This window comes from Paroedura picta, chromosome 2, assembly GCF_049243985.1.
Source record: "Paroedura picta isolate Pp20150507F chromosome 2, Ppicta_v3.0, whole genome shotgun sequence".
Taxonomy (NCBI): domain Eukaryota; kingdom Metazoa; phylum Chordata; class Lepidosauria; order Squamata; family Gekkonidae; genus Paroedura; species Paroedura picta.
In genome coordinates, this window is record NC_135370.1 from 165018085 (window position 1) to 165544812 (window position 526728).

Sequence of the window (526728 nt, forward strand, 5' to 3'; positions counted from 1 at the left end):
TAGTTTCCAAGAAACTACAAGATCGGGCTAGCTTGAGCCATTCCTGGTCAGAAAAACGTGCTGTTTTACTTAGCATTTATTGTCTTTTTACTGACAGTGTTTTTATTTCATTTGACTGAGTTTGCTTGGGTTTTTAGAGCATTGTCTAAATGGTTTTGTGAGTCAGTTGTTTGGGGTTTTCTGGGCTGTGTGGCTGTGGTCCGGTGTTTTGTGAGTTACTTCAAATAGATATAAAAGTAGAATGAAAACATCCAAATAAACGTGTGATGATAACTTGGGTATTACCAGACACAATCAGAGACACCTCTGTGCTTAATGTGGAAGCAGCTATTTGTAAAAAATATCTGCGAGACAGGGAGTGCTATTAACAATGCCGTACTTATTTTTAAAGAGCCTCTTGTGGCACACGGTGGTAAGGTAGCAGACATGCAGTCTTAAGCTCTGCCCATGAGGCTTGCTGCTGGGGGGTAAACGGTAATGATTGAGAAAGGGAATGGCAAACCACCCTGTATTGATTCTGCCAAGAAAACACTTCCTATTCCTATCCCGGCCAATTCTAACACTCTGGCTCTCACATTTCACTTTTTACAGGATAGAAACGTCTGTATGAAGACTCTATTCCAGCCTTTTTCAACTTTTTGACCATGGAGGATACCCTGAAATAATTTTTTCAGGCTTTCAGGAGCCCTGGAAGTGATGTCGGCTGCCCACCTGGAAGTGACATGTCACCAGAAGTGATGTCACCATTCAAATCACAGGCAGGATGTGGGAGGGAGAGGCTCCACCTTCTCCCAGGCACAGAAACTGTGAGGCCACTTACTCACGTTCAGGAGGAAGGGGGAGCGATGGAAGCAGCCAGTTACCCAGCACGTGGCTGAGTCCATCAAGGATCAAGGGGAAAGACGCGGACCCCCTCCAGAGTTCCCGCAGGCCCCCAGCTCTCTGGTTGGGAATCCCTGCTCTATCCTGTACCATCCCAAGGCTTTGAGACAGGCAGCAGCCCTAAACCCATGAACGCAAACAGTGCTTCCAAAGACTGTGAATATAAAACGTTTTAAAACAGTGCCTCCTACTTGAATTCTAGCTGCTGAATTCTAGCAGCCTGAATAAAAATGTCTTTTAACACTTTTGACAGAGGGGTGATTTCAGTGAGGGCTGATTCACTTGCTTGCATGGCACTTCAGGTCTCATCAGCTTAATTACTTAATACTTTATGACTCACAGCTGAATGTGTGAACAGACTCTTTTCCAAAGGTATTGCACTTGAGGTGATGTGCATGTAAACCATCTGCCTGGCTGGACTTTGATGACTTCTGGTGGCCGCAAAAGCACTTTCCTACACAATCACAAGCCCGGACTGATGCTTCAAAAGAGGATATTAGCTTGGAGTTTTGACAGATTTATATCAGGGAGAAAACCAAACAACAAGATGCAAGTGCTAGCACAATGTTCGAGAACATTTCTCAAAATCAAGATACAAGGGAGAAACATGTTCCTTTGGTTCTCTCACAGGAACATAAGGAGATTCATGGGATTCATAGGGCCATTCCGCACGACTTCAATGTTGCAAAAGGCTTCCAAATTGTAAACGCAAATTGTAAATTTGCAGTTATGCACGACGTTGCACACAATCTGCCACACTACTGAAATCGATCCGCAAAAAGCGATTCGTTGTAGCGCTTAAAGGGGAATCCAGAAAAGTGGATTCACCCTCTGAAAGGCGCTACACTCTTGCAAACAATCTGCAACAGTAGCGAAAAAGACCAGTGCGTTCCCATTGTTGCAGTTCCAGCCAAGTCCCTCCCCCTGGCTCTCTCCTCCGAACTTCCAGTGAAGCGATTGCCATTTTTTTTTCTCGGAGCGAGCAGAAAGCAACGAACCGGTGAGCCTTCATTCACCCAGCGAGGCTTCTCTGGCTATAGTCCCTCCACAGAGCTGCTTTAAAGTTCCCCTCAAGTCACCAAGCACAACACAGCCCCGTTTGCAAGTTCCCTTTATTTTTGGCCGGGGGGGGGATTTTTTTTTCACTCGGGGGAGCGTGGTAACGATGAATTGGCAGCACACACCAGCTGCCAGCTAGATGGGTCTCTACATTAGGAGGAATCAAGGAATCAAGGCATATTTGTTGCAACGTTTGTTTTTCTTTTTTTTAAAAAAAACCTGTGCTTAAAGGGAAAGGGGCTTTTCGGGAGTATGGTAACGGCTGCCCATTGGCTGTTCGTTTGATTGAAGGCCAGGGGCGGGACAAAGCACGGAAAAAATAACTTCCTTTCTAGCGATTTTTGGCGAAACGGGAAACCTGTGGGAAACGATTGAAATGCTACTGGATTCCACTACAAAGGCAGGTATGCATAATACAGAATTGCACTTTTAAAAATAGTGTTTCCGCTTTCAGGAACCAATTGGCAACATTGGTCCTTGTGCGGAATGGGCCATAGTTCATGGTCCTTGGTCCAGCACTGGCTAACTAGATGCCCCAGTGACCCACAGCCAGGGCACTGAGGCCTTCCCCTCCTGTCGTTAGTGTCCCCCCCCCCAGCAATTGGCATCCAGAGGAATAAAAACCTTTGCCTGACCTTCCCTCTATGAATTTGTCTAATTCCTTTTTAAAGTCATCTAAGAGAGTTATTGCTCCACCCTCCAGTGCAGTGGTTCTTAACCTTCCTAATGCTGCGACCCTTTAATACAGTTCCTCACGTTATGGTGACCCCCAACCATAAAATTATGCAAGGGTTCTGTTGCAGAAATTAAACCTAAACTGACCAATGGCGTGAAGATCCATTGCTCAGGATTGTATATAAATTGGTTTTTTTCCCGAGGTTTCTCAGTTCAGTTCTGCCTCTTGTCCCGCCACACCGATCTTGCTCTTTTCTGCTGCTCCAGACAAACGCTCTGTCTCAATCTACCCCGCAAGGCTGTTGTGTGGATGGTTCCCCCCCCCTGGCCAAGCTGCTTGCCCTGCCGTGACCCCTGTGAAAGGGTCATTTGACCCCCAAAGGGGCCCCGACCCCCAGGTTGAGAACCACTGCTCTAGTGGCAAGGTCCACAAGGTACTTTATTTTGGCTTCATCTTGCATGGCTCTCTTTGCACCACAATGTCTCCATGCTGTCCTTCTGGAGCCATTCCTTCCATAGTATGTTTCTGCAGCACATCTAGTGTGTCATCTTTCTCAGGGACTCTATAAACCAACCATGCTTCCCGGCAGTAGTGGCTTCGGGGAGAAAGCTGCTAGCATTTCATGTAATCTCAGCAGTTTAGGCCGGGTGGTGGCTTCCCATAACAACTCAGGTAGAAAAGCAGCTCGGCAGCTCTCTGAGGAGTATATCACCTTAGCTTGCAGCTGACTTCACCAGCCATCTCAGATTTCATTCTCCTCAGCAGACAAAGCAACAGAGACTGTAGCTCTGCCAAGGACCAAGCTTGAAGTCCGAGACAGGATCTCAATCAGCCAATCAGCCAATGCATGGCTAGATCCTGACTGCTGGATCCAGTCAGTTTACAGTGAAACTGACCAATACCGTGCACCGAAGGGAATATCTATTGTGCTGTATTGTATATAAATGGGGGTTTTCGTGGGGTTTCCCTAGTTCAGTTTTGGTTCAATTTTCGTTCTTTTTCCTATCATGCTGGGGCCAAAATAAAGAGTTGAAATGCTCCCAGTGTCCTGGATGTAGTCTGCACGGGGCTTTTTACCACTTTGATTTTCACTTCGATTTTGGGCGCTTTAAATTTTCCCTCTGCAACATGCATGATTGATCTGGAGTGACCTTGCCTTTCCCCCACGATATCCAGAAGTGGATATAACCCTTGATATTTCCAAAATTGGCATCAGTAACTGTGCAGATCTCCATCCATGGAAACCTTTAAAAGCCACAGAAAAACAGTTTTAATAAAGCGTACTTTTAATGTTGCAAGGATTTTAATGAGACTGAGACAGGGAACTGGGGTTTTAATTTTCTTTTGTATGTGGATTGTAAGCTGCTTTGAGCCACAGGGAAAAGTAGAATATAAATGTTTTGATAAATACTTATCAATATCATTATCATTATTCTGTTTTATTTGGAATCTTTATTATTAGATTCAGATTTTTTAAAATCATACTTTGTAATTTGCTTGAAGATTGCCTGAACAGTCCTTATTGTATTTGCAAACTTCCTTAAATATCACTGAGCAGGCAGGACTATAAGTGAAGATAACAACACCACCTCCCCACCCCCCACCCCCCAGGTGGTAGCATTCTTGGGCCTGTCATTTCCTGAAAGCTAAAATAAGACAGTGTGAAATGTCTATATGTGGGTATTACAACAGCAAGTTCACACCTGCATGTCAGCACTGCAGAGAATGCAGACATCAAGTTTTATGATTTAGGGTTTCCAACCTCCAGGTGGTGACTGGAGATCCCCCAGAATGACTACTAGTATTCAGATGGCAGAGATCAGTTCACCTACAGAAAATGGCTGCCCTTGTAGGTAGGATCAATGGCACTGTACCTGTTTAAGGCCCCTCCACCTCCCATATTTCATCCTCTCTAAGCTCCATCCTCCGATTATCTCCAGGAATCTCCCAACCCAGAGTTGGCAACCGTAAGATCATGCACGTGTGAACCGGACCTGAGTCCCACAGGTATCTTTCGTCCCTTTTCAGACTTCTCACTCCCCCTAACAAACATGTGGCTCTTTCTCCACTTAGGCTACAGTGATGCGGTTAGGACCTTCTGTAATAGATGTCGCCCCGCCCACCATCCACGCATGGGCCTCAGCCATCTCAGAGCAAATGCAGCCATTGCACGAAAAGAAATCCATTTTTTTCCCCTCTCAGAGATGGGACAGCTTTTTCCAGGTGTCGCAACTAATTGCCTGCAGTAATGAGATGCTGTCTGGGAAAGCAGACTGACTCCAATTAACTGATAAGGACCAAGGTCGTGGTAACAAAGGGGAAATGAGTTCCAGAAACTTCCCAGTTGGAAAACTATTTCCCTCCCCAAAGGTAGAAAGGTGGTGGAACCTTCCCCACCCACCCCCAAATATAATTGATTGGTTGCAGTTATTGGGGAGGAGAAGCCGTCTGAGGAAGTGGAATCCCTACTCAGTGACGGTGTAAGTACAAAGTGTTAGCAAAGCTATTTATGCAACATACTTGATAACATGAGAGTCGTGAATTTATTTGGTGAAGGGGACAGGCTACATTGGCTGGAATATTTGTAGACTTCCTTAATATACATCACTAGTCTAAGAGTGCACAATCTGTTTATATAGGCGAATTGCTGATTCTTTACTTGGCCATGTTCATGGACTACAATTCCGATTTTGGAATTGTACATTCCCATCCCATGCGTTTGCTGGCAGGGGCTCATGGGAATTGTAGTCCTTGGACATCTGGAGGACCACAGGTTGACTACCCCTGGTTTAAAGGAGAACCCAATTTGGTCGCAGAGCTTGATTTTACATCAAGTAAAAAGAGATCATTTACCTCAGATCAGTGTATGACCTCATGCATATAACTCTGGGTCAGCAGTTTATCCTTTCAGACCAACAATGCTGAAGAAGGAAACTTTTGTAGATTGTTCGTGAAAGAGCCCGTAGAGCTTAGCAGAAGAATACCAACCCTTTTTCTGCATCTTGAAGGGAAGGGGAGGGGGAGGTGAAAATATTTAGAAAGCATAATTATTGTTGAGTCCACCTGTACAAATTGTGGTTTTGTGCACACACGCTCCGTCAGCCTACCTTCCTGTCTAGGCCTGTGTAACCCCGCGCTGCAGGTGAAGGAGGGAAGATGACAAGCTAAAATTTATGCAGGAGGCGAATTGATTCGGGGAGGGGGGGAGAGTAAAGCATAAGGCAAATGAGCCTGCGACTGGAAGATGCGCTTGCTACTGACAGCCATTTATCATGGAAAAAATGAGACCAGAAAGCATCGCAGGAATGTTAGAAGTCCCATGATTTACTTTCCAGACAACGAAAGCCAAGAAAGGTCAGGCCAGACGTACCTTGCTTTTGTGTCGAGCTGGATCCCTTTGCAATTATTTCCATAATATATGTCTGTGTTACAGAGAGCATCAAAATCTGGTGAACTGTTGACATTCATGTGCAAATGTTGACAATCCCATGTTTTTTTTTAACGGATGCGTATGGGTGTCTGTTTCCTCGTTCAGTATGCATTAGTAGTCAATGCTGACCACCGCATTTCGGGAGCAGGTGGAACTTTGCTAACGTGAGTCTGAGTTTCAAGACCCACCCCCAAATTAGCAGGAGACCGTCAGAATGCATCAAATTCACATGTTAGGCTAATAAAATGTCCAAAAGATTGTAAGAAATATAGCCATAAAGGTGCGCTGTAGCTGACTGAGTTGGAGAAAGACAGCCACAAGCTTGTTCGGCAGCTGGCCTGTGCTTCTTTTGTTTGACTCACTTCCCCCTCCTTTCTATCTCTTTGGATCATCATTGCCATGTTCTTAGGGATGCCAGCCTCCTGGTGGGACCTGGGGATGCCCTGGTTTTACAGCTCATCTCCAGGTGATAGAGAACAGCTCCCCTGGAGAAAATGGCTGCTTTAGAGGGTGGACTCCATAGAATTATACAGAGCTGGCAGTCGTCTCAGCAAGTTATAACCACTCCTGGATATCATGGAGAAAAGTTAGTATCACCACAGACTTGATCATGGATGTTGCAGAGGGAAAATTTAAAGTGCCCAATGAAGTGCAGAGCGGGGGTTATTTGGCCTGGGAGAGGATAAAAAGCAAAGTGCAGACTCGACCCAGGGCTACAATGGCAATGGCAAAATACCCCCTTTCTTTCTCTTGCCTTGAAAACCCCACAGGGTCCCCATAAGTCAGTTGTGATTTGATGACACTTTGATGACACTTTGCACCACCACCACTACCTTGAACTGCAAGGAAATCTAATAAATAAATTGAGGGGGGTTACTGTTTTTGTTGATTGCTTGAAAGTTTTAAACTGTATGTTGATGTTATTCATGTTATCCACCCTAAGAATTCGGAAGGGCAGGCTACCAATAAAAATGTATTGTTGTTAATATTGTTGTTGTCATTACTACTACTGCTGCTGCTGCTGCTGCTGCTGCTACTACTACTACTACTACTAGTAGTAGCAGTAGTAGTAGTAGTAGTAATATTGCTAGACCTCTGTCTGGCCTGGCTGAGACATATTGGCAACAGCAATAACCCCGGACTGAAACAGGGCAAGGAATGCTTCCTTGCCTATTTTCTTGGAGATTCTTCTGACCTCATAAAACTCTAACCTAGAATCATAGAATCATATACAGTTTGTCCCCAAAATAACAAAACAAATAGTCATATTTCCAAGTCATGTTAGTGTGTCTGCGGCAGTAGAAAAATCAACAGGCTAGATCAGGCTTTCTCAACCAGGGTTTTGTGAAATCCTGGAGGTTCTTGATGGCTCTGGAAGGGTTCCCCAAATAGGTGGGAGTTAATTAATTTTATTTTTTAAATGTGTTAAACATTTATCAGGTGATATGACCATATATGGTCATGCTGACCTGCCTCACACCTCCTTCCCAAAATAGCCAATGCTGGGCCTTGGTGGGGCCCCAGATGAGTTTGTACACCGCTCTGCTTCCCAACCATATCCTGCACAATTGCGCCACTTCTGGGGTTTCTCAAAGTCTGAAGAATGTTTCAGCGGTTGCTCAATGGTTAAAAAGTTTAGAAAGGCTGGGCCAGTAGCACCTTAAAAATTAACAGAATTTGTGGCAGCGTATAAGCTTTCATGAGTCACTGCTCTCTTCTTCATGTTTTTGTTGTTAGGTGCGAAGTCATGTCCGACCCATCGCGACCCCATGGACAATGATCCTCCAGGCCTTCCTGTTCTCTACCATTCCCCAGAGTCCATTTAAGTTTGCACCAACTGCTTCAGTGACTCCATCCAGCCACCTCATTCTCTGTCGTCCCCTTCTTCTTTTGCCCTCGATCGCTCCCCGCATTAGGCTCTTCTCCAGGGAGTCCTTCCTTCTCAGGAGGCCAAAGTATTTGTCTTCTTCATACCCTTGTCACAAATTTTGTTAGTCTTAAGGTGCCATCAAACTCTTCTTCCTTTCTCTCACTTATAGTGTGTGTGTGTGTAGATTCAAATGGGCAGCCGTGTTGGTCTGAAGTAGCACAATAAAATCAGAGTCCAGTATCACCTTGAAGACCAACAAAGATTTATTCAAGGCGTGAACTTTCGAGTGCAAGCACTCTTCCTCAGTGTGTGTGTGCATAGAATCATAGAATCATAGAATCATAGAGCTGGAAGGGGCCATACAGGCCATCTAGTCCAACCCCCTGCTCAACGCAGGATTAGCCCTAAGCATCCTAAAGCATCCAAGAAAAGTGTGTATCCAACCTTTGCTTGAAGACTGCCAGCGAGGGGGAGCTCACCACCTCCTTAGGCAGCCTATTCCACTGCTGAACTACTCTGACTGTGAAAAACTTTTTCCTGATATCTAGCCTATATCGTTGTACTTGTAGTTTAAACCCAGGGGCTTTTTGCACGGCTTCAAAATCGCACAATGGTTGCCAATTGGAAACGCTATTGATTTGCCATAACGCACGACGTCGTAGACAATCTGCAACACTCCTGAAACCGATCAGCAAAAAGCGCTTCGTTGTAGCGCTTTCAGGGGAATCCCAAAAAGTGGATTCACCCTCCGGAAAGCGCTACACTCTTGCAAACAATCTGCAACACTAGCGATAAAGACCTGTGCGTTAACATTGTTGCGGTTTCTTCAAAGTCCCTCCTCCTGAGCCTGTCCTCCAAACTTCCGGTGAAGCGATCGCCATTTTTTTTTCTCCGAGCGAGCAGGGATAAACGCACCAGCGAGCCTCTTTCTGTTTAGAGGCTTCCCTGGCTTCAGTCCTTCACCTTTAGTCACTAAGCACAAACCACATAAAAGCCCGTTTGCTGAAATAAAGTCCCTTTATTTTTTACACATTAATTCAGCCGAAAATCGGGCCCGTGAGAGGGGGGGGGATTTTTTTTTTATCACTCGAGGCAGCGTGGCAACGATCATACGATCAAACGACAGCTCACAGCTGGATGGGTCTCTCCGTTGCAACGAATCTACACAGATTCGTTACAATGGGTCTGTTTTTTTTTAAAAAAACCTTTCTTAAAGGGAAAGGGGCTGTTTGGGAGCATGCTAACGGCTGCCCATTGGCTGCTTGACGGCCAGGGGCGGGACGAGCTTGGAAATAGCGCTTCCTTTTCTGCCGAGACCGGAAGCTGCGGGAAACGCTACAAAACGCAACTGGATTCCACTACAAAGGCAGGTATGCATAACGACGAATTCCACTATTTTAAATGGCGATTTTTCGTTCAGTGACCAATTTGCAACAAAGATCCCGGTGCGAAAAGCCCCCCATTACTGCACGTCCTTTCCTCTGCAACCAATGGGAACAGCATCCTGCCCTCCTCCAAATGACAACCCTTCAAATACTTAAAGAGGGCTATCATGTCCCCTCTCAACCTCCTTTTCTCCAGGCTGAACATTCCCAAGTCCCTCAACCTATCTTCATAGGGCTTGGTCCCTTGGCCCCAGATCATCTTCGTCGCTCTCCTCTGTACCCTTTCAATTTTATCGACGTCCTTCTTGAAGTGAGGCCTCCAGAACTGCACACAGTACTCCAGGTGTGGTCTGACCAGTGCCGTATACAATGGGACTGTGACATCTTGTGATTTTGATGTGATCCCCCTGTTGATACAGCCCAAAATGGCATTTGCCTTTTTTACCGCTGCATCACACTGCCTGCTCATGTTTAGTTTACAATCCACAAGTACCCCAAGTTCTCGTTCACACACAGTGTTGCCTAGAAGCTTATCCCCCATCCTGTAGGTATGAAAGTATTGAAAGTGGATTGATAGTGCATTAAAGTGTGTGTGAAAGCACTGCAGGTCAGGGTCACTAATGTTACACGATATAAATTTTTGAATCAATTCAGTTTCATTGCCAACTCCATTGACAGGCGTGGCCTTTTTTGAGGATTTGATTCATGAACACAGGTCTGAGTGCCACAAGGCAACCTACCTGCCATTGCAGCTTCCTGCAAGATATCCCATAGGTACATTTCTCCCAGCTGCGTTCATTTCCAGTACTGAAGCTCAGCAATAAGGAGTGACGTTGAGGGATGGGCTACAGGAAGGAAAACGGTTGCTTCTCAGATCAGATCTTCTCTCACCTGACACTCCAGGTGGCACACCTGGTCTCCCTCCAGCATTGCCTAAGAGAATAAGTTTGCTCCTCTCCTGTGCCCTTCCTTTGGAGAAGGGCTATTTGAAGATCTCTCATTTTGTGGTTAAAATCTGCAGGTTTCCCAAAGGCAGTGCAACTATCTCTGTCGCCGTTTTCAGATAACATCACTCCAGCTTGTGCTAACAAAGCGGTTTGTGCAAGGAAGGCAGACAGACAGACTGGCAGAGGTGTGGGAAGTTGTTATATAAGATCTGCAACATCCGTCACTGACAGCTGGGCATGGTGGCTCATGCCTGTAATCTCGACTCCTGGCAAGGCTAGAGGCTCACCTGAGCCCTGGAGTTTGTCGGCTGGGCTGAGCAAACATCTGTTGTGCAGTTGAATTTCCTTCCTTTAGCTGATATCAGGGGGTTCCTTCTCTGTGGATTCTGTAATGTGTTTATCCAAAGAGAGTCATGGCTAAACCTCCCAAAGAGGCAATCCCAAGACCTAAGGGCTCATGTAGATGAGGTGGCTGTGACAGAGATGAACATTTTGTCCTTTTCCTCATTGTCAGTTCTGTGGGAAGCTTCGCAGTAGCCGATGCGTCACTCAAGCCCTTTGAAACTTGTCCACTAAATCCAAGGGTTCCCAATCTCTCCGGTATGGTGACCCACAAGTCCAAATTTGCTTGGTACGGTGACCCATTGAGGAACGCCCCAAGGTTCTTTGGGTGTTTGTTGAACGCCCTTGGCGGCCGTCAAGTTCAGCATTCCATTGGCCAACAGTTGGCCAAATATTTTTGAGAAACCAACAAATCCCATGCAAGTGGCGTTTGAACATGCACAGCCTTTGTTTATGGAAGTTTCATTCCAGCCTTCGACCACTCTCTCCTTCTCCCTCTACTCCCCTCTAGGATTCTAAGAAACTCACTCAAAGAACCGTCAGGACATGTTTTACTTGATCAACATGAACATGCCATGAAGAAAAAATACCAATTAATGTACAACATGGACCCTACGTGAGTGAGCTGGAGGTGGCCAAGAAGAACCTGAGTGAAGTGCTGGGCGAGAACGTGAAGCAGTGCTACTGGACTTTGACTTAGGGTTAGTCACACTCTCTGCCTCACAGGGCTACAGGAAAGATAACTAGGGAGTTGCCATAAGGTCTTTGGAGGAAGGCTGGGATAAAAATCTACTGGATGGATGGATGGATGGATGGGGCAGAGGATTAAGGCAACTTTCCAGGTTGGGAAGCTAACTGGGGTGAGTGGCTGAGTGGTAGGGCATCTGCTTGGCATGAAGAAGGCTGCAGGTTGAATTCCTGTATCTCCAGTTTAAAAAGACCAGGTTGCGGGTAAGATAGAAGACCTCTGTCTGAGACCCTGGAGAGCTATTGCCAGTCTATATGGCCAATATTGCCCTTGGTGGACCAATGGTCTGATTCAGAATAAAGCATTTTCATGTCACCCCCACAACCTAGCTGTGGGTTCAAGTCCAGACGTCAGTGAATTGAGAAGAAAAGTACAGAAATTGCGGAGAGGATGTACTGAGGCTGAAAATGGGACAAGGAGGGGCTGGAAAGGCACAGTCTGAAGACATCCAAGGAGGAACTGGGAATAGCAGGGCATAGACAGCAACATGTTTATACTTGTGGATCCATGTACTTTATAAAATAACACAAACAACACTTGGGTCCTTGTGATGAGGAGGGTAATAAATCAGACTGGAATTCCAAATCTCGGATTTCAGGAAGCTGAATTTTAATGAAAGGAAATTTAGACTCAGCAGTATTCAGGCAGCTTGAGTACTTTCCTTCCTGTTGCTATTCAAATCAGTTATGCAATTACCTTAATTATTATTAATTGTGCGTACACATTTTACCTGGTCAGAGAAATTTGTAACACAGAGAAAAAATAACTTTCCGGAGAGCTTGGGGAATCTTTGCCCATCATCTTCCGGACCTCTTGGATTAGTATGTGTGAAAAGAATCTGGGGGTCTTAGTAGACCATACACTGAACATGAGTCAGCAGTTTGGTAGCTTAAAAGGCAAATGGGGTTTTAGGCTGTATTAAAAGAACTATAGTATCCAGATCACATGAGGTGATGTTATCGCTTTACTCTTTTCTGGGAAGACTTCACTTGGACTACAGTGTTCAGAAAGATGTAGAGAAACTGGATCATGTCCAGAGGAGGGCTATGAAGATGGTGAGGAATTGCAGACTAAATCATATGAGGAAAGGTTGAAAGAGCTTGGTCTGTTCAGCCTGGGGAAAAGATGGCTAAGAGGTGATATGATAACCATCTTCAAATACTTGAAGGGTTGTCCTATAGAAGATGGAGGAGAGTTGTTTTCTGTTGCCCCAGAGGGTCAGACCAGAACCAATGGGTTGAAATTAATTCAAAAGAATTTTTGGCTAAACATCCAGAAGAAGTTCCTGATAGTTAGAGTGGTTCCTCAGTGGAACAGGATTCCTCAGGAGGTGGTGAGTTCTTCTTCTTTGGAAGTTGTTAAGCAAAGGCTAGATAGTCATCTGACAGAAATGCTGGAACCCTAATCTAGAAGAAGGGTTTATAGTTTTATCTCTATCTTCTTCATACCAGATTTCCAACATAGACATGACCCAATGATGTTCATCCAGCAATCCATCCTCACATTATAGATAAATGTCCTCCAAGTTTTGTGATTCCTTATTTGAACTGGGATGATCTTTGCCTTCCATGGATGGCTCCTCAGCTGGAAGAAGAACGCTCAGGGGCATTGATGGAGGAAAGGGCCATCAAGTTGCAGTCAATTTGTGGCCACCCCATGGAGTTTCTGAGGTACAAGACATTCAGAGATGGTTTGCCATTGCCTGCCTCAGTGTAGCTACCCTGGATGTCTTTGGTGGTCTCCCATCCAAGTCCTGACCAGGGTTGATCCTGCTTAGCTTCCAAGAACTGATGAGATCAGCCTAGCCTGGGCCATCTGGGTAAGAGAGTCATTACTGGCTGTGATTTGATAGTTCTGCTATTGGGTTAGGCAAATAAAAATAAACAGCCTCTTTGCAAGGGTATGGTGTTAATCTGATGAGTTTTGGAAAGGCTGAAGATATTTCCCTTAAAAAAAAATGACAACACTTGGGCAAGTCTGATGAAACTTAAGCGGCGAGGAGAGATCTTTGTTCCACAAGTCACGGCTGCCATCCCAACATAGAGGTATGAGCAAAGCACAACTAGGTGCACGCTTCCTGCCCTTGCCCAGATGTGGGTGATCCTTTTTTTTTACAACATTGACAAAGTCGTTAAAGCTCCCATTGAATATTTCATGGAGCCAAGTTGCAAAAGCTCTTTTTTTTCCCCAAAGCCCCTCTAGGAATGAAAAGACTGTATATTTCCATCAGCCAGCCATCTATTAGTCATGCTTGACCATCTGGTATTTAAAGAGAATATGACAGGATGATTGTTATTTTTTTAACATGGCAAATTGAAAAATGTGACTTTTTGATCTGTATTTTAATTACAGCCCCCTTCCGCCTAAAGCTCTCTTGCACTTTCTTTGGAGTGAAGATTGGGCTACGCAAATAAAGCTGTGACTTTCTCCGTTGCCCCTCGAGGATACTGCGGGTATTCTCAAAGCTCCTTTCCCCATTCCATCTGCCCACCCGACGCAGCAAAGAGGTTTTGAGTCCAACTTTGTTTCTTAGAGTTGCAAAGCGATGGAAGGTCAACTGTCTTCGAGAAATCCAGCTTTTTGGAGCTTATTCTCCATCAAAAAGTACCAGAGCAAAAGTTATGGGATGAAAAGTGTTTCCAAGTCCGCTTCTTCGATGAAAGTACTGGAAGACATAAGAAGAGGCCTCATGGATCGTGATGGCCATACTGTGGCTCTCTAGATGTCCCTGAACTACAGTTCCCATGAGTCCCTGCCAACATGTGCTGGCAGGGGCTCATGGGAATTGTAGTCCAGAGATACCTGGAGAGACACAGCTTGGCCACTCCTGGACTAGACGATGGTGCCCACCAACACCTTTCCTGGTGCCTTCCAAATGCTTTTAGAAAGTGGGCAAGGCCATGTGTGGGGCTTTTCACAGCAGGGCCTCTGCCTGAGCTATGGAGATTTCATTGGCTGTGCAGATATTTAAAATGTTGCCTTACAGCAGTTGCCACCACAGTGCAAAGATCTTCACTGCATGGCTAAATTAAGCTGTGGCAGCCATTTTGTGTCTGGCTCCATCTCCTGCAGCAGCTGTTTGAGGCAGCCATTTTGTGGTTTTGCCCCTCCTGCTGTCACAGAAGTTCAGAGGTGTGCACAGATTTTAAAGGATTAGGGACTGCAAGACTAGACAACAGGTACATCTATCCCAACATCCTGTTTCCAACCATCTCATGGACGTTGTGAGGATAAGGGGAGTAGTAGAGAATCATGTATAGCACCTTAAGGTTTTTGCAAGAATTCAGGCAACCTTTAGGATGCTTCAGGCTGATCCTGCGTAGAGCAGGGGGTTGGACTAGATGGCCTGTATGATCCCTTCCAACTCTATGATTCTATGATTCTAACCTTTTCAATACTGAACATACAAAGGTGGTTTACACTGAATCAGACTCTCTGGTCTACCAAGGTCAGCAGTGTTTTACTTTGACGAGCAGTGGCTCTTGAGGGTCTCAGGTGAACGTCTTTCACATTACTGATTACCTGACCCTCTATAAACACTGGAATGCAGAGTCGACATTAGGGCAGCAGTTGTCCTGTGGTTTCTTTAGTGTATTATCAGACAGAAAGAAGAGCAGAATTAACTAGATTGGATTTGTCCTGGGGAGTGCCAATAGGATCGGTTCTGTCACCCATGTTCTTCAACGCTTATGTGGATGACATCATATGGAGCTTCAGGGTTGGGGACCGCCAATGTGCAGATTGCTTTGGGAAGGTAGCCATGTTGGTCTGCAGCAGGACAGATAGATTTGAGTCCAGGACCACCTTGGAGACCGAGATCTTAAGGTTATAAGCCAGGGGTCACCAAACTGTGGATCTCCACATGTCCATGGGCTACAGTTCCCATTAGCCTCTGCCAGCATGGCCATAAGCTTTCAAGAGCAGAGTTTCCTTTGCCGGTGTCAAAACCTTATATCCCCAAAATCTTATTGGTCTCTATGGTGCCACTGGACTCTAATCTAGCTATTTAATAGGCAGGTAACACCCATCTCTATATTTCATTATCCAAGTCTCCAGATGCATCCGTCTTGGATCTGAAAGAGAAGAAGAGCTGGCTTTTGTACCCTGCTTTTCACTACCCAAAGGAGTCTCAAAGCGGGTTACAATTGCCTACCCTTCCTCCTCCCACAACAGACACCCTGTGAGACAGGTGAGGCTGAAAGAGCTCTGAGAGAACTGTAAACCCAGCTGGCTGCACAAAACTTGAGTTTTGTGCCTGTAATCAGGGCTAAAATCAGCTCCATTACTGCTTCTGAGTTACGGCCCTTAAAGTACTTCCTGACCAAAGACTCACACATCTGTTAAGTGAAGCATTTTCCTGGACAACAGAAAATCAGGGGTGTTGGGAGGACATGTAGCATAGCCCGCACTCAGATTTTGGGACTGGATTACAGGTTCAAACTAAAGATAGAAAACATTTTCTATATCCTCCAAGAAACCAGAGGGGGTAGTGGCAAGGAGCCAGGGTTACAGAGGGGGAATGTTTTGGATTCCAGAGATATCGATCCCCCCTCCCCAGTCCACGGCAGGTCACTTCCTCTCTCCAAGAAGCCAGTTATAGCCGACTGCATCTGACAGGCTGGCTCCAAAGTAGCCGAACACAGTCACGTGACGCGTCTTGGTCCAAGTTGCGCTGTCATGTGACAGCCCACAGTAGATTGATGAAATTAAGGACAGATGGCGACTGTGTTGTTGTGCTTTGAACTGACAGCTGCTTGTGTAAAAATAAATTAAATTCAATTTCATGCAAGTTGGACTTTTATGTTAAATTTGTTAAGTAAGCTTTAAGGCTCTGTTTTGAAAAACGAAAAACCCAAGGAATAAAATAGGCACACATGTGTGTGCATGTATGTATACACACACACACACACACACATATATATACAGAGAGAGAGGGGGGGAGGGGGTTCTGCCGTTTGCATACCCACAAATCCAAATTATCCTAATGAAATCTTTTTCTAGGCTGCCCTGGCAGTGACTTCCACTATGACACAGAAGCACTGCTCTTCTCCGGTGTAATGCAAACTCCAGGCATCTTGGGAGCTGCCTCCTCCGTGCCATGTGAATGCTAAGGGTACCCATCTATGGGGTGGGCTACAACTGGACTGACCCCCAAACCCTTTCTCCCAGAGAAGAAGAAGAAGAGTTGGTTCTTATATGCCGCTTTTCCCTACCCGAAGGAGGCTCAAAGCGGCTTACAGTCGCCTTCCCATTCCTCCTCCCACAACAGACACCCTGTGGGGTGGGTGAGGCTGAGAGAGCCCTGATATCACTGCTCGGTCAGAACAGTTTTATCAGTGCTGTGGCGAGCCCAAGGTCACCCAGCTGACTGCATGTGGGGGAGTGCAGAATCGAACCTGGCATGCCAGATTAGAAGTCCGCACTCCTAACCACTACACCAAACTGGCTGAGAACACTGGGGCTGAGTGGCCATCTTGGGGAGGGGGGGCGGAGCTGAAGCACATTTAACCCGGCCTGCATTCCAGGGAGGCTGGGTAGACTTAATTCCTTTGGAACAACAATGACAACAAATGCCCAGTCGACAGCATGGGTCAGAATCCTTTAAAACAATATTCTGCGCAGGAAATGAGTTAATCGTGACGCATCAGGCAGCAAGATGGTGCCAGACTGGGTTGTGCGTTTTTTAAAGAGAGAGAGGGATCAAGCCCCTTCCCATAAGAAAACAATGGGTGTGTGCACAGGCATATGAGCTTGTGTGTTTTGAAAAAGAATTCGCCAACGGGCTCTCTTTTTATTTGCGATTCTCGACGGAGCACTTTAAAGTCTTCTGTGTTTGTATCGCTTAAAGTGCAGCTATTTTAGGTCAGCGTAAATAAGTCATGTATGCCGTCAGCCTTGTACAAGTGCTTTCAGCTGCTTAATAATACATGCGCTCGTCCATTATAGGGGCTACATGGCTGTGCGTTGGGACGGGGAGGCAGTCATGCAAAGACCAGGGCTTTGGGATAGCTGCCTAATGCTTCTGGGGACAGAGTGGGGCAGGCTAGACTTCGGATGACCTCCGGCGGGGGGAGAGGCTCACCCTACCTCGGATCACGGAATGCGCTCAATAATTCATCACAAATTACAAGATATGAAGACAGGCCCGGTGCTGGCTCTTTCCCAGCATGCAGCCACGCCTGACAGCTAAGGACATTCACCATGGATATTCCACCCCCACCCCCATCTATTTAGGACCAGTTCGTCCAGTGGGTTGTATGTCTGATGAGCTCACAAGCAGAAGAAAGACAATTGAATCAGTGCCCAAAATGCAGGGGAATGGTAGGTTGTCCAAATTGTTTTACCAAGAACACTTTTTCGCCTGCTATTGTACAAGGAAGAATACCCCCCCACACACAAACACACACACCCCAAAAAAGTATAAAGCAACACTAGGCGTATTTTGATCAAGATTGCCTTTGAATCCGCAGTTCCAGCAAGAGAAGTAGAAAAAGAACTGGGTGTTTGCGCCCTGCTTTTTTACAATCCGAAGGCATGTCAAAGTGGCTCACAATGACCTTCCCCTTCTCTCTCCACAACCGACACCCTGTGAAGTAGGTGAGACGGAGAGAGCTCTGAGAGAACTGTGACTGGCCCAAGGTCACCCAGGTGGCTGCATGAGAAGGAATGAAGGATCAAACCCCGTTCTCCAGATTAGAGGCCTCTGCTCTTCACCTCTACACCAGGCTGGCTTTTTAAAATGGCTTTAAGAGGGAGGATTCCTGCCTAAAAATGGCTATTAGCCTTGATGAGTAAACTGAACCTTCATCTTCTGAGATAACGTATCTGGGAGTAATGTCTGGGGAGGAACAGCAGGGGGCAGTAGCTGCCAGTTCTCCTTTCAGGGGCATCTGATTGGCCATTGTGGGGAGCACCAAATAGATCCTTATTTTGACCTGACAGGGCTTCTGTCCAGAAAAACTGGGGGACTTACAAAATGACACCATTTCAGCTTGAATCCACAGAGGTCATATTCCTAGAAGAAGGATTTCATTGCTTTCCAGGACTATAGTAATGGACAGGGTGCATTCATGCAGCATCCTGGTTCTTACAACGTTCAACTCGCTCCCATACTACCATCGCTGACCCCTAGAAATCTCCCCAAACCCCAGTTGATTGGTAAACACATCTTTAACACCGTGGAACACACAATAAAGGGAAATGTGCATTCACAAAGCTGAAGTTAGTTTATTTATTTTACTGAAAAACATCCATACTTTTCTCATGGTTCAAGGCAGCTTACAATAATTAAAAAATAATTACAATTAAAACCAAAATAAAATAACAGATCCCAAATTTCACCCCCTTCCCCCTTATAAGATGGTCGCCATCTGCAGCTCCTCAAACACCCTGGCAAACAGTCAATATCATGTATGCAATTCAAGTTGGTCTCCCACAGGCTGCAATGCAAATGAAGGATTGCAAAGCAATCCTTTGTAGAGCAACTGGGCTTTCTCAACCAGGATTTCATGAAACCCTGGGGTTCCTTGACGGCCCTGAAGAGTTTCCCAAATGGGTGGAAGTTAATTAATTTTAAATATTTTTTTAAATTTCTTAAACATTTATTGGGTGATATAACCACATATATGAGCTTCTTGTGGCGCAGAGTGGTAAGGCAGCAGACATGCAGTCTGAAAGCTCTGCCCATGAGTCTGGGAGTTCAATCTCAGCAGCCGGCTCAAGGTTGACTCAGCCTTCCATCCTTCCGAGGTCGGTAAAATGAGTACCCAGCTTGCTGGGGGGTAAACGGTAATGACTGGGGAAGGCACTGGCAAACCACCCCGTATTGAGTCTGCCATGAAAACATTGGTGTCACCCCAAGGGTCAGACACGACTTGGTGCTTGGACAGGGGATGCCTTTACCTTTACCTTTACCTTTAACTTATAACCACATATGGTTGACCCACCCCTCCTCCCAAAATGGCCAATGATGGGCCTGGAGGGGGTGGGAAGGGGAGAGGCCCTGGGTGGACATGTACACAGCTAGACTTCCCAAATCTGTTATGCACCTTCAGGCTACTTCTGTTTCAGGGGTTTCTTATTGGTAAGAATGTTGAGAATGGCTAGTATGGACTCATGGACCAATGAACTGTGCCCTTTAAGGACCAGTCAGGTTCTCTGGCAGGCTTGCCAAACTGTATATAAATTCATGTTGTTTGTGTGTACCCTGTTCAGTGTTTGGTTGGTGTTTGGATTCAATAATAGAGCTGTGTTTCCGAAGAACTTGTAGCCTGTGTCTACCGAACCTACTTACTTAATAGACAAGCTTTGTAACACCTCCTGAAGATCTCCAATGAAGGAGCCTCTCTCACCTCTCCGGAAGTCACAGTGGAAACGACCCAGGATTAGGCCAATGCCAGAAGAACAATCCAAAATGCTTGGGATAGCCAAGAGATAGCAGCCTGGAGATCATAGTTGTACACAGGGGCATATGGAAGAGTACTGCAACATTAATATGGGAGAAATACACATACATAAGCACATCTGCTCATTTACATGAAACAAGCATGGATAATCATAAAGAAATGGCAGCACAAACAGAACCTGATAGAAGTCAGACAGGTAGCTTGTTCGTGGAAATCTGAATCCTAGGGTGAGGAAAATGGATTTGAAACTTCCATTTTTCTTGTGGGAGGTGCCCTTGAAAGTAACTGGGACACATAACAATATGGTCCTCGGTGTGTTTTTTCATCTCTATTTTTGTTCTCCCTCCTAAAACCAAAGCTTTATAAATCTGTAAGTAGCCCTGAAACCAATTGTCTATCGTTCAGAATGATCAGATAGTTTGCCAACAATCTTGGTTGTTGTATTTGATGGAAATAGTCAAATAAATAATAAATAAAATGGAAATTAGAGTTGCATTTTGATTGATTGCTTCCCTCCTGCCCCCCATTCTGTCAACTTGGTGAACTAAGTGAAGTAACATCTGAAGCAGGGGTAGTCAACCTGTGGTTCTCCAGATGTTCATGGACTACAATTCCCATGAGCCCCTGCCAGAAAACGCTGGCAGGAGCTCGTGGGAATTGCAGTCCATGAATATCTGGAGGACCACAGGTTGACTACCCCTGATCTGAAGGACAGCTTAATACACAGTATACCCTTCCAAGATCATACCCAAATGTTTGTGCGTTCTTCACCATCAAACATCCCTTTTTGGTTCATAGGGGGAAAAATAACAGTAAAATGATGGGTAAGAGTTCTGATTATACATGCCCCAAAAATAAGAGTTTTTTTGGGGAAATGACAATTTCCCCAGTAAGCAAGCATTAGTATGTGCTTGAGGCATCTAAGATTCTTATGTTTTCTTGTGGCTCTGTGGGAGTGGAAAAGATTTAAGAACAAGCAGTGGCTGGATGCCAAGGTTTATCAAAGCCCACTGGGGCAGAATCACCTCTTTGTCTTCACTGCGATCGGAGTCATCAATCCCTCCTGTTCCCTTCAGAGCTGCGAAAATGTCAAGGCAGAAACTTCCCCTCCTAAAACAGACATTAGGGCTCATGATCCAAGCAAAACACCCTGGTTTCTCCTGGTAACATTCTTGCAGGGTCCTAAGTGTCAAGCTAACAAATGGCTCGTCTAACATGGGGAAGGGAGGTTTTCGTAACACTGGGGGGAGGGAGAGATTTTTGTAACTGGGTAGGACTCAGACAGCTCGTTGTGTGGTCAACTTTGCTGTTTTGCTTGCTTGGTCTAGGACAAGGGGGCTGTCGCTCAGCAGAAGAACACCTGCTTGGTGATCCCAGGCTCAGTCCCCAGAAAGTTCGCTTAAAAGTATCTTAGGCTGACATGTTAAAAAAGCCCTTAGCTTGAGTCCACTGCTAGGCACAGGAGACAATACCAAGCAAGACGAGACAATGCTATGACTTAGTGTAAGGCAGGTCCATTGTCCATATCTATGGGTCCTGGAAGCAGCTGCCCCTCCCTCTATAAAACTTGCTCAGGGGTCCCGCTCACATCACACCTTGGTCTGTTTAGACTGGAGAGAAGATGACGAAGAGGTGAGATGATAGCCATCTTCACGTACTTGAAGGGATGTCACACAGAGGATGGAGTAGAATTGTTTTCTGTTGCCCCAGAGGCATGGACCAGAACCAATGGGGTGAAATTAATTCAAAAGAATTATGCGGCTAAACACCCGGAAGAAGTTCCTGACAGTTAGAGTGGTTCCTCAGTGGAACAGGCTTCCTCAGGAGATGGTGGGTTCATAGAATCATAGAACCATAGAGTTGGAAGGGGCCATACAGGCCATCTAGTCCAACCCCCTGCTCAACACAGGATCAGCCCAAAGCATCCTAAAGCATCCAAGAAAAGTGTGTATCCAACCTTTGCTTGAAGACTGCCAGTGTGGGGGAGCTCACCACCTCCTTAGGCAGCCTATTCCACTGCTGAACTACTCTGACTGTGAAAAACTTTTTCCTGATATCTAGCTATATCGTTGTACTTGTAGTTTAAACCCATTACTGCGTGTCCTTTCCTCTGCAGCCAATGGGAACAGCATCCTACCCTCCTCCAAATGACAACCTTTCAAATACTTAAAGTGGGCTATCATGTCCCCTCTCAACCTCCTTTTCTCCAGGCTGAACATTCCCAAGTCCCTCAACCTATCTTCATAGGGCTTGGTCCCTTGGCCTCAAGGTCCCTTGGGTTCTCCTTCCATGGAAGCTTTTAAGCAGAGGCTAGATAGTCCTCTGGCAGAAATGCTGATTTTATGAACAGACAGATTGTGAGTGGGTGGGCAGGAAGGGATTGCATAGGTGCTTGGCTCCTGTGGCCATTTCCTACATTCTGCAGGGGTTTGGACTAGATGACCCTGGAGGTCCCTTCCAACTCTGATTCTATAGCAGTAGCAGAGGAGCAGCCAAAAAGGGAGATACAACTCCTCTTCAAATCAGCATCTCACCTACAAAAACTTTCACAAGTGACATTATTTAATTTATTTATTTGGAATGTTCCCATGCCTCCTCTTCTGAATCCTGCTCAAGGAAGCTTACACTGAAAAATGCAATCAAGGACACATCCAAAAGCCAGGGCTGCACTGCCAAGCTCCATCAGCAGGCCCAGGTCACAAGAGTAGCCTGCACGGCGTTTAACCACCTTCGTCGCACGACACTACGAGCACCCTATCTTCCTCCGGACTGTCTAGCCACAGTGATCCATGCAACGGTCACCTCTAGGCTGGATTTTTGTAACTCACTCTACGTGAGCATACTCTTGTCCCTGATCCAAAAACTCCTGATGGTGCAGAATGCAGCTGCTAGGGTCCTCACTGGTACATCTTGGAGGGCTCATGCCCAGCCTGTGCTGAGACAAATGCATTGGCTGCCAGTCCTGGCCCACATCAGGATCAAGGTTCTGGTGTTGACCTTTAAAGCCATCCACAGCTTGAGCCCTGCCTATCCGAGGGACCACTTGTCTCCTTATGCCCCCCCACAGGGCTCTCCGCTCTGCAGGTATTAATCTACTGCAGATCCAAGGTCCCTAAAGAAGCATACCTGGCCTTGACCCGGGAGCTTTTTGGTCCTGACCCCAACTGGTGGAATGAACCCAAGGGAGAGCTGAGGGGCCTGGTGGAGCTATTAGAGTTCCTCAGGGCCTGCAAGATGGAGTTCTTGGAATCATAGAGTTGGACGCGAGCACCAGGATTATCTAGTCCAACCCCTTGCACAATGCAGGAAACTCACAAATACCTGCCAAGCCGCTCATAATCTGCCTAAATTAATAAAATCAGAATTTCTGTCAGATGACTATCTAGCCTCTGCTTAAAAACTTCCAAAGAAGGAGAACCCACCACCTCCCAAGGAAGCCTGTTCCACTGAAGAACCCCTCTAACTGTCAAGAACTTCTTCTGGATGTGTAGCTGAAGATTCTTTTGAATTAATTTCAGCCCACTGGTTCTGGTTCAACCCCCTGGGGCAACAGAAAACAACTCTGCTCCATCTTCTATATGACAGCCCTTCAGGTATCTGGTTATAATATCACCTCTTAGTTATCTTCTCTCCAGGCTAAACACACCAGGCTCCCTAAACCTTTCCTCATACAACTTGGTCTCCAAACCCCTCACCATCTTCATAGCCCTCCTCTGGACAAGCTCCAGTTTCTCTATGTCTTTCTTCAGTTGTTTAGCCAAAGATTCTTTTGAATTAATTTCAACCCACTGGTTCTGGTCCAACCCTCTGGGCAACAGAAAACAAATCTGTTCCATCTTCTATATGACAGTCCTTCAAGTATTTGAAGATGGTTATCATATCACCTCTTGGTGATCTTCTCTCCAGGCTAAACAAACCAAGCTCTCTCAACATTTCCTCATAAGACTTGCTCTCCAAACCCCTCACCATCTTTGTAGCCCTCCTCTGCACACACTGCAGTTTGTTTACATCTTACTTCAGTTGCGGTGCCCAAAACTGAACACAGTACTCCAAGTGAGGTCTAACCAGAACAAAGTGGTAACATCATCTTGCATGATCTGGACACTATACTTCTTTTAATACAGCCCAAAATCCCATTTGCTTTTTTAGCTACCAAGTCACACTGCTGACTCATGTTCACTATATGGTCTACTAAGACCCCCAGATCCCTTCCACACATACTACTGTCAAGACAAGTCTCACCCATCCTATAGTGATACATTTGATTTTTCCTACCTAAATGCAAAAGTTTCCATTTTTCACCATTAAAATTCATTTTATTCCTTTTATCCAAATTTTCCAGCGTGTCAAGGTCATCCTGTATCCTCATTCTGTCTTCTGGTGGGTTTGCTACCCTTACCTTTTAGTATCATCTGCAAATTTAATAAGCACCCCCTCTATTCCTTATTGAGCAATTCAGCCCTCTCTTCATCACCTGTTGCAATGTACCTTTCTGGTCCCCGCAACGGTCCTACCATGTCCCTATTTTTTTTCTTTGAATATAACTAAAGAACCCTTTCTTTTTGTTTTTAGGATTTCTTGCTAGCCTAAGCTCATACTGATGTTTAGCTTTTCTAACTCTCTCCTTATAAGCATTGGTTATTTGTTTATAAGAGCCTCTTGTGGTGCAGAGTGGTAAGGCAGCCGTCTGAAAGCTTTGCCCATGAGGCTGGGAGTTCAATCCCAGCAGCCGGCTCAAGGTTGACTCAGCCTTCCATCCTTCCGAGGTCGATAAAATGAGTACCCAGCTGGCTGCTGGGGGGTAAACAGTAATGATTGGGGAAGGCACTGGCAAACCACCCCGTATTGAGTCTGCCATGAAAACGCTGGAGGGCGTCACCCCAAGGGTCAGACATGACTCGGTGCTTGCCCAGGGGATACCTTTACCTTTACCTTTTATTTGTTTATATTCCTCCTTTTGTTTTATTTGTTTTGTATTCCTCCTTTTATTCGTTTATATTCCTCCTTGGTTATAAGGTCCTCCTTCCATTTCCTAAATTAGTATTTTTTATTATTCAATGCTTTTGAAAGCTGTTTGTGGAGCCATCCTGGTTTCTTTAGGTTCTTCCCAGTTTTCCTTCTCAAGGGAATTGTCTGGAATTGTGCCTTCAGTATTTCACTTTTGAGAAACTCCCAGCCTTCTTGGACTTCCATCTCCTTAAGTTTTCCTGACCTCCAGATTCTACCCAACATTAAGTTTGTTAAAATTTGCTTTCCTGAAGACCAGCCTGCATGTGTGACTATGTACAGATTTTCTCTTCCCCAAGATCATAATGTCCAAAATGACATGGTCACTACTACCAAATGCACCAAAATGCACGTTTACCTTGTCAACCAGTTCTTCCCTTTTCTGGTAAGAATCATGTCTGAAATAGCAGACTCCCTGATTGCCCCTTCCACTTTCTGGGAAATGTAGTTGTCAGCAAGACTTTATTGGACTTTTCATTTTTAGCAGAGCTGGTCTTCCAACAGACATCTGGGTAATTAAAATCTAGCACGACTGTCTCTCTGAGAACTTTGTAATCTGGTCTAGGAGCATCTCATCCAAGTCCTCTGCCTGGCCTGGCAGTCTATAGCAGACCCCCACCATAATTTCCCTCTTATTTCCTACTCTTTTTATTTTTACCCAAAGACTCTCAGCTGGACTCTCATGCTCAGACACATATATTTCCTCACAAGTAGTGCTACTCCTCCCCCCTTCTTTATTTGTCTGCCCCTTAAGTTGTACCCCTCATTCCTATTGTTCCAATTGTGAAAGATATCCCACCCGGTTTCTGTAATGCCTATTAGATTAGCGATCCCCAACCTGTGGGCTGTGGACCACATGTGGTCCTTCAACTAATTGGAGATGGGCCCCCAAGGATGCCTTCTCCCCCCCCCCGGCCCTTTACTTCATCCCCCCCGGCCCTTTACAACACACTTTGGGTGTCATTGTCTCCCATCACTCCCAGATGGGACTATCTCGTTGCAGAGAAACAAGCTCAGGGTTCCCATTGATTTGTAATTGTCATGAGTTAAAGTTTCCATGAAAATAAAATGTTCCTTATGTTCATTGTTGTGGCGTGTCTGTATCTTATTTTGAAGGGATGTTTAAAGCGTTAGGGCAGTGGTTGAGAGTAGAGGAGTAATCTACCCCCCCCCCACTGGGCCTCAGTAAAAGGCGGTAAGTGGTCCCCGGTGAGTGGTCCCCGGCGTTGAGTGGTCCCAGGTGATAAAAAGGTTGGGGACCACTGTATTAGATCATAGTCCCCTCCCTTTGTTAGGACTTCTACTTCTTCCTGCTTGTTTCCCATACTCTGTGCATTAGTGTAGAGACATCGTGATCCTTTATACGAGTACCCCAGGCTTTTAGTTTTTGAACTGTCCTGTAAGTTAATAGTTCCCTGAAATATGCACCATCTGCAGGGTACCCATTTACTGTTATCTTCATCAAACTAGGCTTTGAATGTACATCTCACTCCCCCATTGGACTTAGTTTATAGTCCTGCTCACCAGGGCTGCAAGACTTTTTGCAAAGACATCCTTCATGAGGTGCAAACCGTCTTCCTGAAAAATCCCAAATACTATTCAATTTATCTGAAAAGTACCAGTAAAATATTTTGGGGGTATATATTAGGACCAGACCTGTGTAAGCACATATCTCTGCTTCACAACTCAAGACATTTTATTTCCAGAACTTAGGCCAAATAGCCATTCACCTCCTCTCGCCTCTGCCTTGAAGGACTTGAAGTTTTGTTGATTTTTGGAGATAGCAACTGGGGCATTTTGCATGCATTGTGGATATGAGCCCCCCTTTCTTCCCTCCATTCCCAGAAGGCTGGACTACAAGGCCCTGTAGGAAATTATTTGGGGATGGAGTTATGGTTGCCAGATCCAGGATGGGAAACATGTGGAGATTTGAGAATTGAGCTTGGGGAAGGGAGGGATCAGAGCCCACCCTCCAAAATATCCCTTTTCCCTAGGGGAGCTGAGGAGTAATTCCAGGACATCCCCAGCTCCCAGCTGGAAGCTGGCATCCCTAGGCAGAGTCTTACCTGTTTCCACCAAAAATAGTCTCTTTGGTGCCTTTTAATGGCATCATATTGCAAAGAAATTGCAAAAAAAAGTACTTGTTTAATCATAATTTCACTGCAGTGGCGTATAAGGGGTTTTCTCCCCCCTCCCCCCCCCCTGACTGTCTTGATGTTCTCATTAAGTGAAGTTTCTTGGTGACTTGGGAGCAAAAGATGTAAAAATGTCCTGATGACACAATTATGTAAGCTAGTCAAGGCAGTGGGGACTGGCAAAGCACTTCGGGAAGGATCTGCCCCAGCTGTAGCTGGGCAACAGGACAGCCGATGAAATCCAGCACAGATAAGTGCCAGCTAATGCACATTACAAGGAATAATTTAAAATCTTCCTCCATACCAAGGGGCTGGGAATTAGCAGTGCAAGGCATCACCACGGACAGCTTGATGAAGATGTCTCTTCAATGTGCAGCGCAGGTCACAGAAGGAAGGGACGGGCAGAAAGCCAACGCGGCTGGAGGCAAATCCAGGTCGATTTCGGACCGGAGTGAAATGCGACACGAGAAACGGAGTGCTATTAAGAGCCATATTTAAATCTTTCCTGCCTGGAGCGGAGGTGCCTTTTGCACTAAGAGATTACGAAAACACACCCCGAAAATTCATTGCACCATCATAACCCATATTCGGCTTCACCAACAGCTGGCTTTAGTGGCTGATATCCATTATGTAAACCCACCGACATATTTTGGCAGCCTTCCCTCCATCGTGAATCTCAAGGCAGCGTAAGCATAAGCTCCTGAGTCTCCCATCCAGACGATGTCCAACTTGGACTTGACAAGGCTGCGATGTCATGTGCCTTTGGACCATACCAGGGGAGTCAGATTGTGTGTCCTTCCTTCCCCTGGCTGTTAACAAGTTCCAGAGGAAAGATTTATACCAGGTTCCAGTTTTTGATTTCAGAAAGAATGGGTCCAGCTGAGGTCCCGGGATGTAGAACTTGGACGGGAGCGTACATACGTAGTCACAACCAACTTACGGTGACCCCAGGAAGGGGCTTGCAAAACAAGTGAGAAGCAGAGGTGGTTTGCCATTGCCTTCCTCTGCAGATTCTTCCTGGATGGACCCCCTTCTGGGTACCAAATCTACTTAGCTTCTGAGATCTGAAGAGACCAGGCTGTACCATCCCACTCCACATCTCAGACTGGGGGCATTGGAAGAGCTAATGCAGAAGCGACTGTGCATGGGCGGCCAGAGAGAAGCATGAGCCACAAGCCCTGACTCCACCCCAGCCCGCTTTCTCTGTTGCTGCCTCATTCCAGAATCTTCCAATCCAAGCACCAGTAGGCCAGAACAGTGGGCTTTATCCATGGAGGATGGCCAAACACACCAGGTTTGCCAGCTTTTCAGGCCCAAAGCACAGGTCCAAATTATTGCTAATATGCACTTATTTTCTCAGAACCAGAAGATAATTGCATGATTTCCCCACCCGCTAGAGCAGTGGTTCTCAACCTGAGGGTCAGGACCCATTTGGAGGTCGAATGACCCTTTCACAGGGGTCGCGACAGGGTGAGCAGCTTGGCCAGGGGGGGGGGCTCCATTCACACAACAGCCTCACGGGGTAGATCAAGATAAAGTATTTGTTTGTCTGGAGCAGCGGAAAAGAGCGAGATTGGCATGGTGGGACAAGAGGCAGAGCTGAACTGAGAAACCCCAGGGGAAAACCAATTTATATACAATCATGAACCATGGATCTTCATGTCATTGGTCAGTTTCAGTTTATTTTCTGTGAAAGAACACTTGCATAATTGTATGGTTGGGGGGCACCACAACAAGAGGAACTGTATTAAAGGGTCGCAGCATTAGGAAGGTTGAGATCCACTGGGCTAGAGGTAGGGAGAGTTGCCAGGCAAAGTCAGGCAAAGTTCTCCAAAGGCCACGATGGACTCTGATTCTCCCCCAGTTCTAAGGCTGCCAACCTCCAGGTGACACCGGGATATCTCCCACTATTACAATTGCTCTCCAGATAATCAGGATCAGTTCCCTTGGAGGACTGTATGGCATGGCACCTTGGCTCAGGTCTGTCTCCTCGCCCTCCCCAGGCTCCACTCCCAATATCTCTAGGTATTTACCAACCCAGAGCTGGCAGCCCTACCCAGTCCACAGCTGTTTCTCACAAAGAAGTCCACCAGGCACATTTCAAATTGTTTCTTTTGGTCTCAACTCTAGCAGGTAGGTTCTGGGTCAGCCTATGCACCCAGGCCATTTCTACTAGAAGGGACTGCAAGATACAGCCAGATCCCTAACCTGCCTAAAGGACTTCTCTCCCCCCTCCCTGGCCTGCCCCCAAGTGACAGCTAAACTGACCACTCCTAGGGGTTCCAGCCTCCCCCCCCCAGCAACTGGCAGGGGATGTAGGGTATAGTTGCCAGATCCAGGGCTGATTCTGCACTTACAGTATTTGCTGGCGTATAAGACTACTTTCCCCCCCTGAAAAACATGCCTCCAAGTGGGGGGGGGTCGTCCTATACGCCGGGTGCACTTCAGTTGGGATAGACATAGCTGCCCATAGTGGCCCATAGTACTGTAATGTAATGTAACAAACTCTATATTTTGAGTGGAAATGTTGGGGGGTCATCTTATACGCCCAGTCGTCTTATACGCTGGCAAATACGGTACTTTGTTTTTTCCTTAGTGGATCCTGCTGAATTCAGATTGATTTGAATTCGGGTCTTAATCTATCCCCCCTCCCCATTGAAACAGAATGTGTTCTGCACTTGATTAGTGAAGCTCAGAAGGGGGGGGCAAGCGCAGCAGGAGCCTCTTTCTTTCATTTCTTGTATGGTGGTTGGGGGGAGAGGGTTGGAGACAGCAGAGGAGGGGGGGGAAACCCAAGAGGCAAATCTCTGCCGATAGAAGTTAGGGCTTCTGGAGCTTCTGGAGCTGAGAGAAATTTGGGATTCCCATTTAAGGGAAGCCTTGCAACCTGGGAACGAGGAAGCCTTTGAACTGATGCCTTGGCCAATCAGGGCTTTTTTACAGCGTTGGAGGCTCTAGGCAGCAAGTTAGTTCGGGAAAAGCAGAGAGCTGCACATTTACTCATACTGAGTTTTCAAATCTTGGGGGTTATATCCAGGATATCGCAGGGGAAAGATAGGGTCACTCCGAATCAATCATGCTTGTTGCAGATAGAAAATTTAAATCGCCCCAAATCAAAATGGAAATTGCATTCAGTGTAGATGGCCAGGGACTGAATTGACCTGGGATTGGAATAAAAGCTCAGTGCAGATTCAGCCCAGGCTGGGAAACTCCTGGAAATCTGGGGTTGGAGCCTGTGGCGGGCAGGAATCTTAGTGGAGTACTATGCCATACAGTCCACCCTCCAAAATGTCCATTTTCTCTAGGGCAGCTTTCCTCTACCTTTTTACCATTGACAAATCCCCGCAAACGTTCAAGCTTTGACAACCCCTGGAAGTGATGTCAGCAGCCCGCACCTGGAGTGTTGGGGTGGCATGGGTATTTTAAATAAGGAGCATAGGAATGTAAATTAATTTGTATTGTCTCACCATGGAAGCCATGTACATAATTTATTTGAAACTTTGCATGAATGGGACTCAGATCTGTTCCAGCCATTTTTTTCTGCCTGACGTATATAACGCTAACATTCTGAGGCAGGGCGTAGAAAGCAGTGACACAAATACACCAATACCATGCATTATAATAATAAATGCAGGAATCAGAAGGTTCTGCCTCTATGTAAATAAATTATGCATGCACCATTTTAAATTAACTAAATTAAATGATTAAAGACACACTATTCCTACACGAACTTGTATCAGTGTAGTGGAAATCACAAAGCAGAAAAAACAGGAAGCCAGAGTTCCTGTGAGCCACAGTGTCACGTGTGGAGCCAACTGTAATCAGACTGAATTATGGCTGCTCTTTTCCTGGGTTTTGTGAGATATGGATCTTGCAATTTGAAACCCAGAGCCACTGTGACCTGCAGGATGATCTTCATATGCTGTCGAATTAGGCACACTACAGATCTTGAGCTTTCTAACATCAGCCACTTTCATGGGCTCCCAGGGTGACCAGGTTCTGGACTTTTATCCTTCTAGTCTACCCCCTCTTGGTGGATCCATCTAGTCCAACCCTGCACCAAAAAGCAAATTTTGGATCACATCAGAACTCGCCACAATGCAAATTCTTCTCTTGGACTGCTTACACACTGGAGGTTTCATGCCGGGCTGCAGGCTGCAAGTTTTAGTTGTGGCAGGTTGCCCCACCTCTTCCTGCACCCACACGGGGGAGCATTTGGCCCGGTGCACCTCATCCGCCCCCAAATTGTGCTCCTGCAGTGGAGCTGGGGCAGTGAAGTTCCCAGTGCGTAAATGGTCCCTGTGTGGAAAATTCACAGTCCTGCATATCTGAGAGACTGCCTCTCTATCTATACCCCCCTGAAGAGCGCTCCATTCTTGGAATACCAACAACCAATTGGTGGTCCCTCTGGCCTCAACCAGAGCCAGGGCATTTCACATCCTGGGCTCTACCTGGTGGAATGAGATCCTGGAACATATCAGGGCCCTGCTGGAGTTAGCACAGTTCTGCAAGGCCTGTAAGATGGAGCTCTTCCACCAGATAAGTTAACACCTACCTACCTATTTATGGTCTCATAAGATATTCACTCCCAGACAAGCCTGAATTTGGGGAGAAGTCCAACAGTTATAATAGACACCCTGTGATTGTATTACTGCTGTTGTAACCTGCTATTATTTAAATGAATTTTAAAAATTAAAATTAACTGGAATGTAGTCTTGTCTGATCCATTTTCTTTCCTTGGGTTGTGATTGTGTATGCCAATAAAGGTTTTCTGAGTCGCCTGAGTCTGTTTTAATTTTGTATTTTATATAATTTTTTACACCATCCTGAGCCCAGCTGCCCGCAGGGCAGTCTAAAAAATAGACAGATAGATAGATAGATAGATAGATAGATAGATAGATAGATAGATAGATAGATAGATAGATAGATAGATAGATAGATAGATAGATAGATAGATAGATAGATAGATAGATAGATAGATAGATAGATAGATAGATAGATAGATAGATAGATAGATGGCATTTGAGAGGTGCACATAGAATACTTGCAAAAGCTTAAAAAAATGTATTCTGCCACTTTCCCTGTCTTCCAACCATACCGTCTTAGATTGCAAACAGTACCCAAAAAAAAAGTGGACTCGGACCCCTGCATCTGCATTGTGAATACGAATCCCCCAAAGCAAAGTCCCATCCACAATGCCATGTGTAGTTGTAGACAGGTGTTTTCATCTGCCTGGCAACATGCCTGCAGTTGTGCACCTGCCATCTCTGCGTTTCTAGCCAGGTGCAACCCCTTTTGATTTAGCCTGAATATTCGAGTGACCAGCCTAGAATTACAGTTGTTCTCCAGACTATGGAGAACACTTCCCCTAGAGCAGGGGTAGTCAACCAGTAGTCCTCCAGATGTCCATGGACTACAATTCCCATGAGCCCCTGCCAGCATTTGCTGGCAGGGGCTCATGGGAATTATAGTCCATGAACATCTGGAGGACCACAGGTTGACTACCCCTGCCCTAGAGGCTAAGGCAACCGTGCCAGGAGGACTCTGTGGCCTCAGATCCCTGCTGAGTTCCCTCAGCTCTCCAAATTCTGCCATCCTAATCTGCAGGAATCCCCCCGTGCCAGAGTTGACAGCTCTAGCTTGCATTACCTCTATGAGCTTTCTGTGATCAGCTCTGCATTGCAGCAGGCAGGTTGGCGGTTGACCCCCGAGAAGCAGGCTCTCCCTTCCCCTAGGCCCGTCACCGATTAGGAGACAATTTCGTCTGAGCATCAGTATCTTTTAGGATTCACAAAAAAGAGCAACACTTTCTGCCCCCCCCTTTTCCTGCCCCCCCTCCCCGACCGCCATCTATCTTCCCTCTTGAAACTGAAATGCCTTTGAGTAGCCTGAGATAACTTTATTTGCTGGGGAGCTCAAAGCCTTCAGAAGATGGTCCTTAAACCCGTTTCTAAATGCCCTGTGACCACACCGGTTTATGGATGCTGCGTATTTAGAAGCCTGAGAATGTCCAGACAATATATCTTTCAGGGGAATTTTACACCTCCCCAGCCGGGAAAGCTCATCACTTTCTGCAAGAAGAACATGATTATTTTAGCTGCAACTTTTCTCTGCATAAATCAGTTCCGAGGCCCGGATGATTTAAGCTGCGTGGAAGCTGAACTAACAGTGGCTCTAATTGAAGGCTTTGCAGATATGTCACAGTTCAAAGAGCTTGCTAGTATTTCTTCTTTAATTGCACCTTTAGCCACGATGCACGGAAGCCCGCTTTCATGCATGGCCTTTGGGCCAGATATCTAGCAGCCTCTAGAAGAGATAGATCCAATTGGGGGGGGGGGGCAGTGAAATATTTCCGCGGGCTTGTCAAAATCAGGGGCACAATATAAATTGGCGGGCAGATGTTTGCAATTAATCTTTTTTCTTAAATGAAACAAAAAGAGCCAATTTTCGACAAAAATAAATGTTTAAACTGTTCTACTCCCAGAGGCTAAGGGCAGGTAACAAATAGGGATGCCAAATCCCCACTGGGCCCGGGGGAACCCCCATTCTGGCATGTCCCCCCACTTTAGGGGTTTAATAAAGCAGGGGAATTCCCCTCAATCCCCTCCACTCGAAACTTGTGGAGCATCATCTGTGGCTTTGTTGTGGATGCACATGTCCACCTTCCCTGAAGTTCATGGATCCAGCATGGACTAGAATCATAGAATCATAGAATCATAGAGTTGGAAGGGGCCATACAGGCCATCTAGTCCAACCCCCTGCTCAACGCAGGATCAGCCCTAAGCATCCTAAATCATCCAAGAAAAGTACTTCTGATACATGCCTGTTCCCAGCCCCCAACTCGCAGAGCTAGCATTTGCCAATTCAGTTTGTATCCACTCCCTGACACCTGAAATTGGCAGAGCTGCCACTCAACAAGTCACCAGCTCCTCACCCCACCCCAAACTTTCTGGCGTGGGAGAGTGGACACATGTGGTGGGGGCAGTGGGTGGTGTATGGGGCAGAGCCACAAGTACTGGCTCAGCAAGTTTCAGGGGGGAGTGTGCCCGAGGTGCAGCACCTGCTCTCGTTTTGCCCTAAAGCTGGAACATAACCTCTGACGTGTTGACATTTCTGTGTGACATCAGAATGTTGAGAAGCTCCTGACCACACCTGAAAATCTCCCCGTTGCCAGCTCACCTCCACCTGGCAACCCAGTAACAAAGCTGAAATCTGTGTCTAAAATATATTTTGCATATCTGTCAAGAGACTTCTACAGGCAAAAGCAGCTTTCTGTGCAATGCCAGGGTGGCTATAGATCCAGATGTATTTCCTTAGCAAGTTATTCATCTGATCAATACTGACGGCTAGTTGTATGTTTGAAGATAAATGGGGATAGTTCCCTGTTTCCAGGGTGACTACTGTCATTTCTGTCCTAAGCAAATACAAATTTTGCTACCCTGCCCTTGAGCTGAATCCAGATAGCTTTTCCACTAGTATAAAAAGATCTCCCCATTTGTCCACCCAAAAAAGGCTATGCAGGAGACAGGGTTGCTAGACCCTCTTGTGGAAGTGGTGGTCCCCTGCTACCAGGCCCCATGGCCCCACCCCCAATCAGCTGGCCGGAGGGGGAAGAAAGAGCAAGGTCCAGTTAATGTTGCAGTGATGCATCTACATCACTTCCGATGTGACCTGGACGACATCCTCATGTCAGTAACAATGAGGTGATGCTCTGATATTTGAGCAAAATCCCTACAGTAGAAGCCAAATTTGCCCAAATACCAGAGAATTGCCTCGATGTCGCTGACTGATGATGTCACTTCCAGTTCATGTCAGAAGTGACATAGACATATCACAGCAACTTTGGCTGGGCCTCTCTTCCTCTTCCAGTAAGCCCCCCCATTCCCTGTCAGTTGCCTGGAGGGACTTGGTCATTCTAGCAGGGGATCCTGGGAATTCCTTATGATGTCTAGGGTGTTATGGTCCAAGTGTTTACCTGTCTATAACTGGACGTCCCAAAAAATCTTTGTGTCAGCCATGATCTTGTCTGGTTTGTATCCCATGAATTTATGACTGGTGGTAAGCCATATTTCTTGCAAAGATTCCAGTGCAACATAGCGGCAATTCCATCATGACATTCTTTATCGTCAGTCTGAGCAATTTTACTCCAAGCATTGACTATGGGGTCGATGGTCTTGCAAAGTCAACTTTTGTTGTCGTCACTGGTCTTTTGAATCTTGGTTTTCAAACTATTTGAGATTTGTTTTGAGTGCCTGCCCTTATGCTGCTAGAATGAATCTTTCCAATTCTTTCTTTCTTCATGTGCCCATTTTGGAGCCACATCCGGGTATATTCAATATGAGATCCCCCAGTGGTGCCAGAACTTCAAAAGCCCTCCCAGTGTGGCCCCCAAGCACGAAGAATTCAGAGCATCACTGCCCCCAGACACAACATGCCATCTATATCTTGTGGCTAATAGCCCCTGCAGACCTCTGCTCTGTACGTTTATCCCATCTCCTCTTGAAGCTGTCTATGCTTTGAACCACCACCACTTCCTGTGACAGGGAATTCCACATGTTAATTACTCTTTGGGTAAAGAACTACTTTCTTTTATCTGTTTTAAGCATACTACTAATTAATTCCATTGAGTGCCCATGAGTTTTTGTATTGGGGGAAAAGGAAGAAAAGTACTTCTTGCTCTACCTTCTTTGTCCCGTGCATAATTTTCCAAACCTCTATCATGTCAGTTGTTGCTTCTCCAAGCTAAAAAACCTTAACCTCTTTAACCTTTCTTCACAGGAAAGCTGTTCCATTCCCTTGATCATTTTAGCTGCCCTTTTCTGCACCTTTTCCATAGCTATAATATCTTCTCGAGGTATGGTGACCAGAATTGTACACGGTATTCCAAAGGAGGCTGTTTACACAGGGGTATTATGATACGGATTGATCTGACTTTAATCCCCTTCCTGATAATAATAATTCCTAATAATAATAATCCCCTTCCTAATAATCCCCAGCATGGCATTTGCCTTTTTTATTGCAATCGTGCACTGAGTCAACATCTTCAGTGAGGTATCTACCATAACTCCAAGATTTCTCGCCTGGTCAGTTACCATCAGTTTGGACTCTATCAACAAACATTTATAGTAAGGATTTTTGGCTCCAGTGGAAATTATAGAATCATAGAATCATAGAATCATAGAGTTGGAAGGGGCCATACAGGCCATCTAGTCCAACCCCCTGCTCAACGCAGGATCAGCCCAAAGCATCCTAAATTACTTTGCAGTTGTCCACATTGGACCTCATTTTACAAGTTCACCCCTCAACAGATCCCTCTGGATAGCTTCACAATCCTCCCTGATTTTAATCACCCTGAACAACAGGCGTTTGGTTGAGGCTGGGGAAAGGGTGCCCGGAGTTTCAATCCAGGGTCTTGCCCCATGGTTGGTTGCTATGGGAGATCTCACCACATGAGAACTGTGGTAGGCAACTGTGGCTGGTGCGGCGGAGCTAATTCTGCCATCTTGTTTTAATATTAGGTTGTTTTAACTGGGGCTGGGGATGTTTTATTCTTGATATTGATTCTTGTTTCTATTGTTTTATCGTGAGCCGCTTCGGGCTGGCAGTTGCCGGGAGAGGCAGGGTATAAATATAAAAATAAATAAATAAACTTACTGTCTTCCACAAACTTAGCCATTTCACTGCTTTACTCCCATGCACAGAAAAAATGCATAGAACTGAATAATTTATAGATTTTTCAATTATTTTTAGAGCTCATATTTCATCTAGGAAATTTATGAGAAGCAAATAAATCAGAAGGATTCACTGTCCTTCCAGTTCTGCAACATTCAGAAATGTGCTTGGTTGGAGGCCCAAGTGATTATTTGAAACAGATTTCACTTACGAAGAAATGCTGTCCACGGCTTCAGTTTGCAGCTAAGTACAGAACTATTTGTTGCATATAGACGAATTTTCAGCTCTATCAATACAGCGGGATTGTCGTTTTTTTAGAACAGCAGTTTAAAGCCTCAAAGCCTGCAAATGATAAATTAGTTATAATGAGTATCCTCATCCTGAGTCTACAGTCCCCAGGTTAACTCCCAAATAACTCTAGCTCACTTCAAGAGAACTACAAGAGAGAAATAAAGGCAAAAGCGGAGAATCTCAGCTCCCCAAGGTCAGTGCCTGGTAACTCCAGTTCAGAGATCACAACTAGCAGGGGTCAGAACAGGCCTGTCTGGGCTTGAGACCTGCAGCCCATCAGAAGTGACAATCTTAAGCTAAGTGACCGAAGGTCTGATTCGCTCATGCAGCTTTATAGACTGTAAGCATACAAACATGTCCACACAATACACAACAAGCAACAGGAAGTATTTGCAGCGAGTTCCTGCTTTACAGCTTTGCTAATTCCCCCTCCCCCCTCCAAAACCCTTATTGTCTTGAAGCCAAAGCTCACATAGATGGTCTTAAAGATGCCCCTGGACTCAAACTTTGTTCTATTGGTTCAGACCAGCGCATCTAATCCCCTACGAATCTAAATAGTGGGAGGACTGCTATTGAACAGCAGCGTCATGGTCAGAGTTTGGGGCTGAACCAGGGGAGATCAGTCTTCTGATCCCTGCTCACGATGGGTGATTGTGCGATTTAGGGCCAGCCCTTCCCCTTCAGCTTCGTGTACGTTACAACAGGTGGTCCTCCAGATGTGCATGGACTACAATTCCCATGAGCCCCTGCCAGCAAACGAGAGCCAGTTTGGTGTAGTGGTTAGGAGTGCGGACTTCTAATCTGGCATGCCAGGTTCGATTCTGCGCTCCCCCACATGCAGCCAGCTGGGTGACCTTGGGCTCTCCATGGCACTGATAAAACTGTTCTGACCGGGCAGTGATATCAGGGCTCTCTCAGCCTCACCCACCCCACAGGGTGTCTGCTGTGGGGAGAGGAATGGGAAGACTGTAAGCCGCTTTGAGCCTCCTTCGGGTAGAGAAAAGCGGCATATAAGAACCAACTCTTCTTCTTCTATGCATTACAAGGTTGTTGTGAGGATAAATCTATGGAATCTGAGATCAACGGAAGATCCTTGAGGTCAGACCGATGGTCTATTTAGGTCTGCATCCTGTTTCACACAATGGCCAAGCAGTTGTGCTGGAGAGCTAACAAATAATAACAAGAAGAGTTGGTTCTTATATGTCGCTTTTCCCTACCCAAAGGAGGTTCAAAGTGGCTTACAGTCGCCTTCCCTTTCCTCTTCCCATAAGGCACAGAGGCTGAGGTCTTGCCTGATGCTGCCTCTTAGTACTGGTATGCAGAGTTTTCCTCCCTCTGGATGTGGGGGCTGCTTTTAGTCACCTGTCTTTGATAGACAGCTCCACCAAACATCAGTCCAATTGAATGCAATGTCCATTTGTGGTGATTTTGCACCATTAAATTACTCACTGAGTGTAGAACTTCCTTTTCTACATCATGAATGCATTGCTGATTACTGTCCTTGGATGTATTAGGAGAGAAGGAGAAAAGGGTAGGACAAAGGAGGAAGAGGAAGAAGAAGAGTTGGTTCTTATATGCCGCTTTTCTCTACCCGAAGGAGGCTCAAAGCAGCTTACAGTCACCTTCCCATTCCTCTCCCCACAACAGACACCCTGTGACGTGGGTGAGGCTGAGAGAGCCCTGATATCACTGCTCGGTCAGAACAGCTTTATCAGTGCTGTGGCAAGCCCAAGGTCACCGAGCTGGCTACATGTGGAGGAGGAGTGGGGAATCAAACCCGGCTCACCAGATTAGAAGTCCATGCTTCTCCTAACCACTACACCAAGCTGGCTCTTTGTTTCATATTTACAGGAGTGCTGTACTTAGCTAAGCAATCCAGCAGTAGTTTGTCTTGAGCCCTGAGACATGAAATCTTAACACGGTGCAGTGGTAAATGTGCATCTCTGTTTGTTTTGTCCTAACTGAGAAAAAAATGACATTGACATGGGAAGCAGGGAGGAAAAATGGGAGCAGCAAAGTGACATGCAGGCCCTGAAACTCTCTGAATCTTATTACATATTTATTCCACGGTTTCTTCAATGCACTCAGTTAACCTACATGGGTCTGCTATGGAGATAGATGCAGGTGGGTAGCCGGGTTGGTCTGAAGTAGCAGAACAAAGTTTTAGTCCAGTGGCACCTTAAAGTAAAAGTTAACAGTGGCAGAGACAAATCTGTAGAACCAGGATCGATTCCCCCCTGTTCCCCAGCCTACTTTATGACCTTGGGCCAGTCACAGTTCTCAAAGCTCACTCAGCGTCGCCTACCTCGCAGGGTGTCTATTGTGGGGAGAGAAAGGGAAGGTAATTGTTTGCTGCTGGTGCTGCTGATATCCGTTCATTTTTGCCCTTGGCGATTCTATAGGAAAGTCTTCGCCATGCGCCCCTGTCTCTGACTGCCTCTTTTAGTCGGTTCATGGTCATCCCTGTTTCGGCTTTGATCGTGTCGAGCCAGCGGATCCTTTGGCGACCACGTTTCCTTTTGCTGCTGACCATGCCGAGCATTAGTGATTTTTCTAACGAGTTTGATCGCATGATGTGCCCAAAGTAGGTGAGCTTTAGCTGTAATATCTTCCCTTCTATTGACATCCTCTCTAAAACTATCTTGTTGGTAACTTTGGCTGTCCATGGGATTCCCAGCATTCGTCTCCAACACCATCATTCGAAAGCATCTGTTCTCCTCCTGTCTTCCTTCTCCAGGGTCCAGCTTTCGCATCCATAGGTTGTTATGGGGGAGACAACGGCGTTGACTAACCGGCACATTGCATTAAGGCTGATATCCTTACTCTTCCATTTTCAGTTCATAGATAATTGTTTATTTATTTAAATTTTTTAAAATTTCTATACCTCCCCCTCTCGAGCATGTCATCTCGGGGCGATTGTACGTCACTTTAAGACTTCTTCAGGTAGTAAAAAGAATCTCTTCTTCTTTACCTTCAAGACCAACAAAGTTTTATTCAAGGTATAAGCTTTTCCTGGGAGCGATCGAGGGCCAAAGAAGAAGGGGACGACAGAGAATGAGGTGGCTGGATGGAGTCACTGAAGCAGTCGGTGTGAACTTAAATGGACTCCGGGGAATGGTAGAGGACAGGAAGGCCTGGAGGATCATTGTCCAGGGGGTCGGAATGGGTCGGACACGACTTCGCACCTAACAACAACATAAGCTTTTGGGTGCTTATGCCTTGAATAAGCCTTTGTTGGTCTTAAAGGGGTTACTGGACTTTGTCCTGATGGGTCTCCTATGTTAACCCTACAGCCATCCTGTGGGATGAAAATGTTTGAATGGCCCACAGGTCATCCGGCGAGCTTCATGGGAGAACAGGGGGTTGAATCCAGGTGGCAAAAGGCCTCAACGCAACGCTAACTGCTACGCTACACCCACAATCAATATCCCACACTCTGAAGGGGTACAATCGATTCTAGCACCTCCACGTTCTACTGGCCTTGTTACATGTCATTCTACACCCACAGTTACTTTTCTCAATTTTAAAAAAGGAACCACCCTGGTGGGGCTGTGATTTTAAGCGGGAAAGCGACACTGTAGGGAGAGAAGCTTTTCCAATTTCCCCTCAGTGCTGTTTTCCCACTGAAAATCGCTCCCCTCCCCAAAGCTGCAGTGGCTCCCACTGGGGGGAATTTTACAAGTAAAATCCTCTTTTTTCTTCCCCGACAGGAAACTTCTTGGGCTTGGAGGGCTGCTCTGAATCTGCTGATTGCGGCAGCCTCATTTGAGATTCAGAGGCCTCCTGCCGCAGTTCCACAGGTGTGCTGCAGCAATTTGGATCTTGCTAATGAACACCTCTATTACAGCGCTAGCAAAATATGATTTACATTTTTTCAATAAAAATGTCACTGGAAGTCCAGTTTCCCAGTGCTACAGTATTTGAAGCTACTGCCATCAGCCTCTACTTTGGAGATTAATTAAAGTGAAAGATGACAGCACTTGGGAAAGGAAACAGTTGTCTCCGCTCTGCTAAAATGACCTTTAACAAGCGCTTGTTCTTTCGTTAGAGTGGGTCATTACTAGAGATTACGAAGCGGTTTTCCTACTGAAGCTGAAAGCATCGAAGCAGTTTGTAGACTTAATCTTAGCTTGAATAACTACATTTTCAGGACAGATTTCTTCTTCTTCTTTTTTTTTTTTTTTGAGGTGGGTTCCTCTCTTCAAACACCATGATTTTAGTGAAGGGGCAGTCAAACCCTCTCCCCCTCAGTTTTTAAATATTCTTAGAACCATCACCATAGAGAGAACTTTCCCTCTGGCAAAAATAAAGCTGGATGATGTCAAAGGGCTGGCCTGAGGGGTGGATTTTTATAGGGATTTTATTATTGTTATAAAGGGATTTAAATGTATATTTGTGATTGTAACCTTGTATGGGAGTGGTGAGATTCCTTGTTCCATGAATTTTCAGAAAATGGCAAAAGCTTTGTTTATGAATCTTATCCATTTTGCTCTGTAAGCAACCTGCTCTCATTTTGTTTTTATTGTATATATGTAGAATTGCCAACCTCCATGTAGCACCAGGAATCATAGAATCATAGAGTTGGAAGGGATCTCCTGGGTCACGTAGTCCAACCCCCTGCACTATGCAGGACACTCATATCCCAATCACTCATCTACTGTAACCTGCCACCTCCTTGAACCTTCACAGAATCAGCTTCTTCGTCAGACAGCTATCCAGCTTCGGTTTAAAAATTTCTAAAGATGGAGACCCACCACCTCCCGAGGAAGCCTGTTCCACTGAGAAACCGCTCTAACTGTCAAGAATTTCATCCGGAGGTTTACACGGAATTTCTTTTGAATTAATTTCATCCCATTTGTTCTGGTCCGTCCCTCTGGGGCAAGAGAGAATAACTCTGCTCCATCCTCTATATGACACCCTTTTAAATACTTGATGGTTATCAGATCCCCCTCTCAGTCGACTCCTATCCAGGCTAAACAGACCAAGCTCCCCCAACCTTTCCTCATACGCCTTGGTCTCCAAACCCCTCACCATCTTTGTTGCCCTCCTCTGGACACACGCCAGTTTATTTACTCTCTCTTTATCTGTGGTGTCTAAAACTGAACACAGTACTCTCATTATTAGAGGAGGAGGAGGAGGAGGAGGAGGAGGAGGAGAAGGAGGAGGAGAAGGAGAAGGAGAAGGAGAAGGAGAAGGAGAAGGAGAAGAAGAAGAAGAAGAAGAAGAAGAAGAAGAAGAAGAAGAAGAAGAAGAAGAAGAGCTGGTTCTCTACCCAAAGGAGTCTCAAAGCGGCTAACAATTTCCTCTCCCCACAATAGACACCCTGTGAGGGAGGTGAGCCTGAGAGAGCCCTGATATTACTGCTTGGTCAGAACAGCTTTATCAGTGCTGGGGCGAGCTCAAGGTCACCTAGCTGGTTGCATGTGGAGGAAGACGGAATCAAAACCAGCTCGCCAAATTAGTAATCTGCACTCCTAACCACTACACCAAACTGGCACTCACATACTACTGCCAAGACAAGTCTCTCCCATCCTATATTGATGTATTTGGTTTTTCCTACCTAAATGCAGAACTTCACATTTGTCCCTATTGAATTTTATTGTATTCAGTTTAGACCTGTTCTCGAGCATATCAAGATCATCCTGTATTCTGATTAAGTCTTCGGTTGTGTTTGCTACCCCTCCCAGTTTAGTATTGTCTGCAAATTTAATAATTACCCTCTCTAATCCCTCATCCAAATCATTTATAAATATGTTGAACAATCCCTGGGGAACTCCACTTGTCACTCTTCTCCAACCTTTGGGTACGATCTGTGAACCAGTTACGGATCCACCTGATAGACGTAGAATCCATACCACATTTTACCAACTTGTCAACAAGAATATCATGTGGAACCTTATCAAAAGCTTTACTGAAATCCAGAGAAACTATGTCCACCGCATTCCCCCTGATCAAGCAAGGTAGTCACTTCCTTGAAAAAAGAGATAAGGTTGGTCTGACATTACTTGTTCTTCTGAAACCCATGCTGGGTCTTAGAAATCACAGTTCTCTGTTCCAGCTACTCAAGGACCAACTGTTTCATTTGTTGCAAAATTTTGCCGGCTGCAGATGTCAAGATGATGGGCCGGTAGTTACCCAGATCCTCCTTTTTCCCTTTCTTGAAGATGGGGACAACATTCGCCCACCTCCAGTCATCCGGCACCTCACCTGTTCTCCAAAAAGTTTCAAAAATAATGGACAGAGGTTCAGAGATGACATCTGCAAGTTATTTTAGTACCTTTGGAGAGCTCCTGCTGTTTACAACTGTTCTCCAGACAGACGGCAGTTCTCCTGGAGGGCAGACTCTATGGCATCCTTTCTCAACTTGTTTACCACTGAACCCCCCCCCCCCTGAAACATTCTATAGGCTTTGAGAAACCTCAGAAGTGGCTTGATCATGCAGAATATGGTTGGGATGCATAGCTGTGTACACACCCACCTGGAGCACCTCCCCTTCCCACCCCCTTCCAGGCCCATCATTGGCCATTTTGGGAAGGGTGGGTGGGTCGACATGTCCATATATATCATGTTGTTGTTGTTAGGTGTGAAGTCATGTCCGACCGATCGTGACCCCATGGACAACGATCCTCCAGGCCCTCCTGTCCTCTATCATTCCCCAGAGCCCATTTAAGTTTGCACCGATTCCTTCAGTGACTCCATCCAGCCACCTCATTCTCTGTCATCCCCTTCTTCTTTTGCCCTCAATCGCTCCCAGCATTAGGCTCTTCTCCAGGGAGTCCTTCCTTCTCACGAGGTGGCCAAAGTATTTGAGTTTCATCTTCAGGATCTGGTCTTCTAAAGAGCAGTCAGGGCTGATCTCCTCTAGGACTGACCGGTTTGTTCGCCTTGCAGTCCAAGGGATGATATATGATTTAACAAATTAAAAAAAAAAACATATTAACATTAATTAACTCCTACCCATTTGGGAAACCCTTCTATGGCCATCAAGAAACCCCAGGGTTTCATGAAACCCTAGTACAACCATAGTGCTGTACTCTGCTGAGTTAGGCCATAAATGCAAACAGAAAGGAAAAGGTATTCAATAACTAGTTCCCAAGTTGTATTTATTCTGTCAGGTGGTTAAGGCTCTGAGAAGTACCAGCACGTGACGTGCTTTAAGAAAGGTTTGAATGCTGATCTAGTCGGCAGGCAGAGCAATTTGAAACCGAGAGCAGGTTGTAGCAGGACAGAAAGAGACCTTCAAATCATTTCTGACTAGATTGCTTATTTTTAAAAGCATCCGTGGCTGGAGTTTTTCAAATGGCTCTCTTTCTCAGGAACTACCTACGGGCTCTCCATCCAAAAGCTACCATTAAATAACAGTTCAGAACATAATGAACTGAAAGATTTCACACTCATGAAGTGAGATAAGCATAAAGCAAGGACAGTGAGAGAATTGAGAAGAGACATGAGAAATGGGACCAGCTGCTGGCTAGTGAGATTTTGGCCAGCTTTCGACAGAAACGAAAACTAGGGAGAGAGGCCATCGAAAGGAATACACTCTGTGTAGCAGTAAGAGGTTTGGGACACCTTGAGGACTAACAGGTTTATTGCCATAGGGACTTTTGTAGACAACGCCCTACTTCAGGGATGAGCCATTTGCTTGAGCTGCTTTGTCCCTAACAGTCTGTTAAAAAAAATAATCACAGTTTCATTTGTTAGGCGAGGAGAATGTCTTCAAGTTATTAGTGCCAAAAACAGCCCACACCCTGGACTCTTTTTAAAAGAGCAAGGGAAATATTAAATCTGCTAGCGGTAGCTTTTTTAAAATCCAAAAATGTATACCCACCTTTCTGTGAAAAGAGCACGCCTTACCAAGATCACGAAATAGCAAACTAAAAAGAGAGGGCTGAAGCGCATTGCCACTGAGGAAAACGAGGGGTCAACATGGCAGTAAAAGCTAAAACCAAAAAGGGAAAGGCCCAGAAAGAGAAACGCATTGGATGGGATGAAGGGAAGCATAACGCCAAGGCTGCCAGATGAGCCTTGTTGGAGAGGCTGTGTAGAATCATAGAATCATAGAATAGAGTTGGAAGGGGCCATACAGGCCATCTAGTTCAACCCCCTGCTCAACGCAGGATTAGCCCTAAGCATCCTAAAGAAAGGAATTGTAGGAATTATGGTCCTACCACAGAACATTTAAGACCACCTTGAAGACCAACTGAGTTTTATTCAAGGCCTATGAACTTTTCTGTGCATGCAGGTGTCTTCAGATCTGTGTCCTACAGCCCAATATAACTCCCCCCCCCTGAATTATTATTCATTCTCTATATAGAATCTATTTTATTCCCAAATTCAAAGCTGAATGGAGACGTTTCTCCTGTGGCCATAGAGCAGTGGGTAGAGAAGGACTGAGGAGACCTAGGTTGGGATCCCAGTGTACCATGTGACCCGCTTGTGTGGCCTTGGCCAGACACAACTGCTTAACAGAGAAAGCCAGGAAGGTAAAATGGGGGGGGGGGGGATTTAGGAATGCCTGCTTGGGAAATACCTGGAAATGTGAGGGCTGGAACCCAGGGAAGGTGTTGCTTGGGAAGGCGAGGGGACCTCAGCATGGTACAATGCCATGGAGTTCAGCTTCCAAAGCAGCCATTTTCTCTAAAGGAACTGATCTTGGTCATCTGGAGGTCAGCGGCAGTAGCAAAGATCTCCAGGTACCACGTGGAGGTCAACAGTCCCAGGAAAACTGGTACCCTGCACATACTTGACAGAGTGCAGAGTGACAAGTTGTCTTCGGTCCACTTCTTGTGGTAATGTATGAAACAAAGTTCTTCAGATGTTACTTTACGTGAGAAATCGGCTTATCCTCTATGTTAGCGATCCCCAGCCTGTGGGCCGCGGAGCACATGTGGTCCGTCGACCAATTGGAGGTGGGCGCCTTCTCCCCCCCAGACGCCTTCTCCCCCCCCCTGGCCCTTTACTTCATCCCCCCCCCCCGGCCCTTTACAACACACTTCGGGTGTCATTGTCTCCCATCACTCCCAGATGGGACTATCTCGTTGCAGAGAAACAAGCTCAGGGTTCCCATTGATTTGTCATTGTCATGAGTTAAAATTTCCATGAAAATAAAATGTTCCTTATGTTCATTGTTGTGGCGTGTCTGTATCATATTTTGAAGGGATGTTTAAACATCACCATAGCGATCAGAGAGCGTTAGGGCAGTGGTTGAGAGTAGAAAACTACCCCCCACACCGGGCCTCAGTAAAATTGTCAAGCGTTGAGTGGTCCCTGGTGATAAAAAGGTTGGGGACCACTGCTCTACGTATCACGCCAGAAATACAAGTTCCTCTGCCCCTCCCCCAACAATATTCAGCCTGGCTTCCAGAGCTTAAACAAGTTATCTTAGTAATGCTGCAGACAATGTCCATGTGGCAAACCATCCCTGTCCCAGTCATAGCATTACACCCCTACTCTTGGCCTGTAAATAATTATATTGCATGTCCCCCACACCCTTCCCAGTTGCTACTGGGTATACAGAGATGATAATATGATGGCAAGTACTCCTGCAGTCTACACTGTGGAAGGATTTACCACCAAATTCCAGCGTGCCATACATGAGTTATTAAAACTGTCTTTTAGAGTCAAAACACTGGTCCATTTTGCCCAGTTTCTCTACTTGACTTTGCAGTGTTTCCCCAAGTTCTCACCTATCAAAATTCTCAAGGCATTGCTTTATTATTGTAAGCCACCTTGAACCAAGAGGAAAAGCAGGGCATAAATGTTTTACCTTTTCAAAACTGGAATCTATTGAACTTCAAGCTCATGATATCAAAGTCATATGACAGGAAACAAAATAATATCGAGCTGCAACCTTCCTGACACCGAGGTCAGGACAGTAGGTCAAGAGATCTGGGGACAGCAAAACGAGATGAATGCTACACTAAAAGGGTGCCATATTGCAGAATGAGCCAATGGTCCGAACTGTGGAGAAGTTCCCTCTGCCACAATGAAACACCTTTACGCCGACATTTTCCTACCCCAGCTTGGCACACTTGCAAAGAAAAGCTGGAGGGGAGATACCCTTGCAGAGTATATAGGTGTTCTGTTGCAAAAGGAATTGCTGCATAGGCAGGAGTGGTTTAAGAATTCATGGGGCCCTTAGCAGCAGAGCCAGTTTAAGGATTTGAGGGCCCTAGCAGAATAAAATTGCAGTGAGGGTAGCCAGGCTGGAGGTAGAACCGCCTCCCACAATAGAAAGGGGTGTCACTACAAGTGTCCTTGAAGAGGGACAAGGGGGAGGAGGAAAAAGGCTATAGCTCTGTTCCAATGGGGGGGGCAGAGTGCGGGGCCCTTGAAAGCACAGGGCCCTTAGCATGTGCTGCATGGATCAACTGGCCCTTTGCACTGGGGTTCCCAGTCTCGTTGGTGGGGCACTGCCTCCCATCCAAGGATACCATCCTAGGGGGTTGAAAATCACTACTTCAGAGGTGTAAGGTTTCTGGTAATTATAAATCCAAGACCCCAAGGAAATGAGTAAACTACTTCTGGGTAATCTCTCTCTCTCTCTCACCCTGTAGGTATCTTGGTTTTCTGGGCATGTCAAGCGCAGACATTTAGTGAATTGGTTATCTGAAACCACCCTTAAGCCGTATCTGAAAATGAGGCCTGGTTATCTTTGCATTAATTACATTGTGCCTCTGCTAAGGAGAGGACGACAGGGTGAAGGGCCCGCATTCTCCCTTTTCTCTGGCTCCGTATTATTCAGTCACCTCCTGTTTCTTTCACTGCCAAGCGTTCAGCAGTTATCCTGACAGCCGAGCCGCATCCCTGTACTCATTTAATAGCTATTTATCATTCCGTAATCTGCCCATTTTCAAGAAGGAATAAAGTTAAGTGTTCCAGAAATTGGAAAAAATTGAAACTTGACCTTTATTAAGTGGGTTAATTGTCACCATCGCAGCGTGTATGAAATTAATGACCAAAAAGCAGGATTTCTGAGTTTCAGAAGGCTAGGTTAATGTCCAAAAAAAGAGAGTATAAACTCTGACCTTTCTGACATATGCCAAAAGTAACAGGCACCTTAATAAATTACTACCTGTGTGCAATTATACTAAACCATCCCTGGCATCCAATCACTTAAATTAATTGCTGTTAGATACCCTGGCTCTGTTTTAGATATTACAGTGATTCTCCAGATGCCAAGAAACCGCTCAGAGTTTTGGAAGGTAGATTCATTTTTCAAGTGAATGGCCTGGTACAGAAATCTATGGAACACTGATTACGGATGAGACCAAATCTTCCTATTTAAGGGTCTGAGGTTCAAAAGCCATGCCACTTGAACAATAAAAGGGACTGATGTTTTTAAGCAAAACCGGAACCATTGTATTACGATAGAATTTAGGTTGGTCAGTCTAACTCTGGATACTGGGCTGGATCCAAGCAGCTCTTTCAGTCAAGCTCTCCCAACCCCGCTCTTTGCCTCAGGCCCGCATGGTCTTTGTTCGTGTAGGTCCATGAAGAACAACCTGTTTTGGGTAGGCAATGCCCCTCTCCTCTTTTTTTTTTCATCACCAGAAAAGCTGGTTGGATCCAACCCCGTGAGGGTTATATCTTACAAAAACTGAGAGGGTAATTCATCCGTGGTCCAGCAGCGACTTAAGGTCACTTTAAGAATTATTAGTTTGCAAAACCTGGATTTAGGTTGCAGATCACCACTCCCATCCTCATTTGTCTTGACATGCCCTGGTTTCGTCAGCTTCCCTCTATAGCTGGCAGTGCAAGGAACAAGCCTGAATTAGGCCAGAATGTTTGTGCTGATCCAGAACCCAAACTGTGGTTAACAAACCATCTTCAGAATGTGGTTCCGGATTCTAGCTTGATGGAGGTGAACTAAGCCTCGCTAGTGGAGTTGCTTATGTTAAGTAAGTCGACATGGTTTCACATAATACTTGAACGGAACATGAAGAAAGTTTACAGATGTATACTCCGCTTTCCACTACCTGAAAGAGTCTCAAAGCAGCTTACAATCACCTTCCCTTCTTCTCCCTACAATAACCTGTGAGATGGGGGGGGTGGGGGGCTGAGAGAATTCTGAGAGAAATGCTCTATGAGAATAGTTCTAACAAGACTGTGACCAGCCCAAGGTTGCCCAGCTGGCTGCATGTGGAGGAGGAGAACTGGGGAATGAAACCTCTTAAGCATGACACCAAGCACAAATACTTATAAAAGGTCATATACGCATTGGGATGGATCCCATCGGTGCTCACTTAAATTCAGAGGTTTTTCCTCCAGAAGAAAGTTCTACACCTTGTTGAACAAAGTGGTAGAATCCATCCCAATGTATGTGCTGCATCCAACCAACTTTTCAACTGGTGAAAAAGGGGTGGAGAGTCCCTGTTGATCACCCAAAAAGACCACACTGGAGGTCAATGGCCAAAACCAATAAGGGATGAAGGACTTGGTGAGACTGGGGGCATCCAATCCTGGATAATCTTCATTTGCACCCTCTCTCCTCTACAGATCCTGCATAGAAAATATATATTTGGAGGGGCTCTTCAAGAGCAACATATCTCAGAACAAAAACGTAATAGCTGTATAACCCTCATTAAGTATCCGGTGGGGTCAGGAATGTCAGCAAGGGTCCACGTGCAAAGCCTTAAGTGACATTTTAATTTTTTCCCCAAATCTCCCCTACCTCCCCAACCATAACTCAACTCTGCTGGAAAACCACTTCCCGTCATGCTTACACCTCTTCACTTCTGCAAGAGGGAGAGAAATTAGTCTGTGGTCCATCCCTCGTGCTGCAGAGGTAGTTTTGCACAGGCCCGGACGCACGACTCCATGCAATAAGGGGCTTTCTGCATTCTTCTTGTAAACAAGAGAAAGGCAGATATGACCACTGCGATGCATTTGCAAGGCACTTTGCGAGGGAGTTTGCACCTCAGGTTCCTGCTTGCCTGGGAGCCTCCACCAGGACCCGCCATTAAACCAGAATTAGCTGTTACAGAACAAACACGGCACTTCATAAAAATTGTCCGTCTGCTCCTCTCTGCTGAGTAGCATCTAGCAGTAACCCAAAATACCAGAGGGCATCCAATGAAGCAGATGGGCGGTAGGTCCAGAATGGACAAAAGGAAATACTTATTTAACAGTGAGCGATTAAAATGTACAATTTGTCAACGGAAGGTGTATGCCACAGGCATAGTCGGCTCTAAAAAGGGATTCAGTAGATTCACGGAGGAGAGGTCTGTTACAGGCTACTGCTAGCCATGGTGACTAAGGGGAATCTCCACGTTCAGAGGCAGTAAATCCTGAATTCCCAGTGCCAGGAGGCAACGTCAGGAGAAGGCCTCATCCTCTATTCCCTGTTGTTGGCTCTCCAGAGAAACTGGTTGGCCATTGTGTGAGACAGGATGCAGGACTAAATGGACCACTGTTCTGATCCAGCAAGGCTCTTCTTTAGTTCTTATGTTTCTTTCAGCTGAGCTCTTCAAGATAGATATGCGTCTTATTTTTTCTCCACTGTGGTCCAAATGAATGGACTTAAAGCATTAAGACAGGCCAAAATACTAGGGCCCCCCACTCCACTCCACTCCACTGAAACGTTTGTCCCAAGGTGACATTTTAAAATCAGGTTGTGGCGTTAACGTTGTGCGCTTACAGCTATGGGGGGAAAATAATGAAACAATAACAGACACGAATTAAATCAAGATTTACTTTTAATATTTTTTCTTAGTCAAAAGTGTAGCTTTGAAAATCTCTAGCTATTTGTGAAAATCTGAAAGAAAGCTGAGGAGCAACCTCGCTTCGAATAACGTGGTTTAAAGCTGTGGGCGGGCCGATCCGTATCCGACCTCTACGTCGCCATCTCAAGTGTCAGAAATAAAACAGTGCCGTTAAAAAAAAAAAATCAGAGTTTTAAAAATTAAGTGGACAGTGTACCGTGGTTATGCACTTTGATTCAGGAGGAGAAAATAAAACACCGAAAAGCTCTTGTACAGTAAACAAAAACCGTAAAATAAACCAAAATTCTTAGAAACCACTGTAATTAGAATTCTTACCAACATGAAAATAAGGTTGCCACATTACCTTTCTAAGGAATAGCATTCCGGGTTCAATACAGACTAAGAATCTCCCCTGTGCAAATCCTTTTTTCTCCACTCTTTGTGGTGTTCTGTTCTCTGCTTACATAAAACCATCACTATTGGCCTCTTGCCCTTTCCTTTTGCGAGATTCACATTGCAGAAGTCAAGAGTACAGAATGGAAAGACAGCTAACTGATCTGACCTCTTCCCCGAGCATGAAGAATGCTCTTCCCTAAATAAAGGGCCACAAAACCTCCCAAAGGTCTCTCCCCCCCCCCTTTCACCATCCCCCAAAGCAAGATGGCAATCTTAATAGGAAAGGGATGCTAAATCTTTTAAATAACTTAAAAATCTTTGTTTATTACAAAGCAGCAAAAACAAACAACCCCCTCCCCTGTTTTCTTCTGCAGAAAGAAATGTTAGGAAACACACCAATGTAAATCACTGTTTGAAAGGGGGGGGGGGAAGAAACACTTGCTAGTTTTCAATTTCACAATGAAGGCAAAACTATTTCAGGGACTATTCTTTAACCTCATCAGTGCTGTCTGAAGAAGATTCTTTGGCATCTTCAGTCTCTCTGCTGCCTTCCTCTCGATTGAGGTTTTCACTCTCCAATTTGGTCCCATTAAGCAAAGCGCTGTCGCCGTTCACAAAACCGTTCTCTGCTACCTCCGTGGCAATGGTTTCGTCGATCTTTAAGTCCTCTTGCTCTTCTGCTTCTTCCTCCAAGTTTCTCAAGACGATTGGGAGCCTGGAGTCCGCTACAGTGTTCTCTAGCAAGGCGATGTTACTTTCCTCGTACTTGGGAAGGAGAGCTCCTTCTGACATCTGCTTGCCGTAGTACTCGCGGTTGGCAGCGGCACTCTTGATTGCCTTCTCCAAAATTTCTTTCTCGCCTAAACGCAATTTAATAGCCATCGTGGCATGACAGGTAAGGTCATGTGTTTCCAAAAAGGCTTTATCTTCCTAAAGGGCAGAGGAGGGGGGAGAGAGGAAAGGGGGGTAGAAATCAAGATTTACTAAAATCTAAACTCTAAAAACATGGCTTTGGTTTAAAGTTGTAAACAGCATCGATGCTGCCAGGTTTATTCGTGGCTGACATCCATTTACATGGCACTTAACGGGCTACTACCCCAAGACCTTACGGTTTAAAGTGACAGATGGGAGAAAACAGGAAGGTCAAAACAGGGAATGCAAAGGGAGCAAAGGGATGAATGTGAGCAAATCCAGTAAGGTTATATTCTTAGGACTTCTTGTAGTCAGGAGTGAAAACTGAAGCACTGAGTTAAAGGGAGTTACTCTACTGAGTAGAGCAGGTTTTGAAGGAGGATGGCACCACCTGTTTTCTGGAAGGAATATCCAGGCACAAGGGAAAGTGGGCAATTTCGTTACAATGAGCAAGCTTTCATTAGTATATTTGTTTATATAGAATCATAGAATCATAGAGTTGGAAGGGGCCATACAGGCCATCTAGTCCAACCCCCTGCTCAACGCAGGATCAGCCCAAAGCATCCTGAAGCATCCAAGAAAAGTGTGTATCCAACCTTTGCTTTAAGACTGCCAGTGAGGGGGAGCTCACCACCTCCTTAGGCAGCCTATTCCACTGCTGAACTACTCTCACTGTGAAATTTTTTTCCTGATATCTAGCCTATATCGTTGTACTTGTAGTTTAAACCCATTACTGTGTGTCCTTTCCTCTGCAGCCAACGGGAACAGCATCCTGCCCTCCTCCAAATGACAACCTTTCAAATACTTAAAGAGGGCTATCATGTCCCCTCTCAATCTCCTTTTCTCCAGGCTGAACATTCCCAAGTCCCTCAACCTATCTTCATAGGGCTTGGTCCCTTGGCCCCAGATCATCCTCGTTGCTCTCCTCTGTATCCCGACTCTCTCTCTCCAATGGGAATTCAGTGACATAGATCATTCTCTATTTTCACAGCCACTCTGGGAGTAAGGTTAGGCTGTGTGACAGCAGAGTAAGGTCTGTGGGTCAAGCCCCATTTCTTACACAGAATCATAGAGTTGGAAAGGACCTCCAGGGTCATCTAGTCTAACACCTGCACAATGCAGAAACTCACAACTGCCTGCCTATTCACAGGGACCCCAATTTCATGCCCGTGATCCCCCCACCAAAAATCTCCAGAATCCAGCCTCGCCTGAAGGGAATTCACTTAGCATCTCACAGTGGCCATCAGCAATTCCCCGGTTATGCAAGGAAGGGCCACGGAGACAAACACTGGCACATCCAGATCCATTTCCAGAATCAAAAGTTTAAAAGGGGGTGGGGGGGGACAATAGTACAACAGCAAAGCAGAATCCTTAACCTCAAAAATTATTCCTTAGGAAAAACTTTTAATGGGCAGCATTTACTACAGCTAGTTGGGGCATTGGAGCGAGTTGATTGTGAAGACAGGTGAAAGAGCATGCTCATAGAAGCCTTACTGTCACAGTGGTCTTGTAGGTTTTCAGCAGAAGAGATGCCCGGGCTTCAAGGAATGTCCAAAGTTTCACCTCATTGTCCCAGCTCACAGGAAATTCAGAATTTCCAAGGGTGAAGATTCTGTCAATCGCATGTTCCCCTATCAAATGTTCTTTCAGTTCATCTGCAAGAAAGAAACGACCTTCGGTAATTTTCCTAAATACTCCAGACCAAAGCTAAGAAAATTTCACCGTGAATAAAGGGATTCTGCAGAGCTACTGCTTTCCAAACTTTCTCTGTATCGGTGCCAAAGTTCTTAATCATAATCACAGGGCCAGCAGTTGCTCTACTAATCTTGGCTACCAACAAGGCAAGCACAGGGCCTGATGTTGGATTAATGAGAAGCAAAGCCACCCACAAGGACAAAGCAACATAAACCAAAACTACATATTGAGCCATCACAAGGAGTTGCAGCAGGACAGCAGCTAGAAGCTCCCCATAGGGACTTCACCCCCCCCCCCACCACCACACGCACACTTTTCCTGAAGTACAACACTCCCTGATGGGGACAATCATGTCCCTTTGGGCTCCTCATGCTGGGAAACTCATCCTTCCCAACAACATTGTTTGAATCCTAATCAGGTCCCTGAAGCACTTCAGAATTGAGACACCACGGGGAACTCACAGCTGCTGTATGATTTCAAGTCCTGGGAATGATCCTATGTTATATGAAAACATGTAGTTTGGGTGCCTTTTCTAGGTAATCATAGAATCATAGAGTTAGAAGGGACTTCCTGGGTCATCTAGTCCAACCTCCTGCACTATGCAGGACACTCACATCCCTATCACTCCTCCACTGTAACCTGCCACCCCCGCCTTCACAGAATCAGCCTCTCCGTCAGATGGCTCTCCAGCCTCTGTTAAAAAATTTCCAAAGATGGAGAACTCACCACCTCCTGAGGAAGCCTGTTCCATTGAGAAACTGCTCTGTCAGGAACTTCCGGATGTTTAGATGGAAAGGACTACAGCAAAGGATGTAATCATGCAAAGAATGTAATCGTGCAAAGGACTACAGCAAAGGATGAGCGATGGGGTTGTGAGTCTCCTGCACAGTGCATGGGGGTTGGGCTAGATGACTCAGGAGGTCCCGTCCAACTCTATTATTCTATGATTCTATGTCTAAGGCAGCTTAACCCTTCAATGTAAATACCTTTAAACATAGCTTGGTCACTTTTTTTTTTTTACACCCAGTCACCTTCCGCAATGTGCCGCCTCCAGGTCTTTGGGAGACGAGGAAGAGAGGCAAATAAGCTATATCTTGTGGCGCAGTGTGGCAAGGCAGTATATAAGCAGTCTGAAGCTCTGCTCATGAGGCTGGGAGTTCAATCCCAGCAGCCGGCTCAAGGTTGACTCAGCCTTCCATCCTTCCGAGGTCGGTAAAATGAGTACCCAGATTGCTGCTGGGGGGTAAACGGTAATGACCAGGGAAGGCACTGGCAAACCACCCCGAATTGAGTCTGCCATGAAAATGCTGGAGGGCATCACCCCAAGGGTCAGACATGACCCGGGGCTTGCACAGGGGACACCTTTACCTTTAGTTTTTCAAACTGTAAAGCATTTGCTAATAGCCTCCTGTCAACCAGAAAGATAAACCTTTGTAAACTGGGAGGCAGGTTTTGATCTTTGACCATAAAGGACTGGCAAAGCTATGTGCAGTTTGACGACCTTAAAAAAAATTGTGGACCAGCAACTCACTTCACCTATTTGCAAGGCTAAGGTTTCTCCCTCCCTTTTATTTCATTTCTCAATTTTGACATTCACACAAGAAAACAGATACAAAGCTTCGTAAAATTTTGGTTTGATTTTTACCTTCCGTCATACAAAACACTCGAAGGAAAGCCAGAAGCTGGGCAGAGATTGGAGGCTCAGTTGAATGCAAGGCAAACACACTAGAACTAACAAGAAACAGTGAATGAGATAGTCAGTCTATGGTATCTTGAAAATCATTCCAGCATGAAATCCCTTAAACTAAAGTAAATGTGATTGTTAAGCATTCTCCTGAAGATACTCCTCAGCCTCTTCGATACAAATCAGAACCATTTATCTTGCTCATAAGCTATTTAAAACCTGCAGTTATTTTATATATATGTGCAAAATTATTCTCAAGTCTCAATTCCAAAACTTCAGAATGTGAACAATGGCACATTCATTACTAGTAATAGTTGAAAAAAAATCATTAATAATTTTATTTTAACCATGTTTTATCTTGCTCTGGCAAGCCAATGCAGACTTACAAAACACAGTATTTATTTATTTGTTTGTTTGTTTATTATTTTAATTTATATACCGCCCTCCCCGGAGGCTCTTGTTATTCTGCCCTTGTAAAGGGGGTCAAAATTTTGTAAAATAAATAATAAACTAATAAAAAGAAGATACTCAAAATTACACCAGTAAATAAGTACTGACCTGATGCCAAAAGCCTACAAAGATCAGGGCCTGGCAAACAGATGACAGAGGTACATTCTATAACTGGGGGGGGGGGGGGCAGAACCAGAAAAGACTCTCGCTTGCTGTTGTCCTTCCCTTCTCCGTTAACGGAACAGGGCCTCAGAGTAAGATCTCAACTGATGTGCCAGCATGCATGAGAGTTAGGGGGCCTCTTAGGATACCCTGGTTCCATGCTATTTAAGGCTTTTAAAAGGGATTAAAACAGCGCCCTGGTGAGGGGCCGTGGCTCAGGGGTAAAGTGTTTGCACTGCATGCAGAAGGTCCCAGGTTCAAGCCATAGCCTCTCCAGTTTAAAGGATCAAGTAGTAAGTGATGTGGGAGACCTCTGTTTGAGACGCTGGACAGCTGCTGCCAGAGTAGATGATACTGACCTTGATAGAGCAAGGATCTGATTCACTATAAGGCAGCTTCGTGTGTATGAATTGGGCTCAGAAGTGACTATGCAGCCAGGGTAGTTGTCCTAGACAGACATAATATAATCTTTGTCATTAGTGCCAATCAGCAACAGGGCTGCTGCATTTTGCACTAATTGAAGCTACAGGGCTGTTTCAAAGGCATTTCCCCCTGCCTCCCCCCCCCTCCATGCAGAGCATGTTGCAGTAAATCTAACCGAGATGTGATCACAACACAGGTGACAATGGGCAAATCTGGCTTTTCACCAGAACAGCTCATATTTTAAGCTAATAAAATGACGAGCGACCAATAAAATGGCTATTGTATTATAGCCCTTTAAAAAGAAAGAGTTAAAAACTGTTGACAAAGAATTTGAATATACAGTTTTAAAATGAAGGATGCTAGTCAGTATAGGTCACAAAAAATTTCAAAAGCAGTTTTATGGTAAGCAGGCAAGTAAAAATAGCCAAACGGCTCTTCTAGCCCCAAGAGATATAGAATTCTGAAGTTGCTGGTAAACGCATTTGGTCGTAATTGTTTACTCTAAATCTATGAGAGAGAAATATTAACTCTACCTATGTTACTCAAGAACAGTTATGCTACCATGTTCTGCCGGACCTCAAGAGCTTGAAATATATTTTAAGATAAAAGCCATTTCTTTCCGTTTGACTTACGTTGGGATGCCAGCGCGAGCTAAGACCTCTGCCTTCATAGCATACAGCCTGTCACTTTTACTCACTCCAAGCTTTATTTTCACTCTGTCATGCGAATTATTATCAAAGAAAAATCCACTGTGGATCACAAATTCAGCATTTGACCGAGTGCCATAAAAAATGTAAATCTAGGAGGATGAAAAGAGAAGTGAAGGGACAGAAAAATAGCTTAAGATGAACTCTCAAGAATGACACAAATTGCATGTCAGACAACCCCCCCCCCCCAACCCAACACTACAGTCCTACAGAACACAATGTCTGTGAGAGTACCATCTTTAAATTATGCACAATGCAAACTACGGAAGTGCTCTTACTCAAAAGTCCCGGCCAAAGTTCTGGTCTGTAATTAATGAACCTCTATAGCAGGGGTAGTCAAACTGCGGCCCTCCAGATGTCCATGGACTACAATTCCCAGGAGCCCCTGCCAGCGTTCGCATCCTCTATTCATGGATGCTTGGAATTCCTCTCCTGGCTGCATATTAGAAAGCACCAATCAGGGGCAGCATAATTCATGAATGTCTGCAGCCTTTCCCCAAATCCAAGTACCATGAGGAAAGCTGGAACTTTCTTACAAGTGGCGTGGCCTCACGGATCTTTGCTATCCACAGCAGAAACTAGAACCCTGCTGTACAGTTTGATGGTCCAAACCTCCCAGTTACAAGCTGAATTTTATAGAATCATAAAATCATAGAGTTTGAAGAGGCCACACAGGCTATCTAATCCAACCCCCTGATCAGCCTAAAGCAGTGGGCCTCAGTAAAATAGTCAAGCATTGACCGGTCTCGGGTGATAAAAAGGTTGGGGACGACTGGCCTAAAGCATCCAGGGTAAGGATCTGTCCAGTTGCTGCTTTAAGACCGCCAGTGAGGGGGAAGCTCACCAGCACTTTAGGCAGCCAATTCCACTGCTGAACTGATTGTGAAAAATCATTCTGTGGGGGTTAAGAAGGGAAACAGCATACAGAATACATAGCAACTATTGGGGGGGGGGGGAAACAGGAACTAAAGTGTTTCCTTAATATTTTGACCACAACAAAGGGACTGCTCTGATTAATTCTGAACAAAAAGAACATTTTTATCCCATGTGAATAGCTGGCATATTTGCATATGCACGACCTCAAGAAGTTGCTGCAATCATACGACCATGCCTCAATCTAAAACCGATACGGAAGTAACTATATTGAGCGCAAGTTTCCCTCAGATGAGCTCTCTTTGCTTTTTAAAAAGCCACCCACAGTGCCGGCATTAAGCTCCTTTTTCTGTCCTCTGCTCTCTCTGAAATACAACAGAGAGAACAGCAGAGATCCTACGATCCCAGGTATACAGAAAGAGAACAATAATCTGCATTACAAGCTCTCCGGTGGATTCAAATGGGTAGCCGTGTTGGTCTGAAGTAACACAAGAAAATCAGAGTCCAGGAGCACCTTTAAGACCAAGTGGACGAAGAGTCTGACGAAGAGTGCTTGCACTTGAAAGTTCATGCCCTGAATAAATCTTTGTCGGTCTTAAAGGTTCTACTGGACTCTGATTTTATTAAGCTCTCTGGTGGTATCCCATGATTAATTCTGGATAAGGGGCATTGCATAAACTCCCCTCCTCCTGAGGGTATGCAAAAGAATGCTAAGGGGTGTGTGTATGTGAGTATGTGTGTGTGTATCAGGGTGGGGAGATAAGCAAACACAGGCATGTTCTGGCCCGTCGAGGGAAAGATGAAACGGAAGCCCTGACCAGGCCCTTGCTACAAGCTAATCGCTACCTCCTCTTGAGAGAGCATGGAGAGTTATGGAGAACAAGCTCTACTACAGAGCTATAGTCTGAAGGAACAAAATCAGGATGAATAAGCAGGAAGATGTTCTGTGAAGAGCAGAATACACAGGAGGAGGAGGCTCACTGGAATTTACACTGTAAAGAAGTAGTAAATAGGGAGTGAAAGAACTCTGCCCTCAACCTTTTGCATGTGGGTGGCAAAGGCAGCATTTGAGTTAAGGTAGTTCTGTTTCTGGTCACTCCCTACCAAGCCAGGTGGATCCACAGAGCCAGCTCCCACTTAGTGAAGGCTCATGATCTGCAGCCCTAGTGGAATCTGGGTGCCTGCATCTGAGGATGGGAAAGAACTCCCCCTCCTCAATTTTGGTACCAAAGTAAATAGGGAACAAGTGCCTATTTCTTTTCTGTTATCAACACACAGAACTGGACAACACAAGTCTTGGATAGGGGAGCTGAATGCTTGAGGCAGACGACATTGATGCATGTGGAGAGAAACTACGCATCCCTTTGAGAATGTGGCCTGCAAGCTGAATTAGTTGGTGACGGCCTTTTTTTATTTTCTGGACAGGTAAGTGGTAAGCAGTCAGGTAGCAGATGAATGAGAACCAAGTCATGTCAAACTGCAAGATGCTGAACAAATAATGATGCTCAGGTCAGATCTTTTAAGCCATCTCACCTAAGATACATATACCTCCCCTACCACTCCCATGGTCATTCACAGAATAAATTGCTCAGTGACTCATGGCAAAAGTATAAGGCATGCTATAGATGGAAGCAGACCATTCTTCTTCCTTTGCACTGACAAATGCAGTTTATGTTCGCACTCAGAGACTGTGCTCCCCACCTCCCCATGTTTACAGCCCTGATCGACATGTTTTAAGAAGAAATTAAAAAAAATATCCTTGTAAGGAAAGTCTCACAGGAACATTTCTAGTACAAGCTAGCAGGACTCATTAAGCTAAATTAAAACTGTTTGCATTTTTGTGTTTACACGTAGCTAAACAGCTCCACGAAACCTCTTTTCTTCAGGGCAGTGAAACGCATAATCCATTTTACATATAGAAAATCATCTCCCCCCAAAAAAGCTACTGAGGATTACCTGTTCTCCAGGCTTAAAATCTTGGAGTGCTACACATTCACAGCGATCGTCCTCTAAGTTGTAACCGGTAGTGATCTAGCCAAGGGATAGAAAAAGGGATAAGATTAAAAGTTCACCTTGTTTTTATGAAACTGCCCTATGGAAGGAGGTGAATGTTAACTCAAGGCATTGTAGAAGGTATCTTCTTCTTTAAAGGTTGCAGAAATGACCTGAAATCAGAAACTTGAAAGGCCACCTCACTCTAGCTTCTCCATGAAGAAACAGGTGTCAACAAGACACCTTTCTTAAGCCTTGTGACCAAACCAGGCAGCAGTTGATGGGAGATGGCTTTCCACTCTTGCTTGCTCACCCTCCATGGCTATGCCATCCCGGGCAAGGAGAAGGGATAGTCCTTCCCTCTACATCCCCAACCCCCACTCAACATCTTCTTATCTCCCAACTATTTACTCAGGAAAGTCAGCCCCTTATGCAAGGGGGCAAGCATCAGTGGGCGCAATCCTGGAAGTCTCCATGCTCAGAGTTACTGGGTAAAGCAAGAATTACCCAAGGTTACTGGGTAAAGCATGCCACAAAGTGTTTCCCAGTCGCTGTCTGTCTGACATCCAGGTAGAGGGGAAGTTGGATCATACGTATTCCCTCATTAAAAGGGTACCATGGGAATTGGCCCTAATTTATTAACACTAAATTTCTGCATTATGGAATTGGAAAGAAAAAAACCCTACTTGCTTGAGATAAGCGGAAAGTTCTGAAATATACCCTCTCAGACAACTACTGCTGGTCCTCAGCTAAACCTGTTGAGTTCCCAGTCGCTCCCATGAGGCATTCCACAGCACTGCACCGTAAGAACTAGATTCTGTGTCGTGTACTTCAATTCTTGGTGCATTTCTCATCTCTTCAAATCAAAAGGAGGAGTGGATAACTGTGACTCTTTGGGGGATACTCTCTTCCGAGGGCTCCAATTTACTTGCAAATAATCCCTTTATATGAAACTTGGGTAATTATTCTTAGATGTACAGGGATTCTTCTATGGAAGCCGTCACAAGAGGAAGGACTCCCCCCCCCCCACACATACACACAGATTTCTTTTAAAAATCACCAGTGCTAAAGAGGCTCATGTTAACACGGAAGCAGCCCTCACAGCATGATTTTCTTAAAGTTGGAAGGTTCTGCATTCACAGGCAACATACCATTACTGACAACATGGGAAAGGACAATTTTTCAGACATAGCTTCTGCCTAAATATGGAAGCTCAAAGCCATATTAATGCAATCCTGGGAGCATTTCAAGCATTTCCAGAAGAAAGGTTGGTTTTCCTTTCTCTACCCTAGGGAGTCTCAAAGTGGCTTACAACTGCCTTCCCTTCCCAAAGACACCTTGTGAGACTGAGAGCTCTGAGAGAACTGAGACTGGCCAAAGGTCACCCACTAGGTTTCATACAGAGGATGGGGGAATCAGACCTGGTCCTCCTGATTTCAGTGTACCACACTTAACCATTACACCACCATGACTTTCAAGAGCATTCAAATATGGAATCTTGGGGGGGGGGGCTGGCTTTGTGTATGGGGCTGGCTTTTGGCTGTATGGTACGTATTTTGAAAAAGTGCATTTAATTCCTCTGTTTCTAATACCAGCATTTAGAGGCATTTGGTGAGGTTCAGGTTTTCTACAGAAAGCTTGATGCATGGAGTCGCTGTGTGGCTGTTTCACATGTACTGTAGGATCTTTTAAAAAATGTGCTGTTGCTGGGTTGCTGTCTTTGCCAGCAGCAGGGATAGGTATTCCATGGTGCCCTGTGAAGCTGATATCTCACTGCTGTTGCCTGGGAGACAATGTTGGATTTTAAAAGTTCAATTAACCTGTTCTCTCCCCCCTCCTGCCGGTGCCCACATGGACTGTTTTCCTCCATTTCTGAGTACCGGGGAGATCAAGCCAGCTAGCACGGGAGACCCTAAGCACCTCAGTAGAAGTGCCAAGAGCTAAATGGCCAGATCTAGTCCAGCTGATGGGGGTGTGTGGAAGAGAAGACCTACAGTCAAGGTGGGAGAACTTCACAGCACGCTGCTCTGAGAAATACGTGGATCCAAAGAACTAATGGACAGTAAACAGGGATCTCCCATTTCCTCAAATTCATAACTACATTCCTCGATGTTCATTAAACTCCAGAGAAACATTCCCATCTACCTGACGGTAAAGTTACAAATAACTCATAACCCAGTTAGAACAGACTAATGTATTAGGGTAGGATAAAACAAATTCAGGGAGTGGCTTTTTAGTTATCCTGAAACAGCTTAATGCTAAAATATGAGTTCCATGTTATAATATAATACTGGTCTGGATTACAGGTACTGCCTCTTTCCACAATTAAATGGTCTAAGGATAAGATTATAAGAATGAGCTAGATTTTTTGTTTTGTTTTGTTATTTCAAGCCAGCAAGAAAGTGTCAGGATGTTCTTTGTGAGCCCAATGGTTCTGATGGTGCCTGGGGCAAACAGGCCGTAGGGGGAAGAATGGCCATTGCTCCTTCATGCAATCTGTGATCTTTGCACGCGGCAAGGATGACACTAGTCTGCAAAGAGCTTCCTGAACACAACGATCCATTCTGGACGAACATCATGCCCTGTGCCAGCAATTCCTCTCTTCAACCCTGCCCATCAACTGGGCAGACTGAGATCTGTGCTGGTCTGGCAGCCATGTCTAGAGTCTCTCTCAAGAACCAAGAAGGCAACATTTTTTCTTCCTCACTGTGTTTCATTACAGAATTGTTTTCGCTGGCTCTATTGTTTGACAGATCGCACTTTGTAAATGTTCAAATTCTATTACAAATGAGATTTCATTGAAGTCTTGGAGGAAATGGACTGATATATATTTATGACACCACCACTACCACTAAAACCTGATTGACAAACTTGAGGGGGGGTGGGGCGGAACTTATATTAAACCCAGTAGAAAAAAACCCACAATAAAATACCTGCTGCACAAGAACCCACCGCATGCAGGCAATATTAATTATTACAACAGAGGGATACTATGAGGAGTTAAATTGCAGCTTTCAAAGCAGTGTATTTTATTGCAATTTAACATTTTACTACAAGCTCCTGCACTTCGGCCTACCTCCAATTTGAAGAGATTATCGGACTAAAGAAATGTTTGTCATTTTCTAATGCCTGAAAGGACAAACTTCAGGAAATTTACAAACTTCTACACATGGACAACCCCCCTCCCCTTGCTCTTATACTAACTTGGAAGCAAGACTCTTGAGTGAGAATATTTCAGAATTTACACCACATCACAGAACTCCACAGTAACAGAGAGACCCTCTCCTCGTATCACTAGAGGTGCTTATCTTGTGTCTGTTTCACAGAACTCCGCCACAGTGGGAAAGGCCAGAGATATAAGTCAGGACCCTGCCATTTCAGAACAAACAATGGTGGTCAAGTTTGTGGAATCCAGTGATCCCCCAAGCGGAGGGAGGGCAAGAAAGCCCCAATTCCCCATAAAACAAAAAGCACTTTGCTTCCTTGCTATACCCTTTAACAACAGCAGCTGATAAAGATGGTGTGCGTGTTCTAAAAATCTAACCCTTAAGGCTCTCAAACTCTTAATGTTGTTTTACTGGGGGAGTCTTTTATTTGGCCTGAGCTGGATGATGCCCCCTGCCCAGTCGGCCTCTGTACCTGCAACAGCACCAGTATCCAATCTGACTGTCAAGTCACAAGGCAGCGAAGGAGGAACAGTGAGAAATGCACAAAGACAGGATTCCTGACAGAGTTCTTAGAGCCAGGATGATCTAATTAGTACTGTCAGAAGCAAGAAAAAGCAGGATGGACAGAGCTCCAACTAAAACCAAAAGAGCCTTTTTATTATTTAGCTTGTGGGAGGTGGAAAAAAAAAAAGGCCCGTGGGGTAGAGCAAGAATAGAGATGCATTATAGCTGACTGACTGGAGAAACATCTCAGCACCATCTCAGCAGACTTCAAAGCAGACAACGCCTCCTGCCTTCCAGTTTTCAGCGGCAAGTCAGGATTTCTCTGGGTCATCAACGGGGAAAAAAGTCAGGCTGAAATGGGGGTTTCTACAACTGCTTATTGATCAATTGAAAGATTTACATCCCGCCTTCCCTTGTGGCTCAAGGTAGATCACATATTAATTAAAACATTGCTATTTATAGCCAGTATAAGATAGAACCACGGATACCCCTCTACCTCAATTGTTTGTATTCTATGCCCCATCGAAAGCCCCGGTGAATAAAATGGCCTCACGGCCATTGATAATATGCTTTCATGAGATTAATGGGGGCTACTTAAGAGCTGAAGCGGTACAGTGACCTGCTGAGAGAGCCAGTTCAAACAAGCACACCATCAGCCATAAGTCACTAGACCAGGAGTAGTCAAACTGCGGCCCTCCAGATGTCCACGGACTACAATTTGCTGGCAGGGGCTCGTGGGAATTGTAGTCCATGGACATCTGGAGGGCTGCAGTTTGACTACCCCTGCACTAGACAGTCTGAGGTATGCTCCTATCTCTCAACCTCCTTCAGTCCCCCCTGCGTGCCATAGAGGGACAATTCCAGATGACTGTCCAGCTTTGCCCAAATTCATTGGAGCTTGGAAGCTAAGCTGGGTAAGCCATGGTCAGGACTTGGAGAGGGTTGCTATGCAGAGGAAAGCTTCTCTCATGCCTTGAAAGCCCCACGGACAGGGTCACCATGAGCTGGTTGCAAGTTCTCACGGAACGAGTGCGCTGGGCAACGTACACCGAAGGCTTCACGCTTGAAAGTGCTACATGCAAGCTGCTACTAACTTCTCAAGTAAGCAATAAGGATTGAGAGGAAACAACACAGAAATCATCATTTCTGTAAATATTGTTCTCACCTCTACAGAAGCATATCTATTTAAAGATTGGTGGAAAGAAACACAAGCTTTGGCAGCCCAGACTGGTAATATTTATACTTTTTGTTTGGTTTAGTTTGTTTTAAGGTACAGAAACAAAAACCTGACTGAGGTGAGGAGGAATTTAGACATGAAGGTGTTACAACCAGGCATGCTTTTAATGATCACTCTAAGCCTGCTTCAGGGTTAAACAGGGGGCTAATGGACTCAAATTGAACATGCAGGGAACATTAAGAACCTCAGAAGAATACTCCTGCATTAGACGAGTGGTCCAGTAACACAGAGGCTAACCAGTTCCACTGGGGAGGGGGCAAACAACAGGACTTAGAGGCCAAGACCTTCCCCTGTTAGGAGCTCTACCATGCGGGATGACCACCATTGTGAGGAGATATACGGATAGCAGCTTACAGTTCCAGTGGAGATCCATTTTATGATTTCAGAGCAGCATCCCTTTGTTTGGTAAACTTCCACTGTCATTGTGTTAATTGACTGAGTCTTAGATGATGGTGGCAAGATAATTTAGTTACTTTTAAGTCTGCAGCGAACAATATTTTGAATCGTTTGCACATTCCTTCCTAAAGACTCCAGGCAACGGCTTAATCCTGATTTGCACGGAGAGTGCCGAGTACAATTTTTCTGGCTTGAGCCATAAGAAACTAATGTGCTATGCACAATACGAGGGAGCGAGAAGCAGGGCCCAGACCAATCGAGATTTTCGCTTCCTTCAAGGCTTGTTCACACAGCAGAAACCCACGGTTTGGCTATTACGGCTGAGCTAGGACTTTGGATACGACAAATAGGGACTTGTGACACCTGTGCGAGGGAGGGGTAATCCTTCTCCCAATGGGATGAAATTAATTCAAAATCTATGGGATGAAATTAATTCAAAAGAAATTCCGTCTAAACATCCGGAAGAAGTTCCTGACAGTGAGAACGGTTTATCAGTGGAACAGGCTTCCTCGGGAGGTGGTGGGTTCTCCATCTTTGGAGATTTTTAAACAGAGGCTAGAGAGCCATCTAACAGAGAGGCTGATTCTGTGAAGGCTGAAGGGGGTGGCAGGTTACAGTGGACAAGCGATTGGGATGTGAGTGTCCTGCATAGTACAGGGGGGTTGGACTAGATGACCCATGAGATCCCTTCCAATAATATTCTATGATTCTAATCTTTATGGTCTCCCCATTGCTGCTTCAATCCTTCAGGCCACCATGGCCCTCCCACCATCAACAGCAGCAAACCCTGTGTGGCCCTGAATTGCTGAACCCGGCAATGCTTCTCCCCAGCAACCACAATGGTGGCAATGAACCCTGTGTGGCTCTCAGCTGGGCCCACCAAGGCTTCTCCCGCCCCCTCAACAGTGGCAGTGAGCCCCGTCTGGCTCAGCTGCAGCTCCCAATAGTAAATGTGCATGAGCAGAGAATACTCTTTTATATGGGGGGGGGGAGGGAGATGTAAACCTCTTCCATATAGTTTTTAAAATATTTTTTTCTGAAATCTTCGTGAATACCCTCATTTTGCTGAAAAATCTCGTTCACGTGCCCACAATTTGCACATAGGGGCCACATGTGGGAAACAATAGGTATAAAAGTAATATTTCATAACATTTTCCCAATCTTTTAATGATGAGGGAAGTTAAGACTTACAGTGGGTTGGATCCCAGAACCTTTCTACTAGAAGTAGTGGTTCCAGTGATACAAGATGCATGAGGGGAAATTTTGACCACTTCCTTCACCTGACAGTACCTGTCTGTTCTCTATGACATTCAGCTCATGTAGGACATTCAAAGCCCCTGCTACAGCCTTCAACATTTACAGGCAGCTGCTGGGAAAAAGGCAAAGTGGGAAAGAAGCACCTCTAGCAGCGTCTTCAAACTGGCACTGCATGGGATCTAACTCAATCTGTATTTCAGAGTCCACTGGGACACAACTGGTTCCAGAGAATATCGAGAGAGACGTACCATTTTATTCTTCCTGCCCTTGTTTATGTCCTATATATTTGTTTATTAGTCCTATATGTTAAAAAAAATCCTAATGAAAAAGGCCTACAGTGATTTAGGTAGTTAGATGAGTAACTTGATGACTTGAGGTGAAAATACTTTGAATTCTTATCATTGGTCTAAGGACAACAAAATAGTTATGTATCATATTTTAATGTAATATAAACCACATTATGTCATTTTTCATACACTGCTTCCCTGTTATGTGGGTTTCCAGAAACCATTCTATTCTCATACCTGTCAGGCTTTTAAAAAAGTATTTGAAAACTTCACAGCTAGACACCGCATATGCTTAAGCATCAGCTGATCAAACGAAGCTGAAGAATTCCAATGGAAGGAAGCAACGGAGAAAGCGTGAGTCTGGGAATGGAAGACTCAGTTGGGTTTACAGAAGACACGGGTAAAAGCAGAACAATAATTGCAAGAAGGACACAGACACAGACAATGGTCAGCAGATAAATTAGACCAAGAAGATGAAAATATTTTCAAAAAGGTAAACAGAATGTCACACTTTCTTTGGGTTGGGACCCTTCCCCTGATATTCAAAGGATTCACCTGCAAATACTAGTTTCTCCAGAGCATATCAACAAAACAACATATTCACCAACCAGGTCTATACCCAAGTCCATAATTAAAAGCATGGCAGAGAAACAATACAGTTTAACAAGTTTAATGTATTAAAACATTTTAGTCCTTATTTCAGATGGTCCAGTCTCAGTCAGCAATAGAAGTATCACCATCAGCCCCAATTGAAAGTAAGACACTTCCCCAGCAAAAGACTCCCAAAATACAGACAGCTGAATTATTGGTTCGTTGGAACAAATACATGACACAGCACTCAGATCTACTGAGGCAAATGAAACAAAGTTTAATCACAGTGGAAAGAAGTCAATGAAAAACAAGGTTCTTACCAGCCCATTGGTGTGATTACACATATCCCATAAAGGAATCAGAGCCAAAGTAACCCGGGAACCATCCTCAGCAGGAATCTGGTTTTGTCGTGTAATGACAGATGATACTGCCCATCTACAAGCAGCAAATATACAGTTCAATGAACAGAAAAAGTCATCAATTAGCTTATAGCAATCCTTCCCAGCTTTCTATGGATGCAGAAAATACTTTTATTAATTGTGCAACATGGGCAACCAAAGTTATACATTATTCTTAAAAAAAACCTGCAGCATCCTAATGTTTGAAAATTACTTTGACAAGCTGAATATAAATGGGACAGTATCTTTTCCCAAATGTACAGTATTCACATGACAACTTTATGATATTGCTAGAGAAGCTTGAAAATAGACCAGCGTCAATGAAGAACAAATTCAGACATGCGGGAACATGCATTAATGTTGTTGTCCTTCTGTTATAACTATGCCCCTAGCAACTTGCAAAAAGAAATATACTTACATTCATTTTTACAATGTTCTAATCTATCAGATTAACTACTGGACAGAGACAATATAACAAGAACATTGAGAAGGACTATATTATGACCACACAATTTAGAAACAACCATAAAACTAATAGCTAGCTAGTGGCTAGCTGCGGAATTTTGACGTTTAAGTCTAGATGGCTCAAGCAGTTATATTCTACGGCTTAAATAACTGTATTCCACAATCTTTTAATTTTACCGTGGTGAGTGGACAAGAGATTCATGATTAATAACCTGATGGTTTTCTTGGGAAGCATTTGAAATCTTAATAACCTACTTTCTATTTTTAAAAAAGGGTAACCAACCTGTAATCATCGTAAGTGAAAGAATCCTTTAATGGCAGTTTGCTGGCATTAGGATGGGTCTGAGAAAGAGGGGGAGGAGAGGGGGAAAGGGGGAAAAAACACACACAACAAAACAGAAATCAGTCAGCGGAATTTCATTATTTAGCTGCCTAACAGATCCTAACAAGAGCCAAATGAAGCAGGAGACGTCCAGCCGCGCTACAGAGGGATCATCATGCTATTATGCTCTCATACATCACTGTCAACTTAATTTGTTGTGCCCAGCAGCCGCCATAAATCTGTTTCTTCATATTTCAAAGACTGGAACCCACAGACAACACACATTCACTCCTCTCTTTCTTTCACTCAAATTAAAAAGGAAAAGAAAGAATGTAAAACTGGACTTCCATCTCCATGCCAGACATGAAAACTTGACTGGGAAGAGAGATTGCCTCTGTTTCACCTCCTGCCCCAGGATTTTAATTCTCTCCTATCTGTACTTTTATAGTCGTATTCTAAACCTCATTTTCCATGCACCCTAAAGAAGGGTGTGTGTTTTGTTTGTTTGTTTGTTTGTCTCACAGGTTGCATAACAGATTAAACTCTTGAAGCAGTTAAAGTAACAGGCACAGGCAGTTCCATGGGCCGTGCCACCCCGTTATAATCGAATAAAACTAATGAGGCAATTGGATTCTTTTCCTTGAAACGCTATTCAGACTACATGTCTGAAGAGGGGTCAAGGAAAGTGACCTTAATTATGAGGAAATAAGAATGATTTAAAAGAAGGTATAATTATGGAGGATTCACTCCTCGGGTCCCCCATTAAATGATTTAGAGCAGCTTCAAGTTCGTTTCGTTTCATATACTCTTAAATGCTATGACAGCTACGCATAACTTTAAAATAATCTTAAAAAAAAAAGAGCCTTCCTAAAAATGCAGCCCGTCTTTACTACTGAGAGCCATTAACAGTATCATTTCAATTATATTTGAATAGGCAGGTTTCAGTAAGTGATCAAACAAATGGTTGTTTCTACTGACACAAATGAGTTGTGCTTGGGTGTATCTTTGCAACGCTGTTAATGCAAGGAGCTCTCTGCAGTGTGTCTTTTTTGTTGGCTTTTTTTTTTTTTTTACTCTTGATGCATTAGCATCACAAGTGCATGGTAATTTATCATCTCTCACAGTAATGTACTTGCTGGCACCGTGTGCAGGGCAGTAGGGGATGAGGTAAAAGTGGCTCAAACCGTAAATCAATTAGAAAACAAAAGCTCGTGCTCAGTGCACAATTTTAGGCAAATTATATATTACAAAAGGTTGCCAATTGGGTGTTACGTCCCAGGTGTCTGCTGTCTCCGGCCCCTCAAACTCTGCGGACTGGGCTAGTGCTGGAAAGGCTTGTCATCAGGAGGCTGTTTGGTTTACGTGCAAAATCTCACTTCGGATTACTTTGCTTTGGTTGTTCTTTTGTAACAAGCAAATCACGTGTATATGCCAAGTAAAATTGCATTCACTAGTTCGGCTCGTATCATTAATATCATCTCTATAACGCAGTGCATCCAAAGTCCCAATTCAGATGAAATGTTTATCACGAGACATACAGCAAAGGACCAAACCTTTCAAGCAAAACCAGGATCACAGGAATCCCAGCTAATTTCCTTACAGCTGCAAGAGGGGAAATATTTTAGGGATGGAAGGTAACAGCAGGATGGAAGGCTAATCTTTGGGGCAGGGTTAGCTCTTTGCATTGGCATCCTTCAATGAAAAAGTCACTATCCGACAAACACTTTTCCATTCTGTTTAATCTGAATGCTTGGGTATTTTGTGCACAGACAATTCTTAGAAAACAAGACATTCCTCCAGGCAAAAAGACCTACACGTATCATAAGACAAACCTACACAACAACAAACTCTATTATTATATTAATTTCTATGTAACAATTCAATCCCAGTAAAAATAACTCTTTCTACTAAAAGACATACTGGGAAGATAAAGCTTTCTCTGAAGCGACACCAGCTTGCAGGGTTCTGATGCCACCTACTGGCCCTGGAGTGAAATGCATTTAAAACCAAGAAAATTAAAAGTCTTGTCTTAAGGACATGTACTGTTTCCTTCAAGGTGGAGCTTGGAGTCGCTCAGACTCCTTTGCCAGACTGAATACTGTGAATTTGTTTTTTAAAGACATGATAGTACACGACTCCGTCAACGACAGTGTTTATGAACCACTTTTCTGCTAACTGGCCCAGATACTTTAATAAAAACGTATGGATTTAAAATGTGTTAAAATCATAATACAAGCGAAAACGGCAGCCTTTAAAGGTTTACCTAGCCTGCCTCAAATCAACCTAGCATAAACTTTAGTTCCTAGGCAAGTTTTAACACGGCAGACATTTTTAAAACAACAACTTCTGAAGACTATTCTATAGGTCCCATTCGGCACCCTGGACATTGCCCTTGAAGAATAGACACAACATGAAAGAGCCTCATCATAAAAATCTAAGGCAGGGGTAGTCAAACTGCGGCCCTCCAGATGTCCGTGGACTACAATTCCCATGAGCCCCTGCCAGGGGCTCATGGGAACTGTAGACCACAGACATCTGGAGGGCCGCAGTTTGACTACCCCTAATCTAAGGAAACGGGAAGGTTTCCGACTTCTTTCAAAAGTGTTATGCCCCATGCTATTCTGGGTCCAGACCACTGCCTTCATGAATAGCAAGACAAGCATCTCCGTTGCCACTACAGGCTTCCTGTACGATGGCAGCATCTCACTCACTTTTCGAAGCCGGACATACAAGCACTGGAAACCATCGATGTCCATCACTCACATCTAAAAGACTCATAATACCCGTCACATTGCTTATTTCTAGTCAAGCAGATTTCTTGCTAAATTAAAGGGTTATTGTACTGACAAAACTGAAACAGAGGATGTCTCAAGAAAAGCTGACATGGAGCCGTCCAAGGCTTCCGGATCACCAGCCCGATACCGATATGATGTACAGGGACTTCAAAGCCACGGTCCGCAGGGCCTAGAAGCCTCTTGCGAAGGCCAGGGGGCTCCTGCTGCCAAGCTGGAGAAGATCCGAGCAGGAAGCAGCAGCGGTTTCCAGGCGTCCTCCCAACTAGCGCATTTTAAACTGTACTTGAATTCACATCTGACTTTTTAAAACTGCTTGGGGGGCCATTTCCCTTTGTTCATTTGCTGTTAACTCTAAAATTGTATTGGAGGGGGATGGAAGAAGAGACCGCCGTACACGTTCAGCACCCTACACCATGGGCGCTTTGTCAAACGTATTAATAGTGCATCTTAAAAAAAAAAGCAATGGGGGAAAACAACTTTACTGTTGAATACGATATTTTTCAAACCCACCGCACCCTCCCAATCTCAGCCACCTGCCTACTGCCACAGCTTTTGTACAGAACTAGGCATCGAGCCTTAACAGAGCACAGGAATTGCTACTGAATCACCACGCAGAAAAAGGCACACATTAGAGAACAGTATTGTGAAGAAATTAATTACTGCATTTCTGAAAATGCTATCCAAAGTGTTTCAGCATGCTAGAATCTCTCGGGTGGAATGACCAAGAGAAGAATGCTCTGATTAAAAAATTGATTTAGCATGCGGCTTCTCTTTACAGTCCCGAAGTAAAAATGAAATCTCCCTAACAAACACTTAATAAAACCTGTCAATATATCTAGAAAGAAAAATGACACAAATGCATTAAGTATTAAATACCCTTGGAAAAAGTCACATATTCCATGAATTTTTGATGCACTATCTTGACATTAATGTAAAACCTTGATATTTATAATTGACAGATATTTAATAAAGTATAGGATATGGCTGCTGCACAGCATGCAAATTTTGCAGATTGATCAAAAAGAGATAGACACGTATTCAAACGAAGCGCCCCACTGATAAATGGCAAAAAATCCAGTCTAAGTCCGCACGCCTATAACCCCTGAGATTCAGAAACAGAATTACTTCACAAGCCCCTATATACCTAGTCTTTTAGTACCTTTTTTCACACTGAAAAAGCCCTCCTCGGCTTATATGTGGGTATATGCGGTAATTGAAATAGAATCCTGCTCCGGCCAGCCAATCGTTACTCTGGCAGTTTGTAGGACATTTGATTGAGGGACCCTGATCTTTTTTTCCCTTTTGCCTCCCTTTTTCCTCTTCTTAATCACTTCTTCCAAACTATTATTTTGGTTTCTGTGGGTGAAAAGCAGGGTACAAAAACCAGCAGCTATTCATCCTCTTGACTTTTCTGTATTTGTTGGGGGGCGGCTGGATGGGAGATCCTGTGATGGAGCATTTCCCACCCTCGGCTTATATGCGGGTCGGCTTATGTGCAAGCATATATGGTATTCAGCTTTGCAAACTGAAACTGTACAACTTTGCAAACGGAAATAATAAAACCAAAGGGTAGTTGCCAGTGCCCCCACACTAAGCTAAACAAAGAGATCCGAAAAGGGGTTTATCCAAGCCAAAGCACCTTATCTAACCGGCAAAATCCATCAGTCCGGTTTGGGAGCAGAGGATATTACACTTGCATCACTATTTCTAACTTCCTAGACGAGAGAAATCGCAGACAGTGTTAGCTGCAACTTCAAAGTTTACTGATGAGTTATTCTATTGAAACTTTTCGCTTCACTGGGATCAGCTGTGAAGAGTGCTGAGATCAGGGAGTAGTCAGGGAGAACTGCAAGCAGTTATTTATTGCATAACAGAAAACATGTAGCCAGTATTCTGTCCTTTTTCTCTGCCCTAGTCCTGCAGCGTTCCAGCTAGTTAGTGCAAAAGCACAAGGAGTCAGCAGCTATTTATTACAATGAGGCTTAAGATGCAGAACTTATTTCAAATCAGAGAATACACAGACGACAATTCAAAGTTTTGTTAATTCACAGCCACCCTGTGTAAAATGTGACCCAGACAACTTTTCACTATTACCAGCACGCCCTTTGCTTGCCAGCAACTCAGTGACTCTTGTGTACTTGGGGAGGAGGGGGGGGCAGTTTTTCCCATCTAACCACAATTCTTGTCAACTTGCATTATGAAGAAATGCACACTTGGAAGCTGTGCCCTTAGGTAACAAGCGCTACATTCTGGGCAAAGCAAGATTAATCACACAGAAAAAGACCAAATATCCACAAGGCTAGCAGTGAGGGGGTGGGGGCCCTTAAAGACACACATTCCAGCGCCTCACATTTATTTCCTGTGCCCAGTGTCATTCTCCATCTTGGACGTGATCCAGCTGAAGTTGAGCGCTTTCAAGCCCCACTAATTTCAATGGGAGAATTAAGCACGGGTTTAGCTCTCTCTCCCCCCCCCACTGAAATTAATGGAGCTTGAAAGTGCTTAAGCTGAATAGCCCCCAGAAGGTAGAAAACTGAAATAATAATGGCATAATTTTAATAAGTTAATAGGAGCTGGAGAAGCTCTAGGGATTGCCATGTCCTTTCTCATTTTACCCCGGACACTCATCCTAGGGATATTAAGCTTAGGATGAAAACTGTCCAGCTGTTATAGCCCTGAAAATTCACTGCCCCCGCTTTCCCTTTCAGAATAACGCTGTACATGCTCTACTACAGTCCTGAATTATCAAATGAATTTTGCTAACACATAGGCATTTCGGCAAAGATGCTACAATACACAGCTCTGGCACCTCGTGGAGTTAGTCCATACCAGGTGAAAAATTCACAGAAGGGGAGAGAGAAGACTATAGAAATATATTTATATCCAGCAATCTGCATAATTAAAGCTTTTGTCTGACATGATCTGGGAGCTTAACAACTGATTTATATATATATATATATTATTTTACCTTTTTTGTGGCAAAAGCTGTTCGACAAGTCGCCAATGGATAGATTCACAAAAATATTCTGATTTTCATCATGTAAGTGCATAAAAAGACAGTTGCAATAGCCCCATATTAAACATCCCCATCTTCAAGAAAGGGGAAAAGGAGGATCCAGGTAACTACCGACCTGTCAGCTTTACATCTGTAGCAAGCAAAATTTTAGAACAAATAATCAAACAGTCAGCTCTTGAGCAGCTAGAGTGGATGGCTGTAATTACCAAGAGTCAGCATGGCTTTCTCAAGAACAAGTCATGTCAGACTAACATCTCTCTTTTTGAGAAAGTTACTACCTTGCTAGTTCAGGGAAATGCTGTGGACATAATTTTCCTTGATTTCAACTTCTGATACAGTTCCACATGGAATTCTTATTGACAAATCGGCAAAATGCGGTATGGATCCTAATACTGTTAGGTGGATCGAGAACTGGTTGACAGAACGCCCCCAAAGGATGTTTATAAATGGTGACAAGTGGAGTTCCTTAGGGATCTGCCCTGGGCCCTATGTTGCTCGACATATTTATAAATGAAGGAATAGAGGGGGTGCTTATTAAATGTGCAGATGACGCTAAAGTGGAAGGGTTGGCAAACACACCAAAAGACAGAATCAGAATACAGGATGATCTTGACAAGCTAGAAAACTGGAGTAAAATTAATTTCAATAGTGATATAAATTTCTTCATTTAGGTAAGAAAAATCAAATACATCACTATAGGATGGGGGAAACTTGTCTTGGCAGTAGTACGTGTGAAAAGGATCCGGGGGTCTTAGTAGATCATACACTGAACATGAGTCAGCAGTGTGACTTGGTAGCTAAAAAAGCAAATGGGATTTTGGGCTGTATTAAAAGAAGTATAGTGTCCAGATCATGCAAGGTGATGTTACCACTTTACTCCGCTCTGGTTAGACGGAGTACTGTGTTCAGTTTTCAGTACCACAACTGAAGAAAGATGTAGAGAAAAGGGTTGTGCAAGGGGTTGGAGTAGATGACCCTGAAGGTCCATTCCAACTCTATGATTCTATTATTATTGTTCAACTCTATGATTCTATTATTGTTCCGCATAATACAGAAAGCTACTCTGAAGGTGTCAGAGGGACGGAAGGCTGTGAAATGCTTTGAAGAGAGAAAAAAGATGGTCAAATGAAGAAACTCAAAACCTAGTGAATTTATCACAACTTTTTACCTACCTTGTAATGATTATCAAACTACAGAGAATTTTTGAAGGGTATAGGCTCACATTTAATGCAGCATCAACATAACCAATAGCTATAGCAAGCTTTCTAAGTGCACATTTTAATTTAGTTGCTAATTTGTTCAGCACTTTTTAGGACAACTCTATGCTACTACGATTATTATGGTATACAAGATTATTATATTTAGTGGCTTTTACACTTGCACTATAGTATGTTTCCTAACAGAAGTGGATTTGGCAGGAAAATGCTGCTAAACAATATGACATTAATGTTTATTTTTGATTTATGCTTCTTCGCACAGCAACCATAGCACAACGGGTTTAGGCCTTTCAAATAACTTTAAAACACTTTGGCAAGTTTGGACAGCACTCCTGCACAGATACAGAAATCAGAGAGAAGCAGTCATACTTAAGTTTTATTACACTGAACACAGGAAGAGCCATTTTAGAAGTTCTTCTTGCTGAATAACAATCTAGCCTTCCATACTGCGATGCATCACACAGACAAAGTATAGAGATAATCCATTTTCTAATTTAGTTAAATTACTAATTTCCACAAAGATAAGTCCCTCAAATAGCTTTAACTGTGCTTAGAATATATATCTCCACTGAGTATTCCACTCTAGACGCATCAGCCTTCTACTGTGCTTTGATTTTATTGAACATTCATAACCGCAGTTACATCAAGAAAAAATTAAATCCAAACAATAAGGACTATGTATCTGTGAAAAAGTATGATTAACCATCGAGGCATGGCGTCCCAGAGCACAGATAACCCCCTGTGGGTGGAAGCGGTTGCTCTCTGGAAGTATAAGTCGATCAGAGGAAAATAAGCAGAAGCACTGCACTATCTGTAGAAACAACTGCTCATCTGAATTTGTGGCCAGGAGAGGGGTTAGAAACCTCATCTTCTAACAGAAGTGTCTCCACAGATTTCTGCATTTTCCAGCCCACATAATATTCCTCCCAAGTGTGGCTTAAAAATGTGCAAAAACAATTTCGTCTAATATTGGCATATATGGTTTTGAGGCATAGTGTTTTCAGACAGGGCGTTTGGGGAGAGTATTTTAATGGGATCGTAAGCCACTGAGAAGAGCAGAAATAAATTAAAAGTAGTTACGCTGGCAAGCAGGGTCCAAAATACAAAAGATAACTGCTTCCCCAATGAGGAGTTTTATGATGTTTCAAAATGGAAAGTTCGCAGGCTCCCAATATCCCGACTGTTCCAGAAAAGGGACTTGGAGAAATAGAAAGAGATTATCATTTGGATACTAATATTTTCAATATGGTAAAAGGGGCACACTCAGCTCCATTCCTCGGGCTGCCACGCAGGGAATTTCACCACTACAGCAAGTACTCACTGGTCCAAAGGGGCAGGAGAGCTCATCAGGTTCAGACCAACAGGGAATCACCTGATCTGGATTCTCTGTTAGGCACAGGGGCAGAATGAGCAAAGCCACCTGTGACTCCCATGCCAGTTTTGGCAAAGAGATGAGAGGGAAGACAGAATGATCTGAACAAACCCACTTTGTTTGGTACTCATTCCAAGGCTGCTTTTGATCAAGACAGGAGATGGACTACTGTCCGCACGAACTGAGATCAGCAATAAAAACACAAACTATGTACGTCTGGCACAGTTGTTCAGTGCTTCCCCAGTCATACCAACCTCTGCCTCAGTCGGCATCACAAACAGCCTTCTGCCCTCCCCCCAACCTGTTCTCTGCCCCCTGCTGCTCAGCTGGTGGACCGAGCAGCCCTTCCTTATTTGCTCTTTCCACCTGTGTGTACTCTGACCATCCTCTCCTCCTGCCGCGGTAGCTCACTTTTCTTCCTTTGTGTTCCCTTCAATCTGCACTTGGAAGGCTGACTGGATGTGGCACCAGAGTTGCTCCTCTTCCGGTCTGAGTCAGTTTCAGTTTATCTCTTTTGCTGCTACTAAGCAGCCTCATTTTCCCTCAGTGGGCTATTTGTGGATCTCTTTCACCCTTTATCTTTTCCCTTTCTCAAAACTTTGTATCAGTTGTATATTTAAAAAATGGATGTTCTTTTCTTCAACATTTTCCTTTCCCCATTCCTACTTCCATTTCATAGGGGGGTGTGCTATTATTATTTTTACCAGTTTTTTTTTTCAGTTTAGTATTTGGTTTTGCTCTATTGGACCCTGAATAACAAACATATCCAGAATTTTCTTGGGATTCCCCACACACACCTGAGCAAACCTGGATTTATTTGGGAAGCCAAAATATGCCTGAAAAATAGGAATTTGGGGGTCTATTTTTTACTCAGATAGATCTGAATGCACACCCCTAATTTCAACCCATCCAGCACTTTCTCTTAACTCTCTTATTCTGACTCTTCTACTGCTCTCTGTTTCCTGGATCCTACATCTTTCCTGGATCCTCCTCTGTTTCCTGGACCCTCCTTCTGGTCCTTCCATGATTTGTATTTGCTTTACATACATTCACATACATTCACATAAACCCCTTTGCATTCTCCCCACCATATTTATGACTTCTCCTCTACTTCAAAAGCTATCTTTTAATTATATTGGATTGGATCCAGCCATCTCATAGTGGAGATTAAGAGTACTGGAGGCCACAGATCCTTTTCTGTATTTTCCTTCTACCCTGCGGTCTTTTTTTGACTCCTCTGCTGGTAGAAGGGAGTGGACAGAGTAATTCTCCTCTCCCTACTGAAGCCTCCTTGCCGGCATGGCTATTACTCCTTACCAGTCACACAACAGCTCTGGGAAAGTTTCTGAAAATCAATGGTGGCAGGAACAGATTATGGGAAAGTTAGGTGATCCTTGCACCTATTAGGATCCAAGCCATAGTTTCTTCATAATTCCTGCACTACACTCGCCTAATTCTCAGGCCTCATCTGTCTTTTGAATTCATTTTACTGCCAAACCAGATCCATTCAAAAGGTCTCCCTGTTGCTAGAGGTAAAACCTTCATTTGGGTCTCGAGCATCTTCCTTCTTCCTCAGCTTTTGATACTGCGCATTACTCTATGGGCTTGTGTTATTTTGCTTTTCCCCCTTCATATCTAACCATTCTTTCAAAAGTTTCTTTTTTATGGTTGTCTTCAGTTTTATACCTTTCGGATGGTGCTTTCCAGGGGCTTATGCTCTCCTTCCTATGCTTCCTTCAATTCCCTTGCATGCTCTTTCCTACCACTTCTATGTCTGTGAGTTAAAACTATTTTCCCTCTTCATTTATAACATTTAAAAAACCTTCACTGTCTCCCTATTGCATCTTATATGACTCTGTAAGAACTTAATTGCATCAAAACAAAATACTTAGGCTTACCTCCATCTCTCCCCACCCCCTTTCTGTTAACCTTGATGGTTTTCCTATTCACTCCTCTTCTCAAATTCATATGCTAGGTGTTGCTTTTTATGATTCTGCTTTATTTCTCTCTACCCACATTTAGGCTTTGGCCGTTTGCATCCTCTACAGATGAAGATTTGTTCCTTTCTGCTGATACAATTGAAGTTCTTGTTCCTTCACTTATTGCACATCTTGATTATTGCAATGATTGTCTCAATTGCCTTCTTTTATCTCTGTCCCATTTTTCTGGAATGAATGGCGTTTTTATTGTATGTACCGTGTCAATTTTATTTTGAAAACATCACTGGCTTCCACTTAATTTTGTACTCAAATTTAGAATGCTATGTTTTCATCATTTATCTCTACACTTGAACAATCTTAGGTCTCCTTCAGCAGTGAGCTCCTACTTGTTCTCTTGGTACAAGTCTCTAAATCACACATTCAGTCCCTAGCACTTTCTGTTACTGGTACTCTGAAATGCTCTTCCTGTTGGTATTCAATTCCGCTTCTTAAAATTAGTCTTTTTTTCATATGCTAACTCATTTCCTCTTTGGCGGTTGCCAACCTCTTTCTTAACATTTTATCCCCTACTCTCTCTGCCATTAAGTCCATAAGAGGAACCCTGCTGGATCAAGCCAGTGGTCCATCTAGTCCGGTCCAGCATCCTGTCTCACACAGTGGCAGACCATTTCTTTGGAAGACCCAACAATATTCCTGTTCTCTATCCAAGTCTTGTATTAGATTGTGAATCTTTGAGCAGGGGAGCCTCTCCAGCTATTGAGCAACTAGCTATAGGCTCTGTGTTAGTAGCACCAACTCAACTGTGCAGGTTATGCCCCAAACCGCACCATCTTCCCCAAGTCACTTGTTTTTAAACACAGAAAGACTATATGCATCATCATACTCCGGAAAGCAAAAGGGACACGGAAACCTAGTGGTGCTTTGCATCGCATCAAATTAAATTCTTGTTCTTATTCGGCATTTTAGTTGCCTATGTCATTTTTTTATTGTGGCCATCTTAAAACTGAATATTAACAAGACATCCCAGTTGCCCACAGATTAAAGATGAAATTTCACTCTTAACAGATTCAGAACTGAAGCCAAGGAGTATCTTTAGAATCATAGAATCATAGAGTTGGAAGGGGCCATCCAGGCCATCTAGTCCAACCCCCTGCTCAACGCAGGATCAGCCCTAAGCATCCTAAAGCATCCAAGAAAAGTGTGTATCCAACCTTTGCTTGAAGACCATCTCTTTGAAAGACCCTTTGCCTCTCATCTTCATGTCATTATGAGCCCTCTAGCAAAATGCATCCTCACTATGTTAAAAAGTAAACAGGCATCAGAGCTGTAACCAAAGCCTCCATAAACATTACTCCAAGATGTATATACAGACTACCTTTTAAAAGCACCTTTGGAATCTATGGCAACAAATTTTGCTAGCTTTACAACCTCCAGTCAGAAAAAAAACACAATTCTCTTACAATGACATTTGTTGCACAAGCCTGAGAAGCAAGGGTTTTTTTTTAAATCATAAGTGTTAAATAGTCTAATAAAGCAATGTTGTATTCAAACAGTTCCTGAACGAACAACCAGGCACAGCAACCTCACACCAGAACCCACAAGTCAGGAAAAACAACTAATCTTCTATTTGTGGACGGATAGCCGCTGTGACTCTGTCACTGTTGTAGAGGCAAAGGAGGACAGTGTAATGCCCAAGCACACAGAGAAGTGATACTAAATATTCTCCAGACTGCTGAATAAGAGGAATAGCAAGTTTGACTAGCTTTTGCGCAACCGTCTAACAACTGTCAACAGAGACTGCTCCAAAATGGAAGACATTTCTACACGGCATTGTTATTTGGGGAAAAGGGGAGGGGTTAATAGCAGAGGTAGGAAAAATCACTCTCCTCAAGTAGCTATTAAACTACTAAGTTTCTGCTACTGAAAACAGTTAACGTCCCAACTGGATATAAATAAGATATTAAGTCACTGCAGGGTTTTTGGGAGGGAGGGGGTCTTCAGGTCCCAGCTGTCTTATGGCAACCTGTATGGGCATTTTCCAGCAAGAGATATCCACAGGTAGTTTGCCATTGTCTGCCTTTGGGCAGCAAGCCTAGGTTAGACGATCAGCCTAACCTAAACTGAGACTGTTTCCGCACTGGGAAATTCACTGTCCCGGCTCCCATGCAGGAGTACAAATCGGGGGGTGGATGAGGCACACCGGGCCAAATGCTCCCCCGTGTGGGTGCAGGAAGAGGTGGGGAAACCTGCCACGACTAAAACTCCAGCCGGCAGTCCGGCATGAAACTTCCAGTGCATAAATGGTCTAAGAGGGCCTACCTACCCACGGGCACCATTTCTTGCATGCAGTATGCCGGGCTAACACATAAAAAGAAGCAATTACACACATGTACTTTTATGTCACACTCTGATGTGAAATAAGTAAGCTTTCTATTACTATGGAGGATCACCAAAAGACCCCATAACAAAATCATGAAAATACTAGGCTCCCCAATGGAGCTTCTAGGAATGTGGCAACCTGAGATTTGTCCTGCAGTGGCGAGGCACTTATTTGGTACACCTTGTTGCTCATTGTTCATTAACAACAGCAGGCGTCTCCCCTTTAGCCAGCAGAAGGGAGGAAACAACGGCTTGCCACTGAAGCATTTCCACTGAAGGCGACTACATAAAGATAGAAATGAGTGGAGATTAAGTTCAAGGGCCGTAAATGCTGGTTTGCCGTGACCGCTTCATCTATAAAATAAACCGGCTTCTGGCAGATTTGCATGCGTGTAATGGTCACTCCTTAAATCATCCTACGAAACACGGAAAGCTCATGATAAAGTGAAGAGTTGGGACACCCCGTGATAAATGCTCTCGCCCTTTGCTTGCTCTTTGTACCCATGGAGTCACTCAAACTCTAAAATAATTCTAAGTTAGTAAGGAAGGTTCGCTTCCTAAGGCTGCGTTGTTGTTTTTTTCCTGATAAGTACAGACTGGAAAGAATTTGGAAACACTTAGGCTGAAATTCATTGTTTCTACCACGGCGACTAGAATGGCCATCACTCACTTCTTCCCAGTATCTCCTCAATCTGACAAGAAGAGGTACAGCTGCAAAGAGTATATCATTGTGTGTGTTTTTAGGATAAAAGCACCTCTCTGCAGTAATCCATGTAGCAACTCTTCATTGCTGAAAGCCAGAAACATGCCCATGTGCAGCTGGGGCCGAAAGTTAAAATGGGATACACATTTTACAAAGGCAAACTGAAATATATCTCTTCAAAGGGCAAGAGAATTCACTCTGAATACTTGTAAACTATGTGGCTCCCTCTTGTGCTTAATAGGCCACATTTCAGCACACCAAAAATCCCGCATTATGCTATACACATCTAGGATATGTTCACCCTACAGCAGGGGTAGGTAGTCAACCTGTGGTCCTCCAGATGTCCATGGACTACAATTCCCATGAGACCCTGCCAGCTAACGCTGGCAGGGGCTCAAGGGAATTGTAGTCCATGGACATCTGGAGGACCACAGGTTGACTACCCCTGCCCGACAGTGTGCCGTCCGTGCTCATAAAATGGTAATGCAGATGTCCAAGAGATGTACAGAGGCTTGTGCTGGAAGAAAATTAAACTCTTCAAAAGTAACTAACAGCAAGCTTAGTAACCATTTCCCTGCTATTATGCAAGTGGCGCCTCAAGAGATCCAGCCAGCCTCTTTACCTACATTTCAGGTATCAAATTATTTAAACTGACTCAGTGCGGGCCTTTGCTTGGCTGAAGAAGTTATTTTTGTCAGCTCAGCCTCACACCTGCTGTTAGCTGTCCAGCCAGACTAACGTTTATCTGGCAACTGGAGTGAAAGCGAAGGAGTCTCGCTGCTGCCATCTGCATTTCGACTCCTCATAGCAAGAAGAAAAAATTATAAATGCATTCCCCCCCTCCCCCTCCCCCTCCCCCTCCCCCTAGGTAGTCCACTGCCTTCATTGCTCTTCCCCGAAAAAAAAAATTAATGAAACCAGCTAGCCGAACATCTGAACCTGCTGTAAATCATCTCACTGGTTAATACAATTAACCAGAGGGGAGAGCCCAACTCCTCGCTCAGTCACAAAACTCACTGCATGACCTTGGACTACTCAGAACTCAACCTCACAGGATTCTTTCAAGGAAAAAAAAAAGGTGATCTTTAAACAAGTTGCCCGGTACTTATTGGAGGAACATGGGATACAAAAGAGAATAATAAGCATTGTTGTCTTTTGCAGCCCTAACTTCGAGTGTTAAGATTGCTTTATATTTTCGATTGCAATATATCTGTTCTGCCTAGGGATGCCGGCCTCCAGGTAGGAACGGAACATTCCCCAGAATCCCAGCTTATCTCCAGATTACAGAGATCAGCTCCCTTGGAGATAATGACAAGCAAGGTGGATTCCATGGCATTGTACACCGCTGAGGTCCTGTCCTCCGTGGGCTACATCCCTAATTTCCAAGACTTTCCAAGACATGGAGCTGGTAACCCCCCCCCCCCCCCACACACACACACGCGCACTGCCGGCAGTCAGGGGGACAGGGCAACACTAGCTCTGCATCAGTCTTTCTCAACTTAACATGTTTGAAGGCCTGATCAAGGCGTTTTATGTTTGATGATGATGACTTGGATCCAGAGCAAAGTTTCCACATGTGCTAGAGTTTGCGCATAAAGAGAAACACACACACAAGGCCACACACAGTAGCTGCTTGTGCAAGCTTACTGTATCCCCACAACATAGTGTGCCACCAATTTCTGAGCACCATGACACTTAGACTGTTTATGCACTGGGAACGTCACTGCCTCAGCTTCCATGCAAAAACACAAATCTGGGGTGGATGAGGTGCCCCAGGCCAAGTGCTCCCCCGCGTGGGTACAGGAAGAGGTGGGGCAACCTGCCGTGACTAAAACTCCAGCCTACAGCCCAGCACGAAACCTCCAGTGCATAAACGGTCATCGGGAGGAAAGTGCTAGATGCTGTAAGAGATCTTGTGTGAACAGAACTGCCCTTAAGTGCATTTATCTTTCTGCTTGTGCACTTCTGGATTCAAAGCAGTATGTGGGGAATGCCATTTCAAATATTTCTTCAAATATTTCAGCTACATTTGGTACAGAAACATATCCAAGCTTTCATAGCGGCTACCTGCTATTCCCTTTCCTGAACTCATGGGACTTTTGTTTGTTTCCAACAAATTCTTCTTAACTTCCATGTCTGAAGCTTAGTGAAGCCAACTTTATGGAGCTCTATACAGGTTAGTTATTTAAAATATTTATACACTCACCTTTCTCCAAGGACCTAAGGAGGTTATAATTGAAAAGCTTGTGATCCTTCCAAAGGCTCATTTTATTCATTATAACCTGGGCTGTGTCCAGACTTCTTTGGATGCTGCACTATGGCAGTCATTTGCAACAGTACTGTCGATGCATTAACACTCGGCTGTGAATGATTCTGACAGTGCAAAGACAACATAATTTCCCTGGATACTTTAAACCGCAGTCATCCTACCCTAAATATGAGTTCAACCACTACTTATTGCATATGGCCAAAGGCTGTTACAACTGAGCACGAAGGACAGAAAGCATGAATCAAAAATAACATTGCTAAAACTTATTCCTTAGATTTCTATACCATCCTCCCATAAGGCTCGGGGCAGTTTACCTAAAACAGAGGAGTATACATTGTAACCGTAACAATAATCATAATGTAACAATAACAATAACAGTAAGAACCAGTGTTGAACAATAATATGACAATTAACAATACAATAGACTTTTTAAACAGAGCCTGTAGGACAGGGGTAGTCAAACTGCGGCCCTCCAGATGTCCATAGACTACAATTCCCTGGAGCCCCTGCCAGCGAACATCTGGAGGGCCGCAGTTTGACTACCCCTGCTGTAGGAGGTCAGTTGGGTTCAGGATGTGGATGTCTGTGATGTCTGCGGGGCTAGCTGAACGGTGTTGTGTCTGTCAGCCTCAGCCAAATGCCTGGTGGAGGAGCTCCCTTTTGCAGGCCCTGCATAATTGTGAGAGTTCAGGAAGGGCCCTGATCTGTTCAGAGAGCTCATTCCACCAGGTGGGGGCCAGGACAGAGAAGGCTCTGGCCTTGATTGAGGCCTGACTTCTTCTTTGAGGCCAGGGATCTTCAGCCAGTTGGTGTTGGCAGAGCATAATGCTTTTTTTTTTGGGGGGGGGGGTACAGGCAGAGCGGCAGTCTCTCAAATGCACTGGGCCCCGATCACGTATGGTCTTGAAGGTGATTTCCAGAACCTTAAGCCTGATCTAGAATTCAACTGGGAGTCAGTGAAGTTGTTGAAGGGCAAGCCAGGTGTGGGATCGCCATGGTGTGTTTGTGAAGATCCTGTATCTGAGAGAACAAAAATCAGCTTCACTGCTGCTTAGAAAAAACCTTCAAGAGGACTGTGAGAAATTTTGTTCTACAATCCATATAGATGAGGCACGACAAATATGAGGTGAATTGTCCAGAACCGGAACACCACAGTTCTTTAATATGAAGTAAAATTGGTTCTGGGAGTATTAACAAGTAAGCAAAGCTGTTGGCATGATCTGGAATCAAACAGACATAAAAGCAATTCTGATATTGTAATGCTAGACAGATAGGAGGCCCTGCTGTATTCCCTTTTAGTCAATTTAAACTTGGGGAAAATTTGGAGCTAGAGACTGACTATGTATCTGTAGCAGCATCATACTTAAACATACATTAACACATGAAGTTTCCTTGTACTGGAACTTATCCTTGGTCTATCAAGGTCAGTACTGTCTACTCAGGCTGGCATGACTTTCCAGGGTATCAGGGAGAGGTCTTTCACATCATCTGACTCTTAACTGGAGATGTCAGGGATTGAACTTTGAACCTTCTGCATGCCAAGGAGATGCCCTACCATTGAGCCATGGTCCCTCCCAGTCCTGAATATTGGTACTGGCCATGGAGGTACCATGAGTATTGTCAAATATGGTACAGCAATGAAGGATTTTGTAGTAGCAAGCCTCTAAGGGAAGAAAAATTGAGACTAGCAGAACAATGTTGCTGGACACCAAAGTCTCACCTGCATGTACCAGGAAAGTTAACTCAGTTTAATGCATGAGGCTGCAAACACACACAAGACACAATTGATACTATGGGGGAATTAACTTTAATTCACTCTGAGACCTCTATGCCTTTTGCATACACTTCATAAGGGAGGAATTTGTAAAATAACACTGATCAGAGTATGATATTTCACAGATTCCCCTGATGAAGCAAATAAAAATATGCTTAGGGGGTCTCAAGAATGTACTGGGCTAGATGGGGCCAGTGCACTAATTGTCTCTTGTTCTTTGCTCCAATCTTTGTGCAGCCCATTCACCCTTTCTCACTCCTTGAGCTGAATCAAAACTCGACCCATCTAGTCCAGTACATCTGTTCTGAGTAGTAGCAGTTCACCAAGGCCTGTTTAAGTTACCCAAGATTCTTTAACTTGAATTGCCAAGGCAGAAAAGCTTGACAAAGTTAGCTAATTTCTTTCTATAGGCTGGCAGTGAATAGCTCTGGTATGATTCGGAGATGGACAAACATCTTCTCCGGAATTACTTGCAAAGCTGTGTTGCCTACAGAACCTGGCAGCAGTCCAAGACCCGTACTTTAAGAACGAGCCTTCTAGAAAGCTTTCAGAGGCTTATTTGGCAGCTAGTAACTGTATGGATGTATGCAAATTGAAAATATTGACGATACAAACAAATATGACATTTTGCAGTGGCTTAGTGCACAAATCGGGATGTACTCTGAATCAAATTTTATCTCAACCAAAAGCCAACAACTTTTCTCTCAGTCTCTCTCTCCCCTCTCCTTTCTGGAAAGCAGGGATATCAGAGTTATTTTACAGGTTAGCTTTAAGAACTACTGCCAATGCCTGTGAACTGCTTTAAACTCCTAAACGTTCTAAATATAGAATTAGTGAATAGCCATACAAGACAAGCCTAAACTTTCCCTACCAGGTAAAATGACTAAAATGAGATTATCGTACCTTGGTCACATTATGAGAAGACAACAGTCACTGGAAAAGACCATAATGCTAGGAAAAGATGAAAGGCATCAGGAAGAGGAAGAGCCACCATGAGATGGATTGAAGCAAACAAGCCAGCCATGACCCTCCATTTGCAAGTCAGAAGTGATTCAACAGCCCTGGTTCTGACATGGAGGCAAGCAATTGCAAACAAGCTCTGAATGTCTCTTGCCTTAAAACCCCACAGGGTCACCATAAGTCAGCTGTGACTTGGTGGCATTTTTCTTCCAACACACACAGCAGGCTGTTTCACCTTGGTGCTTTTCCACACAAGCTTTACGAGGCTAAAGGTGATTTTGGACTATTCAATGAAGTACCAAGTTCTTACCTAGATATTTCTAAGGTTGAATATGCTCCCATGTCTCATGTCTTTAACTTACAAGATGTAGGATAGCCAAAGGGAATATCACAAACTGAAACAGTCACATTTACACCCAAGACCGAGAGTCTGAATGCCATCTTCAGCACTCTACTCCCACCAAATGTCACCAAGCACAACCATCCAGATTCATCCCTTAGGCCGCCCCTGAAATACCCAAGGCATAGGTGCAATGGTATTACTTGCACTCACATCCAGCCCCCATTACAGATTGCTTCCTCCATCCCTTTGGAGGGTCTGGCAATCACAACAGACATTACATCATTCACAAAGCATGGAAGGACCTGAACCGGCACAAAATGGTAGGTGCATCAGGGCTTTCTTAATGCTCCAATGTCTGCCGAGCCATATCGTACAAAACGCTGGAACAGTTGACTACAAGCCAAACCTCACAATCTGTGATCACTGTGCCTGCCTCAAGTCAAGCAAGGACAACACCGCACCTACTGTCTCCATGGCTTTAATGCAATATGCATTTTAAGAGGCCCCCGTCGAAGAATATACCCAAGATGCCCTATTGTTCCTCAAAAGTACACATTTCACTTGGGAATGGTGACAACATGATGATCACACTTGTCTGCTTTCAAACATCAGTAATAGACATCATCTAGATATCATTCAATGGTACATGTCACTAGCTGTGAACTAGGATGACATATGGCAGTGATGAAGACTAGTTGACCCATCAGCTAGAACAAAGCTAGGTGCCTAGTATTGCCAGTTTTTCTTTAAAAAGCCAGAACTTATCTGTGACATTGGCATCACATTAATATAACACCTTCTGTTCCATTGGGGGGTGGGGGGGGGAGGAGAATATGAATATTCCAAGTTCTATTGGAACTTGGTTCTATTACGATATCCTAGATCTGCCCAGACTACTGGCAGACTATCAAAGTCAGTACTGTCTACTCAGGCTGGTATCGCTTTTCAGGCAGAGGTCTTTCACATCATCTGACTCTTAACTGGAGATGTCAGGGATTGAACCGTGAACCTTCTGCATACCAAGCAGATGCCCTGCCACTGAGCCATCAGTTACGTGTCCCAACTAATATGTGTCCCAAGCAGTACTAGAGCAACAGAGCAGTCTGGAGGAAAGAACTGATAGTCTTGGCAAACAGAGAGGATGAAATAAAAAGGGAATATGCTCAGGAGATCGACGCGAACACTATGGAAACCCAGTAGTGACATTTTTCATATCCTCTGTTAAAAAAAAAATCTCATGCAGCTTTAAAGGCAAACAGGGACTCTTTTGTCTAGCCTGCTTTACAAAGTGTTTTTATGATGACATTTGGTACAGAACTTTCATTTCAAAATATTAAAAAATTGGAAATAATTGCAAAATAGACATTAAAATTCAATAAAGATAGGAAGGAAGTAGATTATGTTTCAACTGAGATTTTGTCCCATTAAGCGTTGTGTGTTGCTGCAGGGCGCACCCATTTGTACACTGAAGGCATTCTTTGCAGTCAAGTACTGAAGAAGGCCGAAGAGTTACCCAAGAAGTGCAGCTTGTGTGGTGCACTGGTTGCAGTGTCAAATTAGGATCTGGGAGTCCCAGTTTCAAGCCTCCACTTTGCCACAGAAGCTTGTTTTGTGACCTTGGGCCACAGTCAACGCACACAGCCTAACCTACTTCACAGGATTGTTGTGAGGATTAAATGGACAAGAGAAAATGCATTTTAATACACACAAAAATGACGTCTGACAGAATGTTCTCTCAACGCGCTTTGACTGAATGGCCAAATGTGAATAGTTTTCCTAGGTTAGAAGAAAAGACTGCATTACTCATAGGTAGCCCACGTTACGTTACGTGAGTGGAAAATAACTAGACGGCAAGTAGCTGGATGTGTGCAGCCAACAAAAAGTGAAAAACGTATGGCGTACTGATTTCACTGGGCTTGTAATCTTTTACTACAGTCATACTTATGGTTTCAAATGGAAGTAAAGGACTTTATTTCTGTGCTAACGCAATTTACTCCCCAGCCCGGCAGTGTGGACAGCACAGAAAGAGAATATTTTACTGCTACAGCAAAGTATTTCTCCCCCTTAAATGGTTCGTTCTCTAGCAACAAGAATTAAGATATACACCTAATTTATCTAAAGCAGGGGCTGGCATATTGTATATGGGAGGAAATGATGGGGTGAAGCCAAGATCTGCCATCCACCCACTGTCCTTACCTGACTGAGACCCCTGCATGGGAACACAGCGGGCATAGCTTCATCGCAACGAAAATATTAAACAATGAACATATTAAGATTCCATAATGAAATAACCATTTCAGCACTGCTTTAACAAGACAGTGGGAATCTCTCTGCAGCCCCTGGGACTAGCCTTTGCTGCATCATGGTTTTACCCAAGCCACAAATATTACGGCTTCAGTTTCACACGCTTACCTGAATAACTTTGTAGAAATAGGCATACTGTCGAGCGGTATTTTTATATTGGCTGAAAACATCGTGAATGGCCTGAGTTAACTGAAGATACTGAACCTCATCTTCTTCAAAGTAAAGTGGGGTGTTGTATTCACTTGGGAGAGTCTGGATGTAAGGCAGCCAGAAAGAATTAGGGTTGCATCGCTCACAAAGAAGGTGGAATGCTAAGGTGATGTTGCCCATGGCTTGGAGAATTCGGTCTTGGGAATACAAGGACCCTTGGGAAGAAATGAACCCACAAAGAAATTTAGTCTCTTTTGAAACATAAATTCCTAATTCATTTCATGACAAAACTGTGGTCAGGCTGTCAATTTTTAATCTTATGACATAGATCGTTATATTACTGTAAAATATTTAAACCAAATCTAGAAAACACTGGCCAACTGACCAAAGGTTTTTAAAGCACTGTAGCACTGGCTGACTATATGCTAGCATCCTGACACATAAACTTCTCTAAGACCTTATGGGAACTTACACATGGAATACTGTATTGGAGGTGCTTGATACAAGGTAAATGCATCACTGCAGTGTTCGCGTGGCCATCAGGAAACAGTTCCTTCTGATTTGTGAGCTTCTTTAAGCAGTTAGAAGCTCAGTAGCCATTTCTATTTGCCAATCCACAGTGTTGTTAATTAATAACTTCCACATAAATGTGCTGCAAGAGTATCAGTAAATATACCCAGAAGCTCTTCTTACCTAAGACTGAATTTTTAGCTGACTCCACAGTCATCAGCAATTTTCTAGGAACCCAGAGAAAAAGTTCTTCAGCCTAGAAAAGCAACAAAAACATTTAGTCACATACATCTGGCATATGTTAACGTGGAGCATTAGGAATTCTTCTCTCCTTCTCACAAATACCATATGCCGGGTTTTTTAAAAGCCTTGCCTACAGAGACTAGCAATTGCTCTCCAGCAAGGACCAGGTGAACAAATACCTGAGCTAAAGGAAAAGCTGGCCAAGTGCTGTCATTGGCCCATATGCTGCTCAAGAGATCAGGCATTGCCACTTTATGCTGAGTGTGTATACCACTGGCTCTCATTTGACCTAAGGGCAGTTAGCAACCTTAAGGATGAAATAAAGATAAGACAACTACCCAGAATATTGTCCATTCCTGGCTAATGAGCACTCACTGAGTATGTGCCCAATTTCCTTACAAGAGAAAAAGCATAGCCTTTTCCCCACTGACAAAAAAGAACGGGAGACAGAAGCAAGCAGAAGGAGACAACACAAGGCCATCCAGCAGCAATATTTTTAACATTTATTTTATTAATTAAAGCATTTATATGCCTACCTTTCCTCACAGTTCAAAGTGGCTTACAAATGCACAATTAAAAACAGCAATAAAACACTAATTCTTCTATACCTCAATTTTCTTCTCCTTCCTCTTAGCAGAGATACAAGGAAGGAAATACAGCCCCAGTCCCCAGGCTACAAAGAGATCCAAGGGAAAAAGCTGATTGCACAAACAAATAAGCAAGTATAAGGGAGGACAGGGAGGCAGTCCCTGAATCAATCCACTGCTGTACAACAACAGGATTGGATTACCGTATTTGCCAGCGTATAAGACGACTGGGCGTATAAGACGACCCCCCAGCATTTCCACTCAAAATATAGTTTGTTACATTACATTACAGTACTATGGGCCACTATGGGCAGCTATGTCTATCCCAACTGAAGTGCACCCGGCGTATAGGACGACCCCCCCCCACTTGGAGGCATGTTTTTCAGGGGGGGAAAGTAGTCTTATACGCCAACAAATACTGTAAATGAAGTACTGTTTAAGAGTGCACTGTTACCTCCATCGGATCCCAAGTCATTTATCCCAGTGGTTCTCAACCTGGGAGTCAGGACTCCTTTGGGGGTCAAATGACCCTTTCACAGGGGTCACAGCAGGGTGAGCAGCTTAAGCAGCGGCCACTGCTGTTGCCACTCTTCCTGAAGGAGCCCACCAATTTATATACAACCATGACCAATGGATCTTCACCCCATTGGTCAGTTTTGGTTTAATTTCTGTGAAAGAACACTTGCATAATGGTATGGTTGGGGGTCACCACAACATGAGGAACTGTATTAAAGAGTCACGGCATTAGGAAGGTTGAGAACCACTGATGTATCCAAACAAAACATTTATTTATGTATTTATTTATAATTGGACTTTTAGACCCCCACTCTCGGATCACTCCTGGCAGCTTTCATTAAAAACCTAAAATGGTAAAATAGAATTGTGTTCGTTTAATAGAATTTAGCAAACAAATAAAGGTAGAAATGCATTTCCTCCCCTTCATTGCTTTTCCAGATCTGGAGCTGTGATTGTGACAAGGTAGACTGATCATACCTGACCCGGATGGCCCAGGCTGGCTCAAACTTGTCAGCTCTCAGAAGCTAAGCAGGATTGGATCTGGCTAGTACTTGGATGAGAGAGTGCCAAGAATCAGGCAATAGCAAGCCACCTCTGGACATCTCTTTGCCTTGAAAACACTCTGTGGTCACCACAAGTCAGCTGTGATTTGATAGCCCTTTTAACTGTCACACTGAGCAAACCTCTAACAAGTGCTTCTATACATCAGCAAATAGGCCAAAAATAAACTGGGGGGGAAGCACCTGAGAACTTTCTGTATATTGTTCTATAATATAAATGAATCATAAATGGAATAAACAAAATTGAAACTCTGCATCTGAAAGCACAGGTCACCTGTTGGAATGTGAAGAGCACCTTTTTTGTCAAAAAGCTGATTAACTCCTTTTGAGGGAGCGGTAGTGGTGGGAACAAAGGGAAAAGAGAATATCTAGAGATCTCTGGGTCTGACCAATGGCTCAGACAGAATCAACAGCTAATGATTCATAACTAGGCAGTAACAAGTGTCCCAAATTCGATCTGCTGCTGATTCAGTCTTCTAATCTGCAAAACAAGCACTTCATTGAGGGATCTTTTCCCACGCCGAGTATCTTTACCAGTTACCTTCTACTCACCTTTATCTCTCGTGTAGCTTTCAAACCAAAGCCCTCTTCACCAAAATTGGCCACTTCAAAACCTTCTGTGGATGCACCGTTCTCTCCAGCCCACTTTATTAGCTCAGCAAAATAATCTTCTCTTTTCCCATCAAAGGTGACAGACAAACCTATGTGTATATTTGATGTCAAAGAGAAACAAATGGTGAGCCTTCAGGAGAATATTTACCAGTTTCCCAATGCAGTTCTGCTGAGAGATTACCAAAATTCATATGTTCATAGTAGCTTGATACTGCACAACAGATATCTGATTTTCATCTACTGAGAGGCAGCTCTCAAGAATACTAGAGAGACTTGGTAAAAAAAAAGTGTCAGGGAAGCAAAGCCCTTTGGTAGTTTGTACTAACTAGGCTGGATTTACAATGCCAATCATTCCCTGCCAATAAAGGTCACATGGTCTCAGAGTGGCGTGAAGCATTACTGGATGCAGTTTGGTAAAATAATGAATTTATTTCATGTTAGACTGAAGGGAACTTTAAAAAGTTGTTCTCAATGGCACAATTTAAAAACCTATAGGCTTGGTCCCTAAGCGCATCTATATATGATTGTCTCACCTTGATTCCCAAGGGATACACAAGTACCTGATAATTAGTCCTGGAATTATATTCCATCATTGGAATATAAAACATATATGTTTGTATTATGTTGTTGTTGTAATGTGCATTTTAGCATTTGCTATATAGCTATTATACAGTTCAGCTTCATGGCCAACCAAAAAGGATTAGCTACTTATGGCAACATAAAAACATGAACATATAAAATCAAATAAAGATACAACTGAAAGCATCAACTTGCTGGCTGATCACATGGATTCTCCATGAATCCCTTTTTTAAGTCTCTCAACCTCGGCAGCCCATCTGACAACAAATTTACTAAATGCGAGAGTAAAAGCTTACTCTTATCCATTTCATCAGCTCCCCATGTTCACAAATAAAGGCATGACCACCCTTTAATAAGTAGTGACAAATATTTTCAGTTTTGGACACACTAGCCCTGGCAGGTCATTCTTAATGCTTCTGTTTTAAAAACTGGGTAGGCACTGCTTGAAATGCCTTTAATGATTCAAAAAATGCAAACTAAATTATTAATGATTGTATGATTTGATCATTGCGTTGATTTTGCAAACTAAATCAGGTTTTTGTAAACTAGATCAGGTTTTTGTAAACTAGATCAGGTTTAAGGTGCTGGTTTTAACCTTTGAGGCCTTACGTGGTCTGAGACCTGTCTAACTACAGGACCGCTTCGCTATGCATCCTCGGCATTTTGCTCAGCACATTTCTACTTGCTGGTGGTCCCTGGGCCCAGGTAAGTGCTCCTCGCCTCAATCAGAGTCAGGGCCTTTTTGGTATAGAGCCGGTTTGGTGTAGTGGTTAGGAGTGCGGATTTCTAATCTGGTGAGCCAGGTTTGATTCTGCACTCCCCCACATGCAGCCAGCTGGGCGACCTTGGGCTCGCCATGGCACTGATAAAACTGTTCTAACCGAGCAGTGATATCAGGGCTCTCTCAGCCTCACCCACCTCACAGGGGGTCTGTTGTGGGGAGAGGAAAAGGAAGGCGACTGTAAGCCACTTTGAGCCTCCTTTGGGTAGAGAAACCAACTCTTCTTCTTCTTCCTTCTTCTTCTGGCCCTGGCTCCAACCTGTTGGAATGAGCTGCCAGTGGAGTCCCAGCCCTTATAGGCCTGGAAAACAGTGCATTCCACCAGGTATTTGGATGAGACCAGGGGCTGCACTCTTACTATCTAATGCCCCCTCAAACCGCTGGTTTCCCCGGACTGTACCCCCCATCCGAGCTGGCCTGGAACCGGGTACTTCTACTCTTGTGATCCCAAAGCTCCTGGGGATAAGTTTGATGGAGCCAGTAAGCGACTGTTGTTTAATTTTAAATATATTAACGTTTAGGTTTTTAATAATTTTATTGTATTGGGTTTTATCTAGGCCTGTTGTAAGCCATGCCAAGACCATTATGGAGAGGGACAGCCCAGGAACTCAACAAATAAATAAATAATTCTTTATCTCTCACAAGATGCCCCCCACAAATCTTATTTATGTATCTGTACAAAAAGAAACACACAACAAATAAAGGAAGTCTTCATAGCAGTCGTTCTAAGGAGTCGAAATAGTTTGTGACATGCACACACACAAAAAGCTGAACACAAGGATTGTCTCCCAAGAAAATTCTGGTTCCCACCCAAATTATTCAGTAGCTAACATTGTAAAATGAAATTGCCTAGGCTCTATACCTCAACCACATTCTAACAATACACATCCTCTGCAAATATTGTCATTTGGCTTTAGATGCTACCCTCCTTTATCCTCTGGAATTAAATGCCAAATAATTATACATGCTGCAGTCTTACTTACAAACGCTGAACAATTAGTTAGCATTAGCTAAATATGGAACAGTTCAACAGCTGCAGACTCACAGTAGCTTTTGCTCAAGACCAACAGTGGTATGTTTTAAGAGACGGGACTAACAAATATTATAAACATAAATAAAAATAATCCCATATTTAATAATTGAGTACTTAACAATACTTGAAAGTGGGTCTGTAAATTGTGGACCATCATCGCTACCCCAAAGCTCTACAATATCAGCTGATCCTTTTCAAATACTTGAGTATAATAGGCATCACCTTTCTGAGAAAAACTAAACACTGTGACATTTTGAAGTTTAGAATGCATATTAACTTCAGCTGCTGATTTAAAAAAAAATAACACTTCTGATCATGAACAACTAAAAGGCTCTATTCTCATTTACCTTTCTGTTTTTTACGGATTCTCTCAACAAGAGCTCGTATCTGCTGATATTCTTCCCATTCCTTTCCTGGACCTGCAGTCGGACTGCTGCATTCTGGAAGCATAAATACAGAATGAATGCTGTATTCAATTATATTTAGCCTTTCACCTTTTCTCAACATCAAGAGAATTATATACGGATGGGTAACTTTAATTTCATAACCTTCGGTTAGGCAATCACACCAGAACTTTTAAGTTTGTAGAGGACAAATGTCTGAAAATTCAGGGCTCCAGGGTAGAACCTGGACAGATTAATCTGAAGTTTTCATTTTCAAGTTAAACTACTCAACTGAAATTAATTCAGCATTGGCCCTTTTCCACATTTATTCACATTTCCACCTGCCTCAGAAGGTAAGGATATTAAATTAAACTTACTCTGTAATAATTCGCTAATTAGATTTAGCATTTCTTTTGGCGAAACCACTGCAGTAGCTCCAGTACCCGACTTCTGAGTTTTCACTCTGCTTTTCTTCCCCATCTTCCAACTTGAAGAAAACAGGAGTTAAATAAGTATAGGTTTTCTACTACCACGCAAGTTTTTTAAATATAATTATTTTGCATCGCAGATTCCATAATATTAAATACTTTGGAAAGAAAAAGGGAGGATAAAGTAGTTAGAGCCCAGAAAATACTTTTAAAACTTCAAAGATTTATTTCTTCAAAACTTTTTTAAAAACTGGCACTTATCTCCTATAACTTAATCATACATTAAAGTCCCCTGGTGTATCTGGATCACCTTTTAGTAGGCCAACAAACCCATTAGTTAATCACACCAATGTCTGCATCAGTAACATCTATATGCTATTAACCAATCATGGTCCCTGTCTGTGGATAGCTAAATCTGCTGATGGGGGCCACACACTGGGGGAGCTTCCTATGTGTCCTAAAACAGGGGTAGTCAACCTGTGGTCCTCCAGATGTCCATGGACTACAATTCCCATGAACCCCTGCCAGCGTTTGCTGGCAGGGGCTCATGGGAATTGTAGTCCATGAACATCTGGAGGACCACAGGTTGACTACCCCTGTCCTAAAATACATGTTGGAAGAGGCCAGGACCTAGATCCAGCAGCAATGGCACAGCCTGAGAACACTGCTGGGCTCAGAGATAGCTGGAGTCACATGGGACATGATGCCAGCAGTGTCACAACCTGTGCTGCCACTGGCCCTGTGTGGCTCTCAGGCTTCACTGCTGCTGGGCCCAGCAGTAGTAGTAGCAGTAGCTGTGCTGTGGAATCACACTGGGTCCAGCGGTGGCAGTTGAAGCTGAGATGCTGGCAGAGTATGCTACTGGCTACAGCAAAGCCACTGGTAGCTTGAAAATGACAAGGGGAAAGCCTCTGCTGGCTCACTTGGAAAAGCTCCAGATGAGCCAGCAAGGACTCTCCTTCCACCCTGCTCTCTGAGGTTCATCCAGAGCAGCTCCAGGGTAGTAAGGACACTATCTCCTCATCAGCAATCCAATGTGCTGCACAGAGCTGGTTGGGAGGGGGGCGAGTGGGGAGAGAGACTCTGCTGGCCTACCTGGAGCTGCTCTGGGTAAGCCACAGTAAGCTGTCAGGCAGTCCGGAGCTCCACAGGGGGGTTGGAGGGGAGGAGATAGTTTTACCCCATGCGAGTCTTGCTAGTTCCCACTGTACATATTATATCTTAAACAACAAGATAAATAGGGGTTTGATTCCCCCCCCAAAGCAGACGTTCACTAGCAAAACAAGAATAAGGCCTATGAAAATAAGCTGCAGCAACAAAACATTTGATGACTTATACCCTTATCAGACTTACTCCTGAACTGTAAACTTAGAAATTAAGACCCATTGATTTCAACAGAATTTGGGTAGCTGTGTTGGTCTGAAACAGCAGAACAAATTTAGAGTCCAGTGGCACCTTTTTATTACAAAAGAACTTCAGGAACATAATGGAAAGGGAAACTGCTGAATTGCAAGTTGTTACAACATTTAGAACAATAGAATCCCCAGGACTCAACAAGGACATTGATTTCTTAACTCAATATATACGCTAATGCATTCTTAATAAGCCCTTAGAAAGACCTAATGTCCTCTGTATTTTAATTTATCTCTTATTTTGAATAACTGATTTGAACAAATAGATTGTACTGTAACTTAAGAAAGGTATTGGTTTCTTAACCTCCCTACATATGCTAACCTACATTCTCAACAATCCATCAGAAAGGCCAAATGTTCTCTGTATTTTAATTTATCTCTTAACTGGAATAAATGATTTGAGCAATTAGATTGTATGTAATTATGACTAATATAATGCAATGTAGTTTACAATACTACATATAGGTTTTTTCTGGTCTGTGAAATAGCCAAATGTTCTACTTCAAAGAAGTTGATGCCCTAGGATCAGGACAAGCAGGGGGCAAAAGGGCAAGATCTCTGCTGACTACTGTCAGCTACTGATTATCTATTTGCCCATTATGTCTTAATAATGTAGCATATTTATTATATGCCAAATGTTACTTCAGACCACCACGGCTACTCATTTGGAAATCCAAATTGCTGTTTTTCCCCCTATTTATCTCTGGAATCCATTAACCATTTTCATTATGCTGTATGTTAATCTATCCTCACACTCTACCTATAAGTTTGAACTGCTGACTTCCGTTCCATATTCTATCTGAAGAAGTGTGTGTACACGAAAGCTTATACACTGAACAAACCCTTGTCGGTCCTAAAGGTGCCATTAGATTCTAAATTTGTTCAACAGAATTTATACTTATATATTTAATTAATAATAGTAGGATAACCGCAGCAAAATATCTAGGGCTTAAAAGGTTTTATTTTGCTAATTGTCTCAATGTTACCTTGAACATAAATCTGTGGAAAACTACAAATATCTATTCTAAGCAAACTAAATAACTGTCAGTGATGATAGATATGCTTGGTTACATGCAGCAAAGTTGCACAACCAAATACAGAGGATCAAACTAACTTGGCACCAAGCAACATGTAAAAATGGTGACAGCGAGGGCTGAATCAATCTCCCACTCTAAATCTTGCTGGCAAAGATGTTCTGTTGTGTTCAGCTTTGATCTTCTGTTCCACCAAAAATCTCTCCTTGATGAGATGCAAACATATTCTCTTTCTACCCACATATCAGTTTTAGGAAACAAAAAATTTCCCTCAAAAGACACTCACTTTGTAGTAACTTCTCTTAGGAAAAAATAACTGTCTGAAGACAGATTTCTTAACTATATCTGCAAGCTCATTAGTATATGGTTTTGCAATCCTTTTTATTACCCATGCACTTTTAAAATGTGATAGCAGGATTAGATAGAGAAATGTGCTTAGTGCACAATACACTAACCAGGAGAAACAAATATCCCAAAATCCTTATCAGAAAAACCAAAGAGAAACATTATTTATAACACAGACAAGTCTGAAAAGAATTCTCAGATTATTTTAATCAGACTTCACGTTAAGGCGTGTGCATTAAAATAAAGATTCTAATTCAAGACATTATGGGGCACATATTACACCCAAAGTGTGAGAACCAAACTATTCAAATATACTGCTATGATTTGATCTGATTTAAAAAAATGAATGAATGTTAACATTTAAAAAACTGCTAAAGGAGTAGCTGTAAATCTCAATCCAGGTATATAAAGGCAGGATGCTGTTTCTGCTGGCTGCAGAGGAGAGAACACACAGTAATGGGTTTAAACTTCAAGTACAACGATATAGGCTAGATATCAGGAAAAAGTTTTTCACAGTCAGAGTAGTTCAGCAGTGGAATAGGCTGCCTAAGGAGGTGGTGAGCTCCCCCTCACTGGAAGTCTTCAAGCAAAGGTTGGATACACACTTTTCTTGGATGCTTTAGGATGCTTAGGGCTAGTCCTGCGTTGAGCAGGGGGTTGGACTAGATGGCCTGTATGGCCCCTTCCAACTCTATGATTCTATGATTCTATGGTAAACAAGTTCTGCCGGCATCCAAACTATTAGAAATTACAAACATTGGTTGGTTCAAGTGGGTGGCCGTGTTGGTCTGAAGTAGCAAATCAAAAATAGCACCTTTAAGACCAACAAAGATTTATTCAAGGTGTGAGTTTTCAGGTGCATATACTCTTCCTTAGACTAAATCGAACAAGAAGAAGAAGAAGAAGAAGAGTTGGTTCTTATATGCCGCTTTTCCCTACCCGAAGGAGGCTCAAAGCGGCTTACAGTCGCCTTCCCATTTCTCCCCCCACAACAGACACCCTGTGGGGTGGGTGAGGCTGAGAGAGCCCTGATACCACTGCCCGGTCAGAACAGTTTTATCAGTGCCGTGGCGAGCCCAAGGTCACCCAGCCGGTTGCATGTGGGGGAGCGCAGAATCGAACCTGGCATGCCAGATTACAAGTCCGCACTCCTAACCACTACACCAAACTGGCTCAAGGGTCATAAGAGTACAGATATAAGGCAAAAGTAATTTGTTTATTGTTTGGTTCAATGGGGTTTCTATTCTTCTCTCCAGTAAGAGAAAGGAGAGCCTGTACAGTGCAAAATTTATACCGTTCTTTTAAAGCATTATACCCGAGTAACTAAAGGAGGCTATTTCCAAATAAGAAACATAAAAAATTCATCAGTTGCAAAGCAATCTGTATTAAGCACGTGGTACCACTTTGAATTCACCTAGTAACATTCAATGCTTCAGTGAAGAGCACACACTAAACATGCATTCCTCACTGTCAAATGTACAAAGAATAGGAAATCAGGGGCTTTGGTTCAATAGCAGCTATACCATACAGAGAAGTACAGGTTACTTGCTAAACCAGAGCAAGATTCTAACTGCAAGTCATGGAGTTCTTCATCAGTGACTTGGGTCTGGACTAGCCAAAGGGCACTTGTTGATGGCTTTCATGGACCTGCCTCAGCAACTCCTTTGATAAAGCTTCAGACAAAGGAAAATAAATGGCAGGAGCTCAATTCTGATTTAATCCATGGAGTAAAAGGTAAAGGTATCCCCTGTGCAAGCACCGAGTCATGGCTGACCCTTGGGGTGACGCCCTCCAGGGTTTTCATGGCAGACTCAATACGGGGTGGCCTTGCCAGTGCCTTCCCCAGTCGTTACCATTTTACCCCCCAGCAAGCTGGGTACTCATTTTACCAACCTCAGAAGGATGGAAGGCTGAGTCAACCTTGCTGGGATCGAACTCCCAACCTCATGGACATTGCTTCAGACAGCATTTCTGCTGTCTTACCACTCTGCGCCACAAGAGGCTCTTTTAATCCATGGAGACAACCTAAATAAAACAAGGTGCTGAAGGTGTCTGCAGAGAGCAGACTTACTCATATCGCCACAGGTTTCCTAATGGGTCTGCTGCCATTTTTAATACGGTATAGCCACATACCCGCATACAGTACAAGAAGACACAAGTATATCCGCAGGCATATGACACTCTTATCATTAGGAAGACTGGTTAGAGATGTAATCCCTTTGGGAGCAGTCAGAGATCCAAACATTTTGTAACTGTTCTGACTTAGAGTCTTCAGCTAAATCCCCGACACTTTAACACCATATTTCTAACTCCTTTCAAAGTCCAGACTAGGATAAAGTTAATCATTTATGGAGTACAATATCCAAAGAAGATTATTATTTGGGGGGGGGGGGAAGAGTAGCTTTAACACTCCAAACTCATTTATGAAAACTAAGCAGGTTTCATGGCATAAAAGGTTATCCAGATGTAATCTAAAAGGATTATGCACATGTTCAACTAGTATACTATTCCTCTGCAGACAGCAAGACTGTATTATATTTTGTGTATGCTGCCAAGAGTTGAAAGCAATACCCAAGTCAGAGGCTATGTTTGGGAATTCTGAGATTCTCATAGCTAGAGAAGAGTTTGAATGCATATAGAAGACTCCTTTAGATGCCCAGAAACCAATCAGAGGACATAGTAAGAAAGAATCAGAATCATAGAGTTGGAAGGGATCTCCAGTCCAACCCCTTGCACAATGCAGGAACTCACAGTGACCCCAATTTCATGCCCAAATGATCCCCCCCATCAAAAATCTCTGAATCCAGCCTGGCCTGGAGGAAATTAAACTACCCTCCCACAATGGCGGTCAGCAATTCCCTGGTTATGCAAGGAAGGGCCACAAGAGACAAACACTGGCACATCCGTTTCTGTCCACCCACTCACAATCTGCCCAAGTTCATAAAATCAGCATTTATATCAGATGACTATCTACCCTCTGCTTTAAAAAGTTCCAAAGAAGAACCTTCCACCTCCTGAGGAAGCCTGTTCCACTGAGGAACCGCTCTGTCAGGAATTTCTTCTGGATGTTTAGCCAAAAATTCTTTTGAATTAATTTCAACCCATTGGTTCTGGTCCGACCCTCTAGAGCTCCATCTTCTATATGACAGCCCTTCAAGTATTTGATGGGGAGGGATGGGATTTTTCGCCGTCATGTTAGTAGAGGGATGTTTTAATGGGAATTTTAATGGGGTTAGTTGTTGTGACCCGCCTCGAGCCTGTTGGGAGAGGCGGGAAATAATAATAATAATAATAATAATAATAACAACAACAACAACAACAACAACAATAACAATAACAATATCATCATCCCTTAATTGTCTTCTCTCCAGGCTACACAGACCTTGGTCTCCAAACCCTTCAACATCTTCATAGCCCTCCTCTGGACATGCTCCAGTTTCTCTACACCTTTCTTCAGTTGTGGTGTCCAAAACTGAACACAGTACTCCAAGTGAGGTCTAACCAGAGTGGAGTAAAGCAGTAACATCACTTCACGTGATCTGGGCACTATACTTCTTTTAATACAGCCCAAAATCCCATTTGCCTTTCTAGCTACCGAGCTACCGAGTCACGCTGCTGACTCATATTCTGTATATATGGTTTACTAAGACCCCTAGATCCTTTTTGCATGCACTACTGCCAAGACAAGTCTTACAACATTCTATAGTGATGCATTTGATTTTTCCTACCTAAATGAAGAACTTTACATTTATCGCTATTGAAATTCATTTTATTCATTTTAGCCCAGTTTTCTAGCCTGTCAAGATAATCATGTGTTCTAATACAGTTTATTAAAAGAAGACATGGTCTCCAAAATGCCCCCATATCTTAGGAACATAATTGTGCCACTTAATTGAACCATAAAGCCATCCAGACCAGTCTTCTGTCTCAGTGGGGACTAGTTAGATGCCTCTGAAGAGCAGAACATAAGTCATTTCTAGCTTGTGTTCAGCATCTGACAGAGATATGCTGCCGCTGAGCATAGAAGTTCCTTTTTTCCTGTGGCCAACTGCCAGTAATCTATGAATCTGTGTTGTATTTTTATCATTTCTGCATGTATGCTGCTGCAGGTGCTGTGCTGTTGCAAAGTATGCAATAATTTAGGCCACCAGCAACAGCCAATATGTGTTGAAATCTCCCTAAATAAGTACTGGAGTACTGATGTAACAGAGTCATGAAACAGTTCCTTCATCTTCCTTTCACAAAGCTACTAGATGTTCACAACAGACTCGTCTGATTCAGAAGTTTTATCTTACAAAAATTCTACTGGTGTTAGCTATCACAGCGGTTTTCCCTGCAATTCAAACTAGCTCTTCACAAAACAACTTAAACCGACCTGTAAAACTGAGCTTGGATAACAAGGCCTTCTTCATACCTCAAGCATTAGATATTTGTACTGTCTTGGTACATACAACATGTGGAGGACATGTCACTGTCGCTAGTTTACCTTTTGCATGTTAACGTTTTGAAATATTATATGGTACTCAGAGCACTCAGTAAAAGGATAGGATGGAAACTGATAAACCAACTCATGCTTAAAAACATGCAATCTACAGCTGACAACAATGAATGGGAAATTCAAGGATTAATCCCAAACAGGTCTCTAGGGAAACAGCATGTACATTTGCAAACCTATGGATACTCTAATGAAAAAACAAACACCTAAAATTCATCATATTCCTTAGTAATAACTAATCCAAATCAATAAAATTTGAGTCAAACAGCACCCTTTAGGATCAACGGACCCATACAATGCAGTGATCACTAGGATTTGGGAGACCAAAGGAAATCTTCAGAAATAGTCCAACTGAAAAGCCTTCACAAAAATCAGAAACCTAACATATTAGCATGCTAGAACTTGTGAGCAATACATTGAACATGGTCAAGAGCAGATGGTTTAAGCACATCAGGTATTCCACATGCTTAAAAGTCCAAAAGGATCAGCATTTTTAATAGTGTGTTGTCCCACCTTACACTTGTTTGGTGCTATGTGTACACTTCAAGTTGGGTTGAAATATGCCAAATGAGCAAAGATTTAGCCAAGTGTGAAAAAGCATCTTTGTCAAAAACTGAAAACTGGGAACCTCCAGCTAAGACACAATTGGTACCAAAACACTAAGCAGACAGCAGATATACTGACCTCCTATCTCCAGAGAAACACAGCAGTTAAGAACAGGAAAACATGAGAAAGGGGATCTTGGTACATCACAGTTATCCATGTAACATTCAGCAGCACTGTACACAGATGATAATATATACATAATGGAAAAGTGTAGCAAAGCGTCATAAAAGCCAGTGCAAAGAAAAATATACATTTCTCAAAAGCAGCAGTGATAAACTACTGAATCAGAATTAAATGTTTAAAGAGATAAACAAACGCAGCGCCTCCATAGAAATATGGTTGTTGCTAGTTAAAGCTAGAAATAGGATGAGAACTTCAAGCTGATTGGACGATCAAGGAATAGCTTCTAATATATAGACTGGGCAAGTAACCATCCAATACAGGAACAACTTATGCTCAATCAGGATTCAATAATGAAAAGATTTGTCTTTATCCCTAATAATAATATAATAATAATACTGTATTTTTATAGCCCACCCTTCCCAGTTGGCTCAAGGCAGGTAACAACAAAATGAAACTTACAAATCACATATTTTACATAATTAAATTTCAATTAAAATTATGTCATTAAAAGCTACCTCCTTAAAACCTTACTGAGGGAATAGACTGGTTTATACTGGTGAGTGGAGACCAAGATTTCCTCAGTGTTTGTTTCCTGGCCTCAACCATAGGCCTTGCTGAGCAGCTCTGCATTACAGGCCCTCTGGAACTGTTGAAGGTCCACGAGGGCCCTGATCTCACCAGGGAGAATGTTCCATCAGGCCGGGCCGAGTTTTGCTTCCTTCAGGCTGGGGACCCTAAGCAACTTCTGATCACTTGATCTCTTTTTGGGGGGAAGGGGGGTAGAGCGGAAGACGCAATCCAACAGATATAGGGTTCCCAGAGCATTTAGTATTTTACCAGGAAAAAACAAAGAAATGGAAGCACCATGTACACAAACATCACACATAAGGTCAAGAGTACAAACTTCACTTAAAATAATAGGTTCTTAAGAAAAAAAAGCCAGGCAGAATTGGACAATATGAAGTTTGGCAAAGAAATGAAACAGATTCCAGCAGCAATATGATTTTTAAAAAAGACACCCAGCCCCACACCCATGAGGCCCATGGAGAGAAGCAGCAAAGCTCACAAATTATTATAAAAGAAGACTGAACTTGGTGTCAGTAATAACCAAGAAAATCACAGGCTAAATCAGGGAACAATGCAGAATTAGAAGGCAGAAATGAAATAAATATTAAGACTAGTATGGGAGCAAAATTTAACTAATAAGCAATTAAGAGAACTGCACTGAACAGCAAGGGATTATGGGAACTGGGTAACACCATAGGAGAAAATTTCAGAAGAAAATATGCAACAGATTTAAAAGGCAGAATGGGAGATTTTATGGCACAGCAGTATCTTGTGTAACATTATCTGGACACATTATAAGGAGATGAAAGACAGTGACACCATGAGGAACATTTACTTGGACAGGAAAGCTAGACTGTTGTGATAAAAGTTCTTACTTAATAACCACAAGAAAGGGCCATAACACTGAACAGAAACGAGGGACAGCAAAGAGGCAGAATCATGTTGAACACAAATGGCAGAAAGCAACTCCAAAGGCAGCCCTTAAAATGAAAGTTTTGGATGTGAAAATAACATTATGCATTTTTATTTAAAAGATTTCTACAAATCCTTCAAAATGGCTAAGTATAACACACACTTGATTCTTTATAAGAAGGGCTGAAAGCAAAGTACATACATAATAAAAGAGAACCACAGAGGTAGGGAGAGGGCAGGAAAATAACAGTACTGCAATCAGAGCTTAAATGCAATGCCTTCTTGCTTGGCAGCAAGTTCTACCAACACGAAAGTAAACACAAATACGGCTAAGATTTAACTTCGTGCCATCCCAAATGATTTGCATTGTTAGTTAGGGAGTCAACCCACTCTGGCCATTTAACTTTGTGGTGATTACTTCCAAAGCAGTAGCTTAGAAACCATCAGAACGAAAACGAATTAGCTCATACATTATTTTATTTTATATATATATATATATATATATATATAATTCTAACACCTAGATAGAAGCTGCATGAGTAGGAAAGATCTAGAACAGGAGAGGCCAAACTGTGGCTCTCCAGAGGTCCATGGACAACAACAACCATGATCCCCTACCGACAGTAGCTCTCCAGAGATCCATGGACTACAGTGACCATGATCCCCTGCTGACGGTAGGTCCATGGACTACAATGACCATGATCCCCTACCGACAGTACCTCTCCAGGGTCCCATGGACTACAATGACCCTGAGCCCGTCAGCATCGGCAGGGCCTCGTGGTCATTGTAGTCCATGGACCTCCTGAGACCCACGGTGTAGCCACCTCTCCCCAGATCACCTTCATACTGTTAAACCCGATGGCGGCTGAAGCCCCAGCCCCAGCGAGGGCGTGATCAGGGCGAACAACCGCGGTTGTTATGATCTTGTGAACAGGGAGGGAAGAGGGCGGGGGGGGGGGGAAGGCGAGAGAGAGAGAGATCGGAAAGAGAGACGTCAGGCAGTTACTCGACACCGAGCAGGGCCCCTCGAGGGCGCGTGTCTCGCGCTCTCCTCCACCCGAGGGGCCCGCAGGAATAGGACACAGGCCAGGCCCGGACCAGCCCCCCCCCCATCTGAGAGGAGGCATGAGCGTGAGGGAAACGGAAGGGGCCCCGTCTCCTCCTCCGCGTTTACCTTTCAACGGCGGCAAGGCCTCCCCCTACCCCCCAAAAAAACACCCAAATTTCCTCTCACCGGACGGCTGTGCCCGGGACGGGGGGAGGGGATCAGGGGGGAAAGGCGCTGGCGGCAGCGAAGCCAACCCCAGCCCCGCCGCGCACACTCACTCCTCAGCGGCCCGCGCCTTGGCCCCGCCCACCCGTCCCGTCAGTCCGCGCTTCTGACGCCGCCATTGGATCCAACCCCCGCTCGCGCACTCCGGCGGCCGACCAATCCCGTTCGCCGATGCCGCCTCCTCAGGGTTCCTCGCCTATGGCCGGGCAGGAAAGAGGAAAACACAACGACGCGCACACCCCATCAACTGTTTACCGCGAGAGCAAGGGGGTGTGGAACAACATTCTGATTGGTCAGAGGAGTAACTCTATTCGGCCCACCCCCATCCCCCCCTCGGCTTCAATTCCTTTTACCGATTGGCTGGCATGAGCCACCCAGCGGACGGTTTGTTCCTTTCTGGGGCACCCTCTGAAGCCGCAGGGGCGGTGGCCGACGAAGACCCACCCTCCCCCTTTCCGTCCCGCCTCTCGAAGGGGGCAGGCCGAGGGGCGGGGCTTAAACATGCCAAGCGAAGCTTACGATTCGTCTAGTAACCCGCGCGTGCCTCTTAGAGACGCTCGCTTTCCTTTCGCCCCCCCCCGCTCGCGGCGGTCCTCAGTGCGCCGGCGCGATGACGTTGGCAGCGGTTTCGCAGCCTTGGCTCTCCCAAGATGGCGCCGCGCAGGAGGCGTCGCTGAGGGGCTCTCGGGCGTTCCGCCGCTTGGGTCGCTTTCGTGAGTGACGGAGGGGGGAGAGGGTCGAGGGGACGGACAGGCGGGCGGGCGGCCTTTCGGAGCCCGGGGGGCTTTGACGGGGGAGAGCGGGCGGGAAGGCGGGAAGGCTGGCAGCTCCTCTATGGGGAGGCGCTTTGTGTGTGTCTGGGCTGAGGGCGCCCGAGGCGCTCTGCAAGGGCCGCGCGGCCTGAGCCGGGGAATCCGCCCCGGGGGACATCAACTGGCGGCCCGGCTGTGTCCACCCTGCCGCCGCCCGCCCCGGGCTGTCCGGGAAGGGCGGGGTACAAAAATAGAGTTGTCTATCATTGTTAGTCCCGGACGTGCCGCTAGACTGGCGCAGCCGCAGAATAAAAGGGGCTAAGTCAGACAGTCTGCTATAATAAAATAACGCGAAATAATTAAGAAAATAAACGAAACGAAGGCAGAATGAAAGGGTTGAGAGGGAGCTCTCAGTGGGGAGCCGTGTGGGCTGGCTGGAGTGGGGCCTTTGAGAGGACCAGCCGGTTGGGAGCTCTGGGGGCCTCGGGGGATGCTGAGGGCATAATGGGGCTTCGGCCGCATCGAATGGTTCGGCTCCGCTTACGTTGGCCGGTTGGGAATGGTTTGACTTGGCCTGGCTCCTGCAGCCTGTTCAGCCCGCAGTGAAGTGCCGTTTTTTTGTTTTTGCGGAGATCTCTTTTGACTTCTTGATTTGCAGGCTGCGTTCTTGTCTATCTGGGTAACTTTCCAGCACGTAGAAGTTGAGTCCTTGTCTGCGGGAGGCCTGTTTTTTGTTGCTGTTGTTTATTGTCAGAAATCAGGATGGAGAAAGTTTGGGAGCTGTAAGCCCAGGAGCTCAAGCAGTCAACTTTCCCAAGTTGTCCCGTCCCCCCTTTAAACTAACTTTCAGCTGCTTTTAACAGTCCTAGAGTAATTTTTATATGAGCCTCTAGTGGTGCAGAGTGGTAAGGCAGCGACATGCTGTCTGAAGCAGTCTGCCCATGAGGTTGGGAGTTCGATCCCAGCAGCCGGCTCAAGGTTGACTCAGCCTTCCATCCTTCGAAGCATACCCAGCTTGCTGGGGGGTAAAATGAGTACCCAGCTTGCTGGGGGGTAAACGGTAATGACTGGGGAAGGCACTGGCAAACCACCCCGTATTGAGTCTGCCATGAAAATGCTAGAGGGTGTCACCCCAAGGGTCAGACATGACCCGGTGCTTGCCCAGGGGATACCTTTACGTTTAGAGTAATCTTTCTAAATTTATCAAATGTTTTAAAAATTGCGAATGTTCATGAGAAGCCCCACCATTTGGAAATGTCTTGTCTGCAGGTGGGCCTGTTTCTTTGCATTTGTTAAGTTTGCCATGGAAGAGAATGGAAATACATTTTTAACCAAGAGAAAGAAGAGCAAGATATGTTTGTGTAAAGAAAATTAATTCCACTGTCCATAGTTCTTATGTATGTTGTACGTCAAGCTGTAAAAATAAGAAAAGACAGGTTTCTGCCCTGTAGAGTCTTCAAACTTAAATTCTCATTGTGGGGGAGGAGGAGAAGAAGGATAGGTAATGGAAAGGAAGGTAAATAGGAGTGGAATACGTATTTGTTATATCAATCCAGACTTTTAAATTGAATGACAGGGTATAATTTTTTATCGTAAAAGGTGAGTCCAGCCACCTTTTAGGAGGAAAGGATCGTGCCAAAGGATTCATGGAAGAAATTGTTTTTATATTTTGATCAATGGCCTGAAAAGGCATGTACAACTATACTTTGATGATGAGATTTGTTTCATAGCGGTATTGGTGGCAATGTATAAGCTTCTAACAGATCACCACATATGCAGGAACTACAGAGCCCAGTTGTGAGTGCTCTCTGTGCCAATTTGTTTGGCAACAAGTATTTTGCGAATTATTTATCTCCTAGAGGAATAGAGATAAAGCTGGAATATCCAAGGTATTTGGCTTTTTAAATATCATTAAAAATAATAAAGTACTAATGCTTAGAAATGCTAAGGGATGTACTTTAGTTTCCTCTTTGCTTTCCAAGTTGACTTTATAAAGAATAAAGTTAATAAAATAACTTGTCATGAAGCATTCATAGGAAGAAATCTTGTAAGGTCAATAATGTTATACTCAATTTTTCCCTCCTTCTAAGGCTGTAAGCTCACCGTATGAAAAGCAACTTTTGGAACATTGATCAAGGAACATTATTCTACATCACAAAATGAAAGAAAATAAAGAAAACTCCAGTCCTTCTGTAACTTTGGCAAACTTGGACCATACAAAGCCATGCTGGTACTGGGATAAGAAAGACTTGGCTCACACCCCATCACAGCTAGAAGGACTGGATCCAGCTACCGAGGCAAGATATCGAAGAGAAGGTGCCCGGTTTATATTTGACGTAGGAACCCGCTTGGGACTGTATCCTTTGGTTTGTACATTGCACATTTTTATTGGCTTTTTTCCACATGTGAGTTCTTGTATAGTGCCTGAATTCTAGCAGAATCCTTTAATTGAGCTTACACGTAGTAAACAAAAATTGTACATTTGTTTGTTTGTTTGTTTGACTTGTATACTCCTGTTCCCAGACTAGTAGGCCAATACAACCATAAAACCAGCAAACATTTTAAAAAACCCAACTGCCCTTCCATTGGAGGAGGGCCAGATCTTCTATGTCTTGGCCTCAATTAAATCATTTCTTAACAAAACTGCATGACATTTTGTGTTGGGTTTTATTAGTGATCCTCTCCGTTATATTTTCAACCAGTGAATGACATATTCTTAGTTTACATTGTAACTCCCAGCAAAGGAAAATATTTCCCAAGAATTCTTAAGTGGATTATGTGTGCAATTGTGGTGTCTTGTGGGTTTCTGCAATCGGGTAATTGCTTACCTGGGAGTAAATCCTATTGAACATTTATTCAGAAGTATACTTATTTGGGATAAGTATCTATCTGTGGGACCACTTATCTGCTTATGCCCCCCACAGAGCCTTATGCTCTGTGGGTATGAATCTGCTGGTTGTCCCGGGCCCCTGGGACGTTCACCTGACCTCGACCCAGGCCAGGGCTTTTTTGGTCCTGGCCCCAACTTGGTGGAATGAGCTCCCTGAAAAGCTAAGGGCCCTGTCAGAGTTGTCATTTTTCCACAGGGCCTGCAAGACGGAGCTCTTCCAACAGGCATATGTATGGTTGAGGCCAGGGCCGGCATCCCTGGTGGTACCGTCTGAGATCTCCATCTGAGACCAACGAAGATCAGCTTGGATCCTTGCTCCAAGTTTTTTAACATACATGCTGAACGGAGGGGGAAAGGCTGATGTTTTATGGTTTGCCATCTTGTTTCATGTGATTTTATATTGTTATATTTTAAGGGTATTGTTGGGGATTTTATTGGGTTTGATTTATTCTTGTAAACCGCCGTAAGACACTTCTGAGTGGTGATTATATAAATATATAATAAATCAATATAAATAAAAATACATAAATAAATTGTTTCCTCAGTTTAATAAGTGTTCTCAATCTGTTGCATAGATTAAACCATCAAATTGTGGGTATCTACAAAGAGCTGTTAACTAAAACATAGACTTGCATTAACTTGCAGAGACTTTTCATACATAATTCCGTTCTGTGTGAGCGTTTGTGGTTTAGTTTTGGTAATAATCTGTAGAAATCCTTATTGACTGATCCAGACATTATGATACGCTTGCAACGGGAATAATTTATTTTCATCGATTTTACATGTTTCACTCCTTCAAACAGTTTCCGAGATACGTAAGTACCATTTTTTTTTTGCTATTGTGTGAAAAGTATTTAGCATTGCGACATTCGGTTCTGAATATTGAATTTGAGGGACTTGTTTCCATTGCAGTAACTACAGTTAAATTGTCTTTGGGTGGAACTTCTGCCACACAATGAACTTCTTGCCTTGGTGATTTTACTTATGGCACTTATGCTCAGATGTGGGATTTTAGTTTTCAGCAAGAGGAGATTTCAGTAGGCCTGAGAAATGAGATTTTCATGAAGATTTGTTAATTGGAAAAAAAATGTTGGTCCAGATGGACTAAAATATAAATAGCTGCTTGTTTCATATATTAATATTGCAAAAGGTAGTGGGATGGATGCAGTAGAGTTGTCAGCTGGACAAGTGTTACTGTTCGCTGTGTTCCCCTCCTGCCAGCAGCCTCTTTCTGCCCTGGGGATTCATTTTCCCCCAACCCTGGGCATCAGCAGCCCTAATGAGAGGGGCAAAAGAGCATTCCTCCTTCACAAGCACATGAGAGAGAAGGGACAATTCCACATGGACCATAAAACCCAGGAGCCAGCTTTTCCATGGTTTTGAAGGGGATTGCTAGCTTAAGGGGAGCAAGAAAACGTGTCTGCTAGTGCCATCCACTGCGAAATCACTGGACCTGTCCTAGTGTGCATTATAGAAGCTTTAGTTAGTCCTTCATAACTGTGGGAGTCTTATTAATGGTGTTGTATAATTTTAGATAAGAATCTCAAGCCTTTGGCATGCGTAGGTTGTTGTGCAGCCAATATTAATTATAGGTGTGAAAACATTGTTCAGAGGAATGGCTTCAAACAGTCAGGAAGGCGGCCTCTGCATTGCACCTTGCAAAAAGCGTGTACATGCTACCTAGAAAACTCATTATTTTTCAATTGTGTTATATGAATCAGGATATAGTGTGGGTTATGCTTCAAAATGATTGTTTCTTGACCCAATCAGTCCTGGAGTCAGTGCCTCAAGCAAAGATTTTGTCACTTGAACCAGTTTTTTACGATTGAGTTGCATTGACCTGGAGAGGAACTGTTTTGTGGAGGGTAGCAATAAAATGGTATTTGACTTCATACAGTTACAGTGCAATCCTAAAAGCATTTTCTTGGGAGCAAGCCTTACTGAATATAGCACAATAGGATTCTGAGTAGACCTTCTTAGGATTGCTTTCTTAGTATGCAAAAGGGCCTGATAAATATAAGTGTAAAAATTGTCTTACAAATGCAATGTGTTTTTCCCCCTTTTTGAAATTGTAGAAAAACAAATTTCTGAAGGAATCTTTTTTTAATAGGTGACTGGAGCTTGCTGTCTTTTCCTAGCAGGGAAAGTTGAAGAAACGCCCAAAAAATGTAAAGATATCATCAAAACGGCTCGTAGTTTACTAAACGATGTACAGTTTGGACAATTTGGAGATGACCCAAAGGTAAATGAACATGTTCTGAAAATTATTTTGGTTAAATAGTAACCCAATTGTTGTTGACTGGGTATTGATTGGCACATGGCTTTGGTGGTGCTCTTCAAATTAAATAGATTAAATTAATGTGAAGCCCGAGACAGAACAAAATTTTGAATTATTTCGTATGCAGTTTCCACAAGTCAGTATTTAACAACAGATATTTCAGGGCTTGTTTTTCCCCCCCCTAGATAGCGTATCCATCACATGTTGTTTTCCAAGGCAATATGTATTTCAGTGCTTGTCTTGTTCTCCTGTTGCATTTGCCTGTCTTTTCAGCAAAGAAATAACCCACTGCACAGGGGAAGCAGTGAAACTGGCCACACAGAGTGCAGCCATATGCATACAGTAAGCAAACTGGAAAAAAAAATAAACTTTTTTTGTCACTTATTTCTTTGTTGTAGTAATTATAGACATTTGTTAGTCACAAAGTCTTCAGACAACTGAGTCACAAAAGGTAATTTTTATAGAATTAACGCATGAGCCTCGCAGTTTACCGTAAATATATTGTTTCCTTGGCTTATTTCTGCATAAGTTAAACAAGATAATGTGTTGCCGGATTGCTCCTAGTGTGAGCACCTTCAGATATTCAGAAGCTTCTGGATATTCCCATGGGCAGCCAAAATGGAGTGTGTTCTGGGTTTCTATTGTACCAAACACTGTTGATTCAAAGTTTTGCCCAGCTCAGGTCACCCACATTTCCAATATAAGGTATTAACACGATTTCCTCTGTTGTCTTTGTGGGATGTGTTTTACCTCAAAGCATTGGCATTTGTTTCAGGCTAAGAAGCTCTTGCCACTCTTTGGCTGAATCAGTGAAATTTTTTACACTTATATCAGTCTTAACTCATGCCCCTGCCAGTCTTTCATAGCTATTAATGGTTCTCATACTCTGTAACAAATTACATAATGGGAAAAGTGAAAGAAGCCATTTAGACTTGTAGAAGTATTAGCCTTAAATGAGTTCTGCAGCTCCCAGGGTATGCCTTCATGCTTCAGGCTTGACTTTGGCTGTTAAGTCATTCCAGAAACAATTGAAGGCAAGATGATCTGTTTATTTCCTCTGTTAACATTTGACTGCAAACGTGTGCAGTTTCACTCTTTCCCCAGAACTGTGCAGCAGTGTTATATTTGGTATCCCCCCCCCTCCAATATGTGGTTGTACAGCATGGCTCAGCAACTGAATTTGCTGATGGGTCACCTTGTACTTAATGAAGGGGGCTTTGGCTCATGAAAGCTTACATCAAACATTTTTTTTTTACAGTAAGGTGCCTCAAGGCTTTGTCATTATCAAGGTAGTAGAACCTATTGCCCCAAAGGTGTTCCTTCTGTGGTACCCACACACCATTTCTTTCCTGTTGTCTTCCTCCCTTTGTCCCTTGTTGACACTTCCCCAGCGGAAGAGTCCCGTGTCTCTCCCCCCCCCCCCGAGACTTTGACACCGTCAGGTCCACCCCAACAATGGTTTCCTGCTTCTTAGCATGCAGTCTAGTGCAGAGTTGAATCCTCCTGGGCCAACTAACTTCTGTGAACTTAGAAGGGCTTAAGTCTTACTGCTGGTCTCATAACCTTTGAGGCCACTGTGACACCCAGTACATGATTTCTAGGTGAAGGGGGTTCTGATCATCAGTTGGTAGATTACAACCGAATCCTATTGCTGTACATTCTTGTGTAACTTAACAAAAATGTGCTTACGCTAAGAAAAATATTAATTTTTGAAAACAGCATTTGCTGCAGACAAGAACTCTAGAACTAGGCAAATTTTGCTATAGCTGCTATGGCATTACTGTGTAATGCCATCTGAAATTAATGAAAAAGTAGAAATTCAAGGAGTTGGCCTTTCAGCCTAATATAATCTTTACCCCTCCCCTCTATGACCATTAGGAAGAAGTGATGGTTTTGGAGAGGATCTTACTTCAGACGATAAAATTCGACTTGCAAGTGGAACATCCCTACCAGTTCCTCCTCAAATACGCCAAGCAGCTGAAAGGTAAGGAAATATCGCTGCTTGGGCACCTATGTAGATGATTCCATATTAACTTCCCTTTTCTGCCCAGACAGAAATAATGATCAAAGAAGTAAATGTCAGATAAGACAGGAAAAACAGCTTGTCTTGGAAGGTTATCTGAATGCGGGAATGAGGCTGACAGAAGTGTTATGTTCTTTATATCACTCTGGTGGTGCAACTTCTCCTTTGCAAACCCATCAATCTCAGAGCTAAATTTGTACTGACAGGGACCAGCCGTGCTTTAGGCATCCTGCTTTCTTTGCATGGAAACTGCACCTGGGTAGAAGAAAGTCACAAACTGTGTTGAGTACAGGGGTGTGTATGGTATGTAGCCCCACAGAATCCCACTGAGCAGCCTACTGCAGAGTTCCCCCCCCCCCAAGAGTTTGTAGGAAGTTTCCTGTGGAGAAGGGATCGGAATAGCTGGGAACTGATGCTCTGGCTCCTGTCCCCCAACCTATCCCCTATAGAGCAGTTCGTGCAGAGCTCTTCCTTAGAGGTTAAAATCCTCTAAATCAGCAGCCCCCAACCTTTATAAGGCTGGGGCCCGTCTGCGGGAGTGGGGGTGAGACAGCGGCCCGGGCGCTGCACATGCGCAGCAGTTCCGTGCATGTGCATTTGCGCGTGCCGGCGGCCGCTTCTCCCTCTTCCCCCATCCCCCACAGCAAGAAACTCGCCGATTCGCTTAAGGCCCGGCGAGCTTCTCACTGCGGGAGGAGAAGGGTGGTGCGGCCGGCCGAGGCTTTCGTGGCCTGGGGGTTGACAACCCCCGCTCTAAATCAATTGCTTGCCCAGTCTCAGTACCAGCCTGTCTGTGTGGTTGCCTATTTAGCTGTGAGTACCTGCGTCATTCTCCCACGTGTAGTTGCTGATGCCCGAGTGTGGACAGTTGTTTCTTCTGTTGAGTATATGAGCCAACCCTCGTCCTTGGAGTTAGGAAATACCTGTGCATGTTAGTGAATGAGTTCTGAGTAAACATGCACAGAAATGGCTTGCACATCTACTAGTCACTATGTTTATTGTCGTAATGTATTAATTTGTTTTTAAAAATTTGCACACAGGCGATAAGAACAAAATCCAAAAGCTGGTACAAATGGCATGGACGTTTGTAAATGACAGGTAAACATTCACTCCCTTCTCCATTCTGTGCTGGTTTTTGCTGGAAAATAATGCAGTTTAGTGACTGCCTCACTGATTTCAACCTGTAGTTACCCTCCTGTACTGATTTAGAAGATCTTTCTTGGCATTTTTGTTCTTCAGATTCTTAGAATAACTTGTTTTACATAGTTACATATTTATTTTAGTGATGTGCATGCTCCTTCTCTCCCCCCTTCATCAGGACCTAAAAGGGCTTATCCCACCCTTCTCCCCTCCCCCATTTCCCCCCTCACAACCTTGTCAGGTAAGGTTAAGCTGAAGGTTTATGATGGGCCCTGGAGTCACCCATCAGGCTTCCATGGCATAGCAGGGATTCAGAGCGATTGTCTCAGGGCCTCATCCAGCCCTCTAAACTTTGTCCCGCTGCCTGTTGTTGGCCACAAACAGCACTGAAACACGGTTGTGTTACATAGCAAGCTGTGCAACAGGTGAAGCAGCATGCTGAGGGGTTAGTCGGGTGTCAGTTCTGAAAATGCACTTGGTCCCTGCTCTGCACTATAAGTAGATCACTCTTATGCTGCTGATTATTATTTTGTAGCCCTAGTAAATAGAAAGTGGGCCAAAGTTCTTGAGTTTGGATCTTTCTGAGAATCACTGAAGTTCATAGTGACCAGACTGAAAGTCAATTACTGCTATTGCCAAATGAAGCCACATTTGTATGGCTTCGTTCCATGCTGACACCTCTCTCTTTTTCTGCTCCACCCTCCCCTACTTCTTGTGGTTGTTGTTGTTGTGTGTCTGTTATATTGCAATGTGTCCCAGTAGACCTAAGTGTGGCTGGAAGTTCTTCTAGATTGCGTCAAGACAATGCTTATGTAGCCACAATGGAGCCTTTTGAGTTTTTTATAATTATTACTGTCCCCCCAGTTGTCAATTGAAGGAAGCCAGATAGATACTCCTCCCTCCCCCCCAAAAAAACCTACTTGGGTCCTGAGGAAATATACATCTCATAATTCTCGTCTGTGTTTCTCTAGCTTGTGCACTACATTGTCCCTGCAGTGGGAACCAGAAATCATAGCAGTTGCTGTGATGTACCTGGCAGGCCGCTTGTGCAAGTTTGAGATTCAGGAGTGGACCTCAAAGCCGATGTACCGAAGGTGGTGGGAGCAGTTTGTGCAAGACGTTCCTGTTGATGTCCTAGAAGGTACTCAAAGCATTTGCTACCCAAATACTTTTTTCTGAATTGTTTCTTTGCAGGTGTAACTTATTATATGAAAACAGCTCAGTAGTACAGCATCTGTTTTGCACACAGAAGGCCGCAGGTTCATTCCTTGACATCTCTGGCTTATAGAATCCAGTAGTAGGTAATATGAAAGATCTCTGCCTAAGACCCTGGAGGGCTGCTGCCAGTTGGAGTCGACCAGACTGATCTTCGAAAGACTAATGGGACCGATTCATGATAAGGCAGCTTCATATTGTGGGGTGGGGTCATTGCACAGTGGTAGAACATCTACTTGCAAATGGTCCCAAGTTCAATCTCCAGTTAAAAGGATCAGGAAGATGCGAAAGAGCTTTGCCTGAGTCCCTTGATAGCCGCTGCCAATCTGAGCAGATGGCACCGAGCTTGAGAGACTGATGCTCAAACCATACAAGGTAGCATCACGTGACCATAAAACCACTGGCTCAAGTGAGTTCTATTGTAGGCAGAGTTTTCAAAGGCCCTTCACTTGTTTACTAGAATGCTTAACCTTTGATCTTTGTTTTTTCTCCCTCCTGAAGACATCTGCCACCAGATCCTGGATCTGTATTCGCAGGGGAAGCAGCAAATGCCTCACCCTAGCCCCCATCAGCTACAGCAGCCGCCTGCCCTTCAGGCGATGTCCCAGGTGACTCCACCCCAGCAGACCCAGCCGTCTCAGAGCTCTGAGCCGTCACAACCGCCAGCCCAGAAAGAGGCTCAGCAGGCAGGGCAGCAGCAGCAGCAGCAGCCGCCACCCCCACCCCAGACTCCACAGGCCAAAAAACCGTCTCCACAGTCGAGTCCTCCCAGGCAAGCGAAACGGCCAGCGGTAAGTGGCATCGTTACCTGGACTTTGCAGTCATCGCAGTGGGGGCCAGAGCTTATCATTTAGGCTTGGCTTCTATGACCGAAATCTACATCCCTGAGTAGTCTCCGTTGCGGACTGTGCACACTGTCTTCTGCAGAAAAAGTCTCAAGGGCCCACTGAAAGCCACTGACCTTGTGCACAGAGACAATTGAGCCAAAGGGAAAACACACTTGTGAGGCAGAGGCTACCTAGGGAGTGTGGAATTTGTTCATAGGACGCAAGCTTTGGCTTTGCAGCAAGTGGCTTACTCTTCATGAGTAAAACGTAGCAGATCCATTTCTTCTAAACGCACAGAACTCAATGGAGGCATATATTTGTGAAGCGTAGAGCCCTGGAGCATGTCGAGCTACCAGTCTGGTGTCTGAGGCAAGTGGTGGAAGTTGGTGCAGCCAAAAACCACAGTCAGGATGTCACCAGCTTGGAAGACTGCAGCATTTCCCCAGTCACAGCTCGTTCAGAGCTCTTAGCTTCACTTACATCACAGAGTATCTGTTGTTGGGAGAAGGAGGGTAGTCAACTGTAAGGTGCTTTGCAACTCCTTCGAGTAGTAAAAATTGGCGTACAAAAAAGCCTCGCTCTTTTCCTACTTTTACACTTTTCCTACCTTTCTCACAGAAGACCGAAGTGGGATGACACAGTACCAGTCATGAGACATTTAATCAGGACTACAATAGGACTTGGATTACAGAAATTAGAAACAATGTTAAGAAGGTGATGTGTCAAAGAACAGAAATAATGCATTGTGTACCATATATAATGACATGGACAACAGTCCTATTCCCTTTATAAGAGCACCTTCCAGAAATATACTATACTATAGTTCTTGTTATCTGCATTAAAATGCTCTTCAGAACTCTTAGGTTTTACAAAGTTACGCAGACAATGTAGTCCCATAACTCTGAGCATTTCAGTTGAAGTCCTTTTGCTTTTTGATATTTTTGTACGATTTGATTTTTTGATTGTGCGTATTGTTTTCTTATAACAGGCTGTATCTCCAAAGGAAGAAACCAAAACTGCAGGTAAATAGGTTTGTTCTTGTTTTTATGTTAAATTTAGTTTGTAAGTATTTAGCTAATACAATTTCTGAAATTGTTTTATTAGGTACTGAACTTGGAAGAAAACCTTAATTGTTTGCTACTTAAGGGTGGCTCTATTGCTGTGATCTAAGCCCTAAATCTTGCTCTGTTTCAGAAGTACCACCTCCTAAGATTGCCAAAATGGAGGCTTCCCATCCACCGGCACCTCCCACACATCCTCCACCTGGTAAGTTTTCACTTCCCTCACTCTTTGTAAACGGAGATCATTGGAGAATTTGGATGAGGTTTGGTTTGCGGTTGGTTTTTTTTTTACGGCGTCTACTTTTTCTACACCTACCGCTTCCACAAAATAATTTATTTGAGGCCATAACCCCCCCCCACACACACACACACACACACACTAAAGTTCATTGTATATCACTGGTCCCCAACCCGCGGGCCGCGGCCCAGTGCCGGGCTGCGAAGGCCATGGCGCCGGGCTGCGGCTCCCTCTCCCCACTCCCACCCCGCAGTAAAAAACTTCCCAGGCTGCAAGCTTACGGCCCGGGAAGCTTCTTACTGTGGGAGGGGGGGAGAGGGAATCAGGGCCGCGTATGCGCACATGCATGGTCGAAATCGCGCGTGCACGGCATGCGCAGGCGGGCAGTTGCCCTGCCGGTCCCCAGCCTCAAAAAGGTTGGGGACCACTGCTGTATATGTATCCAAAGCAGGTAGCTGTTACTTGGTGTTAGGAAATCTGAAGGCCGTGGAGAAAAGATTGGGGAAAACTAGCTGCTTTGTGGCTTGAGTCAGCTGCCTTCCATATATAGGGTCATCCCCATCGATCAACTAATGCAAATGACCTGTGGGGGGGAGCAGGAATGCCTCCCCCCCCTTGTAAAGGCCACAACTATTGCTATGCATAAAAAATTGTGGTAGAAAAAAATGTCGCCATATGGACATCCCAGTAGCTGCATGGTAAGAAAAATCTAGCTTGTTGCCAGCATTGGGTCAGAGGTGATCCTACCGCATTTAAAACCTCATCTAAATCCTCTTGCCTCTAAAACTGCAGGCTATATTGTAGTCCTTGCATGGGGACAGCACCTCTTAATAGCTTTCTGGCTCTTTTTCGGTGTTGTGATCAGCACTCTGTCTCATCCTTAGATCTTGTATTAGCTTTCCCTTATCTTGTCCAGGGCCTCAGGAGTTTGTGGAAATGAAATGAGGAAATAGAAGTACCTTGTGTCTTCCATGCCTTTGTTTCCAGCAGCTTTGTTTAGTTCCTTGTTTCTATATTCTCATAGTTTATCCTGTGATACTTGTTTGCAGACAAATGCCCACTTGTGAGCAGGAATCGGAAACAAAGCAACTTCATTTTTATCATACCCTGTTTGGCAGGTGCAGCTGACTAAAGTCTTTTGGGTGTCCTTTGTTCTTTTTTTTCATTTACAGAACTTAAGCCTCCGTTGACCACTGCTGTTTCCATGGGAGGTGATCAGGCGACGACGGTTGATTCTGTCGACCTGGCCAAAGTCCAGATTGCCCCTCCGTCTCATCCGGCTCCTGTGCATCAGCCGCCACCTCTGCCTCATCGGCCACCGCCACCACCGCCACCATCCAGTTACATAACCGGCATGTCCACAACCAATTCATACATGTCAGGGGAGGGATACCAGAGTCTTCAGTCAATGATGAAGACAGAAGCACCCACCTATGGAGCTATGCCACCAAACTACGGACCTCCGACTCACTTACCGTATCACCCTCATGTGTACCCTCCCAACCCGCCTCCGCCTGTTCCTCCTCCTCCTCCCACCGCATTCCCTCCACCGACTATTCCTCCTCCCACCCCAGGCTACCCCCCACCGCCTACCTACAACCCTAACTTCCCACCCCCTCGGTTGCCTCCCTCCCATGCCGTCCCCCCTCATCCTCCTCCAGGGCTGGGGATGCCACCAGCGAGTTATCCCCCTCCCACAGTGCCCCCTGGTGGACAGCCTCCAGTACCACCTCCAATCCCTCCCCCTGGCATGCCCCCTGTTGCTGGACTTGGGCGGGCTACTTGGATGAGATAGCAGATGTAAATCCTGGTCGATACGGTGAAGCAGCCACCAGCAGCAATAGAGACTGATATAACAATAAAAATCTAGAAGGCAGCGGCATAGAACCTTTACTGGTCTGCTTACAGTTTAGTCACTAGAGAACAATAAAGGCATTTTGTTTCAATATTGCAGACTTAATTAAAACCCAAGTAGTGTTCCGAGTTTAATTCTAGCACTGGATTACTTTGCACTAGTACAAATGTTTTAAAGGCCATATTGGCTCAGTTTTATATTGGTAAGAAGAAAAATTCCTTCTAGAAAACAGTGCCTACTTTTTGGAATATCAACATTTAGGGTGTATCATTCCATCCGAGAAAGTGAGGCCGTTCTGGTTCTCCTTCCTTAATGTTCCGGGAACGCTTCATTGTAAGTATATCGGAGCTACTTATATTTAATACATGAACTTTGTCAGCCCGTCGCTTCCGAACAACCCTTGCTGTTTGCCTTTGGCCATTTTTGTTTTGGGATGTTTTGTTTTACTGGGCTCTTGACCTGTAATGTATGTTTAAACCTCTGAGCAAATTTCTGTACATAAATAACTATATTTTCTAAGTGTAGAAGTCTGAATGTAACGGCATCCCTGTAGTTTACATCTTAGTTAAAAAAAAAAGCTGAATTTCTTGATATGCACCCAAATAATAAAGCTGGTTCTGTAATCAGCAGTAGTGTGGAAGAAGTAATAATTTTAAATTGTCTTTGTCTGGGCTGGCACAGTAATTGCTGCAGGATCATGCAGAAACATCGAGTTGCTTGAGAACGAACTCCTAAACATATCTAATCTGGACCACAGGAAACCAAAGAAGCATTAGCAGTTTTTCAAACTTTACTGGGGGGGCTGTGTATCAGAAAACACTCAAGGGAATTAGTAATCTCTTGGCTAAAATATTTAGAGCAGGGGTAGTCAAACTGCGGCCCTCCAGATGTCCATGGACTACAATTCCCAGGAATTGTAGTCCATGGACATCTGGAGGGCCGCAGTTTGACTACCCCTGATTTAGAGTATCTTAAAGTCAGCCTTCTCGTTGGAGAACTGGTAAGTTAGCAATACGACACCAATATTTTGTACATCTGCCTGTGTAATGGCCCCAGGATATCGCATTACCGTCCACTCACTTTGTCTGGCTAAAATAATGGAAAGCATTGTTAACATTAAAAGTGGCCCCCAGGGTGAAAAACCCATAATGTTTTGTTTCTACTTTTAATTCTCCGTGAACTTAGGTTATTGACCTTGGGTTGAAAGATGTGTCAAAAAATGTCCTATTTTTCCAGATATTATTTGGGCTTTACATGCCCCCAGCTACAATATTTTAGCCTGGAGGTTTACAAGCAGCTTGGTTAATAAAGCCAATTCTAAAAAGGCTATTTGAAGCTAGCCGGCAGTAGCTTTCAACCTCAAGGTCCAGAGGAGCAGCAGAGTACTGAAATACTCCATTGATCAGACCAGTAGCCTTGACAATCGCGCCATAAACATTAAAAATGCTTTCTGAAATGGCTTATCCAGATGTTGGAATGGACTAAATGAACATCCGGTGGGAGGCCCTCTACAATCTGGAGGCACATTTACTCTGCAAGCCTGTTTCATGGGCCCATTTGTAAAGGAACACAGAGCAAAAGGCCCCAGTGGAAGACTTCAGGCCCTAATTGGACATGTCCTTCGGGATTCTGGTTATAACTTTTAAAGGTCATCAGTGTTTTTCAGTTCTTGGCAACAAGTAGGCAGCTAATGGTACTGGGTATGCAGGTTGTGTGTATGGATCCCACTATAGGGCACTGTTAGGAATCTTACTGCTGTGCAGTTACAGTTCTTGCACAACATTCAGAGGTCATCCCACCCTAGAGATTACAGTCATCCAATCTGAGGTCAATAAGATGTGTAGCAATGGCCAGATTTGATTCCTCCAGAGGTAGCCTGATTCAGCAGCAGCAGGAGCTAACTTGACAAATCTTTTCTGGTCACCTCTGCAGCATGTTCAGAAGCAGAGCTCAATTCAGTAGTATTTTAGAGCTGCAACCCTGATTGTTCAGGGAGGACCATCAACACGTTGACCAGCAGAGCTTCCCTCTTGCTAAGGTGGTGTGTCTACACCCAGCCCTATACTCACTGACTCCAGAATCCCGCTCATGCGTAAATGTAGTAAACCATTCTATTTACAAAGTGTTTAGAAAACAGATCCCAGCAAGAACTAGATTAATCTCATGGAGGACGTTTTTATGCTCTAGGTATCTTACTATGGGATTTGAAGAGTTGTTGGGTGGCACAGCATGGACGCTGTGACGGTAGGAAAGTAAAAATGGCTGTTACTGGTGCCACATGGGCTGAATAATGGTCTTCAGCCTGTGTTTGAGAACGTTCAGCATGAGCAGTTCTCCATTACGGGTGCCCCCTCCTCTTTGCTTATTCACGGCATCCAGTTCTCTAGGAAGCAGAAGAAGTTTCATTTGGAGAAGGGTCCTTAGGAGGAGTCCTATCGATGGTGGGAAGGCATCTCATTCCAGAAGTCAGCCAGGGGTGGGACAGGTTCACCAGTCAAGCCAGTGGGACCTCAACCGCACACACCTAGAGCTTAGATCGGTTTCCACTAATGGACCATGCTAATCTGTTCTCTAACTGCTGAGTTGTGAGATTCAAGTGGTTAGCCGTGTTGGTCTGAGCAGCAGCTTTGAGTCCAGGGGCAGCTTTTAAGACCGACCAAGTTTTATTCAAGGTATGAGCTTTCGTGTGCATGTACCCTTCCTCAGACAAAATTTGTCATTGTATTTTTACACCGCCACTCCCAGAGAACTGGCTTGCGGCAGTTCACAAAAACAAGAAAAAAACAGTATCAATTAAAAATAACCTGATAAAACAATTTGAGCACATACAAATACAAAATGGCGGTATACTAAAATATCTTAAGAGATCTATTCCCCCTACTCCAGGCTTCGATCTTAAAATAGATGGGATATATATAACCAGCTGGAAAGATGGAATCAGGCTCCTAACACAATCTAGCACTCTAGTAGGAGCTGGAGGGGGGGGGAGGGAGGACCAAATCGAATGCCCCAGGGCTCCCACCTGGCCTCAACCTACGCCTGGCGGAAGAGCTCCGCTTTGCAGGCCCTGCGGAATTCAAGAGAGTCCGCATGGAATGAAGTAGTCAGTTACTTACAGGCAAAGTGTGAGGGTAAATTAACATTCAGCATTAAAAAAATGCTTAACAGATTCCAGAGATAGAGGGAAAAAGCAATCTGGATTTGTTTGTATTCACTTGAGATTGAATTTTCACACAGACCAGCAAAGTAACTCAAAACTTGTCCAACACCCCATTGTCCAGCCATGTTGTGGTATTGCACTGTTCCATCGTTATATTATTTTATTATACTGTTACATTCTGTTATATGGTTACAACTACTGTTATTAATTACTGTATGTTTTAACGAAGACTGTTTCATGAATCGTTGACTAGTTTTAATGTAAACCGCCCTGAGCCTTCAGGGAGGGCGGTATATAAATCTAAATAAATAAATAAAGAGAGTCAAATCCGGCATATCATCTGCTGTAGTTAGTGGGGCTGTAAACTGAAAGAGTGCTACGGTAGTCACCAAGAAACCCTGAGCTGCCAAGACTTCTGTGCACATGAGGATACAGAACTACTAGGCCGGGGGATTCCAACCTCAAAACTAATGCTGTCAGGAAGGAAGATCATTGGACGGGGGCAGCCCATGAACAGAATCTTTAACCTGCCCCATGAAGTTCACAATTAGAAGGCTGGCTGGATGAATGAGCACTTTGTAAGACGAGAACAGCCATAAGCCATGGCAACCATCCTGTCCTTTGCCACCAGGTATGGCTTCATGCTCTAGTGAGGAACCCAGAGGCCATAGGTGATGAAGATAGTCCCTTAGCCACATCCATCCGCATTCCTTCAATGGCATACGCCAAGTTGGCTTGCTTCTCCAGGATCCAGCCTTAAATAACTATTGGCCTTCCATTCACAGACTGTGTATTAAGAGCAGTACCTGAAGGCCCACTGGTTTCGCGCATGGCAGCCAGGTCACTAGGGGGTAGGGAAAGGAAAAAAAGGGGGGAACCTTTCCCCCACCCCGAAATAGCGGCCTAATCTGATTCTCTGGTGAATCCAGTGCCCACCGCCATCCCCCATGACCCACAACTGTTGGAATAATGAGACACGGACTTTTCCCCATCCCAGAATCTGTCAGTCTGTGAGTCCCTAAACGTAGTTCAACAGTACCATACCCCCAAACACTTAACTAGCGATATAAGCATTCCCTCGTTCCCAGCCACTGGGATACAAATCCTTTCCACACATTTTTTCCTCTTCCCCTAACTGCTTAATGTGTATTCATCAAACCTTGTGCATCCAGGCTGCCATCAGATTGTTAGGAATAGTGTCAATAGTCAATAGTTACAACCCATGATTAATAGTCAAGAGCCTGAGGCAAGGAACTGGATTCAGTCCTCCCTGCAGACGGAGATTGGCACAGTTGCCTGCAAACTGCCTGGGGCAACCTGTCCTTAGAACCAAACTACATGGCAGGTTTAGCAAGTTGGGGCTGAGTTGGGGTTGAGTTTTCTGGGCCCCACTTGCTTTCGCTACAGCAGCTGCTTATTGAAGGGCTATTGGGAACACGGACTCTGGCTTGACGAGAAGGGAGGGTAAAGGAATAACTAGACAATTTATTTATCGCCTGCTGCCTTTGTTACTATAAGGGAGGATTCTACGGGGTTTTATTGTATTTTATTTTTATTCTTGTAAACCGCTGCGAGCCCACTGGGAGAGCAGCGGTATATAAATTTAAATATAAATAAAATAAATAAAATGGGCTGTTTCAGGTTGGAAGGCTGGTCCTGGAGAAAGACAGGAGCCCCTCACTCATGTCACGGTCCTAGAATAATAGATTTGGAAGGGACCTCATGGATCTTCTAGTCCAACCTCCTGCACTATGCAGGATACTCATATCCCAGTCACTCATCTACTGCAACCTGCCACCCCTAAGCCAAATCAGATTCTTTCAAAAGCAGTTCCCTACATCTGTTCTGGGGGAAATGAGTGGCATCCAGGAAGTGCAGGCCCAGTTCATTAGCACCTCCAGAACTGGAATTTAAATCCAGAGAAATACGTGCTCATCACACATCTGTAGGCATGTTTCCTTATGCAACCAAGTCACCTTCCACGAGTATAAGCCCAACTGAACTGAATTGGGGCAACAGAAGGACAAGCTTTGGTGAGGAACCAGCAGCATGGCTTCTTCAAAGAACAGTATAGCTTTACTGACCTCTTAGCATTTTTTCCCCAGGGTATCTTAAACAGCACTCATTGGGGGGAATCTGGTAGACATTGTAAACTTTTATTTTCAAAAAAGCATTTTCCAACATGTTACAAAGCTTAATGGTATAGAATGTATCTTGAAAAAAAAATAGGCCTGGAAATTTGCTTTTAGTTTTCAAGTCTGCAAATATCTACATACAACTCTCTCGGCAGAGTGCTTACTCTCCCATCCCTGAACGTGAATACGAAGCTTCATGTCTGGAATACTCCAAGAACAAGCTGAGCACAGTTTGAAACAAGCATTCTTTAGGAAGCTGTCACTCTATGCTCAGAGGTATCTTACTCGTACGTTCAGAGGAAACGCACAAAGTGGTTTTATGCAGTCATGTAAGATCACCATAAATGGGCATATATAAAATAACCACACCTTACAACCCATGATTATTTCAGAACTGGGTTGTGGTGATATTATTTCATCATTTTCTGAAAACACTTGGATGAGAATCTGAGTTGTATTTTATCGTTTAAATTTTAGATAACATAAGAGATGACATGTTTTTTTTAAAATTCTAATTTCATTGGCATCTGCTAGTGTTTTTTTTGTATCATTGTGAATGTGGTTCTTTTTTATTTAGTCTCAAGAGTAATTAAACTGCTTTTAAATTAAAAGAAAACTTGGCTGGGATACAAGGTTTTCGCCTGACACCTGGAATAAATAAATGTCTGACCTCGCTTTAGTCAGAGGGCTGATTACCTGCTAAGAGGCTATTAGAGGGGATAATAATCTCAATACAGATTTGTGGTTTAGTGGTTAAAGTGTTGCTTTAGAACAGTCCAAAGAATTCTTCGTTTCTATGTGCCTGTTCAAGGTTAAATGGGGTAAGAACTCCCTCACTGAAGACTCACAAGGAAATTTTAATAGTCGTGACATTCATTTAATCTCTCCTGACCCATGGAAGTTCAAAAGTTGTTTATAAGTTTACTGAAACCTCTTTCACAAAGAGGCACAGTTACTGGCACACACAGAAATATCCAAAGAGCGATTTATATTTGTAAATAAGCTGCAGAAAGTCCAAGCTAGTAGCAGATGAAACGTTTGGAATCAACGCTAACGCCTGATGTTTAAAACTTTGCATTTCTGCTTAAATCTCTGAAATCGCTGTTATATTTAAGACAGCTGCAAATGCATTGCCTGGAAATAAGACCAGCTCATTTATAGACAGAAAGTAAAGTGTGCTATAAACAGAAAACTTTGGTTAATTTTATGATTGTAGCTGCCAGAATGGTTATTGCTAACAATTGGAAAAATGCTGAAAATTTGGTAATAGATTAATGGTGGAACAAACTAAAGTAACTTATGATTCTAGAAAAAATAACTTATAAGAGTAATTCAAGGAGCTTATCGAGGTAATGAATTTTATTCAGACTGGAATAATGTAGTAAAATACGAAAATAATTCTTCAGATAGCAATGTATGAGAGTTAATCATGTAATTATGTTAATCTGTGTATTTAGATGATAATTGTGTGTGTGTGCGCGTGTGTGTGGTTACAAAGTATTTGTGTTGGAATTGTCATATTTTTTCTTTCTTTTTTTGTCTAATAAAAAAGGCTGACAGAAAAAAAAAAGTTCATTTATAGGCAGAAAGCTGGTATAAAAGACAGGAGTCAGGCCTCAATAACCCAGGGGTAGTCAAACTGCGGCCCTCCAGGTGTCCATGGACTACAATTCCCAGGAGCCCCTGCCAGCATTCGCTGGCAGGGGCTCCTGGGAATTGTAGTCCATGGACATCTGGAGGGCCGCAGTTTGACTACCCCTGCAATAGCCGATGGTTAAATATGGAGGTGAGCGGAAGTGACATAAAAGAACAGTGGCAGGAGAAATTGTGTCAGAGGCTACTTTTCTTTGTATTTCTGAATTACTTCATATATTTTAATGCTGTATCAAAAATCCACAAGTATCACAGCTCACTTACAAAGAATGTACTTTATTTTCTTCAACTGAATGTATACACTATCACAATCTCTTACTTAATTTTTACTAAAATATCTCAAAATGAAGGTTTTACACACTTATCAAAAAATCTGCTGACATTTTTTTCCTCCCCCCTCCTCCTACCCCCAAAGCAAAAAATGATTCAATAAGAGGTATAAACATGTGCTAAGCTCTAAAGACATGGCTTATTTACATGAGCACAGGTGCTAATTTATTCCAGTTCTATTTGTCAGTCATATACAGAAAATATAGTGGGGGGTGGGTGGGGGGTTTGTAAAATCACAGGTTTGACAGAAATCATAATTTCATACTGATTTCCAAAAGCAGCACAAATAGACTCTTCCCCCACTTTATGAAAAATATACAATTTTTTTATCACTTTACAGTCATGCACTATGTTTGAAAAAGTTCAGTAGTACTCCCCCCCCTCCACCGCCCTCCCATTTCTAAAAAGATAAAAGGTCACTTTAAAACACTGATTTATAGCTATTATATTTGGCTAAAAATGTGCCATTCTAAAACAAGGTTGTGCTCTTTCTTACCAAGGTGCAGAGAGCCCACCTGAGGTTTTGATACACCACCATTTTCATTTTTAAAATGTGAAAGGAAGGGGGAAAGAAAAACACAGCCATAGCTCTATCCTGTAGTTTTGGAGCAGATACAAGTCCAGTGAAACAATTACAGGAACACAGAGCTAGTAGGGAACCCAAGAGTCATCTAGTCCAACCCTCTGCACAATGTAGGAAATTCACAACTACCCCCCCCCTCTGCTCCTCCAGTGACCCTTGCCCTCTGTCCAGAGGAAGACAACAATCCTCCAATCTGGCTTGGTGTACTTTAGGGGTTAACACTTTTGAAATTCAATTGGAGACTTCCACAAATGGATCAGGGCTGCAGAAGGCCCTTTCCCCCACCCAGAAGGGCTGCTGTCAGGGGAGCCTACAGAATAACATACAATGCATTTCAGGAAGCTGCAGCAGGAAGAAGAGAATCAACAGAAATCCTCACCATCCCCAGGAACTTTCGCAGTGATAACGGAGCTCCCATCACAGGTGAAAGAGGCTGAGAGAGCTGTTGATCACTGCAGACCCCGGTGGTAGATGGGTCTGGAATATTCTGCAACTCCCCCCAGCAGCTTTTGGGGAGGGCGCAAGAAACTATAAGGGAATTGAGGCGGGTCTAAAAAAAAAACCTCTTTTGGGAATATGCTCCATTTGCAGAAGTTTGGATTCAACCCTTGGTCTTCAAGATCTCAAGTGGGCTTGTCTGTGTTTTCATTTGGGTCATTGGGGGGGGGGGGGTTCCCACCTGTGGCTTTTCTCCCTCTAGTGGTCAATTTGATATTACATTGCTGCATACCCAGTATTCAAACCTGCAGTGCAAATCTATGAAGAGATATGGCAGACCTACAGCAGTGTAATATCGAATCCACCACTAGAGGGAACGGAACACGGAGCACCCCTTCCCCAAGCAATCGGGACATTCAAGCAACAAAAGTAAGAGAGCAGAACGGCCTTCCATCTTTGCACTGCCGTTTTTTTTTTTTTTAATGACTCTTATTTTTAAGGGGACGGGGTTCTCTTGGCAGTCTTTCAGGTGGGTTTTTGTTTTATTTCAGAGCACAGTTAACAGTAGCTTTCAATGTGCATAAAACTTTTCCTTTAGACTTCTGAAGTTTCAGCACCCAAGTCATACTGTTAAGTCATTGAGTGTCATTGTTTTGCTTTTAAAATGAGGAAGACACTGGCTTTAGCTCAGCTTGAGCTAAATCTAAGGAAGCAATTAAAAAAAATACATACAGCACTACATCAGTAAACTCTACAATGCGTATTTTGCATTTGGGTGTACCTTATGTTTTCACATATGAAAACAGGGACTTAACTTCGATTTGGAGACCCAGTCATGGAATTGCATTTTGGAGCATTTTGCTGTGTAGTTGAAGGGGGTAGTTTCTGTGAACACAGTTTGGGCATTTCTGCTTTTGTGGTGTTATTAAAGTCTCTCTCTCCCCCTCTCTCTCTATGTATTTTAGGATAGGGTTTTTTTTTCACACCACAGCTTAGCTTTCTGTTCCCATCAGATTACAAACCTTTACCCAAAACCAAAATGCAGTTGAGGTTTTCTCCTGTTGAATCCCTCGTTGTCAACTGACATCTCGGGTCCACCAAACCCCTTAGGGTGGGGACTTTGCTTGTATGCACATGCTCTTTCCTATGTACCTCAAAGCTCTACCAAAGCTAGAAAGATCATTAATGCTCGGCACGGTCAGCGGCAAAAGGAAATGTGGTCGCCAAAGTATCAGCTGGCTCGACACCAAAGCCGATGCAGGGATGACCATGAACAAACTAAGACCATTTATGCACTGGAAGTTTCATGCCAGGCTGCAAGCTGGAGTTTTAGTTGTGGCAGGTTGCCCCACCTCCTCCTACACCTACACGGGGGAGCATTTGGCCCAGTGCACCTCATCCACCCCCAATTTGTGCTCCTGAATGGGAGCTGGGGCAGTGAAGTTCCCAGTGTGTAAACGGCCTAAAAGAAGCAGTCAGAGATGGGCACATGGCAAAGACTTTCCTATAGAATCGCCGAGGGTCGGACACGACTGAACGGATAACATCATCATCATCATCTCCCAGTTTCCCCTTTTTCCTGCAGTTGCTGCATTGAAGGTTGTTATGGAGGGACCCTTGACTGTCCAGCACAGCTTTTCAGAGGGGACATGGAAGGTCAGTGGGAGGGGAGGGTCTGAGATTGTATATCACAGGCTCTGCTGTAGATCTTTGGATCCCAATCCCCATAATTGTTTTATAGCTCTTAAGCCTGTTTGAAGTAGTGGAGGGATCTATGTTCCACGGGGAGCAATTACGAAACGTTTTCTGGTTAATTTCACGTTTCCCTCTAGGTGGCTACGCTTCCATCTATACAATAGTTGTACATTTATCTACAACCGGGTCCTGTGGTGGAATAAATACTGCCATCTCTGCTCCTTATCCCTTGAAATAAATGGTTAGCAGTTCTCCAAGAGGGCTGCTCACAGCCCTCGTTAAAAACAAGCTTCAGCAAATAGGCGGATCAAAGCAAGTCTATCTACATCTTAGAACTTCAGAAGGAGAGTTAAGCCTTTCTTAGTGCCTTGAGGAGCTAGTCGTGCCCCTCTGCGAACTCTGCATCTGAATACAGAAGAGAAAAGGATGCGGGCGGGAAAAGAATGCAGGCTGATTAGCATCAGGCCAGTGGAAAGAACCATACTGTGTGGAGAAGGAATCTGGAATACTGAGGTTGTGATTTCAAAGAGCCAGAAGAGGTATGAAAGCAGCATTACTGCCCATGATTTCTGCACACATGTCATTATTGCCTCTGGGAAACGGACTATGCATCTTTAAAACAAAGTAACACACCTGCAAATCTTCTTTGACAAGGTGGTACCAATCTTAGTTCCGCAGTTCAAATCTGCCATATCCCCAGATACGCTTGTTAATCTGGGTGTGGTAAACACAGCTGGCTTCTCTCTTGCAAACTGGCCCCAACATACATCCCTGAGGCCTATCTGCTTCATTCCCCAGGAGGGAGAATGATTTGCTCAAACACAATGACTTGCTTATTCAGGTTCTTCTAATGCTATAACCCAGGGGCGGCCACAGGACTACAATTACCATGAGCCGTAATTGTAGTGGACATCTGGAGAGCCACAGTTTGCCCAGCAGGGGCTCATGGTAATTGTAGTCCATGGACATCTGGAGAGCCGCAGTTTGGCCACCCCTGATACAACCCTTATCTGAAAGAGTTACCTCCCTGCTTCCTTGCTTTGTGTTTATTGATCACTGACAAGGTCATCATATTATTGTATGGGTCATCCAGTTGCAAGGGACTTCTGGCAGAGGTGGGGATGCCTCTGCACTCTTCCCTGGTGGTCTCCCACTGAATTTCTGACCCTGCTTAGATCTGACGAGATGAGGTTCCATCATGCCGCCTTCCCTCCTGATATAACATTCTTGCTCTCAGGTCAATTCGGTACTTATGGCTATTGTTTCGTTTGATGGGTTGAACTTCTGTCTTGGGCTTTTTAAGAATCGGGTGCTTGAGAAAAACGACAAATAAATAGCATGTTGGGGGGGAATGATGGACTGCCCTTATGGGAAAAGGGGGGGGGAGGTGCCCAGAGCCACGGTATTGCAGCCTGAATTGTGCCAGCTAAGAGCCTCTTGGAAAGAGTGGTGTGGAAAAGGCCTTGGATTTCCACCACACCAGCAGGAATAAAGCAGAATGGGCAATTCCTATTTCACAGGGAAAAAGCAGAATGGGCAATTCCTGTGCACTGCTCCTCATAGGGAGGGGACCCGAGGGAGGAGGGATAGGATAGGGGACCAGACAGAGAAGGGAAACCTCTTGAGATCTGAACCAATTTCTCCCTGGGGACAATCCCAGGATGTAATTTATACTATCCAGTATCTGTGTACCTGATTACCCTGTAAAGCCAAAAAAGAAAGGAGACCGAATAATAGAAGAGTAGTTTTTATAAAAGAGGGAGCTACACTGCTTTTGAGAGAATATCTCTAATTATTTACCCATGAGCTGGAGTTCTACATGTTTCACTTTACGTGCCAGACAAGAGCAACCACCTAGTTCTGCAGGCCCAACCAACGGCACCACCTGGAAATAGCCATCATGTACCAGTTGAGGCTTAGAACTAATTACAAACAAAAGAACACACATTTCCAAAGAGGGAACATGAAGCCTACAGGCTCCTCTTGTAAGGAATTATTATTTTACAGAAATGGGATTGAGGATACCGTTCTGCCTTACCACTGAGCCAGCTTGCTGGGAGGGCGGTCTAAAAATCCAATAAACTAAACTAAATCCAAGGGAAGCATATGAATATTTGTTGATTAGGCAGGATGTTACAAAAGAACTGCTCCACATAACAAAATGTCAGCCTGCCGATATTAGATTGGGCTGAATGGCAGCAGCATTTCTGGCTCTGGCTGGCCTCGCTGGGCCCTCCTGCTTGCATTCTCTGAATTTCGTGTATTGCTTCAGGAAAAACATGATTCATTGGGATTCCGGTTGGGTCTACTACTCTTCATGTCAAGGCTGATACCTAAAGGACTGAAGATTACAAGAGCAGATCATAAAAGACCAATACACACATCCTGGTGGTCCCCCCCCCGCCCCGCCCCCGGGATTTAACTTCTGCATTCAAAACAAGAAAACAAAACATCCACGTAAGTTGTAAAGTGATTTAAAGGAAGTCGAGCTTCCAGCAGCCTAAGCAGTAACGTCACAGAAGCATCGGAAAGATAATTTTGACCATAGGGGTGGGTGGGGAGACCCACAACCATCCATACCTGGAAAGGCTTCCTTTTACTTCACCCCTTTTAGAGGCATAGGAGCTCTTTACACCAGTTCCACTTGTCCAGTTGTGATTGAAAGTTGCATAAAGGAGTATTTTTCTAACATCATACATACCTTGACAGCTTCAGCGGCTGAACTGCATGAAAACAGCCTAGCCCTGGGGCTCCCTTCACGCAAGCTCCTCACCGTAATGTGGGAAAGTGCCACAAATTTGCATCCGAAACAGCTGCCATTCAGACCTTTTTAACTTGCTAAAACATCTAGCTGAAGACAGCTCACCAGCCACACACTGAGGCCAGCCAGAGATGTGACCATCTCCTTGCTTTCTGGTTTGTTTTGGGTTTTTTTTTTGTTTTGTTTGGCTGTCCAGGAGAAGAAGTAAAAACAGGACCTCCATCAAGCCCCGGAGAGGCCACAATTTGAAGCGACAGGGCTAACATTCGGCTTGATGGATCAAAAATTTCAGCCTCAATTTCAGCCTCAAAAATTTCAAAGAACTCAGGGCAGATTCTATACAGAGAACCGGCCGTTAACAAAAAGGCCTAATTCCCATGTTTCCATTAGTTGTTCCCCAAACCAGACTTCGAGAGAGTGGCCGGGCTGCGACACGGCTGAACCGGCCAAAGCAAGAGAATGTACGTCTGTCACAGGTTCCTTGTTTCTCCCTCCTAGGAATTCACTTGGGTTTAGGTGTTATCTACGTACGACTGCACAACAAAAGCAGGTTTTTCACTACAATACAACTGACACGAGTTGGCCATTCGAGGATAGTTATTTACCCATTTAAACATGTTTCAGGATCAGCACAGCCTTTGGGCTAGGCCTTTAGCTGCCTTATTTACATTATAAACAGTTACGGAACAGAAAATACATATATATATAACCCTGGCAGCTAGAAGAAGAGCAGTCTCTGTTCCTCCTGTTCTTTTCCGTTCCCAGCCGTGCAGAGGAAAAGTTCTTATAAAGGACCCTTGAACTGGTTTCCCGAAAGGTGTTGCCTGATGGACGGCTTGGAACTAGCCGCGTCACCCAGTTTTCGCCAGACGACCTGCAAACAAAGGGGAAGACAGACAGCAGCTCAATAAACAGGCCTTGCGGGAACTAAACCGTGCAGTTCCACTTGGTTCCACTAGAGAGCACCCGGTCCCCAAGATAAGGTCGCTAAAGTTTTCTCGGGAATGCTGATCTCATTAAAGTCTTCTGAAACTGGAGCACGAGACACATGCCTTAGGTAACGGCATCAAACCAGTCGATGGGGCTTAGAAGTTGAGTTCAGCGCTCGGTCAGCTGCTGGCAAGCTTGCAAAAGTTGTATTCCGTTCCCTCTAGAGTCGGTACCGAGGCAGGGCGGTGGGTAGGGGGGAATCATGAGTGGTTTTGATAGAGGGTCCCTGCCGGGACAACTCGTAAACGCTGAAAGCAGAACAGAAATGCAGCCAAGGCCCAGGCTCGGTTCTTATATCTGTGACTGTTTCTGTTCTGTTTCATGTGAACCTCCATGAGCCTTCGGGGTGGGCGGTATACAAATATAATACATATATATGCCGCTTTTCTCTACCAGATGAAGTCTCAAAGCAGCTTACAATCCCCTTCCCTCTCCGCTCCCCACAACAGGCTGACACCAGGTTTCCATGGACCATGCAGCACCCCCCCCCCCAGCAGGAACATACCTCTGCCCCAGCCATAAGGACATAAGACCACTTCCGGATCAGGCCAGAAGTCTACCTTAGGCAGTTTCCTGTCCCACCCGGTACCCGATCGCTCCAGAGGGCCCACAACAGACCCTAAAGTCCAAGGCCTTCCCTTGGTGGCTCCTCTTGGCACTGGCATACAAAGAAGAAGAAGAAGAAGAGTTGGTTCTTATATGCCGCTTTTCCCTACCCGAAGGAGGCTCAAAGTGGCTTACAGTCGCCTTCCCTTTCCTCTCCCCACAACAGACACCCTGTGGGGTGGGTGAGGCTGAGAGAGCCCTGATATCACTGCTCGGTCAGAACAGTTTTATCAGTGCCATGGTGAGCCCAAGGTCACCCAGCTGGCTGCATGTGGGGGAGCGCAGAGTCGAACCCTGCATGCCAGATTAGAAGTCCGCACTCCTAACCACTACACCAAACTGGCTCTCAAGGTCTTCTGCCTCTAAATGCGGAGGCTCCCTTGAGTCACCAAGGCTAATTAGGGTTGCCAGGTCCCCCTTGGCCACTGGCAGGGGAGGGGGGCGGTAGGGGTGCCAGATTGGGAAACTCCTGGAGATTTGGGGGATGGGACCTGGGGAAGACAGGGACCTCAGTGGCATAGCCTCCATATTCTCCAGGGGAATGCCTCTCTGCAGCCTGGAGATGAGCTGTAATTCCAGGGAAGACTGGCATCCCCAAGCCACAGTTAGCCCTTTCCTCCATAAATCTGCCTGATGCCCTTTTAATGCTGTCTAGGCTTGTGAGAATCACTCCATTCTTAGGTAGTGAATTCCACCTTTAATCATTCATTGTGCAAAGACAAGCCCAAGCACAATCTGGGCTTCTCTGTGTTGATCCCCACTCTGTGCCACTGCTTCACACGGAGGCAGCAGTCGGTATAGCTGAAAAGAACTCAACAGTGGCCTCTAATTTGAAGAACCATGTGAAGTCTGCTGGGTGACCTTGGGCTAGTCCCAGTTCTCTTAGAGCTCTCTCAGGGGTCTCTCAGCCCCTACCTCACAGGGTGTCTGCTGTGGGGAGAGGAAGGGAAAGGTGTTTGTAAGCTGCTTTGGGACATCTTTGGGTAGTGGAAAGCAGGGGTATAAAAAGCCAGCTTTTCTCTTCTTCTTCTTCTTGATGGGTGCTTTGAACAGCCCGGAGCTCCTGAAAGTTGCCCAACCTTTCCCGGGTGTTTGCATAGAGCGAAGTGAGCTTTGCTCTGCCTGTCTCGTTTCCAAGGCCATAAACAAGGAAGTATCCATGATGTTCTTGAGAAAATTATTTCACTATAAAACATGAGCGCCTTCCAGGCTGTGCAAACAACGTTTTTGTTTTGTTTTCAAGACATTGGGCAATGAGGGCCTTTCAAGGTGTGGTCTTCGATTTCTACCTACACTGTTTTGAAAGAGAGCAAGATTTGGTTGTTGCATGAAATGGAGGGGCCCCTCTCCCCATCCAGCAGGGGACGGGGGGTTAAATATATCAGCCGCTACACAAGATGTACGACTGGGCTCATGCGAAACCACCCAGGTTTGGTAGACTCAGGTGGCTTGCTGTGTTGGTCATGGAATCACAGAATCATAGAGTTCGAAGGGACCTCCAGGGTCATCTAGTCCAACCCCCTGCTCAATGCAGGACACTCACAACTGACGCACCAAAACAAAGCTTAAAGCTGCCTTTAAGATCAACGGAAGTGGATTCAAAAGCTTATACCCAGAATAAAATGTTATTGCCTAAGGAGTAGGCTGCCTAAGGAGGTGGTGAGCTCCCCCTCACTGGCAGTCTTCAAGCAAAGGTTGGATACACACGTTTCTTGGATGCTTTAGGATGCTTAGGGCTGATCCTGCATTGAGCAGGGGGTTGGACTAGATGGCCTGCATGGCCCCTTCCAACTCTAGGCTCTTAAAGGTGCTGCTGGATTCAAACTTCATCCAGGTTGGAGGGGAACATTGGATTGTGGCTTCCTAAAGTAAGCTTTTAAATTTTTTTGGTCTCTGAGATGAAAACCACGATGCCTCTCCTGCCTCATTAGAGTGGGCTCTTTGTTTATGACTAACTTCCCTACGGCATCCCACAAACCCACAAGGTTCCCATATTGCAGGGATCAGTGGTGGCTGGCTTGCCTGCTTTAATTGGACAGGCCGGGGGGCTTTGAACTGTAAATTCTACTAGGGTGACCGCAACTGCTAGGTGGTGAATGATGTTGGACCTCCCTGAAGGCAGCTGGGATAATTCCTGCTGCAACTGTGCATAGCCAGTTCTGACTTTCTTAAAGAAATAACTAGCCACGGTGCCAAAGAGAAAGCCAGCAGTCAGCTTCCAAAGAAATGGGTTGTGCATGAGTCACCCATAGGCCTAGCACACATAAAACAGGCTTGCGCTGATCCATTCTGGGTATGGGAACTCCTAGCTTCTCCCAGTAGCCTGGGGAGTGTATCAAAATGCACATTCCTTTGCAGGATGTAGCCCGTTTCCTTCACAGAAATGGCAAGGGGACAAACATATGCATACCGCAACAGGAGTGGTTTAAGGATTAGCAGAGCCCAGAGCATGAGACCCATTTTATGGATTTGCAGGGCCCATAGCATCAGACCCATTTTAAGGATTTGCAGGGCCCATAGCATCAGACCCATTTTAAGGATTAGCACGGTCATAGCAGTGTACAAATGCAGTAGGACCAGTCAGACTGGAGGTGAAGGGGTCCCTACAGTGAAAAGGGGTGTCACTCTGAGTGTCCTTAAAGAGATAAAAGGAGAGATGAGAGAGGATCTGGCCTTGATCCTTGGTGGGGAAGGCACTGCAAGGGGCCCCTGGAAGTGTGGGGCCTGTGGCATGTGCTATATAGATAAACCAGCCCTGCACCTCATGGGGAACTCACAGGAAACCCCCCTATATTGAATAAGACCCTTCTTCCACCGGAGTCAGTACTGTCTATTTAGACAGGCTGCACCTCTCCAGGGTCTCAGATGAAGGTCTTTCACCTCATCTACTGCCCTGGTACTTTCAAACAGAAAGGTGGTGGGGGGTTGAACCTGGGACCTCTGCACTCAATATTGTCTTAGAAATTCCATGGGATATAGTATACTAGGTGCCCTCACTGTCCACTGTACGCTGGGCACCCTCACTGCCCGTGAGGCAAAGTTCTGAGGTGGCAAAAAAGCATAGAGTGAAGGGACGTCTCATAACACACTGACAGGGATCCTGCAGCCACATGGACTTTCTCGTCTTGAAATGCTGCTCGCGGGGAACCCTAACATAGTTGATTCAAGCCAGAGTGTAAAACTTGGGCATTACCTGGAAGCAAAGGGAAGAGCCAAGGAGAGGAAGGGCTCCAGGGATCTGTAGCCTAGTTAGGAATTTTGGATCAGGGAGATGGCTGGCATAACATCTTGGTGCTGTTATTAGTTTGTTAGTTAAAAGCCCAGCAACCTGTGACACATGGTGGCGAGGGGGGTACCACCCACCCCCCGCTGACATCTCCACCCTCATTGTTTCAGGAAAAGGAAGGATCAGACCAGCTTTTCTAAATCTGCCCCTTGCCCCTTTTCCTCAAAAACAAAATGGCTTCCCAGCCCTGAGGAGAAAGAGCTCACTGGCCAATCAACGGCCTTCTTTCTTTCTCATTCTATACATGTCTCTCTCTCTTAAAAAAAAAAGTGAGGATATGCACTATCATTTTAAGGATACTATGGGCAGGACTAACCAGTTGAGACCGAATAAGAAAGCCGAGAGAGGCAGAGGGCTAACTGCGTGGGAAAGTTGGGGAGCAACTGGGTTCCTTTCCTACTGAGGGACCAGCATTGAAGCTATTTCTTCTCTATGATGGCCTGGAGTATGTGGCCGGTCCCTATTAGGCCGTGTATGGCTGACTGTAGTCTCAGCTGCTAACCAAACTACAATTCCCAGGATTCTTTGAGTGAAGCCATGACAGTCAGACCTAGATAAAACCGATTTAAGCTTCTCAGATCAAAACTTGTGATTTCATCGATGCACTGGCATTCTGGGAGTGTTAAAATTAAGTTCTCCATTACTTACACACACTCCACAGTTGCCTGTCCTGATAGTTATTCAGTTGTCTTACCAACCAATTTTGTTCCAGCTCTTAAAGAGAACAAGCAAATAACGCTGCATGTATAGAAAAAAAAAAGGACTCTACGAGATTGGAACATCACAAGAAAAGCCAGCAACTGAAATGAGAGAAGCAGAAAATGGGTTCATTACATTGCACATTTCACGAACAATTGCTTTCTCCTTTTCACTCAGGTCTTCTTCATAGTTTTCTTGCATCTGCCTGTCCAAATTCTCATGCACTTCGAGGACCTACAGACAAACACATTGGACATGGAATTATAAAAAGACGTTGCGCACAGTGAGGCCAAAAAAGGCCTCCAGCAACCTGTCCCTTCTGCCTCTGAGGAGTCGGGTACAGGTGTGGAGCAAAGACAGTAAAATCTCAGAACCAACACACAAACACACACACACATTGGCAGAAGTGGGCCAGAGTGGAACACACAGTGAAGCGGGGGGGGGGGGGAGGGATCCCCTATAAAAAGCCCTTCAAATGTTTCATCCACATACATCAATTCACTTGAACTCACAGTTAACAATAAAGCAGAACAAATGCAATTCACTTGTTGCACTATACACTCATAGAACCACCAAGCACATTGTCACAGGATCTTCTTGTGTGGACATCTGTGAACTCGTCCAGTTTTGGACACAGAAGAGTAATGCATCTTCGACTCTCTTCCCTCCCGCAAATGAGAGCCGGGGTAGACTAGAGGCTATGAAAGAGAAAATCCTTGGTCCAAAGCTTGCCTCTGACAGGGACTCATGAAGGCGGCTTCATTCCATCTAGCCCTTGTTCACTCACTATTGACCTACCAGCCTTACAAGATTGTTGTGAAGAGCCAGATTGGTGCGGCAGTTAAGAGCGTGGTGGCTTCAGATCTGGAGTTTGATTCCCCAGATGGGTAAAGCAGCCAGCTGGGTGACCATGGGCTAGACACAGTCCTGTTAGAGCTTTCTCAACCCTACCTACCTCACATGGTGCCTGTTTTGGAGAGAGGAAGGGAAGGTGATTTGTAAGCCACTTTGGGACTCCTTCAGGTGTGAAAAGCGGGGTATTAAAATCAACTCCTCTAAATCAAAGAGTTGGAAGGGCTTGGATACAACCAGATAAGGGCTTGGATCCAGCAACGCAAGTGCAATGACTGAGCAAGCAAATGCAATTGTTCCGATTCTCTGCAGAAGTTCAGTCATGTTTAGTCATCCAACAGTGTCTGCACACTGGGTGCTTTCTTAAGTGGTATTCCAATATGCTTCTATTTAGACCGAAGCTTTTAAGGAACATTGTATCTAACCATCGGCCTGTTTGACCTGTTCCAGTCCTGCTATTGCTTCCAATTTCCAGAGGGTGGGGACAAACAACAATGAATTGTAAAATCAGAGTCCAGTAGCGCCTTTAAGACCAACAAAGATTTATTCAAGGCTCACACCTTGAATACATCTTTGTTGGTCTTAAAGGTGCTACTGGACTCCGATTTTATTGTGCTACTTCGGACCAACACGGCTGCCCATTTGAATCTAACAGTAAATTGTTTGTCATCAGGCCCCGCGTGTGTGTTTGGCAAGGACATCTGACCAGACACTGCTGGAAAGAGAATGCTGTTCTACATGTCTTTTGGGTCTCATCGTCACACCTAAATAATGAAGGGGCCAGTCCTCTGGGCCAGTTGCACAAAGAAACAAAACCTGGCCACATACAGAAGAAGCAAGACGTGTCTACACACTTAAGGTTCTTCAACTCTTAGTAATGTAACCACAAGGAAAAAAAAGGAAATGCCTCAATAGGGATGGGATATGTTTCTGGAAGCAGAAAGTTATTAATTAATTAATTAATTATCATTATTTGGATTTGTATGACTGCCGCTCTCAGCAAACTGGCTTACAGCGGTTTACAAGCACGTAAAATACAGAAACCAGTCCGCAACAATAAAACAACATTTAGCAATAGCATAAAACAATCTCCCCATAAAATATCTCTAAAACTGTACAATATTACAATGATGGAATTATTTGCAACTGACCTCATTTCCCACATAGGGAACCACTGGGTTACAGAGAAAGAGGGTGATTTTTAAGAGGGTTGCCAACCACCAGGTGGAAGCTGGAGATCTCCCAGGATTACAGCTGATCTTTAGACCAGGGGTAGTCAACCTGTGGTCCTCCAGATGTCCATGGACTACAATTCCCATGAGCCCCTGCCAGCAAACACTGGCAGGGGCTCATGGGAAATGCAGTCCATGGACATCTGGAGGACCACAGGTTGACTACCCCTGCTTTAGACTACAGAGACCAGTACTCCTGGGGGAAATGGCTGTTTTGGAGGGTTGGCCCTAAGGCATTATATAGCACTGACATCCCTCCCCTTTCCAAACTGTACCCCCCTCAGGTTCTACCTCCACAAAACTCCAAGAATTTCCCAACTGGCAGTTGGTAACCATGGGGTATGTATCATAGGGCTCTTGCTTTAGTGTTGCTCTTATGTATGCGGACAGGATAGTGCTAATGGAAACCACTATGCAAATCCGGGCTTGAGAAGTTAACCAATCAGTAGACTAGAACTTCTGAGACTCTATGGACCAATCAAAGGGCTTTGTTAAGGGCCAATCAGGGCTCTTGGGGGGCCAACTAAAGTGTATATAAGTTTGTGGGTTTTCCATTGTTTGGTGTTGCTGGTGTAGTTTGGTGTTTACTTCAATAAAATAGATGTGTTTTCGAAGAACTTTGGGTTGCATTTTCAAAGAACTTTGGAGTCTGTGTCTATCGAACCCACAGGCTTAATAGCTGCTATGGATTAATATAGGGTTGCCAGCCTCCAGGTGGGGCCTGGAGATCTCCTGGAATTTCAACTGATATCTAGATCAGTGGTCCCCAAGCTTTTTATCACCAGGGACTGGTCAAAGCTTGACAATTTTACTGAGGCTCGGGGGTGGTACTCTTTTGCCGAGGGACATCGCCGCAGCCTGAGCCCCTGCTCCACTTGCTTTCCCGCCTTAGCCCCTGACTTCCCGCAGCTCGCTGGGGGGTGCTGCCAGCAGCAGCTGTGCATTGCCACGCCGAGGGGAAGCCCCAGCTATGGCGGCCGCTGGAGAGCATCAAAGGTGAGCCGGCGGCAGAGTGGCAGGGCAGCCCCCAAGGCAGCAGCGGGGGAGGAGGACGAGGAGCCGCGGACTGGTACCGATACCGGTCTCCGGCCGGGAGTTGGGGATCACTGATATAGAAGACAGAGAACACTCCCCCGTAGAGAAAATGGCTGCTTTAGATGATGAGCTCTATGGTATTACAACCTGCTAAGGTCCCTCCCCTCAGGTCTTTCCCAACCCAGAGCTGGCAATCGTAGAATGACACAGCGCCCCATCTGAAATCATGAATTAGCCGCTGAGAGCTGTTCTGTCTCCTTTCAAGTCACCAGAGGAAACATGACACAGGACCATTCACTTTATTATGACTATATAATGGTGGTGGTTGAAAGCATGTTTCTAGCCCTGAAGACGTCCTTGATAATCCTGGGAATGCAAAGAGTGTCAAGTCTGGCAAAACCTCAGAAGCTGAGTGTGACCAGAGCAATATATTAAGGGGCAATGGCTGTCCGTGCCCATTGCTAGGAAAAAACACAGTAAATTATAGCTCAGATTACAGAGCCTGGGTTCTCTGGGTGCAATTTTGGGTTAATTATGCAATGAATTTTGATTCTTTTGGGGCAGGCACACACTGTCCTCCATGGTCCCAGATACTTTACAGGGTCCCGTTTCACCTTTCACTGAAGTATTGCCGATGGACCGCTTAAGAAACAGGACACCGAATGGGACTGACGTCTCTCCTTCCTGCTTCGTGCTAAACATCTCGGTTACACAAAATAGGTCATTCTCTTTGGGCCTTTTAACCTACTTTGGAGGCGGCCCTCCACTGATATTCTTGGGACCCCTCTGCATGAAGGTTGCGTGGCATTGCTCAACGTAACTAATTCCATTTGCTTCCCCTTTGATATAAGGAGGGGGACGCATTGAAGTTGATATGAAAGACGTTCACTACCGACGCAAACTAGACCTCTGATGAAAGGAAAGAATTAATTATTGATCCAGCTGGGCTCAGAATGTGGAACTAACTCACCTGGCCTCAGGATGCCTGCGGTGCTGAGCAGCCTGGACAATCAAGTCCCAGAGCAAGGCCCCAAAACCGTCATGATGGGAGCTAAACACTGGCTGTGTCCACAGGATAAACCCACAAACTGGGGTAGCTTAATTAACAGTCACATAAGGATAGATTCAAATGAGTAGCCGAGTTGGTCTGAAGCAGCACAATCAAATCAGAGCCCATTAGCACCTTTAAGACCAACAAAGATTTATTCAGGGCGTGAGCTTTCGAGTGCAAGCACCCTTCAATACTATGACGTACCCAGGACTCAATAGAGACAAAGGCTTTTTTATTCATGCTAACCTTGTTCAACTTGTGTATCCATATTCCTCGCTATGTATTTTATTTGTGATAATATGACTGTAAGATATGGCATTGTAGTGAAATTTTGAGTTTGACTCCCTGTCCTTGGGAAGTGACCAGCAGTTCCCTGGGAGGAATGTCTCACAGTTGTATGGAGCAAGCAACATATGGAGAGGTGATAGACTTTGATCTCTCTACCGGCAACACTTTGGTTTCTCTTTGTAAAGTACACTGAATTCTAGGGGATTGATTGGCTGTTTTGACAAAGGATTATCATTGGCTGTATCTGGTTGTGACACAGATATAACAGAACTGATTTTTGCTATATATTCCCTGTCATGTAAGAAGATCATAGTCTGATGAAGGGTGCTTGCACTCAAAAGCTCACGCCTTGAATAAATCTTTGTTGGCCTTAAAGGTGCTAATGGACTCTGATTTTAACAGTCACATGTAATCCCTCCCCATCACCGGCATGGAACGTTCCAGTAAACTAGCTAAGCGTCTCTGCACTTAATGTAAAAATGTAAATGTGATCCAGAGATTTAATGGTCTTTTAGCAAACAAGGCATGGGGAAGGGGAGCTGTTTTTAATGCAAAATCTACTAGCAGTTTATCACATCAGGCTACACTGATGCAGAAGCCACATCTGTTGAATATCTGTCTGCCACGCGGCAGGATCCCTATCAGGGTTAAAGCAGGCTTACCCACCTAGCTGGGTGGGTGTCACTGACCAACCCTAGATGTCAAAGGAAGTACCCATGTTACAGTTATTGCTACTCATTATTGATTATGATGTTGCTATCCGTTCAGTCGTGTCTGACCCTCAGCGATTCTATGGGAAAGTTTTCTCCATTTGTCTCTGTCTCTTTCTTTCAGTTGGTTCATGGTCATCCCTGTATCAGCTTTGATCGTGTTGAGCCAGTGGATCCTTTGGCGACCACGTTTCCTTTTGCTGCTGACTATGTCGAGCATTAATGATTTTTCTAATGAGTTTGATTGCATGATGTGTCCAAAGTAAGTGAGCTTTAGCCGTAATATCTTCCCTTCTCATGACATAGTTGCTTTGCTCCTCTCTAAAACAACCTTGTTGGTAATTTTGGCTGTCCATGGGATTCACAGCATTTGTCTCCAGCTCATTATTTAAAAGCAAAACAAACAAACAAACAAAAACAGGACTTTCTGTTGTATCTTTAAGTCGGTGTCCAAACATCGAGATGGTAAACTTTTCCAGGCAAGCAGATAAAACAGATAGCCCTCTGCTTAAATTCCTGCAGGTCATGCTGCTACTAAAGACAGAGGAGCAGGGCCAGAAACAACGGGGCAACCCTGGGAGAGACGGAGAGATCCAACGAAGGTCGCCAACTTTCTTCCTGGCATGTGCTCCCTGCACAATCAGCAAGGACCCCTTTCTTCGTCAGAGCATTTTAATGACTCACAGTGTTTGCATTCTTCCTCTTAAAAAACAGAACCCTGCGCCCAAAACTCAAAGTGATTGGGCAAGCAACAGAAGATAGTAAGCTTTCTCCCTCTTTTGAGATCTACGCATGGCCTGGAATTCAAGGGCGTTAGACTTTGGTGCATGAAGGAGAGTTTTCACAGCACTGAGATTTTGGGTAATGAAAGCTGTGGCCCTAGAGGACTACTATAAATACGTCACTATGACACTGGGACTGTGCAAAGGCAGAAAGGACATGGAGCCGGAATTAGCTTTCTTTTCTATTACATTCTTAAGAAGGGCACGAGGGAAGAGATCCCCCCCTCCAGCTCTCTTACCCAGAATTTCTGGCACTAGTGTTTCCAGCAACAACCACATAAAATGCGGTTGGCTTATTTACAAATGTACGTGACACCTGGATTGCTCAGTTTCCCAGCCTGTGCATGTGGCTTTTTAAATGAGGCATGTACATGCATGAAATATATCCACGCTTCACATGTTTGCTGTCCTTTTTAGTCCCTCCGTCAAAAACAGGGGCTTATGCTTGCTGGGAAGGAAAGGTTTGTTACTTGTGAGGCTGCCCTTAGCCTGCAATAACTCCTAGCAGTAAAGCTGATCAGTTCATAGTGCGGGCTGATTCTTCTGCCTTAATAGTATTGTCCCTGTCATTTATTGTCATAGGATTCGTTATGGTTTAGAGCTAGAAAAACCAAGTTTACTAATTCATCAATAGGATAGGCATATGTCTGTTCTCAGACGCCCACCTCAAGGTACCTAGAAGAAGAAGATTTGGTTCTTATATGCCACTTTTTCTACCCGAAGGAGTCTCAAAGTGGCTTACATTCACCTTCCCTTTCCTCTCCCCACAACAGACACCCTGTGAGGTAGGTGAGGCTGAGAGAGTCCTGATATTACTGAAGAAGAAGAGTTGGTTCTTATACGCCTCTTTTCTCTACCCGAAGGAGTCTCAAAGTGGCTTACAATCGCCTTCCCTTTCCTCTCCCCACAACAGACACCCTGTGAAGGAGGTGAGGCTGAGTAAGCCCTGATATTACTGCTCGGTCAGAACGGCTTTCTCAGTGCTGTTGCAGGTCACTTGTATCAATAGGAGCGCATCACTTGTTTTCCCATTCATTTCTTGGTGGGCGTCACCGACCAGCCCTGGATTTCAAAGGAAGTACCTGCGTTATAATTATATGAAGGGAGCTTTGCCTCTTGAAAACTCATACTCCCCAAACCTTGTTTGTCTCTGAGGTGCTCCTGGCTACAGATCTAATTGTTCTACAGTGGACCAAGACGGGTATCCTCTGGCGCTAAATTATATTTCTGCCATGAAACAGGGGTGGTGAATCTCACTGAGAACAGGGGAAAGAGTTAAATAGCCCCTTCTTGTTGGTTTCTTCCATTAAAATCTCAGCAATGTGTTCATTAAAAAAAAAAAAAAACAGTGGGCAGAGTCATGGAATTGCATCCCAGCTAGGCAGCAGCTGATCCAAACAGTTTTGTTATATTTCTTCCATCCAAGGCTGCAACTTCATGAGTGAGAAAGCAAAAAGACATTAAGTTGCTTTCTATTGAATAAGCAAGGTCAGTATTGTCTACTCAAGACTGGCAACAACTCTTCAGAGAATCAGGAAAAAGGTTTTTCTCTTCTTATAATCCTGGGTCTTTTTAACTGAAATGCGGGGGATTCAACTTGGGATTTTCTGTAGGCCAAGCAGATGTTCTATCACTGAGCCATAAGAACTTGTGGGGCTGGAGCTGGTCATAAATGGAACACTTCCTGAACATGTTTCAGACCTTCTGTGACCCTCAACACGACCTTCCTACTCTTGGGCCAGAACATAAACTACAGTTGGCTACCTACCTTCATGGCATGAACCACGGCTTCAGGTTTCTGACTTAGGGGAACGTATCCCACTGCAGGAGAAGATGCAAGATCTGGAGTCATGCGAGATGGGCCCTGGGAAACAACAACAGAAAAAGCAAACCATGATGATGCTAGATGGGACTACCCGTATTTTGACACGTTCATTGTTTTGCCCTTTGAAGAGACATTCGGGCTGCTTGTTAGCATACAAACTTAAATGGTCTTCAGATTTTAGTACCCTGTTCCACAAATCCCTAGAACCCCAGAAGGAAGGGGTGGGTATATCTCAACACTAGAGCACACTTGGACAGAAGAAGAGTTGGCTTTTAAACCTCACTTTTCTCTACCTCTAAGGAGTTTCAAAGAAGCTTACAAATGCCTTCCCTTCCTCTCTCCATAAATTCTTCAGATGAGAGTCCACCATTTCATTCCCTCCTCCTCCTCTACATGAAGCCTGCTGGGTGACCTTGGGCCAGTCACTGTTCTCTTAGAACTCTCTCAGCCCCGCTGGCCTCTCAAGGTGCCTGCTGAGGGGAGAGGAGGGGAAGGCAATTGTAAGCCAATTTGAGACTTCTTAAGGTAGTCTGAAGCAACCATTTCTGAATCCCTGCAGGGAAAAACCATGCAGGTCAGTGGGACAGAGGAACAAGAGGAAGAAAATTACACTGGAGCAAACAGTGCAGAAAGGAAATAGGAATTATTTCACCTCTCTTTCTCTTCCCCACTCCAGTACCTCAAACTACATAATCCTTCTGCAGGAATTATCTTTCTAGGTCCCATAAGGGGCTACAGCAGCAGGCAGGACTGCTGGAAAACACCATATTGTGCATATCATTGACTCATATAATGGCCGATACCTATCCAGACATTAAACGTTCCTAACGGAGTGGCTGCAGCTATTCTATAAAGAGTACGGCCAGCCAGGACGACTGTGTGGATAAATGTTCTATTAAATATTTTTAATCTGAAAGGAAATCAATAAAATAATGGGCAGTTAGGTACCATCTGCTAATATACCCCACTTCACATTGAGTTGTAGGGCAGGCTATTACAGAGGAAATGAATATACCACCCAGCAGATAGCAACGAGCTCTTCTTCTTCTTCTTCTTCTTCTTCTTCTTCTTCTTCTTCTTCTTCTTCTTCTTCTTCTTCTTCCTCTTCCTCTTCCTCTTCCTCTTCCTCTTCCTCTTCCTCCTCCTCCTCCTCCATGATAAACAACTACTTTCTGCTGAGTGCAATTTGTGGTTTGGTGATCAGTGGAATGCATCATTTGTTTAGAAACACTAAAAAGAATTTTCAACCCTGGAAACCACTTTAAGCTTGGAAATAGTTCCCAGAGCTGTTCACTTGAGTCAGAAGGTATATACTCTCTGCCATAAGGGGGTGGGGAGGGAGGAGAACAACTGCCAACCACTTCATTGGCGCCATAGCAACTTTCTTCAAAAAGCATCAAACACCCTCCAGGGGAAGTTGTGAAGGTAACTACAAAGGTAAGCACATACACAAAACTGCAGCCAAGGGAAGGCTTGCTTCCAAAATGTGTTATCTGATTTTCCTACATTTGGCATTCTATGGTGTGTGTGGGGGGGGGGGGGGGGACTCAGTGCTTTCACAGCAAGAAACTTGAGTATCTAAAGAGTCCGATTTGTACCTTTGATACGGACAATCCTTCTTAAGGTCTTTCTGAAACAAGATGAGGCACAATGTCCCTATTCAAAGAGATGTTCTTCCTCTCTTTATAATTTCTACTGGGGGGGGAAACCCCACAATGGATCCATTGAAAAATTGCAATATTTTGCCTCCGTATTCTTGAGGGGAAACAAAGGAGGATTATCTTTCTGAGCTGTAAAGGTACACTGGGGGTGATGACAGAATGGTATGTAACATCCTTGCAGGGAATGTTTTGGACGTACAGTGCATGGGGGTACTCATTATAAGCTTTTTCTTCCTAGTACAAAGAAACTTCCTTGTTGTAGAATCTCTGAATTGAGTCAAGGATGGAAGAAGCTGAGAGCCAGCTTGGTGTAGTGGTTAGGAGTGCGGACTTCTAATCTGGCAAGCCGGGTTTGAATCTGCGCTCCCCCACATGCAGCCAGCTAGGTGACCTTGGGCTCGCCATGGCACTGATAAAACTGCTCTGACCGAGCAGGATTATCAGGGCTCTCTCAGCCTCACCCATCTCACAGGGTGGCTGTTGTGGGGAGAGGAAAGGGAAGAAGATTGTAAGCTGCCTTGAGCCTCCTTGGGGTAGAGAAAAGCGGCATAATGTATGCACAATGTGAAAGGAATAGCAGTCTTGACAGACAAGAAGGAGGAGGAGGAGGAGTTGGTTTTTATATGCTGCTTTTCTCTACCTAAAGGAGTCTCAAAGCGGAAATCAGTCGCCTTCCCTTTCCTCTCCCCATCACAGACACCCTATGAGGGAGGGGAGGCTGAGAGAGCCCTGATATTACTGCTCGGTCAGAACAGCTTTATCAGTGCTGTGGTGAGCCCAAGGTCACCCAGCTGGTTGCATGTGGAGGAGCAGGGAAACAAACCCAGCTCGCCGGATTAGAAGGCTGCGCTCCTAACCACTACACCAAGCCGGCTCAAAATGTAGCAGGACTTATCTTTTCCATTGTGCACACACGCAAATTAAAACTGCCTGGTGAGATGATGGCTCTGGAAAGGTTTCCTGAATGGGTAGGAGTTTTTATATATTTTAAAAATTTGTTCATGAACCTACATGGTCATCTTGATCCACCCCCTCCCAAATGGCCAATCGTAGGCCTGGAGAGGGTGGGAAGGGGAGGGGCCCTGTGTGGGCGTGTCCACAGCTCTGCTTCCCAACTATATTCTGCATGATCGCACCACTTCTGGGGTTTCTCGGGGCCTGAAGAATGTTTCAGGGGGTTCTCAGTGGTCAAAAAATTGAGAAAGGCTTAGCTAAGTGTTAATCTGACACACACAATTATGCAAGATTGAGTTTACAGCAAACTATACCCATAGTCCCTAATAATTTGTTCAAGTAAATTTGTAGAACTGTTTGTTGCCTGCATATAAAGCCCACAAACGAAAGCCCTGCCCTAAGGTCTAATCAGCCCTGGGGAGAAGATAAATAAGTCACAGGTGCATTTTTGTATGAAGGCTTGCCAAACTCCACTGTGATGGCTAGGGATCTCCTGGGATTACCACTGACCTCCAGGTGACAGGGATTGGTTCACCTGAAGAAAATGGCTGCTTGGGAAGGTGGACTCTATGGCCTTGTACCCTACTGAGGGCCCTCCGTTCCCCAAACCCTGCTCTCCTCTTCTTCCACCCACGTTTCCAGGTAGTTCCCAATCCGGAGCTGGCAACCCTATTTGTTCCTGACACACCAACCATCCCTCACAATTTATTTTATTTGGGACAATGTGGAATGTAAGGTGATGGTAGTGATATGTAATGGGATTTTGAGTTTAACTCCCTGGTCTTGGGATGAGAAAGTTGCCAGCTTAGCAATTCACTTTCAGGAATGTTTCACACTTGGATGGAGACAGATGGGGCCAGCAGCAAATGGTGTGGTGGGAGCCATTATTCACTGACATAGTTTTATTTCTTCTATGTTTTTGTGAACTACAACTGAATTTGAGGGGACTGATTGGCTGTTTTGGCAAAGAATTATCATATGGCTGTATTTGGATGTGTGACACAATTTACTAATTCAACAGAATTAACTTTTGCTTTATATTCCCACTGTCATGATGGTTGTTCATAGTCTGAGGAAGAGTGCTTGCACTCAAAAGCTCACACCTTGAATAAATCTTTGTTGGTCTTAAAGGTGCTACTGGATGCTGATTTTATCATGGTGACTACTCTTCAGGTGCCTTCTAGCATCACATCTGCACGGAATCAGATTTTTGGAATGCGCACAAGTATCCCACTCAGAGTTGCTCAGTCATGGTCCTGCCCCCATTGCAACCACATGTCAATATTTTTTTCCAAAAGCTACACAATTATTCATCAGATTAAGATGAATCACAGAAACTGAACTCTTCTGTTATGGTTTATACTGCTGTATACGAAGAGCAAAACTCTGGCCAGCAATATTTTCGTAATCTCTCAAGGGATTTGGAGAACAACAGCCTTTGGTCCCCCAAATGCAATTCTCAGTTCCCCCCCCCCCCCCTCAGTTCATTACCCCCAAGATTTGTTTCCCTTCCGGCTTCAGACTTGCTGACTATTTGAAAAACAATCATCGGTCCTATTAATACTGCTCTAAATATATTAATTTGTTTTCCGCCAAGAACAAAAGCCTCTCGTATTCATTTTGCTGGAGACGATGTGATCATTTTGCCAAGAGATGCCAGGAGCCAATAAGCATAAACCATTAAGAGCAGTTCTGCAACATCCCTTCATCCCTTCCATGGACTTTACATGGATCACTCTAATGTGTGTGTGTGTTAATGTATATAAAAAAAGCAAGCACAGTCGAGGTTAATTTGCGGAAACCACAATGCTGAAATAATTGTGATATCTTCAAAGGCATGATCACGCTGGGATTGCAGTGTTGTGAGTGTTGCGTCTGGAAGGTTAATGATATTTGTGTGACAGGAGTAGCGGTAGTATGCACAAATGGATTTCTACTGGAAACAGCTAGCAAGCTTCATAGGATGTGGTTAGGGAGATTAACCTTTTTGACTCACAGCAAAGCACTCTGGGATGCATTCTAATGCACACGCTCAATTTGTGCAGGCAGCTGCTTTGGCCTGTAGGCCTAACTGGTGTTTCACGCACAGGGAAATGTCCCCTACATATCCAGCCTCTGCACATAGCATTAAAAAGGTCATAACAATGAATAAGGCTGTCTTGCACTATTAACGGTTTTCTCAGTGAAGAAACACCGATTCGGTCCAAAGGAAGAGTTTTTAGGAATGCTATTTCGAAACGACTGTTCGAGGAAGATAGCCTAGTTTGACACTTTATTAATTTTATTTTATTTATAGTTAAGAGTTGTATACCGCCCCTCTCAGACTGGGCGTCTCAATAAAATGCATAAAATCAATTCATCGATAATTTTTAAAAGTTAAAAACATTATGCCTGTTGCTGGTCTATTAGGTCTTGGTTAAGTCCCTTAAATCAGGGGTAGTCGACCTGTGGTCCTCCAGATGTTCATGGACTACAATTCCCATGAGCCCCTGCCAGCGTTTGCTGGCAGGGGCTCATGGGAATTGTAGTCCATGAACATCTGGAGGACCACAGGTTGAGGATCCTTGCCTTAAATTACAGGGTGATGAACCTGGAGGTGTCAGGAGGGTGGGGAGGACAGGACAAGAGGAGGGAGATTCTGCAGATGTGGTTCTGGCTGGCCTCAACAAGAGGTGGCTCTCCAGATGTCCGTGGACTACAATTACCATGAGCCCTTGGGGTTACTGTTATGCAGTTGTGTATCTGGGCGGGGGACATGCAATCCCCCATCAAACCATTCCTGGAATCAAACAAGAAACCTGACCACAACCTACCACCTTTAGACTTGACCTCTGTCTAGAAATATAAATAAACAGAAAGTTTTCCGTGTCTTCAGAGCTGCTTCTCCAAGTTTTGAAAGCAATCAGTAAAGAAGGGTTTCTTTTTCTACTGTGTATTGAGGAGTCGTAAAGTCAACCGCACGATCTCAGGAAGCAAGACAAGATGAATCACAATCGTCAGAAAGTATCCAAGTTATTCATCCCCACACTCCATGACACTTTGTTTTGAGCTCTTTCCCTCGTACTTCCTTTCTACGCTTCCCTCTTTCCTGAAGTGCATTAGTTGCTATGGAAACAAACATTAGTATAGGCCCCGTTTTGCTGCATTCACCATTGCCGTTTAAACCAGGGGTAGTCAAACTGCGGCCCTCCAGATGTCCATGGACTACAATTCCCAGAAGCCCCCTTGCCAGCGAATGCTGGCAGGGGGCTCCTGGGAATTGTAGTCCATGGATATCTGGAGGGCCGCAGTTTGACTACCCCTGGTTTAAACAGCCGGCCTAATGGCACCGGAAATAGGAGCGTGTGAGACCTGACCAGCTGAGTGCCACAATAATATTTTTTTAAAAAACTGAGGACAACGCTTCACTCACCTGTTACTCTACCTCACGCAGCCATTTATGGATTTGAGTGGATAGCCGTGTTGGTCTGCACTAGCACAACAAAATGTGAGTCCAACGGCACCTTTAAGACCAACAAAGATTTATTCAAGATGTGAGCTTTCGTGTACATGTCTGAGGAAGTGTGCCTGCACACAAAAGCTCACGTCTTGAATAAAGCTTGGTTGGTCTTAAAGGTGCTCCTGGAGTCATATTTTGCTGTACCCATTTCATTCATTCATTCATTCATTCATTCATTCATTCATTCATTCATTCATTCATTCATTCATTCATTCATTCATTCATTCATTCATTCATTCAATTTATATTGAATCCTCCCCGGAGGCTCAGGATGGTTAAGGGCTCTCAAAGCATCCGGTGCCTCAGAACTTTTTATATCTACCCTTGTCACAGCATCCCATCTACAGAAATTATAAATTTAGGGTTACGTCAATGAGTCTGAGGAGCTAAGGCAGAATAAAAATGTGTTAAACCAATCAATCAATCAATCAAATTGATGACAGGATGCTCACAGGGAAATTCCAAACTCCTTTCATGAACTTCAAGTTTTGATTTATTATTATTTTTTAAGTCTCCAGTCCCTTACATTTACGGAGATTTAAGGAGGGGAGGTAAAGCTCACTTACTTTGGACACATCATGCGATTAGACTCACTTTTGTTGTATGGTGCGAAGTCGTGTCTGACCCATCGCCCTCTGAATGTGGCTAACTAATCAGTAATAAATTTTGCCATGGCTATATGGAACTTTAATGGACTTAAATGGACTCCGGGGAATGGTAGAGGACAGGAAGGCCTGGAGGGTCATTGCCCATGGGGTTGCGATGGGTCAGACACGACTTCGCACCTAACAACAACAATATGGAACTTTTAAATCTGTTTTTATGCTATTGTTCTCCGGCTTTGATCAGAACTGTATTAATACCATTTGTAGTGGAAACAAATTTCTGTGAGCAGTTCTGAGGTTCTCTTTGAAGACAGACAAGTAAATAAAATGCCCTAGGCCCTCAAAGACTAATATATCATGAAAACTGCCAGGGACAAGAAGAAAAGCAGCATTTATACTGATTACTTCGACCTTTCACATTCGTGCCTGACTCACACATCACATCCGTGGAGAAAGGATGGAAAAACAAAACAACCCCCCCCCCCTTGAAACGTCTCCTTGGCTTAAATTGCAGGATGATTCATTCAGAAATGTAAGTCGAAATCACACCATTGAGTTTTAACACGCTGTCATCACCACTCCGCGAGAAATATTTTGGTGAGAACACGCTAAAAAATACACTTCCCTCTCTCAGATCAGGATGTGCGGGAGATTCTCTGGCTTTTGGGAGGAAAATGTTCCCCAGCTGGGGAAGGCAGTGAGCTGTGAGTGACACTAGATGCACAAAAGCCACAACACCAAGCAAAAAAATCCTTCTTCAGAAGGACGCAAGAGATGAAAATGAAGTTGGAGAAGTTTGGCATAATGATTTCACTTCTGCTCAATTATAGCTATTTTGACTGAAGCACTCTCTCCATATTTGGGGAAGGATTAAAAGAAAGCCTGGCAAACAAGGTCTTGCTTCACATAAGACTGCTCCAAATCCACAGAAAATGCAATATCAGTTTTCCATCTTGCACCTCTTCTTTTAGTTGTGTAATGTTCTGGCCAGCATCTATTTTGATTGTGTCTAACCATGGCGTTCTTTGTTGGCTTAGTTTCTTTTTCAACTGACCAATCCTAGGATAATTGCTTTCTCCACTGAGTTGGATCACATGATATGGCCAAAGTGAGTGAGCCAGAGTTTTGTGATTTTGCCTATTAGTGATAGATTAGATTTTATGCGCTGCCTTTGTCTATCCATGGAGCCAGCAGAAGCCTTCTCCAATACCAGAGTTCAAACAAATTGATTTTCCTCTTTTTTTTTTCATTGTCTAACTTTCACAGCCATAAGGGTCAGCTTAAAGCATCCAGGATAAGGATCTGTCCAGCTGCTGCTTGAAGACCGCCAGAGAGGGAGAGCTCACAACCTCCTTAGGCAGTCAAGTCCACTGCTGAACTATTCTGACTGTGAAATTCCCCACCCCGATACCTAGTGGATTCTACACTAGACCATTCTACACATCGTTTACACACTTTTCTTGGATGCTTTTGGGCTGATCCTGTGTTGAGCAGGGGGTTGGACTAGATGGCCTGTATGGCCCCTTCCAACTCTATGATTCTATGATTAATACCAATACTGTGAGTCCTCTCCTCTGCTGCCAACAGGAACCGCTCCCTACCCTCCTCTAGGTGAAAACCTTTAAGATGCTTAAAGAGAGCATTCATGTCCCTTCTCAAACTCTTCTTCTCCAGGACTTTTTTGATTGTCTTCCAAAACAGGGCCCCTAAATCAGGTAGAAAGGCATTCCAAAAATGATATAAATAAAATAATTCTAGAGGGGTAGCTGTGTTCATCTTAAGTAAAGTGTAACATGCTGTCCAGTCACAGCTGACTTAGGGTAAGCCCATAGGGTTTTTAAGGCAAGAGACATCCAGAAGTAGCTTGCCACTGCCTTCCCCTGCACAGTGATCTAGGAGAGCCATCTTGGTGTAGTGGTTAAGAGCAGCAGCCTCTAGTCTGGACAGCCAGATTTGATTCCCTGTTCCTCCCCATGCAGCTAGTTGGGTGATCTTAGAGAGCCAGTTTGGTGTAGTGGTTAGGAGTGTGGACTTCTAATCTGGCATGCCAGGTTCGATTCTGCGCTCCCCCACATGCAGCCAGCTGGACGACCTTGGGCTCGCCACGGCACTGATAAAACTGTTCTGACCGAGCAGTGATATCAGAGCTCTCTCAGCCTCACCCACCCCACAGGGTGTCTGTTGTGGGGAGAGGAAAGGGAAGGCAAATGTAAGCCACTTTGAGCCTCCTTCGGGTAGGGAAAAGCGGCATATAAGAACCAACTCTTCTTCTTCTTCTTGGGCTAATCACATTTCTATTAGGGCTGTTCTCTTCACAGAGAAGTCCAATTAGAGCTCTCTCAGCCCCACCTACCCCTCAAGGTGTGTGTTGTGGAGAGCGGAAGGGAAGGCAATTGTAAGCCACTTTTGAGACTCCTTCGGATAGTGAAAAGCGGGGTATAAAAACCAACTCTTCTTCTTCTTCATTAGTGGCCTTGCATCCGAATATTAACCCCGGTTTAACTTCCAAGATCTTAGAAGACCAGGCTAGCCTGCATCATCCAGAGCAGGGGTGTGTGTTTGTCTACTTAAGGAGAATGAAGCACCGGTCTTGTAGCACCTCAAAGCCTAACCCAATTCCATTTCAGCATAAACTAGAATTCATACATACATTCATAGAACATTTTAGGTTTACGTGGAGAAAGCATGCTTTTGTGCTGCCGGGCAAATAGGTCGCTAATTGCACCACACTATTTTCCTCTCAGTTTAAACAGAAGATATCATCATTATAACATCCATTCACTGGGTCTTTCTAACCAGTCTTTAATCTGGCTTTATAATCCCAAAAGTACGCGAGAACGTGCCAAATTATCCATTTGCCAATGCCCCACTCCGTCTGCCCATTGACCAGCAGAGCAGTTGATGCAAAGAGATTGTGACATTTCATTGCTGGGCACCCACTATTCCGATGGGCTGAGGGCATCCAATTTAAAACAAACAACACACACAGAAAAACCCCTTCCCAGTCTCTCTCTCTCTCTCTCTCTCTCTTCGTCTCTCCGTCCTCTCATATTTAAATTGCTGTGGTGTCCTAGATCACGCTGGAATTAATTTACAACTGTGAGGGCCGAATGCCCAGCCACAGGGCACATACTGGGGAACACAAATTCTTGTGGCGAGAAGGAGAAGGTCAAAGGAGGAGTAATAAGGATTCTGTCTCAGTCACCAAATCATTTCCTCTGTTACGCTGAATTTCTCTGAAATGCTACAGGCTGCAATTCCTGATATTAGAAAGGAATTTTTTTTAAAAAAATCCCCCTCTTTCAGTTGAGGAGTTCTTTTCTCCAGCCAGGAGTAGTCAAACTGCAGCCCTCCAGATGTCCATGGACTACAATTCCCATGAGCCCCTGCCGGCAAATGCCCAGTCACAGCAAATGCTGGCAAGGGGTCATGGGAATTGTAGTCCATGGACATCTGGAGGGCCGCAGTTTGACTACCCCTGTGCTAGACTCATTCACTGGTTATTTAATTTGCATGCATGAAATTGCTGCGCATGCGCGTTTGCGGCCGCACATGGTGCGCATGCGCAGCCGCCGGATCGCCCTCCCCCCCAATGGTCCGCAGCCTAAAAAAGGTTGCGGACCACTGTTCTATATGAGAGCCCTTCAAGTATTCTCCTGTAGATTCTTTATAATCCAGCCACTGATAATCAAATAAAAAGCAGAGGCAAGCTTTAAAATAAAGATTGGTAGCATGTATGCTATGTGCTCCCTAAAGCAGGGGTAGTCAAACTGCGGCTCTCCAGATGTCAGTGGACTACAATTCCCATGAGCCCCTGCCAGCGGATGCAAATGCTGGCAGGGGCTCATGGAAATTGTAGTCCATGGACATCTGGAGGGCCGCAGTTTGACTACTCCTGCCCTAAAGGTCTCTTATTAGTAAACCTGCTCTTCTATATGAAGTAAACAGAGACCCCTGATTTTTAGATTTTTGACTTGACAGACAAGACAGGTTGCCTCAGCAGGATCACCTTACCTCACCTACTAGTTAGGAATTATGGGCCCTGAACAAGTGGGTAATTCCCACTGAAGGAGGAGGAGGAGGAGGAGTTGGTTCTTATATGCCGCTTTTCTCTACCCGAAGGAGTCTCAAAGTGGCTTCCAGTCACCTTCCCTTTCCTCTCCCCACAACAGACACCCTGTGAGGCAGGTAAGGCTCAGAGACCCCTGATATTACTGAAGGAGAAAGTTGGTTCTTATATGCTGCTTTTCTCTACCCGAAGGAGTCTCAAAGCGGCTTACAGTTGCCTTCTCTTTCCTCTCCCCACAACAGACACCCTGTGAGGGAGGTGAGGCTGAGAGAGCCCTGATATCACTGCTCGGTCAGAACAGCTTTATCAGTGCTGTGGCCAACCCAAGGTCACCCAGCTGGAGCGGAATCAAACCCAGATCGCCAGATTAGAAGTCTGCACTCCTAACCACTACACCAATAAGAAAAAGAACCTGTCTTTTTATACCCTGCTTTTGACTCCCCATACGGGAGCTCTTCCATCAGGAATTCAGCTGAGGTCAACAGAAGCAATAACATCCACTGGGCCCTCAGACCCGCCCCCCACACGGATGTGCTCTTGGAGCCAACAAAAGGGCAACCCTAGGCTGACCAGCCTATAGGATTCAGTTAACAATGTTGCTGTCAATATTTAATTAAGAAAAAGTCATTATCACCAAATGTTACTGTTATTACTATTGTTATCCTACTGCTATTACTGCACCATGTTTTCACCTGTATTATGATTTCCAAGTTTTCTGTAAACCGCCCTGATCCTGAACTGAAGGAGAAGGAACTTTCTTCAAAGATGTGCGATGCTTGTCCTCAGCACTGTCTACCCACTCAAATATTTAGCAGTAGAATTTCCCCAATCACAAACTCGGTCTCTGTCTCTAAGCCCTGTTTCCCTTTCTTCCTCCTCCTCTATTGTCACTGCATTAAAAGACTTGCTCAAGATTTCATTCTTTGTTCAGTAACCTCACAGTGTGACAAATCTCTAAGAAACACTTGAACTTCCTTCTGCTGTCCTCCTTCCCTCCACTGTTCCCTCTCTTCTGCAAATGATTGCTGTGATTCATCCGTCAATGGCTGCCACAGGGCACTGCAGATCTCCATGGCCGGCCAGCTAAATAATCAGCTTTCAAAGGTCCTTTAAAAGCCAGCTAAAAACCGAATGCCAGTACACAAAAATACAGTTTGTTCCATCAGGCTGTGCACACAAGTACAAAAGCACGCCACATTTTGTACAAGGCTGAACGAAGATGCTTTACGACACCAGGAAAGAAACAAAACTGGTGCCGTTTGTCTCCCAACTCTGAGAATAAAATAACAATTGAGAACATGGAACCCCTTAGCGGTATCTAAAACTGGCTACTTTGCCCTGTAAGCAGGGTCGCATGGAGACAGGAGATGTGGAAAACCAGCAATAAAGCTGTCTATTCAATTTCCCTCAGCTGCATATACCTCCTATATTCCCCAACCTTAATGAGATCGATTGAGAGGAGAGAAGAGCTGTTTTTTGTATCCCACTTTTTACTACCTGAAAGAATCTACCCTTCCTCTCCCCTGCGAGGTAGATGGGGTTGTGAGAGTTCTCAGAGAACTGCATTTTTTGCTTAGTAAATGCAACACATACTGTAATAATGCTAGAGAGAGAAAATACTGCATTGTCTTAGTTTTTTCAAGCTTCCTCCTCAATTTTTTCCTGCTCCTCTATCCTCACACTGTCAAATGGCTATCTATCTATCTATCTATCTATCTATCTATCTATCTATCTATCTATCTATCTATCTATCTATCTATCTATCTATCTATCTATCTATCTATCTATCTATCTATCTATCTATCTATCTATCTATCTATCTATCTATCTATCTATCTATCATCTACCTACCTACCTACCTACCTACCTACCTACCTACCTACACAGATACATATATACATGTATTCTAAATACCACACCGACTCTCCAAAGTGAATACATAGGAATGGGAGATGGTGAATCCTTGGAATTCTAAACACTCCTCCTTTCTTTCAAAAATAAGGAGGCCCCTTCCTATTTCCTGTTCCTTAGCAGCTGCTCGCGTGTTTCGCCAGGGGTAACTGTTTCTGCTCAGCCGGGTATTCCATGCTCTTCTTCTAGTACTCAAGATTCCACTTGGGTGCATAAACAGAAACTTTGCAAGAAGCCACTTGGCATATTTCAAAATCTCCATGGCATTCATCGTTCGCTTTGGAACGAACAACTGATTCAGATGAATGAGTAACAAGGCTTTGTTTGCATTGTATGATGAACTGCCAAAAATACCATCTCCAGCATGAGATGTGCAGCATGCCAAGGACGAAGAATGGGTTAGAGTTGCCAACTCGGGTTGAAGAAGCTCCTGGAGATATGGGGATAGTGCTTGAGGAGCAAGGGAGCACAATGGGGATGTTCTGCCATATAATTCACCTTTCTGAGCTGCCATTTCCTCTGGGGCAGCAGGGCTGGTTTCACAGCTCATGGGGAGCCACATTTGCAGTTCATAGAATCACAAGTTGATGTTTCACATTTAACCTGTACGCATAGCATCTCTGACTACAGACTCCCTGATTTCTTGGCTTACGCAATGTAACTGATAACTTTTTAATTAAGCTTTGAAACACTCCATCAGCAGTAGATGAAGTTACTTTTGCATTTGCTTTTCAATGCTTCTTGAAACATGTGGGGAAACTCCCGTGATAGTAAGACCTTGGCAAGATTTACGGTTAGTGTTTGAGACATAATAATTTACCAACAACTCAGCACTTGGGCTTGGATCCTACAAATGACTTCTGTGCACACTAGTAGTTTCTGCCACGGAGCACTCTTCCTGTTCTCGTAAAACTTCCATGTGCACAAGATCAATGCTTTTCAAAGGGCTCTTGGGCAAATAAAATTTTTAAAGGGAGTGCTCCGTGTCAGACATAATCTAGCGAGCGTGGCACTTGTTCATAGGATCTAAGCCTTGGAGTTAGAAATTCTAAAAGTTGTAAACAATTGTTAGGGAAACTTTTGAGGAGCTTTTAGGTCATCACAAATCACACTAACTACAGGGTCTCGTGGGAATCAAATCTAGGCATCTAGCTTACAATGACAAAATTATTTACTTCATTTAAGATTATAGGGAGATAGTGAAGCAAATCTTGATTTATATGGACTTACTGTCAAGACCAAAACAATTAACAACACGGCTCAACGTAAACGCAAAGTACTCTGGACATAAGCATTAATGATGGGAACGATGCCAAAAGATCACTTTCTGAAACAAAATAACTGTCTTGCAGACTATAAGCAGAGAGCTGGTTGTGCATGGTTCTGATTGGCTAACCTCAGTGATGCTACCGATAACTTCACCCTCATTCTCCAGAGTAGTTATACACTTCTTTGAGTTTCCTGGTAACAACTAAGAAGCAACATTTGAAGGCATTTTGAGATTTCCCCCCACAACTGGTGGGCATCCACCCAGACTACAGAGGTAAAGGTAAAGGTATCCCCTGTGCAAGCACCGGGTCATGTCTGACCCTTGGGGTGACGCCCTCTAGCGTTTTCATGGCAGACTCAATACAGGGTGGTTTGCCAGTGCCTTCCCCAGTCATTACCGTTTACCCCCCAGCAAGCTGGGTACTCATTTTACCGACCTCGGAAGGATGGAAGGCTGAGTCAACCTTGAGCCGGCTGCTGGGATTGAACTCCCAGCCTCATGGGCAAAGCTTTCAGATGGCTGCCTTACCACTCTGCGCCACAAGAGGCTCCTTAGACTACAGAAGAGAGGTCCAAATATTGACCCATGTTTATTTTTTCCAACTAGTAAAGCTGGAAGGAAGTTGAGTTCATATTGCAGCTAATTCTGCGAGAGCCAACTTGGTGTGTGAGAGCCAGCTTGGTGTAAGGGTTAAGAGTGCAGACTTCTAATCTGGTGAGCTGGGTTTGATTCCCCGCTTCTCCCCCACATGCATCCAGCTGGGTGACCTCAGACTCTCTACAGCACTCAGAAAGCTGTTCTGACTGAGCAGTAATATCAGGGCTCTCTCAGTCTCACCTCCCTCACAGGGGGTCTGTTGTGGGGAGAGGAAAGGGAAGGTGCCTGTAAGCCAATTTGAGACTCCTTCGAGTAGAGAAAAGTGGCATAAAGAACCAACTCTTCTTCTTCTTCAGGAATATCAGTGCTCTCTCAGCCTCACAGGGAGTCTGTTGTGGGTAGAGGAAAGGGAAGGTGCCTGTAAGCCAATTTGAGACTCTTTTGAGTAGAGAAAAGCGGCATACAAGAACCAACTCTTCTTCTTCTTCTTTAGGAATATCAGTGCTCTCTCAGCCTCACAGGAGGTCTGTTGTAGGGAGAGGAGGAAAGGGAAGGCGATTGTAATCCGCTTTGAGACTCCTGGCAGAGAAAAGCGGCATATAAGAAACAACTGTTCTTCTTAAACGTGTGCAGTTCTTCCCAAGTTGCATACAGGAGGCTGGAAGAACAGGATTTTTCACAGACAACCTTGTAAGTTCAAAGAGATTCCAAACAAGGACTTCCTGATTCTCAGCAGTAAACAAAAACTCTCTAGTAATTGAATCGATTGCCAAGTTTCTACAGCTGGCTATGGGGTCTCATAACTGTAGAACAATCAGCGCTTTGTGATGTATTTTTTTCTGTGTTCTTTTTTCTATGCCAATAAAAAGACTTCTGAAACTGATTTCCTGATTCACACTATTGTCCCCGGCCCACAATACTGTGCCAGCTTTCTTAGATCAGCAACAATTACAGTATACCAACTAATCACCACAAGGTTATTGCCTCCAATGGGTCCCAGTTCAGTGTGGTATCAAATTGCAATGAAAGAACCAAAGAGTCCTGCAGAATGTTGGGAGCTTAAAGAAGAAATAGAAGAGTTGGTTCTTATATGCTGCTTTTCTCTGCCACAAAACTCCAAGTGGCTTACATTCACCTTCCCTTTCCTCTCCCCACAACAGACACCCTGTGAGGTGGGTGAGGCTGAGAGAGTCCTGATATCACTGCTCGGTCAGAACGGCCTTATCAGTGCTGTGTTGAGCCCAAGGTCACCCAGATGGCTGCATGTGAAGGAGGAGCGGGGAATCAAACCCAGCTCACCAGATTAGACGTCCCGCACTCCTAACCACTGCACCAAGAGCAGTTTTTTAATACCCTGGTTTCCCTTACGTGAAATGGTCCCAGCGTAGCTTATAAACACCTTTCACTTCCTGTGTCCACAACAGACTCCTTGTGAGGTAAGTGGGACTGAGAGAGCTCTAGAAGGGCTGTTTTCACAGAGAACTGTGACTGGCCCAAGGTCACCCAGCTGGCTGCAAGTGGAGGAGCAGGGAAACAAATCCAGTTCTCCAGACTAGAGATCGCCGCTCTTAACCATTGCCTCTCAAGTAGCTTAAGTGGTCAATGATAGTTAGCAAGTCTGCCAAAGATTCTGCATTCTTCAGCTGAACTCTGGATCTCCAGCTTGGGTCCTATGCACAAATTCAGGGAGCTCTAGATCAGGGGTAGTCAACCTGTGGTCCTCCAGATGTTCATGGACTACAATTCCCATGAGCCCCTGCCAGCATTCGCTGGCAGGGGCTCATGGGAATTGTAGTCCATGAACATCTGGAGGACCACAGGTTGACTACCCCTGCTCTAGATGGTCTCTGACTATGAGGTCCTCATCCTCTTCTGCTAATTCTCTTTGGATAAAATGAATGCTTTTCAAAGGGCCCTGTGATAATGGGAATTCCAGAGGAAGAAGTAGCATGCTTGGTAGAATGTGCGGAACGTGATCATAGGATCTGAACCAGTATCTGCACACCCGTAACCTTTCTACCAGCACAGTTATACCGGGCTACTGTGCGCATCTTACATTTTGCATGGCGTCTTGATACTGAGGCAGCGACGATAGCTGTGATTCAGAGTGGTATGGGGACAACCCTTTCCTCAGGGTCCTCAGATCTCCAGTGCTTGATTGCTGCAAGGAGAGAGAGAAGAAAAAAAGGAAAAATAACCGTTTCAGGTGGGTAGTCAACATAAGTCTGCAGTAGAAAAGCTTGATTCAAGTCCAGTAGTACTTTGAAGACCGACAAGATTCCCAGGTAGAAGTTTCCAAGAGTTAAAGCTCCCTTGGTCAGACACAGAAAGAAAACAAGAGGGCAAAGAAATTGCAATTTAAATTCCTTATTTTTATCCCACCCGATTCAGATCCATCTGTTATTAAAGAGTTAAAGATATATATTTGCATGCATCATTCAGATTCCAGGTTGTGAGTTTTAAACTATGAGGATGAAATGGTGTATCTTGAGGAATTTCTCTCATCATTTGTCAAAATTAAAATCGAAGGATTGCGGAAAGCCTGTATGGGTTTTGTCTGTTCCTCTTACCAGCAGTCAACAGAGGGTAAGTGCTTTGAAAAATATTGATTGATCATTGACTAAATTCCATGCTGTTTCTCTAGCAACACGGAATCTTGCTTGGTTAAGGCAGGGGTAGTCAAACTGGGGCTCTTCAGATGTCCATGGACTACAATTCCCATGAACCCCTGCCAGCGAATGCATTTGCTGGCAGGGGCTCATGGGAATTGTAGTCCATGGACATCTGGAGGGCCCCAGTTTGACTACCCCTGGGTTGAGGACATCACATATGTGCCCTAACCAGAGATTCTACTTTTCGGAGAAGAGACCCAATGTAATCCTGGTTTTGAACGCAGCCCTACAAAACATCCAGAACATGAAACATAGAAACTAAGATGTAAGCAATATCACTTTAATGAGCAATAAAGATGTCCATTGGCTTTTTTTTTGAAGCAGCACTGTTCTGAACCGACAGAAGCTGAACTTTTTAGCTTTTTACACTCCATTTTGGCTTTTGAGTTGCACCTGCTGTTGAAATGAAATTTTCTACTTGAAAATAAATGGAGGGCAGAAAAAGGCATGGCTGCCAGAACATCTCTTTCCAATGGGGACCCAAAGAGACTTAATATTGCTCTGCTTTTCATTAGTTTAATCCTTGCAACACCTTTGCGAGGTTAGGCTGAAGGTATGAGACTTAGCCCAAGGATGGCCAACAGGATGCCACTGATTCAAACTTGGTTTGCCCAGACCTGAGAACAACATGCTAATGCTAGCCACTACATCACTCTGTTCTACTGGAAGATCACAAATCAATGCAGTTGTGTGTGTGTGTGTACATACTGCCAATAAAAATGCTTTAGGATGCTTTGGGCTGATCCTGCGTTGAGCAGGGGGTTGGACTAGATGGCCTGTATGGCCCCTTCCAACTCTATGATTCTATACACACACACATATATACACACACATATCATCACATCAGTATCACATAAAATTGGGAAAACACAGCAACTTCACTACACTCCTATGCCACTAAGTCCACTGTTAAAACAACATCCATTTACTCCTGGGGAACTGTTCTCTGTCCTTATCAGAGGAAATCCTACTACAGGCAATCCCCAAGTCCTGTATGGACACTGGCGTTGGTATCCACCAGCCAGCAATGAAAGACAAACTCACAATGGCCCACATAACATCACACACATAACAGTGCAGTCATATAACAACACCTACAAAGACAATGCTCAAATTCAATCACACACACCACATGATAGAGAATGCAATAGCCACTGAACAACCTAATGCAGCCAACATCACTTACTCTGAGTAATCACAACATTCATTGTGACACCCTCTCCGCTCTTCTGCTTCTCCCAGCCAACCTTATGCATGCAGTCACAAAACACAATTCACAAATGTTGACCTCAAACTACTTTTCCTTTCAGGTAACACAATACACCGACCAGACCAAGCAAATTCCAGCCCATTACTATGATATACAGAGCATCACTTACTAAACAGCCTTACTAAGCAGCCTTCCAAGATGAGGCAAATTCTAAACAATGGAACACAGGAAAAACACAACCACAGCGTACACAACCCACAGGTACACACAGACACTTCCACTCATGTCTGCATTTCTGTTTTCAAAAGTAACAATGATGTATCCAAAGGTTCACATGATGTAGATATGAGAGTGTTTTAATTTTAAAGGGGGGGGCTTTAGATGTTACATGTTGGTAACTCTACTTAAGGGGTTGACTTCAACACACATCCTTAATGTTGTGGCTTAACTTCCACTGATGAATGAAGTTTATAGAGCAAGGAATACAAGTTTTATCATTAATATATGACTAGTTATTGAGGTCTTGTGTGTGTGTGTGTGTGTGTGTGTGTGTGTGTGTGTGAGTGCGTGTGTGTGTGCATGAGAGAGAGAGAGAGAGAGAGAGACCGCACTAGCGTGTGTGTATGTACTGTCAGACATAGGAATAACAAAGCTAAATAGAACAGCAGGGAGCTTAAAATTGTTTGCTATTTTCTGGAGTGATCACAAAAGATCAATGTCATATCTCGCTCCAACTGTTACGCTGCACACAGGGGTGGGGGGCCATGAACGCCACTGCCTTTTGCAGCTTTAGGAATCACGCTCAAATTTGACTCCAGTCTCTTTGAAATATCAAACACCTCATCATGCTACAGTGATGCGTGAATGCAAGGAAGGCGAACTTCTGACAAGGGAGATGAACTTCTCACATCCCAGAGGATCATTACTCTCCCCTTCACTGTACAAAAGGTTGGATGTGCCTTACCCAGAATCCTGTTCTCTTGACAGAGCTTATCAGTGGTGCTCCCTGACGGCTCATCGTCCTCTAGCTAGGAATGATTTTCTTTTGTGGCCCAGTTTTCAGTGCAATTACAGATTGGCATCCATCTTTTGGCTGGTTTTAATGACAATACTAGAGCCTCTTGTGGCGCAGAGTGGTAAGGCAGCAGACATGCAGTCTGAAAGTTCTGCCCATGAGGCTGGGAGTTCAATCCCAGCAGCCGGCTCAAGGTTGACTCAGCCTTCCATCCTTCCGAGGTCGGTAAAATGAGTACCCAGCTTGCTGGGGGGTAAACGGTAATGACTGGGGAAGGCACTGGCAAACCACCCCGTATTGAGTCTGCCATGAAAACACTAGAGGGCGTCACCCCAAGGGTCAGAATGACTCGGTGCTTGCACAGGGGATACCTTTACCTTTACCTTTACCTTTTAATGACAATACTATATCTACTATCATACTTTGTTTTTAATTTATTTATATGGTCTTATATACCACCCCTCACTGCAGGCAGGCGCAAGGCGGTTCACAACATGCATTGCATGTACATCGTTATAAAATAAGTAAAAACACTATTTAAACCCTATGGTGCTGTGCCAGTGGTGTAGTCAAAACTGACTATGAATTTATTTATCATAAAATCAAATCCTGATTGCACATGCTTTGTGTTGGATGACATTGTTTTTGCCTTGAACTCAATTTAGTTGGCTCCCTGATGTTCTCTACTTGCTTGCATGTGATAACGTATGGCCCGGACACTAAATCCGAAATGATGGTGATGAATAGGGCCTCGTGTTTGCTCGACAAAGCATTGCTCATCCCTCTGAATGCTTAACCCATATGCGTTATTAACAGAAATGTGGAATTCACTGAGGGAGAATGTAATGATGGCCATAGGCATTGGTGGCTTTATAATGGGATTAGAAGAAGAAAGAGAAGGAAAGTTGCTTTTCTCTACCCAAAGGAGTTTCAAGTCGCCTTCCCTTTCCTCTCCCCACAACAGACACCCTGTGAGGGAGGTGAGGCTGAGAGAGCCCTGATATTCCTGCTCGGTCAGAACAGTTTTATCAGTGCCGTGGCGAGCCCAAGGTCATCCAGCTGGCTGCTTGGGGGGGAGTGCAGAAACGAACCCGGCATGCCAGATTAGAAGTCCGCACTCCTAACCACTACACCAAACTAGTCACTACACCAAACTGTAGTTTAGTGTAGTGACATTTGTGGAAGATAGATCTATTATTAGTGACTATTAGCCAAGGTGACCAACAGGATATTCCATATTCAGAAGCAGCAAGAGGGGGACATCAGGAGAAGGCAGCTGCCTCATTGACCCAATGACCTTCCAAGGTAACTTAGTCACTGCATGAGACAGGATGCTGGGCTTAGGGTTGCTAGGAATGGCATAGCAGCAGGTGAGGGGGGGCATGGGGGGCACCATCAGTCCTGGCAGGGCATCACTTCTGGGGAAAACTGTGGAACCTAGGGAGATCAGACGTCACATCTGGGTTTCCTTCAGAAGTGACATCGCACCATTAACCCAATGGCAATTTTTTAATGTTCCTTGTGCTTCAAGTGGTAGCAAACAGAGCACCCTGCCGGTGAGAGCAGCCCAAACTGGACTTATGGTGCATCACTGGATATATTCTTCTCTAAAGATTGGATTGCCAGCAATTCTAGATTCATTCCATGGAAATGGAAGTACAGAGGCTTGACTCCGAAACATTCGTTATCTGTTGTACTGTTATGATCCTGGTTCCAGTGCTACCTTTGTGTACATGCAGATCCACAGTCATATTGCCAAGTCAATATGCTCATGTACAAGGATCAGTTCTTTGCTCAGACACAATGGTCATTTGATGGTTTGAGGCAAGGATCTTTCCATATCTGAAGCTACCTTGCTGGGATGCGGGGAAGATACAATTGGAAGATTTCTGTGAGCAGGATTTGGGGCGCTTTGTAGGAAGGATGGGTTAGAAAATGTGGAAGATAACTACCACACAGAGCCAAAATTAGGCAAGAGTGAACCTTCTCCACTTGAGTTAGCTAAGTTTGTATACTGTAAAGGTTGATATTACCATGCAGTGGGAGCATTTGCAAAGTTGAACGTATAACAAAGCAGTCACTTTCCACAGGGTCTGTCAAAGGGAGCTCTCCTACCAGGCCTTTGGTCAAGGCAAGTGAAGAAGCCACCAACCACTAACCAAAGCCCATAGGCCCCTCCTACCATCCAATGCACAAATAGAAGAAAAAGCAGAATCATGGTGCAGAAAAAAACTGAGCTGATGATTGTTGAATGTTGGCTGGTTTTAATGACAATACTATATCTACTATCATACTGGCCTTTGTTTTTAATTTATTTATATGGTCTTATATACCACCCCTCCCTGCAGGCAGGCACAAATTATAAATTATAAATGTTAAATTATAAACTGCTTTATTCAATACAAGTTCTTGCAGTTAAAGCTGTTATACATTTAAGTCAATATGTTTATTGTATTGCGTTGTCTTGTTTTCTGAAAGCGTCCAATGTAAATTGCCTTGAGCCAAAAGGGACAGTGGTATACAAATATAATAAATAAAATAAATAATAAAACCTATAGCAATCCTGGGCTGTGACTTGAATGGCCCAGGGTAGCCTGATCTTGTCAGATCTTGGAAGCTAAGTAGAGTTGGCCTTGGTAAGATATTGGATGGGATTCCACCAGGGAGGGTCAGGGGTTATAGGCAGATGAATACCATCTAATTCAGGGGTAGTCAAACTGCGGCCCTCCAGATGTCCATGCAGCAAATGCTGGCAGGGGCTTCTGGGAATTGTAGTCCATGGACATCTGGAGGGCCGCAGTTTGACTACCCGTGATCTAATTAAATCTGTTCCCTTGAAAACCTTATGGAGTCCCCATAACTTTGCTGTGACTTGACAGCCCATTCTGCCCTGAGAATCTATCACATTAACCTTTAGTGAGGAAATATGAATGGAATGTCAGCCAATTGACATTTTTTTAAAATAGGGACTCACCCATTCATCTTGTCAAGATTTTAAAAAGAGTAAAATTCTCGGAGAAAGTTAATTAAATTCTCACATATTAATCTAAGAACAGAGAGTTGAAAAGTACCTTGGGTGTTTAATGCATTAAAAGGCTGAAAAGTCCAGTCATTGGCTAGCGGGGAACTGCTGGTTACCTGAACTCTGTTCCGCTTGCCAGGAAATCGTCCCCCGCCTGCCTAGAGAGGGCATTCCCTGAGCTGAAATGGCTCATTGGATGCCATCCAATTGGAGCAGACTCTGGAATGCACAGATATGTCCTAGGCTGGGAGGGAGGGAGCAACCCCCACCGTAAGAACGTGTGAGGTGATGGGAGTTGTCCACCTGCATGCAGCCATGAAGACTCACTGCAGATCTCCAAAAACCTTGTCTCCTTTTGTCACAACGCAGCCTTATCAAGCACCATTTTAAACAGCTCGGTCCATTTCAGCAAATGCCGTCAGGAGACCTGCTCAATCGCTCCTTTGCAGCCCAGATGCCTCAGACAAACAATATGTTCCCGGTTCCAGTCAAATCTAATAAGATGTTACAACAGCTATAAGAGGGATAAAGTATTTTAATTACCCTTCTAAAACCTTCCTTGCGTGCTCTTTGGTGCTTACAAACATTTATGCACCAGGGCAGGCTTTGTTTCCAAGTTTCTAAAGAGAGTGCCAAGAAAAAGAAAGCCCCGATTGCTCATTAGCGGACTGCGGCTAACAATGCATAAAGAGAAGACATCGTTCCGCTTAAACTTGTATTCTGTGTTTTTGTATTACCGGCTTACTGAAAGAGAAGGGATATTGTTGTTTTATTTTCTGCTTGGGGTGGACTAAAGATAAGGAAATCCCCAGGGACAGGAGAGGAGCCCATCACAAACTGGGATCACCAGTTGATGTGCTGTCTCCCCCAGGTCAAGGTTCTATACCAGTTTGGTATTGTGGTTAAGAGCGATGGACTCTTAATCTGGAGAACTGGGTTTGATTCCCCACTCCTCTACATGCAGCCAGCTGGGTGACCTTGAGCCAGTCACAGTTCTCTTGAAGAGGGCTGTTCTTGAATAACAGTTCTGTTAGAGTTCTCTAAGCCTCACCTACCTCACAGAGTGTCTGTTGTGGGGACAGGAAGGGAAAGGTGTTTGCAAGCCACTTTAGGGATTTCTTTGAGTAATGAAAAGTGGGGTATTAAAAAAGAGCTAAGCTACTGAGCCTGGCATCACAGCTGATGAAAAAAGCAGGACTCAGGACTGCTATGTGAGGTACCCATCCATTCTACTTTCTTGGTTCCTCATCACACTCAGAAGAATAAGAGTTGGTTTAAGAGGACTGCTCAGTCAGAACAGCTGTAACAGGTCACCCAGGTGGCCCAAGGTCACCCAGGTGACTGTATGTGTGTGTGTGGGAATGAGAGAGCCACTTTGGTGTAGTGCTTAGGAGTATGGACTTCTAATCTGGTGAGCTGGGTTCAAATCTGCGCTCCCCCACATGCAGCCAGCTGGGAGGCCTTGGGCTCGCTATGGCACTGATAAAGCTGTTCTGACAGAGCAGTGATATCAGGGCTCTCTCAGCCTCACCCACCTCACAGGGTGTCTGTTGTGGGGAGAGGAATGGGAAGGCAACTGTAAGCCGCTCTGAGACTCCTTCAGGTAGAGAAAAGTGGCATATAGGAACCAACTCTTCTTCTTCAGTAATATCAAGACTCTCTCAGCGTCACCCACCTCACCTCTTTGAAAAATGCCAAGGCCAAAGCTCACAAGGCATGAGTCAGTTCAGGCATGACATAAAACTATTTTAACAAGGGTGAATTTGTTACATCAGAATATGGCTCACCCAGGGTTGATGGGCATATCAATTCTGTGGGTTTTTTTTTTTTTTTTGCTATTTCTCCTACCTCTCTGCAGGCCATAAGTGGGGAGGCAGGGGGGGTGCCCGTCATGCCCTCCCAACTGGGTAACAGTGCCCTGGAAGCAAGTGAGGGGCTGCAGCGGATGCTTCTGAGATGTGCCCACTCCTCGGTGTACCAACTCTGCGCGCTGAGGGCCAACAGGTGACGGCCAGAGGAAGGTGCAAAGGCAAAGGTGGGGCTGGTGAGGGGGCACCTGAGAGGTGACGATGGAGGCCAAGCCAAGAGTAGAATCCAGCAGCCAGCTGGGTGACCTTGGGCTCGCCACAGCACTGAGAAAGCTGTTCTGACTGAACAGTAACATCAGGGTTTCTCTGCCTGACCTCCCTCACAGGGTGTCTGTTGTGAGGAGAGGAAAGGGAAGGCGAATGTAAGCCGCTTTGAGACTCTTTTGGGTAGAGAAAAGTGGCATATAAGAACCAACTCTTCTTCTTCTACTACTACTTCATCTTCCCATGGGTGGTGTTGGCTGGTGGGCACATGGCAGAAGACAAGGCTGAGGCAAAGTTTACCATGCCATGCTGGAGGAGGAGCCTCCGGCACCCAGGGGCCTAGCTTCTCTGGCTGCGTGCCCGGATACGAACAGAGGTCTCCAGCCCTCACCTGGAATTTCAAACTGACAGATAGACCAGACGGCGTTTCAAATAATAAATTATCAGTTTTCTTGCATATTTTTCTTTTTATTGAAAAGTATGACTATATAGGGGTCAAGCCAAAATGGAATCTAGATAGCTTTTACTGTTTTCAAGGATCAAGCCTTTCTTCAGTGGCTTTCCCTAAAAAACTCTTATCCTGCTATTCTTTCACAAAATGTGAAAGAAAAAAAACTCCACATGCCAGTCTGAGGCCATGCCTCCAGGACTCAAGCCTGGACTCTTCAGGTGAGGCCACTGCAAGCCTACAGGGGCTGTTAACCACTGACAATAGGGCTCTAAGGTGTTGCTATTTAAGCCACACACCAGAACCTCTTCGTGTGTGTTTCTTTGGACATCCTGCATATCCCAGCTGTTTGTGTGTAGGCTACTTCACCTTTTTTTCAGAGACACTGGTCGTTTCTCCCATGGACTTCTTCACATCAACATGGTAGCTATGCTTTCTGCTTTGTATTCCCCTATTGCACTCTCTCAGCTCTGCTTTTCCAGTCTTCTATGTGTGACATTCTGATTTTATATGCAAGTTTGTGAGTTACCTTTAAATTGTTCTCTTAATAAAAACTACTTTCATTCAATCCAGTCTAGTTCATTTGAGAGTTTCTAAGGGAATAACGTTGGCATACACTGGTGGAGATCCTATTGTTACCCCTTTTGTTAGCCAAATTCCCCAACTCAATCTAATTTGGGTAACAATCCAGACACTCAAGTGGCCATTTCCCCCCTAATATGATCTGGGCAGACATTGGCAGTATTTCTTAAAAAGCAAAAAAAACCCCAAAGCCCAAGATATTAAGCCTTATGGCAGGGACTCATGATAACTGAAGACCAGAAACATCTGGAGAGCCATGGTTTCACCACCCCTGCTATAGATTTTCAAGGCAAGGGACACTAGGAGTTGGTTTGCCATTGCCTGCCCCTGCATGACGGCCCTGCTATTCCTTGATAGGAGGTTGAGAGGGGACATGATAGCCCTCTTTAAGTATTTGAAACGTTGTCACTTGGAGGAGGGCAGGATGCTGTTCCCATTGGCTGCAGAGGAAAGGACACACAGTAATGGGTTTAAACTACAAGTACAGCGATATAGGCTAGATATCAGGGGAAACATTTTTACAGTCAGAGTAGTTTAGCAGTGGAATAGGCTGCCTAAGGAGGTGGTAAACTCCTCCTCACTGGCAGTCTTCAAGCAAAGGTTGGATGCACACTTTTCTTGGATGCTTTAGAATAATAGAATCATAGAGTTGGAAGGGTCATATAGGCCATCTAGTCCAACCCCCTGCTCAACGCAGGATCAGCCCTAAGCATCCTAAAGCATCCAAGAAAAGTGTGCATCCAACCTTTGCTTGAAGACTGCCAGTGAGGGGGAGCTCACCATCTCCTTAGGCAGCCTATTCCACTGCTGAACTACTCTGACTGTGAACATTTTTTTGGATGCTTAGGGCTGATCCTGCATTGAGCAGGGGGTTGGACTCGATGGCCTGTATGGCCCCTTCCAACTCTATGATTCTATGGTTCTGTGATTCCCATACAAATGTTAACCAGCGCCCACCTGACTTAGATTCGGAGATCTGACAAGATCAGGCTTGCCCAGGCCCTCCAGGTCCGGATGAATGTAATATAGGAGCAAGCATTTTATCAAGAGATGACAACTTATTTGCAGAAGGGAACATGCAAAAGTGCTCATTGAAAAAAAGCTGCTGCAGCAATTTCTCCTGTGTGTATGTGGCAATGTGGTTTTGCTGCCCCGTAGCACAGACCCGGTTGTTTGTTTAAAAATTGAGTGAGCTCTGATTGTGCAAATGGCAGGCTGGGACTATATGGCTCATGCATGCATTTCTCCATGCTATTCTGATACCGGGAAGAAGGGCTAATTTGGAGAGTGAAAGTAAGCTGGCGCACATTGGTACTGAGAACCAGGAAGGAAATGATGGAAGTCATGACGCCATCTTTAATTTCAAGCCTGCCCCCCCAAAAAGAAACAGTAATAAAGTAAAAACAGCTGAGAGTCCCTCAGGCAGCGCTGAATAAATTTTCCTCACTGCTACAAGGCCTGTAGCTATAATGAAGGCCTGTTTCAGATCAGAAAATTGGGTTTGAGCCCTAATACCTTGGGCTCTTGGGGCTTTGGGGTTTTAAAAAAAGAAATAAAGAACTGGCAATGTCTGTCCAGATCATATTAGGGAGGGAAATAGTCATCTGAGTGTCTGGATTTTTACTCAAATTAGATTGAGTTGGGGAATTTAGCTAGCAAGAGGGGTAGCAGTGGGAACTCCACTCTTAAGCACTGTACCACGCTGCCTTTCATGTGGTTTGTTTGAAAATTAATGGCCAAAAGAACTGCATTAACAGTCGCACGATCCCTTCCACCAACGTGCAAGGCTAAAAAAAAGGGAGACATGACAAAAAAAAGAAAGAGAGAACACCTACGATGCTCACAGCACTCCGAACCTGCCCTTCAAATCCAAACAGTGAGATGTGGAAACAAAAAAAGGGAGAACCCGTCTCAGGCTATCAAATCAGTTAACAATATCTTTTATACAATCTCTATTTTAATGATCAATGAAGCAACCAGAATGGACTCTAGATTTTGTTCCGTTTTCAAAGTATAGTGGCATCTGGACAAAGCTCTCCCATACCTGCGAGCTGAAGGCCGGCATTATATGCAGAGAATTTTGATTAAAATTTTGAGTTGGTTGAAATATTGAAAACTTCTAGGATAGGTTTGAAAATCATAGGAGGAAACAACCGCCGATGAAAGGTCTACTTTGAAAACAGAACAAAATCTAGAGTCCGTTCAGGTTGTTTCATTTATCATTACAATAGAGATTGTATAATATTGTTAACTGATTTGATAGCCTGGGACAGGTTCTCCCTTTTTCTGTTAGGATATTTATTCAGAACCGCCTGTTTTTTCGTGTTGTAGATGTGGAAACAAATCAAACGGCGGTTAAAGCCCTTCAAACACAGGCCTCCCCCGGCCTTTCGTGGCCTCCTATGAGTCCCGCTGAGAAAAGGTCAGCCTTTTGGCTGACAAGTACTTCATTAGCTTTTCCAGGTAGAAGGGTAGGTGGCAGTGCCCACTGCAAAGAACACAACCCTCGGGAATGGAAGTCACTGAAAGGCTTCTAGCAGCTGGCACATCCAATGATCTGGCAGGCACAGAGAACGTCTGAAAGACATACTCCCAGCCAGGGCTGGCGTCAACAAACCCTGAGTGGGGCAGTTGCCAGTGCTTGGGACTCCTGCTAAAGCTTGCTGCCCTTGACCCTCTGCTTACCGATTTGCTAGCAATTTACTGTGGTCTCAGCTACACGCATTGCCCAGGGCCTCTGGGCAGTGGGAGAGCTCACAGGGAGCAGGGGGAAGTGCAGGAACTCACAACAACCTGCCCACCCACAGTGACCCCAATGTCATGCCCCGGTGATCCCCCCACCAAAAATCTCCAGAATCCAGCCTGGCCTGGAGGAAATTCACCTACCATCCCACAGTGGCGATCAGCAATTCCCTGGGTACGCAAGGAAAGCCACAGGAGACAAACACTGGCACATCTCTTCCTACCCACCTACTCACAATCTGCCTAAACTCTTTTTGGTAACTATGTTTAGTGAGATAATTGTAGCATCTTTCATTTTAATAGACATTAATTTTTATTTGTAGTTTTACTATTTAATATATCAAATATTTATGTATGGATTTTCTATGCATTGTCAGCCACCCCACGACTTGTGGTAGGAGAGGGGTGGCCTACAAATCCTATGAATGAATGAATGAATGAATGAATGAATGAATGAATGAAAGAAAGAAAGAAAGAAAGAAAGAAAGAAAGAAAGAAAGAAAGAAAGAAAGAAAGAAAGAAAGAAAGAAAGAATATAATAACAACAACTTTATTTTTATAGCTTGCCCTTCCTGGTTGGCTCAGAGTGAGCCACAACAAAATAAAACAATGCAATCAATTGTCCAGTTTCTCCAGGGAAACTAATCTCTGTAGTCTGGAGATGAGCTGCCATTCCTGGGGATCCTCAGTCCCCACCTGGAGTCTAGCACCTCTAGGAAAGTTCAACAGGCAGGTGGGAGGCATATGGGGAGGGGGAGCTGGCATGCATGGATTCCTAGAGGTGGGTAGAAAAAGGGATGGGGGTCCTGGGAACTCTCTGCCTGGGGCTTCCCAAAACCTGGAACCTGCCCTGCTCACAGCAATCTTTTCACCTTTCCTTCAGCCGAAATCTAAAAGTTATAATCATATCACAGATTAACTTACACCACCATCTCTATCCCTGGAGCTTTTATCCAGGTTTAGATGAGAAAGTTTTTATACCCCACTTTTGTCTACCTTAAAGTCTCAAAGCGGCTTACCATCGCCTTTACCTTCCTCTCCCCGCAGCAGGCACCCTGTGAGGCAGGTGGGGCTGAGAGAGTTCTGAGAGAACTGTGACTGGCCCAAGGTCACCCAGCAGCCTTCATGGGGAGGAGGAAGGGGGAATCAAACCTAGTTCTCCAGATCTGAGTCCCCTGCTCTTAACCACTATACCACTGCTGGCTTTTAAAAACACAATGTACTTTTGTTAAGCTGGGGTGGAACAAGGTTACAGCAACATGGCAGGACTGGGCTGACAGCTCAGAATCCTTCCTTCCAAAAACATTACCCACTTGTGGTTTCGGCTCTCAGCCCAACAGAGACCAGGGCTTTCGTTTCAGTGCTTAAGAACCAGTGCATTAGAGGCTTCACAGAAAAGCAATGGCCAACTGTTCTCAGCAAGATTATTTTGTCACTTTGATTCTGTCGACTTCCTCCTGGGTAAGGCCTTTTTTTAAAAAAACAAAGACAACCTCCCCCCAGTTTGGTCTGTCAAAGCTGCCACTTGCTAGTCAGGCTTGCAAAGGAAAACAGAAAGAGCATCAATCTTGTCAAGCGCCATGCCGTTCGAAAGCATCCCTCTAATGATAACATGTGCGTCTGGGGCTTTCCGTTCCTGTCAGTCAAAGCTCCGCGCTGGGGAAGGAGCAGCAGGGAACACGTTCGGCTGCAGAATGGGGCCTGCCCCAGACATCGCCACAGATTGTCGGCTTCCCGGTGCCGGTCATCGTTTCCAGATGCCAAGCCAAGCCAAGTCCGATGCTTTGTCTGCTTTTAAGTCACTGATTCTGACCAAAAGAGACAGCAGATTGTATCTTACGCCCACACCATCTAGGTAAAAGGCACAGGACCAGACGTTGCTTGTGTCCAGGTGCCAGAGATCAGCCACGGGGTGCGTGCTTTGCATGCAGAAGATCCAAGATTCAATCCCCAGAGTCCCCAAGTACGAGATCTCAGTCTGCAGAATTGGTGATTCTCAGTGAGAACGTAGGCAATACTGGACTAGAAGAGTCAAGGAGAGCAAAGAGTTTAAGACAGGGGTAGTCAAACTGCGGCCCTCCAGATGTCCATGGACTACAATTCCAAGAAGCCCCTGCCAGCATTTGCTGGCAGGGGCTTCTGGGAATTGTAGTCCATGGACATCTGGAGGGCCGCAGTTTGACTACCCCTGGTTTAAGAGCAGGTAAAGCTTACCCAAGATGCACCCGGCCAATGGGTAAGACAGACAGCTGCCTGTACCCATGCCTTTGTGGTTGCGTTTCCAACCTCATGGAATGGCCTACCTGAGGAAGGCCCCCGCGTGTTTATAATTTCTTAAAATGCATAAAACAAAAACGTTCAGGAGAGCATCCTTAATCCAGGAAGACTGCTGTAGTAAAATGGAATGGTTTGGAACAGGGGTGGCTTAACTGTTAAGGCCCCTGGAGAAAGAACATGCTGGCTTCCCTGCCTGAAATCCACCCATTCAATCAAATCCTCCAAGAAATTATTATATAGCACACAAACACCCCATTCAGCTCTTAAGTTTTGTGAGAGGAGGCAGCGTTATGTGATTTCAAAACCTTAATTTTAGATTTTAAAATGTTTAATTTACGTGGGACGTGTCATTTATTGGTAAGTTAATATTGTATTTTTAAACTCGATGTGATCTGCCCTGAGCCACCAGGGGAGGACAGAATACAAATGCAAATATAAATGAATGAGTAGAATTAAAAGTCCCAGTGAGCCATTTTAAAAAATGTGGCATATAATTCTCACCCCAGGTTCTATTTACAACGGCCTTGAAACCCCTATATGGTCACCACATGCCGGCTGCAACTTGACAACAAGAACAAAAGGAAAACAGAGAACAGAAAACTCCATGGTATTTCAAGGCGAATACAACGCCAACCACTTCTCCCTAAGGGGGTCTACCTACATACTGCATGATAAAAACACCACCTCCCAACAACTCTGCAATCCATTGTCCATAAAAAAAACCAGACAAGTGAAGGATGGTATCTGAGAGGAAAGACATGAGTAATTGCACTGTCTTCAAGCCAATAAATATCACTGCAATAAACAACTTAAGCCGCTCTTATTAAGAGGAGGCCCATAAATTGTTCTGCTCATAGCTGAATTTGCTGAAGCTTTTGAGATTCAACACAATCACTTATTTGCATCAAGGTTAATTAAATGGTAGAGCCGTTCCTTTCAGAGATGTCCACGCTGGTTCGCATTAAACGAATTGGCTTTGAAAAGTTCGTTCCAATAGTAAGCTTTCACTATCCACAGATCCAGCTGCGGTATGGAATGGGAGAAATAATTCCGCATGCATTTTTAAAAATCCTGGGCGTATCCAAAATGGAAGCCACCTGCAAGCTAGACCCACAAAAGCAGCAAAGGACCCATCACCAATACCACAGGCCAAAGCTTCCCCACACCCAGAATGCTAAAAGTGGCAGAAGACATCTCTACCTTAATGAACTTTCTTGGTGAACTGTTGGGACCAGCGAGCTAGGAAGAAATAAGAGAACGTTATGCATCTCCAGTTCTGACAGGAACAAAACAATGTTAATTTCTTCTTCAAAATGACATCCTAAAATTTACAAGGAACATTTCTCAGTGCTGCCTTGTCAAAGCCAGTGCAGTGATTCACGCAGAATGCTGGGCTTGGGTTCCAATCCCGCTCAGCCATTAATCCCACTCGGGTTAGTCACTTAGTTTTATTGTGACCAGCAATATTATTTAGTGGTTCGTGCCAGCCGAGTCTCTGGTAAAAGAAGATGGTGATGAAGAAGAAAAAAAAGAGCTGCTTTTCACTACACAAAGGAAGACGAGTTGGTTCTTATTCCCCACTTTTCACTACCCTAAGGAGTCTCAAAGTGGCTTACAATCGCCTTCCCTTCCTCTCCCCACAACAGACCCCCTGTGAGGTGGGTGAGGCTGAGAGAGCCCTGATATCACTGCTCGGTCAGAACAGTTTATCAGGGCTGTAACTAGCTCAGGGTCACCCAGCTGGCTGCACGTGGAGGTGCGGGGCATCAGACCCAACTCACCAGATTAGAAGCCGCTGCTCTTAATCAAAAGTGGCTTACAAACACCTTTCGCTTCCTCTTCCCACAACAGACACCCTGTGAAGTAAATGGGGCTGAGAGAGTTCGCAGAGGAACTGTGACTGGCCCAAGGTCACCCAGCTGGTTGCATGTGGAAGAGTGGAGAATCAAATCCACCTTTCTTAACCACTGGCTCTTAAGCTCAAATCTCCACTCAGTCGTGAAAGTTTGCTGAGTGACCTTGGGCCCGTCACTCTTTCAGCCTCATCTCCCTCACAGAGTCGCTGCTGTAAGACTAAAAGGGAGGAAGGGGCAACACTGTTTGGCTTTGGATCTCCATTGTGTAAGAAAGGAAGGTATATATATCAAGGGACCAAGCCCTATGAAGATAGGTTGAGGGACTTGGGAATGTTCAGCCTGGAGAAAAGGAGGTTGAGAGGGGACATGATAGCCCTCTTTAAGTATTTGAAAGGTTGTCACTTGGAGGAGGGCAGGATGCTGTTTCTGCTGGCTGCAGAGGAAAGGACACGCAGTAATGGGTTTAAACTTCAAGTACAACGATATAGGCTAGATATCAGGAAAAGGTTTTTCTCAGTCAGAGTAGTTCAGCAGTGGAATAGGCTGCCTAAGGAGGTGGTGAGCTCCCCCTCACTGGCAGTCTTCAAGCAAAGGTTGGATACACACTTTTCTTGGATGCTTTAGGATGCTTAGGGCTAATCCTGCGTTGAGCAGGGGGTTGGACTAGATGGCCTGTATGGCCCCTTCCAACTCTATGATTCTATGATTCTATGATTCTATGAGTTGTATAAATTAAAGTGGACAGCAGGAGAACCACGTACGATGTCCTGCCTCTTGGAGGGGCAAGAACAATATATAAATTACCTTTTGTTCATCAAGACAATTTGTGACTCAGGGGGAGATATACTGCAGGAAAGCAAACCACTCAAGGAAACAGGTAAAATGGAGGATCTTGAAATTACTTAAGGAAGGACTTTGCCAACAAGAGTGGGAAAACAACTGAAAAGGCCCTTTTCGTTTCATAAGGGTAACGTCAGGGGGAATTCACCCAGACATCAATGATAATTTTTTATGTATTTTTATGTATTTTATTCTTTACATTTCTCTCCCGCCCTGCCTCCGCTTTTAACTATCTGAAGATTGTGCGAGTCCAGACTGAAAGAAACACAATGACAGACACTGTTTGGATGATGGGGGTGCAAATTAGAACTCATAACTGACAGCAGAGAGATAATGCTGGGGGGGGGGAGTTTGACGCATAGCGGGGGGTCATTAATGAGGGGCATTTTTTTTTTTGCTTGAAGATTTCCGTGGTAAAATGAACAGTTGTAAAAATATTTATCGCAGCAGCTCCGTGGGGTGTCGGCAGCAAATGCTATGTGGCAATGTGTGACACCGTGTGTGTTGTGTTCAGCAGATGTCAGGAAATGGAGCAATGTTATTAATATTCCAAAATGGCTTCTCTCTCTGCCATTCCAGAGAAAGGAGAAAGGAATGAAACTCTGTCTTCGAGGCAGGAGAGAGAAGGAAAACGTCGAGAATCATAGTTGGAAGGGGCCATTCAGGCCATCTAGTCCAATCCCCTGCTCAATTTGTTTATTTAGTTATTTGTCTACTAGCTTCAAAGCCCGTTCCTAAGAACGGGCCTTGAAAGGGTCCCCTCCCCTGGCCCCTGGCCAGGTAGCTTAAGGTGGCTTTGGGCCGCAGCTTGCAGCCAGATCAAGTGGGGTGGGTGGGGGCTGGGCAGCTCGTTAGCAGGGCCGGGACAGAGCTCCTTAGCAGGCAGTCAGCAAGCCGGGAGGCCCTCGTCAGCAGGCCCAACCTAGCAGTCCAAGGGGCCCTCGTTAGCAAGCCCTCCACCACGACTCTTTGCCTAGAGCCTCTGCCCTTACCTGCTGCTGGCTCCAGGCACTGAGGCATCTGAGAGCAAAGAGGCTAGAGTCCAGAGACGGAGGGCAGGAGCTGCAGGGGCACAGCCAATCAGGGCAAAGCTGGCTGCACCCTGATTGGCCCCATTCTAACTTGGACAGCCGGACACGTCCCACTCCCTAGGCTGTTTCAACAATGGATATTAGATTTGTTATCCACTTCACGGCTCCTGATTGGGCTCCTGATTGGGCCCTTTCTCCCCCCCCCCCTTAGGGCTTACTCTTTTATTTAGACTGCTCCACAGGAGCGGTTTAAAGATATTATATATTAATTTGTTCCATGTATCCCCCATGTTGTATGTAAACTGCCCTGAGCCATATGGAAGGGCGGTATAGAAATACAATACAATACAATACAATACAATACAATACAATACAATACAATACAATACAATACAATACAATACAATACAATACAATACAGGGGAAGCGGATTGATTCCAAACATATAATTCGAAGTATATAATGCATGTAGGATTGAGCAATTTGGATCAAAGCAGAATTTTGCATTTTCCTTACAATAAACACAGAGACCCCAATAGAACATAGCAGAGTTCTTCCAGCTGAAAGGCGACCGCATGTTCTTACCTTTATTGGATTCTGAGCAGAGACTGAATGTAGGAAACGTTTTTCATGCTATGAGTCACTCTGCTGCTCAAATTGGCCTTCCGATATCGTATGTTAAAATAATAACAATCTCCACCCCCACAATCGGGAGAAGACGTGGGGGAAATAAAGGCAGATTTGCAACTTTGTGTTACTTGTGGGAGATATATACAGTACTCCCCTAGGAAATAATTGCCACATTACACAGCCGATAAGTACAGATTGCAACAGGGTTCTGGGAGGAGGATGGGAGGGGGCCCTTTAATGTTTCTCACTTAATGAGAGCTCTGGGCTGAAGGCACAAGCATTTCAATGTAAACCACAAGCGGGGAACCAATACAATAATAGGAGAAATTATCCAGTTATTCCTGGAAGGGGGAAGATGGATCAAAAAGATAACACTCTCCCTAATCATGCTAAGTGTGACCTCAGGTAATATTTGTTTATTTGTTTGTGTTTGTATCTGTATCCTGCCACTCCCAAGCAAGCCTTTTGGTGGGTTACAACAGTTGGCCCACCATTAAAAGCCCCTAAAACAATATAAAATCCCTATATAAAACCTGCCCTTAGCACTCAGCCTTTCTGCCCTGTGCATAATCGTTCTCTGTTAAGAATATGCAACAAATATCTGTAATGTGCATGATTCAAAAGCATATAAAGAATGTCCAACAGAGGGCATTGGAAAAGATGTGTATTTATCATAATTAGAACTTCCTGGTATATTTCAAATACTCTTCTCCAGTGTCCTGATTGGCTCTTTAATGACTTCCTCCCTGCTTGCCTCCAGAACAGACTGAATACCGTTAGACAAGGCTATCTCCTCTCTTACTCACCAAGCTGTTTCTCTTCTAAATAAAACTCTTGTATTCTTTTACATCGCTTGCTGCCTCGCCCCTCTTTGCATATTTAAACTCTGACAACACGCTCAATCCACTATGCCAAAGGCGGAAGTCTCAGAAACCCGAACCTTCCAGTTCTAAACTTCAGCCCTAGCATTAATCCACCGATCTGCTAAAAAGCACCAAGAAGCCTCTTGCTAGGCAACTTGAAGCTTTTGTTAGAAATCGTATCCTGATCTCCGGGGCAAATATCCTCCCATTTTGCCATCTTGCTGCTCCGCGACTGAAATGAGTGCTCAGTTCGGAGCTGGGATGCTTTCTGGGTCAATGGTCTCCAATAAATTTAAAGCCACTCTCTGACCAGGAAAATTCTCTGGGCATGCTGGCTCTGAATAGAGCAGGGGTAGTCAAACTGCGGCCCTCCAGATGTCCATGGACTACAATTCCCAGAAGCCCCTGCCAGCAAATGCTGGCAGGGGCTTCTGGGAATTGTAGTTCATGGACATCTGGAGGGCCGCAGTTTGACTACCCCTGGAATAGAGGCTACAGGCCTGCTGATATTTTGACAGCTGATCCCAGGCAAGTGTGGGAGCAGAGCCAAGCTCTCGGCAGCTGAATGGGAAATGTGTACTTGCTTCAAAAGAAACAAACCGACAAAAAGGCGACCCCTCCCCTTAAAGCTCCCTTGCCGAATTTGGAAGCTTTAAATTTTCAGAGCAAATTACTGGACATTGTCTCTAGTATCTTTGCCACATAAAGGTTGTTACTATTGACTGCAAAATTGACCGATTACTTATTCACATGGCTATCTGGAGATACAGAAACTATGTGTAAAGTCAGCACATGAAAGCTGGCTGCATGAAGCCAATAACTTCATGCTTTTTAAAATAAGATTTTTTTTTTCTCCCCACGCATTCTCTCTTAAGGTCAGGAAAGCGCCCATACTTTTTTCTTTCTGCAGAAGGTGCAGAATTAAATTGCTTGGAAAGTCGTCCAGGGAATGCGGTTTTAGAGAGGACGTTTTGGAGAATGTTAATTCATAGGGCGGCCATAATTCGGAAGCACATTGACAGCGCTTAACACACACCTACACACAATATCGGAGAAACATTAAGCAGTTTTCATTGCCCTGTTCCTTCTATAGATCGCCATTTTATGGTGCACTGTTCTGCAGTTCTGAAATTAACTCTGTTGAGGTGTATTGTGTTCATTATACCGTCACGCTGCATGTATTATGCTGTTTTTTTCGTGCATGGTTCTCTCTGTTTTGCAGCCCAGTTTTATTCACCGTTGGCTGTATGACTTTTTAAAATAATGATCTATGTTGCCTTGTTTTTAATTTGCCTTGAGTCACAGTGAGAAAGGTGGGCTATAATTGAAGTAAACAAAGCAAAACAAATATGTGCATGGAAAGCCCATGGGTCAGCTAATCACCCTAATTGAGAAAAGGTTCTTAAGAACCCTTCTGATGGCTCATGTGCCACAATACAGACTGTAAGCACTGCTGAAGAGAGAAGAAGAGAAGAGCTGGGTTTTTGTACCCTGCTTTTCTCTACCTGAAGGAGTCTTAAAGCAGCTTACAAGTGCCTGTTCTTCTCTTCCCATAACAGACACCCTGGGAGACCGAGGGAGCCCTGAGAATTGTGAATGGCCTAATGTCACCCAGCTGGTTGCATATGGAGGAGTGGGGAATCAAACCTGGTTCTCCAGGCTAGAGGCCACCGCAATGAGAACTGTGCCTGGCCCAAGGTTACCCAACTGGCTTCAGCTCTGCTCATCCTACACATGTTACATCAATAGACCCAACGCATTTCGACTCTAGTGGCCTTATTCAGGGGTCACAATAATATTAGGTAAAGGTAAAGGTATCCCCTGTGCAAGCACCGAGTCATGTCTGACCCGTGGGGTGACGCCCTCTAGCGTTTTCTTGGCAGACTCAATATAGGGTGGTTTGCCAGTGCCTTCCCCACTCATTACCGTTTACCCCCCAGCAAGCTGGGTACTCATTTTACCGACCTCAGAAGGATGGAAGGCTGAGTCAACCTTGAGCCGGCTGCTGGGATCGAACTCCAAGCCTCATGGGCAAAGCTTTCAGACGGCTGCCTTACCACTCTGCGCCACAAGAGGCTCTACAATAATATTACACATACATAAAAACTAAGACCAGGCTAATAGTGTATGAGACCTTGATCTGAGACCCTGGAAAGCCACTGCAATTCAGAGTAGACTGGCGAGAGATTCTGGTTTGGGGAGGGGCATCATCTTCACATGGCCCTATGGTTGAGCAGGAAGTTGGGAATTTCCTGCATCCTGCGGGCATTTGGACCCTTCCAACTCTATGATTATATGGCCTGACCTTGAAAGAACAGTGGTCTGATGCAACATAAAGCAGCTTCAAGTGTCTTAGATTTCTCCCAAAACCATAACCCACCACATCAGCATGATCTCAGTTTCAGACTTCTAATTTTTATTAGTTTAGCCTGGAAACTGGGCTAAGAATTTGGAGGGAGGGAGAAGAACACAGCCACGGTTATTAGGCGCTCTGCTCTGATTAAGCCGTATTTGGAGTTTAATGTAATATATGGTTTGATTAACGGCAGCTAATTAGTCTCCACCTGAGTCCTGCCTGTTAAAACCCTCTTTGTGATGAGTTTTACTGTTGCTAGGACAGAACCCAGTAGAAAGGAGAACACCAAACTCTATTAGCTGGTCTGCTTTCAAATGCTGACAACTGTTCCCTGGAGCAGCTGGGATGCTAACAAGACCACCAGCTGAACTGGGGTTCGAGTCCCAGTGTGTGTTTTTTTTTTATCCTACTTGCATACTGACAGTCAATGATTTGTGGAAAGCTGCTAGCTTACTGGTAGTAAGTTGTGTTGACAAGGCCCTGGAGTGCTGAAATCTGACATCCTAAGTATCCGACAATGCCTGTGCATTAAAGAGATTAGCAAATCACTAGCGATTATGGAAGTCTACCTGGCGTCTTTCCAAGAGCTAAACATGGAAGCAAAATAGCGCTGCATCGACGGTAATTCGATCTTCTGGCTGAAAACCCTACTGCAAGCTTTGTTTTTTTTTAAATGTCCCCTGCTACAAAGAAGTCTGAAACACAGAGACCCTTTGCTGGTAAGTGCCTCTCCCAGGAAACAAATTTCCTTTTGTGTCTCCATCTCCCTCTCCATCTCCCACCCCTCCCAATTAAGTTAGCGTAAGACTTTTAATTACACCTCATCATTCCACACTCTCTGTAGTCTTTCAACACAAGAGAAGTCAGAAGGCCAGTCTCATGCAAGCAGAAGAATAGATTCCAGATCCTCCTTTCAACCTGCCGTTCATGTTATTAGACAGGCCGCTGATGTAGGCTTGTTGGCTTTTCGCTTTAGAGTTGGATTATTCCCCCCACCATTTTTTAAAAATGACATTAAAATTCAAAGCCTTTTCCTTTGGAGAATGAACAAAGGTATATTGCCATACACTGAAGCTCAAATGACCAAATATGAGCCCATTTAGACCAATCGTTTGTTGGTTTCGTTTCCTTGCTTAAATACAGGTAGCTTCAGAGTTGAAAACTGCACAGAATCCAAACTTGGGTTGATGCTGCAAGGGAACTCTTCCCCATGTGGGTGGTGGGTTGCCTCTGCTGTTTTATGGAGCATTCACACAATGTCCTGCACAATCTAGCATAGTTCTGCAGGGCCAGTAAGACGGAGCACTTCCACCGGGGCTTTGGTTGAGGCCAGTGAAACATCAACATCTACTAGCCCCCGCTATCAAAGATGCCCCCTGACTAGTCTCGGGTGATCTGATGTTGATTCAGTACTGGTTCTGCTGACATCTGATCTGATTTGCTTATATGCCAACTAGCTTTAGATTTTAGATTTTACATGCTGACTGATTGTTAGGCTGACTGGCTTTAATATTTCATTTTAAGTTTTGTTTTAACTGCAATGGCCTGTATTGTTATATGTCCTAGATCAGTGGTCCCCAACCCGGGACCGGTCCGTGGATCATCCAGTACCGGGCCACGGCTCCTCTTTGTCCTCCTCCTTGGCTGCTGCCTCGGGGGCTGCCCTGCCACTCTGCCACCAGCTCATCTTTGATGCTCTCCAGCGGCCACCATGGCTGGGGCTCCCCCTTGGTGTGGCACTGCACAGCTGCTGCTGGCAGCGCCCCCAGTGGGCGGCGGGAAGTCAGGGGCACCGGTGGGAAAGCAAGCGGAGCAGGGGCTCAGGCAGTAGCGGCATCCCTCGGCAAAAGACTACCCCCCCCGGGCCTCAGTAAAATCCTCAAGCGCTGACCAGTCCCCGGTGATAAAAAGATTAGGGACCACTGTCCTAGATGATGAAAACCGCCCTTAGCTGGCCCTGCTGAGCGGGCGGTAAATTAAATAAGAATAGATATATAATAACCTGAACTCAACTTAAGGCTTCCCGAGTCAGATTGAAGGAGAGCATAGGTATGCTTGCTACTCCTACATACCTGAGGAGGTAAGAAGAGACACTGAAATTCTCATCAGAGGCGATAAGGATAAAAGCTTTGCTGAGAAAAAGACGACTTCCTTCCGAACGAGGGTGGTGTGCTTTGGCCACCGAAGCACCCAACCCCATTCCAAACTCCTTGACTTGAGTGAATATAGGAGGGTAAAACTGCATTGGAGCAGGGCACAATACCATAGAGTCCCACCACCAAAGCAGGCATTCTCTCCAGGGGAACCGATCTCTGTGGCCTGGAGATTAGTTACAATTCTAGGAGGTCTCCAGGTCCCCTCTGGAGGTTGGCAACCTTAATTGGCAGAATTTCCAGCCGTGACAGGCAGCAAAGCCACTTACCTGAGAAAGAAGTTTATTATCGTCCTCCAGGAGTTTGACTTTCGTTTCCAGCTGTCTGATGTAGTTGGAAGATGAATCTTAAAGGAGAAAAAAAAAAAAAAGATACAGAGAGATTAACCTTCCCGAGAGACAGCGCTTTGGAGATGAGCAAAGATAGCTTCACAACTGCACCAGTGTTCCCTCTCAGTGGAAGGGAAAGGTCAAGAGAGGAGTTCAAGAACAAGCCCTGCGGCAGCTAAGGAGGCATCTCACAGCTTGAATCCATTAAAACAACAAAGGCCCTCAAAAGAGAACATCCAGAACCTCAAGAAAGTGTGTCACACCCCTTAAGGGTTCCTTCTCCAGTGATCTTGGCCTTTCAAGGCACTGGGCTGAAATAATGAGGTCCAGCCTCAATTGAAAACAGCAGCTGAGGAGCCATTTTAGCATTCCACAAGAAGAGCAAGAGGGGGACATGGGAAGGCTTTGTGCAGCTGTTTCCTTCAAGAGAGGTGAGTGAGGTGAGGGATGACTGCAGGACAAAAGCACCTGGTTGTTTTTCTTTTGGAAGGGAGTGGGGTCTGAATTTCACCCAAAGACTATGAATGAGCCAAGATCGTTACAGTAATCAGCAGTATTTATATAATACATTAGAGTGGGGCTCCTTGGATGTTGTGTCACCTGCAGGCGCTTCCCAGGTGGCTACCCTGTGTTTCAAGGCAGAACCAGCTGTCTTTGTACAAATAAAGAGCTTCTTCATTTAGATCTATAATTTTGTAAACAGAACCCACAGATCAACTGTGAGGAAGAGCTTCAGAGCAGAATAGCTGTTCTTCCTCATGGTCTTGTCTTCATTTGTGCGTTTCTCCTCCCTTTCCCCATTGGTACTCCTATGAGTGTATTCCCCCTTGGGTTTCTGTGTATGTTTGTTTATATTCTCCCAGCCCCATTCCTCTAGTGTGAGAATTTATGTTTGGCTCCGCCTCCTATGGCAGCCATTTTGTACTAGTGCCAGTTACCCAGACTCAAAATTCCACATATTGTCCCAGTTTTTACCCAGATGTGACGCCAATGAATTGAATCACGTCCACTCCTTGTCCTGCCCCATAAAGCCCCCAGTGACAGAAGGCAACAGTCTTGCACCCCTAGTTGATAACCCTCAAAACTGTAAAATATTAATTTAAAAATGTAAACTGTAGTCTTGTCGTGACTTGAAGAATAATAGGTTTTTATTCTAGCTTGTTATGTATTAAACTCCACTTCATCAGATTAACATAATGGGTCCTCATTAGGCAGATTTTAGGCAGACAGAAACAGCAGGGTCAAAGATCCTGGCTCCTAGAACATGGAGCTGTTCTAGACATGAGTCCCTTTCCTAGTTCCCTTTTTGACAGATTTAGCCACACTGCACTTTTCCAACATACCAGTCCCACTTCTGCCACCACGTTTCTTACACAGTCCCAAGCCATACTATGCATCCAATTTTGTAAAATCACTTGCTGCTGAATTTGGATTCCATTGTAAGTTAGTATATCTGAGATATGGTTCCCAACACTGTCCTGGAAAATGCTGAGAGATCCAGGGAGTGGTGCCTGGGGAGGGGTGGAGTCTGGAAAGGATGTGACACCAATACCAGGTGATGTTCTCGGTTGCCGCACCTAATCTATATGGTGTTGATCACAAAATACAGGGGAAATTCCTAGAGTGCTCCTATGTGGAGGCCATTTTTTCTTTGTATTTGTAATGCCTTGTGGGTGGGAAACAGAGGCTGGGGGCTGGCAATTCTTTGTCCCAGCATGAAAATGGGAAGCCTAGAAGGACAGGATATTTCTCAGATTTGGTGTTCAGTCTAGGAATACTCATCCATACAGAAAACTCACTGGGATGAACATATTGTTAGACTGTTTTAATTTTGGATGGGGATGTTTAATTGCTGATATACTTGGATTGTCGTTTTACTGTTTTTATTATGAGCCCCCTAGAGTCAGCAGTTGCCAAAAGAGGTGGGGTATAAATTTATAAATCAATCAATCTTCAGACGATGTGTGCATGAATGTGTGAACCAGCCTTTGTATCATTCCAGTCACAATATCACATGAATTGTTATTCTCCATATATGGCTAGTGAGATATTATCTTCGCACTGGAATCCAGGTGCAACCTTTACCTCAATGGTTCTCAACCTTCCTAAGAGCCAGTTTGGTGTAGTGGTTAGGAGTGCGGACTTCTAATCTGCAAGCCAGGTTCGATTCTGCACTCCCCCACATGCAGCCAGCTGGGTGACCTTGGGCTCGCCACGGCACTGATAAAACTGTTCTGACCGAGCAGTGATATCAGGGCTCTCTCAGCCTCACCCACCCCACAGGGTGTGGGGAGAGGAATGGGAAGGCGACTGTAAGCCGCTTTGAGCCTCCTTCGGGTAGGGAAAAGCAGCATATAAGAACCAACTCAGCTGGACTTTTTCTGGGTCGAGGCTGTCTCGGGGAGGGAAGCAGGGCAAGTATGGATGTCGATAAAGGTAGGTTTGTCAGCGGCATATAAGAAACAATTCTTCTTCTTCTTCTTCTTCTTCTTCTTCTTCTTCTTCTTCTTCTTCTTCTTCTTCTTCTTCTTCTTCTTCTTCTTCTTCTTCTTCTTCTTCTTCTTCTTCTTCTTCTTATGTCGTGACCCTTTAATACAGTTCCTCATGTTGTGGTGACCCCCAACCATACAATTAGGCAAGTGTTCTTTCACAGAAATTAAACCCAAACTGACCAATGGCTTGAAAATCCATTGTTCATGATAAATTGTTTTCTTTCTGGGCTTTCTCAATTCAGTCCTGCTTCTTGTCCCACCATGCCCATCTTGCTCTTTTCCACTGCTCCAGAAAGACGAACGCTCTATTTCGATCTAACCCACAAGGCTGTTGTGTGGATGGCGCCTCCCTGACCAAGCTACTTGCCCTGCTGCAACCCCCGTGAAAGGGTCATTCGACCCCTTAAGGGGTCCCGAACTCCAGGCTGAGAACACTGCTCTAGAGTCCCTGCCATGCAGGTATTGGGGGGGGGGAGGGATTGGACATTATTCTGCAATAGCAGCATGTAAAACAATTCAGAATATAATTTGAGAGTCTCCTTGTGTCATTGAGCAGTTTTGCCACCCGGCTGGCACGTTGCGACTAATCTCTTAAAGCACTTTGACTACTGATGGGAAAAATTGGAAAATACTTGGGAACTGTGGCATTGTATATAGCCTGGCAGGCAGCACACAGAGAAAAACATAACAGCGGCTCTAAGACGAGTGATTTTATGGAAGTACATATAATACAAATATCTCCCCATGACAAATGAACATTTCCTTTTGAAAAAGAGCTTTGCATGAGATGAATAAAACTCCATCTCCTCCTTATGGATGGGGGAAGGGGGGGGGGGGAGAGAAGAAACAGTAGCCTGAATTCTGAAAAACATCTGAAAAACAATCTGTATCACAGCAGGTCAGGCTTGCTCAGCTAGTAACCCAACACAATAAAGACAGTTTATCAGCTAATTCGCCTGGACTGTCAAGGGCTTGCAAATGCCCTGTTTTGTTTTGTTGCTCGAGACAGGCAGCAAAACTAGATTTATTGAGCCCCTGGTAAGCCAACTTGTCTACCTGATGGGCTGGCTGAATTTATCTTGGCAGCCTGCAGCACGGAGGTCTGAGGTACGGGAGTTCCAAAATTTGGTGCATAAATACATAAGCCACTGAATAAATAATGCCACATACATTTCTTATGATTGTGTGTATTATTATGTCAATTAGTAAAAGAAAGCTGACAGGAAGAGGAAAGTTAACTCTAAAGTTTTCCTTTCTGCAGAAACCAGCTGTTTGAAGCCTGTGGTCTGCAGCAATGGTGGGAAACAAGTCTCAGGTGTTCGTTCTATGCAGGACTGCCAACCCCCAGTTGAGGTGAGGGGATTCCTTCCCTGAGGCCCCGCTGCCTGACGCCACTTGGAGTAAAACTCACTGGAGTAGCGCGCCTAATGATGTCACTTCCAGGAACAATCCAAAAGTCATGGTAGTAGCTCTAGGAATTGCCAGAAACTCTATGGTAAAACCATCCTGTGATTCCCAGAACAATCTACTGTCACTTCCTGGATGTGCCATCATCAGACTTGCAATAACACCCTCCCCCATCTTCCCGCAATTTAGTTCTATGGAAACTTGAAACCATGTGTTTCCTGCCCAAAGCTTTTATTTTTATTTTAATTGCTGTCCCAATTGTTATTTACAGACATATGGATCTCCAGAGTTGTTCCCAGAAGTTACATCATCATGTCACTGTCAGCTGGATTCTTGTGTCATTGGTCTGCTTGCCTGTTCTCAGTGGGACCAAATGACAGGACCTGGTTCTGATGGTTGGTGCTTAATTCCCTCATGTTGGTTCATTCCTGCATTGGTACAAGCTGGCTCCCTTATCCTGTTGGCATGCATGAAACTTCTCTTAGGGTTTCTGCTGCTCTCTCATCTAACCAACTGTCTACCAACCTTGCCCAAACAGCATGCATGTTTCCCCTGCAACACGGCATTCAACACTTTGCAAGTGAAGAGCATCTTTAAAACAATCCCCACCCCATATCCAGCACCAAAGTTGCTGTTCACCCCTGACTGTAGGGTACTATGCACATTCAACCTGCAGTAACCTCCCCTCCACTGATTCAAAAACTATGAGGGTTCTGACAAGATATACTAAGGCCAGTCGTCCTACCGACATGCTGTCAAGAAAATGTCCTTCAGAAGCTACAAGGGACAAAATAGCATGCTGTGCAATTCATGGAGTCTTAGACTCTGCGTTCATGCACATGCATATAAATGCATCTTGAACTAAGATACATCCAGTCGCTCATCAGGAGATTTACTGTCAGAAACATACAATTCTAGCAAGGGACAGCTAACAACATTCTAATAAGGCTTCAAAAGCAAAAGTGGAGGCAAATCAGGGGAAGATGGAAAACAGACTATAGGGTAAAACAGTTGGACAATATGTCCCTGACAAGGATTTATAAGAAGAGCCCCTCTGGATCAGAGCTATGCATCCATTCATGCACAATGGCCAGCCAGTTGTTCTTGGAGAACCAACAACAGGGCACGGAGCCCAAGACCTTCCCCTGATGTTGCCTCCTGCCACTAATATTCAGAGGTCCACTACCTCTGGATGCAGAGGTTCCCTATGGTTACCATGGCTAGTAGCCACTGATAGCCCTGTCGAAGAAGAAGAAGAAGAAGAAGAAGAAGAAGAAGAAGAAGAAGAAGAAGAAGAAGAAGAAGAAGAAGAAGAAGAAGAAGAAGAAGAAGAAGAAGAAGAAGAAGAAGAAGTTGTGCTGGTTTTTATATGCCGCTTTTCTCTACTAGGAATCTCAAAGCTTCTTACAATTGCCTTCCCTTTCCTCTCTCCACAACAGACACCCTGTGAGGTAGGTGAGGCTGGGAGTACTCTGATACTTGTTATATAAACAACAATGAATTCTGCAAGCCACCTCTGGCAAGCCACAAGGCATGAGCAACTGTACTGCTTTGATTGACTAGATCAACCTTTCTCAACTTTTTTATCCTTGAGAAACCCCTGGAACATCGAGAAACTTCAGAAGTGGCGTGATCTAGCAGAATCTGGTTGGGAAGCAGAGCTGTGCATGCACCCACCTGGGCCCCTCCTCTTCCCACCACCTCTAGACCCATCATTGTCCATTTGGGGAACATGGATTGACATGACCATATGGTCATATCACCTGATAATTTTTTAACAAATTGAAAGAATATGTTAAAAATTAACTATCCATTTGGGAAACCCTTCTAGGGCCATCAAGAAATCCCTTCTAGGGCCATCAAAAAATTCATGAAACCCTGGTTGAGAAAGGCTGGGCTAGACCATTTCTGTCACACTGATGTGGCACCAGCAATCACTCTTCCAATCTGCAAAATATCTTCTGCATCCAATTCTAATCATTATTTGCTTTGGCACTACAAATGAAGAGATTGGCCCACCGATTGCTTACAAGGAAGGGATAAGAGGTACATGCCAGACAATGGATCTAGAGTTAGGGCAGAGAGGCCCTAGGACAAGAAGGATGAAGCTGAGTTCTACATTCCTTTCAATACATGTACATTTATTCTAATTATCATCAGGTTATTTAGCTGAAAGTACATCAGCACAGAGTTTCATAGGGGAGCAAAGAGAGCTGTGATATATTAAAATAAAGTAGCTTATTGTGCTAATGCAGAAGATTATAATTTCTCTTATCCCGAACTCTAGGCTATCCAGATCTCTTTTATGTAGCTTCAGGCATGAAGTCCCAAATCAGTGTAATCCGATTTTAACAGGACTTTAGATATGTTCAGCATATTTGAAACCACGCAGACTAATCAACACTATAGCTTATATGGTTTTGAAAAGATACGCAGAGTTGATTTAAGGACCAAACCAGCAAAAGCCAACCAACTAGGGAAGTAGCCCTCCCCACAAGCATACACACTTAGGTCACAAGCTACTAAACCAGCATGGTATAGTGGTTAAGAGTGGTGGCTTCTAATCTGGTGAGCCGGGTTTGATTCCTCGCTCCTCCCCATGCAGCCCATTGGGTGACCTTGAGCCTGTCACAGTTTCTTTCAGAGCTGTCTGTTGTGGGAAGGATGTCTGTTGTGGGAAGAGGTAGGGAAGGCGATTGTCAGCCGCTTTGGGACTCCTCTAGGTAGTGAAAAGCGGGGCATATAAACCAACTCTTCTTCTCTAATAAATGTGAGCAGGCAAGCTGTTGTGCAAGCTGTTCATGGTTCCTCAGTTCAGAAGCCATGGGCACCTAGTACTTCTCCTGGTGTCTGCTGAGCTTTCCCAAAAATGGGTGGGGCTGGAGTTGCCAAATTCCAAGTGCGGTCTGGAGTCCTCACAAAATTAGAAGAAAAGCTATTTTGGGGGACCCCACTTTTTACTACCCCAAAGAGTCTCAAAAGTGGCTTACAATCATCTTCTCTTCCTCTCCCCACAACAGGCACTCTGTGAGGTGAGTGGGACTGAGAGAGCTCTGAGAGGATTGTGACTGGCCAAGATCATCCAGCGGGCTGCATGTGGGAAAGGAGTGGGGATTCAAACCCAGGTCTCCAGATTGAAGGCCTCTGCTCTATAACCATGATACCAAGCTGGCTCCCAATTACAACTCATCTCCAGATCAAAGGACCTCTGGAGGAAATGGGTAAACTCAATGGGACTCGCTCCCTGCCCCAGGCCTTCAGCTAACTGCCAATCTAGAGTTGGCAAATCCAAGGTAGGTCCAATCCAAGGCAAGGGTTGTTACTGGCAACCATCATTCAAATGAAAGGGTTTTCTAGGACTGTAGTAGGACCTGCATTCACTGAAGGATCTGGAGGACTTCTTCTTTGCTAGAATGTGGCCTATTTCCTTTTTTAGGTACAACCACATATTAACTGGAGCTTCTCAAGCAAAGAAGAAAGGGAGCATCATTCTAGTCTGAGAGCCCAGGAAGCTGTGATCTACCATGAGGGGAGATTAGTGTTCAGCCCACCCACTCTTTTCCAGGCTTCCTATTTTCCTGATGGTTGGACCCAGCTTCCACCCAAATACTAACCTTGACAGGCCAATGACCTGAATAAGGCAGCTACATATGTTCAGTGTGTTTGCAATGCAAACCAAGTCAGCTCCGCCTCCTGCAGCGGCCATTTGGAGTTGGGTTCTGCCACCTGTGGTGGCCATTTTGACCACTCCCCCTCAAAATCCCAAACGTGCCTTCAGTTGAAGCCCCCATAGTACATAGTTTTGGCTGGTTAGTACTACAGTTTGGTGTAGTGGTTAGAGAGCCAGTTTGGTGTAGTGGTTAGGAATGCAGACTTCTAATCTGGCATGCCGGGTTCGATTCCGCACTCCCCCACATGCAGCCAGCTGGGTGACCTTGGGCTAGCCATGGCTGTTCTGACCAAGCAGTGATATCAGGGCTCTCTCAGCCTCACCCACCTCGCAGGGTGTCTGTTGTGGTGAGAGGAAAGGGAAGGTGAATGTAAGCTGCCTTGAGATTCCTTCGGGTATAAGAACCAACTCTTCTTCTTCTACAGCCTGGCATGCAAAGCTCGCTTAAAAGGCCATCAATTTCTCAGATTTCAGCCAACTATGTTTGCGCAGTGCAATCCTAAGAAAAGTGAAAAGAAGACCACTGAAGTCAACTGAAGTCCACAAAAGTGGAACTCTGCAGAGGATTCTACCAGTCCCCCGTTGTTCTGCCTTTTACACAATGCATCTGTGCACAAAAAGAAAGCAGTTTCCCCCACCCAGTTCACCCAGATAAGCTGAGTGATTACTAAAAATATTATTTCCAGCAGTATTTTCAGATATATCCAAACCTTCCTGCTTCCTAGTAAACTGAATCGTTGCTCGATAGCTCCAGTAGCCCCAGTAATGAAAAGTATCAAAGCCGTGTTCTATCAAATGATCACCGTGAGACCTTAATCCCCATTAAAAGGATATAACCATTCGGGTCTTTGCATTCTGGCTTCGGTATGGCGACTCTAAGTAATTGTCATAAAATTCAATTAAATGTGGGGGCGGAGAGGCACAGGAGGGCCACAATGGACTCTGTTGCAATCAGCTCTCAATATTCGGCTGGGGGAGGGGCAAGACCTGCTGCCCTTTCCATTGTTCTCTTCAAGATTAACACCTGATACCCTGTGAATGGTGCAAGCGTGCTCTGAACGGCTGACGCGTTCTCTATTTTAAAACCCAAGAGGTGCAATCTGTATAAAATTATGCATTAAAGTTTGCAATAAGGAAATTGCATTTCTGCTACCAGCATTCTGCTGGTTGGGAACATATCCCTGCTTCAAAAGTGTGTCACATCCATCGAAGCATGACCGGTATTAAATCAACATTTTTTTTTTTTACTATCTCAGCAGGAGCCCTATTCTCTTCACCTCCTTCATCTCACTCCTCATTTCCACTGCCTATAAAAGGTGAGGAAGGTAGCACAGTATAGCCTAGGGCAGCTGTTCTCAACAGGGGTCAAGTGCCCCCCCTTGGGGGGCCTGACACACTTGCAGGGGGCCACAGACTGAAACATGTGAGAAGGGGAGCTCAAGGGATTTTTGGGGGGCTCTGACAACTGAACTAATGAAATACCCTTTTTATCACATAAGATGTCATTCACTGCTATAAATCAAGGTACATGGAGTATAGTTATTTCACGCTTAGCTTAGACCCTTTTTAGACTAGCTCTAGCAAGCGGCCACCTACTGCAGGGGCTCTGGAACCTGAGGAGAGCTCCTAAAAGAGCTGTGGCCAAAGAAAGGTTGTGAATGGCTGGCTTAGGGTTGCCAGGTCCATTGGTCTGGGTGGGATCCCCCATTTTCCAGATGCACCTTACTCACCAACTCCTCCCAAACTTAACCCAACTCAGAAGAACCTCAACTCGCCAGACCCTGCCTATCTCAGCCTCCACCCCCAAAATCTCCAGATATTTACCAATCTAGAATTGGTAGCCTTAACCATATGGTTTCTGGAGATTTCTAGAGAGAACTGATGTAACTTCTGGGTTCCCCTGGAAGTGATTCCTGTTGTTGGCCCAGTGGCCACTGCTTTGAGCGGTGGTGGGAAATGGGAACCAGGAGTGGAGGCGGAGGATCTGCTATTCCCCATCAGGATCCTAGCAAACGGTGATCTTGGTGGGGCCGGGAATTCCAGCTTTACATTAATTACTGAGCCCCAGACACAAATAGGAATTCCCTGAGCAGACCTGGATGGGAGGAGCCAACTGCCTGAAGGAGCACATTCACAGACCTTGTCAAAACCTCCAGAGCATCCCGCTCCCTTGGTCATGAGACAATAACCCAAGTTTGCAGGACAATAACCTAAGTTCTCAGAGTTTCCTTCAGCTTTTGACCATATTTCAATCACAGGTCCATAGAATAGAATCAACAAAGAATCAGTCTTTGTCAAACATGGTTTAATCTACCCAATCTGCTACTCAAGTAATTCACTCATCGTAGCTATCTTGTCCTGACCTCCAAACATTTGGCATGACCCTATTTGGACTTCCATTCCCCGTGGGTACAAATCATCCTGCCTCATGTGGGTACCTTTAGAAGAATTCAAACACACCCCACACTCTTGATCCAATGCCACCAAATTTTGCAAACCCATTGGTGGCTAGTGTTCCAGCAGCTGTACCGAATGAGCTCATCCAAACAAACCTAAGGGGCTGAAACTAATACAAACTGTTGTATTTCCAACAAATTGCACCATAGGTCTGTTTTGCTGCTATTAAACAAGCTTTCAGGACTTTCTGATAGAATATTATTATTTATTACATTTCTATATCGCCCTCCTGAGAACGGCTTAAGGCGGTGAACATCATAATCAGTACAAAATACAGTCAGTTCTAAAAATTATTCTCATTAAAAATGTAAACTTCACTAAAGCCCATTATTATAAACATTTGAAACCATAATTAGCAGCTGTCCAGTCATTAATTCCAGCTCCCCCAGATGTTCTTGGAAAACTCTTTGATAGATGAAAACTCTTCAATTCTGAGATATGTTGCAAAGTTTTGTGCCTCAGTATATAAAGCTCATAACAGTCTAAATATCACATTACAAGGATATTTTAAACTTCTGACTTTAGTTCTGTTTCTACATATCATAATTTTGATTCTGATAATATTTTATCCATAAATATTGATGTTCTACTTCTGTACGCTGACCTTATTAAAATATTTTATCTTTGGTCTGTGACCTTGAATAAATTTGAATTTGAAATCGCTGTATTGCTCCTTTGCTCTTATACACTGTACTTTCTATCTAGCTCCATAACCTGAACAAGGCAATAAAATTTACCTATTAAGTATCTGTCTCTTTTCTAGTTCTTTCCTTTAGAACAAGATGACTTCAGTCTGCGACGTGTGTCTATAACAGATAGGATGCCCCCTAATTATTACCCCTCCTACAAAATGTAGATGATGTTCTACCTGTGGGCCTGACACAAGGACTGCCTTTGGTAACAGTTCCTCCATTTCCCCCTCACAATAACCACCTCTATGAGACAGGTTAAGCTGAGAGTATAACAGGTCTGAGGACACCCAGTAAGAATCCATAGCAGAGTGGATATTTGAACCCGATTCTCCCTAATTCAAGACTGATGTTCTACCAAGTATAGTACATTGGCTTTCTATGGGGTTCACCTCAGATCTCTGCCACCTCATTCAGAATCATAGAATCATTGAGTTGGAAGGGACCACCTGGATCTTCTAGTCGAACTCCCTGCACTATGTAGGTCACTCACAACCCTATTGCTCATCCACTGTAACCTGCCACCCCCTTGAACCTTTGCAGAATTCACCTGCATGTATTTATTTGTTTGTTTGTTTATTTGTTTTTAGATTTATACCCCGCCTCTCTCTCGAAAATTGCCTCGAGTCGGCTTATAAAATAAAACCATAAAACAGCATAACCCCTAAAATCCCATCAAAAATAATACATTCATCATAAAATCAGGACTCATAAAGATGGTGGTGCAAAACAGTTTCTCCCAATCTAACTTAGCTGGTCCCAACTGAGGACCAAGTCAAAATCTTAACAGAATGGTTACTGGTCCTGATCTTACACATTCAATATGAGATACACAGAAAAGGGTGGGACCGCCAGATGATAACTCCGGTCAATCCTCGCCCCAGCATCAGCCAAATGCCTGGTGGAAGAGCTCTATCTTGCAGGCCCTGCAGAACCTAGATAGCTCCATCAGGGCTCTTAGCTCTTCTGGGAGCTCATTCCACCAGGCTGGGGCCAGAGCCGAAAAGGCCCTGTCCGTGGTTCAGGCCAGGTGGATATCCCGGGGTATGAACCAGGCCACAAATTATCAGAGGCTCAGCTAATCAGCTACATGGAATCAGTTGATAGGTCTTATGACTGGACAAGCAGGGCTCATATTGCGACAAACCTATCAAAACAATCAATGTTTAGTGTCTCCCTGATCTCTCGAGTCCTAAGGAAAGCTATTGCTGCTTCAGCTCTGCAATGGTTTATTGCAGTGGTCCCCAACCTTTTTACCAGCAGGGACCGGTCAACATTTGACAATTTAACTGAGGCCTGGGGGAGGGGTAGTCTTTTGCCAAGGGACGTTGCTGCTGCCTGAGCCCCTGCTCCACTTGCTTTCCCACCGGAGCCCCTGACTTCTCACCGCCCGCTGGGGGGCACTGCCAGCAGCAGCTGCGCAGTGCCACGCCAAGGGGGAGCCCCAGCATGGCAGCCGCTGGAGAGGACCAAAGGTGAGCCAGTGGCAAAGTGGCAGGGCAGCCCCAAGGCAGCAGCCAGGGAGGAGGACAAGGAGGAGCCGCGGCCTGGTACCGTCTGATCCATGGACTGGTCCCGGTCCCCGGACCGTGGGTTGGGGACCACTGGTTTATTGGATTCAGGTCTGGCCTAGGTACCAGCTCTGAATTAGGAGGCTCAATTTATGAAGCCATGTGGAGTCCTAAACTCGCTAGAAGTGATACTTACATGCTGAAAAGCATAAAAAGTAAAACTGAACAGCCACTTCAATTCTCAACAGATGGGCTGTAAAATTTGGATTCTTTCTTTCTTGGCCTATCCCATTAAAAAAAAACTAATTGGATAAGTTTGTATCTCTTGTGCTTGTGGGACTGGAATTAAACTCATTAAAGGAGCTGCATTATTACCCTCATAAATATGTGAAGATCTCTCAACGAAAATTATTCCATCTGGTACGACGGGCAATTCAAACTCTTTTTCACCAAGCTGAAAAACCCATTTGTAACTATTATTACAGGTAAACCAAGGAGGCATAAATGGCACTCAATCTGTTTGAGTGCCACAAACGTGGCAACGGAGAAAGATATGTTTAACTTTTCAGGTAATATGGATCTGTTTCTTAAAACTGTCAATAACAAATGAAATCCTCATTTCTTCTCATCTAAAATTTGGGGTGGGGGGAATGTCAAAGGTAGGAGGGGACTGTACATAATCCTTAAGAGAATGGGATCCCTTCCTAAAAATCAAATCAAATAAATAAACAATTAAATAATTCCCCAGTGGAGCCTTCAGCTTCAGTGGAGCCTTCAAAAACTCAACAACTGAACTCGATGTAGTTTTGAGATTTCCCTTTGGGAAATTTGACATGCTATGATATGACTGCAAATAAGCTGAGCTATAAACTGTGGCTCGCAGATAGCTCTGCGTTTCCTTGCTTCCTGCTTCTGCCCAGATTTTTACTCCAGCGGTAACTTGAAATCCCAATCCACACTAACTTCATAAAAAATAATTACAGGAAACACATTCAAGAGCACTGCCGCTTCATCAAATGAATCGATGAATTTCACCAACCTCCATAATTTACATTTTTTACCACCGAGGAGGAGACCGAAGAAGGAGGTAATGAATCTAGGCACATAAAAAGGAGAAGAGATGATGTTTATTTGCTATTTATTTAAACTTGGGTAATGAACTATCCTGTACCCAACCGCAGGATGCATTGTAATATTATGTATGATAAACAGTAACTTGGAAAACATTTATGGGACCCTGAGAACACACCTCAACTCCTAGAAATGTATTTACTGTATTGATTATAGTCTGCCTTTCTCAATGAGACTCACAGCTGTGTAAACCACAAACAGTTCATACTGAGAGACATCTAATAAATACAGTGTAGACTAATACAATCAATATGAGGCGATATGTATAATGAGCATTGTACCAGGACTAGGTTTACTGAAATCTGAATGATCATAGCACACCATGCATGCTCTGCATGTATATATCTATGTCTCCATGCCCCCAGGAAATATGGTGAGAAGCGTTCCTGACATGTTAAAATCAGATACAATCAAGTTTCCATTTGGCAGTCTGCATAAGTTACCCCAACAAGACAAACAACAGCTCCCTGGGGCGCTTTCAGGTCAGTAAAACAGTATGTGGGAGAAGGCATTAACATCCTGTCCCCTTTGAAAAACTGCAGTGAACAATCAGGCACGCCTGGCTCGCTTGAACTTCTGAAGGATGCATCTTTATTACAATCAGAACCCAGGGGTAATCTGTCAGCGGCAAATCTTTCCTCAGAACTGCGCTGCGCAACTGACAGTTCACCCAACCAGAATCTCACTGTTGTGGAGAACTGGAGGTTTCGATCTGGGAAAGAAGGGACCAAGCCCTATGAAGATAGGTTGAGGGACTTGGGAATGTTCAGCCTGGAGAAAAGGAGGTTGAGAGGGGACATGATAGCCCTCTTTAAGTATTTGAAAGGGTGTCACTTGGAGGAGGGCAGGATGCTGTTTCCGTTGGCTGCAGAGGTACAACGGTATAGGCTAGATATCAGGAAAAAATAATTCACAGTCAGAGTAGTTCAGCAGTGGAATAGACTGCCTAAGGAGGTGATGCGCTCCCCCTCACTGGCAGTCTTCAAGCAAAGGTCGGATACACACTTTTCTTGGATGCTTTAGGATGCTTTGGGCTGATCCTGCGTTGAGCAGGGGGTTGGACTAGATGGCCTGGATGGCCCCTTCCAACTCTATGATTCTGTGAAAGAAACCGGAATGAAAACAAAAATGGCAGAAGACAACAGAAGTCCCCTTTGGACAGGTCACAATTTCCTATCAGCCTAGATAGGAAACAGCTTTATCCTCCATCTGTAACCCCCACAGGCCATGAAAATAGATCCATCTCTACTGAACACAAATGATCAGCCACGTCAGCCCAACTTTGCAGCCTGTTCAGAGGTCTGCTGGAATCAGGCAACCGGCAGTCGGGGTATATAATGCACAGAATTTGCTCACAATACTGGCGTTGAGAGCAGAACTCCGCATGGCTTTCGCACTGATGTTCCAGAAGATTTATTGGGCTCTTCAGCATGTATTTTGGCTCCTCATTCAGGGTCGAAACAGACATGATAGGGCCATCAATCTCACTTATGAAAGAGCATGTGTGTGTACGCTTATGTGGCCACTATAGGAGCCAAAGAAGAAACCCTCAGACAAAGAATGTCCAAAACCCGCATTCTTGCCTTTCCTACATTTTCCTTCAACTCACAATAATATGAAAAAGGGGATACATTTTGATTAAAGGGTTGGTAGAATGCAAATTGAGCCTCTTGTGGTGCAGAGTGGTAAGGAAGCAGAAATGTTGTCTGAAAGCTCTGCCCGTGAGGCTGGGAGTTCGATCCCAGCAGCCGGCTCAAGGTTGACTCAGCCTTCCATCCTTCCGAGGTCGGTAAAATGAGTACCCAGCTTGCTGGGGGGTAAACGGTAATGAGTGGGGAAGGCACTGGCAAACCACCCCGTATTGAGTCTGCCATGAAAACGCTAGAGGGCGTCACCCCAGGGGTCAGATATGACTCAGTGCTTGCACAGGGGATACCTTTACCTTTACCTTTAGAATGCAAATTATGTGCTCCCTAACAGTCTCTAATTTGGAAACCTGCTAGACAAATGCTGTAAGATAGCCGTCCCCAATTTTTTTATCACCGGGAACCGGTCAATTTTACTGAGGCCCGGGGGGGGGGTAGTCCTTTGCCGAGGGATGCCGCTGCCTAAGCTGCTGCTCCACTTGCTTTCCTGCTGGTGCCCCTAACTTCCCTCTGCCCACTGGGGGGTGCTGCCAGCAGCAGCTGCGCAGTGCCACACTGAGGGGGAGCCCCAGCCATGGCAGCCGCTGGAGAGCACCAAAGGTGAGCCGGCGGCAGAGTGGCAGGGCAGCCCCTGAGGCAGCAGCCGGGGAGGAGGATGAGAAGGAGCCGTGGCCCAGTACTGACTGATCTACGGACCGGTACCGTTCTGCGAACCGGTACCAGTTTCAGGACCAGGGGTTGGGGACCACTGCTGTAAGACCACTTCATGTCAGTTCATGCCTCTGCAAACTCCATTGAAAGGGACTGCGGCCTGTTTAAATAGAGAAAGCCCCAAAAAACGGCTGAGCGACAGGGAGCAAGCTACTCCCCATCACTCAGCTGTTTCAGGCTGTTTTGTGTAGTCATTTGAGACTGCACTAAACAATCGAAAGCAGCTGAGGGGCTGGGAAAGCAATCTCCACTTATGTCATAAACAATAACAGGTAGAGAAGGGCACAGACTGAACCATGAAACGAAACTCAGCGTGAATTTTGCCCTCTCTGTGGGTTTGGAAACAGAACGTGATGGGTCTTCCACAAACTTTTAAAGCAGTTTTTGTTGATTTATGGATAGAACAGAAAGCAGAGGTCCCTTCAACCCTCAGCTTTCTGTTCCCTGCAAAAGCTACCCCTTGAAAGACCTATGGATACCGCCAGTGACAGTTTCGGGGTTTTCCTTTGTTACTAAGGATTTCTTGCTAAATGATACTGATCCTGGTATTATTTGGGTTGTGGCTAAACTTCTAGCAGCAGTGGCTTCTAAGTGACATTGGAAACAGAGGGTGTTTTTTTGTAAGGCTGGTTCTGGCCAATACTGCTACAACATTAGGATATTAAATAAATAAAATGACTTTGCAGGTTGCTTCCACCACTGTTTATATGAATGAATGAATGAATGAATGAATGAATGAATGAATGAATGAATGAATGAATATAATACCGCATTTAGCTAGAAATTATTTACATATTTAAATTATTATTAAAATAGAAGTAATACAAGAAGCAATACAAATATATTAAGATTCAATTTGGATAATGGAGTCTGTATATTAAACAGTTAAAACAGGTAAACAGGAAGGCGGGTGTGAGGGAACACCAAATGAAATAGATAAATCTTCACTTGCTGGAAGAAGATAATGATCAAGGGGGATAGACAGATTTCCCTGAGGAGATCTTTTCTTGGGTGGCTACCCAACAAGCCTCAGATGGCAAGGGCACCCAAAAAAGAGCTTTGAAGATGGGCACAATGATCGGGTAGTTTCCCCGCACAGCCCTTCGTTCTGCGGGTAGGAATTTACTGGTTGTCCTGGGCCCCCGGGACATTCGCCTGGCCTTGACCAGGGCCAGGGCCTTTTCGGTCCTGGCCCCAGCCTTGTGGAATGAGCTCCCAGAAAAGCTGAGGGCCCTGCCAGAGTTACCAGCTTTCCGCAGGGCCTGCAAGATGGAGCTCTTCCACCAGGCGTACGGTTGAGGCCAGGGCAGAGTCCCAGGATTCCAACTTGGATCCCAGGGCCCATCGTACCAGCTCCGTCTCTCACTGGAGGGATGGTAGGGCCTCAGGCTGAACAAGATGGGATTGAACAGATTATAGAGGATGTCCACTGCTGCCTGTTATATTGTTTTTACTGTTAATTGGGTAAATTATGGGAGTTTTCTTGTATCTTTTTAATATTTTATTATGTAAACCGCCGCGAGACCTGCTGGGGAGCAGCGGCATATAAATTTAAAAATAAATAAATAAATACAAATGTGTTCCCAACTCCAGGACTGAAAGTAAACTGAGAAGGTTAACAAAGAGACTGGAGTTATGGACTGAGTGGAGATAATGCACAGGGGAGAGGGGCTCAGCATTCTGTCACCATATCCACCTTTTGTTCAAAGGAAGTAATTCCCTCTGCTGTACATACGGCTTGCCAGTTTCCTACCTAGGCTTGCCAGTTTCCTACCTCCAATTCTATTTCCCATTGCCACTTCTGCAACCAGCAGGAAAAAATAACTTGAAAAATAAATGTCACATAAACAGTGTGATGTCACTTCCTGGGGCAACTCGGAAGTGATATCAGTCAGCTCTGGGAGTGTCATAAATTCTATGGTTCATAAATTCAACAGAATTTCAGCTAGCCCCTAGAAAGGCATGACATCACCTCCAGGTCTTCCCAGAAGAGACAACATGCTATTAACTAATGGGCACTTCCCAAGTCCTCCCACCAGTTACCAGCCATTGGCAGTTGCCATTTCCTGGCAACCCTAATTTAACCCTTGAAAAGAAACTATAAGCACCACCTAGTTCAGGGGTTATCAAACTGCGGCCTTCCAGATGTCCATGGACTACAATTCCCATGAGCCCCTTCCAGCGAACGCCCCAGTCCCAGCAAACGCTGGCAGGGGCTCATGGGAATTGTAGTCCATGGACATCTGGAGGGTCGCGGTTTGACTACCCCTGATCTACTTTGTTTTTCCGTTTAATAAACTGCAGTTAACTTGAAGATTGTGAATGGGTGGGCAGGAAGGGATGTGCCAGTGTTTGTCTCTTGTGGACCTTCCTTGCATACCCAGGGAATTGCTGATCACCACTTTGAGATGGTAGATGAATTTCCTTCAGGCCAGGCTGGATTCTGGAGATTTTTGGTGCTGGGGTGGGGGGGGCTAACTTGGGCATGAAATAGGGTCACTATGGGTAGGCAGGTAGTTGTGACTTCTTGCATTGCGCAGGGGGTTGGACTAGATGACCTGGAGGTCCTTTCCAACTCTATGATTCTAAGCCCTATTCACATATTAAAGTGAATGCATGTATATTCTGCCTGTACTCTGTACATCTGTTTGTAAGAAAGAGCCAATGTACATTCTGTTTACAAATGAAACTAGAGACTAGTACCTGGATAAACATTCTGTTCCAATCACATGTTCAGTTGTACGTGGGAGGAATGCACCATGAGAATAACTGAACACATCCAAATTAAATCCAAGCATACACTAGAGGCAGATTGTATGTGTGTTCGCTACGTAAATAGGGCTTGATACTCGGCACTTTTCCACTCAGTAGAACCACTAGTAATTCTCAGGTCCTTCCCAAATACTCTTTCCTCCTGTTGAAACCATTCAGCAAGCGGAGCCATCTCTGCTATTTTATGGGCAGCTGGTTGGTACCACAAGTGCAAATAAACTCCTCAACTAAATTCTGCCACAAATTCTACAATAAACGCAGGCTGAAGCCTGTTGACCTATTTCTCCCCATACCAGCCTGTCTGCTGGCCTAGTTTTTTTTTTCTTCTTGCCCTATGAATGACGCTGACACTTTTATTTCCACTGCTTTGTGCGATGGCCTTTCCATCAAACAGTGTGTCAAGAGAGGTCCTCCAGACAGAACTAAGTAAAATATTTTGATCCCAGTGGCTGTCAGTGGGTTTGTTATCTTACCTCTGCTCCCTGGCGCAATATTTCAGATTCGCTGGGCTTGTTCCTTGACAGCCCTCGAGAGAACACTTAAGGGTGAAATACAGGCCCTGCATTGTCTCATAAAATATGCTGATTTATTAGCAAGATCAGCTCTTTCACACCAACACCAAAGAATCGGTGAAACTCTTTATTTTATTAGCGTTTATCTAAAAATGCCACCTTGCAGGGTTCTTTTTAAATGAATGCCACAGGTTTTTATTTTTATTTTTAAAAAGAAAACAGCATTCAAATAGTACTTTATTCATGTGCATTATAATCACTGCCACATTTGGTCATAAGGTAGCAAGGCTGAGCTGATTGATAAAACAAAGCACTTTGAATAAACATGTTGGCTTTTTTAAAAGCTGAATATGTCGGAAGCATCCCTCTTGCATCCTGAACAATGTTTTCATTGTTTTTGTGAACGTTTTGTTAGCCTATCGAGGCAAAATAAATCAGTGAAAGATTTTTTTTTAAACTTGGAAGTTTTGATCTCAGGCATTTTTATAATATTTTTACTTTCGGACACAACAGTAGCTTTTGCTGCCCAGCGGTCAATGCAATCCCTTGCAGAGTTACTCCGAATATAAGCCCATTCCAGATCTAAGCACAGTTTGACAAACTAGTTCTTACAGCTTTCAGCACCCAGTGACAGAAATTATTTTGGCATTTACAATGTAATGGCATTTTATGGAGATCTGTATAAAATTTGAAACTATTGTATCATTACTGATTGATTCCTAATGCATGTTGACGTTTTCATTGTATATTTCTTGTGTTTTGTAAACTGCGCTGGCTGAGAAGTGTAGGGTATTAATTTCTGAACATAAAAGACTGGCAAACTATGTTCAGTCTAGTGGGTTATTATCTGAGCAGGCTGACTTTAAGTAATTCTCTGGCCACAAACTGACCTTGTGACTTCCAAGCCTTTTCTCTTTGCACTATTGTACAAAGTGCTTGAATCGATCAAGCCCAAATCTTTCAACAGTTACCATCATTAACTGTATATGCGTGTTCTGAGAGCACAATCAGGGTTTCTTTGTCTTTTACAAGCTTTATACTGCATCTTCCTGGCCTCATCGTAGCCACTAATGAAGGGAATGGATTAAGAATATATACATAATAAAAACACACCTTAAAAACAATATGAAACAAAAACTGATCATTAAAACTAAGCTAAAATAAACACAGAGAAATATAAAAACTACAATTGAAAAGATAGGGCAGGAACCAACTCTTCTTCTTCTTCTTTTTCTTTTTCTTCTTCTTCTTCTTCGTCTTCTTCTTCAGGTATGCTGGTCCCAAACTATATAGGTCTCAAGTTAAAACATCAGCCCGCTCAAAAACTCATCCCAACAATTATTAGACTGTTAAAAGTATATTGACATCACCCCTCCTACTAGAAAAGAGGCGGAAGTATTGGAATTACCTATTTTTAAACTGCAATGTAATTAACTAATGATGTTTCTGATGATAAATAGTTACATGGCACGATCTTATTGTTTATTATGAATGTTGTTACTTGCCCTGAGCTTTTGGGGAAGGGCAGATTATAAATAAAGTATCATCATCACTTTAAATTGATGGGAGCCAAGATATGCTCCCCAAGACATACTCCAATGGCCCCTATTAACATTTCTGAATACTTGGCATAAGCTGAACACTTTTTGAACATTTCTGAACATACACTGTGCATTACAGCAGTGGTCCCCAACCTTTCCGAGGCTGGGGACCGGCAGGGCATCAGGCCGCGCCCCCGCGGACCACGCCCGCGCGGGCCACGCCCGCGGATCGGGCCGCGCCCACGCCGCGCCCACGCTGCGCCCGCGGATCGGGCCGCGCCCGCTAGCCGCGCCCGGGCCGCGCCCACGGGCCGCGCCCGCGGATCGGGCCTAGCGGGCGTGGCCCGCACGGGCACAGCCCGGCCCTGATTCCCTCTCCCCGCCTCCCGCAGTAAGTAGCTTCCCGGGCCGCAAGCTTGCGGCCTGGGAAGTTTTTTACTGCGGGGGGGGGCGGGGAGAGGGAGCCGCGGCCCGGTGCCATGGCCTTTGAGGCCCGGCACCGGGCCGCGGCCCGCAGGTTGGGGACCACTGCATTACAGTACTCTAAACTAGATGTAACTAGAGCATGCCCCAAGGAGGTCAGATCATTTCTGACCGGTCCCAGATGGGAAGAATGTATTGAAATATCTTTGACCTGTTGAAGAAAGCAGACCATGATTTGCCAAAGTTTGAAACCTGGGGCACAGATCTTACCTTTCCTGGAATAGAGTTAGGCATGCATTTCACGGTTAGGCTTAGAGATGCATATTTGTTTTTCTCCATCAGATTCCAGAAAAAGCAAGTTGGTATTTCCCTTCTGCCCTGACTTGAACAGCCCAGACTAGCCTGATCTTGTCATAGTTCAGAAGATAAGCAGGGTCAGCCCTGGTTAGTATTCGGATGGGGGACTACCAAGAACTCCCAGAAGTCACTGTGCAGGGTAAGGCAATGGCAAACCACCTCAGTTAGCCTCCTGCCTTGAAACCCTATGGGGTTGCCAAAACTCAGTTGCAACTTGATGATACTGGGTGCTGGGGGGGGGGGGGAGTTATGGAGCTATGTTGCTAACAAACAAATAACTTGAAGGTAACTCAATTAATAGAGCCTCTTGTGGTGCAGAGTGGTAAAGCAGCAGAGATGCAGTCTGAAAGCTCTGCCCATGAGGCTGGGAGTTTGATCCCAGCAGCCGGCTCAAGGTTGACTCAGCCTTCCATCCTTCCGAGGTCGGTAAAATGAGTACCCAGCTTGCTGCTGGGGGGGGGGGGGGGTAAACGGTAATGAGTGGGGAAGGCACTGGCAAGGCCACCCCGTATTGAGTCTGCCATGAAAACGCTGGAGGGCCTCACCTCAAGGGTCAGACATGACTCGGTGCTTGCACAGGGGATACCTTTACCTTTACCTTTTATTTGTTTATATTCCTCCTTGGTTATAAGGTCCTCCTTCCATTTCCTAAATTAGGGTTTTTTATTATTCAATTCTTTTGAAAGCTGTTTGTGGAGCCATCCTGGTTTCTTTAGGTTCTTCCCAGTTTTCCTTCCCAAGGGAATTGTCTGGAATTGTCCCTTCAGTATTTCACTTTTGAGAAACTCCCAGCCTTCTTGGACTTCCAATGAGTACCCAGCTTGCTGGGGGGTAAACGGTAATGACTGGGGAAGGCACTGGCAAACCACCCCGTATTGAGTCTGCCATGAAAACGCTAGAGGGCGTCACCCCAAGGGTCAGACATGACTCGGTGCTTGCACAGGGGATACCTTTACCTTTAACTCAATTAATAGGTTTTCCCTTGATCTGGTCGGTCATGCTATATAGAATGCCACAGAACTAGTGTTAGGAGCAATATTGTATAAGAACAGAGCTGCAGGTTCAAGGACAGACATAACGAGGCTATTGGAAATGATGTGCATTAGAACCAAGAATGTGCTTCAGAAATTCATAGAATACTATAGACTTCTTTTGCCCGAGGATGTTGTCTATCACAAGTAACAAAGATCCCCACTGACCTAAAAAATCTCTCTAACTTCACTACTAAGTGCAGTTCAGCAGGCTGCTTTTAAGGGAACATTGGACTGGGCTGGGGAGAAGCACACTCACGACCCAGGTGCTTAATTGAGTATCTCGCTCAGTACTGGTTTCTGAGCTTTTACGAGGCTGAACAGACCCAAGCCCACTTCATCGGATTCACCTGCAAGCTTAGCTTCAAGTTGTTCGGTTTAGTTTCAGAGGGTAACCGTGTCGCTCTGCACAGAATGGCTAGATTCGGGCCTAGTTGTACCTCAGAGACCCACAAGATTTTGGAGGTATATGCTTTTGAGAACCTAGTACAGGGGTAGTCAAACTGCGGCCCTCCAGATGTCCATGGACTACAATTCCCAGGAGCCCCCTGCCAGCAAATGCAGTTTGACTACCCCTGACCTAGTATCTGACAAAGAGAGCTTTGGCTTTCGAAAGCTTATACCCCGAAAATCCTGTGTGCTAAGGTGCGACTGGACTCGAATGAAGTTATTCTGTCTGAAGCTGATAAGGCCTTCTTCATGCCTCCCCTCCTCTTAACTCAGAGCTTTCTGGTAATGAAATCTTTGTAAAGCGAGGCAAACCTATCTCCCCCATTCTGGCTGTCGACAAGCATTCAAGTGCTGAAGATAGGTATCAGGCTTCAATTAGGAAGTGGCAGATGGGGGGAAATACAGATATCGCTGTATATTTTATATATATATCGTGCCTCACACATTCCTCACATCCTTTCTTGGCAGGTTTTCAAAACAAACCCCTCAAAAAGCTCCTTCACCATATCTTCCGCATGAAGGGGTGTTCTGTTTTTTCTGAATTGTGCAAGACAGACAGGGAAATCACATTTCTGAAATCAAAGGACTTGTGTTTCAAGCGTGTGTAAGTGAATTGGGAGATAAAGGTGAAGCGATATAGTGAAGCAAACTGAGAGGATTGTTTTGTTTTTTTTAAGAAAAGGGTAAGGCTCAGTTTATAAAGCACTGAAAGTCATGTTTGAGGCCAGCTATGCAAGCACATTCCTCACAGTTGAAATACCCCACTTTCATACCCCACTCACCTTTCCAACAGGATTCAAAGTAACTTAGATTTACTCATCCATTTTATTCCTACAACAATCCTGTAAGGAAGGTTAAGGTGAGGGCAGGGATGCTAAGGATGGGGAATAGGGTTGTCAGATCCAGGTTCTGAAATATCTGGAGATTTGGAGATGGGGCCTGGGGAGGTCGGGGACCTCACTGGGTAGAATACACCTTCCGAAGCATCTATTTTCTCCAGGGCAACTGTAGTCTGGAGATGAGCTATGGATGCAAAAGGAATATTTACCTACGGTTTAAAACAAAAACGATCACTCTTCAGGATACATCTGGATGCTGCTTACGTTCCTTTAATTGCTTTGGCGTTCCCTCAGTGTTCCCTCCTTCCAGCCCAATGTTTTAATTAGTGCTTTTATGCTTATGTCTGCATTGCGGTTCTTGTTTTAATTGCTTTAATGATGTGGGGGGGGGTTGGTTTTTCGTGGTTTTCAAGGATTGATTTTTATGATGTACGCTCTAATTTGGTGGTCTAATTTTTATTGTGTACATTTTAATCTAATTTGTTAGTTGCTTATGAGGGCAGAGCGACGGGGTACAGGATTTGTACAAGAAATGAACCAACAAATGCCGGGAGGAGACATTGCTGGTCTTCTATTATTCATCAACAGTTGTTATACAGCTGGGACCAAACAGAGATTGAGATATCCACAAGCTGAGAGCAATTTTGGAAAAACAATGTATTGTACCATGAGCAATGGAGTCAACCGTTTGCCGCTGAAAGCTATCCATGCTGCTCAGGGATGCTGAATCGCGAATAAGTGTACCACAGGATGGGTCAACAAAACGATAATGTGGTGGCAGAATGGTGAGCAGGCTGAGTGTGTAGTAACACCTCAGAACAACTAGCACAGTATGTGAATGGCTAAATGATGACTTTCCCCCCTCATATACTGCTACTTCCTTGATTTTAGACATTTATACCCCACTTTTCTCCCCCCTCACGTACTGCTACTTTCTTGATTTTAGATATTTATACCCCACTTTTCTCCCCCTCACATACTGCTACTTTCTTGATTTTAGACATTTATACCCCACTTTTCTCCCCAAAGCAGCTTATAACACTGTTTGCCTTTTCCCTGTTTTACCCTCTCAAAAGCAACCTTGTCAAGTTGTTTGGGCTGAGAGAGGGTGAGTGACTCAAGTTCACCCAGCAAGCTTTCAAAGCTGACTAGAGATCCAAGTCAAGGTCTCCTGGATCCCAATTCGAAACAGACCACTGCACAGCTCTGCCTCTGCTTTAATCTGCAGGACATTTTATATGAAGAAGGAATAAGCTTAATACATGAAACATGTATTATCTTTTTCTTTTCTATGTAATCTTTGTCCTTTTTGAATAAAGGAGAGTCCGGGGGGAGGGGGAGGAGAACCTTCCTCTCCCCACACTGTCTGGTACACCCCACACGTGTAATTTTATCACCTCATTTGGCTGCCTATAACTACAGAGATCCATTCAAGAACATGGCTGCTTTGGAGGGAGAACTGAGGTGATCCCTCACCTCCTCAAACCCCACTCTCCTCATGATCCTCCTACATTAAAACCCCAGAAATTTCCCCACTTGGACCTGACAACCCCAAAATCAGGCCTAAGTCTGGAAGGCATAGCTTGAAACAGTTCCATAAATCATGGCTCCATCTTGCAAAAAAACCCCAGCATATCTTAGTTGTTTATACTGCCCATGAGCTCTCAAGTGAGTCACTGCTCCCTTCATCAGATATCCTGACTCCTGAAATCTTAGATCCGGGGAAATCTGTTAGTCCACTGGACTTGAACCTAGCTGTTCTGCAGTCAAACAAAGCTACCCCCTGAAAATATACCACACACAGCATTTTTAATTGGTTCCATACACAGGAAGCAAGCGTCTGTTCCTTGGATTCTGCTCAAGGAAGGTGGCGATGGGAAGGAGAAAGGACTGGCAGCTACGATGTAAAAATCATCCAGGGGGAAATGACAGAGGGAGCAGCCAGCCTGCGGCTGAAATTGGACAGTGACGGAAAGGCTTTGTGGAGCAGAGGGGCAGATGGTGAAGCTACCCATTCAACACTCAAGGAGAGCCAGCAGGGCTTATGACTGTGGAGGGTTCCATTTGGCAAAGGAAATACACGTGTGTGGGTGTGATACTGATGATTACTTAATTCTTGCTGCAGCCAAAACAACACCCTATGATAGAATAAAATCCTCTGGCAAAAGGACAGAAGCGACAGACCCATTACAGTCCCTCCTATGCTTAATATACACAGTCCTACGATGCATGGCCCTAAGAGGTGAATTAGGGATGGCTTTACTGCCACATTACTCAGGTTTATAGGAAGAGGCAATTATCATCAGCCTAATGCTCCAACAGGGTTTGAAATGGCCAAAGCTGCAGAACACTGCTTGTTGTAGTAGAATCATAGAATCATAGAATCATAGAGTTGGAAGGGGCCATACAGGCCATCTAGTCCAACCCCCTGCTCAACGCAGGATCAGCCCTAAGCATTCTAAAGCATCCAAGAAAAGTGTGTATCCAACCTTTGCTTGTAGTTAAGAGTGGTGGCTTCTAATCTAGCGAGCTGGGACTGATTCCCCACTCCTTCAAAGGCAGCCAGCTGGGTGACCTTGGGCTAGTCATAGCTCTGTTAGAGCTGTTCTCACAGAGCAGTTCTGTCAGAACTCTCTCAGCCCCATCTACCTCACAGGGTACCTGTTGTGGGGAGAGGAAGGGAAAGCGTTTGTAAGCTGCTTTGAGACTCTTGGTAGAGAAAAGCTGCATATAAGAACCAATTCTTCTTCTTCCACATATGATTTATCCACAGTGTGTTCCCAGCGGTTTCTCTGCATCATCAACTTTTTCTCTGCTCTATTTCTCTCTGTTGTCTTTTTTAAGACAAAGTTATCACTGCTAGAAGTAATGTGAGATTCCTGATGACTGGTAAGATGGTTGTGTCCCTCCGAGCTTTCAGGGAAACATGTAAAAACTAGTATTCCTGATCGCTTTTTCTCAAGACTGATTAACGTCTGGATTATGTAATTTTTGGATCTCTGACCTGATCCTGACAACCAATGAAGTTCTGGACTTCTGATATTATCAATTTGTGATTGTAGGCAGATTAATTCTTTTATTTTTATTTTTATTTTTTGCAAGGTAATTTGGTGAACAGTTTTAATGAACCATACACCTTAATTGTGCTATCCCAAGCCTATTAGAAGGGCAGTATATACACAAACAAACAAAACGGGAGACTGGCAGCACCTTAAAGACTAACAAAATGTCAGAGTCCCTTTATTGGCAAAAAACTAATAAAATGTGTTCACAACGACGATGGAGCAGTGTTGTTTTCTGTTGCCCCAGAGGGTAGAACCAGAACCAATGGGTTGAAATTAATTCAAAAGAATTTTCAGCTAAACATCCGGAAGAATTTCCTGACGTTTCCTCAGTGGAACGGGCTTCCTCAGGAGGTGGTGAGTTCTCATTTGGAATGTTTTAAGCTGATGCTAGATAGCCATCTTACAGAAATGCTGATTCTAAGAACTGAGGCAGATCATAAATGGGTGGGCAGAAGGGATTGTGTCCATGCTTGGCTCTTGTGGTCCTTTCTTGCATGTCCAGGGAAATGCTGATCACCACTTTGGGGTTTGGAGGTGAATTTCTTGCAGGCCAGATTAGGCAGGATTCTGGGGGGGGGGGGGGTTGTTTGTTTTTATTTTTTAGGGGGAGCACCACCTGAGCATGAAATTGGGTTTGGGGTGAGTGGGCAAGTAGTTGTGAGTGTCCTGCATTCTGCAGCGGGTTAGACTAAATGACCCTGGGCGTCCCTCCCAGCTGTATGATTCTACTATTTTGTGAGTCAGAGCTCACTCCACCGGATGAATATAACGAAGTGAGCTCTAATGCCCAAAATCTTAAACTGGAAGTGATAAAAGTAAAAGTGGGGGAAATACGTCTTCACAAATGATTTTCTTTCTCACACACACAGATAATAGATAATCATTTTAAAAACACGCATCAGATTAAAGCCCACACTTAAAATTTTAAGACAGCCTGGAAACTAGTCCTTCCCCAAAGCCCAAAGCCCACCTGGAAGAGGAAAATATCAGCTCTCCACCACTTCAAGTGTAATAAGTCTTCTATTTTATTATTGCTGGGACAGACTATTTGAGATCAAGAGCTCACAGCCTTGACTCTCCATGATACAGGAGCATTTGCCTCATTATATTCAAATATTAACAGGGACGGACTCACTGCCACTGACGAAAGCCAGACTGAAAATGGAAAACAAATCTAGAGACCGTTTTGGCAGAGTCAAAGCCTAAATAAATAACATAAGAGACTTTTTATCTTCTTATGCTTTATTAAGCCACTGGATAGATTCTGTCTCTCCTTCGGGACAGACTAACATGGCTGGCTTTCTAGAAGTTTCATCAAAAAAGCCCCATCCATATTATGTGGAAACCTATAATATGTGAAAACGCCCGCACGGATACTTTCAACCCCTCCGTTTGTTTGTTTATTCATGGTTCCAACATAAAAAACAATGGCTACACACTGGGGGGGTCCACCATTTTCATCTGTAGAACTAGATTCTGGTCCACAGAAGCTTAAGCAAGAATAAAATGTTCTTGGTCTCCAAAGGGCCAAAAGATTCTCCTTTATTTTTCCCCCAACTAATATGGCTACCCCCGGGCATCATTATCCACCTGTTCAGGGCTTGTCCTCTGCCTGGCTGACTCGATTAATTTGCAACATGGAGTCCACAAGAACTTACCCGGCTCCACCGTTTAGATCAGGGGTAGTCAAATTACGGCCCTCCAGATGTCCATGGACTACAATTCCCATGAGCCCCTGCCAGCATTCGCTGGCAGGGGCTTATGGGAAATGTAGTCCATGGACATCTGGAGGGCCGCAATTTGACTACCCCTGGTTTAGTTCATAATTCAGGACAAATGTTTCAGCTATTCTCTGCTTTATGTCTTTGTAATATTCTTATTGTTGGAACTGGGGGGGGGGGGGAGGACAAACAGAACAGTTAAAAAAAAATCTACTACCACCATTCCAAGAGAGGCCCTGCAAGTCACTTGCAGACTAATGAGATCCCACAGCTTTAATGATTAGGAAAAAGGTTAAAATGACCTGCTGGCAACCCTTGAGTCACTTAAGCCTCTTTCCTGCCCGCGTGCAATGTTAATCTTCGTAACGCTGGTCACATGACCCAGCAGGGGAAAAAATGAAGCCGATTACCAGCTTTCCTCTACTTATAAAGAAGCCGAAACATTTGCTACGTTACAAACATTTTACGCAGAAGACGGCAATGCCATTCGCCTTGAGCGCTCTTGCCCAGTGAGTGTGGCAGGGCAACAAGCACCTGTTTCAAGAGCTCCCCAAATATTCCCCCAAAAAGAAAGACAACTGAGACTCACTTTCATTTTCAGCTGACTAAATCCTCAGCCAATGCTTTACCAAAGGTGTAGGATCTGTGGGCTCGTGTGGCCCAATCTGGCCTCCAGGGGCTTCCCTTCAGCCCCCCCCCCGGCAGAGCCCCAAATTCTTAGGACCTCCTGTATTAGGTAAAGGTAAAGGTATCCCCTGTGCAGGCACCGGGTCATGTCTGACCCTTGGGGTAACGCCCTCTAGGGTTTTCATGGCAGACTCAATACAGGGTGGTTTGCCAGTGCCTTCCCCAGTCATTACCGTTTACCCCCCAGCAAGCTGGGCACACATTTTACCGACCTCGGAAGGATGGAAGGCTGAGTCAACCTTGAGCCGGCTGTTGGGATCGAACTCCCAGATTCATGGGCAGAGCTTCAGACTGCATGACTGCTGCCTTACCACTCTGCGCCACAAGAAGTATCTTAGCAGTATTTGTCCTGCAAAAGCTAGGAGGTGATGGAGGTGGTAATTTGAAGATAATGTGTTGCACATGTGCACTGTTAATATTGATTCAAAGGTCCATCTAGTCTGGCATTCTGTCTCCAGTCCACCAGAGGATCTTTGGAAGCCTGCAAACAGTTTGTGGTGAGTATCCATCCCCTGTAGCTTGTCCCCAACATCTGACAATTGGAGGTATCCTCTCTGAAAAGGGAGTTTCTGTTTAGCTATCAATACAGGGATGCAAGAAATGGAATTGGTGTGTGTGTGTTTGTGTGTGGGGGGGTGGTTGAGTGGTTCCTTGTGAAAACATCCTATTTTAGAAATTTCAATCGGCCACCTGTTCTGGTTAGCTTTAAATACATTCCGCTGACCCAAACAGGTCTCAGGTAGGAGACTGATGCCAAATGTAAAAATTTGCCAGGCAACGAAAACGAATCCACGACAACAGTCTTTCCCCCTTTCTTTATGAAAGTATTTCCCTCCCAGACAATACTGTCCGAAACTCTGCATGAATAACAGGCAGTCACAATGGAAGCACGTTTAGCTTCAGCTCCGCTTCAACCACTGTGACTCTCTGTTTCTTTGTCATTAAGTCCTCCAATACCTTTTCCCCGACAACTCGAGACGGGGAATTTAGAAAGAAAATGATTTGCATGACTCAAACCACCTCATGATTCCCACGAGCTTCCTATTTAAACACACAAGCCCGCATGCAAATGATGTTCTTTTCACCATGGTCAGGAAGAAGGTAAATCGGTAGCAAGCAAAATTAATTATTAGGTTAGGGGGAAAAAGAGGCTGTAGTGATTCAGGCTACTCAGCGATTCCAGATTAGGGGTAAACAATCCCCCTGCCATCCATTGCCTTGTCTGCTGTGGGACTGTTTCAGGCACGCTACAGGGCCTAAATCACAAACCCATTAAAAGCAAGGCCTTGGTTAGAAGAGTCTGGAGTGACATCAAAGACACTCTGTTGGGAGAGACTTGTGTGCTTGTGAATGACCAGTGCAACCCGCTCCAGTATTCATTGTTCGGTGGGTTTTGTATCCCACGGACTGCCAGCTATATTTACATGATGAAGGCATCGCAGTAGATTTGATTCAGCTGGGAAGAACAGGTGGTCAGAAGAGCTGACGTCGGGAAGGTTATGGATCTCAGGTACGGAGCACTACTAATTTGTTTTCTCTGTTACGTTCAGTCTGGGAATCTTTTGGGGGTTTTACCCCTTTGTCAACAGCCAAGAGACCTGGCCATGCTAATCTATGCTTCAATAATTTCAAGTCTTGACTACTGAACCAAACTCTACATTAAAGGTAAAGGTATCCCCTGTGCAAGCACCGAGTCATGTCTGACCCTTGGGGTGACGCCCTCTAGCGTTTTCATGGCAGACTCAATACAGGGTGGTTTGCCAGTGCCTTCCCCAGTCACTACCGTTTACTCCCCAGCAAGCTGGGTACTCATTTTACCGACCTCGGAAGGATGGAAGGCTGAGTCGACCTTGAGCCGGCTGCTGGGATTGAACTCCCAGCCTCATGGGCAAAGCTTTCAGACGGCTGCCTTACCACTCTGCGCCACAAGAGGCTCTAAACTCTACATTGGAAGCCCCTAAAAATGCAATCTTAGTGTAGGTTGTTACAGGTGTTAGAAAAGCCTTTTCCAGGCTTTTGACTGTGGAGGAACCCCTGAAATATTTTTCAGGTTTCAAGGGATCCCAGAAGTGGTGTCAGAGAAGTGGGTGTGGAAGTAAGATGCAAGAGCCAGGCAATCAATCAATCATTTGCAGGTACCACTGTGGAGAAAGGGACTAGGCCTGTAGGACAACAGGGAATGTGGGACCAAGTGATGTCTAGTGATGTCAGCAGCCATCTGAGCTTCTGGGAAGGGTGTGACCTCAAGAGTTCCTCAGAACCCTGGTTGAGAAACCCGATGATGACCCATATGATACCAACATTAAGACCTTTGCACTGGTGACTCATTTATTTCCAGGTTCCGTTTAATGTCTCGTAAATTGTAAAACCTTCATTTTAACGTTGCCAATCTCCAGCTGAAGCCTGAAACTCGCTCAAAATGATCTCCAGGTGACAGAGACCAGTTCTGGAGAAAATGGCTTCTTTGGAGGGTGGACTTTACTGAGATCCCTCCCCAAAAACCATCTTTCCCCAGGCTCCATCCCCAAATCTCCAGGAATTTTCCAGCTGGCAACCCTACTCCATGGGCTTGGGCCCACTCACTATATGAATCTGTTTGATCATTCTGTTTCTCTGCCCCATTGTGCAGAGGGGCCTGGAGAGCAACACACGGTGCAAACTCCTCCTCCTCTGTGGAAGTCTCCATTCCTGGTAATCTGTGACGTCTTCACTCCTCCTTGTTCTTCTAGAAAAAATGTATATATCTAAGCTTTTTCAAAGCCCTTTGGGAACGGTTTAATTGGGGCACACTGTTCCAGCAGCTTGCAGCGTTCTTCCTTCAAAGCTATTGTTTTGTTGTTACCTGCCTGGAGTCAGCATGTTGGGGGGAAAGGCAAGTTTAGAAATCATTTTGACAAATCGCTAAATAAAGACAAACCCTATAGCCAGCAGAGGAGACTCAACAACGGGAGTTTTCCTCAGCATGGAGGCGTAGTGTCTTTCCTGGTACTTCCGCAAGGGTGTATCGTTGCCGTACTTTGACTATAGCGGCCCAGAAATCACAGCCACAGACTAGTTGCCACCCCTCCCCCCCAAAGGAACAATAGAGTCAGGCAATGGCAAACCACCTCTGAACGTCTCTTGCCTTGAAAATCCCACAGGATCGGCACACATCAAATATTGTATATGAGGAAGTGTGTGCACACGACAGCTCATACCTTAAGTAAATCCGTGTTGGTCTTAAAGGTGCCGCTGGACTCTAAATTTGCTCTGCTGCTTCATCCCAACACGGGGACCCACTTGATTCGCTCACCAAACATCAGCCATGAATGTGTGTATTTATTTATTTTATCCGTGCAATTTATACACCGCCCCTCACTGGATCGGACCCATAAGTAATGACTTTAAACTATGTGTAGAATTATATTGGCTAGATATCAAGAGAGAAAAAATTCACAGTCAGAGTAGTTCAGCAGTGGAATGGGCTGCCTAAGGAGATGGTGAGCTCTCCCTCACTGGCAGTCTTCAAGCAGCAGCTGGACAGCTACTTATCCTGGATGCTTTAGGCCAGGGGTAGTCAGATATCCAGATGTCCATGGTCTTCCAGATGTCCATGGACTACAATTCCCATGAGCCCCTGCCAGAAAACGCTGGACATCTGGAGGACCACAGGTTGACTACCCCTGCTTTAGGCTGATCCTGCATTGAGCAGGGGGCTAGACTAGATGGCCTGTATGGCCCCTTCCAACTCTATGGTTCTACGATTATATCTCTGCAAGGTGGGGCGGGGGGAATAATCTGCAAGGTGAAACCCAGAGTCTATCTACCCATTCTGTAAATCTCCTATAGTTTCCACATGAACGTGGATAAGATCAAACGGCAGGGCTGTGGCCCATACTCACTTGAAAAGCATTAAAGGACCTAAGCGCAGGGAAATCTGGTTAGTGTCAGGGCAATGTAAACCGTGAGCTATGCCGTCACAATGATAATGGACCCATACCACAAAAAAGAAAAGCGAAGCCTAGTTCAAAAGCCCCGGTTACGGACTTGCAACAGAGGAGTTACTGGGGAAAGGGGGGGGGGGGTTGATCCACATGCCTCTGACGGATGGAGAAACATTCCCTTCTGCTGCTGCACACACCCAGCTGTGCAGCTCCGGAGGTTTATTGCAAACATCTGCATGACTTCCCTGTGTTTGATTTTATCCTTGGGGTGTGCAAGGGTAGGGGCAAGAATTCAGAGGCAGAACAGGAACGACAACTGGGCTCCAAGAATCCCCAAAATAATACTCATCACTCTGGATGTTCAAAGTGTTTCAAATGCTTTCCTTAGAACTGAGTGGTTAAGGCTGCACCAACAGCCTTTCTGGTGCTTTCAGCACTTCATGCGCATTAATTTTATTGCAAATTTCACATCGCTGCTGATATGAGTTTATGAACCTGCCTCGCAAAGAGTCGTTCCACTAATCCGTCTGTTCTAATCGCTGGGGACACTCAAGGAGGTCAAAGAAAGAAAGGTCTTTCCAAAGTGCTTGCCTGGCACACTCTTGAGTGGCTATGCCACACTGGGTCTGAGATCATGGTGTGCCAAAGCAAATGTCTACCACTGAGTCTTGGTTCGGACGTACAGGGGGTGAGGCTGACAAAGGAGGAGCTAGATGGTGGTGGAAACTCACTATCAACAGGGGCTGGCAAGGAGCAAGGGTTGGACTGGGGGGGGGGGGGAATCAAACCGCCCTGGAACAAGCCAAGCTCAGAGCAAGCTAGTGCTGAAGGGCAAGTTAGCTCAGTGGTACCACCGATGAACACCAGCTAGGATGGCCGGCTCTGGGTTGGGAAATACCTGGAAACTTTGGTGGTGGAGCTAGGAATGGGTGGGATTTGGGGCAGGGAGGGACCTCAGTGGAGAACAATGCTTGGGAATCCACCCTCCAAAGCTGCCATTTTCTCCAGGGGAACTGACCTCTGTCCCCTGGAGATGATCTCTAAAACCAATCTGGGGACTGGCATCCGTAACACCAGCTCACCTCTCGCCACCTCCTGCAAGCTGAAGGCCAGGTTTTTTGGGAGGAAGGCAGGCAGCCTGTACCCCTCCTCACCCCCAGGCCCTCCTCTATCACTTCCCTTCTTTCCCACCTGTCCACATGCTTCTCACTGGCCTGTGTATCGTTCGGTTGCCTGGCTCCTTGAAAGCCCTCCCACTGTCACTGCTCACAGCTGTCCACACAGCCTGCAGCCCTTTCTTCACTGGCAGCATCTGGTAGCCTGCTGATAGAACATTATGACGGTGTGTGTGTGTGTTTAACAACAGCAGGACCTGCTAGAAACCCCTGGCATCTGCTTAGGGATGCCAGCCTCCAGGTGGTGAATTACAGCTCATCGCTAGACTACAGAGATTAATTCCCCTGGAGAAAATGCCTGCTTTTGTTGGCATATGCAAGATCTGTTGTGTGCCTGATTTAACGGCATATGAAGAACATCCTACAGAGGGCATCGGAGGAGATGTGTGGTTAGCAGCACAGAACCTTCCTGGAATTCTTCAAATAATTTCCTCCAGTATCCTGATTGGGCCCATGGGAGACTTCCTGTCCCTTTAGGTACACTTCCTCCCTGCTTGCCTCCAGAACAAACAGAATGAATGAAGTACAGTCGGGCAGCTGGGCCGCTGTCTCCTCTTGGCATACTACATTTATTTCCTCTTCTTAATTGAACTATTATTCTTTTAAGCAGCTTCGTGCTCTGCCCACTTGCAAATTTAAACTCTGCCAACCACTTTGAAGGTTAGATTCTAGGGCCCTCCTGAAGTCCATGGTCTACAATTGCCATGAGCTCTTGACAGGACAGGTGGATGAGGACAAAGATTAGACTGCCACTGGGTTCATGGGATTTGGAGTCCATGAACATCTGGAGAGCCACATTTTGGCCACCCCTGTTCTATGGCACTGTGTCCCACTGAGGTCCCTGTCCTGACAAGGTTCCAACTCCAAATCTCCAGTTTTCCAACCTGAACCCAGCCCCATAAACCCCACCGGTGGCCAGGAGGGGCCACGCAACCCTCAGTTGCCCCACCTCTGGATAACTAGACACCAGCTCTGAAAATAGCCCCTGAAAACTGGCAGAATTGCTGGAGCTTGGCTCCAGTTGCTCCTGGTCCTTGTTGGCTCTCTAAGGCAGCAGCCCATCAGGAAATTCCCCTATAAGTTAAAAGGTCAGCCCCCACCCCCACCCCATCCCCAGCCTCTGGGAAGTGCCTCTCTGCTTGAGACCTTGGAGAGCCATCACCATGTAGTTTGGGGGGGGAAATGGACTGATTGAAGCAGTGGTCTGACTCAGAACATCAGTACGTAACAACATCACGTATGTTTATGCGCACAGTTCAGAGTGGCAACCCGAAGATGAGTCCATATTTTGCATCCTGCTCCACAGATCGGATTTTATTTTAGGAATCCTAATTGCGCATCTTTCATTTCCTTTTCAGAAGCGTTCCACAGTTCCTTTTCAGAAGCGTTCCCCTTTTCAGTGCTCCCAAGCTGTTTTCACAGCCTTTCACGCAAGTCATTTGTCTAAATGACAAAGGGCTGATCCGTCAGCCTTCCATTCTACAGGAGGATCAGACAGGCCAGTCGAAAAGGGATGTAAAGGGCTACCAGAGGGATTTATGGCTCTATTCTGCAAAGAGGGTTCCCCCCTACTTCTCTGTGCAAGGCCTCAAAGCACCATTTCTGTCCTAACAGTGGAAGACCAAAACAATGCTATTTGTGTTGACCAACAAATCTAATCAACCCACAATAATAAACTGGGTAATACTCAATTGCTCAGATGAAGGGATTTACAACACAGAGATTTAAATTTTAAAGCCCCTGGCAGCTTTCCCACGGTGGCAGGCTGAACTGCAGAACAAGAGGCGGGGAGGGCGGGAGGGCGGGAGGGGGGCTGCCACGGCTTTCTTCCCCCTTTCACAAAATGGGCCCTGCTCCTTTGCCTTTAATGTCAAAACAATAGTCTGACAACTGTAGCAGGTTTAGCAAACCCCCTGGCAGCCAAAGCTTCCTGCCCTTTTGCAATTGTGTTTTTTCCCCTATCGGACTGTGTTTGTATTAACCACATTTTTAGCCCAACCTTCCACCAAGAAAGGCTCAGGGCATCAAAAATGGATCTCTGTGCATGCTTTTTACCTTCACAACAACTCTTTGAGGTGGGTTAGGCTGAGAAAGGGGCCACAGGCTACCCAGCAAAACCCATGGCGGTGAGAATTAGAACCTACAACAGTGTGGTGTATTGGGTAGAGCAGGGAATCCCAACTAGAGCGCCCTGGAGCCCTGGGCCTTTCTCCTATACCCAGTCTTAAAGGACTCAGCCACAACCTAGTCCCAGGAGTGCTGTGAAAGCCAAGAGCTGGCTGCATCCACTGACCTGGGGGATGATGTTACCACACCTGGGAAAGGGGGTGGTAACACCAGGTGCCTGCTCCCACCTCAAACTGCCTCCTTTCCCCCCCTCCATGGCTTCTTCAGGTGTGGCAGAGAGGCGTGGCCAGATGACATCACTTCTGGCCCAGTTCCAGGGCAGAAGCCTGAAAAATATTTCAGGGGCTCCTCCACAGACAAAAGTTTGAAAAAGAGCTGGGTTAGAGTGTCCAATTAAGATGTGGGAGAACCAGGTCCGAATCCCCCAGCTCTGCCGTGGAAACCAACTGGGTGACCTTTGGCCACTGACAGCTTGACCTACTTCACAGGGTGGTTGTTACAAGAAGAAAATAAAAGAAAGGGTTTGGCCATTGGTGAGGTTGCCCTCAGAAAAACTTCCACAGTGTGGGGTTGGTGGCAAAGCCACCGCAGAGGACAACACCACCTTTGCCTTATGCCACATGAACCAGATGCACAGATGGCATCATTAAAGGAGGACGTTCTCAGCGGAGTTCAAAGATCTTAATGGGACGCCAGGGAGGAGGCTGTCTCTTACACATGCAAATGGCAGACAAGGCTTGAAAGCTGCAGTCAGTGCTTCCTGAAGCTCTTTTCGCTTCCCTGATGCCCGGCCAGGAAGGCACAAGGAAGAGTAGATAGCCTCTGTGTTTACTCACTAGAGCAAAACAAAGCTAGGTGACCATGTGCTGAGCTCTCATTTGCAAGTTGGTATGCAGAAGAGGGGGGAGAGAGAGAAATGGCTAAATTATTGTTCAGTGATCCTGAAAGGAGAGTTGGGGAAGAGAGTTGCTCTTTTCTTCAAAGTTTTTTTGGCCTAGGAGACCATCCAGAAGATTTAATTGGCACGAAAAGGCTCACTATACCTCTCCCTTGTCCATTTCACTGGCTGGAGAAAAACGGAATTCTATCAGGGAGGGCTAAACGTAGGTGGAATATGCTGTCTCAGAGGGTGGTGGCATCTGCTTCACTGGAGGTTTTTAGGAGGAGTCTGGGTGAGCACCTCTCAGGAGTGTGTGATTTTTAAGTCCCCAAGAAAATGTGGGGCTGGATAGGATGGCCCTTTCTGTTCTCTTCCAGCTCTGTGTTATTGTTATCCAGGTTCCCACAAAGAGATAAGAGTGAAGAACTGCTTATTTATACCCCACTTTTCACTACCCAAAGGCATCCCAAAGTGGCTTATAAACACTTCTACCTTCCTGAGAGCCAGCTTGGTGTAGTGCTTAGGAGTGCCAACTTCTAATCTGGTGAGCCGGGTTTGATTCTGTGCTCCCCCACATGCAGCCAGCTGGGTGACCTTGGGCTCGGCTACATTCAGCTTTTCTGACTCGGTCTCTTAATTTCTTTCAAAAGAAAATATTTTGGGTGAACAGAGCATAAATTCATTAGTACACTTTTTTTTCCCCTTGTAGGGACTTGTTTGCCTCCCACAGATGTGTGACAGGAAACAGTTCAAGAGGTGAAACATTTGGCCCCCTAAGAATATACCATAGGTGAGGCATGATCTGTTGAATTTCTGCCTCAAAGAATCGTAGAACACTAAGTAAGAGTCCTGTTGGAAAATGGCGGCACTCTGATACCTAAAACAGTACATGCACAAAAGAGTGTGTGTGTGTGTGTGTGTGTGATAAATAGTGTAAATATTAAGAAATTGAAGATCACACATCCAAACAACCCAGGAAGTTCCACTGGTGGTGTTTGACAGGCAATGGCTCATTCACACATACAAGCCTTGGAAACAATGAGAGCCAGCTTGGTGTCGTGGATAGGAGCACCCACTTCTAATCTGACGAGCCAGGTTTTATTCCCCACTCCTCCACATGCAGCCAGCTGGGTGACCTTGGGCTCTCCACAGCACTGATAAGGCTGTTCTGACAGAGCAGTAATATCAGGGCTCTTTCAGCCTCACCCACCTCACAGGGAAGAGGAAAGGGAAGGTGGCTGGAAGCCACTTTGAGATATCTTCTGGTAGAGAAAAGCAGCATAGAAGAAGAAGAAGAAGAAGAAGAAGAAGAAGAAGAAGAAGAAGAAGAAGAAGAAGAAGAAGAAGAAGAAGAAGAAGAAGAAGAAGAAGAAGAAGAAGAAGAAGAAGAAGAAGAAGAAGAAGAAGAAGAAGAAGAAGAAGAATTGCCGCTGGCAAACCTACCTTTATCAACATCCATAGTCGCCCAGCTTCCCTCCCCGAGACAGCCTCGACCCAGAAAAAGTCCAGCTGAGTTCTGCAGTGGCCAGCACTGGGCCAGCACTGGCTTGAGTGACAGCTGTCAATGCCAAGTCAATGCCAGTTCCAGTTTCGCAATGGGCTGGCGTAAAACTGCAGGGACCTTGGAAAGTGGAAGACTGGAGAATGTCGATACTGTGGAAAATACAGCTCCCGGCTGGAATCCAAGGTAGCATGCACACACACACACACTTCACATCCAGAGTAATTCAGAAGTGGAACTGGCTGCCTAAGGAGGTAGCAAGCTCCCCCTCACTGGGGGGTCTTTAAGCAATAGATGGACAGATGCTTCTCATGGATGCTTGAGGCTGATCCTGCATGGAGCAGGAGGTTGGATTAAATATCCTGTATGGCCCCTTCCAAATCTTATTTAAAAATCCTAAATCATGTGGATACAACCAGAGTTTAACAACTGCAGGGGCCAGCAGAACTACCAGGGCCCAGGACTAGGTGAAAGTTCCCAAGCCCTTGGTTATAAAACAGGTGTTGCAACAGAACCCCTGGCACAGAGGTGACTCAGGAGCACTGAAAGCACAACCCAGCGTGCTTTCCACAACCCACATCAATATAACCAGTGATTCAGGCACTGTTAGGTAAGAATTTTTATTACCTCAGGATTAATCAGAACTAACATTGCGGCACAGTATATATATGTGGAATTCATCACCCTTCCCAAGCAGAGTGGCAAAAGTCATAGAAATATACACCAGGGGTAGCCAAACTGGACCTCCAGATGTCCATGGAATACAGCTACCATGGCAATTGTAGGCTATAGATATCTGGAGAGCCATAGTTGGGCCACTCATGCTTATACAGGCTGCTTTCTCTGTCACATAGCAGCTGGACAGCACCCCACACACCCGCACGATCCTTCCACAAACCGGCCGCATTCCTTGGGTGACTTCAAGAAGGACGTAGATAAAATTGAAAGGGTACAGAGGAGAGCGACGAAGATGATCTGGGGCCAAGGGACCAAGCCCTATGAAGATAGGTTGAGGGACTTGGGAAGGTTCAGCCTGGAGAAAAGGAGGTTGAGAGGGGACATGATAGCCCTCTAAGTATTTGAAAGGTTGTCACTTGGAGGAGGGCAGGATGCTGTTTCTGTTGGCTGCAGAGGAGAGGACACGCAGTAATGGGTTTAAACTACAAGTACAACGATATAGGCTAGATATCAGGAAAAAATAATTCACTGTCAGAGTAGTTCAGCAGTGGAATAGGCTGCCTAAGGAGGTGGTGAGCTCCCCCTCACTGGCAGTCTTCAAGCAAAGGTTGGATACACAGTTTTCTTGGATGCTTTAGGATGCTTTGGGCTGATCCTGCGTTGAGCAGGGTGTTGGACTAGATGGCCTGTATGGCCCCTTCCAACTCTATGATTCTATGACAACAGACTGGCTCTCTTACTGAATTTTAAAAGTCATACATAGATAACGAGGCCAACATTCCTTATGGAGGCACCTGCCATGCTCCTTCTCTCTCTCTCTTCCCTTGAGAGACACGGTGGTATGATTCGTGCGGCTTAAATATGGGGTGGGGTGGGGTGTGCCGATGTGCAGACAGTCCTGCGCTGGCACAAAGAGAACAGACAACATGTCATGGTCATTAAACCACAAAGAAGAAGAGTTGGTTGTTATATGCCGCTTTTCTTTACCTGAAGGAGTATTAAAGCGGTTTACAATTGCCTTCCCTTCCTCTCCGCACAACAGACACCCTGTGAGGTGGGTGAGGCTGAGAGAGCCCTGATATTACTGTTCTGTGACAGCAGCATGATCAGGGCTGTGACAAGGCCAAGGCCACCCCGCTGGCTGCATGTGGAGGAGCAGGGTTTCAAACCCAGCTAGCCAAATTAGAAGCCATGGCTCTCAGCCATTACGCCACACAGGCCTTCCAGAATGCACCGGAGGTGCTTCAAACACAACAAGACTGTTTCATGTTGCTGCTGGTCAGAGATGCATTCCTCTGGGGTTGCTAAATTTGGGTTGGGGAACTCCTGGAGATGTGAGAGTGGAGCCTGGGGAGAGGAGGGTTGGGCAGGGGCCTCAGCAGGATACATTGCCATAGACTCCTTCTACTAATGCAGCCATTTTCTCAAGGGGAACTGGTTTCTGTCATCCAAAGATCAGCTGTACTTCTGGGCAATCTCAAGGTTCCACCTGGAGGTTGGCACCTCAACACCAGAACATGAAAATTCCATCTCTAGCACCCCGAAGATGGACCCATCCTTTATCAACGTACCTAATCTTTTCTTTTAAAATAAGCCACTCTGCATTAAAAGACACCTCAAGTTCCCAAAGCAATTAAGACAACAGCCAGTTTAATGTGGTTAATGAGGTTTGACTTTGATTGCCCCCTCTCAAATTCTCATCTCCTCTATGAACTTAAAAGGCAGCCTTCTACACTCTGCTGACACCGATCTCTGAAACAAGGAAGCCCTCGTTCAAACCTCATCTCTACTTGGAATTTACTAGGTGGCCTGGTAAAATCCATCTCTTCCCTTCGTAAGTGTGATTGCACAGCCATACCTGGATAGCCCCAGGCTAGCCCAGTCCTGTCAGAAGCTAAGCAAGGTCGGCCCTGGCTAGCACTTGGAAGGGCAAGCCGCTTCCGTTCCTTGCCTGTAGCTACTCTCATGGAAAAGCTGCCGCAGTGCCAGAGCAGGATGAATACACAAGCAGGTTCGCTCCAACCCATGCGGGGACTGCCAAGCTACTCCAGTGGTTTGCCACAAAAGTTATCCTGTCAAAATGTGCCTTCATGAGGCAGGTGTGAATGGCACGATGCCAAGTCATTTGATTTGGTTTTTGAGGTACCAGCCTTGCCTTGATCTCCAAAGGACTAACAAAGATTTTTACAGAGACAGACCAATTTTACAGATTTTGCCACGATCTTTCCCCCGTGATCAGGCAGGTGCTTTGACCAAAATAACCTGCTGAGACCACAACAATGGAGGGAGAGAATATAGTTTGGAATTACGCAATGCATATTTATAGCATCAGTACTAGACAGCAAATTCAAATGAATATTAATGCTGTCGAGTCCACACAATATACAATATGTCCTTCTCTTGATGGCAGTTCTGTAGAATCCTCAGCAGTCTAGGAGCTTTTTTTCCTGCAATCTCCTATGGCAAGATATATGGTGCTGACAGCATCACATGTGCCCATCCAGAGGAAGTCAGGCACATTCAAAAGCCACAACGCACGTTATGTTGCAGGTCCATGACTGGGTTTCACCATGTGTTCCTGAATAGTAGTTCTGGGGAGAGAACATTCTGCACAGGACTGCTGTGGGAAGGCTTTCCATGTTAATTTTAAGGGCAGAAACTTGAGCTGATGGGAGTCCTGCTGTGTATTTATGGAATAGGCACTTTTACAGTATAAACCTTGCCTGAGAGGAGGATAAAATCATGAGATTTTAAGCTGGCAAGCAGTCTTTTCAAAACTTTTTCCTAACGCAGTTTAGGAGGGGGCATAAAGGTAAAGGTAAAGGTAAAGGTATCCCCTGTGCAAGCACTGGGTCATGTCTTTTCCTTGGGGGGACGCCCTCTAGGGTTTCTTGGCAGACTCAATATGGGGTGGTTTGCCAGTGCCTTCCCCAGTCATTACCGTTTTACCCCCCAACAAGCTGGGTCCTCATTTTACCGACCTCGGAAGGATGGAAGGCTGAGTCAACCTTGAGCCGGCTGCTGGGATTGAACTCCCCGCCCCCATGAGCAGAGCTTTTAGACTGCATGTCCGCTGCCTTACCATAGTGGTACCTAAATCCAAACCCCTGCTCTTCCCAGCCTAAGCTACCTCACAGGGTTGTTGTTGTGAAGATAAAGTGGAGGAGATGAGAACAATATTCTAACGTTGCTTTGGACCTATTAGGGGACCCCAATCCATGAAAGACTTGTTTCAGAGCCTTTTCTTAGCTCTTGTAGCCAAAGGGGGAGGCCAATTTCACCCTCTCCAGAGCTTTTCCTCTCTGAGCTTTCACCCTTTCCCACCCAAAATTCGACCTTCTCTGCTAGAACCTTGGTCAAAGGGCTCCTGATGCCTCCATTTGGAAGAAAGGAGACAATCTGTAGGCATTTACCAGGTTACCAAAGTCAAGTTACACATTCCCAAGCAAATTATTTAGTGGAGTTCTGACCCATTTTTTGTGGGATTCCAAATTAAGCACACTCTTCATCACCGAATCGTCTCTTGGAAGAAACATGCCCAATATCTGATGTACTAGTTAGGGCAAACGTATTTCCCAATGACTTCCTGGCTATCAGCCTCTTCCAATGAGGTTCTGCTCAGAGCTGGCACCAGCAGCGTCTTGTTTAAAGAGAGAGCAACATGCCAGTCATTAACTAAATGCTCGCTGAGTCACAAAGGGCGGTGGTACAAGGCAAACAGGAAGCCTGGAAGGATCAAAAGCCAAACGGGGCGGAGGCCCCAATATACAAGAGAATGAACAGATGCAGATGTTTTCATGTTCTTCTTCCTCACACTTTATTATTAATTATTAATTATTATTAATTTACTAGTATAGAAAGGGGCGACAAGCAGGAGGGCATGAGAGGGTGGCCACAGCTCCCTTGGGCCCATAAAGAGGGCTAAAGGGTCTGGGAAGCTCCCCCCCCACGGAGGCAGCACTGCCTCAGGAGGCTCCATTTGGCCCGGCAAGGGCTCTCACCATGGCAAGAGTGCTTCTCGAGCTAAAGGGATTGAAAAGCCACCCCCCTCCCCGCTGGCAGCAACCGGGCTGTGAGGACCACAGGGAGGCTGCAAACTCCCCCTCCCACACGGCTCGCTCCCTGCAGAAGTATACCTGTGTGCCGCAAAGCCCTGTCGCTGCCTCTCTCCTTGTGGGCGACAATGGAGGCCACAGCCACAAGGCTTCTAGCAGGCATGGAGGGAGGGTGGGAGCTGGAGGGGAAGGGCCAATCAGGGTGGACCTGGACAGCCAGGCCCCCGACAGTCTCCTCCCATGAGGCTGTTTCCCAAATATATAAGGGAGCAAAACAGTGTTAAGGATTAGATTTCTTACCCGATGCTCTCAAAAACTACTCACAGCAGGTTACAATAGAATAAAACCCCAACACATAAAAACATAAAACCCGATAAAAACCAAATAACAACTTGCTCAGGCAATGAGAAAAAATAACCCCCCTCCTTAACCTCCCATGTGCCCCCCCTAAGGGCCCCAGTTCTCAGGGATGCTGATAGTTCTTGGTTGGGGAGGGGGCCCTGCAATCTCCCACACCCTGGCCTCAATCAAAGACCTGGCAGAAGAGCTCTGCTTTACAGGCCCTGCGGAACCATGAAAGCAGGGCTCATAGCTCTTCGAGGAGCTCATTCCAACAAGTTGGGGCCAGGAACGAAAAGGCCTTGGCCTTGGTTGAGGCCAGGCAAACCTCTTGAGCAGGGGTAGTCAACCTGTGGTCCTCCAGATGTTCATGGACTACGATTCCCATGAGCCCCTGCCAGCAATTGGGAATTGTAGTCCATGAACATCTGGAGGACCACAAGTTGACTACCCCTGCTCTTGAGGACCAGGAATCACCAACAGATCAGTACCTGAAGGACGCAAGGCCCTGTGGGGAGCATAAGGCGATAGGTGGTCCCTCAGAATTCCCATTCTGATGGTAAACAGGGGATAGGGGACCAATAGCAACAGACAGTAAATATACTATAACTGACAATAGGAGGTTTATTTCAAGGTTTCAAAAACTAAATTAGTGGGATGATTTCAGGTCAGAACTAAATGCTACATGATTCTTTTCTTGGGTGAAGGAGCCGAGACCAGCAAATGGGGGAAAGAGAGCAGTAGTTCAACTCTTTGTTCTCTCAGATGAAGGGTTCATCATGAAGCATATACAACTGAGAACAAAGCCCTTGGTGTACAGGTCATAGGGTGCAAAAGCATTAAATGCAAAGGACGATGTTAGGCAGATGTGTAGAGAGATCTGTTGGTTGACTGCCAAAATTAATGTAGGTGCAATTTGACGTAATGATGTAACAAACATAAGAAAATTTTGTGGCAGGGGTTGAGCTTTTGTGAATCTCTGCTCTCTTCTTCAGATATCCAGATGTCATTGAAGCTCCTCCCCTGTCACAGAATTTATTAGTCACTGAGTTGCTTCTGGGCTCCTGTTCTTTTCTACTGCTACAGACAAACTTACACACCTACTCATCTTGACATAAGCAAATGACAGAGAGCAAGCAGGAGAATAAATGCAGAATTGTATATGCCTGATCCCCAGATGTGGGTCAATATATGATGTCTCAATAGAGGGCACAGATGTGCAGAATGGTTTTTTGGAGGGGTTCCGGTTAATTAAACATGGAGGATTGGTTCTAGTGGAGCGTACAAGTTAACTACATTTCAGTGAGGGTCTTGGTTCACGACAGGCTTTTAAATACAAAAGAAGCAGAAAATTTGGGGGACCTTGCACTTGGCATAGTTTAGAGATCTGGAATCTGACCCTGAGTCTTCACTGGGGTCCCACCTGTGCAATCCACGGCTTCCCTGCTCACCTAGGGACAGAGTCAGGGCTGAACCAGCGTGGAACCAGGTAAGTTACAGATAGTACCTGCCATAATATTGCAAGTTAAGGGATGAAACTAAGCAGAACACAGGGTTTATTGGCCTTCCATGCCTCAGTCCTGATTTACTTGATAGGAACTGATCTTACTTGTTTGGCAAGGAATAATACAGGTTGACGGGCAATCTTACACCCAGCCCATATTGCTATTTCCTCTGGCAGCCGTGCTTCATTGCAGGACATGTTTTTCTTGCTGTGATATGGCCAAAGCATGGTTGTAGCTGTGAGGCAACTACAAGTCACTCTCCCCAACCACCTGGTCCCTAAATACCAAGTTATATCCCATTCTCCATTTGCCAAGTATATTAGTAAGTGTCTAACAGACCCACTATGGTATAGCGGTTAGGAGTGCAGACTTCTAATCTGGAGAGCCGGGTTTGATTCCCCGCTCCTCCTCCACAAGCAGTCAGGTGGGTGATCTTGGGCTTGCCACAGACCTGATAGAGCTGTTCTGACTGAGCAGTTCTCAGAGCTCTCTCAGCCCCCTCGCCCTCACAGGGTGTCTGTTGTGGGGATAGGAAAGGAAAATAATTGTAAGGCACTTTGACACTACTTTGGGTAGAGATAAGCAGGGTTTAAAAACTGATTCTTCTTCTTCTGCTTAGTGGTTAGAGTGTTGGACTAGGACCTGATAGACCCACATTCAAATCCCTGCTCTTCCAAGGAAGCTTACTGGGTATCTTTGGGCCAGCCCAGCCTACATGAGCTGCTGCGAGGATAATATGGGAGTTGGGAGAATTTAAGCCTTTTTGATAGAGAGAGAGAGAGAGAGAGAAAGGAAGGAAGGAAGGAAGGAAGGAAGGAAGGAAGGAAGGAAGGAAGGAAGGAAGGAAGGAAGGAAGGAAGGAAGGAAGGAAGGAAGGAAGGAAGGACTTGAAGCTTCAGAATGAACAGCATTAGCTTTTAGTACCTGGGGAGGAGTTTAGCCAGAAGGAAGACTAAAGAGTGAAACAAGCTGGTGCTCTGTGAGAGCCAGGCTGGAATGAAGGCCAGATCTGAGCAATACTTGAATTTAATTAGCACATAATTCATCCTCCCTTAATTACAGCTGCATGCATCCTACCAAAGGCTGGACAAACTTTCCCCTCAGCCGAAGGAGCCTTTCTCCAAATGAAGCAGCTCTTCCGCTGGGGAAGAAGTGCTGATGATGGAAGAAGGCTCTGTAGTTTGGAGGAAAAATTTCAAATTTTGCTCTGTGGAGCTGGGACTTGCAGAACCCCCAGAATGAAAGATCCTCTCCAGACTGCAGAGATCCGTTTCCACGGAGGAAAGGGCTGCTTGGGTAGGGAGGTCCCTGTGGCACTGTGCCCGGATGCCATCCTCCAGGTGGGACTTGGGGATCCCCTGGAATGACAGCTCCTCTCCAGACTGCAGAGATCAGTTCCCCTGGAGGAAAGAGCTGCTTGGGATGGGGACAGGGGGCTGTGTAGCACTCCCCTCCACACACACACACACACACACACACACACACACAGAGGGAGAACACAGAAAACAAAAGCATTCCTCCCCTTTCAAATTGCAAACCTTATTAATCACACAATCAACTCTCTAAGTAGGGGATACCAGAGTGTCTCCCTCCACGGATTGCTCTAAGAAGTCATTAGCCAGAAAGTCCAAATTTAAAGGAAAATAATCCCATAACAGTCAATGAGCAAGCCAAAAAAGACTTACACCATCCTCCTGCAACAGCTTCTTTTCCCTGTGCTCTAGCTACATCTCTTTATTTATTTAGATTTAGATTTATTTAGATTCATATACTTTAAAGCAATGGCAATTTGTACAGCTTGACGTAGTGGTTAAGAACAGCGGCTTCTGATGTGGTGGGTTGGATTTGATTCCCTGGGCCAGCTGAGTGACCTTGGGCTAGTCACAGTCCTGTTAGAAACTGTTCTCGCAGACCAGTTTCTCCCAGAGCTCTCTCAGCCTCACCTACCTCACAGTGTATTTGTTGTGGGGAGAGGGAGGGAAAGCTATTATAAGCCACTCTGACGTCTTTGGGCAGTGAAAATCAGGGTATAAAAAGCAACTGTTCTTCTATTGGGAAGGTACTACTGGGAAACGGTGTCTCTGCCCCCCCCCTCCACATTTCTGCCTGTAGGGACAACCCATTCATCACGGAAAGAGAATCTGGTGATTGGATCCAGGGTAGTCATTTGGTGTTCAACCAGGCCCACTCAGTGTTCTCAAAATTCCCCCTAACGCCCATAGCCTCAAAAAAGTTAGGGATCTCTGCCATAAGACAACTATGCTCCTAAAAGATGACCTCCAAACCGCCAAGATTCATCAGAGGCCAAATCAGAGACAGATGCAAGATGTAATTTGGTACTCACTGGGCCAGACTGCAACTCATCTGTAAACTGCTCCCGCAGTAGGAATAAAGCAGTAAGGGATAGGTGGGTGGAGAAAAGGGCGGGGCAGGTCCAGGATAAAAACTCAAAGGGTTTGCACCCTCCGAGTGTCATTCCAGGGTCAAGGGCCAATCGGGAGCCACGCAGCATGCGCCTCCTGATTGGCCCCTTGGTCTGTCCCGGACTCGGAGGTAAGAGGGCTGGGGCGAGAGGCTTCAGCGCTAGGAAAGGAGCAGGGCTGCCACATCAAAGACGCTGTGGCCCTGCTCCTTTCCCCGCACCGAAGCCAGGGCCTCAGGGGGGGGAGGGAGCAGGGGACGGGGAAAGGACGCTGTGGCCCTGCTCCTTTCCCCGCACCGAAGCCAGGGCCTCAGGGGGGGGAGGGAGCAGGGAACGGGGAAAGGAGCAGGGGCCTCGGCGGTGAAGTCGGTGGGGGCAGCAGGGTGGGGGGGCCGCCTGGAGGGCTGCAAGGGGGCCGGGGGCAGCAGCCGGCATGCTAGCACCCATTGTATTACAAAATACAATGGGCTTTATCTCTAGTAGATAATAACACTGCACATATATTCCTTCCAAGAAGTTGTCTTTATAAAGGGAAAAACAATACAAAGCAAAATGAAGCTAATTCTGAGGGAGGGCAAACTGTGCTCCTGCAATACCACCACTTCCATTCCCTTCCCTAAACATTCCCTTTTTAAATAGGTGCTCGCTCGTAGGGTCTTTAAAAAGCCACTAAAAGCATGCACGATATGTATGCATGTCTGTGAGAAAGCATGGGTGACATAAGTGCGTGTCACCCTTCATTTTGGCTCAGCTCTAGGAAATACTGGCTTTGAGCAAGCAAATACTTTCAAACAATTCTGCAACCAGTCTGCTGGAACAGATTCTTTTGAAATCCATTTGCTGTGTTTACCTTTTACTGCTGTTATTTGGAGACCAGCAGGCTAGAGAAGTTCAGACAAGGGCAGGTAGAAAGAGGGGGAGCTTTAAAAAGGAAAGGAAAGGCCAAGTTCCTTAAGTGGCCTCCAGCATTTGCCTCCCTGTTCTGCTTTTACTTAAAAAACGAGGACACACAATCTGAACAGTTCCAGTCCAGTTCCTTTACAAGGCTACCTTTTATATCCGATGCTGCAAGCTTTGGATTTGTGAATGGTTTCAATTTACAGGCTGGGCCGAGAGTGGCATGCTGGGAGAAGCCAGAAGCCATGACAAAAGAGATGGTAATGCTTCTCAGAGACTGCAGATATCACATTAGTCATGACCCTTGTTTGTTGGGAAATGGTTTCGTTCCAGTGCCCATGAGGCTGGAAGCAGGGTTCCCAACACCGCCTGGGCACATGCCGAGAGATTTTTTTGGAGTGGTCCCTGGTGAGGCTGGAGAGGAAGTGACATCATTTCCAGGTGACTCCCTTGTCTCTGTGTAAGCCAAACAGTCCACGCATGCAACTAGTGTAATTAGTATAATTCAAACAATGATTTTTATTGAAGCTCAGAGGCCAAAATGGGTTCTGCGACCACTTCTTTATTTCCAGATTCTTAGGTCAGATGACCTGGATTATTGTTCTTGTTTCGAATTACAGTCTTCTTTGGATTCCAATCACAATATTAATGTACCCAACAATTCTGTTTCCTAAAGGATCTGTGACCACCAACTTGCAGAGCCTCAAACACTAAAAAAAAAAAATTAGTGCCCCAAGCCAAAAAGTAATTTGAAACAGAAAAAAATCATCCGGGTAACTTGGCATTTGACCTAAGAATCAGGAAATAAAGAAGTGGTCACTGAGCCTAATTTTTACCTCTGAACTTCAATCAAAATCACCATTTGGATTATACTAATTACACTATTGGTATATATGGACTATTTGCACTTTGGTTTATATTTTTGCATATCCTCTTGTGATTGTTGTACCTTGTCCCTGTGGCCATTATTATATAGCAGACTTCCTTAACTTTTGATCATTGAGAAACCCCTGAAACATTCCTCAGGCTTTGAGAAACCCCAGAAGGGGCACGATCATGCAGAATATGGTTGGGAAGCAGAGCTGTGTGCCCACCATGGACCCTCCCCTTCCCATCCACTCCAGGTCTAAAATTCATCATTTTGAGGGGGGCGTATCATCTGATAAATGTTAATTCACTCCTACCCATTCAGGAAACCCTTCCAGGGCTGTCAAGATACCCCCATGGTTCCACGAAACCCTGATTGAAAAGGCCTGTGATAGACTAAGCTTTACACAATTATGCGCAGAATAGAAGGCAAGATAAAGAAAGAAGACTTTTCTCCCTTTCTCAGAATGCAAAAACTTGTGGGCACTTGAGTAAATTAATGAACTGTAAGGTCTGAGACGTGCCAAAAAAAATTAGCATTTTTCAGGTCAGGTTCAAATAATCCCAGATCCCAACCCTCTTCTGGCAGCTTGACTTTGTTCCAGCTCTGTTATGCAAGAGTCAATCAGGTTCTCTGATCTGCATTCAGCTTAAATAATATCAGAAGTAAGGTATGGAGTGGGCTATGGCTTGGTTTAGAAGAAGAGCTGGGTCTTTATACCCCGCTTTTTACTACCCAAAAGAGACTCAAAGTGGCCTACCCTTCCCATAAAAGACAACCAGTGAGGCTGGTGAGGCTGAGAGAGCTCTGAGAGAATTGTGACTGGCCCAAGATCACCCAGTTGGCTGCATGTGGAGGTGGAGTGGGCAATCATACGCAGTTCTCCAGATTACAGGCTGCCCCTCTTAACCACTCTCGGCCCAACCTGTAAATTGAAACCATTCACAAATCCAAAGCTTGCCACATCGGTTACAAAAGGTAGCCTTGCACTTCCTTTTGTTTTAGCTTTTTTTATTCAGGATCTGTCCTACTTTACTAATGATTTCTTATCTCTATTATTGTTATTATTTTAATTATTTTTAATTATCAGTTATTATTACTATTATGAGATTTAAGAGCAAGAGTAGCATACAAATGTACTTCACAGGGTGACGTTTGGGAGGGGGGAGAAAGGAAGGCAACTGTAGGTCCTTCCTTTGGGTAGCTAAAAGCAGAATATTAAAAAAAACCAACTCTGGGAAAGTGAATAGGTTTGAGGCAAAAGTACATAATGTTTTAGAGGAGATGTTTAATGTTAAGTATCCTGTGAGAGCCGAATACATGTTGTTGAGCCTCTGCAAGGACTTATTCCCTTCAAATGCCAGAATCCTTTTCTTTTACTTTACAGAGTGGTACTGGCCAAGAACTGGAAATCCACAGAAATACCAACTATTGAGTGCTGGTTGGACAAACTTGCTGATTTTGCGAAGATGGCGAAACTCATGTCTATAGTTAATACAAGGCCAGTAGAAGAATTTCAAGAGCAGTGGAGCTTTTATTTGGACTACCTTGCAAGATGAAGCCACAAATGAGGGATGTGGATTCATTGTTATCTACATTGTAGTCAATAGTATAATCAATACTGTTCTTTTCTGTATACTTTAACATTATTATTTTAAAAAAACCCAGCTCTTCTCTAATTCTTAACAGCCTGGCGCAAGTGTTATACATTAACGGAAAATGCTTGTTTCCTTTGGAATTTGAGCAGGAAAGTGGTGATAGTGTAGATATTTCCCTGAACAATGTTACAGTCATCCACCATTTCTTACACAACACTCCTTCCAGAAGTTTCAAAATCTGGCCTGCAGCCCAGTTGTCTCCATTGAGTCAAGCACAAAAGCTCTGCATCTGGCATTCAATATTGGCCACGGGACCTCCCCTGGCAACAGATGTTGGACTAGAACGTCTCATAATATTACCAGCGACACCACAATGTTGCAATAGCTTTAGGTGCAATCTTTAATAGGTCAGGTTCTCCAGTGTACAAATATTACAGGAACCGTTGCCAGAATTACAAGGACACTGTGGGAGTCAACCAAACACAGAGATTCATGGTTACAGAAGTTCTTTATCCAAAACTGGAATGTCACTAAGGTTGTCCTTGAGTGGTCTCATTATGTATGATGTTAGTTTTTTTTCAGCGTCCTGACACCTTTAACTTTCGGAACTGCCAATCAACATAATCTCTCTTTGAACATTTGTTCACATTGTTGTCAAGTAGTGTATAGAACGAGATCACACATCAGCCACAATGTCCTGTCGTCCGTCACCCCCCCCCACCCCGCAGGAACACAAAATCTGATTGTGGCCGTGGAATGGCAGGGTAATCTTAAAGTCACTCAATTACATTTCCAGATGTACAGTTTGTTTACCTAGTTAGGAGATCTGGATTCAAATCTAATTCAAGACCCAGTCATGAACTTGGCCTTGGCTTCAGGCGTTGTTAAAAGGGAAAAGGTGACGGACTTTATCAACTGTTCTTCTCTAGAAATAGGAAAGCCAGGAAACCGATAAATATAGGGCGGGGGGCAGTGGAAATTAGTTTCCCCTCCCCAGTTAATTATGTTTCTCTAACTGGAAAACTGGAAAGCTCAATAAAACCCCTCAAGAGGAGGCAGTAAATTTTGTCAAAATTCTACATTTAAAAGAAAAGCCTCTTTGACAATGGAGAGCTAAATGCTTCTGAGAGCAGCTTTTGAGGACAACTGCCCTTTACCCATTTATAATGCCCCTCAAAACTAGGTTAGAAAGTATTGAGTGATTACAATCCCAGGAAGGGACAAAGACAGGTTTGGAGTCTTCCTTCCTGCATCAGCAACTCAAAAGACCCAAAGCCCCCTGGAATACTTCACACAGTCAGTTCTTATAATCACCAAGTAATATTTATTTATTTATAAATTTATACACCGCCTCTCAGCAGAACGGGCTGGGGGCAGTTTACAACAATAAAATATAAATACACCATTAAAACAGGTTAAAACACAGTCTAATTTATCTGTTTCTCCCCACAGCCTTCTATGTGGGGAGCCAGTTTGATGCAGTGGTTAGGAGTGCGGACTTCTAATCTGGCATGCTGGGTTCAATTCTGTGCTCCCCCACATGCAGCCAGCTGGGTGACCTTGGGCTCGCCATGGCACTGATAAAACTGTTCTGACCGAGCAGTGATATCAGGGCTCTCTCAGCCTCACCCACCTCACAGGGTGTCTGTTGTGGGGAGAGGAAAGGGAAGGCGACTGTAAGCTGCTTTGAGACTCCTTCGGGTAGGGAAAAGCGGCATATAAGAACCAACTCTTTGTCTTCTTCTTCTTCTACTATGTCATTTCATGAGGGGGGAAGGGGAGAGAAAGAGACAGTGGCTTCCGGTCACCATGACCTCAACTATAGGCTAGTGGAAGAGTACTAAAATCTCTTTTCTATATGCATACCCCTAGCCGTACACACACACATTAAGTGATTCTATTCCTTAGAGATGCCCAATTATCAGTTGCCCAAAGCTCAATACATTTTGTTTTGTGAACCTGATCTAAAGTTTAGGAAGGCAAGACATTTTGTTGGCCCCTTTCCAAGTCATTATGAAATGACTTCTAAGATTTTGCGCAAGCTTTGCTCTCCTTCAGCTGTATAAGATCCTATGAAGAAAGAGGTTTCTTCCCAACGACCATAACACATATTGTATATAATAGAACGATGCATCGTCCAGATGTATTAATGATGAAGACAAGCTTTCTGCAACAGAAAAAATCCACAATTCTGTCAACGACCTGAGAAAAAGTTATGTGGCACCATGAAATGTGAGGAGCATAGCAGCAAAATTTCAGGGTGGTGTGGTTCAGAGTCATAAATGAAGCCAAGTCGGATTCTATCGACTCTATAAATTTTAATCGAGAAACTATTCTGGCCACTTTATGCCAGGTGCAAAACTGTCCTGGTGGATTTATGCTCTTGAGTTTTTATGTTCCTTCAGTTGCCGTAAAGTCCTGTTCACCACCTTCCACTTCCAAGCCCTGAGGCCTCTGCACTCTATCATCCTCTCATTTGCTGGAGCACAGTGATGCGTTGATTCTAGCATTTTATTATGCTGTTTTATTGTTTTATTGCTTTAGCCTAATGTGATCCACCATGAACCCATTTGCAGAGAGAGGCAGTATACAAATGGAATTATATTACTATGACTATCGTTATATTTGATTTCTTAACAGCCAACCAGGCTCCCCTTTATTTATTTTATTTTATTTATGTATTCGACTTATAGCCCGCCACTCCCACAAGGCTCGTGGCGGGACACAATGATAAAACCCCCATAAAATAAAATCTCCTAAGAAGCCCAACAACCCAACCTAACCCTACCAATCCAAACCAAGCTGCGGCAGCATTATACAACACAGGTCATAACCCTTCCTACCCCCTCTGGGTCCATCACTGGCCATTTTGGGAGGGGCAAGGGGGCTGACATGACCATATCTGGTTGTATCAATCCATAAAGGTTTAACAAATTTATCTCTCTCTCTCTCTCTCTCTCTCTCTCTCTCTCTCTCTCTCCCCCCATCCATCCATCCATCCATCCATCCATCCATCCATCTATCTATCTATCTATCTATCACTACCCTACCCATTCAGGAAACCATTCCAGAGTGTCAAGAAAGCACCTGGGGTTTCACGAAAACCTACTTGAGAGAGCCTGCCCTAACCACTGCTCCACACTGAATCTGCTTAGGACTGCACTGTAAGAAACTGAAACATGGAACTCTCTCCTCTGCAATGAACTTGGTGAGCTAAAGCTACGAGACTGGCTTGTTTAGGTTAGCCTAGGAAGCCAGTCTCGTAGCTTTAGCTTCTCATCTCTGCTTATGAGAAAAATATTTCTGACATCCTTACAAGGATTACTGAGAAAAGAACTTTGGACACATTATCATCTTTCCAAAACGAGGTGAGGCACAGTGGGCGGCAACCAGAGACAGGGTTCTTTCCCCAGGTTGCCCTCCTCTGCCTTAATGCTCACGTGGCATCTACCAAGTAACGGCCCAATACTCTCCTTCACACCAAGGCTCTTTGCTGGCCTGAGAACTGCTTTATCAATATAATTTGGGGCTGCCTGATGTCTAGTTTCCAGCATCCAGGATGTCTCCAGGCAACAGGGCTAAGTTCCCCTGAAGAAAATGGCTGCTTTAGAGGGCGGGCTTTATGTCACTATACCCTGTTGAGGCCCCTCCCCAAACTCTACCCTTCCCTGGCTCCACCCACAAATCTCCAGAAATATCCCTACCCACTGCAGATAACCCTATCAATTCGTGTTGTGTGCTGTTTCTGTGCCCTGGCTGGTGTTCAATGGCTTTTTTGTACTGGCTGTGGTGTTTTGCAAACCACCTCAAGCAGGTCTCTTGAGAGACAGCATACAATATTTCCAAATAATTAGATCAACGAATGCTAAATATTGCTACCAGCCCCCAGCGGCCAAATCAGAGACAGAGCCATAGGATCATTTCTGGCCCTACGATTACTAAACATGGAGGAAGCTCTGTTTTTCATAGTGGATTAGGAAACCATTGAAAAGGGGTTCCCCACGAATGACCATCCCTCAAAAAGGAAACTGATCCAACAGCAGAGAAGCCCTCGATGATCCCTCCCCTCACCCCACACATCACTTCATGCGCCACAGTAACATCCAGCATTTTGTGTCTTCCCGTTTACAACAAAATATGTAGAAGGCGGGGGAGAGATGAAGAAAGCACAAGCCTAAAGTAGGTCAGTCATGTCACTTAAATTAAATCAATTTGAGCAACACGATGGATGCATACAAATCAAGATGAGGAATGAAGAAATAGATTCTCCCCCCACCCCAATAACATTTAGCAAAGGCATGTTATAATTGCAATCTCTGAGAGGATTAAAAGTCAATTTAGCAACATCAAGCATGAGCCAGTTGTACTAACAGGCCTCCTAAAGTGTTGATTCAGCACACATCAGCAGGGGAGAGACCGAGCAAGAAGCCTCATTACGGAAACCAGGGGGTAGGGCAGACCCTGCCGGAGAGGGAAACAGGCAAGGGAGGAGCTGATGGCTATTGTTGCAAACTCTGGGACTTGCCATTAGCAACTGGGATCCAGCAATCTGTGAGGGGGATATGCTGGCAGGTACAGATTTTTACTGTGCCCCCCTCCTGCAGCAGCCCCTTGGACCCTCCCCCTGAAACAAGATTCCTGGGGCCACGGGACCCATATCTACAAATAGCCATGGCTGCAATGAGGAAGAAGCCAAGGGAGGACACCAACAGCACTTTCCCATTCCTCAAATGCAGTCCACTGAGGGATGAGGGTGATGTTGCCCCCTTCTCCTCATCACCGCCCCTCCTGCACCACACGTGTCTGGACAGGCCCCAAACCCCAGGAATCACTGCAAGTGAGGACAGAAAGGATTGGTGGGGGCAGGCAGACACCGGGAAGCCAGCACTGCTTCCACTGCCGTATCTCTGGACTCAAACTTCAACAACTAGCCCATGCACTACCTTCGTAATCCAAACAACATCCCTTTAAGGGAGGTTAGAATCAGGCACATGCATTAGGAGAGAGACCAAGTCAGCGAGACAATAGTTTGCTGAGGGACCGTGGTTGCATTTTTGGCGAAGTTGAACTTGCTGCGCAACATGAGTGAGTTTAGAAGGACAGGTACAATTCCCACTCAGTCAGGTAGACCAGGGGTAGTCAACCTGTGGTCCTCCAGATGTCCATGGACTACAATTCCCATGAGCCCCTGCCAGCAAATGCTGGCAGGGGCTCATGGGAATTGTAGTCCATGGGCATCTGGAGGACCACAGGTTGACTACCCCTGAGGTAAATCACAGCTCCCCAATGATGTCAGCACCAAGCTCTGAGCACCGTGATGATGGTGATAAAACTCTAACCAGGGATGTCTCAGCTTTACATGGATGGCTTGTTCCCTTTGCATGTGCTACAACATTCTGGCTTGGGGGTATTTTTGTTTGCTTGCTTGCTTCTCAGCCTTTTGGTTAAGATCAAGAATAGTCCACTAGCATCAGCCAGCTTGGTGTCGTGTTTAGGAGCACGGACTCCTAAGCTGGAGAGTTGGGTTTGATTCCCCGCTCCTCCTCCACATGCAGCCAGCTGGGTGACCTTGGGCTCGCCACAGCCCTAATAAAGCTGTTCTGACCGAGCAGGAATATCAGGGCTCTCTCAGCCTCACCTACTTCACGGGGTGTCTGTTGTGGGGAGAGGAAAGGGAAGGCGACTGAGAGTCCTTTGGGTAGAGAAAAGTGGCATAAAAGAACCAACTCTTTTTTTATCATCATCTGAAGATCTTCTAAAAATAGTCTTGTCCTCCAAGATGAGTCAGACGCCAGCCAGACTCCTAATTGCCTTGAGACAGAAGCAACAAGAATTACCTGACATGGACTCATGGTTGGAGAAACTACCAATCTGATAAACAGAAGACGACCAGAAGAATTTTATGAATGCTAGGAGTTTCTCTTAAAGTATATTAATCTCTGTTGCACTAGATGACGAGATATTTGTTCTCGTTTTCTTCTTTCTATTTTTCTGTGTCTTTTTCTTAATATTAAATTAATTAAATATATATATATATATATATTTTTAAAAAGGAGGCCAGATGGGACCAGAGGTATGGCCTTCTCAGTGGTGGCACTGGGCCTATGCCATTCTTTCCCCGTTGAAACTGGCCTTGCATCTCCTCTGGCTGCCGAAAGCTGGGTTATTTGTAAGACGTCTGACTGCTCTCTTTTTCTTTATTGGCCCAAGTTCACTATTTGTCCTTGCCCAAAAGGATATCCATTTCCCTCAGCCAGGCTTTTAAGATTTGAAATGGCTGCTCCTTTCTAGGGTTATCAGTTTGTCTGGTGCTGGTTTGGCTTTTGCATACTGTGATTTCAAGATGATTTTAGACTCCGTAGTGATTTCAAGAGGACAGCCTTACGCTACACGACAAGCCGCTTTGATCTCCGGGAAAAGTGGGATTAAAAAAATATTGTAACCAAACAAACACATCCGCTCTGTCGAGCCTTGCAAGTTCCTGGGGCTTGGAGTGCGGCTAGAAGAAAGTCCTGGTGCCAGACAATCACGTCTTTCCAGCCCTGCTCTGAGTCTCCATCTCTAAACAGCAACAGATGGCCGCCTCTTTGCTCCTTCTCCAGCCAGGGCCATCCGACAAAGAATTAAATGCCTGCACTCAGCCTTCAGGCTGAAGCAGCTGCATTTTGCAATGCAAGGTAATCAAAGCATCCCAACTGGTTTCCGCCTGAGCAGCCCTGGAACCACACTGAGATGCAGAGAAGAGATGGAATCAGGCCCGTGGCCATGTTGGTCTGAAGTAGCAGAACCAAATCTGAGTCCAATTTCACCTTTAAGGCCAACAAAGTTTTATTCTAGGGGCGAGCTTCTGTGTGCAGGCCCACTTCCTCAGACAATGAAATATGGATCATCAGATATAAGGATAGAGTAAATTAGCGGGAAATGAGTAAACAGCATCATGAAGGTAGCCCACAAATGTGCAAGGTACCAGCAGTTTGATACTAAGCAGAGTTACACCCTTCTAAATCCACTGAAGTCAACCGGCTTAGAAGGGTGTAACTTGGCAGAGGAGTTCTCTGTGGAATGCTTAATGTAATTTTGAAAGCCAAGGTTATTGGCTGATCGGAGCCCAGAACCACCCACCCAGTGTTCTCTGGGCAGCAACTTTAATAGCAGGGAAAGACAACATAGCTTTGAAAAATTAACAACACAAGAACATCAGCCACATTTTCAGCCTCGCTCCCTTCAGAACTACAGCAGAGGTTTTTATTGTTATTAAACTAGCCTGGAAATTGTTCAGCATTTTTTGGAAAGGGGAATCGGGTTCAGCCTTTTATAAATGGCTGTCATTTATTTGCACTGCTCAATGCAAGTATCATCTTGTCTTTGCTGCAGTGCTTCTCAGTTTTTGGTGTGTGTGTGTTTTTTTTTTTTTTGCAATATTTATTGTGTGCCTTACACTGTTTCTGTTGCATGAGTTTGGGGCTGGCGGGTGCATCATGTGAGACACACCAAGTTAACCATGTGGCTGTCCACAATATGATGTTTTCATGGGCTGGATAGTCAACCACCCCTGTAGGGTTTTTATGCCTCATTTTGAGATGTCCTGTCCAACGGCAACACCCAGGGCTCCATGATACACTGCAAACTTGGAGCCTTCTGTTACATGGTCCACTAAATTTTAAGATCTGCCTTGGTGGGTTAAAGCATGCCCATGAGGTTTGTGCCCTGTTGTGACGGCAAAGCACTTCCAAAACCAGATCAGAAACCAAAACAAAATAGATTTAGACCAGGCTTTATCAGGGATTCATGAAAATCTGAGCTTTCTTGGCAGGCTTGGAAGGGTTAAACATTTATTGGGTTATATCAGGGGTAGTCAAACTGCGGCCCTCCAAATGTCCATGGACTACAATTCCCATGCGCCCTTGCCAGTGAATGCTGGCAGGGGCTCATGGGAATTGTAGTCCATGGACATCTGGAGGGCCGCAGTTTGACTACCCCTGGGTTATATGGTCATGTTGACCCCCCCCCAAGTGGCCAAGGATGGGCCTGGAGGGGCTGAAGAGGGGAGGGGCCCCAGGTGGGCGTGTTCACAGCTATACCTCCCAACCATGTTCTGCACCATTGTTCCACTTCTGGGGTTTCTCAAAGTCTGAAGAATGTTTCAGGGGTTTCTCAATGGTAGAAAAGTTGAGAAAGGTCGATCTAGAGTCTAGACAATCAAGTAAGCTTCGGGAGAAAAGTGGACATATCACCTTCTCCCAGTAGCCCTCAGACACAATCAGTTCCCGTTGCTTAGAAAAAGGTATGGGCACCTGCCGAAGAATGATTTCCGATATAATTCAGACAACCAGTGTAGTATAGTGGTTAGAGTGTTGAATAAAGATCTCGAGGACTTGGGTTCAAGCCCAGAAGACTTGGGTTCAAATCCCTACTCTGCCATGGAAGCCAGTCATATGCTCCCAGACTAATCTACCTCACTAATCTAGGGCTGTTGTGAGGATAAAATGGAGGTGAGGTGAATGAGGTCAACCACTCTGGGTCCCCACCGAGGAGGAAAGTGGAGGTATAAATGAATAAATAGTGGATCTAGACCATTTCAGATGCTACAGAGAGCCAGTGTAGTGTGAGACACCTCTGGGTAGAGAAAAGTGAGGAAGGTGTAAGCCACTTAGATACTCTTTTGAGTCATGAAACCCGGTGTATTAAAAACAGCTCTTCTTTCTCTTCTACTCCTTGTCTTAATGTGACCAAAGTATTATAGACTTACAATAGTTTATTCAGATTAACTTCTAGGAAGCGCTTGATTTGATATAGAACCTATTTATTTGGTTTTTGTGTGGTCCACAGTACTTGTAAAACTCTCCTCCAAAACTGCAGTTTAAATGAACCCGCTTTCTTCACCATACAACTTTCACATTGTAGTTCAAGTATGAATTAGCTTGATCTTGGTCACCGGCGACATAACCTAACACTGAAAACTCCTTACGTGAGTCCAAATGCGGTGGCTACCTTCGAAATTAGGCTAAAACACAGATATCAGCTTGGCTTTCCAGAAGGATTTCGTTTTGCTCTGGACACCCCTCAAATGACCACCACCACTTCTGCTAACCTGCATGCTGTGATGGGGCCTACTAAGGAAGGAAGGCACCCACCCCCACAAAGAGATTATCCACAGTAGATTACCCCTTGGGTGAAGGCCCAATTATATTGCCATGGAAGTGCAAAGTGACCTGAGTGACAGCTTTAAACGTGAGGACTGCCTTGTATTCCCACAGGATTTCACAGCACAAGAAATCACGGGCATTCAGCAAAGGAAGGGTGCTTTTCCTTGCCTTGTTATCTGCCACATTATGCATGCCTGTCATTTATCTAGGTACTTCTCACATACATTAAGTCTAATTAAGAATCAATAAGGGCTGTGTGGTTTCCCCGGAAACAGACAATGGAGAGCACAGGAAGTTCCCAAATTATCAACTCCACCTCTCTTCCCCAGCGCTTTGCTATATATGTTTGCGCTATATAGTTTTAACACCGATTTTATTCCGGGGACTCATGCTGGTGCAAGGCTTCTGTCACAAAAGTTCAGTGCCAAAACATCTTCAAACACAGTGCAGGCGAGGCGACGGTCTTTTGTGCGAATCCACTTCTGCGTTACAAAGAGCCTACCTTCAAGCTTGACACAGGATTGGGGGGGGGGGGGGGGAAGCAAGGAACAAAAGAATATCATACAATAATGAGGCTAGCTGCCAAGTAACAAACCTTAAAGCCAACCCGCTCTTTGCCTTTGAGCTAATTCATCAATTAGTTACTTTGCCATAAATTTGCATACAACTAAACCTTTCAAACAATGAGTAACAACAAGAGAAATGACTCATTGTTCGATGAAAGGGCCATGGTGTGAAGGGAAAATGCTGGCTTTTTTTTTTAAGAACATCTTTACTGCAGTGAACATTCTCTCCTCTTTTTTAATCCTTTCCTATACTGTGCGTGTTATAATAAGGCAAACCCAGTTTGGTTCATCTGGATTCAAGTCCAGTTGCATCTTAAAAACCCAAACATTTTACAAGCATTAGAGAGTTAAAGCTCCCTTTGCCAGAGCTTTGATTCTCAAAAGCTTATATAGAGCTCGATCTTTGTTAAGATGCTGCAGGATTCGAAACTAGCTCCTCTAGGGCAGACCAACACGACTACCCAACTGAAACCAGCGTTGTTCTAAATTCCAAATCAGCAGATGTAGGATTACAGTTCTAGTAACCTTCCATATTCCTTTATTCGCTGCATCAAAGTACTGGCTAGACAGCCATGCCTACATTGCAAGCAGGCGAGAGCACAGGATCTAGCGCAGAGGTCCCCAACCTTTTTATCACCGAGGACCACTCAACACCGGAGACCACTCACCGGGGACCACTCAACACCGGGGACCACTCAACGCCTTTTACTGAGGCCCGGTGGGGAGGGGGTAGTTTACTCCTCTACTCTCAACCACTGCCCTAACGCTCTCTGATCGCTATGGTAATGTTTAAACATCCCTTCAAAATAAGATACAGACACGCCACAACAATGAACATAAGGAACATTTTATTTTCATGGAAATTTTAACTCATGACAATGACAAATCAATGGGAACCCTGAGCTTGTTTCTCTGCAACGAGACAATGACACCCGAAATGTGTTGTAAAGGGCTGGGGGGGGGTGAAGTAATGGGCCGGGGGGGGGGAAGAAGGCGTCCTTCGGGGCCCACCTCCAATTAGTCGAAGGATCACATGTGGTCCGCTGCCCACAGGTTGGGGATCGCTAATCTAGCGCACACTGAAATTGCTGCCCCACTCTTCAGTAAAAGAAAAATCACGGGTATTCACTGATTTATTAACGTGATTATTATCTGCCCGCCCCACAGAAAATTGCATTTGGACTCATGGCCCAGGGGTTTTCTACTATCTTCTACTGTTTCTCCTCTGCGTGTTTCCTTTTTCAGTAAGGCTATCAGAAAATGCACCCTGACCTTGGGAGGTCTATATATTGGATGGATGGATGGATGGATGGATGGATGGATGGATGGCTGGCTGGCTGGCTGGCTGGCTGGCTGGCTGGCTGGCTGGCTGGCTGGCTGGCTGGCTGGCCCAGGCTAGCCTGATCTCATCTGATCTTGTAAGCTAAACAGGGTCAGCCCTGCCAAGTATTTTGATGGGAGACCTTCAACGAATACCAGGGGTGCAATGCGAAGGCCGATAATGGCAATGCACCTCTGAACATTGCTTGCCTGGAAAACCCTACGGGGTCACCATAGTCAGCTGTGACTTGCCGGGACCATCCACAACCATCACCACGACCATCAGAAAATGCCCTCGCTCTGCAACCTTCCAAACGCATACCTGAGAAGACAGAACACGGCCTTCTCTGCTGTGACACCCACTGTATGGAAGTTTCTCAAAAGATCAGTCTAGCCCTCTCATCATGCAGCTTTGACTGACGCCTCAAAATATTCACTGTTTGCAAAGGCACCTTACAGATGGCCTGGTTGTCCTGGTTTTTCTTCTCTTGTTGTGCATGCTTTTCTATGACAGCTTTGGTGGGGGGACGTGCCGTTAAGACACAGATGATTTATGGAGACCCCCCTCCCGTAAGGTTTTCAAGGCAAGAGATGTCCAGAGGTGGTTTGCCATTCCCTGTCACCAGGTCATGACCCTGGACTTCCTAGATAGTCTCCCTTCCAAATACCAGCCTGTTCATGTTGGTGAATGAAGCGGTCATTTGGGGACAGTCAGTTAGGCCAGGGGTAGTCAACCTGTGATCATCCAGATGCCCATGGACTACAATTCCCATGAGCCCCTGCCAGCAAATGCTGGCAGGGGCTCATGGGGATTGTAGTCCATGGACATCTGGAGGACCACAGGTTGACTACCCCTGAGTTAGGCAACCCCTCAGATACATCCAGCCCAGACCGTGCATGGCCTTAAAGGTTGATACCAATACCTAGAACCTAATCTGGAATTCAACCAGAACCCAGTGCAGTTGCCTGAGTACAGGCCAAATATGGGCCCTCCAGGGTGTCCTAGTGAAGACCTGCACCGCTGCATTCAGGAAACAAGCCACTGTATGCACCAGAAGTATTATCCTCCTAATGCTTTAGGATGCTTAGGGCTGATCCTGCGTTGAGCAGGGGGTTGGACTAGATGGCCTGTATGGCCCCTTCCAACTCTATGATTCTATGATTCTATGAATATGCACAGTTGCCATTAGGGTTGCCAGCCTCCAGGAGGTATCTGGGGATCTCCTGGGATTACAACTGATCTCCAGGCCATAAGACCAGATCCCTGGAAGAAAGTGCCTGCTGTGGAATGTGGACTCCAAGACACAATATCCCACTGAAGTCCTTCTCCTCCCCACCCAAAACCACATCCTCCTCATGCTCCACCCACAATCTCCAGATATTTAACAACCCAGAACTGGCAACTCTAGTTACCACACAGCACATACATATAGCTTTGGCACACACGAACCAACCACTGGGCTTTCCAAGTTGAAAACTGACAGGTGAAAATAACTTTCAACTGCAAAAAAAGTAACCTTTAGAGGTTTTCTCCCTCCCCCCTAAGCCAGTACTCCTTGTTCCAACATACTCTAGGTGCAATTCCATCTGTTCACTTAATTAGGGCGTGACCAGGGTGTACTTTTATTTCAGTCGCATACAAAGCAACCTGCCTGGGCTTTTCTCTTTTCAGCACATGAATTGCTGCCATCCGTTTACCCAGAGAGTCCTCAGTTACATGCAAATTAAAAGCCAACCAAAGAATGAAGCCATACCTGTGGAGGTGGGTCTCTGTCCCTCCCCCATTCTAACCTTGTACAAATGAGAATCAAAATTTGCAGCCGCGTCCTTAGGGAATGAAAGGCATTGCAAAATTGCTTTCTGAAGAATTACAGAGTGCTACCAATGCATTCCAATGCAGAAACACTTTCCAAAATGTACCATTTCTATTAACCATTTAAGGGCTATTTCAGATTTTTTTTTAAAGTATTAACGTGCCTGTCTTCTACCTGAGAATACTGTACAAAGAAGAAAGCCAGTCCACTGTTAACATAGTACAGTGTGCATCTCTTTCTCAACAGATCTCAAGAAATAACATCAAATTTCTGGCCTCCCTACCTAAAATACGGCTAACACCTACCACCACCAATAATGGATGCAATTTATATGGACCTCTCTCTCTAAAGAGAACGAGGCTGCTTGTCTGAAAGGGTGAGACTTATTTTAATACTAATAGTTGAAAGGTTTATGATGTTACTGATTTTATATGATTTATAACTTGTAGGCTGCCCTGAGCTCCTGAGCATACAAATGAAAAAAATTCGTTCCACATAATATATTTGTGGTAAGGCCTTGGAGGAGGAGCGTGTCTCATGGCTTAAGTGCCACTCAGCACTTAACAACCACTCAGGGCAGCTTTCTCACCCCAGTGCCTCCTCCTCCAACCGGCTTGCCTGTCTGTCCAACAGCCAGCCAATCCGCCTTCTGTCCCCCACCCCTGACTACCCCTTCATCCTTCCCTCTGAGGCTCTGGAGGGAGGGAGAAGCCATCCACAGAGTTCTTCCACCCCACCACACCCCCATTCTAGCACCATTGTATTCCTGAACGCAAAGGGCTTGGCCCCTAGTAAATAAATAAGACACCAGTAATCCAGCTTGTGTCCAAACCGACCCTCGCTAAGAAAACTTAGTTTCCAAACCAGTCCTACTTTGGCCCTTCAAGGGATATCTGCATGGGTTTTTGCAGCAATCTGGAGTATCGATTCAAAGCACCGCATTGACCCCAGAGCAACAGAGAGTCAAGAGAGTTCCAGATTCAGCCGACTCTGAAGCTGACCCATTTCCTGGCATTCTGCACATCTCCTACCTGCATGAACAGACCAGGCAACTATACGGCCACACGTTGCTCCAATCCAGGAGCATTAAAATGATAACTGACCACCCTAGGAACGAGAGGACGGGCTTACGATGATATAGTCATCTGTATGTTCCCATGGTAGAGCCTCATGTGGCGCAGAGTGGTAAGGCAACAGACATGCAGTCTGAAGCTCTGCCCATGAGGCTGGGAGTTCAATCCCAGCAGCCGGCTCAAGGATGACTCAGCCTTCCATCCTTCCGAGGTCGGTAAAATAAGTACCCAGCTTGCTGGAGAGTAAACGGTAATGACTGGGGAAGGCACTGGCAAACCACCCCGTATTGAGTCTGCCATGAAAACGCTAGAGGGCATCACCCCAAGGGTCAGACATGACCCGGTGCTTGCACAGGGGATACCTTTTTTATGTTCCCATGGTAGCAGCCCTAGTAGCCCAGGCCAGCCTGACTCCATCAGAGCTCACAAGCAAGGCAGGATCGGTATTTGGACAGGAGACCCCCACTGTTCCTCTAAGCCAGGGTAGTCAAACTGCGGCCCTCCAGATGTCCATGGACTACAATTCCCATGAGCCCCTGCCAGCATTCGCTGGCAGGGGCTCATGAGAACTGTAGTCCATGGACATCTGGAGGGCCGCAGTCTGACTACCCCAGCTCTAAGCTGTGGGTGTGAGTGGCCGCTTGTTAACTTAGGAAACCCCGCAGGGCCTTGCACTGATCACTATGCATTTTAAGATTATAGCAATTATATTATTTATTTTATTTGTTTAGATTTATTTATATACCGCTCTCCCTTGCAGCTCAGGGAGGCTTACAGAGAACACGAGTTATGTAACAGAGTACGGCATAAATTGTGTCGTCAATAGTACAACATCGTCAGCAATATAATTGCAATAAGACACGGGCAACCATAAACATCTGTTTACAGTACCATTACAACGGCAACCCTGTGGAGTGAGCTTTTCTGAGTGGGAGGGGGTTCTGGGGGCCCAACATTCTGCTCAGGATGTGAACTGCGCCTTTCAATAGGAGGAAAAAGCCAAGGAAGACTCTGCAGAGGAAGGCAATGCTACACCAGCTCTGCTCATCTCTTGTTTCAAAAACCTCATGAGATAGAAGAAGATGAAGAGGAAGAGTTGGTTTTTACACCCCACTTTCCCCTGCCCCAAGGAGTCCCCAAGAGGCTTACGATCGCTTCCTTTCCCCACAACAGACACCTTGAACGGTAGGTGAGGCTGAGAGAGCTTCTGACAGGACTGCTATGTTGAAAACAGCTCTAACAGGACTATGACTAGCCCAGGGTTGCCCAGCTGGCTGCATGAGGAGGAGCGGGGAATCAAACCCAGCTCAACAGATGAGAAGCCGCCACACGTAGCCCCTTCACCAACCACTACCCTCTGGTGCAGCCATTTTCTCTAGGGTAACAACCCTTTTTATTCGGGCTGATCCTGCGTTGAGCAGGGGGTTGGACTAGATGGCCTGTATGGCCCCTCCCAACTCTATGATTCTATGATAAACTGTAATTCCAAGAGTGCCACAGGCCCCATGTGGAGCCTGACATCCCTACTTCCTCTTGAAGATATAGTTATGTTTCCAAGGAGAAGAATCTGTGCTTCTGGCTTCCACAATGCCAGGGATGCAATCTGACTCCAGCACCATTTTAAATCTCCATACCTGCTGAGCATTTAAAAGATCATTACTTGAGAACCAATCTCCTGGCCTCCCACCTCACAGGGTGTCTGTTGTGGGGAGAGGAAAGGGAAGGCGATTGTAAGCCGCTTTGAGCTTCCTTCGGGTAGAGAAAAGCGGCATATAAGAACCAACTCCTCCCCCTCCCCCTCCCCCTCCCCCACCCCTCCCCTCCTCCTCCTCCTCCTCCTCCTCCTCTTCCTCTTCTTCTTCCTCTTCTTCTTCTTCTTCTTCTTCTTCTTCTTCTTGGTAGCCTCCGATCTGGGAATACTGGTCAACTCTAAAGGTTGCATGCTATTTTCTGCCCATGCGCATGTTTCCCTTCATTTCTCTCTGGCAAACCAAACATTAGTAAGCTAAAGTTGCCACTCTTGCTTCATGCAGTATAGATTAAGCTCTCAATGACACGTCCTCAGATGCACAATGTACGGTCTATGCTAAAAATACAGAAATTATGCACCAAGGTAACACAATATGAGGAACTGCTGCAGCACAAAGGAAAAACTGCCCCCCACACCTTTTTGAGGCCAGTCGCACACAGTGGTTACAACTACAATGGCATATACAAAAATAGGTCACCTCCAAGCACTCTGAACAGATAAAGATGTCAAGTACTGCTGGTTTAGGGGTCCTTTTGAGGAAACCACACTGCTGTTCACCAATGGATGAGGCTACACCCCTATTTCCTGTCACAGTTCAAAGTGCTGGTTCTTATCTTTAAGGCCCTACACTACTTGGAGCCTGGGGGACGAAGGACGGCCTCCTATAGAATCATAGAGCTGGAAGGGACCTCATGGGTCATCTAATCCAACCCCCTGCACTATGCAGGACACTCACAACCCTATCGCTCATCCACTGTAACCTGCCACCCCCTTAAGCCTTCACAGAATCAGCCTCTCCGTCAGATGGCTCTCCAGCCTCTGTTTAAAAACTTCCAAAGAGGGAGAACCCACCACCTCCCGAGGAAGCCTGTTCCACTGAGAAACTGCCCTGTCAAGGAACTTCTCCCAGATGTTGAGACAGAATTTCTTTTCTTTCTCCATGCAATCTGCCTCCCAAGCCCTGTTCTCTGTGCCCCATCTTCAGGGGTGAAATGATTGGAGACCGCAGACAAGGCCTTTTCGGCTGAGGTACCTGTGAAGACTGGGGTGAGCACTTCGGTGTGGCTTGGCCATCTCAGCAATCACCGAAGCCCAAAGAGGCCAGCAGCATGGTGTGGAGGTGTGGAGCAAAATTGGTGTTGGTGTGCCAGCTGGCAGCCGCACACAGGCACAGAGCTCTATGCCTGTGTGCGGGTGCCGCCCCTCCTCTCCGTGCTGTGGTGATTGCCACCTTCGGCTTCGGTGATCGCCAAGGCGGCCAAACTGTGCCGAAACGCTCACCCCTAAGTCCTCTCCCAAACCTGGTGCAGATTCTTTAGATCTCAGAATCTTCTTGACAGCCTTTTAATTAAGGGGCTGTTTTATGGTCTACTTCTAGCTGATGGTCTCTTTTAGGGATATTTTTATACAGCTCAATGTGCATTCGATGCCCCTGGCCTCTTTAGAGTTTTGTTTTTATATTGCTAGCTGATAATTTTATGATTCTTTGGTAATGTTTTTACTTGTCAGGTGTGGTTATTTACATCCCTTTTAATGGGAAATGTTTAAAAAGCATTATTGTAAGCCGCCTTGAACCACAAGGAAATATGAGGAGTAAAAATGTTTAAAATAAATAGAAAGGGAATAAGGCTGTAGTATGAGGAAATGGAAGTAGATTCCAGAGAAAAACAGGAAAAACATCAATGGGCTTAAATATCTTTTTATCTCTGGAACCTGTTAACTGAACCACAAGGAAATGTGAGGGGTAAAATGTTTAAAGTAAATAAAAAGGGAATAAGGCTGTAGTATAAGGAAATGGAAGTAGATTCCAGAGAAAAACAGGAAAAACATCAATGGGCTTAAATATCTTTTTATCTCTGGAACCTGTTAACTGTTTTGCAAGTTCAATCTCTCACACTTTGCCTATCAATGTGGACTAATTACTTCCATTCCATGACATTGTATCTGAGGAATTGTGCGTGCACACGAAAGCACATACCTTGAATAAAACTTGGATGGGTTTAAAGGTGCCACTGGCCTCAAAAGCTGTTTTGACATGGAGCAATCATTTACCAATATGTGAAAACGCTCTTACAGCTGTTACATCAAAGATGGAACCTAATCAATCGCAGACCGCACACAGGTTCGGCTTGACCACGCCCTTGGCCTCTATGGAAACCATGTTAACAAACAGAGTTTGGAAGGGCTCCAAGACTGATAAAAGAAGCCGAATGCTTGGCCAGCAGAATGGTTGGAATTCTACCCAAGGAAGACTTGTGAACCAGATTGGTTCAGAAGGGTATGTGGAGAATCTGACCTGAAGAGTCAAAAGCCAAAAGGTCGTGCGTGGTGCTACAAGGGACCTGGCGCTCCTGCATGGCATAGAGATTGTGCTGCAATTGTTTACCCAGTTGTTGCTTAATTAAAAGTGAAGCTGTCCAGGAGTCACTGTTTTTATTATTGTTCAATTAGGTGCATCTTTTCTGGTGGGTAAAGCTCTTGTAAAAGAGGAGGAAGTTGGTTCAGTGCCTGAATAGCAGAGGTCCCCTCCAGGCTACATGAGACCAGAGACCAGAGGTTTTACTGACCACACATTACAAATATGTATTTTGTTACATTTGTGTGAAATGCTCACAGAGACAACATGTGGAGAATACATACTTCCCCTGTCCAGGCAAAAAAGAACTCTAGGGGACAATTTATGATGGGGGAAAGTGGGCCAATCTACTCTTTCCTTGTGCTGCAAACCCAAGCTGAATTGGGGCTCCTCATTGCTGCAATTTAGTAATGAAGCTGCATGGGAGACTCACTCTCCTAATCAGAGATTCAGTCTCTGATCTGCTGTTGTGTCATTTTTGTTCTGTTCTTGGGGGCAGGGAGTGAATTCAAAAATGTCAAGAACATAAGAAGAGCCCTGCTGGATCAGACCAGTGTTCCATCTGGTCCAGCACCTTCTCTCACACAGAGGTTAAACCAGAGGTAGTCAACCTGTGGTCCTCCAGATGTTCACGGGCTACAATTCCCATGAGTCCCTGCCAGCATTTGCTGGAGGACCACAGGTTGGAGGACCACAGGGCCAGTAATAAGGCAAAGATGCTGAGAACTTTCCCTTATGCTTCCTAGCACTGGTATTCGGAGGCAGACTGCCTCTGTAGATGGAGACTTGTTTCAGTCACCATGGCTAGTAACCACTCCTAGAACTATCCTCCAAGAATCTGGCTAATCTCCTTTAAAGTCATCTGTTCCTGTAGCTACCACTTCCTACTCTGGCAGCAAATTCCATATTGTAATCACTTGCTGTGTAAAGATCCAGTTATGTTGCTGTGTTGGTCTGAAGCAGCAAAAGAAAGTCTGAGTCTGGTGACTCCTTCAAGACCAACAAAGTTTTATTCAAGATATAAGCTTGTGTGTGCATGCATAACTTGTCATGAAGTGCATGTGCACGTGAAAGCTTACATACAGTTTGAATAAAATTTTGATCTCCTTTGGTCCAGCTGGAATCTCAGCTTCACAGAATGCCAATGAACATCTTCTCAGTTGGTCTTCGCTCCACAATTAAAATTGGGACTCAGCCTTCAATTTTAATAACTCCTTGTTCTGAGAAAAAGAAACTAGATAAATGACTCTCTTTTTTTAATAGTTAGCTATCTAGTTTCTTTTTCTCAGAACGAGGAGTGATTAAAATTCAGGGCTGAATCCCAATTTTAATTGTGGAGCAGAAGACAAACTCAGAAGATGCCCTGCTTATCTTTTGTCAGTACCAACCACAGCCTAAAACAGCAATGCTGTGGATATGCATTATAGAAAGAATGACTGCTTTGGACATCAATATACTCATCAGCAGTCAAGCAATTCTTTCAAAGCCAGATGTCCCAGTGACTGTGCATTACTGCTCAATTTGCAAATGTTCAGTTGGCTTTCTTAAATGTATTGCGTGCTCATGAACACCAGGGCATCCTTGATTGAGTGCATTATGATGGGTCTTATCCTGCCAGTCTGAACAGCGCTTGGGACCACATTGTTGTTGTTAGGTGCGAAGGCGTGTCCGACCCATTGCGACCCCATGGACAATGATCCTCCAGGCCTTCCTGTCCTCTACCATTCCCCGGAGTCCATTTAAGTTTGCACCGACTGCTTCAGTGACTCCATCCAGCCACCTCATTCTCTGTCGTCCCCTTCTTCTTTTGCCCTCAATCGCTCCCAGCATTAGGCTCTTCTCCAGGGAGGCCTTCCTTCTCATGAGGTGGCCAAAGTATTTGAGTTTCATCTTCAGAATCTGGCCTTCTAAGGAGCAAGCAGGGCTGATCTCCTCTAGGACTGACCGGTTTGTTCGCCTTGCAGTCCAAGGGACTCGTAAGAGTCGTCTCCAGCACCAGAGTTCAAACCACATTGGGTTGACATTATTTATTGGCTGTATTGTCTACTTCATTGCCCACCTTTCTCACCAGGTTCCAAGGTGGATTGAATGGTGTAAGACAATACAGCCTAAATAGCGTGAGATAGCCAAACAAACAATACAATGGGTCTGGGATGGCAAACATTAGAAACAATGCAAAGCACGGTCTTATCGAAATTGAAAACAGTGCGGTGAGAGCAAGGTAATGATACAATAAACAATGAAATACACTCCCTGCAAAAAGCACTCTCCATTGTATTTACATGTGTGGGAAGTCCCCAGCAAGGGGCTTCCAAGACGAGTGATTAAGCAGCAGCAAAAGAAGAGTTGGTTCTTATATGCTGCTTTTCTCTACCCGAAGGAGTCTCAAAGCGGCTTACAATTGCCTTCCTTTTCCTCTCCCCACAACAGACATCCTGTGAGGTAGGTGAGGCTGAGAGAGCCCTGATACTACTGCTCCGTCAGAACAGCTTTATCAGTGCTGTGGCAAGCCCAAGGTCACCCAGCTGGCTGCATGTGGGAGAGTGCAGAAGAAGTCCACACTCCTAACCACTGCACCACTGCACCAAGCAGAGATAATTTGTCATTGTCTTCCTCTGCAGATTCCTCCATGGAGGTCTCCCTTCCAAGCATGGACCCTGCTGAACCTCTGAGATCTGGCAAGAACAGGTTATACCATGCCTCTGTCCCTCTCCCATGCCATGACGTTGTATCTGAGGAAGGGCACGTGCCCATGAAGGCCCATACCTTGAATAAAACTTTGCTGGTCTTAAAGGTGCTGCTAGGCTCAAAATTCGTTCTGCTGCTTCAGATCAACATGGCTACCCACCTGATTCACTCAATATCCAATGAGAATGGGCATGTACCTAAGAGTCAGCCAGTCTTTCAATGACTACCGATCAGACAATGATGTCCCAGGCTATACAGAAGGAACACAGCGGCTTCTAGGGTTCCCAGCTCTGCTTTAGGAAATACCTGGAGGTTTTGTGGTTGGAGCCCGGGGAGAATGTGCGTTGGAAGGGGAAGGAGTTTGGCAGGGTATATTGTCACATAGTCCACCATCCAGAGCAGCCTCTTTTCCCCAGGGGAACTGATCTTGGTTGTCTGCAGATCAACTGTAACAGTAGGAGATATCCAGGTCCCATCTGATTGACAGGAGGTCACCTCCATTGTCAGAGTGAAGGGAGACCTTTTTCTATCAATTTCACTAGCTACTGCAGAACCCACACTTTGCCCCAATGTTGCTCTTCACCATACATATACCCTTCTTGGGGCAACATTTCAGAGAGCTCAGTCACAGCAGGAAAGGGAAGCAGAAAAGCCCCATTTCACGAGCAGAGCTTGTCGGACGCAAGTCAGTGTCTGCCTACGGCGTGGAATTTTAAACCAAAGATCCTTTCCTAGCTGTCATAAATCTCTAGATTATATAAATATATAATTATGCAGTACATAAAAGACTTGTAAATTGCGGGGCTATGACAGGTATTCGCGCCAGACACCATTAATTTGGCCGTGTGTGCCTGCCACACAACGTTCTCGTCAGAAACATTTTTCTGACATTACAGAAGAGGCTACTGCTTTCTGCGTCTTTCAACTATGCGCAGCCAAAATTTATTCTTCTCTTTTCGAGTCTGCAAGTTTTCAGAATATCAAGGCTTTTGTGTGTCCCAGTCCCTGGAGCACTTAGATATGCATTGCCACTGGAATCCAAGTGCGACGGCTTCAGAACTGCTGTAGCGTTCCTAAGAGACCCACTCAAATGTTTTAAGGACAATGAAAACAAAAGATATATGGCATAATTTTCATTTTTATTATTTAGGCCCAGTGTGTAGCTGAAGACCAAATACTGAACATTCATTCTCCGCACGTTTGAGAGAACACGGGGGTCTTTAAAAATCATTGTGACATTTCATTTAAATTCAAAGAGACACTAGAAAAATGTGCTCTGATAAACAGAATTCATTCCATATTGATCAATAAGCACATTTAACTTTAAAAAAAAAAGAAGACTGAAAGCAAAGAGGCGTAATGCCATTTTCAACAATCAAATGTATTTCATCATCTAGCAGGTGTCATCCAAAAAGATATACTGTCTTAATATATGGGCATAAAACTTGATTTTGCATGGTAATTTTTCCATGTATATATATGAATGCACTCACCAGCATAAACCCTGAGTTCATATCCACACATCAGGGCTGATTCCCAAATGTCAGGCTGGTGACAAATGTTATTAAGAGAGAAAATTCAGAAGCATGTCGGCTTAAAAGTCAGAACTTTTTAATACCAGGAACCAACAAAGGATAGCAGCCAAACTGGAAGGTCTGCAGTTCAGATCTCATCTCAAGCATAAATGAACTAACTAGATGGGAAATTTTAAAAGAGAGGCTAGATAGCCATCTGATGGAGAGGCTGATTCTGTGAAGGTTCAAAAGGGGTGGCAAGTTACAGTGGATGAGGGATAGGGTTGTGAGTCTCCTGCATAGTGCAGGGGGTTGGACTAGATGACCCAGGATGTCCCTTCCTACTCTATGATTCTATGATTCTAAGTCCTGTCCCCTTTATATTCATGTCTCATTCCCCCCTTCTACAGTGTGGGTATAAAAATACGGGCTTACTAAATGGTTTTAAGAATCTACTCTGATAGTATTTGTAAAATGCTTTGCATATTGGGAGGTGCTACACATATGCTAAGTACTGTTGCTGATATTAGATGCAATAAGCAAGATATTGGCAAGGACATAGAGCTTTTCTTCAGGTATCTCACTCCTTTATCATTAACGGTCTGTAGAGGTCTGTAGAGGAAGGCAATGGCAAACCGCCTCTGCTTCTCCATGCCTTGAAAACCCCTACTTTGATTCTCCACCATGTGTAGCCAGCTGAGTGACTTTGGCCTAGTCACAGTTCTCTTAGGGCTGTTCCCACAGAGCAGTTCTCTTAGAGCTCTCGCAGTCTCAGCTCTCTCACAGGCTTTCTGTTGTGAAGAGTGGAAAAGAAGGCTGCTTTGGGAGTTTATGGCATGCAGCTGACAGCCACGCCATCTGCTAGGAATTTGATGCTGCCCTATCAATGGAGACACAGGTCACTAAGGTAGTTCAAGTGGCATTTTACCACTTCCACCAGGCAAAGCTACTAGCACCCTACCTGTTCCCAGAACACCTTGGCACAGTGATCCACATGACAGTCACCTCCAGATTGGATTTCTGTAATGTGCTCTCTGCAGGTCTTCCCTTGATGCTGATCCAGAAACTGCAGCTGGTGCAGAATGCAGAGGCACAAGTCCTTACCCAAACACCATGGAGGACACAAATCCAGCTTGCCCTAAGGCACTGCACTGGCTCCCAGTTGAATTCCGGACCCATTTAAAGATATATGCACGGTCAGGGCCCAGGGTATCTGGGGAACCGCTTGACTGTCTATACCCCCCAAAGGACATTAAGATCATCCAGTTCAAACAAACTGATGATACCTAGCCCAAAAGCAGTATGCCTCGCCTCAACCAGGGCCAGGGCCTGTTCAATCCTGGCCCCGGCCTGGAGGAATGAGCTCCTGGAAGAGCTGACGACCTTGATGTCAGTTCTGCAGGGCCTGTAAGATGGAGCTCTTCCACCAGGAATTTGGTTGAAGCCAATGTATGTCACAGTGACACTGGATAAACATCAATTGAAACCTCTACATGGGTAAAAGATAAAGGTATCCCCTGTGCAAGCACCGAGTCATGTCTGAGCCTTTGGGTGTCGCCCTCCTGCGTTTTCATGGCAGACTCAATACGGGGTGGTTTGCCAGTGCCTTCCCCAATCATTACCGTTTACCCCCCAGCAAGCTGGGCACTCATTTTACCAACCTCGGAAGGATGGAAGGCTGAGTCAACCTTGAACCGGCTGCTGGGATCGAACTCCCAGCCTCATGGGCAGAGCTTCAGACAGCATTTCCGCTGCTTACCACTCTGCGCCACAAGAGGCTCTACATGGGTACACCCCTCCAAAACAAAATGCAGCAGTATGAACCAAGTGGAGGGCCCGTATTCAACCTGTATTGAGGCACACTGGCTTCCCATTGAATTTCGGATCAAGTTCAAGGTTCTGGTATTGACCTTTAAGGCCATCCACAGTGTGGGCCCAACCTACCTGAGAGCCTGCCTAACTGACAATATCACCTCGACAACGCTTCATTCTGCCAACACAAACAACTAACAAACAGAGGATACTTCCGGCTTTCCTGGAGACTGAATTGACAGTCTAGATTTATGAGACAGTTAATCCCTTTAATGAACAACTTTATCTCAGATTTGTTGACATATGCTACAGCTGCCACTTCCCATCAGAAAGGTAATGATTGTGAATAAGCTGTTGTCAACCTTGCAGGTACTACAGACCTGGCACCAGAGAACTAGGAATCCAGGAATCTGCCATGCTTCCTCCAGGTCCGAAGTTCACTTGGCCAAAAAAAGTTCATTGGATTCTTGACAGCTAGTCATAAGAATGTTAGAAGGACCCTGCTGGATCAGACCCGTGGTCAATCTAGTTCAGCTTCCTGTCTCACACAGTGCCCAACTAGTTCCTCAGGAGAGCCAACAACAGGACATGGAGGCCTCCTGGCTCTGGGATTCGGACTGCCTCTGAACATGAAGGTATCTTTTCCAAGTCTTCCCTCTGCAGCATGATGACCACAGCTTCCTCAGCAGTCAAAGAACTGGGAATTCCAGTGATTCTGGATGAACCACCACACTTTCCCATCGGGATCATGATCCTCAGCTGCTAAAAGTCGTGAAATAGAATGTACTGACTGGCCTACAGGGAAGCCCTACAGATGGTGAACTTCAAGACGGACAGTAGCCTTTCTAAGAACTCAAGAGCTAAAAAAGGTATAGAGCCATTATTATTTATTGGGGATTTATATTCCAGCCTACTTTTGAGAACTCAGCGTGGATGACATACTAAAGTACCTCTGTAATTAACACATGGAATTCAGTGCCATAAGAAGTGATGGGGGCATAGTCAGCTTTAAGAGGGGATCGGATACACATATGAAGCAGAGGTCCATCAGTGGCTGTTTGGCATAAGGTATAGATGGGATACTATGTCTGGGGCAGTGATGTTATGGATTCTTGGTGCTTGGTGGGCTACAGTGGAAGGGTTTTGGGAGTTCTGGCTGACTAATAGCACCTGATTTTTGACCACTGTGTGATGCAGAGTGTTGGGCTGGATGGGCCATTGGCCTGACCCAACATGGCTTCTCTTATGTTCTTATATGTTTTGAACTGCAAGTACAGGCTTCTATTAGTACAAGATTCCAAGCTTTCAGATCTGCTTGCAACCAGGTTCTACTGCAATCATCTCCTGCTGCCACCAGGATATGTCACCAACTCAACTTCTCTGGCTACCTTCCTCAACTAGATAGCTCGGCTCTACTGCTGTGTTCATAGCTGTTTCATGGCCCCTTGTTTACGGTAGCCATTTTCCGTTTCCCTAATTCCAGGCAGCCCAAATTTGCAGATTAGGCATATTGCTAATTATGTAGATGAAGCACATTATGTGTTGTGTTTTCCACATAACATTTTCTTTTGGGTCATTCCCAGCTTCTGCAACAAACTGAAGAAAAATCAAAATAAACATCCCACCAGTCAGCATGGATTCTCAAAACACCTTGGCATGTGGACAAGCAAAACATGATACTCAGAGATATTTGCAAATCAACCACAACAACAATAGTTGCTCCAACACCATTTATTGTTTTTGACAAACATGAGAACTCTTCCCATCTTCCACCTCCTGGAGAACACCCATGATATCCTAAATTTCCTTCAATTTCACAAAGAACACACAAAGTGTCCCCGGAGGAGATGAAGAGGAGGAGAAAAGATCCAGTTGTAAAACCAGTCTCCGAAAAGGAAGGGGAAGTTAATTACTTTCCCATGGTTTAAGATTGCAGTTTCCCCGTTTTGGAGGAAAGGAGATGGAGAGTGATTTGGCCACCTCTATAATTATGTCTCTCCTTAGGTACACACCAGAGCACCGCATCCACAAGTTCACCTGAGCGTGAGAACATAAATCTTTGCACTAATCCTCATCTTCTAAATTTACTGCTGACCTAAGATCTCAGGCACCTTAATCTTACAGATGGCCCACCTCTTGGACTGAAGAATGCCTGGTATTCTAGGCTTTGCATCGTTTTGCTTAAGAGGATCAATGTCGTTTCTTTTTCCCATAGGAATGCCTTTATTTTTATTTTTTAACAGTCACAAATTTTCAAGGGCATAACATCAGCTCTAGACCAGCAGTGGCCAAACTGTGGCTCTCCAGATGTCCATGGACTACAATTCCCACGAACACATGCTGGCAGGCGCTCATGAAAACTGTAGACCATGGACATCTGGAGAGCCACAGTGGCCAGCCCTGTTCTAGACCTCCTGCACAACTGGAAGCCCCCAAAGCAAACTGAGCCCACCAGCCACACATTATGGGCCACCAAGAGCTTGGTAGCCCCCTCCCCCTAATACTGCTGGTCAGCTTGAGCCAAATTAGCAGACTGACTGAGGCTCTGGTGGGCTGATTTGTCTTGGGGAGTCACAATGTGTACAAGATCATGATCCCACAGGTGTTGGCATTTCAGAGAGCTTTCTACTGATCTGTGCCTCTCAAACACTAAGACAAAACACATGTAATCCCTTGGGAGGAGGCACCAGTTTCAATACCAATGGACTTAGCTATGATCACAGAGAGTCAGACTGGAGGTTCAGGGCAGGGTGCAGAGTGTGGGAACATGACTAGACATAGCAATGCTTGAGTAACACACTCTTCTTTGAGAGCCAGTTTGGTGCTGTAGTTAAGAGCGGTGGCCGCTAATATGGACAATCAGGTTTTCCTCACTTCTCCACATACAGCCAGTGGGGTGACCTTGGGCCAGTCAGTTCTCTCACAGCTCTCTCAGCCTCACCTATCTCACACGGTGTCTGTTCGCGGGAGAGGAAAGGGTAGGCAATTGTAAGTTGCTTTGAAAATCCTTTTGGTATTAAAAAGTGGGGTACTAAAATCAGCTGCTTCTTCTTCTTCTCCCCCCCCCTGTGGTTTCCAGCTTGAGAAATCTGTCAGTCTCTCCCTTACACATTTGCTGGGCAGGCAAAAATCCCAGAAGGGGCACAATGAGGTGAGAACTGGATGTGTTTGGTTATTCAGGCTGAGGGCTTTGCCATGAGCTATTAATGCTGTAAGTACCACAACTGGAATGTTCTGTGGGGTCTGGTGACCAAAAACGTAACATTGACGTTACCCATCACAAAAGCATAGAGTTGGAATGAGCCAATTCCCTAGAATCAGAGTTGGAAGAGACCTCCTGGGTCATCTAGTCCAAGCCCCTGCACTGTGCAGGACACTCACAACTCATCCACTGTAACCTGCCACCCTCTTGAACCTTCACAGAATCAGCCTCTCTGGCAGATGGCTATCAAGCGTCTGTTTACAAATTTCCAAAGATGGAGAACCCACCACCTCCTGAGGAAGCCTGTTCCACTGAGAAACCTCTCTGACTGTCAGAAACGTCTTCCGGAAATTTAGACGTAATTTCTTTTGAAATAATTTCATCCCATTGGTTCTCATCCATCCCTCTGTCCCTCCCTGCTCAGTGCAAGATCAGCCTAAAGCATCTCTAATAATATTCATCGAGCCACGGGGGCAGGGCTGGTTTATCTGTCTAGCACATGTTCCTGGGGGCTTGCGCAATGCCTCCCACCCCATGGATAAACGCAGTAGGCTCTCTCCTCCCCCCCTTTCTCTCTTTAAGAACCGTCAGAGTGACACCTCTTCTCCCCCCAGCCTGGCTGCTCCTACCAAAATTGTACTTTACTAGGGCCCCACAAATCCTTAAATTAGCTCTGGTGCTACGGGCCTCACAAATCCTTAAACTACTCCTGCACTGTTGAAAGAGAGCTCACCGCCTTCCTAGGCAGTCAATTCCATTGCTGACCTACTCATATTATTTAAAAATCTGGCTGCAGAGGAAAGGACACGCAGTAATGGGTTTAAACTTCAAGTACAATGATATAGGCTAGATATCAGGAAAAAGTTTTTCACAGTCAGAGTAGTTCAGCAGTGGTGGTAGTTCAGCAGGAGGTGGTGAGCTCCCCCTCACTGGCAGTCTTCAAGCAAAGGTTGGATACACACTTTTCTTGGATGCTTTAGGATGCTTTGGGCTGATCCTGCGTTGAGCAGGGGGTTTGACTAGATGGCCTGTATGGCCCCTTCCAACTCTGTTTCTATAATTCTATGAAAAAGAAGAGTTGGTTCTTATATGCTGCTTTTCTGTACCCAAAGAGGCTCAAAGCGGCTTACAGCTGCCTTCCCTTTCCTCTCCCCACAACAGACACCCTGTGAGGTGGATGAGACTGAGAGAGTCCTAATATTACTGAAGAAGAAGATGAAGAAGAAGAAGAAGAGTTGGTTCTTATATGCCGCTTTTCTCTACCCGAAGGAGGCTCAAAGTGTCTTACAGTCGCCTTCCCTTTCCTCTCCCCACAACAGCCACCCTGTGAGGTGGGTGAGGCTGAGGGAGCCTTGATATCACTGCTCGGTCAGAACAGTTTTGTCAGAACAGTTTTAACAGTGCCGTGGTGAGCCCAAGGTCACCCAGCTGGCTGCATGTGGGGGAGCGCAGAATCGAACCTGGCATGCCAGATTAGAAGTCCACACTCCTAACCACTACACCAAACTGTTACCAAAAATCCCTCTCACATCCAGCCAGTACCTTTAAACCCATTACTGTGAATCCTATCCTCTGCTGCCCTCCATTAAGTAACAGCATTTCAGATCCTTGAACAGTCGTTGAATTTCCTCCCAAGTCTCTCCATCTTTCCCTCTTCTGCATCCACTCCATTCTGTCCTCACCCTTTTCAAAGTGAGGCCTCCAGAATTGCACACAACTTCCAGTTCTCTCCTCTCTTTCCATATTTGGTCTCTTCCTGGTCTCCTGAAGGTAGGTCTTCCTTGCCTCCCATTCCCCCCCCTCCTTATCTCATGCTACAATCATTCCTCATCCATTTTCCCTTCCTGTTCAAAGCCCCCCCCCCCCCGCCCCGCTCTGGCTTCCAACCCTTCTTTCCTTATCATGATCTCCAGGCCATCAGACTTGAGGTATGTGGGCTGATGGCATCCAGACAGAATTTAGCACTGGGTGATGGAGGCAAATGCTCCACTGAACACCTGGATTATATTTCAGTCATGTTTCAAAAGAGTAGCTTTGTTAGCTGCTGGCAAGAACGGAAAACAGAAAACAGAAATCAAGCAGACCCTTATAAGACAAATCGAGTCTGTTCCAGTTTGACCTTTCATGAATCAGATGCCTCACCTATTCAGATGCAAATAAAATGAAATGTTTAGACAAACATTTGTAACCAAAATCAGAGAGGGCGGGGGAGAGAGAATGACTATAAAGCTACAAAATTGGCATGACTGGTAGAGGTTACATTCAGGGGAGAAAAATTCTGAAAATTGCCCCTCCCCTCAATTTCTAAGGGAAATTTTTAGCACTGTTTGGCATAGTGGTTAAGAGCAGCTTCCTCTAATCTGGAGAGCTGGATTTGATTCCCCACTCCCCCACATGCAGCTAGTTGGGTGACCTTGGGTTAGTTGCAGTCCTGTTAGAGCTGTTCTCACAAAGCACTTCTGTCAGAGCTCGCTCAGCCCCACTTCCCCCATAGGGTGTCTGTTGTAGGGAAAGGCAAGGCAAGCCGCTCTGAGACGCCCTCAAGTAGTGAAAATTAGAGTATAAAAGCAACTTTTTCTATAAATTATTACTCATTTTATGAGTAAAATGCCCTTTAGGAAAAGTTTTTACTCAGTAGGACAATGTGACATTGTCACATAGGACAATAGGCTGCAGCTTTCAGCCATAATTCCTGAATATACTCCAGACATGTTCAAGAAGTTTCTTGTTTAAACATGAATAATTTTTTACTTCAAGAATTACCTTATCATACATATTTGATGTTACTATACTATTAAAGAGTTCAATGGTTTCCATCAAGTTAAACTGTGTAACTTGATATCCAAACAGGCTGGTAGTTCTATTGTGACTCTTTCCAACCAAATAATATGCTTCCTTTTCTTTACTTCACTTTTTTCCTAATTGCATCCCCCCCCCCCCACCTCTCACATGGCAAAAACTAAGATATGTGTGATAGGTATAGTTGTTTATTTACTTTTTTCAGAGAGTGGTAGAGTCTCCTTTTTTTTTTTTGGAAGTTTTTAGGAGGAAACTGAATGAGCACCTGTCACTGGTTCTAATTAGGCAGGGAAATCAGAAGGCCCTGCCTCCATCTTTAAACATGCAGCATCCGTGGAAAAATTCACACACACATTTGTGGTCTCATAGATAATTGCTAATCTTGAAATCCAGTGTGGTTAAAGTGCTGGACGAGGTTGGTTGTTGTAGATTTTGTGGGCTGTGTGGCTGTGTAGTTTTAGTACCTAATTTTTTGCCAGATATTGGGGCTGGAATCTGAAGAGGCCGGAATCTTCAGTTCCTATCTTGCTATGTCCTACTTCTAAGAAGAGTTGGCTTTTATATCCTGTTTTTCACTGCCCAAAGGAGTCTCCAACTGGCTTACAATCGCCTTCCCTTCCTCTCCCCACAACAGACACCCTGTCAGGTGGGTGGAACTGAGAGAGTTCTGACAGGACTGCTCTGTGCGAAGAACACTATCAGGATTGTGATGAGCCGAAGGTCACCCAGCTGGCTGCATGGGGAGGAGCAGGGAATCAAATCCAGCCTGGCAGGTTAGAAGCCACTGCTCTTAACCACTACACCACGCTAAAGATGCCAGCTACCGTTACTGGCAAAATGGCAGGGACTAAAATGACCAGACCGTAGCCACACAGCCTGGAATACCCAGTTGACTCAGACCATGAAATCCTTTGACAATTCATTGTCAGACTAAGATCTGGGAGACCCAGATTCCTGCTCTGCCATTAAAGTTTGCTGTGCGATGGGAGGCCATTGACACATACTCAGTTTAACCTCAACGGGTGAGGATAAAACGGGCAGAGGAAGGCAGAGTGATATATGCCACTTTGAAGGAAATAAAAACACGGTGAGCGATTACATCCTGAGCATAAAGCAAAATCAATTTCCTAACCATCATTGTCCCATTTTCTTTTTAATAGCAATAACAATTGCTTCAGGAGTACAGAAATTATTTCTAGGATGAAACCCTGCAATGAGCTCTTCAACTGGAAGCAGATGAGCCAATGCAGCCTTCTTAAGGAAGGCTACAAGGCCCCTTAAATAGGCAAGAGAAGGGAGGGAAAAGTGGTTTCTACGGCAACATGATTTGCTGGCAGGCCCCTTTAAGAGGTGCAAGGTTGAGGCACTGGCCCATCAACCCTTGCCTGGGTAACCAGCTGCTCAGCAGGGGTTAAGAGTCTCCAATTCAAACAAATGGAAGGACAGAGGATTTCACGGCAAGGAGGAACCACAATCGGCATGTAACCGCTCCCACAGCGGGGAGGCAGCTTTTCAAGGGAACATATTGACAGCTTTAAATAACAGATCTGAGATTCAATGCAGGAACAGTAATCAGAAGGCGACAGCTTCCTCCCTGCTGCAACAAGAAACAGCCCTCAGATAAAGCTTGAAAATTAAGCGGCTGATAGATTTGAGGGGTGGTCAGTTGGGGAACAGATTCTCCAAAGCCACAATTCCCTTTTCCATCATTTCCGTGCAGGAAATTTCAGGGCAGCCGGTATTATTCATTAGCTCATATTCTCAGGGTTGCATTATTTAGTGGCGGAGTGGGTGGGTGTTCAATCCTTTATGCCAGGGGTAGTCAAACTGCGGCCCTCCAGATGTCCATGGACTACAATTCCCAGGACCCCCCTGCCAGCGAATGCTTTATGCTATGTGTTTATGTCTGAGAAAGGAACAAGAGGGCATCGCCAGCATTCAGCTAGGGAAAGCCAAAAGGAAATATGTTGCTGAGAGAGGGCAGGACACCCCGACAGGTTCTGCACGTGGCTTATTCTGGTTCCTCTCTGGACCAACTGGGCCTGAGTAATACTGGCCAGATGCCCGATCTGCAAAGGGGAGATTTAAGCTGTTTTTGCACATGTTAGATGATGCTTTTCCAATGCGCTTTACCAGTTGTTTACAAGAGTATTTTCCTGTGTTCCTGTATGCACTTGCAAATGACCACTAAAGTGGGCAGGAAATGCATTGCCCAATGTATGTGAAAGCAGTGTGAGGTCCTCCTGTATCCTTATTCCACCCACCCCCAACTCCAGTTCTTGACTTCTGGTTAAAGCAAGCCCAAATAAAGCCATTCACTCACAACTGTTTTCCAAAAGATGGGTGATGTGCAAAAATGTCATTGTGGTGCTCTGTTTCAAAGGCCAAACAAAAACAGTGTGAATTATTATCTTTAGTGTTCTATTCTGTAAATTCTGAGCTGCAGCTAGCCCTCTAGCAATGGACTAAAGTCTTGCAAAGGCCTTTGAAGGGAGCTGTCTAGCAGCAGTTCAGGTGTAGCAAATTTCACCGAAAACTTGTAAAAGAACTGAAGTCTGGTGAGGAAGACATAAATTCCATGGCTCAGGCAGCCTCATTGAAGAACGGCTGCCTCCATGATGAACAGCTAATTCACCTTTTCTGCTTGCTTCTTGGGCTGCTTAAACACAGCACACAGCAAAGAGGGATCATCCTGTAGGGCAGGGCTGCCATCAGGGGCTCATGAGAACTGTAGTCCATGGATATCTGGAGAGCCACAGTTTGGTCACTCTTCCTATAGGGCTTCCCAAGTGCTCCTGAAATACGTTCTCAGAAGAATTTTCTCATTCTTTTTGGCCAAATCTCAATGGATACAGGAAGCTCAAGGGAGGTGAAAGTCTGAGCAGCCCTATATGGCAGAAACAGCTTGTGAGGTTGATTTTTAAACAGACCCAGGGAAGAAAAGGTGGGGAAAGAATTAGGTCCCCCAGCTCCTAGGTTGGGGAGGAAACAAAGAAGCAGCAGAAGAAGAGTTGGTTCTTATATGCCGCTTTTCTCTACCCGAAGGAATCTCAAAGTGGCTTACAGCCTCCTTCCCTTTCCTCTCCCCACAACAGACCCCCTGTGAGGGAGGTGAGGCTGAGGGAGCCTTGAAATTGCTGCTTGGTCAGATGGACAAACAGAGATGTAAGGCTAATGTCTCCCTAAAACCAAGTGCCTTAGGCTGCTGCCTCAGTTGGCCTCCTCATCGTGTCAAAACTGAGAATAAAGCAAACCTGAGTATATGCATGTCAAAAACGTGGGAGGCTGATCATCAATAAAACATGGAAGTGATCCCCAAAATGTTTGCCTGCGTGTCTTAATATATTACTGCTATTGAAGAACAGCACTATTAGGACTGTGACAAGCCCAAGGTCACCTAGCTGGCTGCACATGGAGGATCAGGAAATCAAACCCACCTCACCAGATTAGAAGCCACCGTTCTCAACTATGGCATCTGAGACCTTCTGCGTGTGAAACAGATGCTCTACCACCAAACCACGAGGCTTCTTTGAGCCACAGCGCATCTCAAAAAGTATGTCAGCAAGTCAAATGCTTCCACCAACTCGTGATTAATGGAGCATGGAACATCTGCACAAAATCAATTTACTGTCTCTGGGGGAATGTACAAGCAATGACATCATCTCCAAGAAGTCAGGACCATTTGGGATTTCCCAACACATCCTGCTCTACAGTTGACGGGTGAAGGGAAATCCCAGAACCATCCAAATTACTCAATAAGTATAGTCCCATCTCTGGGCCAAAGGGAGAATATGATAGTATTGCCTATCATACAGTTGCAAGTGTTGGAATCTTCAAAGTCTGTAGTGTGCATGACTGAAGAGTGCCCTACAGGGGTATCAAAGCAAATGTGTATTTAGAATAGTTGGATTAAGAACTTCTTGGAGTTCTTAAAATACTCTCCTCCAGTGTCCTGATTGGCTCATTGGAGACTTCCTGCTCCTTTGAGCACACTTCCTTCCTGGTTGCCAACACAACAGACAGAATGAATGGATCATAGAATCCTGGAGTTGGAAGGGTCCTCCAGGGTCATCTAGTCCAACCCCATGAAGAATGCAGGAACTCACACTTACCTGCCCACCCACTCACAATCTGCCTAAGTTCATAAAATCAGCATTTCTGTCAAATGATTATCTAGCCTCTGCTTAAAAACTTCCAAAGAAGGAGGACCCGCCACCTCCCGAGGAAGCCTGTTCCACTGAGGAACTGTTCTAACTTTTAGGAACTTCTTCCAGATGTTAAAACAAAAATTATTTTGAATTAATTTCAACCCATTGTTTCTGGTTCAACCCTCTGGGGCAACAGAAAACAACTCTGCTCCATCTTCTATATGATAGCCCCTCAAGTATTTGAAGATGGTTATTATATCACCTCTTATTTGTCTTCAGGCTAAACAGACCAAGCTCCCTCAACCTTTCCTTATACAATTTCGTCTCCAAACCCCTCACCATCTTTGTAGCCCTCCTCTGGACACGCTGCACTTTCTCTACATCTTTCTTCAGTTGTGGTGCCCAAAACTGAACACAGTACTCCAAGTGAAGTCCTACCAGAACAAAGTAAAGTGAATGAAGAGGAGAGAGAATAGACTACTAAGACTCTTCCTGTGTCTCTCCTCTTTCTCTGCTAAGTTGTTTGCCTTCATAATAAAACTATTCTTTTATACAGTCTGGTGCTTTGTCCTCTTGCATATTTAAACTCTGCCAACAGCAAGGAGGGTGCCTGCTTGTTATTCTGGGAGCTGATCACGAAAATACATTTGATATACATGAACTCTGCACAACTTTTGCTGGATTGCTGAATATAGGTCGCCTCCTGAATGTATTGATGGCCATGAGCACAGATGACTTTAAGAGGGGAATGGATGGGGGAAAGTCCTGAAGGTTCATCAGTGGCTACAAGCTGTGGTGACCCAACAGAAGCTCTACATCGTGGCTACCACTGTCAGTGGCCATGGCTCAGTGGGAGAGCCCCTGCTTTGCATGCAGAAGGCCACAAGTTTGATCCCCAGTATTGCCAGTTAAAAACACCAGAGAGTAGGTGATGTGAAAGATCTGAGGCCCAGGATAGCTGTGCTCCAGGATCCTGTGCTCCAGGTATCAGAAGTCTGGGGGAGAAACAAGTGTGTGTGTGGGTGGGGGGGGTCCCATTTCTTGCTTGCCTTTTTGTGCACTGCTAAGGGCAGATAGAAACTACACCCATGGCAGTGGACACATATAATGGTCAGTCTCTGACAGTAACGTTCAGCTCAGCTAAAGTGAAGCCCTAGTGGAGTCCCCCACGAGAAAAGAAGGGAGTGAGCCGTAAAATGAGAATACTAGAGAACAGAGAATCTGCTCCCCCAGGTTGGTGTAGCATTTAAGACAGGTGGCATCTAATCTGGAAAGCCAGGTTTGATCCCCTACTCTCCAAGTGCAGACAGCTGGATGACCTTGGGCTAGTTACCTTGGGCTGAGAGCCAGTTTGGTGTAGTGGTTAGGAGTGCGGACTTCTAATCTGGCATGCCAGGTTCGATTCTGCGCTCCCCCACATGCAACCATCTGGGTGACCTTGGGCTCGCCACGGCACTGATAAAACTGCACTGATAAAACTGTTCTGACCGAGCAGTGATATCAGGGCTCTCTCAGCCTCACCCACCCCACAGGGTGTCTGTTGTGGGGAAAGGAATGGGAAGGTGACTGTAAGCCGCTTTGAGCCTCCTTCGGGTAGGGAAAAGTGGCATATAAGAATCAACTCTTCTTCTTCTTTTACACTTCTGTTAGAACTATCCTCACAGAGCAGTTCCGGCAGAGCTCTCTCGGCCTCACCTACCTCACAGGGTGTCTGTTGTGGAGAGAGGAAGTGAAGGTGATTGTAAGTCGTTTAGAGCAGGGGTAGTCAACCTGTGGTCCTCCAGAGGTTCATGGACTACAATTCCCATGAGCCCCTGCCAGCAAACGCTGACAGGGGCACATGGGAATTGTAGTCCATGAACCTCTGGAGGACCACAGGTTGACTACCCCTGGTTTAGAGGCTCCATCAGGTGGTCAAAAGCAGGGAATAAAAACCCAGCTCTTCTTCTTCTTCCTCCTCCATGCGTCAAATCAGTAAGTGCGTCAAAGACAGCCTGTATTGTCTAAGGTGGAGATTTTACCATCAATTGTTAATTGGGCCACAGAAGACAGCACTCAAGATTGCACGGATCACGAATAGCTTTGGTTGCCAGCATTGCTGGCAGAGCACAAAGGGAATGAGATGTGATCACTCTGCTAACGCGAGTTTACAGGAAGCCCAAAAAAGAAAAGAAAAATGGGTCAAGCACATCTGGGTGCGGTTAACATCCCTGCGAGCAATTTTGTAGCTGAGGGTCAGGCTCAAGCATCAGATCCAGATAGGAAGATGCTGCACCGTCCTTTCTGCAGATTCAGGCGGGTAGCTTTGTTGGTCTGAAGTAGCAGGACAAAATTTGAGTCCAAAGGCACCTTTAAGACCAACCAAGTCTTAGAAAATCATGCACATCAAAGCTCACACCTTGAATAAAACTTTTTTGGTCTTAAAGGTGCCTTTGGACTCAAATTCCATCCTTTCTGCAGCTCCCTTGCTGGGCCCATACTTGGGAGGGAGGTCGCAGTCTAAGAGGGCAGGCTGACATTGTCCAGAAGGCTGCCGGACAAGATAAGGAAACCTCTGCTCCTATCTCTGGAAAGCCCAGTTTCCAGGTCAGAAGAGAAACATAAATTTGATCTGATTAGAAGGGAGCGGGGAGGCAGCCACAGAACTTCTGGGAAGGATGCTGCAATTTTTATCTTTGGCTGATGGCATCTGTTGGCGAGCCAATGGGGCTTGAGCCAAACCAGAACTCCGCAGCCTGCTGAGAAGAGGGCATGTCAAAGAGGCAATGAAAGGGCAAATCTGGACGCTGACCTGGCTTGAGAAAACAACAGGCAAACTCCCACCCTGCTCTTTTCTCAGGGGAAACTCCAGGATGCAGAAAGAGCACATGGTCTTTCTGTGGCGATGCCACCTGGGATCCTCCAGTTTCACAGCTCAATGTCCGGTGACAGAGCAGAGAAAATGGCTGCTTTGGCAAGTAGACTCCACAGCATTATACTCCCAAATCCCAGATTGGGAAATTCCTAGAGATTTTGTGGAAGAAGCCCAGGGAGGGCAGGGTTGGGAGAGCGGAGGGACCTCAGCAGGGCTGGATCCCACCCTTCAAAGCCTCCAGAGCAGGGGTAGTCAACCTGTGGTCCTCCAGATGTCCATGGACTACAATTCCCATGAGCCCCTGCCAGCAAATGCTGGCAGGGGCTCATGGGAATTGTCGTCCATGGACATCTGGAGGACCACAGGTTGACTACCCCTGCTCCAGAGGACCTGATCTCTGGAGATCAACCGTAATGCCGAGAGGTCTCCAAGCAGCACCTGGAGGTCAGCAATGTTAAACTGGGGCAAAGATGCACTGCCTTCTGGGGCTCCTGAGAACTGGCTCTGAAAGCCAGCAAAGTCTTGTCATCCCCTCTCCCCCCAAAGTCCCAGAGCTCCTTTTGCAAAGTGTTAATAAAGCCGCTGCCTTTCCACTTTATTAGAATCCCGCCCGGCTTTGAATGCGTCGCCCTCAGCAAACGGCCGACGTCCCAAGAGCAGCTTTGTTTATTGCACTTGGCAAGCATCCCTCCGTTCATCTCCCCCCCCCCCCAATCAGGTCAGCTTGCTTCCCCAGCAGCCTGACTGGCTGGACACCATCAGCACAAATCCAATTACTCAGACAATGCGTCCCAGCCTGCAACAGGACGCGCTGGCCTGGCCGACCTCCTGCCTGGGGAGTCTGGGAACAATAACCCCTTTTGTTTCAACCACCCCCATTGTTTGCGATTCTCTCACATCCCTGCACACGGGGATAAAAGGGAGATGTTCAGAAGCTTGTTTATGAATGGGGCTTTGGGTCATGCCGTGGGGATGAGGGGGCCTGACCTTGCAACAAAAGGATTGCCTGCTCATGAAAGCCACAAAGCGATTAAATGATTAGAGATGCAAAGTGCAGCTTGCCCAGGAACGCGAGATTACAGAATCTCTTTCTATGGTGTTTATAGCAACCGATGCACCTTGCCCCCCACCCCACCCCACCCCACTCCTTCCTTCAAGCAGGGATCCCAGGGAGACACAGAATCTGACCACCCAACCAAAACACTGGCCAAATTATGGTAACCCTGAAGGGTTTTCAAAACAAGAGGCATTCAGTAGCGGCTTGTCAGTGCCTGCTCTCTGCAGCCATTCTGGACTTCCTTGCTGGTCCCCCATCTAAGGACTAAATAGGAGTGACCAGGCTTACCTTCTGACATCTGACAAGAAAGGACTAGCTTGGGCCATCTAGTTCAGGGGTGTGTTTTGGAGGAAGGAAGTGTCGTGCTATCAAGCTGCTTCCAATTTACGATGGTTTTATTAATTATGGAGCCAGCTTGGTGTAGTGGTAAGGAGCGCGGACTTTTAATCTGACGAGACGGGTTTCATTCCCTATTACCCCAAATGCAGCCGGCTGGTGATCTTGGGCTCACCACGGCACTGATAAAGCTGTTCTGACTTATTAGTAATACCAAGGCTCTCTCAGCTCCATCTCCCTCACAAGGTGTCTGTTGTGGGGAGAGGACAGGGAAGGCGGATGTAAGCAGCTTTGAGACTCCTTTGGGTAGAGAAGAAAAGCCGTATAAGAACCAACTCTTCTTCTAATCTGGCGAGCCGAGTTTGATTCCCTGCTCCTCCTTCACATGCAACTACCTGAGTGACCTTGGGCTCGCCACGGCACTGATAAAGCTGTTCTGACTGAGCAGTAATCTCAGGGCTCTCTCAGCCTCACCCACCTCACAGGGTGTCTGTTGTGGGGAGAGGAAGGGGAAGGGGATTGTAAGCCACTTTGAGCCTCCTTCGGATAGAGGAAAGCAGCATATAAGAACAAACTCTTCTTCTCTCTGAAGGATATTGTATCTGAGGAAGTGTTCGTGCACACGAAAGGTCATACCTTGAAAGGTGCCACTGGACTCAAACTTTGTTCTGCTGCTTCAGACCACCTGGATGTATATGAATAAATATGCTCCTGTCATTAACAGTCTTGCTCAGGGCTGCAGCTTCCTTTGCAGAGTAAATTTCAACACTACCTTGAAACTATTCCTCACCCCAAGGCAAGGCCACCCATTCACCCGCTCCCCCTCTCCCCCTCCAAAGTCCACCTGTACATTCCAGACTGTACAGGCTGTTAACAGGTAGAGAGCAGCGATGCAGTCACAAGCTGGGAAGGAGCAGCTGCAGACAAAATCGCTGAGTTTTTCACTGTTTCAAAGGATGGACAATAACATCAGAGTCCAGTAGCACCTTTAGAGGGGGGGTGGATTCAGTGGCTCTGCCTTTTCTCCCCTTTGCCTCCTCTGCCCAGCCTTTCTCTTGCTCTGGGGAACATGAATGCCTCTCCCCTTGCCACATCAGGTGAGCGAATGCCAAAGGAACAGCCAAGGAACAGGTGCCCTCGCCTGCCGCCTTGAAGGCATTTCTAAAGACAGATGCAACCATGGGCTTAAAGCTTTGGCAACTTTTCAGATGATTCAGGCAATTAAGCAAATATGCTGCGGGGGAAGTCCCTCCCCAAAACCACTCCCTAGCTAGGAGATACTTTATTTGGATCCAGTTTTGTTGAGGAGTGGAAGTGGAAGCATTCCATCTTTTAAAAAGGTCTTTGGGTTCTCTTCTCCCCCCCCCCCCCCACCGCTTTGGAACATGGAAGAACTAAATGGAATGAAAATTAGGGTAAGAGATTAAAGCGTCAGATTAGGAACTGAGCAAATTTTGCATGCAGTAGCACCTTTAAGACCAACAATTATTTTTCAAGTTTTATTAAGAACCGCTTTAATCAGTGCTGTGGCCAGCCCAAGCTCACCCAGCTGGCTGCATGTGGGGGAGCGGAGAATCAACCTCGGCTTGCCAGATTAGAAGTCCGCGCTCCTAACCACGACACCAAGCTGGCTCTCAAGTCTTTAAGGTGCTCCAGAACTGTGGCTCTTTTCTACTGCTACTGCACGGAGAGGAAGAGAACAAGGTGGACCCCCACTGGTGTGGAAGGCAGAGTATAAAGAAAGTAAATAAACAAATCCAATGGCACCAATAAAACATTATCTACTGAGCTGAGAAGAGAAAGCACAAATTTTATCTCTGGGAGGGGGAGGAAATAGGAGGGAGGGAAGCCCAGACTCTGGTCTGAACTGCATCGATTTTGCAAAACTCATTTACAGTATGAAACCATATTGCAGCCTCTCACATTGCAGGGGGAAGGAAACAGTCAAAGAAAGATGCAGGGGATATTCCCAAACAAGCCCTCTGTTTTGATGTTTCCTGCTGAGCTGACCTTGCTATTCTCCCCGCCCCCCCCCTTACTTTGTGTTCTTTGGCCAGGAAGAATGAACCTTGTACGGGCCTTGAAACTGTTCTTTATGTGGAACATGTGCCCAGAACATGGAAGAAAATCTCCATCGGGGACTGCATGTAAGTTTGGCTTTATCTCCCTCCCACCAGACACCAAACTCCAGCATGATAAGACATGGCAGAAAGGAAACAACTCTTAACCGTCAATCTGATACAAAATATATATATATATCCTACCCTTAAGCAGGATAAATTACACCCAATTCATCCATGATTAATGTTTATCTTGCAACTTTTCTTTAACACGGCTTCTTGCACTCCCATGATTGTTATCTTCTAACTCTTCTTGCGGTTAGAAACATCTTCTTGATATCTAGAAGAACTGGCCATGATCCAGAGCCCTGAACCAGATTCCCTCTGGACCAAGAGCACGTTTGCTTTCCATGAATAGCAAAGCCAAATAAAGTGGCATAGTGCTCTGTTTGGGTTTCCTTCCTTGCTGTGTGTAAGTCTGCTTGTTTGTTTTACTTGCCTTCAGTGTTTTCCTTTCTCACTGAGATTTAAGTAGACTGTCAGTAGCTACTACCCATGGTGACCAAGAAGAACCTCCATACTGAAAGGCACTAAAAAGGCATATGAGAACCAACTCGTCGTCTTCGTCTTCATCGTCTTCTTCTTCGTCTTCTTCTTCGTCATCTTCTTCTTCTAAACCTCTGGATCCCAGAGCCTGGAGGCAACATCAGCCTCCATGCCATGTTGCTTGTTGTCCAAAGGAATTGGTCGGCCACTGTGTGAGTCAGGATGCTGGACTAGATGGACCCCTGGTCTGCTCCAGCAGGGCTCTTATTATATTCTGTACACGAAAAGGCAGTTGCCACTCTTTACAGAATGGCACCTTCAGAAGGTGCTCTGATGACTGAAGCTGTTGCTGTAGAACACAGCAAGAGAGACAGAGCTTCAGGTATGAGTCCAGTGCTATTAAAGGCTTAGCAGGTGACAGTCAGAACCTTGAGTTGAGTCCATTAACCACTGGCATGATTCCATTTAGCAGCCCACTGGAGCTCCTGAGTTGTCTTCAAGGGCATACCCATGTAGAATGCATTGCAGTAATCTATCCTCAACATAACCATTGCATGGATCCATGTGTCAGGAACTAAACCTGTGCACCATCACTGATGCAGCAGGCAGGGTATAGACAAGACGGGTACTGGAAGAAAGCTTGTTTCAAGTCTCTGGCCATATCTGGACACATACTATAAGGGTGATTTAATCATTCAAGCAGAGCTTTTCTTTTCTTCTGCAAACATTGGAGAATCCATCAATTTGTCGTATGCACAGACCTCTGTTCCTCCAAAAAGCTCCGGGCAATGTACATAAGTACATCCCATTTTACCCTTGCAATACAATAAAACAAAACAAAACCCTGCAACATAAACAAATCTGAGGACTAATGGCTTGCCTAAGGCCATTCAGCAAACTCCCAGGCTCAATGGAGATCTAAACACAGGTCTACTTGATTCAAGCGAACAGCCAATGTCGGAGAGTGCCTAAGAGTAGCAGTCTAGTACCTGGAAGACCTGGGTTCAAATCTCCACTTGTGCCATGGCAGCTTGCTGGGTGATCTTGGGCCCACCACACTCTCCCATCCTAAGCTCCTTCATAGGGTTGTTGAGAGGGCATTATGGAGGATAATAATATCTCCAGCGCTGCAGCTTGGATCCTATGAAAGACTTCTGGATGTGGTAAAGAGCCCCTGCCAAGGAGCACCCCTTCTTTCCTGCACAAACCATATGATCAAGGACACACTGAAAACCACGTAAACGGAAGCACTGATGGAAGAAGAAGCACATTCCACATCAGGGACTATCTAGGGCAGTGGTTCTCAACCTTCCTAATGTTCCTCTTCAATACAGTTCCTCATGTTGTGGTGACCCCCCAACCATAAAATTATGCAAGTGTTCTTTCACAGAAATTAAACCAAATGGTGTGAAGATCCATTGCTCACGATTGTACATAAATCGGGTTTTTTTCTGGGGTTTCTCAGTTCAATTCTGCCTCTTGTCCCACCATGCCCATCTCGCTCTTTTCTGCTGCTCCAGGCAAATGAACGCTCTATCTCGATCTACCCCACAAGGCTGTTATGCGGATGATGCCCTCGGTCAAGCTGCTTGCCCTGCTGCGACCCCTGTGAAAAGGTTGTTCAACCCCCAAAAGGGTCCCGACCCCCAGGTTGAGAACCACTGGTCTAGGGTGCATGGAACTCCCTGACTGGCTCCAGGATTCTGTCTTTTACAACCTGGTGACTCTCCAGCATGGGGGCTCCTGACTTGTTTGTCTCTGAATTCCATGTTTTTGCTTTTTCTTCCACACCCTTTCCCAGCAGGTCAGGATGGGAGCGAGACAGCAGGGAGCAGAGGAGGAATACCATTTCTGCAATTGTCCTGCATAGTGCCGGGGGTTGGACTAGATGACCCATGATGTCCCTTTCAACTGTATGATTCTATGATTACTTCCTGAATTCTCTGACTTCATTGTCCCCCCCCCCCTTCTATTTGTACAAAGAATGGTGTTATTACTCAATGGTTAAAAGCAAGCAATCAGAAATGTTCAAGCAGGCAATTTTGGCTGTGCATCAAATGGATTCCCCCCAAAAGGTACAGAAACCTGGCAGGGTGGGCAATAAATGAGGAAACCAATGCACAAGCATGGCAGTTCTAAACAGCATGCTTTGCGATGCTGAATTAAGGAGATGAAGTTGGGTGTTTTGTTTTGTTTTTAATCTAGGCCTTTAAATTAGGTCAAGGCAGTCAGGAAATGTCATTCAATGAGCCATCATGTGATAATATGCAGTGATGGAATAAGCCAAGGATGAGTTTCCCATTCATCAGAGAGCTACATGTGCTGGAACTATATACCCAGGATTACTCTGTACAAGATGCCACTAGAAAAAGCAGAGGAAATGCTTCTTTTGTCTTGCCAGTGAGCAATCACTAAGAAAAGTGATTCAGGTGGGTAGTGATGTGGGTCTGAAGCAACAGAATAAAGTTTGAATCCAGTGGCACCTTTAAGACCAACAGAATTGTATTCAAGGTCCAAGGGCATGCACATGAAAGCTGATACCCGGAATTAAAATTTGGTGCCAATTGCATGAAAGTAAGCTTTTCTTCAACAGAATTGCCCCGGGGGACATGCAAGAAAGCCAGTTGGAAGATGGTAGAAATGACCTTTTGACCTTCTCAGTGTAAGCAGTAAAAACATTTTCTTTTCAGATTGGACCATCTGGCCAATGGGCACTCTGAGAACCCCAGACAGCAGAAAAATCAGAGAGCTCGCTTTCAAAAAACAAAACTGACTTGTTGCTATGCTCTCCAATGCAGCAATAGATCCAGGCATGAACGTGGGTATCTGATTTCCTCCTTGTCATCTCTTAGAAGACCAGGCATTCTCTCTACCCCTTAAGTGAATGGTGTTTGTTAATTCTCATGGTGACACTTTCCACCTGGATCAAGTTTTTTCACTGGTGGAAGACTCTCTTGCAACAGTGGAAGTGTCCTTGTGCCAGAAACAAGGAGTTCTTAGTCTGAGGAAGAGTGCTTGCACTAGAAAGCTCACGCCTTGAATAAATCTTTGTTGGTCTTAAAGGTGCTACATTCTGCTTTTATTCTGCTCGTTCTTAATACAACATAGACCAATAAGAAGGGTTCAAACCCAACCCAAGAGAGGTTCCCATCCCAGTGGTTTTCCATGGACTTAATCTATAACCCACTTAAAGCACCCGCAGAGATTAGAAATTGCTTTGGACTAGACTACAGTTCAGCTGTGCTATCAAGAGGTTGCTATCCTGCCCTACTTTCTGCTTGAAGTAACTGTTTTATGTAGGCTAATCCCAGATAAATAACTGTTTTTCTTGCATTAGCTCAGTCTTTCATTACACATCACAGGCCGCATTTAGAAAAAGAAGCAAGAGCTCTCAGACAGTCTATAACAAGATCAGGACATGCTGGCTTCTGGAACCAAATGAAGAAGCTGAAACAAGGCTAAAAAAAAAAAAAGGAGAGGGTGGAAAAAAAACATTCCATGTTGTTACACGGAATACACTTGCCTCTTCAAATTCATTTTTCATGATTACCAAAAATTTGCAGGCATGAGCAAATAGCATTTGAAAATGTACACACACACACACACAACCCCCTAGAGTTCCAAGCCAATAAACTAATAGTACATGCTGTTCCCCAAACAACGCTGCTGTTGGACATCTATTTTCCTGCTATTTAATTTTCATTCTGCAAATGGAGAAAGAACAAGGATGCTTGCATGTCTTTCAAAATTTCTGCAAAAGAAAGTGAGAAAAAATGTTGTTGTTGTTTTATTGTAAGCTGCCATGAGCCAGCAGGTCCTGGATCAGCGGCCTAGAGATGGAGTGAACGAATGAACCAGTGAATTTTTGCTCATCCCACTGCATATTCCTGCATGGCTTTTCACGGCATGATAAAACCAAGGAAATCTGACCCAGGGACACTCTTTTGTCTCTTCCTTTTAACACCAAAGGGGACACTTGTGATGGATTCTCCCATTTGTTCTGCACAGATCACTTTTCACAGGCATTAACCCTCTCTGACCCTTGGGATTTCCTCCAGTGTCACCCCGGGCTGACCTCTGCATTCTTTACCCACCTGAAGCCCCTGCTTTAAAGATAACTGAGCAGTTCACCAGAGATAAACAAATGACCCGGACAAAGAGCTTAACTGACAAGCATCAAGAAAATGGATTACAGAGAGGGCATCTTGTTAGCCAGCTGCAACCAGAGCCCAGAAACACCTTTAGAAACTAGCAGGGTGGTAGATTTGGTGGGCCTGGGTCTGTTTCACTGTGTGTATATAGCACTGTGAAGTTACAACTAATGGCGACCTCTCGTATGGCTTGCAAGGCAAGAGGTGAACAAAGGTGGCTTGCTATTGCCTGCCTCTACGCAGAGACCCTGGACTTCCTTGGTGGACTCCCACCTAAGACTAAACAGGACCAACCCTGCTAACAAGATACGGCCAAGAGAGGGCTAGCCTGGGCCACCCAGGTCAGGCCTTTCTCAATGGGTGGAGAAAATGTCTGTGGATTCTACTGAATGTTCACAAATGCCTGTGGATTCTTTTACCTAATGAACCACCATGATGGCCACTGTGGCTATGTCTAAATTAGAAGCCAACCACCCTTAGGACTTCTCAGTGTACCACTAATTCATGCTAAAGCTAGGACCAGAGAGGACCCCGACCCATTGGAAAATCTAAGAGAAAGTCAACATTATTATTTCAACCCTGCTACTCAAAGAGCCTTTAGCTAGTCTGTAACTGGCATTTGGTTGTGGCCGGGCTAGGGACTCGGGTAATAAGATCAGGTCCTCCCCCTCTTTCTTGAGTAATCAGTACCCCCCCTGGGCTGACTGTCTGACATCATGACTGTGAACAGAGAGGGGCTGAGTAGGGATTGGCTGAGTGGCTTACAAAAGTCCAAGGCCACCCAGCTGGCTGCATGTGGGGGAGCAGGAAATCAAACCCGCCTTGCCAGATTAGAAGTCAGCTCTCCTAACCACTACACCAAGCTGGCTCTCTATCTGTGGCTATATCTCAAGAAGTAATCACAAAGGTTTGTAAGGGGGGCCCTCTTCCTAACTGGAGGTCTTCAAGTTGAAACCGAACAGCAGTCTACCCACAATGCTCCAGCATTGCCCTCGGCAATGGGATGGGCAAGATGGCCTCACACCTCTTCCGACTCTCTGATTCCTACCACTACAGGAAATACGGTTGTGTTTGAGCAGGTTTCGGCCACAATTTTCATATGGTTCAACGACAACCCCTGTCTGAAAGCACACTCACAATTCAACCCACAACGGATAAACAGTGGTTATCTGAGGGTGGGACAACACAACTCCTATTTTCTTCCAGTTAACTCACCGTGTAATCCCAAACAGGGTTATAGCTTTCTAAGCCATTGATTTCAATTGACTTAGAAAGGCAAAGCTGCTCGGGACAGCAAGGTTAATCATTCACCCACAACTTGACTCTCCCTGGCCTGCTGTTTATTGGAATTCATCCACTTCAGAACTGGCCCTTGGATTTCTCTTTGAGAACAAATATTGTTATCACCGACAGTATGTTTGGACTCCAAGTACACGGCCAAATGTCACCAGCTACGGAGAAAAGAACCTGCCTGAATTCTTTTCCCTCACTAGTTATTTAATTCATTTGTACCCCGCCATTCTCTCCAATGGGGACCCCAAGAGCTTGCATTGTGCGCCCCTCCTCCATGTTTATCCTCCCAACAATGCTATGAGGTAGGTTAGGCCGAGAGAGTACATCCAATCCAAGGTCACAGAGCCTACCTTCATTGAATGACTGGGGATTTGAACTCGGGTCTCCCACGTACCAGTTTGACAGTCTTAACTACTACACCAGAGGTAGTCAACCTGTGGTCCTCCAGATGTCCATGGACTACAATTCCCATGAGCCCCTGCCAGCATTTGCTGGCAGGGGCTCATGGGAATTGTAGTCCATGGACATCTGGAGGACCACAGGTTGACTACCCCTGACCTACATCACACAGGTTCTACATGTGTTTCTGGAGCATGGGGGAGGAGACCCACCAGTCATCTCTTGATCCTGTCCGGATCTGTCATGACAGGAAGCTGCCTCTACAAGGAATGCTTTGGCAAAAGGCTCATTCTAGACACCTTCATCTGTAACTCTGTGCTATACAACTTCATGAACTGTGCTATACAACTTTCTTATACTGTGTCAAGCCACTGGCCTGTATTGCCCAGTCTGGCAACACCAACCACCTGACTGAATGACTCAGTATAACAAATAAGAAAATGCAACTCCTACAGACTGTGCCCTCGGGGAAGGGTGGTATAGAAATTCAATCAATCAATAAATATGTCTCATGCCATTTCTACATATTTATTTCCCAAGCGTGGCTCCCATCTGCGGATGGCTAAACCCACAGATCAGGGCCATCCTTATCCCAAAGAGATTTTTCAGAAAACATGGGGAAACCCTGGATTTGCATAAAAATCTGAGGGCTTTTTTTTTTAATCACTAGGGGTTTAAAACCCCACCCCCATTAAATAAAAGTGTTGCCTACAGAAGTGGGGCCGACGAGCTGCTGGTCAGCCTGGCTGCCAGGGCAGGAGAGCTCAGGAGCCGATCTACAACCAGCCACTGCAGTAGTAGATGCCAGGAGCCCCTTGGAGCAGCTCCCAGACACCACTGCTCCTGTGGCTGGGCTCCAAGGGAGTAGCACCAGATGCCTATGGGGGAGAGATGGGATCCCCTCCATGAGTTTTGCAGGGGCCACACTGGTGAATTACTGTTTTTCAAATCTATGTAGATGCTGTTGTGATTAATAACATACAAATTCATTTGAAACTGTTGCTGTACCCTTTTGCCATTGTGCATTTACTCAGTCAATTGTTACTACTGGTGGAAGATAGTGGTAGAGAGGCCACATCCAGGCTGGGAAAGTCCTGGAGTTTTGGAGATGGAGCTTGGGGACTGCAGGGCAGGGACCGCAGTGATGTACCTTCCAAAACACCATTCTACCTTCCAAAACATCCATCCATTTTCTCCAAAAAAAAGATTTTTAAAACCCACTTTTCACTACCCATCGGAGTCCTAAAGTGGCTTGCAAACAGCTTTCCCTTCCTCTCCCCATAACAGACACCTTGTGAGGTAGGTGGAGCTGAGAGAGCTCTAAGAGAACTGTTCTATGAGAACAGCTCTAAGGGAATTGTAAGTAGTCTAAGTCACCCAGCTGGCTGCATGTGGAGGAGTAGGAAATCAAACACTGTTCTCCAGATTATATATTCAGATTTTTATACCGCCCTTCCCTACGGCTCTGGACGGTTTACATAAAAATTTTTGAATTAGAGTCTACCGCTCTTAACCATGCTCACACTACACCAGGGGAACTGATCTCCATATCCTGGAGAGTAGCTGTAATTCCAGAGGATCTCCAAGTCCCACCTGGGGGCTGGCATTCGTAATGAAGAAGAAGTGTTGGTTCTTATATGCCACTTTTCTCTACCCGAAGGAGGCTCAAAGCTGCTTACAGTCACCTTCCCATTCCTCTCCCCACCCCTGTGGGGTGGGTGAGGCTGAGAGAGCCCTGATATCACTCCCCGGTCAGAACAGTTTTATCAGTGCCGTGGCGAGCCCAAGGTCACCCAGCTGGCTGCATGTGAGGGAGTGCAGAATCGAACCCAGCTCACCAGATTAGAAGTCCGCACTCCTAACCACTACACCAGGGGTAGTCAAACTGCATTCACTGGCAGGGGCTCATGGGAATTGTAGTCCATGGACCTCTGGAGGGACGCAGTTTGACTACCCCTGCACTACACCAAACTGATCAGGTGGAAGGTCCAGGAAATCCTTCTCTCAAAGTTTAGGAACTACTGCCCTCGGTCAAAGCATTATTTCTATTCAAGGATGGTTTATTTGTCACATAAAACCTAAAAGGAGTTAACGTGTGCTGCCTAGGGTTGAGAAATAAAGACACGCAATCCCCTCAGAGTGCTTTGCAGCTTTTAAATGGCTGAAGGAGGGAGAGGTTCTATGTGGATAGTTTTTTGCTTCAAAAAAAAAAAAAGAGTTGAACAAGAAAATATTTCGATTGTTTCCACTCCAGAGATTCTGAATGCTTGAACACAGCAGCTTCTTGTAAAAATATTTTATCAGTACGAAAGAAGCCATCGTGTTCCGTGAATCTTCAATACATCGTTTTGAAACAATACATTTGTCAAGGAAGCTTTGATATGCTGTCCCCGAAATATCAGTCCAACGTGACGGAAATCTGGGCGCAAGGCTGACTAATTCCCAGCCTTTGATACAACAAAGCCAAAGGCTGAAGACAGTGTCCATTAATCGAAACAGATGAATTTCTGTGATCCAGCAAGTCTTTCAGGGACAAATGAGTAAATAACCTGAATTCAATTATGCTACATTAACCTCCCTGTAAGGTTGGCCCATGCAGGCTGAAAAATGAAAAATAAAACCACTCAGTTGGAAAGTCTCCTTTCTGCCAGATACAGGAAATATAAAAGAGCAAATGCAAAAGAACTGAGAGCAGCATAATTAGTCCTTTTTAACACATCTAGCTGAAAAAAGGACAAAGCGGTGTTCAGCGAACGGCCGGTGAAGCACGCACCAATGTCACCTAACAGAGCCTGATAGTCCCCTAATAATTACAAGTTTTAAAAATTAGTGACTCCAATACCTATTTAGAGTCATTTCAATAGGAATGTTCTAGAAAAGTTTCTATTAATAAAATCTCCTCACCACCAGCGCAACTTAAATCCAGGAACTTTAGGAACACAGAAAGTCATTCGGGTTTCTACTCCTAATGAAAATTAAGGCTCTTAAAACATATCAGTTACTTATATTAAGAGCCTTTCCATAATAATTGCAGGGGAAGAGCTACTGAGGCCTTCTCACATCATTACTAACTTACTAGAGGCCTAACAAAATCGACTCTCCCTTTGACACAGCAAACCGGTTTGAAAGAAGCTGTTTTCAAATAGGATGGGAGCTTTGACTTGGATTACATCCAACACAGGAAGAGTTAATAACGCTGTAAATCAGAATTGGTGAAGTAACAATTTAATTAGTAAGAAAAGATCAATGCCTGTAGATTTAGACACACGTTATGCCAGAATCGGAGACAGGCAGTGTGGTGTAGTGGTTACAAACTAGGATCTGGGAGACCCGGGTACGAGGAAGATGAAGAAGAGTTGGTTTTTATACCCTGGTTTTTACTGCTCGAAGGACTCTCAAAGCAGCTTACAATTCTCTTCCCTTCCTCTCCCCACAATAAACACCCAGTGAGGTAGGTGAGGTTGAGAAAGCTCAGACAGGACTGCTCTGTGAAAACAGCACTATCAGAGCTGTGACTAGCCTGAGGTCACCCAGCTGGCTGCATGTGAAGGAGCAGAGAAGGACCAGATTAAAAGCCACCGCTCTTAACCACTACGCCACACGGCTATGGAGTATTAAGGACATAAGAACAGCCCTGCTGGATCAGACCACTGGGCCCTCAAGCCAGTTTGGTGTAGTGGTTAGGAGTGTGGACTTCTAATCTGGCATGCCAGGTTTGATTCTGCGCTCCCCCACATGCAGCCAGCTGGGTGACCTTGGGCTCCCCACGGCACTGATAAAACTGTTCTGACCGGGCAGTGATATCAGGGCTCTCTCAGCCTCACCCACCCCACAGGGTGTCTGTTGTGGGGAGAGGAATGGGAAGGCGACTGTAAGCCAATTTGAGCCTCCTTCGGGTAGAGAAAAGCGGCATATAAGAACCAACTCTTCTTCTTCTTCCTGTCTCACACAGTGGCCTACCAGTTCCTCTGGATAGCCAACAACAGGGCATAGAGGATGAAGCCTTCTCCTGATGTTGTCTCCTGGCTCTGGGATTCTGAGGTTTAAGGCCTCTGAACGTAGAAATTCCCCTCATCTACAAAGGCTAGGAGCTACCAATAGACTTATCCTCCATTAATCTATTTAATCTCCTTTTAAAGGTGTTAAATATTAAATATTTTTGGGTGACGTTGGGCCTTTCACTCTCTCTCAGCCTAGCCTGCCTCAAAAAGTTATTGGAGGAAGAGAGAACCGTGTTGTAAACTCCTTTGGGTTCCCATTAGAGAAAAAAATTGTATAAATATTGGGAGAGCAAATGTGTGGTTGCCAATATGAGCCTGCAACCAGTAGGAAATACATCCAGCTGTTGGAGGGGTACCACGGAGCTCTGGCCAAATGCTAGAGCATCCCTGGCCCTTGATCCATACCAGTCTGGCTTCCGTCCTGGCCATGGGGTGGAGACTGTGCTGGTCGCCCTGACAGATGATCTCCGGCGCCAGCTGGACCGGGGCGGGTCGGCCATTCTCGTGCTATTAGACCTGTCAGCCGCATTTGATGTGGTTGACCACGAGCTCTTGGTTCACCGCCTCGCTGATACTGGGATTGGAAGGGTGGCTCTTAAATGGCTATCCTCCTTTCTAGAGAACAGATCACAGAGGGTCGCTGTGGGGGAGGAGTTATCCGACTCCTTTGCACTCCCATGTGGGGTGCCACAGGGAGCGGTGCTCTCCCCCACGTTATTTAACATCTATATGCGTCCCCTGGCTCAGCTGGTACGGAGTTATGGGCTTGGGTGTCACCAGTACGCTGATGATACCCAGCTCTATCTCTTGATGGATGGCCGGCCAGATCTCCCCCCAGAAAAATTCGCCAGTTGTTTGGAAGCAGTGGCTGGATGGATCAGGAAGAGCCGCCTGAGACTCAACCCCTCTAAGACGGAGGTCCTTTGGCTAGGCCGAAGGGAGCAGGAACAGGAAGCGCGTCTTCCCTGCCTGGACGGGGTACAATTGTCATCTGTGCCCCAAGCCAGGAATTTGGGAGTGATTCTGGATGCCTCACTTTCCATGGAGGCTCAGGTCACTAAGGTAGCCCGGACGGCGTTTCTCCATCTACGCCAAGCTCGGCTACTAGCGCCCTACCTGCCCCTGGAACACCTGGCCACTGTGATCCATGCAACGGTTACTTCTAGATTAGACTTCTGTAACTCGCTCTACGCGGGCCTACCCTTGTCTCTGACCCGGAAGTTACAGCTGGTACAGAATGCAGCTGCACGGGTCCTCACTAAATCATCTTGGAGGTCCCATGTTCAGCCTCTGCTGAAGCAGCTGCACTGGTTGCCAGTTTGTTTCCGGATCAGGTTCAAGGTTTTGGTACTAACCTTTAAGACTATACGCGGCTTGGGTCCTGCATACTTGAGGGACCGCCTATCTCCTTATGCCCCCCGCAGGGCACTTCGCTCTGCGGGTAAGAATCTGCTGATGATCCCAGGACCCCGGGAGGCACGCCTGGCCTCGACAAGGGCCAGGGCCTTTTCGGTCCTGGCCCCTACCTGGTGGAATGAGCTCCCTGAAGAGCTGCGGGCCCTGTCGGAGCTCTCTGAGTTCCGCAGAGCCTGCAAAACGGAGCTCTTCCGCCAGGCGTTTGTCTAAGGCCGGGTGATGGCCTGGGGCTAAGATCGGACCCCTCTCCCCGGAGGGGGGAGGCCAGTACTAAACTGACCTGGTTCCCCAGAGTGTTCCATCCTATGCCCAATTATCCTCCGTTCCCTTCTGCTCATCCAGTGGGCCTGTACGGGAATAGTTTTAATCGCCATCATTGTGACTTAGTTATTGTTTTAATGGGGTTTTAATGGGGAATTTTAATGGTTAATTTATTGTATTTGTATTAAAATGTTGTGAACCGCCGCGAGCCGGTTTCCGAGAGCGGCGGTCATACAAATCAAATAAATAAATAAATAAAATAAATAAACATAATGACGTCACTTCCTGCCAGTGCTGAGGCAACTGCATTGGCTTCCAGTTGCTTCCAAGTTCAGGTTCACCTGTCTTCTTATAACCCCCAAACGGCTCTTCGTTCTGTGAGTGCAAATCTGTTGGAGGCTCCTGGCCTGAAGGAGGTCTGCCTGGCCTCAACCAGGGCCAGGGCCTTTTCAGTCCTGGCTCTGACCTGGTGGAATGAGCTCCCAGGAGAGCTGAGGGCCCTGACGGAACTTGCCCAGTTCCACAGGGCCTGGAAGACAGAGCTTTTCTGCCAGGTCTTTGGTTGAGACCAGTTCAAGTAAGATCTGGGGTAGCCAGGTCATCAGCCACCAAGGGTCAGATGAAAGTCTTGCTGAATCAAGAGGTCTTCCATTCGGCATGGGGTGTGAGGGGGGTACACCTTGAAGGATTTTTGTCCATCCCTCAGAATTGCTCTTGAGGTCTGAACAAGACTATAATGCTTTTTCTCATTGTTAGGCTGGATATTGATGTTCAGTGCTGCTCTTTACCCTGCCCTGCAAGAAGGCCTCGACCAGAATAGGAGAAATTGAGCATTAATGCTCAAACTGCTCATTTGTACAGGTCACAGAATGCTGCGCTCCTCAGCAAAGGATCTGGACTGGGTTTTAACTTTTCAGTGCAGTTTCACAGGTGTTGAATAATGCACTTTCAAGCCACCTTCAACGCACTTTCCGCTTACATGGGCTCGCTAATATGTACTGAAAGAGGATTGAAAGTGCATTGTTCAGTGCTTGTGACAGTACCGTCTTGGCACGTAGAGCACACACCAGCCAGGTTACGTTCTGCTGAAGCAAAACACAATGCAGAGGTAAGGATTACAGTCTCCAGGTCAGTCAAGACCCAGCCCATAGTTAACAGCACTAAACAGATTAATCTATTAATAGATTGCCCCCACCTCTCCTTCAACCCACGCTACGGCTGCCATGCTCCCAGCTGGTTCCACATAGTTGAAACAGAGTCTCCCTCTCCATCTGTTTCCGTCAAATCTGCTTCCATCTAAGTCAGGCTCTCTCATCCAGGGTTCCGTGAAACACTCGGGTTTCCCAAATGGGTGGGAGTTAATTTTAATTTTTTAAAAAATTGTTACATATTTATCGGGTGATGTGACCATAGATGGTCATGCCGACCCTCCCTCCCAAAATGGCCAGTAATGGGCCTCAGGGGGTGGGAAAGGGAGGGACCCTGAGTGGTTGCCAACCATATTCTGCACGACTGCATTACTTCTGGGGTTTCTCAAAGCCTGGGGAATGTTTCAGGGGGTTCTTAAGCATAAAAATGTTGAGAAAGGCTGCTCTAAGTTAGGGGTAGTCAACCTGTGGTCCTCCAGATGTCCATGGACTACAATTCCCATGAGCCCCTGCCAGCAAACGCTGGCAGGGGGTCATGGGAATTGTAGTCCATGAGCATCTGGAGGACCTCAGGTTGACTACCCCTGCTCTAAGTGACTGGTGTCTTCATTATGATTTCTAAGAAAAAGGCTCACCTAATCTTCTTCGTCATGGGCATGTGATTGCACCCATTCCACACAGGCCTTTTCAATCCTGGCCCCTACCTGGTGGAATGAGCTCCCGGGTGAGCTGCGGGCCCTATGGGAGCTTTCGGCATTCTGCAGAGCCTGCAAAATGGAGCTCTTCCACCAGGTCTACGGTTGAGGGTGGGGGACAGCGAGGAAGATCAGCGTGGCTGCCCCTGCAGTGGTCGGTGCCATCTTGACCCTCTTTTCTTCCCCCTTGAGGTAGGGATGGGAGTGGGGGGAGGGTGAGGAGTTGATTTCTCCATGTTGTTGCTGTTTTTGTTGTGTTTTATTGTCCGTTTTAATGGGGTTGTATTGGGGGTTTTATTGGACATACTTGTAACCTGCCATGAACTGATTTCGGGAGTGGCAGCCAATAAATTGAATAATAATAATGATGATGATGATGATGATGATGATGATGATGATGATGTGCACTAGGAATACTGTATTGTGAATATTGTCTTCAAAATATAAATAATAATATTAATAACAAGGCTAATTTTGACTCTTTCATTATCGCTTTAGGTTAGAACAGACTTCCGCGAATGTTTGCCTGCTATAAGGACAGGGATTCCCCACCCCCACCCCAATTCACAGTATTCCTCACCAAACTACCTACACTCTTAAAGTAAAGCAGACAATCTGAAATGCGTCAAAACAACACTATCTTCTTGTTCGTCGAAAACAGTTTCAAAGTTTTGTGCGCAGGGTCTTGTACTGCACAGCAATTAGCATGCTGTTCTCGCTGTATAATTATTAAGGGCTGAAATGTACCAAGGTGGTAGGTTTCCCGCCAGTGGAGTATAACTTTCTCACATCTCCCATATCGCTACAGTCTAAAACTGTCCTTGGAAAGGCTCTTCCTGGAGGACATGGGTGGGAAGGCGCTAAACGACTGTCTCGGGGAGAGAATTGGCAAAAAGCCTTCTTCCCCACCCACTCTATGCATACATCCAGCCCCAAATGCTAATGTTAGGGCCTGAAGCTAGGGAGCAATAATAAGAAGAAAAAACAAGCCCTGAACAAGCATACATACTTGCTATCTGCACAGATCCAGTAATAGATAATCACAGTTTTATTATCAGCAACTGAATTTATTTATATAGCGCAACCCTCATTATTGCATCCAGTTCCATTTTATTTTTGTAACCTGCCCTTCCCTAGACGCCTCAGGGAGGGTAACGAGAAGTTTTAAAAACAGTTGATGAAACAGTCGATTTGCCAGCATTTGTCTCCTGTGGCCCTTCCTTGCATACCCTGGGAATTGCTAATTGCTGCTGCGGGATGGTAGGTGAATTTCCTCCAGGCCAGGGTAGATTCTGGAGATTGGGGGGGGGGGAATCACTTGGACATGAAATTGAGGTCACCGTGGATGAGCAGGAAGTTGTGAGTTCCTGCATTGTGCAGAGGATTGGAGGTCCCTTCCAACTCTATGATTCTACTAGGGGCCAAGCCCATTGCATTCAGGAATACAACAGGTGCTAGATGGGGTGGGTGGGGTGGAAGAACTCTGCAGATGGCCTCTCCCCCCAGGACCTGGAAAGGCTGCAGGCTGGAGCCCCCAGCCCACTGACAGCCACTGAGCTTTGAAGGGAAGTGGAAGGAGGAGGGGGTGGTCGACAGAAGGCAATTGGCTGGCCGCTGGACAGACAGGCAAGCCGGTTGGAGGAGGAGGAGGCACTCAGGGGCGGGACAGCCGCCCTGAGTGGGTGTTAAGCCATGAGACAAGCTCCTCCTCCAGGGCCTTACCAGAAATATGTGGAACAGAAGATGATTCTAAATTTACATAGAAACAGTCATATAACGCATTCATCAAACACAATTTCAAGTTTAGGTTTTCAAAATGTATTAAAACTTGCTTCGATCCAATCGTTTTCTGAGGAGCTAAACACTGTTGGGTGTATCTTTATCTTTTTTCCTCGGGCGGACAGATTTTTAGACAAACAAAGCAAACAGCAAAATACACCTAGACCTATGACACACCGCTTTAAAGAGTTAGAAAAACGAGAGCTAGTTGTCAGAATACCAGACTCTACCCAGATTGAAGTTCCCCCCCAAAACCCAACCTAACTAGACAAGTGAGGACCCCGAAGGTTGAGTTACAAGGATAATTAAATGCAACTATATATTACAATAAAGTGCCCAAGTTAAAAACATCGATAAATCACAACTGGATACCATACATCTTTTCACAACTACTCACTGAACTGAGACCCAACACATTTTGACCCAAAGGTTCTTCCTCAGTGGGCAAGTTATTTTAAAATGCAATAATACAAAAATAGTAGACTTGCTGGGTCGCAAAGAAAGTCCTGGGAAATTGTTTTGCCCAAAAGATTTTTGAATGAGCATTTATTAAAATTGTCTACTATAATATATTTTTTTTAATTCAATAAATAAAAGTAGTGGTGAAGTTACCTCTCTGCTTGCAGATCCTTGGGTGGCTTTGTCACTCTTTTTCAGTGTAACCTGACTCAGAGGGAGAACCACCAATCTGCTGGATTTTAAAAAATGCTAAAGATAACGATGGAAGAAAAACACATTGTTGATGGAGGAAAGTACTGTCAAATTTCAGCAGACTTATGGTGACCTTGTAGGGTTTTCAAGGCAAGTGACTTCAAAGGTGGCTGGCCATTGCCTGCCCCCTCATCAGGACCCGGGGCTCCCTTGGTGGTCTTCTGGTAATGCTAACCTGGGTCTACTCAGCTTAGCTCCCAAGATCTGACTAGAACAGGCTAGCCTAGGGCAAAAAAAAACACACACACCACCATCCTAGCTAGCTAGATTTCTATGCTGCCAGAATCATTGCCATACCGGTTTTCAAGTTACTGCCTATCCACTGTAGCAGCCAATTGCCATTTTGATTGTAAACGTGAGTACACACACACACACACACACACACACACACACAGGTCTCCCTCCAACCTCTTTCTCAGTATTTTGGTACAAACAAGAGCATGTTCTCAAGGAGGCCAGCCTGCCAGCAAATATGTGCTAAATCCTTATAAAAACAGAGCAAGGAGCTTTTACAAAAGACGCTTCCAGGGAAATAGACGGGAGTGGGTACGATGATCCCATTCATATGCAGATACACCAAGACGGCCTGAAGGATGGCAAATTGTGGCATTACGCTGCACAGAGGAATGTTCCTGGATTCCAGAAGGGAACATGCAAGCTAAACAAGGCATGCGTTATCATGTTTCATGACATCAAAGAACACCGAGAGCCTCAGAGTTTTAAAAAGCAAAAGCCTTCTGTTCTGAAAGAGGCGGAATAGGTAGTTAAGGAGAAGATGGCAACAGAAAAACACAGGGAGAACATGACACCGGTTGAAAGAGACACAGGCCAGGGTTACGGGAAACCTGGATTTCTACTTAGAAGACTCTTTCTGCTTTCAGTTTTTCTTCTGCCTGCTCTGATCCTCCCCAGCCTTAAACAGAATTGCGTTAAAGTTGATTGTTCCTTGAGTTTCAGTGAAAAAAAAGGCGTAAAATAAATCAAACAAGTAAAAGAAATAAATGAGATGGTGTTTATCCCCTTATGTGGAACAACAACATGAAAGAAAGAACATCATCAAGGCACGAGACAATGTTGGTTGTAAAGGTGCCACTGGACTCAAAGCTTGCCCTGATGCTTCAGACCAACACGGCGACCCGCTTGAATCTATCCCCTTATGCTATATTTTTGGTCCCAACTGTGAACTTAAGAACTATGAGAACAAATTTTGAGTCCAGTGGCACCTGGACTCAGTGAAGTTTTATTCTGGGCATATGCACACATGCTTTGTTCTGCTGCTTCAGACCAACATGGATTCCCTCCTGAATCTGTCCTAAGAACTATGGTCTTCCTTGGATGCTTATTAGAGATTCTTCCACAATGAAATTACACAATGAAATTAGAGATTCTTCCACAATGAAATTGCACAAACGCCCTGGATAATGCACTGCTAAGAATGTTAGGGTCAGAAATCCGGGAGACTTGACTTCAGATTCTCAGAAAACTGCTGAATCTGCTGGGAAACCCTAAACGAGCTTTTCTCAACTTTTTTTACAGTTGGGAAACCCTGAAACCTTCTTCATGCTTCAAGAAACCCAAAAGTGGTACAATCGTGAAGAATATGGTTGGGAAGCAGAGCTGGTTACATGCCTACCTGGGACCCCTCCCCTTCTCACCACCTCTAGGCCTATCATTGGATATCTTGGAAGGAGAGGTCGACATGACCATATATGGTCATTATGATGATGTCATCCGTTCAGTCATGTCCGACTCTTGGCGATTCTATAGGAAAGTCTTTGCCATGTGCCCCTGTATATGGTCATAAAGGTAAAGGTAAAGGTATCCCCTGTGCAAGCACCAAGTCATGTCTGACCCTTGGGGTGAGGCCCTCCAGCGTTTTCATGGCAGACTCAATACGGGGTGGTTTGCCAGTGCCTTTCCCAGTCATTACCATTTTACCACCCAAAACGCAAGCTGGGTACTCATTTTACCGACCTCGGAAGGATGGAAGGCTGAGTCAACCTTGAGCCGGCTGCTGGGATTGAACTCCCAGCCTCATGGGCAGAGCTTTCAGACGGCTGCCTTACCACTCTGCGCCACAAGAGGCTCTTGTATATGGTCATATCACCTGATAAATGCTTAACAAATTAAAAAAATATCTTAAAAGTTAATTCCCACCCATTCTGGAAACCCTTCCAGGGTCATCAAGAAACCCCAGGGCTTCACAAACCCTGATTGAGAACGCCTGCCTTAGGCCAATGGGTGGGTGGGGAATGAGGCAATAGAAATTTTGAAAAAAAGGAAAGACATGCATTACTGACTTTGTTAATCAAGCTTGGATAAGACTAGTATATGTAAATTCTACTGTTTCAACAACATTATTTCAGAGCTCATTATTTCTACTTTAGGAAGCAAAGACGGTTTTATAATTCGGCCCTCTTATGACATGTCAAGGTGTAAACTTGCAACTATGCAAATACACTGAAAACAAGAGACAGAACTGCAGACAGGTCTATGGCCTGCTGCCAAGGCAAAGGCATCTCCGTTTCTGCCACCTGAGAGGAAGGTCAAAATAAAAATTGAAAACAGAAAACACAATTTTTGCAGAAAGGGAAATGGGTTCCCTGCACAGAAACGGCCTCACACAGTCACAATAGGCCTCCCATACGAGGAAAACGTCTCCCACATGCTGAAGGGCGGGTTGGGTGGTACTGACTTGTGATACACCCCAGAGCCTCCTTGATGTTATGTGTTACTTCATCAAATAATGCCCCTTTTCCACACTCTGTTGCCCACCCTACGCCACTCCACAGACCTCACAGGGTGAAGGAGACTGAGAAAAATGGGCATTATTCAGTGCTTGGGGAGGGGGAAACTGTAGGTAGGCAGCCCTAGCCTTTCACAATACTGGGATATCAAGTTATGCTTGGACATCACAGATTCTACAGGTTTTTATCTTATCAAGTCATAGCTGACTTAGGGCACCCTTGTGGAGTTTTCAAGGCAAGCGATGCTTAAAGGTGGTTTCCCATGGCTTGTCTGTATCCCTTGGTGGTCTTCCTCCCAAATACTGACCAGTGCCAACCCTGCTTAGCTTCATATAAACAGCATATCAATTGCAGGCAAAACCAGTCACATTTAAACTCCAAATATGTGCTTGAAAATATGTTGTATATACACAGGAATTTATGACCTAGTGCTGCAGACTGTTTTATGCAACCATCTCCTTGCCACACATTCTCCCCCTCAAAGTCAAATTTTTACTTTGGAAAAACTGGGGTGGGGACCACAGTCCTGCTCCCATCTTATCATTTTTAAGTGTGCTTCAGAGGAATCATAGAATCATAGAGTTGGAAGGGACCTCCTGGGTCATCTAGTCCAACCCCCTGCCCTATGCAGGACACTCACATCCCAATCGCTCATCTACTGTAACCTGCCACCCCCTTCACCGTCACAGAATCAGCCTCTCTGTCAGATGGCTATCCAGCCTCTGTTTAAAAATCTCCAAAGATGTAGAACCCACCACCTCCTGAGGAAGCCTGTTCCACTGAGAAACCGCTCGAACTGTCAGGAACTTCTTCCGGATGTTCAGACAGAATTTCTTTGGCATTAATTTCATAGGAATATAAAACAATAACCAAATGCTTGTAGGGAGAGTGTTAGAAAAGCAGGTAGTTGTGAGTTCCTGCATCGTGTAGGGGGTTGGACTAGATGACCCTCAAGGTCCCTTCCAACTCTATGATTCTGTTCTATGATTCTATGAGTCTGTGATTCTGTGTCACTCCTATACACTGACTCTGCATGGCGTTAAATCTTTATGGGCTGGGATCTGCACAGAAACAAGTAATCCTTGCATTAATTGTTCATTTATCTCCATTTTCCTGGGTTTTCATCTACCCTTACTTCTGGGTACCATCATAAAGTGGTCTTCCATTTAAGAACAAAAACTACATCTAGAAGGAAGCTGAATGTTCTTACCTTCGTGTGAGTGTGTGTGTGTGTGTGCGTGCGCGCGCGCCAGGATTGTCTTTTAAGAGGGAAAATGGGGTAGGAGAGTGGCTAAGGTCCTGCAGGACCCATAACATGCTACATGGACAAACCAACCCTGGTGTGCGCCCACACACACACACACACACACACACACACACACACAAACACGCACGTGTGCAAAAACATCAAAAGAAGAACATTCCCAAAGGAAATGCAGAGAGACCCTATTTCACACAGAGAGGGGGGGAAAGTAGTACCACAGAACCTAATTCAGTACAGAGTGTAAATCCTTGTTATATAGGTTTGGAAGACACTCAAAAATTCACCCCCACTTCTTTTGACATCATTAGATTTCAAAGTTGCAAAATGGCTTGCCCTCTGTCCATTTATTTTTTTTCACGGCAACCCAGAGAGAGATATCCCAATTAATCTTCAGTTACCTACTCACGGTGCTGAGCTTGACCTATAAAGCTAGAAGCAGCCGGGATTAAGAGTCTGAAGGAATCCCTGCCCCCCACATATACCTGACCATTTGTTGAGCCCTTGCTCTGGGTGCCCACATCGCTGGAGATTAGATGGGAGGCTACTCATACCAGGGCAGGCAGGAGGCTGCCTTATACGGAATCAAACCATCAAGATCAGTATTGTTTACAAAAGCTGGCAGGGTCTCAGACAGAGGTCTTTCACAGCAACTATTGCCTAGTACTTTTAACTGCAGATGCTGAGGACCTTCTGTGTGAACAGGAAAATGCTCTACCATTGAACCACACCCCCTCCAATATGTAGCTGCCTGAGACAGAGTCGGATGACTGGATCATGTAGCCCAGTACTTTGAGTGGCAAGGGATCTGCAAGTTCTCTCATATTTGCACAGTCCTTTAACCCAGGCGTTGTGTAGTAGCTTCGCAGCTGTGGAATACCTCCCACCAGGCTAGGTGTGCCTAGCCCCCTCCCTTTTAGAAGAAGAAGAAGAAGAAGAAGAAGAGTTGGTTCTTATATGCCGCTTTTCCCTACCCGAAGGAGGCTCAAAGCGGCTTACAGTCGCCTTCCCATTCCTCTCCCCACAACAGACACCCTGTGGGGTGGGTGAGGCTGAGAGAGCCCTGATATTACTGCCCGGTCAGAACAATTTTATCAGCGCCGTGGCGAGCCCAAGGTCACCCAGCTGGTTGCATGTGGGGGAGCGCAGAATCGAACCCGGCATGCCAGATTAGAAGTCCGCACTCCTAACCACTACACCAAACTGGCTCTCTTTTAATCTTTAGAGGTAACAGAAGACAGCTTTATTTAAGACACCTTTGATTAATTTACTGGCAGTCCTAAATTATAATTGTAAAATTTCGTTTTTATGTATCCTATGTTATGTATTTTATCTACACCTGGCCTCCTCAACCAGGGTTTCATGAAAGCCTGGAGCTTCTTGGTGGCCCTGGAAGGGTTCCCCAAATGGGTGGAAGTTAATTAATTTTTAATATATTTTTAAAAATGGTTAAACATTTATCGAGTCACACAGATCTTTCAGAGCTCTCTCAGCCCAGCCTACCTCGCAAGGTCTCTGTTGTGGGGAGAGGGAGGGAAAGGCAACTATATGGCACTTTGAGGGTAGAGAAAAGAGGAGAAGAGCTGGTTTTTTACTACCCGAAGGAGTCAAACTCAGTTCCTCAGATTACACACTGCCGCTCTTAACCACTACACCAAGATGGGGTATGGAAACTAACTCTTCTTTTTTTCCTCCAGGTGAAAGAGGTCAGCTCCCCTGCTCTGGAAGGCAGACTTTACGGCTGCTTATTACCTGCAGAGTCCTTTACAGATGAGGGCAAACAGTAATGATTCTGCAGACCTCACACATTGACTCCTTACAGAGGTGCAACGCAAATGACCATCCCCTCCCCAGGCTTTAGGTCTCTTGTAGCTGCTGTATAGGGCTCTATTTCCAGAATGTCCTCGCTCTATTTTAGGAAGCAGGGGATTGGGGGGGGGGGGGGCCCTGACCAGAAACACAGATTCAGGATCCTTCTGATGAATGTTAAATGCTCAATAATAAATTCACAACTGACAAGCCTTGTACATTTGTAACGTCTGATCTCTGCAGAGATGACAACAAACAAGGGAGAAGAAGCCTGCAAACATCTCCAAGCCTAGCTATGACTCTATCAGACAAAAAAAATTACTGACAGCAAATCTTGTGGGGGTTTTTTCCCCTACAATTGGTTTCCATAGAAATACCGAGCTTCGGGCGATTTGAAAATGCCACAAGAATTACCTAGTTTTTAACACAGATGCTTATTTTTAGTGATTTGCAACCTCTGACTTGTTCTTTAATTCTGCTTCTTAAAAAATGCTGTTTCCCAGTTTACAAACAGCCCAAGAAACCTTGAATGGCACTTAGCTTAAATATGTCTGTTGTATTACTGCTCAACAAAACCGTTTTCGGATATATTACAATAAAATGTACCAGAAGCCTACTAACTGCATATAATGGGAAAGTCAGCTACCCATGACCCTTCTGATATGCACAGGTACTATGAACAGAGTCAGCACACATAATTTACCACCTATGTGCAGTTCTGGTGTGCACAAACTGCACACAGGACTTTCCGGGGTTTGTATCCATGCATTTGCTTTAGCATGCTTTAGGATGCTTAGGGCTGATCCTGCGTTGAGCAGGGGGTTGGACTAGATTGGCCTGTATGGCCCCTTCCAACTCTATTTCTATGATTCTATGATTCTATTATTTGGAGTGTGCATGCAAAGAATAGGCATGTATGCTGCCCCAGCTGACATAATACGCCAACCTGTACTCCCAGGATACGCCACTATCATGTCTGAAAAGGACAACTTGGCTGACCCATGTTTGGTAAAGGAAAGAAGAATACAACCTGTGGACACAAATGGAGACTCTGTATTCCTGGTGGGATCCATGAACTAAAAAAGGGGGAAAAGATTTTTAAAAACCCAAAAAACTCAAGGCTGAGAACAAATAAGAATGTGCCAAAAAGGATAAACCAAGTTGAAACCAAGTGAGACGCATTTTATAAATAAGTCTATCAATAGCTGCTAGCCATAGAGGCTGAGGGGAACCTCCACTAGGCCTCTGAACTTCAGAGCCAGAAGGCAACATCAGGGGAAGGCCTCGGCCTCCATGCCCTGTTGTTGGCCCTTCAGAGGAATTGGCTGGCCACTGTGTGAGGCAGGATGCTGGACTAGATGAACAAATGTTCCGATCCAACAGGACTCTACTTATGCTCTTAAAGTTCAGTGTTTGGGAAGAGGGCATGGCTCAGTGGCAGAGCTCACCCTTTGCTTGAAGAAATCCCCAGTTTGAATCCAGTTAAAGACCCTCGGGTGTTAGGAGAGACCCTTCTTTTCCCCCGGAGATCTACTGCCTGTCAGAGAGCCAGAGGGGACCAATGGTATGAGTAGGTGTCAGGACATTCCTCTTCTTCAGTGGGGCAGGTGCCTATCAAGTATTTTCATCGTGTGTAAGACAGAGATAGTCAAACTGCGGCCCTCTAGATGTCCATGGACTACAATTCCCATGAGCCCCTGCTAGCGAACGCTGGCAGGGGCTTATGGGAATTGTAGTCCATGGACATCTGGAGGGCCGCAGTTTGACTACGCATGGTGTAAGAGCCAAATGCCCCTGGCTCCCACCCACCCTAAAGCCCCTACTACTGAAAAGGTGCTGAAAAGCTTTTGCCGAGGAGAATCAAAGGGTTTATTGCTCCATATGAACTGGTTAGCCACCGGGTGAGACAGGATGCTGGACTAGATGGATTTCTGGTCTGATCCGGCAGTGCTCTTCTCACGTTCTTAAATGGTTCTGCTTATCCGCAAATGAAAATCTGAGCAGCCACAGGGCAAGATGGGCTGCAAACCTTTCGGACGCCGCACTGAGATCATCAGCACCTTCCCCATACACGCACGTACACACCCCCTTTTCCAAGGACTTCCTGTCAGTTTAGGCTGAGGAGGCCCCCACGATTTACAGACTAATTTCCACGGAGCCCACTCGTAACAGAACTGACAGACAGAACCACAGAATCATAGAGTCGGAAGGGGCCATACGGGCCATCTAGTCCAACCCCCTGCTCAACGCAGGATCAGCCCAAAGCATCCTAAAGCATCCAAGAAAAGTGTGTATCCAACCTTCTGCGAGACACCATATGTCAGAAACATTCAACACAACAGAGATTCATTCCTTCTCGGTTAAAATACATCCACACCAATGTCTCCCACAGCACTCTGTTGTCCTCCATCCCTGCCATGTCAGCCCGATTGGAGAAAGCAGACGAACAGTTCTTGAGCCTGCAAACATTTAGGAGACCCCCCAATGAAATCATCACTACCCCCCTAACAGCTTTCTGTCAGCTTAAGACAGAGAAGTCTCTGGTGAAGGGAAAGCCCGCACCGCGGTTTAAAGTGATTGCGACACTCCAGCAACAAGATGAGTAACCAGCAGCTAGCATGTAACTGGGGACTTGGCAGATTTAAGCAGGAAGCTGGCATAAGCAGACTGGCCAGAGGAGAAGAGCAGGCACAGTCTGTTTATTCATATTTTCGATTTGATTTCTTGACCATCTTCGTCCCCCATGGACTCGAGGCAGCCCCCAACAGTATTAGCATTTCAAACCAGCACTAAGCACAATACAAAAATACAATAGCATTATTTATAATGTTATCGTTTCTAAAACTGCATCTTGGAGGCTGCCTTCTGGATACAGTGTCATCTCCAAGGTGAGCTGTTCTGGGATATGGCTTCCTTACACCTCAATCCAGGTTGCATATTTTCCCACCCCAAAATCATGGCTTGGCAATTCAGAGAGTGGGTCACAGACCCCCTTATTCCCGTGTCACATTCACATATGGATCCCTCCTCCTTTTCCTATGTTTCATACAATTGCATAGACCTAGAGAAAAGCAGCATATAAGAACCAACTCTTCATCTTCTTCTAATGAAAGCGTGCCCATGCGCACCTGACAAAGTGAACTCCAATACAGAAAACATCAGTGGGGGCAGAAAATGGCATCCAGTTGCAGCTGATTTCTGGTGATCCAGTAGGGCAGGCTTTTGTGAAACCCTGGGGTTTCTGGATGGCCCAGGAAGGGTTTCTTGAATAGGTGGGAGTTAATTTTTTATATATTTTAACTAAACTAGGTAAACATTTATTGGGTGATATGACCATATATGGTCATCTTGACCCACCCACCCGCTTCCAAAATGGCCAATGATGGGCCTGGATGGGGTGGGGAGGGGCCCTGGGAGGGTGTGTACAGATATGCTTCCTAACCATGTTCTGCACAATCGCACCACTTTGGGGGTTTCTTGAAGCCTGAAGAATATTTCAGGCGCTTTTCAATGGGAAAAAGGTAAGAAAGGATGCTGTAAGATTTTCAAGGCCAGACAGGTTCAGAGGTGGCTTGCCACTGCCTGCCTCTGCCTAACAACTCTGGACTTCGTTAGTGATCTCCCATCCAAATATTAACCAGCATCAACCTTGCTTAGCTCCTCAGATTTGACGGGGTTGGGATATAGGCTGGGGTATGTTTTACTGACATTATAAGGTATACTGGACTCCTATTCTAACATGCCTATCCCTGGAAGTATCAGAGTTCACTACATCAAAACCATCCACATGTAGCTGACAGGATCCAAGATAATTTCTTGCATTGTTAATCAACTTTGGTTCAAGGAGATAAGGCGGGATTGCAAAGTTTTCAACCAATAAACCACCACAATACAAATTAAGGAATGCTCTGGAAGAAGCTGACCAAGTACAGACAAGACCACTTCTTAGGGCCTTCTTTCCTGGCCCCACCCACATAGGCTCCATTTTCTCTACCATAGTTCCCATGCAGATGCTTCCCTCTTCCACCACCAGAGGGCTTTTTAAATATGGCTATAGCAGTATGTCAATTATATGTGGGGTTATGGCTGTAGCAGTATGTCAATTACATGTGGGGCTATGGCTGTAGCAGTATGTCAATTACATGTGGGGGCTATGGCTGTAGCAGTATGTCAATTACATGTGGGGGCTATGGCTGTAGAAGTATGTCAATTACATGTGGGGGCTATGGCTGTAGAAGTATGTCAATTACATGTGGGGGCTATGGCTGTAGAAGTATGTCAATTATATGTGGGGTTATGGCTGTAGCAGTATGTCAATTACATGTGGGGCTATGGCTGTAGCAGTATGTCAATTACATGCGGGGTATGGCTATAGAAGTATGTCAATTACATGTGGGTCTATGGCTGTAGCAGTATGTCAATTACATGTGGGAGTATGGCTATAGAAGTATGTCAATTACATGTGGGTCTATGGCTGTAGCAGTATGTCAATTACATGTGGGGGTATGGCTATAGAAGTATGTCAATTACATGCGGGGGTATGGCTATAGAGGTATGTCAATTCCATGTGGGGCTATAGCTGTAGCAGTATGTCAATTACATGTGGGGGTATGGCTATAGAAGTATGTCAATTACATGTGGGGGTATGGCTATAGAAGTATGCCAATTACATGTGGGGCTATGACTGTAGCAGTATGTCAATTACATGTGGGGGTATGGCTATAGAAGTATGTCAATTACATGTGGGGCTATGGCTGTAGCAGTATGTCAATTACATGTGGGGGTATGGCTATAGAAGCATGTAAATTACATGTGGGCTATTTGATAGCAAGGAGAGTGACCACTGGGGGATTGCTGTGAAGGACTCTGCATTCACAGCAATAATGAGGGCTCTTTTGATATATGGAAGGAGCCATTGTGGAATATTTCGAGGATTTATAAGTTTAATTTCCTTCAGTGGATAGATTCAAGTGGGGAGCCATGTTGTTCGGAAGCAGCAAAACAGTGGCCCCTTTAAGACCAACAAAGTCTTATTCATGGTATCAGCTTTCGTGTCCTTCCAATGACATTATCTCTGAGGAAGTGTGCATGCACACGAAGGCTCATACCTTGAATCTGCTAGTCTTAAAGGTGCCACCAGACTCTAGAATCGTTCTTTTCCTTCAGTGGAGCCACTGGACCATGTATTTCAGCATGTAGGGAATGCAAACTACTGCTGCTAAGCCTGCCATCTGTTTTGAACAGGTTACCAGAAAACAATAAATACCACTTCCACAGCTGCTCTCTCAGACATCCCTCTTCATGCGCTATCCAGCGAGTCTGAAATGAACCCTACCGAAGGAGGAGGAGGAGGAGTTGGTTCTTATATGCCGCTTTGAGAAGTCTCAAAGTGGCTTACAATCGCCTTCCCTTTCCTCTCCCCACAACAGACACCCTGTGAGGTGGGTGAGGCTGAGAGAGCACTGATAATTTCTGCTCGGTCAGAACAGCTTTATCAGTGCCGTGGCAAGCCCAAGGTCACCCAGCTGGATGCATGTGGAGGAGTGCAGAATTGAACCCGGCATGCCAGATTAGAAGTCCGCACTCCTAACCACTACACCAAAATTCCTTATCCCACCCCATGGCCATCTCATGCTGGTTCTTCCACTTTGCCTTCTGTCCTTGACTTTTCCTAGCGCTATTTCATTTCCCAGGGACTCTTCTCGTCTTCTCAGAATGTGATCAAAGAAAGATAGGCTCGGTTCAGGCATTTTAGCTTTTAGGGAGAGCTCAGGCTTGACTGAGAGGCCAGGTTTCAAATCCTCTTTCTGCCCTGCCATTACTAGGGGGGTCTCAAGCCAGTCACTGCTTTTCGGCCTAACCTACCTCGTCGCAGGGTTGTTGTGAAGGTCAGGCAGACAGACACTCCGCCATTTTGTTAACTGAACAGTGTGGCAGAGAAACAAACAGCCAATGCCCGGTTACAAGCAAACCTACCTTCTAAGACTACCCTAAACACTCCCCTGATTGATCTCCGTTGCTGCCATAAGCCAAAGAGCTGAAATCTACAAGAACAGCAATGTTAGAAACACTCTTCTGTGCACGCGCCCTATGCTCCCGTTTTGTACATGTGTTGGCATTTGCATTCCTTACCCTTTACCTCACAGGAATCGGAGTTCCTGTTGCGTGTGTCTGGGGAATGGAACGCATCCTGCCCTGTCTCCAAATGTCATCCTTTCCTTGTGGTTAACTCGCTTCAATTCATGAAACACTGGGCTGCCACAAACAGTTATGCAGAAAAGCTCTGCTGCGTGTGTAGCGAGGGGGGGGCGGGATTGCAAGAAGCAAGCGCTCCCAGGCACCGGAGCGCCAACGAGTCCACCCAGAGGAAGCTGACCCACTTCCACAAATAGATATCTGCCGGCAGAAAAAGCTGCATTGTCTCTGAGAATCTGTCTTCGCGCTGCTTACTGAGTTGTGAAGTCGGGGAAGAAGGCTTTTGCTCCATCTCCTGAATTAACCATTCCAACTAACACTTTTCCCTCCGTAGAAATCACTGAAGCATCAATATTCATGGGAGAGAATCTCCGGTCAAAAGGAAGTCTCAGAACAGTAGCAGTTCATAATTCTTCCCTCCCATCAAAAAAGCACTGATTATTTATGAATGGGATGGGAGGCATGACTGTCCTGTACACCAGCACTGGGCTGTTTTGCAGGATTTGATTCTTCTGTCCATCTCATGAGCAACGTTCCAGGTGGGTAGCTGTGTTGGTCTCCAGTCGAGGAACAAGATTCAAGCCCAAAAGCACCCTAAACGCATAGCCTGGAAATCTTGCCAGATTCAAGCCCAAAAGCACCTCATCACCTAGAAATTTTGTCGGAATTTAAGGCGCTGCTCAGATCTTGATGTCGTGACCAAACTAGGCATTACAGGAGCATACATGATGTTGCCTTATACCAAATCAGCTCACTGGGTCCATCAAAGAACTGTCTCCTCAGGTTGGCAGCAGTTCTCCAAGGTTCTAATAGATATATTTCACATCACCTACTACCTGGTTCTTTTAATTGGAGATGCCCGGAACTGAACCGGGAACCTTCCGCATCCAAAACAGTGGCTCTCCCACTGAGCCACAGCCCTCCTCATACTCTTCATTGGAAGTTCCCCTGGTTTCCTTTTCCATCTCAAGATCAAGCCAAGCATTCTGATCAGGGGGGCCAATAGCAAGTCCCAAGTACTGAATTGCATTTGGGACCTGGTATCGTCACCCACAGCATACACTCTCAGTGATTCTGTGGAGGAATTGCAAGGAAAACATATTCTTTCTTTTTTAAAATGAAAAACAGCCAGGGGGTGAGAGGGCAAAAACAGCAGGGTGGAAGGGATGTTTAGCCTCAGGCTACTTTTACAATTACCATTTACCAATTACCAAAGGCACTGGCAAACCACCCTGTATTGAGTCTGCCATGAAAACGCTAGAGGGCGTCACCCCAAGGGTCAGACATGACCCGGTGCTTGCACAGGGGATACCTTTACCTTTTACTTTCACAATAAATGAGCCTCTTGTGGCGCAGAGTGGTAAGGCAGCAGACATGCAGTCTGAAAGCTCTGCCCATGAGGCTGGGAGTTCAATCCCAGCAGCCAGCTCAAGGTTGACTCAGCCTTCCATCCTTCCGAGGTCGGTAAAATGAGTACCCAGCTTGCTGGGGGGTAAACGGTAATGACTGGGGAAGGGAATGGCAAACCACCCCGTATTTAGTCTGCCATGAAAACGCTAGAGGGCGTTACCCCAAGGGTCAGACATGACTCGGTGCTTGCATAGGGCATACCTTTACCTTTAATTCTACTTCTCACCCATTGCAAGGTTGCATTTCCACCTACAAAGATGGAGATACATCTTTTGTCACATGAATGTAAAATCAAATGGGGAGAGAGCAGATTTTGAGAATATTATTACTATTATTACTGGATTTTCATACTACGTTACTCCCGTAATGGGCTTGAGGCAATCAGGCATATGTCCAAAATGGACAATGACAGGCTGGAGTGGGTGGGTAGGGGGGGGGGCAGGTGGACATGTAAGCAGCTATGCTTCCCAACCATTTTCTATATGATTGCCCCACTTCCAGGGTTTCTCAAAGCCTGAAGAATACTTCAGGGGTTTCTCAATGGTTAAAAAGTGAGGAAAGATTGGCATAAGCAAAAGATCTCTCTGCTTACCTGTTGCTGGAGAACCAGTGATTGCTGTGAGATACTCTTGGGCTTGCTGGAGAGCCCAGAAGACAGAATGCTGGATAAGAAAGATGTAAGTATTTTAAGTATTTGAAAGGTTGTCACTTGGAGGAGGGCAGGATGCTGTTTCTGCTGGCTGCAGACGAGAGGACACGCAGTAATGGGTTTAAACTTCAAGTACAACGATATAGGCTAGATATCAGGAAAAAGTTTTTCACAGTCAGAGTAGTTCAGCAGTGGAATAGGCTGCCTAAGGAGGTGGTGAGCTCCCCCTCACTGGAAGTCTTCAAGCAAAGGTTGGATACACACTTTTCTTGGATGCTTTAGGATGCTTAGGGCTAATCCTGCGTTGAGCAGGGGGTTGGACTAGATGGCCTGTATGGCCCCTTCCAATTCTATGATTCTATGATTCTATGATTCTAAATCAGGACACGGCTGTTCACAGAACACTACAGGCAACCCTTGGAATATATTCTCAAGCAGGCATTTTAATACCTGCTACAATTCATCAACTCTATAGGCTACGTGGGTCTTAAGTGATTTATTGTTCTCCCTGCCAAACTCTCCATATGTGTGTGTATAAGTGCGTACACCCACGCTTAAACAAAACTCTATTTCCCTGACTCACAGTGCCACCTCTAGCAATCCTCGGCTTGCTCCAGATGCTTATGCTCCAAACTCTAGACCAAAACACTGTGTTCCAAGTTACCAATGAATTGAATCTTCTGTAATCACTCACGCTTCTGTAAGAGCCCCTGTCTTTGATGTGATTTTTGATTCCATCCTTTTACTTAAATTGCCCTGAACAGATATAGAAGAAGAAGAATTGGTTCTTATATGCCGCTTTTCTCTACCCAACGGCGCCTCAAAGCGGCTTACAATCGCTTTCCCTTTCCTCTCCCCACAACAGACACCCTGTAAGGTAGGTGAGGGTGAGAGAGCCCTTATATTACTGCCCAGTCTGAACAGCTTCATCAGTGCCGTGGCAAGCCCAAGGTCATCCAGCTGCCTGCATGTAGGGGAGGAGTGGGGAATCAAAGCCGGATCGCCAGATTAGAAGTCCACACTCCTAACCACTACACCAAGCTGGCTCTATACAACTATAACAGCATCAAATCCTCACCGGATTTCCTCAACTCCAGAAATCCTCAACTGATGCGAGGCTGGGAGGGGGGGGATATAGAGTCCTTCTCCAAAGTATGAAACGGAGATGCACCAAAATATTTTTACATGATGACAAAATTGGGAATGAGCATTCTGGGGGCAGGGGAGCCAGTAACGGGAAAGGAAATTCAAGTTGCAGGGGGAAACGCTAAGATAACAAAGACAGCCAATAAGGATTGCTAGAAACAGGCTTTTTCATAAATAGCATAGTCATTAAGGTTGCCAGAAACACACAAGATTACCATTGACGAAAATGGAAAGGCAGATTTTTAATTAAGGTTAGGTGCTGGAATATGTGGGTGCATCTGCGTTAGTCACACGTGTGCAAAGAGATGTCTGCACAAGGGCATTCATTTACAGTAAGCACAGAAAACGACAGACTTCCAGGCCGGAATTATCCAGCTTGCACACTGGAACTTTCAAGAAGTCCCTTTACAGTAGCAATACAGAGCGACAAAAGCTTGTGACAAAATCTTAGCACATCAGGGTGTTGCCCCAGGGCTGCAAGCTCTCTACCTCACGCTCTTCAATATTATGTTCAGAATGTGTAGAACATCTGGCACCTACCACCTACCACCTACTTAGAGAGACTTTCTTGGCAGTGACCTGACAATTCTAGAACTTCCTTTCCTGGACTTTTTTTGCATTGCTCATAAGTGCTGCAAGATATGGAGGAAAGATGTCAGTATGCCATTCTACAGATACTGACCAGTATGTGTCTATGTGTACCAGAAGTCATAGAATCATAGATTTGGAAGGGGCCATACAGGCCATCTAGTCCAACCCCCTGCTCAATGCAGGATCAGCCCAAAGCATCCAAGAAAACTGTGTATCCAACCTTTGCTTGAAGACTGCCAGTGAGGGGGAGTTCACCACCTCCTTAGGCAGCCTATTCCACTGCTGAACTACTCTGACTGTGAAAATGTTTTCCTGATATCTAGCCTATATCGTTGTACTTGTAGTTTAAACCCATTACTGCATGTGCTCTCCTCTGCAGCCAACAGGAACAGCATTCTGCCCTCCTCCAAATGACAACCTTTCAAAGAGGGCTATCATGTCCCTTCTCAGCCTCCTTTTCTCCAGGCTGAACATTCCCAAGTCCCTCAACCTATCTTCATAGGGCTTGGTCCCTTGGCCCCAGATCATCTTCATCACTCTCCTCTGTACCCTTTCAATTTTATCTACGTCCTTCTTGAAGTCTTTGGAGTTATGAGACTTGACAAAAGAGAAAGAAACTTATATATAATTTTAATGCTTTTAATTTTCAAAAACCCACATTTTTACCATCGCCCCCACCCCCGGGGAAATATCCACATGATAATTGCTGAGCTAGACCAAAGCCCACATCATGTCCCCTGTTGATCTTTCCAACCTCATTAAATCATCCCATCAAACACACACCATCGATTGCCGATGCCCTAATGAAAACAGAAAGACCTCATCTCGGCCACGTGCAGAATCAGTACAAACCCGGAGGCAACCGATATCTCCCTTTAAATAATGTTTCTATATGTCTGTTTATTGCATGACATTGTGCCCTATAGGTCTAGAAGTAACCATTTGCAAGTGGGAAATCAATAGCACCAGTAACGATCTTCCACCTTCCTAACCATCGAGAGGACGATCCTTCTTCTGCCCAACCAGATAGCCATGACGGGCTATTACAGTAGACATATCCGTCAATAGAGCAATTGCCAAGATACAAATTACAGCAGGTTTCCGCTCCAGTGGCTTACATACAGTCCGGCCCGCCGGAGTTCGTAAGATTACTCACCATGTGGTAAAATGACACAGGTCAGGGCAGAGCCAGGCACAGAGAATGGCTACCATAGACAAGGGTAAGGCCGTTTAGGACTAAAAAATGAGCAGGTACCCAATTAGCAGAATGGCAATAGTGGGAGGCAACAAAGGGAGGCTTTAGTTTCCTGGCGTTGCTCATGAAGAGAGCCCACAGCTCAGTGGAAGAGCATTGCATGCTGAAGGTCCGTTCTCCAGGAAAAAGGGGCAGGTAGCAGGTGATGAAAAAGAATTCTACCAGCGACTGCCAGTCAGAGTGGGTAACCTTGACTTTGAAAGAACCTTGACTCAGTAAAGTGTCCAGTTGAAAGGTAGCAAACCTCTGAATCGAAGGATTCCTTCTGCACAACTATTTTAGAGGTATACCTTTGAGGAGGGTTGAGTGGAAGAGCCTCTTCTTGTCATGCAGAAGGTCTCAGGTTCAATTCCTGGAATCTCCAGTTAATAGTACCAAGGAGTAAATTATGTGAAAGACCTTTACATGAAACCCCGGAGAGCTGCTTTACATGAAACCCTGGAGAGCTGTGAGTATACAATACTAATTTTGATGGACCAATTGTCTGGTCCAGTATAAAGCAGAAGAAGAGGAGGAAGAAGAGTTGGCTTTCACTATGTGAATGAGTCTTAAAGTGGTTTACAATCGCCTTTCCCTTCCTCTCCCCATAACAGACACCCTGTGAGGTAGGTGGGGCTGAGGGAACCCTGACAGAACTGCTCTGTGAGAACAGCTCTAACAGGACAGTGACTAGCCCAAAGTCACCCAAGCTGGCTGCACATGGAGGAGCGAGGAATCAAACCCAGCTCACCAGATTAGGAGGCCGCTGCACTACACCAAATAGCTTCCTATGCGTCCTTGTGAAGCCTCCCTGCCACTCCCCTCCTGCCCTCAATGCAGTGAACAATGCCCTCTGCTCAAGGGTAGCCAAACTGTGGCTCTCCAGAAATCCATGGACTACAATTCCCATGAGCCCCTGCCAGCATGCTGCTGGCAGGAGCTCATGGAAATTGTAGTCCATGGACCTCTGGAGGGCTACAGTTTGGCCACCCCTGAGTAGGTTAAGCTGAAGGAAACACCATCTTTCGAGTCCAGCTCTGCCACCATCACATTGGCTCTCAACCTATTTCCCTACTAATCATAATAGGCAAGCTTCCATTTCTTCTCCGCCTACAGGGTGCACTGTAAGGATCACGGACTGCAATTCTCCTGGAATATATACTAAATGTTTTGGTATTATGGGATTCCCAACCTAATGCTGCTGTTTGGGTCTTCAGTTAGTGCAACCTTCTGACCTACTAGGACAGTGGTTCTTAACGTGGGCGTCTAGGCCCCTTTAGGGGTCGCGTCAGGGCAAGCAACTTGGCTGGGTGGGTCCCATCCTTGCAAGGCCCAACAGCCTTGCAGGGTAGATAGAGACAGAGCATTCATCTGTCTGGAGCAGAGGAAAAGATCAGCATGGTAGGACAAGATGCAGAACTGAACTGAGAAACCCTGGGGGGAAAAACAATTTATGTGGTTTAAAAAATCCTGGAAGAGGACATCTCATCTCAGTCTGGGTCAAGCTAAAATATGTGTAAAGTTAAGCCGATTTGAGTTCCTTCCGTTGGATATTAGTCCCCTCAGTGGAAACCACAGTGGAAACTCCCTGAAAATCCAGCCCTGAGATAAACTGGACAGGATATCCAGAAATGACTGGGAAAGCCATGATTTTGATTATTTTCAGCCTTTCAGATTAGGGGCTGGTTGCTTTTAAGCGTAGTTTGCCCTCAGACTTGACCTGCAAAAGGGTTTCTGGTCAGTCCCCAGAAATTGAAATAAGGGCTCCAAACAAAATACCTTAGAGTCATGGAAACCTATCCTGGGAGCCTGAAGTCACTGAAAGGCCAAGGTAATGTTTAAGCCTCCTTTTGGCTGAATGTTCAGATATGAGAAATGCACATTCCTCTATCACAGCACATTCTCTGTCACCAGCTCTATTATTAAATCTATTAGCTGATAGTCACCGAGGTCTAGGTAAAAAACAGCTTTTTTGTTCATGTTTTATGTTGGCTTAATGCAAGAAATTTAAACTTTAGGGCTGCTTTCTGGACATAACTGCACATGTCCTTCATTTTCATGCGGGAGGTCTCTCAGAAAACACTTTCCATACAACTATCATTATTTAACTGCAAAGTCTCTCACTAAAGATGCCATCTAAGAAGATGGAACTAGCCAGCATGGTGTAGCAGTCAGAAGAACAGCCTTTCTCAACTTTTTCACCATTGAGAAACCCCCGAAACATTCTTCAGGCTTGTTTTATTCTCTAGGATAACTATTCGTCATCTATGTGAAACAGGTTGCTGGACTAAATTAACCATCTTTCCAATCCAAAGAGGCCGTTCTTAAGTTTGGGTAGTATGAGAAACCCCTGAAGCATTATTCAGACTGCAAGAAACCCCAGAAGTGGCACAATCATGTAGAAGATGGTTGGGAAGCAGAGCTGTAAATATGCCCATCTAGGGCCCCTCCCCACCCCCTCCAGTCTCATCACGGACTATGGGGAGGGGGGTCGACATGACCATATATCAGGCTTTAGGGCTGTGCGTGGCGGCATCCAAATCGGCCTGGAACAGCTGATTTGGATGCCGCCGCGCACAACCCTGTTCTCAACCAGGGTTTCTTGATGGCCCTGGGAGAGTATCCCAAAATGGGTGTGAATTCATTTTCAATATATTTTTAAAATCTGTTAAATAAATATTCGAGTGATATGACTGTGTATCGGGTTTTATGACCATTATCGTAGAGAGAAAAACAAATGGCATAGAGGTCAAGGCCTATCCTTGATGTTGCCATTCGAATTTGGGATTCACAGGTTTACTGCTTCTGAATATGGAAGTTGTCATAGACAGATACACCTTCCATGCATTTGGTTAACCCCTTTTCAAAGCCATCTATGTTGGTGGCAATCACGCTAGGAAAAGTTGAAAGTAGAAGGCAAAGGAGAAAGACCCAGCTTGAGAAGTAATGACTCAGTCAAGGATGCCACAGCCCTCAGTTTGCAAGACCTGTTAATAGGATATTTTGAAAGCCATTAATTCGTAGGGCTGTCTAAGTTGGAAACAACTTCACAGCAAGTAGCAAGCACACATAAGTGGGGCTATCCCTGTATCTACTGGCAGTAAAATCCACAATTTAATTGTTTAATTTAATTTAATAATTAATAATAATAAATTGTGGCAGTAAAATTCACAATTTAATTTAATTACTCACCTTTGTTTGGATCCGTCGCCCATTAACTTCATTGGGTGCACCTCAATGCTAGTTATAATGAGAATTAAAAAAAAACTCTCCAAGGTTCTTTATGACAACATAACATAACATACTAATAATAGTATAATATCCTTCATTTTGCAGATGGGTCAAGAAACCAACAAAGAGCTTGCCTGAAATCTATGCTGCTTTTTAACCACAGCGCCCCAAAAATACCTAAAAGCATCAAGGGAAATACTGGATCCATAAATTTCCCATAACCAATATATCTGTCATTCCTTGTATTTATCTGCTTAAAAAAAACCAATTTAATATGTCTTATTGTCGACAGCTGCATTGTAGCAGAATATACATATATTTAATATAAATGTATATAGTTTTTTTAAAAAAACAAATAACCAAACAGGTTTTAGTACTTGTGAAATACAACAATTCCACTCTGAGAGCTCACCATTTAAAAACTGAAATCCACAAAACAGACTCATGAGGAGAACACAAAGAAGGGAGCGAAAAGAAGCAGATAATAAGCTGACAAGACAGAATTTTAAAGCAGTGAACTAAAAGTCAGGGGAGGAAATGAAGGCGAGATGGCGTTCCCACCAGCTTTATCTTCCCACATGCTGTTACACAGGGGAGCTGAGAAGAACAGCAACTGCAAGGCCAAGAGAAGATAGGAAGCGTGACCTTTCCTGTTCTGCTGACACTCTTAGCCCTTCCAGGAAGGGTTAATAACAGCGCTAGGCCTCAAACGCACCAGCACTGGATGCGCACATGATTGGATATTGTGCTACTGAATCACTGGTCGATTTTTATTTTTTGCCTGGATAGGAAAAAAACCCAGGAAGTAAGTGATAACAGGAGCACAATATTCCCTGATGATCTTATCTAGGCATACAAAAAAAGGAGTGCAATCATATTTCTATCATATTTCTCACATCAGAGGAGGAGGAGGAGGGAGAGATCAGCAATTTCTCTGAGCTCTTTGGAGAAAGATATCTCACAGATCTTGACCTTGGGCTGTGCTTACAAAGGCCTCTCTTAAAACACATTTACCATCTAAAAGCCAGCTTGGTGTAGTGGTTAGGAGTGAGGACTTCTAATCTGGCAAGGTGGGTTTGATTCCCTGGTCCCCCGCATGGAGCCAGCTGGGTGACCTTGAGCTCACCAGGGCACTGATAAAGTTCTTCTGACTGAGCAGTAATATCAGGGCTCTCTTAGCCTCATCTCCCTCACAGGGTGTCTGTTGTGGGGAGAGGAAAGGAAGGGGATTGAAAACCACTTTGTGACTACCTCTGGTAGAAAAAAGTGGCATATAAGAACCAACTCTTCTTCTTCTTCAGTAATATCAGGACTCTCTCGGCCTCACCTCCTTCACAGAGTATCTGTTGTGAGGAGAGGAAAGGGAAGGTGAATGTAAGCTGCTTTGAGCCTCCTTTGGGTAGAAAAAAGCGGCATAAAAGAACCAACTCTTCTTCTTCTTCTAAGAGGGTGAGAGCAGGGGTCCTCAAACTACGGCCCGCGGGCCAAATCCGGCCCCCGGACGATTTTTATCTGGCCCGCCGGGTGTTTTTCCCTCTAGCCGCCTGTCAGCAGCCGACTCCCTGCGGTGCGCATGTGTGAAATTTGAGCTGCAATCTCTGAGTCCCGCCTTTTCTCCGTCTCTTCATTCTTCCTCTGTCTCTGGCGTGATTGGAGGGATAACGAGTGTGCCTGTGGAAAGCCAGCGGCTGCCTGATCGAGGTTAAAAACAAGCTAGGATTTTTTTTTTTACGTTAGGAGAGCCTTTTTTCTTAAGTTGGTTAGTTGGCTTGAGCTTAGAGTAGCAACAGGAAAATGAGGTTTACAAAGCAGCGCAGGGTCTGCAGCGCACAGCGGCTGCCTTAGAAAAACTGCTCTTGCAAGGATTTTAATCTTTACCCCCCCCCCACCTTCCCGTCGGATCTCTTTTGCCAAGCTCTTTTTGCTGCCTTCCTCCGAAGAGAGACCCGCCCCCCCACCACGTTAAAACAATTAGGATTTTTTTTTAACATAAGGAGAGCCTTTTTTTGAAGTTGGTTAGTTGGTTGGGGTGGTTTCTAGGTGGGTGGCATAACAATGATAATGCAAATTGTCAGTGCTCAGAGGAAATGCAAATGGTCAGTGCTCAGTGTTATTGCATGGGAACTTAATCCAGCTCTGCAGACAGCGAAGGAGTAGGAAACCCAATTTAATTGACAGTAGAAGAAGAAGAAGAGTTGGCTCTTATATGCCGCTTTTCTTTACCTGAAGGAATCTGAAGCGGCTTACAATCCCCTTCCCTTCCCCACAACAGACACCCTGTGAGGGAGGTGAGGCTGAGAGAGCCCTGAGATTACTGAAGAAGAAGAGTTGGTTCTTCTATGCTGCTTTTCTCTACCCAAAGGAGTCTCAAAGTGGCTTACAGTCACCTTCCCTTTCCTCTCCCCACAACAGACACCCTGTGAGGGAGGGGATGATGAGAGAGCCCTGATATTACTGAAGGAGAAGAAGAGTTGGTTCTTATATGCCGCTTTTCTCTACCCGAAGGAGACTCAAAGTGGCTTACGGCCGCCTTCCCTTTCCTCTCCCCACAACAGACACCCTGTGAGGTGGGTGAGACTGAGAGAGCCCTGAGATTCATGCTCGGTCAGATCAGCCTTTATCAGTGCTGTGGTGAGCCCAAGGTGGCTGGCTGCATGTGGGGAGTGCAGAATTGAACCTGGCATGCCAGATTAGAAGTCCACACTCCTAACCACTACACCAAACTGCAATATTCTGATTGCTATTCAGTTGTGTATGATGTTGTATGCTGTGTGCTGTGTAAGCCCTGGTTCACACTGTTGTGATCTCTGAGCAGTGCGAGTTCAGCCATGTGCTTGTATGGCTGAACTCACATTAAATTTGGAAGAAAAAAGGCATATGTGCCTTCTTTTTTCCTGCAGTGGAATCTGATTGCATGGGTCTTAATCTCACCTATGCAATCAGATTCCTATGCGAGTTCACAAATCGCAGTGCAGTTTGCACAGGGTAGTGTGAACTGGAATGGTGGTGGAGGGACCGACTCTGTAATTGTGCCGGTTCCCACACCACACCAGTTTGAGCCTGAAATAAAAGTGGAGTTCCACCAATATGGGCACTGGTGAGGCTTCTTCATTTTATCTTCAAAATAAGATATGTGCAGTATACATAGGAAATTGTTCAGTTTTTTTTAAAAAAAAACGATAGTCCGGCCCTCCAATGGTCTGAGGGACAGTGAACTGGCCCCCTGTTTTAAAAGTTTGAGGACCCCTGGGTGAGAGCCTGCCACCTGGCAGTTTCAAGCTTGCCAAGGCAAAAATAGACCTGGCACCCAAACACCTGTGGTGCTGAGCTACAAAACCATTCAGATGGAAAGGGCGCACCTCCCAGGACATTCAAAAATACCTTTCTGCACTCCCCACCCTCTTCCAGTGTGCATCTGCACTTTCCTCACTATCTTTCAATCAAAACCATTGAGGTAAAACGCAGAATCTTAAATTCTGCTAAGATTCTGAATGCGTTTATTTAGCTAAATGTCACAAAGACACCCAGACGTGTTGGATTATGCACTTTCAATGTGCTTTTGCAGCTGGATTTTCCTGTGTGAAACACAAGTCACAAACTGAATTGAGAGGGGAAAAGAAAATAAAGCAACTCCTAGCCCCAAACTCAAAGACAGACGGGTCCCCCACCTCCATTTGCAATCCAAAGGAAACACACCAATCTGGCCGCATCAAACTTTCCCACTGTCAGTCAAAAACAGCACTGCGAAGAAGTCCCACTTGTATATGTGCTCAGAGTCTTTCCCAAAAGCACTTAAGACCAACTGCGCCAAATGCCGATGCTTATCCGAAAACAGCTCCCGAAGTCTGTAAAATTAAAAAAGGCCACACAGACATTCTCCACCTACTCGCTCCAGATCGGGTTTTACAGGGAAGCCCTGAGCATAGACATCTCTCCAATCTCTACCAACATGAAATCCATACAGGACTTATCACAGAGCCGTACACTGGTTCCAGCGACCTTAGGGTGCCTGTCGCTAGACGCCCAGAAAGCACAGCAGCCCTCCTGGGGGGGGGGGGAGGGAGGGGACATTTTGGCTAGCGTCCAAGGAGCTCTCTTCCCACACAGACCGCCAAGAAAGGGGAGGACCGCTGGACTTGCACACATGAGCAGATTATTACAAAGCTCAGGGAATCCATTGTTTGCCATGCAAGTTATTCTAATGGTGTTCTCAAGCAGACGCTGAAGGCCGGTTCAGAAAACCCTTTCAGAGGGGCAAAATGGGGAGGGGCGGAACCCATTTGCAGTTCTGTGTGACTGCCTCACTGCATGACCCCCCTACTATATATTTCATAGAGTTGCCAGCTCTGGGTTGGGAGATACTAGAGATTTAAGGAACGGAGCCTGGGAGGGGAGGGGCATCAGTGGAGTCTGGTGCCGTAAAGTCCACCTCCAAAAGTAACCATTTTCTCCCAAGGAACTGATCTCTGCCACCTAGAGAAGAGCTGTAATTGCAGGGTATCTCCAGTCACCCCCTGGAGGCTGGCAACCCTACACTTGACCGTCTACCACTAGATAAAAGAAAGGTGTTTTATTTTCAATCGTTTCAAGGCAGGAGAATCACAGCATCTCAAGCATGCAGGATAGCCAACCTCCAGATGGCATCTGAAGATTTCCCAGTTTGCCTAGGGGGGGAGGGCTGCTTTAGAGTGTGGACTCTATATGTGCTCCCTTTCCCAAACCTCCCCTTCCCCAGGCTCCATCCTAGGGTTGCCAGATTCCCCCCCCCCAATCCCTGGCAGGACACAGGGCACAGATCCACGTTGCAAAACTCCTGAAAATTTGGGAGTGGAGGGCAGAGATCCCAGTGGGGTACACTACCATAGAGCCCACCCCAAAACATCTATTTTCACCAGGGGGACTGATCTCTGTAGTCTGGAGATGGCCTATAATTCCAGGGGCTCCCCCGGTCCCACCTGGAGCCAGGCATTCCTACTCAACACCCAAAACTCCCAGTTTCTGCTATTGGCATTCAGTAACTGGGACGAATATTAAAATCTGGGGTGGGGGAGGAGAGAAGAAGAGAGGCACAGGATTGATTTTTAAAGTTAGCCTGTTTTATTTGCAAACTGCTTCGATCAGCAAATAAAAGGGGTATAGAAACACAGTGATTTTTTTTTTAAGCCTCTTCAGGGCGATAGGTCGGATCAGGTGATACGGACACGTTCTTATAAAACCCTCTGGCTCAGACTTGCTCACAAGCCAGGACTCCGGGCATATTTGCTCTTGCTAGCTGCAGCCAGCTTTGCCCGAACAAGGGTGGTGCCCAACAGGAAGTCAGACGATACGTCCTGAAATCTTTCTCTTCTGCTTACCAGCCCTTGAGAAAGACGATCAGACTCAAAACTTGTATATTCTTTGTCATGCAACCACGTTCCTCAAGGATGTTTTCAGAATCCATTACTTGGAACACATGCCATTAAAGCCCCCAAAATAGTTCCTCATGCGAGATGAGATCCAACACGTCATTGTGGTTAGAGTGCCACACTACAGACCTGGGAGAATCCAGTTCGAATCTATACTCCAATATGGAAGCTTGCTGGGTGGCCTCAGGCCACACACTCTCTCAGCCCGACCCACCTCACAGGGCTATCGCAAGGATAAAAATGGAGACTTTTGTACGCTGCTTCAGGTCCCCACCGGGGAAAAAGATGGGATGTAAATAAAGCAAATACATAAATGGACCAAAGAGCATTAGTAAAAAAGAGACAACTAGAAGATTAAGTTCCGCCATTATGCACACATTCAGGATATCCTTTGCGACCCACTTGGGCACAGAGAGACCACCATAGTAATGACCATGGGCTAGTCACAGTTCTCCTTAAAGTTGTTCTCACAGAGCAGTCCTGTCAGAGCCCCATCTACCTCACAGGGTGTCTGTTGTGGGGAGAGGAAGGGAAGGCAACTGTAAGCCACTTTGAGACTCCTTCAGGCAGCAAAAAGCGGGGTATAAAAACCAGCTCTCCTTCTTCTGTGTAGCATGTGCTATTTTCCCCTGGGCAGAGTAGCACCAGAAACTGAATACAGCCCACATTCTCCGAGTTAAATGGCTGCATGGGCAGACACCAGATTTTACATACAACTTGACCAGAGCTGCAGTACATATTACACATTGACACAGGAATTTCACTCAAATGGCTTCCCCGTGGTACCTCTTCCTGGTTGTAATAGTTAGAATGCTCGATACCTGAATCAGGCCCAACCCACTAAGAGTTTCCCAACCCTGGTCAGAGGTCACCAGGAAGAGTGTGATCACGTGACACCCTTAAGACACATATGTATTACTCTAGAGTACAGGTGATTCAGTTTTGAGACCATGTTGTCATGACATCCCTACAGGAAAGCCATTGAGGAAAGATCCTTGAAAATGAAATAAAATCCAGAGGTTGTTCTGGCTGGACTCCAAGGAATAGAAAAAGTTTTGAGAGTTGATAATTAACTTGAATACTTAATTCACCTCCTTCCCTGTTTTCTCGCTTCATGTAGGGTTGTCAGGTCCCTCGACCACCAGTGGGAGATGAAGGGGTAGGATCACCAGACCAATGTTGGGAGACTCCTGGAGATTTGAGGATGGAGCCTGCAGAGGACAGGGACCTGGAGTACAATGCCATAAAGTCCACCCTCTAAAGCAGCCATTTCTTCTTGGAGAACTTATCTCTGTAGGCCAGAGTTAAACTCTAATTCTGGGGGAATCCCCAGGTGCCACCTGGAGGCTGGCATCCCTACTTCAGTGATGTAGCCTCTCTGTTCCTTCATGAATGTTCCTTCATTCATTCTCTGCTCTCTCATTGCCTCTCAAAATAATAAGAGAACAGAGAAGATCTCAGTTGCCAAATGATGTCATGACCATCCCAACCCTCCACTATAAGACAGGGGAGGTTGGACGGCCCAAGAGGGGAAAGCTTAAGCAAGTTACCACGCAAGCATCCATATCACGTTGGCATTCCCCTAGTAAGGAGCAGCTGGCCTCCCACCACGCAGATCAGAGCGTATTTCAAGGCCTGTAAAGTAGCTTTTAGCAGTCGGCTCATAATGCTGCTGATTACGGTGAAAAATAAGGCTGATATGCAGCCTTATCCATTTAACTGCATTCCTCATCAGTGTTACACTCTTCTAAACCCATTGATTGAGAAGGGTGTAAGGTTGCTACTCCTGAATGTGAAACGAGTCTTCCATAAAGAGCTCTTTTTATTGGGATCAGGGACCAACAACGTTATCTGTCATGCTCTGTATTCAGTTTCGATGAATCCATGCAAAGTTCATCCATGGTGGGGGGGGGGGAATGTTACATAAAACCAGTTTGGTATACTGAGTGTCAAGGCTAGAATCTGGGAGCCCCCAATTCTACCCCTTGCCCAAGGGAATAGCCACCCCTCCTTTTATTGGTACAACTCTGTGAGGTTGGCTAGGCAGAGAAAATGTGAATAGCCCAAGGTACACTCAGTGAGATGTCATTTTCCACTGAATTTTGCCTTCTCAGAATGTGACCAGAAGTACAATGCCAGAGTTTGGTCATTTTAGTTTCTCGGGAGAATTCGGGTTTAATCTGTGAAAATGCGAGGTTAACAAACAATACATTTCATTCTCAGAACATCACAAAATATTTTCTATGGAACCAGGGGGGGGGGGGACTGAATATACAACCTCCACTCTCATACATGGCACAAATATGCACATGGAAGTCAATGGCTGAGTCAGCCAAGAATTCTCAAAAAGCTGATCTTAACCCTGGGAGATTTCCAGAGGTTGCCTGAATTTAGGCAGAACAGGAAATTGCACATTCTACCTTCTGGGGTCCCTGCTACTCCTGCCTCCTATAGAGGACCTTTGGGGGGGCAGCAATAATAAAGTTGATAAGCTCCAACTCCGCTGTGCATTCCCACCAGAAAAGTTTACAAAATGAAGCTGTACAGCAGAGAATAAGAAAAGAAATCTGTGCCATCACACACAGAGAAAACTACTGCAGGATCTAAGACCCCCCCCCCCCAAAAAAAACCACCCTCACAAAACTGGACTTTCTATCACCGCAACCAAAACCCTTTGCATATAATTGCAGGCATGAAGCCCTCTAGGGAGGTTTCTACATAAAGGAAATTGTTTGCAGTGGGTAGAGGTGACAGGATAACACTCAGCCTACCCAGGGCTACAAAGGACAGCTCCAGCACCCAACCTGTCTCTCTCATTTTCTCTGTGAACTGTGCCTCAAGGCTGTATTACGTCACACAGGGGCTGTAGTATAAAACAGGCGCTTTCCCAGCTGGATCCAGAACATCCCATGTTCTAACACCAACATATTTTCATGGGGTTGTTACAAGGAGTACAATGCTGCTTTGGGATCTTCTGGAAAGGAAATCCAGAGACTCTTTGCTTCCCAAATGTCAAAAGGGGACTTTACAATCACCGTCAAAATGAAACAAAGTAAGTAACTGCTTTTCAGCAAAGTCTCTGGATCTTCTACCTTTTCCAGGTTGCCTCACCTGTCTAACCCGAAAGTTGGCCCTGCTCCATGGAGGGGGATGTCCAAGGAACTCTAATGTACACCAGTACAGAAATCACAGTCCTAGCTGGGGTCACTTGGGAATTGTCCCTCTGAAGCTAGTAGAGCTTCCTTCTAAGTACACATGTTCAGGCTGGATGGGACAAAAAAGACCATCTGATATCATATGACGCTAACGACAACATCGAATTTCACTTCCTGGACTTTGCTCACGGTCGTTGGAAGTATCCAGACAATGGCCACCCTCATCTCAACAAGGCTCTCTTTCCATGGATATAGACACCATGAGCAAACAATTCAGGAGGTTTTCCTTGGCCCAGGTTCAGCAGCTTGGGTTGGGGCAAGAAGGAAATCAAGTTCCAGCCGTTTCTTGCATGCGATATCACAGACAGACACACATTCCCTTGACCCCGTTGTCAGACCGCCTAACTAAGCCCTGTCAGACCGCCCAGCCAAGCTTTCAAAACGATACGCACTGGAAAGGTAAACAGATATTCAAAAGCAGATCAAATGCATGATGGGGCTCAATAACTGTGACGTCAACCGCTTGAAATACTTCCATGGATCCATGATTAAGCCACCTAACGAATGGCAGAACTATGAGCCGGCAATGAGACAGAGCAGCAACAAAAAAAGTAAGAATGAATATCCTACTGGTCATAATGCTTTGACAGTGGCTCTGCTCAAAGAGACCGATTCCCGTTCCAGCAAGAACACCATGCAACAAACAGGTATGACTTATCCAGAGGGGGCGAGAGGAAGAATTACAGAGTTGTCCCCAGAACCTCAACCATGATTTTTAGTCAGAGATGAAAAGCGGGGAAAGGCCAAAGAGGAGGAGGTGGCTTTAAATCACACAGGGAACATTTCAACGTACCCTAAGTTCAGTAACAGCAACAAGCGTTAAGTTATCAGCAAAATCAATTCAGTATGATAAAGAAGGCCACTGCCTGGCTGGCCTCCAACAGGTCAACCTTTCATCCCTGTGACCCACACTCACAAAGATCATCTCGAAATCTCCATAGCAGCCCCGGCCCCAAAGCAGTTTCATGAATGTTAATGAACCGAGGCCCCTGCAGACAAGACCCTCCCCCTTCCTTTTTTTAAAACACAGTGAAGCCTCGACAGCATGGAACACTGGGGGTGCAATCTGCCCAAAGCTGCCCAGGAGAACCTGCAGACACCTACTGCTGAAAAGCCCAAGTCCTAGAGCAGCACGGCTGATGTCTACTAGCCAAAAAGGTGCTGTCATTGGGGTGCTGAAGGCATTACTCCAAAGCAGACACGTGTAATGCAAGGGTCACACATGCCCATGTGCTCTGTGTTAACTAAAGCAGAGCTACCAACACCAGCCTGCTTCCATGCTCCCCAGAATTCGTTATGGGCTAGAATCCCATAAATATGCATTGGAAGCATGTGCACATGTGTCATTAATGCAGTAGAGTTGCCCCATAACAACCCTGCCATCCCAGGCAAACCAGCCGAATTATTAGCAAGTCAGGGAATGTTCAAGGGCGTTAACACGACAACGAACCCGAAGGAAGACACAATACATCAAGTAAGCCAGGATGGTCCATCAAGGCTTGGTCTAAACTACAATCCCAGCTGGTTGGACCCCTTATCACAAAGCCTGTACTCTTTTTCCCAGTGAAGAAACAACAGGATGGGTGAATTGGAAACAGAACTTACCATTGAGTCCATTGGGGATGCTCCTGTGGTGAAGGGGTGCGGAGAGATCATCCATAGACCTCCTGATAGCTCCAGCTTTGTTCTCAGCAGGTTTGTGATGGTGAAGGTGGTGGTGGTGATGGTCCGGACTCCCTGCACTGCCAGTGCTGGAGGTACTACTCCCGTCCCCGACATCTCGGGTCCCCGAACCCCCATTCAGGTTGGTGAGACTGGCCTGGCTGTCTATGGAGCTTCGGGATCCGGCCCCATTCCTCTCTTCATCCAACATCAGGACAATCTCTTTCAGCTCCACGTTTTCCCGCATGAGGGACTCCTGCTTAGCCTCCAGCTCCTTTAGCTTCTGCTGGTACATCCCCACCTCCTTCCACATCACGCCTGCGGTGTGCCGGCCAAACCTCTGCCATTCCCTAGAGAGCTTTTTGCCCTTCTGCCTGTCATCGTCCAAGAAGCAGCAGAGCTCCCTCAGTTCATGGTTGTCGTCTTGCAACTTCTGGTTGACCTCCTTCAGGCCCCTGATCTCGTGCAGGTGGAGCTGCAGCCTCCGGTTGACGTCCTTCATCAAGTTGCTGTGCTCCACCATCAGGTTCATCTTCTCGTTCTCCACTTTCTTCAGCCTTTTCACCAGCTCCTCCTTGCTCCACCGCAACATGTCTTCTTCGGTCATTTTGGTCAAGTCCTCCTTCGACCCCTCTACTGAATTCTTTGCCATGTTGACGCAACCACCCTCTTTTTAAAAAAACGACTTCTTTCCCCCCCACAAAAAAAATATATATGTATTTTTCCAATTCAAAGTCTAAAATCTATTGCAACATTGTGGTCTGTCTTTTCCTCCCTCCAAAAAAAAAAAGCTATAATTGTTCGGGAAGGGCAAGATAAAGAAGCCCCGTGGATCCACGCAGATGTCTCAGAGGCGCCTTCCTCTCCGCAACTCCCATGCTTTCCAAAAGACAGCCAGTGAAACAAAAAAAACCCAAATCTTTGGAAGGATCCAGCCTCAGGCTTGGCCGCGAGCCGCGCAGGAGACGCCCGCGAGCAACTGACCCCGTGCGGATCAGCGCGCAGCCGGAATCCCCCCGAGCAACCTGCTCAGAAGATCCCGGGCGATCCAGCACCGGTCCCGCCGACTTCCAAAGAGCCGGGCCACGGAATCCGGAGGGGCCAAAGCCGCGCGGCGACACCGGCCCTTTCTCCTCCTCCTCGCCCACCCGTTCAGCGGCGGGAGCCCCCTTCTGCAAAGCGGCGCGGCAGTGCCAGGCGCTGCGAGGTGAGAAAGCGCGTCCCTTCACGGGAGCGACCCTCCGCAAGCAGCCCGGCGGCTCCGGCGCAGAGAGAGCCTGAACCAGGCGCCGCCTCCTGGGCGGGAGGAGGAGGAGGCGGAGGAGGAGGACGAAGGGCGCTCGGGGTGCCGCGACCGCTGCGCGCAGAAGGAGGACCGACGGCAGGCGCTCCCCGGGCCGAGGACTGACTGACTGACTGACTGACTGACTCCTCCGGCAGCCCCTCCTCCTCCGACTGCCTCGCGCGGGGAAACCGGGGCGGATTCGGGGGCCGGGCCCGTCCCCCCGCCGCCCGCTGATTGGCCTGCGCCGCGCCCCGCCTCTGTGGCAGGTTGCGTGCGCTTCCCGCCTCCCCGGCTCAGGTTACCGGGGAGAAGACGCCGCGCCGGCCGGGCAGCCAATGGGCGGCCGCGGAGGCGCCTTTCGAAAAAGCAGGTACCCGAGCGGGGGGGGGGGGGGGCGGGGAGGTGGAGAGAGGCCGCCCTTAAAGGAGCCGCGCGCCCAGCCTGCCTGCGCCCGCCGGAGACGGAGAGGGGGGCCGGCGCCCCTTTTGCCTGCCTTTGGGGAAAGCCGCCTCTGGACCGCCCCTGTTAACCCAGGATCCATCTAGCCATCCTTCGAGCATCTATCTATCTAACCATCCATCCATCATATTTCGGTCAGTTAGCACAGGGGTAGTCAACCTGTGGTCCTCCAGATGTCCATGGACTACAATTCCCATGAGCCCCTGCCAGCGTTCGCTGGCAGGGGCTCATGAGAACTGTAGTCCATGGACATCTGGAGGACCACAGGTTGACTACCCCTGATTTAGCAATCATCTTCTATCTATCTACCCACCTATTACCTTTCTACCTTTCTACCTTTCTATCATCTAGCAATCAACTCTCTATAATCAATCAATGATCTTTCTCTCTTCTCTTTCGATCATTTCTGTCATCTAACAATCATCTTTCTATAATCTGTCAATCAAACTTCGATCACCTATCAACCCACCTATCAATCATCTTTCATCTCTCTATGATCTCTCTATGATCTTTCTATCATCTAGCAATCAACTCCATGTCATCGCACCGGTGGTCCATCTAGTTCAACATCCTGCCTCACACACCGTGACCCGACCGGCTGCCCTGGATGGCTAAAAAGGAGGGCATAGACACTAAGGCCTTCCCCTCATGTTGCCTCCTAGCACCGGTACTGAGTGATTTCCTGCCTTTGGAAGTGGATGTTTCCTTTAGTCATCACAGCTCAAAGCGATTGATGGATTTTGCCTGTTTTGCTCTAACAAATACACAATGCAGTCCTAGGAAGAGCGGCAGCCTTCTAAGCCCCTTGACCTTCATGGATTTAGAAACATCCAAGCCTTCCGTAAGATTGCACTGTGAATATGGCCCTCCCTCTGGCATTTGACCTTGGACACACTCTGAGCATTTACACACACAGGATCACAAGATTACCTTGTCAGCAGTTCTAGAGGTGGGAGGGGGCCATGCTCTCCAGTAGTCTCCTGTTAAAGATTACCGTGAGTGGATTTGAGGGCCGTAGTATAGCGGAGGAGCTTACAGGATGCTAGCAGAGAGCCAAGAAATCTCTGGTTCTATTCTTGAGCCCTACGGGGACCCTTCAAGGATAAGGCAAGCTGCTCTCATTCAGCTCCAGCCCTTCAAGACAAAGAACAGTAATACTAGTCTACTTCAGAGTGTCCCAAAGATTACAAACCAGAATATTAATCAACGGCTGCAGCAAATTTTGCAGAGTGATTAGTTGTCCAGGCATTTTATATACTAGGGAGAACCTGTGGGAAACTGCAGAAGGAGGAAAGGAATTTTGGAAGTTGTAACACTTCCAAGATCTCCACTTTCAGGATTCTTGATGCTCTCAGAAGTTTGAACAGGTTGATCCCCGCCCCGCCCCGCCCCTCAGTCACCTTCCTCCCCTCTCACAGGTGCTATCTTGTCCTCAACATCTTGCCCTACCCATGGCCACACCTCATCAGGCCTTGTTAATTATCTTATTTCCTTTGTTTATTTGCAGTTGTACTTTTTCTGCATACAAGTAGAGATCTTTGTCTTGTCCATGGGTGACCCTGTTCTGTTCTCCATCTGTTCTTTCCATTCAGTGGAATTTACTTCCCAGTAAACTTGCATAAATTTAGGCTGTTGGTTTCTTCATGCTTTTAGTTTTCCAATCATGTTATCTGACTGCCCTGACCTAGCCTGATCTCGCCAGTTCTGGAAGCTAAGCAAGGTCTGTCCCAGTTAGTACTTGGATGCAAGACCACCAAGGAAGGCTTGGGTTGCTAGGCAGAGACAAGCAATGAAAAAACCATCCACCTCTGAATGTCTTTTGCCTTGAAAATCCCATGAGGTCACTACAAGCCTGTTGCATCCTGAAGGCAGTTTCAACCCCCATGATATCACTGTGGCATGTTTGTAGTATGTCAAATGAAATCTGTATCCTTCCCTCCCCAGGTGGCTCGAAGAAAACTCCCTTACCTGGGGACCGTCCCTGGACTGACCTTGCACCTCTGAACAGAAAAAAAATTCCTTGCTGTACACAGCTCTGCTGGCACAGGCAACTTGATCGAATGAAATCACAATCAGTCTCCACCTTTCAAGCAAAAGTTTGCATTATTGAGAATATTTTACCAGTTCGATTTATAGACTGCCCGTCCTGCCAGCAGAGTGTACCACCAGGTTGGGACCAAACCCTGTACTGCTGGAGCTGCTTGGAAGGGGAACCACTGCCCTGATCTCTGAAATACTATAGCCCCATTCCTGAAGATGGCCAGAGAATTCAAGGAATTTGAACCTAACCTGGAGGGCCCCAGCTAGCCTAGTCTCCTAGATCTCAGAGGCAAAACAGTTAGCCTTAGTCAGTACTTGGATGGAAGTCCATTAAAGAAGTCCAGGGTTGTTACTTAAAAGTAAGCAATGGCAAACTGCCTCTGTTCATCTCTTGCCTTGAAAACCCTTCAGGAGGGGTGGCCAAACTGTGGCTCTCCAGATTTCCATGGACTACAATTCCCATGAGCCCCTGCTAGCATTGTAGGACATCTGGAGAGCCTGCCCTACAAAGTCATCATATGTTAACTCCAGCTTGGTGGCATTTTCTTCCCACAAGGATCAAGGGACACCCAGAGCCAATCAGGTCCCATCTGGCAATTCTCTTAAGTGTTGACTCTATCCTGCCTGACAACCCATCAGAGATGCCCCATCAGCCTTGTTTGCTAGCGTATAAAGGGCTTGGAGGCAGCTCCATTTTGCAGCCTGCAAACTGCCCTGGATGAGACCCAAATCTGACATCAAGGCTGGTTCTCACAGTCAAGGAACGTTCACTAACCATGGATATGTAAACACCTTGTCACGGAGAGGAAGAAATCTTGGCAGTTGTTCTCATACGGACAATAGAGGAACATCCTCCTTGCCCCGCAAAGAGAGACTAGCGAACCTTGAGAATCTGGCAGAAGTCCTGGTTCTTCAAATATTGTATCTTTTGCCATTCTGTCTTCAGGGTCAGTCAACTGCTCATCCCATCCTCTAGCACCTCTCTTAGGCTGAGTAGTATAGGCTGCCTAATAGGCTGCCTAAGGAGGTGGTGAGCTCCCCCTCACTGTCAGTCTTCAAGCAAAGGTTGGATACACACTTTTCTTGGATGCTTTAGGATGCTTTGGGCTGATCCTGCGTTGAGCAGGGGGTTGGACTAGATGGCCTGTGTGGCCCCTTCCAACTCTATGATTCCATGATTCTAGAATCATTTTGGAGATTTGGGGGTGGGGTGGTGCAGGAACCAGTTTCCATCTGGTGCACCATGATCCCCTTTGTCCCACGGCTTTCTCTGGTCAAACAGGTTCTATAGCTTGAACTTGTGCCCAGTGACTTAGAGTCCAGCGTGCAGAACTCTAGACAGCCTGTGCAGCATAATGGTTAGAGCGTTGGACTCAGATCTCATAGCCCCTGGTTCAAATGCCTGTGCTGCCATGGAAGCTTAGTGGGAGACCTTAAACCTCACAGGGTTGTTGTGAGAGCAAAATGGAGGAGAGGAGAGGAAGATATGATGGGGCCCCCAGTGTTAAAGGCGTAAGCACCCGCTATGTGATCTGCTCTCCCTCCTCCCACTCCTGTACTAGATTTCTGGGGGGGGGGGAGGTTTAAGTGGATTGTAGATCACCATGTTTTTAAAGAAGTTTTTAGGATTCTGTTATTGTATATGGATGGATGTCCGGAATTGTTTTAATGGGGCTTTTAACACGGACAATTGTAACCTGCCATGAGCCAGTTATGGGAGTGGTGGGCAATAAGTCTAAACAATAAATAAATTAAATAAATAAATGTAAGCGATGTTGGGTCCCCAGTGGGGAGAAAGGTGGGGGGTATTCACCAAGTAAAATACAGAAGTGCAGACCAGTGTGTGATCTGTTTCCCTTGTTGATGTCATGAAACACATTAAGTCGGGGGGCACATTTCTTAAGGAGAGTCATGTCAAGGAGGCGTTCAGAGTTATGAGAGTGAAGCGTGCTGATGCTACGTCAACGCATCGTGTTTCTACCTTTCTGAATCTGGACTTGTGCATGCAGCAAAGTAACAAAGCAAAGAGCTGACTCAGAGGAAGTTGCTTGGGGGCATGTGCTAAACCGTGACAGCAAAACGAGGGCAGTTGATAACCCATAGACCTGACATTGACACGCCTGGAAGGGAAAGTGCCTTTAGTGGTCAGGCCACACTTAACATTTTATGACCGTGTAATGCAGCATCAAAGACAACTGCATTCGTTGAACTGAAAATTACAACCCTCTCCCACCCCGCCATTAATCAGGGTTGAGTTACTGAGAAAATGCCAAGATTTTCGGAAAGCTCACAGAGCTAGATTTGTTCTGCAATGGGATTATGTTGAATCCAGGTGAGTGAATTCATCAACAAGTAGGGTTGCCAGCTCTGGGTTGGGAGATACCTGGAGATTTTGGGGACGAAGCATGGGAAGGGTGAGGTTAGGTGAAGGGAGGGATCTTATCTTAAAGGTAAAGGTATCCCCTGTGCAAGCACCGAGTCATGTCTGACCCTTGGGGTGACGCCCTGCAGCGTTTTCTTGGCAGACTCAATGCAGGGTGGTTTGCCAGTGCCTTCCCCAGTCATGACCGTTTACCCCCCAGCAAGCTGGGTACTCATTTTACCAACCTCAGAAGGATGGAAGGCTGAGTCAACCTTGAGCCGGCTCGAACTCCCAGCCTCATGGGCAAAGCTTTCAGACGGCTGCCTTACCACTCTGCGCCACAAGAGGCTCTTTTGATCTTATCTTAGTGGGCTATAATTCCATCGGGTCCACCCTTCAGAACTACCACTTTCTCCAGGGAACCTGATCTTGATTGCCTGGAGATTAATTGTAATAGCAGGAGGTCTCCAGATATCACCTGGAGGATGGCAACCCAAGCAACAAGGTGGACCTTTGCAAGCCAATGTTCCAGTTCTTGTCTTTCTATGCAGTTCATTTTGCACCATGTGCACAACTATTGCAAGAAGGAGGAGGAGCAGGAGGTTGCAGTGGTTCGAATGTTAGAACGGGGAGACCCTGGTTCAGATGGTCATTCTTGCTGTAAACCACCATTTAGGCCATCAAAATTTTATTCAAGGTACAAGCTTCCATGTACACACTTGGCACTTTTAATTCTTTCAGGCCAACACAAGGGTGTGGTGAGGGTAAAATGGAAAAGGTGAGGGCCATGGAAGAAGGACACATAAGGCCATCAATGAAGAATGCAGTCAGACAAGGATTACCAAAATAGCAGATCATGCTAACCGCAGTTGATTAGACAAGGTATAGTAGAACTGCCTAGACGGGCGGAAGAGCATGCGGTAAAAGCAAGATGATATCTAGAATAATCATTGCTGTGGACAACAGTCCTGACCTATAGTAATGGTGCCCTCCTGGACTTTTTAAAAAATAGAACGTGTTAAGAAAAATCAGGACCTGGCATTTTCACTTAGAAGGTTCCTGAGTAATAGGATGTGGGGAGATAGGTTTTGTTTTTGCACAATAATTGTTCCTTTGTGGATCCAAATGGCTTAAAATCAAAGAACCCTAGAGTTGGAAGGGGCCATGCAGACCATCTAATCCAGCCCCCTGCTCAATGCAGGATCAGCCTAAAACATCCAGGATAAGGACCCGTCCAGCCACTGCTTGAAGACAGTCAAGTGAAGGGGAGCTCACCACCGCTGAACTACTCTGACTGTGACTATTTTTCCACAGGTGTCCAGCCGGTACCATTCTACATGTAGTTTAAATCTGTTATTGCGGGTCCTGTTCTCTGCTGCCCACAGGAAGTTTAGTGCAAGCATGAAGACAGAAATCGCACTGCAGTGGTGTTTCCTGTTTAATGTATAGTAGAATCATAGTGTTAGAAGGGATCTTCAGGGTCATCCATCCTGTGCAGAATGCAGGAAACTCACAACTACCTGCCCTCCCACAGTGACCCCATTTCCATGCCCAGATGATGCCCCCCTACGCCATCCTCTTATGCATGATACATGGCAGCTAACAATTCCGTCTCTAATACTAGTTTGTTTTCCTTTTAAAGAAAAAAGTATGATCCAAGGAACTGGGAGCTGAACTGAGATCAAGTTTTGTCCCGGACTCAGTTTTGCATCAGAACAAATAGCAGCGACCTACATTGCAGGGTTGTGGTAGCAAACACTAAAGATCAAGCACAGCAAACACAAGTGGAATATGCTGTACCTTTCATCATAAGCTGTTTTTGCAAGAAATCGAAACATGATTAAACTGGTGCAATGAAATAATAATCAGGTTCGAGAATTGCATTGTTTCTTGGCCTTGTGTAAGGCGTTCAGTTCTGTTTGTGCTTTGGTAACCTTATGCATATCTTTCTTGATGACAAAGATTGGGGGAGTTTCCAAAGAATAAATAGTTCATGAAATACATTCAATAGTCTCATCCGAAATATATAATGGTTAAGAGTGTTGGACTAATATTTGCATAAGGTTGCTAGCTCTGAATTGGAAAATACCTGGAGACTTTGGGGGTGGAGCCATGAGTGGGCAGGATTTGGGGTAGGGAGGGACCTTAGTGGGGTATAATGCTATGGAGTCCACCCTCCAAAGCAGCCATTTTCTCTGGGGGAACTGATCTCATTATTCTGGGGATCAGCTGTAATTCTGGGGGATCCCCAGGCCCCACCTGGGGACTGGCACCCCTATATCTGGGAGACCTGGGTTTGAATCCCCACTCGTGCCATGGAAGCTGGCTAGTTGGCCTTGGGCCTGTCACACTCTCTGCCTAACCTACCTCGCAGTGTTGTTGTGTAGATAAAATGGAGGAGAGAAGGATGGAAGCTGCTTTGAGTCCCCCGGGGGGGGGGGGAAGCAGGGTACAAATGAAATTAATAAATTATACCCCACCTTTTTCCTTGATGGGATTTTAAAACTAGTGACGTTGTTTTGTTCCATTTTATCCTCACCACAGCCCTGTGAGGTAGGTTAGGCTAAGGGGGTCTGACAGATGTAAGGGCACCCAGAAACCTCCTATGGTAGAACAGAGCCTCAATCCTGGTAATTCCTAGCTCCTAGCTTGAAACTACTTGTGGTTGCAGCATTGAAATTACTTGCTCACTTCAAGATGGTGCTTTTAAAAATCAGCTATTTCCATTATAGGCTAAAACAAACCTGGTTTGTGTTTTGAGACCTGCCTTCTGGATTCTGTCTATAGCCCAATTTTAAACTCCTTTGGGAGTTTTAAGGCTTCCAGGTAAACCTTGTCACAGTCAATGGGACTTTTCCAAAGAAATATGAGTAGCCAGTCTTGACAGGTCTTGTGGATAAAAGTTGATTTTTAGCTGCTAATCAGTCAAAAAATAAATCCCCAGGCCCTAGTTTAACATTACTTAATTCTTACCAAAATGTTCCCTCTACAGGACAAAATCAGTATTACAACCAAGCACTTTCTCCCAAGCTTTGAGAAATGCAAGGGCATGATCCATCTTGATTAGTCAATATTCTTTTCTTCTTTGCGGAGAGAACTAGACTCCGGTAACAAGCAGACTTAAATCCCATTTTGTTAAACATGATGCAACCTCCTGATCTTTTAAAGGTTTATTTCCTTTTGCATGATGACGACTCTGAAACAATAGAAAGCGTGGCTAAATTTTCGCAAGGAACCATGAAGATAAGTATTAGGGACAACTAGTAGCCTATTTAAGAGTTTCCTTTGAGTTCTCCGTATTCATTCTGTTGTTTTATTCAGCCTTGGGCTTGGCATCTATTCTAACTTTATTGTGTTCGTCGTAAATGCCGATAAAGGATTTCTGATTCGAAAAAAAAAAACCTGGCAGACTGATGTGCGGCTTATGTTTGATGCGTTCAAGAGAGACACGCCCGTTTCCAAACTCCACGCGGACTGCTGCCTCAGCGACGTGTTAAATTTAGTTCAGCAGCAGCTTTTGGGCTGACGAAGCACCATCCTGAGCTTTCAGCCTTGCTCAGCGTTATGCAACCTTGTATTGTTGTGTTGTTCCTCTTATTTGATGGGTTTTATTGGTGCTTTCAATGAAACTGTGTATGCTTCGAGAAAGAAAAGCCTACGCAGAGGAATAAGTCACATAACAAGGTGAAGAATTCAGCCCACGGATGCTGGTGCAGGCTTTTTTCGGCCCGGGCCCCAGCCGGGTGGAAGGAGCTCCCGGAAGAGCTAAGAACCCTGCCGGAGTTATCAGCTTTCCGCAGGGCCTGCAAGATAGAGCTCTTCCGCCAGGTGTATGGTTGAGGCCGGGCTGAGGTTCTGTAGTTACCATCAGGGGATCTCCTAGAACTAGTGAGATAAGGACCCTCCCACCTAAGGAAAGAGCTTCTGACTGCAGCTGGACAGGGGGGAGATGGGGAGTTAACTCTAATGAACAGCCATCTTTCAGTGTGTTGGGGGATTTTAAGGGTGATGCTGTTTTTATTTATTGTAAACCTCCATGAGTCTTTGAGAGCAGTGGTATATAAATTAAAATATAAATAAAATAAGTATAAAGGTAAAGGTATCCCCTGTGCAAGCACCGAGTCATGTCTGACCCTTGGGGTGACGCCCTCCAGCGTTTTCTTGGCAGACTCAATATGGGGTGGTTTGCCATTCCCTTCCCCAGTCATGACCGTTTTATCCCCCAGCAAGCTGGGTACTAATTTTACCGACCTCAGAAGGATGGAAGGCTGAGTCAACCTTGAACCGGCTGCTGGGATGGAACTCCCAGACTCGTGGGCAGAGTTTTCAGACTGCATGTCTGCTGCTTTACCACTCTGCGCCACAAGAGACTCTTAAAAATAAGTATAAATACCTTTAAATACCAGGTATCATGGCCCAGGCTCATCAGAGCACAGAAACTAAGAAGGGTCAGCCCTAGTTAATACCTGGATGGGAGACCACTGAGGAAGACAGAGATTGTTACACAATGGCCAACCACCTTTGTTCACCTCTTGGCTCCTAAACTTTACAGAGTGACTGTTAGTCAGCTACAACTTGATGGCAGTTTACACATGTCCTGCCCCCCTCTGGAAGCACAAGAGACGAATCTCTGTTTTGCAGTCCAAAATCCTGCTGTGCACAAATGCACAGTCGGCCACGTTGCATTCGCAATTGACAGAGGACAGCTTTATCCAGAACATCAGGGCTGACTCAGTAACCATCTGTGCTACGATACCTTTAGTCATATTTCCGCAGCAGTAGGGTGTCGTTTTTTTAGTCTTCCTCCTTTTCTGCTGCATAACCAAGTCCAAAGGTAGATCTTCGGGACACCTTCCCCCAACAGGCCACTTACCTCCACTGCCCTGCAAAGTAAGAAGCCGGAGTATGCAAGATTTGATTGAGGTCAGCTGTCAAAAAATGAGTGACAGATACGCAAAATGGCATCAGTCAGACATCACGGGGAGAAAGTGGATCTGCCTTATACGCAGAATGAAATTGCGCTAGTCCAGAGCGATCATCTTTTTGGTTGAAAGTAACAGATAATTATTATATTTATTATTATTATTATTATTATTATTATTATTATTATTATTATTATTATTATTATTATGTATTAAGCCATTATTTCTGTTTTGACGTTCTCAATGTTGGTCAAGACATTTTGGGGTCTTTATTGTTTTGTTTATTATATAAGATAATAAACATTAATTTAAACAAAAGAAAACATAATATTTTGAAAACCACCATCCACTGACAGCCGCTACCCTCCATGAATCTGTCTAACCCGCTCTTAAAGCCATCCGTGTGGCCATCACCACATCCTCTGCCAGCAGATTCCACATTCAAATCACTTCCTTTTGTGGGTCCTGAATCTCTTGCTCTTCAAGTTCATTGGATGCCCTTGAGGCCTACCTGTCTGGGAGAGGGAGAATAAGTTCCATCTATCCACTTTCTTAACCTTGTGCATCTCCACTATGTCTTGTCATAGTTGGAGTGCTTTGTGTACTGGGAATGCAGCCTTTAGTTGTCTGTTTGTTTTATTTGATTGCTTTGGATGGTTATCTCTTTTTCCTAATTGCCTTCATCTCCTCCAAGAGACCCCAGTACCATTTGGTTCTCTTTTGATCCCACCCACCATCCCCCACCATCTCAGTACGGTTGTTCCAGGGACAGTTTTGTGCCCTTGATTCCATGCCTCTGAAGCCCATGTTTATTTTAGCAGCGAGCTGTTTTACTTTTCAAGTTGCAGGACTCACTTCCCACCAGAATGTAGATCTAAAGGGATTGGGGGTAGGAACATAAGCCTGCTTTAGCTTCTGTACCTCAGCAATGTATTGAACAGGTTTGCTTGCATTACCTATTCAAGGATTCTTTGCACCAAGTCAAGCCTTGTTTTGGTGGCAATCTGCAGAATCCTTACATGTCTGCTCTCCATTGTCTGTTTTCTTAATTGAGAAGTTCCAGCCTCTTTAGCCCTTCTTATACTATACATATTGAGACAATACTTCCAGGCTTGGGACCTGAAAACCATCCACTATGACCCTGTGTTATGCAGAGGCTGCAGATGAGAGATAACCTTGTGCACACATATGGTCAAAACACATAACTCAGCAGACTAAACTCAAGGGTGGGGATTCCCAACCAGGGATGTGTGGACCCCTCAGAATCCATGGGAGCTCCAGAGGGGGTCCGTGGCCTTTCCCCTCTTACCTTAATGGATTTGGCCACCCGGTGGTTAGGTCCTGAGTGTAAAAATCAAAGTGGGGGAGTTAGACAGGTTGGAGTATGGGTGGTCTGGCTGTCCTCAGCTCCTGTTCTTTCAAGCCAACATGAGGTGGAGCTTCTGTACTAGTAGTAAAAGCAGGGGGGGAGACAATAAAAGGAAGACAAAGGGTGCAAGTGGTGATGTCACTTCCGATGACATGGCAATTCTGGGGAGCGTAGCCATCTGACATCATTTCCAGGGGTCCTTAAACCATGAAAATGTATTTCAGGGGCTTCTACACAATCCAAAGGTTGAAAAAAGGGCTGCTCTAGGGCAACACAGGGCTCCTTATCCTTAGTCCTTGAAAACCATTCAACTTTTGCCCTTTATAATGTCTGCTGTTCAAGTATCTAGCTTGAGAGCTATCCGAGGAGGTGCAGCTCGGTGAATGTCAACATATTGTCTAACAGGAAAACCAGAGGGACCCAGGGTGGTAGGCATGCACTCAGACTCAAACAGAGCCAGTGAGCCTACTTTTGTGTGCCCTGCATCAAACATTGCTCTGGACGAGGGGTAGTCAAACTGCGGCCCTTCAGATGTCCATGGACTACAATTCCCAGGAGCCCCCTGCCAGCGAATGCTGGCAGGGGGCTCCTGGGAATTGTAGTCCATGGACATCTGGAGGGCCGCAGTTTGACTACCCCTGCTCTGGACGAACTACACAGAATGATATACGACTCGTATCCATAGCAATCGATTTCTGCTCCCGTTGAATAGTGTTAAATTGGGGAGATGCCTACAGGGAAACAGCACGCAGTAAGACATGGATATTGTTTCAAAGGGAGATTTCGGTTGCATTCCACAGTGAGAAAGGTTTTCTTATTGCTTCAGCAAGGAAAAGCCCCAGGTGCGAATTAGAATATCACGGAGAGTTTTGTTTCTTTGTTTTTTGCAAAGAGGCGGCCGTAGGTTTTTGAATTAATGGGAATTGTTTAATTTTAATTATTAATTTTAGGATTTTAATACCCAAAGGAAAATTGAATTTTATTATGTAATTTAAACCTTTCTGTGAGCTGCCCTGAGCCTCCAGGGAAGGGCAGGGTATATATTGAGAAATAAATAAAGTAAAGTGGGTTTCCTGACCTGGGCCCATTCCGCACACATAAGATAATGCACTTTCAGTGTGTTTTGGCAGCTGGGTTTTCCGGTGCAGAACAGGAAAATCTACTTCTAAAGTGCATTGAAAGTACAGACTAGGCCCTAGATGGCCCAGGCTAGCCTGATCTTGTCTGATCTTGCCAGCTAAGCAGGGTGTACCTTGGTTAGTACTAGGATGGAAGGCCACCAAGGGAGAGTAGGGATGCTACACAGAGCCAGGAAATGGCAAATTGCCTACGTGTATCTGTTGCCTTGAAAACTCTACGGGGTTGCCATAAGTCGGCTGCAACTGGATGGGACCCTCCCCACCATCCCCAAATTGATGATGACTTCAAGGGCACAGCATCTCCTGAGACCCTGGAGAGCTGCTGTCAATCTGAGTAGACAATACGGACCTTGATGGTCTGATTGAGTATAAGGCAGCTTCAGGTGTTCATGTGATAGGGAATGCCCAGGGGCTTTTGTAATGGCACCGCATTTGCTTTGCATGGACATGGCTGTAGCCAAGATACATTGGCTGGTCCATTCAGCAAGGTTGCATAGGAGGCATTGGGTTGGAGGGGTCATGGCTCAGAGGTAAATCATCAGCTGGGCAGACAGAAGGTCCCAGAATCAACCCTGGGGTTCTCCTGTTGAACGGATCAGGTACCAGGTGATGGGGAAAACCTCTGCCTGAAGCCTTGGACACTGGATGCAAGTCTGAGTAGACAGGACTGGCCATGATGGACCATGGAGAGAGCCAGTTTGGTGAAGTGGTTAGGAGTGCGGACTTCTAATCTGGCATGCCGGGTTCGATTCTGCGCTCCCCCACATGCAACCAGCTGGGTGACCTTGGGCTCGCCACAACCCTGATAAAGCTGTTCTGACCGAGCAGTGATATCAGGGCTCTCTCAGCCTCACCCACCTCACAGGGTGTCTGTTGTGGGGAGAGGAAAGGGAAGGTGAATGTAAGCCGCTTTGAGCCTCCTTCGGGTAGAGAAAAGTGGCATATAAGAACCAATTCGTCTTCATCGTCTTCTTCTTGGGTCTGATTCAGTCAAAAGCAGCTTCAAGGCACTTAAAGGTAAAAACATCAATGACCAGTATGAATACAAGCCATCGAAACCAAGCCAGGGAGATAAAAAATAGCATCAAACAGCCATTCAGCATACTGTGACGTAGATTTCCGACCAGAAACAAATCATAAAACAGCTCAAATGATAAAAGCACTGAGTTAAAATCCTAGCAGACACCTTTTGGCTGATTTTAAAGAACCTCTTCTAACCACAAGATCAGAAATTATCTGTGCAATATAAGAACGAATCTATTTAAACCATGTTATGGGCATCTCATGTATTTTTAGAACATGTGCCTGGGATACAAATGCAGCAGACATCTGCTGCCAGGGAGAATTGTGTGATGTCAAGGGATTAGAGTAATGATGATACATGACTCTTTTGTTGGGGAGCTGCTGGTTCAAATCCAGACAAACCTGGCAGTGATTGAATGCTCTTCCCATCTGACGGCCGATAAGTAGACAATATGAAATAAGTTTGCGTTTTCAGGCCTCGGGAGGGACAGATGTTGGCACCAAATTACCTTCCAGCATCATGGGAAATTCAATTATCAATCTCATCCTAAAAGTCAGTCATAACACAGGCCTGGCAAAGGGAGGGGAGGCATACTCCACCCCCCCCCATCTCCCCACTGGAGGGTTGCTGAATACCAGAGGCACCAAAATTTTATGCGGCTAAGGTTCCAGTTCAGACATGCAGGGGCTTATTCCATGTCGAGACATGTCTCTGCGATCAGTGGGTGGCTGCAGGCAAGACCTCTCAGTAATAGACTTGTCTTAGTCGCATTAGGGTGCCTTAAAAAAAAAGAAAAGAAATCTGCCTTGGTGCCAAAAAGACCCAGGCAGTCGCACTGAGGATTTTTTCCCCATAATGACAAAGCATTTGGTCATTTTTTCAGAGGAGCAAGGGTTAGAATCATAGAATCATAGAGTTGGAAGGGGTCTCATGGGTCATCTAGTCCAACCCCCTGCATTATGCAGGACACTCACATCCCAATCGCTCATCTATTCTAACCTGCCACCCCCTTGAGCCTTCACAGAATCAGCCTCTCCGTCAGATGGCTCTCCAGCCTCTGTTTAAAAATTTCCAAAGATGGAGAACCCACCATCTCCCGAGGAAGCCTGTTCCACTGAGGAACTGCTCTAACTATCAGGAACTTCTTCCGGAGGTTTAGACAGAATTTCTTTTGCATTAATTTAATTCCATTGGTTCTGGTCTATCCCTCCGGGGCTGTCCTACAAGAATTTTGTTTGGAAACCCCATCCACCCTACAGTCCTGATCTTGACCCTTCAGTCTTCTTTTTCTCCCCCAGACTCAAAGAACATTTCAAAGGAATATGATCGGAGTTCCTGGAGGATGCCAAAACTGCTGTTTTGACATGGTGTAAATCGAAGCGATTCTTCAGGGGAGGGTTAGAGAGACGGAAACACCATCTTCAGACCTAGATGCCGGAAATGCTGAGAAAGCACAACTTCACAGTTTGTTATTTTTGTTTAATAAAGGTTTTGATTATTTCTAAGCGATCCTTTTTGACTTACCCTTGCAGTGGAGGGAGTAGCCTCCTCCTGTCGTGATGGAACAGTGGTAAAAATTCAATGAGCCGTGTTTTTCTGGTGCTGTAATTAAGCGTTTGAGAAGAGGGGGTTCCGTGGGTTTATTTGATGGCTGTGATTATAAATAATACAAGGGCCGGCTGTTTTGTAGAAACACAAACCCGCATGCAAACTCACCATCAGCGCCCTGTTTGCCATCCCAGAATTTAGTAGGGAAAACAATGTGATTAAGCCCCTCGCTAACCTACTCATTTTGCCCTACTCCAAGTAAGGCTACAAAGCCCGTCATTTGCCGGGATAAAGGGGGGGTAATGAGATCAGAATTGAGGGGGTTAGCAGTGAGGGAGCAGATGTGCTTGGAATGAGCAGAACAGTCCTGTGTTGTGCCTGAGCCGTAGCACTGCCAGTAATCTCCCTAAGGCCAAGTGAGAAAAGAAGTGCCCCCACATGGTTGTCAGGTGTTACTGCAACAGCACCTGTGGCAATCCTGCCGCAACGTTCCATTCTGGAGATTTTGCAAGGCAGGGGCAGCATGATAGACAAGGCACTGGTAATAAAAAAACTGCTCCAGGAACCAATGTTGATCACTGCTGTGCCATTGGGTGAGCACTCTGTGTTCTCTCCACAGCTGTCAAGCGCTCCCTTCCTTCTCTGCTTCAGTGATTCAGGAGAACACAGTAGAAGCTGAGCTCATGGCCTCTACATCCTTTTTGTCCTCTTCTGCTAGAATGAGCAGCCTGCTTGTGGCTGGGATGTGTTCTTGCTTCCTGATGCTTCGCCTGTTGGGTCTGCTACTTGACCCAGCTCCTTGGATGGGCATTCAACTGGTTCAGGGCCCAACTCTTCCCATTCTTCCTCCAAAGAGATGACGACAGCTGGCTGGCCCATAACAGTGTGTCTGGGGGCCTGCTGCTTGCACCTGCAGCTGCCAGGTTATGGAGGGGGAGATGTTGTATCCAGTGCAGGTTGGTTCCACAGTGGTAGGCCCAGGAGAAGGTATGAGACTGAGGGAATCAAAGCCTTGCATACCTGTTCATATGTGGCTGTCCCATGGGATTCTGGTGGAGGGCCTGGTGTACTTAGATCATTGTGAATATACAACTTAGATAGTTGTGAATTTCTTGTATTCTGCAGAGGATTCATAGAATCATAGAATCATAGAGTTGGAAGGAGCCATAAAGGCCATCTAGTCCAACCCCCTGCTCAACGCAGGATCAGCCCAAAGCATCCTAAAGCAGGCTTGGACTAGATGACCATGGAGATCCCTTCTGACTCTGATTCCTCTACGGTTCTACTTCTGAGGGCTAAAATCTGGGAGAGATCAGCCACAAAGGGTGGACTTTGCTGTTCCCATGGGGTGGTCTTCTCAGGTGCTCTTCCAGCAGTGCCCATCACTGACAAGAGTGCCCTCACTCTGCCCACACAACAGGGAGCTGTCAACAGCATTCCATGCCCTGTGCCCTGCATCTGGAATTCTGGGAAGACCTCCTGGAACCATTTGTAGTACTAGTTGGGTGTCATAAGGAGGGGTACGCCCAGTGTGGGGGAGTGTCTGAATGGGTGCACACTTAGTGAGTATCCTGAGCTGCTTGGAATCCCGTGGGTGTGGCCATGGTGGCAAGTGGGGGGGGGAATGTGGGGTTACTTGGAAGACACTGACACCATTCTTAGAATTTCTTACCAGCTCAGCATGATACCTGCTTGGAGGTAGACCATTTCCAAACGGAGAACTCTTTGCAAGCTGTCGCAGTGCCCCCTGGAATGCCCATATCGACACTGGCAGCAGGATCTGTGCCACTGTTCTGCTGTCGTGTGGCTGCAGTGCTCCTGCCCTGTTGGCACTCTGCAGCACTACTTCCCTGCGCCAGCATAAACTGCCCTTTTGCTGGCATGACTCCAAGTTAAGCTAGTGTAGGAGTCATTTAGGGCCCTATTCCACCCACCACCCACCCCCATGAGTTTGGTGTCACTGGCTTGTTCCTGAGCCATTCCATGGACTCCAGTTGCCTTTTCCAGAGAGAGCACTGGGGAGACCTCTTTGGGGGGTCCATAACTGGGAACCTAGAAATGTAATCTGCTCCCAACTAGGAGCATGTACAGGAATGAGTGTCAGGGTGATGTTCCCTGTGCATTTGGTGTGCGTACCTTGCAGGGGGTCCAATCTAAGCACTTTTGAACCTGCACTTGACATTTCCCCGCTTAAGCATTTTCCTGGAGGTATATTCTTTGGAGGACCATAACCCCATAAATTCAATCTGCATATAACTTGGAGGACATTCTGTGAGTTTCGTGTCTCTATCACACTTGTGGGAAGGGGAAAGGCATTCTAGCACATCAAGAATCTCATAAACCAAACCGGTTCATTTGGTGCCTAAAAGTTCATGACGGTTCGTGGTTCAAAAACAAGGCACGCTATGAACCACAAACCGCATTTTCCCAGTTCATGTCCATCCCTACTGCTGACAGGATGAGTAAACAGTACTGACCTTAATAGATACATAGTCTAATTCAGTGCAATTAATTGCTTAATTTAAATCCTTCCTTTTCCCCCAGAGGGAAACCAGAGTGGCTTACCTCATTCTCCTTTGAGTTTTATCCTTACAACAACCCTGTGAGATGTTAGACTAAGAATGGCTGACTGGCCCAAGGACACCCAGTGAGGTTCTCTGGCAGAGTGGGGATTCAAACCTGGGTCTCCAAGAACCAGTACTCTAATCACTACCTCATAATGGATCTTACAGTAAGGCAGCTTTGTGTGTACGTAACAAGAAGAACAGGTGAATTGCTGTATCCCAGTCCTCATATATTGTGAGTTCCTGACTCTGAGTCAAAGGCCCACAACAACATCAAGGGAAGGCTGATGCAGGAATTCTTGCATGCCTGGTAACACCTAGACTAGATTGCTGCAATGCACTGTACATGGGGCTGCCCTTGAAGACTCTCTAGGAGCACCTGTTGGCACAAAATGGTGCAGCCAGAATGTTGAGTCAGATGGATGGTACAGACCATATCACCATGTCTTCTTCTGTCTCTACTGGCTTCCAATGTGCTTCTGGGCTCAATTCAAGGTGCAAGTATTGACCTTTAAAGTTCCATATAGTTTGGGGCAGCATATATTAAAAACTGCCTTCTCCCATATGAACCTACCAGTCATCTTTGGAGGGCCTGCTTTGAGGTTGCATGGGCCTTCTGTTGGAATTCGTGTTTTGCATCCTTGCATGCACACTCTGAGGCTGAAGTGATACATGACGGAAGTGTTCCATTTTGACAGGTAGCTTTTGGCGGTTGTGAGAGAGAGAGAGAGCGTGAGAGATTAATCTGAGAGTCTCTCTGTTCACATTCAGGTATATCTGTCAGAAAATGTAAAGTAATAGCTACTTCTGCATTGTGAATATCACAACAATGAAAACAATGTAACAACCAGACTGTTAACTTTATATAAACGAAAGAAAGTGTATCTCTGAAGACCAGATTTTTTTACTTCAGAGAAAAAAATACTGTTAAAGATTGTGTCTGACTGTTCTCTAGTATGAAAGTAAGCATAGGAGGTATTACTACAGAAGATGATATATCTTACTGTTTAAAATAAGGAGAAAATAACTAAAGAATTGCAGTTGTCACCTGGCAGCTTTAATATACAATTTTTCTCACTCCGCTGAACAATCTCTGGCTGGGAGATTAGTGTCAGTTGACCGGCTTCCTCAAAAGATTTCGTCATTTTTTTTTCTCCAGTTAAGACAGGGGTAGTCAACCTGTGGTCCTCCAGATGTTCATGGACTACAATTCCCATGAGCCCCTGCCAGCAAACGCTGGCAGGGGCTCATGGGAATTGTAGTCCACGAACATCTGGAGGACCACAGGTTGACTACCCCTGAGTTAAGATATTGATAGAAATCAAAATCCCAGCATTACTCTCAATATTTCTTACCATTAAACTCAAGACCTTTATGGTCAGTGTACCTGAATTCTGGAAGTCCCTCCTGAGGGCAATTCCTCTGTCTTGCTCTATCATCTTCCACTAGTGGGTGAAAACATTTCTGTTTGCATATTCCCAGCAGGTATTATTGGCCCTCCTCTGTAGTAGCAGCATTCTTATGTGTGTTTGTAGAGATTTGGTTGGCTGTGCAGATTTATATATATACTAGATTCAAAGCCCGTTCATGAGAATGGGCTTTGAAAGCCCCCCCCACCTCCGCCGTGGCCACCCAGCAGACACATAGGTGGAATTGCCCCCGGGTGCGGTGTTTCTAGGCCCAAGGGGAAGGCCTGCTTCCCCCCCCTCTCCCCCAGCAGTGGTGCAGCCTTCCCCTCGGACCTAGAAATTCTTTTTTTTTTTTGGTTCTGGAATAAGACTGTTCAAAGGGTGGTGATTTTTCCCATTCTCATTCTGGTCTAGAAAGAGACAAAACACTACCACGGCTTAAAGAAAAGAATCACTAGCTAGAGACAAGAAAATCATGTTGTTCTTTTGATATTGCCCCACAACTGCCACAAAAACAAGATTTCTTTGGGTGAAATGTGGCTCAGGATAGAATACTATGGTCAGGGTACAACATAGGCCACAAATACTGAAACGATTTAGATTCAAGTGGGTAGCCGTGTTGGTCTGAAGCAGCACAACAAAACAAAATCAGAGTCCAATGGCACCTTTGAGAGCAACAAAGATTTATTCAAGGCGTGAGCTTTTGAGTGCTTGCACTCAAAAGCTCACACCTTGAATAAATCTTTGTTGGTTTGGACCCTGATTTTATTTTGTTGTGAAACTATTTAGACAGCTAACAATTTCCCGCAGTCTTTATCTCTCTATTTATTAATCCCATTGGCACAGCCAGTTTATTTTTTTCATCAGCAGGTAGCAGCGCCTTGTGCCCCTACCCACCCACCCACCCACTGATAAATAATTGCTGGAAATGGAGTCTTTGAGGGAGAGTACAAACCTTGATGGATGGTATTTAAGAGTTGGCTGCCTGAAGCTTGATGAAAGCAATTCAGGATATAAGAGCTGACATCAGATCCCTCACACACACAGCTGCGGAAGAGGCATCTCCTGTTTGTCATAAGAATAATGTCAGGGAACTCAAAGGCAACCCTTAAATCACCCAACATTAGAAAATAAGGGGAGACAGGCAGGCCTTTCCGCAGAAAGATCAAAGAGCAACCGGGAGACTCCATCAGCCATTTATAGACAGCCGCGTTTCCATAGGGAAGGGAGGGAGGTGTGACTAACATGATAATCTTGGTCCATGAGAAGGAGTTGAAATGTCAAGCATCCTAAACGGGGTGAGTAGATCAAGTCAATGGGTAGCCAAAAGAGAACAGGGCAGGTGAAATATTGAGGAAATGACATCAAGCTGTACCCAATAGCAGAAGATACACGTTGAACTGTATAATAGACAGCAGAATATGGTGGTTTTCTGCCTCACAGGATGCCGGTTAAAGGCTGTGGGAAATATGTTCACCTTTTCCATCACCATGTACAAGAGAACTGGTCCTCCTACCCCCAACCCCATACAACAGTGTCTACATAAGTCACCACTGTCCCCACCTTCCCATCAAGCCCCACATCTTCCAAAGCCCAGGCTTGGCAGGCCATCGAGGGGTGGGCTGCCACCTTCCAGCTCCTCCCCCCCATCTCCCAAAGGCTGGGCCAGGGAGGAAAAGCTGGGGGGGGCTCTCTCTTTCATGCCCCACCCCCACATCTTCTGAAGACCAAGCTGGTTGTGGAAGGCCATGGGGGAGACTGTCTCTTTCCCACTCACCCCATCTCCCAAAGGCCAGGCTGCTCAGGGAAGACCATAGAGGATGGGCTACCTCCTTCTGACCCACCCTATCTCCCAAAGGGCAGGCTGTGTAGGGAAGGCTGTGCACGGGGAGGGGGGTCTGTATCCTTCCCCAACACATGTTCCAAAGGCCAGGCTGCACAGGGAGAGTGATGGGGGATTGCTGGCCGCATCCTGATTGGCCCAATTCCATCTCGGACACCCAGACTTGCTCCACCCTAGGGCCAGTTTCATAAATATAAAGAGGAACCATGGATAAGGATGAGCTAATATTTCCACACTGGGAGCACAAATCAGCAAATTGCCCTCCTGTGCAGGAGCAGGAAAAGGCAGGGCAACCAGCTGGCACATGATGGCAGGGGCTCATGGGAATTGTAGTCCATGGACATCTGGAGAACCACAGTTTGGCCACCCCTAGGGAAATGCCAATATTTCAAAACCTTAGGACAGCCAAACAGTAAACGTGGCCCGTGACTTCATGTAGTAAAAAGCTCCATCTGTTCAGTTTGCAAAACCTGAGGAAGGCTGATAGCAACAGGACATCTGGGAGGTCAGAAGTGACTTGACAGTGCTTAACACAGTCAATGGCTTATTCAATACATCCAAAACACTGCTGCACCAGGTGAGGAGGGAAGTCTGCTCCCCTAATACGCATAAAGTATAAAAGGTAACGGTAAAGGTATCCCCTGTGCAAGTACCGGGTCATGTCTGACCCTTGGAGTGATGCCCTCTAGCGTTTTCATGGCAGATTCAATACGGGGTGGTTTGCCAGTGCCTTCCCCAGTCATTACCGTTTACCCCCCAGCAAGCTGTATACTCATTTTACCAACCTCGGAAGGATGGATGAGTCGACCTTGAGCTGGCTGCTGGGATCGAACTCCCAGCCTCATGGGCAGAGCTTCAGACTGCAAGTCTGCTGCCATTGCAATAAAATCCCCATATTGTGTATGCAAGTGTGTGCATTGTAATAAAATCCTCCTGGTTGTACAATACCCACTGAGAACCACTGTCCTAGAGCATTCCTTAAACTACCCTATCATGGAATAAAGGTTTCAAAGAAGAAGATTTTTTCAAAGTAGAAGTTCTTTTATACCCCACTTTTCATTACCCGAAGGAGTCCCAAAGCAGCTGGCTAGCACCTTTCCCTTCCTCTCCTCACAACCCACACTCTGTAAGGTAGGTGAGGCTGAGAGGCCTGAACAAACTGCTCTGCAAGAACATCCCTAAAAGAACTGTGACTAGCCCAAGGTCACCCAGCTGGCTGCATGTGAAGGCATGGGGAATCAAACCCAGTTCTCCAGTTTAGAGTCTGCCCCTCTTTAACTGCTACATCTTGTTGGCTTGCCAAAGAGATCCAAAGCTAGCAATAGATTCTCAAGACAGTCGTGTGCTTTATTAACTGCCAGGAGATGAATGAAAGCTCAACCCTACAATTCTTGGCCAACATCTTCCTGGACAGCTTCCAGAACCCGAGACATTACTTTCATATGGTTCAGCGATGACACAGCCTCATGGATAAACCTATGTCAGCAGCTTATTTTAGCTGACGGCAGATCTGAAATTTTAAACTGGATCCAAGAACCTCCAGGAAAGCAGGGTTCTTGGCTTCCTGATGTATGCACACACACTGCTTCCCAGTCAGTTCTGAATGTCCAATAAAGGCAGCTTGGTGTATGTGTGTGTGTGTGGGGGGGGGGGGAGTCCTAGTCTGCTTTGATGAATTATTCATAGTAGGAGTCTCTGTAGCAGCTCGGAACAGCTAAGCTACAAGAAAGTGTTCCAAAAAAACCTGCAAAGGACACTGTTTGGCTTTGCGTCAGCCCGTTTGCAGATGTTGTGACAAAGATGCAATCTGCTTAATGTCGAGGCTGATCCAAATGGGGCTCTCTTTGCAGGTCTTGGCCTTCGTCCCGTGTCTGTGTGCGGAGGTGGGGGGGGAGGGGAGAAAATAATTTGTTCTTGCCATTCAGAATCTCTTAAGGAGACTTAGCAGATGGGTTCTGCTCATGCTTAGGATCTGTGGGATTGGTATAAACTGGCACCAGGCAGGAATTTTGCACTGGATCAGTTGTCAAATGAATCTGGGGCATTGGTGTGTGTTTTCTTTTACAAACCTGTGTGCCTTAGGGATCACCTCTCTGAGTGCACCTCCTGAAGTACGTTTCGCTCTCCACCGTTTCCAATCTGTTGGTGATTCCTGGCCCTAGAGAAGTGCACTTAACATCTACCAGAGCCAGGTGGAATGAGTTGCTGGTCGAAATACGGCCCTACTGGAGCTGTCAAAGCTCTGAAGGGCCTGTAAACTGAGGGTCTTCCACCAGGCGTATTGTTGAAGCTAAGATCAGCACTTGTTGACATCTGAATACCCCTCCCCTACTCCTCACCCTCTCCCTCTAAGCCTGGGGTGGTAAACATTTTTGATTTATCTGTTCTCAGGCTTTTGGGGTTATAGCGGAGCATGTTTTTTTTAACTGATGCTGATTTTAAGTGTAAATGGTTTTATAATTTTATATATGGAGCTTTACTTAAAGCACTGAAAAAGCTGCTCTGACCGAGCAGTAATATCAGGGCTCTCTCCGCCTCCCTACCTCGCAGGGTGCCTGTTGTTGGAAGAGGAAAGGGAAGGCGAATGCAAGCCGCTTTGAGACTCCTTCGGGTAGAGAAAAGCAGCATATAAGAACCAACAACAACTCCTCCTCCTTCTGTCTGTATACTGCATGGGCTGTGCTCTGTGGACTAAGAGCCAAGGGACAGAAGCTGTTAAGAGTCCTGTCCTTTGACTCAAACCCTTGGCTGTTCCCCAGCTAAATTCCCACAGCAGGAGAGAAAGCAACATTTAGATGTTTCAAGCTGGAAGCCATCTGGAAAAGTGCTAGAAAAGTGGGCAAATGAGAACAAAAGGCAATTCAATAAGGATAAGTGCAGAGTTCAGATATCTGGGTCACAAAAATTGTAAGGCATCTGCAGAGTTCTACATCTGGATCTTACTGATGGCAGATTGTAAGAGGGTGGGCAGAAAGGAAAGTGTCCAAGCCTGGCTCTTGTGGTCCTTTCTTGTATGTCCAGGGAAATGCGGATCACCACTTTGGTGTCAGAAGGTAAATTTCCTCCAGACCAGACTGGCCAGGGGCTCTGTTTTTTAGGTGGGCATCATCTGAACATGGAATTGGGGTCACTGTGGGTAAGCAGGTAGTTGTGAGTTTCCTGCATTTTGCAGGGGGTAGGACTAGATGACCCTGGATGTATCTTCCAACTGTATGATTCTACGAAAATGAGAAGTATGCATACATTTCTGGGTGGCAGTGTGTGTGAGCAAGATTTTGGGGCACTTGTGGACTGCAAGCTAAATATGAGCAGACAGTGTGATGCAGAGGTAATGAAAGTGAATGTAGTCTAGGGCTGTATCAACAGAGGCGTCACATCGAAATTGCAATATGTCTTAGACCCACTGTATGCCACATTGGTCAGACCGCACCTGGAGTCCTGTGTGCAGTTCTGGAGGCCTCATTTCAAAAAGGATGTAGGCAAAATTGAGAGGGTTCAGAGGAGAGCAATGAGGATCGTCCAGGGCCTGGGGACTAAGAGGAAAGGCTGAAGGACTTTGGAATGTTCAGCCTGGAGAAGAGGAGGTTGAGAGGGGCTTTAAGCAGCAGTTAGACAAATATTTATCATGGATGCTTTAGGCTGATCCTGCATTGAGCAAGGGGTTGGAGTAGGTAGCCTGTATGGCCCCTTCCAACTCTATGGTTCCATGATTGTAACTCTGTAGTCCCTTGGTTTTCCACCCAAGTATGAACTAGAGCCTTCTTTGCATCTGAGATCTGGTCAGGCTAGCCTGAGCAATCCAAGTGAGGACTGTTGCCTGTACTACAATGAAAAGTGCATGGGGAATCCAAGCTCTGCTTCAGCCCCTTGGATTTAATTTGCCCCTAACTACAATTGCAGTAAGATTTTACATCAGTCATTACATGCTTTACAGAACTTGCTTTTAGGAACCCCCCCCCCCTTACTTCATTTACCAGCTACTAGAGAAGTAGCATTCTATGTAAAGCATTTTGTCCTTTAACTAAAAGGCAACAATGAAACCACCTCTTTTGTGACATGCTTCGACCCCCCATGACTGGCTGCAACAACTTCCTCAAACTCAAATAAAGAGCCTCTTGTGGCGCAGAGTGGTAAGGCAGCCGTCTGAAAGCTTTGCCCATGAGGCTGGGAGTTCGATCCCAGCAGCTGGCTCAAGGTTCACTCAGCCTTCCATCCTTCCGAGGTCGGTGAAATGAGTACCCAGCTTGCTGCTGGGGGGTAAACGGTCATGACTGGGGAAGGCACTAGCAAACCACCCCGTATTGAGTCTGCCATGAAAACGCTAGAGGGCGTCACCCCAAGGGTCAGACATGACTCGGTGCTTGCACAGGGGATACCTTTACCCTTAGCAATTATTTTGACTGCTGGCATATCTCATAAAAAGAAATCAAACTCTCTTTGAAGGCTTTGAAAGCTTCCATGGTTGGGCGGACTGCAGAGTTAGAGGGAATACTAGGGATTTTGGCTCCAGAGATTAAAATTTCCAGTGAGGAAAGGGAAGTTTTTAGATTGAGCTTCAGGAAATTGAGGTTAACGTTTTGTCCTGTCAAGGAAGTTCTGAAACAGCTGGATCGAGCTCTGCAAATGTTGCTGGCTATCGTTTCTTATCACGTCACATGTCAATAATGGATTGGGTTGCCACAACCTCTGAAACACTTGATGTGAGACAAAAAGCTGATTATCCCCAATGCAAATTAAAGCCTACTCAGAAATCTGATTAAAAATGAACTTCTAGAAGGTGAAAAAAGTGAGGCATGTTTCGATTCCTTCTTCAAAACTGAATTAAAGTCCCCTGCAACATTATGCAAGAACCCTAATGCAGTGGTCCCCAACCCGCAGGCCGCGGCCCGGTGCCGGGCCGCGAAGGCCTTGGCGCCAGGCCGCGGCTCCCTCTCCCCGCCCCCCCTCGCAGTAAAATACTTCCCAGGCCGCAAGCTTGCGGCCCGGGAAGCTTCTTACTGCGTGGGGGAGGAGAGGGAATCAGGGCCGCACCCGTGCATTGCGCATGCACGGCCCGGCCGCGCATGCGTGGCATGCGCGGGTGGGCAGTTGCCCTGCCGGTCCTCAGCATCAAAAAGGTTGGGGACCACTGCCCTAATGGATGTGTGCATGCTAGGTTCTCTTTAACTAGCTTGCAAGAAAAACAATTGAGCAAGGGAAGCTGCAACAACAGAGGTAACTAAAGAGTCACAAGCTTTTAGTTGTATATGAGGGAGAGTTGAGAAACACCTGGAATTTTGGGGATGGGAAGGCAGGACTCTACCATACAGTCCACTTTCCAAAGCAGCCCTTTTCTGCAGGGTAACTGATCTCTATTATCTGCAGATCAGTTGCAACAGCAGATCTCCACCCCCTCCTTGAAGTGGGGAACATAAGTCAGCTACTGAGAAGATCCAATGGCTTCAAGCAAAGCTCCACCAGAGCTTTCTTGTTATCCCTGTATTCAAATGTAGGGACAAAATGAAATATGCCCAATGGGGGATCCATTATCTGATATTCCCACATAAAGGACTGCAAGGCGAACAAACCGGTCAGTCCTAGATGAGATCAGCCCTGCCTGGTCCTTAGAAGGCCAGATCCTGAAGATGAAACTCAAATACTTTGGCCACCTCATGAGAAGGAAGGACTCCCTGGAGAAGAGCCTAATGCCGGGAGCGATTGAGGGCAAAAGAAGAAGGGGACGACAGAGAATGAGGTGGCTGGATGGAGTCACTGAAGCAGTCGGTGCAAACTTAAATGGACTCCGAGGAATGGTAGAGGACAGGAAGGCCTGGAGGATCATTGTCCATGGGGTCGCCATGGGGTCGGACACAACGTCACACCTAACAACAACAAAGTAAAGCATTTAAATGAAGCTCTCCCCCAACCAAACTAGGACAAGAGAAGCAGAGATCTCTCCAGCATTGTTGCAGACCTAAGCATAATTCTGGGATCATTTCTTTCCATGACCAAAAGGGTGCTATGTAGATTTACCAGCTTGGAAATGCCTGGAGATACGAGGTTAGTTTTCAAATACATTCCTCACAATAAACCTGGCTTTGCATTGTTTTCTCCATTTAAGACACATTGCTCAGAGGCATTTGCAAACCAGCATCATTGTTGCATGCACAAGAGATGCTTACTCCTGTAAGTCAAACACAAGACTCTTTGTTTATAGGACGTTAATTATTTCCTGCCGGTAATAGTAACAGTTTTGTATGCTAGGCAGGCATCTGAGTCTGTCAGCTCCTCATCTATTTGCTTATGGCGATTACTGATAGGTCGCTTTCTCCTAGAGGGGGGCCAACCTCGAGGTGGGTGTCTGGGGCGTGACCCCCTTGTGTGGGTTTTGGCCATGTTTGGGGCCTATGGCCTCTCGCAGGCGCCGACTCCAGCGCCCATTTTGTACTTTTCCTCATCCGTTTCCAGAGCACTTCGCGTCTGGACGTTCCCGTCTGGAAGAGGAAACGCCCCTTGGCCTCCCCCCTTTCCGTCAAGGTCTGGGCCCGACCGGGGCCAGCTAGAGAGCCGCGGCTCCAGCACGTGGCCGTCCTCCTTGGCGCTCCGCCGCCTCCGCTCCAGCCGCTCTTTGCCCGCCCAGTGCGGAGGGCGGCGCCTGGGCTCGCCTTCCCTCGCTGCCTTTGGGGGCTCGGAGGCGCCTCGGGAAGCAAAGGGGCGGGCGGCATGGCCAAGCACTCGCCCCTCGCCTTCCCCGGAGTTGGCCGCGCGCGTGAGGAGGCGGGCAGCCCCGGGGCCGGAGACGCTTGGACCGGAGCGCGCCTGAGGTGCAAAGCGCGGGGGACGACGGAGCAGGAGGGGAGCCATGGGCGGGCGTCGCCGAGACCGCGCGCCTGGTAGCCGTCCCGCCCAGCCGCGCCTTCCCTGAGCGCCGCGGGAGATGGAGAGCCTGCGGCGGGGCGGCGAGCGGGACCCCGGTGGCCGGGCCCGGCCCTACTTCGCCCTGGCGGCTCTGCTGCTGTTGCTGCTGCTGCTGGCGAGGCAGGCGTCGGGCCACCCGCAGTGCCTGGACTTCAAGCCCCCCTTCAAGCCTCCGCGGCCGCTCGCCTTCTGCACGCAGTACTCGGACTTCGGCTGCTGCGAGGCGCAGCGCGACTCCGCCCTCCTGGAGCGCTTCTACCGCGTCACCGAGCACCTCGACCACGCCGCCTACGCCGCCTGCGCCGGCCACCTGCAGGACCTCCTGTGCCAGGTGAGCCGCCCTCGGCGCCGAGGCAGAGCGGGCGCGCGCGCTGGGCGTCGATTGCTATAGCGACGCCTCCAGGTTTCTCTCCCGTTCGCTTTGGACAGGGCTTGCCCTTCCTCTGCTTCAGCCTGGCAACCATGGGAGGTGGGTTAGGCTGAGAGAAAGGGGCCACTCAGCCAGCCAGTTAAGGGCAGCCGTATGCAAGCATGTCGGGGGAGTCGGTTGGCATAGGATTCCAACCCTGCCATGAAGGAGAGTTGTTTTGTAGACCTTGCTTTTCACTACCTGAAGGCATCTCAAAGTGGCTTCCAATCGCCTTCCTTTCTTCTCCCCACAACAGACTCCCTGTGAGGTAGGTGTGCCAAAGAGAGCTCAGATAGAACTGCTCAGGCAGAACAGTCCTAAGAGGGTTGTGGCTAGTCCAAAGGCTGCATGTGGAGGAGAGAAGAATCAGACCTGGCTTGCCAGACTAGAGGCCACCAGTCCACTACACCAAGCTGGCTCCTCAGTGATCTTCCTCTCCTCCTCCTTGTATTCCAAACATAGTTACAGATTCTGTCTCACCCTTCCCATGCACCAGTAATTCTACACATTATTTTGTGTATTAACTTTTGGAGGATGGCAATTTGGTCCTTCCCTTATTTCCCAGGCTTAAATTCGCAACATGCTTTTCACAGTGAGTCCGACGGACACAGCCTCCCATTATGCATTGCTCTCTTCCCCCTCTTCAAAAAAATGTGGGGTTTTTCTTTGAGAAATGCTTGCATCTTTGTTGCATCCCTTAATCCCACCATTCTGCATCATTGATCACCTCTCTCCCGTCCCTGAATGTAATAAAAAAACAAACCTGGGATATAGCATTATAATTCTGCTGGGCAAGATTGCTTTTTTAAAAAGTTAGCAACAGCGTTGTAACGCGATCAACACCCCCCCCCCTTTTTTTAAAGCAGATTTTTTTGGAGTGGAGGGAGGATGATGGGGGATGGTGACAAGGAAAGGGGTGTGCCCGAATGACTCAAAATGGCGGGCACAGTGAAAACCCAAGTGCACACATTTCCACACTAAAAATCCCCAAATCAGACCTCACTTGAACGGTGAAAAACTGTTTTCTGGGGATTCCTTTGCTGTGGGGCAAATGAGGGGGCAATCCGGGTCTGCATCTGAAGAAGTGGATCTCAATGTGGAAACAGACAAAAAAGTCAACCCTTTAAAAATGCAAACCCAAACAATATCTCCAGTGTGGAAACAGTCCCTGTTAGGGCCAAGCCACATGTGCTGGTGGCAGCTTCTAATCTGGAGAGCCGGGTTTGATTCCCCACTCCTCCGCATGCAGCCAGTTGGGTGAACTTGGGCTCTTCACAGCTCTGGTAGTGCTGTTCTCACAGACCAGTAATGTCAGGGCTCTCTCAGCCCCACCTATCTCACAGGGTGCCTCTTGTGGGGAGAGGAAGGGAAGGTGATTGTAAGCCGCTTTGAGACTCCTTCTGGTAGAGAAAACTGTGGTATAAAACAGTCTCTTCTTCTGATGGCATGGTGTGATGGGCCATTGGCCTGATCCAACATGGCCTCCCTTATGTTCTTTGGTTAAGCAGAGAGAGTATGATTGCCCCGAGGTCACCAACAGGCTTCCACAGCAGAATGGGAGTTTGACCTTATACTATACTAGCTATCCAGTCACTCAGTGACTGACCAGGAAAGATTATTTGTAGTACAGCTGGATAGCTCCGTGTTGACTCACTGTGCAGCAGAAGTGAAAAAGACACATTCTGTGGTAGGAATTATTAGGAAAAGAGTCGAAGTACCCACTTTTCTCTACCAGAAGGAGTCTCAATGCCGCTTACAATCTCCTACCCTTCCTCTCCCCACAACAGACACCCTGTGAGGGAGGTGAGGCTGAGACAGCCCTGAGAACTTTGAAAGGTCCAAGGTCACCCAGCTGGCTGCATGTGGAGGAGGAGTGGGGAATCAAAGGAGTGGGGATTCTTCAGATTAGAGGCTGCCACTCTTAATCACTACACCAAACTGGCTCTTAATATCTTTTAGTATTTTGTTTTCTTTTTGCCTTTGCGGGCAGGTTCCTGGAGAGGTAGCATAAAAATGTTCTAAATAAATAAATGTGGAAGAAAAGCACACAGAGAATGCCGTCTTCTTTTCCCAAAGCATATTAGGCTCAGCATCACTCAGTAAAACTGGTTGGCAGCAGATTCAAGTCAAACAACATCATCTCCACGGATTGATGCATAATTAAATTAACTTCCTGATTTCACTGTCACAAGATGTAGCGGTGACCTTCAGTGTAGGGCGCTTTTAAAGGGAAACCAGACAAATGTATGGGGGATGAGCCTGTCAGCAGCTATTAGTCATGGTAACGGAATGAAACCTCCATGTTTAATGGTAGTGGACCTCAGAATTCCAGTTGTGGAGAGAGGAATAAGATGGGGAGGGGGGACCTTTGTTTCCTTAGGAGTGCATTTGGTAGCAAACTTAAGGTTTACTTGAAACTCTCATGTTATTCAACAGGGATTATTCCCAAGTATTAGACCTTAGTTTTGCATCTGTTGATGGGAATAGGGTCTGAGACTTTTTGCATGCATAGATGCTCACATATCCCTCTTCCAGATTAGGGGCATGGGATGGATGCTCTATTATCCCACATGTTCATACCTAGCCATGCATCTACCATAGCGTGTGGTGAGTTCCTGCAGTGTGTTCCTTATGAAAAATGCTCATATCCTTATCACAGTTCACACTTGACCAGTCCTGCAGGTTACTTAGGAATCTGCCCTCCTTAATTATATAGGATGCTGCATCCATTGCTTTGGTTGAAGAAGCTGCATTTTCCAAAGCTATGTGGGAAGAACAGAGGCAACTCCTGTGCCCTCCTCTTTCAACCATTCTCTGTGTTTGCATACCATTTATGTTTTTATGTCACAGCAGATGACATAATTCAAAGGAATCTGCTATATTGATTTAGGACTCACTTGCCAGACTTGCAGATGGCAATTTTCTTCCATTAGTCACACTATTTTGACAAGTTGTCTCTGTGTACGAATGTGAATGCTCCCAAATATCAGATCTTTCTATCTTTAGTTGTGATTTATTGTTGCTTCTTTTCCCTGAATGGAACAAGAAGCTGGTCATATTCCTGTATCACTCTTTCTACCTTGCTTGCAGTTTCCAAGAATTAGCATCCGGATTTAGGCATTTATCCTTGTGACTCTGTCTGGTATTATTTGGGGATATGGCAAACCTTTTATAGGAGCTGTACAATGTAAAACCAGCTTTGGATAGCTGCAAACCATTACTTGCTTACCTAGGAGAAAGCCCCACTGAACAAAATGGGACTTATTTGTGAGAAAACATGATTAGACTTACTCTTATTCTTAGGACCAGTTCTCTAATGTAGCGATCCCCAACCTGTGGGCCGCGGACCACATGTGGTCCTTCGACTAATTGGAGGTGGGCCCCGAAGGACGCCTTCTCTCCCCCCCCCCGGCCCTTTACTTCATCCCCCCAGCCCTTTACAACACACTTCATTGTTGTGGCATGTCTGTATCTTATTTTGAAGGGATGTTTAAACATTACCATAGCGATCAGAGAGTGCTAGGGCAGTGGTTGAGAGTAGAGGAGTAAACTACCCCCCATCGGGCCTCAGTAAAAGGCATTGAGTGGTCCCCGGTGAGTGGTCCCTGGCATTGAGTGATAAAAAGGTTGGGGACCACTGCTCTAATGCATGTTTGGTCACTCACAGACTTCAGCATAAAAATTTGCATCTGTGAGACCTCTTCTGCATAGTGGCAACTGTATCAGGCTTACACTGGTTCCTTGTTACGGGGGCAGTTAGCCCTGCCACTTCCCAGGTCGAGGCGGAGGGAAATTTTCCCTGCCGGACCCAGTTCGTCCCGGATTACTGCCCCAACATGAGTCAGCTGGGGCGGAGAGGTTCTGCCACAGTTCACGGCAGTGAGGGTGGTTTATTTTCACGAAGGCAATCCCACCTTCATGAAAATATTTTAAATGCCCCAGTCAGCTCTGCACCGCAACGAAGTGCTGCGGAATCAACTGGGACATTATTTGTCCCTTCTGGGACACCGTAGGAGGAGGAGGAGCCGGGCCTGGAAGGCCCCTTCCACACAGGCCTGGCCTCCGTAGGGCAATGGAGGGTCTGTTTGGTCCAGGGCGGGGCCAGAGTTGCCAATGTCATGTGGATTAGCCTTGCTGCCAGACGAGCACTGGCCTGGCCGTTCCCCCTCCCATACGGAAAAGGTCTGAATGAGCTTTTGCAGCCTGTTAAAGCACTTTGGATGTCTTCTGTTTCGTGCACAGACAGTCCACACATTCACCTGCAAGTCCCCAAGTGGAGTGAACCCACACGTGTGAGTGAACCCATTCTGACAGCAAGCCTGCTCCTGAAGTAAATGCACTCTGTCCCACAGAGATTGGATCAGTGTAACATTTATTACTACTTAATGATTTAGTTTCCCTGACCCGATTCAAAGTGCTTTGGGCCGGTTGGACAGGCTCTCAAAAGCACACAGATGCTCCCCCACAAACACACACTTCCCTACATTTTTAGTAGATATCTAAAGCCTCCCTCAGAGCAGGGGTAATCGTGGTCCTCCAGATGTCCATGGACTACAGTTCTCATGGGAATTGTAGTCCATGAACATCTGGAGGACCACAGGTTGACTACCCTTGCCTCAGAGGATTAGAGTGAGATTAAACAGAAGGTGGGATAAAAAAATAAAAAAATAAAACAGAAGGTAGAACTTTAAAAAATGTTTTGAGGATTGTTCTAACATGGCCACTAACTTAGATACCAACAATCCTCACAACATTTTAAACTTTTTTTTGTATCAAATTAATCTTGCTTTGGAGGTAGTGACAGATTTTATTTTCCTGGGCTCCAAGATCACTGCAGATGGGGACTGCACCAAAGAAATTAAAAGACGCTTGCTCCTGGGGAGGAAAGCTATGGCAAATTTAGACAGCATCCTAAAAAGCAGAGACATCACCCTGCCAACAAAAGTTCATTTAGTCAAGGCTATGGTATTCCCAGTTGCAATGTATGGCTGTGAAAGTTGGACCATAAGGAAGGCCAAGCGTCAAAGAATTGAGGCTTTTGAACTCTGGTGTTGGAGAAGACTCTTGCGAGTCCCTTGGACTGCAAGGCGAACAAACCGGTCAGTCCTAGAGGAGATCAGCCCTGACTGCTCCTTAGAAGGCCAGATCCTGAAGATGAAACTCAAATACTTTGGCCACCTCATGAGAAGGAAGGACTTCCTGGAGAAGAGCCTAATGCTGGGAGCGATCGAGGGCAAAAGAAGAAGGGAATGAGGTGAGAATGAGGTGGCTGGATGGAGTCACTGAAGCAGTCGGTGCAAACTTAAATGGACTGCGGGGAATGGTAGAGGACAGGAAGGCCTGGAAGATCATTGTCCATGGGGTCGCGATGGGTCGGACACGACTTCGCACCTAACAACAACAAATCTTGCTTTAAAAGTCTTTTGGTTCTATGTCAAGTTTACTTCATACCACACTTGTTAGCCATAGACTCTGGTAGCCATCAAATCCAAAGTAAAATCTTAGAATTTATTTCCAGCTGGGATCCCTGAAACAGCGCAGAAAATAGAACAGTGAAGAAACCTGGTGTGAAATTTTTAAGAGAACTTGCCCCATGAAAATGCCCCACTGTGTAAACTGCTCTATGCTCTCTGGAAGGATGAAAATCAGATAGATAAAGTTCTAAACACCAGATAGGAAGACAGATAAGAGCAAGAGGCCATGTTTGGGGTTCAAATAGAATCTGGCCGGTTGAAAACAGAATGCTGGGGTGGATGGGTTTTGGGTGTTGGATGCAGCACAACATTTCCTCTTGCGCACATGGAAATACAAGAAAACCACAGTAGCCAGTTGTGCTAAATCAAGCTTATTGTACCCCTACTTGTGTTTCCACTTGCGCAAGTTCTTATGCAACTCATCCCAGAGTTTTAGGAAGTGCACATTGCGTTCTTCATTCTCAAAATGGCTCCTCAGGTTACAGTATGGAAAACAGAAGAGATTGTTGCACAAACCTTACGTCTATGAAGTTGTTCAAATGAGCAATCTAGGCCAGGAGCAGATCTTGCGCAATCTCATCGGCAGGCAGAACTACGCCAAGTAGATTACTTTGCTGGTCACTGTGTCCAACCCCTGGTCTGGTTGGGTAAGACAATTCAGACAAACTAACACAGCAGGTTTAAAAAACAGCTTTCCCTGCATCTGGTGATACAGTTAAAATAATAGCAAAAACTATGTACATTATGGGTTGGTGTTAATGCTGTGTAGTCCAGATGAGAACAGATATAACAACAATAAGGGGAAATCACAGCAGTTTTCTATGAAAGCTTAGCAGAGCTGCCAAAATGTTATCATACTTTTTTTTTTTAAAGTCCTGATTCAATGAGAGCAAATCCATCTTGGTTCCAGCTGTGTCTTTCCTGGGGGCGGGGAGTATTTCTGGAACAAAATCACAGCTGCTTAAGTATCTGGATAATTTTTGCCAATCGTCCTAACTTAGAAGCACCCCCCTCCAACTCTTCATCACATTGTGGTCTTGACACAGTGCCCATCCACACAGTGGGCTGCTTTCCACTGACTTAAGAGAATCAAATCCTGTTAAGTGCTTTTTTTAAAGTTTTTTTTTTCTTTGGGGGGGGGGTGGAAGAGAGTTTTAGATCTTCTTGTCCTCAGCTGGCCCAGCTGTATGTTAAATTCAGCCAACAATATGACTAAGTGCATCAAATTACAGTCAGTGAAACAGCTGTGATTTTTCAATGGCTGGGTTATAAGCAAAGATGTTCCAGAGGAAAGCAACACATGTATTTTGTGCCTTGTTAGATAAACTTGTGTTAACTTTTTAGGAGACAGTAATGTGCTGGGATTTTAGAGCAAACCGACCCTGAACTCTCCCTAGAAGCTAAAAGACCAAACTGAGGCTTAGTTGGGTCACATGATGAGAAGACATGAGTCACTGGAAAAGACTAACACCAGGAGAAGTTGAAGTCAGCAGGAAAAGAGGAAGACCCAATGTAAGATGGAAGCTGTGGCCCCCAGTTTGCAAGACCTGAGCAAGGCTGTTAATGATAGGACATTTTGGAGAACATTCATTCATAGGGTCGCCATAAGTTGGATGTGACTTGATAGCACTTCACACACACACACACACACACACACACACACACAAACTATGAGAAGACCAAACCTTTGCCTTGGAAAAACCAGACAGTGTTGTATAGTGCTTAGAGCCCAGGACTAGACTGTCAATGAATCATGGTAGGCTGTTAGAAGAGTTATACAGGCCATCTAGTCCAACCCCCTGCTCAATGCAGAATCAGCCTAAAGCATCCAGGATAAGGATCCATCCAGCCACTGCTTGAAGACTGCCAGTGAGGGGGAGATCACCACCTCCTTAGGCAGCCAATTCCACTGCTGAATGACTCTATGAAAAGGTTTTTCCTTTTATCCAGCCAGTACTGTCATATATGTAATTTAAACCCATTACTACGAGTCATATCTGCTGCCTGCAGAGTTCCAAATATCCCTCTTAGTCAAGATTGCAGAGTAGCTTTGGGCAAGTCACTCTTTGTGAGATCTGTCTCACTAACACTTATGCCACAGACTTATGCTTACCTTGGACCAGTGCTTAATGAATCAAGGCCAAATCATGCCTTCAAAAACAGTAGGTAAGCCAGCTGTCATAATAAGTTGGGTGTTTCACCTCTGCTGGGGCTCCTACTTAAAGCTGAATCTTGGTTTTGTTTGTCACGGTGAACTCCTGATGATTCAGAGGGATATGTTTAATTGTTTTCTTTTCATTCCATGATGGAACCTGTCTGTATCGTATTTATAAAGAACTGATTATTTACATTGTACACATCGTATTCCCTGCTTTTTATTCTGCTCACACACCGTAACAATAAATATCACTACTACTACTATTCCTTGCTTTTTTACAAAACAGTTCCCTCAACTCTCCTGCTTTAGTTGCTAGCTGAATAGAGATGGAATCGGATGAAGTTTGAGTCCAGTGGCACCTCTAAGAGCAACATAATTTAATTCTGGGCATAAATTTCATGTGCAGGGCCATGTTTTCAGCTGTGCTGTGGCATGGAGAGAGCAATATTTTCATAGAATCATAGAATCATAGAGTTAGAAGGGGCCATACAGGCCATCTAGTCCAACCCCCTGCTCAACGCAGGATCAGCCCAAAGCATCCTAAAGCATCCAAGAAAAGTGTGTATCCAACCTTTGCTTGAAGACTTCCAGTGAGGGGGAGCTCACCACCTCCTTAGGCAGCCTATTCCACTGCTGAACTACTCTGACTGTGAAAATTTTTTTCCTGATATCTAGCCTATATCGTTGTACTTGAAGTTTAAACCCATTACTGCGTGTCCTCTCCTCTGCAGCCAACAGAAACAGCATCCTGCCCTCCTCCAAGTAACAACCTTTCAAATACTTAAAGAGGGCTATCATGTCCACTCTCAACCTCCTTTTCTTCAGGCTGAACATTCCCAAGTCCCTCAACCTATCTTCATAGGGCTTGGTCCCTTGGCCCCAGATCATCCTCGTCGCTCTCCTCTGTACCCTTTCAATTTTATCTACGTCCTTCTTGAAGTGAGGCCTCCAGAACTGCACACAGTACTCCAGGTGTGGTCTGACCAGTGCTGTATACAATGGGACTATGACATCTTGTGATTTTGATGTGATGCCCCTGTTGATACAGCCCAAAATGGCATTTTCTGTTCATTTGACAAGCGATTCACCATAGGGACTTTAAAAAATGGCTTTTACCTATCACTTTGAGAAGCTATCTGCAGTGACATAGTGAAGCCCGGCAAGATAGATCCTGTACTCTTGACAAGCACTTTGTCAAGAGACAGTATAATGTTTTGATAGTTTCTTGTGTGATACCTGTAAAGACACTTCTGTGTGGTGTTCTGGGGTGAAGTCCATAAGGCCTGCCTCCTTGCCTTTCTTCGCATTTCCTGCTTATTTTCAAGCGTCACATAGATTAGTGGTCCCCAACCTTTTAATCACCAGGGACCAGTCAACGCTTGACAGTTTTACTGAGGCCCGGGGGGGGGTATTCTTTTGCCAAGGGACGTTGCCGCTGCCACCTGAGCCACTGCTCCACTTGCTTTCCCACCAGCGCCCTGTCCTCCCGCTGAGGGGGGCTCTGCCAGCAGCAGCTGCACAGTGCCATGTTGAGGGGGAGCCCCAGCCATGGCGGCCACCAGAGAACACCAAGGTGAGCCGGCAGCAGAGTGGCAGGGCAGCCCCTGAGGCAGCAGCCGGGGAGGAGGATGAGGAGGAGCCATGGACTGGTACTGACTGATCCACGGACCGGCACCGGTCCCCAGACCGGGGGTTGGGGACCACTGACATAGATGAACCCAAACAACAGGGTGGTTCAGGCATATTTGGCAGAATGGCGGAACAGTCAGCGTGTGGAGGTGGCTCTAAATAAAGCGGCTCTTCTCTCAGACTCCAGAGCCCTCACTCAATTCCTTGCTCCATTCTCTTCTTCCCTCTCACACTAAACAAAACCCGTCAACTCCACTCCGAGGGGTACAGCCATGCAACACACTTCAATTAACCATCCATCTAGCTGTCTACATTTTAGATCATAGTAAAATACACATAAAACCCCTCATTAATACAGAATTAAAAATGCACACAGATTTCATTCGTGCAGTTAAGGGCATTTTATTTTCTCAGGCAGCACTGTTCTTTCAGAGAAAACTTTGTGGTCCCTGTAATGTTAAGTTTTGCAACTTCTGTTGCTGAAAATCAACTTCGTGAAAATGTCGCTCTGACTTATTGCAGACAGTTCTAGTCAGTGGGAATGTGACGAAATAAAAGGACCTACTTTCTTGAGTTTCCCGCCTCCCAGTTATGAGGAATTGACAGTTATGCCAGCATGGTGTAGTGGTTTGATTCCCCGCTCCTCCACATGCAGCCAGCTGGGTAATCATGGGCAAACCATAGTCCTGTTAGAGCTGTTCTCATGGAGCAGTCCTGACAGATCTCTCTCAGCCTCACCTACCTCACAGGGTGTCTGTTGTGGGGAAAGGAAGGGAAGGTGATTGTAAGCTGCTTTGAGATTCCTACAGGCTGTGAAAAGCAGGGTATAAAAACCAACTCTTCTTCTTTTATTGCCCAGCCAAATCAAAGAAAAGCACTGTGTAGTGGGAAAACATTCTTTTGGGAGATTCATGTATGACAAAGCAATTACTGAATGTTTTTCTCCATATGTCTGTTTTTTTTTTAAATATCTTTGTGATTTGTCTAGCAACTCTGCCCTGACCGGGATAGCCCAGGCTAACCTGGTCATGTCAGATCTTGGAAGAATAGCAAGGTCAGCCTTGGTTAGTATATGGGTGGGAGACTAACTAGGAGGTGGAGGGTCTTTGAACAGAGAGTCTTTGAACATCTCTTGCCTTGAAAACCACATTCGGTTGCCATATAGCAGGTATAACCTGATGGCAAAAGAAAAGGAATCTCATTCCGCTGTGTGCTTAACACTAATTTGCAGCTATAGTTATTTTTTAAAGTAGGGAAAATAGAGCAAAATGCAAATAAGAAAGAATTTGATGCACGGTCACCCATTTGGGGCCTGCATTAGCAGCCTTCTAAATGCGTTCTTGTGATAATTCTGACACAGAACCTTTCTGTATTTCCTTCATTATAAAACCAAGTTCCAGCTGCATAGAGCAGAACATTCAAACCAACTGCAAAACTGCAAAATCTTGGACATTTTAACCTTACCCTCTTTTAAATAGCGGGCTTGCTTTATAAATAAACCTGTCTGCAAAGATCGGCATTTTATTGCATGACAATAAAGGAAAATAGATAAAAATGGCATTTCTGCTTTACTTCCTTTCATTCGCCACCTAGGCCCCAGAAAAGTGTGAGAAAGCATTATGGTCCCAAAGGCTTTGATTTTACTCATCACAGACTTGAAATCTGTATTCCTCCTTTGCAGGGGCTCGTGGGAATTGTAGTCCATGGACATCTGGAGAGCCTTGGTTTGGCCACCCCTGCTCCATTGTTTCTGAAAAGCATCATCAAGTCACAGCTGACTTATGGTGACTCTATAGGATTTTCAAGGCAAGAGATAAACAGATGTCCTTTGTCCTTGCATAGTAACTGGAGATTACCTTGGTTGTCTCTCATCTAAATATTAACCAGGCCCAACCCTCCATAGCTTCTGAGATGTGGCAAGATTGGGCTAACATGGACTATTTAGGTCAGGGCATTCCTCCTTTAACTAATTCTATTTTTAAAAAATCTTATTAAATGCTCACCGATGGCTACTTCACAGTTTTTAAAGATATGGACCTTCAAATGAAGATGACACATTAATATTCCTCCAGGCGTTGGGTTGAGGCCAGGCCGAGAAAGATCTATAGCCCCTCCTTCAGTGTTCCTATATAGCAGTGGTCCCCAACCCCCGGTTTGGGGACTGGTACCGGGCCGTGGCTCCTCCTCGTCCTCATCCCCGGCTACTGCCTTGGGGGCTGCCCTGCCACTCTGCTGCCAGCTCACCTTTGGTGCTCTCCAGTGGCCGCCATGGCTGGGGCTCCTCCTCGGCGTGGCACTGCGCAGCTGCTGCTGGCAGCGCCCCCCAGTGGGCAGCGGGAAAGCACGTGGAGCAGGGGCTCAGACATAGTGTGGGCTGGGGAGGAAATGGCATGGGGACTGTTTCTAATTTTATTGTTTATTTATCATTGTGTTTTATTGTTATGATGAAGCGAGCTGCCACAAGTTGGCTGGCCAGGAGCAGCAGCATATAAATTTTACTAATAAATAAATAATGGAAGTATAGATCATACAGGAACTCTTTCCAGGAAGATATAGTAAATTCCTCATTGAGTATTTTGCTGGTGATCAGCCTCGGGGTTGCTACCACAATGAATGAAAGGGTTAACTTGTTGGCTGTTCTGTATTTAAAAGTAGAGGAGTTAATACTGATGAGACCTGCGAAGCCAGTGTTAAAGTATAATAAAATAATTTACAAGATTGCCAGGGTAGGGTAACTGGGATAAAAAAACAAGAAAATGCATATATTCCTATAGCTAATGCAGGAGCTCTTAACTTTAGCTGTTACATGCTGAGACTCTCAAGATTGATCCCTTAAGGCACTGGTCCCTTTTTATCACCGGGGACCGGTCAACGCTTGACAATTTTACTGAGGCCCGGGGGGGGGGGGTAGTCTTTTGCCGAGGGATATTGCCGCCGCCTGAACCCCTTCTCCACTTGCTTTCCTGCCAGTGCCCCTGAATTCCTGCCACCCACTGGGGGAGCCGCCAGCAGCAGCTGCACAGTGCCATGGCAAGGGGGAGCCCCAGCCATGGTGGCTGCTGGAGAGCACCAAAGGTGAGCCAGTGGCAGAGTGGCAGGGCAGCTCCCCGAGGCAGCAGCCGGGGAGGAGGACGAGGAGGGGCCACGGCCCGGTACCAACTGATCTACGGACCGGTCCCGGTCCCCGGACCGAGGGTTGGGGACCACTGCCTTAAGGCCAGTTTAGGAACAAATCACATGATCTGCTCTGCCTGTCCCCACTGTCAATAATGCTTAACTGTTAACTCTTTCCTGACAGTCAGTTGCTGACTCTTGCTATTGACAAAGTCTAATGTAACTTTGGATTCATTCGTGTACATAAACGGATTGGCCAAGGCATGCTTGCCTACTAAGCTTAATGACAAAGTGATGTGAAACAGCTGACACAGCCTCCCTGTTTTCCTGTAGGAGTGCTCCCCTTATGCTGCTCATCTGTATGATGCTGAAGACCCTTCAACCCCTGTGAAAACCGTGCCAGGACTTTGCCCTGACTACTGTGTACAAGTGTGGCAAAACTGCAGGTCCATGTTCAAGTTGCTTTCTGAAGACAGAGAGTTACTGGCCCTGGAAAACAACATGGCGAAGTTCTGTCGTTACCTTGCCTTGGAGGATGCCGACTACTGCTTTCCTCACCTCCTGACCAATAAACGCCTCACTCAAAACCTTGGCCTTGTGACAGCGGACACCGAAGGATGCCTGCAGTTGTGCTTAGTGGAAATTGCAAACGGACTTAGGAATCCAGTTGCCATGGTGCACGCAAATGATGGAACTCACAGATTCTTCATTGCCGAACAAGTTGGTTTGGTTTGGGCCTACCTGCCAGATCGTTCACGGCTCGAAAAGCCATTTCTGAACATCAGTGAAGCTGTGCTTACCTCACCTTGGGAAGGCGATGAGAGGGGTTTTCTAGGTATTGTCTTCCATCCTAAATTCAAATTTAATGGTAAAGTGTTTGTCTACTATTCAGTTGAAGTTGAGTATGAAGAGAGAATCCGAATCAGTGAGTTCAGAATTTCTCCCGATGACATGAATTCTGTGGACCATAGATCTGAAAGGTATTGTATGCACATTTATCTGTCAAATTTATTTAAGATATTGGAGGGCAAAGATTCACTTCTAAGAATCACCAGTGAGGCCTATGCACAAAAATTTGGACACGTTTGAAAAAATGTGGTGTGTGGTTTGCTTAGTAAGTGTGGGTGTGTGCATGTGGAGCCTTAAACTGGGATTTACAAGGTGGCACTTCCAAGAACTTGAAAGTAGGAATAGTTGAGGTTTACCAGTGAAGAACAATCCTAAACAAAGTTACTCTCTTGTACATGTATTGAAGTCAGTGTGGTTAGAATCTTAGACTACCATTCAGGTAAATCCCATTTCTAATTTTTCAAAAGTGTAATGTTCTTTTTTTTAGGAGCCTCTTGTGGCGCAGAGTGGTAAGGCAGCCATCTGAAAGCTTTGCCCATGAGGCTGGGGGTTCAATCCCAGCAGCCGGCTCAAGGTTGACTCAGCCTTCCATCCTTCCGAGGTCGGTAAAATGAGTACCCAGCTTGCTGGGGGGTAAACGGTAATGACTGGGGAAGGCACTGGCAAACCACCCCGTATTGAGTCTGCCATGAAAACGCTGGAGGGCGTCACCCCAAGGGTCAGACATGACTCGGTGCTTGCACAGGGGATACCTTTACCTTTACCTTTACCTAATGTTCTTTTAATGCTGGTTTAATTCTAGCCATGTCTATAGAGACGTTAGTCCCACCACCATTTTGCCATATGTGGTGGACTTACAGGATAGACAACAGACATCTTGGATACAAGTACATACATGCACACATGCAAAAGATTTTAAGGATTGATTTCCCACTGAGGCGAGAAGCATTTCTGTTAGGCTCGAGAGGCAAGAAGCTGGAAAATAGTCACAGGAATTTGTTCTTGGATATGACAGTGACTGCAAGGCTCTTATTTGTCTGGAATTGGAAAACTACAAAATTACCTACAATAGATGCCTGGCTGGTAAAGATGCTAGAATTTGCTGAAATGGCTAAATTTATGGCACTGAACAGAGAGAAAACAACAAATTCCTTTACGGTTGGTTGGAAACCTCTTATTGACTTCTTGGAGGAAAGAGAAAAAAATGAATGGATGACTTGCAGTGCTAGTGATTAAAGAAAGCAAATGTAGAATTAATTTTTAATTTTTAAGAAGTTTGATATCATAGGATAAGCAGGAAGCATAATTTGTGAATTAGTTGGCTGCGTACTTTAAAAAATAATGTAATGAAGCTGACATGTCTGTTCTTTTCTTTCTTTTTTGCACCTTTTTCTCCTGTTTAATTTGCAGAAACTTCTTTAATTAGAAACTTTGTAAAAAAAAGAATTTAGTCCCACTAATGCTATTAGGCATTTCAAGGGTATACGATTAGAATTGCCATCTTAATGGAATAGTCACAGAAGAAAAGCTCTGTATCAGTTTCAAAACCATTTCTTCCCTTTTGGACGAAAAAGGAGATCCACTGAGTTGTTGTTTTTTTTAAGTTTACTGAAGAACCGTAAAATGGAAATTGCGATGGCTAGTGACAGGAATTTGGGATGGATTAAGGTTGGGAGCCAATCAAACTTGCTGGCTTATTAGATTCTACTAATTGAGCTCCATTTTAGATTTTCCAAAGGATTTTCTTCCTTGGATCTCATCCGTTAACAATCCCAGGGATTTTTTCCCCTTCATCCCATTTCCTTCAGCATGTGGTTTGGCTTCCTTGTTTTCAGACATCTGGGTGTGCTTACTGAACTGTTCAGTGCCTGCGGATTCATTTGGCCTGGTGCCTTTTGCTTACTCGGAAGCTCCCTCTGCTTTTGACGCACTATAATCAGAATAAGATGAGCTGATCTATAATATAGCTCATGTGGAAACTCTGTTCAGTTGTCTAAATGCCTCCCCCCCCCCCAATTTTTTCCTACAAGCTCTACCACGGTATGTCTTGAAGGAGATCACACAGTTGCTACTTCCACCATCCAGAAACAGAAAAGTTTTACATGTGTACATGTAAGGGAATCTTCAAAGTTGTCAAATAACCTTGTTATTTGACTATCTGCATATCTCCCCCTGTGTTTTTTAGCTGAGCTTCTCACCATGCGTCTGGGTGGAGCTTTCTATGCTTTTCCTTAAGTTGGTGCACAGTGACATTAAGGTCAGTGTTGTCTAGTTAGACTGGCATTGACTTTCCGGGGACTCAGGCTGAGGTCTTCCACATCACCTACTACCTAATCCTTTTAACTGGAGATGCCAGGGATTGAACCTGGGACCTTCTGCATGCCCGGAATTTGCTGTGCCACTGAGCCACGGCCCACATGGTAGTCTCCTATCTAAAAACTAACCACTACTGATCCTTAGTTTCTAAAGAGATCAGGGTCATCCAGTTCATGTTATCCAAGAAGTAGGGTAATGTTCTACATAAAAAGTCATCACAAGCAAACATGTACCTGTGATCTTGTGGACAAGACTCAATCCTCCATGGGGTCATGCATAGCCATTGAGATCTGGCAAAGGGAAAGAAATTGGGCAGGGGGGTGGGGGTGGGGGGAACTTACACATAAGCTAAATAACCTTCTTTATGGCACAACAAAACAAAATCAGAGTCCAGTGGCACCTTTAAGACCAACAAAGATTTATTCAAGGCGTGAGCTTTTGAGTGCAAGCAGTCTTCCTCAGTCTTCCTCAGACTAAGAACGTGCCTGCACTCGAAAGCTCACGCCTTGAATAAATCTTTGTTGGTCTCTGATTTTGTTTTGATGTGCTACTTCAGACCAACACGGCTACCCACTTGAATCTTTCTTTATGGCAGCTAGCCAGGCAGGGGTTGATTGATATCCTCAGATCTCTGTAAAAACTGTAGGCTTAATGAGTGCTCTGATCAGCTTACACTGTTGTCCTAAGTAGAGTGGTGTGTATGGGTGTTAAGTGCCATCAAGTTTCCAACTTACAGCAACCCTTTGAATTAATGTCCTGTGATTAACAGCCATGCTCAGGTCATGCAAACTGAGGTCTGTGGCTTCCTGAACACAGTTGATTCGTCTTATATTGGATCTTCTTTTCCTGCTGAGTTGCACCCGTCTAACCCTGTTGACTTTAATGAACTTAGAAGAGCATAGCTCTGCTAAGACTTGCATTATAAGGCGGATTCCACATGGCAAGCACAGTCTGTTTTGCTTTGTTGTCCTAGACAACGCTGGGGCCTGTGAGTTGGTAATGGAATTCCCACACGAGAGCCAGCGTGGTGTAGCAGTTTAAGAGCGGTGGCTTCCAATCTGGTGAGCTGGGTTTGATTCCCCGCTCCTCCTCCACATGCAGCCAGCTGGGTGACCTTGGGCTGGCCACAGCACTGATAAAAGTATTCTGACCGAGCAGTGATATCAGGGCTCTCTCAGCCTCCCCTCCCTCACAGGGTGTCGGTTGTGGGGAGAGGTAAGGGAAGGTGAATGTAAGCCATTTTGAGACTCCTTCGGGTAGAGAAAAGCGGCATATAAGAACCAACTCTTCTTCTTCAGTAATATCAGGGCTCTCTCAGCCTCACCTCCCTCACAGGGTGTCTGTTCTGGGGAGAGGAAAGGGAAGGCGACTGTAAGCTGCTGTGAGATTCCTTTGGGCAGTGAAATGTGGGGTATAAAAAACAACTCTTCTTCATGAGGAGTTTTCAATGCACTTAATTGCATCTCCCCCCACTCCTCTTTCCCCCTCTATGTACGGTCTGCAGAGGCTGGTTATTAACATATTAACATAGTATCCGTTTACTTTGTTTTGTTTACTGGTATATGGGAAAATCCCTTGGTTGAGCAGTGCATTTCTACTTGTCATGCAGCTTCCCGTTCTGCATTCCTTTCCAAGCAATCTGGACAAAAACTGCCTGCACCTTTCCTCTTATATATCCACAGTGAAAAGTGGTGGAGACTTCATTTTCTTAAAAAGAAATGAAAACTAGGATTCTAGAAGACCAGAAATTTGATATGGAAACACATAAATTATGAATGATCATGATAGCAGGGTTTTTTTAAAGTTCACAAAAAGTCCTGTGGTAAATGCAGTAGGGAAGAAAATTGTGGGCAAATAACCCATGATGAAGGGATAATAAGGAAGTAGCATGAATGTGGACAGGACCTTTGCAGCTTGGGAAAAGGTGACCCATGTATGTATATATGCATGTAAGCATGCATGCATACATGTAATAATTCAAGTTATACCCTGCCATTCCCATAACTGGCCTGCAGGGGCGCGGTTAGGAGGTTAGCAGGTTAGGAGCGCGGATTCTAATCTGGCATGCCGGGTTCGATTCTGCACTTCCCCACATGCAGCCAGCTGGGTGACCTTGGGCTCTCCACGGCACTGATAAAACTGTTCTGACTGAGCAGCGATATCAGGGCTCTCTCAGCCTCACCCACCTCACAGGGTGTCTGTTGTGGGGAGAGGAAAGGGAAGGCGAACGTAAGCTGCTTTGAGCCTCCTTCGGGTAGAGAAAAGCGGCATATAAGAACCAACTCTTCTTCTTCTTCGATAAAACCCCACAAAAAAACCTTAAAACAACCTCCAAGAATAAACCCGAAAAAAGTAGGCAGCAGACTAAAAACCCAACCCCATCCCTGCTCACAGAGTGTGTGATAACTTGCTTGGACAACATAAGACCACAGTAAACGGTTTCACAAAAGAGTGTATTAGAATAGAGAAAACGTGGAAAGAGAGTAATTAACACATGGCATCATCTGGAAGCTCCCCAAAAAAGTGCTTCGGTTTGGGAGCCAAAGTGGAGGAGAATCTCCGTGTGGATACAGCTTAGGAGATCCGATTTTGCTGGTTTTCTCAGGGGCTAAGTCGAGGAAATGCAATGGCATTTTGTTTTGTATTTTTGTCCTTCTGATATCCTTTTTTCATCCTTTTCTTAATGGTAGTGTGCCAACGGCTGCGCTCCCCCCCCCCCCCCGCAGAAAGAAGCTTGCCGGTCCGCAAGTTAATCAGCTGCTTTGCTAGCGGCCTGGCGAGCTTCTGCGGGGGGTGGGTGGGGAGAGGGAGCCACAGCCCGGTGGTTGGGGACCACTGCTTTGCATGATCCAGTCAGTTTAAACTGAAACTGACCAATAGCACACACTGGTGGGAAGAGCCTTTGTTTGCTATTATATATGTTAGGGGTTTTCAGGGGTTTCTCAGTTTTGCCTCTTGTAACACCATGCTGAGATCACAATAAGGAGCAGATTGGATTACCGTGTGCAGAAGACATTACAAGCTCTGTGAGTGGTTGGGCAGAAAGGATTGTGTCGGTGCTTGGCTCTTGTAGTCCTGTATTGCATGCCCAGAGAAATGCCACTTTGGGATCGGGAGGAAAATTTCTTTGTGTTTGGGGGGTCATCTAGCATGAAATTGGGGTCACTGTTGTGGGCAGGGGGCTGGACTAGATGACCCTGCAGGTCCCTTCTAACCCCGTGATTCTATGATTCTGTGAATTTCCAGTGGTCCTGGCTTCCTTCAAACACATGGATTTAACAGGGATCATTGGGCGGCTGATTACCTACCATTTCCTAGCAACCCTTCTTTGCATGGGTTTTCAGAACACAGGCAGGAAAAAATAGCATCAGCGTAACCTTTATGTTCTTTTTCGCTGAGCTGCCTGTCCTCTTGTCTAGGTTGTGCAGGAAATCTGGCCAGCTTGGTCATCTTTGTTTGGTTGTACTTCGGAAGGACCCAGACATTTGGCTCTGAGCTTGGGCAGAGAATTGCAGCCTTTGGTAAAAGTGAGCCGTGACTTACATCATCATCAGCTTTAATAAAAGCAAATAGCAGCAGACCTTTAATAAGCTGTCATGAGCAAACACTTAAGAAAACTGCATGTCTGCGGAGTAGATGGGGAATGAGTTCATGTGTATCTCCTTAACACACGGAGTTTGCACACTTGTAAAAAAAGAAAGTCCTTTGCAAAAAAAAAATCCATCAGTGGAGAAGAGTAACATCTGGTCTTGCAATTCTAGCAGTGGAAGAATAGTCTGATTGATTGCCTTGTTGGGGTTCCCCCCCCCCCCGGATGGGAATCACAGGGACATTTCTGTATAGTTCATTGTGACTTTTGCATGATCATTAGAAAGGATAGTGTTTTTTTCCTGAAAGCCTCAGATGTTGCTTTCTTCAGATTCTGTACAGAAACTTTTATCTCACTGCCTTGTAAACTCCCTTGGAGATAGGAATATCGCATCCAGCAGCTTGTTCGCTTCCTGCTTAGAAGACATTGCCGTCTCTAATGGGGTGGCGGCTGAGCTGAAATACACAGGGAATGGGTAGAACTTTGGGATGAGTGGGAAAAGAATCCCATTCTGTGTGTTCCCTTTATGACCATTTACGCACTGGGAACTTCACTGCCCCAACTCCCATGCAGGAGCACAAAGGGGTGGATGAGGTGCACCAGGCCAAATGCTCCCTTGTGTGGATGCAGGAAGAGGTGGGGCAACCTGCCACAACTAACATTCCAGCCTGCAGCCCAGCACAAAACCTCCAGTGCATAAACGGTCTACTTGGTCCCCTTAAGTAAGAGGCTTCATATTACTCTTAGGGTTACCCCAGTTGGGTAACTGTCAGTGTGCACTGTAAGTGTGCACTGGCGTAAGAACCCCAAGAGTAATATGAACAGCTGTCAATAGGAAAACGCAAACTCCAAAGAAAGGCTCTCCTTAGGTTCTGACGATTAAACCAGCTGGAGAAGAAATATCTGAACCTCCTTTGCCTTTATTTATTTATTACATTTATACCCCACCCTTCCTCAGAGGCTTTGGGCAGCTTACAAGGGATTATAAAATAAGTAAAATAAAACATTAAATATTAGATTTTAAAATATATTTAAAATAATGATAAAATGTAAAATAACCTAGCCAGTTCCCCACCACCTCCTTCCCCAGGTGACGTTTAGCTGGATGAATTGTAGACAGGGAGGCCAGGAACTAGAAGAGAGACAGTGGTTAAGAGTGGCAGCTTCAAATTTGGCAAGCCAGGTAGGATTCCCTGCTCCACCCCTTGCAGCCAGCTGGGTGACCCTGGGGTCATCCCAGCCTTGATTATGCTGTTTTGACTGAGCAGTCCTGTCAGAAGGTCTCCCAACTCCACCTTCCTCAAATGGTGTCTGTTGTGGGGAGGACAAATTTAGAGTCCAGCGGCACCTTTACAACCAACAACGTTTTATTCAAGGTATGAGCTTTCGTGTGCGTGCACACTTCCTTAGATACGAAATCATGGAATGCAAATAATCAGTTCAGACTTATAGATGGAGTGAGAGGGCAAATTAACACACAGCATAATGAAATTGCCCAAGTTCCAGAGAGACATAGGAAAAGACAGCAATCAGGAAGGGAAGGCAATTGTAAGCTGCTTTGAGACTCCATCAGGCAGTGAAAAGCGGGGTATACAACCTAAGTCTTCTTCTTAGTTGTTTCTAGGTCTCAATCATAGGCCTGGTGGAACAACTCTGTCTTGAACCATCACTGATGTCTCTACTTAATCTGAACCAAGCCAGTATCCTCTGCTGGAGCCAGATGCTCTGTCAACTTATAGACCCTTGGTTTCCTGGTCAAGATGTCCTTTGGCTTACATCTAAAAGTTGTTGCCCTGATTGCTTGGTTTTCTGGACAACAGCAATGCCCACTGAACCATCTGACTGCCAGTATGTTGGGTCTTTCTATCTCAGTTGGCCCAGTGTCTTGACATAACACTTGAACAGCAAAGGGGGCACCCCATGCTCGTCCCTAGTCTTGTCCATATGGCTCTGTTGTCTGCACAGCTGGCCTCCAACTCTGAAGACAGGTATACCCCCAGGAAATGGGCACTTTTTCAGACCACTTCTTGTGGTCAGATGAGGCTCTGCGACCCTGTCATGGAGAGATGGAATGCACTTGAGTCATACCTTGGAATACATAACAGCAGGCGTTCTCATTTCATTGAATATTGGATGGAGGTGTTTTTTTACAAAAAATGAAGTGTCTGCCTTTCCGGTTCTTTGTTATACCCCTTCTTGAACAAAATAAAACTTTCTCTTTTGGGGGAGATAAAACAGAAATCCAGCGGCACCTGAAAAACTTACACTAAGCTTTTTTGAGTCAGGAAGGACCAAGGGACCAAGCTCTATAAAGATAGGCTGAGGGACTTGGGAATGTTCAGCCTGGAGAAAAGGAGGTTGAGAGGGGACATGATAGCCCTCTTTAAGTATTTGAAAGGTTGTCACTTGGAGGAGGGCAGGATGCTGTTTCTATTGGCTGCAGAGGAGAGGACACGTAGTAATGGGTTTAAACTTCAAGTACAACGATATAGGCTAGATATCAGGAAAAAAATTTTCACAGTCAGAGTAGTTCAGCAGTGGAATAGGCTGCCTAAGGAGGTGGTGAGCTCCCCCTCACTGGCAGTCTTCAAGCAAAGGTTGGATACACACTTTTCTTGGATGCTTTAGGATGCTTAGGGCTGATCCTGCGTTGAGCAGGGGGTTGGACTAGATGGCCTGTATGGCCCCTTCCAACTCTATGATTCTGATTCTATGAAAAACATTTTCACAGAGTAGTTCAGCAGTGGAATAGGCTGCCTAAGGAGGTGGTGAGCTCCCCCTCACTGGCAGTCTTCAAGCAAAGGTTGAATACACACTTTTCTTGGATGGTTTAGGATGCTTAGGGCTGATCCTGCGTAGAGCAGGGGGTTGGATTATATGGCCTGAATGGCCCCTTCCAACTCTATGGTTCTATGATTCTATAAGGACTTCAGATACAAGAAGTGTTCATCCACAGTTAAGCTGAAGTATTCACACTTGGTGTTACAGACAATCAAAGGTTGTGGTGCGGATGTTAAGGAGAGGCCATCTTAGAAATCCTTTTTGGAAGGATAGAAAGGAACTGTGGCTTTATTCTCTTAGGCTATGATAGCAACTATAACTTCCTCTGCCCCAGAGTGTAAACAATGTCTGGTATAAAATGGGTGTACATACATTTGATGCAATTTTAATGCAGATTTGTCATTCAAGACTGTGTGTGTTGCAGCCGCTAATATTTAGGTTCTAGAATTCTTTTCCTTTTCCCCCCCAGAATAATTCTGGAGATAGATGAACCAGCTTCCAATCATAACGGAGGAGAACTGCTGTTTGGAGATGACGGCTATCTTTATATCTTCACGGGAGATGGTGGGATGGCTGGTGATCCTTTTGGGACATTTGGAAATGCTCAGAACAAGTAAGAGACCTGGCCTTATTTTTTTGATTTGCTCACTTGGCAGGCAGATTGTATCCTCTGTGCTGCCTACACGTAGGAAAGGCAGAGCAGTCTCAATAGCAGATTTTTTTATTTTTTATTATTGCTTTACTAGGGGCAAAGCCCGTTGCATTCAGGAATACAACAGATGCTAGATTGGGGTGTGTGTGGAAGAAGTCTGCGGACGGCTTCCTCCTCTCCCCAGGACCTGGAAGGGCTGCAGGCAGCTGTTAGGGAATGCTCCGGCAGGGGCAGCTCTCACATGGCAGGGTTCTCCAGCCTCCGAGCCTCAGAGGGAAGTGGAAGGAGGCGGGGGTGGTCAGGAATGGGGGATGGAAGGCGATTGGCTGGCGGTTGGACAGGCAGGCAAGCCATTTAGAGGAGGAGGTACTCAGGGGTGGGACAGCTGTCCTGAGTGGGTGTTAAGCGCTGAGTGGCACTTAAGCCATGAGACCAATTCCTCCAAGCCTTTATCATAAATATTAAATTAAACAGATAAGTTCTCCTGCTTTTATCCAGGGTTAGGCTTTTCCTAGTTTTATGTTGACAGTTTCAATGTGTTTAAACTTATACTGTTTTAATTTATTTACTGCATATATTTTTTTTCTGCTGCTTTTATGTTCTTTTTTGGGGGAGATTGTTTTGTTTTTGTTTTTTTAAGCCAGATATTTTTTTTTAGAGAGGTAGGCTTCAAATTGCTTTGATGCTTTGCCCCTGTCCTCGTACACATAGCCATGCTGCTCTCAAACGCCTCCTTTCCTTTTGGTGGAATGGAAACCACTCATTTGTATGGAAGAAAGTAAAAAAGTGCCTTAACGGGTGCTACTGGTAGGGAAGCAAAGCCTGCCTTTGGCCCCTCTTGGCCCTGCTATTTCAGCAAGAAAGAAGTCATGCTTCACTCCTGACCTCTCTCCCCAATCGCAACCCACTTGCTTTGTCCCACAAAATTCAACAGCTATCTGTGTCATCTCCAGCCCCCAGACTCTCTCTGTAAATGCAACCACTGCCTACCATGAATGTGACAAAGACCAATAAAATTAGAGCTCAGTAGCATCTTGTGGCGCAGAGTGGTAAGGCAGCAGACATGCAGTCTGAAAGCTCTGCCCATGAGGCTGGGAGTTTGATCCCAGCAGCCAGCTCAAGGTTGACTCAGCCTTCCATCCTTCCGAGGTCGATAAAATGAGTACCCAGCTTGCTGGGGGGTAAACGGTAATGACTGGGGAAGGCACTGGCAAACACCCCATATTGAGTCTGACATGAAAACACTAGAGGGTGTCACCTCAAGGGTCAGACATGACCCGTTGCTTGCACAGGGGATACCTTTACCTTTAGCATCTTTAAGACCAACAGAGATTTATTCAAGGCATGAGCTTTCGAGTGCAAGCACTCTTCCTTAGACTTGCACTTGAAAGCTCATGCCTTGAATAAATCTTTGTTGGTCTTAAAAATGCTACCAGACTCTGATTTTATTGTGCTGTTTCAGGCCAATACGGCTACTCATTTGAATCTGTGACAAAGACCATAAGGCTATAAACAACTTTCAAGCTTGGTTCTGAAGATGCTGAAGGCAGAAATTATTATTTTTCTTTTTTGGCACGCTCACTGGTAGCTTCTTGTGCCTCAACTCCACAGAGAGTATTCCAGGATCCCGGTTAGGCTCATGTGCAATTCTAGTTCTTTGCAGAGGAGACGTTACTGATGGGATTGTGCCTGTTTTTTTTTTTTTTAACATTCATGGGCAATTGTTGAACTTGCCAAAACTCTGAGTGGAGTTTACTTTGCTGGTAGCTTGACACCTAGTTGTTAATAACTGGCCCATGAAGCTTTTTAACTCTAAGCCACTGGTTTCACTCCAGCCAGATGGGAGACCACAGAAAAGCATATCATGGGGAAGACTGTTCAATAGCCCCTTTGAAGGAAGATGGTCTTGTTCCAAGTTCTAGAGTATGAATGTCCAGTATAAACAGACCACAGCTTGGTAGTTCTGCTAGAGAGTTCAGTGATGACATGGGCAAGCAGACAGAACAAAATGAATGACTCTTTTTTCCCCCCTTTCATGTGGGATCCAGTTTGTTAGCTCAAACTGATGTGCATCTTTTGGGAAGTGTGCATTTCAGGCTACCTGTTCTTGGGATAAACAGACATGTTCTCCCTGTATCTTATTTTTGCCTGATACTCTCTGCCCTTACTCGAAAGAGTTGCCACAAGGATGAGTTGGAGGAGAGAATCACATGAGGCACCCTGAGCTCCTTGGAGGAGAGATAAAAGTAAAAATGCACTAGGTACTCTCAAGCCTGTCGGGAGAGGCGGGAAATAAATCTAACAACAACAACAACAACAATAACAATAATAATAGAGTAACAATGCTTTCTCTACCTTTTGCACAACCTCCAGGTCAACACTTCTTGGCAAAGTGCTCCGGATCAACGTAGACAACAATGACCACGGCCCCCTCTACCGGATTCCCCCTGACAATCCTTTTGTGCATGAACCAAAAGCTCGGCCCGAAATCTACGCTTACGGAGTGAGGAATATGTGGCGCTGCTCTTTTGACAGGGGCGACCCCTTCACAAAGGAAGGGAAAGGACGGCTGTTCTGTGGCGATGTAGGGCAGAACAAATTTGAGGAGATTGACCTCGTGGAGAAAGGGAAAAATTACGGCTGGAGAGCAAGAGAAGGCTTCAGTTGTTATGACAAAAAGCTCTGCATCAACTCCTCAATAGGTAATTATCTATTCTGACAAAATGTACTCCATAATAGGTTGTTTTCAGTGCCATTATTAGCTTGCAAGTTTGGCGACTGGAATCCTTATTTGTAAACATCTATTTTGGGCTTAGAATAAGGCCCGAACAAATTATGAATTCCCAAGCTGGGCTCAGCCCACCAGCCATATTTGGGGGGGGGGGCATGGGGAGAGGGAAGTCCTGTTTCTCTGCCGGCATGCCTGCAAAAACAGGCCTAGCTTCAACATTCCATTCTTGAGTTTTCAGCGAGGAGGGAGACTGAATTGCAGAATGCATTGAACGCGGATGGCTGTTTCTTGAATTACGTGAAGAGTAAGAAGTGGAAAACGAAGCCCATCTATTGCACTGCTGCTCTTTGCTAAATGTGCTGCTAATCGTGGCTTTTCACAGCGGTTGCTCTATCAGTTGGACACTGAAGGCACAGTGTCAACTTTGCTATGCAGAACTATAATTTAATGCAAACCCACAGAGGCACACAGATTACAGGTTTGCACATTCCCAGGTTTCTTTGCCCCTTAGATATTGGTGGTTTTGGTGTATGTTGTTGTGACATGATTCAAAAAAGAAAGGCAGCAGTGCCCAGTCCACTTGGAAGGCTCCCTGATTTTCCTGGAACTGGCTTCCGAGAGTGCTTATGCTCATAGGCGAAGGGTAATAACATGTAGGTTTCTCTGAGCTGTTAAACCCATACATAGATTAGTCATGCTGTCTGCTTCTTAAGAGCAACTTTGCTTTTTTAGTTCTCAAATATGGATTGCGTTTTGTAATGCTCTAAAAATAAACATTGTCCTCACCTGTCCTCAGTAAAAAAGCCAGGGGGGTTTAGAAGAAGAAGAAGAATTGGTTCTTATATGCCGCTTTTCACTACCCGAAGGAGGCTCGAAGCGGCTTACAGTTGCCTTCCTTTTCCTCTCCCCACAACAAACACCCTGTGAGGTGGGTGAGGCTGAGAGAGCGCTGATATCACTGCCCGGTCAGAACAATTTTATCAGTGCCGTGGCGAGCCCAAGGTCACCCAGCTGGTTGCATGTGGGGAAGCGCAGAATCGAACCTGGCATGCCAGATCAGAAGTCCGCACCACTACACCAAACTGGTTCACATTTTGGACCTGGCCAGATATCAATATATCTTAATAGTGTACTAGATGTAAGGTCAGGATGTCAGTCTAGACTTCAGATTGGATTGTCATCTGCCCTGGGTTGGCATAAACTTATTGGAAGAGGATAAACGTCAGCATACCTCTATCTTTGGGATCAGAATGCAAATTTATTCCAGGCCAGACGGGGTAGGGATTCTGGTTTCGGGAGGGGGGGGGGATCATCTGGGCAGGGAATTGGGGCCACTGTGGGTGGTCAGCTAGTTGTGAATTTCCTGCATTCTGCAGGGGGTTGAACTAGAGGACCCTGGAGGTCCCTTCCAACTCTGATTATATGATCTTCTGAAGTTTATAAAACTACTGCATCAGGTTTCTTTCCCCTTCAACTTATTGTCCAGTTAAAGTGAATTTGCTTCCCTTTCCTACTTATCAGCAAATTAGCTACCTTTAATTTAAATCCTGCCTACACAGAAAACCAATTTAACAAATAAAGCATGGAATAAGAATGCTAGAAGTTCTTTGGGCCTAGTGGATCAGAATTTGTGTTCTCTTGTCACAGGAAAAGGCATGGCTTACCATCCTTCTCTGGGCAGCAAATCTGGTAGTTATACCCTTGATGCTTGGAAGGTCATGCCTTGCTACGAATCATTGCATACTTTTCCTGTTCAGGATACCTTTTCTTAATCTCTGCCTATAGTGGCTTCATGAAAAATATAGAACATTGTGACAAGCAAAAAAATATTCTGTTTTCTGTCATACTCGCATAGAAATATATATTTCTTCTTTCCAAAGATCTGCTTTTCAACAGGCATGGGTGAAATGAGGATGTGTTTGCAACAGGCATTATTAGAAAAGAACAACTGATCCACTGTGAGCTAGAACACTGTGTGTAATAGGTCTAGTTTTCCTATCATGCTAGGCACTAATTCCCAATGGACTTAGGAATTCCACCGTGGAAGAAGGGTTTGGTCTTGTTGGATTAGAACTGAAGAGTAGCCCTATTGAATCATCTAGATCAGGGGTAGTCAAACTGCGGCCCTCCAGATGTCCATGGACTACAATTCCCAGAAGCCCCTGCCAGCATTCGCGAATGCTGGCAGGGGCTTCTGGGAATTGTAGTCCATGGACATCTGGAGGGCCGCAGTTTGACTACCCCTGATCTAGATAGCTCATCTAGTCCCTGCATCCTATTTCACACAGTGGCCCACCAGCTCTCCCAGTTGGACGAATAAGCAGAGCATAGAAGCCCTTCATCTAATGTTGCTTCCCAGTACTGATATTCAGAGGTTTATTTCCTCCAACAATAGAGGTTCCCTTTAATCAGCAAAGCTACTAGCCATGAATGGACCTATCTGTCATGAATCCATCTAGCCCCCTTTTAAAGCCATCTGGGCTGGTGACTATCACCACGTTCTTTGGCAGTGAATCCTACAACTGCATTACTCATTGAATGCAGAATTACTTCTTTGTCCTGAATCTATTGTTCTTCAGTTTTATTGGCTGCCCCTAAAACCTAATATGGAAGACCAACAATAATGTTCTCTCTTTGGGCTTTCTCTACCCCGTGCTTAATTTTCTAAAATTCTGTCTTGCCTCCCTTTAGACCTCCATTCCCTAATTAAAAGCCACAGTGACTTTAGCTTTTCCTCACAGCAAAGGTGCTCCAACTTCTTCATCATTTTGGTCACCTGCAGAAGAAGCGTCCAATGGGGTGATAATTTTCCCTGTGTGGAACTGTCGTGCCTTATTTGTAGAAGCCCAGAGGGCTGGGACAAATTTCGGCTTTTATGTGCATCATTTGCTAATATTCTGTGTCTGTAAGACGGCAGCTGAAATTCAGCCTTCCTCCTGCCACTTTAGCATCTTAATTCAGGACAAATTGTGTGAAAATGTGTCTGTGTTCAAATTTCCACAAATTACTGTCAGCTCTCTATGTGGTATGGCCCTATCTCCCAGATGCTCCCCCCTTATACTCTTTCAACGCCAAACACATCCCCAAGACCCATCCCGATAGGGACCCCACATAACCTTTTTCCCCTTCCACCTCGAGGACCAACTCTGCAGAACAGCCTCTTTCTCTCAGCCTGCGGCGATTAACTTTTTGGAATGATTCATGGGGCTCTAAAAACAGACTCACACATGATGTTCTAGGATCCTTTCCCTGAAGGCTGTTAGCGAATGAAGTCACAACCACAGACGGCTCTAAAGAATAGCAGACCAGCAAGGAGGGAGGGAGGGAGCATTTTAATCCCCTTTTGTTCCCTGCTGTTGGTCTACTGAAAATCACCTTCCACCCCAAGAGGCTTTTCTGTCCAGAGAGATAAAAGATACAGGAGAGCTGAGGCTATTGCCATTTGTGGAGAAGGGGATTTGGCATCCTTCCTTCCCCAGGTCTTGTTCCTTGCAATGCATATAATTCAAACTGGCTTTTTGTTTCTGCTTCCTGAAACCAGAAAAGGATCCGCCTTTAACGACATTATGACATAAAACAGGTAAAACAAGGACTTTGCATCCTTCAGGGATGACGTTAATCTTTTCCCCTTTGCAGATGACGTGCTCCCCATATATGCTTACCCACACAAAATGGGGAAATCAGTTACAGGAGGCTATGTCTATCGGGGTTGTGAGTCTCCAAACTTGAATGGGCTGTACATATTTGGTGATTTTATGAGTGGGTAAGTGACTGCAGACTGGCTGCTGGGTGAGCAGTCAGTAACTCCAGCTGACGTCTTGGTTCTGAGTGTGAGAAGCTAACGCTTATGCAGTCTAACCTCTGCTGCTTGCTGGAATTGCATCCCCTGCCAGATGCAAAGCAAGAATATGAAGAATATCCCGTGTACTCCTTTTCTCTTTTTAGTGGCGAAGCAAGGACATAATATGGTGGGGTGCATGAGCCACCCGCAGGTATGCAAATAGAACAATGGGATAGGTTCATGCAAATAGCCTGGCTGTGCTTTGAAGCTGATTGGATATCTTAGTGAAGGGCGTATGATGTTGTAAATTGTTTAGTGGGAGGAGGTCACCACATGGTAAATTTTCTTAGTTGTTACAAAGCAGGTTTTGCCGTGGCAAATTCCAAGGAACGTTAATAATGTGTTTTATTGTAAGTCATATATAAACTGGATTTCAGTATCAGAGTATTGCTTTGGTATATTTTTGTTATTTCTAAAATATCCAGTGATTGATGGCCTTGATAAGATGGAGTACAATTTAAAGGGACATCTTTCTTCCAAGCACAGATAGCCCTTCCAGCAGTATCTTTCCTTTGCCTTAATTTTAAAGTACTATTAGACTTTGCTTCACAACAGGAGCAAGCAAAGTATAATCCATAGGTCTGTTCAGGGTTCTAAGGCATCATGTAAAATCCCAGGCATTCCAGCTCTAATTTAATTTTTTAAATTACGTCTCTAGTCCTCATGGTTAGGGTGGCGATAGAGCTACAACACTGGAAATATTTTAAAAAGTAGAAATACATTCTATTTTTAATCTTTGTAGGATATGGATTGTAAGATTGCATGAGCTGTTTTGTCATTTATTCTCCTTAGTTGTAAATGAGGATAATTACTCAATGAGGCACAAATTAACTTGGTGCTCTCTTTTATGATATATGATGATAATGCACTGTGGTGGAAAAAGGGTGGAATGCATACTTAATAGTCAAAATTATTCATCCAGTTGCCTGGAGACAGTTAATTGTTTTCTGTTTGTTTTTAATATTGCCTTTCAGGTGTCTAATGTCCTTGAAGGAGAACCGCGTCACTGAGGAATGGGAGTACAATGAAATATGCATGGGAACAGGACAAACTTGCATGTTTCCTGGGCTTATCAATAATTACTATCAGTATATCATCTCTTTTGCTGAAGATGAGGCAGGTAATCATTTCAACTGCTTAATCAGCTATCTGGCTGCAGTTCTCAAAGTTTTGGGCTCGCAGAATGGTATCTGGCTCAGAATTTACATACTTTGCCTTATGGTCCCCATTCCTCAGTGCCCATTGGGCCTTGCAGGTCACATGACCAAACTATCCCCCCCTCCCCCCGTGGTCTTAAATAAAGCCATCTTCTGTTGCCACCTAAAGATTGAAAGTGAGTGAGGCCAACCACACCTCCCTGAGGAAATTGTTCTGTAGTCGTGGGGCTACCACCAAAAAGGCCTTCTCTTGTGGATGCACCAAATGAGCTTCTTTGATTGATGGGACAATCAGGAGGGCCTCTCCCTGTGCTTTTAATTCCCAAACAGAAACATGTGGGAGAAGACAGTCCTTTAGATATGTAGGGATTTCATAGATAGTTCATACTACACACAGTAGTATAGCCCCCAGTCCCTTTCTCTTTATCAAAGCATCTTTCTGAAGCATTCATAGAGTTGGAAGGGGCCAGACTGGCCATCTATTCCAACCCCCTGCTCAGTGCAGGATCAGTCTAAAGGATCTGGGATAAGTATCTGTCCAACCACTGCTTAGACATACCTGTGAGGGGGAGCTCACCACCTCCTTAGGCAGTTGATTCCACTGCTGAACGACTCTGAAATATTTTCCCCCCTGATATCTAGTCTAGCCAATATAATTCTATACGTAGTTCAGACCCATTACTGTGGATCCTATCCTCGGCTGCCAACAGGAACCTTTCCCTGCCCTCCTCCAACTGACAACCTTTCAAATACTTAAAGACAGCAATCATGTCCCCTCTCAACCTCCTCTTCTAATTATAGTATAGCTCTATAGTCAGTGTAAAAATGCTCTCCTGAAGAATTCAGGTTTGTTGTTGCTACTGTAGATAGAAGATTCTATTTGGCTACCATGGTGATATGATAGGCCCTATCCTCTATAACAGGGGTAGTCAAACTGTGGCCCTCCAGATGTCCATGGACTACAATTCCCAGAAGCCCCTGCCAGCATTTGCTGGCAGGGGCTTCTGGGAATTGTAGTCCATGGTCATCTGGAGGGCCGCAGTTTGACTACCCCTGCTCTATAAATTAAATGGGGTCTGAACTGGTGGATAATCTGTGGGAAAGAGATCTTTGTAATTATGGCGGATAACTGAATGAAAATGTTTTGTCCACTGAGTGTGGAAGCTTGGCAGAAAAGGTCAATTCCGTGTTGCGGGTAATTAGAGAAATGAGTATTGTTGATAAGTGTGATGAACTTCAGAGGGCAAAATCACTTCACAATTTGTGGCCTTCGGCATCACCCCCCATGCAGATGTTTAACATTGTTGCTAAGCAAACATTTAGAAATGTTTGTAGCCTGTAGGCTCTTTGCAACCTAAACTTCTTTGGCATCCAAACATGGCAACTGTTTGTCAGAATCCCCGAAGTACATTTAAACAGCATTGTTTCTTGGAGATTCATAAGATGACGCTTTCTGCGAACCCTAACTAAATAGGTGGAGAATATCTGAATGGGCTATTATTTCATTTTATAAAGGAAACATCGTTGGAATAGCAAACACACCTGTTTCTTTGTGGGGGATGAGAGTGAACAAGCATTTGAAGGGGAAAGATACGATTTCGTAAGGCTGTAGTTGGAAGCCAGTGTGGTATAATGAATAGAGGACTGAACTTGAACTAGGAAGAAGTTGACCAAGAAGTTGACAAGTGGCCTTTGTCTGCTTCTCTACCCATTTTCTCCACACCATACGTAGGGTTGGATCCTGCTATCTGCCCATGGGAAACAGTGATTGCCATGGATCTTCTGTATGTTCCTCTCCCCCCAACAGTCTTTTCCAACCCACTGTCAGTGTCAGGATCAGTGCCTGTTCTCTGCCATGAAGAGAGGGCAATTTTATTCCCTCTCCTCTTCAGCTTCCTGACCCATATGGCTGTTAGACCATAGTGGTCCTTCAGCTCGGGGAATAAACTTTCTCGGGATTGGAAAAGACAGCCCAAGAAAGAGCTGAACCTTCACAGATCTATGAGGATATAAGGAGGTAATCTTAGATGTGCCACCCTGAACCTCTTGGAGGATTGGTGGAATATCAGCATAGCCCCTCCAGTAAATAATGCTTTGCGATAATTGAGGCACAATTTAGGCAGTGCCTAGTTTGAGTGAAGATTATGGAGTTTGCTCCACAAAGATCCCCTTGTAAAAAAATAGATGAATGGTTTGATTGTGAACCAGTTCACATGAAGCATTTGTTAAAATGTACACAGTTTAACTAATGCCACAGTCTTAGAGGTGTTTATGGGGAGATGGCCATGGATCACCGTGGAACCTGCTACCAGGTGGGTTTTTTTAGAGTCATGGCAGGAATCTGCATATTATTTTGTTCGGGATGTATTGAAAATCACTTTAAGGTTTGCTTTTTTAAAAGGCAGATATTGTCCGGCAGATATACAGTTCAATCCTAAGCAAGAGTTACATCTTTGAAGTTAAATGGCTTTAAAATAAGGTAAATCTGTTTAAGATTGCATTGTTAATGTGCCAAGTTAGAGAAGAAGAAGAGTGTTCTTTTTTTATATACCCTGCTTTTCACTACCCAAAGGAGGCCCAAAGCGGTTTACAGATGCTTTTGCCTTCCTCTCACAACAGACACCCTGTGAGGTTGGTGAGGCTGCGAGAACTCTAGGAGAACTGCTCTCAGAGAATTGTGACTAGGCAAGGCCACCCAGCTGCCTGCATGTGGAGGAGCGGGGAGTCAAACTCAGCTCTCCAGATTAGAGACTGCTGCTCTTAACCACTACCCCATGCTGGCTCTCAGACCCGTTAGTTCCTTTGCTTACTGGAGTACTTAAGGACGCATGCAAATTATTCATGCTTGTTCTGTTTTGTTTTCCCTTGAAGGAGAGCTGTATTTCATGTCTACTGGAATTCCAAGTGCCGCCTCTCCTAATGGAGTAGTTTACAAAATAGTGGACACCTCCCGGTAAGAAGTAGATAAATAAATAAGAAGTGGGCCTCCTTTGCTTGTGAACATCTGGGGTCTCTGATACGTGTTCAGTGTTTTGGCTTCTGTTACACTTCAGGCTTCCTCTTCACCATTCCCTCTCCCCCCCCCCCATTATATTCTCTCTCATTATACTCTCTTGCTCTGTGTTCTTGGTTATATCAGGAGAGCACCGCCCGGCAAATGTCGTATTGAGCCTCTACCAGTCAAAACAAAAAGCAAACTCGTCAAGTTTGTAGCAAAGGAAAGTAAGTATTATACATATTATATTAAGGAATGCTTAACACTGCAGGGTTGTGGGGGAGGAAAACTGCGATTCGCCCTGGAACTTTCCAAGAGAGGTGGGCTGATGGGGCTGCAAGCTGAGGGGATGGATTGGGAAATCAAGGAATATTTTTGATGTCCAACTTGTGGCTTCATGGAGCAGGCTGGCATGCCTACCTGCAAGGCAATTTACTCATTAATGGCAAGCAGGGGTGACCCTTCTGGCAGACAAGATGGGCTTAAAAGAAAAACTTGCCTTCTGTTTGGAGATATGTGCTACAAATCCAAAATGAGAGGAGAAAAAAATCCAGCAAAAGCATAATTACTCTGCACAACGTTCTCAAATGCTAGACCTAGGACAAACCGTCTTGGCTCTTGCTCTTTGGGAAAGAGGGAGCAAATAATAAAAAGATAAGGGAGGCAAAGGGCTTAAAGTTATTGTATGGCCTGCAGGATCCTAAGCACTTGTGTATGTTTTAGCAATCACAGCATTTTGCAGGGAGTTGGACTAGATGATCCTGGTGGTCCCTTCCAACTCTATGATTCTATGATCAGAGGGTAGATAGAGTGTAAAGACCAAGAAGATTTGGGGAGCATAAGCTTTTGAGAATCAAATCTTCCTTCGTTAGGTATCACCTTGTTTGTCCATAAGGTCCTACTGGCCTCCGATCTAACAATTACAGTGGATGTTTTTCTACTAAAATGTTGCATGAAGTTCAGCATTCATTCATTCATTCATTCATTCATTCATTCATTCATTCATTCATTCATTCATTGACTGCCACTCCCAGCAAGCTGGCTCACGGCAGTTAATAATAAAACATCATAAGAGTTTACCCCATAAAACAATAACAAAATCCCCGAAAATTACAATGATCATTAAGATGGCGAGAATAAGATATAAAACCCTTTATTTACCGGATGCAAGGCAGTGATCAATGAAATATTGTAATAATTATTAATTATGTTTCATGTTTATTCTGCCTTGATTCCAGAGACCTCAGGATGGCTTACATGTTTTTTCTCTCTTTCCCCCTCAATTTTTTTGTGCACAACAATCCCATGAGGTTGGTTATTCAGAGGACAATGAACTGCAAGTGGTATTATTTGAAACCACATGTAGAACAATATTGGCTAGATATCAGGGAGGAAAAATTCAGTCAGCGTACTTCAGCAGTAAGGATGTGATGAGCTCTCCCTCACTGGCAGTCTTCAAGCAATGATCCTGCAGGGTGCAGGGGGTTGGACTAGATGGCCCATATGGTCCCTTCCAACTCTGATTTTAGGCAGCATAGTTGAGTACTCACCTTTGTGAAGATTGCTAAAAATATGCGTACCTTGTGTAGCCTTGCAGAGTGAGATGGAATTACTCAATGAATGTATTTCTGTTGTTAAAAATGTCTTGGCAGTGAATGTTTGCAGTAAGAAACACCTGCTGTCAGGGCTTCTCACAGCCATCTGTTGTTCAGTAAGGAAATTTAAAATGCACCACATCCATTGAGAGATGTCCAGTAATTCTGAACCTCATGCAACTTGGAAAAATGTCCTAAATGTTGGGCGTTAACAAGACAAAATTAGCAGAGAAACAGGAACCCTTTTCTAAGCTCTGTGGTGGTGAGGGGAATATCAGTGCTCTTTCTGTTGGCGCTCTCATTAAAAACCAAAAAGGAAAAGTTCTCTCCCCCCCACACACACACACTCCACAGAATGTTTTGTGTGTTACCTTGACAACTCTGCTCCCTTTTACGCACATCCCAATTACAAGAAAGAATAAAGCTCTGAATGCTTACAGTCCTGCCTACCAATGAATGAAACAGCACAATTCTGGCACAACAGAGAGCTAGAGTTCTCACCAGCTGCTAACAGGCAATGTGTAATAATAATGAAGACCACAGCAGGAAAAAGAATTGCTGGCAGTGTAAGAAATTGTCTCCGGCTTCCTCTTTGAAAGTTCAGTAACCCAGTCACGAAAAGACATGCTTGCAGTTCCGGGCAGTGACGATGTTTTGTCTTTCTGTTTCTCCAACCCAGAGCTTATAATAAAAACAGCAACACCACGGCCTAAACTAAGAGCCACGACTCGGGCCCCAGCGAGGGCCAAAGCGACGGCGGAACCACCTCGGGTCACGACCCCAGACTGGGTGGAACAAATCTTGACTCTTCTCAGAAACCAAAACAGGGTGCTGATGACCACGGTGTCACCAAGAACCAAAGCTCCGAAGCCCAGGAAAGGAGGGAGGACTGGGGGGAGGCGAGGGCAGAGGAGGAAAAACAAGCCCACCAGCGCACCCGCACAGCCACGCAACGGTGCCGTCCGACTAATGAACGGCAACGGGGAAGGGAAGGACCGAGGGAGGGTGGAAATCTTCATCCACGGGAAGTGGGGCACTGTGTGTGACGATTTGTGGACTTCCAAGGCAGCCACGGTCGTTTGCCGCCAGCTGGGTTATGCTTTCGTGATCAGGGCAACCAAGAAAGCCGAGTTTGGGGAGGGACGTTCGCTTCCTATTCTTCTCGATGACGTCCGGTGCTCAGGCCGGGAGAGGACGCTGCTGGAATGTCCACATGCAGAGATTGGGAAGCACAACTGTTCCCACAAAGAGGACGCGGGGGTGATCTGTAGCCACGAAGACGTTACTGAGACTGAACAGTAAATGGGGCGGGAGCCCCAGGCTGTCGTGCTTCGTTCTTTTGGAATGCCATTGTCCGACGTGGACGTGTTTGTCGAATGCATCTTGATTGTGTGCATGGGGTGAGCAGAAGGGGCATGCGGCATATAAAATGGCAGCCATCTTGGTCACTGAACATTTAAAGTTTTGCAACTGGAAGTAAAAATATGATAATAATAAGTGTTGGTTCTTATACGCCGCTTTTCTCTACCAGAGGAGTCTCAAAGCGGCTTACATTCGCCTTGAAGAAGAAGAAGAGTTGGTTCTTATATGCTGCTTTTCTCTGGTTATCTCATGATTATCAAAATAGGTACAATGGATAGAAAACCAGCCTGTATTACACAGGCTTCTTACCCAGAAGCCCCAATTGATGCAAAGAAATGTGCATAGGCGGTGGGGGTCGGCAGCAGAGTTACAGTCTGTGTGGGGCAACAAAAACTGCGTCCAATCGCACCTTGAAGACCAACAAAGATTTATTCAAGGTGTGAGCTTTCGAGTGCTTGCACTTCCTCAGACTAAATGTGGGGGGATGGACATGAATGAGTTACTGGCTCCAGAGCAGGGGTAGTCAAACTTCGGCCCTCCAGATGTCCGTGGACTACAATTCCCATGAGCCCCAGCAAATGCTGTCAGGGGCTCATGGGAACTGGAGTCCATGGACATCTGGAGGGCCGCAGTTTGACTACCCCTGCTCCAGAGCGGCAGAGGGGGAGACCCAGCGGATAGACAACTGGTAAGCAGAGGACAGGAGGAACATGTGGGGAAGTCGCCTGTCCTTGAAGGCAGCGTCAGGTAAACGGAGGGCGTTTGGGCTTGGCTTGCTTCTCTCTAGACATGCTAAAAGCCAAGGGCCAAGTGCCTTTTGCCTCCTTGCAAAAACTCACACTGCTGACCAAGCTTAAGACTGCAGATGCTTAGCAAAGCTCTTTGTCAGCTGGCTTAGATCTCTCTGTTTCCTCCCCAGGGACTCACTTAAGACTTCCAGAAAAAGGGTAGGGGAGTTTCAGAGGGCGGCTGTGTTTGTCTGCAATAGTTAGATTTGAGTCCAATGCACTTTACAGATCAACAAGATTTTATTTTGGGGGGGGGGGTAAGCTTTTGGGAATGTATGCTTCCTGCATTGGATTTGGGATTAGGGTAGGAATTACAACAAGTGAGAGTATTCCTCTTGTGAACCTGAGTCTCTCTTCCCCAGCACAACTCCTGGGCTTCTACATCCTTGTTATGAGTTGCTGAGTTTATAAGCCCCTTCAGATTGCCAGTGCACAGATCAGATTTTCTCAACCAAGGTGTCATGAAACCCTGGGGTTTCTTGACAGCCCTGAAAAGGTTGGGAGTTAATTAATTTTTTATATATTTTTAAAATGTGTTAAATGTTTATTGGGTGATATGTCATGTAAACCAGCGGTCCCCAACCCCAGGGCCGGTGACAGGTACTGGTCTGTGGATCAGTCGGTACGAGGCTGCAGCTCCTCCTCTCCTCCTCCCTGGCTGCTGCCTTGGGGGCTGCCCTGCCACTCCCCCCCCCGGGCCTCAGTAAAATTGTCAAGCGTTGACCGGTCCCCAGTGATAAAAAGGTTGGGAACCACTGATGTAAACCCCCCAAAGGCCAATGATGAGCCTGGAGGGGATGGGAACGGGACGGGCTCTGGATGGGTATGTACATAGCTCTTCTTCCCAACCATATTCTGCACAATTTGCTGTGTCTGTGGTTTCTCCAAGCCTGTTCTAGTGGTTTTTCAGTGGTGAAAACGTTGAGAAAAGCTGGCATAGATGATTGGGCCAGAAGTTGATGTGAAGAGATGTGCATGGGGGGTTGAGAGCAGAGTTACGCTTTATGTGGGGAAAGGACATGAAGGACACAGTGGTGTCAGAGAGGGAGGGCCAGCCAGTAGAGGACAGTGTAAATGGGATTTCAGATGTCTGTCCAGCTATGATCAAATGTTGAGGCACTGCCTTCCTACCCAAAGGTAGACCCATTACCACAATGCTTATTGAAGGACAGCTCTGCATATGTTTAACGTTCCTGTTGCACTGTAGAAATTTAAATTCTGTTAGCAGCACAAGAAGTATGTGAAGAACCTGAAAGGCATGACTCAGTGTGGGGGAGAGGGGGGGGGGGAGGACAGGAAATCCAGAATGAGGACTGTCAAGGCCAATAATGGTTGTGAAGCATCAGACAGAGGAAGGAAGCGAGGAGAAACATCAAAACATGTCAAGGCTGTGTGGGCTTAAAGCTTCCTGTTTCCTTTATTGTCAGGCCCGGAAGGAAAATGTTTGCACTTAATGATGTGTGCGGCACTTTCTGCTCCATTGAATGTTTGGTGAAGCAGAAGCGTTTTATGCAAGGAGGAAAATGTCAATTTTTATTCCAGAGTTGTAAACCCCAGAGAACACATCTCTGTTCTGTTTCTCAGCACCTCCCATGCTATGCAGATAGGAGAGTCCTTGAAAGGCTAACGGCTAGAGAGCATCTCATAGAATCATAGAATCATAGAATCATAGAATCATAGAGTTGGAAGGGGCCATACAGGCCATCTAGTCCAACCCCCTGCTCAACGCAGGATTAGCCCTAAGCATCCTAAAGCATCCAAGAAAAGTGTGTATCCAACCTTTGCTTGAAGACTTCCAGTGAGGGGGAACTCACCACCTCCTTAGGCAGCCTATTCCACTGCTGAACTACTCTGACTGTGAAAAACTTTTTCCTGATATCTAGCCTATATCGTTGTACTTGAAGTTTAAACCCATTACTGCATGTCCTCTCCTCTGCAGCCAGCAGAAACAGCATCCTGCCCTCCTCCAAGTGACAACCTTTCAAATACTTAAAGAGGGCTATCATGTCCCCTCTCAACCTCCTTTTCTCCAGGCTGAACATTCCCAAGTCCCTCAACCTATCTTCATAGGGCTTGGTCCCTTGGCCCCAGATCATCTTCATCGCTCTCCTCTGTACCCTTTCAATTTTTATCAACGTCCTTCTTGAAGTGAGTCCTCCAGAACTGCACACAGTACTCCAGGTGTGGTCTGACCAGTGCCATATACAATGGGACTATGACATCTTGTGATCTCTCCTTCCCTACACATGAAAGACTTGTAGTTCTGCTCTGGAAAGAAGTAACACTCTCTGCATGTGTCAGTCTAAGGATTTGCGGGCCCGTAGCACCAGAGCCAGCCAATAACTAACCTGGGGCCTTCTGCATGCCAAGCAGATGCTTTGCCACTAAGCCACGGTTCCTCAACAGGTAGCAAAGGTTATGCAATACCCCCTACTGGACTGGGCCATCAGCTGCCATGACCAAAGATGCGATGAGGAAAGCAGTGACTTTCTGAAAGCGCCTCCAAGCTGATGAGGGAAATGTATTTCAGAAGTCCCCTCTCCTGTCATGGAAAGAGGCAGGATCATCTTATGAACTGGACACAAGGCTCCTGATCTGTTACATCCTTAGGAAATGTATGTAGTGCCTCTCAAGGCCCCTGTTCAAAGTGGCAGACAAAATATCAAAAACTCAGCATGGAAGAAATTTTGAAGTCAACCATCCTGGCCTTTAAAAGCACAGCAGTTCCTTTCCTATTTCCTCAGAACTTGGTAGCCCTGGATGCTGTGGGACCGTAGGCATGGGTCTCAGTTAGAAAGGCCTGTTTCTGTTGTGGTGATGAATGGGAGGCTGGCTCGGATGACGGAAGAAGGCAACTCCCGGTGAGAGAGTGAATAAGAAATTAAGACTCGCCCCAAACAAAAAAAGCATAAGACGAGCTTTGGTGGACCAGTCCAGTGGCTGGTCTTATTCAATATCCTAACACAGCAGAAATCCAGCTTTTTTGAGGGCTGGCAACAGTTTCCCCCTTATTTCGCTTTCCAGCACTGGTCCTCAGAGGTTTTACTGCTTCTGAATGTAGCCATTTCCTTGAATGCCCAATAGTCCAAGAATTTATCTAATGCCTTAATTTAAAACTTGGTGGGATTCTCTGTTCTTTTATCATTCTTCCTCTACACCAGAGGTGGCCAAACTGTGGCTCTCCAGATGTCCATGGGCTACAATTCCCACAACCACCTCCCAGCACCATGGACTCATGGGAATTGTAGTTCATAGACATCTGGAGAGTCACAGTTTGGCCTCCCCTGCTCTATACAGTCTGTTCTCTGTTTCATGTGCTTTTTAAAAAATACATTTCCTAAGAAACTGTCCTACAGCCACTAGATGGCGAACAAATCCTTCTGTGCTTCATTCCAGAGGGGTAGGAATTCCTCCAGTACTTGACCTCTTCTCCCTGACAAGAGTTTAGACGTGTTTATAAGACTAACATTTATTATGACTGACTGTCTACTTGGCAGGGGCCAATTGAGATGGAATTACATCACCGTAGTCTTCTAGGCAGGGTTTGACCCAGGAGGTCCCTTCCAACTCTATTATTCTGTGATTATATGATTCTAGTCAGGGTTTGGTCACACCAGCCAGCTCTATAGGGTGTCCCAAACAAAGCCATAAATGCTGAACATTAGGATTGGAGAAGGGAACTTTGAACGTCACTTTCCACGTACCTTGGACACTGTGGTGTCCCTGCTCGTTAATGAGAAATGTGGAATGTGGGCGTTAGTTGGAACCTTTAATAGGCAACACGGAAGGGAAGCCAGGAGTCTGGCCCTCTGACACGTAATTCTGAAATCAACCAGACGGCTGCTCCATACCAAAGGGAACATGAGATAAACCCTGCAAGGGCCAGGTAGGCACACAGAGTATGACACCGCTGGGTGGAGACTCAAGATTACTGCTGGTGTCTAGACACCTGCTAAGGTGAAAAAAGACTAAGACAAGTAGGTCAACAGGGCATTTTACCTTTCATTAGAACGTAATTATTTCTAATATTAGCCAGCATAAGAGAATATGCTTGGCTGAGCAGGGTTGGCGTCTGGGACAAGAGTGCCCTCTAGTGTTCTACATGTTATTGGTCCCAAATAAAAGGAGAGTTTTGCCTTCGTCCAGATCCCTCCTCTCTTTCCTCTCTTTCCTGTGGCTTCTTGGCATTAACCTGGCACTTCCATGGGCTTGCCCAGTAAAGGCACCCTGAAGGCAGGCTGACCTCAGGCTCCCCCAGTGCCCTCTCCTCAGGGAATTGGTCCCTGATAAGTGAAGGGAATCTGGGCCAATGGCTTCTCTGGCTGAACCTTCCGTGCCCTCCTCTGAGGTTTAAAAAGGCTGCTCTGCCTACCTCTGCAGGCCCCTCTTGGTCCCAGCTCCTGCTGACTTCCTTCTCTGTGCTGTTCCCAGTCTGTTGTCTAAGACTTCCCAGCTCTGAGGCTGCTGCTGCTGCTGAGGCATTTCTCTGTGTGGCCTCATTCTTGCTCCCTTCCCTACACCCTCTGGTTGGACCACCTGCCCTGGCAATGCCTGGACAAGGCAACCTCCTCCTAGCATCCGTGCTGGAGCAGATGAATGTGGGAGTGGGTCACCACCTGGAGACAATGGTCATACCATCGATTGACTACACCAGACTTTCCCAGCTGAGAAACCCCTGAAACAGTCTTCAGTATTAAGGCTTTCAGAAACCCCAGAAGTGGCACAATCAGACAGGATATGGTTGGGAAGAAGAAGAAGAAGAAGAGTTGGTTCTTATATGCCGCTTTTCCCTACCCGAAGGAGGCTCAAAGCGGCTTATAGTCGCCTTCCTATTCCTCTCCCCACAACAGACACCCTGTGGGGTGGGTGAGGCTGAGAGAGCCCTGATATTACTGCTCGGTCAGAACAGTTTTATCAGAGCCGTGGTGAGCCCAAGGTCACCCAGCTGGTTGCATGTGGGGGAGCGCAGAATCGAACCCGGCATGCCAGATTATAAGTCCGCACTCCTAACCACTACCCCAAACTGGCCCTCTGGAAACATAGTTGTGTGCATACCCACCTGGGGCGTCTCCCCTTCCCACTCCCTCCAGGCCAATCACTGGCCATTTGGGGGGGGGGGGTGGGCAGGTCAACATGACCATGTATGATCATATCACCCAATAAATGTTTAACATATCCTTATCAATGGTTCCTCTATATATTTGTGGAACAGCCTGGGGGGTGGAATGTGTCCAGCTGTCCAAGTTGGAATAGGGCCAATCAGGGTGAGCTGGGAATCTAGAAGGAAGATGGGGAAAGCTGAAGGAGAAAGTGCATCCTTTGTACATCTTGCTTAAAACCTTTTTTGCCATCACCACAATCATCTGCCTGCTGCCTGGCAACAAGAGGCTTTAAACAGGAAGTGGAGGGCATGCCTCAACCTTCCCTCCTCTTCCCCTTCCAGCTGGTTGGGATGGGCAGCTCCAAGTGCTGCCTTCTCCCTTTCCCGAATCTCTGAACCTGCCTCATCTTCCATCCCCCAACCTTCCAGTTGCTGCCATCTTTCTCTTCCTGCTTCTTTTTAACCTCACTGTTTGTTTGTGAACCTCCTTTCTAATACAGACTGTGATCTGGTGAGGGCTCAGTTAGCATTTCTTCATTGCCGTTTGCTGATGGTGTCTCTGTGTTAAAAGTACCTTTTCAGATTTTTCTAAAAATCTGAGTTTGCAGGGAAGTTCCCCCTGTCTGTACATGGCCCAAATGGGCAGATTTTTTGATCCACAGTCTGGGGACATTCTCTAGAATGAGACACACAGACACACACAAACAATGTAGCCACCTAGTGGTTTAGTGGCTGAAAAGGGCTCTGGAGGCAAAGCAGAAAATAGTGCTGTTTAGGTAGCTATTTAATTTGAATGAGTTCAAATTATGTCTGCATAACTGATGCAAATAAAATGTTAGTAATAAAATGTTGTAACACAGCTACTATACTGATGTAGTGGCATGTGATGGCATGGAGTTGGTTTTTATACCCCGCTTTTCATTACTCAAAGGAGTCTCAAAGCAGCTGACAATTGCTTTCCCTTCTTGCCACAGCAGACACCCTGTGAGGCAGGTAGGGCTGGGAGAGCTCTGACAGAACTGCTCTGTGAGAACAGCTTTAACAGGTCTGTGACAAGACCAAAGTCACCCAGCTGGCTGCATGTAGAGGAGCAAGGAATCAAACCTGGCTCACAACTCTTAACCACTGCATGATGCTGGCTCCCCTAACCCCCATAGATAGTGGTCTCTTATTTACCCTCATACCAGGCTGGAAACTGTTTCTGAGAAGAGGTGAAAAGCAGCAATTTATGCTAACCCTTTTCTAAGCGGAATTTGTTCTTACTATTTGCTGACATATCCCAAAAGCTAAATATCGTTTTCCCTGGAGTAAGCCCACCAAGTGGATGTGAGTCGGCTTCTGAGTAGACCTGCTTAGCACTGCCCTCCAAATCACTGTCATTGACTGTGAACATTTCTGAACCAAGAGCATCTTCCGTGGTGTTCAATTACTCGCTTTGGGGAAAACCGATTCTCACAGCAGATTGCAGCAGCTACCTCCTGCCATCCATCCACTAGGAACAATCTCCTGTATTTACTGAAAATTACCCAAAGCACTTTGGGGGACATTCAGTAAATACATAACTCTTTTATGGCATTTTTGGACACTTCCTTTCTGGCATGAGATACAGGACCAGAATTCTCTTTTGCTCCTAGTTGGGGCCATGACCTCGAATTAGGGGAGAGGGGGAATCAGCCCTCAGCTTGGTCTCTTGTGCAGGATGCTTGATCCCTGCTGGTCAGACTATTGGCATAGTTTGAAGCTTGTTTATTCAACCTGAAAGCCTATAAGGTGTCAGATGCCCATGTTAATAAAGGGAAATGCAATAATATATTTGCAGCAGTTTCATACTGTATGATGCTTTTTTACTCGCCTGTTTAGACTTGCAGGTCCTGCATGGAATGCTTTCTTACTTCCATGTTTAGGCTTGCAGTACTACCATAATAATTGTTTTATTTTTATAGCAGTACTGTACTTGGGGAAGGCACTGGCAAACCACCCCGTATTGAGTCTGCCATGAAAACGCTAGAGGGCGTCACCCCAAGGGTCAGACATGACCCGGTGCTTGCACAGGAGATACCTTTACTGCACTGAGCATCACTGAATTCCTGCACCTCTGCTCATGCACCTTGCAATAGGAGGTTGGTTTTTATACCCCGCTTTTCACTACTTGAAGGAGTCTCAAAGCGGCATACAAGTGCCTTTCCTTCCTCTCCCTGCAACAGACACCCTGTGAGGTAGGTGGGGCTGAGAGAGCCCTGATATCACTGCTCAGTCCGAACAGCTTTATCAGTGCTGTGGTGAGCCCAAGGTCACCCAGCTGGCAGCATGTGGGGGAGTGGGGAATCAAATCCCATTCTTCAGGCTAGAAGCCGCTGTTCTTAACCACTATACCAAGGTGGCTCTCTGAATTAGGCAGGCTTAGACAAGCAGGTCTCCCTCTTAGTAACACTGTAAGGAGGATGGCTGTGATTATGTAAAGCTGTTTCTGCATGGAATACATGAATTACATAGCTCCATTTGGATATGCTAATTACTGAGCCTGAAAACTACCATAATAATTGTGTTATTTTTATAGCCCTCCCTTCCCTAATGGCCTCAGGGTTGGGTAACAACAAGATCAAAACAGTCAACATCACACATTCCAAAGAGTTAATTAATATAACTTAGGTTTTTTAATTGATCGATAAGTTAAAAGCCATCTCTCCATATACAACTCTCTACTTTCTAAGGGGAGGGCCTTGGTCAGTGTTTGGACGGATGTCTTACAGGAATTGTTCAAAATTCTGGAGGATCCTGAAGTGGGGGGGGGCAGCCACCCACCCCCCAAAAGCAGGCATTCTCCACCAGCGTTGTGTGCAACCCTAGGGCGGAGGTTGTTCTTCCTCCTCCTCTCTGTCTTGCGGAGATCAGGTGCAGTCCCAGGAGATCTCCGGCCTCCAACTGGAGGATGGCAACCAAAGACGGCGCTGGGAGCCGGCCTGAGCACCTGACACCTTGAGCCTGGTGCAGAAGCGTCAGGGACGCGCGGGTGGGAGCGCCTGGCGTCGCCCTTTGCCAGCTCTGCCCCGTCGGAGGCGCCGTCGGGGAACTGCGGGAGCTGAGCCGCTCCCCGCCCCTCGGCAGGCCCCGCCGCCTCTGTTCTCCTCGGCCCCTTGGCAGCTGCGCCTGGAGGGGGCGGCCGACCTCCGGCTGCGTCCAAGTTTCCACTCCCGATTCTGCCTTCAGCGGCCCGGCCCGCTCCCAGGCCCGCTCCGCCCAGCCTCCCGTCGCCCAACGGACCGAACAGTTGCGTAAGTGCGGCCTCTGGGCAGGAAGGCCCACCGGGGGACTGATGGAGGCGCTGGAGGCGGCGTGGGGCTTGCTGCGGCTCCTGCTCGCCGTGGCCCTGCTGGCCTTCGGCCTCTATTGCGGCTACATCAAGTACACCCACCTGAAATACGACTACATCCCCGGCGCCCCCAGGGCCAGGTAAGAGGGCGGCGGCGCTGCGGGGGCCGAGGTCGCGCTCGTCGCAAGGGCCCCGGCCCGGATCCAGCCCCCGTTGCTGCTCCGTCGCCGCTCGTCTAGCCGTCAATAGGGGCTGCTAGCCTGGACGGGAGAGCCCCACCTGCCGGGGCGGGAAGCGGAGATCCCGAGGCGGCCCTTGCCCAGCGACGGGACTTGTCAGAGTCGACGGCTGCTACAAACTTCCCGTGCGGGGCGCCGCCCTCGCGGGACGCAGTTCTTGAGCGCTGCCGCTCTCACCATTGGGCTCATCCCCAGACCCAAGCGGGTCTTGCAGAGACAATGTTTACAGGTGGACTGCCAGAGCCTGCCTTGTCACACCCCACCTATTCCTTGGTGCCCCCCCACCCCCCCACTTGGAACCAGCTGGGTGACTTTGGGCTCTCCACAGCACTGATAAAGCTATTCTGACCAAGCAGTAATCTCAGGGCTCTCTCAGCCCCTCTACCTCACAGATTGTCTGTTGTGGGTAGAGGAAAGGGAAGATGATTGTAAGCCACTTTGAAACTTCTTTGGGTAGAGAAAAGCGGCATATAAGAACCAGCTCTTCTTCTTCTTCAGTAATATCAGGGCTCTCTCAGCCTCACCTCCCTCACAGGGTGTCTGTTGCAGGGAGAGGAAAGGGAAGGCAAATGTAAGCCGCTTTGAGACTCCTTCAGGCAGAGAAAAGTGGCATATAAGAACCATCTCTTCTTCTTCAGTAATATCAGGGAGCACCTTGCAATAGGAGGTTGGTTTTTATACCCCGCTTTTCACTACCTGAAGGAGTCTCAAAGCGGCATACAAGTGCCTTCCCTTTTTCTCCCTGCAACAGACACCCTGTGAGGTAGGTGGGGCTGAGAAAGCCCTGATATTACCGCTTGGTCAGAACAGCTTTCAGGGCTCTCTCAGCCTTACCCACCTCACAGGGTGTCTGTTGTGGGGAGAGGAAAGGGAAGGCAAATGTAAGTCGCTTTGAGACTCCTTCAGGTAGAGAAAAGAGGCATAGAACAACCAACTCTTCTTTTTCTTCTTCCAAACCTATCCAGGGCTAATTGTGTTTATCTTCTAAAAATCTGGAGAGATCAGGCTAACCCAGTGCTATTTGGTTCAGGGTTAAAAAAAAAAGCCAGTTTGCCAGTAGGCTAGGATTCTAGCTCATGCATACCAAAAGGCAGGCCCCATAACCCTGAAGACAAAGTTGGTCATGGATTAGTGCACAGCACAATGAAGATTTTTACCAGATATACTAGTCTTTACAAGACTAAGTTCATAAGGTCATCTTTCATTGAGATTCAACTCTGAGTGAAATAAACACTGAAATCAAGATTGAAGATTAATGGGCAGATGCCAACAATAGAGGGAATTAGAGATTTGCCAACTCCAGCCCAGAAAATTCCTGGAGGTTGGGGGTAGTGCCTTTGAGGGAGATTTGGAAAGAGCTTTCACCTATAGAAGGATGCAGTGTCATTTAGAATGGGGGACTGGGATTTAATTCTCAACTCTCCATGCTTAGATAGCATTGGATTGAGAATAGTGACAGGTTCTCTTTTAATTATTCCACAACCAAGTTTGAGTCCGATGTCACCTTTAAGACCAACAGGGTTTTTATTTAAGGTGTGAGCTTTTGTGTGCATGCACACTTCTTCACACAAGGGTGCATGCCTACCAAAGCTCACACCTTGAATGGGAATGGGAGGAATGGGAAGGCAACTGTAAGCCGCTTTGAGCCTCCTTCGCGTAGGGAAAAGTGGCATATAAGAACCAACTCTTCTTCTTCTTGAATAAAACTTTGTTGATTTTAAAGGTGCTACTGGACTCCAATTTGTTTCTGCTGCTTTGAACCAACACGGCTACCCACCTGAATCTATCCCAGGCCCCACAATTCAGAAGGCATCTGTCCATTAATCTTCAGTCTTGATTATTTCCTTTACGGTGTTTCTTTCACTCACTTGAACTTCAGTGAAAGATCACCGTATGAACTTAGACTTGTAAAGACCTGTGTATCTGGAAAAAGAATCTTAATTATGCTGTGTACCAACCCATGACTGACTTTCTCCTTATATATAATGATCTGGTGAGGTGATTTCCATTTCATTGTCTGATGATGTGCACACAAAAGGTCACTCAGACTCTGTTTGCTTAAAACCTGTGATACAGAGTCTGCCCTCTGGCACTGCCATTTTCTCCTGGGAAATTGATCTCTGTAGGCTGAGGGTTTGTTCCAAAGTAACATGACTAGTGTGGTGTAAACATGGAATTTCCTGTGATTTGCTGCTTGCCAACTCCTGGGAATGCAGGCACTTTTATTTATTTTATATTAATTGATTTGGAACATTTCTAGGCCGGCTCTGCAGGAAACCTGCTTGAGGGGAGTTACAGGATAAAATAAGTTAACCATTAATACATTTCTGTTCACCAAATATTTAAAAGGCTGGGGGGTGGGGCAGAACACCTTTCCTATGAGGTGGTTTGCCAGGGCCGTTTAGTTTAGAAAATGATGCCTATATCTATCTCTCTATCTCTCTATCTCTCTATCTCTCTATCTCTCTATCTCTCTATCTATCTATCTATCTATCTATCTATCTATCTATCTATCTATCTATCTATCTATCTATCTATATATATATAATGAGCCTTTTGTGGCGCAGTGTGGTAAGGCAGCTGACATGCAGTCTGAAAGCTCTGCCCATGAGGCTGGGAGTTTGATCCCAGCAGCCGGGTCAAGGTTGACTCAGCCTTCCATCCTCCCGAGGTCGGTAAAATGAGTACCCAGCTTGCTGGAGGGTAAACGGCAATGACTGAGGAAGACACTGGCAAAGGCCACCCTGTATTGAGTCTGCCATGAGATTGTAAATCGTGACTTCGGGAGTCTGCCATGAAAACGCTAGAGGGCATCACCCCAAGGGTCAGACATGACTGCTTGCACAGGGGATACCTTTACCTTTACCTTTAATATATAATATATAGGTGGGTAGCAGGAGATTTTTCTTCCTTTCCCCAAAATACTAGAACATGGGGCATAGTCATAAGTGTGTAAAGAAGAGCTGATTTTTTTGCATCCTGCTTTTTGCTACCCAAGAGTCTCAATGTAGCTTATTCTTACTCTCTCCACAACAGACACCCTATGAGGTAGGTGAGACAGAGAGCTCTTAGAGAACTGTGACTGGCCCAAGCCCCAGCTGGTGCATGGGGCAGAGTGGGGAATCAAACCTGGTTCTCCACATTAGAGTTTGCCGCTCTTAGCTGCTATATCAAGCTGGCTCTCACGGAACCAACATTTTCAGAGAAAGTAAACTGGAACCTTGTTCTAAAAGGTAATTAGTGTGGGGAGGATGAGGCAAAGCATCCTGATTCCCCTCAAGTGTTATGGTGAATATTAGCAGGTCTTTTTTGATTCCCTGCTCCTCCCCCACATGCAGCCAGCTGGGTGACCTTGGGCTGGCCACAGCACTGATAAAGCTGTTCTGACCAAGCAGTGATATCAGGGCTCTCTCAGCCTCACCTCCTTCACAGGGTGCCTGTTGTGGGGAGAGGGCCTTGCTACCTACACAATCCTCTATTTCAGGGCAGAATTCAAGAATGTGGTAGCTAGTTGTGGGGAACTGTATTCAGTTCAGTGACTAGATGGGAGAGGGGAATCAGGAGCAGGTGAAGAGGTGACATGGATGTGACCAAACTGTGGCTCTCCAGATATCCATGGACAGCATGGCCAATTGGCAGGGGTTCATGGGAATTGTAGTCCATGGATATCTGGAGAGCCACAGCTTGACCACCTCTCTTCTAGAGGGTTCCATCAAACATATTCCCTGATGCGGTTTAGGAGACCACTTGATGCTGGGTGGCCGAGGGCTATAACTATGGATAAGAGAAAAGCCAGACTAATTTTGTCATTTGACTGGGCTGTGGCTCTGACTATGTTATGCTTAATCTCCATGGATTGCTACGTAGGTTAAGCCTCTAGCTTGGATTTTTACATTCTGACAAGGTAATGTCCTGTACTTAAGTATTAGAAAGTTAGCCTTTGTTATTTTGTTGCTATTAAAGTGCAGAGTTTCTTGCCAGGAGGCTTGACCTCTGAACCATGTCATTGGCCCTCCAGGACAAGTGGTTAGCAATTGTGTGGAACAGGAGACTGGACTAAGATGGATTTCTGATCTGATCTAGCTGAGCTCTTCTTAATAACACAGGATTAACAAATTGGCCTTAAAAGGCTTTTCTGGTATTCTTTCCCTTGCAGAGCTATATGGATACAAACAAGCCCAGTTTTTACTGTTGTGAATAAAGCAAGTTTCATTGAAATTGTTGAGTGGGATCACACAGGAATTCCTCTTTGTTCTGGCCTCCCGACTCCATGTCATTTGATTCCTACTGGGAGTACAACACAGGTTTCATAAAGCCTTGTTTGTTTTTATTTTCAGCTTTTTGTTGGGTCACCTGCCAAGCCTGTGGCGAATGTTTAGCAGTAAAGAGGTGGCTTCTGAGCTCTTTGCACAGTGGTAAGTGAGCGACAACTTGAAACAGTGGATATGAGATGTAATGCTGGTTCATTCCAGTTGTCTGATAAAGCCAAAGAGCCAGCTTGGTGTAGTGGGTGGAAACTTCTAATCTGGGAGCTGGGTTTGATTCCCACTCCTCTACCACACGCAGCCAGCTGGGTGGCCTTGGGCTCGCCACAGCACTGATAAAGCGATTCTGACTGGGCAGTAATATCAGGGCTCTCTCAGCCTCACCCACCCCACAGGGTGTCTGTTGTGGGGAGAGGGATGGGAAGGCGATTGTAACCCACTTTGAGACTCCTTCCGGTAGAGAAAAGTGGCATATAAGAACAATTTTTCTTCGGTTGGGTGTTTCATAGGATTCCAGTACATTTTCTTTTTGGCAGTACATTAATTTGGATGTAAAATCTATTATTCCTCAAATCCTCCCTCTTCTATGGAAGCTTGATAGGTGACTGTCAAGGAATACAAAAGTGGACTCTGTAGGTTCCCAGGACAAGTGTTTTTTTTGGGGGGGGGGAAGTAGACTATTAGAATAAATTTAGAAATATTAGTTTTTCGATCAGCAACAGAGGTCTCTAAAATCAAGCAGCTCAGGAAACAATAAACACTAGCGTAACTGTCTAACACAATGAAGACTGCATTAAACAGCACAATCTTACAGTCATGAAAATCAAGTGTCCACGTTGCTCTTTGTTGTTATCAGCAATTCGCCTTTAGTCCTTCAAAATCCAAACTAGCCTTTGGTTTCTTAGTCCGGAAGCCAGTTATAGAAGAAGAGTTAGTTTTTATACTGTTTTCCACTACTCAGAGGAGTCCCAAAGTGGCTTACCTTCCTCTCCGCACAAGATACCTCGTGAGTTTTGCGGTTTGTTTACGACATCATGTGGAACGTTAAATTAATAGCGTTTACGGAAGGTAAGACTTTGGCTACATTTAAGTCATGTGGAGGATCATTGTCCATGGGGTCGCGATGGGTCGGACACGACTTCGCACAACAACAAAGTCATGTGGAATGGCCCTAAGATTTGCCTGTCAGGATAGGGATGCTATGGATGTGTTTTACTCACAAGCAAATGGCCCATTTGGTGGTGGACTCAGAAATGACCTCAGAAGCTCTTATTTTAGCTCATGATGCCTCAGATTTCTTTTTGGTCATCATTTCCTCCTTGTAGGGCTGAAGAATATGGACCAGTCTTGCGAATGAATATGTTTCACAAAGTCTCACTGATAATATTAAGTCCTGAAGGAGTAAAGGTATTTTTATTTTATAAAGCATATATTTTTGGCTTGGGTGGGGAATGTGTATGTTTTGGCAGATCAGCTCCCATTACAGCCCTTAGTTGTATCATTTTTCCAGCATTGCACATAAAGCCATAAATGCCACATTGGCTCTGTTTGTCCACACCCCCCTTGAAGTGGACAGTCCACCTTTAAAAGCAAAAAATCACTGCAGATATATTGGTGTATCAATTTAGCCATTTGTCCACGAATAGTTGTTTAAAAGGATGTGGGGGGTGTTATCCCAGTGGAGCCAGCCAATCAGCACAAAGCCTAGGAGGTTCTGCTTCAAGCTTTCATAATAATAATAACAACAACAACAACAACAACAACAACAACAACAACAACAACAACAACAGCCAGCAAGGTGTAGTGGTCAGGAGAGCTGGGTTTGATTCCCAACTCTTTCACATGGAGTCCAATATCCACCCTTGTGGTTCAGTTGCCAGACTCTGAAACCAAGTCCAGAATTCTGACATGCAAAGGTTTTCTTACAACCCTTGAAAACGATATCCTCTCCAAATGTGTAACTGTTTCTGGGTAATAATGCTTTGTTCTTCTTCTTCTTGTTGTACGTGAAAGTAAACTGACCTGTGGTTTATCTTTAGGAGTATCTGATGTTGCCAAAATACCCAAAAGACCGAGAGATATATGGCCGTTTTCAGAGTTTGTTTGGTGAAAGGTAGGTTAATTTAAATGTAAGTTATGTACGTTATGTGGGATTTAAAAAAACAAACAAAACAATTGACCAAGATTGTCCATTTCCAGCCCCATCTACCTCACAGGGGAGAGGAAGGGAAATGTGTTTGTTAACAGCTTTGGCGCTCCTTCAGGTAGTGAAAACTGGGGAATAAAGAACCCCAGTTCTTCTTTGCATTTGTGCTGTTTTGTAGTGAATTGAAATTAGCGTAGAGAAGATACAGATCTGCATAGCTCCTTGCTTGTATTTTATTGCAACAGAAAAACAAGGAACCTATCCAAGGCAATATTCTTGTTCTAACTATACACACACACACACACACACACACACACACATATATATATATAATATTTATAAATATATATTAACATTTAAATCCATATTGTTAACAACTGTGAATATTAAAGTCTTACCTTATATTAATGTTTTAATAATATCAATAGGCCATTGGCTCAAAGGTATCAGGGAATGTTAGTCAAAGACCATTCCCAAACCTTAACTTCAGTTAGTACCTGAATATCCTGCCAAACTCCACTTACACACAGAAACATTCTTAAAAGTACACTACTGTTATAAAGAGCTTCTCCAAAGTCAAAACTTACAGAAAGCAAGATTTCTAAAGAGGTATTTAATCCTCTAGGGCTAAGCGTATCTAGTGGGTTGCCTCAGAAACATTCAGGTTGCCTCAGAAGTCTACTCGTGTCCATCGTATGGTGTTCCCTGATGATGCAATTGTTCCAAGTCCAAAAAATTGCAGGCTTTCTGGTGCATGTCCCATTTCTACATGCACCATGAGGCGGTTTCTTAATCTGCTCAGGTGTTCCTGGATTCGAATCCTCAAAGGTCGAGTGCTGATATCAATGTACAATCTCAAGCATGGGCATCTTATAGCATATACCAGTGGTCCCCAACCTGCGGGCCGCGGCCCGGTGCCGGGCCGCAAAGGCCATGGCACCGGGCCGCGGCTCCCTCTCCCCGCCCCGCCCCCGCAGTAAAAAACTTCCCAGGCCGCAAGCTTGCGGCCCGGGAAGCTTCTTACTGCGGGAGGCGGGGAGAGGGAATCGGGGCCGGGCCGCGCCTGTGCGGGCCACGCCCGCTCGGCCCGATCCGCGGGCGCGGCCCGATCCGTGGGCGCGGCCTGGGCGCGGCTCGGGTGCGGCCCGATCCGCGGGCGCGGCGTGGGCGCGGCGGGCGCGGCCCGCGGGCGCGGCCCGATCCGCGGGCGTGGCCCGCACGGGCGCGGTCCGCGGGGGCGCGGCCCGATGCCCTGCCGGTCCCCAGCCTCGGAAAGGTTGGGGACCACTGGCATATACTACATTTTTGCTCAGTTTATATATTGATTGATTTTGATAGAAAACCTGTTTTCTGTTTGTATGAACTCCTTGATTTGTAGTACTTGCAGCTTATACATGAGCCACACCTGTAGTTTCACCTGCCTCCTTGCTTTATTCCCTCTTTCCTGCCAACTCTCCTATGTTATGACTTCTCCATGCTAATCTACAGCCACTGTCACAACCTGTAATGTCACTAATCAAATGCCAATGTTTGTGCAATATTTGGTTAATGTCTGAAACAAAATAAGAAAAATCAAACACACGGATAAGTTTCCTGTTTTCTCCCCATCGGCGATACAGCTGGGTGACCTTGGGCTTGCCACAGCACTGATAAAGCTGTTCTGACTGAACAGTAATCTCAGGGCTCTCTCAGCCTCACCCACCTTGTTGTGGGGAGAGGAAAGGGAAGGCGAATGTAAGCCGCTTTGAGACTCCTTCGGGTAAAGAAAAGCGGCATATAAGAACCAACTTTTCTTCTTCTATTTGGTAATTATAGGATTGAAGTCCCAGTCCCAGGGGCTGACTACAGTGATCCTATTGGTATTGTACTTTTAAAGAAATGAGCTGTTGCGTTCTTTGTATTAATACCATTTCCCCCTTACATTTTCAGGTTTGTAGGGACTGGCTTGGCAGTAGATTATGACCACGAGCACTGGCACAAGCAACGGAGAATTGTGGATCCAGCTTTTAGCCGAACGTGAGGAAATACATTTGGCCTAGGCTGCTTTTCTTAAGAGCCTGGATTAGTACATTTATATCCTTGTTCTGAATGTGTTTACTGACAACTAAGTTGGTAAAATGCGGTAGGGATCCTAATTCTGTCAGGTGGATCGATAACTGCTTGACAGATCGTACCCAGAGGGTACTTGTTAATGGTTCAGCATCCTCTTGGAGAAGAGTGACAAGTACCCAAGGATCTGTCCTGGGGCCTGTGTTGTTCAACATATTTATAAATGATTTGGATGACGGATTAGAGGGGATACTTATTAAATTTGCAGACGATACTAAACTGGGAGGGGTAGCAAACACAACAGAAGACAGAATCAGGATGCAGGATGATCTTGATAGGCTCGAGAAGTGGGCTAAGCTGAATAAAATGAAGTTCAAAAGGGACAGATGTAAAGTTCTGCATTTAGGTAGGAAAAACAATGGAAGTTATTTACATTACATGTAGCTTGGAAATATCCTGGAATTCTGACTGCTTTCTGGACGAGGGAGATCAGTTCTCCTGCTTTTGAGGGTGGAGTTTATGGCATTATATCCTTGTTATTATATCCTTGTTGAGATCCCTCCCCTACCCAGACTCCAACTTCCCATATCTGCGGGTATTTCCAACCCTGAGCTGGCAACCCTAACTATCCAACCCCCCCCCCCCACACACACAAAAGGATCTAAAAGTCCTTGGGCCGCATCTCCCTACTTAAAATTCATCCACTGAGAGATAGCTTGGTGTAGTGGTTAGGAGTGTGGACTTCTAATCTGACAAGCCAGGTCTGATTCCCCGCTTCTCCCCCACATGCAGCCAGCTGGGTGACCTTGGGCTCCCCAGGGCACTGGTAAAGCTGTTCTGTCCGAGCAGTGATATCAGGGCTCTCTCAGCCTCACCTCCCTCACAGGGTGTCTGATGTGGGGAGAGGAAAGGGAAGTCGACTGTAAGCCGCTTTGAGCCTCCTTTGGGTAGAGAAAAGCGGCATATAAGAACCAACTCTTCTTCTTCAGTAATATCAGGGCTCTCTCAGCCTCACCTCCCTCACAGGGTGTCTGCTGTGGGGAGAGGAAAGGGAAGCAGATTGGAAGCTGCTTTGAGACTCCTTCGGGTAGAGAAAAGCAGCATATAAAAACCAACTCTTCTTCTTCAAAATGGTAATCATAGGAGAAGGCATGATTGACTCTATAACCTTTTCCCATGCGGTAACTTCTTGCCTCACTATGAAGTTGCTCACTCAGTGATATTTCGTTATCCAGTTACCTGATGGGCTTGATGGGGATCTTCAATGAAAAAGCCGAAGAGCTGATGAAGGTGTTGGAAGAGAAAGCTGATGGAGAAACAAAAGTGGACGTGATGGACCTCCTGAGACGGGTGACTCTTGACATCATTGCAAAGGTACTCCGTGGATGGATTTTTGCTCGTAACAAGTGAAATTGTTGGCACTATTGAGAAAGATCCATGTTTCTCAAGCATAGCATTTGCTTTGCATGCGAAAGGCCGAGGTTCAATCCCTGGTATTATGATCTCACCCACTTCTCTCCCTCAGAGGCAAGATTTCCCCTCTGCTGCATTGCAGCTTGAAAGACTGCTTTGTTTGGGAAACCAGTGGGAAGGCGAGGGGTGGAGAAAGCATGTCCCTTCCCCAACGAGAGTTGGCAGCTGGCTCCTCAACTTAGTTGCTCTTAATGGTGCCACTGGACTTTTAAAACCTTAGCTGTTATAAGAGGCTTGGCTGGAGAGAAATCTGATAGAGCGGCTGAGATATGGAACACTGAGGAGGGCCTTTTCTGCACTAGAGGATTTGCTCTGGGCTGCAGGATGAAGTTTGAGCCAGAGCAGGTTGCCTTGCCTCTTCCTACTCCCGCACGGGGGAGCATTTGGCCTGGTGCACTGCGTCCACCCCAGATTTGTGCTCCCACACAGGAACCAGGGCAACAAAGTTCCTAGTGTGGAAAGAAAGGATTGAGGGGTCAGGGAGAAAGGATCAGGGAAGGTTGGTGCAGGGAACTCCCTATGACCTTTCCCTGGTACGATCTGGCAGCTGGCCCTTGCAGCATCGGGGAAGGTTGGCCTGGGGAACTCTGTGCCCCCTTTCCCCAGTGCGATCTGACAGTCAGCTCCTGGATCACAAGTAATGCTAGGAAAAGTTGAAGGTAGCAGGAAAGAGGGAAGACCCAGCATGAGATGGGTTGACCCTATCAAGGAAGCCACGGCCCTCAGCTTGCAAGACCTGAGCCAGGCTGTTCATGATAGGATGTTTCTGAGGATGGTAATTCAGAGATGGTGTAAGACAGCAGCTACTTGATGCCACGTAATGCCCACCCACCCCCAATAATGAGGGCTAACTTTTATCTGTCTTCCCATCTGACTCTGACCTGGGCAGGTAACTGTGTGATTTGGTATTCTGCTTAGTGTAAAATTTGCACAGATGCTTAAAGCAAATCCCAGTTGTGGGATATATATTGGAATTCACCCCCAGGAATGCAGATCTTTCAGCAGTCTTCCAACCTCCCTCAAATTTAGGTGGCTTTTGGCTTAGAACTGAACACCTTGTATGACGACCAAACGCCTTTCCCTCGTGCCGTGTCGGTGGTCATGGACGGTGTTGCCAAAGTGCGCATCCCTGCCTTTGAGGTCAGTACAGTCTTTCTTTTTGTGCCTTGTTTTCCCTCTGCAGCTCCTTTCCCCCAGTCTTATAGGCCGTGAAATAAAACAAAGCACACAAAACAAGGAAGAGTCAGTTTGAACTGGTAAAATGTGAAAGGGTTTTGTGGCTCTGGCTCTAAACAAAAGTGCTGTATATAGCTGGCCCTTCTCTTTAAAAATGCTGGGGAGAGCCATTCATGCCTGCTTTGGCTCTCTGTCTAAGGCGCTTGTGGACGGCCCATTTGTGGGTGCTTGCTGATCTCTGAAAATGAAAGCCTGGACAATAAAGCTGGCCAAGAATTCATCACTCTGAACAGGAATGGCAAGACCCTGGGTATGCCCTGGTTTCTGAAGCTGGGTCTTGCAAAGGTCCCATGTTAAAACCAGTGTGGTGTAGTGTTTAAGAGTGGCAGCTGATTCCCCACTCCTCCACATGCAGGCAGCTAGATGACCTTGGGCTCATCACATTCCTGATAGCACTGTTCTCACAGAGAAGCCTTGTCAGGGCTCTCAGCTCCACCTACCTCACAAGGTGTCTGTTGTGGGGAGGGGAAGGGAAGGTGATTATAAGCCAATTTCAGACTCTTTTGGGCACTGAAATGGGGTATAAAAAACAACTCTACTTGGGTGGGAGCAGAGAGATGCGGCTTGCAGGAATCCCTGATAGTAGCGATCCCCAACCTGTGGGCTGTGGACCACATGTGGTCCGACTAATTGGAGGTGGGCCCTGAAGGACGCCTTCTCCCCCCCCAGCCCTTTACGTCATCCCCCCCAGCCCTTTACAACACACTTCATTGTTGTGGCGTGTCTGTATCTTATTTTGAAGGGATGTTTAAACATTACCATAGCGATCAGAGAGCGCTAAGGCAGTGGTTGAGAGTAGAGGAGTAAACTACCCCCCCCCCCACCGGGCCTCAGTATAAGGCGTTGAGTGGTCCCCGGCGTTGAGTGGTCCCCGGTGATAAAAAGGTCAGGGACCACTGCTTTATAGGATGTGAGAGTCTTTCCTGTGGTGGCAGTTTTGTTATGCTAATATCACCATTGATGCTCTAGATTGGCTAGATAGCACAGGATATTTTGCAACCTCTTCAATGCTTACTTTATTAGAATCCACAAGATTTTAGAAAACCTAAGAATGCATACTTCCAGATCTCCTGAAAGCGAAGGTGAAACTAATCTCTATGCAGGGGGTGGCCAAACTGTGACTCTCCAGATGTCCATGGACTACAATTTCCATGTGCTGGCAAGAGTACATGAGAATTGTAGTCCATGGACATCTTGTGACCCACAGTTTGGACACCTCTGCCCATGCAGAATACATGTTTAGGCACTCTTGCTTAAGTAAAGTAGACCAAGTCTTCTTTGCAGAATTCCTAGTAACCAGTGACTGCTGAACTGGTTCACTGAAAACCAACCAGTTGGTCACAATTTAGTTTGTTTATCCCTGCTTTGATGGGAATCATATGGCATATACCATTTTGTTCTGTGTTTCATTTCATGTTACCCTGGTGTGTCCACGATAACACCCCGTCATTTATTTAGTACATGCCATGGAACAGAAAAATAGTGAAGGAGGTACAGGAAAACGTGAGGCTGTTACGTCGCACTGGGCAGGCGTGTATCGAGGAGAGGCGCAAGGCCATGCAGAATGGAGAGGAGACCCCTTCGGATATCCTCACTCAGATCTTGAAGACGGAAGGTAGGGGATCGCCTGTGGAAAGAACATCATTGCTCTTCTGTGCCTTCTCTGAGGATAACATGAGAAGGAGGGGAGGAACCTGGGCCTATCCGTTTCCAGTTTTCAACGCGGTCAGTTCATCAATCCTTTTAAATCGTCCTTTTAAAAAACATTTTTTAAACATTCCCATTTCTGCACAAGCTATGATACTGAATTGGGTTTTTCCCCCAGCGATTATGCACCTCAAAAAGTTCCCGCGGTAACTCTGAGAAGGGGATGAGAGTTTGAGGAGGGAATTCCATTGCTAGGCAACATCATTCACATGTTGTCTATAATTAGCATTTCAGTTGCAGCCAGTATCTTTAAGACAGAGAGCCTTGGTTTGAGGAAATCAAGCTACAAAAGACTGACTTCTGGGGAAAATCGCTCTAAACTTGCTACCAGAGAGTCACCCATAGTTAAGACGAAGTCTCTTCTTTCCTAAGAAAAAGCCACATGGAATGCCCAGACTGTCCTTGGGCTATTAAGGGCAATGAGAGACTGAATCAAATTGCATATTTACCTGATCACTGACACTGAGGAAGCAAAAATCAGCAGCAGGTGCCCTGATCCGCCACCCCCCCCCCCCCCATGGTCGCTGATCAGAAATAGAGCTTTGTAGTTTCAGGAGTGCATGCAGAAGGCTGTGGAGGAAATGCATACCACAGGGTTATTTCTACTTATATAAAGTTAAAGGTATCCCCTATGCAAGCACCAAGTCATGTCTGACCCTTGGGGTGACACCCTCTAGCGTTTTCATGGCAGACTCAGTACGGGGCGGTTTGCCAGTGCCTTCCCCAGTCATTACCGTTTCCCCCCCAGCAAGCAAGCTGGGTACTCATTTTACCCACCTCGGAAGGTTGGGAGGCTGAGTCAACCTTGAGCCAGCTGCTGGGATTGAACTCCCAGCCTCATGGGCAGAGCTTTCAGACTGCATGTCTGCTGCATTACCACTCTGCGCCACAAGAGGCTCATTCTACTAATATACATAGGAATAAAGTTGGCTGGGTTGCAATGGCATGTACATGTGATCACTGACAAAGGCAGAATATCAGCAGGTGCTCGAGTTCCCATTGGTAGATGAGGGACTGCAAGCAGAAAAGGGGAGTAGACAAAACACGCTAACTTTATGCATCAAAAAATGAACATCCTCAATGCTGTTACACAAGAAAAGTCAGTGCAAAGCAAATTTTGGAAGCCTCACTGATAAAACACTATTGGAACGGTGGGCAGGGTTTGGAGTGCAAAACCAAAACAGCGCCATGTTAAGAATTGAGAAATAAGACCTTGTTTTTGGCAGTCTTTTTGCTAGTTTTCTGTGATGCATAAAACCCCCTAGAGAAGTCCTGATAGTTAGCAGCAGCTCAAATTGTTTGAGAGTCAGCTTGGTGTAGTGGTTAAGAGCAGTGGACAATCTAATCAGGAGATCCAGTTTTGATTATTCACTCCTTCTCCACATGCAGCCAGTTAGGTGACCTTGGGCCAGTCACCGTGCCCCACCTGCCTCACAAGGTACTTTGTGAAGGGGAGAGGAAGGGAAGGGGATTGTAAGACTCCTGAGGGTAGTAAAAAGCAGCAAACCAACTCTTCATCTCCTTTCCTCTCTGCACAAATGAGGAGATGGTCGATTGGAAAGCTACTCTTTAGAGTCAAGATTTTCCTAATCAGAGTAAAGGAAGCCATGGACTCCTCTTACTAGGAGACAGAGAATAGAAGTTTGGACAAAGATATCAACTGTTTTAGATGTTTCATCTGAGTCAGTGGTCCACTGACCTTCCTTCCATCCTCCCAAAAAATTAGAGTGAGGAAGATAAATCTGATAGTTTTTTGGCCTGCACTTATTAAAATTCCAGAATCCAAAATGGGTCTGAAGAAGACGGCAATATGGTGCATAGATGGGTAAGATTCACTGTGCCATTAAGGCAGTGTCATGTGATCACCTGAAGCAACAGATTTGGGGGCTTGTTAAAGGCTGTAGGTCAATCCACATTGAAGCCAAGGAAAGGAGTACACGGGATGTGACAAGTAAACAAATGAATCTGTGCAGGCTGAAACGGAATCATTTGTTTACTAGTCCATAAAACCACATTATTATTAAGGTAAAGGTATCCCCTGTGCAAGCACCGAGTCATGTCTGACCCTTGGGGTGACGCCCTCTAGCGTTTTCATGTCAGACTCAATGCGGGGTGGTTTGCCAATGCCTTCCCCAGTCATTACTGTTTACCCCCCAGCAAGCTCGGTACTCATTTTACCGACCTTGGAAGGATGGAAGGCTGAGTCTTGGGCAGAGCTTTCAGACTTCATGGCTGCTGCCTTACCACTCTGTGCCACAAGAGGCTCTATTACTGGTCTATCCACACTTAAATGGGACTAAGTTCCATTAATCTTAATACAACACAATAGGGTTAATTGCATATCGTCATTACAATCAGTTACAAAGAAAATAAAATAGAAATCATAAACAGCATGGGTCAAATGTAAACATGCTTGTCTTGATCTTTATTCAAGAGTTCAGACTAACAAAATGTGTGGCCGGGTATGTGCTTGCATCAGTCACTGCTCACTTCAGGCATCTGAAGAAGTGAGCAGTGACTCATGAAAGCGCATATCTTGCCACAAATTTTGTTAGTCCTTAAAGTGCTCCTGGACTCTTGCTGTCACCTTCTGCTACAGACAGGCTAATGGGGCTGATCTATTGATCTTAATGATTCATCCTTCCATGTAAAGATGCCCAGAAACATATTAAAATCTTAATAAGACTGTGTCTTGTCTTCTTTTAGAATACCTTTCATTCTTCCAATTCTGTAGGCGCTTACTTGTCTAGTGATGTTTTGTCTCCAGAGCTGTACTGTATTTTTGTCCCTGTGTACCTTTCGAGCTGAATGTCAACTTTCCCCCGTTGTTTCCCGCCTCAACAGCACAGGAGGGGGATTGCGATCATGAAAGTATGCTGGACAACTTCGTCACCTTCTTCTTTGCAGGTTTGTAGATCTGTTCTCCTTTTAACACATAAACACGCTGATCTACCAAAGGAGATTTTCACATATTAGAAGCAGGCTCCCGAGGGTCCAGCCAGTAGGAATGCTAGTGTGATCCTCATGGCTGTTCAGACTGTGGTATTTACATTGGCTGGTCTGACATTGACAAACTCCACTGGGTGCTTTGAATTGTTTTGTGCACTTTCGGTTCTTGGAAATGTTTTTCCAGTTAAGAGTCTCAATAATGATTAGCTTCTGAATCCAGAATTTCACTCAGTACAACAACTATTTATTTCAGTCCTGTAAAGTTAAAGAGTTCTACGACAGGCTATGCCTCTCACCTGTCGCAACTCCTCTGCACGGTAATGCTGTACATTGAGCTACGTCCACCGGAGGAGGTTGTCACCACAAATTCCCATGTAAAAGTGTAGTGTGCATATGCAAAACATGTGCATTCACTAGTTACTGAATTATGCAAGTGTTTGTGACAAGTGCAGTGTAACACCCACCCAAACAGGTACCGTTGAGCTCTTAACGGGTACCTTTAGGGTAAAGGAATCTCCCTCCGTGTTCTCAGAGGCCTCGTATTCAGGATGTGAGAGGCAAGGGGCCCCTGGTTGCCTAGGCCAATCCCAGGGGAGTTGTTGCATAACGGGATGAGGCTTTTAGGCCTCCATGGCAGGGTAAACATACCCCACCTTGTGGAAAAATGAGGGAAGTAAGTAAGTCCTCTGGGCCCCTCCTCAGTAATGGAGGCCAGACTTTTATTAGATGAAAGGAGCAGAGAATGAAACTTCCATCCACTCTGAGGCCTCTAGGTCTATGCAAACAGTATTTTTTTGGGGGGGGGGGACCAAATTTCGCAGCTGATTTTTGGTGTTTGCTTCTGTTGCCATCTTAAATTTCTGCCCCTTCAGTGATGATGATGTTAGCCGTTCAGTTAAGTCTGATTCTTGGTGATTCTATGGCTCAACTTCTGCCATGATTTCCAGTCTTTCACGGCTTCTTTTAATTGTGTGGTGTCCTGGCTGGTGTCCATTTTGATCGTACCTAACCACCGCTTTCTTTGTCGGCCTGGTTTCCTTTTACCACTGACCAATCCTAGCATAATTGCTTTCTCCACTGAGTTGGAGCTCATGATATCGCTGAAGTAAGTGAGACGGAGTTTTGTGATTTTGACTGCCAGTGGTAGATCAGGCTTAATGCACTGCAGTATTTCCTTGTTTGTGACTTTTGCTATCCATGGAACCCGCAGAAGTCTTCGGCAACACCAGAGTTTAAACAAATCGATTCTTGTCTGATTTTTTCATCACCCGACTTTCACAGCCATAAGTGGCTATTGGAAATATGATAGATCGAATTAATCTACATTTGATAGTCAGGCTTATGTCCTCGCTTTTCCATGTCTGGATCAAGTTCGTCATTGCTGAGTGACCCAGAGCAATTCGACATTTTATTTCCATACTGCAATCGCCACTCCCATCAATTTGTGATCCAGAATAAATAAATTCTTGAATGCATCCAATCTCCTCACCATCAAGCCTTCTTGCCTTGAAGACTTAGGTGCATCCAGTTCATTGTTTTGTTCCCATCTCTTCCCCCACCTAACTAGACTCTCCATCCTGCAGGCCATGAAACCACTGCTAATCAGCTGTCTTTCACCATCATGGAGCTGGGACGGCAACCTGAAATAGTGGCGAAGTAGGTAACATGGACAGCCTGATGACTCAGTTGTGTTTCCTTCTTTTTCTAACTCCCTCATTATTGTACTCGCCCCCCCCCCAGTTTTTGTAAAATTAAATCAGTCATGACTTGACAGCACATACGTATGTAATGAACTGACCTCCTGTTTCTTCTTAGACTCCAGGCTGAAGTGGATGAAGTCATCGGTTCAAAGAGAGACATTAACTATGAAGACCTTGGCAACTTCCGTTATTTATCACAGGTACACTGCTGACAAAAAAAAATCACAGACGATTCAGATTTGCTCTGAATCCAGTTAACTTAGAACCACTTGAAAGGATAACAAGATGGGTTTCCTAAGGAGAAACGAAACATTATGCTTGTAATTTTTAAACAAAGGCTATCTCAGAGCTCTTTCGTACAGAACAATGAGGGAGATGTTCTAGGACCCCCAAGTTGAGCCTCCTAAGTACTTCTGATATTTGAGTGAATAGTGCAGTGATTATTGTGTTGCTCAAAATGCTGCACTGAAACATTCATGTAGTGTGATATAAGTCTAGTGTTGCTTGTTCTGCCAGTCTATGACCTTAGCGCATCTTGTCTAGTCATAAGAACATAAGTAGAGCCTGCTGGATCAGACCAGTGGCCGTCTAGCCCATGTACAATCAACCTTCCTTATGCTGCGACCCTTTAATACAGTTCCTCGTGTTGTGGTGACCCTCAACCATAAAATTAGGCAAGGGTTCTTTCACAGAAATTAAACTGAAACTGACCAATGGCATGAAGATCCATTATTCATGATTGTATATAAATTGGTTATAAATTGTATATAAATTGGTGGGCGCCTTCAGGAGGAGCAGCAACAGTGATGGTGACCCTCCCCTGCCAAGCTGCTCACCCTGCCACGACCCCTGTGAAAGGGTTGTTCGACCCCCAAAGGAGTCCCGACCCCCAGGTTAAGAACCACTGGCCTAGAGGCTAAGGCCTGCCCCTTGATTTTGACTCCCAACACTGGTATTCAGAGGTTTGCTACCTCTCAATATAGAGGTTCCTTTTGTTGAGTACTAGTCATTGATCAGCCTGTCCTCAAACATGCATAATTTTACAACATTCTGTTTTGCCCCTCCCTTAAGTCACAACCCTGTGAACCTCCTTCTGACTTCCATTTTACAGTTCTGAGAGAGCCACAGCACTTGGCATTCCTTTTGCATTGTTATGTACAGGCCAGCCTGAATCAGAGACATCATGCCAAGTTAAAAATGCAGATAAGGCACAGCTGGCAGCAAATAGACATGACAAGTCACTGCTGGGAAATTAAGGCTTTGGTGTTTTCTAAAAACCGGCCAATAAAACTGGCCTAAAGTTTTTACCAAGGTATTCCTGGATGCAGGTCCACTTCACATGCTAGATATAGAAAAACGTTGCCTCTCTTCTTAAACAGAGTTAAATTGATCTTCACTATCTCAGGTTCTCAAAGAAAGCCTACGATTGTACCCACCGGTTCCATCCACTCTACGCTGGACGAAAACTGAAAACGTCATCGAAGGGATCAAAATTCCAGCAAACACCTCCCTGGTTGTGAGTCTGTTGAATGGACTGCTATTATCCTGTAGGCATACATATTCCAAGTTGTGAATCTACTGTGGATCTGTATGCATTGCTTGTGGCCAGCCATATAAGCTCAGAAAAAAGAGGAGAAAATACTTAACCCAAGAAAGCAAAGTCAAGGAACCAGAAAGGCTAAAGGAATGTAGAAGCAGAGTTGGTTCTTGTCTGATGCTTTTCTTTACCTAAAGGAGTCTCAAAGTGGCTTACAGTCACCTTCCCTTTCCTCTCCCCACAACAGACACCCTGTGGGGTGGGTGAGGCTGAGATAGCCCTGATTTTACTGCTCGGTTAGAACAGTTTTATCAGTGCTATGCTGAGCCCAAGGTCACCCAGCTGGCTGCATGTGGGGGAGGAGCAGGGAATCAAACCCAGCTCGCCAGATTCGAAGTCCACACTCCTAACCTCTACACCAAACTGGTGTAACCACTACACAGACCACTACATCAACATGCAGCTAGATGTTAGAAGTATTTTATTTTGAAAAATATGAATTATTATATGAAAATACATGCATTTTAAAGGAAGTTAAAAACACTAAAAGGCCTCCAAATTAGCCTCACATGTAAAATTCAACACTTAAGGACTCAACCGCCTGGACCAGATACATTTTGCCACAGCAGCCTTCTTTAGTGGTGAAGCTTAAATTGTGAATGCATAAATTGTAAAATACACAGGCTCAAAGCATATGTTACATTCTTTCTACCAAATAATAAATATTGTAGTCATATACACCGGTGGTCCCCAACCACCGGGCTGTGGCCCGGTGTCGGGCCGCGAAGGCCCTGGCACTGGGTCATGGCTCCCTGCTTCTGTAGGGCCGCGCATGGGCGGCCGGGTCACTCATGTGGCATGTGCGGCCGGGCAATCACCCTCCCCGCTGCTGCCGGTCCGCAGCATGAAAAAGGTTGCGGACCACTGATATACACTATGACTCAGGGCTAAGCAGGGCCTGCAAATGGGAGCTCTTCTGCCAGGCATTTGGTTGAGACCAGGCGTAACCAACAGTGAACGAAGGGCCCCCGCTCCCCCCTCCCTGCCAGAACTCCACCAGAGTGGTCTGGACCATTTACTGTATCATTGTTTACACTGTTATTGTTATAATTGCCTGGTATTAATATTATGGTATGGTTATTCATGTGTTATTGATAGTTTTATGTACCGTTCATATGTTCCATGTAAACCGCCCTGAGCCTCCGGGGAGGGCGGTATATTAATTAATTAATTAATTAATTAATTAAATAAACAAACAAACAAACAAATAAATAAATAAATAAATAAAATAAGTCAATATTGCAGAGGCCTCTATATCTCTCACTGTGGGCCTTGGTTGAATGCAATAGTCCTAAGGTGGTATGGGGAGCTGGGGGTGGGTGCCGTCCTCCAGTTTCCAGCCTTCGTTCCTCACACAACCCCCTGTCCTGTGGTTGTTGCCACCAGTCTGTTTGGGATTGCACCGTAAATATCATTTCCCTGTTCCTGTGGATACTTGGTTGTTGCTGTGACTTGGCGCTCACCCATGAATTTAAACTGCTCTCTTCTCTTGGCAGTTCAACATGTACGTCATGGGACGCATGGAAAGGTATTTCAAGGATCCACTGGTCTTCAATCCTGACCGATTTGATAAAGAACAGCCCAAGTGAGTGAGCTCCCTGAAAGGTTAAAACAGCAACAATGCTCTTTTATACTAAATTAGAATTGAAGCCCGCTGCAAACATAAATGCAATGGGCACTAGCATGGCGGCAGGGGGCACAGACCACAGTGGAGCTTTAGGGGTGAGGGGAGGCAGTGGGCAGTCCCCACTTTTTTCCCGCCCCCCTTAGAGTCCCGCTGAGGGCTGCACAGTCCGCTGTGGGGTTTGAGGGAAGATCGTGGCCAGTCCCCTCTCCCTCCCCACCACCCCCAAGAACTCAGGCGATGGCCATGCAAACCACTGCAGGGCTTTATGGGGGCAGGGGAAGAACCCCCAGATGCACTCGCCCCTGGGCCAAAAAGGCCTGCCACAGCCTGGACAGCCCGCAGCAAGCTTGTTCTGCCCAGGAGCAAGTGTGGGCAGGAACTCCGTTCGTCCTGCTCCCTGCATTGGTCCCTGGCAGCAGTCAGGGGTAGACTGGCAGCAATAGCACCAGAGTGCCTCTGGCCATATGGTGGGGGCCTGCAAACTGGAATTGAATTCATGACAGGGCCTGCCTAGGAGGGCTCTGCTTATTTATTTCAACAGCAAAAGTAGTTACAGATGAAACCACTGAAATGAATGTATTTTTCTCATTTTTAAATTTTTTTCTGAATTTTTTTTAAATTTATTTTTCAGGCAGTACTATTCATATTTCCCATTTTCCTTGGGGCCTCGTTCCTGCATTGGGCAGACATTTTCACAGGTAAGCTGGTTGGCATTGCTGGGAGGACTGCCTAAGCAGCTGGGCAAGAGGCCCGGATGCCTCCTGTAAGATGCATTACAGCTCTTAGGAAATTTTGTTTCACCTATTTGACTCTTAACAAACCTCTGGAAATTAACCTGACTACTATAGAGCTTTTTCGTCTGGCATTACACTATAGATAGAGCTCAGGGATGCCATCCCCCAGGTGAGTCTTGGGAATCTCCCCAGTTTTACAGCTCATCTCCAAACTCCAGTTCCCCTTTAATAAAATGCCAAGATACTATTGGCATTGTATCTCGCTCAGGTCCCTATCCTCCCCAGTCTCCATCCCCAAATCTCCAGGAGTTTCCCGCCCTGGAGCTGGAAACTCAGTGGCCGGGGGAGATCTGGCAGCTTGCCATCACAGGACTCTGGTTCATTGTAGAAATCTGGTTCTTTGTATGACTGATGACTCCTGCAGTATTGAAGTAAGTACTGAGAGAAGGCGCGGTAGTGATTTTGGGTTTTTATTTATTTATTCCCAAATTTATATTTATATGCTACCCTTCCCCAATGGCTCAGGGTGATTCACAACAATATATAATTTACAATAGGTTAAGACAGTTCTGGCTTTTAAAACGGATAATTTACATTTTAAAGCATCCAAAGTTCACTGCTGTTTCTCTATCAGAGAGGAAGAAGAAAGTGCTTTCTCAGTACAATCATTGAGTGCACATTCAGTTGTTTCCAGTTGTAGCTATACAGAGAAAAACAGAACCTTTCCAAGGCAAATGGTACAATAAATTTTATATATCAATAATTTTTAAGGACCAACCAAAACGGTTTCTAGATATACTCCATTTTCACAATTTTTCTTCAGTGGTTGTTCCCTTATACTCTTATCAACCAATTTTTATATATAGATAGGCCACCGGCTCTGTAAAGTATTGTGGGGAATGTCAGTCAAAAAACATTTTTTGAAGAAAAATTGTGAAAACGGAGTATATCTAGAAACTGTTTTGGTTGGTCCTTAAAAAATTATTGATATATAAAATTTATTGTACCATTTGCCTTGGAAAGGTTCTGTTTTTCTCTGTATATGTTTTGAACCTTTCTTCCTTTTTCGTATTCCAATTGTATCTAGGCAGCCTTCGTCTGTAGGGAGGCCGGCTTGTCGATGGTATGCATGTCGGCTTCAACCATAGGCCTGGCGGAACAGGCCTGTTTTACAGGCCCTGCGGAACACCTGCAGGGCCCTGGTCTCGCTTGGAAGAATGTTCCATCAGGTTGGCGGCTGGACTGAAAAGGCCCTGGCTTTGGTTGAGGCCAGTTTATTTCTCTGGGGCTGGGGACCCGGAGCAGATTCTGCTGCCTTTGAGAGGTGCAATGGAAAAGACAGTCTCGCAAGTACAAAGGTCCCAGACCTTTCAGGGCTTTAAAGTTTATAACCGTGAGCTCGAATCTGATTTGGTCCTTAATCTGCAGCCAATGGAGGTTTGTTTGTTTTGTTAGCAACTTGACTTTATTGTTAGCAACTTGACTTTATTGTTAGCAACTTACTTTATTGTAGGCGTTTGATGGCTTAATGTAGTTGTGCTGCCCTGCTGGGCCACACCTGGATAACAGGTAATGGCACCCTCGGACAGGAAGCCGAGACCACATAGTAGGGCAAGTTTCAAGTCTAAAGTCCAGTCCAAAAGGTCTAAAGCTGAGGGAGTCAGTGCCCCAAAGAGAGTGGGGTGGGGAGCGGAGCCAAACTTGTGCTGGAGCTATTTGCCAGAGGGAGGGCCAAAGCCGTACTGTGGTTGAGAAGCCAGGACCCCATCCAGAAAGCAGAGCTGATCTCCTGACAGCTGTCAGATCTGCACGATGTCATCCTTGCTGCTGCTTCTGCGAGTCCTCTGGCTAGACGGGCCCTTCCCTCTGGGTCTTGTGGGTGCCGGCTGGTAGGGCTGGGTAGAAGGCTGGCTGAGACCAGGCTCTCATCGTCCGGAGCAGGGGTAGTCAACCTGTGGTCCTCCAGATGTCCATGGACTACAATTCCCATGAGAATTGTAGTCCATGGACATCTGGAGGACCACAGGTTGACTACCCCTGCTCTAGAGGATCAGGCTGGCCCCGATCCTCAATGCAATCCTCCATGGCAGGTTCTACAGGCAGCATGGTGTGTGTGTGTGTCTACTTGGCTAAGGCAAAGCCCCTGGGTCGGCTACAGCCTCTGGCGCACTCTTCAGTGGCTCATTGGAAGGTGCAGCAGAGCATGACAACACTTTATTATAAACCTTTTGTGCACAGCAAAAGTACTTACATAAATAGAGCAAGGAAATGAACTGGAGCTGCATATGCATTAAAAATGTTGACCTATTAAGAGCTGGTCCATCAATCAGGACAGAGTTGAAACTGCTGTCTTTCCTAAGGGCCATGCCTTTTTCCATAGGAGGCAGTATTTCCTCCATTCTGTCCAAAAGACTAAATGGGGTCGCAACCCACTGGTGTAGTGATTAAGAGCAGCAGGTTTGATTCCCCACTCCTCTGCATGCAGCCACCTGGGTGACCTTAGGCTCATCACAGTCCTCACAGAGCAATCTCTCTCAGTCAGCCTCAGTTCTCTTGTTTTGAAAACCTTACAGGATTGTCATCAGTCAGTGCTAACTTGACACCAGTTTCCACCACCGCCTTTAACTAAGTGGGGAAAGGTTCATGGGAGCAACTTGGATGTCATGCTCTTGTCTTGTGCATCATTGCAGAGAGACATTTTGAAAACTGCAGTGGTGAAATATGCGAAAACTAGGCAGATTCATTGGGCTGGTTATCTTCAGCTTGTATCCTATTAAGATCCTTTTGGGAATAGGTCAATATTGTAACGCTAGTATGAAAACTACCTTGGTCAGCTCTCACCATTTAATTATTTTTTTATTGCAGATGGAGGCTAAAGTGGTGATGGCCAAATTTCTGCAGAGGTTTGAATTCCAGCTGGCCCCACCACAGAGCTTTAAGATTTTGGACGCTGGAACCCTGAGGCCATTAGATCCTGTAGTGTGCAGACTGACCCTACGCAACCCTCTGGCTTAGAAGGGCAAGCAACATATTGACGGCGGGCTTCAGTTTGGGAATGTTGTTGTTGTTGTTAGGTGCGAAGTCGTGTCCGACCCATTGCGACCCCATGGACAATGATCCTTCAGGCCTTCCTGTCCTCTATCATTCCCCGGAGTCCATTTAAGTTTGCACCGACTGCTTCAGTGACTCCATCCAGCCACCTCATTCTCTGTCGTCCCCTTCTTCTTTTGCCCTCGATCGCTCCCAGCATTAGGCTCTTCTCCAGGGAGTCCTTCCTTCTCATGAGGTGGCCAAAGTATTTGAGTTTCATCTTCAGGATCTGGCCTTCTAAGGAGCAGTCAGGGCTGATCTCCTCTAGGACTGACCGGTTTGTTTGCCTTGCAGTTCAAGGGACTTGTAAGAGTCTTCTCCAGCACCAGAGTTCAAAAGCCTCAATTCTATAAAAGAGTTTGGGAATGCAGATCACTAAAGTGCATTCCATAGACCGATCAGGATTCAAAGTGGAGTTTGGACCAGATTGTGACACACTGCATATTTACCACAGTTCAGAGTGGAAGGCTGAGCCCATAAAGTTCTCATTCTGGTCATATAAAATATAGATGGAAAAAGGTACTTTGTTGGGACAGAAAACCAGGAAGGGAATCTGTTTTCATGAAAAGGAAGAGCTAAATGGGTTGCTGAATCATTCATCAACATTTTTGTTGCTATCAAATTATTCGCATTTATGCATGAAAAGAAACTATTAAAATAAAGTGTTGACAATTAGGGGGAAGCAGTTTTGCTGCTTTATTTTTCTTGCTCTCAAGTATGCGTCCTCCCATGTGCGTGTTAAATGCCATCCAGTTGTGTCCAACCTATGATAACCCTACAAATGAACATATACCAAAATGGCCTATTAGCCCATTGCCAACGGAGGGTCGTGGCTTCCTTGATAATATATATTTATTTTTAGCCCACCCTTCCAAACGTTCAGGGCAGGGCAGTGTCCCTCCATCTCAGGTTGGGTCTTCCCCTCTTCTCCTAACGTTGACCAAAGCACAAGAGACTCAGTTTAAATCATTTTAGCTCCCAGGGAGAGTTCAGGCTTGGTTTAGTGCAGATCCCATTGACTTGTCCTCCAAGCCCAAAGTGGCCTGAGCGGGCGCTAGGCACAGGGGCGCCCCGGGATGCAATGCAAGACCCCCCTCCCCACACGCCTCGGTGACTCCTGGCCGGGACTTCTGCGCTTGTCGTCTGCTTGTCAGGGGCTGACAGACCAGCAACGCAACTTCCGGGTTAATAGAAAGCTTTATTGCTTAGCAGATCAAACGTTTGTAGTCGAGTCTAATCAATACGCAAAAAGCAGTTACTTTTACTGGTTCATTTCCCGCCCCAAAGTTGTACATTTTCCCAGAGAGCAAAAGCCCCCACCGACAGGTGCCAGCCTGGGCTCATGTCCAAGAGTGATACCTGGGTTCTCTTGGCCTTGGATGTTACACAGCTGCCCCTCCCAGAGATAACACAAACCAGCCTAATTGTTACAAAAAAACCTAAATCACTATGCAGACAGTTCAGGGTTGTTACAGAGTCATGAAAACAGACACACATTGATACAAGATGGAACCACTCGGGTCAAGCATAAATCATGGCAGTGATCATGTGATCCCGACACTGCGGCGCTCAGAGGCCGAAGAGTTAAGTTGCAGGCCGCCGTGGCCCTCCGCTTTCGCCGCGTCTAGAATCATCGAAGCTTAGAATCATAGAGTTGGAAGGGACCTCATGGGTCATCTAGTCCAACCCCCTGCGCTATGCAGGACACTCAGATCCCAATGCAAAGAAATGGGCGGTATAGAAATCTAAATAAATAAATAAATAATCGCTCCTCCCTACTGCCGCTTCAGCCCCGACCCCCCCCCCCCCAGCATCTCTCGTTCCTGACTATTTCCAGAAGGAGACAACGGAGGCTCCATGGGGGGGGGACATCACCCCGCCGGCCGCTGCTCTCGGAGGGCTTCCCGCCCTCTTTCGCGCTCCCACCCCCGCCCCGAGCCTCCTGCAGCCGCTCCGCCTCTGGGCAGGCCGGCTCCGCCCGGCCGAAGGGAGGTCATTTGCGCGCGTCACGCCATCGGGAGCCGCAGAGGGGGAGAGGCGCGATGGAGGCGCTGGAGGCGGCGTGGGGCTTGCTGCGGCTCCTGCTCGCCGTGGCCCTGCTGGCCTTCGGCCTCTATTGCGGCTACATCAAGTACACCCACCTGAAATACGACTACATCCCCGGCCCCCCCAGGGCCAGGTAAGAGGGCGGCCGCCAGGAACGAGCCCCAGCCCCAGATCGGGCGCCCGAGGCCAGAAGCTGGCCGTGCGACCAGGACAAATCGGACGGAGCTGAGCGTGTGTTTCGTGCGCGTCTTGTTCGCCTGCGAACGGCTGTCCTCGAATGGGAGAGAGAGAGAGAGAGAGAGAGAGAGGAAACAGTCCCGGGCACCTTTGTGGCCAGACTTTGGCTCGCCAGATGCTCGTGGACTACAGTGCCAATTACCCCTGGCAATTGGCCAGGCTGGCAGGGACTCCTGGGAATTGTAGTCCGTGTGCCTTTGGAGAGCCACAGTTCAGCCACATCTGGCTCTAGCTGATACTATCCTCCTAACTGCTCTTTTGGAGCTGAAGCAGAATAAGGGAGTTTAGATAAGCACTTCGTGTTGATAGATCGGTTCTATCTGTCTGTCGAACTTTACTTCAGCATAAACTGGACTAAAGAAGGTTGGTTGGTCTTTAAAGTGCCACTGGCACCCTGTTTTATTTAGCTGCCACAGACCAACCCAAATCTGGAGTTAGGTAGGAGCAGTACTTGCTTGATTCTGAGTTGCAGTCGCCCAGGAAAGCTCCCTCTGTGTGCCGTCTCCTGCGATGTGTAGCTGGCAGTGAAATGCCCCTGAATGCAAAGTTTCCTGGAATGACAGTGCAGTCCTAAGTTCCTGGAGGGAAGCTCCACAACGTAGTTGGGTTCTGAGTAAACCTGCTTAGCACAGAACTGCAAAGTTATACAGAAGTGCATAACACAAATCAACTCCAGTTGACTAGCTAAATTAAAGAGGGCAGGCAGTGAAGAATCGCCTGGGCTTGCATGTCCCAGACTAGCCAGATCTGGTCAGAGTTTGGAAGCCAAGTAACGTTGGTTCTGGTCAGTGTTTGGATGAGAGACCATCAAGGAAATTCATGTTACTATGCAGAGGCAGGTATTGCAAAATGACCTCGGAACGTCTCTTGCTTTGAAAACCCCACAGGATCACCTTGACAGCGGGGGTGGGGGGAGTGAACCACTACCAAGAGCTCCATTCCTACTTGCTGGCTATTGAGAGTCTTGTCAAGGATTCTGGTTTAGTTCCAGAGGGGCAGCTGTGCCCATCCATTGTAGCAAAATCAAATGAAAGGCTCATAGTACCTTTAGACTGATACGATTGATTCCTGCGTAAATTCAGGCATATCGTATCCTGCCCCTTATTTTCCCATCAGATCGACTTAAGAGGGATTACATAGGAGCTTCCTGTTTGGCGTTCCCTTTTACAAACACAGAATTGCTCTTGCAGCCATCCATTTTCAATCAGAGGGCATTTTGTCAGGTTGGTAAACGCAGACACCAGTTTCCCAGTGCCTCTGCTTGTGCGGTGCCCTGGAATTGGAAGATCTCCCCGATCTCATCAGATATTGGAAGCTAACCAGGTTGCCCCTGGTTAGCATTCGAATGGGAGACCGCCAAGAAATAGCCTCTCAGAAGGCAAAGAATTCTGTGCTCACATTTGTGGAAAACGAAGACATTTATGCAGTTTTTACATTTTAATTAAATGATTTATGTTGTTAAGTCTGTGAAATAAATTTTGGCTTGATAAGAAGGCGAGAGCATTGTGTGTGTGTGTGTACACATCTATATCTTTCTGTGTATCTACATATAATAAAGGCCTTTTAAAATCTTTTGCAGCTTTTTCTTTGGTCATCTGCCAATAATTTGGAAAGTTCTTAAATCTAAGGAACTAATTCATGATCACTTTCTGCCCTGGTAAGTTTTTAACTGCTTGAAATATAAGCTAGGGACTGCTTTAGGATGCTTTGGGCTGATCCTGCGTTGAGCAGGGGGTTGGACTAGATGGCCTGTATGGCCCCTTCCAACTCTATGATTCTATGATTCTATGACTTCTGCTCTCTGTGGTACATCCTGACTAAACACTGTCTGAGCCCCCCATTATGTATACTTCCCCCTGGAATAGCCATGATGCTCTGATTATTCTAGTCACCCATACAGCTGTACGTTTGACTGTTTTAAAATGTTGTAATAACTTTTACGAGCCTCTTGTGGCGCAGAGTGGTAAGGCAGCAGAAATGCTATCTGAAGCTGTCTGTCCATGAGGCTGGGAGTTCAATCCCAGCAGCCGGCTCAAGGTTGACTCAGCCTTCCATCCTTCCGAGATCGGTAGAATGAGTACCCAGCTTGCTGGGGGGCAAACGGTAATGACTGGGGAAGACACTGGCAAACCACCCCGTATTGAGTCTGCCATGAAAACGCTGGAGGGCGTCACCCCAAGGATCAGACATGACCTGGTGCTTGCACAGGGGATACTTTTATCTTTAATAACTTTTAACAATTGTTTATAATTTATCTGTTGTATTGTTTTATGCTATGTTGGAAGCCACCCCGAGCCAGCAATTGCAGAAGGGGCCAGATGTGAGTGAGTGAGTGAGTGAGTGAGTGAGTGAGTGAGTGAGTGAATAGCTCAAAATCTGCCCTTGGAGTCAGCTGTCCCTTATGCCTCAGACGTTTCTTGCAGGACTTAGAATATTTTGTTATTCTGTCGTTTGTGCTGTGGGGTTGGTTTTCTCCATCTTTGAAAACAATCTTTTAGTCTGTTTTCTTCTTAACGTAGGGCTGAGGAATACGGACCGGTTATTCGTTTAAATGCCTTCCACAGAATCTCAGTATTGGTATTAAGTCCCGAAGGAGTAAAGGTATCTTATGAAATATACATTCGTAATATGTATTTCAGCTGGTATGTGGGTGAAGATTGCTTACAGTGGAGCCCTTATTCCGAGCATATGTCCATCTTTGGAGTTGAAACTACAGATGTGTGTGCCACTAAATTACATGTTGGCCAGTTTTGTTTTTTGGTTCCCACTATACTTCAAGTGGGGTATGATGGATTCCCCAAACCTTTCCTTGCATATAGACTTTTCTCCCCCTGTTTGCAAAAACAAGGTATTTAAAGTTTATCAGGAAAGATGGGCTAAAGACTTCTGTTTAGTAACCACATTCAACTTGACCCTTCCAAGTAAGAGTCAAGACAGAGGGAATGGGATCTTCATCTCACCAGGTGACTGACTAGCCAGACTCTGAAGTCCAGATCTCTCATGGAAAGGTTGTCTCAGATCTCCCTGAATGCCAGATCTTTTCCAAATCCAGGGCAATAATACATGGCATTTATTTTTTATGTGAAAGTAAACTGACCTGTGATTTATCTTTAGGAGTATCTTATGTCACCACAATACCCAAAGGACGAAATTACGTATGGCCATCTTTCTAAAATGTTTGATGTAAGGTAGGTTAATTTAAAGTTATAATTGATGTTTGGGATAAACCAAGTATTAACAATTAACTGTCAGTTGAGGTGGGTTCTGATGTTAAGCAGCTACCTGTCATCATGCAGGTGGTCAGGTAGTTGTGAATTAGCTTCATTCTGCACAGAGAAAAAGACGTCTCCACCTCACCCTATTGTTTGTGCTTATTTCTGTTATGAACCTGGGCCTAAGGCTGAAGAAAGAAACAGCCTGTCAGCCTTAAGGGAGCCTCAATTTCACAAAGGCCTGAGGCCTTGTGTGAATTTTGCAATTGGGCCTTCCAAGCTTCTGGACTGGACTGAGGGGAAATGGAGAGAAAACAGGTCAAGGAGGCAGAGTTCTAACAGCATAGGGAGCTCTGTGTAGTGAGGAAGAGTAGGGTATTGTTCACTCCCTGAATCTGCAAAACCAAAAAGGGAATGGAAACCCGACCTTAACAAAGTTGAGCTATAAATCAATATAAAATTATAACGAATATTTATTAAAGTGCATCAATATAATGTTAAAACCAAAGTAAAAAGAAAGCGAAGAGGAACTAAAGAGCCTGTTGATGCGGGTGAAGGAGGAGAGTGCAAAAGTTGGCTTGAAACTCAACATCAAGAAAACGAAGATCATAGCATCCGGACCTCTCAATCCCTTGCAAATAGGTGGGGAAGAAATTGAGGTAGTGACAGATTTTATTTTCCTGGGCTCTAAAATCACTGCAGATGGGGACTGCAGCAAAGAAATTAAAAGACGCTTGCTCCTAGGGAGGAAAGCTATGGCAAATCTAGACAGCATCCTAAAAAGCAGCGACATCACCCTGCCAACGAACGTGCGTCTAGTCAACGCTATGGTCTTCCCAGCTGTAATGTATGATTGTGAAAGTTGGACCATAAGAAGTTGGACCATAAGGAAGGCCGAGCGTCAAAGAATTGAGGCTTTTGAACTCTGGTGCTGGAGAAGACTCTTGCGAGTCCCTTGGACTGCAAGGCAAACAAACTGGTCAGTCCTAGAGGAGATCAGCCCTGCCTGCTCCTTAGAAGGCCAGATCCTGAAGATGAAACTCAAATACTTTGGCCACCTCATGAGAAGGAAGGATTCCCTGGAGAAGAGCCTAATGCTGGGAGCGATCGAGGGCAAAAGAAGAAGGGGACAACAGAGAATGAGGTGGCTGCCTGGAGTCACTGAAGCAGTCGGTGCAAATTTAAATGGACTCCAGGGAATGGTAGAGGACAGGAAGGCCTGGAGGATCATTGTCCATGGGGTCACGATGGGTCAGACATGACTTCGCAACTAACAACAACAACAAAAAATTATACAGATCTAACTGCACATGAACAGACCAAATGCGTTCTTCCTCAGTGGTCAGTATTATTATACAATGCACCCCTATCTAAAACCAATTATGAAGTTTAGCTGGGTGGTCAAGGGAACTCTGTTTGGTGTAGTCCTAACAAATACTTCCATAGTGTTTCTTTTTGGCACCTACCTTCTAAGATATACCATGTCTAGGACCACCACTCTCAGCTATTGTCTTATTCTGCACAGAGAGTGCATTACATGTGTGTCAGAAAGAAAGCTTTGTTTTTAACATTATATTGGTGCACTTGAATAAATATTCGTCATACTTTTATATTGTTTTATAGCTCAACTTTTGAGTTCTTCACTCCCTAAATCTGAGCAGCAGCAAGGCTGCTTTTGGAGGGAGTCTGTCTCTTGCCCCATAGTAAGGTGAGTGTGGCCTACTGGAATCATGTACCAAAGTAAAAGTAAGAACTAACAAGGCAGCTGCATTAGGGAGCTTTGGTGAGTTCCATCTGGCTTCCTCCTTTGTGTGTTGTATCTTGTGTGATTGTAGCGTCCCTGTGCTAATTCTGCCCCATTGTGTAACTTTTCTCCTATTATTTGCTGTGGTATTTGTTTCTGGTTCACTGTGCCTGGGCTCTTCAGGTCTCAAATTCAGGGCATGAAATGGCATAAAGAGGGAATTGTCTGTGAACAGAGAGTGATTTGCCTGCCCCCCCCAATCTAAATCCCAGAACCAGAGTGATGGCAGCCAGTGAAGGCCTTTGCCTGCTCCAGGCCTGAATGAGGCAGGAGGAAAGGAGAGGTGTGGGGGAGGGAAGGGGAAAGAGCTCTGGAAGGGATGACCCATCTGTGGCAAACTTGCCCTGCCCTGCACCATTCTGTGACAACTGCAAACCAATTTCATTTTTGCAAAAGTGTACAGTGCTGAAAATTTGATACCCTGACCTAAAAAAAAAAAAAAAGGCCCTCAGGCCCCTACATATCCCTGGATATAGTCTATGGGGATCATTGTCTATAATGATTCCCATAGGCTATAATGGAGGTGAAGGCATTTAAAAGTACTGCAGTCCCTTTGAATGCATCCATGAAGTTCCGCACCCAGAATGGCATTTAAATGGTTGTCCCGGGCCCACGGGATGTTCGCCTGGCCTCGACCCGGGCCAGGGCCTTTTCAGTCCTGGCCCCCACCTGGTGGAATGAGCTCCCGGAAGAGCTAAGGGCCCTGCAGGATCTATCAGCTTTCCGCAGGGCCTGTAAGACGGAGCTCTTCCGCCAGGCATATGGTTGAGGCCAGGGCAGCTCTCCCACTAATCCATCAGAGGATCCCCTCCAATATTGAGATCTCTAACATCGAGATCATTGTTAGATCTATTGTATTGGTGCCACCCTCTTCTGAATATTATTCTCTCCACCAGGCTGAACTTGGGGGGAACTCAGGTAACGAAGATCAGAATTGTGACCACCGCCGCTATATGTTATATGTGACTTGTTGTTGATGTTAATTGGGGTTTTTATGGGGATTTTATTGTGTTTTAACTACTTATGTTGTAAACCGCCCTGAGACCTATTTGGAGAAGGGCGGTCTAAAAATTAAATAATAATAATAAAAAATAATAATAAATGGAGTGTAGTCCCTTTAAATGCTCTTTAACTGCAGCTATCCTGTTTCCCTGGATAATTGCAAATTGTGTGTCTGTGTGTGTGTGTGTGTGTGGGGGGGGAATTAACCAGGACTGGTTATGCTCAATAGTCAAAAATATCTCCCCCATCATATCTGGCTGAAAGAATAGCTGATAAATACGAATAAGGTATTTTCTGGCTATTTTTCTGGCTTGGATAGAGATTCCTCCAAAAGTGGGGCATCCACGGCCTCTAATACAATTCTTGGGGCTAAGACTTTTCAAAATGATAATGTTTGTGTCAATAGCTCACTGTTTTTATACTGAGAATTTAATCATTTTAGTTGGGCAGGACTCCGAAGAAGTAAGCATGGAAATCTCATAAAGGAATAAATGAACAAATAAATTTTGCTTCCAATCTGTCGTTTAGAAACTCATTCAAAGGCAGTGTCTTTACTGATACTATTTTTTTCTGTATTTTTTCAGATTTTTAGGGAATGGCTTGATAACAGATCGTGACTATAACCACTGGCACAAGCATAGGAGAATCATGGATCCGGCTTTCAGCCGAAGGTGAGACAGAAGTCCTGCTCAAAATAAGCTGTAATTTTTGTCTTCCCTTTTCTCTATTTCAGTCTGATTTAGTACACTTACATTGCTCTCCTGTTTTCTTAGAATTAATTTCTACTCAGTTCTGTGGGATCTACTGAAAATTCTGTTATCTTGGATCTGACCCTGAGCTGTGACATCAGAGAACTCAGCAGGGGAAATCAGCAGATAGGGATTTTCTCTGGGTGCAGTAGTGACAACAATGTAGATAATCAGGAAGCCAAAGGGCTGCAGGAGTCAGATATCCTGCATTTCTCTTGAGGAGAAGCCCAAAGTGGATTACCAGTGTACTTCTCCTAACCTCTACTTTATCTTCACAACAACCTTGTGAGGTAGGTTAGGCTGAGAGAGTATCACTGGCCTAAAGTCACCTAGCAAGCTTCCATGGCAGTATGAGGGTTCAAAATTGTGGCTTCAGGATCCTAGTCCAATAGTCAAAATCTCAGGGTCTCAAAGAGCAGGTGTTAAGAAGGACCTTTCTCTGCCATAGCAGACAAGAGAAAGAAAAGCCAGTGGTTTAATCAACCAGAAGAAGAAGAGCTGTTTTTTTGAACCCTGCTTTTTGCTACCCAAAGGAGTCTAAAAGCGGTTTACAATTGCCTACCATTCCTCTCCCCACGACAGACACCCTGTGAGGTAGGTGAGGCTCAGAGAGGTTTGAGAGAACCATATCAGGCCCAAGGTCACCCAGCTGGCTGCATGTGGAGGAGGAGTGGGGAATCAAACTTGGTTCTCCAGATTAGAGGCCACTGTTCTTAACCACTATGCCAAGCTGGCATTATCTTTAAACCGCCCGTGGCGCCACGGGCGCCACGGACTAAATAATTCGCTAAGGGGTGTAAAGGTGGGATTAGTCCGTGATGAGGAAGGGTCCGGATAGGACCCTTCCTCACGACAGACAATCGGAGGGACCAATCGGCAGGCGCAAAGCGCCTGCCGATTGGTCCCTCCAATTCCCAGCTCCAGAAACTGTGAGCTGCGCGCAGCGTGGCTCGCAGTTCCTCCCGGCCTGACGCGGCGAGAGGCGCAAAGTGCCTCTCGCCGCGTCAGGCCGCCGACCCAGGGAGCCCCCGGCAGTCGCGCAAAGCGCGGCTGCCGGGGGTTCCCTGCCTGGCGGGCTGACGCGGCGAGAGGCGCTTCACGCCTCTCGCCGCATCAGCCCGCCGCCAACAAAAGAAGATCGCCGCCCCTGACCAGCCCGCCACCGCCGCCACCGACCAGCCCGCCGCCGACCAGCGCGCCGACGACATCGGTAAGGCCCTAGCGCCCGCTGCATTCCCCTGCAGCGGGCTTGATTACTAGTATTCATATATATTCTCCATCTCCAAAATACCTAAGACTTGGGATACTAGCTGGAAGAAGGAACTTTTGTAGAGGGAGAGAAATTAGTGTTCTGTGTGGTGAGTGAAAATGTCTTCCTTGGCAGTAAATTAAAAAAAAAATTGTCCAGTTACCTGATAGGTTTGATGGGAACCTTCAACGACAAAGTAGAAGAGCTGATGAAGGTGTTGGAAGAGAAAGCTGATGGAGAAACAGAAGTGGACGTGATGAACCTGCTGAGACGGGTGACTCTTGACATCATTGCAAAGGTACTAAGTGGATGGATTTCCCTCATGACATGCCCACGCGAGGGAGTTCAGGTTCGTTTTTACCCATTGTGGGGAGAAGTCCAGATAATCCACAATGCCAGAGAACTCTTTCAATGTACCATTTCAATTGCTGCAGCGTTAAAGATGAGTAACACTGTGACTCCTGTCTAAAGTCCAGCATCCACACCAAGCCACAATGAGTACAGATTTTTTATACAATCAGAATAACACTCCCAAGTTAGGTCATAATCTAAATAACCACTCTGCAAAAAGTTTGATAAACACAATCCAATTGGCTTAAGACATATTCCTGCCCCAGTTAGGATTTTTTTCCTGTACCAGGTAAGTTGCCCAGGGGTTTCCCCTGCCCAGCCAAGCTGCCGGGTATCCTGTAGATATCGTAGTCTGTATCAAGGTCACTGTAGCACATCTGTTGTCTGTACGAAGTTCATTCTCCATTTCTCTAATGGCAGGATGCTTTAAAAGGGAAAACCAGAGATGGTCACTCCATCACTCCTAACAAGTGAAATTGTTTGTCCAGAAGCCCCCCTTCAAGAAAACAGTATTTGGTGGCTTTCCATTGGTCTGTGGAATGTTAAATTTGCAGGGAACCATTTGCTTTGCCGTTTTGCCTGATACAGAATTGGCACAGATGATGAAACAGAACAATCCCAGCAATGAGATACCTCTAGATAAACCTCCTCTCCTGCCCTCAAAAGTACTCATATGTTTGATTAATCTTCTCGTTTTTCTCAATGTAATCAGGTGGCTTTTGGCCTAGAGCCAAACACCCTCTACAATGACCAGACACCTTTCCCACATGCAATGTCTCTGATTGGCCGAGGAATGTTTGAAGGGCGGAAGCCTTTATTCAAGGTCAGTGAAGTTTCCTGCTCCGTTAAGAATACTCTCCCTGCATGCACACAGAAACGTTATTACCCCAGAAAAAAAAAAGACAGGCAAAAGGGAGAAAAAGGAAGGCAAAAGGGGAAATGACAGACACAAGGGGAAAAGACAGGCAAAAGTTTTAATCAGTGCCCAGTGAAAGCCCCTCTCCACTTGCACAGTAGCCCTAGACCCACATGAGGTCCTGTATGGCTGGTATTTCTCTTAAAACAAAACAAAACATGAGGGAGAGCCAGTCATTCTAGCATGGCCTTTAGTCTGAGCTGGTTGCACCCACACTAGTATGCCTCTTGGCTTCCAGGACCCAAGCCCATGCCGGCAGAGCTGTTGACACAGCGTTCTCTTACAGCACATTGCTCTTAACTGGCGAGGGGAGCCCCTGGAAACACACATTCTGGATTTCTAAACTGGGTGTTGGACTGGCACTGGTCCTGCAACTGTTTTCATTGCTAAGTGGTGTGCCGTGACAGTTAAAAAAAAAATATCACAAGATTTTGTTAAAATCTCCAGGCTTAGAATCTGAAATCAAATAACAGCAAGCATGAAAATGTGTGGTGCATTTAGAAGGGGGGGAGGGGGAACAACACCCAGAAGCAGAAGACGGGGGGAAAAAGCTGAAGGCAGCCAGCTTGGTGTAGTGGTTAGGAGCGCTGATTTCTACTCTGGTGAGCCGGGTTTGATTCTGTGCTCCCCCACATGCAGCCAGCTGGGTGACCTTGGGCTCACTACAGCACTGATAAAGCTGTTCTGACCGAGCAGTGATATCAGGGCTCTCTCAGCCCCACCTCCCTCATAGGGTGTCTGTTTGGTGTAGTGCAGGGGTAGTCAAACTGCGGCCCTCCAGATGTCCATGGACTACAATTCCCAGAAGCCCCTGCCAGCATTTGCTGGCAGGGGCTTCTGGGAATTGTAGTCCATGGACATCTGGAGGGCCGCAGTTTGACTACCCCTGGTGTAGTGGTTTGGTATAGTGGTTAGGAGCGCTGACTTCTACTCTGGTGAGCCGGGTTTGATTCTGCACTCCCCCACATGCAGCCAGCTGGGTGACCTTGGGCTCCCCACAGCACTGATAAAGCTGTTCTGATCAAGCAGTGATATCAGGGCTCTCTCAGCCTCACCCACCCCACAGGGTGTCTGTTATGGGGAGAGGAATGGGAAGGCAACTGTAAGCCGCTTTGAGCCTCCTTTGCGTAGGGAAAAGCAGCATATAAGAACCAACTCTTCCTCTTCTTCTTCTGTTGCGCGGAAAGGAAAGGAAAGGCAAATGTAAGCTGCTTTGAGACTCCTGGTAAAGAAAAGCGGCATATAAGAACCAAATATTCTTCTTCTGCATTAAAACAAGGGGTCTGTCCATTCTACCTTCTGCGTTTCCTTGCCTTGGTGGGGAAGCATATGGCTTGCGTCATGCCTTCTGCCATGCCATGTTTTGCTGCATGCTTCTGTGCTCATGAGAACATCTGTTATCTGTTTAGTACATGCCAGGGAACCGAAAAATAGTGAAAGAGATTCGAGAACATTTGAAAATGTTACGTCGTACTGGGAAGGAGTGTATCGAGAAGAGGCGCAAGGCCATCGAGAACGGAGAGGAGACCCCTGTGGATATTCTCACTCAGATCTTGAAGAATGCAGGTAGGGGAGCCCCTGTGTCTCCATAGGAGACTGCAGGGAGGAACTAGGGGAAATCCTGCTAGTTGACAGCAACCAAGTAACACCTTGCTGAGTTTGCTTTCTCCTCTGGACGCAAGCCCTTGGGCATGAGCCTAAGGGGGAGACCCAAAGGGCTGTTGTCCTTCAACTCTTAGCCTGAGAGTTGGAGCCTAAAGATAGGCAGAAGATCAGCTGGTAGACAGCAAAGACCCGCCTAGTAATCAGACACTTACTCTCCCTTTCTTGTTTACTGCTGGGTTTTTCCCTGCAACGTTAGCTGGAATCACTGAGTTTGAATCTTGAATTTAAAATTATTTTGTTGGAACCCTGAAAAACGAGAGTGATTCCCCCTTCCACTCACTCCGTTTTGTAGATTTTGTTGTCACTGCTGTTCTTTGGCGTTTATTTGGATCCAGGGCCATGCTGTATTTTTGTGCTCTTGTACCTTTGGAGCAGAATGTCAACCATTGCCCTTTGCTTCCTGTTCCGACAGCCCAGGATGGGGAGTGCGATGAAGAGAGCATGCTGGACAATTTCGTCACCTTCTTCTTTGCAGGTTGGTAGATCTGTTGCCCTTTTTTTAATTGCACAGACACACTGGTCTATGAAGGAAGATTAGAATCAGGCTTCCGAGAGTCCCTCCAAACAGGGATGCAAAAGTATATTCAGGGAATTCGTCTGGGTCAGTGAACTGGCCAAATTGATAATAACAGATTAATGATCAGCCATCTGGGGCCACTGCCTTTTGAACATGATGATTCAATAAACGGCTAATGCTCCTGCCTACTCTCTAGAGCAGGAGTAGTCAAACTGCGGCCCTCCAGATGTCCATGGACTACAATTCCCATGAGTCCCTGCCAGCTGGCAGATGCTCATGGGAATTGTAGTCCATGGACATCTGGAGGGCTGTAGTTTGACTACCCCTGCTCTAGACCAAAGAGCAGTTCAAAATGAGAATTATGTCATGTACCACCTGATACTAGGTTAAGAACATAAGAGCCCTGCTGGCTCATACTAGTGGTCCCTCTAGTCCAGCAGCCTGTCTCTCACAGTGGCCAACCCACTCTTCTGGAGAGCCAACAGTATGGCCTACAGACCTTCCCCAGTTGTTGTCTCCTGGCACTGAGATCCAGAGATTTACTGCCTCTGAATGTGGAGGTTCCGTTTAGTCACCATAGCTAGCAACCACTGAGTGACCTGTCCTCTATGAATCTGTGTATTCCCCCTTTCAAGCTGGGTATTTCTGTGGTTCTGGTCTGACCCTCTGGAGCAACAGAAAACAACTCTGCTCCATCTTCTATATGACAGCCCATCAAGTATCTGAAGAGGGTTATCAGATCACCTCTTAGTTATCTTCTCTCCAGCCTAAACAGACCAAGCTCCCTCAACCTTTCCTCATACGACTTGGTCTCCAAACCCCTCACCATCTTCGTAGCCTTCCTCTGGACACGCTCCAATTTCTCTACATCTTTCTTCAGTTGTGGTGCCCAAAACTGAACACAGTACTTCAAGTGAGGCCAAACCCAGAGCGGTGGCCATTACGTTGGAAGTATTTTAACTTGGAATGTGTGCATTGAAGAAATGAGTATTTCCGGTTTCTTGTTTTGATTCCCTCCACGTTCGCCAGCTCTCTCAACTTTCTGTCACACAGGTCATGACACCACTGCCAGTCAGCTGGCTTTCACAATCATGGAGTTGGGACGGCAGCCAGAAGTAATGGCAAGGTAGGTAAACGGGGCCATTCACGTGCCCCATTCCTTTTTAAGAATGGCTCAGGGAATTGGTGTAGACCAGGGGTTCTCAACCTGGGGGTCAGGACCCCTTTGGGGGTTGAATGACCCTTTCCCAGGGCTCACGGCAGGGCAAGCAGCTTGGCTGGGAGGGGGAGTACCATCCACACAACAGCCTTGCAGGGTAGATCGAGATAGAGCATTTGTCTGCCTAGAGCAGTGGAAAAGAGCGAGATCGGCATGGTGGGACAAGAGGCAGAACTGAACTGAGAAACCCCAGAAAAAACCCAATTTATATACAATCATGAACAATGCATCTTTACGCCATTGGTCAGTTTCGGTTTAATTTCTGTGAAAGAACCCTTGCATAATTTTATGGTTGGGGGTCACCACAACATGAGGAACTGTATTAAAGGGTTGCGGCATTAGGAAGGTTGAGAACCACTAGTGTAGCCTGTGCATTTTTGGTACCCACAAGGAGGTTTTGGGGCACGAGTTGATATTGACAACTGTGATGCTCAGATCTGGCACTAACAGACAGATCATTTTTAATAAATCACTTTTCCCCCTTAGCCTTTCCAGTAAGAGGGTATTAACTACATATTGGATAGCTAACACAATAATTAACCTAATAGAATGCATATCTTGAAAATGGCAAAAGTAATGAAAATGAAGGATAATATTCTGGATAGTTCTATAAATGTTATGTAAGGAACATGAGAAGCCAGGCTCCCTCTGATTCCCCCTCCCCCCTCCCAAAAAAAACCCCATATAGGCGAAGTAGGTAGTTACTTAGCACACCAAGCTGTAAGGGATGCCCGAGATATAGTGGTTAAGAGCAGTGGCCTCTATTCTGGAGAGCCAGGCTTGATTCCCCACTCCTCCTCCATATGCAGCCAGCTGGATGACCTTGGGCTAGTGACAGTCCAGTTAGAGCTGTTTGCACAAAGCAGTTCTCTCAGAGCTCTCTCAGCCCTACCTACCTCACAGGGTGTCTGTTGTGGGGAGAGCACAGGGAGGTGATTGTAAGCCGCTTTGAGACTCCTTTGAGTATAAAAACCAACTCTTCATCTTCTTCTAGACTTGTGGCTGAAGTGGATGAGGTGGTTGGTGTAAAGAGAGACATTAGCTATGAAGATCTGGGGAAACTCCGGTACTTATCACAGGTACTACTTAATACAGGCAAAACTGAAAAATGAGATCCCAGACCATTCAAAGCTGTCCTAGATCCTTTACTGTGCCATAAGACCACAAAGAGCCAGCGTGGTACAGTGGTTAATATGTGGGATAAGGATCGGGGAAACCTGATTCATCCCATCTGCCATAGAAGCTTTGTGGTTGCTTTTGGGCTGATCGCACTCAGTTTAGCCTACCTCACAGGGTTGTTTTGAGGATTAAACAGGAGCAGAGAACTGAGTATGCTGCTTTGGGCCCCATTAAATACATCAAGGGGCAGTCCTGCATTGAACAATATACGGGGTTACATTACAGTCGATATGTTAACGTTTGAGTTATTACTGTTATTATTGTTACTATTGACTGTTACTGCTCCTGTCACCACTATTACTGTCACTGTTACTGAATTTATATTGTACTTGTTCCTGTTTCTCTATAAACCGCCCTGAGCTGCAAGGGGAGGGTGGTATATAAATATAAGAAAACAAATAAATAAAAATAGCAATATTGGCTTTCAAAGGGGGCTTCAAGAATTGTGCTTGCCAGAATTTTAAATAAAGGGTAGCTCAGAGCTCTCTATCTGTAATATAAAATTTACAGATAGGCCTCATTAGACGTTCTGACTATGAAGTGAACAAAGTTTGAGTCCGGTGGTACTTTTAAAGCCAACAAACCCTAATTTTGGGTATAAGTTTTTGTGTGCATGCACACTTCTGCAGTTACAGTGAAACAAGACTTCCTCAACCATTACATATGGGGGGTGGGGTTAGTTGCCAGGATGGAGTAGTTAGAGTCAAGATGCATAAGTAACTGGGCAATAAGTATAGCTGAGATTGAATTAAAGAGAGGCAGCGTGGTGTAGTGGTTAACAGGGGCAGCTTCAAATCCAACAAGCTGGGTTTATTTATTTATTTATTTATTTATTTATTATATTTATATACCGCCCTCCCCGGGGGCTCAGGGCGGTTTACATAAGAACAAACAACAATACATAAAAGAATCTATAAACATGTGAATAACTTTACAATAATAACTAATGGTTGTAACCGTATAACAATTTAACAGTATAAATAATATAGACAATACAACAATGCAACAATGCAACAATACAAACAGGTCCAGAGCATGTTGGTGGAATTCTGAGGGTGGGGGCAGGGGGGGAGCAGGGGCCTTTCAGTCGCTGTTGATTGCGTCTGGTCTCAACCAAATGCCTGGCGGAAGAGTTCCTTTTTGCAGGCCCTGCGGAACCGTTTAAGCTCCGTCAGGGCCCTGATCTCTTCCGGGAGCTCGTTCCACCAGGTGGGGCTAGAACAGAGAATGCTCTGACCCTGGTTGAGACCAGGCGGGCTTCTTTAGGGCCAAGGATCCTTAGCTGGTTGGTGGCAGTGGAGCGCAGAGCTCTTTTGGGGGCATAGGCGGGGAGGCGATCCCTCTCCGTGCTGCCAGCTAGGTGACCTTGGGCTCATCACAGCCTTGATAGAGCTGTTCTGACCGAACAGTAAGATCAGGGCTCTCTCAGCCTCACCTCCCTCACAGGGTGTCTGTTGTGGAGAGAGGAAAAGGAAGGCGATTGTAAGCCACTTTGAAACTCCTTCTGGTAGAGAAAAGTGGCATATAAGGACCAATTCTTCTTCTTCTTCTAAAGCAGTTGGTAAGAGCTCTGAACAACAGCAAATGCTAACATAGTGTAGTAGTATCTTTTGTCATTCAGAATGCTAGCCATGCAGTTTTGAGTGCTATATTACTCTAGTTCTGCCGCTCTGTGACAGTAGACTGTCTCATCCAATCACTGCTAGAGATTTCGACTACCACCATTTCACAAGGTCCGCTATACTGGCATCACACATACACTACTCTCTTTGTCTCACTTATTTTATTTATTGTACATAATTTGAACATTGTTAGTCATTTGTTGGGTATAATTCCTGCAGCTTCTCTTCAAATCTCGTTTTCAAGCAATGGTATTTGGACCAAGAGAAAACATGAAACCCCTTAAAACTAGCATTTAAAAAAAATATTTTGTTTTGTTGCTGTGTGTTGTACATACCAATTAGATACTCTCCCCTCCCTCCCCAAGACTCAACATTTTCTTAGTTTTATAATTATTTATTTTTTTTGCTTTTGAAAGAACAAGTGGGATTTCTTATCTCTTCTACTTCCATTAAGCATGGAAGAAATACTGGGCAAAATCCAAGCATTTGGGGATTGTGCTGCAGATAAGACACATTGTGTTTGTGTTCAGATGTCACATTAAATGGCATTAAGCCAGAATGTGGATAAACCTGGTTGGCTGCGGGGCTTGGGCACGTGCCTTGCTTGTCCTTCCCTCTCCTCTTTTCTTGTGCACAGAATCCCGGTGAGAACCCAGCTCTGGTTGCCCATGACAAACCAATGCGGGTCCTCAGATTAATCCGAGTTACATTTTTTGCTGCACCAACCAAGGTGCTAAACCAAAGTTGACTCCAGACCTCAAGTCCCAGTTTGTGGGAGGAAAACTCAGTCCAGGTCACTGAGGATTCTGCATGAATACATCATGGTAGAGTCCTGGAGGCAAGGTCCATCAATGGCTCCTATCCATGGTGAGAGGAAGAGACCTTTAAATTCAGAGGCAGTAAGCTTCCGAAGGTCAGTGCTAGAAGCCCTCTTGTGGGAAACTGCATTTTTCTGTAGCACCGCTGGTATGAGAAAAGTCACAGCTGTGACACTAAGCTAAAGGTGAAATATTTGCTGAACACTAAATCAACCTAGGGTTTCAAGCAAAGCATTCCAGACGCAGCTCCATCCCTTCTACCTACCTGCCATGCGGTATGTTAAAGGAAGGGATGGCTCCTCTTCTGTGTATCCTGAGATATATCCATGTTCCCTCTCTTAGGTTCTCAAAGAAGTCCTGAGATTGTATCCACCTGCTCCAGGCACCGTACGCTGGACAGGAAAGGAAGGCGTTATTGAAGGGATCAGAATTCCACCAAACACCACATTAGTTGTGAGTCTTTTGGATGGATTGTTTTCTGTGGTTGTCTATAAGAGAGGCTGCTTGAAGGCATAACGTTGCAAGACCACTGTGGGCCTGCAGGCCCAAAGCAAGGACTGTATGTCAGGCAAGTGCCTACCCCCTGCTCTCAAAATTCTAGTTTGGGGAGTCGGAATTTTCCTGAACTGGTAGTTCAGAACCCCCTGTGGCTTTCTGCAGGCAGGAGAAGGGGGGAGTTGCCCTGGAAGGGTTAAATGGCTCACAGACACTTAAACCCAACAGCTGACAGGCAGACCCACCAGGCTGTTAGGTTTAAATGGCTGGCAATCAGCAAAATATATTTTTGTAATGTTCCAGGCTGCCCTGCAGCGTGGCAGAGCCTCCCCGACCCAGAGCAGCATTGTGGGCCGGCTTCTGGCATTTTTGCTTTTTTAAAAAAGCTGTTGTTACATAATAACAACAACTTGATTTTTTTTATTTTAAGTGTATCCCGCCCTGCAGTGTGGTGGAGCAGTATGAGGCATTTTCCCCATTTTCTTTACGAAGCTGGCAGAAGTGACACTGTGTGTGTGTGGGAGGGTGGTTTTGCAAGGGCAGGGAAAGCCCACCAACATGGCCCGAGCTCTCCCTACCAGGCCTGACATGTCCAGGCCCGACATGTGCCCTGTTCTACTCCGCAGCCAAAAAGGGAATGCTGATTATCCCACGTTCCCTTGTTTTGGGACAACCGAGGGACTGAGCACTGTCAGCCCTGGGACGGCCGGAGACTGACACCGACATCATCAGGCAGCAGGAATTAGTCCTGTGACCGGACAAGCACTAAACTGAGTCAAAGACCTCGTGTGGCAATGGTCTTTGTCTGTCTCCAGATTGCTGCTCTTAGGCAATTTCCCCCATCTTCTCAGGAGTGCCACAATTCGTCTATCCTCTCTCAGCTAGTTAGGGACCTAGCACTCCTCGTTCCTATCATCAAGAATGTTAATTCCTAAACAAACCTTTATTTACTCATTAATCAGGTTGCGCACCATTGTTGTGTTAATAACTCTGCCACCTCACTAGAACAACACGACAGAACAAGTATTTACCAGTTGCTGAAGATGACTGTTGTATTTGTATCTTCCTTCACGCCTACACATTTAAATGTTTATCTTGGCAGTTCAACACCTATATCATGGGACGGATGGAAAAGTTTTTCAAGGACCCCCTGACTTTCAATCCTGACCGATTTGGCAAAGATCAACCCAAGTGAGTCCGTGGCCCTGCATGCTGGGAGAATTGTGTTCAAGGTTTTTTGTTCCAACAAAATCCACGTGTTGCAATGCCTGACCTGTTTAGGGGAGAGATAATCTCATCAGTGAAGTACGTGCTTTAGTTACAGCAGGGACTTAGGTGGAAATGCCTTTGGAGATGATAATTTCACTGGGGAATCTGTCAGGATGGATTCAAATGAGTAGCTGTGTTGGTCTGAAGTAGCACAATAAAATCAGAGTCCTGTAGCACCTTAAAGACCCACAAAGATTTATTCAAGGTGTGAGCTTTCGAGTGCAAGCACTCTTTACTTAGTCTGAGGAAGGCCTATTCTGCACACATTGGATAATGCACTTTCAAGGTGCTTTTGCAGCTGGATTTTCCTGTACAGAACAGGATAATCTACTTCTAACGTGCATTGAAAGTGCATTATCCAATGGGGGGAACTCAGGTAACCAAGATCAGAATTGTGACCACCGCCGCTATATGTTATATGTAACTTTTGTTGATGTTAATTGGGGTTTTTATGGGGATTTTATTGTGTTTTAACTATTTATGTTGTAAACCGCCCTGAGACCTATTTGGAGAAGGGCGGTCTAAAAATATAATAATAATAATAATAATAATAATAATAATAATAATAATAATAATAATAATAATAATAATAATAATAATAATAATAATGTGCAGAATGGGCCCAAGAGTGCTTGCACTCAAAAGCTCATGCCTTGGATAAAGCTTTATTGGTCTTAAAGGTGCTACTGGACTCTGATTTTATTGGCGAATCTGTGTTAGTCTTTAGCAGCAAAATTAAACAGGTATCTAGTGGCATCTTAAAAATAAACAACATTGCTTCCAGCATAAGCATTTGTGAGTCAGAGCTCTCTTCATACGTTTGGTAAAATAACTAATGACTCAGGGGATTTCTGAGGAGTAAGCGTATCTGATTAGGACCAAATGGTATCAATGCTTGATGGTCTTTCTTGAATTTATTTTTCAGGCCCTACTATTCATATTTCCCATTTTCCTTGGGGCCTCGTTCCTGCATTGGACAGACATTTTCACAGGTAAGATGATCACCATTGTGGGAAATGGAGGGCCATGCAGTGTTTGCTTGGACAGCGTACGTCTGTGGTTCAGAGGGGCAGTAGAAGATTGATCTGTTCCAGTATTCTTTGCTCTAGTCTGTTCTGCTGCTTATTACCCAGAATGCTACTCTTAGGGATTCCCCGATATTACTGCTGTGTGAGAACAGCTTTATCAGTGCTGTGGGGAGCCCAAGGTCACCCAGCTGGCTGCATGTGGGGGAGGAGCAGGAAATCAAACCCAGCTCGCCAGATTAGAAGTCTACATGCCTAACCACTATACCAAGGTGGCTGGAAGGGAAGGCAATTGTAAGCTGCTTTGAGACTCCTTTGGAGAGTAAAAGGTGGGGTGCAAACCCCCCAGTTTTTCTATCTGTTCTGGGGAGAGGAAGAGAAGGCAATTGTAAGACGCTTTAAGATTCCTTTGGGTAGTGAAAGGTAGTATAAAAGCTCTTCTTTTTTAGGTGGAATGGGCCACTAATGTAGGGCAGTGGTCCCCAACCTGCGGGCCGCGGCCCGGCGCCGGGCCGCGAAGGCCATGGCGCCGGGCCGCAGCTCCCTCTCCCCCCCCCGCAGTAAAAAACTTCCCAGGCCGCAAGCTTGCGGCCCGGGAAGCTACTTACTGCGGGAGGGCGGGAAGAGGGAATCAGGGCTGGGCTGCGCCCGTGCAGGCCTCGCCCGCGCGGCCTGATCCGTGGGCGCGGCCCGATCCGCAGGCGTGGCTCGCGGGCGCGGCCCGATCCGCGGGCGTGGCTTCCGGGCGCGGCCGGGCGCGGCTCGATGCGCGGGCGGGTGCGGCTCGATGCGCGGGCGCGGCCAGAAGCGTGGGCGTGGCTCGCGCGGGCGCAGTCCGATGCCCTGCCGGTCCCCAGCCTAATAAAGGTTGGGGACCACTGATGTAGGGCATTATATACTTTTAAAGTATGTATTTTTTTCAAATAAGGCTACTAAGAACAAATTTGCATTCATTTTTTCCAGTATGATTTCTAAACCTGATGCCTTTTAAAATAAAGAATATAGTTACATAGTATAAAATAATTCCCCATCTAGCGCCATCCGCTTTCTGAAAATACTTGGTGGGTGGCATGGTGCCAAGGCAGTCCTGTACCATGACTCTTAAAAAACAAACATAATTTTGTCCAGTGCAATGGACATAAAGGTCTCAGTGCCGTGTCAAAAACTGCTTTGGTCAGCTCACCGTGCCAGTTTTGTTTATTTGTTCCAGATGGAGGCTAAAGTGGTGATGGCCAAATTTCTGCAGAGGTTTGAATTCCAGCTGGTTCCACCACAGAGCTTTAAAATTTTGGACACGGGGACCACCAAGCCGTTAGATGGCTTAGTCTGCAGACTGACGCCACGCAACCCTCATACTTTTGAAGATTAGGCAGAATGTTGACGGGCTTATCTCCACTTGATTTTGGAATTGCTCCTGGACCATGGTGAAATGCATTTCACAGACCAATCTGGATTGTCTTGTCTTGCGAACTGGATAGGGGTGACATCACTGGAAAGGCTCAACAAGGTGGGTCCTGGTGACTCTGCAAAATTGAGTGTTGCTCAGCTCTAAGTTGTTGTTCAGAGATGCAACTTATCTTTTAGCACTATATTAGAACAATCACGTGGGAATCCACAAGCACTTGGAGGAGGTATCTCATTTCTTCTTTCCTTTTCCTGACCGCCCCTGTAGCCTCCCCTCTTTTCCTGCTTCTTTCTCTCCTTCTACAGTTGCCAGCTTGGAGATCTCTCGGAATCACAATAGGTCTCCAACGACAGAGATCAGTTCCGCACTGCGTTGGCAGCTCCAAATTGGAAAATTCCTGGAGATTTGGGAGTGGAGCTGGGGGAGGGGAAGGGAAGTCACCTTAATAGGGTATAATGTCAGAGAGTCTGCCCTTCAAGAGAGCCATTTTCTCCAGAGGAACAGATTCTTGTCATCTGGAGCACAGTTGTAATTCTAGGTGATCTCAATAATTTGTTGTGGATATTTTTAATGAGAATCATTTTTAGTATAGTTTATATTTTTGTATTGGATATATGATGTTCACCCATATGATGGTATACCACTACTAATAAATAAATAATAAATAAATAAATAAATAAATAAATAAATAATAATGATAATGATGATGATAATACCATAGCCCTGTGGGTGGCACAAGCGGGGTGTCCATGTGCAGAGTGCATGTACAACCCCATCCAGCCAAGCAAGTAATACTCCCTGGGGCCATTTGGGGATGGGGAAAAGTACGGGAAGGAGGGAGAGGGCTGTGGTGCAGTGGAAGACCTCCTGCTTTGCATGCAGAAGGTCCCGGGTCCAATCCCTGGCATCCGCAGTTTGCAAGGACCAGACGTGTGAAGGGACTCTGTCAGAGATGCTAGAGAGCCGCTGCTTGTCTTAAGGGGACAGTACTGACCTTGAAGGTCAACTGATGGTTGGGATTCATTTCATGGCAGCATCGTGTGTGTTCCCCTATGAAGTAGGAAGGCCCTTCCTGCCGCAGCTGCCTTAATGTCTGAGAGTAATGAGAGTGGTTGGGAATTCCCCCACCCGATTTGTTTTAAAAATGTAACCTCTACTTTGACCCCTGTGGAGGGGAGTGAATGGGGCTTTATTGTATTTTGTATGCCTTTGACCTTCAAATTATAAGATGCCTTGAGCCATAAGGGTTAAGTCAATTGTAGATACTTAATAAATACAGAACTATGTTCTGTAATAATGAGCTATAGCTGTGTTCAGTTGCACCCAGTTTGGTTTTTCTTCTTCTGCATCTTGGCCTATAACCCTGCTGTTTCATTGCCTGCAGAGTGCTTGTCTGTCAAGAAAGTTTTAGTCAACAGGTGGTGACACGCGAAAGCAATTGTGTCTCTGGCTTGAAATAACCTAGGGAACTTGCACCTGGGAAATAACTCCCACGTGCAGCCAACGGAGTAACCTTTGCTTAGTCACAGTTCTCTTAGAGCTGTTCTTGCAGATCAGTTCTCTTAGAGCTCTCTCGGCCCCACCTACCTCACAAGGTGTCTGTAGGGAGAGGAAGGGGAAAGTGTAAGCCGTTTGGGGACTCCTTCACATAGTAAAAGTGGGGTATAAATAAAACAGCTCTTCTCAATTGGAAACTCTCCCAAACGCCACCAGGAAGCCATCCGGAGCGCTTAGCTGCCAGGAGTGGAACATTCAAACTGGTCCTCTGCTCTTGCAAAGAGAGACTGGCTGTGGAGTTCCCTGTTGATCTGTATTAGGACCAATTATTCTTAATTTGTTCCTAAATTGTTTGTTCCTAATTTGTTTCTCAGTGGAGCAGGCTTCCTCAGGAGGTGGTGGGTTTTCCATCTTTGGAGATTTTTAAACAGAGGCTGGATAGCCCTCTGACGGAGAGGCTGATTCTGTGAAGGTTCAAGGGGGTGGCAGGTGACAGTGGATGAACGAGAGGGATGTGAGTGTCCTGCATAGTGCAGGGGGTTGGACTAGATGACCCAGGAGGTCCCTTCCAACTCTGATTCTTTGATTCTAAATGATCTGGAATCAGGGTGGGCAGTCAAGAGGCAGATGATGCCAACTTATTCAGGGCGATGAAAACCAAAGCAAATTGTGCCAAGTTCCATGTGGGTCTCTCCAACATGGCAAAGCAGGTTCAGTGTAAGTAAGTGCAAAGTGATGAACATTACATCGAGGCAAAAATCCTAACTTCACATATACACAGATTGGAGTTTAAGGTGGCATTGACTGACCAGGGGAGTAATCTTGGGGCCATGCTGGATATCTCAATGGAAATGCTGATTCAGTGGCTGGCAGCATTGAAATGCGGCTTCTGTGCTCAAGACCTTTAGGCAAGGGATTAAAAGGGCCAGGGTCATAATGTAAAGATCTCATTTTCCTTAAAGAACGTGTGGGATCCCAGTGAAGTTGATGGGGATTAGATTTCAAGATAAAATAACTGGCTTCTCCTGATGCTCTTTTTTTGTCTGCTGGGGAGAGTGGGATGCAAGAATCTTTGTGTTCTTGGATGACTGAATCAAGCGCACGGTTTCAGAAGGCCCTTAGCATTGTTAGAAGAGCTACCTGCATTTGGACAATCACACAAACTACAGTTAATTGAACTGAATCCTGGGTTTCTGTGATTTCTTTATCAAGCCCTGGGAGATATAAAAAAGGTCTGCGAGAGATTGTGCAGATGAAGATAATTTCACCAGGGGGTTCATCCCTAGCTTGATATATATCTACCCTTCTCCCCTATGTTGGGGAAATGTGTCCTTGTTTAGAACAGGCCAACCCAATCCCTTCAGATCTCAGAAGCTAAGCAGGGTCGGTCCCGATTAGTTCTTGGAGGTAAGGCCACAAAGAAAGTCCCAGGTTGCTAGGCAGACAACGGCAAACCACCTCTGAATGTCTCTTACCTTGAAAACCCTACAAGTTGACTGCAATTTGACGATACCACCAGTTTAGAACAGAAGCTGGATTTACACAGCACTGACTGCCTGGTGCTTGTATATCATTTTCACAGAATGCCATGTTCCCCTCTAAGTTATAATTCGATTGGTAGGATATATTTTCTCTGGACGAGCAGATGTCCCATGTACATGCCATTGTTGTTCCAGTAGGTCCTGGAAGCATGACATCTTATTTATTTATTTATTTTTACATTTATATACCACCGCTCTCAAAAAATTTCACGGCGGTTTACAACAATACAATAAAACACAGTAAAAGCCCCTAAAAACACCCCTTAAAACAGTAACCAGATGGTGATCAATAAGAGTTCCAGTTTCCCACCCCACCCCCGTTCAGCACATGGGTCAAAAAGCTCTCTCTGTTGCTGGGAGTGAGGATCCTGATCTTTCTATGATGGCTTTCTTCTCAGTGTCAACACAGCAACTATACCTGTAGGAAAAGTCCCCCCTTTGTTTAACTAGCCCACTATTGTCCAATTTAGTGAACTGTGCCTCTTCCAGGCCAGCCTACCCTGTTATCTGTGGTGTGGAAAGGCAGAGGGAAGATTATTTGAAGGCTACAGGTGTGTGATGCATTGCTTGAAGATCTCCAAGGTGCGTAGACAATCTCAATTGAGCCTTCTGTGACTTCTAGATTTCTTTGAAACCACTGAGAGCCAGCATGGTACAGTGGTTAGAGCAGTGGTTCTCAACCTGGGTGTCAGGACACCTTTGGGGGTCAAATTACCCTTTCACAGGGGTTGCAGCAGGGCAAGCAGCTTGGCCGTAGGGGTGCCATCCACACAACAGCCTTGCGGGGTAGATCGAGATAGAGTGTTCGTCTGTCTGGAGCAGCGGAAAAGAGCGAGATCGGCATGGTGGGACAAGAGGCAGAACTGAACTGAGAAACCCCAGAAAAAAACAATTCATATACAATCATGAACAATGGGTCTTCACATCATTGGTCAGTTTCGGTTTAATTTCTGTGAAAGGACACTTGCATAGTTGTATGGTTGGAGGGTCACCACAGCATGAGGAACTGTATTAAAGGCTTGCGGTAGTAGGAAGGTTGAGAAACAATGGGTTAAGAGTGTGAGGAGACCTGGGTTGCCCAGGTTTGAATCCCCATTCTGCTGTGAGAGCCTGCTGGGATGACCCAGAGAATGAGGAAGTTGTGATGCCAAGGCTTGTTCACCCAACTTTTTCCAGATTACCCATCTCCAGGTGAGCCTGGAGTCTTCCTGGTATTACAGGTGATCTCTAAACTACAGAGATCACTTGCCTCTGCAGGAATGGACAGCTTTGGAGGGGGGACTCCATGGCATCACATCCTTCCTCAGCTTCGGTAACTCCTGAGTGGGCATCCAGATTCCTGCACAACGTTGCCAAACTCTGTGTTGAGAGATACCTGGAGATTCAGGAAGGGTTTTTGGGATGGGAGGAACCTCAGCTGGATATATTGCCATAGAATTCAACGTACAAACAACCGTTTTCTCCAGGGGAATTGAGGTCCCTTGTCTGAAAATTGTCACAATCCTGGGTAATCTCCGACCCCCACTTGTAGGTGGGCAACCCCAGACAGACCCCCATTTCTTTCCTATCCTAGATTGTCAGCTGAATGCTAACTTCACTGCAAAGCACTGCATGTATCAATAAAACCCATCAATACAAGCTCTTTCTCTGTGCAATGCGAGTAATTGTGGTAATGCAGGTCCTGCATATAGGAATCCCCACCAATGACCATGAGTCATCACCAAGTCTGACAGCCAAATTGGGATTGGCAGGGATGCCAACAAATCTGCTGGAGGTCCCTTGAAGCCAGCACCATGCTGCATCCGGCCGAATGTCTTCCCATTTATTTTTATTCCAGTTTTGGCTGCAGCCACTAGAGGGGGCAGGGAAGTAAAAGGCACTCTACTATGGCAAGGATTTCCAGCCAGGGTTCTGGGGAGCCATGGGGTTATGCAAGAGCTCCCCAGGGATTGTGCGACCGCTTCCAGAAGCTCAGATGGCCACTGACATGAGCAGACATTCCTGGAGCCCACTTCCCCAGTTGTTCAACAGGCCTGGTCTCTTTTTCCACAATGGAAATGGTAAATGATCGATTGATTGACTGGCTCCCATCTCCGAAGGGGCACGTCCGCACTTGTGGGGTTCCTCAAAGCCTGAAAAAAATATTTCAGGGGTTTCTCTATGGTCAAAAGGTTGGAAAAGGCTGTACTATTGGCTAGATTTACCTTTCTCCAAGACTGAAGCAAACTTTAGCACATCATGCTAAACTGTGCTGCCCTGCTGGGCTGCACCTGCACGGTTAGGGGGTTGTGCTGGAGCAGAGATCTTGCCAAAGTCCAGAGTCCAGTTTGGGAGGTTGGGGGCCAAGGGAGTCAGAATGCACAGCAAGAGGGGCAGGGAGCAAAGTCAAGGTGGGCTGGAGTCGAAATTCAGGGAGAAAATCAAAACACAGACCGGATTCAGGAGCAGAGTCAGGAGCCAAACCGAAGGTCAAAGAGCCAGTGAGTGGTCAAAAGAGAAGCCAAAGATCAAAGAGCCAGGATATGGTCGGTAGACAAGCTGAGGGTCTGGAACTGGGAGTCACAGGAACAGAGTTTGGCCATAGCAAACCAGGGCAGGAGATATCTGGGGAAACAGGCAGGGTAACTCACACGTAGTCCCCAAGGTGCTTCTGAAGTAGCCAGAGCTCGGTGGAGCAGCCCCCAGGCAAAGGGCCTGCACCTGGAGCTAATCCTGTCAGAGGAAGGAGCTGCGGCTGGACCCCATCTACCTCAACAGCAAGCTGCCAAGTGTGCTGAGTTTTTGACAGCTATCAAAGTAGATCGCCTTTGCAGTTGCTGCTGCTCTGGCGAATGCCCAGGTCTTGCCAAGGGTCTTGGTCGGATACTGTTTCTCTGGTGAGGCGCCAGGACTTGGAGGGGTCTTGTCCTGGGGCTTGATTTAACTGGTACAAAGGCTGCATCCCGGCCAGGCTGAGCTCAGGTTGCTTGTCATCTGGCAAGTCTGAAGTCAAGTCTCCCGGCTGCTCCGGGAGCAGGTCGAGCAGTACTTCCAGGCTGGTGTCCCCTGGCACCAGCTCTGGTGGCACAGCCGGTGTGGCCATGACATAAACCCATCAATAATACCAGCAGTGGAGCAAGACAAGCAACCCTGGCTGATGGCTGCTCCACGAATGGTCAGCCTGCAGCCTGCTAACCAAGGTCATCAATGTATTTGTTTCCCAAGCATTGCCTCCACCTGCAGATACCTAAACCTGCACATCAGGGCCACGCTTACCCCCACCAGATTTTTTTGCACGGTAATGGAACATTAGTGGTTATACATTTTGAACTGAAATTACAATTCCCAGTTCCTGCCCAGTTAATCATTATTGTGCTGGTGGAAGCTATAATAGCCCTGGCTCCAGCCCGGTGGAACGCTCTGCCAAATGAGACCATAGTCCTGTGGGAACAAGAGCAATTCTGCACGGTTTGCAAGGCAGAGCTGTTCCACCAGGCATGGTTGAGGCTTACCAAGAGCTGACACCTGATCTCATGGACCTCGCCACCTGCATTCGCATTTGATAATGGCACTTTTGGGGGGAAATTACATCTTGCCTTCCCCAATGCCTGGATAGAATTTTTATGGGCAATATTAGAGATTAATTTATGTTGACATTGCAATGTAAATCAGTTTTTAGATTATATTTTAATATTTTATGTAATTTTAAGTATGTTGTAATCCACTTTAAATCAGCCAAGATAGGGTGGAATAGAAGTCTAAAGAATTCCCTTTTATCCACACAACAGCCCTGTGAGGTAGGTCTGGCTGAGAGCGTATCACCCAGCAACCTTCCATGGCAAGTTGGGCGGCTGAGTATTAGAGGCACATGGCAGGCTGCTGACAAGGTCTCTTGTGAAGATACCCTGGTCCAGTTCCCTTCATTTTTGGCACTGTAACTTCCCCCAGGGTTGCGTTCCGAATTATGCCTGTCACAGAGACCTTTTCCTTCAATTGCAAGTAGCATAGCATGGTGGTTGTTTGTTTCACCTGGGCTAGAATTTTCCCGTGCCTTTCGGTTTTGGCCATGGAACTCCCATGACCATCCAAAAACCAGTGGCCAATTTTGAGTCTCCTGGCAGTGTGGAGTGGTGGTTGGACTAGGATCTGGGTGACCCAGGTTCAAATTCCCACTCTGCCAGGGAAACTTGCAGGATGACCTTGGGCCAATCACATTGTCTAACCTACCTCACAAGGTTGTTGTGAGGATAAAATGGAGAAGGATGTAAATTACTTTTTATGTGGGGGAGTGAGCGAGATGTCAATAAAAGTAGGCAGAAAGGCCAGTTGTTTCATTACTGTAAAAATACAGAATCAGCAAGCCAAGTTGCTATAGTTTGCTCGTATCGGGGTCGTTTGAGGGGGCAGAAGGACTCTCTCTCCGATGTTTCTCTGCAGCCCTGGGGATGACTGAACAATTCTACGCCTCACATTCTGGCTCTGCTAGCCCAACCTTGGCCAGGGTGGTGTAGTGGTTCAGAGCGGCTGCCTCTAACCTGGAGATCCGGGTTCAATTCCCCCTCCCCCACACATAGCCAGCTACTGACCTCGGGTCGGTCAGTCACCGTTCTGTCAGAGCTCTCTCGGCCTCACCTCCCTCACAGGGTGTCTGCTGTGGGGAGAGGAAGGGAGGGTGACTGTGAGCCGCTGTGAGGCTCCTCGGGGCAGTGAAAAGCGGGGTCTAAGAACCAGCTCCTCTTCTAAACCCCCGTGGCCGCCTATTTGGGGGGAGGGGGCGGCTGGCGTCCCCCAGGCTCAGCGGCGGAGCGGGCAGCGCAGGGAGCCGAGGGCGGGGTCGGCCTGGGTCCCCGCCCGCCCTCCCTCCCTCCCGCCGGGCGTCACCTGGCCTCGCTCTGCCTGCCCAGCGCCGGCGAGGCGCCTCGTGGCAGTCGGGCGTCGGAGTGAGCGGCGCGCTCGGGCTCCCCGCTCGCCATGCCGGGGGCGCTGGCGGTGGCGCTGCCCGCCCTGCTGGCCTTGGCCTGGCTCCGCTCGGGGCCGGGGCGGCTGTGGGGCTCCGAGGCGCCCGCGGGCTTGCAGCGGGAACTGGCGCGGCGGCAGCGGGATCTGGGCCGCCTGGCCGCTGTCATCCAGGCGCGCGCTCCTCGTCCTCGTCCCCGTCCCGCGGGGCGCGCCTGGGGCTGCGCGGACGTGGCGAGGGCGGCGGCGGGCGCGAGCGTGGTGGGCGCCGGCATCACCAAGGTGGTCGTGAGAGCCGCGCTGCCGCCCGCCGGCCGGGAGGTCGCCCTGAAGTCCGTGCACGACGCCGGCCGCGACGTCCGCCGCTGCGTGCAGCAACACGGGCACCCGTCGGGGTGCCGCCGCCTGGCCGCCTACAAGCTGCTCAAGGAGGCGACGCTCCTGCAGGGCCTCGAGCACCCCGGCATCATCCAGGCACGTCGGGCTCCGGGGGCACGGGCTTGGGGCGCGACGGTCACCCGGCGGGGGGGGGGGGGGAGGGACGGTCGTCGGTCGCTTGTCTGCCGCCAGGTCTGGCTCATGGAAAGAAGCCGCTTGGCTGGCATCGAGCGGCATGGGGCGATCGGGGGGGCTCCGAGCCCGCGGAAGCTCGCTGGGTCACCCGCAGCCGCCTCCGCTGGTTTCTGCTGCTCGGGAAGGAGGGTTGGCAGCCCTGTTGCGGCAGTAGCCAGAACGGACCCCAAACATGGCGCGAGCTTTCGAGTCCAACAGGACTCTTCATCGGGCTGGGTTCAGATCTGGGGTGTGTGTGTGTGAATAATTGCCCGGGGAGAGAATGAGGATCAGACTTCATCCCCTGATCTGACATCTTATACTTTCTGCTTATATTTCCTGTAGGATACCCCAGTTTTCCTGTAGGATACCCCACCCCAGTTTTATAGATATGAGGGCACCTTTCCGTCTCAGAGATGAGTTTCCATTGCTTCCCCACCTGGCTGCTGGTCCTCCTCTCTTTCTGTTTACCCCCCCCCCCCCCCATGCACACACAGAGAGAGCTAGTGTGGCATAGTAGTGAAGAGGGTCAGACCACGATCTGGTTGATCCAGATTCAAATCCCCACTCTGCTAGAGAATCTCGGCCAAGCCCTACTCTCCCAGCAGTTTAGAAAAAAAAACCCTTAAAACCTCAAATCTTTGTTTTTGCAAAAGAAGCTAAGCTTGTGAATGGGAAACTTTTTAATCACACGTATCAGACCGATAAGAGAGCCTCTGCAGGGGCATCCAGTAAATCTGAATTCTCCCTCCGGTTAATTATTGCTAATGGCCCGAGAAAGCACATTGGGTGGTGGGTGGGAGAAAGCCCGATCTGCGGTTGCTCTTAACAAGAAAATTGCCCTTGGCTGGGTTAATGGTAAACACTCATCAAGGGGAATGCTGTGTTCTCAGGGCGGTGTAAGCACTCCACTCCAAGAATGCTGGCTAATTAAATTCATGATTTATCCAGCGTCAGCATGCTTGGAAGCAAATGTGTAAGAACACTTAACGATGGGGCAATCTTAGCTGAGCAATTAGCCAGTCCTTCTATGCCATTCTTTCCTCCCCTCTACATACACTTGTATTTACCTTCTAAAAAGGAGGAGATAGGGGTGTTTTCTATCTGCATTAATAAGAAAAACTGTGTTCCCCCCAAATCTTTTTCTAGCTGCATGGTCAATGCTACGACAGTAGTGCCGATCCTGAAATGAAGATCACGTCTATCCTGGAGCTGGGAACGCCCTTAGAGATGATTGAGCTCCTGCAGACCCCCTGGGAAAAGAGGTTTAAAGTAAGCAAACAACGCAAAGGCATGTTTTATCAGTTGCCTTTAGGCCTCCGGCTGAGCGCAGAGATCCCAGGATGGGCCGATGGGATTCTTTGCTGCTAATCTTCTCTGGAAAGCCTTTGGAATAATCTCATTTCTGCCTTTTCAAAACTGCATCCCTTTTCTTTTAACAAGGAAACTCTCCACCCGCGATTAGCCCCCAGTGGATTATAGAATGAAGGAAGGGACAGCCGTCTTCTGGGTGAAGAACCTTCAGTGATTTTAGCTACTAAATAGGCGTTTTGCAGAAAAGGGTAGTCAGAATGATCCAGTGGTTTAGGCACCTTCCCTGCAAGGGAAAGTTAAGCATTTGCAGGGATTTTTTGTTTCAGGAACGGGGAGAGGATGAATAAGCAAGGCTGATTAAAACAGAAGTTATGCTTGGTGTGAAAAAAATGGGAAGCAAACTCCTCTCTTCCCTAGTTGTTTAGTTCATTTATAATCCCTTCTTTTCCCTGAATAGGGACCGAAAGGGTCCTACTTGGTTCTTCTCCATTTCCCCCCTTACAACAGTCCTGTGAGGTAGGCTAGGCTGATTAGTCTGCAAGCTTCCTCGGCAGAGTTGGGTTTCCCACATCCTATTCTGAGACCCTAAACCAGCCTTTCGCAGCTATTTTACCTTTGAGAAATGTCTAAAACAACCTTCAGGCTTCAAGATCCCTCAGAAGTGGTGTGATCATGCACAGTATAGCTAGGAAGCATCGCTGTGTGCATGCCCACCATGGGGGAGAGGAAAGGGAAGGCAATTGTAAGCCACTTTGAGACTCCTTCTGGTAGAGAAAAGTGGCAAATAAGAACCAACTCTAATCTGGGTTTGATTCCCCGCTCCTCCACATGCAGCCAGCTGGGTGATCTTGGGCTCGCCCCAGCCCTGATAAAACTGTTCTGACTGAGCAGTGATATCAGGGCTCTCTTAGCTTCACCTCCCTTACAGGGTGTCTGTTGTGGGGAGAGGAAAGGGAAGGCAATTGTAAGCTGCTTTGAGACTCCTTTGGGTAGAGAAAAGCGGCATATAAGAACCAACTCTTCTTCTTTGCGGATGCTCTGCCACTGGGCCATGGACCCACCCATCCGCTTCCCCATCCCAAGCAACTGGTATTCCTCTTCTGCTTTTCAGATCTGTCTGGATCTGGTGGAATTGCTCCACTACTTGGCAAATTCTCCCCTGGGTTCCATCGCCCTCCTGGATTTCCAGCCGAGGCAGTTTGTGATCGTGGACGGGGCCCTGAAGGTGACAGACCTAGACGATGTCAGCACCGAGGAATTGTCATGCCAAACAGATGAGGACTGCCTGTTGGAATTCCCCACCAGAAATTTCTCTCACAAATGCTCCACGCGTGGGACGTGCGAAGGAATCAACGAGAGAAGGAATCTCTTCAATGCCTACCGGTATGTTGGGCAGCATTAAAACCAATGATGGAGGAATGATTTCTCTTAGGGGCCTGTGTGGTGTTATAGCTAGAAGATCGGACTGGACCTGGGACGTTCAAATCCACATTCATAGCCCTTTCACAGACACAATGAGCTTTCAACTGCAATTGACTGTGTGGAATGGCAAGATCCATTCACAAACTGTAGCTACAATGAATTACAGTGCATATCTGCAGGACCGCCTGTCGCTCTGTGCCCCATAGGGCCTTATGCTCTGCGGGTTCCAACTTACTGGTCATCCCAACAAGGCTCTCTTGGCCTCAACCAGGGCCAGGGCCTTTTCGGTCCTGGGCCCTACCTGGTGGAATGAGCTCCTGGAGGAGCTACAGGCCCTGCGTGAGCTTTCGCCTTTTTTCAGGGCCTGCAAAACGGAGCTCTTCCACCAGGTCTATGGTTGAGGCCAGGGCGAAGAGAAGACCTGTGTGCTCCCCCAAGGGAGGAGTAAGGAGGGATGTTTATCCCACTATATTCTCATAATGGTAGCCAGCTGTTTCCCCCTGGTCCCCAGTGGGAGGAGGTGGGGGTTGGCCTGCCGTCCTATTCTTGCTCGGTTTGTATTTTATTAACTGTTCTGGTTTTTTTTTTTGGGGGGGGGGAGGGTGTTAGGGCATCTGTACTTTACTTATTTTACCTTGTAACCTGCCATGAGCCGGCTTTGCTGAGACTGGCAGACAATAAATTAAAATAATAATTTTCCACCATGTGTTCTGGCCAGTCAACACTATCTCGGCTTGACTTACCTCACAGTCTTATGGTAAAGCTAAGAGAGAGTTGGGGGAACCATACACACTGTCTGGAGCTCCTTGGAGCTAGGTAAAGGTATCCCCTGTGCAAGCACCGGGTCATGTCTGACCCTTGGGGTAACACCCTCTAATGTTTTCTTGGCAGACTCAGTACGGGGTAGTTTGCCAGTGCCTTCCCCAGTCATTACTGTTTACCCCCCAGCAAGCTGGGTACACATTTTACCGACCTCGGAAGGATGGAAGGCTGAGTCAACCTTGAGCTGGTTGCTGGGATTTAACTCCCAGCCTCATGGGCAGAGCTTCAGACTGCATGTTTGCTGCCTTACCACTCTGCGCCATAAGAGGCTCTTTGCTTGGAGCTAGGTTTTGATAAAAACGCAATGTATAGAGCAGGCTTTCTCAACCAGGGTTTCGTGAAACCCTATGGTGTCTTGACAACCCTGGAAGAGGCTAACTCCTGAGTGGGTGGGAGTTAATTAATTTTTATATATATTTTTTAAAAATTGTTTATTTAACAGGTGATATGACCATATATGATCATGTCACCCTGCCCCCCCTCCCAAAATGGCCAATGATTGGATGGGGAGGGGAGGGGAAGGACCCCAGGTGGGCGTGTCTACAGCTATGCTTCCCAACCATATTCTGCATGATCATGCCATTTCTGCGGTTTCTCAAAGCCTGAGGAATGTTTCATTGGTTTCTCAGTGGTCAAAAAGTTGAGAAAGGCTACTATATCTGGTAGAGGCAGGGTGGGGGTGCCTTAGATCAGAGAGACAATGAGCTGACCAAAATCCTTAGCCAGGGGCAAATCAAATCCTAGGTAGTGCCTAGGTCTTCAGGGACATCGCTACAGTTTTTAAAATTGTTCTTAAACTTTTTTATAGGTATTTTTTCACTTATCTCTTACCACACACCGCGCCCTCTGTTTTACAGCCCCTTCTGAAGGATATCCTGAATGCCACAGGTAAATAAGACTTTTTGGAAGCTTCTTTAAACAAGAGCTGCTTTGAGACATTTGTTTCCTGAAAAATCACTTCACTGTTTTCTCCTCATCCTGTCCTGGTCTGTCAATTTAGGTGATTTACGATATGGGACAAATGAAACATTGAGGTCTTTCCAGAAAGTTTTGCATTTGTACAAGTCTGGACTTTACCTGCCGAAGAAGCCATCCCACTTAAAAGGTATGGAGGAAAATAAAAAGCCTTTGTGCAATAGAATTTCAAGACCAAATTTCAGAGCATATGCTAAGGGGACCAGAGATAGTGAGTTGTTTTAAAAGTTGAAATTGGGCAGAAGTTACTCATAGCGTACCATTAATTTGATTGGGAATAAACACCACTAGCTGTATTCTTACACCCTTCTAAACCCATTGACTTCACTGGATTTAGGAGGATGCAGTTCTGTTTAGGATTGCGATGTGATTTTCTCAAGATTGGAGCCGGTGTTGAGTAGGATTTGTTTCAGGTGATTTCCTTGTTTCTCTTTCTCTTACCCCCCCCCCCTTCTGATGTATTTCTTTGGTTTAATGCTGAGGGCGATTCCATATGAACCAGTTCTGTTGTTCTCCTTTCAAGTGGGAACACTGTAACAAGCAGGGATGTTGTAATGTTTAGAAAACCTTTCAGGGGTTTGGACTAGATGACCCATGAGGTCCCTTCCAACTCTATTATTCTATGATTCTAGGGTACCGTGACGTTAAATGGCGAATAGATTCGTGGAGACTTGAACCACCAGCCTATGGTGGTGTCTGGAGGTCTCCTGGGATCTGGAAAAATATGGCCCCTTTGAAGGGTGGACTGAATGGCATTTTACTCCATTGAAGCCCCCCCCCTTACCAAATCCCTCCCTTCTCAAGCTCCACCCTCCAAATATCCAGGTATTTCCCAATCTGGAGCTGGCAACTCTAGGAGGATACTAGCTATAGAGCCACATTACACAATTCTCAGCATTGTGTTTCCAGTGGATCTGTGTAAGGTCAAAGATAGATGAAATGGAGAAAGGCAGGCAAGAGGACACAGAATCTGCCTCGCTTCCTGTTTCTCCTGGCTTTTGTTGTTGTTCTGTTGGACACAGCTCTCGGACGTAAGCCTAATGCATCATTTCTTTTTATTGCCAGAATATGTTGCCTTAAAGGGATTCGGCAGCGGGACTGCAGAGGACTACAAGTGCTGGCCCTCTTACAGCCACTCAGGGTGCGTGCTGTCGGTGCACAATGCAAAAGAAGCTGCAGACATTTGCAGTTCCCATTCTCAGTGTCAGCATTTTATCATCACGCCGCAGAAGACGTGGACAGGTGAGAGTAAGGATTTAGCGATGTTCACAGGCATGAGTTGTTGTTTTCCTCTTAGATCAGCATTTCTCGATTTTTTTTACCGTTGAGAAACCCCTGAAACATTCTTCAGGCTTTGAGAAACCCCAGAAGTGGCGAGATCCTGCAGAATATGAGTCATAGAATCCTAGAGTTGGAAGGGGCCATGGAGGCCATCTAGTCCAACCCCCTGCTCAACGCAGGATCAGCCCAAAGCATCCTAAAGCAATATGGTTGGGAAGCAGAGCTAAGGATACACCTGCCCAGGGCCCCTCCCATTCCCACCTCCTCCAGCTCATCATTGGCCATTTTGGGAGGGGGCAGGTGGGTCAACATGACCATGTATGGTTATATCACCCAATAAAGGTTTAAGTAATTACAAAAATATATTAAAAATTAATTAACTCATACCCCTCTGGGAAACCTTTCCAGGGCCTTCAAGAAACCTCAGGGTTTCACAGAACCTTGATTGAGATATCCTGTCCTAGATACTGAAAGGAGAAAGAATTCTGTTGTGTTTTTTGAAAGGAGACACTAGCTTTTTTGAAGGTGATGTAATCAGAATCATGACTTGCAGCTGGGATACTGCTTTTAGCTGACTCTCACACTGTTGAGATTAATTTATTTATTCCTTAGATTTGTAGCCCACCACTTTCCAGGGACTCGTGGCGGGGTACGATATAACCCTGCATAAAAACATGATAAAACCTCATCCCATAACAGACAACAAAACGTAGATAAAAGAGGATAAAACAAGATGGGCGGTATAATCCACTCCCATCCCTGCAGCTCTCCTCCCCCAGGGTGGGGTATGCTGGATGTTACTACGTAACCTGTTATTAAGCCCTGGTAGTTCCTATGAAGAGGCAACAAGCCGGCACAGTTTGCCCTGCAGAACATCTTTTAATGCTTCAGTCCATTTAGAAGTGTGCTGTTTCCAAGACTGGGTGGAATGACACATTTCAGTAACACAGACTTGAGTCCAGGAACACCTTAAAGACAACCAAGAATCTCAGGATATAAGCATGTGCCGTTTGTCAGCCTAACAAAGGGAGTTTGGACTCTTGAAAACTTATACCCTGAAACTCTTGCTGGTGTCTGAGGTACTGCTGGACTCAAAACGAGATGTCCTTCCACAGACCGACACGGCTGCCTTCTGAAACATTTCAGTAAAAAGTGTGTGTAATGTGCTGTCAAATTGCAGTCGATTTCTGGCGACCGCAGCAATGGACTTCCGAGGCAAATGAAAAACAGAGGGGGTAGCCAATGCCTTCATCTGCAGAGTCTTCCTCCGAGGTCTCCCTCCCTGCTTAGCTTCCAAGACCTGATGAGATTGAGCTGTGCTTTGCCACCTTCCCTCCCTTCAATAAAATACTGGTCCTGTTTCTCCCCCATCCTTCCAATCCATGTTTAGATCTCTTCTTATTTGCTGACATTTTAACCTTTCTTCCCTGCACTACTAAACAGGTTCTGTGTCCCCCAACCCAGAGACAGGTGCAATCTGTACAAATCTGGAGCATATAATTTAGGTCTGAAAAGTCTCAGGAAGTTGTTGGGACAGGGGGAAAACCAGAATAAAAGCGGGATCCGTTCTGATTATATGAAAGTTACTTCTGCTCTCTTTTCTTGGCCTAAATCTTGACACAAGCAAAACCCACACATGGCCTGCAATTAGTCCTGATTATGGCCTTTCATTGAAGGCAGATACTGTGCCCTTCTTTTTCAAAAGCATACCATCAATTATCCAATTTTTTTGGCTGACACCTCTGCAGCTGAGCTATTACCCCTCATGTGAATAACGAGAGATACAGATTAGTTACTGTTAAGGATGATTCATTATATCATTGTCTTACGGAAAATTGATGTGGATGTTTTGTCTTAATAATCCTAATTACCCTTAGTAATCCTTTATATTTATAATAATACTTAATAATGGGTCTATTACTATTATTAGAAGATTATTAATGTACCTTTATAATTATAATCCTTAATGTTCCTTTTCCTTTTTTTTGGAAATTTGTATGAAATTGTTTCCTGAATGGGCAGGAGTTAATTTTTTATATATTTTTTAAAATTGTTAAACATTTATTGGATGATATGAACATATATGGTCATGTTGGCCTGCCCCTCCACATGGCCAATGATAGGCCAGGAGGGGGTTGGAAGGGCTCCAGGTGGGCGTGTACACAGCGAAATATACAACATGTAGAAGAAGAAATGATTCTGCACATACACACACACACACACCCTAGCACACCACTTTTTTACCATTGAGAAACCTCTGAAACACTCTTCGAGAAACCCCAGAAATGGCACAATCATGCAGAATATATGATTGTGCAGCATAGCTGTGTCCATGCCCACCTGGGGCCCCTCTGCTACCCACCCACTCCAAGCCTATCATTGGCCATTTTGGGAGAGGGGGAGGTTGAAATGACAGTATATGGTCATATCACCTGATAAATGTTTAACAATTTTTAAAAAAATATCTACAAAATCAACTAATTCCCACCCATTCATGAAACCCTGGTTGAGAAAGCCTGACAGACCAAGCGTGATCATATGGATATATCCACAGATCAGGCATTTAGCTTCTAAGTACAAGATGTTCTCTGCCAGTTCTGATGAGTCAACAGGGTCTTTTTTTCACAGCTGTCTTGAATAACATGCAGACCCATGTTCTGGGCGTCCTTTGCAGTTCTGTTCCGATGAATTAAAAAGATATCTGCAGGCAACTTTAAGAAAGCATTTTACTAAATGCAATTCCCAGGGGGAATAAATAGGGGGAGAGGATGTTTGCTTCAGTATGTTCCCCAATTTGCCTTTGACCTAATGAAGGTCACAGAGAGAAGGAGCCATAGCTTGTAGGATATAATAACACAACATCAGAAAAAAGGCCATATTTACACCCTGTATTTCTTGGTCTTTGAGACTATCAGCACTTCTGAAGTGCTATCAAAAATGATTTGCTTCGTTCCTGTCTTCTGCCCATTTTTCCCTCTTGCCTTTACATCCAACACCTAAGCATCTCCCCTGTCCCTCTTCCTCCAGAGATACTCTGCCGTATTAAGTAGTTCCAAAACCTGGAGGGGTTCAGCTTCCAACATATGTAAGGTTAAAATGAAATGATCAAAGGTTCCTCTGAGCATATCCAGAGCAGTTTCCCTTCTCCAATTAATAGATTCTGAGGCATGTTTTAGGCATGTAATCTGCTCATGCGGGCCAGTGTCCTGGCTATTGGAATCTCACTGTGAACACATGAAGCTGGTACCAGGTCCTTCTTTTTACCTAGAGATGCTGGGGGTTGAACCTGAGACCTTCCATATGCCAAGCTGATGCTCTGCCTGGGAACTGCTTTAGAACAGGGGTAGTCAACCTGTGGTCCTCCAGGTGTCCATGGTCTACAGTTCCCATGAGCCCCTGCCAGCAAATGCAAACACTGGCAGGGGCTCATGGGGATTGTAATCCGTGGACATCTGGAGGACCACAGGTTGACTATCCCTGCTTTAGAATACTTGCAGCTTTGCATTGTGGGAAATGACAAACTCTCAGTCTGGGAAGCTTGTCTGCCATTCTTGGTCATCCATTGATGAATCCTAGATAAACTCCCTTGGAATCCCCAGGTTCCCTGAAATGTAACTCGGAAACTATTGAACAGCTGCATAAAATGAACAGCATTGCTGTCTTCAGCCCGAGGGAGCTATCTGGGGCTGTTCTCCAAAGGGGTGATGTCTTCAAACAGGAGTTAACAAACAAATTACTCATCATCCTTTCTTTAATGGGAGGGAGAGAGACATTTTTGAAAATTCGCCTACTGAGAAAATGTCTAACTTCACAGTTATTCTTTCAGTGAGGTTTAGTGGTAAGAGTATTGTGGCTGATCTGGGAGACGTAGGGTTGAATGCCATCCCTGCCCTGGAAGCTTGCTGGGTGCCCTTGGGAGCAGAGAATGATATTGTAAAACACTGTGAATCTTACTGGGAAGAAAAGCAGGGTATAAATATCTAACAAGGAGCCCTGGTCATACCTGCTTTCTTTCTCTGTGGGTCCATTGGGTCCACAGAACTTGAGGCACTTCCTTGTGAAACCTGATCCTTCTTTCTGGAATGCTTTTAGCGTCTTAAATGGTCACTTCACTTCAGCCGGTGTTATAAATATTCCCTAAGCTGCTTTTACAGATCTTGTCTCTTCTCTTCTCCTGCAGGGCGTCCGCTCGCTTTGTTTCAAAGCAGCTCAGCCGTCTTAATCCCAGGCAGTGACACGGTGGTTTACATGAAGCGATCTGCAGTCTCCAAGGGAAAGCCTCTCACAAGAAGCCCCAATGAATCCAGAGATGCTGGAGAAAAAACACTCACCGGGGCTAATTCTAGCCCCCCAAGGAGATGACACACTTTACGTCTGCTTAAGAATGCGTTCTCTGCACTAGCTTCACTTGTGTCAAATAGAGTCACTTCCCTGGCCCAAGTAAGCCTTCCCCAGGGGAGGCACAACCCCCTCCACCAAAAACCACGCCCCTCGGATTATTTTTGCCCAGGCTTCCTGGTTCCAGAGAAATGTGCTCAGGAATAGGGCAAGGCAGCCTCCAGGTGAAGCCTGAGGTTCTACTGGGATTACAAATCTCCAGACTGTAGAGATCAGCTCCCCTGGAGAACATGGATGCCTTGGAGGGCTGACTGTGGCCCTGTGCCTTACTGAGGTCCTTGTCCTTCACAAGCTCTACTTCCAAATCTCTAGGAATTCCTAACTGGGATTTGGCAACCGTGCCCTCTTCGCCTTGCACACACACACACACACACACCAGTTGCCTGCAGGATCAGGCAAGCTTAGCTCAGCTTGACCTCAGCCAGGGCTAGAATCTTGCTATGGGCTGTTTTCAGCTCCATCAGGATACCAGAACTGAAAATGTTCCATGGAAACATACTGTGGGTGCTATAATTAGATGCTATGATGGGGGTGGAGCCCTGAGTTCAGACCCTGTCCTCTGCCAGGAAGCTCATTGGGGGATCTTGGGCTACTCCCACACTTTCATCCTAACCTGCCTGTTAAGGCGGTTGTGAGGAAGAGCCACATGTGCCCCTTTGAGCTCTGAGGATAAAGGGTGGGAATAAAAATTTAGTAGGAATCCAGCTAGGTGCAGGCTTCCACTGTTGTTCTCGTAACACTTTGCTCAAATACGGTTCTTCTGCCGTTCAGAGCCAGAACTGCCTTGTTTCTTTCTTGGGCTGATCAGCAGTGGCTGTGATCAGCTCTTTAGGAGCTGGATTTAGTTCCCAAAACAGCTGATCTACACTGCTGCCGACGTGACCCTCTCACCTGTTCCCAGTCTTGGCTGTTGGTCAATGCAGCTAGATCTGGGCTTCCACTGGAGGGTCAAAAAAAGACACATATAGATTGTCTGCACTGCAAAAATCTGCTTGGAGATGATCGCTATAGTCATAAGTGCAATGAAAGCACAATTTCCATGGAAGCTTCCTCTTTGATCCTACTAGATGGGGATTTATGCACAATGGGGAGCAGCTATGTTCAATATCCCAGCCAATGTTCAGCTCATTTTTAATATGGGAACTGGGCATGTATTTAATCTCTGCCACTGAAAATGATGGGGAGTTAAAAGTGCTCAGTTTTGCCTGGATCATGACCTGCTTTGAGTGTGGGCATTTGTATTGCTGTCAGCAAAAATCTTTGCCTACCTGGAAGAAAATTAAGACCTATGAAGGTGGGTGCCATTTTCATGGTCAAAGCTCTGAGAACCAGGAACTCATGAAGATAAAAATATCTAGTTCATTTTTTCTACACACGCCATTTTTAACAATTGTGCCAGCTAATCTCACAAATGCCGCTCTTGAGAAGGTCAAAAATATTATATAACTGTATTTAAATGCATAATGGACTCCAGACCAGCTCTCCTCCAGAATTCTTGTATTAGAGCATTTGAATGGGACTTATGGGTCAAGAGGTTTGTGAGTATTTTGGTCCAAGGGGTTTAGAACTAAAAAGAGAGAGTCAAAGGTTTGTTTGGGGATGCAGATGCCAAGGGTATCTCAACTGATATTTCGGATTTTTCAAGCCTTTTGGGAGTCCATTAACAATCTTAGAGATTTATCAGTGTTACTTTCAATGAAAGGGATTCTGCAAAGTGAAAAGCTCACATATTTATGTGTAAGAATCTTGTGCTATAAAGTGATGTGTTTTATTTTCACTGTGGAGGAATTGTCATTTTTATCTGTTTATTTAACCCCATCAATGTACGTGGTGTTATAGACAGATCCTTGCCTCTGGGAAAATGTAAGAAGCATAAAGAGGGAAGAGACTAAGATGTGTGGAGCAGTGAGTTTTTGAGAGACCAAAAGTTGTTGATCCTCTTGGACTTGAAGGTGATCATTCTACTGTAGACCAACATGGCTACCCTCTAAAACAGGTTCAGATCCAAAAGGTCATGAATCCTGCTAGGTGACCTTGACACCCAGGTGGGGTAGTGGTTGAGAGCAGTGGCCTCTAATCTGGAGAACTGGGTTTGATTCCCCACTCCTCTTCCACAAGAAGCCACCTGGATGAAATGGGGTCAGTCAGCGTTTCTCTCAGAGGTCTGTCAGCCTCACCTCCCTCACAGGGTATCTATTATGAGGAGAGGAAGGGAAGGTGATTGTCAGCCGCTTTGAGACTCCTTCGGGTAGAAAAAAGCGGCATATAAGAACCAACTCCTCTTTTCCTTCTTCCTTTTCTTCCTCTTCCTCCTCTTCCTTCTCTTCTTCCTCTTCTTCAGTAATATCAGGGCTCTCTCAGCCTCCCCTCCCTCACGGGGTGTCTGTTGTGAAGAGATGAATGGAAGGTGATTGTAAGCCGCTTTGAAACTCCTTTGGCTAGTGATAAGCGAGGTACAAAATTCCAGCTCTTCCCTTGAGTCACTCTTTCTCAGCCTAACCACAAGACTGTTGTGAGAATCAGATAACAAAATGAAGGCTTGCTTATATAAATCTGAACTCCTTGGAGGAAGCGTTACACAAACATGAAAGCTGTTGCATAAGTAGCGCTGAAGAGAAGAGACCGCTTCATGCAGGGGTAAAGGAAAGCACATTTTCAGCATCACTACCTTTCTCCGTTCAGTTTGAGGAAGGTGATTTTGGCCCCAAAATGGTTCTTGAGGGAATAACTTAGTGCCCCTTCCTCCTGCTGCTCTTATGGTTGTCAACTGGCTTGGAGAAAATGCCCTGTCCATTTTATGGAGGTTTAATATGTAGAAATGAACAGCTGAAGTTATCCATGGCATGGAGGTATATGACATCACCCGCCAAATAGCATCTCATTCAGTTCTTCCTGTCCTGGATAGCCTAGGCTAACCCAATTGCATTTGATCTCAGAAGCTAAGCAGGGTTGGCCATGGTTGTTATTTGGAAGAGAGACCACCAAGAAAATCCAGAGTAGCTATGCAAAGGGAAAACACCTCTGAAAGTCTTGCCTTGAAACCACCATGGGTGGCCATAAATCAGCTGTGACTTGATGGCAAAAAGTAAGGGGGGGAGCTTCTATTAGGACATTTTCCCCTCCTGATTGGCTGTCAATCTTGGCTATTTTTCTACTCACACTGACAGCCTGCAGGGGTTACTTTTCATTTTAAGCAACCATGTAGAAAACCAACATGATTCGAGTCCATTAGCACTTTTAAGACCCAACAAGATTTTATAGGGTATTGGCTTCCAAGAGTCAAAGTCCCATCATCAGATGAAAATGCGGGCCAGAAGAGACCATTTGTGTCTGCCATTTGACATCTATTTGGATTCTTAAAACCAGCAAATTTAGGGATGAGGTTACGTTTGAACCTAGGAATTCCCGGCTCAGATTTCTCACAGCTTCTATATCGATTCACTGGGGCTAGATTTGGTTGCTAGCACCAGAGAAAAAGAGTCTTGTTTTTGTAAGTAAGGCCTCTCCAGGACCTTGTTGAGACAGAGAATTTACATTCTGGCCCTGGCCTCAAGCTTGCCAGTGCAAATTACTTGTGGGAGATGAGGGATCATCCCTTGCTCTTGTTATGCAACTGACCCTAGTTCAAATGCACAGAAAATGGCTCCTCTTTACAACACAATCCATTAATGGAAAATCCCCTAATTAGCAGAACAAAGCTGCCATAATGACAAGATGGGGGTCATAATGGGGACCATAAGAAAGGGCTTTGTGATGGAAACGGCTTGCTAAATGAAGAAGCCAAGAGTGCTCTTCCAGTGTGGAGGTCCTGGCCTATGGAGTCTATGTCACAAGTCCTCTGTTGTTCCCACTTCAGCCTTCCCAGTGGCTTTGGGCTATCTCCAGATTACTAAGGTAATCCTGGGGTCTCATTTTCCACACCAGATAAAAATTAGAATGCCAAACAAGCAACAAGACAGGAGAGGCCAGTCTTTAATCCTTTCTCAGTCAAATGGAGGTGTAACACTAGGGGCTACATGCATTTATTAGCAATATAAGTTCTGTGAGGAACCCAAGAAAGCGTGCTGTAAGATCTGCAACAGACTTTTAATGAAACCATAGGAGCTTCTATTTTAACAGCATTTCCTACTCCTAGTTTTATGTATTTACCATCTTAAAAAAAAAACTGAACGACCCTACACTTCCCCCAAGGATCTCAGGCAGGCTCTACAGGTTCTCTTCCTGTTGTTTTGTCCTTACAACAGTCCTGTGACCCCCCGCTTGAGCATGAGTGAGTTCTCTCATGGTTTCTGCACTTTGGAGGGACCAGATACTACATGCCTACTCCTCCCTTAAACTGCCTCCTGTCTCTCCCTCCTCAGTCCTCCTCGATGTCACTTCCGGTGACAGGGCACTTCTGGGGGCGTGGCAGGGAGACGTGGCCAGGTGACATCACTTCTGGGACTCCTCAAAGCCTGAAAAATTGTTTCAGGACCTCCTCCATGGTCAAAAGGCTGGGAAAGGCTGTTTGCAGAAATAATAGTCTCTCTGACTCAGTGCCACACAGACCACACCAGACATTCGTGGAAGTCTTTTGATTTGATGGGTCAACATGGTGTCCTTCTAGTAGGTGAACCCAGACATTGGAAGCAACCAGTAGAAAAAAAATATCCTGCCTGCTTTTTGCACACTTCCCGATAGCTGGCTCCTGAAAGGGTGGTATGCAAATCAAATAAATAATAAATAGAAGAAGAAGAAGAGTTGGTTAACAGCCTTGAAAGAGGAAGATGATTCCAGTTAGCAAAAGCATGCAGAAACAGCACAGAAGAATATAAGGAGCACTGCAGGATCCATCTGCCCTCAGACCCCCAGGCATCGGCTGGCTGATGAGAAACTGGCATTGGTTCTACCTTAGAAGCTTCAAGATTCCCCAAAGGGATGATGCAGAAACTGCTCAAAGAGGGAAACAGAAAACCTGATTCCTTTTTTCAAGATCAGAGAGAGAAAGTTTACAAGCAGCCAGGGGAGCTAGATTTATGGAGTTCAAAGTGCCTAGTTATTAAAATGCGATTAAAGTTTCCTACCCCAGCAAATGCATAGATACGCAGCCGAAAGGAGTCACGTGGTTTGGCAGGGAGCCATCCTTGCTACAGACCTCTGGCTTAATTACACATTGCCAGATCGGCTGCTTTGACGGTGGGGAGAGTGATTTAAGAGGTGAGAAGAGCACACCAATGGTCTCTTTCATAGAAGGGATCTCCAAGGCCAGTCTACTCGGCCAGTCTACCCTTACAGTCTGGGGAGGAAAGCTCTTGGCCATGAGTGTCGTGGTTCAGGTTTTGTTTTCTTAGCTATGGGGCTTTTTATCTCTCCCTACACTTTTGCTTGAGAAAAGCCAGTGTGGCATACTGGTTAGAGCAGGAATCCTTCCAATGTGGTGCCGGCCAGGACATTTCCTGACGCCTGCCAAGTATTTTGAGAAAGAAGATGAGACCAGATGGGCCTTTTTCTGGTCAGCCATTCAAGAGAGGATTGGCTGTGCAGATTCTTGAAAACTTTGGTGTGGTGGTTAGAAGTGCGGACTTCTAATCTGGCAAGCCGGGTTTGATTCCTCGCTCCCCCACATGCAGCCAGCTGGGTGACCTTGGGCTTGCCACGGCATTGATAAAACTGTTCTGACCGGCAGTGATATCAGGGCTCACTCAGCCTCACCTCCCTCACAGGGTGTCTGTTGTGGGGAGAGGAAAGGGAAGGCTAATGTAAGCCGCTTCGAAACTCCTTCGGGTAGAGAAAAGCGGCATATAAGAACCAACTCTTCTTCTTCTTCAGTAATCTCAGGGCTCTCTCAGCCTCACCTCCCTCACAGGGTGTCTGTTGTGGGGAGAGGAAAGGGAAGGCGAATGTAAGCCGCTTCGAAACTCCTTCGGGTAGAGAAAAGCGGCATATAAGAAGAAGAAGAAGAAGAAGAGTTGGTTCTTATATGCCGCTTTTCCCTACCCGAGGGAGGCTCAAAGCGGCTTACAGTCGCCTTCCCATTCCTCCCCCCACAACAGACACCCTGTGGGGTGGGTGAGGCTGAGAGAGCCCTGATATCACTGCCCGGTCAGAACAGTTTTATCAGTGCCGTGGCGAGCCCAAGGTCACCCAGCTGGTTGCATGTGGGGGAGCGCAGAATCGAACCCAGCATGCCAGATTAGAAGTCCGCACTCCTAACCACTACACCAAACTGGCTCTCCAAGAACCAACTCTTCTTCTTCTTCAGTAATCTCAGGGCTCTCTCAGCCTCACCTCCCTCACAGGGTGTCTGTTGTGGGGAGAGGAAAGGGAAGGCGAATGTAAGCCACTTCGAAACTCCTTTGGGTAGAGAAAAGCGGCATATAAGAACCAACTCTTCTTCTTCTTCAGTAATCTCAGGGCTCTCTCAGCCTCACCTCCCTCACAGGGTGTCTGTTGTGGGGGGAGGAAAGGGCAGGTGAATGTAAGCCGCTTCGAAACTCCTTCGGGTAGAGAAAAGCGGCATATAAGAACCAACTCTTCTTCTTCTTCAGTAATCTCAGGGCTCTCTCAGCCTCATTTACCTCACAGGATGTCTGTTGTGGGGAGAAGACAGGGAAGGTGAATGTAAGCTGCTTTGAGACTCCTTCGGGTAGAGAAAAGCAGCATATAAGAACCAACTCTTCTTCTTCTTCAGTAATCTCAGGGCTCTCTCAGCCTCATTTACCTCACAGGATGTCTGTTGTGGGGAGAGGAAAGGGAAGGTGAATGTAAGCTGCTTTGAGACTCCTTCGGGTAGAGAAAAGCAGCATATAAGAACCAACTCTTCTTCTTCAGTAATCTCAGGGCTCTCTCAGCCTCATTTACCTCACAGGATGTCTGTTGTGGGGAGAGGAAAGGGAAGGTGAATGTAAGCTGCTTTGAGACTCCTTCGGGTAGAGAAAAGCAGCATATAAGAACCAACTCTTCTTCTTCTTCAGTAATCTCAGGGCTCTCTCAGCCTCATTTACCTCACAGGATGTCTGTTGTGGGGAGAGGAAAGGGAAGGTGAATGTAAGCTGCTTTGAGACTCCTTCGGGTAGAGAAAAGCAGCATATAAGAACCAACTCTTCTTCTTCTTCAGTAATCTCAGGGCTCTCTCAGCCTCATTTACCTCACAGGATGTCTGTTGTGGGGAGAGGAAAGGGAAGGTGAATGTAAGCTGCTTTGAGACTCCTTCGGGTAGAGAAAAGCAGCATATAAGAACCAACTCTTCTTCTTCTTCAGTAATCTCAGGGCTCTCTCAGCCTCATTTACCTCACAGGATGTCTGTTGTGGGGAGAAGACAGGGAAGGTGAATGTAAACTGCTTTGAGACTCCTTCGGGTAGAGAAAAGCAGCGTATAAGAACCAACTCATCTTTGTTAATAGGGCTCTCTCAGCCTCATCTACCTCACAGGCTGTCTGTTGTGGGGAGAGGAAAGGGAAGGCGACTGTAAGCCACTTTGAGACTCCTTCGGGTAGGGAAAAGCGGCATATAAGAACCAACTCTTCTTCAATATCAGCCATTGCTTCACATGATCCTTGCAGCACTTTTGCACCCTGTGACTGAAGGTAAGCTGCAGCAGCCATTTTGTAGCTCTGTCTGCCACACTCTGTCAGAATTCCAAAGGCTACTGTGGGCTCAAAACATTTGGGTTAGAGCACTGGAGTAGAATTTAAAAGATAAATGTTCAAATGAATCCCTACTCTGCCATGGAAGTTTCCCAAGGGGCCTTGGCTAGTCCCTCCTGAACCTCTTCACTGAAAACTCTAGGAATTTCCCAACCCAGAGCTGGAAAACCCATGTTTGATGTTCTCTACATGGCCTGTTTGGAACATTTCCCAGTCTCATATTCATTGTGGTTTATTCCTTCATTTCACTGCCTCTCCCTCCTGGGGACTTGCTGCTTTTTCACCTCTTGCTTTTTCCTTTCAAACTGTGGGCAGAATGAAATCTGTCCTGGATTTGATACTTGTTTGTTTTGTTGTCAAGCTGTAATGCAGTTGTGATTACCCCGTAGGGTTTTCAAGGTAGGAGATGTTCAAAGGTGGTTTCTCCTTGCCTGCTCTAAAGAGCAGCCCTGGGGGTCTCTCTTCCAATACTCCCTGGAGCCAACTGTGCTTAGCCTCCGAGATCTTCTCTTTGGAATTTTTTAAGCAGAGCTTAGATAGTCATCTGACAGAAATGCTGATTTTATGAACTTAAGCAGATTGTGAGTGGGTGGGAAGGAAGGGATGTGCCAGTGTTTGTCTCTTGTGGCCCTTCCTTGCCTACCCAGGGAATTGCTGATCACCACTGTGGGCTGTTAGGTGAATTTCCTCCAGGTCAGGTTGGATTCTGGAGATTTTGGATGGGGGGGGGGGAGGGACCACGAGCATAAAATTGGGGTTACCATGGGTAGGCAGGCAGTTGTGAGTTCCTGCATTGTGTAGGCGGTTGATCCTGGAGGTCCCTTCCAACTCTATGATTCCATGATCTGATGAAATCAGGCTATCCAGGTCAGGTCAAAATAGTTATCGCAGTAGTCATCTTTAAACAGGAGTTCAGAGAGCTGAGTAGAAGCAGGTTTAGAACTCCATTTTTAAAGTGTCTATGGGTAGCTGCCAGACGGGAGCAGACAAAACCCTTTAACCTATTGAATGCTGAAAAGGAGAAGAGGAATTTGAGACAGAAAGGGAGATATTTGCGAGCCCCAGGGGTAGAAGGAAAACATGTGAAGCTGAGGGGCATTCCTGATGGCTGAGAGGTCAGCCTGAATCAGAAATAAGGATTCTAGGCATCAATGGGCCTTAATTATTAGGAAGTTGCTCTGTCCAAGTACTCATTAAAGCGTGGGAGAGAAGACTTCCCCCCAAGCTGAATGTGAGTATGTGAGTGTGTTAATGAAAAGAAAGAAAGAAAAGACGCTTATGGGAGAAAAAGAGAGAGAGGCAGACCACCACTGATGAGTTGGTTGAAACTTTGGAAAGTGAATGTTCGATCTCTCCCGCGGGGATCTGCCACGCTGTACCTTTGTGCCTGTGCAATACTTGTGTGTGTGTGTTTAAATAAAGCAACCCCCCCCCCCACACATACCATGCTAAGAATCTCCAGTCCTCAGAAAGGAATCGACCCAAGGAAAACCACCCTTGAATGTCTTGCCATCCAGGGAGGAGGGAATTATACTGCAGTACAAACTCAAGAGAGAGCCTCTTGTGGCGCAGAGTGGTAAGGCAGCCATCTGAAAGCTTTGCCCATGAGGCTGGGAGTTCAATCCCAGCAGCCGGCTCAAGATTGACTCAGCCTTCCATCCTTCCGAGGTCGGTAAAATGAGTACCCAGCTTGCTGGGGGGTAAACGGTAATGACTGGGGAAGGCACTGGCAAACCACCCCGTATTGAGTCTGCCATGAAAACGCTGGAGGGCGTCACCCCAAGGGTCAGACATGACTCGGTGCTTGCACAGGGGATACCTTTACCTTTACCTTTACAAACTCAAGAGATGACAAAAAGGGGAGTAAAAAAGCTAGGGGATTTAATGTTTATTTATTTAGACAGTTTGTTTATATCCCACCTTTCTCCCGCACGGAACCAAAAATGGCTTATATTCTCCTTTTCTGTTCCATTTTTTATCCTTGTGACAATTCTGCGAGGTAGCTTACACTGCTGGGCCTGGAGGGAATGGGTGGGTGTATGCACAGATATGCTTCCCAAACATATTCTGCACAATCGTGCCATTTCCGGGGTTTCTCAAAGCCTAAAAAATGTTTGAGGGATTTCTCAATGGTAAAAAAGTTCATAAAAACTGCTCTAACCACTACACCACAGTGGTTCTCAACTTAAAATTCAGATTACATGGTTTTGGGTGTGGAGGTGGAGCCTGAAGAGAGTGAGGTTTGGGCAAGAACTTCAGTGGGGTATAATTGCCCAGAGTCCACCTTCAATAGGGGCCATTCTCTCTGATCTTTGTCTCCTGGCGATCAGGTGTAATCCCAGGAAATCTCCAGCCACTCTCTGGAGCTGGGCCACTTTAGGTGCAAGGCTGAAGTGTATCCTTCCCACTGCTTATGCATAGATGCTAATTCCATTGCTTAGTTCCAATCCAAAAATTGCTCCATGAGAAACTGCTGAGTTGGAATTTATGTGCGCATTTGATACTATCAGCCTGGGACTGGAAAGGGACTTGGCACAGCTCACTCATTACTAAAAGAAATTGGTTCTCCTTACAGATTTAGGCACATGATTAAGAGCCATCCTGTTTTGCTCAATTCATTAGAAGCCAAGAATGGTCTACGGCAGGCTTTCTCAATTTTTTTACCATTGAGAACCCCCTGAAACTTTCTTCAAGAAACCCCAGAAGTGGTGTGATCATGCAAAATTTGGTTGGGAAGCAAAGCTTTGTACATGCCTACCTGGGGTCCTTCCCCTTTTCACCCCCATTTTGGGAGGTGGGTTGACATGATTACATATGGTCATATCACCCAATAAATGTTCAACAAATTTAAAAAATATATTAAAATTAATTAACTCCTACCAGTTTGAGAAACCCTTCCAGGGTCATCAAGAAACTCTGGTTGAGAAAGGCCGGTCTACTGTCTCTGAGTAGATTGTCTACTGTCCTTATTGGATTTTGTTGAATGTGCCTAAGAAACTGGGCCTTCTGAACTTCCTTGATGATATCTCCCACCTTGTCTCTGGTCTTGCCCTGAGCTTGCTTACTGTACCATTCACCTGGTAGCCTCCAATCTGAATTTAGAAGGGCAAAATCTTGGAAGTAGGGCAGGTGGTCTTTTTCTTACTTAACTGTGTGTTTCTAAAGCCCTATCAGGTCAACTTATTGCTATCCAAGCAAGCTCTGAAAAACAGAGCTTGCCTTGGTGGTCCCTTACCTAAGACCCAGCTCAGCCCCCATGATCTGATGAGGTTGGGCTATGCTAAGAGCTTCATATTTTTAAATGGAACGATCCAGTTAGCATTTTTTGTTTTGATTTCAGGTGTGTAGCCATGTTGGTCTAAGGCAGCAGATCAAAGTTGGAGTCCACGCGTGCCTTTAAGACCAACAAAGTACAAGCTTTCATGAGCAAGCACACTACTTCATTTAGTTTTGAAGCAGACTTGCAGACAGGCATGGAGAAAAAAATGTCATGTCCCTTTAATAGAGGTTTAATATTTTGGGAAAGGGCTGCTGAAGATTTTTATGGCCTGCAGGTAAATAACACCATTTGGTAAATAGTTATGTTTCTATTAACAGGGCAGGATATATTTTCTTCAGGCTAGCGGGCAACTCTTCGCCAACTCCTTGGGTTCAGTGAGACTTGCCTGCATGTGATCTGGAAAGGAAGTCTTTATAAGCAGCTAGATCACTGCTTCGTTTGTCTTCTTCGAGGCTATGACTGTATTATAAGCTACTAACATTAATACGTATACATGTGCAGATAGGTGAAAAAAGATGCTGAAGTCATTTTTGTAGACACTTTTGCAGCTTGACAGGGCAATTTACTCAGAAGGAAATCCCAGTTACAGCCTTAGTTCAAAGTATTTCACATCCTACAGCCTTTCTCAACTTTTTTACCATTGAGAAACTCCGGAAACATTCCTCAGGCTTTCAGAACCCCCAGAAGTGGTGTGAAGGATAGTTGCGTACACGCCCACTCATGGCTCCTCCTCTTCCCACCCCCTTCAGGCCCATCATTGGCTATTTTAGGAGGTGCAGCAGGTCAACATGGCAATATATGGTCATATCATCCGATAAATGGTTAACAAATTAAAAAAATATATTACAAATTAATTAACCCCCACCCATTCAGGAAACCCTTCCAGGGCTGTCAAGAAACTCCAGGGTTTCACATAACCCTAGTTGAGAAAGTCAGCTCTAGTACTTATTCCACTTGTTAGATTGTTTTAATTTGTATCGTCCATTCTTACACCACCTTTCTAGAAAAAGCACTCAAGGAAACTTACACTCAGACAACTTTTCATCAATAACAAATTCACACACACCCCATACACGCATGGGGTGGGGTGGGGTGGGGTGGGGTGGGGGACGGGACTAAATTCCTGAAGTGAAACTGTGAATTCTAGCTGAATGCACATATCCTAATCTATCACCACAGTCCTTGGAATTACACCACTATTATTAGTGGGCTTGCTGACACTAAGGTTGAGAGTTACAGTTGCCAACAAACCTGGAGAAATGACATCACCTGGTGAACAACATCCCATTACACCTCTGTTAAAGACTTACACAACTTTGAAGGTTAACAGTGAAGGAACTGAAATTGTTTAAGATTTTCTGTTCTTCTCCATCATCAACCAAAAGGGAGACTGTAAACGAGAAATAAGGAGATGGTGTTGATCGAGTTTAAAAACACAAAGAGGGGTAAAGGACCAGCTTGCTTAAAAGAATACAATATTTTTATTAAGAAGAGAATGGTGTATAGAAAGAGGAGAGGAGAGAATCTGCAGTCATTCTGTTTGTTCATGCTGGAGGCAAGCAGGGAGGAGGTATACGCAAAAGAGCAGGAAGTGTAAGGATGTGTCTCTGGAAAACAAGATCAAGATAATTCCTAAAAGGCAAAAAAAAAAAAAAAAGGGGGGGGGTTGTAGATCAGATCAAGCATGAATTCTCCCTAGAATCTAAAATGACTACACTGAGGCTAACCATCTTTGGTGACATTATGATCCTTGGTGACAAGGATCACTGAAAGAAAACAACAATGGAAAGTTGAAGGCAGCAGGGAAAGAGGGAGACCCAGCGTGGGATAGACTGACTCAATCAACACTCTCAGCTTGCAAGCCCTGTGGGATGCTTGGAAGGTCATTAATTTGTAGATCATCATAAGTCAGAAGTGACTTAACACAAAGGGAGAGGTCCTTTTTCCTCTCTCCAGGCTGCAGACAGCCCACTTGGGAGAACTTTGCATAAGACCACAGCCTCTGATCATAAGTGAGCTTTGAAGGAAAATACACCTGAGAAACCCATGATCAGATTGACTGACATTTACATTAATGTTAAACAGGAGCTGCTGTGTGTGTGTGATGGATCTGGGGGATGGTTCTGGTTGTAGAAAGTGCCCTCAAGTCATTGCTGACTTATGGTGACCCCACTGAGTTTTCAAGGGAAGAGAAGTTCAGAGGAAGTTTGATGCCACCTGGCTCTTCATTGCAATCCTGGACTTCCTTGGTGGTCTCCCATCCAAGTAGTAACCTGGGGTGATCTGGCCTAGCTTCCAAGATCTGATGAGATTGGCCTACCTGGGCCATCCAGGTGAGGGCACAATTCCACCAAATTAATGCATATACCTTAATCTTTTCGCTGGTAGTAATTGTCATCTGGGTCTGCTGTTATTTATATTTGTTATTCCATGATTTTCTTCCTAACAGCACCTTGAATACCTCTCTCCTGTCAGCTTGGAAACCAAGCAGAGTTGGCCACCAAGCAACCAAAGAAGTCCATGGTTCAGCGCAGAGGTAGACAATGGCAAGCCACCGTCACCTTGATGTCCCAAACATGATTATGTTACTTCTGGGTCATATCGGCAGTGAGGTGGACTCATTGCTGTACATTGGATGGGCTTCCCTGCTGCTCCTGGTAAATCCCCCCGCCATTCCCCACAAGTTGCCAGGAAGGACCTGGCAACCCTAGCTGGGGGGATTTCCACTGGGGAAACACCTCAGGGGAAGCATCAAATCCTGCCTCCATGCCTCCATGCCTCCATGCCTCAATCCATCCATCCATCCATCCATCCATCCATCCATCCATCCATCCATCCATCTATCACCCACCCCCCACCCCCACCCATCCATCCATCTATCCATCCATCCTCTATAATCTATCATCTATCCACCCTCCCACCCATCCATTGAGAGAACTGACTTTTTGTGTCCTACTTTTCACTGCCCAAGGAGACTCAAAGCGGCTTACAATCACCTACCCTTCCTCTGCCTCTAGGATGCTTAGGGCTAATCCTGCGTTGAGCAGGGGGTTGGACTAGATGGCCTGTATGGCCCCTTCCAACTCTATGATTCTATGCCCACAACAGACACCCACTGAGATAAGTAAGGCTGAGAGCTCTCTGAGAAAACTGTGACTGCCCCAAGGTCACCCAGCTGAGGAGGAGAGAGGAATCAAACCTCTAGATTAGAAGCTGCCACTCTTAACCACTCCACCAAGTAAAAATTAGGAGAGCCGCTTATAGATCTCTTACCTAGTGTCTCATTTGACCCATATTGCTCAGCCATTATGACAGCAGGCTCTCATGTCAACAAACGCGTACGCTTGGTGTTCCTAAATAATCATCTTGGTGTTTCTAAATGTTCTTGAGTTTTAGCTGTGCACCTTCAGGGTGATAATTTATATCAGAAACTTCTGTCCTTGAACATAACCATAGGTTACTGTTCAGAAATTTCTCTTTGATTTCCCACCACCCCACAGCACTGACACTCCTCTCTGTGTAAACCCATTTCATGAGGCTATATTTATTCCCACCCCCAGCAGAACAAAGAGCAGCTTTGGGGAGGGGGCACTGCTCAGACTGGGAAACCAGTGGCTGAGCAGGAGGGTTTAACACTTTCCCTCCTTCCCAGGGCTGCTGCTCTGATCGCCTTTGCAACTGCTAGCGGTGCTTTTAAGATAAATATCAAAAGAGCCGGCTCACCTGCATCTTGTCTGTTGGCAACCCTAGCGATGGTCCATTGTCAGGGCATGCCTTCTGTTTATCCTTCCACATCTATCTTGCCTTCCATCTGGAGAGTTCAAGCCAGAAGTACACAGGATTTCTTATCAGGTTCCCATCAGGGACAGGGCCAATCCCAAACCTGTTCAATTTCAAGAGGGGGATTGCTTTGTTTCAAACGCTGCCATCCTTCCAAAAGTTAACGCATTAGGGCAGCTCCACAGTCTACTTTTCTGATGTATTTGTCTGTGGAATCTGGTATTTAGAAGCAACACTTAAATAGGAAGGGGGTGTACAAGGGAGGCCCTGGCCACCGTTCTGTAGATGAGACTCTTGAACATGAATGAGATCAGGTCAGCTTGGGCCATCCAGGTAAGCAGTAGCAACCCATCCACTTGGTTAAAACAAAGAACCATGAACAAAAGCCTCCCCAAATTGTGTTGGTCTCTTTAGCCCAACCTCATCAGAACTTGGAAGCTAAGCAGGGCCAGCCCTGGTTGGTATGTGGACGGAAGGACACCAAAGATGTCCAGGGCTGCTACACAGAGGCAGGCAACGGCAAACCAACTCTGCTAGTCTCTTGCCAAGAATACTCTGTGGCAGGGGTGGCCAAATTGTAGCTCTCCTCATGTCCATGGACTACGCTTCCTATCTGCACCTGCTGGCAGGGGATCATAGGAACTGTAGTCCATGGACATAGAGCCCTGCTCTATGGGGCTGGCCTATGTCGGCTGAGACTTAATGTATGGGTGCCAGCTCTGGGTTGGGAAATACCTGGAGACTTTGGGGGTGGAGCTGGGATTGGATGGGATTTAGGGCAGGGAACTCCATGGAGTGCCCCCCCCCCCAAAGCAGCCTCCAGGGGATGGATCTCTGTGGCCTGCAGGTGAGCTGTAAAATCAGGTGATCCCTAGACCGGCTGTGACTTGATGGCACTTTCCTTGTCCAGGCATTCATGATCCTAGAGCTAAATGAATATGCAGAGGGATGAAGTTAGAAACAAGCCACCTGGTCGTCCCACTCTACATTTAGTACACCTGATACTGAGAACCCACCTAAGCTACACCAGCGAATATCCAGAGACAGATCCGTCATCTGTCAATGTATCCAACCATCTTTTAAATCCTCCTAAGCCGTTAACCTTCCCACATCCTGAGGTAGTGAGTTCTAGCCCAACCCTTCCCTTATAACCTGCCTTAATGAACTCGGCCTCTTGCCTGGGCCTGGTTCAAGGTCTAAGCCTGAAAAATATTTCAGAGACTCCTCCATGGTCAAAAGATTGAAAAGGGCTTGGTTCAATGGTCCGATAAGGATCCCAAAGAACCAGGCTTGAATCTCTGGTCTGCCAAGGAAGCTCTGTGGCTGACCTTGGGCCACTCTAGGGCTGTCAGCCCCCTGCCGAGGTGGGCCATCCACTGTAGCAGCCCCCTCCCCTCGCTTTTAATCAACTGGTCAGCAGGGGGGACTTGCTGGCGATGGGAGGAAGCCTAGGCCGGCAACACAGAAGCCGAGACCTCCCACTGCCCTCCCCACTGGTTGCTAGGCAACCCTAGGCCAGTGACTCTTTCTCAGCCTGACCTACTCCACAGGGTGGTTGTTGTGAGGATAAGACAGAGGAGAGGAGAAGGACGTTGCAAGCTGCTTTCACTTCCTAATGGGAACAAAGTCTGTTTTGCTTTTAAGTCACGACCGACGTATGGCAATCTCTCATGGGGTCTGGGGGCAAGAGGCGTTTTGAGGTGGTCTGCCAATACCTGCGACCCAGGACTTCCTTGGCGGTCTCCCACCAAAATACTAATCAGGGCCGATTCTGCTCAGCTTCCGAGATTGGACTAACAAAGTCTGGGTTTGAATAAAGAAAACAAGCAAACAGTGGGCAAGCTGTGTTTTCAGGACAGTTCCGTCTTCCATGACCAAGAAACACTGATAAGGTTTTTAAGAAATGCCACAGGCAGTCCTTAGATCCGAATTCGAGAGCCAAGCAAAACAAATGGACTGCATGCTGAGATTATGCCAAAGGGAGGTGGGAGTGGGGTGGGGGTTTCATCAGTCAATTGCTAGATCAGGAAACCCCTAGATAAACTCTCCAGGCTCCATACCCATCGAGACAGAGTCAGCTTCAACCCCACTAGTTGGGATTTGGCAGCCTTTGATTTTTAAAAAGGAGCTAATTAAAGACTTGGTTGGTCCTCTGAAGGAGCCAGTTCGTAGCCTGGAGATTTGGCAGGGGTGGGCTTGCAGACAGAGGCCCTAACTTCCTCAGTGGTATACAATGCTTAACTGACCTTGTTTGGCCTGCTAGCTGTCCAGTTGCCAACTCAGCCAGGAGGAGGAGTTTTTTGCTTTGCTTGGGGGGGGGGGTGGCACGGAGATGGATTGCACAGTCCCTCTGGACACCAACAAAGGGGTAAGGTTGCCAGCTCCAGGTCAGGAAACTCCTGGAGATTTGGGGGCGGTGCTTGAGGAGAACGGGGACCTCAATAGGGTATAATGCCCCACAGTTCACTCTAAAATCCTTATTCTCCAGGGGAAATAATCTCTGTAGCCTGGAGGTGACCTGTAATTCCAAAGGATTCCCCAGGTCCCACGTAGGAGTGGTTCTGCGTATGCCGACTTGGGGATTCTTTTGAACCAAAACATAGGGTAGAAATTAAAGAAGTACAGGGGAAGTCATCATGAAATCTTGTGGATTTGTTCAATGACAGATCTGTCTGAGGATGCTTTTAAATTATTTCACACTTTCAGTTTTTCTGCCTCTATAATAATAATAATGTAAGAGAGCCTCTTGTGGTGCAGAGTGGTAAGGCAGCAGACATGCAGTCTGAAGCTCTGCCTATACGGCTGGGAGTTCGATCCCAGCAGCCAGCTCAAGATTGACTCAGCCTTCCATCCTTCTGAGGTCGGTAAAATGAGTACCCAGCTTGCGTTTTGGGTGGTAAAATGGTAATGACTGGGGAAGGCAATGGCAAAACCGCCCCGTATTGAGTCTGCCATGAAAACGCTAGACATGCTTGCACAGGGGATATCTTTACCTTAATAATAATGTGGTTTTATGGATTTCACTGGTCCTTAATGCAGTGCTGTGTAGTTCCTCCAGGCTGTTGATTCCCTGCCACACCCCCAGAAATGCCATCACCCAGATCCTCCCACAGAATGTGATGTCATTCTCCATCACCCCCTCCCCCCTCCAATGCCTGAAACAGCCCAGCGGCCTACTCTGCTGGTCTGAGAACAGAGCTAGGGCAGGCATCTGCCCCCGTCACCTCCCCAATGCAGTTAAGTCAAAATGAAAATATTCTGGACTCCAGTTGCTACCATGTGCAATAAGCCCCTCCCCTTTCTATCCCCTCCAGGCCCATCATTGGCCATTTTGGGGTGGGAGTGGGTCAAGATAACCATGTATGGCAGGGGTGGCCAAACTGTAACACTCCAGATGTCCATGGACTACAATTACCATGAGCCCCTGCCAGCGTGTTAAGAAAGCCTGAGATAGAAGGATGGATTGGTTTATGCCTGTGAATTATTCACTGCTTTGTGGCACAGAGTGGTAAGGCAGCCATCTGAAAGCTTTGCCCATGAGGCTGGGAGTTCGATCCCAGCAGCCGGCTCAAGGTTGACTCAGCCTTCCATCCTTCCGAGGTCGGTAAAATGAGTACCCAGCTTGCTGGGGGGTAAACGGTAATGACTGGGGAAGGCACTGGCAAATCACCCCGTATTGAGTCTGCCATGAAAACGCTGGAGGGCGTCACCCCAAGGGTCAGACATGACTCAGTGCTTGCACAGGGGATACCTTTACCTTTACCTTTATTGGAAATGCGTTGCCATTTTACACAGGCGTTTTCTTTGGGTGCCAAACATATATATGATATGATAGAAGATGTGTTTAAGTCTAGATTCAAATGAGTAGCCGTGTTGGTCTGAAGTAGCACAATAAAATCTTTGTTGGTCTTAAAGGTGCTACTGGACTTTGATTTTATTGTGTTTAAGTCTGTGAATGGAAATATAGTCCTTTGCCCCTTTTGGGTACATTTTATATGAACGAGTTTCGTCATTGTCGTCCTGTCAAGTAGAATATGATTCACATCTTTATTTTGAAAGGAGTCCTGTGAAGCAGACGAGATAAGGCGTTGTAATGGTGGGGGCTTATCAGTCCGTGGAAAAGTATTCAAGGCAAGCTCCTGCCAAGGGGGAGCTGCAAACTGGGCATTTTCTGAGTGACGGGAAGCTAGACGGATGGCCCTCCTGTTTAGCATCACTATTGACAATTACTCTGCAGGAGCCTGTCAAATACCTGCATTCATTCCTCACCACCCACCACTTATGGAGCTTTCTGCATTCGGAAGGAGCAGCCGATCAATGCCACTTTCAATTACCATAATTGCCCGTTGACTTGCGTCCCTTCCAGCTGAAGTCCTGCCATGCTGTTGGGCCTAAACGTGCCATAGTAAAAATGCAATTTTTGGACCATTCCCAGAAATGAGGAGCATTGTACAAGAGACCAAAATATGCAGTGCAGAGTTTGTAGTTAACAATGCAATGGTTTTGTCTGCATATGAAAAGGGGGTTGTGAGAATTCCCTTCCCTTTGGTTACCAGTAAATGGGCTGGGGGAGGGGAGGCAGCATGATATTGTTCAAACCTGTCAGATTTCAGAAGCCAAGCATGTTCAGTACAACGTTGGGAGACTGCCAAGGAAGACCCTGCAGAGGAATGGCAAACCACTTCTGTTTCTCATTTATCTAGAAAGTCTCTTGCTGGGGTGACTGTAAGTCGGTTGCACCTTGACAGCAGGTAGGTATGCAGCTAGCCTTGATGCAGCCAGCTTCTTCATTCAGTCTTGCCCTCTGCCCACAATTTGCCCTCTGACAGCCTCTGTCCCTTGTGCAGGTTGGAGAAAGCATCCTACTATTTTAATACAGGCCTAATGGGATATTGTTTACTAGGTGATGATATTATTTGCCTGGACTCCATGAATAGCTTTACAAGTCCATTTCCACATCGGAAGCCTCTGTTAATGATACTGTATCTGTTGGCTGCAGAGGAAAGGACACGCAGTAATGGTTTAAACTACAAATACAACGATATAGGCTAGATATCAGGAAAAAAATTTTTCACAGAGTAGTTCAGCAGTGGAATATGCTGCCTAAGGAGGTGGTGAGCTCCCCCTCACTGGCAGTCTTCAAGCAAAGGTTGGATACAGACTTTTCTTGGATGCTTTAGGATGCTTAGGGCTGATCCTGCATTGAGCAGGGGGTTGGACTAGATGGCCTGTATGGCCCCTTCCAACTCTATGATTCTATGATTCTATAATGGGGAGGTGATATGATAAGCATCTTCACATACTTGAAGGGCCGTCACTTAGAGGATGGAGCAGAGTTGTTTTCTGTTGCCGCAGAGGGTTGGACAAGAACCAATGGGTTGAAATTAATTCAAAAGAATTTTCAGCTAAACATCTGGAAGAAGTTCCTGACAGAGCAGTTCCTCAGAGGAACAGGCTTCCTTGGGAGGGGATGGGTTCTCCTTGGCTGCAAGTTTTTAAACAGAGGCTAGATAGTCAACGACAGAAATGCTGATCTTATGAACTTAGGCAGACTGTGAGTGGGTGGGCAGGAAGGGATGTGCCAGTGTTTGTCTCTTGTGGCCTTTCCTTGCATACCCAGGGAATTGCTGACTGCCACCGTGGGATGGTAGGTGAATTTCCTCCAGGCCAGGCTGGATTCTGGGGATTTTTGGTAGTGTTGGTGGGGGGGGGGGATCACTTGGGCATTAAATGGGGGTCCCCATGGGCGGACATGAAGTTGTGAGTCCCTGCATTGTGCAGGGGGTTATACTAGATGAACCTAGAGACCCCTTCCAAACACTATTGGTCTCTTACCTTGACCAATCTATCGGATTACCATAATCAGATGCAATTCAACCACATTCTGTGCCACCATGTGCTGCAATCCTAAAACCTTGACTTCCTGAGCAGCAGTGGGATCCTTGCCTAGCTAGACTCATCGGTGATAGGCTCCATCAGATTCAGAGAATCAGGGTTAATTAGGCACTACAGTTCTTACACAGGAAATACTGCTTGAGCAACTCATCAGGGCACAATCAACACTACTGAAAACTGTTCACAGGCAAGTCCTGCACTCAAGGAGTGTCCCTAATCCATCAGCCTTAATGAAAGATGCCATTTGCAAAAGGAACAGGAGAGGCACCCATGCACAGCCATTTATCTACCTGGCCCAGGTAGCTTCGCAAAATCTATCAATCTTTTTTTCTAATAAGCTTCTCACCTGCTGCTGAATGCTAGCTGGCTGTGAGAGAATGAAATGACTCTGTTATCATTTATGCTTTTCTTATCTCTCTGATATCCACACATAAGGTTGTCAGCAACAAACTGGAGGGAAAAGTCCCCCTTCCTCTTGATTCCACGGTTATTCCAAGGGAGCCAATTCCAAATTGAATTTCATCCTTTCATTTTCTTTGCGGAGAAAAGAAGTTATTTCCTTGACTGCCCCCTGGTGCATGCATGAGGAACGTTTCTGGTAGAAAAGAAATGTTGCTTCTAGAAGGCTACAGCAAGTCCAGGTACATGTAGGAGGGGTGTACCTGAGTACCTGACCTGAGTAGCTCAAGCTAGCCCAGCCTGATCTCATCAGAACCTAAGCCAGCCTGGTGTAGTGGTTAGGTGCGTGGGCTTCTAATCTGGCAAACCGGGTTTGATTCCCACTTCTCCACATGCAGCCAGCTGGGTGACTTTGGGCTCACCACAGCACTGACAAAACTGTTCTAACCAAGCAGTAATATCAGGGCTCTCTCCGTCTCACCCACTGCACAGGGTGTCTGTTGTGGGGAGAGGAAAGGGAAGGCAATTGGAAGCCCCTTTGAGACTCCTTCTGGTAGAGAAAGCAGCATATAAGAACATACTCTTCTTCTAATCTGGTGGGGCAGATTTGATTCCCTGCTCCTCCACGCAGCCTGGGTGAACTTGGGCTCCCCACAGCACTGATAAAGCTGTTCTCACCGAGCAGTAATATCAGGCCTCTCTCAGCCTCACCTCCCTTGGGTCAATCACATACTCTCAGCTTAACCTACCCTTGAGAGCCAGCTTGGAGTATTGGTTAAGAGTGCAGACTTCTAATCTGGAGAGCTGGGTTTGATTCCACGTTCCTCCTCCAGAAGCACCCAGCTGGGTGACCTTGGGCTGGACACATCTTTAAACCCCCCGTGGCGCCGCGGGCGCCACGGACTAAATAAATCGTTAAGGGGCCTTGAGGTGGGCTTTGTCCGTGATGAGGAAGGGTCCGGATTGGACCCTTCCTCACGACAGAAAATCGCCTGCCGATTGGTCCCTCTGATTCCCAGCTCCAGCAACTCCGAGCCGCGCGCAGTGCTGCTCGAAGTTGCTCCCGGCCTGACGCGGCGAGAGAAGCGAAGCGCCTCTCGCCGCGTCAGGCCGCCGCCGCCGAAAACAGCCCGCCGCCGACCAGCCCGCCGACGAGAACTGTACGTTCCTAGCGCCCGCTGCATTTCCCTGCAGCGGGCTTGGTTACTAGTCACTGATAAAGCAGTTATGACTGAGCAGTAATATCAAGGCTCTCTCAGCCTCATCTGCCTCACAGGGTGTCTGTTGTGGGGAGAAGAATGGGAAGGAGATTGTAAGCCACTTTGAGACTCTTCTGATAGAGAAAAACAACATATAAGAACCCAACTCTTCTTCCTCTTCTAAGCAGGTTCAGCCCTGGCCAGTATTTACATCAGAGGCCTCCTAGGCCATTGTGCAAACCACCTCTGTTCGTCCCTTGCCTTGAATATCCTAGCGGGTCTCGATAAGTCATCTGTGACTTGAAGGCACTTTCTCCCACAGGAATGCTGTATGTGATGTTCTGTTCTGTAGGAAATTGTATCTGTGTGTGTGGGATGCAGGGGTATATCAGTGGAATTTGCTTTGTGCCTCATGGAGAGTGACACATCCAATTTCCATCAATCAAAAAAGACATTTACTGCTGTCCGTGGCATGAGGCCTGCATCTCCGGAAGTCTCGCAGTTTACCCATTCCTTTGGCAGTGGCTGTTTCAAGGGAGTGTCACCTTGCCCACAGGTGTTGCATCAGGGATCAGTGCTCAGAAGAGCCACAGGTGGATCCCAAGCCACTGAGTGATTATCACTGATCTTTATATAGGTTTGCCTGTCTCTAGGTGAGACACTCTGAGCCTTGTTAAAGAGCTAAAGTCATTTCCCCCATATTTATTGGATCACCAGCCTCCAGGTGATGGCTGGAGATCTTCTGGGATAATTATTTATATCCAGGCAACAGAGATCAGTCCACCTGGAAAAAATGGCTGCTTTGAAAGGCGGGAATTATGCCACATTGAAGCCCCTCCCCTTCCAAAACACCGCCCTCCTCAGGCTCCACACCCCCAAAAAGTATTTCCCAGCCTGAAGCTGCCAGTCCTATGCCTGATGCTGTCTCCCTTCTCAACCACTGCTTTCCCACCCCTACCTATATTGCTAGCACCTTAAAAATAGAAGTGGAATTGAAATGTTTGCCCTAACTTGTGTATACCCATTCCCTGGTTTCTCGTTACATTTCCTGGTGCTCCAGAGGCAGTTTAAAGCCTTGTGAATTGGCTGGCATTTGTTTTAGTGTCACTTGGGCCCGGCAGTGTGTGGCAAATAAATATTTCATAAGATACTGAAGGAAGGATATTTATGAGTGGCTGTCTGCAAACTGCCCCTCAGTGTGAGGAGAGGACTGCCTGCTAACAACGCAGTTGCTTCTCCTCTTTACACACTGTAGCAGCACAAAGGGAAAGTGTAGGGTTGCTGCCCTGTGTAATTCCCAGGCGCGTGGTGTGAAATTCAGATTGTGACTGTGGCAGACATGGAGAAGAGGCTTCAGCCTTCCATCCTGCCCCATTTTCCCAATCTGAAATGGTCTTGAGGTATTTTTTGGGACCTTTGGGAAACCCACACAGATCCCTAAGAGAGATATAGTTTAAGGTGACCAGATTTTAACATTGGTAAAGCGGGACACCATTGACTGGGGGGGGGGGTCTTGATTAAATATTTGGTCAATGTGGAGCAACAAAAAGTTTCATAGAATGCATAGAATGCAAAAATAGTACTGTAATAGATATTATTTAATTTCAACATAAGAACAATTTGCCAGGTACCCTCAGATGTCCCTCCAAAAGTGGGGCAATCTGGTCACCTTAATATAGTTATACCAACCAATACTAATGTTTTATTAATGGTATGTTTCATTGTTGTTAGTTATTAACTCCTGTTGTTCACTGCTCTGAGCTGCTAGGTAGGATGGTATATAAATTAAATCAATATAATTAATATATTTCTTCAAGCAAAGGTTGGATACACACTTTTCTTGGATGCTTTAGGATGCTTAGGGCTGATCCTGCGTTGAGCAGGGGGTTGGACTAGATGGCCTGTATGGCCCCTTCCAACTCTATGATTCTATGATTGTTATTTTTGTTGTTAGTTGCGAAGTCATGTCCGACCCATCGCGACCCCATGGACTCTTTCTGGTTGTAATGGGCTTTCTTGCTAGTAAATAAATAAAATAATTTTTTTAAATTATCCAGGAAAAGTGGAATGAAGGTTTTGAATAATTCAATGTGTAATTTATGTAGCCTGGAGTTCAGTCGAAGTTCCAGGAGGTCTTCAGCCCCCCCACTTGGAAACTGACAACACTCCATGTATCGATTGCCTCTGGATATCTGACAGGTTTGCATGTTGTTCTCCATTTCTCCTTCTAGGTGTGTTGTTTGTTTCATTCTCCACTCTTCTCCTGTCAAGCATGGTCCCACCTCCGCTTTAAATTTTACCCAAGTTTGCCAGCTCCCAGTTGGAGCCTGGAGGTCCCCCCATTTAGAACCTCCCCCCCCCCTGCTTCAGGACTCTCAAAAACCAGGAAACCTTACCAGGTATGGGGAAGGAAGAAGCAGGAAGTAAATGAAATGTGATAATGTCACCTGAAAGTGAGACATAAATATTGGTGACATGGGGGGGGGGATGTTCTAGTTTTAGGGCAAAACTCTATGGGAAGAAGCTAAATCTACCATAGAGTTTTTGCCCCAAACCCAGAGCTTGGCCCTCCAACATCACTGACAAGCTGATGTCATTTCCAGGTGATGATGAAGAAGAAGAGTTGGTTCTTATACGCCGCTTTTCCCTACCCGAAGGAGGCTCAAAGCGGCTTACAGTCGCCTTCCTTTTCCTCTCCCCACAACAGACACCCTGTGAGGTGGGTGAGGCTGAGAGAGCCCTGATATCACTGCTCGGTCAGAACAATTTTATCAGTGCTGTAGCAAGCTCAAGGTCACCCAGCTGGTTGCATGTGGGGGAGTGCAGAATCGAACCTGGCATGCCAGATTAGAAGTCCGCACTCCTAACCACTACACCAAACTGGCTCTCTGATGCCAGCACATTGCATTAATTTTTGCCTTTCTCCCAGATCACGGAATATGCACCCCCCCTTCCCCACTGGAAGTTATGTTGGACCTGACAACCATAATTTTACCCCCTTCCTTGATTCACCTGCTTTCCTTCCTCCCATTTTAGAAGGACTGTACCATCTTACAGCCATGGGAAGGGGGATCTATGTATTCTACAGTGAATAAAAATGCAAATCGAATTTTTAAAAGAAATTCTTTATACATCTCGGACCATGTTTTGCCATTAAATGTTTGGCTCTAGAGTATCCTTGAGAAGAGACTATAATACAACCAAATATCTAGTGTCAGATATAATCTCAGACATAATTAAAAACAAAACAAAAACAGGCTCAAGTTTGTGGTTTGAACCCTGTCATAATTATATACCTGTGGTATGTGGGGGAACACTTATGTAATTTAAAATATTATATTCCTCTCAGAATGGCAGCTGACAGCCCTGGAAACATAGGCATGAGGGGGGAAAGATGAGGCCTCTCTAGGAATATTTATTTTAGTGTAGGACAAAGTAATTATTCTTGCCATCAAAGAAGGGACAGACTAATACGATGCTGAAGGGTGTTTCATCTCTCCTCCATTCTTTGGCTTCAAAGCAGCTTTTATAAAAAGAAAATTAAGCAGCTTCAGTGAAAAACCTGACTTTGTTTTTTTTTTCCAAACCTACCTAATTTCTTTTAATGGGAAGGCATACAGTGGACAATAATCTCCCAGCAGCCCTACATATTTTCTCTAATTAGAATATAGCTTCGATGACCTCCTGACGTCCTCCCACGTTTTACCTTATGGCAAAGCAGTGATAAAAGCCTTGTGGTTAATATGCTCTCTTTAATTATAAAACTAATACATAGACTGATACTTTGTGACCAAGAAACAAATGCCGCTTGAATTGAGACTTTAGAAAGGCTGTTATAAATAAAAACAGCCTTCCCCCCCCACCCTTCACCCCCAACCAACCACATCTTAACAATAGGAGAATACAAGCAAATGACCACAATCAAGTGAGATTTAAAGCAGTTTCACACTTGGTCCTTGGTTCTAGCTAAATAGTAACATATGAACCGCTAAGACCTTGAAGAACTGCTGCCAGTCTGAGTAAACAAGACTGACTATAGAATCATAGATAGAATCAGAGAATAACAGAGTTGGAAGTGACCTCCTGGGTCATCTAGTCCAACTCCCCGCACAATGCAGGACACTCACAACCCTATTGCTCAGCCACTGCAACCTGCCACTGTAACCTGACTATGATAGACAAGTGGTCTGTAGTGGCGGCCTACTCAGTGGGCAGACCTAGGAAATTGCCTAGTGCACCAGAATACAGAGCTCCAGTTTTCTTTCCTGCAGCCTTCTCCCACTTTTTTACTTGGTTGTTTATCTTCTCTGTCTCTTTCCATGTAGGAGGTTCTGTCACAGCCTCTAATTTGGTTAAAAGGGAGAGTCTTCTAGGTGGTACTCCCTTATGTGCTATAGTTGATCATTTGACCTTAGTTTCTGCATCCCCTTTGCTTCTTGGGGTTCTGCTGGCATTGTCTGTATAAATGGCCAATGGTTTTCTCTGGAGTCTGTTGTTTACCACTGCAACCTATGGTTTGAGCTTCTGCAGTATTTGGCTTTTCTCCTTGACTACAGACCAGTGATTCTGACCTCTGTCACAGGGAAGATAATAGATCAGATATTAAAGTGGGTGAACTGCAGACATCGAAAACGTGGTGATCCAGTGAAGCTGGCATAGATTTGTCTACAACAGGCCCTGCCAGACCAACCTGTTTTCCTTCTTTGACTGAGTGATGGGCTTACTTGATCTTGGAAACTCAGCTGATGTTGTTTACCTGGATTTCAGTAAGGCTTTGACAAAGTTTCAAGGTAATGATGGATAATAGAGGCATCACATCAAAATCATGTCTTTTGTGTTGCCAAAGGTATTTTTTAAATGAAAGTTGAATTCAGCTTGCCAAATTAAGGTGGGGGTATGCATGGATAAATTGTTCTTAGTTGCCAATCTATTTGTTTTCCCCTTTGACCAGCAACTTCTCCTGCCATATCTCAAGCCACTTTTGAAAAATCCCTGGTGATTTCAAATGCAGTTTGCCAGGAGACTGGAATGAGGGGGAAAGTGGGGGCTTGTATTCTTAAAAATAAAATAGTTTGTCCCACAGGGCATTTTTGTGCAGTCTTGTTCACGCAGTTCTCTGAATTGTAGCTTCTGCAAATGTAATAAAGGGAAAGGGAGGTTCAATCAAATGAGTTTCTTTATGATTAAATACACGTCGACTTCCCCTTACACGAGAGACTCGTTATCCCAGTAAGATAGCTTCATTCTGCAGTCAGAACTAGGGCACCATTTTTATTTTAAAAAAATAGCTGTGGTTTTACCTTGCCTTTGGACATAAGAAGCAGAGGAACGCTTTGCAACTCTGGCCTCCCTTGGTGCTCCTTGCTGGAGGGGCTTACCAGCATCCCAGTAATATAAATGAGGTGGCTCAACTTTGACTTCTTCAGAGGCAGAAACTGCAAGACTGCTATGAGCTGGAGCGAAATCTGGACGGATGGACGGCTTGGTTTTTAGATGAGAGAACCGGAGGTTATAAATGAAAAGCTCATGCTGTTATTTCAGGATTCTGTGTCGCCTTTTTGCTTTTTTATTGCAGGATGCCTATTTAGCCGGTGAAATTCACTGCCTATCCAAGACTTTAAAAATCTCACAAAGACTAGAGAGCCAGTTTGGTGTAGTGGTTAGGAGTGCAGACTTCTAATCTGGCATGCCGGGTTCGATTCTGCACTCCCCACATGCAGCCAGCTGGGTGACCTTGGGCTCCCCATAGCACTGATAAAGCTGTTCTGACCGAGCAATAATATCAGGGTTCTCTCAGCCTCACCCACCCCACAGGGTGTCTGTTGTGGGGAAAGGAAAGGGAAGGCGACTGTAAGCTGCTTTGAGCCTCCTTCGGGTAGGGAAAAGCAGTATATAAGAACCAACTCTTCTTCCTCTTCTTCTAGATGAATTAATTGGTCTGGTGCTGCCGGTTGATCAAATGCCCCAGAGAAACAAGAACCACACCTTTGAGTTAGGCGGTCCCACATCTTGCTTGCCCTTCCGGGCAGTACAGAAATGTACTGTAGCTTGTGAACAGGACATTGTTCTGTTCATCAGGAAGAACGGGGAAATCCCTCTGTTTATAGAGTCCAGAATACATGTTGCCCAGAATACACTTTGAAGCTGTATCTGTTCTTTAACTCCCAAGGTTTGCTTCGAGACACAGTATAGATGTACTAAAAGTATACAAAATGAATGGCTCTTCGTTCTTGTATAGTATCCAAACAGCACGGTTTCTAGATGTGTCCTGTTTTAAAATGGAAATTTTCCTCAATGGTTGTCCTTTGAATGTAAATGTAATGAATGTCCAAATTGTGAAATTCAACCTCTATTGAATAATATAGTATATATATTGGCCTTTGGCTCTTCAATATGGGGATGTTAGTAATAACATCGGCTCTCCATTGAGGAAAATTTCCATTTGAAGAGGAAGAGGAAGAGGAGGAGGAGGAGGAGGAGGAGGAAGAGGAGGAGGAAGAGGAACAGGAAGAAGAGGAACAGGAACAGGAAGAAGAGGAAGAGGAAGAATAGGAGGAAGAAGAGGAAGAGGAAGAAGAAGGGGAAGACGAAGAGGAAGAAGAGGAAAAAGAGGAGGAGGAGGAAGAGGAAGTGGAGGAGGAGGAAGAGGAAGAAGAAGAAGAAGAATTGGTTCTTATATGTCGCTTTTCTCTACCCAAAGGAGGCTCAAAGTGGCTTACAGTCACCTTCCCATTCCTCTCCCCACAACAGACACCCTCTGAGGTATTTGAGGCTGAGAGAGCCCTAATATTCCTGCTCGGTCAGAACAGTTTTATCAGTGCCGTGGTGAGCCCAAGGTCACCCAGCTGGCTGCATGTGGGGGAGCGCAGAATTGAACCTGGCGTGCCAGATTAGAAGTCCGCACTCCCTGAAGGACTCTCACAATGGCCTACAATCGCCTTCCTTGCCTCTCTTTTCTGTCCCAGAACCCAAGCAGGATGGCCATGCGGTGGCAACCCAAATGGTCGGAGAGTTACAGCTGGATATGTAGATTCGAAAACACTCTGGTTGGGTGCAGGGTAGGGATGTATCCATGTTTGTGCCGCAGCGTCAGATGAAACTTGTGGTATTGGAGGTCGGTAAATCTCTGTAGTACTTGGTGTGAACTCCTTGGCATTTGAATGGAGCTGGGCTGCTGAGGTTTGCCGTGCCTCGGTTGAAAGTACGGTGACAGGAGTAGTCACCTGAGCCTTGCTGGCTGGGGGTGATGATGTTTTCGCCTCATGGTTGCCCTTAAGGAGGTTCTGAGACTGCACATACATTTGTATATGATCCTCTGACTCTGCTATTTCTGAGGGGTTGAGACTGAGATTCCTTTTTTTGGAGCTCCTTGTTGAGGGCCGTGGCACGAGTAATCTGCTCTGCAGCTTCTTGTTCACATTTTGATGCTTCTAACTCTGCCCGAAGGGCCTCTTTTTCCCATGCCTTTTGGGCTTTCACTGTGGTTATGGTGGCATCAACCCTGGCCAGAGCCACCTTGTCTGCCAAGAATGAGATTCTGGAACTGCGAGACATGCAACTTTTACCACCGGAGCATTTGGATGAGGATGCTCCTGCCAGTGAATGATGCGAGAATGCATGCTTGGTATAATGAGATGATGGTGCTCTCGACGACAGGGATGCAAAAGTGCCTTTGATGCTGGGATGCGAACGCTGGATTTCGAGGGCGATATGCGTTTAGCTCTCTCCTTCACAGGCTCTTTGGCTAAGCTCTGATGTGGAGGAGCTACTTGATCCAAGTCTCCCACCTGCATACGAGCAAAGAGGGTCTCCAAGGCCTTTTCATTTGCATGCATGTGTTCGCGGTTCCTTGCCTGTATGTCTTCTGCATCCATGAGTGCATCCGGGTCGTTCAGTCGCCATAAGATGGAGAGAAATTTCCCTTCCAGCTGCTTCCCCTTCTTGAAATGCTGTTCTAACTCCTCTTTGGCGAGACGCAGGGAGCCAGGGGAGCCAGAAGTGGTTCCTGCAGTGCTGCATAGGCCTTCTAGTGTAAGCCGACTCATGGCGGGTGTCGAGTTTGTACACCTCCTCCAGCAGGTGCCTTTTCCTTGTGGCCTTAAGATGTCTGGTGTCCCTCAAGGAGTAGGGAGCTGTCTTTGGCTTTGTGCCGCCCTCTATTGATGGGACTGATGCACTGCAGGCTTTGGTCTGATGCAGGTGCGTCTGGTGTCCCCTTGATGCGTTAAGTCTAGATTGGGTTGTGCCATCATTGGCCACTGCTGGGTTCTTAACACCTGATATGCAGTGGCAAAGAGACTAGGTAGCCTTTCGTTTGATCTTTCTTATGGCAATGCAGTTGCTGAAATGGCCACTGGATGAAGCTTACAAGCGGCTTACAGCAAATTCCTTCTTTTTAACATATAGGTGCATTCTTACCACCTGCCACTAGAGGGGACTCAGTAGCAGCTTTGCAGTACAGCCTGGGTGTTGGGGGGAGTTGCCTTAACTGTGGCTTTCTGGAAGCAGGAAAAGGGAAGGGGCTATGGGGGTGCCAGGGAAGGGAAAGAAGAAATAGTGGGGGAAGGGATAAATGAGATGAGCCCACAAGTCCTTACAGGTCCCACACTTTTTTCCTGTAATAGTAGCATACCAAAGTCAAGATAGCCTCAAAAGTTTCTTAAAGTGCAGATCTGAAGCTGGCTCTCATGTCCTACTTGGCAGCTTTGATGTATTTTTCAGGGCTTAAAAAACAAACAAACTGTGTTTTACTTAGCATCATTATCACACATGCTTGCTGTATTCTTGCATTATTCTACAGCTGCAAAAGTCGTCATTCTGTCCAATTTACTTACTATATTTATAATCTGCCTTTCTCATTAAGACTCAGCGCAGATTACACAACATAACCCAATACTATGAATATTATGAGATGTCTAATAAGCAATGTACTAGGACTAGGATTAGAGAACATTAGATATGATGTGAAGTGCAGAAACGATGTAGACAAGAATGTTATGTCAATAGAAAGCCATGCAGTGAGAACAGCGTAATGCACATATCCATCAGATAACATATCCTGTATACCAGGGGTAGTCAACCTGTGGTCCTCCAGATGTTCATGGACTACAATTCTCATGAGCCCCTGCCAGTGTTTTCTGGCAGAGGCTCATGGGAATTGTAGTCCATGAACATCTGGAGGACCACAGGTTGACTACCCCTGCTGTATACAATGGTAGAGTCCACAGTGTAGAGATGCCAGTCTGCCCAACCAGCCCAGTGGGGGGGGGGACAATGTTAGGAGAATGACCCTCAAAACAGGACAATAGCATCTCTACTGCAGTCTCTTTCTTTTTATAAAACACATCCTTTGAGCCAGGGGTAGTCAAACTGCGGCCCTCCAGATGTCCATGGACTACAATTCCCAGGAGCCCTTGCCAGCATTCGCTGGCGAATGCTGGCAAGGGCTCCTGGGAATTGTAGTCCATGGACATCTGGAGGGCCGCAGTTTGACTACCCCTGCTTTGAACCATTCTGCTATATTATAGCCCTATCACCTTTCTGGAAAGGCCCTTGTGAACAACTCTGTTTTGTGGAATGAGTTCCTCAGGCTGGCCACAACAGAAAAATTGTGAAATGAAGCCTGAAAAATATTCCAGGGGCTCCTCCACAGTCAAAAGGCTGGTCTCTATACCATGTTAGCACAGCAGGATAACTTTAAAGGGAATTTTGGCTCCAGTTACTTTATATTGTAGAAACGGAACCATAGCAAATACATCATTCTGTTGTTTGGCTCAGCTCTATTGGGGAAAAAAGCAATGGTAGTTCTGGCATATTCCAACAGAGGGCAGTGACATGCACAGATAGCCCCCCCTAGATGTATTTAAAAACATGATGTGTAGAGATTCAAGATCAGGCAAGGTCTCAGCTAATTGCTCTCAGCTGATCTCCTCTAGGACTGACCAGTTTGTTCGCCTTGCAGTCCAAGGGAAACCCAATGGACTGATTACTTCTCCTCTATGACATTTTGTCTGAGGAAAGCTCATATATATTTACTCATTGCTCTCCTATATAGACACTAATAAAGCCAAGATATTTCCCATGCAATTTAGTCTCAAATGAATACAAACAAAGCCAAATAGCTGGCTTTTCCTATTTATCTCGGGAATCTGTTAACTATTTTCATTATGCTGTGTGTTAATTTACTCTCACGCTTTGCCTGTAAGTATGAACTGATATTTGTTGTTAGGTGCGAAGTTGTGTCCGACCCATCGCGACCCCATGGACAATGATCCTCCAGGCCTTCCTGTCTTCTATCATTCCCCGGAGTCCATTTAAGTTTGCACCTACTGCTTCAGTGACTCCATCCAGCCACCTCATTCTCTGTCGTCCCCTTCTTCTTTTGCCCTCGATCGCTCCCAGCATTAGGCTCTTCTCCAGGGAGTCCTTCCTTCTCATGAGGTGGCCAAAGTATTTGAGTTTCATCTTCAGGATCTGGCCTTCTAAGGAGCAGTCAGGGCTGATCTCCTCTAGGACTGACCAGTTTGTTCGCCTTGCAGTCCAAGGGAAACCAATGGACTGATTACTTCTCCTCTATGACATTTTGTCTGAGGAAAGCTCATATATCCTGAATACTTTGTTGACTTAAGAGCACCAGTAGACTCAAACATATGTGTGTGTGCAAAATAACTGGTTAGAACAGGGATGGGGAGAGTACATTTAAATAAACCATAAGAAACTGTAAGAAAACTTTACATGTTTCTTGAGGCTATGGCTTCAGACATAAAATGCTATATTTCAACTGTATTTTGTTAGTGAAACCAAGATTTGGCTTGTAAAAATCCTCCAGATCATGATTTTCCTCAATAAATGGAGGAAACTTTCAGTCCCATCACCCTCTCCCCCTGTCCCCCTGCAGAGACCCAGCTGGTATCCTGGCCTGCATTATGGTCAGGCCAGCACTAGAGCATAAACTCAGATGTCTGCAAATGTATAGTGTGCAAACCACAATTAAGACTACTGGTTTAGAAACTAACTTCAAACCACATTTTCAGATTCTGCCCTGTCGTACTGTATGCTTTTTTCATGGAGAGGTCCACGAAGAAGAAGAAGAAGAAGAAGAAGAAGAAGAAGAAGAAGAAGAAGAAGAAGAAGAAGAAGAAGAAGAAGAAGAAGAAGAAGAAGAAGAAGAAGAAGAAGAAGAAGAAGAAGAAGAAGAAGAAGAAGAAGAAGAAGAAGAAGAAGAAGAAGAAGAAGAAGAAGAAGAAGAAGAAGAAGAAGAAGAAGAAGAAGAAGAAGAAGAAGAAGAAGAAGAAGAAGAAGAAGAAGAAGAAGAAGAAGAAGAAGAAGAAGAAGAAGAAGAAGAAGAAGAAGAAGAAGAAGAAGAAGAAGAAGAAGAAGAAGAAGAAGAAGAAGAAGAAGAAGAAGAAGAAGAAGAAGAAGAAGAAGAAGAAGAAGAAGAAGAAGAAGAAGAAGAAGAAGAAGAAGAAGAAGAAGAAGAAGAAGAAGAAGAAGAAGAAGAAGAAGAAGAAGAAGAAGAAGAAGAAGAAGAAGAAGAAGAAGAAGAAGAAGAAGAAGAGTTGGTTCTTATATGCCGCTTTTCTCTACCCGGAGGAGTCTCAAAGTACCTTGCAGTCACCTTCCCTTTCCTCTCCCCACAACAGACCCCCTGTGAGGTGGGTGAGGCTGAGAGAGCCCTGATATCACTGCTTGGTCAGAGCAGCTTTATCAGTGCCATGGGGAGCTCAAGGTCACCCAGCTGGCTGCATGTGGGGGAGTGTAGAATCAAACCCAGTTTGCCACATTAGAAGTTTGCACTTCTAACCACTACACCAAACTGGCTCTCCAGTTTGGTGGATTGAGACAATCATGCAGGTTAATCGAACCACAGTTTCCCATAGCATCTGAACTGAGCCTACATATTGTCATTAAAAGGATAAATAAATGTCTAGTTTTCGTTTGCAGGAACATATGCTGTAACTATCCCTGTTTGACAGAGATCATCTGTTCTCACTGGCATTTCTTCCTGATAACACACAATCTCTAATTTGGCCCTGTTTTGACTTTAAAAGGAAAATGTTTTAGGATGTCTTTGTAGAAGGTGCTTTGTATGTTGACATAACACCAGAATTCTTCTGTTCCAGCCCCCTTTCTGCCTCCTGTCTCTGGGCATTTCATGCTCAGTGGGGGACAAGAAGTGTCTTGGCTCCATTGCACATACAGGCGAATAAAACCTTCCCTTTCTTCCCCCATCCAGGTAGTAAAATGCCACTCAATACGTTTGAACTATTCCGTAAGTTCAAGGTGTAATGGGAGAGGAGTATGTCATTTAACAACCTTAGAAATCGGGTGGGGGTGGGGTGAGAATTGGTATAAATACCAAATTACCCTGTTTTCATCCAAAACACACTGGAGTGAACAGAGTTATAATGATATTATATTGCTATATTTATAGCCCAACTTTGTCACTGAGCTATGAGGCAGATTATATGGTGTAAAACAATGCCATCGGATATCATGAGAACTTGAGCTAGCCATGCCATAGGACTAGGATTACAAATATGAGAGGTGACAAGTGATTAGCCAAATAAGGAGTGGGAGGTAGAGGGAAAGAGCGAGTGGGCGGGGACAAGAGTTCGTGCCCCTTATGTAGACGTTCCACACAAGGGACGAGAAAAGGTTGGATAAACACTTTTCTTGGATGCTTTAGGATGCTTTGGGCTGATCCTGCGTAGAGCAGGGGGTTGGACTAGATGGCCTGTATGGCCCCTTCCAACTCTATGATTCTAGGATTCTATGACTCTATGACTCTATGATTCTAATCCTTGTCGGTTGATTTTATTTATTTTTTGTAATGGTGAGAGCCAAAACAAGGTTCAAATTGTCAATCATTTTCAGGGTAACCACTTTCCTCAGTAGCTCCCAACTCTTATTTCTAATCAATAAATCTGTACCTTATAAACTGTCTATTCACAATAGTATTGCACGCTTTCACTTGTCAATATGACCGTAGGTTACAATGGTAGGTGGAGGATCCTGCTTAGTAACCATCTGTGCAGTTTATGGGTCCAGTGCTTCTAGTGCAGTGGTTCTCAACTTGGGGGTGGGGACCCCTTTGGGGTCAAACGACCCTTTCACAGGGGTCGTGGCAGTGGGAGCAGGTTGGCCAGGGGGGGCGCCACCACTGTTGCCGCTCCTCCTGATATAACCAATTTATATACAATCATGAACAATGCATCTTTACGCCATTGGTCAGTTTCGGTTTAATTTCTGTGAAAGAACCCTGGCATAATTTTATGGTTGGGGGTCACCACAATGTGAGGAACTGTATTAAAGGGTCGCGGCATTAGGAAGGTTGAGAGCCACTGTTCTAGTGGCTCTTGGATCTTCTGGGTTTGCTTTTGCTTCTTTGACCTTCATAGCAATGAGGGAAAGCCTGATGTTGAAAATGAAAAGACTTTTTGGGGAACTGAAGCCCTGTTTTCTGGATTGCCAAACACCAGGGAATTCTCTGCTGTGTTACCAGCTACTGTGAAGAATGGGAACACAGTCATATGATCTTATAATATGGGGGAATATATTGAATGTGCAAATTGCACAGCATAGAATCACAGAATAAGTTAGACTGACAAATGGCACATGATTATACCCTGAGATTCTTGGTTGTCTTTAAGGTGTTACTGGACGCAATTCTGTGTTACTGAAATGTGTCATTCCACCCAATCTTGGAAACCGCAGGCTTCCAAATGGATTGAAGTACTAAAAGATGTTCTGCAGGGTAAACTGTGCCGGCTTGTTGCCTCTTAGAATAGAATCATAGAATCATAGAATTGGAAGGGACCTCCTGGTCTGTCCCTCTGGGGCAAGAGAGAACAACTCTGCTCCATCCTCCATATGGCACCCTTTTAAATACTTGAAGATGGTTATCAGATCCCCTCTCAGTCGTCTCCTCTCTAGGCTAAACCAACCAAGCTCCCCCAACCTTTCTTCATACGCCTTGGTCTCCAAACCCCTCACCATCTTTGTTGCCCTCCTCTGGACACGCTCCAGTTTGTCTACATCCCTCTTCAATTGGGGTGCCCAAAACTGAACACAGTGCTCCAAGTGAGGCCGAACCAGAGCAGAGTAAAGCAGTAGAACCCACTGATACTGGCATTGCAAGCTGTGATCATTGGTATCGTTTGTATGTGGACGTGCCTGTGTAAACTTGGCTGCAATGCCACCATGCTTTGCCCAGGGCTGTAATTTGTATGGGGAGGGGGAGAGTCTTCTGGCACAATCTCTGGTGAGCTTTTTTAGTCTTGTGCCACAAAACTGGACAATAAATTGAGGTATTTTCTCCGCTGCCCTAGCACAGCTCTATAGTACTGCTAATTTCCTGCCCTTCCTTGCAAATTTGCATGCTTTCCTTGATTCTCTGATTTGATCCTGCATACTGGTCTTGGCAGTCTATCATTGTGGAATGCACTCTATCTTCCAAATGGGTCAAACTCCTGTCCATGTGGCTCAGCCGCCATTTTAATGTTAGGCTTCTCTAGACTGCGAAAAGGGTTCCTTCACTGAAGCATTAAAGGGAAAAATGTTTTCAAAGCTTTAGATTTCCCATTCCAGTGTTCCTTCTCTTTACATCTCATGTGAATTTCATTCTGAGCTGATGACACCTTCCCTTTATTTTGCTGGCATGCAGCACTGAAATCCTTTTTTGCACTGGGGATGCTGCTGCTTGCTTCCTCTCTGATCCCCCTTTCAAGTCAATATGAGCCTGGAACTAAACCTTGCAGAGCTCCTTTTAAACTCTCCTCGTTATTTTATTTTTTTTAACTCTGCGATGCAAGTCTAGTGATATTGAAAGACTCATGCCACTTATCAAAAAAGAAAAAAATTAAAAGTGAAGGGGAATTGGAGCTTGTTCATTGATAAAGGGTGGAATGACCTTGATGTGGGTGGGGGTGTCTTTTGAGGGGAGATTTGAGGGAATCAGTATGGTTTTGAATTACCTTTGGCTTGGAAGCAAAACAAGGGGGAAATCGGAACAAAAGCACTCAGAAAATCCAGGAAAACTGCAACCAGAAAGTTAACTGAGCACTGAAGTGAGGAAAATCACTACAGAATAACACAGAAAACCTGATGGACATGGACAGTGAAAGCGAGGGAAAGCACCTGTGCATAATAGACCAGTGACTGTCCTAAGATTATTCACTGAGCTTCTCAGCAAGAAGGAAATTTGATCCCAGGCCATAGGCCACACAAACAAATTATCTTTTCTAGGTCAAGGAAGTAACTGTTTACTTTTACTGACGTGAACTATCACAGACATATCTGGAAACATGGCATATAAATAGTTTAATAATAATAAGGGAACTCAATGAGGGTGCCTTGCCCAAAGGGCCCTCAGATCTTAAAGTCATGACTCAGCAGCAGAGCATCTGCTTGGCATGCAAAAGGTCTCAGGTTCAATCCCCGATATCTCCAGTTAAAGGCTCTGGCAGTAGGTGATGTGAAAGACCTCTGCTGGAGTGAGACCCTGGAGAGCTGCTACCAGTCTGAGTAGACAATACTGACTTTGATGGACCAGAGGTCTAATTCAGTAAAAGGCAGCTTCATGGGGGTCATACGTTCAATGAGAATGAGGAAGACAGGAAGGCTCAATTTCAGCTGCTAGTCCCTGATTAGCAAACTATGGTTTGCAGGAAAACAGCATTATGTTTGTAGGAGACCACAGTTACTGAACATTAATTTGAGTCCATAGCACATTAAAGACCCAACACAATTCCTGGGGTTCAAGCTTGCAGAAGCCAAAGCTCCCTTTATTAAATATGATGATGATGAAGGGAACTTTGACTCTCAGATGCTTGTACCATGCAGATCTCCTAGTAATTGCTACTTGGCTCTCATCTTGTGCTTCTACTGCAGACCAACATGTCTTCCCACCTGAAACGATGAACGCAAATTTGTTCTGGTTGCAGAGGCACAATCCCCCCCCCCCCGCGCCTTTCCTATCTGCTTCATAGATCCTTGTGGTAAAACGGAAGCAGCAGCTGGGGCAGCCACTGAATTTGCATCACTTAGAATAATTTGAAAAGGTGTTTATGACTCTTTTGTTATGCTAATTGGAGGTGAAAGCGAACACAAATATTAATTGCAGAACCATTTAGCATCCTTGTGTGGAACCCAGCAAGCATCGGGCTTTGCCTTCCACACACACACACACACACACACACACACGACACTCACAAAATTAATTAATGCAACAAGATAGGCCACTTAAATTAAATGTTTTCAATCTTGATTCCCAATGACAATCAGCGCCTCGTTATCGTTAATTACACTGCCATGATTATGTGCCTTCTCCTTTATTGTGGTGAGCTCCCCCTCACTGGCAGTCTTCAAGCAAAGGTTGGATACACACTTTTCTTGGATGCTTTAGGATGCTTAGGGCCGATCTTGCGTTGAGCAGGATTAGACTAGATGGCCTGTATGGCCCCTTCCAACTCTATGATTCTATGATTATTATTTTTCAGGGATACATGCATGATGTGGCGTTTCTAAAGGGGTCAGTTGGCCCACTGTGTGGGCTCAGAAAATGTCACAGTTGCCTCTGTGTGCTGTCATTCCAGAGCCAGGTTGCCAATTTATGGGTGGGAAATTCCTGGATATTTGGTGCTGGCTTTACATGTTGCTATTCCAGGGGAGGGTTGCCAACTCCAGCTTGATCCATTCTTGAAGATTTAGAGGGGGAACCTGGGAAGGGACCTCAGCGGAGTATAATTCCATACAGTCCGCCCTCTAAAACAGCCATTTTCTCCAGGGGAACTGGTCACATTAGTCTGGAGAGCACTTAGAATGCCAGATGTCCAAGACCAGGACGTTGGCAAGCCTGAGAGCCAAACTGGTGTAGTGTCTAAGCAGCGGCAGCTTCTAATCTGCCAGACTGAATTTGATTCCCCTCTCCTCCACATGCAGCCAGCTGGGTGATCTTGGGCTTGTCACAGCCCTGATCTGACCGAGCAGTCCTCTCAGGGCTCTCTCAGTCCCACCTATCTCACAGGGTGTCTGTTGCGGGGAGAGGAAGGGAAGGTGATTGTAAGCTGTTTTTGAGACTCCGAACAGTGAAAGGAGGGGATATAGAAACCAACTCCTCTTCTTCTGTTCCAGGGCTGTCTACAAAGTACACACCACCATAAGTAACAGTGTGCCAATACCTTGTTTTTTATTTTTTAAATAAAAGCAATGCTGCCTTTATAGGGGGGGGGGGACTTTAGAACTCAGAAACAGAAGGGAACACAAGGCCCCCTTAAACCTTTCCATGCCTGGATCTTCTTCTAAGCAACTCCTCATTCTTCCTACCTGTCTATGAAAAGGATCTGCAAAAAAAGGGGATTCCATGGCAGAACAGCAGAATGTCCCATGTTCAGTCACCTGCATCTCCAGTGAAAGGGATCAAGTAGCTGATGACGTGACAGACTTCGACTTCAGACCCTGCCAGTCAGAATAGAAAATACCGAGGCTTGATAGCCATCTGACAGAGAAGCTGATTCTGTGAAGGTCAAGGAGGTGGCAGGTTACAGTGGATGAATGATAGGGTGGTGGGTCTCCTGCATTGTGCAGGGGGTTGGACTAGATGACCCAAGAGGTCCCTTCCAACTCTATTATTCTATGATTCTACTGCCCTTGGTAGGCCAATAATCTGATTCAGTATAAGGCAGCTTCATGTGTTCAGATGCCTTACTGTTTACATCTTTTAATATTTCACAGTACGTATTTACAGATTTAGGGTTGCCCAAGGCTTATGTTGCCCAAGGCTTATGTTTCCTCTAAAATTGTCTGTATTGCAATGCATTGCAGAAGCACAAGGTGCCATATTCCAGTTCAGATGGTGTTCCGCGCCCTCCAGTAAAGTATATTTGACACAGGTGTTGCAGCCCTCGCTGGCTGTCTAATCCAGGTGCTATTTCGTTTGCTCTAGGGCTGGTGATTTCGCACAGCATGGTTCAGATATGGCAACAGAAGTGCCCTGTTCACGCCATGCTGCATCGTCTTCTTTCGTCTCGGAGAAATCACACACTTTAGTTCAGCGGTAGCCAAGCAGAAGATTTGTCGACCGAGGGAGAATTCAAATAAAGCTTCGCATCTGTTCCTCCTCCCCGCAAGGAGCTGGCTGAGGGGCTGAAGGGGGCTTTGCTCGAAGAAGCCGTAATCAAGAGCTTCATGAAGAAGCACAAACTCTGCCTCGGGGACAACGTGTCAAAGGAAACTGTTGCTGTCGTTAATCGCTTTTTCAACAAGGAGAAGATGGAAAACGTCCACAGGGGCTTGCTGCTTCCACTCTTCCCTTGGTTGGTCAGGACTGAGATTTAGTGTGGTAGTGAAGTAGGGATTGCCAGCCTCCAAGTGGGATCTGGGGATCCCTGGAAATTATAGCACATCTCCAGAGAACAGAGATCAGTTCCCCTGGAGAAAATGGCTGCTTTGGAGGGTGGACTCCCTAGCATCCTACTCCACTGAGGTCCCTCCCTGTCGCAAATCCTGCCCACTCCCAGCTCCACCTCCAAAGTCTCCAGGTATTTCCCAACCCAGAGCTGGCAATCCTATACAGAAGAGAAATGACTTGTTTGGGTTTACTTTAAAAAAAAATGGAGTTCTTGTCAACCTTGCAGGATGCTGTTCCCGTTGGCTGCAGAGGAGAGGACGCGCAGTAATGGGTTTAAACTTCAACGATATAGGCTAGATATCAGGAAAAAAATTTTCACAGACAGAGTAGTTCAGCAGTGGAATAGGCTGCCTAAGGAGGAGGTGAGCTCCCCCTCACTGGCAGTCTTCAAGCAAAGGTTGGATACACACTTTTCTTGGATGCTTTAGGACGCTTAGGGCTGATCCTGCGTTGAGCAGGGGGTTGGACTAGATGGCCTGAATGGCCCCTTCCAACTCTATGATTCTATGATTATATAACTGAATTTAACTCACAAGCTGAAACTGTAATGCCAGATGTCATTTAACAAATGAAACATAACTGATTCAGTCTATGTACTCAGGCTGTGTAGTTATTGATGGTATGCTCTGACCATCGCCCAGGCTAGGCCGATCTTGTTTGATAGTGGAAGCTAAGCAGGGTCGGCTCTGGCTAGTATTTGGAAGAAGAAGAGTTGGTTCTTATATGCCGCTTTTCTCTACCCCAAAGAAGTCTCAAAGTGGCTTACAGTCGCCTCCCCATTCCTCTCCCCACAACAGACACCCTGTGAGGTGGGTGAGGCTGAGAGAGCCCTGATATCACTGCCCGGTCAGAACAGCTTTATCAGTGCCGTGGCGAGCCCAAGGTCACCCAGCTGGCTGCATGTGGGGGAGGGTAGAATAGAACCCAGCATGCCAGATTAGAAGTCCGCACTCCTAACCACTACACCAAACTGGAAGGGAGACCTCCAAGGAATACCAGGGTCGTGACCTGGAGGCAGGCAATGGCAAGCCCCCTCTAAATGTTTCTAACCATGAAATCCCTACGAAGTTGCCATAAGTTGGCTGTAACTTGGCAACACTTCCCATCCCTACCCCCAGCACCCCTTATGCCTAAAAATATAAGTACACTTTACTGGATCAAGGCAAGATCTGCATTTTCCAACATTCTTTTCAAGAGTCCCAGCACTCTGCAGACACTAGGGGATCCCTGGGAAATCAGCCTGTGATCTACTATTGGACTGCCATCTATCTTCTGCACTCCTTTCTTTGTTTCCCAGGGCAGAAGAAGAAGAAGAAGAAGAAGAAGAAGAAGAAGAAGAAGAAGAAGAAGAAGAAGAAGAAGAAGAAGAAGAAGAAGAAGAAGAAGAAGAAGAAGAAGAAGAAGAAGAAGAAGAAGAAGAAGAAGAAGAAGAAGAAGAAGAAGAAGAAGAAGAGTTGGTTCTTATATGCCGCTTTTCCCTACCCGAAGGAGGCTCAAAGCGGCTTACAGTCGCCTTCCCATTCCTCTCCCCACAACAGACACCCTGTGGGGTGGGTGAGGCTGAGAGAGCCCTGATATCACTGCTCGGTCAGAACAGTTTTATCAGTGCTGTGGCGAGCCCAAGGTCACCCAGCTGGTTGCATGTGGGGGAGCGCAGAATCGAACCCGGCATGCCAGATTAGAAGTCCGCACTCCTAACCACTACACCATACTGGCAGAAGCTCTCTTCTTTTTAAACCTACCACCCTTCTTGTAAGGAAAGTTCTAACACAACATGGAAATGCAACTGGGCCAGTATTTACTTATTTAGTGACTTTATTTGCGCTCTGCCTTTCTCGTTGAGACTCCAGGCAGATTGCAGAATTTAGCATTGCCACAGACCTTGTGCTGTGAGGAAGAATTAGCAAGTCCGCTCTTCGAACAAGAAATAGATGTGTGATTTCCTGCAGCTTTCCCCATTGTTCTTCTCTGCAGCTGACCAAAAACAGATTGAAAGAAATTACAGTCTCTTATTTGTTTTCTTTCTGGTTTTGATTTAAACCTTTCCGTAACATCTTCCAGCGCTTTCATGCACCTCCCTAGAGATATTACACTGGGGTTGCAACCTGACGTATGTCACTACTTTAGTCTGAATCGGACCATCAATCTTCCGTTTCGGGGCTGCCTTCCCATACAGGTAGCAGCTCTCCAGGGACTCATGCAGACATCTTCACCGGCTATGACTTCTAAGATTCTTTCACTGGATAAAACTACATTTTAAAAAACACAACCCTGTGAAGTCTTGCTTCTGCAGAGGGCCTTGCATTGTGCCATCAAACGTCAAATACGAGCATTCTGATTCAAGAGCTGCCTTTGCTGCTAGCAAATCCATGTGATGTTCACCCATTGAAAGGACAGGTTTGTGATGTTCCTGACCCATATTTTAATTTTGGGCTTGTAATTCATGGATGCTGTTTCACACTTTTATTACCAAATGAAAATCCTTAGTTGGAGTCACTGGCAATTACCCCCTGACTTGCGGGCTGTCACCAAAGGTGTGCCTGAAGACCGCTGAAAAAAATAACATCTTAATTCCTCCAGAGAATCTCCCGTTTTTTCAACCCTTTGCCTGTTAACCTTGCTGATCCAAGCTGTCCAGGGAGGTTATTGATTCTCCTCCCCCCCCTCCCAATCCCTGCCTTTCTGTCCACCCTGGCTGATTTACAGGATTTTTTGGCAAGGGTTCCTGACAAACCTCGCAGAGTTCATTCTGTATCGAATCTGCTGAATTGCAGTAAGCATCTGTCAAATGCAAATCTTAATTTTCCCTCTAGGCTTCCAGTTAAGGTTGCTAACATTTTAGATATGCGCCGGGCCCCTGGTCCTTTGCCTTTATGTATTTGTTTATTTTATTTATGTTTCAATTTATATAGCCGGACCTACTGGCATAGCTGTCTGTGGGGGGGGGGGTGTTACAAAATTTTATATTACATATGATCATTTTAAAACCTTTAAAAACACCATTAAACCATTTAAAAGTTTAAATAGTCATTCTAGTCACAGTACCAATTACCATAGACCTTGTCTTCTGCTTTACGTCTCCCATTTCAGAGGGAAGAGTTCCTGCAGGAGGGGGCCTTTCCCGATGTTGCTATTTATTCATTCATTGGCTCCAACCAAATCCCTGCCAGAACAGCTCTGTTTTGCAGGCCCTTCAGAACTGAGCAAGCTCCTGATGGGCCCGCAGGTCTTCCAGGAGCTCATTCCACTGGGGGGGGGGGGCAGGACCGAGAAGGCCCTGGCCCTGGTTAAGGCCAAACGTATACATCTCAAGGGCCAGGGATCACCAGTTGGTTCATATTGGTGGAGCAAAGTGCTCTTTGGGAGGTACAGTCAGTGTCTATTAAGCGCTGGCAAATCGCTTCCAACTTATAGCGATGCTATGAATTAATGACCTCCCCAAGTCTTAGGGCCATTCCGCACCGGGATCCATGTAGCAAATTGTTTGCTGAACAAAAAACCACCATTTTAAATAGTGGAATTCATCGTTATGCATACCTGCCTTTGTAGTGGAATCCAGTTGCGTTTCTATAGTTTCCCACAGGGTTCCGGTCTCGGCAAAAATCGCTAGCCAGGAAGCGCTATTGCCGAGCTCGTCCCGCCACTGGCCGTCAAGCAGCCAATGGGCGGCCGTTAGCATGCTCCCAAACAGTCCCCTTTCCCTCTAAGGAAGGTTTAAAAAACACACACACACGTTGCAACGAATATGCGTTGATTCGTTGCAACGGAGAGACCCATCCAGCTAGCAGGTGATGTTTGAGCTGCTGTTTTCATCGTTGCCCACGCTCTCCCCCGAGTGAAACTCCCCCCGTCACGGGCGCAATTTTCGGCCGAAAAACAGTGTGAAAAATTCAAAGTGAAAAATAAACCAGCATAACGGGCCTCTATGATGCTTGTGCTTGGTGACTTTAAACAGAGGGACTGCCAGCCGGGAAGCCTCAATGGGTAAACGAAGGCTTGCCGGTGTGTTGATCTCCGCTCAGCTCGGAGAAAAAAAAATGGCGATCGCTTAGCCGGAAGATCAGAGGAGAGAGCCAGGGGGAGGGACTTTGCAGAAACCACAACAATGGTAACGCACAGAACTTTCCCCGCTAGTGTTGCAGATTGGTTGCAGGAGTGTAGCGCTTTCCGGAGGGTGAATCCACTTTTTGGGATTTCCCTGAAAGCGCTACAACAAAGCGCTTTTTGCGGATCGGTTTCAGGAGTGTTGCAGATTGTCAACGACGTTGTGCATAACGGCATAACTGTAGCGATTTCAATTAGTAACCATTGTGCTATTTTGGACGAATGTGGAACGGCCCTTATTGTTAACAGCCTGGCTCAGGTCTTGCTAACTAAGAGCCAGGGCTGCCTTGATCGAGTCAATCCATTTCATGTTGGGTCTTCCCCTTTCCCTTCTACCTTAGACTTTTCCTAGCATTATTGCTTTTCCTAGCATAATTATCTTCTCTTCTCATCATGTGACCAAATTATGATATCCTCAACGTAGTAATTTCAGCTTCAGGCTTGATTTGATCTACTCCCCATTTATTAGACTTTTGGGACATTCCACATTATCTATATTATCTATATTATCTGCTCCAACACCATCTTAGCCTTTAACAACAGCTTAATCTCAGACAAAAAAAAAATTGAGAGAGAGAGGGGCAAGGCAGGCTAGAGACACGCTTATTTATTTATGTGATTTATTTCCTTCATGGCCTGCTTTCCTCCCTGAGACGCAAAGCAAATTCCACAGTGTAAGACAATGCCACTAAATTGCACAAGCCGTCCAACAAACACTGCTGTAAGACTAGAATCCAAAACATTAGAAAGAATGCAAAAAAAAAAAAGCCTATGTAATACAAAAGAGAATGGAACCAATTCCTCCCGCTAGAAACCCAGCCTGGCTTTTGAAATATTGGTCGTTTCAGCATGAAACATGATTCCACTTCAGAGAGAACAATGAGCAGTAAACAGAAAATGTCCCCACATCCCTCTGATGAGCCACTTGTTCCTTTTAAGAGACAAATCTTCTTCCGAGCCTTTGATCTTGTTTGATTTTCTGCACATCAGCCTGCTTAAACGTTTGCATGAAATATTTTGTTTGTGATCCCATCGTGTGACTGGCGAGATAAACTGTTCCTTGAGGTGGGTGGCATTTCACTTCTCTCTCTGTCTCGCTCTCTCTGAATTGACATATTTAAATCCTGTGCTACTGAACTGTTGCCATCTGAAAAAGATAATCTTCCCTTAAGCATGGGGCATCAGAGGAAGGGATGCTTAAAGAGATGCCTGTCTAATTTGGAAGCTACAGCCAGCGGAATAAAATACACATTCAGTGGCACCCTTAAGAACAACAAGGTTTTATTCAAGGCATAAGCTTTCATTTAATCGGTAGCTGTTAGCTTGGTTCTGAAAAGCAAAAGTGATACATGATTTTCCTCCTCTCCCCCTCCCCAGAATATCTAATGTTCTGATTCTTTTTGTCACAAATCTACAGTATTTGTTGTTGTTGTTGTTAGGTGCGAAGTCGTGTCCGACCCATCGTGACCCCATGGACAATGATCCTCCAGGCCTTCCTGTCCTCTACCATTCCCCGGAGTCCATTTAAGTTCACACCCACTGCTTCAGTGACTCCATCCAGCCACCTCATTCTCTGTCGTCTCCTTCTTCTTTTGCTCCCAGCATTAGGCTCTTCTCCAGGGAGTCCTTCCTTCTCATGAGGTGGCCGAAGTATTTGAGTTTCATCTTCAGGATCTGGCCTTCTAAGGAGCAGTCAGGGCTGATCTCCTCTAGGACTGACCGGTTTGTCCGCCTTGCAGTCCAAGGGACTCGCAAGAGTTTTCTCCAGCACCGGAGCTCAAAAGCCTCAATTCAGTATTTGTATGTCAATTCAATTCCTTAACTCCGCCAGAAACCTGGGTGTGATCCTCCTTGCCTCCCTCTCCATGGAGGCCCAGGCCACGAGAGTAGTGCAGCAGGCCTTTTACCACCTACACCAAGCCAAGCTACTAGCACCTTACTTGGCCCCAGAACGCCTAGCCACAGTGATCCATGCTGCGTTCCTGTTAATACGTGGCTGGTGGACTCCCGGGATGTGCATTATTCTAACATCTCAAAAGAATGCATTTGTCTGTGATAAGTAAGAATGAGCAGACTTCTGGTCTTAGGCAAAGCTTTGCATCTACTATGTTGCCTGGGCTTACCTGCTGTCCACGTTTCTTTCACAGCAAGCTAAAGATGGTATTAACTGTATTTTTTTTTCTTATAGCCCCGAGTGCTGCTTATACATTTATACATTTATGTAAACAGAATCCTTTCAAGAATCCGCCAGCTCCTTTCTCCCCTCTCCGCTATTTTTTGATTAACTATCGGCGCTTCATGTCATCCAGCAACAAACATCTTACTCTCCCTTAGCCTCAAGACCAGCAGCGACCCAAAGCAACCGAATTTGCATACATTTCTCCGTTGGCTTAGGACGTTTGGTGTCGGGGAAGGGAAAATGCATTTCAATCAAACTCCACTTAAGCGTGTGGCATTTCCAATTCGGCAAGATGATGATACCACTTGAACTGGAGGGGTGAGTGCTCGCTTCAATCAAAGTGGAAACGGCACACTTAATAATTGGGGCCCGGCTGATTAAAAAAGGCAATCATTTCTGGACGCCCTCTTCTGCAGCAGATAAATGGAGGTGGAATGAGAACAATTCCCCCTGTACCATTAGGTCGGCGACGGCTGGATTCTAGAACGAATCTCCGCTCGCATTCTCATTAGAGCCAAGAAAACGGCAGGTCCCGGCAGCCGAAATCCTGGGTCAATCTTGTGTTAGGATAATGAGTTTGTGCAACTCTGTTGCCGTAGGCAGTGGGGCTGGGGAGGGCTGGACAAACTGTGGCCTCCCTCAATGATATTTCTGCTTAGACCCCTGGTGCGTTTAATTATTTTCATGAAGTCTTACCTGACCCATTGCAACAGCAGTAACAGTCTGCAGTTATACAGACGACCGAGGCGGATGCGGCATCTGTGTTTATATTGCTAAAGCAGCGCTATGTAAAATAATCAGTCAGTAAAAGGAATTATAGATAAGACAGAAAGAGTCAGGGAGAGGGGGCAAACAGAAAAACCCGAGGGACCAAATATTTTGCAATGTTTTAAAGAATGATTGTACATAATGTAACTTCTGGAGGTTCTTCTGAAGGGGGAGGAGCAAGATGCTTGCCCTGAGAGCTAGAGGTGGAGTAGGAGGAGGAAAAGAAGAACTGGTTTTTATCCCACTTTTCACTACCTGAAGGAAACTCAAAGCGGATTACAATAGCCTTCCCTTCCTCTCCCTGCAACAGACACCCGGTAGGGTGGGTGGGGATGAGAGAAATCTGAGAGAACTGGGACCGGCCCAAGGTCACCCAGCAGGCTCCATGACAAGTGGGAAATGAAATCCAGTTCTCCAGTTTAGAGGTCACCACTCTTAACCACGACACAAAGCTGGCTCTTAAAGGAGCACTCATACCAGCCCTGTTACCACCTCTCCAGTTTGATGTAGTGATTAGGAGTGCAGACTTCTAATCTGGCATGCCGGGTTCAATTCTGCACTCCCCCACATGCAGCCAGCTGGGTGACCTTGGGCTCTTCTCGGCCCTGATAAAGCTGTTCTGACCGAGCAGTGATATCAGGGCTCTCTCAGCCTCACCTCCCTCACAGGGTGTCTGTTGTGGGGAAAGGGAAGGGAAGGTGACTGTAAGCCGCTTTGAGCCTCTTTCGGGTAGAGAAAAGTGGCATATAAGAACCACCTCTTCTTTAACCCCAGGTGGCACCCTGGCACCGATAGGGGGACCATAGCAAGCCTGATCTTTCCCTTCCTCCTTTTACTGGGGAAAAAGGGCCCATTCCTCCTTCCATCAGAGGGGAGGCATCAGGAAGTGTGAATTTCCCGCAATACAGCCTCCCAGCCCCAACTCCTGTGATGGATGTTTGAATCAGGCTGGTGTGATTGTGGCGTGGTCAGCAGTGGAGGGGGGAGAGCAGCAGCTACTCCACAGCATGAGAGGGCTGTGAAGATGCCAGAAAATCCTTGAGCCAGCCCTGGGAAAAGCCAAATAGGAGCTGGTTAGGCAGAAGTAGAAAGTGCTTTTGATGAGGGGGAAAACATGAGGATTAGGATCTCATCAAAGAGACTGCAGAAAAAGGAATGTAGCAGTGGTCCTTCTCATAGAATCATAGAACCTTTGAGTTGGAAGGGGCCATGGAGGCCATCTAGTCCAACCCCCTGCTCATTGCAGTATCAGCCTAAAGCATCCAGGATAGGTATTTGTTCAGCTGTTGCTTGAAGACTGCCAGTAAGGGTGAGCTCACCACCCCCTTAGGCTGTCAATATCACCAATATTTTCACTATCATCTGTTCAGACTGGCTGTAGCTCTCCAAGGTCCCTCCAGAGTAAAGTCTTTCCTGATGACTCTTACATCTCAGCTGAACATCCCAGGGTTTGCACCAGGGGGCTTCTGCACATATTTATGCACATTTTTATCACATCACATTTTCAGGGCATCACACATAGTTTGACTTTTACAATCAGTAGATAGTAATGATATTAAGTACATACAGGTTGGGGAAGGCACTGGCAAACCACCCCATATTGCAGGGGTAGTCAAACTGCGGCCCTCCAGATGTCCATGGACTACAATTCCCAAGAGCCCCTGCCAGCATTCTCTGGCAGGGGCTCCTGGGAATTGTAGTCCATGGACATCTGGAGGGCCGCAGTTTGACTACCCCTGCCATATTGAGTCTGCCATGAAAACGCTAGAGGGCGTCACCCCAAGGGTCAGGCATGACTCAGTGCTTGCACAGGGGATACCTTTACCTTTACATACAGGTTATCAAGTTGCAAATGACTTCTGGAAACCCCAGCAAGGGACTTCTAAGGTGTGAGCACAGGTGGTTTGCCATTGCCTTCCTCTGCAAAAAGCTTCCTTGGTGGTCTGCCTTTCACGTAACATCCCTGCTTAGTTTCTGAGATCTGATGAGATCAGGCTATATCATGCTGCCTTCTAACCAAGAAAGCTATCGTTGCTACAACAATAAAAATATTTATCGTGTTTTTTTCCTGTCTGCTGGCAGAAGGAGGAGGGGAAGCTCATTTTGCCTCCTCCCCACTGCAGCCTCCCATCTGTCGGGGACCCGCTTGCTAACTGAAAAAACAGGGTGCCCCTTTGAAGAAAACGTCACGCCAGGCCTGGTGAACGATACAACAGGAACAAGCTTTATTTCAGCAACGTGGAGTCCGCTGGTATGGAGTAAGAGCTTCCACCGAACTCCAGGTGGAAGCTCCCTTTTATACAAAACCCACCTCCTTAGGCTGTATTGCCCCACCCAGTACTTGCGGAGGGAACATGCTGATACAATCATGACTCATGCACATATGCGAGGTTTTCCGGGGTTCCTGATGGCCCATTTTCCTGGAACAAAGGGCCATCTCCGGGCCCTTGTCAAAAGGTGGAGGGGGACATTGAGGTTCTTTAGCGGCCATTGCCACCTCAACGATCGGGTGGGGCGCCCAGCTGCCGGCTTGCCTATGATCACCATGCCCTACCTCCGTGATCGCGGGCGCCTCTGATGGCGGGGTTCGGTCCGGTTCCCAAGCCACCAAGGACCGAACCACGACATTCTGCCCCCCCAAAGGTCCATTCTCCAACCCCCCGGGACGGCCAGGATACCGCTTGTGGAAACGTTCAGTGAGTCGGGGCGCAAGGACGTCCGCTGCCCAGACCCATTCCCGGTCCCCCAAAGCGAAGTCTTTCCATTCCACGAGGTACTGCAACTTCCCCCTGTGGAGTCTAGAGTCCAGGATATCCGCCACCTCGTGGTGCTCCCCCCCCGGCAGGACCTCGGGCGCTGGCGGGGAAAACACGGGGTGCCAAACGTCACCGTCCGGAGTTTTTTTTAGAAGGCTCACGTGAAAGACGGGATGGATGTGCCGGAGGTTCTTGGGGAGCTTGAGCTTGACCGAAACTTCGTTGATCGGGGCCAAGACCTCGAAAGGCCCCAAAAACCGAGGGCCTAGCTTCTTGCTGGGCAAATTCAACCGTAGGTTCCGGGTGGAAAGGTAAACTCGATCCCCCGGTCGGATCTCTTCAGCTGGTCGTCTCTTCCGGTCGGCGTCCTCTTTCTGCGCTGCCTTGACTTTGTGGAGCTGCTCCTGCAGCGACTTCCAGCAGCTCCCGGCACGCTTCCCCCACTCGCGAAGGTCGGCCGATTCCCGGGCGGGGACCTCTCCAAGCTCCGGGAAGTGTCTCAGGTCTGTCCCGTAGACGACGGCAAAAGGCGACATCTCCGTGCTGCTGTGGTCTGCGTTGTTGTACGCGAACTCGGCCAGGGGGAGCAGGGGCACCCAGGTGTCTTGATGATAGGAACCGAAACACCGCAAGTACTGCTCCAGTACTTGATTAACCCGCTCGGTCTGCCCGTCCGTCTGGGGGTGGTAAGCGGAGCTCAGCCCTTGCTCGATGTCTAACAGGCGCAGGAAAGCTTGCCAAAACCGGGACACGAATTGTGAGCCCCGATCGGAAATCACCTTGTCCGGCAGCCCGTGCAGTCGGAACACGTGATCCAGGAACATCCGAGCCAATTGTGAAGCACTGGGGACACTGGCGCAAGGAATGAAATGGGCCTGTTTGGAAAATAGATCTACCACCACCCAGATCACCGTTTTCCCCTTGCTGGGAGGCAAGTCTGTTATAAAGTCCATGGAGATCACTGACCACGGGCGGGTCGGGACCTCGAGCGGGTGCAGCAGACCTTTCGGCTTGCCAACCCCCGGCTTGCAGGTCAGGCAGACAGGACAACCACTGACGTAAGCTTTTGTGTCCCGCCGCAGACTGGGCCACCAAAACCGCCGCCGGGCCAACTTCCAGGATTTTACGAAACCGAAGTGCCCGGCGGTCTTAGCATCGTGGCAGAGGCTGAGGGCTTCCCGTCGTAGCCCTTCCGGGACGTAGACAGCCTCCCCCTTCCGCCAGAGACCGGAGTCCAAAATCAAAGAGTCCCGGAGCTCAGCCAGCTCCTCGTCTGTCCCGTAGGCTGCCACTAGGCGGTCTCGGAGCGGGGCGGTCGCCGGGTCGGGCTCCCATTCCTCCCTGGCCCGACGCCTAGTGACGACCCCCCGTCCCAGCTGCTCCTCACCAAACACGGACCTGGTGCAGGGAGCGTACCCCTCCCCATAATGCGGCAGACGGGAGAGGGCGTCCGCGAGGAAATTCTCTTTGCCGGGGATGTGACCAAGCTTGAAATTGTACCGCGAAAAGAACTCCGCCCACCTCATCTGCTTGGCGTTCAGGGATCGCGGTTGCCGGAGCGCCTCCAGATTCTTGTGATCTGTCCAGACCTCGAACGGCTCCTCTGTTTCCTCCAGCCAATGCCGCCATTCGGTGAGGGCGAACTTAATCGCAAACGCCTCCTTCTCCCAGGTAGACCAGTTCCGCTCCGTTTCGGTGAATTTTCGTGAGAGGTAGGCCGCCGGCCTCAGCTGTCCCGCCTTGTCTCGCTGCAGGAGAACCGCCCTGGCTGCTGTGTCGCTGGCGTCGACTTGTACCACCATCGGCTGGGTTGGGTCGACGTGCAGTAGCGTGGGCTCAGACGCGAAAGCTTGCTTGAGGGCCAGGAACGCTGCCTCCGATTTCTCATTCCAGCCGAGCGCTGCGCTGGGCCGCGTGGCGCGAGGACCTCTCCCCTTGGTACCTAGCAAGTCCGTGAGGGGAGCCACTACGGAGGAGTATCTGGGGATGAAGCCTCTAAAAAAGTTAGCAAACCCCAGGAAGCTTTGTAGCTGTTTCCGGGTGCGGGGCCTTTCCCAGGCCAGCACCGCCTGCACCTTCTCGGGGTCCATAGCTATGCCCTGGGCTGAGATGCGGTAGCCCAAATAGTCCAGGGAGGGACGGTGGAATTCGCACTTAGCCAGCTTCACGTATAGGTGGTTTGCCAGCAGGCGCTTTAACACCTCCCTCACCAGGGTCACGTGCTCTTGGGGATCTTGGCTGTAGATCAGGACGTCATCCAAATAAACAACCACCCCCTGAAACAGAAGGTCCTGCAACACCTCATTAATTAGACTCATGAAAACCCCAGGTGCCCCGCTTAAACCGAACGGCATCACTTTAAATTCGAATTGTCCCAATTGACAGTTAAACGCTGTTTTCCACTCATCCCCCTCCCGGATGCGTACCCGGTAGTACGCCTCCCTTAGGTCCAGCTTAGTGAACAGAGTCCCTTTGCCCAGCCGGGCCAGCAAATCCGGGATCAGCGGGAGGGGGTAAGCGTTCCCCGCTGCGATGGCGTTGAGGCCCCGGTAGTCCTGGCACAGCCGTCGGGACCCATCCTTTTTCCGGACGAACAAGACTGGAGCTCCCATGGGACTGGAAGCGGGCCGGATGAAACCTCGGGCCAGATTTTTACCCAAAAACTCCCGGAGGTCCTTGAGCTCACCCTCACTCATCTTGTAGATGCGCCCTTTGGGTAGTACCGCCCCCTCTGGGATGTTGATAGCGCAGTCCGTGCGGCGGTGTGGGGGTAGCTCGTCCGCTTCCCGCTCGCTGAAAACGGCTGCGAGGTCTCGGTACTCTGGCGGGACCTCGGGCTCTGGTATCTCCTGCTGCGCCGCCGCCGCTCCCCTGGGACGCGCCGCCGTCCTCTTGTGGCTGGAATTCTCATGGGGGACCCGATGCCGTGCACCCACCGTCAAGTCGAACTTCAGGGTCCCCGCCCGCCAGTCCACCACGGGGTTGTGTTCCTTCAGCCAATCCAGGCCCAACACCGCCCGATATCCCGCTACGGGGACCTGGATCAGCCACCGCAGCTCTTGGTGGTCCCCTATGTGGATGGCGATAGGACCCACCTCCTCCCCGAAAGGTCCCCCCTGAATCGGGCTGCCGTCCATCTGGACGAAAACCAGGGGAACCTTCCGAATGCGCTTCGGTAGCCCCAAAGCCCGGGCTATCTGGGGGTGGACCATGCTGTGGTCGCATCCAGAGTCCAAAAGAGCCTCCCCCACCCAACTTAGTCCGTTCTCCGGGTTCCGGAGCTCTAAAATTACCACGTTCGGAGGTCGCGCCTCATGCTGTAGGGGTTTTCCCTCGCACCGCGGGACCTGCTGCCCGGCGCCGTCTACAGCAGGTCCTGGCCGTTTCCCGTCGCCTGGGCGCTTCCCCGTTCGTTGCGGAGGTCCTCCGCCCGGCGTGCCTGCTGGGGGCGTGTCGCACCTCCCCCCTGGGAGAGCCCGCGGTCCTCCCCCCCTTGCCGTTGGCACGCTGCTGCGAAATGTCCTGACCCCCCGCATTTCAGGCACAGACCTTCCCGGCGTCTCCTTTCCCGCTCGGGGTTCGGGGGTCGTTTGGGGCGAGAGTTGTCGGGGCCCGGTCTCGGCGCCTCGGCTGACCCGCCTTTGGCCTCCCGGGGGGGTGCGGCGGCCCAACCCAGGCTGGCTTCCAGCTTGGCGACCACAAAACACCACCCCTCCAGTGTAGACAGATCTTCTTCCGTCCCCTTGATCACGGCCCATTCCCTGAGCTTCGGGTTAAGGCCCTCCCGGAAGTACTCGATTTGGGTCTCCTCGTTCCAGGAGAACACCTTGCCTGCTTCCCTCCGGAAAATGTCTATATAGTCCATAACCCCCCTAGTACCCTGTCGAAGTCCCTTGATCCGACTCTTTGCCTTGTCCTCAGCCTGGGGGTCCTGGAATCGTCGGCGGAGCGCGACCACGAAGTCCTGCAGGTCCCGAGTTGCCGGGTCGCCGCGCTCGGCCAACCCTAGGTACCACTGACCCGCCTTGCCCTGGAGACACGAGGCCACCCCCCAGACCAAGTCCTCGGAGTCCTCATACCGGTCTCCATACCTCCGGGCATGCGTCAGCGCGTGGAGGAGGAACTGCGGGAGGTCGTCCGGCGTCCCGTCGAAACGCGCCTTAAGCTCTGGGGGGGAACGTTTTGGAGAGTAGTCCGACCCCCTCCGGATCCGGGATTCTCGGCGTCCGCCGTCTCGTCCTGCTCCGCTCCACCGGCTACCAACTTGCCCAACGACGCCGTGCCGCTCCCTGCCTTGCACGTCGCTCCTGCGTTGGTCCGGCTCTCGCCGCCCCGTCGGCTCACCCGCTCCCCCGAGATCCTCTGCTGTCTCGCCTCTCCGCTGGCCGACTCGCCTACTCGGGACTGAAAACTGCTCCGGGTCGGGGTCCGGGGCCCGCTCACCAGTGCCGGGCTCGTCCTCGTCGCTGGAGACGTCCTCACTCGACGCGATCCCCTCCGCCGTTGTATTACCAGTCCCTCCGGGCCCGGCCCGAGCTTGCTCACGGGCTTCAGCTGCCTGCAAGCGCCTGGCCAAGTCCGCCATGGCCCGCCGCAGGTCCTCTAGGGATTCCTCAGGTCCTACCGGGCGAAGCGCCTGCCTCAGCTGGGTGTCCCAGGTTGGGGCCAACCCCCCAGACCTCGGCGCGCTCCCCGCCGTGCTTGGGAACCCCATGGCCCGGCGCCTTCCCTTGGCCGCCGCTGCCGAGGGTCTCGGGGTCCCGGACAGCTGCTCCTGGCCCCCCGATTTTCGGAGGAAATCTCCCGGGGACATTAAACTCATGTTCCCGGGGTTCGTGGGGGTCGAGACCGCCCCGTTGCTTGAAAACGCCATCTCTGGATCCGTCCCGATAAGCGCTCGGATGCGATGCCGACCCTGGAGTTCGGGTGGAAGCTCTTACGATGTCGGGGACCCGCTTGCTAACTGAAAAAACAGGGTGCCCCTTTGAAGAAAACGTCACGCCAGGCCTGGTGAACGATACAACAGGAACAAGCTTTATTTCAGCAACGTGGAGTCCGCTGGTATGGAGTAAGAGCTTCCACCGAACTCCAGGTGGAAGCTCCCTTTTATACAAAACCCACCTCCTTAGGCTGTATTGCCCCACCCAGTACTTGCGGAGGGAACATGCTGATACAATCATGACTCATGCACATATGCGAGGTTTTCCGGGGTTCCTGATGGCCCATTTTCCTGGAACAAAGGGCCATCTCCGGGCCCTTGTCAAAAGGTGGAGGGGGACATTGAGGTTCTTTAGCGGCCATTGCCACCTCAACGATCGGGTGGGGCGCCCAGCTGCCGGCTTGCCTATGATCACCATGCCCTACCTCCGTGATCGCGGGCGCCTCTGATGGCGGGGTTCGGTCCGGTTCCCAAGCCACCAAGGACCGAACCACGACACCATCCCACTTGGCTATTTGGGAGGGAATTACCTTTCCCATGATTGGAAAAGCTCTGGTGGTGGGAGTGGAAAACAGGAAAGCTCCATGATCCTTGCATCTGTGGGTCACTGGAAGCAACCCCCTGCCTGTAGGCTCACAACAGGAACTACGTGTTAAAAAAGGGATTAGACAACTCCATAAGGGTTTTGTAGAGTGAAGGCAGATGATACCTTGCAAAGAGAGCCCTTAAACATTAGAAACCGGGATGCCAACGGTGATAAATGTGCCTCTTAACTCAGTTCCTCTAAAGCTTCCAAGATTGGTCGCTATTACAATGAAGACTCCTGGGACAGCTGGGCTGATTCGTGCACTCGTATGTTGCAAATGATGAACTGCTACAAAGACTTGTAAACAGAAGTGGTAAATCTTTATTTTGATTCCATATCAGAAAGCACACTTCAGCATCAGAATCTGCATGGTGCTGTATTACCCATTTGTGATGTGAGGAGGAGGAGGAGGAGAAGAAGAAGAGTTGATTTTTATATGCCGCTTTTCTCTACCCGAAGGAGGCTCAAAGTGGCTTACAGTCGCCTTCTCTTTCCTCTCCCCACAACTGACACCCTGTGAGGAAGGTGAGGCTGAGAGAGCCCTAATATTACTGAAGAAGAAGAAGAGATGGTTATTATCTGCCACTTTTCTCTACCCAAAAGAGTCTCAAAGCGGCTTACAGTCGCCTTCCCTTTCCTCTCCCCACAACAAACACCCTGTGAGGTGGGTGAGGCTGAGAGAGCCCTGATATCACTGCCCGGTCAGAACAGCTTTATCAGTGCCATGGCAAGCCCAAGATCACCCAGCTGGCTGCATGTGGGGGAGCAGGGAATCAAACCTGGCTCACCAGATTAGAAATCCACACTCCTAACCACTACACCAAACTGGGTGGGGAGGGGCTGTGGCTCAGTGGTAGAGCATCTTCTTGACATGGAGAAGGTCCCAGGTTTAATCCTTGGCATCTCTGGAGAAAATGATCAGGCAGCAGGTGATGGGAAAGACTTTTGCCCGAGGCTCTGGAGAGTCTGAGCACTGCCAGTCTGAGCAGATAAAACTGACTTTGAGTGAAGAAATGGTCTGTTTCAGCACAAGGTAGCTGCTTGTGTTCCCAAGTAGAGTTACACTCTGGAGATTTGGATGGTGGGGCCTGAAGAGAGTGGGGTTTGGGGAGGGAAGGGACTTCAATGGGGTGTAATGCCGTAGTGTCCACTTTCCAAGTGGCCATTTTCTCCAGGCAAACTAATCCCTAGAGACCTCCAGCCAACACCTGGAGGTTGGCAACCATGCACCCGCACCAGCTCTGACCTGGCTACATCCAGTGTAGGAAATGAAGAGGTATAACAGACCAACATTGTATGCTGAAGAGTAGTTTGGTTTTGTCTACAGGTGACCCAAGTCAAAAATCCTGATTGGTCTTGTAGAAGCCGTGGACCACATTGAACTCGATGGACTTGGACCTGTTTTCATTTCATTTCATTTAATTATATTTATATACCGCCATTCCCAGCAATTTCGGTGTTGGCTCATTTCCAGAACTTTTTATCTGTCAGATATGAAGGGCTGCAGAGGATAAATGAGATGAGAATCACAAAGCACTTTGGATACGGCTAAATAAATTACTCCTTATTAATCACATGTCTGTTCTACCTTTTCTCTAAGGATCCAAAGGCAGCCTCTGTATGCACTGTTCCTTTACCCCTCCCTTTACAACCTTCCTGTCAGGTCATTTATTACATTTATGTGGGGTTTCGTATCCTTTCTTTCCCTGCACTCAAGTGGCTCGTATCATAGCAAAACAATACATCATATTGTTTTATCATCTCGTTGATATTCTAGAGTTTTTAAAATTAATTGTGCAATGGCCTTTGTTGAAGAGTAATAAATAACTTTCTTCCACTCCTTTTTTATTATTACCTGCCTAGAGCAGGCCTCTGGAGAGGCAGCCTATAATTATTCTAATAAATAATTTTTTTTAAAGATACAACCTAATAAATTTGGGTTAGGCAGAAAAACAGTGAGCAGCCCAATCCCTATGAATGAAGGTGGGCTAACAGATATGGCCAGAGAGATAAGCTTATTGTGTTTCTGACTGAATTTTCAGCTAGGCTTAAGAGTACAGCACTACTGATTTTGTGGGAATTGAGGGAATTCATGCACAGGCTATGAGTTGGAAGGGGCCATACAGGCCATCTTGTCCAGCCCCCTGCTCAATGCAGGATCAGCCGAAAGCATCCAGGATAAGGATCTGTCCGGCCGCTGCTTGAAGACTACCAGTGAGGGGGAGGGAGCTCTTTATCTCCTTAGGCAGTCGATTCCATGGCTGAACTACTCTAGATGTTAATTTTTTTTCCTGATGTTTAGCTGGTACCATTCTACATGTAGCTTAAAGCCATTACTGTAGGTTCTCTTCTCTGCTGCCAACAGAATCTGCTCCCTGCCCTCCTCTACATGACAATCTTTCAAATACTTAAAGACAGTGATCATGTCCCCTCTTAACCTTCTCTTCTCCAGGCTGAACATTCCCAAGACCCTCAGCCTTTCCTCTTAGAGCTTGGTTCCCTGGCCCAGGATCTTCCTTGTCATTCTCCTCTGAACCTTCTCAATAAGAACAGGAATGCTTTGTCCTCAGTTTTGTCCAGGGACTTTTTGAAGGTCTCCAGACCTCACACCGTACTCCAGCTGTGGTCTGACCAACACAGTATACAGTGGGACTATGGCATCTTGTGATTTTTGATGTGATGGTTCTGTGGTTTATAGCCCAAGACTGCATATTGCACAGATTCCAGAAAGGAAGGATTTTTTTTTCTGTGTTCTGTGCAGAAGAATTGCCTCTCCACAAGAGCTTCCTATCCACCTCTGGGCCAGAACAATTTTCCTCAGGCAGCCCTATGGGTTTAACTCCACACAACCCCCACAGTGAATTCTGTCAGGGAAGGGGTGTTTTTTTTTTTTTCTTGCTTGCTCTGTTTGTTTGATGTGGTCTCTGAGAGTGCCATACAAAGTGGTCAAAGAAAAGGAGAGAGATTTCTGAGGAGAAGATAAAGGTCTGCTGAGAAAGGGAAGAGGGAGATTTCTGAGGGAAAGAACTGGCTTTCTGTGTGCTGAGAGGACTGTAGCTTGAGGAGATCTATGGCAGCACTGAGAGTAGCATGACCATAAAAATCTAGCCTACCTTCAGTAAATACAAGAGACTTTTGAAATGTCTAAGAGTGAGAATTTTTTTTTTAAAGTCTCTCACACCTCTCTGGTTTTAGCTTGAAATGTGTTGGACTTTTCAATTATATTTTTCCTGCTTTGGCCTCCTCCCTCTCTCTGTTAAATCAATCATAGTGTTTGTGAAATATAGAAGCTTACTTACACTTCGAGGCCTGCATGTGTGGGGTTTTAAAGCTCTGTGTTTGTTTTGAGTGCTAGTAATTCCCTCCTGGTTATGAGATACAGATGCCAATGGGCAGGAGACCCTGCTATTCACCCCCTTTCCTGGTTGCCAATCAAGGTCCCATCATTTCTTCCTTCAACAGGATTGAACTCATGAAATTAGCCTATTTATTT

The 526728-nt window shown here is 45.9% G+C and overlaps 7 protein-coding genes across 13 annotated transcripts; 5 read left to right on the forward strand and 2 right to left on the reverse strand.

Moving 5' to 3' along the window:
- Positions 1-50528: 50528 nt before the first annotated feature.
- On the reverse strand, positions 50529-106865 carry SETD3 (SET domain containing 3, actin N3(tau)-histidine methyltransferase). 2 transcript variants are annotated; one of them, XM_077323640.1, is made up of 13 exons: positions 106653-106865; positions 95874-95983; positions 95461-95553; positions 92661-92809; positions 90386-90458; positions 89651-89907; positions 68432-68490; positions 67606-67720; positions 59811-59885; positions 56907-57073; positions 55201-55286; positions 53355-53515; positions 50529-51878 (listed from the first exon to the last, which is right to left on the reverse strand). In XM_077323640.1, the coding sequence occupies exons 2-13, from the start codon at positions 95974-95976 to the stop codon at positions 51432-51434; spliced, it is 1785 nt and encodes a 594-aa protein (XP_077179755.1). In that variant the 5' UTR covers positions 95977-95983; positions 106653-106865; the 3' UTR covers positions 50529-51431. The 2 variants fall into 2 exon arrangements, with proteins under 2 accessions (XP_077179755.1, XP_077179757.1); XM_077323642.1 differs by having other exon boundaries at positions 106593-106765.
- A 234-nt stretch (positions 106866-107099) lies between these two features.
- On the forward strand, positions 107100-121596 carry CCNK (cyclin K). Of its 4 annotated transcripts, none has more exons than XM_077323637.1 (12): positions 107102-107404; positions 109534-109799; positions 111067-111148; positions 112444-112575; positions 112885-112953; positions 114490-114595; positions 115675-115732; positions 116746-116915; positions 117491-117780; positions 118805-118838; positions 119014-119082; positions 120288-121596. In XM_077323637.1, exons 2-12 carry the CDS (start codon positions 109603-109605, stop codon positions 120908-120910), a joined length of 1830 nt encoding a protein of 609 aa, XP_077179752.1. In that variant the 5' UTR covers positions 107102-107404; positions 109534-109602; the 3' UTR covers positions 120911-121596. The 4 variants fall into 4 exon arrangements, with proteins under 4 accessions (XP_077179754.1, XP_077179752.1, XP_077179753.1 ...); XM_077323636.1 differs by having other exon boundaries at positions 107111-107404; positions 119011-119082; XM_077323639.1 differs by lacking the exon at positions 112885-112953 and having other exon boundaries at positions 107100-107404.
- Positions 121597-128174: 6578 nt separating this feature from the next.
- Positions 128175-327528, reverse strand: CCDC85C (coiled-coil domain containing 85C). Of its 2 annotated transcripts, XM_077323643.1 has the most exons (7): positions 326219-327528; positions 187686-187762; positions 178888-178926; positions 163704-163808; positions 147025-147120; positions 139442-139540; positions 128175-134599 (listed from the first exon to the last, which is right to left on the reverse strand). In XM_077323643.1, the coding sequence occupies exons 1-7, from the start codon at positions 326925-326927 to the stop codon at positions 134510-134512; spliced, it is 1215 nt and encodes a 404-aa protein (XP_077179758.1). In that variant the 5' UTR covers positions 326928-327528; the 3' UTR covers positions 128175-134509. The 2 variants fall into 2 exon arrangements, with proteins under 2 accessions (XP_077179758.1, XP_077179759.1); XM_077323644.1 differs by lacking the exon at positions 178888-178926 and having other exon boundaries at positions 326219-327520.
- A 27363-nt stretch (positions 327529-354891) lies between these two features.
- On the forward strand, positions 354892-391923 carry HHIPL1 (HHIP like 1). Its single transcript, XM_077323645.1, has 9 exons — positions 354892-355467; positions 368254-368900; positions 377925-378068; positions 380481-380809; positions 384475-384601; positions 385654-385799; positions 388708-388789; positions 388976-389058; positions 391106-391923. Exons 1-9 carry the CDS (start codon positions 355156-355158, stop codon positions 391726-391728), a joined length of 2493 nt encoding a protein of 830 aa, XP_077179760.1. The 5' UTR covers positions 354892-355155; the 3' UTR covers positions 391729-391923.
- Positions 391924-400546: 8623 nt separating this feature from the next.
- Positions 400547-426474, forward strand: LOC143830736 (cholesterol 24-hydroxylase-like). Of its 2 annotated transcripts, none has more exons than XM_077323646.1 (15): positions 400547-401127; positions 405564-405641; positions 406817-406898; positions 407531-407604; positions 409567-409653; positions 410922-411060; positions 412189-412299; positions 413854-414010; positions 416947-417009; positions 418635-418707; positions 418867-418951; positions 420157-420267; positions 421845-421933; positions 422607-422673; positions 425575-426474. In XM_077323646.1, the coding sequence occupies exons 1-15, from the start codon at positions 400991-400993 to the stop codon at positions 425722-425724; spliced, it is 1503 nt and encodes a 500-aa protein (XP_077179761.1). In that variant the 5' UTR covers positions 400547-400990; the 3' UTR covers positions 425725-426474. The 2 variants fall into 2 exon arrangements, with proteins under 2 accessions (XP_077179761.1, XP_077179762.1); XM_077323647.1 differs by having other exon boundaries at positions 400548-400949.
- Positions 426475-427794: 1320 nt separating this feature from the next.
- LOC143830737 (cholesterol 24-hydroxylase-like) lies at positions 427795-449891 on the forward strand. The gene is made up of 15 exons (XM_077323648.1): positions 427795-427978; positions 429662-429739; positions 430602-430683; positions 431197-431270; positions 434685-434771; positions 436258-436396; positions 437162-437272; positions 438775-438931; positions 439443-439505; positions 440601-440673; positions 441761-441845; positions 444728-444838; positions 445983-446071; positions 447075-447141; positions 448385-449891. The coding sequence occupies exons 1-15, from the start codon at positions 427842-427844 to the stop codon at positions 448541-448543; spliced, it is 1512 nt and encodes a 503-aa protein (XP_077179763.1). The 5' UTR covers positions 427795-427841; the 3' UTR covers positions 448544-449891.
- A 6603-nt stretch (positions 449892-456494) lies between these two features.
- Positions 456495-469093, forward strand: LOC143830738 (extracellular tyrosine-protein kinase PKDCC-like). Its single transcript, XM_077323650.1, has 7 exons — positions 456495-457026; positions 458254-458376; positions 459530-459801; positions 461471-461550; positions 461663-461767; positions 462703-462879; positions 467099-469093. Exons 1-7 carry the CDS (start codon positions 456568-456570, stop codon positions 467278-467280), a joined length of 1398 nt encoding a protein of 465 aa, XP_077179765.1. The 5' UTR covers positions 456495-456567; the 3' UTR covers positions 467281-469093.
- Positions 469094-526728: the final 57635 nt, after the last annotated feature.

Coding starts and splice junctions, on each gene's coding strand:
- SETD3 (XM_077323640.1), bottom strand. CDS start 95,976: ATGGGGAAGAAAAGCAGAGTGAAAACTCAGAAGTCGGGTACTGGAGCT. Junction 67,721..68,431: donor TTCACTTACGATGATTACAG/GTTGGTTACCCT, acceptor TGCTGCTTGTAG/ATGGGCAGTATCATCTGTCA. Junction 53,516..55,200: donor AGTGTTTTGTATGACGGAAG/GTAAAAATCAAA, acceptor TCTTTCTTGCAG/ATGAACTGAAAGAACATTTG.
- CCNK (XM_077323636.1), top strand. CDS start 109,603: ATGAAAGAAAATAAAGAAAACTCCAGTCCTTCTGTAACTTTGGCAAAC. Junction 114,596..115,674: donor ATACGCCAAGCAGCTGAAAG/GTAAGGAAATAT, acceptor ATTTGCACACAG/GCGATAAGAACAAAATCCAA. Junction 115,733..116,745: donor TGGACGTTTGTAAATGACAG/GTAAACATTCAC, acceptor GTGTTTCTCTAG/CTTGTGCACTACATTGTCCC.
- CCDC85C (XM_077323643.1), bottom strand. CDS start 326,927: ATGGCAAAGAATTCAGTAGAGGGGTCGAAGGAGGACTTGACCAAAATG. Junction 178,927..187,685: donor ATAATAAACTTCTTTCTCAG/GTAAGTGGCTTT, acceptor ATTTCTTCCTAG/CTCGCTGGTCCCAACAGTTC. Junction 134,600..139,441: donor TTGTTCGTGAAATGTGCAAT/GTAATGAACCCA, acceptor CTTTGTTTGCAG/GTCGTCTGGCGAAAACTGGG.
- HHIPL1 (XM_077323645.1), top strand. CDS start 355,156: ATGGAGAGCCTGCGGCGGGGCGGCGAGCGGGACCCCGGTGGCCGGGCC. Junction 385,800..388,707: donor TTTTGCTGAAGATGAGGCAG/GTAATCATTTCA, acceptor TTTCCCTTGAAG/GAGAGCTGTATTTCATGTCT. Junction 388,790..388,975: donor AAAATAGTGGACACCTCCCG/GTAAGAAGTAGA, acceptor TGGTTATATCAG/GAGAGCACCGCCCGGCAAAT.
- LOC143830736 (XM_077323646.1), top strand. CDS start 400,991: ATGGAGGCGCTGGAGGCGGCGTGGGGCTTGCTGCGGCTCCTGCTCGCC. Junction 406,899..407,530: donor TAAGTCCTGAAGGAGTAAAG/GTATTTTTATTT, acceptor GTTTATCTTTAG/GAGTATCTGATGTTGCCAAA. Junction 409,654..410,921: donor GATCCAGCTTTTAGCCGAAC/GTGAGGAAATAC, acceptor TTCGTTATCCAG/TTACCTGATGGGCTTGATGG.
- LOC143830737 (XM_077323648.1), top strand. CDS start 427,842: ATGGAGGCGCTGGAGGCGGCGTGGGGCTTGCTGCGGCTCCTGCTCGCC. Junction 427,979..429,661: donor CCCGGCCCCCCCAGGGCCAG/GTAAGAGGGCGG, acceptor AATCTTTTGCAG/CTTTTTCTTTGGTCATCTGC. Junction 434,772..436,257: donor GATCCGGCTTTCAGCCGAAG/GTGAGACAGAAG, acceptor AAAATTGTCCAG/TTACCTGATAGGTTTGATGG.
- LOC143830738 (XM_077323650.1), top strand. CDS start 456,568: ATGCCGGGGGCGCTGGCGGTGGCGCTGCCCGCCCTGCTGGCCTTGGCC. Junction 459,802..461,470: donor AATCTCTTCAATGCCTACCG/GTATGTTGGGCA, acceptor ACTTTTTTATAG/GTATTTTTTCACTTATCTCT. Junction 461,768..462,702: donor GAAGCCATCCCACTTAAAAG/GTATGGAGGAAA, acceptor TTTTATTGCCAG/AATATGTTGCCTTAAAGGGA.